Genomic DNA, 576,716 nt, shown 5'->3' with positions numbered 1-576,716 from the left:
CCTGTTTATATATTTCTTATATTATGCAAATGAGCTGCTCCCATACATTCGAATAAGTGCTTCAATAGTACGACTTGGCAAAGGGCAACGAAAGACTCCTATTAAAACCCTCTAATTCTCAAGCTTGTATTATCTGACGGTATGTCATTTGATTAATGTAAAGAAAGGCAAACTTGATATGTGGAAACCAGTTACAATAGAACATGGCCCTTACACTGTGAAAATGTTTTGTAGCAATACACTCAATGTGAAGGCCTCCGGATGGGGTGTTGATGCGTCAAAACAACCTAGAATAATAGAGGTGCTCCATGGACTAGATTTGGCAGAATCAAGAATTGGGGGGAGACAAGATACGAATTGCATACATTTTAGCTATTCTAGTTTTTTTTTTTTTTGAATGCTACAGGGGTTTCAATTCTGTTTTGCTGATTTTCTCAGAACCCACTTGTTCACGTTTCTCTCATGCACCAACAAGCATAATTATATTGACACGGATGCTTTATCTGTATCCGGTTACCGTATTTCACCGGCTAAAAAATGTTAAACGTTATCGCTCGGTGCAGGATGCTCCTGAACGTATCGGAAGTTTCGCGAATGTTATCGATGGTTCTGTCTGTTGTCGACGAACCTTGCTAATCTGATTGCATACGCGACACGAATTGTGTTGTAGTTTCTGGAAGGCACGCGGACACCAGCGAATAGGCTGTAACTTTCGACGACTGCCGTATGCAAACCGACGCGCTTGACCCGCAGATGAGATTTTCTACGATTGCCGACATTGCTCGCCGCTATCGTTGCGATTGAGCCGGCACTATTCATTTACCGTCACTACTACGTGGCAATATTTCCAACACAGATTTTTTTCAGTTACACATTGCACGCCTAATTCTTACATAGTTGGCTGTGCAATAAGCTACCAAAAAATGAAATGGTGCAACAGTTTTTAATATATGGCATCGTCGTGCAGGTGTTTGCAAAGCGATCTTGCAGACAGACGACGCGCGAGCGCTGATGTCGATATTTTATACACTATTGTTACTTCAAAAATAAAAACAAACTGTTGCGGCAGGTGTATATTCATTATTCAAACGTATTTTTAATATCTAAAAGCACATACAGATCAATAACTTATTGTTTCGAGCTTAGTTTACAGCAAGCTGTTTTAGGCCGGACTTTGACGGATGAAGACGGAGTAGTCCAGCAACAGTGCGCCGCAGCCGAGGAGCGAGCTTCGGCGCGCATCGGAGCTTTTCTCCAGTGGTTGCGCGCCCTTTACCTCCAGCCGAAGCGAAGCGACGCATTCGCTTGCCAGCGCGCGCCGAAGCTTTCGGCGCGTGCCAGTGGTTGGGGCGTTACTTCTACTTCCCACCTCAACCTTGTGCGGCCACATTGAGGCTTGTCTGTGAATGAATGAGTGTGTGAGTTATACTTAATACTGCTATTCTCCACCCGTTTCTTTATCCCAATTGAGAAGAAACATGAAATAATAATTGCTAATCTCCTCGGACCTTCCTCTCCGCGGCGGTGACCCACTATAATATGGCGCGTCGCCGGAGCGCCAGCTCGATAGCGACGGATCGCGGTGTGTGTTGCCCAATCCGAAACGCAGAACCGAATCCGTTCGACACTGCGTGTTCTGTATGCGGTTGCCTGTTGTTGAAATGAGGCAGCAGCTGCGCTCAAAGATTGCATTACCAAGAAGCGTAATCGTCGGCAATTTTTTTACTTGCGGAAAGTGGCACCAAAAGAGCATCCGTACATTGTCTTTGTTTTGTCTTAAGAAAGGTCGGTCTCCGGCCGAAACGTTGACACAATAAACAGCTTTGTTTTTAAATAAGTACACCAACTTCTCAATTTTAACGCTGCGGCAACCATAGGTACTTCTACCTTCAAGTTACATATTGTGAAGATCCGTGCTCGTCCCGTATAGGAGCATAGGAGGAGGTGTACACACACACACGCACACACACACACACACACACACACACACACACACACACACACACACACACACACACACACACACACACACACACACACACACACACACACACACACACACACACACACACACACACACGTGTGTGTGTGTGTGTGCAGGAAAGGAGGAAAAAAAAGCATCTTTTCTTCTGGAGAATGTTTGTGAAGCCTTCTGCAACTTTCTGCGCGAGGCAAAAATAATTGCATGCTAAAATTGTTCTTTTTACTTCATATACTTACAAAACTTACTGTAATACTTAGATATTTCATCATTCACATCACTAACAGTAGACATGTGAATACACATTTACAATATATTTATTTCATTTCATCCTACCTTCCTACAGAAAATAAATTGATAACAGTTTCTTTCGCCGCCCGATTTGTTGCCGATAACCGATAGTGGGTTGCGCCATTTGACTAAGGAATAAGGCTGTCACAAGGGCAGTTACTGAGCAGTTCAAGAACTTCCTTCCACTGGCTTCAAGGCGATTTTCGTTTTGTATTCTTGCTATGCATTATGACATTTGTCATCCCTTTGGTTTTTTCCAAAACGTTTTCATTGTTTCCTAGTCAGAAGTAAGCGTGTTTCTCAAATTTTAATGTGGCCCTTGGCCAGTCTGGCGTAGTGGGTATGGCGCCACCTTTAAAGGGAAAAGCCAAACCAAATAAAGAAGAACGAGAAGAAGATGGACGCTGCTACGTCCACACGACGCAGCCCACCGACGACGTCGTCCGTCCGCACACGGATGTCGACCACTTCGCTGGTGACTCCATCAGTGCTCTCGCGGGAACATCGGGCCCTGTTGCACGTCATCAGGCTCGTGAGTGACTCCGTGCCTTATAGGCCTTAATAATACGAGAGTCCTTTTATATTATGCAAATAACTTTGCCGGAGTCGCCTGCATGCTACGCTGCATAGGGAAATGGATCGGTGACCGAAAGGCGCTAAGAGGAGCAGGGCGGGCAAAAAAATGCGAGAAAATGGTGCGCACAGGTCGAGCAAAACAAAAAGTAATGGTGACGTATGCCTAGGGACATGCTGCGCCTTGCCAATTAAGCCAATGCCTCGAACTCGAATTCCAGTTTCGAGTTCACACATCACAACTATATTCGTTTAGCAGAAATTTATTGTTCCCTCTCCCATTGCTAACGAGTGCTTGCATTGGAATGTCACATATATATGCTGCACAAACATTGGCTATTGTTAAGATACCAACACGGCACATGAAACGCGTAAATAAACAAGAAAATGCTGCCAATGTGCTCTGCGTATACTTGAACATGTTGTTCGCTAATTTTGTTTATATTGCTTGGCCTGCTACGATCCGCACTAAGTGTACTGTATCCTCTACGGTATTGTAGAACAAGATTGCACGCGAAGTACGATATTTAAGGTGCAAGAAAGGGCATCGAAGAGCAACAGCGAATCGCTTTAATTATCGAAAGTATTGGAAGTGCAGACCTGTTGGTGTAGCGTTGCCAAAGATAAGCAATACGCAACACAGAGAGCAAGACCAAACAACACGAGCGCTAGCGTGGAACTATAAACACACACTCGGAAACGTTGGCTGCGTGAAACAGTCGCGCATGCGTTCATCAAGCCCTTCTTGTACGGCTTCTTTCTATCGCACAGTGAAGGTCACTATTGCAGCCGTATCAGCAGATGGCTTTCAGTTGCGCGCTTCGACCGATGCACAATGAGACTGCAGTTCTCGCAGTGGTGAGCGATTTCTCTATCAATGAGCCTAACAAAGGGAACGCTGACACATCTCGCAGTACCGTGCTTGCGCCTTAAAGTTTGAATGATTTACTGGGGGGGGGGGGGGGGGGGGGTCTGTTTATGTTTATTTACAATTGTAAGGTGTGTATGCCCTTAGACATTGCTGGTAGCGGTCAGCGTAGCGTCCTGGACTCCTGCGTCCCATATTTAACGCTCTTTGCCCCCCAAACTTGTACCAGCCAAGCTGACCTGGTGGCATTATTGATGTATCGCTACCGATGCGTCACGGTGCGGCAACACTGACGCGCACTCGTCTCGCAGGTGGACCGGAGGCTGGAGTGCCGTGCAGCCAGCGCCACCTCCTTGGCGCGCCGCGAACGCCGGCCGTGCTTGCAAATCACCCCGCTGGCAGTGGCCGCGTTCGTCGCCGGCACCGCGCTGGTCGCCCTAGTGCTGCTGTTCAGGGGGATGGTGCGGAGGCGGCTGACCGCCAGGCCGCCCCTGCGTTGCGGCACCGCCGACTGCCTGCGGCACGCCTTCCGGCTGCAGTCGGCGTTGAACCGCTCGGTGGACCCGTGCCACGACTTCGGCGCCTTCGTCTGCGGCAGCGCCGGTGGCGATGTCCCGGACGTGAGGGTGGGCTCCCACTGCGTCTCGAGTGCAGTACTCGCGTATGGCCAGCGACAAATCAAGAATGCAGGAGAGGCCCTGCCTTAAAGAAGCGCGACGCGCCAAACTTTTATCCCTCCGCGCTTCGGGAAATGTAAGGGCTGTTATGATTGGGGGTTCAATCCCATCGCTCGTGACCCTTTGTCAAGATTGGAGTCGGGCATGAATTAGAAGGTAGCTGGCCCATGCCGTCGTCCAACTTATCCACGCTGAGGACGTTGATGAAGGGAAGGACTGCTTCTCATCGAGAACGAGGAATAAGGGTTTATTTACAGTATTTATATCAGTCTAACATGACTGTTTGAGAAAGTACATCAGTCTAACATGACTGCTTGAGAGAGAGTGACCTGAGCAGCCGCACAACAGCGGTTTTTAAGCACTCGGTCCTCTCCCGATACCAGGTGACGCAAACGTTCGTTCAGTCATTTTAAACAGGCCGCCTCTCCCCGGGAACGGGTTACACACACGCACGCACGCATACACACCGGTGCGATGGTCCGAAGCCGACGTCAGAGGGGCTTCGTAGAACTCGGAGCCGTTCCGAGTAGCGCGTTGTCTTGCGTCTTGGCCGGTGCGTGGGAAGGAACCTGCGTCGGCGTCCCCGCGTCAACTCCCCCACCCGTAGCAGATCAGGTCGGCGTTGTGCTGTTGCGCACAAAGCCTGCTTCGTCGAACTCCTTCAGTCACAACGGCGATGAGGCTAGAGCGTAACGGTGACGGTTTCAGCACAAAGCCTGCTTCGTCGAACGCATCCTAGCTGAAGCGACGGAGAGTGGAGGATGCGCGTTTTGTTCATGACACAAAGTCGACTTAGTCACGCCGTGGCTAGAGGTTGGCGGTGACGCTCCCGGAATGTTGCCTACACAGTCGCAACTGGGTGGCAAAACTTGCACTGCAGCTTACCGTTCTTAACAGGGCGAAACAGACACTATTTTCCCCTATTTTTTATTAGCCAAAATAAGATACACATAGGTAATTACAAATATACGTACTATTCCACGTACCTTACACCACTTTCCCACATGGTCTCCATACCGGTTCAGACATTTCTCCCATCGCAGCAGTAAATTTGAGATGCCCCTGTGGTAGAATTCGTCCGGCTGACTGTGGAACTAGCGTAGGACTAGCTAGGACGTAGGTCGTAGCTAGGACGTAGGTCTTAGCTTCATCGTTGCACGTGAATCGCTGTCCTGCCAGGAACCTCTTCAACGGATCGAAAAAATTTTCCCCACACGTGGGCTCCATTCTGTGAATTTCGATGGGCGTTCGTCCCTTGGTCCAAAAAAAAAAAAAAAAAACGAATCACACTTCGTTGCTCGTACGCCGTGGACGTGTGGCGCACAATCGCCATCGTCAACAATTGACAGCAGCGCCGTGCCGCGAAGCTACGAGCAAATAAGGCTAGGCCGGCCCAACAAAGGTCCACCACTGGGAATGAATATGTTGACTTCGCATTTACCGCTGTAATATGGCTTAAAAAATAGGGGCAAATACTTTCTGATTCGGCCTTTGGTTACGGGAAGAGAAGTGCGCTCAAGTTGCTTTGTCACAATAAGCGCGCCTTTTTCGCGCACGGCACGCTCACTGACAGCCGGAATCACCGGAATTATGTCAGGCCAAGACGGTTTAAAGTAAGTTAGGTTTAAAGGCTTGGCCTTACCGCAGTCAGGCCAAGCCTCTAACCAAACCCTCTTCGAATTAAATTACTCGCCTGTGCTATGATCTGTCTTCGTCCGCACACTTGGCAACGGTCCGCACATGTGCGCCTGTGGAAACACCAACACATATTCGCTAACATACTACCCGAGATGTTGGCGAGGAAGTGTTGGTGTTTAGATGTGTATCTCGGCGGAGACTTAGTCGTCGTCGCCGTCCTCGGCTGTCAACACTTCGCGCAGGCCGAGCTGTGGCAGCAATGGTCCGCCAGTGTGCTGCAGCTCCTTCAAACCAGCGACCAAAGAGCGGGCAGCGCCGAGGCGAAGATGGCAGCCATGCTTCGCTCCTGCCTCAGGATCGAGCCGACCGGCACCTTCCGCGAGAACATTGTCGCACTCCGCCAATTCGTCGACGAGCGCAGACTCGCATGGCCTGGAGCTGAGGTACTTACTGGTCATCTTCTGATCAATTCGAGCAAGCGAGTGATAGTAACTTCCCTTGCGGTAATAACGAGGTTTAACTTAAGTACGCGTTCACGTAGATCGGACACAAGCGGAGTGAGTGAACTTCATTGGAGGAAGAGAGGCAAATTTATTCAAGGTCAATTGATGGCGGTCAAAGTGCTCCTCCTCCAAGCGGACAAGAGCGAACTGGTCGATGTGAGCTGTCGAGACCAGCCACGCCCGCCAGTGTGTAAGGAGGAGGATAGGGTTGTGGAGAGACCTGATGGCTGTGGGGAAAGTGAACAACATATCCATCATAGTAGCCCACGGCGAACCTTAATATGCGCATTCGTCACCCCAGCCCGACTCCTCCTACACCCGTTCTTACCGATCATGCCCCAATCACCCTTGCCACTACGCGAACGTTGAACGTCCTTGCATAACAAGACATGTTTCACGTTAGCGTACGGGCAAGGACGACAGGGGCAGGATGGCTAAGAACGGTTAAAGGAAGAGTCGGGCTGGCGGCGACGATGCCTCTCAGTGTGTGCGTCTGCGAGGCAGTTAGCCAAGGGTGTGCGTAAGAAGTGTCTGTATCGTATGTCGGAGGTGGGCGTAATGTGCTTTAGGGTGTTCTTTAGATATGCACTTGGTCGGCCATGTGCGGGGAAGGCCAGTGAATTGCCGGCGCGCGGACACGAGCCTCGCGGGTAGCCTGACCAGCCACTTCATTACTGGCAATCCCTGTGTAGCCCGGCACCCACACCTCTGTGACTGGGGCAGAGGCTGATACTCACGCCATATGTCTTATAGACCGCCCGTGGTGTCCACATCTACTGCTATATATATCTTTTCCTTTGCTTTATTATTTACTTTGCCCCTAACGCGGGCTAGCGGGCGAAAGAGAATGCTCCTCAAGCTGAGCTTCGTGCTTTTCTCACATTAAAATGTTCTCTCTTCTTTCTGTCCAGGACCAATTTTGGCTCAGCGCCAACCTTTATCCCTCTATGCCCCTCACTTGCGGCTCCATTCAAGGTGCCTTACTTTCCCCTATCCTGAAAGGGAAAATTTGTCATCCATACGGCTTGAGCACGAAGTTGCATGTTACAATTTTTCCCTTTCATGAACCTCCTTCCCCCTTGCGGGCTTCTGCAGAACTGATTCGGCATATCTTAGCCATTTTCGACCTCGCTATAGACCGCTTACAGCGCCGCACCCATGGGCGCCGCCATACGGAGTCACGTGACAACGCCCGCCATTAGGCACCTTCTGAACGACATTTGCTCTCATATGTACAATGGCGACGGCGGCCGCAGCAACAGCTCACACAGCCGCTATTTCGACCGACACAGTGAGCAGTGAGTGGTTAGACGACACAAGACTTTCGCCAAAGCTGCAGAGGCAGTGTATACCTTTAATTTATGCATTCTGTGTGCACTGCCGAAGGCTACGAATGTAGCAGTCTGATGTGTGCTGTTACCCTTTATATTATAGCCCTTACAGCGGTATACTTATAAGGCTGTTACGGCCGTGTGCCTGTTGTCGTCGTTAACTTGCCGCGCATTCGCGCCTAATTAAATAGCCACGCATTCGCGCACAGAATATGCTTGTTTGCGACATGCTCCGACTACGGTGGTTGGTTCCGATCCGACTGCGTCATTCTTGACGCCAGCGCTGGTCAGAAAACTTGGGAATTAATACCTGATTACTTACAGCGCAAAATAATATGCATTTGCGTACGCTTGGACAAAAAGACAAGTGGCCCGAGCCGTCGCTCCCCTGTTTGATTCACGGCACAGGAAGAAAAACTATCCCACGTTTGAGTTTTCTGCTGTGGAAAGTGAAGTTGCTCAAGTCTACCAGTCGCGCTTACCTGGAAAAGACGTAGCGCTGACTTGCATGCTTAACAAAATTCAACATTCCGCTATGTTTTGTGCCAGCGGCGACTGTAACGCTGTGTTAGTCGTGCAGGCGGTTTTAGCCTGGTCGTCAGGGTCCTAGCCAGCAAACCGGGCTCATGACCCTCCCCTACCCCCTCCTCCCTTCTCGGTCAAGTCCATTTCCCCCCGACCGAAAACACTTCCTGGGTACGTACGCCACTGCTGGCGGTAATTGCTGGCTATCTGATGCCAGTCACTGCCAGCAATTGACTATCTAACGCTGGCAGCAGAGCTTTGCGTGATCGCGTTCCGGAATGGTGCGCCTGACGAACGGTCGTAAACGTGGGCACTCCTTTTGCAACTGAGGCGGATAGAACTCGCATGCAGTCTCACCCGATACGTTCAACTCTCTGTCGCAATTCTTGCGGTTCACGGCAGAGCACGTCTTTCCTCTTCTAATGAACATCTTAAATAATACTGAGTGATCCACGGCCTCTGGAGCATTGCTGGAGCCGTGGGCACCAGCTAAAGGCCTTCAAGAAGGCCTTCGATGACGGCGCTCCTGTGGCGGCCCCTGGTACGCGGTGCTCAGACTGCTCGCTGTAAAAGGTCTATACGGCTGCATTGGAAGCGTGCGGGAGCTTTTAAAGATAGCGCTGCGTATGGAGACAAAGCAGCTACTCGGCGTAAAAAGAGCTGCCATTATTTCTGGGTTTTAGAGAGTGATCTGGATTTTAGGCAGTTACCACAAACAATTAAGTTTACACCATCTGAGACAATGGCAAAACAACAAACCATGAAGATAACACCAGTAAATGCTCAGGTCAATAACCAAAGCGTAGTTTTTGATAGGTAAACATAACTGACATGACACGCGATAGCTGAAACCCATGGCGCTAACATTTACTTTAAAAGAGGTTGAGAGAGGATTGTCCTTATTGAACTCTTAGTGGTTACCGCGTTCCCTCTTCTGTTCGCTACTTAATTCTTTTAAACTGTGAGGCTTCGGGTGCCATTTAATTTAAAAGAAGTAGAGAACATAAGTCCTTGCCGCAATGCACTTGTCCGCAATCTTGGGTAGTGACACACATGCCGTGAAATTATAATAATACCTACAGAGCTTTGAAAACAAGCGCACCAAAATTTCCTTGCGGTGCAAGAAAAACATCAAGTAAAATGTTGAAGTTAATCTGCAATCTGCCAAGAAGTACGTTTGACAGAGGCCTCGCCACCAAGCTAAACATTTCCCACGACCGCACCGGCGTCGAAATAGAAGTTACTTGCGGTCTTAAACCATGAAACCTTCACGACCCAGGGTTTCAACAATGTTAGAATTTCTTGGTGCACACAGGCCCGTAACATGATAATTTAGTCACGTGGTTTTCTCAATCGTAAAATGGCCCGAAATTGCGCTTTAGAAAGTTAAGACTTCGAACACTGCCTGATTATAGTACAGAATCTCCGTAAGTGAGCCAAAGTGTGCCTCAAGTGTGCCTCAAGGTGGTGCAAGAATACTACTACGCTTGGCTCTATAGAAAGCAGTTGATGCTGTAGCGCTAGCTATTGAAAACGTCCGGAATATTTTTTGTCGTTTTACTTTTAATGACAATATCATTCTCGCATTGTCCGACGAGTTATCTTCCCGGATCTAGATAACCCACGAGAAATGTAGGCCGATCCCGAACGTAGTGCAGTATAGAAACGTGGCCGATTCCGAATGAATGCAGTTTAAGATGTGGGCTGTTGACGTGGGTGCGTGACACTGGGTGTGTCTCGCTCTTCAATGGACCCATGCCACGCTTACTTGGGCCGCTTTGTGTGCGCCAGTTGGTGTGCGCGGACTGCACGGCGGTGCGTCCAGAAGAAGCAGCGTGTCTTAGAAGGGAGCACGACAGAGGAGCCAAGCTGCAGCACATGCCTCATACATGACGCGTTTCTGCTACTCGCATAATTGGATAGTCGTCGTGGATGAGTTCTGCCAGATTTTTCTTTCTGTGGTAAGCAACGCACCTGTTTGCGTTCTACAGCAGCGGGAGAATGTGCACCCTCTGGACGTCCTTCTCGACTTGGCCATCAACTGGCAGATGCCGCTCTGGTTCAGCGCCCGAGTGCTCCTCTCTGGCAGAGCCAGCAAGCGGGTGATTGCCGTTCGCCTCGAACCCGCCCCACACCCGACCGTGCGGATTGGCGCCAGTAGAGCTGATCAGATCTGCGCCGCACTGAATGCCACCGCCCAGATGCTGCAACTGTCAGCGGAGACTCCGCGTGCACCCGGTGACGTTACTCTCTGTAAAGTTGACCATTCAAGAAGCCTCGAGGGGCAACGCCGAATCAGTTTGGACTTGGTAGATTATTCTCTCACGCCTTCATTAGATTATTCTCTCACGCCTTCATGTGTGACATTTGACTGTAGCAGGAACTGTGACTATCGGTGGACAAAATGCTGGCCCAAAACTTTTTGTTGAACCCGCTGCGGGTGGCCCAGCTGCTATGGCGTTGCGCTGCTAAACTCGAGGTCGCGGGTTCGGCCCTGGCCGCTACAGCAACATTAGATGGAGGGCGAAATCCAAAATAAAAAACACCCATGTACTTAGATTTAGGTCATGTTAAGGAACCCCAGGTTGCCAAAGTTAATCTGGAATAGGCGACTACGGCGTGCCTCATAATTAGATCGCGGTTTTGGCACGTAAAACCCCGGACTTTAACGAATTTTTAAAACTAAGTACTGCGCTATACTAGGTCATCGATTGCACTTGCCGCTTTCATGAAAGGACATGCTGCAATCCCGTTGGAGCCCAGCTGAATGCTATAAAGGAACTTCTTTTGCCGTATACCGAAAGGCAAATTTTCCATTTCTAGAAAATGTCGTTTAGCCTGGCGATCGATCTCAAAACCACTGCACATCTGGAGCAGTAGTGTCACCGTCTGAGCTATTCAGGGACCAATCTGATCGAACAACTAGAAGTGCTGCATCTTTGAAAGAAATTAATTATGCACAGATATCCTACAAATTACTTGGCGCGAACAATATAAATCAAATATAAGCCTGCCATATCTTACTGTCCTGCTCTGTTTTGATGGTGAGCAGGAGTACGTGTTAGGACCGTCATGCATGTTTTTATTTGCGCTGGGGACAGGATGTGCTTGGATGCATGTACTTAGTATTCCAAAAGTTCTTGCAGTCTCTTTCGGTGTTTACAGACAATGATCGCGTTACAGCTTGGGTTTGGCCCTATGAGCAACTAGGCAACTTTCGCGACGAAGACTTTTCAACAAGAGCTTTTTAGCCGTCGCCATATTGCCCTCTGGGTTGTTATAAGCTTACGTAGGAACCTGCAAAAAAAAAAAAAAAACTGCGGATTTGTGCTAAATCCACGCTCGAACAGTCCATATAGGACATGCTTTCGCATCACGATGCAAAGGTTTACGGAGCCTCCAGGTTTCGCCACTTCTGTTCCGCAGTAAGACAGTTCTGTAAATAAATGTATTGAAAGTACACGAAAGGGTGCATCGATAGATACGAAGGGCGGAGCCTGCTTTCTTAGTTTGAAAACATAGAAGGGCATTTTCATCATTACGCACAGGATAAGATACAGCCTTTCGTCGGTAAGATTTAGTAGAAATGTAAATTTCTGGGTTCGGAAGCGCACTTGTTTACGCGGCATGGGTTAAACATCTTAAGTTGTATTCAGTAGTCGCTAGCAGTGGGATTTGCAAGAGCGCACGAAAAGTTACAAAAATACAAACATAGCTTGACTAAGCTGTCATTACAGACCACACGCCGACCATTCGTCGCGTGCCAGAGGACGAGCTGGAGGTGGAACTTACCGCACTGGACCACTACATCTTCGACGCCCTGACCCAGGTCAGCTCTCCACTTCGACACTCGACGGTCGTTGCCGAAAGCCTCAGAAACGTGCAGAATCTGACGCCTAGCATTACCGCCTCGGAGTGGTTGACATTTCTTGGGCGCCACCTCGCCGACGTCGCCGCGAACGTGACCACAACGACTCAGATACTGACATCGAACCGGGGTCTCCTGACCGCCGTGAGCACCTTCCACGAGCAGTTCGAGCACGCCGGGTTGCTCGCGCACATCGCGCGTTCCTTAGTGGTGACCTTTGCCAACCTATTCGCGGGTCGAGGGCAAAAATCGAACACCAGCGCCAGCGATCCTGTGGTCTCCGCTGCGAACAAAGCGAGTTGCCTGTCCCAGGTAGAGGACGCCTACGGCCTTGTCCTGGCCGCCAACTATGCCCGCTCTAAAGCCTACGACAGGAACAGTGTGGACGACCTGCTGAACGAGATCGTACGCTCCGCCTTCGCACTGACCTCGCCGGCGTCGCGCCGCGGAGTGAACGCAAGGTCGCGTCTCAAAATGCTCCTAGTGGACCTCTGGCCGGTCTTTCGGGACGAGTCCTTGGAAGCTCTGTACGAGGACTTCCCTGATTCGGGGAGGACATATTTCCACTACTTCGTCGAAAATAGAAAGAGCATCCGCCGTAAGCTTCTGGAGTCGTCTCGGACCTTCGCGAATAACGTGTCTGTGCCCACTGGACGTTACTTCAATTACGACGTCTTCAGCAACAGGCTGGCGGTGGCGGTCGGCACCGTCGCCCATCCGCTATTCTACGCCCACGGTACGCGCGCCATGAACTTTGGCGGCCTCGGCCTGCTCTTTGCGAGGCAGCTAGTCGGCGTCATCGACGCACCTGACGTGCACAGAGGGCCGCAAGGCTGGCGAGTGGTAACGGACAACGGCGCGGACGCCGGGAACACGGTATGTATTCGTCTCCTCGCCGTTCGCTCTATTCTCAACAATAAATTCATAGCTGCAACGGAACCTTCGCAAGAAACTACGCGGTGTTTTCATGGCTGATTCTGCAGTCAGTGGTGATGGCCGGATCTCCGTGCAAACCTTACCGGCCCAACTTGCTGGTGTATTGAGCAAGAAAATCAGGAGCGGATGCCCTAAGCTACGACACTTGTAACTTGCAGCATTGGTTGTTCAGTGGCTATGGTGTTCTGCTGCTCATCCTGAGGCCACTTGTTTGGTTCCTAGCCACGGCTCGCGCATTCTGGCGTGGGCCGAATGCAAGGTCAATGAAGCACGCGCCTACCGCGGCCATCGGATGCAGAATGGGACACTAGGAGGGCAAAAATTATCCTGAGCCCTTCACTGCGTCGTTTCTCACAGTAACTGCGATACTTTCTAAAGCTAAAGATCAACCAACCAATCAACAAATCAATCAAGCAATCCTGACCAACGAAATTGGAGCATTTATTTCGCTTTAAGCGTTTCAAGCAGAAATGTTTTGGCGTCGAAAATACTCTTTTTGTGCCCTCTAAGGGAAACTTTACCGTGTGGTGCCGCCGCCTTAAAAATTATCGCTTGCAAACGGCTTTGCTCACTTTGATCTTTGAAGGTATATTTCTTCCTTATACCTCTGTTGAAGGTCGTGATTATATGCTTATGCACAGTAGGATTGATTACGTGAACGGAGTGAGTTGAACGAAATGCGTGAAAGGTCTATTGACCTTTTGCGAGGAAGCTACCACTGCGATTCGAATGAGAGCCATTGAAGACTTGGCACTCGCAGTTTTGAACAAGGTGCACGCAGCCAGTGACAAAGAGTGCAATGTCTTCATCGGCAGTTTTGAGGATTGAACGAAAAAGCAAAAAAAAAAAAAGAAACGTAAGGATACGAGATACAAATGTGACAGTAGAGATTACAGAGCAAATTTGATAGCCAATACTCTCAACGAGGTTAAGAAGAAAAAAAGAATAATTGGGCAGACCATGTCATGCACAGAATAGATAAGCAGCGGTCTGTCGGACCTACAGAACGGGTATTGCAAAACGGCAAATAGTTACCTGGAGGGAGTAGATTGTGAAATCTGAAGGCATATATAAAATCGAGTCGGGTAATAACTGGAGATCGCTGAGAGAGGCCGTCGTCTAGTAAGATATGCCATAGAAAAGGCTTGGTAGATGAACGCAGGTCCTAGCAACTCGTATATGAAAGTCAGAGAAGCTGTATAAGATACTTCTACGCCCTTCGGAAGCCCAATGGGAGTCTGGTTTTTCATTGTCCGGAATCTATCCATAACATTGCAAACGCTTTGCCTCACTCCGCGCAATTCCTTCACTATGCTCGACTCTTTTCAAACGTTTCTTTATATTCGAGGTCAGCACTTCTATTGACAATTTCAGCAAGAATGTCCTGGATGTCGCCATAATGTCCTCTGGGCTGTCGTTTCTGCGAGTAAACTCCCGTGCAAAAGCATTGCAGAAGCTGCCGCCCGTGCCTTTGTACCCACGCGCCACAGACCAGAGAGAAGGTTGTCGCTATACACTATAAACTTTAATGTCCGCTATGTCCGGCGCATCTGTTTCTGTATACTGCGCCGGCTCAACCGACGCCGGTCGACCTACCAACATAGGTCGTCTCAGGGCTCTGATGCAGCAGGCTGCATTGCTAGCCGTTCTGTGGCTCGCATTAGACCAGGAGTGCAGATTTTTGGGCTAGTTGGTTGTCGCATTGGTTGTGGTTGTTGTCGCAATTGTTCTCGCAATAGACACCGACCGCACAGTCACTCGATGCTGCATCCACCTGATGTTCGTGGTGGCAATGAAGATGGCAAGTCTTTCATTGCATGAAGTTTCCTGCAAAAATTACTAGAGGACATTGCGATCGTTCGCCTACCGCGGGAACGGTACATGGCAAATATTCTTGCTTGTGGCTGCAGGCCTTCTCGTGTGGTTATATTTTGTGGGGTTCTCACCCGTGCTCTTGGGACAAAAGAACGACGACACAGTAGGGCAAGCAATTACGAAGACATTTATTGCACCTTTCATAGACTAAATGCCTGCTAGCCGAGTTGCTATCCACAAAACATGCCGATGGGCGCGCGACAAATCGAGGAAGTCCGACTCACCGCGACCGGATAGCCAGCGAATATGTTCGCCCCATGCTAGACACCAAAGCCTGGTCGTTCGCGCGTACGGTCACGCAAAAGGCGGCGCGTTCGAACGATCGTGTTCGTCCATTCCGGGGTAGGCCTCGCGAGACGGTCTCGCAGAAGCATGGATCAGAACACGCGCAGAACGTCCGCGCCACTTGCCGACCCGAGCCAAAGAGAAAGAGCCTACTCCCTGTCGCGCCGACCAATGCCGCCCTCAGGTGGCGCTAGCAGTGCCACACTCGCGAAATCGCTCGTAATGCGCTTCAACAAGACCGACTGCCACGGGCTCCAAGCCATGCGGAGAAGCGGGATTACAGGAGACGGGAGCTATGCGGGAAAACAACTTATCAGGGGATGCGTGAGAGTCGCGCATCCCCACATCCCCCAGCCTTAAATCGCTACATAGTCAGCGAAACAAGTGGCGCTCTTGTAAGTGGCGCTCTGTCCCGTCTCCTTCCTAGTGTCGTGTGGGTTTTCGCGCCTAGTACCCAAGATCATTGTGACCAACTCGCCCAACAAGACGTCCTTTTATGAAACATGTCACACGGTCTAACATGAACGCGTGCTTCGCGAACAAGGTAGTACATGTAACAGTGGCCGCGCCGAGGACGTGTACACACGCTGTCCATAACATGCGAGCCGACATTGTCCTTCGGGCACACCGCTGGCGTCCGCTGGTCACAGTAGCGGCTCTGCAGACTCAATGTCATGATTCCAGGACAGGACTCCGGAAACGGCGACGCAGTAGCCGGTACGAGGAAGCGTCGCCCATCTGGCGAGAGCCACAGTAGCTGTTGGTGACTGCCGGCTCTTTTCTCTGCCGCCGAGGGTTGGGAGCCGGACACAGGCGGCCGCCGAAGTCGCTGCACCGAACTGGCCTCAGCATCACCATTGCCTAGGGTGGCTCGATCGTAGTCCGGGGCAGCAGTGCAGACTATGTGCAGATGACAGCAAACCAGGGGTGACTCCAATGACGCTGCTTACACTCAACGCACTCGGCAAACACTACAGTAGTGCAAGGGAGAGGAATTCTGCATGCGCATCGCCCACGTGGTACGATGTTCAACTCGGCTAGCAAAAGATCGGGCAGCTACTCAGGTGCTAAGTTCACGTGAACGAAGCTCGCTTCCTTGAGTCGAACGAGTAATTTCAATTCATGCGAGGCTAACTAGAATGAGGGAAGCAAAGTGCAACACCCCAACGTCATAGTACACCAGGTTGTGTCCCTCCACGTGCGACAGGCAGCTTCATAAAGCCTTAGGCCTAAAGCGGCACTACTCTGACAACAACCGGCATCCAAAAAACAACACCCAAAATGGGCGCAAAACAGGCAGCCGCGAGGAGACGTCAGTTCTGAGGCGGTCCCACCCCGCTCGGTGCACACAGCATCCGAGTTGAGGGCGCCCACCGTCCCAGACGGTGTCGGAGCGCCCTGTGCCAGGCTGCAATGTGCGTGCGTGCGTGCGCGTGTGTGTGTGTGTGTGTGTGCGTGTGTGCGTGCGTGTGTGTGTGTGTTTGCGTGCGTGTTTGCGTGTGTGTGTGTGTGTGTGTGCGTGCGTGCGTGCGTGCGTGCGTGCGCGCGCGCGTGTGTGTGTGTGTGCGTGCGTGCGTGCGTGCGTGCGTGCGTGCGTGCGTGTGTGTGTGTGTGTGTGTGTGTGTGTGTGTGTGTGTGTGTGTGTGTGTGTGTGTGTGTGTGTGTGTGTGTGTGTGTGTGTGTGTGTGTGTGTGTGTGTGTGTGTGTGTGTGTGTGTGTGTGTGTGTGTGTGTGTGTGTGTGTGTGTGTGTGTGTGGTATCCAAGATTCGGAGCAGGGGCGGCAGCTGCAGTACGATCCTGGCGAGAAGCATAGGGAGTAGTAGGGATAGAGTTAGGTAAATAGGCACTGTTGTATGTCCGAGACGGAGCTGGCCATCAGTTGCGGCAGTGACGAGCGATGTGGCCAATGCGACAGCAGTCGAAGCAGATAGACTTGTCGTCAGAGGTGCGTCATTCGGACGGGTTGCGGAATGTAGCCAGAAAGGACTGTCGGGGACGACGACGGCCGCGAGAGAGGTGCTGTACGCTGGGTCGACGACCACGGGGAGTTGAGACCCGTTTTCAAATTCTCGTCGGACTACGGCCTGGATCATCGCAATCGTGGCTGGTGATGGATCGTTGGGCGTCGCGGAGGCGAATGGCGAATAGACGACCTGGAGCTTGCGGCGAACGCGTCGCGGCGACATTCCTTGATGATGCCATCAATAGTAGAAACGTTGCCGAAAACCGGCAAGTTGAAGCCGTCGTCTGCGATACCCTTTAATATGTGGGCTACTTTGTCAGTTTCAGACATCTTGTCGTCAGCTTTGCAGTAAAAAGCCAAGACGTCTTGTATGTATGCGACGTAGGACTCTGTGAGGCCGTGAACGCGCGTCGCCAGGGCGTTTTTTGCTGCGACCGTGCGCCCGAACCGGTCGCCGAAGAGTTCGCGAAGTTTTACAGCGAAGCTGTATATGGCTAGCCGATTCGTCCGTCCGTCTGTCCGTCTGTCGGTCGCCCGTACGCCGAAAACTCCTCCGGCGCAACCCCATGAACTTGCACGAAAAAACAAGAGAAAGATAGGCGCGTGATTAGCCGACACCACCTAGATAGCACAAGGCCTGTTTACTCTGATCCATAACGTCACGCTACATAGCCCAAAATTTCCATTGACAAAGCTTGCGTGATGAACGCGGTGACGTCAAAATTACTGTTGCCTACTCGGGAGCATCCCCATTAGATTCCATGGCAGTCGGGCCAGGTAACATGACGTCATGGATCAGAGTGAAAAGGCCTTGTGCTGCTAGGTGGTATAACATTAGCTGCGCCAGGGGTGACGTCGTTGCTCTCCGTCACAGCCGGGCGCGCACGCAGCAGTTTCTCGCCGCCTCCGAAATGGGTAAGCCACGCGCCATACGTACTCCTTAGGCGTAGGCAGCTTTCGATCACCAACGCTGCGAGCAGAATCGGGAACGAGCTCGTCTTCGCCGTGCCGATGCTGCAGCCAGGGCACAATAACGGGCTATAACCCGTGGCCCGCGGCCGGCCGGCTCCCAGAGCCGCGACTTCATCAGAGTCAAAGAGATAGAAGAAGCTATTTACATAAGAAATTCTGACCACCCACGAGGCTTCCGTACTCACTCGCTTCACGCGTGCCAATGCTCCGCGGGCGCTAGGCCTCGCTCTCCCAGGATGCAGACCACGTGGCTCTCGTACCGACGAATGTCGTTAAAAAAAACACTTGCGAAAAAACTTAGCCTGTTTAAAAGTTCAAATACACTACAGCAACTGTCGCCTCGCTCGAGAAAGCCCGCCGCCAACGCTAGCGATCAAAATCCACGCTATCCCTACGCTTCGGTTCAAGCAAAGGTCTCGAACGAAGCATAACTGTTAAAGCTATCCTCCGATGCCCCAAGAGGTCCACGTTAGGCAGCCAGATGGCGGGTTCTCACCCGTGCTCTTGGAACAAACGAACGACAACACAGTAAGACAAACAATCACACGGGCATTTATTGCACCTTGCATAAATGCCTGCTAGCCGAGTTGCTATCCACAGAACATGCCGATGGGCTCGCGACAAATCGAGGAAGTCCGACTCACCGCGACCGCATAGCGAGCGAATATGTTAGCTCCATGCTGGACACCAACGCCTGGTGGTTCGCGCGTATGGTCACCCGAACGGTGGCGCGTTCGAACGATCGTGTTCGTTCATTCCGAGGTAGGCCTCGCGAGACGGTCTCGCAGAAGCATGGATCGGCGCACGCGCTGAACGTCCGCGCCGCTTGCCGAACCCGAGCCAAAGAGACTACTCCCTGTCGCGCCCGACCAGCCCCGCCGTCAGTTGGCGCTAGTAGGGCACACTCGCGCCATCTCTCGTAATGCGCCATCTCTCGTAGTGCGTAATCCGGCATCAAGCCACGCGGAGAAGCCGGATTATAGGAGATGGGATCTATGCGGGAAAGCAACATATCAGGGGGCGTGAGAGTCGCGCGTCCCCACGATTTTTATGTTCTATGTCTTTCTAAATTTCCAAGCGATCAATTTTTCGAAACACTGCAACGCAGCCTCCGCACGCATGCGCATGTATTGACTACTACTATATTTAAAGGCAACATTTTGTTGAGTACGATATATTTGCAAAATACCAAAGCTGTTTTCAGCTAGAAGGACTAAGTTTGGGCAAATCCATATATACCGTACCGTCATTCCCGCTCTGTCTGAACCACCGCGCCTACAGCTCCCGTAGACATTAGCGCCAGACTTCGCTCTAGTAATTTTTGTCCGAAAGTGTGTTTCATCCAAATACGGGGACTTGTTACGCAGAGCCGCGGCCACTTGGAAGACGCTCGGGCCCTCGAGATAGCATTCACGGCACTCGCCAATGCAGTGGCTTACGACCGGGACCAGGGCAACCAGGAGGAGCGGCTCGTCAGCCTCGAAGAGTTTACCGGCGACCAGCTTTTCTTCATCACCGCCTGCTACAACTCCTGCCGGTGGTCTTCGCAACGGCGAATATCGGTCGTGTGCGCAGGCGCCAGGGGCTTCGGCAGCTTCGCCACGGCTTTCGGCTGTTCTAATGGCCACACCCGTGGCGTTGTTGCCGCTAGCAACATCAAGCGAAATGCCACCGCGGTGTCTGGACCTGCTTGAACTGCCCCGTTTCACTCATCGTCGCAAGTTATACTCTAGCCTGTCTGCGAGGCAAGGCTCATTTTACGAGATTTTCTGAACATGTAGAGCACGGAAGCACGTCAACTTGAGACGTGCACTGAGCCCGCAGTCCTGGTGCATGCGAAATGTAGCCTCGCAGACCATGGTTTTAGATTTACAGTAGCATTAGCATGGACGCAGAGTTATAGTGCGCTTTTTGTGTGTCGCGAACGCCTTTTTTCAGTTTTTCCTCTTCAGAGATTCTTGTTTAGTGCGAAATCAATAAATACTTACGCTATATTATAGCTTTTTTATTCAGGTACCCTAAAGGCCCTTATGGGCATTACATAGGGGGGGGTTAACAACAGGAAATTTCAAACACAAATATAGAACACCGTGGTAAAGATCACCGAATACAACAAGCAAATATAAAAAGAAAAAAAAGGAAAGAGAATTGCATACATGATGAAAACAACAACAACAACACTCCGTACAAAGCATGTAGATACACTTACAATGCGTCAAAGGCATAAAATTCTGCTTTTACCCAACATGCGTAAAACTGCGCTTCAAATTACTAACAAATGAGTCATGATCACGTATAGAAGCAATTTCTTTTGGCAGCTTATTCCAGTGATGAATAGCTAGAAAGAGAGGTGATTGTCGCAGGAGATTCGTACGTGCAAACATGGGACGCACTTTGAAGGGATGGTCGAGGCGGGGAAAAATTTTTTGTGGGGGTTTGATATGGGATGCTGTAAAGGATGACGGGGTATGATACAATCTGTGGAAGTGGGAAAGCAGTGCTAACAGTCGTCGTGTTTCTAGAGACGGTAATTGGAGGGACTCTTTGATAGCCGTGATGCTGGATGTTCTAGAGTATGTTTTAGTGATGAAGCGTGCTGCTTTATTTTGTAAAGATTCCAGCTTGTTTATTAGGTAAGTCTGATTTGGATTCCATATTATGGAAGCGTATTCAATCTTTGAGCGAACTAGAGCAGTGTAAGCTAATAATTTAGTTGACTCATTTGCTAAATACAAATTTCGCCTAATGAATCCAAGTGTTTTATTTGCTTTCGAAATTATTTCATCAATGTGATCATTCCATGTAAGGTTAGAAGTTAAATGGACTCCCAAATATTTTAATGTAGACACATTCTCTATGCATATGCTGTTCATAAAATATGAACTTAAGTGAACGTTACTGGCTCTGCTAAATGTCATTGTTTTAGTTTTAGAAACATTAATTTCCATTTGCCATTGCTCGCACCAAAGTGAAATTTTGTTTAGGTCGGCCTGTAAAATATTAGTGTCTTCAGAGGTGATAATTTGTCTGTAAAGAACGCAGTCATCTGCAAACAATCGAACTGTTGAGGTCAGGTTGTTACTGATGTCATTAATGTAAATTAAGAATAGGATTGGGCCAAGTACGGATCCCTGAGGAACGCCAGATTTAACTTGTGCTAAAGCGGAAAAGTGATCATTTACGGAAACAAATTGGTAGCGATTGGTTAAAAAACTTGAGATCCAATTAATAATTTTACCATGTATGTTAAGCCGGCTAAGTTTCATCATTAAGCGAGAATGGGGAACTTTATCGAATGCTTTCTTGAAGTCAATAAATATGGCATCGATTTTTATGGAATCGTGAACAGCTTGATGAAGATCAGTTATAAGTTCAAAAAGCTGTGTTTCACAGGAGCGTCCTTTCTGAAATCCATGTTGATTGTTAGAAAAGAAGTTATGTTCAGATAAATATTTCATAACTGCGGAAGATATGATATGCTCAAGTAATTTACATGGAATACTAGTCAAGGATATAGGTCTATAGTTTGAGGGCACTGATCGGTCACCTGATTTATAGATGGGAGTGATACGACCGACCTTCCAGTCATCTGGTACAATTCCTGTATCTATTGATTGCTGGAAAAGGGCGGCTAATACGGGAGATATTATAGGTTTAGTCATTTTAAGCATCTTTGTGCAGATGCCGTCTGGACCTGGCGCTGAGTTATTCGAAAGTCGATCGATGGCCGATTCTATTCCCTCTGGTGTAATTATGAGATCATTCATAGATGAGTTAATTGAAGGAAACGTAAGGTCAGGTGTAATTGGATTTTCGTTTGTGAATACAGAGCTGAAAAACGAGTTTAATTCAGTCGCAGCTTCAGATGGTGAGAGTAGCTCACCGTTATTAACGATTGGTATAGTGGATTGAGAAGAGTGTTTAGGGTTAATTACTTTCCAAAACTTTTTCGGATTGTTCATTATCATGCTGACGATGTCACCGTTAAAAAACTTGTCTTTAGATGCTTCAATTTCAGCTTTACATTTATTTGATTGTTCTCGGTATCGCTGCCAATCACCATCCGAGTGGGACAACTTAGCTTTAGAGTAAAGGCGTTTCTTTTTATTTATTGCTCTCTTTACTTGGGACGTGAACCATGTGCTCTGTGTTGATGACGTTATTCTAATTTTGGGAACGTGCTTTTGTTTCAGTTCAATAAGCTTTCTTCGGATAGCGAGCCAGTTATCATTTGTATTGCGATAAGCCATGGTTTCCAAGAACCACACAGAAAAATATGACAGCTCTGTAAGAATCGCGTCGATATTTGCACGGGAGTAATCGAAAATAGATTTCGTTGCCTTTTCTGGTTTACTACTTTGTAATTGGTATTCACAGTGTACAGCTACAACTTGATCAATGTCTTGATGGATGATATGCCTCCGCCAGGACTAGTGGGGTTAAGAAATGTGCGACGTTCTAGTGATCGAGACACTGACATTGTGGACACCGGGTCATCCCGTGGACATCGTGAGAGTCACTTTCTATTTTGCAATTAGTGCGTGACACGCGACGATCTGCGCTGTCACGCGTAATGCTGTGATTGAGGTGTTATGTAAAGCACAGGAAGTGTTGGTCATAAAGAGTGAGCGTCTGCGCTGAATCGCCCGAAAGTTCTCCATTCGCGTCAGCCTTCGGCGCTTGTCGAGCTAGTTGACATGTATGCATCCAAAAGCCAGCACCTTCGAAAGCTGTGCACTTGTTTGGACGTTTCCTCCAGACAGCGACATACTCAGCACGTACTGAATTCCGCATGCTACGATGTTTAATGTGTTTATAAAGTAAGGACAGCATGGTTTATTCTTTAAAGTAACGACCCCAAGTCTCGTTATCTGGGAATTCAGATCTGTCAGCTCCTGTAGTTGCGCACCGTCGACGCCCACACTTGAGACCAATCGATACGGTCGATGCTTCCAGTGTTCCCTTTTGTATGTTCGAGCTATCTTGTGTCCGTAGCTTTTTTGTTGTTGTTGACGTGATGTAATGAAAAAAAAAGGTGCATTCGTATTGTGCATCGCGTACTCGCGCGCGTTTCCTTTTTCCTCCTTTATTTTTTGTTTTGCACACCTAAGTGAAAAGAAGTAACGGTTTCCAGCCGGGTGGACGCATATATTCTATTCTTCTTCCAATAATGACCATTATGAATATCTACAACAGGCTATAGGGCGTTTTTCTGATAATCATTTTCACAATATGCCATGTTATAAGCTGCTTATACGAGTCATAACTGTTTACGTTGTTAGTCCGTCTTTCTCAGCACTGCACCCATTGGCACTGACGTTCTTTATGGAACCCTTTAATTAGCCTCACGCGCAAGCGTTTCCTTTGCGTGGCGCAATGCCAGAAGCGTGAAAAATTTTCCGAAGCTTGCACTCATCTAGGAGCATTGACACCTGAACTTTGCAGGACCAGATTAGAAAGCCCACGTTTGCATATCGGCGGGCCCCTCCACACAAATATTCGTGCATACAAATCTTCCTTCGCACGACATCACGTCTTCCGGGTGGTGTCACTGATGGCTATTTTGTTGCTTTCGCCAGATCGGTGTCATCACCAGCAGGTCATGACGTCGCGCTTCGTTGAATTAAACTGGTCACTTTTTAAATCGGACATGCATAGGATCATAAATAAATGCGTCCTTGCGGTGTCCATAAAGGAACGAGCTGCATCACGGTGGTTTGATCGTAAGTTAAAAAGGCTAAAAAATAAGGAAAATACACAGAACAATTACACCCTCGAAGCTGGAAATTATGTCGGAACAGCCTTTTTGCAGCCTTACTTTCTCTGGCAATTTCGAAAACGGGTGCATTCTTTACCGGAACATCTTTGCTGCGCCCTTAGGTTAATTTCAGGGTGCTCGGGTACTTCAGCATTTCGGGGAAGTTGTGTTATCACAGACGCGTTCTGGCTTTCAGCCATCTGGCGTCGTTATGTTGTGCTATCAGAGAGGCGCTCTCGCGTCTGTCATGTGGCTTCGCTGCGCGGCTGTTGCTGTGACTCATTGTCGTGTCTGCTGGTGTTCTGTTCGCTGGCGTGCTTGTATAAGCACCCAGAACTGATGTAGTTTTCGTTTAGTCTTTCTCTAATGAGCTCGCTTGCCTAATAAACAGTTTTTTCTGACTTTGGCATTGCCCGCCGTGGTCACAACAGAGGTAAAGAGCCATACGTGCCAGTTTCACGGCGTGTAGCGTCAAGTTATTTTTCGAGCACGTCATATGGTCACAGTATCCTCATTGACAGCAGGCGTCCGTCGCTGCCCATTCATCGCATGCAGGGAATCCTTGGCGCTCTTGTGCAATATGGGGCCAGAGACCGAGGTCATCCACTTGCTGAAATGTATGCGGCTATGGACGTCAACCTGCTACTTTATGTACATGATATCCCCATGGTAAAGTGGAAAGACATAGCTCGACATATTTTTTTTCATTTCCTACCTTGCTTTTCGCTTTTTACCACTGGCTTCGCTTAAGTTGTTTCAGCTAGCTCAGTGTTGCTTTATAGACCAGCTGCAAATCATTAGCGAATCATAGCGCGTCAGCCAATCATAATCTTTCAGGCCATAGGCCCCGACTGCGGGGGGAGGAGAGTGCTCCGGGGCCCGAGCCCCGGAGCCCCCTCATTGTATACAAGACTTGGGAATGGAAGTAGTAGTCCTTATGACTATCCAGTGCGCAACCACTTCTCTGGGTGTCGGCAATGACTGTTACGATCTGGTCGCAGTTCTCACCAACGATTATCTTAATTGTCACAGTTGAAAAAACGAGGGAAGCGATTTCGGACATAGAACCGCCGTCTGTCAAACAAAGTGGGGTCAATCGCACTGGTTGCGGTTGGTCACAATGCGAAAGTGCTCCGAGGTGCTCGAACCGGCTCATCTTCACAAAGCGTCGCGTGCACCCGGACTGTCCTCTTCAAAAGCCGTACTATCGGCAGGAGATGATTGGCCTGCGATGTGTACTGTGAAAGGCGGTGTCGCTAGCTTCTCAAAGCTCGAAGCAGGCGACAGCTATGTCTGCGCCGAAACCGATGGTCTCTTGTGCTCCTGATCTCTTTGCGTCTCTTGTAGTCTCTTAGCAGCGAATGAATGTTTCCGCATTCGGCTGATGACTGCTGCGAAGTTGGGAGGTATGGTTCCGACAGGGTCATAAGTATTTTATCGTCAGGATCCGTGGACATTTGGGTGGGGTCCTGGAGTGGCAGTGCTCCGTCATCGGAGCTCGACGATATATTAGATGATGGTTTATCCTTACCCACGGCACCGGAAGATGATGACGGGCCCGCGATACCCAGCGGGAAAGCTGGCCGGTGCTCTTCAAATCGAACCTCGTTTTCGGCGGCCGCCGTTTTGAGCTGAGCCTCGAGTATGCACCCCGAAGCCTCCCGGCAGTGTGCCACAGATGGGGCGGGGCGGTGGCCCGCCCAGTGCTGTCTACCGCCTGGTGTGGGGCTGATATCGTCGTCCGGTGAGCCGGCGCACCCACGTTTTCAAGCAAAGGCGAGCTTCGGAATTTGCGTTACCGAGTGCGGTGAATGGGATGTGATCTCGGGCTCTGACGCTGACGGTGTGGTGTAGGATGTCGAAAGAGAGTCCGAGACCCGCGGCAGCAAAAGTAGCTGGCATGCGGGGTCTACAGCAGGGCAGGCCGCGAGTCAATCTGCCAAAACCTTCTGGGTGCAAATTCAGTAGTGAGATGGTGCTATTCCCGGGCTTCGCGGGGGTTGCCATCGCAGGAGCTCGGGTGGCATAGGCGGCCGTGCCAAAGTAGAAGCGCGCCGTCTACTTCCCCACTCTGGGGCGGAACCGACGGCGGCACCCAGTGAGCCGGCGCCTGCGGCAGGGCAGCCTGCAGACCTCTCTATCGAGGGGCAGCTGCGCGCGTCTGTCACGCCTGTCTGGTGTACTTCACGAGCTGCAGTCACTGAGTGCTGGTTTGGCTCCACACGCATACGTGAGCGGGTGGAAAACAGGCATCAAAGATGTGCCTAATTCTGCCCAGCACCGGTATTTGTGACATGCGGAGATGCCCCACGCCTTGGCGCTATCTCGAAGGCGGCCCGCTACGCCAGCCATATCGTATTGTCGGGCCAGGCATGGCGAGCGGCGGGCGTGTTGGCTGCTTGCACCCACTGAATGAGGTCATTCTGGAATCCATGGAACTACGGTATTTCCCACATAGTGGTGATGATAAAGTTGCTGGCGTGAAACCGGAGATGGCCAAAATGATGTAGTCCAGCTGCTTCCAGAGCAGCGCGATGGCTCGCATGACATCGTCCGTCAAGCTGCCGGCTGAGCCGCCCGTTGAGACAGAAGCGGAATCCGCGCACCATGAGGCTGTGGCAGCGGCCGCAGTACGCATGCCAGTTCACGCTCCCTTGGCGAAAGGAGCGTGAACGGTATCTGTTGAGCAAGGGGAGCGGCGCCCTTGGTAGTACTTACTGCCATCGGAAGCGAGGTAAGTGCGGCGCACTCAATGCCGGAAGTATAGCCGCCTGCCATGCTGTTCAGCTGTTGTGTCAGCATGGACAAGGCCCGGGCAAGGTCGGCGTTGCAGACCTGCCGTGTAGTCGCCGTGGAGGCTGGGCGCCGTCCCCAGGCGATAGCGACTGCGTGTCTGGAAGGACTCGTCCGTTGCGAAGGGTCGCGGACGGAGGCGGATAAAGATCAGATGGCTCCGTGTTTCGAGACTGCGCCAATGTAAAGAGAGAAGCAGACAATCGCCCGTCCGCCAGAACGCCTGTTGTTTACTTTTGCTTCGTCATCACTAACGCCCGTCGTGCGATCATCAAGCCTGAGTGCACCTTTTCTCTTCATTACTGTGTGTGTGTGTGTGTGTGTGTGTGTGTGTGTGTGTGTGTGTGTGTGTGTGTGTGTGTGTGTGTGTGTGTGTGTGTGTGTGTGTGTGTGTGTGTGTGTGTGTGTGTGTGTGTGTGTGTGTGTGTGTGTGTGTGTGTGTGTGTGTGTGTGTGTGTGTGTGTGTGTGTGTGTGTGTGTGTGTGTGTGTGTGTGTGTGTGTGTGTGTGTGTGTGTGTGTGTGTGTGTGTGTGTGTGTGTGTGTGTGTGTGTGTGTGTGTGTGTGTGTGTGTGTGTGTGTGTGTGTGTGTGTGTGTGTGTGTGTGTGTGTGTGTGTGTGTGTGTGTGTGTGTGTGTGTGTGTGTGTGTGTGTGTGTGTGTGTGTGTGTGTGTGTGTGTGTGTGTGTGTGTGTGTGTGTGTGTGTGTGTGTGTGTGTGTGTGTGTGTGTGTGTGTGTGTGTGTGTGTGTGTGTGTGTGTGTGTGTGTGGTAGTAGTAGTAGTAGTAGTAGTAGTAGTAGTAGTAGTAGTAGTAGTAGTAGTAGTAGTCAAAACTAATACGTTGTTTATTTACGGTAAGTTGGCGAATAAACAGCACGCGAGCACAAAGCTTTCAGTTCGTAAGGGCTGTTCGCCACCGACCGGCCACCCTTGGTCACCGTCAGCTGCAAAGAGGAGATTTCAGACAACTTATGTTGACAGTTATTTAGATCAAGGAATCGAAAGGTCACCGAGGTCTTCCCGTCTTTTTCGTGCGTTCTGATTACACAAGCAGACACGTTTGGCCATTGATGGCCACTGCGTTCGCCACTAAAGCAGCCGCTTGTCCACGGCTTGGGATCTCCTTGCCGTCCACGGCACACAGTACGCACGCCGCCCAGGACAAGGACAGCCGGTCGCGCGGAACGCAGTAGTTCTCGAAGAACAGCCTCAGGTCGTAGCTGTCGGTCGCCAGGTGCCGAAGCACAGGCAGCGCCCCGACCACTCGGTGAAGACACTCCGGCTCCAGCCCCATCGCGCGTACGGGCAAGTTCGTGGCCAGGAGCAGTTCTTCCAGACGCGGGAAACGCGTGCGCGGGCCTTCGCGGGCGCAGAAGTGCAGGAACCGGCAGCAGCTTTCGTCGTCGTACACCTGCAGCGTGCGAAGCCTGCCGCACGTGGCCGAGAATAGCGCCTCGAAGGCGGCCCCGGACACGCGCATGCCCCACTCGATGCTCTCGAGCTCGGGGAACGCGTCGGCGTCCACCGGGGAGTCCGCTCTGTGCCACCTGCAGAAGGCGAAGCGCAGGCTTCTGACTCGCGGACAGGACCGGGCAATCGCCGACAGGCGCACGCCACCGCAAAACTCTAGGGAGAGTTTCTCGAGGCGCGGCCAGTTTTGCAGGAGCCGCTGCAGTTCCGAATGCGCGCTGGCGTAGGCGATGGGAGGAGCGAGTGCCACGGCCAGGCTGTGGACGTGACGGAATGCCGACATCTCGTCCAGGGCTTCTAACGATCTGACGAGAACCTGCGAATGACGTCGATGCTGTAACGTAAGCGTACGCACGTACATGTACGTACATACATAGCTACATACGTACATACACAGGATGTCCCAACTACTATCATGCAGCAAGATTTAAAAATATGCAAATGCCACGTAGCCGGACAGAACCAAGGTAATGTTCTCCGTCGCTTGGAGGTACTCAGATGATTTTTTTTTGCATTCCGCATAATTACATAATTAGTCTTAATTAGCTAATCAACTTCTCAAATATTATAATCATATAAAATATGTCAGTTAAGAAAATTGTAGAGCAACATGACAAACTCCCGATACAGCTTTCTGTTGCTCAATACGTCCTGCGTAAAAGTGTTTTTCCGAGCTGTGCGTCCTGCAGCACTTTTATTAAAGTTTTTCCAATCCAATCCAAAGGCCAGTAGCGCGCGGCAATTTTGCGTGTATTCGCGGGCTTCTTTCACGCTCGGAAACACACTTCTATACGTTTTTTTCGAGAGACACGAAGAAAACAAACCAATTCCAAATATAGGCCAAGAACAAATTATTCTGAAGCATATTTCCCGTACAATAACAGGCGCATCTTTGTGTGTTGTTTCCAGACGAAGGGAGGAAGGCCCTAGAAGAAGGTGGACAGATAGAGAAAAAAGAAAAGAAAAACGGTGTAGGCCTTGTGATTTTATGGTCAGCAGAGTAAGTGTCCTAGGTGGTCAAAGTAGTAATCTTGTTAAAACTTGATGGTTTACACGATGTATCTCCTGCTTAATGGTAGGGGTATGGGATACATTTAACATGTTCATATTCACCTATACGTAAGATTTCTCGGCAATGCGCATTGAGGCCGTGGAGATAAAAAAAGAATGTGTTCAGATGCTTAATGCGGCTACATGAGCTTATTTATCTCAAAACTGCATAAAATATTGGTTTGGCTCTTACTATTGCTATGTTCTTGGTGAAATTTCGCTGCAAATAGCATTTTGTGGCCGGCATTGCTTAATGCAGCACTTGGCATTATGACTTTCCCAGTTTCTAAGAAAAAAAAATCGTGAACTTATTACGATGGCTATCCAGGTACGCGAATAGCATTTTTTGCAACAAAAATAAGTATATATAATTTTTTTAATTTTATTTTTTCATTCAGTGGTCCCGTGAACGACGTTGAGCCCACGTTTTTAGACTGCACTTGCAGTCAGGATCAACCGACATTTTCAGACTAACGGCCCAGTGTGGCTTAGCAGCTATAGTGTTGGGCTGCTAAGCACGAGGTCGCGGGATGAAATCCCGGCCGCGGCGGCTACGTTCCGATGGGGGCGACATGGAAAAACGCGTGTCGTCCGTGCAGTGGGGCAACTTTAAAGATCCCCTGGTGGTGAAAATTAATCCGGAATCCCCCACTACGGCGTGTCTCATAATCGAATCGTGGTTTTCGCACGTAAAACCGCAGATTTCAATTCAATTCATTTTTAGACTGCAATATCTTTGGAGTCGGCCCGCGAAAACAGATAGATAGCCGGAAAGAAAACTGGTTTGGCAATGCGAAGAATGCTATTTGCATTAAAATGCCAAGTTGCCTTCGTCTGCGCCTCCCGAATGCACCTCCGAGTCAATAATAGAAACTAATCTCGGAATCCATGCTTTGCCGTACTGGAGACGGTGGAAGTGACATAGATGTCACGTTTTAAATATTACACACTGTGAGGGGCGTAGACGAAGATAATCACGCAGTTTCTTTCTTGAAAAAGCCGGCTACTAACAGCTCCAAGTCTTATATTGAACTATAAAATACCACCTTCATTGTGAAATTTGAGCAGAGCAGCAGTGAGCGCGAAATCTTTTTTCCTCCACGATATTAAGAGGAGAACGCATGTTTCTGTACAGGCTCAGCTTCCCTATACTGAGGAAAGTAATGACTTATCCTGCACAGATATTTGCGACCTACTGGCACATGAGAAATCGGCCAGTATATTTATATGTTAGCTAACTATTGTGAAAATGCGCAACACTTAAATGGTTTAACACCGCACGTTTCGAAAGGTTTACAGATTTTTAAGAAATCTGTGTCGCATATGTGTTCTACTGGGCACTTTAGTGCCATGTGGTTTTATTTACAAATAATTTTAACTCTTTAACCAAAGATGGAGGAGATATCGTGCTTAAAAAGCTAGCGCCCCTTTATGCGAAATGTCTCACGACTTCAGCTGTTCCAGAGAACTGGAAGAATGCCAACATTATACTCATCCACAAAAAGGGAGACGTTAGAAAATTGAAAGAATTATAGGTCCATCAGCTTACTTTCAGCATGGCATAAAATATTCACCAAGATAATTTCCAAAAGAATAAGGTCAACACTTGACTTCAATCAACCAAGAGAACAGGCTGGCTTCAGAGAAAGATACTCTACAATGGCTCACACCCATGTCATCAATCAGGTGATCTAGAAATATGCAGAGCAGAACCAACCTCTCTATATGACTGTCATAGATTATAAAAAGGCATTTGATTCAGTAGAGATACCAGCAGTCATAGATGCATTACGTAATCAAGGAGTACAGGAGGCATACGTGAATATCTTGGGAAATATTTACAGAGATTCCACAGCTACCTTAATCCTCCACATGAAAAGTAGGAAGATGCCTATCAAGAAAGGGGTCAGACAAGGAGACACAATCTCTCCGATGCTATTCACTGCATGCTTGGAAGAAGTATTCGATCTATTAAACTGGGAACGCTTAGGAGTGAGGATCAACTGCGAATACCTCAGCAACCTTCGGTTTTCGGATAACTTTGTCCTGTTCAGCAACAGTGGGGACGAATTACAACACATGATTGAGGACCTTAACAGAGAGAGTGTAAGAGTGGGGTTGAAGATTAATATGCAGAAAGGAAGGAAGGAAGGAAGGAAAAAGGGGAGAAGGAAAGGCAGGGAGGTTAACCAGTTTACCTCAACTGGTTTGCTACCCTACACATGGGAACGGAATGGGGGATGAAAGATTGGGAGGAGAGAGAGAGCACATAGCACAGCACACACATCGTCAGGTACAGTCCGTCACTCTTGCGTGGTACATGGCATCACTGTCACAGCCGCTTGTCCAAGCCCGTCTCTTTCAAAAACCGAAGTAGTCCCTTCGTCGCCATCAGCTGCGATGTGTTCTGTCGGCGACATGTGAAAATCGTTTCAACTGACAATGGTCTATTGTCAAGGTGCGTTAGAGCGGACGCCAGGGACTGTCTCTGAACATTATATTCAGGACAGTCACACAGAATGTGTTCTAGCGTCTTCTCGCAAAGACAGGCATTGCATAGAGCGTTGTCGGCCATTCCAATGCGAAATGAGTAAGATATTGTGAATGCCACCCATAGCCATAAGCGATAAAGCAGAATGGCCTCTCTTCGGCGGAGCCCAGTCGGCATACAGAGATGCATCAAAGAGAGCAGGTGGTATTGACGATTGCTCCGGTTGGTCTGGCTGCTTGGTGTGCACCATAGAGAGAGCGTGATCTCCTGTGCAAGTACTCGAAGTCTGCTGGCTGCGTCGGACCGTGAAAGTGGTATGACTTCTTCCTGTGTGTCTTCAAGAGCTGCCCGAGCGGCATTATTGGCGTCTTCGTTTCCTATGACGCCGCAGTGACTTGGCAGCCACTGAAACGTGGCGCGGTGTCCTTTCTCATGTCATGTATGGAGTAGGTATCTGATATCGAATACGAGCTGTTCGTATGGCCCACGACGCAGAGCTGATAGCACAGATTGTAGGGCTGCCTTTGAGTCACTGAAGATTGACCATTGTGGAGGTGGTTGCCGATTGACGAAACAAAGTGCAGCGCGAAGAGCAGCTAGTTCCGCAGATGTCGATGTCGTTGGGTGGCCAGTCCTAAAGCTGATGGTAATAGCTCTTGCTGGGGACAACCACAGAACCGGACGAACAGGGGGTGTTTGTGGAACCGTCAGTATAAACATGTACACTGTCCGCATACCTCTCGTGCAGAAGCAGAGACAGTTGTTTCAGCACAGGCGATGACAGCTCAGACTGTTTCCGGATTCCTGGTACACTGAGATTTACTGTGGGGCTGATAAGACACCAGAGGGGTATCAACGGCTTAGATGCAGCGGTGAAGCCCGAGGGTAGTTTGTCGTTGTACTTGACGATAGTTTTAGAAAATGATGCTTGGTGCCTGTCTGAAGGTAGTGTTGCTAGATGGTCATAGGGGGCACGTGCAAGATGCCTGATATGCGTTCTCAGGGCTTCCACCGTAATGCGAGTTTGCATTGGATGGTACCGAGTAATCGCAATAGTTGCCTCTCTTGACGTGCATCTGGGCAAACCAAGGCAAACTCTGAGTGTTTGAGCTTGTGCTGCCTGCAGAACACGAGTATGTCTTTCAGGTGTTGTTCAGTACAGGCAGACTATATCTTAAAAAACCGAGAAAGAGAGCTCTGTAGAGTTGCAGGATTGCCTATATTGACATCTCTCACGTCTTTCCTGTCAAGTACTTAAACAACTGGGAAGTTGCTGTCAGGCGCCGTTTCATGTAGACCACGTGCGGGCTCCAACAGAGGTCTCGGTCAATAATTACGCCAAGAAATCTGTGGGTTCTTACATAGGAAGTGGTCCGCCCGTTGATTGAGATGACATAAAGCGTCATTGGTTTGTGAGTAAATGCCACTAGTGCGCATTTTTCTGGTGATATGCTGAGACCTTGTTTACACAAGTAGCTCGCTGTCAATGTTGCCGCTCTTTGAAGCCGCTCACGTATATGAAGACCTGTAACTGCCGCAGTCCAGACACAGATGTCGTCTATGTATATTGAAATCTTGATGGTAGTTGGTAAGTATTCAGCAAATTCAACAAGAGCGAGGTTGAATAGCGTCGGGCTGAGAGCACCGCCTTGATGAACGCCCCTGCTGGTATAGCGTCGCGTACTTGGGCCATCGTCAGTTAACACAAAGAATGATCTTGCAGATAGGTAACTTGCAGTAAAGTGGAAAGTTGGGCTAGTTGGTGAGTGATCATCATACCTTGCTGGTGAAGCAGCGCACTGACACGGACACAGTGGAGACAAAAAGGAAAAAACGACACTCGCAGCGAGTGTCGTCTTTTCCTGTTTGTCTTCACTGTGTCCGTGTCAGTGCGCTGCGTCACCAGCAAGGTAACTTGCAGTCCACAAAACGACTCGACCACCTAGGCCAACCGTCGTAAGAGCGTTGAGAATGGCCTCATGTAACACGTTATAGTATGCGCCTTTCACGTCTAAGAATAAAGCTGCAGATAAACGCTTACGCGACCTTTAGTGCTGGACATATGAAACGAGATTGATTGTCGATGGAAGAGCGGTCACGTCGGAAACCAGCCATGGAATTCGGATAAATCTTGTAGTGTTCAAGGTACCATTCCAGGCGGCCAAGGATCATCCGTTCCATTAGGTTTCCTACACATCTGGCCAGCGCTATTGGGCGATAAGAGCTGAGCTCTAGTGGGGATTTGCCCTGCTTCAAGAGCAGCACCAGGCGGCTTACTTTCCATTCGTCAGGAACATTTCCCTCCTCCCATGAGGAGTTGTAAAGACTCAACAATTCTCTCCGTGCCGATTCTCCGAGATAGCACAAGGCTAGGTATGATATACCATCTGGACACGGAGATGAAGAGCGTCTGCAGAGAGCTAGTGCCGCCTTGAGCTCCTCCATTGTAAAAGGAAGGTCCATGCGGCAATCACGAGAATGGGGGACGTCACCTCGGGCTGGAGGATCTGGACGAGTCACTTGGTCTGCGATCCGCGTACAAAAGTCTTCTGCGACATCGATGTCTTGCCGCCCTTGGAAAAGCGGGAGTGCCTTGAATGGAAAACGCTGTTACGGAAGGCAACCTAGACCTTGCACCGTTTTCCAAATGTGTGACAGTGGCTTGCAGGGGTCTAGTGTCTGGCAAAACTTTGTCCAACGTTCCGACGCGAATCTATCCATAGGACGCTGAATCTTCTTTTGCATCGATCCCCTGGCCGCCGTAAAGTCATGGATTGATTGTGTACGCCGATATCGACGTTCCACCCGGCGACGAAGTGCTCGAAGTCGCTCTAATTCCATGTCGAAGTCGTTTCGCGTGGAAGAGATCGTCATCATGCGAGTGGCGTTTTGCATTGTATTTTTAATTGTTTGCTCTAAACCAGAGGGTAGGCCCTCGCCGCAGGCATCTTACCCATCAGATTTGAAGTTGGCCCATTGAATCGGCCGAATAGTATTCCGTGGACCAGATCTAGACGACATGCCTTTGATGTTTAGATAGGTGGGAATGTGATCACTCCCATGTGTCTCAATATCTGAAAACCACTTCAGATATCTGGCGAGAGAGTTGGAGACGAAAGCAAGATCGAGGCAGCTGCCGTATGTCACGCCTCGAAGAAAGGTGGGGCTACCATCGTTCAGGAGAGTAATAGTTGTTGTTGTTGTAGCCTGTGGCACGTGTGGCTCCTACCCACGATGGGGGATTGGCCAAGAAATGGGTGGATTATTCCAAAATTATATAGAGCATAAATTTCCTAATATCTATGGGAATAGCATTGAATAGGGTTGAATTACCGGCTAAAATAAAATCAGGAAGGTGCTGTTGAATGAGAAATAATTAATTTAAAAGTAATAAAGAAATAGAATTTAGCAGGGCATTCGTTTAGATTCTGTAAGGAATGTTTGGACAGCGAAGCATGCATCCCTGTGGCTGAATCCCAAAGTGGACGCCCCGAACGAAAGAATTGCAGGTTCTGTCAAGTCCAGGGCAATTCGTCGAAATGGTATCTCCAACAATCTTTTTCTTAACACAGCAAAGCGGCGACAAGATAGAAGAAAATGCTGTATCGTCTCCTCCTCCTCACAAAAAGAACAGAGGGGAGAGGGAACCAAAACCGACCTGTGTAAATAGAAATTTAGGGAGGGAATGCGGCAGCGTAATTTGGTGAGGCAGACCTCAAGCATCTTTGTGTAACAAGATTCGCTATGCCAACGAAATGCCAGGTGTTTATACTCTGCAGAAACTGTCAAATGTGGGTTTGATAAGGCTAATCTAATTGATCTCATCCGAAATCTTGCCGCCGTGATCTGTGCTGTCACTGGTAGAATAGGAAGAACAGGGCCGGATAGTAAGGCCATAGTTGTAGGCGATGCTCGCTAATCTTCGTCCTCTTGCATTTGTCCGTGTACTTCCCCATGCTAGATGGTGTGCATTGAAATCTCCTATGACGATCCATGGGGCGGGACAAACTCTCAAGATATCCGCTAATCTTTTAGTATCAAAATTGCTTGAAGGCGATACATACACGCCCATGAGAGTAAACAAGCAACAAAATCCCAATAATGAAAGGCGTCAGGCAGGGAGATACGATTTCTCCAATGCTATTCACAGCGTGTTTACAGAAGGTATACAGATACCTGGATTGGGAAGAATTGGCGATAGGACTTAGTGGAGAATACCTTAGTAACTTGAGATTCGCTGATGATATTGCCTTGCTTGCATTGATGATATTGCCTTGCATTAAGGGTTACGGACTGGATTCCAAGGGAAGGGAAGCGTAGCAGGGGGCGGCAGAAAGTTAGGTGGGCGGATGAGATTAAGAAGTTTGCAGGGACAACGTGGCCCCAATTAGTACATGACCGGGGTAGTTGGAGAAGTATGGGAGAGGCCTTTGCCCTGCAGTGGGCGTAACCAGGCTGATGATGAGAGTAAACAAGAGTTTGTTCTTTTTAACTGTGATGCATATATATCGACTGCCGTCGTGGGGCGCAATTGATTGCAAAAGATAGGCAAGTTCACGACCAACAAAAACGATGATTTTGCTGCATGCGCCATTTGTTGAAGACATGATAACTTCGTACCCTGACAGTCTGATTGGTTTCGACAAGTTGGGCTCACAAATGACGATGAGTGGAAACAGATTGGTGTACACAAACTGACGAAAATCTGAAAGACGTGATTTTGGGCCTCTGGCGTTCCATTGTATGACGGACACTGGCTTGACTTCTTTTCGGAAGGATGGGGTATGGGTAGCCGTATTTCTAGTTGAGGGATTCAAGCACTGGGTTTAAGGCGTCCAGCCCTTTAAGTGCGTTTCTTTAGAGGAATGGCCTACGCTACCGAGCCGCTTCCTTGCTAAGGAACCTCAGAAGGTCGCGGCCCCACCGGAGAGTTCTCCAGCCATGGATGATTCACCTAAAACAGATCGTCAAGTAATCTCGGTGCTACGTTCTCTCATGGAAGCCATCCGAGCGATTTTAGTGGACATGGGGACAACGTCCGTTCGAATATGCAGAAGACAAAAATAATGACCAATCGCCTTTCAAGGGGACAAGAGTTCAGGATTGCCAGTCAGCCTATAGAGTTGGTGAAGGAGTACGTTTATCTAGGTCAATTACTCACAGGGGTCCCTGATCAAGAGAAGGAAATTTACAGAAGAATATAAATTGGTTGGAGCGCACGCGGCAGACATTGCTAGATCCTGACTGGTAGCTTACCATCAACATTGAAAAAAAGAGGTGTACAATCAATGCATTCTACCGTGCTAACATATGGTACAGCAACTTGGAGGTTGACAAAGAAGGTAGAGGACAAGTTAGGGACCACGCAAAGAGCGATAAAATAATAATGTTAGGCGTAACATTAATAAACAAGAAGAGAGCGATATGGATCAGAAAGCAAACAGCGATAGCCGATATTCTAATTGACATTAAGAGGAAAAAAATGGAGCTGGGCAGGCTATATAATCAGTAGGACGGGGAACTGGTGGACCATTAGAGTTACAGAACGGGTGTCAAGAAAAGGGAAGCGCAGTCGAGGACAGCAGGAAACTAGGTGGCATCATGAAATTACGATATTCGCAGGCGCAAGTTGGAATAACTTGGAGCACGACAGAGGTAATTGGAGATCGCTGGGCGAGGCCTTCGTCCTGCAGTTGACATAAAAATAGGCTCATAATGAATTTTAAGTCTTGGCTAACGCATTCCCAACCTGTGCCTCGAATGGATGATTTCTGTGCTTACCGTTGCCGCTTATCGTTCACCAAGCACGAAAACAACTGTAATTACCGACACCTTGCTAGCTGTCTTAAAGGGACACTAAACGAAAACAGCAAGGGAAGATAGAATGAACGATTACGCTTCTAGCTGTGATGAGTAATTCACCATACGTCGCGAGGACAGAGCTATTGTAAGCGAGAAGATGACGAAAATGAAAGATCGCAGTGGCGCTACCTATGTTGAAAATGCGGTACCTCTCATGTGACGTCAGCACTGACTGATTCACAGGAGGCGCCATAGACGGTGGTCACGGGGGTATTACGTGAACTCGTCCATTTTGGCGCAGGCGGACTTCCGGCGGCAATCTTCCGCAAAACGAAGTCATATATTGGCCTACAAAAACAAAAAACAAAAAACGACGACGGACGTTTAGACGATCAATATGTCGGTGTAACTCGGCTGACTAATTTTCGAAACAATGTCGTAAATGCATTTACGCCCACGTGTAATGCGCCAGGTTCTCAGTGCCGATTCGCACCGCCTGGACCTTCCTCTGGCTCCGCATTCTCTCCACTCTCTCTCTCTCTCTATATATATATATATATATATATATATATATATATATATATATATATATATATATATATATATATATATATATATATGATCCATTGAGAACATACGATTGATATGTGTACAGACGAAATTATTGGATGTGTGGCATGTGTGTCGTATAAGAAAATTAAATTATGTGGCTTTACGTGCCAAAACCACGATCTCATTATGAGGCACGCCGTTGTGGGGGACTCCGTATTAATTTTGACGCTCTAGCATTCTTTTTAAATCTAAGTACATGCACGTTTTTGCATTTAGGCCCATCGAACTGCGGCCGCCGTGGCCGGGATCTGATTCCGCGGCCTCGTGCTTAGCCGCGCACCACCAAAGCCACTAAGCAACCACGGCGGGTTATATGTCGCTTGAGATTTCTTCACATTCTTTGCTGATTGTAGCTTGGTGTAGCTTTTGCTAATATCTTCACTTGACGCATCGGAATAGCCGACAGTGATACCTGCGAAGACCGCGGCAGCGAGGAAACCACCGAAAATGTATAGCAGAGGCGGAACTTCGTTATAAGTTAGAGTCACCACTGGGTATAAATTTTCTGACAAAAAACTAATTAGACATGCGAGAATATGTATAAAACTGCCAATTTATGAAAAAGAAAATCTCAAGAAGGTCCAACTACAAAACTTCGTAACGCCTGACCTGCAGATGCTACGAGCAAATCGACAACATTAAGCAGAAATCTGCTTATAAAATGCGAAGCTGGCAATCTTGGTGCGTACCTCCACGTTTTCGACGAGCGGAAACGTTCTCGCAGCGAGAGCGACGTCATCCGGTCCCGCTGTGGCCACCTGTTGGCCGTTGCCCACGACGGCAGCGTACAGCACGAGGTGCGTGAAATTCCTCGAGGTACAATATGCCCCTCGCATAGGCGAGCCGTTCAGCTGCAAAAAAACTTCCAGCACCGAGTCGGAGTCGATACGTTGCACCTGCGCAGTGACAGGTGGAGACAAAGCGAAAGACATTCACATCGGCTGCATTGAACATTTCCCAAAAGGACAACCAGGCCCCGAAATTTATGTAAGTTGTTTGAAGAGCGTTGTGACAAGTTAGAGAGCTTTAGATTAGGCGACGCAAACGGCTTGCGTACGCAAGAAATAGGTGTCACGGTACTGCGCATGCGCAGTACCGTCGCCCCTAGTTCTTGCGTACGCAAGCCGCTTGCGTCCCCTAACCGAAAACCCTCCAATGATAGGATCCGTGAGGTTTAGCGGGTGCATGGTCATGACTAAGGCTGAAGAACACTTGTTGGCACTACCTACCGTGGACGCCGCGGCCGGTTTATGAATTGTAGAAACTCTGGAAAAGACGTTTCTTTGAGTTTTCTCGTAACAGAATTATGTTTTCTCGTATAGTCAAATTACAATCCGAGAGCTATCATGTCTGTAGGTTTTGTGTAAGTCGTAGTTTACGATTTTTCCAAGTAGTTTAGCTTGAGAAATTCAATTAGTTCAGTAAATACCTACGTCACATGGAGGGCCTGGGTATGTGTGGTGCGAAAATATATATTGAAGAAGCGACGCCTGCCGCCGGATGCGCGGCGCCGGATCTTCTTTGACACGGGCTCCTTAACGCTATCGCGTTCGAACACTGCGTTAATTGAACACCAATGTTCAGACTAAGTGCCATAAATGCATATGTTGTTAGAAGGCACCACCCTCTCGACGCCGTCAGTTGAAAGTTGTTGACACTCGGCCGATATATTGAAATAATATTTTGTAAAATTTTGCCAACGCAGTTACGCAGGTGCGTTGTGGTGAAGTTCCACAGAGTGGTGAAGGTGTAATGTCCAGAATTCCTGAGTATACCCATGCTACAAGGCACGATAGTTTTTTACAGTGGAGCTGTTAGAACCTCGCTAGGTTTCTCTTTACGTCCTCAGCTTCGCCTAGTTGAGGGCTCAGAGAGAGGGAAAGCTGACTATAAAAATAGCATCGCGCAGCATAGCGGTGCGCACGCGAGCGAGAAACCCGCCCTGTATTCGTGCCTTCATCAGGGGGTCAGCAGAGGGAGGAGGGGCAGTCTTCTCTGGCGGCTGCTAGGGTGCCTCCATGTCCTCCTCGCCCGCCGCTCCATACAGAGTGGAGACTACCGCGGCGTCTACTACAGCGTTGGCCACGCGAGTCGCGGACGCCGTAGGGACGGAAGTTTGGCACTACATTACTGGCCTTCCCCCAGCTTCACCGGTCTCTGGTGTTTGCGATAGCAGAGCCACGTATCATTTTAGTTTTTTTGCAGTGGAGCTGTTAGAACGTCGCTGGGTTTCTCTTGACGTTCGCAGCTTCGCCGAGTGAGAGTGAAAGCAGAGTATAAAAACAGCACCGCGCAGCATAGCGACGCGGCGAGGGTGGGTGGAGCCTTGCGGAGGAGAAGGAGTGGCGCGGCGGAGAAACAGGTGGTGCGACGTCATTGCTGTCCTACAAGAACCCGCGCGCTGGCTTTGGCGGATTTCAAGAAGCTACCAGGTATACGATGGTATACGATGGTATAACAGGTATACGAAGTATAATATGGATAGAATTGAACAAGCTCTCAGGAACGGAGGAAGCCTAAAAGCAGTGAAGAAGAAACTAGGAATTGGCAAGAATCAGATGTATGCGTTAAGAGACAAAGCCGGCAATATCATTACTAATATGGATGAGATAGTTCAAGTGGCTGAGGAGTTCTATATAGATTTATACAGTACGAGTGGCACCCACAATGATAATAGAAGAGAGAATAGTCTAGAGGAATTCGAAATCCCACAAGTAACGCCGGAAGAAGTAAGGAAAGCCTTGGGAGCTATGCAAAGGGGGAAGGCAGCTGGGGACGATCAGGTAACAGCAGATTTGTTGAAGGAGGGTGGGCAGATTGTTCTAGAAAAACTGGCCACCCTGTATACACAATGCCTCATGACGTCGAGCGTACCGGAATCTTGGAAGAACGCTAACATAATTCTAATCCATAAGAAAGGGGACGCCAAAGACTTGAAAAATTACAGACCGATCAGCTTACTGTCCGTTGCCTACAAAGTATTTACTAAGGTAATTGCAAATAGAATCAGGAATACTTTAGATTTATGTCAACCAAAGGACCAGGCAGGATTCCGTAAAGGCTACTCAACAATAGATCATATTCAGACCATCAATCAGGTGATAGAGAAATGTGCGGAATATAACCAACCATTATATATAGCTTTCATTGATTACGAGAAAGCGTTTGATTCAGTCGAAACCTCAGCAGTCATGGAGGCATTGCGGAATCAGGGTGTAGACGAGCCATATGTAAAAATACTGAAAGATATCTATAGCGGCTCCACAGCCACCGTAGTCCTCCATAAAGAAAGCAACAAAATCCCAATAAAGAAAGGCGTCAGGCAGGGAGATACGATCTCTCCGATGCTATTCACAGCGTGTTTACAGGAGGTATTCAGAGAACTGGATTGAGAAGAATTGGGGATAAGAGTAAATGGAGAATACCTTAGTAACTTGCGATTCGCTGATGGTATTGTCTTGCTGAGTAACTCAGGGGACGGACTGCAATGCATGCTCACTGACCTGGAGAGGCAGAGCAGAAGGGTGGGACTAAAAATTAATCTGCAGAAAACTAAAGTAATGTTTAACAGTCTCGGACGGAAACAGCAGTTTACGATAGGTAGCGAGGCACTGGAAGTGGTAAGGGAATACATCTACTTAGGACAGGTAGTGACTGCTGATCCGGATCATGAGAGTGAAATAATCAGAAGAATAAGAATCGGCTGGGGTGCGTTTGGCAGGCATTCTCAGATCATGAACAGCAGGTTGCCATTATCCCTCAAGAGAAAAGTGTATAACAGCTGTGTCCTACCAGTACTCCCGTACGGGGCAGAAACCTGGAGGCTTACGAAAAGGGTTCTACTTAAATTGAGGACGACGCAACGAGCTATGGAAAGAAGAATGATAGGTGTAACGTTAAGGGATAAGAAAAGAGCAGATTGGGTGAGGGAACAAACGCACGTTAATGACAGCTTAGTTAAAATCAAGAAAAAGAAATGGGCATGGGCAGGACATGTAATGAGGAGGGAAGATAACAGATGGTCTTTAATGGTTACGGACTGGATTCCGGGGGAAAGGAAGCGTAGCAGGGGGCGACAGAAAGTTGGGTGGGCAGATGAGATAAGGAAGTTTGGAGGGTCAACATGGCCACAATTAGTACATGACCGGGGCAGTTGGAGGAGTATGGGAGAGGCCTTTGCCCTGCAGTGGGCGTAACCAGGCTGATGATGATGATGATGATACGATGTCGGAGTTAGCATGCATCAGAGCTAAGGCGCGGTGATTGCGACCGCGTCGCGTCGGTGCAGCGTCTCGCACACGACACCGACGCATATGGCGTCTCAACAAATCTCTCCTGTTGCGGCGGGCGCCTCAAGTGTCGCGCCGTCCCAACCTAAAGCCTGCAGAGGAAGACGGCATGAATTTTTCTGAAGCCTTAACATCCCCCAGCTGCGCTGGTCTGTGGTGTTTGCGATAGCACAGCCATGGATAATGTTTTTAGCGTATCGCAAAAGACATGCGCATGTTTGTTATCTTGTCCAAGAAGTAAAATCTGGTAATGAATGCGATGACTTAAGAAATGAGCCACCCATTGCTACATTTTAGGAAGTAAAAATAGAAAATAGAATATTTCAAGAGCACTCCTGAAAAAACCAAAACCAAATCTTGAATTCTGTGTTTTGGCCATTTGGTGGGAGACTGTGGAACTCAGTCTTACATGGCGATAAAAAAAGCACCACGCAACACGGTATCGAACCACTGCCAGCGTGACGCGAAGCGGTAGGTGTGAGCCATTGAACCACTCGGCCACGGTTTCTCTTTTTTTTTTCTTTATTACATGGAAAAGAAAACTGAAGGTGTATAACAAAGCGGACACAACTACACACTTAAAACTCAGGCAAACACACACATGCATCCAACAAGTGCATCCAGTCTGGCGGAGGTTCCTGCACAGCGTACACACTTCTTACATACGCAGCACTTTCGCGAAAGAAGGATGTTGTAGTTCGCGGGCTTTCGGCATGGCGATCACAGAGTCTACTTCTCCATAGGCTGTATAAACCAAGTACAATGAACATGTCATAGGGAGGACCACCTGTAACCTTAAACGGTAGAAACCTAATTGAGTATGGAGTCATGTCAATGTCCTTTTTAAGCGTCCGTTGGAGAATGTCCCAAAAAAATACAGCGTCCCTACAGTCTATGAAACAGTGATCTATGGTTTCGGCACGTGGACAGAGCCGACAGTTTGTTGACCACGGCACAAAGCAACCCCTCGAATTCAACCAAGTTTTAACAGGGAGTGTTTCCGAATGTAACTTAAAGAAAAATGTTTTTACTCCAGGAGGCACACACATTTTTCGGACGCGTTTAAGTACATCCTGATAAGGTCGGTTTAAATAAGGTGCACGATACAAAGGATCTGGGAAAATAGAGTCAACCAGTGCCGCAGAAATTGCTTTTCGACTCGCTGTGAACACGTACTCAAGGCTGAATCTAACTTTCAAGAAAAGAAATGTGTCAACAACCTCCTTGAGAAAGCCCCAAGGAGCCTGTGGGACATCTTACATTTGATGACACTACTATGTTAGGAACATAATGAACTAAACGCAGTTGCAACATTTCACGCAAGAACGGATGGTCACTGTCTCGAAAGAAAAACAGGCGAGAAACAATTTGCCTGACGAAGAGGTGTACTAATCCTAGACCACCACGTTCATGGGGGAGAAACAGATTGTCGCGCCGCATCCATTCACAGCTCGAACTCCAAATGAATGTCGCAAATACGCGATGCAGTGCCTGAAGGCGAAGTCTTGAGCAGTGCAGTACTTGGAGCACATACATAAGACGGGAAGCTAAGAAAACGTTACACACTTCAGCACGAAAGAACACTGACAAATTCCGCCCTCGCCATGAATTCACTTTACGTTGAATTTTGCCAACTTCCCCCGACCAATGAGCGTTGCTATTTCTATACTGTGAGAGAGGCACACCTAAATAACGCAGATCTTCTTTCCATTGAATTCCTGCATAATGTGATGGCATTGTGGCCCATAATCCAAACCAAAAACCTGAACTTTTTTCAAAGTTAACGCTTGCACCAGAAGCAGCACAAAATTCTTCTGTAATTGCAAGAGCAGTCTTTACGCTCTTTTTATCAGTACAGAAAAAGGCCACGTCGTCTGCATACGCAAGAACCCGAACCTCGTTAGTCAGTAATTTAAACCCTTGGAAATTTTGTTCTTTAAGGATGCCCATACAAAGTGGCTCTAAATACAAGCAGAACAAAAGCGGTGACAAGGGGCATCCTTGTCGTACTGATGATAAAAGCCTAATCGGATCGGAGAGAGAGCCATTCACTATAAGCCGCGTTGAGCCATTAGCATAACATATCCTGACACCTCTAAGGAGCAGAGATCCGATATTTATATGCTCTAGTAAAGTAAACAGGAATGAGTGGTTCACCCTGTTGAACGCCTTAGCCAGATCTAGCTGTACCATTGCCACCTGTCCAATCCCCTCAGCTACACACTCTAGCACCGATCTCGCAACATGAATGTTCGTCTGAATGGACCGCCCCCTGATGCCACATGTTTGATGATCACCGACCACAGATCTTACTACAACTTGCAAACGGTTAGCTAATACCTTAGCAAAGATTTTATAATCCACATTGCATAAGGAGATAGGCCGATATCCGTCAACTTTTTGCAATTTCTCTTCATCATCGCTTTTGGCTATAAGGACGGTGTGTCCTTCGTACATTGTGGCCGTTAGGTCCCTACTTCCAAGGCCTCTCGGTACACCTGAAGTAATAATGGCGATAAGAGGGAACGAAAACACTGATAAAATTCGGCAGTAAGGCCATCCGGGCCGGGCGTTTTGCCTTTCGCTAACGAATCGATGCATGAAGTTACCTCATTGATATCAATGTTTTCGTTTGTATAATCGTACTCATCCTGATTTAACTGGGGCAGCAACGATACAATTTTTTTGGCAGCATCTGTATCCAATGGCATATGGTCTCGGAATAGTTTTTGATAATGTTCAAAAAATGCTTTAGTTATTAGAGTAGGCTCGTTAACAATCATTCCACCATACTCTATCTCTAGTATTTGTTTAGACAGCGCGTGTCGGCGCTCATCACCAAGGGCCCTACTGCAAGGCTGTTCTTCCAGGAAACGCTGCTCTCGCGCCCGCACTAGTGCACCTCTGTATTTTTCTGCGTTCAAAGTTTGTAACTGTGCCTTGACCTTATGAATATCATCAATATATTGACCCGGATGTATGCATTCAAGCTCATGCAATTCACTCAAAAGTCTACACAATGCTTTGTAATTATTCTTTTCTTCAAAGGCTAATATTGATGATTCTTCGATAGCTATCATTTTAGCTTCCTGTTTGAATAATTCCCACGAAGCAAAGAGTGGCAAATCCTTGCGGCAAGACAAATGAGCTATAAGCTCAGTAATACGATTTAAGAAACACTCACGCGAAAGTAACTGGTTATTAAACTTCCACAGCTCCCAGCACATACGCCGACTGTGGTACCGACGGCTGCCAAAAGATGCTGAGACTAGGCAATGGTCACTAAAGAATATAGGATGCACAGTGTAACCATGAATAAGAGGTAGCGCGCTAAGTGAAACGTAAATTCGGTCAAGCCTTGCATGCGAGGTACCCTGGAAGTGCGTATATCGACATCCCGCCTTTTCATTTTCCCCAATGTCCACAAGCTGATAATCACATATTAGGCGTTGCAACGCATCACTACTTGGATCATGTCTCAGCTTCAGTGATGTACGATCTTGCGCGTTAGATACACAATTAAAGTCTCCAAAGAGGACCAATGCACGATCAGTACAGAAATGATGTTCTAGAGATAAGAAGAAACACTCGCGTTCACGTAACTTGTTTTGGGCATAAACACACACAAATCTAAAGCTCGTACCACTGATATCAATATCGCAGCAGATTAGGCGCCCTTCCCTATCTGTAAACAAATGTAGCAAATCACATTGTAAATGTTTGCTAACAAATAACATACAGCCTGCGGAAACGCCTACTGCATGGCTGACACAAACATTATAGTCAGATATGAATGGAGATAGAGCTATTTCTGTGTTTTCGTCGGATTCAATCTTTGTTTCTTGGATAGCAGCAATATCTAATTTTCGATTGCGTAACAAATGAAAAAGCTGTACTTGCCGTCGCTTACTTCGTAAGCCACGGACATTTAAAGTGCCAAAATGAAAGGGAAGAGCGCCCGCCATGATTACCTATGTAGGTGCAGCGTCTAAACGCTGCTCAAGAGGTGCACCGCTCCCTTCTTGATGAGGTGATGTACTATGGACTTTTAGGGGCACGTTAACACAAGGTACATCAGCAGGTGTAGGTGTTCCCCGGAGCGGTTTTGTCAACTTTGACACCTTGGGAACGCGAGCCTCCTTTGCCGAGGGCGATGGATTGTCGGATGGCGCTGGACGCTTCTTGGCGGCCTCGCACATCGATCCAGATTCCACTGACGGTGGGCGATCTTGAACTGGTGGAGATTCTGCCCAAGACACAGTTGGTTCGTCGTCAGGTGCCTTAGTCTCATCCTCGCTCGCAGGCTTCTGGCTAACGCTAATGTCAGCCGATGACGGCTTAATCTGTTCTTGTCGATGAGTCTCAGGGAGTGTTTCGCCAGTTGCGTCCACAACTTCGCTCACGCCCATTAGATGATCGGTGATGGCATCATCCTCAGCTGGTCTATTTGCACGAAGTTTGTCAGCGTAGGTTCCGATGCATGCATCTGCAGGGTGACCATAGCGGTGACAGTTACTGCAGCGCGGTGTTCTACAGTGTCGCCGGATATGCCCAACTCTGTTGCACCGGAGGCAAAGTGGTGGTCGGCCAGGAATCAAGATAAGGCACTGGTGGCCATATATGCTCAATAGATGTGGCAGATTACTGGCAGAAACCCCATCTTTCAATGTGAACGCGACGTCTCGATTAGTCATTTGCCAGCCCTCCATGCCGTCACACCGCCACATTTCTCTCGTGATGGACTGCACTGTGCCATATGGCTCTAGCGCTTCAACAATCCGTCTCTGTTCGAGGTGTGGGGGAAGCCAAAGAAGCTTCATCTTGATATTTTTGCATTCCGGGTCTATGACAAGGCACTTGAGGCCTTTCACCAGCAACTCGCCTTTGTCGACAAGTTTCTGTTTCGCGATGCTGTTAACACATGTGACTAACCACAAATGGCTCATCTGGTATTGTCCAGCGCCGAGGATATCAGTTGCATTTAGCACTGAAAGGAGAGCATCGCGAAAGTCCGGGGCCCGATACGGCCACCCTGCCAGGTCAGCATGCAGGAAAACTGAATTGAGAACGGTGTTGCCAGTCGGTAGACGAGGGAGAACGACATTATAATTACCGGAATCAGTAGTTGACGGTGGGTGTGATCCTCGGCCGAGGGCCGATGCGCTGTTTCCAGCAGAGCTCATCGCAAACGTGGCTGTTCCAACAAGCCTCTTCTTCTTCTCTTTGTTTTTTATTGCCGGCTGTGACATTATTGACACGTGTACTTATATTTAACGGGCGACCATGTTTCGCCGCATAATAAATGTTATCGGACAGCGCAGGACGCGCCTGCATGTATCCGAAGTTTCTGGAAAGTTATCGATGCTTCTATCCGCTGTCTGTTGCCGCCGAACCTTGTGTTATCTGATTTCATCGCGTGACTCGAATGTTGTAGAACTTTGTGGAAGGCATGCGGGTCCCAACGATTAGTCTGGAACCTTCGATGACTGCTGTATAAAAGCCGACGCACTTGACCCGCTGATCTGATTTCCGACGATCGCCGACTGTGTTCGCCGCTTTCGTTGTGCTATAAGTGTAGCCTGTTTTGTGGGCACAGGTTCGCCCAATAAAATCTAGTTTTGCCTTTCACAGTATTGCTACCGTGTTCTTAACGCCACCACCACGTGACATCTGGTGGAGGTGCTAGTGCGTTCATGTACCGAACGCCCCCGCAAAGCCGCGATCCAAGCCCGAAGCCCGAGGACAAAACCAACATCGCCCAAGACCAGCGTGCTAGCCGCAGACTGCAAGGACTGCCCCCAGAGCACGGACTTCTACCTGAGTCGACAAAGAAGATCGTGGTCAACACAACCCCAATGGCTGCCCCAGCGTCCCCCGTTATCCTACAACAACCTCGGGACCCACCGACCTTCCATGGAGCAGCGACTGAAGACCCAGAATCCTGGCTGGAGACCTATGAGCGAATCGCAACTTTTAACAACTGGGGCTCCGATGACAAGCTGCGGCATGTATACTTTGCCTTAGAAGATGCCGCCAGAACGTGGTTTGAGAACCGCGAGTCGACCTTGACGACATGGGACCTCTTCCGTAGTGGCTTCTTGCGCACCTTTACGAGCGTCGTGCGCAAGGAAAGGGCCGAAGCCATGCTGGACGCCCGAGTGCAGCTACCTAACGAGAACGTTGCCATCTTCACGGAAGAAATGAACCGTCTGTTCTGCCACGCCGACCCGGATATGCCCGAGGAGAAGAAAGTCCGCCTTCTCATGCGTGGTGTGAAGGAAGAACTTTTCAGCGCAATGATACGAAGCCCACCGAAGACCGTAGAAGAGTTCCTTCGCGAGGCCACCAGCATCGAGAAGACACTCGAAATGCGGAACCGGCAATTCAACCGCCGTACAAGCTCTACCCACTACGCAGGAATTCAATCGCTGGCCACGGACGATCTGTGCGGGACCATCAGGGCCATTGTGCGCGAAGAACTGCGCAAGGTCTTGCCATCGTCGCAGCCTCAAGTGGCCTCGATCGCCGACATCGTGAAAGAAGAGGTGCACCGATCGCTTGGTGTTCCTGAGGTGCAACCACAAGTACCGCAGCCCCAGCCAGAAGCGATGACTTACGCCGCCGTCGCACGCCGTCAAGGTCCCCCTCCGCGACCGCGCCAGGGCCCTGCGACACCGCAATTCCGTCGTCCACCGCCGCCGCCGCCAGCACGCCCACCCATCGCCCAGCGCAGCTACGCGAGGAAGACGGACATTTGGCGAGCCCCCGACCACCGCCCGCTCTGCTACCACTGCGGCGAAGCCGGCCATGTGTACCGCCGATGCCCATACCGCGACCTGGGATTGCGAGGGTTCGCCGTCGACGCACCGCGCCCTCGGGAAGGTGAACGCCCTCTTGACATCGCCGACTACCTCGCGGCTACTCAGTGGAGCCCTCGACGACCGTCCCGTTCGCCGTCACCAGGCGGCTACCTGTCGCCACAGCGCCGACCATACACTGGCCCAGCCCGGGGTCGGTCTGTCAGCCCATATCCGGAAAACTAAAAGCAGCAACCGATGGAGGTGCGGTTGCTGTTCGTCGAACTGACGAAGATCCTCCGCCGCCGACCAAGACGCCGAAAAGACTACATCGACGACATAACAACGACGTCACACCGCCGTCCCGACGAAGTCTGGCAGGAAAGAACACGCCGAAGAAAGACCACCTGACGACGCCACGTACCAACCACAGGTCAACTCGACGTAGCCGGGATCCGACGCCGAGGCCTAACTGTAACGCAAGACAAAGAACCACCGACCTCGACGTGCTTCTCGACGGCCACGCAGTTACCGCCTTAGTAGACACAGGAGCCGATTACTCCGTCATGAGTGGACCCATCGCAGCCCAATTGAAGAAAGTTAAGACTGCATGGGAAGGCCCGTTAATTCGGACCGCTGGAGGACACCTCATCACGCCGAGTGGAATCTGCACGGCAAGAATTACCATTCATGACCGGACTTACCCTGCCACTTTCGTTATCCTCCAACAATGTTCACGCGACGTCATTCTCGGCATGGACTTCCTAAACCAACACGGCGCAGTCATCGACCTGAAGTCGAAGTCGATAACTCTGTCTGCAGATCAAGCGATACCGCCGGAGAGCTCTCGTAGTCACCATGCCTTAAGTGTGCTCGAAGATCAAGTGAGCATCCCGCCTCGCTCCAGCATTGTTATTTCGGTCGGCACCGAAACACCCGCTGACGTAGAAGGCATCATCGAAGGCGACCAACGTTTACTGCTCGACCGCGAAATTTGCGTCGCAAGAGGGATCGCTCGACTGCACGGAGGAAACACGAAAGTGTTGCTGACAAACTTCAGCCAGGAGTTCAAGCACATCAACAAGGGCACGACGATCGCATACATCGAGAAAATTCAGGAAACCAGCGATGCCTTTGTTCTCTCGGATTCTGTTGCATCTACCCCGACGACCGTAGTTCCCGAGCCAGACTTCGACATAAATCCAAGTCTCCCCGTCATTAGGCAGCAACAGCTCAGAAGTCTGCTTCGACAATACAAAGACTGCTTTTCGACGTCATCGAGGATTCGACAAACACCAGTCGCAAAGCATCGCATAATAACCGAAGAGTGCGCTCGATCACTACGCCAGAGCCCTTACCGAGTTTCGACGCGAGAACGCGAAGCTATAAGACAACAAGTCGACGAAATGCTGCGCGACGACATCATCCAGCCGTCGAAAAACCCGTGGGCGTCTCCAGTCGTTTTAGTGAAGAAAAAGGACGGAACCCTACGTTTCTGCGTCGATTATCGTCGACTGAACAAAATCACGAAGAAAGACGTATACCCCCTCCCACGGATAGACGACGCATTGGATCGACTCTGCAATGCTAAATACTTCTCATCGATGGACCTCAAGTCTGGCTACTGGCAAATAGAAGTCGACGAAAGGGATCGCGAAAAGACCGCCTTCATCACGCCAGACGGCCTCTATGAATTCAAGGTTATGCCATTTGGACTGTGCTCGGCGCCTGCAACGTTCCAGCGCGTGATGGACACGGTTTTAGCAGGATTGAAGTGGCAGACCTGTCTTGTTTACTTGGATGACGTCGTCGTCTTCGCTGGAAATTTCGACGATCACCTTAAGCGGCTTGCGACAGTATTAGAGGCCATCAAGTCATCAGGGCTCACTCTGAAGCCGGAGAAGTGTCGCTTCGCTTACGATGAGCTTCTATTCCTAGGCCACGTCATCAGCAAATCTGGAGTACGCCCCGACCCGCAGAAGACAGCTGCCATCGCAAAGTTCCCGCAGCCAATCGACAAGAAGGCAGTGCGCAGATTCCTTGGCATGTGTGCCTACTATAGGCGCTTTGTCAAGGACTTTTCACGCATCGCTGAGCCGCTGACAAAGCTAACTAAATGGGACGTCGAGTTCAAGTGGGAAACGCCGCAGGCCGACGCATTTCAAGAACTCAAACGACGCATGCAGTCACCGCCGGCACTTGCACACTTCGACGAGGACGCCGATACTGAAATCCACACTGACGCCAGTAGCCTAGGCCTCGGTGCCGTCCTAGTCCAGAGGAAAGACGGACTTGAACGGGTGATATCTTATGCTAGTCGGTCGCTGTCAAAAGCGGAAGGCAATTATTCTACGACTGAAAAGGAATGCCTCGCCATCGTTTGGGCTACAGCAAAATTCCACCCTTACCTCTATGGCAGGCCATTCAAAGTCGTCAGCGACCATCAGGCGTTGTGTTGGCTAGCTAACTTAAAGGACCCTTCAGGACGGCTGGCCCGGTGGAGCCTCAGACTACAAGAATATGACGTCACGGTAATATACAAGTCCGGAAGAAAACACTCCGACGCCGACTGCTTATCACGTGCCCCCATCGATCCCCCGCCGCAAGACGACGAGGACGACGACGCCTTCCTTGGAATAAGTGCGGAAGACTTCACTAAACAGCAGCGAGCAGACCCGGAGTTAAAAGGCCTGGTCGAGTACTTGGAAGGGAACACCGACGTTGTCCCTAGGGCTTTTAAGCGCGGGTTGTCTTCGTTCACGCTACAAAACAACCTGCTCTTGAAGAAGAACTTCTCACCAGTCCGCGCCAGCTACCTTCTTGTTGTACCGTCCGCGCTGCGTCCAGAAGTACTGAACGCCCTACACGACGACCCAACCGCTGGGCACCTCGGATTCTCCCGGACGTTGTCGAGGATACAGGAAAGGTATTACTGGCCGCGTCTCACCGCCGACGTCGCCCGTTACGTCAAGACATGCCGAGACTGTCAGCGGCGCAAGACACCACCCACAAGGCCAGCAGGATTACTACAGCCGATCGAACCTCCTCGTCGACCATTCCAGCAGATTGGGATGGATTTGTTGGGGCCGTTTCCAACGTCAACATCCGGGAATAAGTGGATCGTCGTGGCGACGGACTACCTCACCCGCTTCGCTGAAACTAAAGCTCTACCAAAAGGCAGCGCAGCCGAAGTGGCGAAATTTTTCGTCGAGCACATCCTGCTGCGACATGGTGCCCCAGAAGTCCTCATCACCGACAGAGGAACGGCTTTTACAGCAGAGCTCACCCAAGCCATTCTGCGATACAGCCAGACAAGTCACAGGAGGACAACTGCCTACCATCCGCAGACGAATGGTCTCACGGAGCGCCTGAACAAAACCCTCGCCGACATGCTAGCAATGTACGTCGACGTCGAACACAAGACCTGGGATGCCGTCCTGCCGTACGTAACGTTCGCTTAGAACACGGCGGTGCAAGAAACAACACAGATCACGCCGTTTAAGCTGGTTTACGGCAGGAATCCGACGACGACGCTCGACGCCATGCTGCCGCACGTCACCGACGAGGAAAATCTTGACGTCGCTAGCTATCTCCAGCGCGCCGAAGAAGCCCGACAGCTCGCCCGCCTGCGGATCAAGAACCAGCAGAGGACCGACAGCCGACACTACAACCTCCGACGACGCTTTGTCGAGTACCAGCCCGGTGACCGTGTTTGGGTGTGGACCCCGATACGCCGACGAGGACTCAGTGAAAAACTACTGCGACGATATTTCGGACCCTACAAGGTCGTCCGGCGTATTGGCGCACTGGACTATGAGGTCGTGCCAGACGGCATTTCGCATTCACAGCGACGCCGCGCACGATCTGAAGCGGTCCACGTGGTGCGTCTTAAACCCTTTTACGGACGCTGACAAACTTCCTTATTTTGTTGTTTTCTTTGTTAGGAGTGCTTTTCTTTTATTACTTTCGTTTGTTTGCAGCATCGGGTCGATGCTTTTTAAGAGGGGGGTATTGACACGTGTACTTATATTTAACGGGCGACCATGTTTCGCCGCATAACAAATGTTATCGGACAGCGCGGGACGCGTCTGCATGTATCCGAAGTTTCTGGAAAGTTATCGATGCTTCTATCCGCTGTCTGTTGCCGCCGAACCTTGTGTTATCTGATTTCATCACGTGACTCGAATGTTGCAGAACTTTGTGGAAGGCATGCGGGTCCCAACGATTAGCCTGGAACCTTCGATGACTGCTGTATAAAAGCCGACGCACTTGACCCGCTGATCAGATTTCCGACGATCGCCGACTGTGTTCGCCGCTTTCGTTGTGCTATAAGTGTAGCCTGTTTTGTGGGCACAGGTTCGCCCAATAATATCTAGTTTTGCCTTTCACAGTATTGCTACCGTGTTCTTAACGTCACCACCACGTGACATTATACATAAACATTACACAAAAATCAAAACATGTCAACAAGGATTTTGCTAACACGACATATTCAATTTTTTTTAATGCCGCCAATTTATCTAGCATGTCAATCCGAGTTGGCTGTTCAGGAAGTGCCCGATGGACCTCCCTGAACCGTACTACAACTTCAATGACGTTATCGCGTGTAGGTCGCATGTTGACATCAGCACTGTTGAATTGCGTTCAAGCTTTCCACAAACTGTGGAGGCCCAGGAGCATTATAGCGTCATACGGAAAACCCTCTGTTTCTACCGGTAAGAATCTTGTTCCATGTAGATTTAAGGTAACTCTTTAACGTCCTTTGTAGCACATCCCAGAGAAAGACGGGATCTCAGCAAACTAGAAACGCGTGCTCTATCGTTTCCAACGCGTCAGCAGTGATACGTTCGGATTTTTATAGATACCTGATGAATTTGCACGACTGTGCTTCAAAAATTGCTTTTGGAAACAGTGTTACGCCATGTGTAGAGGAGATAGGCATCAATCGAAAGCCGAGTCTTCGGACTACGTACGCTGTAGCGACTATTACGATAGCAGCCGTAGTTTTATCACAGCTATCGTTGTCTCGAAAATCGAGTACATATTTTTGTCGTTTCCATTAGCGGCTGGATGGATGGATGGATGTTGTGAGCGTCCCCTGTGGAACGGGGTGGTGAGTTGCGCCACCAAGCTCTTGCTATTATACTTGTTATTACACCTAGGTTCAAAAAGAAAAATATAAGAGAGAAAAGAAACCACTATGAACTACCACAACCAAATTTTCTGACCCCCTATTGCGAACTTTGCTTTTGTACGTCTCCGTTTTTTGTCGTTTCCCTACTTTTCTTCCACCAATCTTCCCATCTTCTCTTACTAATATCTATTGCGGACATGTTTACTTGTCCCCTGCTCTCGCTGAACCCAAGGGCTTCAAGGAGGCCAGTGGTGCCTAAATCGACTGCTGGGTAGACGTCTTCACATTCTAATAAAACATGCTCCATCGTTTCCCTAGCTTTACCGCAGCAAGCACATGCTTCTTCTTCCTTCTTTTATCTCGCTTTATAGGTGCGTATTCTAAGGCATCCCGATCTTGCTTCGACAAGTAATGAGCTTCTCTTTGAGTTATCATAAATTGTTTCTTTCCCGATTTCGTTTTTTCCTCTTAAGTAGTTACTCATGGCAGGTTTATTTTCCATTGCCGCCGCCCATGAGAATATTTCAGCCTCTCTGACTTTCCGCTTGACGTTCTTTGTTGCTGTGTTGTCCACCCTACAGGCCGTATACTTGCTGGTAAGCTTCCTGGTTCTTTTGCTCCACTGCCACTGTGAATCAATGCTTTTGCTGTACAGATACCTCAACACTCTCATTTTTCAGTCGTCCTTCATAATCAATTTTACTGTGAGCTTCCCTCACTTCAAGACTAGTCCAGCCCATGTCACCCTGCACAGCTTCATTTGTAGTCTTCCCGTGAGCGTCCAATGCGAGCCGTCCTACTAACCTTTGGTTGCCATTGAGTCCTGATTGTACCCCTGATTTCAAGCAAACAACCGCATTTCCAAAAGTAAGTCCTGGAAGCATTACACCTTTCCACATACCCCGGAGCACCTCGTACCTATTGTATCCCCATAGCGCTCTGTGCTTCATTATGGCTGCGTTTCTCTTCCCCTTTACTGTTATTGTTTTTTTCCTGTGTTTCCATATATCTATTGCCTTCGTTTATCCATATACCAAGGTATTTATATTCTCTTACCCGAGCTATTCCATGGCCCTGTATGTTCACAGTTTTCACTGAATACCATAACACCTGATTTTCTAACACTAAATTTCGAACCTACATTCTTGCCTTCCTGTCCACAGATATTAGCCAGACGTCGCAAATCACTTTGCTTGTTAGCTAGCAACACAATGTCGTCCGCATAAAATAAACATGGAAGCTGCTGCTCTACTACTGTACCCGCCTGTTTGTATGAGATTAAACCTGATATTACTTCCTTCTAACGCCCTCTCCATCTTCACCATGTACATCATAAACAGCAGTGGGGATAAAGCAGCGAGAGCGTGGAGTGGCGCCCTCTCGCGAGTGACGTCACGGCAAGGACGCCGCTTGCTCCGGGTCACTCGGCTGCCGTGCGCGCTCGTTCCCTTCGTGTATGCTTGGTGGCTCGAGTATGGGTATGGGTGGCTCGAGCCGTACTTATTGAAGGATATGTCGGCTTCTTTCTGCTGCCATTCCTGAATCACAGTGCCTTCTTCAAAAGCGCGTGAGTCGAGAAAATTTGCGACTTGAATATCGCAAGCTATGTAGCGTTGAAGGGGTCTACTGGTTTTGCAATGCATCTATGCGCCGTGTCTGTCCATAAATATTGCGCAAAAAGAATGTCTGCAAATTCTACACGCGAAGTTGCGTATGATGGTTTGTTAAACATTTAGCATTCTCTTAGTATTTAGCTATGAGATACATTGCATTCTACATGAAAGAAAAATCTTGCTATTTGGTATCAACATGTTATCCATGTTAGAAAGACACTGCCCAGCGAAGCTGTCATCCTGATTGTTATTACTCTGGTGAGCTGTTCCAGTCCAATATGGCCGATTTATTAATGCGTAAGAGAAAGCTTTAGGCACGCATTTCGTATGAAAATGTTTGCTGCTACTTTGACCACTCTCCGAAACAGGCCCCCATAAAACGAATTGCTCATGGCTGCTAACACAACGGCGCGTCATGTAGAGTATTTACATAGTTAGTTCACAAGTACCATAGTAGCAATCACCTGAAAGAAAAGTTTCGTCGTTAAGATTGATAGCCAATCAATTGCAAGCGATGAAATGTTTCGCGGTGGCCCTCAGTAGCTTTTATCGACAATATCGCACACCCCTCACGCAACGGTAGCAACCGGCTGTCGTTATGGCAAGGCACGCATTGTTCGCGAAACCCATCACTTCACTACAACTTCGCATTAAAACCATGAAGCAGTTTTTTACAGAGCCAATTGAAATGGCTAAAGTATACTCGAGGTGTTACAGCGCAGCTCAGGGTGCCTAGAAAAGAAAAATTCAAGCACCTTCTGCCTTACCATGTCTCGATCCAGCGTTGTTTAATTATACAAACGAAGAACTATTCGCTTCGTCAGTACATAAAAGAACCTCGCAAACCTTCATAGGGAAGACACCACAAACCTTACATATTTCACTTGATTTTTGACTCTTCACCGGGTAATCACATATTTAATATGTCCCATGCTACTGATGAATGACGCTGCGGCTTCTTTCTGGCTGCAGCCATGTGGTCGAAATGGCATATTTCACAAAAAAATTTGGCCCGAGCAGCCTGTGTCAGTTCGCCAAACAGATTACAGGGCTTCCTGTGTCTTAACGTCGGACCGACTATAGACCCTACCTTTAACTAGAGAAATTAGCGCGCCGGCAGGGCGTAAGGTGCCGGAAGGTTCATGAAAGCAAAAAACTGTCATCCACCCACATGTAGCACGAAACTATATACAGTCGGACGGATGACAATTTTTCTTTGCATGAATCTCTACTTGGCTCCTCTTTGCACGGCCGCTAGCTGAGCCAACTAATGGTTGAAAAACCAAGGATCCTGCTAGAGAGCTGCACACTCAGCAGTCCTGTACTTACTCGAGGACAAGTTCGCATGACTGCCATTACGGTCTCTTTGGAGAGAATGAGGCCTGCACTGCCCAGACTCTCCACGTTGCCCAGCAGCTGCGTCAGCTTGCTGCGCTCGACCAGCGGCGATGAGCAGTCCGTGGTCGGCTCGTCGTTTTCGAGCGTGTGTCTGCAGAGGTCGTGCGGCAGGGCGAGCACTCTGACATTTGGGAACGTGCGGATGAGCTTGTACACTTTGTCCTTGTTGTGCGCAATGCACAACTCTTCGGCGTCTCTAAGCAGCTCGCCCGCAGCGGCGCAGAAAGGCTTGGAGGACTCGAACGACGCACACCCAGCGAAGAGGGCGCGCGATACTCTCACCCTGAGCTGCAGCACTTGCTTCGCGGCCACCAGCGACTCCTGGTTCGTGACCAGCGAGGAACCGCTGTTCTCGAGCTTGCACCCTTCCGGGAGCGGGACGTCCGGTGGCCACAATTCTGCGAGCTTCAGTACGATGTGGTCTTCGGCGAGGAGAAGGTCCCAGGTGTCTCCGTACTTGGCAAGTTGTTCCATGGTATTGCACGCGTACAGAGGACCACCTGGAAGTTGGAAAAACGTCAGCAGCCACATGTCTTGGCGACATCCAACTCAGGCGATTGCACAAAAGACGCCAAATATTTCGACGTTCCAATGTTATTGTAACGTAATTGGTATAGTCAAAAATAACGTACAGCGCGAAGGACAAGGACTGCGATAGACGACATACACAGCGATGTGTATGTCGTCTATCGCAGTTCTTGTCCTTCGCGCTGTACGTTATTTTTGATCATGAATTACCAACTGGCTCAAGCAACCACCCTAATTGGTATAGGTTCCATGTATGCATTCCACGCAATTTTCACGAACCTTAAGGAAAACGCCGTAAATTTGAGCACACCGAACAGCGAACTAGCGCTTTCTAGTAAATGTCGCGTACCTTATATAGCTGTTACACCGCTCCCAGCTATGTTGGTACTACGGACACTGAGGAGGCCAGTCGAGGTCGAGGACGGCCATGAAGGTCAATGGTCAAAACAAGGTACATGCATCATTGTTGCGAAGCTTCTATAGAAATCTACATGTGCGCTAATGGTGACTGAACATGAAAATAAGGATTTCATGACCTCTTTTTATACATGGCGAAGCCACATGCCACCAGGCTCCTTCCTTTAAGCATTATGATGTGTGTAAATCTTCCATTACGTTTAGGCATTCATCTGCACTATTCAGAATAAGAATTTTGCTTTCGTGCTTCCCATTCCTTTGCGCCACCAGCCTTTCTTCTCTTACTAGTCTCCACAGCATACTCATTCACGATTCCCGCACAGTCTCTCAAAGCCAACGCCTCGAGCAAGTACAGACACAAAGATCACTGGATGGATACTTTGACATTTTACCAGAGCATGTTCAATGATGCCTTCACCATATTGATAAGCTGTGCGCACAAGTATTGCCCTTGTAAGTGCCATTTCTTGTAAGGACACCCTCTAATGACTTATATATATATATATATATATATATATATATATATATATATATATATATATATATACCGCCGGTCCTAGGATGCAGGCAGTTCCCGAGCTCGAGCCTCTGCTGCGCGCTTGATGCTGCCGATGCTGCTGACTCTGTGCGCACGTTCGTCATCTACCTGACAATATATATATATATATATATATATATATATATATATAAGCTTGGGATTGTATATGTTCAGCTCGACATTGTACCATATATCTGGCTTTCCCTTCATTGCGTCAATAATAATAATAATAAATAATAATAATAATAATAATAATAATAATAATAATAATAGTAATAATAATAATCACCATGCAGCAGCATTATTTGCCTATTTATGTCCCCTGCAGGATGAAGGCTTCTCCAAGCGAACACATTGCCCCTGTTTTGTGTCAGCGGACGCCGTCTTACGCCTGCGAATTTCGTAACTTCAATCCACCACCTGTTTCTCTGCCGTTCCCGACTGCGCTTCACTTGTCTCGGTACCTATTCTGTAACTCTCAGATACCACTGGTTATCGGGCCCATGTGCCCATCCAGTACAGTTTTAATACGATCAGCATTCTTTGGGAACCTAACGCACTTTCAGGAGACTTTATATATCTATGCGTTTTCCTGCCAAATTGAGTCACTGGGCAGTCCATGGTAGAGCACTGCACGGGGCGAAATTTTCGAAGCGGGCCCGCCAGAGGAACGTAGTCTATACATGCCTTAAATATGTCATTGTCTCGGCGATGCATTCTAAGACGTTACAATAAAACTATCCATGCAGTCACAATAAAACATTGCGAACAACCTTTCCCTAAAAAGCACGTGTACAGCTAACCTGAAAAGACCAGCAGAAGCAAAGCCCGGTTTAAATATTTTGGGCAAGGCATTTTATTGTACACAAGTGCACAGAGCTTTTGTATACCCTTTAATGTTGTAAACCACAGAAATTATGCGCGCCAGTAAAATACTTGACAGTTTCGCCAGAAGGCGAAGAATCGACAGCGATGACGAGGCTTAGTGTGGCGCTCGAGTTCCTCGCACGCTGTTCGAACTATCGCCCTCGTGCGCTGTAGAGTTACTTTATACGCTCCCTTTACCTATACTGCATATAGCCCGTGCAGTAACTAGTGCGCTGTACTGTCACTGGAAAAAAAAAATTCAGAGCACCGCAAAAGTGCGCGACATGCCGGCAACAGTCGGTGGCAGCGGCCATGTCCCTTCCAGACCGCCGGAGCGCTGCCAACGTGCGTTGAGTAAGAGACGGATTTCCACCTCGAATTTCGCGTTCTATTTGTCGAAACTGAATTATTTTTGTGTGTTTCTTCAAGTGGATGCCACAAGTAACAGCGGGATATCGACGGTAATGGACGTACTGCGCGGAAAACGACGGAACTGAAAAAAAAAAGGGGCGGGCGATGGTTTAGATGCTCACGAACTTTCCACGTCGCTTAATGGACTTAGTCTTGGTCAAGTTCTATGTGCCGAGCTGAAAACATACGTGCATGCGCTCAATGGATTCACTTAAAACGTCGTTTACTTGCAAACTGGGCCTTGAGGTTGTGCTGGCGATAGAAAACGCAGTTTGACAGCGAACGGAATGTGTATTTGGCTTTCAGGTTGCCTTCATAGCACTCGTTCGCGTCCTTTCAAAGTGCACAAGCAAGCAAATGTAAACATTGCTTACTGCGGGGCTGGTTCATCTTTATAATCGGAGCGAAGTGTGCGCTGTAATCTTCATGTAGATTTCTAAAGTTACCCGTCACGTATAGGAGACAAAACACCAGTAGCCAGAGCACGCCGCCAACTTCGCGTGCTGCGGCTGCTGGGGCACTTGCGAACGCGGGTTTGCAATGTTCTCACTGATTTCTCAAATAAGCTCTCCGAACGCAATGCTCCGCGTCGTAATATTAAAGGATCTTCATTCACGCGAGACGAAAGCTTGTTTTCGCATACGAGTGAAAATATGCGTGTACAATTGTGCTTTTTATAAAGTATTTTTGTACCATTGATAAGGTCAAACTTCCAGTGCACTTCCAGAACGTTTACTGTGTTCTGGAAGGCTGTCGTTTTTGACGTTACCATTACTTAACAATGGCGCAGTTCTTCTGCGGCCCCAGTCTTTATCACTGGGTTAATCCCGACGGTTCATTAAACGACGGCTTGGCAGGCTACCGGATCCTCGGTACGCAACTGCTGCTTGCGCTCGGCTGCACGAGCCTGTTCTTGTGCCCGGACTGCAGCATCGGCACCACGTAGACGAGCTCGTTTCCAATTCTGCTCGCGGCGTGGCTGATCGGAAGCTGCCTGCTCCTCAGGAAGCGAGACGTTCATTTGAGGGATCGCCAGCCGTTTGCGCGCAGGCGCGAGTAAGAGCGGACGCGAGAGAGAAAATCTGGGGGCTTTTGCTCCTTGAATATATGACTCTGCCTAGGCACTACGGACGAGGTTTCTTAGCGCGTGTTCTAGGCGTTTGACCCTATAGGCGTGCTGGCATTGCGCAGTGGGGTCGAGTTTGTTCACGCTCGGACGCTGGCTGCCGGCGCGGTAAAATAGGTGAAGCAGCGGGCATTGACGGCCGATTTGGCGACTGCTGTGTCGGACAGACTGTCTCGCACCTGCGGCGCTCGTGCTAAGTCAGTCGTGGCGGATCATAGCTTTCTCACGACGGCGATGTACCTTGTAAATAACATCACAGATGTTTCTGTGGGAGCAGTAGCGACCGTAGTAGAGCCCGGGCCGCATATATTGAAAAAGTCGCGGGGCGCGGTAGTGCTGAACTTAGCGTCACAAGTTGGTGGCTGGACGTAATTATATTTATTCAATCGTGTTTTTTACTAATTCTAACAACGTGTCATTATTTCGCATTATTGGCGGCACCTCCAGGACATCAAAGCGGCAACGGAGACACCAAAGCTAGAACCCGAACTGCTCCCTGGTTTGGAGCTCGCCGAGGTCTGCGCGTGCCAGGTGTGTATAAGATCGGCTGTCCGCTATCGTGGATAGCCAATTTTTTTATGCGAACGCCCCCTGGCACGCTTCGACCTCCGCGGCTCCAACCCACGGGCCGCCCTGCTTCCAGCTTTGATCCCCCCGCTACCCTTTGGGCGCCTTGGAGATCCTACGCCGCCTGCTTTATTATAACCTCAGGTGCTCTCCCGAGGCCTCCGTTTGCCGGTTATACGTGCCTTCCTGGAGCAGTGCTTGTAATGGTAAAAAATCCAATCTATCATCGCGACTAAAAAAGCGACCCGCTACTTATACAACACCAGTCAGAACATTAGCCCTCCAGACACAGCGATCGCTAAACGGGGCGTCCGCGCCCACTGCCTCACCACGCGGGCAGCCAGCGGCTGAGCGTCAAACTCGACCGCACTCCGCAATGCCGGCATGTCTGCGGACAAACGAATACAACACGCGCTAAGAAACCTCCTCCGTAGTGCCTAGGCAAAGTCATATATTGAAGGAGCAGAAGCCCCCACATTTTCTCTCTCGCGTCCCCTCTTACTCGCGCCTGCGCACAAACGGCTGGCGATCCCTCAAATGAACGTGTCGTCCTCAGGAGCACGTATAGAACGCGTGATCAACCCATTTACGAGCCGGAGGGAAATTACCGCGCGCGCTCGGCTGCGACGGAGAGCAACGAAGCCACTACTGGCGCAGTCACTACTGGCGCCTCTTTTTCTCTCATTCTTTTTTTTTCGCGCATGCACATGGGGTTGCGTCGGAGGAGTTTTCTGCGTACAGGCGACAGACGGACGGACGAATCGGCTAGCCATATACAGCTTCACTATAATAAGTCGCAAATTATCAGTTCACTTATGCGCCAAACTTTTTAGTTTTAGCGGGAAAGAATAACAACAAATTAGGTCATTGTCTGTAATTCATTTCATTCTTTTTTTTCTCGATGCAAGCGTCAGCTAGCGGATGGGGTGAACACTAGGCACGACGTGTTTCCTGTTAGTTTTTGCCGAGTGTCCCCTTTCGCTGAATTTTTTCCCAACGGTAGAACTGTCGTTCAATTTTTGAAGGTGACACAGATTTGTCGTGTCTCACTGCTCAGTTAAATCCAGATACAATCGTTTTACAAGAAACTTGGCTAGGCCCCCGCCAAAACAACTTTCATCTCAGAAATTATCGCTGTTTTCGTTTAGATCCGTCTACAAGAGGTGGTGCATTACTTACATTAGTTTCAACCAAAATTTGCCAGAAAGACAGCACTGACACGTTTGTCCTCTGAATTCGAAATTCTAGTAATAGCCTTAGAGGAAGCTTTAGCTCGGGCCCAACTCTGACGCGACCTATTCAAATACATGTAAAACGCAAAAACGTTTTTCTGAGATAACCCTTGGGCCGATTTTAATGAAATTTGTTGCATTTCAGAGATATAGATAAATTCTAATGACTTTTGGAAGCGGAATTTCGAATTTTGTCCTGATATTTCTTAAAAGAATTTTCAAATATTCGACCGTTTCGCAAAAAAAAAAAAAATAGAGGCATGAAGTTTACAAACTCATAGCGCATCAAGAAGAGATATCGTGGTTCTGTAAACGGCATCCATTAGATCATTCAAAGCGGACAAATGTGATATGCCCTTTTACATCTTAAGTGAATTTGTTACGTTGGTTACAAGGGATCTGCAAAAGCTGTATTTCCGCATTACTATTTTTTTAATTTTCATGTGTAACATATCAATTTTGTCCGCTTTAGATGTACTGTTAGATTCAATTCACAGACTTGTATTATCATTTTTCGTTGTTGAGTTAGAGAGTTGTAAACTTGATAGTTACGTTTCCTGAAAATTTTCGATTTTGCCAATTTTTAATAAAAAATTGACGACTTAACTCAAAACTTCGAAACAAACTGTCACTAGATTTTAGGTTTTTCTTTTAAATGCAACAAACCTTGTGAAATTTGGTGCAGTGGTTGCCGAGAAAAACGAATTCTCATTTTACATGTATTTATATAGGAGCACCCGAGCTAAAGCTTCCTCTCAAGTTTACGTTTATGTCGCTTATTTTTTCATCGCGAATGTGTACCATTCTTTAGGGGTTCGCGACACATGGCCTCTGGATAGTGTAACGTCTCTTAAGAGAAGTCATGTCATATTGGCGAGTGACCAACTTCCATCGTTTGGCACGCGGTTTACAAAGAGATACGTGTAGTAGTACTCGACTGTGACATTGATCCCGAGACAATAATCTTATATGGCAAAACTCAGGACATCCTAGTTTTGTTAGAGGTTTAGCTACTGCTACTCTAGATTTGACTTGCATATCCTTGCGTCCTTGCGTCCTTGCGTATCCTCTTGGTCGACTCTTCAATATGCCCCAAATAGTGACCACATTCCGGTGATTTTCAAGATTATGTGCTTGGTAACATTCTTAGCGTCTCATGCGCGAACAAATATAAATTACAGTAAATTTCAAGGTAATTTGCGATCACCATTGGCTCCCTATCTGAAGCGAATTCTAAGCAAAAAGCATTAAGGCTCAAGCAGTGAAGCGTTCCTTCGACCGCTTCCTAACCTTACGTGAGGCCTCCTTATAGCCAACGACGATGGAGGCAGCATGCGTACTCTGAAAGCTCCCTTCGCCCGTCCTCACGTAAGGAACGGTTGCAGCACGCTGGGTTCGAGAGCATCTCTTAAAAGCTTTACGCGAACACCCATTATTCATGAAAAAGTTGTACCGTCGCACAATTTTATTGCGATAGCAATTATATGGACACTCCAGGCGCATTTTTTCCCGTCGCTACCGGCGTCGCCGTTATGTTCCGTATAATTTCCAAGGGCGGTAACACCGTCGCCGCGCGTCGTATGCTGCATGTGCGACTGAAAGCACGCGAGGGAAGCTGACGATCGCGGCTCAATGTGGCTCGCGCGAAGCATAAAGCGGCGAGCAAAGGCGCCATCTTCCGTCGCGCGATAGGACGCTGGGAGATGGGATGGGGCGGCGGCGTTATGCTCCGGCAACAACTGCGCATTTGGCGACCGGGTGCAATGGGAACTAGCGATAGCGGCTCAATCTTGCGCGCAATATATGGAGGAGAGCGGGGAGGCAGCGCGGGAGTGGGGTAGGAGGGGGGGGGGGGGGGGGCTTCGACTTTGTCAAGTGCGTACTTTGGACGGCCGTGCGCCGTATCTTGAAATGGATCTTCAGACGCCTCATACTTTTGTGCGCGCTGTGTCTCTCTTGCGTTGAAGCGATAGACCACACGCAGGTCACTTCGCTCGCTGCTGCTGCCACGCTTGCTCACACCAGCGTCCAGCGTTTTGCTGGGAGTGCCCGCGTTTATCGAGTTTGATGTGTTCATGTTTTCTTGTGCACGCTGACGCCATGCTTGTTAATTCAATTAGTATGCGAATGCTAAAAGTTTACACGGCCGATAAAGCTGCCAGTTTCTTTCCTATATCCTTCGTATAGGCGTCTACTACTGTACTTTTTTAAATTTCGATTCGTGACGCATTGGATGCATAATCTTCATCAACTAGTGTTTGCCCCACAAAACTTAGTCGCGCTTCAATCGCACGACCATAACTGATGTCGCTCCTCATCAGTTCGGAACCGCATTTCAGCCTTGCCTTCACCACCATGTGAACTGACCCTGAGTGCTCTTTGCCTGACATGAGGATCGGCTGAAATCTTCTGTTAAGAACAGTTCTCAATACAGGCCAGGACCCGTCACCATACTTGTCACCATGCCATTCTTCTAAAGGCTGGACTGCAATCCGTTTCTCAACGGGGCTATGCGGAAAGTGACAGCAAGACATTGGGCGCAACAAGAAAATCGCCACAAACGTCACGTTATAGGCTAAATCCGGGCTACATCAGTTATAGACTAGATCGGGGCACGTAGTCATGCCGGTGACTTTTTATCATTGATCATGTTTCCTTTAATGTTTCCAAAATGGCGTTCTTAATAGCGTAAGCATTTCTGTGCTTACCCAACGAGAAACCTGCCCGCCATTGAAATTCATTTAAATTAACCGTACAACACACATAACAGCATACGTTTGACTAAAGAACAAGCTCTAAACAAGCATCTGAACCATCGCTGAAGCACTGAATAATGTATAAGAGTCGGATCATGTTCGATAAAGTGGATAATGACACCTGGCTGCATGCGCATGAGCATGTGTCACGCCGCAGCTGTGCGTGTCGCCGCGGTGGTGTCGCATTTACCGTAATGACGCCGAGACAACCGCAGCTGCTCGCTGAAGAAGAACGCAAAAGCAGAAATGCCGAGTACCAGCGTCAATACAGAACACGTCAGGAACAACTCAACTACTCTGCGCAGAGTGGGCAACTATAGCAAGACGCTCAGGAACGCAACCAACAAGAGGAAAGACGTCATGCCGCTGCCGCCCAACAACGACGTTCCAGGGAAGGCCGCAACGCAGAGCATGCGCGGGAAATACGAATGGGCAATACCCAGCGTCACAAAGAAGAACACTGCATACCCCTCACAGCAAATGTATTGGTAGTTTTGCAAGAGCTTCGCTAAATTCGCCTTAATTCACCTTAATTAACATCAAAAGTCGTGGATTCGAGTGCCTTAATTAAATATACCTTAATCGATTGTAGCTGATTAACTTCACTTAATTAACAGCAATTGTCGTTTGTTCGACTTTCGTAATGAACCATATCTTAATTAAACCTACCTTATGATGTTCGCTAACGAACATGATAAGCGAACGACCGATGACGGTTGATAAGGTTTCATACTGGGCGGATCAAGTTCCATAACACCGATAATGACACTGGGCTGCGTGGAGATGTGCAAGTGGCACAATGCTTACGCATAGTCAGAAGACCACCAGTTGAGTTTCTGCGTGAATTTTTGTCACCTCTTTATTTTGATTTCGCATTAAACTTTGTTTGGACTCGCGCGCGCTGTGACTCTCTTTCTTCATTTCAAGAAACCATACCAACGTCTATATCTTGCGACCGCGTGTCGGGCATTGTGTCGGGTTTAGCATGCCTGGCGAACTTGCGACACGTGGTTCCTTCTGCACATAAACATCTCTTGCGCCTACCCACAGCTATAAATAATCCCGTACCTTGTCAAATGCAAGGAGGTCGTCAAGGCGATTCTGAAGAATAGGATATCAGTGCTTCATCCAGCACCGGGCGGTAAGCTTACTTCTTTCCGCGCATATAATTGCCAGCATGTTGCCTCAACTTGTCCTAACAGAAGTACTGCTGGAATTAACTTTGAAGTTAAGGCATCGAACTTGCATTTGGTATTACGCGACCGCGACGCACACAACTGCGCTTCGGCCACAACGTAAGCCTCAACAGCAGAAACGCAGGCCGATACTATGCGTGAAGCTCAGCTGCGTTGTGCCGAGGCAGCATTGCTGCGCATATGTCGACTCCCGTGGCACTCTGCGAGAGCATCCGGAACGCAATACTACACCTCGGCGCTTGCGCGGCGAGCCCAGTCCAAACGCTACAGACATCCGCGTTGGCGTGGGAAGTGTATGCCGAACACAACAACCGTACACAACATAAAACTATAGTTACGGCCGCAAAGTTAAGAGGAAGCTTTAGCTCGGGCCCAACTCCGACGCGGCCTATTCAAATACATGTAAAAAATGTAAAAACGCAAAAACGTTTTTCTGAGATAACCCCTGGACCGATTTTAATGAAATTTGTTGCTTTTGAGAGAGAAAGTTAAATTATAGTGACTGTAGGAAGCGGAATGTTGATTTAGGGCTTGAATTTTGTTAAAGAGATTTACAAAAATTCAGAAGTTTGAAAAAAATAGGAGCACGAAGTTTACAAACTAATAGCTCTGCATCAAGAACAGATATCGCGGTTCTGTAAACGGCATCCATTAGATCATTAAAAGCGGACAAATTTCATATGTCATTTTACATCTTACGTGAGTTTGTTACGTTGTTTACGAGGGTTCTGCAAAAGTTGTAATTACATATTAATAAATTTCTTGAGATTCATGTATAAGATGTCAAATTTGTCCGCTTTAGATGTGCTATTAGGTACAATTCACAGAATTGAGATATCACCTATTCTTGCTGAGTTACACAGTTGTAAACTTCATAGTTTCGTTTTCTGAAACATTGCAATTCTTGATATTTTTTAATAAAAAATTTACGACCTAAATCGAAAATTCGAATCCAACAGGCACTAGATTTTAAGTTTTTCTTTGAAATGCAGCAAACCCCGTCAAATTTGGTGCTGTGGTTGCCAAGAAAAACGAATTCTCCTGTTACATGTATTTAGGTAGGAGCACCTGAGCTAAAGCTTCCTCTTAAGGACTAGAAAGTTAGGTAATTAATCAGTGATGACTTACTGCACGTAATGAGAACATAAAATATTATATAGGTTTCCCCAGGGGGCTTAATCATTGGTTTCGTCCTCACAGCAGCTTCTTCCATCTTCTGTAAACTTGCTTCGCGCTAGCTCTGACGCCGTGTCCGCGTCCGTGGCCGTGTGTGTGTGTGTGTGTGTGTGTGTGTGTGTGTGTGTGTGTGTGTGTGTGTGCGTGCGTGCGTGTGTGTGTGTGTGTGTGTGTGTGTGTGTGTGTGTGTGTGTGTGTGTGTGTGTGTGTGTGTGTGTGTGTGTGTGTGTGTGTGTGTGTGTGTGTGTGTGTGTGTGTGTGTGTGTGTGTGTGTGTGTGTGTGTGTGCGCGCGCGCGTGCGATGCCCGTCAGCACGATCTCCTTCTTGCTAGTTTCATTAAAGTGTTATGGTGGCACAAAATCTGACAAGGCACTTTTCGCGTGTTTCGAAAAACCAGCCCCCGTGGCGGTTTCACTTATGAGACGCGCGCTACAGGTATTGGAGATTTGTTGGCAGTTCAGTGTTGGAGCTCATCTAGCGTCAGCTGATCTGTCTCGCGCCGTTGCTCATTACGTCTCTCCTTTACCAAGAGTACGCAAGCGCACCGCTCCACGTGCCGTGAGCTCCAAAGCATATCTTTAGACCAGTTGCTCGCTTTGTAGAAATTGAAGGTAATGTTTTAAGTGCAAGCGAAAATACTACTTAGGCAATTCAGACAGCAAGTAAAAAAATAGTTCTGTCGCAGTGATTAGTGCATAGCTTCCTACACAACTTAGAAGTTAATAGGAGGTTACGATTAGTGTCATCTGCAATACCAGACATGGTTTCCTTTTTCACACTAAGTAGACTCGATAGTCACACCGCGAAAATGCAGACGATCAACGGACTGCCCACGAATGGTACAGTACAGTACTCGCTATTTCACAGAATATGAGTGTCGTGTTTAGTGTGGCGGGGGTGTAAGACAACCCAAGGGGGATTTTCGGGGATGTAAGTGAACCCCTGCTTACCGCTCTAGCGCTGTGTATTTCCCACGACACTCTGGTCCAAACTGGCCGTCGACATCCAGGTGATTTCAGGGCGAAGACGAGATCACTGTTGGTGCCAAATGTCTCCAGAAAGGCTCTCGAAGCTGACTAACGACAAAGCAACTTTCGCGTTTTCACACGCGGTGACACATTACTGGCGCGCACACGGCCGTCGAGGAGAGAGGCCATAGAATAAAGAACGAGAGGCGATGCGGCAGAGAGCCTTCATACGATCCCCGGCAGTTTCGCCGTCGTTTCGCATTCGGACCCGCCGCCGCGACGGTAGTTTCGTATGATTTCATCTCCTCCTCGCCTGAACAATTGCAGCGCAGCTACTACCCTAGTGTTGGCAGTAACTGGTTGTTTAACTAGATAAACAAAGAAAAAGGAGGGGAATAAAAAACTGTTGCTGAACGTACCAACAGTAACGCGGTCTGCTTACACCTAAACCACGGTCACCAATGGATGAGAAGGAAGAGTAAAAAGGACAGGGAAAGAGGATACAGTTATTTATATGGGCAACAATATATATCGACTAGGTAAACAGAACATTCACAGTTCATTTGCGAAGCGACTTCCTCGAGAGAGTTTGTCACCCTGCCCCGGCACACCGTCACTGTTAGGCCACTTAGAGCAGCCGGGTGGCAAGGCCCGACCAAGGAGGCAGGGCCAGACTGCTTGAGGAAGTCACGCAGTGTTATGTGAGCCACCTCCCGCGCGCGAGGCGGGCTGCGTGGCCATAACAGCGCCTAGATGCTGTCGGCTGCCAGGCAGTGCGCGCGGCCGCAGCTCAAGAGTCCTTCCCGCAGTACCTTGAAAGCAACGCGCCGCAGTAGCCAGTGTTCGAGGGTCTCCACTTCACCACAGTTGTTGCCAAGGTCCGCTGCGGCGAGACAGAGGCGTTGCCTGCGCGCTTTCGTACACACGCCTGCGACGCGCAACCGTAGCAGCCCGCCGCTGCCGCGAAATATTGCGCGCGGTGATCGCAGGCAGCGTGTTTCCTCGCGTGATGCATGGGTCTGGCCACCGTTGCAGGAGGTGGTGTCGGATAGTGAGACGCATATCTTCGCTGTTGAGGCGAACGTCGGCGCGCTCCGTGGCGCGCTCGTTGCAGACCACGTCGTTGTGGCATGTGATCCACTGCAAGCGGATCCCGACCCCCTCTGTGCATGTTTGCTGCGTGTCTCGCGCACTAGAGGGCAGCCGTGGCCGTTCGCCTGAATGCGGCCTAGTCGGCTTAGTGCCGCGGGTGAGTCGCAGTGGACCGCGCATTTCGACGGCGCCGGTGTCACCTCCAGGTATGGAGGAAAGAATACACTAGCCATGAAGGAAGGAATACAATAGCAGGGAGCGTCACGTGACACTCTTGATGCCTAGTCGTTAATAAATACGCAGAAGTAGTAGGCCGTAGTCCCGTGATAGACAAGCCGCGCATTCCAGTGCGCTCGCTTTGGTCGCATCTGTTGCGTGAGAGAGAGAGAGAGAGCAAATGATAAATGGGAGGTAGGAAGCTTAACCAGGACTGAGCCCGGTTGGCTAACCTACAATGGGGAAAGGGAAAATGGGACGGACAGATTAAAGGAAGAGAAAGTCCACTGGGGATATCATTCGGTCAATCAGTCCGGACCGCAGACGGTGACTCAGTCCGGTAGCTTTCAAATATCGAAGCAGCGCTTTTGTGGCTTTTTGTAGCTGCGACATGTGAGGCCATGGTCCCAAGATCTTGTTCAAGGTGAACGGTTTTGTATGTAACTAATTGACAGCTGTGCAGAGGTCATGTCTTTCATTTTCAACAGATGGGCAGTAGCATAGTAGATGTTCTATAGTTTCCTCGACACCGCAGACATTGCACTCGGAGCTATCAGCCATTCCAATCAAACAGTATATGCATTGGTGAATGCGACACCGAAGCGTAAGCGGCACAGCATTGTTTCCTCATTTCGCGGAAGCCCTGGTAACAGTCACAGTTGCATAGATGGGTCGAGGGAATGCAATCGATCTTGGGCGAATTCAGGTGTGTGCCACTTATCCAGTGTCATACGGTGCGCTAGCTTGCTTAAGCGTTGGGCTGCGTCAGTCCGCGATAAAGGTACAGAAACAAGGGTTGCTCCTTCGTGTGCTTTCCTAGCAGCTTCTTCAGCGAGGTCGTTGCCGGAGATACCGCAATGGTCAGGCAGCCACTGAAACACGACGTCGTGTCCTTTCGCGATCATATGACGGTGCATTTCTCGTATCTTCGACACGAATTGTTCACAGGACCCGCGACGCAGAGATGACAGAAGACATCGTAAGGCCGCCTTCGAATCGCAGAATACTGCCCATTGATTAGCCGGTTGGTTGTTGCGGGGGTTTCGGAATTGGTGCACATGGTAGGCATGACAAATACGCACGCCGAGGTTAGCGAAAGTTTAAGCGTGTGATGCAGTCGAGTCTGTGTTATGTCAGTGAGATAAGACACCGAACCAACTCACGTTACGTAGATGCGGTTCGCCGCTTAAAGCATCATGCGGGGGCCAAGAACGTAGCGAACGAAGGCGTCGGGTACGCGGCATTCTGCCCAACAAACCGAGAACCATCTCAAGGATGAATGGTTCCGTTCCGGGGTGGTTTCAGGGAAATGACGAAACCTTTCGCCCTGCAAACGCGTGCAGGCAACCAAGCGGCCCTCCCGACGGCGATTCGTCGCGTCTGGGGTAGTCTTTTGGGAAACGGTGACGCCTTTCATCTCCGCAGACATGTACAGGCGAATAAGCGAGCGTCCAGGGTATACAGCGACTACTTTAACGTGAAAATAAAAATTCGTCCCTCTTTGGTCATAGGACCAAGGAAGGACCAAGGAGGGACGCACCCTCGTTGGTCCAGAACATATTTGAGGCCATGCCGGCCCAAGAAAAGGCGCACCGCAGTCTAAGGTACACAACAGCTGATTAGACTGTTGGGGTCTCGGTGCTGACGCCCGTTATTGCCAATGGGTCGCAAGCCCCAAGGGTAGCGTTGGCCTGGCGGCCTGGGGCACTGGAAGCATCCGAAGGTCCCGGCAAAGCATGAGAAGACTGGTAACAGAACAACTTGTTTATTCTAACATAGCAAAAGAGCGGCCGGTCAGGTCGACCGAAGTGGAGAGACGGGAGAGCACGTAACTCAACAGTACAAATCGGAGCCTCTCTCCTGGCGTCCGGGGGCAGCTGCTCTTATTCTCTCGGCGTCGCGGTCCAAAAGGGAAGGTCACGGGATGAAGGTCACGGGACGGCGGAGCATGAGCCCACGACGGCGCGCACGGTCGAGCCGAGAGACCTGCTGAACCGAGTGTAGTGACGCATCGCCAACCCTCACTTGGGGAGCTCCGCTCCCCGGCTGCCGCGCTTTGACAAGCGTGGGCACACACACACACACGCACACACGAAGACACGTGGCACTGAAACACGCCTGGACACGCTTGGCGGGTAGGCGTTGCGGCGGCGTTGAACGGGCCAAAATGTCCGCCGCTTTGAACAAAGCCCCGGCGTCCGTTGCATCCGCGCCGGCATTACCGCGCGTTGTAGGCGAAACGTAACAAGACGAAGCAATAGGCCACACTCGGGTGTTCTGGACTGGTATCGAGGCGAGAGCGCTGGCAACTGCACTAACCGCGATGGTAGGCACAAGTGACGCTTTGAAAATTCGCTCGTCATGGCTCAAGTGCCACAGCCTTTGTCCACGCTTCAAGGCAACGCATTTGAAGAGAACAATGACGCGCGCGGAAGCGTACCAAACCTTACCAAACCACCCGTTTCTTCCTATATGCCTCCGTGCCTGTGACCCCTGTGACGACAGGCGCAACTTAAAGTTAAAACGTACCAAACAATATTGAACGGTCCGGCAACCACGTGGGCCGAATCCTACCCAAGAGGGACCGCGCGGAAGGGACGGTGTCACAAGAGCTAGGTTGGTTTACTAGGCTCGCTTGCTGAGGCTGGCGGAATCACGTGATGCTCCCTCATAGTCTTCTTCCTTCCTCCATGCCTACAGGAGAAGGCCAAGGCGCAGTGCTGCCAACCTCCACATCCACTTTTCCCTTAACTTTAAGAAGAGCTGAGTGAGTGAGTGAGTGAGTGAATAAACATTTATTTGGTCCAGCAAAGCGCGATAAAACGCGCACTTGGCTAATCCCACGACGGGACTGACAGATCTAGTCTGCCGGCCCGATCGCGGGCGCGCTGGACGGCCAGGATTTGGTCCTCAAAGACGGGAGTTCGCAGGAGCGCGTCCCATTCTTCCTTGGTGAACTTGGGGCCCAGTGACCCGCACTCCCAGAGCATATGAGGCAATGTAGCTACCTCACCACAGGCCACGCAAGAACAATTCGGATAAATCTCGGGATATATGCTATTAAGGGACGCCGGATTTGGGTACGAGTTCGTTTGCAGAAGTCTTAGTGTGACCGCCTGCGGCCTGCTTAGCTTGGAGTGAGGCGGGGGGAAAACCCTTCTCTCTAAGTAACATAATTTAGTGATTTCATTGTGTGTGAGAGGAGCGTCTCTGTGTCCGGGGAGAGAGTCGCCCGATCCGAGGGCAGCGTGGTCGGTAAAGCCACGCGCAGCCTCGTGGGCAGACTCGTTGAGGTTCAGAGGAACCCCCTCAATCGCCCCGACGTGTGCAGGGAACCAAAGGATCGAGTGCATGGAGGTGTTGCCGTGTTTGGCGCCTTTCCGAATTTGAACTACCTGCCAGGCTACCCGGCCTTTCTGGAATGCCCTGATGGCGGCTTTCGAATCGCTATACACCCCGTCTCTCCGACCGTCTTACATGGCAAGTGCAATGGCCACTTGCTCGGCCACCTCTGGGTTCGTCGTCCGGACGGAAGCACAGTTGATGACTTTCCCCAGCGTGTCAACGACGGAAACCTCAAAAGCCTTGCCGTCTCGGCATGCAGCTGCGTCCACGAAGCTTGCTGCGATTTTGTCCTTGTTTATTTGCTTTAGTATATTGAATGCTCTTGCCTTGCAACGGCCTGCGTTGTGAACGGGATGAACGTTGCGGGGCAAAGGGGCGACCACGATCTTCTCCCCTATTTCTCTGGGGATTTGGGTGTCTTCAGCCAAGTTCTTGGTTGGTGCGAGTCCGATCTCCTCGAGGATACGCCTGCCGGCCGGCGTGGTGGCCAGCCGAGTTAGCTGGGCCCGTTCCTGAGCCTCGGCTATCTCCTCCATGGTGTTGTGTATGCCGAGCCGAAGGAGGTCCTCTGTATGCGTTCTGATGGGCAGCCCGAGGGCTCTCTTGAAGAATTTTCTAATGAGGGCATTAAGCTTTTCCCGCTCGGCTCTGAGCCAGTTGTGCATGGCCACCGTGTAGGTGAAGTGACACAGCACAAAGGCGTTGATGAGCCGAAGCAGGTTGTCCTCCTTGAGGCCACGATGTTTGTTCGTGACCCTTCGGACGAGGCGAAAAGCATTGTCGGTTTTCGCAATTATCTTGCGTAACGCAGTGCCGTTGCCGCCGCGTGATTCTATGAACATACCCAGGACTCTGATGGTGTCGACCCTGGGTATCGGGTCACCGCTCCGAGTGAACAGGTGAATGTCACTTTCCGAGACCGGTTTCCAGCCCTTGGGTCTGCGGCCTTTTTCTTTTCTATAAAGGAGAAGCTCAGTTTTGGTCGGGGAGCATCTGAGTCCGGTGGGTAGCAGGTACTGCTCCGTGACGTCTACCGCCTCTTGCATGGCGCTTTCCACTTGCCCTTCGCTACCGCCGGTGCACCAGATGGTGATGTCGTCTGCGTAGATGGTGTGTTTGATACGTTCAACTTGGGCTAGATTCCTCGAGAGGCCGATCATGCAGATGTTGAAGAGAGCAGGCGAAATGACCGAGCCTTGCGGCGTGCCCCGTGGGCCCAGGAGCACCTCGTCGGAGACAAAGTCGCCGATCCGCAGCTTCGCTTTCCTCCCCGTCAGGAACGAACGGACGTAGTTATATAGTCTGGGGCCTAGCTCGAGGTCTGCCACGGAGGCCAGAATGTATTCGTGGAGAACGTTGTCAAACGCTTTCTCGGGGTCGAGGCCCTGGTGTCTCTGGTACTACCGTCGATGATTTGATGTTTGATCATCTTCATGGCGTCCTGCGACGAGAGGCCGGCACGAAAGCCAATCATGTTGTGAGTATAGATGTTGTTCTCTTCGAGATATCTGTTTAGTCTGTTGAGGACGACGTGCTCCGCCACTTTCCCAACGCAGGAGGTGAGAGAGATCGGTCGGAGGTTGTCCACGTTCGGAGCCTTGCCGGGTTTGGGGATCAGGACGACGTTGGCGGTCTTCCATTGCTCTGGGACGCTGCCGTTTTTCCACGTCTCGTTGATCTTCCCGGTGAGGTATGCGATCGAACCGTCGTCAAGGTTCCGCAGCATTTTGTTGGTGATTCTGTCGGCACCTGGCGCACACTTCCCCTTGAGCGCGAAAATGACTTGCCTAATTTCCCCCACGGTGAAGTCTTCGTCCAATTCCGGACGGGCTGGGCCGAGGTAGTCGGGAAACCGGTCTTCCTCGTCTTCATGCTTTATGGGAAGGTATTTCTCCATAAGCTTGGCAACCAGCTCGTTCCCGGAACAGGATGTGGTAGCTTCGTGAAGGGCTCTGGCGAGCGTGTGTCTCTGACTGGATCCGGTGCTGCCCTCGTCGAGGAGATGTTTAAGCATGCCCCAGGACTTGCCGCTACGCATCTGCCCGTCGATCGAGTCACAGACCTCGTCCCATTGCTGCTTGCCGAGGGTCCGACAGTGATCTTCGATGGCCTTGTTAAGCTCGGAGATCTTTTTCCTCAATCTTCGGTTAAACCTTTGTCCCTTCCATCTTAGAAGCAGCGCCTGCTAGGCCTCGATCAGATGGGCCAGCCTACTGTCGATCTTTTCTACCTCCAGGTCGCTGACGATCTTAGTGGATGACTCGGCGTCACTCTTGATTCGCTCGCACCAATCTTCCAGGTCTTTGGGGACGGGTGCGCTGTCGTTGCCGCGGAGCTTGCGAAAAAGGTCCAAGTCCGTGACAGTGAATTCTCTGGATTTACTTCGGGTGACTTCGAAGCGGGTCTCGAGCACATAATGGTCGCTACCAAAATTTATTGCGGTGTTACTTCACTCGGCTCCCTCGACGTTCTTCACGAACGCCAGATCGGGGGTGGTGTCCCGGCTCACCGAGTTGCCGATTCGGGTGGGGAACGCCTTGTCCGTGATGAGCGTGAGGTCCATTTCGTTGGCGTTCTGCCACAGACCCCGGCCCTTGCTCGTGTCGTAGACGTACCCCCACACGCCGTACGGTGCGTTGAAATCTCCGACGACCACCAAGGGATGGGTGCCGGCCAGGTCGACGGACTTCTTGAGTATCGTTTTGAACTGCTGTTGCGAGTCCCTAGGATTGCTGTAGATGTTGAGTATGAACACGCTGTTTCTCCGCTGGTTGTGTTGTCTCGTGTTGAGCAGAACCTCCGCCATGACGTATTCGACCTTGCAACTCGCCAGCTTCAGGTCGTGAGACAAGTGTGTAAGCCTCCTGTAAACTAACGTGCACACTCCCCGACCTTCGGCCTGCACGGAGACGGCACGATAACCAGAGAGGGATGCGGCAGAGACGAGGGTTTCCTGTAATGCTATTACTTGTGGTTTGTTAGGTAGCGATCTTAAATATTGCTGCAAAGGAGCCCTCTTATTGGAGTACCCCCTGCAGTTCTACTGCCAAATTTTGAACTCCTCTTTCTAACTATCCATGATTAGATAAATTGTCCGGGGTACCCGCTGTAAGCACAGGTGCACGCAAGAAGTTCCCCCCACTCTGACGTGCCGATGTGCTCGTAGCCCTGATTTGAGTCCCCTAGAACAAAATTCCCTATATTTCAGACGAAGCCGCCCGATCTGCATATGAAAATGGTCAAGTTGCCTTGGTTCCGCTTTCGCGAATAGACTCTGCGACAGGGTTGCGATTGATGTGCCATGAATTTACTTTGCTCCTGTGGGATTAGAACGTTTTCACCATTTGTCGTTTGCGTTCGTTGTCTCAGAATTACATCTACATTTTACATATACATATACATTACATAATTATATACATTTTTTTGTAAGTCATTATTGAATGAATAAACTGATTCTGATTCTGCCTGTTAACGTTGTGTCGCGGCATTCAGCGTGGGTTATAGATTGATTTGTGTCGTGTTTATATATATATTATATATATTATATGGACATATCCGGCGCATTTGTGCCATTGCCGCCACCGGCGTCGCCGTCATGTTCCGCATAATGTGCAAGGGCGATAACATCGTCACCGCGCGCCGTATGTGTATGTGCGAGTGAAAGCGTGCGAGGGTGAGTCGACGATGACGGCTCAGTTTCGCGCGCGCCTCGAAGGAAATCGGCGAGGAAGCGCGCCGTCTTCCGCCGCACGCAAGGCATCGGGGAGAGGAGAGGGATAGGGGGTTCTACTTAGGTTCTACTTCTGCGGCTGCTGCGAATGCGCGGCCGCGTGGCCCAAATCTTGAAGGCGATTTGCGATGTGGACAGAGTGCGAGTGCTTATTGCTTCGTGTGCGATGTGTTTTCGCCGCTGAGTTCGCGTTGAAGCGAGAGGCAGCACGAAGTTCAATTCACTCGCTGCTGCTGCTGCGCTTCCTCACTCCAGCAATTGACAGCGAGTTGCCGCGACCATCGAGTGAGATCTGTTCATGATTAGTGGTGCGCGCGCCACACCATGCGTGTTAATGTAGTAAGCGAATGTTTACAAGTTTACACGCCTGATAAATATACTATCCTTACTTCGCATAGCTGTCTACTAATTTGCTATCGCAATCGATGATTCGCCTTTCGGGCGAAAATGCGACTTTTTCTCTATACTGACTGTTGTTTTTTTAGCATGTTTATTCAAATGTGCTTTGTTGCTGTACCGCTTGTTTGTTTCATCGTTAAATTCAGAGCGCGAACTACTGGGACGCAAGCTAAGGCACAAGAACAGACAGGACAAGGCGCTACTTGCAACTGAAAGTTTATTGGGAAAGTTAGAGATTATATAAACCCGACAGGTCCTATGTGATCAAGCGTCATCAAACGCGACCACAAGGACATCGTCACCACCATCACGACCAAAAAATAATGACCCAACGATAATACGATAAGTCAGATAATGACCACTTGTCAAGAGAATAAATGAGTCCCCACCTTTGTCCAAATGTACACAGTGTACACACGCTCTTAACAGTATATTGAAATAAAAAATAAATAATAACGAATTTTGTGTACCTTCTTGTACTGACCCATTTATGTACCCACTCCTGCACGGGCTATAACGGGTCTGCAGTATGTATAAAAAAAATTCGGTGTCCCCTCTGTGTCGTGTGCTAAACAGCTTTGCTGGTCATTCACATTCAGAGTGGAATGGCTCATGGTTTTTTTCTCGATTATTTCAACTATTCGACCTGAGCGGAAGATTTCGCTATTCGTTCTAACATCCCTAGTTCTATTGTTCTCGAAAAAAAAAATTTTTATAAGATCGACTGGGCACCTTGGAGGTACCCGAAAAGAAGCGATACGTTTGACGTATCGTTAATATTGACGCGCACGTCCGTCGTAGCTTTACTTTATAAAGCTCATAGGTAATAAACCAAGGAAAGCCTAGATGAAGCAATTTTTAGTATTTAATTGAAGTGTATAGAAATCTCAAGGTAAAGCGAACTGAAAGTGGACAAAAACACTGGATGGCATACACTCCGGGTTAGATCTTGTACACATGCATAAATACCGATGAATGGGGACTCGGGAACAGACGCCGCCGCAGCACAATTCGTAGTACAACGTACGCGTAATTCGGAGGTAGTGGGCCCGGCTTGTTGTTGTTGTTGTAGCCTGTGGCACGTGTGGCTCCTACCCACGATGGGGGATTGGCCAAGAAATGGGTGGATTATTCTAAAATAATAGCAACGGTAAGTTGGTTTTTCGTCCACTTTCATTTACCTTGATCTGATGATTTCTACCCACTTCCATATAAATACTACAAATAACTTCCCTTATGCTTTCCTTCGGTTCATATATTTGTGGCTAACAACTATCAGGCCCCTTGATTGCCATCCTTGACGTTCGAGGTAGCGTTAGACACTTAATTCGTTGATTGAAATATTCCTGGTGGCTTAAAATATTAATAATGTTACGGTGTGTATTGCTAATGGCTTACCTATATTCTATTGCATAGCGGAGAACAAAGAACGTTTCTATTCTGAGGTAAAATATCACGTTGACAGAAAGGGCCTTTTGACGTCCCCTTGACCACGGATATCATGGTAACTTGATCGTTCGAGCCGCTTATCCGCGCTTACCCGAATGGCTGAGAAGAAAGGTGTAGATGACGGAATACACGCCTCACTTTCAGATGTTTACACGTACATGCCCCTGCCGCCACTCTCAAGTGTGTAAGTGAGGAGAAGGCTTTCCGCACATGGCGCTCTATCATAAATGTCCAGCAAGTGTTCGGCTATGCTGGCGATCCTCGACGTAAACTCAACTACAGATCAATGAAAATTGCGAGGAAAGCGAGAAGCAAAGCGAATGTGTCATCAGGGGAGCTATTCGTAGGTGTCCACCTAGTCGATATGCCCATTTCGTCTGCTGCTGAAGTGCTGAGTGGTTGGAGGAGCCTGTCTCCTTCTGACGCGTACACCAGCCCAGCCAATCATAACTGCAGCAGCAAGCGAAATGGACACATCCGCTAGGCTGACACTTGCAGAATCATTATCATTATCATCAGCCTGGTTACGGCCACTGCAGGGCAAAGGCCTCTCCCATACTTCTCCAACTACCCCGGTCATGTACTATTTGTGGCCATGTTGTTCCTGCAAATTCTTAATCTCATCCGCCCACCTAACTTTCCGCCGCCCCCTGCTACGCTTCCCTTCCCTTGGAATCCAGTCCGTAACCCTTAATGACCATCGGTTATCTTCCCTCCTCATTGCATATCCTGCCCATGCCCATTTCTTTTTCTTGATTTCAACTAAGATGTCATTTCCTCGTGTTTGTTCCCTCACCCAATCTGCTCTTTTCTTATCCCTTAACGTTACACCCATCATTCTTCTTTCCATAGCTCGTTGCGTCGTCCTCCATTTAAGCAGAACCCTTTTCGTAAGCCTCCATGTTCCTGCCCCGTACGTGAATACTGGTTGAGTGCGTCGTCCTCAATAGGCTTAACGGGTACCTCGAAGACAACGAGGTTTACACGTACAACATGATCGGCTTCCGCGCCGGACTCTCAACGCAGGATGCCATGAAACTAATCAAGCATCAGAGTGTGGATGGCCATTCCAGAGACGTCAAGGCTCTGCTCGGTCCGGACCTCGAGAAGGCTTTCGACAACGTGCTCCACACCTTCATCGTCAAGACCACTTCAGACCTGGGTCTCGGTTCCAGATTCCACAACTACGTCAGCTCTTTTCTAACTGACAGGAAGGCCAAGCTTCGCATTGGAGACTTCCGCTCCGAAGATGTGCCCCTCGGAGGGCGGGGCACTCCTCAGGGCGCCGTCATCTCCCCAACATTGTTTAACATCTGTATGATTGGTCTTTCCGAGAGGTTGGCGCGCGTCGAGAACGTCAAGCACACCATTTACGCCGATGACATCACCATATGGTGCTCCCGCGGCTGCGAGGGCAGAGTCGAAGAAGCCATGCAGGAGGCGATTGACGTGATCGAGGAGTATCTCCGCCCCACCGGACTTCGATGCTTCCCCGCCAAGTCGGAGCTGCTACTTTACAGAAAAGAGAAGGGAGGCAGACCCAAAGATTGGAAGCCAGTCTCTGAAAGCAGCATCAGACTTCGCACTTGTGACGGGGGGGTGATACCCAGGGTCGACGTTATTCGGGTCCTGGGCATGTTTGTCGAATACAACGGCGGAAACGGAACTGCTCTCCGCAAGATTATCGCAAAGACGGACAACGCTTTCGCCTCGTTCGCAGAATCGCAAACCGGCATCGAGGCATGAAGGAAAGCAATCTTCTCAGGCTGATCAATGACTTCGTACTCTGCCACCTCACGTACACGATTTCTATGCACAACTGGCTCAGAGCGGAGCGAGACAAGCTCAACGTTCTTATCCGCAAAATAGTCAAGAGGGCTCTCGGGCTACCCATCAGGACCCATACCGAGGATCTCTTGAAGCTGGGGGTACATAATACCACCGAGGAGATTGCCGAAGCCCAAGAACGCGCGCAACTCACTCGCCTGGGTACCACAGCAGCAGGTAAACGCATCCTCGAAGAGCTGGGTTACCACCCTGCTGGATTCCCGATGGTCAGTACCCCGATCCCTAGGTGCATTCGAGACAAGTTCGAAGTGGCCCCTGTGCCCCGAAACGTGCATCCCGTCCACAACGAGGGCAGACGCAAGGCTAGAGCAGCCGCCATCCTCAAACAGATCAAGCGACACGACATTAGCGCAAGCTTCGTCGACGCTGCGGAGTACAGTGACGGGAAGACCTTTGCCGTCGTTGTGGTCGACTCGGGCGGCAACATTTCCAATAGCGCCTCGATTCGCACTTCAGACGCCGGAGTCGCCGAGCAAGTCGCCATCGCCCTCGCCCTGCTAGACGGTCGTGGATCCGAAATCTATAGTGATTCCAAAACGGCAGTTAGGGCTTTTCAAAAGGGTTGCATCGCCAAGGAAGCTGTTCGTCTTCTTAGCGGCTCGAGTCCACATGCTCTCACAAACCATTCAATTCACTGGTTTCCCGCTCACGTAGGATCGGTCGAGGGTGCTTCCCCGAACCTCAATGAGTCTGCCCACGAGGCTGCGCGTGACCTCACCGACCGCGCTTCCTCTATAAGGAGCACTGACTCCCCTCCTCTCTACGGTCACAGGGACGCTCCCGCTACTCACAACGAGATTATTAAATATTTCTACATGTACAGAAGGGTCTTTCCACCCCCTCACCCCAAGTTGAATAGGGCGCAAGCCGTTTCGCTTAGGCTCCTACAGACCAGGACATATCCGTGTCTGTCCGCTCTTCACGAGGCTTACCCCGACGTGTATCGCGACGACGCCTGCCCGTCCTGCGGCCAGACCTCCACTCTACCTCACATGCTCTGGGAGTGCGGGTCGACATACCCCAAGTTCATCAAGGAGGAGTGGGACTCGCTTTTGCGTAGCCCCGCTCTAGAAAAGCAAATCCTGGCCGTCCGGCGTGCCCGCGACCGGGCCGGTGGGCTAGACCTGCTGGTCCCGACGTGGGACTAGCCGGGTGCGCGACGAGTTCGCGTCCTCGCCGGACCTACAATAAAGTTTATTCACTCACTCACTCACTCACTCACTCACTCACTCACTCACTCACTCACTCACTCACTCACTCACTCACTCACTCACTCACTCACTCACTCACTCACTCACTCACTCACTCACTCAGGCACAGCTGTTATGCACTTTTCTCTTGAGGGATAATGGCAACCTGCTGTTCATGATCTGAGAATGCCTGCCAAACGCACCCCAGCCCATTCTTATTCTTCTGATTAGTTCAGTCTCATGATCCGGATCCGCGGTCCGCAGAATACGGCCCCAGAACTCTAGCAGCCCCTGTATGCGGGAGTTCGTGTTGCCTTTTACCGCTGTTACCAGGTTTTGAGAGTGCGAAATTAAGTTGATTCAAGGCAAAATTTACGTGTTTGCTTAGGTTGTCGAATACCGTTGCATTAGGATGGAGCTAACCGGAACAAACGACCTTGTTGGGTACTGCGATTAGCCTTAGCGAGTGTGCGTTGCCATTGTAACTTGAAAGTATTAAAGAAAGCGCGTATCGGGCGAATTCACTAATTGAGTTTCTATGCGTGTTGCGGTTACACGGCGGAGAGAAAATATATTTGCTGTAGTACGCCTGTCCAGGCGGAGAGATTAAGGTAGGTAGTACCGCAGCTCCATTTTGTATAGTTGTAGAGCCACACACTAATTATATATATATATATATATATATATATATATAATATAGTCTAGTTAGTGTGTGAGAAGAAGAAGAAGTGACGGTAGAGAGCATCTGTGTTTTCGGCTGTTCCACTTTTCTGTAGCTTTTTAATATTGTGTGTACACAGTGATCGCGTCGACCTTCGGTATGGCGGGCACACGTCCCGTGCAGCTTCCCGTCGACGCAGTTGACCCAGCTGCTGCTCGGCCAGTTGGTGCCCTCTGTACTACGGCCGTCACCGACGTGGAGCTTCCAGATTCGGCAGATGACTCCACGGTGACTGAGATGGATTCCGACAGTAGCAGCTTCACGCCTGTTGAATCGCGCCGCCTGAAAAGGAAGTTGCGCCGGACATCAACAGCTGGTGAGTCGACTACAAAGACTGTTGACAAACTTGGCGCGTTACGCCGGACATCAGCAGCGAGGGAGTTGCCTGCAGAGAATGTTGACGCACCTGACGGGTTCTCTGTGGCTTTCGTAGCCACAACGGAGACGGCTAATTTGAATACCATTAACAGACAGCGGCTGTCCCAATTCTTCGACCAGCTGATTCCGGGACAAGTCCAAGAGGTCAGAATCAACGCTTGGAAGAATGTCCTTACGGTAGATGTGAAATCTCGGGCGTCCGTGGACAAACTGAAAGAAATTGGAGTGTTAGGCGGTATGCCGGTCCGCCCCTATCTCTCTCACGGAAAACGGACTCCCGCTGGAGTTATTACAGACGTAGACCCTGAAATAACGGACAGCGACCTGCGGACACTCATCAAATCTACGGCCAAGATAGTCGACATTCATCGTTTCGGCCGATCACGGTGTGTTAAAGTAGTTTTTGAAGCCGACTCTATTCCATCCCACCTCAAGGTGGGCTATGTGCGGCATCCTGTCCGTCTGTATGTTCCCAAGCCTGTTCAATGCCACAAATGCAACAGGATTGGCCATGTGAGTGCTGTTTGCAGAAGTGAAATATCCTGCCGTCGATGCGGCGGATCACACCAGCATGACACTTGCAAGACGGAGAAAGTCAAGTGCACCAACTGCTTCGGCACTCATGAGGCGACGGCTAAAGACTGTCCTAGGATGAAGAACGAGAGGCTTATCCTGAAGAAGATGGTAAAAGACAACTCAAGTCACCAAGAAGCGGCCGCGTCTATTCGTCGCCGCAAACGTCGTTCCCGACACCGACGCCCAGAGTCACACGTCACTAGTCTGTCTCAGCCGCCGTCACAGCAACTCTCAGCTCCGTTGCCTCAACGTATTGAGCCGCAGAATGATAAGACGCCGCCTGCTCCAGCGCCCTATATTACCACGGTGGTTCAGAAAGATGCGGGTACATTATCCACCTCCTCTGATGTGGAATGGCCTGCTCTGTCATCCAAAGTCGTCGAACCAACGCGTCCATCATTCCGTGCCGGTCCAGCGGACAATAAGGACAAGCCGGAAGGCCAGCAGGTGAACGTTCTTCTGAAACAACTTTTACATTCCATGCGCACGCTGCTTTCAGGCCTCAATACGCCAACAGGAAGGGTTGTTGTTCAGTTTTTGGATGCAATTGAGCCGCTCTTGGCGGCACTGCAGTGATTCATTATGGCGCTACCACACAACCCCTCCTCTGTGTCGATGCACATACGTCGCAGCGGAATGCCCGAGGCCTGCGTGGTCGCCTAAGTGACTTCCGAGAGCGCGTCCAGAAATACCGCTTCCCCGTGATTGTTATATGTGAGCCCAACATGCCTACTGCTTTCCGCCTTTCTGGATATGTATTGCTGTGGTCTCGAGAAGCTGATGAAACCAGCAAGGTATTAGTGTGCATACGCCGAGATAGTCCACACTACCGCCTTGTCCTCCAGCACCATAACACGAACCACTACATTTGCTTGACGTTAACGCTTAAAGGGCGGGTCTTCTCGATACTCGGCGGCTACATTCCACCCAGAGATCACATTGATTTCTTGTACCTGTCCTCAGCAATCCAGAGTTGCACAGCTCCCCGTATTATTGTGGGCGACTTCATTGCTCATCACCCCCAATGGGGAAGTACAGTAATGAATAACCGAGGCAAAGCCTTGTCCGACTTTATGCACTCACAGGATTTCGTCAATGTTAACGATGGCTCTCCTACGTTTCTGCGTGGCACGTCCTATAGTAGCTGCTTGGACCTGACGTTTGTTTCCACCCGACTACAGTCTTCTATTAGCTGGTTCAGTGATGTGGAAACACATGGCAGTGATCACATACCAACGCATATCGGCGTCAAGTGGTTCGCACCTACCACTTCGTCTCATGTGCGGTGCACTGACTGGCCCACTTTTAAGACATTCGTGGAGAATTCCTGTGCGAATCTCGAGTCACCAACGCAAATAGAAGACTTGATCACGTCTGCCCTCGGTGAGGCCACGCGGACCATATGTGCACCTTCACCGGGGTCTCCTATCGACGTGGAATTCGAGAGGTTGCGCGCAGTCCGACGGCGCGCTGAAAGGAAATATAGAAGGACGAAATCCACGTGCGAGCTCGCCCTTTGTCGCCGAGCTCAACGACAAATAAAGCGCCATCTCGAGAAATTAGGAAGGAAGCGCTGGAGAAAGTTCTGCTCATCACTGGAACCTCGCAAGCCGCTGTCACGTATTTGGCATGTAGTCAGGAGCCTACGTTTTCCCCCACAAGAAAGGTACCCTTTCAGAGCTCTGGCCCTTTACCAACGCCGCAATGATGTAGAGGTAGCGGACGACTTCTGCAAAATGATTGTGGGCACAACTCAACCAGCCTCAATCCAATTCGAAGTTTTTGCGCCACCTTCCTCAAGTGACCACTACGACTTGCTCTTTACGATGCCCGAATTAGAGGCTGCTCTTGCGTCGTGTCGGCATTCATCTGCTCCTGGCCCTGACGGGATCTCGTACTCGTCTCTGTCTCACCTTGGCAGGGCTGGTCGCACTGCACTGCTCAATTATTACAACGACACATGGGTCTCCGGTATTGTTCCGCAGCAGTGGAAGATCAGCCGCCTGGTTGCTCTCTTGAAGCCTGGAAAGACATTATGAGCTTACCTCATACCGCCCAGTTGCATTAGCCAGCTGTGTTGGCAAAGTTATGGAACGAATGGTCCTGGCGAGGCTCGAATGGTTTCTGGAAAGAAATGATCTTTATCCGAACATGATGACTGGTTTTCGGCGGGGTCGTTCTTCAATTGACAGCGTCATTGACCTCGTTACGACAGTGGAACATGAAAAACGTCAACGCCGACTCGTCGCCGCTGTTTTCTTAGATATCAAAGGGGCCTACGACAACATCCTTCATGAAGCCATTCTCGATGCCCTAGATGACTTGGGTATTGGCGGCCGGCTCTACCTGTGGATTGTGAGCTACCTCAGCGGCCGTGTCGTTTACATGTCCACGCCTGACGGAGACACTAACCGTCATCAGGTATGCCGTGGAGTTCCTCAGGGAGGAGTTCTCAGCCCAACATTATTTAATGTGGCACTGATTGGCCTGGTGAGCGAGCTTCCACCTCACATCCACATCAGTGCATATGCAGATGACATCTGCATCTGGGCTTCTGGTGCAACACGCCCACAACTACGTGCGAAATTACAACGGGCTGTGTCATCTACTTCACGATACATACGGCGTCAGGGTTTGCGCTTAGCTGCCGAAAAATGTGCTGTGGTTGCATTCACGCGCAAATCCGTCTGCCGCTACCCGATCTCCATTAACGGTGTCATAATACCTTATGTCTCCCACCACAGATTCTTGGGCATTATCATCGACCGCGGTTTGTCATGGACGAGGCATGTTAATATGTTGAAGCAAAAACTCAATCTGTTTTGCCATGTTCTTCGCTTCGCAACAGGCATGAAATGGGGCCCCACGGAAGGCTCATTACTAAGACTTTATCAGTCTCTTTTCGTAGGCTACATTCGATACAGCCTTCCGATACTCTCAAACTTGAGCATTTCCTGCTTACGGACATTAGAGAGCGTCCAAGCGCAGGCACTAAAAATATGCCTCGGGTTGCCACGGCGTGCCTCCAACAAAGGCACAATTGAGGAAGCCCACGTATGCCCATTACCGATATACCTGTCCCACGAACCGGTTCGTGTGTATTTACGCTTACTGACACGACACCATTGCCCTCCATTGACGTCGGTTCTACATGAGCGACCGGACAGCAGTTTCACAAGTGCACTCCGCTGCCATCTACCCCACATAACATCAGGCTATGCCCTTCCATATCACCCCGTCAAACCACCATGGGTGATGGTTCAACCTTCCGTATGCGTACGTGTCCCCGGCATACAAAAGAAATCATTGGTTCCCGTCAGTGGACTACAACTTGCTCTCGCGTACATCTGGTCAGAATACCAGACATATGTTCATGTTTACACAGACGGCTCCGCGTCACCTAAGGCATCGACAGCAGCTGTGGTGATACCAGCCCAACAGATGACTCGAGGTTTCATACTAGACCATAATTCAACATCAACCGCTGCAGAGCTTGTGGCTATTCGGGAAGCGATTCGCCACATCTGCGGGGAAAGACCTCAAGAGTGGTGCATTTTCATGGACTCAAAACCCGCGCTGCAAATTTTGGGATGCTTCCTGCGCCACACCGCATATCAGGTTCTGGCCCTGCAGATCACCGAGCTACTTTCATACGCTCAAGAAAAACACCACCGCATAGTGTTCCAATGGATCCCGGGACACTGTGGGCTCAACGGTAATGAGATGGCCGATGCTGCAGCAAGGCGCGCCCTCAGCAATGGCCTGCGAACTGTAGTGCCATTCTCCAGACCGGACATCACATGCCTCCTGTCGGAATTAATGAGGAGTGCGACGAGAAGATACTGGGCCCAGCCAGACGCTCGTCACGTCCGCCTTAAAAGCCTGGATCCCGATATGAAATTTGCTATTCTGCGTGGAATTCCACGCCCTCATACATGCCTGTTACACAGACTGCGATTAGGCGTCGCCTTCACGCGCAAATATTTGCACATTATTGGACGGACAGACTCCCCGGACTGTTCAGTGTGTGGCGCTGTAGAGACATGTGCTCGTGGTGTGCCCTGAGTATGCGCGAGAAAGACTGATATTGGCAGATACATTGAGACATTTACACAATGGACCACTGTCGGAGGACCTCTTGCTAGGCGCGTGGCCACAGAGTTGGCAGACGACAGAGACAATGCGTGCACTTTCACGTTTCCTAGGTGACACGGGCCTGGACTCACGCCTGTGATACCAGTTGTGTAATGTGTCATTCACCTCGTTCCTCCCATTATCATCCCCCATTGTGACCCTTTTTCTTCCCCTCTTCCCCTTCTCTTACGTAGAGTAGCAGGCCAGATGCTCCATTATCCGGCCGACCTCTCTACATTTCCAATCATTAAAATACTTCTTCTTTTATATATATATATATATATATATATATATATATATATATATATATATATATATATATATATATATAAATGCCTATTTGTATAAAATAAATGTCTTTATTAGTGATTAGTGGCAACAAAAGTATTACTATTATTATCAATTGAAAAAAAGTTCACCGAGGATTACGATAATCACTAATGCGAAATTTGAGCGCCGATGAATACGCGTTTTCATTTCGCGATGTATTGGCTAGCGCGGAGAATGTCTCGTGCGGCACGTTGCAAACGGAGCGATGTATGGCCCGACTTCCGCGCTAATCTGTAGGTCCAGAGATGGCGCGTCGGTGACGCGTGGGCGCCATTCACAGCAGCGGCCGCAGACAGACCTCCGCTCATGCAGTGCTTTGTTTCCATACAGACGACGCACGCTGTTTCAATACAGACGACGCATACAGACGACGACGCAGCTTCTAAAAATCAGACCCGGAGCGATTCATCTCGCGACACGAAAAACCTGGCTTTAGATCTTTGCCACTGTGCGCTCACTCGCTCACTGACTGCCTTGTTCGAACTCTTTATTGCGTTGAGGACGTATTGTCGCAAACCTGACGTGGACAAGCTTGACGTGGACAAGCCCTGAAGCATAGGTAGCTCGGTTATTACAAAAACCTAAATTTCTCCATCACATACACCATATAAAGTCGTTAGATACTGAAAGCACGATAAAATGCTTCTGCTTCGCACAATTTAACACATCCGGCCCCCCACGCAGGCGCATATTCGTGTTTTTCTTTGCGCTCTATATGAGTCTGAGTCTGCGTGTCAGCGCATTTTTAAATGTCGACAAAACCACACAGGACACAGGATCGAGCTCAACAAGTACGCCGAATCACTAACAAGCGCTCTATGAACACAAAACAAGTTCTCTAGCAATAAACAAATGTGTATATATTGAAGTAAAATTGACGATATCACGTTGCACTAATAGAGTCTCAATTCAAATGCGATTTCTTGGGCTTTTTTGCGCTGGATATAAAGAAGTGTGGTCGTCGCTCTGACAGGCGCGATGAGCACGAGTAAAAATCGGAAACCGCCGTCGGCGGTCGACCCCGCAGCGGAGTGGCTTTCGGGGTGCAGCAACCGAAGCCGCTCTCTGGGGTGGGATCCTGCCGTGGCTCGGGTGTGCGCCGTTCAGGAGCCATTTGGCCTTTCTGCGTGCACCGTTCCTCCCCTGGAAGCAAGCCTACGCGGGTAGGCTTGACCATCGAGAAAGATGTCGAAGGCTCCGACCGCTCACAATGCACTCCCGCGGAGAAGCCACTAGAGGGCAATAATGTCAGGAAAGGCGTCTCCATTTCCCTCAGATTGCCGCTACGACGGACTTCGCTAGAAGGATCAAGCGGGACCACCACGTCCGAAAACACGTCGGTGGCAGCAGCAGACGGCGGCTGTTCTTGCAGCTGGGGTGGAGGGAATATGTCCAGATTGTTCATGAACTCCGAAAGGTACAGGCCGCTGATGAACGTCCCATTCGTCTCGAAAGCTACGCCGGAAGGATCGCCATCGTCGGTGTGACGAACTCCATCGAGCGAGAACGACGGATCACGACTCCTTGTTTTGGTGCCGCTCGCCGTGCTCTTCGTTTTCGGTGCTCCGTCGGCCGAACCGGTCGGTGACGCTGCAGAACACCCGACTCTGCTGCTCACCATCTCGGTAGCTTGGCGCAGGCTGCCAGAGGAAAGCCACGGAGAACGCCGGCGGCGAGTGTTGCTCTCTCGAGTTTCGCAAGCAGACAGCGTTGCTGTTCTGGACACGGCAGACGGCATGGTAGGATAAATGTGTGGCGCAAAAGGCGCCGTCGGTGCCTCGGATAATTTTGTATTGGCTTCGCTACTGCCCGCAACACTCGACCAGTCTTTCAACGAAGGGGACACGAGCAGTGCTGTGCACTTCTTTTCGATGTTCGCGGAAACTTGCGCAGAAACAACTTCTATAGTGTCATTCATTTTTGACATTCGTTCCTTTAAGGAACCAGGACGATCGTCGAGTTCATGGCGAGGTAGTGGCACGCCAAGGGCAGGTGACGGGTCTGTAGAGCCGATGCCGCTGCCTAGCTGAACGTTCTTGGTCTTTCTAGGCAGTACCGCTGGCGGCATGATGAGTGATGCCTGCGTTTTCGTTCCACCACCGTCGTTGGATCCCTCGTGTGGACGGCTTCTTCCCGCTGTGGAGAGAGCTCGGCTATTCGACGCGTTCCGCTGCCTGTCGCCCGAGAAAGCCTTCAGCGTGGCTACACCGGAGGCTTCACTGCCGGCTGCTGCTGTGCAGGTGTCTTCGGGCGTCGTCGATAAGGAGGCGTGTCTCTCGGGCAGGTCTGCGATGGCCGCGCTGTTGCGGCTGGCCTGTGCCGTAGCGACGAACGCGGCAACACCCGACCAGAAGCGAGACCAGCAGTATGACGGAGGCTCGTTCTGAATGGATGGCGCCAACTCGTTTCGCCCTGCTGTGCCGCCGGTTGTCGGTATCGTCGGAATAAAGCTGGACGTGAAAGCCTTGGTGTCGCAGGCTCCACTATCGACGCTGGTAGAGTACGGCGGGACAGAGCTGTAGGCAGACACATTTCTTGCATTCGGCCGAAACTCTCTGCCAGAGCTGCCACCATCCGCGTTCCTAGTGACGGCCGCCTGGAACTCGGGCAGTGACTCTGTGATGTGCTTCTTCACGGCAAAGGGGCTGCGTGACCGCGGAGGCTCGTAATGGACATGGCTCGACGCAATCGGTGGCTGCGTCCTGCATTCCAACGCCACAGCGCAGCCATCGGAGAAATGGTGCGGCGGAGAGGAAACCTGCGATGAAACAGCCACAACAAGCTTGTTTGTTAAAGAAGGGTGACATCAAAGTACAATATTTATACCATGTCATTGACATCTCAGTGCAAAGCTATCACGGCGAACCTTCAGTCATTCGGCAATGTTTAAACCGGCCACGTATTATTGGACATGACCATTAGCAACAATGTAGGACCAGAGCGCTTCTATCTGACGTTCGGGGTAATAGGGCATATGCGCCGAAATTATCTGGTTCTCGTGCTCCGCAGTGCAGAGCAACAAATACATGAATAAAATTATAGAGTTTTTGCGCCACAACCACGAACTGATTATGAGGCACGCTGTAGTGGGGGACTCCGGAATAATTTGGACCACCTCGGGTTCTTTAACGTGCACGTAAATCCAAGTACACGACGGGTGTTCTCGCATTTCGATCCCGTTCCGAGATTCGATCCCGTGACATCGTGCTCAGCAGCCCGACACCATAGCCACTAAGCAACCACGGCGGGTACAGCAAACAAAGGAGACGCAATTAACACGCGTCGCGATCACTGCACCGTGTTCCCTGCCGACACAGAAATGTATACGCCGCCCGCATGGGCGCCGACGGCTCCGACTCTCTAAGCGCCCGCAGTGGTCGATGGCTCGAGCGGCGCTTGCACATAGGTCGAAATTGTGATCAACAGTGACTGACTCCGACACGAGCGTCTGCCGCGCTTACCCTCTCTATCGGCTGGGAGTGGCCAACTGTCTCTTGGCTCCCCTCGCCGTGCGGTACCTCAGGCGTGTCCTTCCGCTTCGCCGAATCTGTGCGGACTGCCTCTCCCTCACCAGAGAAGGGCACCTTGGAGCGCAGGGGCACAGATGGGGACTGGGTCTCGACGCTGTGCAGTACTTCGGCGATTACCTGCGAAAATACAGGCATCTTGAAGTAGACACGCGCACTGCGGGCTCTTGCAAGTTTAATTGCTTTCGTGCAGTTATCGGAAAGCGTTCCTCATGAGGGAGCGCAGAGTCGGATTCAAAGCAAGCCGACAAAACAACGAATGCTAGTCTACGTACACAGTCACCGAAAACGCTCCGCAACCGAAATTTATGCATCGAAACTTCGCGTCTAGGGCTTCTCCAAATTAGACGGCAAAGGCCTCGGCTCGTACGTGGTTCGCTGCGAGCACCTGTCTCCACGCCGCACAGCAAATAATTCGGGAAAGTTCGTTAATGCTCCTTTTTTCCAACGGAAGCTTACTGTACCCAGGGTTTGTTTCGCGATCACACAGAGCAAGTGTACAATATTCGCATGGAAGACAAAAGCTTGAGGGGCTAATCTAGCTATCTTACAGAAAGTCGTAGTTTCACCCGAAAGGCGATTCGCTGGCAGCGACAGCGAACAGCGACCACAATCACTCGTGGTCACAATACTGTCCTGATGAGGAGTGGGGGAGAGCGCGTCCTCAAAGCGAGCGTTCCGTGATGCCGCTCCCTCCACCCCATCAACCGCGCGGCGCCTCCAAAACTCAGTAGATTACGTGACCTCCAACATTGAGCACGCGGGAAGACAGTGCGCATCGAGCCGTAGCATTCGTTACGCTATAAGTTAGCCGCCAGCATTCTCGGCTCGGTCTCGCACGTTCGCCTGGCAGCGGCAGCAGATACCTCGAACGCACTGCGCACGCGGCCTGCACGTGCACTCGGCCGCTCGTACCCGGGACAACCCGGCGGTGCCTACGGCTAAGACGCGAATGTGCCTCTGGTGTCCGTATTAACTGCTGCTCACTACGGTTGCTATTGGAGTGGAAAAAAAAATGTTTCACTGCAAGCCGTGCCTCTCCCAATGCAACGCGTCAGCGCACCTGCAGCTGGCTCGACGCTGTCCTGCGGAAGCGGATGGACCTCTTCTGAGGCGCTGGCCTGAAGGTGGGGGCCGCGGGGGGCACCAGGCGACTGTTGGCGGTGCGAGTGCGGTGCAGCTGCGCCAGCAGAGACCTGCGGCGGTGCTTCGAGGGCGGCTGGGACGACGTCGTCGCGTCGGCGGTCTCGTCCTCCTCGGAAAGCGAAGGCACTGCCGGAGGCGGCTGGTGTTCGGACGAGGCGCACTCCGCATTGCCCTCCTCCTCGCCGGCACGCTGAGGACCACATGGAATGACAAAATCTAAGGAAAAGGGAACTGGCTCTCTCGAAAAATTATGCTATGGACGGAAACTCATATCGTTCGCCAACTGTTGACAAGGTATATAGTGCTCCGAAACTCCTGCTAATTCACTGTGAGCGTCATGTGAGTATACGTACATCCCAGTACTCGCTTTTGTTTTTAGGGCCTGTTTGTATGTTTGTGATAAAATCAGTTTCCCTTGCTTAGTCATCTCTTTTGCTGAGGCGATGGGAAATTACTAGGGCTGTGAGAAAAGTAGTTCCAGAGTGTCAGACCGAATCGAACATCAATCAAATAGTCCAGACAGCAAGAGGTATCAAATATGGAATATTTTTTCGAATTGCTTGGCTATAGTTTTCCATTATATATATACCAAACACTTTTCATATCAACGCATTAAAAAAGTTTATGTAATTTGGCCGCACGCTATAAAAGCAAGCTTTATTAAAAGCACGAAGGAAGCTGTTCAAACAAGCAATTTATTAACAAGTTGGGGCTAGTCAGAGCATACGGGGTCATGCATTATCGCATGAAGCTTAAGAAGGCAGCCTTAAGAAGGCAGCCCCCCCTCCCCCCCCCCCTCCCCAATGAAGTTTCGTGCATACCTTCGCGACCAAACCCGGAATGTATATCGTCGGCGGCGTTGACAGAGTGAAAAAAGGTTGTTTTTTCTCTAGTTTGAATGTACTAATACTATAATGTATCAAGTAGGTTGAAATGAAATGTATCCGAATATAACACACAAGTTACTGCCACTATCACCAGTACCTAGGAATACCGACTGCGGAATGTCAAAACGAAAGTTACACAGGCACTCAAGTCTCTTTACATACAGGGAATGCGAAGCAGTTTGACTTTTCCGCGCGATACTTCTTACTTGGTCATCTGGTCGAACTGGGCAATGTCAATATTGTGGGTGGGTCATGTCCATTATTGGAGTGGGCAAGGTCGGTTTTAAACGTGGGTAACTGAATGTTCGGATTGGGCAAAATAAATTTTGGGGGTCGGCCAAGTCAATTTTGGGAATGGGCCAGGTCGGTATTGAACGTGGGTCAACTCAATGTTCGAATTGGGCAAAGTCAGTTGTTTGGGTTTGGGTCACCCAAATTTTGGGGGTGGGCCAAGTCAATTTAGGGAGAGGGCCAGGTCGGTTTTAAACGTGGATCAATTCAACTTTCGAATTGGTCAATGTCAACAGCCACGGCGTCCTTACGACGCCGTGGCAGGAGGACATCGAGGCACCTTAGCAGCCACCGGAGAAGAACGCCCCTCCTCTCTCGCCTCACCCCGCGGCCTCGCGTGCCACAGGAGAGGGTATGCATCCCAGTCGCATTCCTCGTTCGCGCACGCGAGATTGAACCGCGTTCGCCGGCTCATCCTGACACGCTTTCACTCGTACGGAACCTTACGGCGACGCCAATGGCAGAAATGCACCTGGACTGTCCATATAATTGCTATCGCAACGGAATTTGAAAGAAAAAAACGTTGGTGCTAGTGAGTTTCGAAATTACGACCCCATGTTCAGAAGCCGATTGTCTTACGGACTGTGCTGAACCAGCGCTTCCTAGAGAGCAGGACTGCGCGCTGCGCTTTATGACGTCATGCTATTTGGACCAAAATATCTATTGCCAAGCCCGACGTGACGAAAGCGGTACCGTCAAAATCACCGCGGCTTACTCGGGAGAGTCCCCATTAGATTCTGTGACAGTCGGGCAAGGTAGCATGACGTCACGGATCGATGTACAGCGGCCTTGTACTGTATAGGAGGCTGTGGCAAAGCGTCTCAACGCGCTTGCTTGCGGCAGGACATCTATTCGTGATACGCAGCCGCTGAATGTTGTACGTGTTAACCGCAGCATTTTGCCAATAAAGTGTGCTAATTCTACGTTCTTCTCGTTCTTCGATGTGTGCGCTCCCACTAAAGCAACACATGAAATAAAACTTCAGGTAGTCACATTTCGTTCAATTTACGTATTTCCGCAAAAAAGGTACACGTGTCATTCTCCATTTTCACGTATGCAGCTAAATAAAAAAAGTTAGTGACGCTTCACTTTGCGAAGGCGGGTTAGGCGTAAGCGTATGCATACCCAGGTAGCACACAAAGTCTTGAAAACGTCGTATTAAGGGATTCAACGTCTGAAACGGATTTTTGACCAAAATCAACGCATCAAAGACGTTCCAAACAATACAGCTTGAAAACGAGGGGTGAATACGTTTTAAAAACGTTGAAAGCCAAACAGCTTAAAAACGAGGGGTGAATATGTTTTGAAAACGACTTCACATAACTCGCTCTATCTGTTTAGTTATCAAGCATACCGGGTACGTTTTCGACAGCGCCGTTTTTGGCGGGAGAATTCCTCGCTTGTTAAACAGCACTAGTCGTGTCAACTGCTCCTCTATTCAACCTACATCAGAATGAGTGCGGCAAGAAAAAAATTCTTTTGTGGTGTTAACCTCACGTCAGAAGAGACGAAGGATTGCAAATGAACGTGGCATCCCAAGGGGAAGTGTTTTGCGCCACGAGGAAGTGGAGCGCGAGTACAGAAACATCCAAGCCCCCCTTACGGCAATGGTAGCCGGCCGAGCCTTCAACAGGAAGAAAGATCTGTATGACTACCCGGTTCCTTCCAGTGTGTTTGGCATATCAAAGGTGTCATCACTAAATGTGACAATGAGCTCCTGGAAAATGAGCAGCGTCGCATGCAAATGCTTCAAAATTCCCGCTGGACAAGGCAGCCTTGCCGTGCTTCCTCTTATTCACAATGCAGTGATGTGAATACCTTACCGCTGAACGGCTCAACGTTTTTTACTGCTGAGGCACGAGTTCAGTACAGTTTTCGTGCGTATAAAGGTAACATTTTGCGCCCAGTCGTCTGAATAATAAAAACTGCGGTTTTAATGTAAACAGTCCGAGCACTCGGATATATATATATATATATATATATATATATATATATATATATATATATATATATATATATATATATATATATATATATATATATATATAATGCGTGTGTTTTAGCACCATAGGAAATTTTAGGTGATATCTTATGCATATGCAATACAGTAAGCGTACATTAATCATCAAACAACGCGCTTCCCCGTGAGACCCATGAACAACTTGGAGCTTGGCTCCAGAGCGCTAAATCATGCAAGTCACATGCAGCATAAATAAAAGTATCGAGTTAATAAGCGAACATCACTTTTAGTGCCAACGGAGGGTCACATCGGTACAGTCGTTTCTGGCAACGGTGCTTCGTAGGAAGTGTGGCAACGAATTCTATACTATGAGCACAATGTACATAAAAAAATTTGCAGAAACCATCGTCGATGATTGTTAATGCAAGCGATTAGTCCCAACGAGCGAGCGAACAAAAGAACGCTAGAGAAAGCGAGCGAGAGAGAGAGCAAAATATAGTTAGCGTGAAAGCGAACGAACGAACGCGCGAGCGTTTTCCTTGCAGATCAACAGTCCGACGACCGACCACCGACGACTGAACTACGAAAACATCCGACAGAGAGGAGACAGAAAGCTATTCGCTTTAATATTTATGAAACACGTCGTTATAGGCTCGCCACGCTTGGGCGCAGAGGGTGGTGTGATCGCACCTATATAGAAGCGGCGATTGTTTTTTACCATGCTGTAACCACAATGACGCGGCACTGAAAGCGGAAAGCGTCCGAAATGGGAGAAGAAACTGAAAGGCCTTGCGGAACGCCCAGTGGCAACTTCCAGCTCGCCACTCTTGCTGCAGATGGAATGGCTAAGCAACAATGGAAGAGCGCGCGGCGTCTGGCTCTGCGCAACATGATTCTAGCGGCTTGTGCAATAGAATAAAGAACAAACTGCTTGTGCTACGACCCATCAACGCCATCCAACCTTGCGCAAGGTGGCGATACCGTCGTCACATCATGTGACCAAGGCGGCTACGTGATTCGTGTAGCCGGGCAGCACGGAGGCCGGGCAGCATGCCATGGCATGCCGCGGGCGGCCGTGCGAGCCGGGCATAGTTGCGTCACCGCACTAGCATTTCGCTTTGGTGTGTTTGCGGCTGTTCTGAACGTGCTGCCGCTGCCCTTTGTCATGTAAGTGTTTCAGTGTTTTGCTGTCAAGAAAACGGCATTCTGTGATTAGTTAAGAAAACGGCATTCTGTGATTAGTTTGGTTGTGCGATCTGTTTGTGTGGTTTTAATTTGGAAATCGGTAGTGTTTTCATTTGGCATGGGACCAAGGCGGCCACGTTATTCGTGAAGCCAGGCATAGTTGCGTTATCGCACTCGCATGGCGCTGTGGTCTGTTTGCGGCTGTTCTAAATGTGCTGCCACTGCCCTTTGTCATGTAAGTGTTGCAGTGTTTTGCCATCAAGAAAACGACATTCTGTGATTGGTTTGGGTTGTGGGATCTGTTTGTGTGGTTTTCATTTGGAGATCAGTAGTGTTTTCAATTGGAGGGTGCCGAGTGGAGGGCACTAATCAGCTCTTCAAGTTCATTGTCATGTTATGTGAGGCGCCTTTTCAATAACGCTGTAATTAAGGAGTTAAGGGCAGTATAAGGACGAAAGTTAGAGGGACGAAATCGTGCTTGTGTGTCCCTAGCGTCGGGATCGGCCGCTATGCGTGATCCTAACAAGAAAGTCGCATTTTGCAGAATGCGAAGAAAGGCGGCAAGATTGCTGTCTCTGCGCACCTTGCCGATCTCGGCAGTAGAGCCGTCATCGTGGTATTTTAGTCTCCCGTTTAGCAAGATTGTTGCAGACAAGAGAACTTGCACAAACGGGCTTTTTTTAATGATTCAGTACTACTACGGTATCCCAAGAGGTAAGGTCAAGTGCCCGCCCTATTCCCTCGCGCTTCAGCGCACTGACAGAATTTTGCGTGCACCATATATACCGTGCTTCTATCGTTTGCGCTTCAGTTTCTCGATTGTGTTTTCGCTCCCTTTACCCACGTGATGGGTATTTCATGGTCTTACGGGGAACTTGTGTCCAATATATGAAACGGCCAAATTCAATTTTATTTGACGCCTCATATGGTAGTAATATATTGAGCCCCTTGTAGCTTTGTACTTGTTATCAATTTTTCTACTTGGCGAATGGATACAGCATGTACGCTGCATAACTCGCTTGTGGATACTGCGTGCGTGAGTCGGGTATGCCCTTGGTGTAAAATAACTTGTAAGCTCCAGGTAGTACGACTGTTTGCAGTTTGGGACATGTGTCGGACTGTACGCTGTGCGCCCTTCACGCTTTACTTAGTCGGCCGCCTGCCGAGTTCGTGCGGGTGCCATGTGTGCGCATGGAGTTTGCGAAGAGCTCGCGGTTATTTTTTTTTTTCGACTTGTCTTCTGTTCGCGCGCTTCGCACAACAGGGCATGCCGAAGTTCTTTGTCCTTGTGCAAAACATTTTCCTAGCGTACGTCTGTGCATTATTTGATACCGGTTTCACACGGGGCCCTTTTGACCGCGATTTAGTCCGTTACAAATCGAATTTCTCGGTCGTGATTGGCTCCTTTGCGCAAGCTGCGCGGGTGAGGGAATCGCATCAATAATTTCGATCCGGATCGGGCTTGATCGCGATCAAGAGTGGTTGTGTGACACCGGTATTACACATGGCGCCCACATAGGGAACACTTTAAGTTCAATGCTACTGAATGAAGAACAAGTGCATATATATGCCAGCGGTGGTATGTGGGCAAGTCTTTCTGGTGAAGCCAATGCTTGTGCATTCAAAGCATTCCAGCTACCAGCGTAGTGCATCAATGTGTCTACTTCGACAAAATGGAGCACCAGTGCAGATATCTGGGCTTACCTGTCCAAGGCAGCAAGTGTGGCTACATTGAAACCACTACCAGCATGTGCGCGGCTGTTCTATTTCCAGCGGGACTGCAGAATATTCAGTAGTGCTGTTCATCGATGAAGCTGTGCCTGGACTGTGTGCCAAATATTTTTGGACGTGAAAGTGGGGGTGAACTGGTAAACATCAGTGGAACTGTGCCTAGACTCTGTAGCAAATATTTTTGGATGTGAAAGTGTGGGCGAACTGGCTAAGAATTGGCTCTGAACTACATGTATTAAACCTTTTCCTCATTCAGAGTGCTTTTTTTACTTTAGGAGACTGGAGATGTGCGCAAAGTGTGACATGTCAGTGGGCTAATTAATGTATTTATTGGTTTGCAAATTATTCTTTGCAACTTGTACGGGGCCTTTTAGATAAACCAATTACTAGTTATTATGACCATTGCTTCCTTTGTTACACAAATGCAGCTTCCAGTGCATTCCAGTTTATTTCCATGTTTATGTAAGTTTCTAATATGACGCTTGCAGATTTATTTCTCATGTTCTGGAGTGGCAAGATGCAGCATTACTCAGCCTCATCGTTCACCGTACTACAGTAGTGCTTACTTGTTACCTGACTCCTCCATTTAAGTATTCTGTACTAGTTTCACTTTATTGCTTTTTTGTTGTATAGTTCTTTTTCTAGCCATTACCTTCTGCGATATATCCTAAAGGCAATATTTCCAATTTTGCATTGTTCGCATTGTTTGATTTCTGTCACAGGATTGTTTTATGATGGTATGGGGTGGTATTTCTTATTGTGCTCATTTCAAGCTTCTAGCTGATTGGTAACATTGCTTGGAGGCAGTTACCATCCGATTCAAGCTCTTGTATTTTTCAGTCTACTTCAGGATAACTCTAGTCCATTAATAGCACGTGCGCTTTACTATGATAAATGAGAAACATTAGTACACTCCATGTTTTTCTGTTCATTTTTGTATGTGTACTTGGAATTTTGTTTATGTAGTAGTGAATGCTCACTTTCGACTTCATTACAAATCCTTTCTGCGATTTTTGTCATTGTTGATGTACTTTTACTTCCATTTGCATTTCTCACACATTTTGCTAGAACCTTGCATAAGCATTACATTTTAATAAAGTGTTTTTGCTTGGTCACAATGTTCTCATTTCATGCACTCTTGGCATGAATGCCTTCGTCAGGTCACCTGCCAAGACGTGACCATTTGTTCTTCGCAGAATGTCATTCCCATTTTGGTTGTAAGCATCGTAGCTTACTAAAAGCGGTATTAAGGATTCATTATTCCTAACAGGTTCATTTTCATGTGACTTCGTAGAGGATGCGCCGGCCATGCGCCATGGCTCTTACAGTCATCACCGACGCTTCTAATCATCCGGGGCGCGATTGGAGATCGTTGTTGGAAACGCCCGTTCAGTTTCACCTCACGCGATTGGCCTAGGCCGTGCCGACAGGTGCGGCTGACGACGTTGGCGCGGCATAGGCCAGTCGCGTGAGGCGAAACTGAACGCGCGTTTTGAACAACGATGTCCGATCGCGCCCCTGGCACCCGCGAAAATTCGCTTCAGATTATCGGAAACCTTTCAAGACCACTTCTAGACCAGCTTTTTGATAACGTCCTAAAAACGTTTAGAAATTGGTTACGAATAGTTTTGGCAAAGGGATTATTTGTGTCTTCCCCAATCCTATTTCTAGACCAGCTTTTCGAATACGTTTTGCAGACCTGTTCTAGATCGTCTCAAGAAAGTAATTAAGCCGGACATTAGCAGACATATACGACGTTTTCCCAACGAAGTTCTCTTATTCGTGTCTTCTTTAACCCGTTTTTATCGTCTTGGATAAACGCTACGAAAACGTTACGTATCTCTTTTGTGCTACCTGGGTATGCGCACACGAAGCTATCAGCCATCGGTGCGCTTAAACGCCTAGACTGTGCGCGTCGGAGATGGCTTTCAAGATACGGCTCGCACGGCCACGCCAAACGCAGCAGCCGCCGCAGTAGGATTCCCCCCCCCCGTCAAGTGGGAAGACGGCGCGCTTCCTCCCCGCTTTCCTTTCTGGCCCGTGCCAGATTGAGAGGGCAAACCATTGCGTCTTCCGCCTACCGTCTTCCTCCCGGCGCTTCGCCTCTGTTCTTACCCGCTTCGCTCATCGCCCCCTTAGACTTTCCTCTAGGTGGGGTACGCCGCGCGCTCAGTGCACCCCTTCGTACTTTCCTCGGTGCGCGATTCTCTTCACCTCCAGGCGCCTGCCTCCTCCGGCTTTCGCCTCCTTCGTGACTTCAAACTTAGCTTCATGATTCCAATGGTGAGCCACTTATACTCTCGCGCAAGAAGACAATTTCTGTCTGCAAGATATGTCGACCTCAAAAGAGAGTCGAAGTGAAGCTGCTGGACGCGCAAGAACTCCCACCAGAATCAATGCCACTGGGCTTTGGAAGCTTTCAGCTGCAGCCATACAGCGTAGGCTGCCAGTCGCTGCGTCATTGTGAATAATCATTACGAGCCCTTATCCGCTTCAGCGATCGTCAGTTACCCGCATACTGCGACTACTTATGCCTGCCTACGCCTTCGCATTTTCTCACCTTATCACCCCTCCGACTCTATTTCATTCATTTTCAATTGCGCTTACTTTCCATTGCTTACTTTACCAGACGATCGGTTATACCGGTTCCACAAATCACGCGGCTTGGTTAAGAGGAAGCTTTAGCTCGGGCCCAACTCCGACGCCACATATTCAAATAATGTAAAAACGCAGGAATGCCTTTTCGATGGACCCATGTGAATCAAAACTGTTGAATATGAGAAAGGAAGTTAGATTTTAGTGTCCATTGAAGCGAAATTTTGATTTAGGGGTTGAATGTTGTTAGAGAAATTGCCAAACATCGGTGCGTGAAAAAATAGACCAACGCAGTTTACAAATCCGTAAGCCTGCACTAAGAACAGATATCGCCATTCTGTAAAGTATATCCGTTAGAACATCAAAAGCGAACAAATTTTATACACTATTTATATCATACGTGAATTTGTTACAGCGTTTACAAAGGTTTTTCAAAAGTCCTAATCGCATATTAGTGGTCAATTTAGGAGCTATGTATCATAGATAGATTTTGAGCTCTTCTAATACACTATTACATGCCATTTACAGCATTCTTGTATAACTTTTCATTGTTGAGTTACAAAGTATAAACTCGGTAGTGCCGTTTTCTAAAAAAATTTTGATTTTCAACAATTTTTATAAAAGGATCGGCGGTCAAAATCTAAGATCCTCTTACACCAGTCGCTAGATTCTATCTTTATCGCTTAAATGTAATGAACTTCATAAAGTTTGGCGCAGTGTTTGCACAGGAAAACTAGTTCTCCTGCCCCATGTATTTAGATAGGAAGCCCCGAGTCAAAGCTTCTTCTGAAATCAACTTTCTTCCTCTTAATTAAAAATAAAATATCGGCGGCATACATTGGTCTCTGTTCCGTACTACCGTCTTGTTGCACCTTTGCCTTTACATAACAATTCTCCGTTCCATCTCTTTTTGCGCGGTCATTAACTTCTGTTGATTTTTTAGCCCGACATTCGCGTCCCGTTACAGCTTTTAATTGGCCCCCTCACCCGGTTTATGCGGCGTGAGCAAAAAAGTGCGGTGGGTTAGGCCGCACAGTCAGGTTGGCACCTGCAAAGTAGCACACTGATGTACTCACAGACAGGAGCCAATAATTGAAACAAAATCCCATGCGTGTTACTTGGTTCTCGCGGAAGCCACTCGCTCTGCCAGCGGAAATGACGTCACAGGCGTGGGACTTCTATGCCAAAGGTGTTAGCCTCTGCAGCGCTCAAATAGCCAGCAGCAGTGCACACTCGGGGACTGCTGTGAAATGCATAGCGCATAATGCCACATCCTACCGCTTCGCAAGTAGGAAATGAACAAAAAAAGAAAGAGGCTAAAGTCATGGCGTAAACCTGATGTGGGCCCTCGGCTACCATATGGGAGAGGAACGTATCGCTTGCGGGTGCAGGTCAAAGCAATGGGAGACAGAGCCTCCGCTACCATTAAGGAGAGCTCGCTGCCTCGCACTATGGCATCGAAACATTCCTTTCGATTCTATCTCGGCTACCACTAAATGTCCTTTGAAATTGCTTAACTCAAAATGTTGCCTTCACAGCACAAGTTCTACAATATACAACCAAAATTTCAAACGGGCCCTGCAGATGGGGTCACCTTAGGAAGTTGCCGTTGATGATTTGAACGTGCCTGCCAAATACTATCACGCCCATTCTCCTTGCCGGTGTTGATGTTCGCTCCTCCTCTTCCTCACCCCCCCCCAACCCCAGCATCTTGCTGGTCTATAAGTGTCGGACATTGCCTCACCTTTCTACCGGAGTTCGTGAGCGACGGTAACTCCGGCACCGCAACCGCCACTTTATCTGGCTCGGCCACGGAAAACAGTGCAGGTACGGCAGGCGTCGGTCCCGTCTCGACATCACGCGCTGTTTGCTCTGCTTCACACGCGTCTTCCAGGCGCGCTGGAGCGTCGATCACTGCTGCTGCGTGCGAAGCCGGTCGTGTGGAGCGCAGTCCATTTGCAGAATCCGCTCGCGTAGGAAGCGAGGGCGCCGCAGCCGGTGAACTCCTGTTCACCATGCCAACAGAGTACTCGCGTAGCAGCGTACGCTCGGCCCGGTGGTGGCTGCTGTACGGCTGGGCGACCTGCATCATCACGTCAACACGCCAGCATGTCCGCCAGACTGCGTGATAATAATAAGGAAAGGCTAGCTGACCTCTTTCTTCGCTATGTCAACGTTGGCTCACGCCATTTCTGATTGGTATAGCACAACATTTAAATTTCATTTCACTTCATTTTGTTTCGCCCAAGGGGTGGCACGTAGAAAAGTTTAGTAGTATTGCTTATAAAAGGTTTGTGCTTACTCGCTCACTCTCTCTCGCTGGGAACAGCAATTGCCCATCACTGCTGCTTGCTTTTCTATTGCTAGTGAAGCTGCCCGCAGTACTTTCTGCACAAACAACTGTATGAAGTTTAGTGTTTGACGGAAGCCCGTCTTGTCGGGAGGAAACATGGTTAAAAGGTAAACAAAAACCCGGGGCACTTCGCCGACCAAATAAAGATTTAAAAGAAAAGAAGACGTTTCGGCTCCCACACGGGAGCCTTGTTCACAGGTAAAATAAACAACTGTATACTTCTTTGTGTATCTTGAAAGATCATCATCATCATAATCTTAATAATGTCCACTGCAGGACGACGGCCTCTCGCAGTAGTTCTCGTCTGCTCATTTGCGCCAGCTGATTCCATCTCATGCCTGCAAATTTTCTAAACTCTAGAAATCCGACATTCAAATTATCCGACAAAGGCACTCCCCAAGGCTCAGTAATTTCGCTTCTCCTCTTTGACATAGCGATGAGGCAGCTGCCTGAAGAGTTCAAGAAAACGGAGGGACTAAATCCTGCCCTTTACGCCGACGACATCACACTATGGACAAGAGCTTCAAGCATCGGCAAGCAGCAGGACATTTTGCAAACAGCAGTTGACCGCATCGAACGATATCTCTGCACACGCGGCCTACACTGTTCCCCAGAGAAATCCGAACTCCTCCTATTCAAAGCGGGCACCCGAGGCGGACCACCCGCCTGCGAGATACCTGACCCAAACATTACACTAAACGCAAATGAATTCTGGAAAGAGCACTCCATACGTATCCTCGGTCTCGTCATACACAAGGACCAAGGACGGATCGGGGACTGCGGCAGCTTCCTAGCTGCAAAGATCGCTCAACCAAGTGACGCATCTCATCAAAAGCATTGCCAATGAACGGCACGGTCTCAAGAAAAAAAAAAAAAAAGACACGCTACAATTCTACAAGCACTCCTCACCACTCGTATAGTCTACGGAACTACCTAGCTGGGCCCAAAGAGTGCTGAGATAAAAAAGCTTAAGATTATGTTACGCAAAGGCATTAAAACAACTCTAAGGATTCCCGCCGCAACGTCCACAACAGGACTCCTCAAACTTGACCTCCACAACACTTGGGAGGAGCTCGCTGAAGCGTATAAAACCAGTGAAATTGAATGGCTGAAATGAATCTTGGATGACGCAACCATCCTACGAGGTTTTGGCTACAGAGTAGACCTCACGGCAACATCTGACCGGAAAGTCGGCATCCCGACGCATATCAGAGACTCCATCACGATAGCCCTATTACCGCAGAACATGCACCCCACAGACCACGAATGAAGAAGACAGGCAAGCACAAGAGCGCTTCACAACAGATACTGTGCAGAGTCCAACACACGATATACGAATGCCTCCAAGTACCGAAATCTCGCCGCCTACGCAGTAAGCTCCACAAACTAGCGAGAAGAAAAGCCTCTGCTACTATTCTACTACAAAGCCCCGCCATAGCCGATGAAGTGGCTGTCGCGCTAGCCATATCAACGTGCACCAACACCACCATCATACTAAGCGTCTCCAACTCAGCATGCCGCAGCTCCCAGAAATGTCGCATGCCCACGATCGCGCTTAAAACCACGCAAAATATCTCAAAACAGAAGCAACGTTCAGAGACCTTCGTCGTCTGGACCACGGGTCCTGAACTCTTGGCGAGAAACGAAGGGGCGCATACCCCAGCCCGATATCAAACAAGCCGGGCCTTTCTGCAAAGAGGGGACTCGTAAGGTGAGGAGGCGTGAGGACAGCCCTAGGAAACATTTTAGATACCCTATAACATTACCAACTAGAAATAAGCGAATATCCATCACTTGACCCCAAACTCAGCAGGGAAGAGGCGGTCGCCCTTCGGCGCCTCCAGACTAAAACTTAAGTGCAAAGAATTATATTTCACAGGTTGAACCCTCCGCCACATGGCGGGCTAGTGTCTGCGCCACCCAGTATACAACAACCAGCGGACGCCACAGAAAACGAGGGCGAAGCATAAGAGGACCGTGATCATCCGTGGGAGGCTTCGCTCGCAGCCCAAGACATGCAAGGTCAGCGCATCCTGGTGAACCAGGCACGGGAAGCAGCGATCCCCAACGACTTTCTGCGCTAAGGGAGCCAGTCACTTTAGGGGAAGATATAAGAATTACTTCACGCTGATTCTCTGTCTCTCTCGCTCATCACACGACTTAGTTCTCTGCCATCCTAGACTGCGCTTCCCTTCCCTCAACAGAAGAAAAAAATGCGTTGTAGCGCACATGGCAGGCATTACCAAATCATGATTGGCAGCTTGCGACTGTCCTTGAAACAAAAGTGTGCAATCTTTATAGTGTTCTGATGCTAACATATGGGGCAGAAAGGGTTAACAAGAAACTTGGGAGAAATTTAAGGATCGCGCCGCGGAGCGATAGAACGAAAAAAATGTTAGGCGTAACCTTAGAAGACACGAAGAAAACGGGGTGGATGATAGAGCAAACGGCAGTAGCTGATATTCTGACATTAGGAGGAAAAAACGGATTTGGGCAGGCCACGTAATGGGCAGGGCGGATAACCGGCTCGTGGTCTGCTAAAGTAACAGAAGGGGTGCACGTCTTGCCGCGTAACGGGCACATGCGGCCGTCATACAATATGTCCATGCTGCTGGACAGGAACAAAAGGTGTAATACAGGTGTCCCAAGGCTGGTTCACCTTGAGGCTGGTGAGCATCTCGGCTAGGTTGTCGATGTCCGTGGAGGACGACGAGCTCTGGTCCGCTTGCACTTCCTTGGTATGACCGTTCGGTGTAGTACTCCGAGAGCCTGTATAAGAAGAAGCGCGCAGAACTGCTCATTTTCTACTTCCGGGGAAGCGGTGTATGACGGCAGTATGTGCTCTGCACCACAAACGTAAAAAGCAGTCCCATCGGCAGCGTTAATAAAAAAAAAGTCGTAGTTTCACCCGAAAGGCAAAGCGCCGATTGCGATAGCAAATTAGCAGATAGCTATACGAAGTAAGGATATAGTTATATCGGCTGCATAAACTTGTAAACATTTGCTTACTAACTAAATTAACAAAAGCATAATATGTAAGCGGGACTGAACGAGGACGTAGAAAGAAACAGACACACAGAGACAGCTCTGTCTCCTGGTGCCTGTTCCTTTTTGCGTCCTTGTTCAGTCGCGCTTGCATATTCTATCATGGATTCAAACCAACTAGCCCGCCAACGCATTTTAATTAAATTAACAAGCACGGTAGACGTGAACACATCTCCCTCGATGAGCGCGGAAACTCGCTGCGAGAATGCCGGAGTGAGGAATCCCGGCAGCAGCAGTGGCCGAATCGACCTTCGCGTATCTCTCGCTTAAAAGCGAACTGAACGTCGAAATCATAGCGAATACGAAGCTACCGTCACTACGCGCACACTGCACACATCGCAGATCGCTTAGATTATGAGGCCCGCGCGGGCGCGTACTTTGGCCACGTCGCAGATGGCTTTCGAGATACGGCGCCCGCACGGCCGCGCCGCAAGCAGCAGCCGCCGGAGAATAATGCCCCCCCCCCTCCCCCCGCCCTTCTTCCTCCATCCCTCGCCTCAACCCCGTGCCTCGCGCGCGACAGGAGAGGACGCGCTGCCGGCCGGCTTTCCTCGCTCGCACACACGCCAGATTGAGCCGCGTTCGCCGGATCTCACCCTCGCAATCTTTCACTCGCAGATACAGCATAAGACGCGCGGCGACGATTTTATCGCCCTTAAACTTTATACAGAACCTCACGGCGACGGCGACGCAGACGGCAGAAATGCACCTCGAGTGCCCATATTATTGCTATCGCAATAAAAGGGCAGTTTCACCTAAAGGGCGAAGCACTGACTTCAATAGCAAGAATCATTGTAGCACTTAGACTTCTCTGACGTTGTTTTAGCTAACCACAAGTCGCACTAATACGAACTTGACATACGGGAGTGCGCGAACATTTCTGGCACACTTAAAAGCTTTATACGCCGTATAGGGTCTGTAATGACATCGCAAGGGCGCCACTGCTGCACGTAAACCGACGAGCCAGTCCAATTACATAACTTTCAGATATGAGCACTGATATTCTTTTGCACTTTTAATATGTATCAGTCTGAAACGATTTAAGATAAAGGGGATACACTGTGAATCATATGTCTTATAACGTTTGCTTCGAGCATGTCATTCTCAAAATTATGAGGAATAATTTAGTCAGCCATGCAAGATTTTGAGCAACCTTATTGATTCAACAGTGCAGCAATGCAACCTGGATATACGGGATCTACAAGGGCGAAATCGAAATTCATTGCGCCAATTAGCCAAATTACGGATGTAAATACGAAGTCTACATATCGACTCACAGCGGTAGACCCTTGTTGAACCGGCCCAGTTCTACCTGCCAGTAGCTCAGCGGCATGGCGTTGCTGTCAGTTGGTGAATATGGCGGTTGTGCTCCACACGTCCTCGGCATACAAGCAACGAAGTGTGATTCGTTTTCAATGGAGCGAGGGACAAACGCCCATTGAAATCTGCAGGTAAATGCAGCTCACATATGGGGAAAGTGTGTTTTAGTGCCGCTGAAGAATTTCCTGGCCGGACAGCGATTCACGTGCAAAGATGAAGACAAAATAGCAGCCTGACAGTGGTTCCACAGTCAGTCGGATGAATTTTATCACAGGGGCATTTCAAATTTACTCCTGCGATGGGACTAATATCTGAACTGGTGTTGGGACTATATGAAAAAGAAAGTGCCCTTGGACTCTCTAAAGAAGCATACCTAGCGAAGCTGTGTATGTGGGCCCCTTAATGGCGAACAGCACCTCCGCCGCGGGTTGGCCCGGCATTGCACCATCTTCGGGATCGGTCCACGTGTGGGGAGTGCTTAACGCCTGCTTCACCTACGCGGCAGGTCGGGCCGGTATTGCACTATCTTCGGGATCGGCCCACGTATGGAGAGCGCCTAACGCCTGCTTCACCTCCGCCGCGGATCGGGCCCGGTATTGCACTACCTTCGGGATGGGTCCACGTATGGGGAGTGCTTAACGCCTGCTTCACCTCCGCCGCGGATCGGGCCCGGTATTGCACTAGCTTCGGGATGGGCCCACGTATGGGGAGTGCTTAACGCCTGCTTCACCTCCGGCGCGGATCGGGCCCGGTATTGCACTAGCTTCGGGATGGGCCCACGTATGGGGAGTGCTTAACGCCTGCTTCACCTCCGCCGCGGATCGGGCCCGGTATTGCACTAGCTTCGGGATGGGCCCACGTATGGGGAGTGCTTAACGCCTGCTTCACCTCCGCCGCGGATCGGGCCCGGTATTGCACTAGCTTCGGGATGGGCCCACGTATGGGGAGTGCTTAACGCCTGCTTCACCTCCGCCGCGGATCGGGCCCGGTATTGCACTAGCTTCGGGATGGGTCCACGTATGGGGAGTGCTTAACGCCTGCTTCACCTCCGCCGCGGATCGGGCCCGGTATTGCACTAGCTTCGGGATGGGCCCACGTATGGGGAGTGCTTAACGCCTGCTTCACCTCCGCCGCGGATCGGGCCCGGTATTGCACTAGCTTCGGGATGGGTCCACGTATGGGGAGTGCTTAACGCCTGCTTCATCTCCGCCGCGGATCGGGCCCGGTATTGCACTAGCTTCGGGATGGGCCCACGTATGGGGAGTGCTTAACGCCTGCTTCACCTCCGCCGCGGATCGGGCCCGGTATTGCACTAGCTTCGGGATGGGTCCACGTATGGGGAGTGCTTAACGCCTGCTTCACCTCCGCCGCGGATCGGGCCCGGTATTGCACTAGCTTCGGGATGGGCCCTCGTATGGGGAGTGCTTAACGCCTGCTTCACCTCCGCCGCGGATCGGGCCCGGTATTGCACTAGCTTCGGGATGGGTCCACGTATGGGGAGTGCTTAACGCCTGCTTCATCTCCGCCGCGGGACGGCCCGGCATTGTACTATCTTCGGGATCGGCCCACGGATGGATACTGCTTAACGCCTGCTTCACCTCTGCCGCGTGTCGGGCCGGCATTTCACTATCTTCGGGATCAGCCCACGCATGGGGAGTGCTTAACCCCTGCTTCACCTCCGCTGCGCGTCGGCCCGGCATTGCACTATCTTCGGGATCGGTCCACGCATGGGGAGTGCTTAACGCCTGCTTCACCTACGCCGCGGTCGGCCCGGCACTGCACTATCTTCGGGATCGGCCCACGTATGGGGAGGGCTTAACGCCTGCTTCACCTCCGTGGCGGGTCGGGCCGGTATTGCACCGGTTCATACATTTCTCCCATCGCAGAAGTAAATTTGAGGTACCCTTGTGGTCACTCAGCGACGCACGCAGCCTCCCCGAACGCCCATTTTCATGCAAGTCTTCACGGGCTTATGCGAACTCTCAATACCACCACCTCACGCTTCTCACAGCGAGACTCCTTTACTCACCTTCATCATCATCATCATCATCATCATCATCATCATCATCATCATCATCATCATCCTGGTTATGCCCACTGCAGGGCAAAGGCTTCTCCCATACTTCTCCAACCACTCCAGTTATGTACTAATTGTGGCCATGTCGTCCCTGCAAACTTCTTAATCTCATCCGCCCACCTAAATTTCTGCCGCCCTTTGCTACTCTTCCCTTCCCTTGGAATCCATTCCGTAACTCTTAATGACCGGTTATCTTGCCTCCTCATTACGTGTCCTGCCCATGCCCATTTCTTTTTCTTGGTTTCAACTAAGACATCATTAACTCCTGTTTGTTCCCTCACCCAATCTATAACTATAACTAGCTATACTATAACTATAACTAGCGCTAACTATAAGGGAGGTGAACTCGCGGCAAAATAAGGCTCCAGCCGGGACACATGCACAACGTCCGTGGGGACACGCAAGTCCAGCGGAGCGACCTCGTAGTTCACATTGCCGACCTGACGCAATATCGTGTAGGGCCCTGTGTAGCGCGGTAGCAGCTTTTCAGACAAGCCGACGCGGCGGCATGGTATCCATAGAAGGACAACGGAGCCATGAGAAAATCGGACATCCCAATGTTGGTTGTCGTACTGAATCTTCAGCGCGGCCTGATACTTCGTGAGCCGGGAGCCGGAAATCTTGCAGGCCGTGTGAGCCCGGGCTAAGAGTCTTGCGCATATTCGGTGGGAATGTTCGTCGAGGAAGGAAGCAGTGTGTCAAAGGGCAAAGAAGGGTGGCGGTCGAACAGAAGCTAAGGGTGAAAAGCCAGCGGTCTCGTGATTGTACGAATTATAGGCGGAGGTAACGAAGGGTAACGTGCCGTCCCAATCACTGGTCGTCAGAAACGCCCATGGACAGCATTTCTGTCAACGTGCGATAGAGGCGCTCCGTCAGTCCGTTTGTTTGTGGGTGGTGCGCAGTGGAAATCTTTTCGACCGCGTCGAAAGATTACACTCATTCGGCCATTCGCTTTTAAACAATTGGACACCCTCGCACTGCGATAGTCAGTCTAAGTGAAGCTGTGGTAAGCCAGAAAGACGAAAAAGCGCATCTTTACAAGAGACGCGTAGCGGACTTCGGTGATGAACGCATTCCTCAACCTTGACGCCAAACCAGGCGGCAGAGTAAAAGGCATATATAGAACCTAACACGCCCCAAAGCTCTCGTGCGAGAGGACGTATGTACCTCTCAAAGAGCTATAGTGTAGTTCGGTCAAGAACGCGACTCGCAACTCGGCCGTGCAAGAGCACGTACCCGTTGCACTAAGAGGGAAAGCCCTGTCACCAACCACGAAAACAGCTGAAAGCCCCGAAGAAAGCTGTTCGCTTTAATACATGTGGTCACGCCGCAACGACTAACACACAAAGCTCGAGCTGCTATAGACGCTGTTACTAGAGCAGGAAAATGAATTGGCTACAAACCATTTCGACCTTTCCGAGCAGCAATCGGGAACTGTCGCTTCAGGGAAGTCTGCGACGAAGGGTTAACTTTCCACCGGCGCGCTGACGATCCAGGTCTTGATGGGGTGGCGCGAACACGCCGTGCCTCGACCATCATGGCGACGCGCGCTTCCTCGTGAGCCGCCCGTTCCGCACCACTCAGTGGCAGAGGGGGCGGTGCCCCGTCGCTCAAGGATGCGTCTTCCAGCGCCGAGGCCACGAACGCCTCCACCAGTCGAGCGTCTCCCGCCTTGCAGATGTAGATCCTTGGAATTAGTGGTACGTACCCACTAAGGGGAATTGGACCCGAACCGGGTCTTTCGAAATAAAATACGAATAAATGTAAAAGAAAATTAAACCAAATTGGAGATAAGGTAGGTTAGAATCAACATATGGATGACAGTTAATAAATGCATGTGACATGATGAAAACACTGGGACAAAAATGATAAATGTCGAGGAGCTTAAATTGCAATGACCCTACAAAAACCCTGGATGACAGCGCAAGTTTTCCCATACGACGGTCCGACTGTCCATGCATCCAAGGACAACAAATTAGTAAGTCTTATCTAATCCGAGAACAGAAAGAGTTGTTTATAATGTTCTTTTCTTAAGATAAAATATATCGTCGATAAGAAAGCAAAGGAAAATGCCTTCTGCTATAATCTTCCCTACGAAAAAGAACCAATCGGTGAGGGTGCCCGACCAGATCTTTGGAGGCAACGCCATCATCGTCCATCTCTACCGCGTCCGCCGCCCTGAGCATGACGCTGTCGATGTCCGGCCTGGGCAGCGTCACATCGCTGCTGGGCGAAGATGTCGGCGAAAGGAAAGAGAGCGCAACGGACGCGGTGTCCGAGAGAGTGTCCTCGTTGATGTCCGCGAAGGGGGTGCCCAGGCCTTGCTGGTTGCTGACATCGGGTGTGAGGATCTGTCCCTGCACCTTCCTGCACAGGGTGAAGCGAAAGCGTCGGCTAGAGGGGTGGCTCTGAAGCTGCAGGTGACTTCGTACATTAATCAATTACGTTTGCAATATCGTTCAGTCAGGTACAATTTCACTCACAATATTGATTCGATCTCTGTCAAAAAAGATCCCGTGGCAAGGTGCAGGATCGTGACTGAACGAAGAATGCAGAGTCATACGAGGTTAGGCTAGTTGGTAGGTTAGACTGCAAGATTACAGCTCAGTCTCCCCGTCATCTGAGGTTTCCGTAGTAAAGACAGACAGACGGACAGACGCACGGAAGGACAGATAGACGGACAGATATGCAGACATATAGACGGACGGACAGATAGACAGACAGATATACGGACGGACAGATGGACAGACAGATAGACGGACGGACTGATAGAAGGATGGACGGACAGATGGACGGGCAGACGGCCGGACCGAAGGTTATTTAAAAATGTGGTGTGACGTGTACATTTCTTGAGAGTGATTTTTGTCTGAGTACCTCATTGCGGTCAAAAGAAGAAAACATCATAACAGCGTATTAAAGAATGTACTTCCTCTCCCATTGTACAGAGCCTAATATAGTGGAGGCTAGTGTCAGAACGTACTAAAACGGGTCAAAAGAGTGCCAGTTCCTCCAGGTGTGAAGACGTTCTTGTTGAAATTACACACAAGAACGCTTTCTGTCAGAAGAACAAGGTTTTTAAATGCAGTGGCGTTCACGCAGAAACAATAAATCTTGTTTTTCTTCAATGCTGGGAAGACGTTTATTTCTCAGAGGTAATAAAGCGCACAATAAAGAAATAATTTTCTTAAGATTCACAGGTGCATCAGATATTTAGCAATAGAGAAAGAAGATAGAACACCCTTTGACCTTACAATGCTCATTGACCTCTATTGTACATGGCGCTCCCGTATGGCTGGCTTCAATTGCGATACCGATAGAACGCCAGCTCGCATGTATTTTCGAGAGCACATTAGATGTTTTATAGACGTAATTTAAATGCAGGATTGTCCACCATTATGGCTTACCAGGGTGGAACCCTTGAGTACTTTGAAGGACTTTTCATGACTATGCCAATCGCAATGCGACGGATGCGTTAGGCGCTACCAGTCTGGGATTGTTATTAGGTTGCGTTCAGTTCTAAACACTTTTGTATACGTAATAGCCGCCGCGGTGGCGTAGTGTCGTTTGTGTTGCACTGTTAAGCCGCAGGGCACTGGATGAAATCCCGGCCGCGGCAGTCGCATTTCGACAGGGGTAAAATGCAAAAACACCTGTGGTACCGTGCATTGAATGCACGTTAAAGAACCCCAGGTAGTCCAAATTAGAGTCCCCCACTACGACGTGCCCCATAATCATATCATGGTTTTCACACGTAAAACCAGTCAATATAAGTTTTAATGTGTTATTCACTTTCTCACTTGTCGAAATCTGGCAGCACACACACACACACATGCACATACAAACACACAATATATATATATATATATATATATATATATATATATATATATATATATATCACGTTCCTTTTTTGAGAAGTTCCTTTCACCCGTAACACGTACGTCGTGTTTATTCCTTTATGCTATACAAAAGGAGCCAGCGTGATTTTTTCGCTGCCGCAATTATATATATATATATAGTTCGCGGCGCAGCACTTAGCTCGTGCGTTGGAGGTTGTAAATGCAATGGCTAGAGCGAATAAATAGCAATCTCATTTAAGAAGGGGGGCTGCTAACAGGGTGGAACAGCCGTCATCCGTGCCTTGTCTGTGTCCTCGTTTAACCTTCGCACTGTACCCCGGTACTATAGAATAGGGGAGACGGGAAAGCATAGATGGTGTTCCTAAATACTGATGTGTCCACGGCATTCACTCATTTCCATGTTTTTTCGATTTTGTTTGTCCCGATCAGTGTTTAGCTCCTGTCTATTGATTATGGTTCATTTCTAAGTTCCATATTGAGAGAGCAGCTATTGTAGCGCTAATTGCCCGCTGATGTGCCACGTGAGCCACGCCCCGGTACACACACAGTCATCATGCGATGTGTACGCCATATTTCATTCGCCGTGTTGTACACACTAACACTCGGCGGGCGTTCTTGAGTCGCCTCGTTTTCTACGTGACTACGCTTTGCAACTCTCGGCGCTTCCGAACGCTTGGGCTTCGTCATCGCGGCGCAATCTTGCCGCTTCGAGATCAAGGATGTCGCTCGGCGGCATCCTTCGGTAACCTCCTCGTCACTTACACTTCGGTTTGGACATGCAATTCATGTATGTACCTCTGTTTGGCCGAGCATCAGCGACAGAACTCTTGAACCACGAACTTATCCAGGACAAGCGCTTTGCCGATCGCCGGCGACAACAGCCTTGAGCACTGTCCGAACCGACAGTGCTACTCCTCAGCCGGGGGCGCGCGGAGAATAAAACACGCGTGAGCCCGGATGAGTGCGCTATGCACGCGGTTGGTGATATACATCTCCAATCTGCGGAGCACTGCTGTAGCACTGCCCGGCCTGTAGAATGCGCCCGCATTAAAACGGACAAGTTACACCGTGCATTCCATCCTGTCCTCTTTTACTTGCGTCTCCTCGCGGTCTACTTTTTAATTACGGATTTCGACCACGTTTGTCGGCGGTAGCCGGTGTAAGAACGTTCGCGCACATATACATGACGTACCTCTTTTGCCCGGAGATATCGCGGTCGCCCAGCGCCACGGGAGACGCGTTCGATACCCCTAACGGAGGTGCAGACTTCTGCCGCTGCTGTGGCCTGGTCAATGCCCAGCGCGCTCGTGAGAAGGGGGGCGCCGCGCTTTTCGAAAGCCACCGCGTCTCTGCCTTCAGCGAGCCCAACCTGACACAGCTCCGCTCGGCGAGGGTGGCGTCGTCGGCGTTCTTGGGGATCGGTACGGACGCAGGCTGCAGGGAGTACCGCGGCGGCGAAGAGGCCTTCTCGACGTCCCTGGACGGGTGAAAAGGCAGCAACGATGGGGTAATATCTAAGGGAACGTCATCTCCGGTTTCATCGCTGTCTCTGGTCTCTCGGCCAGTGGCCGACGCCGCAGGCAAATTGCACTCAAGTGAATTTCCACGACGGTTCGCCAATGTCGTGTCCCACTCGATGGGCAGTGACGAACTGCTGCCGCCGCCGCCGCCTTCGTCGGGACCCTCGCCTTCTCGAAGTGTCGCGCGGGTCTTGGAACTGCTGTCGGAGGGCGGGAGGAGTGACCGCTCGTCACGTCCTTGCGGGGGCTTCGACTGCGACGTAGCCGTCGGCGACACTTTCTGATCTTCCCGTAGGACGCCTACGTCTGAGCGGTGGTTAAGTTTTTGCGGAGGCTGCGACTGCGACGTTGCCATCGGCGACGCTTTCTTGTCTTCCCGCTGGACGCGTACAACGATGCCATCGTCGTCATCGGCCTGGGCGTTGTGTAAGTTCGAAGTGAGCAGCTTCTGCGCGAGCCATGCCGCGGAAAGCGGCGGCGGCTCCTGCAGTGGCGGCCCCTGAACCAGGGGCGACTTCTCGAAGGTAGCCCTGGGTGACGTCTTGTCACTGCCAGACGCCCGCGTTGCCGCACTGGTGTTGGCGCTCGTCGAAGGCGCCGGAGAGCCCCCTTTACGGGGGCTCGAAGAGGTCTGCTGCCAGCGGTCAGGCGGTATGCGGATAATGCGGGGGAGGGGAGGCTCCTCCGAGCGGCTCCACTCGCCGCTCTCCCACAAGGCCCGCAGTCGCCCCCTTACGGAAGGCGACGGCACGAACGATCGTGGCCGAGACATAGTCGCACTCTTCGGCCGAATGCCATGGCGGTCAAGGTTCTGGTTCCACGGCGTCTCGGCATCGCGTTCCGCTTCCTCCCCTTTGCCACCAAGAAACAGCCTGCGCAGGAAAGAAGCGTCATACGCAGAAGATAGGTGACCTGGTGGGCAAGGTTAGCTGATCTCGATGAGTCAACTGTCGCAACACGAGGGTAACTGGAGATCGCTGGGAGAAACCTCGGCCTAGCGCCGGACTTAAATAGGCAGACGGTGGTACGAGCAGTTCTTCTGTTTCTTTGCCTTTACAAGGTGGCAAAAGAATAGGAGAAGGAAAACGTCAATCCATTATAGAAGATACGGAAATTACTGTATGCTGCGATTATAGCCTTTTTCAGGTGCTGTGTTTTCTCGCTATCGTAAGATGGCCACGCAGAATGGGCCCTCATGATACACGCAAATCATTGCGCATAGCAGCGCGTTAAAACTGTTGAAGGAAACATTATATGTAGGGCAGGGAGATTGGTATAAATAACGCTTCTAAGTGATCGGTTAATGCTCAAATCGCGACATTTTTTTTTTCGTTACGGTTAATCTGTTGAGGTAACAAAAGCAAGGACCCAGGCAAGTCCGTACCGGCGTCGTAGAATGGCTTGCTCAACAGGAAGGAAGGGAACCACACACTGATCGACAATGTCACGACAACGGTTACAACCATGGCGGCGCCCGCAAGCGTGTCGATCGAAAATCAAGTGTCACCCAAGCGTGCTGCACGTCAGCCCAGCGGCGTGGACAAGTGGTCGAGTGGACACTCTGGCTGCAGCTGGACTTAAGTTCGGGTCTGGACGAATTTGATACCCTTGATGTACGTGTGTCCACTCAAGCAGGCTGCCGCCCACGTGACGTTAAAGGTAATTGTTCTTCGTACTAGGTCAGTGTATTCGTCTTCGAAGTTCACGTAGGAAAGCATGCCGTTTGGATTTTTCCTCGTTCCTAAATGCACAAATACGATTATTCGACTGAAAGAGTCGGACTGAGAGGTTGGGTTTCAGTTTTTAACCAACATTGAGGCTTAATTACAAACAGAAATGTTGGCGCCAATGATCTTTCATTGCTTGCATTGCTCAGATTATTATCACTGGAATGTCGCTGCGTTGTGTTTATGTGAGCAGCTTTTCATTAAAGGCAAGGAGTAAATTTTTTTTTGGCGAGTACGTGCATGCTTTCAAGGACAAACATGGGCGCTATAACGTAAAACTATTACAAACTTTTCTATTCCAATTCTGCCATCAGCCCTCCGCGATTGGTCAAAAACGTTTTTGGACCACCCTCACTTCACCTGTCTGTCACGCGACGTCACGAAAACCGCGATAGCTTTCCATTTGATATGACGTGTGCACACTGATTATGCATGATTTGACACAACAAAAAAAAAATAGTTCTTTCTGATTCGACGCCTCTTCGCCATTAGCCCTCGGCTATAGGTCAAAAGATTTCGGGCTGCACCAACCTCACCTGCCTGTCACGCGACGTCACAAAACCGCAAAAACTCACGCGTCAAAGTGGCGTGTACGCCATAAAGATGCATTAATATGCCGAACAAAACTGAGTTTTCTTCCAAATAGCCGCGGGCTGCCCCCTTCCGAAAGGAATAAAAGATGGCTGCCGCCGATCGCTCAGGCACTGGCTACTCGCACCTGCCAGAGCTTCTTGCGAGGCCGTGTAACGTTTTTGAGCGCTTTCGGCCCGTTTACGACCTCGTTCTGCCAGCTCTTCTTTGCTGATGATCCGTTTTAGCGTCATTCTTAAGCTTCCGTTGCATGCCGCCGCTATTTTCGACTAGCCACCGCAACTAAGCAAAAGAAAGCGCACCAATCGCAGACGCCGGTACCACCCTCTCTATCCGGTTATCAATTTTCAGTGCAGTGGCTCGGCCCCATTGAATCCCTCTCCACTTGAGGGCGCTCCTCGCCTCTTGTCAGCCAATTAGATAAGACAACCAGCTCAGTGTAGGCAATGTTATTCGTTTTTCAAGCAAACAAAAGTGACCTCCTATGAACGTTTAATTGGTCTGTTCAGACAACCCTTCTGGTAACCACCCGATGCTTGCGTCGGCGGTTACGCAAATTTGACGTCAGGAGATTGGAATAAAAACATATTGGAATAGTTTTACGTTATAGCGCCCCATATTTGTATCAAAATACAGTTTCTTACACTGCGAGTTACAATCCCTGCGTAATTTGAAGAGTTCGTACACGTCTTCTGTACAACGTAAATCGATAACGGAACTCTGTGTAGAGTTCACTGCGAAAATTACTAGAGCGAAACTGTGGTATGGGAACTGTTCAACTACAACGGGAACGTGTAATAGTGCATGTACATGTGTTATATTCGTGTTTCTGGTTACATACAATCGTAAGATTAGTGTTTAACCTTTGTTTTTGTAAATATCCAATACACCGCAGTTTTATTAACACAGCGATGCAAGAAGTGCCTATACACACGCAAATTATTGCACATTTGTAATGCAATAATTTTTGAAAATGGTCAATTTGCTAAGTCGCAATGCCGTTTGAAGCCAGAATCAGGAGGTCTAGACAAATCCACGCGTATATGGTGCCCATAATTTCGATGATTGCTCAACCTGGACTCTCTCGGCTCCTGTAGAACTGCGCGCCTCCAGGGTTCTCTAAAGTAATTTTTGTTGGAAACTCTACGGTATTCTTCGTATCATAACGGTCCTTGAGTACATTACTAAAATATTGCATCGCGCGTTTGTTTCAAGTAGACAAACCAGATCAAGATAGAATACCTCCTAGAGATGAAGGCAACTGCGATTCCCAACGTGATAACGAGTAAAATGGTTGCTGGTGCAACCGAAGCGAAGGTCTTGCCCGATGAGGGTCTGGCTGAAAACAAAGAAAACAAACAAATGAAAAAAAAACAAAAACACACATACAGAACTTGGCAGTTTTATTTAGAATACAAAATAAAAACGAACAGCAGAATCTACGAGTGTGAGATCATCAAATAACTACAGAACTCTTCGTAGCTCCTCCACTAATTTTAACGGCAGTCAAAGCTGGTGGGAAGTACTCGAACGGCAATCACGGGCAGATGATTGCTGTTCTGGGTAATATCCGTTTTGCTGTCATTCCGCAGCGAAGGCCCCTTTGTTTCCACAGACTGGTTGCTTGTCCACGAAATAAAGACTACAGCGCGCAAGCTGACGAGGACTACGGCTGTAACGCTTCTTTCCAGCAGTACTCTTCAGTCCCCGCGACGTCCTTTGGAGCCACTTGTTCGAGCAAGCGCAGCTAATTCTGAAACAAACATTTTTTTTACTTTCAATTTGAATTTCTCGCGTAGCGAGTCTTAGTTTTCTTGAGCTCAACGAGATGGCTCATGTCCAGCATCATGTCCAGCATCAGCGACGCACGGTCGGTTTGAAAATGGCGGCTCCAGTCAAAGGTCAACTTTTTCGTTCTCACGGCGAGTAGTTATCTCGTAGTTAGTTAGTTAGCTAGCAGTAGTTAGTTATCTCGAAGATCTCACGGTTTCTTGTTACCCAGTATGTGTGACAACACTACTGAAAGGTCTGATAAGTTGAGATCAGTTCTAATGCGAAATCGGTGTTATAAATTGTGGTTAATAGCAGCTCAAATTTCGTGTCCCCGATCGGGGAGTGTGGGTTCTAAAGGCCACGCTATCGCTTTCAGGGAAGTACCTGACTGACGAAGAAATACAAGGCATCCTGTAAGAGAGCGATGCCAATCTTTGAGATTCTGAGGACCCCGAGTTTATTCGCAGTGATGCCGACAACTGCAGTGACACAGAAGCTGAGAGTGATGACAGCAACGACGAGAGAGCGCCGCTATTTTCTGCAGCCCTTTAGGGAGTACGACTCAGCGCTAAGATGCCGCAAATTACACGACGCCTGGAACAAGGGGTCCAATAAAGTGGAGAAGCAGAGGGTTCGTATGTTTTCACAATTTTTGTCAGCGTAACACATTTAGGAAGCACTTACTAATTTTGTTCTATTTCCCGTGACTATGGATGTAGTTAATTTTTTTTTGTGGTCGTCATTTCAACGAGCACACGGAGGATGATGAGCAAGTGAAGTAAGAATGACAGGACACTTCCCTGAACACTGAAAGCTTCGGTCACATAGGAGATGCTGAAATCCACAGTGTGGAGGTAAATCTAGAGTGAAATGCCTCAAGTGTGGTGTTTTGTTTTGCCTCCAGAACAGAAACCGTTTTGTGGACTTCCACACCTGCTAAATGCCACACGGCCCGTTTCGGCACAGTCAAATTTTGCAAGCTTTCTTCATGCTTCATACGATATAATTTTTTACCCGTTTTCTTCTATGCTTACGGGCCAAATAAAGAAGTTTGAACGAAATCGACCAAAAATTTTCATCTTGGGACTTAAGGGGACATACTTATGTGCGTTACATGCATTTTTGCCATCGCCCGCTTGTGCGCCTAATTCTTTCAATCACAACCTGAGCAAAAGTGCGAGAAAGTCGAAGTGGAGAGCCTGCTTCTCCCGGCTTCCAACGCCAATGTCGGCACGCTTTGCGGCTCACTCACACTCGAGGCATTCGCCGTTCCTTCGCAGCTCGAAGGGCTGCGGGCAGTAGCAAACGAAGTCGACGCAGCGCATGTTGGCGCTCCGGTAGCTGCACTCCTGGTGGTAGTGGCACGACTCGTACAGGGACTTGGCTGCACGCACAGCCGCACAAGATTTACGTGAAGTACGTGCTCCGTGAACCAGAGATGTCTTCTCAATGTCATCTCTGTGTCATCTCAACGCGTGAGCCTTGTACACACCATATGCTTACCGTGACACTGTCGTAAAGAAATGGTGTACAAACTAGCTACAACTAATCCAGATACCACATACATACGCATTTAAGAAACCTTGTTCTCCCATTATGCCTCTTCAACCTTGTTTTCGAGGCAAATATATGTCTTTGAGCAGGCGCACTCACATGAGAGTATCAAATGTAATGAACGGTCTCGAAGCAAAGAAGTGCTAGGTGCACACCAACAACGCGTATTCTACACTGATGTCTTGTATCTACGGCGCAGCTTCTCTAGAACGAGAAGTCACTCTGCCTATTCGGAACATCATGGCATCGGTTTGCCAAACAATTTGGGCAGCATCATCGTTCACCCGTTTCATCAAGCACGCATTTCACCTAATCGATGGTGGAAAGAACACCTTAAGTACTTAAATACACAAGAACGCCAATTCTAGGAGGTATAACTAAGTGTAATATCCGAGAATCGGTCACTGTATATAGCAAATAGCCGGAATTTGGTGACCAAACAAAGTTTAAGCGAGAACCGGTTTGTTCTCCGCAACCTTGGATGCTTATTTTGCTGGTACTCTGAATTTCGCAGAGCGCCTCATCATCTACGAGCGGGAAAATGGCATTACAGCGACTGTTTGGCCATGCTGGACGGAAAATGGCATGACAAGTCGGAAACGCACGAAATCACCCTGCTAATAATGAGGTGGCGCTTACGGTCTTCGAGACGAGTGGACAAGGTGGTGCGCGCACACTGAACCTCAGTGCTCCCGCATTCGTTGTCTTATCCCCGAAAACGCTGCTGTGTCGTGCGCTTCTAGAAATTGCCGCGCTCCTGGTCAGTGACTAAGGACGTACCTGACAGGCAGGTATCCACTCCTCGGACCTCGACCCTAACCGGCGTGATGGGGGCGCATGCGCACAGCCACTCCTGGCACGTGAGGCCCCTCGTCGCTATGCAGTCGCCGTCGCGGGCGCACGGAAGGCCCAGACCCCGAGGTGCCGCACTGGAGTCTGTGGCGTTTGCGTAATATTTACTGACGATATGTAGACGGAGGGGCCGACTGAACTGAATCGTTAACTGACTACGGTTGACTGACTCCCTTCTTGAAAATCATCGAAAGTTAGAATCCTTGACCTTCTTTTCTTCGATTTTTTATTCAGCAGTGAAGCTATTCTCCTAAAGAAAACTCCCGTATTTTTTTTATACGTGTAATTTTGCGGAGGAATGAAGTTGAGAGGAGGAAGCTCCCCACCTTGTCCGTCGGCGGTCGTCGTGGCCGTCACGTTCTCCCTTGTCACAGGTTCATCCGGGATCTCGACGCCGGGAGCATCGTATCTAAACGGAGAACTGCGGCACGCGAAGATGGGTGGATGGATGCTGCGCATCATAAGTAACTAGTAATTCGAAACCTACAATAAGCGCTGTAACTTATCCGATGGACGTAGTACCTTAGCGTAGTGCTGTCGTTATACCGCTACAACGTCCACCCAACTGCGCATGCTCGATCGGCGGCAGGTGGCTGACTCTGACCACGAGGGGTTATCCAACTTCAAGAACGCGGCAGTCGAGGTGTTAGCTCAGTTTGCAGCGATCAGATGTGCGTGCGGTTAAGCGGGAGGTCCCTTGTTGGAAGGCCCGCTACACGGAGAAATGTTCGTGCTACTAGGTGTACCACTTATAAGAAGCCAACAAGCAATGACACCAAGGACAACATAGGGCCTATAAGTTGTACTTACTGATTAAATTAAAGAAGTTATAAATAAATGGAAATGAAAGTGCATGAGCAAACAACTTGCCTCAGGTGGGGAACGATCCCACGTCTTCGCATTACGCTTGCGATGCACTACAAGATGAGGTACCATGGCTCCGTTTTCCCATCCACTTTCTTGGGCATTTATGTTTTACTGCTAGAACTAACCCTGGGCGTGTAACCCTGGCTAACACTCCCAGGGTTAGTTTTAGCAGTAAAACATAAATATCCAGGAAAGTGGACGGCAACACGGCGCCGTGGTAGCCCAACTGGTAGAGCATCGCAAGCGTAATGCGAAGACGTGGGATCGTTCCCCACCTGCGGCAAGTTGTTTCCTCATCCACTTTCATTTCCATTAATTCAATCAGTAAGTACAAGTGATATGCCCTATGTTGTCTTTGGTGACATTGTTTGTTGGCTTCTTATGATTTGATTAATAAAAATCGGGCCCCACGGTTAACCCCCTTTCTTCTAGGTGTACGACAGGAAGGCGCACGTGTGAACACCACTAGTCTGTTAAATTTTAAGCAAACAATGACATACAACAGCGCAAGCTACGTCTTATTCACGGGGATGTTTCACGTTCTTGGGACTAAGGGAGGTCTTAAAGTTATGGCCGAGTGCTAAATTTATTGGTATTGGCATGACGTTTTAATATACACATGTCTGAACTATATTCAAGAAATGACACTTTCGCTAATAGATTGTCGTTCGGACAGACCTAAAAAAATGAGGTGCTAGCGAAAAGTAAGCATAGTTTACAGCGTTAGGAGAAGATAACGATCGGGAATCAGTTTTTAAGTAGCGTTCTGTTATGTTTCAGTAATTCCCAAGCAGTAACCTATTGCACATTTATCACAATATATCACGCAAGCCAGACCTAACAGAATCTTAATTAATAAAAGTTTATCTACGAAATAAGAGATGCTTATCTAGACAGTAAGGTACAATAAGAGCGCTTTCGATATGATAGCGTTAAAAAAAACAGAGAAATGATGGGGTTTCACGTGCCAGAACCACGATCTGATTATCAGGCTGAAGCGTTCAAACGTAGCCGTTACAAAAGTATCTACGCGTGTCCAGGTATGTGCTTACGGAATGGCATTGCCTGCTTGAAAATACCTCTAACATTTCCTCTTAAACGAATACATGCGCTTTGTTTTTCTCTTCCGTCACCGGAAAATGATGACAATTTGTATGTTAGGTTTGGGGTACTCAACTCCACGGATAAGGAATGAAGTAGCGAGCCTCTTGCCCCGATCATGACGTGGTTACCCTGATCACGTAAAATCCCAGAATACCGTTTCGCACTTACATTTGACTTCAGAAACAACTTACATCACATCTTCGAAGCCTCCTTTCGTGAGGGCCGGCTGCAGGATAGGCACAGCTGTGGCCAAGAGCGCGCTCAGGAGAACCTGTATCGTGGGATACAATAGAAAGCTATGAAGTTGGACAACTACAATATAGAGCATCTTCGAAACGTAACATTTCGTTGGCGATTCATGCGTTCCATCGGAGTTTACTTACGAAGAGCCTAGAGCAGCAAGGCAGGTCCGCCATTTCTTCCTCGTTCTCCAGGGAGGGGCACGTTCTTTCGGGCGCAATGACGATGATGATCATGACTAAACATTGCACGTGCCCACAATGTCGGAGAGGACTTCGTTGCGGCCTCAAACATGGCTCATATCCACGACGGGCACTGGCCCCACTGAAGGTGATGAAATGTACACGCAAGGGCAGTATAACGAAGCAAATATTTTGTTTCAAAACAAGAACGGAGAACAGAAATGTAACTAAGCGTTCTTCAAAAGAAAGAAAGAAAGAAAGAAAGAAAGAAAGAAAGAAAGAAACGAACGAAGAAGGAATGAACATACATCATGGTCGGCACGACTAGCAGTGTTATACATCCGAACGCTTGAACGAACCTCTGCAGACATGCTATAATGGACGTGTGGATGCTACCCGAACGAATCAGCTGGATCGATATCCTCTTTTGTGACACCACACGACGTGAATTTGAAATGATGACGATGATCTCAAATATAGAGGCGCGCACCTACTGAAACATATTGATTCGTTAAAGCAAGAAGGAAAAAAAATCGCTGATCTTGCGGTTGTACACGTTTGTATAAGAACGTAACAAATATTAAAGGTACGCCACCCTGGTAAAATTGTTACTACTCAGTCGGTTTTAAAAACAAGGCTGTCAGCAACAGCCATACTTGCATAATGTTCACATCTCTTCTCATCCCCCTTCGGTATTCTGAACCTCGCAGGTGCTAAGCCCTTACTCTAATTTGAAGCCCAGCAATATATAGGAAAAAGTGTGAACGTGCTTATAACTTAGCTTATGTCGAGGATGCGACGTCGGGCTCAGTCTCAATTACTTTGTTACATAAACAGTGCCCGTATCTGCTTTTAAAGAAAAAGAAATGATAACGCGGGACAGATGCTGGTGACGCTTGCGAGTTGTAAACGTAGGGACCACGTTGACGTTTATCGTCGGCACTAAAGATATCTAACTTTGCGCCGCCTTTCACTGCATTGTGGTGATGTTCGTCTGCGTCGCGCATAATGTGAAACAACGCAACTCACGAGGAACTAGCGCTGAAACTTCGCGATGCAACGGCAAAGCCGTAACACACAGAATAGCAATCGGGGGGAAAAGTTCTCAGTAGCACACGCTGCACTTTCGCATTAGCAAATTCTCCGTTCATCTTGAGGCACCTGTGTCTACTTTCTGACATTGCGGCGTCCGGCGTGCTAGCACATATATAGTACTGCATATGCTCCTCGCGCATGGCATGACGCGCTATTTATAGGGCTCGGCTGGACGCATCTGGCGAAAGCAAAAGTTGATACAGATTCGCTAGCTGTCATCGCCTAAATGTCGTGCCATTTTCGTGTCTTCCCTACCGGACGAGGTCACACTAATTCTGCTTCACTGTCAAACTGGGGGCGGCCGAAGCGCCTCCTGTACAGTGGTGACCCCCCATACGAGGACGCTCAGCACTGAAGCGTGCGCCACAGGGAAATCGGGGACATTGTAAGCGAGTGTTCATAAGCATGACAGAAATACCAACCTTTCGTAGTGAACAAGAACAAGAATGTGCACAGTAATACCATCTCGACATTTCTACCGCTTGTGCAGAAAAATGCCTTATCGGGCAGCATAGTGGACCATGCCCGCTTACGTATCGCCGGTTTTCAATCGCGCATCTTGACTGCTCGTCGCAAGAGTTTTTGCTGAGGGCTGTCGCACACTTCCGCCGTACTGCTGCTGCATTGTCGTGCTCTGTACGGATTCATGCTTAAAGTGAGGGCATTGCTTTAAATACAAAACACAAAGGTAAACCTAGAATAATAAACAAAAACGATCGAGTGAGCATTTAGTTAACCTTACCCCGCTTAAGTTAGTTTTGGAGCCGCCAGATTGAGATTATCACAACATGTTGATCAATGCGGGATTAAGGTGAAGCCTTTCTTGCCCCACGTGTAGTGCAAGTATATACGTATCTGGCCGACTGGGCAGCATATATAGCCAATAATGTTGAAACGCTAGGTAATGTATTGAGGGCGCACTTCCCTTTTGTGTAATAAAACAATATATCCCGACAAAAAGAGCAGTGCACGTAATGTCAGCTCATAATTCTGCATAAAGCACGCAGCCGTCCTAATTGAAGCAGCGCACTGCATTCAAAGTATTCTTCTACTTTCTTACATCTGCGTTACCTATGTGTTGGTCCACTTTTTGTGGAAGTACATAAAGAAGCGTATTCGTGTGAGACTCGGCATGCGCGGTCTTGAGGGAAGGTTGTGGCAGATGGCTGCCGGCAGAGAAGCGAAACCACGGGGCGGGTGAGTGGGATGGGGAGAAGGACATGAGTGAGAGACGTGCGCGTTGGTCTCTCCTATAGCTTGGTTGCGGTTCGTGCTCCATACATCTAAAGGTCTTGTGCACCAGAGTACACGTGCAGTGCGACGGCTTCCTCGCGATGTACTGGCATTCGTTTCTTAGTGCGCCACTCCGCGGAGGCAATGGTCCCAGGCTTGTTGCACCGGCTGAAATTGCTTGTCACGCTTGTACATTTTTTTTTTATTTCATCACCAGCGTGACGGTTCAATGACTACTACGACGGCGGCCTACAGGGCAACGTACCCGGCGAAGTGACTCAGTAGATATAGTGTTCTGTGTTGATAACAAGAAGCTCGCGGTTTCAAATTCCGGAATGCGTGAACGATTGTGTGTACGGTAGAATAGGTGCACCTCAAGGAAGCGCGGGTGATCAAGATTAATTCAGGACCGTGCTATTCGGCGTCACTAACATGCTTTGTATACTTCTTTGTATAACGTTAAGCAATGAATTCATTTGACGATACCGAAACTACACCACTGTAAAACGCCCGTGATAAAAGGTAATTCGGGCTGTCTCAACGACCGGGTGTATAGACCGGAGCATTTGTGGTCAAACAGTCTGCACATCCTAATGTCTGCACGAAAACGTGCTAATAAGTATTCTGACCACTGAATAATCACCTTCGATACGCCAGGTAGATATTTTTGCGTACGCGCAGGAGACGACAATCTGCCACGTAAGTGGCGGAGGGAGTTCTGCGACTCATTGAGAACATACACTTTCACTTCAAAAGCTGGCCGCTGATTCGCATACTCCAGTCACCCGTAGCTCGCAATCATCAGTTGCGTACCATTGTCTTAGCGAAAAATTCGACAGAAGCAGTGAGAGGTGAATTATGTGCCTTCATAGAACGGAGTCTTAAATCGCAGTCATACCACTGTAGATGCAGAATTCGAACTGTCTGAGACCCAATCAGCCCTTTTGTACATCAGGAAAAAAAAAAGAAAAAAGAAGAAGCTCACCTGGTTTAGATAGAGCCACGTGGGACGTACCTCGTAATCTTGGAACCATCGGAGGGGAAGTACTGAATACAATCGAAGCTGAGAGTGCGAGCCGGTCCCACTGTCCCAGAGATTTGGAAAAACTGCCACAGTAGTACCGATACACAAGCCAGGTAAACCGGCAAAGTTGTTGTCGTCGTATGCACCAGTTAATCTGATGACCTGATTGGAGTGGTAATAGAGCAATGGTGTAGGAGACGCTGCAATGATGGATAGAAGCCAGCGGGGGATTCTCAGAATAAATATCTTAAGGGCCCGCACCCAATACGAGTATGTTTTTTCAGTTGTTAGCGTCTGAAATTTCCGGCTCGTATTATGTGTGGATCCAAACCACAATTTCGGCCCAAATTTTAATCATGAAAGCTTGAAGTGAGACCGACCGGACGGTTGAAGCGGGAATGGGCAGCCACACTGTGCAAGGGGATTGTGGGCGTTTGGGCAAGCACACCGGAGGATAGGGAGCACACATAAGCGTGGCGTGGAAATTAATACTTAGTAGAAGGCAATAAGAAAGAACAAATCGAGCGGACGTCCTGCAGCGAACATCCCGGAGTATCTTGCGTATACTGCTTTTAAGAAGAGCGGTATATTGAACGTGTCGGACGGCACAGAAGTTGACTGTCTCTGGGAAGAGTTCTGGGACAAGGAACTCTCCGAAGACATACATTTTGGTGGGGTAAGTAAACAGTAAAAATAAATTACCAAAAAAAGGGTAAATCCCCCTTCTTGTGTCACTAACTATAACGGCCATAGCCAATTAAATGGGCTTAGGCGAAAAAATAATTTTGGAAATAAAGAAAAGTCGCTGTTTCGTCGGAAAGGCGAAGCATTGATTGCGATAGCAAATTAGTAGACAGATACACAAGGTAAGGATAGTAGCTTTATCGACGGTTTAAACTCGTAAACAATTGCTTAAAGGCCGATCCACACGACGGACCAAATTGCTCTCTTGGACCGCGGTCCGCGCATCACGTGATAAGACGTCACCAGTTCGTGCGTACCACCGTTGGCACGCGCAAGACCGCGGCCCTCGCGGTCCAACAAATCGCCGAGGCTTTTCCCGCTTCAGTTTTGGCGGCGGACCGCATGCAAACCGCAGCGATTTTGGCGTAGGCAACGAATGTTGTCCGGCAACAGAGTGTCTTCAGCCAAATCCAATCTAGTTTTCAGCTCAGCAAAAGCCAGTCAAGGCAGTCGTTTCATGCCCGCCGTTCCGCCTACACGTGCGTCCAGCAGATATATTTTTTAAACACCGTGTCCTTTTGGAGTGACGAGGAGGTTTTTTTATTTTCTATCCCTCGTTGAGCAGTTCCCGGCTGTGTGGGACTCGAGCCGGTATGATAACAATGATAACACTCTGGCAGAGAGTGTAGCTGGTTGGTCTGCTCTGCCGTCTGCTATGGCGGTCCGCCGTGTGGATGTGCTCGGCGCCGGACCGAACCGCGGCGGGCCGTGACGTCGCATCACGTGACCGAGCGGCCCGCGGACTTAGTCCGTCGTGTGGATCGGCCTTTAGTAGAAAGTAGCGCACTGTCCTTATCGTCCTGTTGGGCAACTGTCGCCGTTCGTGGAGTGAGCTGCCGCGACAGACGACAACGGAGCGCACGGATTGATGCTGAGCCTGCGGCCCTCCAAGTAAGCCGAAACGCTCGTTTCCCGTACGAGCAATGTTTCGAACTTCTTGTCACGCCCCTTCGATGTGCGTCAATGGCTATCCTATAGTTTGAGCAGCGCAAAGAGTTGGTATTCTTTGGTTCTGTAAAATCATGGTATGCGTTCGTTATACGTCAACAAACAATGCCGTGTGAACGCCATTCGCCCACGTTCTCTTCACTGCCAGTGAAAGCTTATAAGTAGCAAGGAATGTGTCTCGCTTCATCAAATCGGTGGTGCTAGCCGTAGAGTCGTGGTGTCGGTGAAAATGTTTTATTTTATTTACTCAGGTACGAACTGCCTCCCCTTTTGGCAGTTACAACCTGGCGAGGAAGAGGTCACTGGGTTTAGTGGCAGGGGTCTAGTTAAACGCACTACAGGAACATCTGTGATTCTTGGAGATAGTCCTTGAGGGAGTCCAAAAAGCGTTTTCTGTGTTTTGGTTACCCGGTTCGCCTTATCCACTGCTGCAAATTTGCTGGCCGTTTCGATGTCGGAAACTTTTGGGTACTTTTCCGTCGTGTGTGATAGCCATGGGCTAATCTCTCATGCGGTGGAAGGTGTCAGCACGTGCTCCACTTTTGTAAATTGCGCACGTTGAACAGCAATTTGTGTTAGCCGTCGACGTAGCTGCAATTGAGCTTTTCTTGTGTATAAAATCTGTAACCTCGCTGGCGTAAGAGCCGTGCCCGTTCCCATTGTGCGCACAATCGAACGCTCTATCCAGAACATCAAAAACGCTAGTATGGGCGGTACATTGGCTTTACAGCACTCAATCAAATTTCTTTAGTCTTCAAATTAAGCGTGTCAAAAATGACACGTTGGGCTTTCTGGGGTTAACGATACTTCCAGCGCAAGGCTTCACGTGGACGAAAGAATAGACTAGGTCACACAGCGCTGAGCTGTTGATAAGCGTTGCTAAGTTTCTCCGGCGCAGCCTTTCACCTCTACACAAAGCAAGCCATTCCGAAAGAATTTTTCACGGGCTATAGCAGGTACATTATCTTTGAAAAATACGCAAATAGACAAGGCAGACATGAGCACAACAGCGTTCGTTTACGTGGTTTGTGTTGGTTTGTCTTGTCTGGTTCCGCGGCACAAACGGTTTGTAGGCCATTCCAGTTAGGGTTAACGCTCTGTTGGTAAATACTCGTGCCATCTCTAGTCCCCGGCTTCCAATAGACGCGCTGTAGTGTAATGCTACACGCGTCTCTGTGGCTGCTTTACTGTTTGTATAGGTAAGCGTGCTAGGTGTTCAACACCACCATATACACATGGCGATGTTTCTTCACGTCTATGGGAAGTATTCGCGTCAGGTCGATAGCCAGAGAGGCAACCAGCTGTAGTAAAAGGCTATATTTAGCAACGTGGCGTTTGCATTTGCGGATGCCCGAAATTCTGTCCATCGCTGCTTTACAATTCAGATTCACAAACTACATTGAGGACAAGTGTTGTAGTTGCGAAATTAAGGCTGTATACTCAATGCTCAAGGGGTGTTCACTTAGAAAGTAATCTCGACTAGCACCAGCTCGTAATTTCTCGTCGAAAATCTGCCTGAAAGTGCATTTTTTGTTAAACGCTGTTCTGTTCCACCAAGCGTAAGCAAGGTTTAGTAGAAAAATAGTGCGTGGGCCGTCATAGCATGCGCTTGACCACTGAGGGGACTGATGCTTAAGAACTGCGTGGTATTTGTGCCATGATTTCTGGTAATATGGGTGTCCTAAGCGATGGCAAATTCCCATGTCCACAATAACAGAATGCGTCCTTACTGTTAACTGCGTGTCCTTGGTACCAGCCGCGGTGCTCCATTGGCTGTTCTGCACTATTGCGCACGAGGCCGTATGTCCAGTTCCTCACTGCGGATACCGCATTCCGGCGAGGGTTGAATGCAGAAACGCTCGTGTGCCGGTCTATGCAAAACAAAACAAAACAAAAACAAAAAAACGTATGAAGTGGTCAAAATCAATATGGAGCCTGTTGCGCGTCTGTTGTATCGATTTGACGTGGTGGAAAGTTAACGCTTCTGAAGTAGCAAAACTCGTGGTGTGAAGAGGATGATAGTAAGCAAGACAGCACAGACGAATGGCGACCGCACCTGCTCACCATGACGTGCAAGCCTTTCACAGCGCAAACTCGGCTCTATATAGTTCATTAGTTATTGGCAAGCGACCGCGTTGGTTTCTACGGGAACCATATACTCAGCTTAGCAAGTTGACAACTTTTCTTGTGGAAAAAATGACCTAACGAGAAAATACATTGAAATATTTTGTGCTTATGAGGGAAGACTATTACTCGTGCAAATCTGGAAATCTGTTACGCCACAATGGGGTAGAGGCGCTGAGGTTTCGGAGAGAAATTGAAAAACAAAGTGTAGGATGTCTTTCATTTTCTCCATTATTTTTTAACACTTTCAGGGAATAAACATCGGGTTTCAAATGAATATTCCACTACTCTAGACTGACTTTCCTGTAAGCTCCATCAGCCAATAAATCGCGGATTTTCTTCCCGTAGTATGACGGCGCATAGCCTTGTACGCCTGCGTGAACATATTATCTGACGTTGTATAAATGTCCCGTATGCGAACAGCACCTGACCATGCGTGCTACACATTTAAAAATCTTGATCTTGAGTGTTCAGCCAGTGCGTTACGCGAAGCTCAGCAAATAAATGGCTCGCTTCTGTTTTGCTTGAGGCTCAGGGGCGAAAGGCAACAAGCTGGCAGTTGTGATACGATGACTAGGTACAGCGAACATTTCGGCATCGCAGATGTCTTCTTACGAAAAAAAAAATCTGGCTTCGCGTGAGCCCTCACGATCCAGCACGCAAGGCTTACCTAAATAAAATATCGCTACATTTTCTACATTAAATAAAACAAGGGCGTGTGAATAGTTGAAAATAGTAGACGAGCAACTATTTACAGGTTATATTTACAACAGCGGTTGCAGCGCTGACTGGTTAGGTTCACAGCGCGAGCCCAGTTCGTTCTTCCTCCTCTTTTCTCGAGTGATGGCACTCACGCGCACACATTCTTGGGGTGCCCTTTGTGCGTGTGTCGAGCTCAATCCACTATTCTCAGTCCTTCCTTAAACACAAAGAAATAGAAGAACGTAAGCCAATCATGCCTAAATGCAGACAGAATGAATAATATAACCAGCCTTTCAGTACTGTCGAGTTGAGAGCTGCCTTGAAGACATGCAAGAGCTCTGCACCGGGGCTTGACAGTCATGCAGAAACTTGCATACTGACACACAAGTTACACTACTCGCACTTTTCAACCCTATTTGGGCTGCCAGATACCTTTCACACACATGGAAAGAAGCGATTGTGGTCCCTGTTTTGAAGAAGGGGAAACACCCATCCATGGTGGCAAACTATCGCCCGATAGCTCTTATAAGCTGCCTCTGTAAGCTTTTTGAAAAAATGATTAATCGCAGACTCATACATTTCCTCGAACTCAACAATATACTTGATCCCTATCAGTGTGGCTTCAGAGAAGGGCGGTCGAAAACAGATCATCTTGTGCGCATTGAAGGATATATCCGTGGTGCATTTGTACATAAACAGTTTTTCCTATCAATATTCCTCGATATGGAGAAGGCCATATGGAGAACTTGATCCAGTTCATAACCTAGGGCTATGACTGGCATGCGGTGCTTACAGAACATCGCCTGTCCAGAGCTTACATGTTGAATGTAATGAGCCTCCTTTACAGCATCGCAGAGCGCTGCTAACGTTTTCCTACATACTCAGAATCCGATCCTCACCACAACACATATGCTACAGCACTGTCACACAGTGCAGCTCACGCTTACATTATACAAATAAACCAAACATGATTAGGCCACTTATCCTGCGATACGAGGAATACTGTCGGGATTGACATCCCTCGCGAAGCCCTCCAGGTAGCCAGAAAGCCAGAACGTTTGCCCCCGTGGCGTGATTTCACGCCGTTAGCCGACTGGACACTAACACATTTAAGGAAAAGAGACACACCACATGAACACATCATACAAGAATTCCGCGCTCTTCAAAACAAGTATAAAGATTACATGGAATTTTATACTGATGGTTCTAAAGCGAGAAAACACGTGGGCCTGGGGGCCGTAACAGAAAATTGGGAAACAAGTATTCGACTACCTCAGCATGCCTCTGTCTACACAGTCGAAGTGTACGCAATATGGACGATAGTTCAAAAGGTCATTGCTGACAAACTTGAAAACACTATCATATACACAGATTCATTAGGCGTACTGAAGGCTCTACTCATGAAATCCCAAAGTGAACCCTTGTTAGACGATATTTGGAACGCATTATCGTCAAACAAATATAGCAGATCAGTTAGGTTTTGCTGGGTACCAAGCCATGTTGGGATAGTGGGTAACGAAGGAGCGGATAGATGCGCATCAATGGCAGCTTACAGAAACATTCAAAATACAGCACTTCCATATGAAGACAGTGTCAATGCGATTTGGAAGGCCTTGAAGTCAAAATGGCAACGCGATTGGGACAATTGTTTAAGCAACAAGCTTCATCTAATTAAACCTGTAATAGGTGAGTGGAAATCATGCAGTCACCAGCAACGATTCTACGAGGTGATCTTGTGACGACTTCGAATTGGACACACACATCTGACGCACAATTTCCTTCTCCGAAAAGAAAACTCTCCAACTTGCGAAAAATGCAATGAAGCTCTTACAATCACGCACATCCTAATAACATGTCCACACATCGACACACTGAGACGGAGGTCTTTATACAGCCTGTATAATTTGGACACTCCATTACACCCTGCCCTATTACTAGCAGATGACCGCCTAGTGTCATTTACGAACCTGTTCGACTTTTTAGACAAAACTGGTTATTTACACCGACTATAATGTAATGCAGGTTTACCTGCTCTAACGTCCCGTTTTATTTTGTCTTGTGACTGGCGCAGCATGGCCTTAGTTGCCTTTGTGCCATTAAACCCAAACTAACAGAAGGCGTATGAAACAACTTGGCGTTACAGGATCTTGCGAGACTTGTCCGGGATGGGAATCTGTGGAAATATGCTGAAAATTAGAAGCTATTTGTTGAAGCGTATCTTACGCATGAAAATCGGCAACGTATTATCGCGACCTTTTATACAAGACACTGGTGTACCCCAGGGAGGCGTACTCAGTTGCACTCTTTATCGCTAAGATGAATACACTTCGTGCTTCACTGCCACCAGCTATTTTTGATTCCGTCCAGGTAGACGATATACCAATAGGCTTCAAATCCTGCAACCTTACAGTGTGTGAAAGACAGGTACAACAGGGCTTAAACAAAGTGTCCAAGTGGGAAGACCAAAATGGATTTAAAATCAACCCCACAAAAGTTCCTGTGTTCTCTTCACAAGTGAAGTCTGGTCCCAGATCCTTATGTTCAACTGTGTGGACATCAAATACCTATCAACAAAGAACATAAATTTCTAGGTATTATACTTGACTCCAAGCTTACTTTCATTCCACACATTAAATCGCTTAAAGAAAGAAATGCCTACGGGCAATGAACATGCTTAGAATTCTATCCGAAACAACATGGGGTAGCGACAGGAAGTGTCTGATGAATGTTTATAACAGCCTAATTCGATCACGATTGGACTATGGTTCCGTCGTACACTCTTAGGCGAAATTGCCCAATTTTGGAGTAATGGAGGCCGTTAGACCTTCGCGATTAGCAGTTAGTCCGCTAAGGAGCAACGACGCAGAGATGCGTGCCGTGTGCAAACCTGGAGGAGTAAACATTACACCGCTTTTCGGATGGCGTTTCTCCACGGGACGAATGTCAGCATTTATTCTCACTGGCCACGCTGTGCACATGGTTAACTGATGTTCACGGGCCGTGCCGGGCTTATATATTAGGCATCGACATCCCCCATACAGCTGTCGCCTGCTTGACAACTCAGTGGCACGGGGAAATTTGCTGCGGATACGCACGGAATGAGACGGTCAGCGGTATGTTCCGTAAGAAAAATAAAAACGATTATATATATATATATCTTGTCATGCGTTACAAAGTTCTGCAGTTTGCGAGTTGTCCTTATAGATTATTATTGACGTTGCCACGTCAAGAAAAAAAGGTGCGCCCCACCCCCAGCAAGTGCTGCGAAAATTTAACGACGTCGGCTGCTAGCCAAGATTGCCCGGCATCGCATGTCCCGCACGCATGCTGCTTAGCTGATCCGGCAGTTATGTGTGCTTCCTGCATAAATGCGGAACACGCGCATGTCCGCGTGTACATGCACATGATGTTGGTATTGAAGATAGTGTACAAGGCGCAGACACGCGCAGGCAAACACACACGTATAGCTTTCCATATGCACATGCGCGAATTCTTATTTAATCTGTCAGCAGAGAGGCAGATGTACACTCGTGCGCGCGCGCGCATATACACACGCATGCATGATACAAGAGACAAGTGTTAGCATGTGCGCACTTACAGCATTTTCTATTGCGCATACGAACGTACACGAACGTGTAGGCGGCGGCCGCGGTGTACACACTCACTGACCAAGCCACGCCCGCCGCACACGCACGCACATTTCCATGCCCATGCACGAATACATTCAGTTACGTGTCGGTAGGAGGACAGTGCACACGCATGCAACCGCACAGTGGCGCAGACAGAAAATGTTTTTGGGGTGGGAGGGAGGGGGCGACGCACCCCTTTAACCGGGAACGGGGGGGGGGGGGGGGAGGAGGGGGTGCGGGCAGTGGTCATCCTATGGTACACAGAAATTTCCATAGGAGGCATGTACGCGGTGCACCCCCCTCCCCTGGCTACGCCACAGCGCACACACACGCACACGCACACGCACAGCTATAGCCTTTTATGCACATGCTTGGATACATATGAATCCACCTAAAGGGAGGCGATGAGCAAAACGAGAACAAGGTGAAGGCTGGAGCCAACGTTTCGACAAGTCCCCTTGTCAAAGCAATTGGCTCCAGCTTTCACCTTGTTCTCGTTTTGCTCATGGTCTTGAATTTCCATCTCCCAGCTTCCCCCTGTTTCACCTGTAAGCAGGCCAGATGTAGAACCACACAGGTGTGCACACGCGCACAGCTAGCCATTCCATACAAACACATGAATACGTTTGAAACCAACAGTAAAGAAACCAGGGTATACGTGCACCATGCATGCATGCGCATACGCACACACATGCAGCATATGGGGAAGGAATGGAATAAGGTTAACATATATACATTATATTGGGCTCAGATGTCTTCCTTTGTACAATGCGATAGGGCACAAACACTCCGTATGCGGTCACACCTTTTGAATGGCAATGAGCACTTTCTTCATGTACCATAATGAATTTGTGATCAATAGCGCTGCAGTTTTAAATTTTGTGGCACCTACCAATGAAGAAATTAAAAAGCCTTTCAATGAATCTTCACCTAGATATTTGGATCTATACTGTTTATATGCATTTTTCAACACAGCACAAACGTAGCACATTATAACTGCCAAAATATTGCATAGTGTGGCCTTCCGTTGGAGATTTTAGTTGCAGTGCTTGCTAAGGTACTACCTGCCTCTCAACCTCACTTTTCAGAGAGCTCTGAGGAGTCGCTCTTATAGAACAAAAGATAAATGCTGAATTTTTACGTCGTCATCCGCCATGCAACAAACCTCACTGCAGCAATTTCTATGTTTTTTAAAGAGAAGCTTTCTTTGCCTACTGCCTCATACTTCTTCTGCCTGGGTTGGTCGGTCGGTCGGTCGACCGATGGTCAGATTCTCGCTGAGTAGATTTATCCTCACTCTTACATATAAAAAAAGAACCATGGCTGGCACCGGGTTTCAAATCTCAGACACCATGCTCTAATCATTAGGCCACAACAGAACTTTCTTTGTCTTTATCGCATGGAGAAAAGGCAATAACTCTGTACAAGAATACGGTTTAGGTTCACACAGTTAATAATCAGGCAGAGAAACTCATGTGCTTAATAATGGCATCCATTGAGGCTGCGGCTTTTGGGCAGGCCACAACTGCATGCATGCTCCTTTCGTGCAGAACGGCTTGCCGAGTGCGCAAGACAACTCGACAAGCATTACGAGGGGGCCATACATGTAGCTTACGCAGATGCAGCGGAGTAACCGCAACTACCAGCCGTGGCCCTAGCTGTGGTCACGGGGCCGAATCATACCACTACCACCACCACCTCCATACACACCACAAAAGCCAAAGAGGGCGAAGAAGCTTCCATCGCTTTAGCCTACGCCATGACTACGGCCGCTTGTATCATTACAAACTCCCAGACGGCTATCCGCAACTTCACCAGAAGCCTCATATTATTGCAAGCAAACCGCATACTCTCAAGCACATCGCCATCCCGTCGCCGCCATGTTCAGCTAATCTGGGCCCCAGGTTATACAAGCCTTGCCGGGAATGAAGCCACTCACGACACTGACCGAGAAATCGTCCACTGGGTGCATCACCTGTCATCGGAGCAGCGACCCCCTCCAATGACCCGCAGCCCAGCAGGCTGACGACGAGGCAGTCATCTGCTGGTGCGGCCCCACGAAAGACAAAATGGTAACATATGGCGAAATCATCTTGCATTACCGTAAGGCAAGAGTGAAGTACCCACCTCCTGACAAGTCACTCAATAAGTACCAGTCAACAACATGCAGATTATTACAGACACGCACATTCCCCACACCCTCGCTATACAGTCACATCCACCCAGATGTTGACACACAACAGTGCAAAGTGTGCGGGGCGTCTCGCATTGACCTCAGCCACATTATCCAGGCATGTGCTGCAGCGACAGACAGCATTAAACACAGCACCAACCCTACATTTAAAATCACCATGCCCGAGAAATGGGACGCTGTGCTGCTCAGCAAATGCCCAGAGGACCAACTCTGGACAGTCTGGCTGGCTGCCGTTGCCGCCAAGACTCAAGGTCTGGCCACCACCTTAGGAAGGGGGGCTTCGGTGGGGCTAGTCCCCCCGCCCCCCTTCACGCCAGCAAGAACATTTAATGAAGTTTTGTCTCTCTCCCTCTCTTTCGTGCAAACGCCAACTAGCTCTCTCACATGGTCACCACATGTTCATTGTGATGATGATTTCCATACTATGGCCTTGCACACTTTGCCATACAATGACGGCAAAGTGTGCATGCATAGTCGTGAGTGCAATCCTTCAGAAGAAAAAAATGACCGCGAAAAGCCAAGCTTGAGGGCACACAGAAGAAATTAATGAAAGAAATGGGAGCCAATCACAGGTGTTCGCGTGAGTGTAAGAAATAATGCAAAGATGAAAAAGAAGATGACAGCAAAGGGAGCACACACAGTCGTGAGTGCAACACTTCAGAAGAGACAATGATGAAGAGCCAATCATGAGGGCACAAGAAAGGAATAAATGAAATGGGAGTCAATCACAGTAATAAACTAAGCTCCGACTAAACATTCACATGAAAATATAAGGCTCAAAACGAAGATAACAAAGTGTATTCTACAATGCGGAGGAGTTCTAGGAAGATACACAGCAAGGAGATCCATACTTTGGTATATACTCACAATGGGAGGCTGGTCAACAAGCAGTCAGTAAATTTAAAATAAATCAGATATAAAGAAGGATAGGCCAATATAAGATTTGTCACATTGAGCAGAATGGATGCGCAAGAGAACATTGTCATTCTGGTTTCCTTTACACCTAAAAAGTAGTAACGAAATGGACAAACTCATAGCATTTCATTAAATGCTTCACGTAAACTTCACTTCATAAAGATTCCAGGATGTCCATTGGATGTGCACAATTATTTTATTAATATATATTGTAGGCATGGGGGGTCATATACATCTTAGCATCATAAGGTCACACCTTGTCATTCATAACGTCCCTGCACTTGTAACATTGTCTCTCCTACTCTGTCTTCAGGCATGAATAATGCAACAGCGGTGTTCATGGGGCTCAGTGTCCAAATTTTTTATTGTGCTACTGAACACTGCGACATGGCATTCTAAAAGGTAGTGACACCTTGAATAATAGAATGGGGTGCCAGCCTTTCAATTACCCTCACTTTTTTTTCTCAGTCAAGGGTGCTAGAAGCAGTCTGTAAATGCAAACAGAAAAGAGAGGAGAAGGACCTCATATTGGGGAGATTGGCTGGAGTGTCTGTAGCAACCGTCATTCCAGTCGAGGACCATTGGATGGCCATCTATAATGATATCTATCCAGCTAAGATGGACTTCAGGGACACAATGTTGGTTTGGGCTAATTGGTACCTGATATTAAAAAAAATTAACAGCGCACTTAAAAGACAGTGACAAAGAAAGCGCACAGCCTGTCACTTTCTTTGTCCTCTTCTTTTAGGTGTGCTGTCAATCTGTTTATATTAGAAACATGATTCTATTCTTTAAAAAATGTAAACCCGCCGTGGTTGCTCAGTGGCTATGGTGTTGGGCTGCTGAGCACGAGGTCGCGGGATCGAATCCCGGCCACGGCGGCCGCATTTCGATGGCGGCGAACGGCGAAAACACCCGTGTACTTAGATTTAGATGCACGTTAAAGAACCCCAGGTGGTCGAAATTTCCGGAGTCCTCCACTACGGCGTGCCTCATAATCAGAAAGTGGTTTTGGCACGTAAAACCCCATAATTTAATAAAATAAAAAATGTAACCCCAAGATAACAACTCCCTGATGATAAAAATTTGGTTTCACGCAACATCATCTTTTTAGGTTGAAAAAACCTAGATTCAGCTACATGAAAGGGAATGCATTTATATTACTGGGAGTGGCCACTTGTGGTCTTTGTAGAATTAGGAGTGACTTACATTCAGTCCACGCAGCCTTCCACATGCCTTCCACAGGCATGTAGAAAACTTCCCCTGTGCGAGACACGGGCAGTTTTTTGTCCACTCGCACACATTTGAAATGCAGGCTGTGTGGACTGAGCTTAAGTCGCCCCTTACTAATGAAATATTGCAATCAGGTAGTCAGGTGGCAAATTATTTGCTACATCAAATAATTTGTTAGAAGTATTGCTGTCCTGATTTGCTATAGCAATTCATTTAAAGTAAACTAAAATTCATAAATACTTGTATTTTGTGCCAGTCTCATTAAAAATGTAAAAAAGTTATCTAAGCAATACAACAGCCGGCTAATTTTTGCAGACATTTATTATCAGCGAAATGTTACTCCAAGACTCACTAAGTTCAATTTACATATACTGATAGTACGCGTTTAAGGTTAGATGAGCTCAGCGTTTTATATGAATGCACAGAAAGAGACAACGGCCGAGCGGGCGAGTGTGAGCACCAACAACAACCATCTCCTTCCTCTTCATTTTCTGCTGGCGCTTGTATTTCTCACTGTAATATATGTAGGCAATTCATCTATATTACTCTTTAAAAGCCATTTTTAATAAAGTCATTCATTACTCATTTCTTTGCCAACTGCATTCAAGCCTAGTGATAATTCAGTATTCTGCTGAATAGAGTAGAAACAACATATTGCACATACTAAAACACTGACAACAGCAGATGCCAGAGCATAAATAAACAAGATAACTCCTATCATATTTTTTGGGAAAGTCCATTAAAATTGCAAAAAAAAATGAGACAGAAGCCTTACTAATACAGCTATTGGAAAGGTGTTGGTGAAAAAGTGACAGGGGCAGTGAACTAGGTTTTATTCCCTCAGTATACAGAAATAAAGGGGAAGAAAGCTTAAGTATACTGCAATACTGCTATAGGTATACTGCTAAGGTATATTACATGAAATCATGTAGGACAGCTGTGAGAGAAGCCCCCACCTAAGATCAACACATATTGTTGGGCTATATTTGGTTCATTATTGCAAGAAATGGGGCCAAAAAATACGAGTGACCAGAAAGGAGACAAACGATCACCATGTACGCTAACAACTGTGCATCTATAGTTTGATCATACATAATAAAGGCCAGTTGGAAAGAATACACAGAAGATACACATCAACACATGTACGAAGAAAAACAAGCCTGCAGCGCATACACAACGGATCCCGACAGGAAGCACATATCCTTCTAGCATAATAGAGGGCATATTGTCACCAAATTTCCCAGCCTTTTCAGCTCAAGTACATTCATAATTTAGCTAAGCAGCTGATCAGCTGATCTCTGTAGAACACCAGTATTTACTAACAGTGCACAACGGGAATATTTACAATGCGAACTTTGTTGTACTATTGTGCGATCTTACATTCCAAAACCACCATATGGTTACGAGGCACATTGTTGTGGGGGATGTTGGATTAATTTTGACTACCTGTCATTCTTTAACGTGCACCCAATGCCCGGTACATGACCATTCTTGTATTTCACCTCCACCTAAATCTGGCCACCGTGGCTACGATTTGATCTCACACTCGGGCATAGCAGTGCACAATGCTTTATCAGGAGACTGGCCAAATCGGACATGCACAACTCATAACAAAGAGATGTGCTTGCTCAAGTGGGTTAATTCAGTAATGAAAATTCGCATTACAGATTTCACATATGAAAGCTGCAAATATAGAAATTTGGCATAAATAAAGAGCCCGATGTAGCAAGTGAAAAAGTATGTTTTATTAAAGTAAAATGTCTTCATTGTTAAACTCAAGTTTGACAGAAACACCGATTTCAGACAAGAGAAGGCTATGCATGATTGTAATAAACTTTATCAATGAGTACAGAGCGAGGCTTTGCTACTTTCATGCTACTCCTTAGCTACTTCATGCTACTTTGCTACTCCCTAGCTGTGCTGGACTGCCTGATGCACATGTGCAGATTTGCGAAATGCCTTTTAGCAGCAGAAATCATGACAGGAAGTGTGCGATCATTTTCTTTCCAGTGCTTAACCTGTAATTAAAGATACAAATTGCTGGGCACGTGAAGTGCTGCATGCAGTGCCGGCTTTGTGAGTGACACGCCATTTGCGCCTATAGGTGTTTTTGTTACCTCTTCACATAATGGTAGTAATTGTAGCCTGTGTGCTGCAACCTATAGATAATTTAAGGCCACTCAAATCTAGAAGACACCTGCCAGGTTATGTCTTTCTGCCAGAACATACCATGCAACATCTACAGCTCCATGTAACATCGTTTTGCTGCAACAAGATATTTTCTTTGACATAAGTGGTTGCACTGTTTGTGACATGCGCAGTTGCCCACAAAATTTTATAGATCACAGAATTTGAGAAAAAAAAAACTGAATATTGTGATGCAGCAGTTACCACGACGTTTATTACGCGTCGGAGATGTGGCACACCGACGACGCCTAAAGCACGGATCACACACGGGTGAACCCCACAAGCGATGATGAAGAACACCACCATATGAACCCCACATGATGATGATCATGTACAGATGACAAAGCATAGCTTATAAATGCCCACACTTCATGTTTTTGGAGCAAAGCAAGCAACTGTTGTGACTGCGAAGGTGTCAGGTCGGAACTGATGGCAGCTGCAAGAGCTGAAGGAGATGCGGCCTGTCCAGTACAAGGCATTTCAGAGGAAGCTGCTTTAAAGGAAACAACAGAGATAAACTCCGATTCAGTGGCGCAAGCCAATGTAGTGTCTTTAGGGATGAGAATCTTTTCGGATGTCAGGTTTGTAGTGCAGAGCCATGATCAAACCGAACCAGCCCTGATTCAAAGGCTATTCCTCTTGCGAGACAGCGTGCAGATGGTAATACGAGCACGTCGCCGCAGTCAATGACATCGGAAGTGATAGTGACAATGCTTTGATGGCGAGGTGGTAGCGCGGTATCTTCTCCAGCAAGCAGGTGAAGTGGTGCGTCATCTACATGAAGTGAATAGGTTGCGTCGGTCATGTGGAGAACGCGTTGCCTGCAGCAGATGGAGGCGGAGGCCGTAGAAAGAAAATCCCATCCCAATATGAGCTACTGGGCACACGAACTTAACACTGCAAATTGCACGTAATGCTGAAGTCCGTCGATGGAAATACGAGCAGTGCACATAGCGGTAGGTCGAATGGCGGCCCCTTGAGCAGCGAGTAGCGTAGGTCCATCGTAGGGGGTTGTAACTTTCCGGAGTTTCAAAGACAATGCACGGTGAATAACTGCTGCAAGCACCAGTGTCTATCAAAGCCTCGACTTGTGCACCTTCTACTACAACCAATATCATATTGCACGGACGTGATGGAGGAATTTCTGTCCTGTCGTTTGATGCAGCTTTTCCTCCAAAAGCTGCATAATTCAGTTTTCCGGACGACGCTCGGCGAATTGAGAAGCAGATCGAAGTGGGCGTAGAGCGGCGAAGGGGTGACGGCGAGCGGCGTCTCGCAGGACGATATGTCGGAACCGTCTCGGATGCTACAGTATGTGATGGAGAGCAGCCGCGCGGTGAAGCATAAGGACGGCGTTGGTCATGCAGGCTCCCTAGACGTTGGAATGTAGCTCCGGGTGAAAAGTCATCCCATTCGTATGCGTCATATCCGGGACGCTCGTCTTGCTGGCGCTTGCAGCAAAAACGCGCTATGTGGCTACGATAGCCGCAGTAGTAGCAGATGGGACAAAGAGGATGCCACTGCGGATAGCTGGTTTGGGTAGGTGCGCTGGTAGTCATGGAAGCCATGTGGGCCGGCGTTGGTTTTTGAGGTATCGGTGGAATGATGACAGGAGTAACTGCGGCTGCTTGTGCGTACGTTGGTGGGGCCCGAGGGGTTAGAGGGTCCGTGTATGCCGCACCAGCCATGGACGCCAATTCCTCCTTGACCACGTCTCGCAGGTTGGTATCCGATACATGAGAAGGCATAGGCCCTGCGGCGAAGCCAAGATATTGTAGGTCTTTACAAATTATTGCGCGGATCATTGCTCGTAACGTGGGGTCGTCGGCCGTAGTGGTTGCAGTGGTGTCTGGCTTCAACCGTACTGATTCGAGTTTGTCGAGGCGCTGGCAAGTAGCGATGATACCAGCGACGGTAGCGGGGTTCTTGATGGCTACTGCATTGAAAGCGACAGCTCCGATGCCTTTGACGATATGGCGAAGCCTGTCTGATTCGGTGATGGCCGTGTTCACGCGTCGACAAAGAGCAAGCACATCCTCGATGCGCGACATATAATATATATAAGTTGTTGCTTGCGAGTGTCGAGCGTACACGTCTTTTTTGCGAGGGCGGAACGAACAGCCGGTGTGCCGAAGATTTGGCGGAGCTGCTGTTTGAAAGCACTCCAGTTCGTGAAATCAACCTCATGGCTGAAAAACCAAGTCTTCGCTACTCCTGTGAGATAAAAGGCGACGTGACGTAGCTTGGACGCATCGTCCCAACGGTTAGCCGAACTCACTCGGTCGTAGTCGTCCAACTAATCCTCGACGTCTTCACCGTGAAGTCCAGCAAACAGATGGGGATCACGCTGGTGCCCACTGACAATCGAATACGGAGAGGCTGGGGTAGCCGAGGCCGAGATGGTTGAGGTAGAAGTGCCCGTTGGCTCGTCCTGCGACATACTGGCGGACAGCTGGCACAATCGGCGACCTGATCAAAGCTCCAGGAGGCAAAGGAATACATTTATACGTAGGACAATTACTCACAGAGGACCCTGATCATGAGAAGGAAATTTACAGAAGAATAAAATTGGGCTGTAGCGCATACGGCAGACATTCTCAGATCCTTACTGGAAGCTTACCATTATCACTAAAAAGAAAGGTGTACAACTAGTGCATTCTAGCGGCGCTAACATATGGGGCAGAAACTTGGAGGGATTTGACTGGCTACTTTTCCTTTTAAAGGCTGCTCAGAAATCCAATGTTTTACGCGATCTTGTGATCTGTAAACTTTTGTGGGTGACTGTACTATACCTTGAACACATGAGTTGTGATCTGAAGAGTAAGGTTAAGTGTGTGAAATCAACTCGGTGAGTGGGCTTTAGTCCCTGAATCAATGGGTGTGTAAGCCAAAGTTCAACCAGTCAGAGCTAGAATCAGTGAGTTCAAGAGTCTGAGGGGCATTGAGCCCAGGGATTTTCTACATCCGAGTAAGGTCAGCGTCTTCCAGCAATGGTAAGTTTTGGTGTGAGTAAACCTGATATCGAAAATATATTTTGTGACTAAGCCTGGCTGTGCTTCGTTCATTTTGCCAAACAATGACTTTATTTCGAGCCTTAAGTATAAGACAAAATACATGCACAACAGTTCTCTATTTTGTTCATGCGGACAAATAAGTTACTTCAATGGTTTTGTTTAGCCAAGACGACAGCAATAGGCTGCACCCTTCCAAGGTTAAAGCACCAATTAACAAAACACAGGCTTTGTTATCACTGCACTTCAGGATTAGTCAATACGGAGATGGTACAGTAAAAGAGTAAAGTACAAACACAGGTGAGCGCATTAGACATACATAAGCATATATAATACAAATTTCACTACACAATAACAAAGTGAAACAATGCAACATAACTAAAAGTACACTACACGATACTGCAGCTTAAACACTTATTATACTGGCATATACAAGGATATAATGCCATCAGTATGGCAAAACAGTACAGAACAATGCAGTCACACAATATTATATACATTTAAATGATGCGTGTTCATTAGGCATTTCAAGAAAGTGTAGTTCAGGTACATATGGATAAGAAAAAATTGTGACAAGACACAAACTAATGCACAAACTAGTTCAACGGTGAATAAATGCTGTGGTATCATTACAATTGGCTCACCAGGTCTCCCATTTAGGAGCGATGTTGCCATCGCCATAAATGTCGAGGAGATGGTACTGAAACTTATCTGCAGGAGTGTGCATCGTAAGCTCATTAGACCTTTTGACACAGTTGCAAAACTTGTGTGGATCAAAGCCCTCTATTATAAAATCTCTCGCCAAAATATGAAGACTTCCTTCTGCAACAGAGAGAGCTTCAATTTCGTGGAACTTAGGGGCATCACCACTTTTCTCAACGAGTACGGCTCCATAACTGTAGCTGCAACGGTCAATTGTTGCACGTTTCACTTGAAAAACTGTTTTTGGCAGGACATCTTTTGCGCATTGTGGTAGTGTGCTCCAAACTACTGGCTTGCTTTGTCCTGTTAGGAGGCCTTCATAATGCTGGAAGCTATGCAACTGGTAGCTAAGCTTTAGCTGATGGCGCATTGAAAGAGTGTAGGTCAAATTCTTGAAGTTCTTTACTGCCATTGCATATTTTTGAAATATTGATGTTTGGCCTCGAACCTCATTGACCAAAAGTTCTTCAGTGGCCCTACTTCACAAATAAACCTTGAGTAATGGACCAAGAAATGAAGTTTCGGAATGAGTGCGGTCGTGCCATATTTTCTAGAAAACTGTTATAAATGTCTGTACAAGCACATCCAAGTATGCGAGCTGACTGGAAAGAATATGTGCAGCAAATACTATGTCCATCACTTCACGATACTTCAGAAGTATTTCCCAGTCATCATTGTTCTCAGGAATTTTGCCACCTAGAATTAAAGGAAGAAATCTTAGCAAGCACCACTTGCTCGATGCTGTGCCCTTCAGTGTGGCATTGCAGGTGATAAAGGAGATGTTTATCTGCACTGGTTTGTTTTTCGAATCCCTAGGACCATACTGGAATGAAGATATTTCCTCAAGGTGTTGCTTAGAGACTAAGCCATTAGACAAAAGTGATCGAAGTATCTGGCGCAGCACACATTCTGCTCCACCTTCCAAAATGTCGTGCATGATGTCTGGTGGTAGCTGGCGAGTTACATCAAAATACGGGAGTTGAAGCAGGGCTGATACCTCATTTACTCCATAAATACGTCTGTTAACAAGGCTGTTAACAGAAATTGCTTGAAGATGCGACTGGTGTCGACTGGCAGTGCGTACCTGGCACATTGCTTCACTTGTCAAGTGTGCTAACTGTTTTGCCGAGACCATGCAGAATCGACGAAATCGGCCGCTAGTGAAGCAACATGAAAAGCCCCCAAGACGATTCATTGAGAGATTGTCGCCACAGAAGCTGAATACAAGCACTTGGCCCTGTTTCATGGCTCCCCCCACATTGAACATGAACCCTTGATCGTACATTTCCATTAAGTCATCAATGAGTGGCTGCAGTACAGCAGTCAAGCCATATTTCTTGACATAAGCATCACGAACAAGCGAAACCAAGTATATGTTGTGAAGCTGAGACCTGTACTTCACATGGATGTTCAGCAAGCAGCAGTACACGGCAAGAAGTTTATGCACACCTCGTTTAGCACCCAAGGGATTGTCAACTTTAATTTCATCTGAATAAAACAAAAGCATAATTGTGTGTGTGCTGCTCTCTGATATGAGAGATTGTAGGTGCTCTCTATATACAAGACCATCAGTGTAGTCTCTGTATAAAGCAGGCACGCCCGGTTCAAACTTAGGAGTTGTGAAATGAGAGGAGATGTCGGGAACATTGCAAAGTGCACGGAGAAGCCTTGGCACAGGTACATAATGATACTTTGCACTTTTGCCAACTATATGCTGCTCAGGCGCAACAAAAGGAAAGTTCTCCTTTGCATATCTCACGCTTGCGTTTGTCACTAAGATCCTTGAAAATGTCATGCAAAAATTCACATGTCAATAGATCATTTAACACTGATGACACTTCTGGCATTTTCATGGAGTGCACAATCTCATTTGCATAGGCCTTTAGCACAATCTCAAAAACGAAGTGCAGTTCTGAAAAAAAGCTTTTCTACAGCCGCATGTGGCAAGTTGTGACACTCGGTCAAATTGAAGAAGAACCTCCATATAGCAGATTTTGCTTGCTGAACGAAGGAGCAAAACCCATCACTTGGGGAATCAGTCTCCTGAAGCATTGAAGTTCCTTCATGATCGAACAGGCGACTGCCAATAGGCGTTGAATTCTCTTCCACCGTGATGCTTTCTACCAACACTGGATCATTTTCCAAAGGTGCCAAAGATTCTTCACTTTCCTGTGATTGGTGCGTCCGTTGGAGGCTTGTGCCTTGCCCCTCAAGCACATTTCTGTGCTGACGGTACAAGTGCGAACGGTATGACGAAAAGGTGGTGTAGGTGTTGGCACAACAATCAATGCCACAAAATATTCGAAAATTTGGCTCCCCACTATGTGCCACACCTATGTGTGTGGCCACTTTTGTAAACTGAAATGAAAAATATGGGCACCTTGGACAGTACTTAGCTTGCTTCGATTACTACATGTGCTATGTCAAAAATATATTCCTGCCACTAACACACAAGCATATGCCTAGGAGAGCAGTCTCTGAACTGAGGGTCATGCATTATGGGCATATATAGTGCAGTTATGCATTTTGTGGTGGCCAGAAAGAGAAAAGTTGATGGTGTAAATTGCGCACGTGCCCACACAAACGATGCCCGCACGCGCGTCCTCAGAGACACGCCCACGCATTCTTCGGCGAAGTCTTATGCACATAAACATGCGCTAAGACTGCAAGAAGAGGATGGTTTACACCGAGCGTCGTTTTCGCGTGCTTTGCGGCCCAAGACTACAGCTGCAGCCAAGTGCAGGCACGAACACGGGAAGTAGAAGAAATAGCGGAAATAACTTTATTTCATTCGATCAACGCGTAGTTGGCGCAAGCAGATGAACAAAGCGAAACTAACTGGCCGCGTGTAAAACATTATTATACGCACCATTATACGCTTGCAAATATTTCTAAAAATATGAAATATTGAACACATGGTTTTTGTGTAGTTTATGGTGCTGCGATACAACAAAAAACGTGAAGAATTAGTGCATCACAGACGTTCATATATCCTGTGACGCCCCGGTTCCGTGGTGAGCCAACCCCGCAGGACCGGGGCCGCCTGCGATAGCCCGCCTAAAGTTCTACATTGCCCGCACGGTACGCACGGCAAGTTACCGTCCTGCACGCTTCTTTGTGTTTGCGCGCTTTTGGCGCATATGTTCTTCAGACACGGCCTCAAAATGCCTTGTTGACTTTCGAGAGAAGGTCGTCGTTCATTTCGACGGGTCATTTACACGGCAAAAGCTCATCGGAAACCTGCAGGCATCCAGCGTCCTGGCGAATGTCGATACAGCGCAGCTAAAGCTCACGGTACGTATACGCACAGCGATTGATCATACATTATATTTTTCTCATTGTGGTAAGAATTCTTCATAGTATCTTCTCGCGCAGTGTACTTAATTATTGACGAGCACAGGAACAAAGAAAAACGACTACGAACGGTTTGCGCACCATTCATTGTCATCGTCTTTGTTCCCGTCCTCGTCAAAAGTACACAGCGCAAGAAGAAACTATGAACAACCAGCGACTAGCCCAATTCCTCGCTCTTTCAACGCATTTTTGCGCTTGATCTGGGAGGAGCGCCGTGTTGAGTTTGTGTGCGTGCAGTGTCGCGGTCATAATCGAAAAAGCGTCATATCTTCAAAATGCATGCATCTATGTAACCGCGCCTGCAGCCGGTAACCTTCATTGAAGCCGATTCCAATGAAATTTGTTGCAGTGAGAAGGAAAAAGAGAATCCTGTAGTAGCCATAAAAGGAACTTGAACCATAATGTAGTGCTGAAGTACTTTATTAAAGACTTGCAAAGGCTGCTTCTGTGATTGCCGAAAGAACGGTTACTTGCGTTTTCTTACGACGTCGCTGCGGTAAAGCTATTAGACAACAGTGCTATATACCAGTTTAGCCTTTAGTGCTGCTTGAAGCTATTTCATTTTTTTAAAGTCTGTCAATTGTTTCGCGACGAGAACGCTATACTTATAAAGTTGTTCATGGTTTCATTTGAATTTCGCGCTGCGGTTGCAACACTGAATGTCATTATTTCTCGCAACCTTTAAATTTCAGTTCTTGTTTGGAGTGATATTTTTTTATTTATAAGGCCATTTTGCACGTGATAGTGGCCTATGGTTATCACCGTGCAAGGTGACCATGCAACTGCTATAGTGCAGGGATGCCTGGATGCGTACCAGACGTTCATATGAGGGATCGCCAGCTGTTTGTGCGCAGGCGCGAGTAAGAGCGGACGCGAGAGTCTCGGGGCTTTTGCTTCTTGAATTGCTTGAATATATGACTCTGCCTAGGCACTACGGAGGAGGTTTTTATGTAGGCGTTTGTCCCTAGGCGTGCCGGCGTTGCGGAGTGGGGTCGTTTGTTTACGCTCGGACGCTGGCTGCTGGCGTGGTAAAATAGGTGAAGCAGCGGGCACTGACGGCCGGTTTGGCGACCGCTGTGCCGGACAAAATGTCCGGCACCTGCGGCACTTGTGCTAACTCAATCGTGGCGGATCATAGCTTTCTCGCACCTTACGGCAATGTAGCTTGTAAATAACATCACAGATGAGCAGTAGCGACAGTAGTAGAGCCCGCACCGCATATATTAAAAATCTAGAACGGAGAGCGCCTTAGCAACCGCGGTTGAACGCAAGTGGGTGAAAGGTCGCCGGTGACGATGACTGACTCGACACCAGCGGCGCAGGCGCGAGAAAGTCTGTCCGACGTACCTTCAGAAGTGAAGTTGTGACTGATGTTGCCGAAGTCGCGGGGTGCGGTAGTGCTGAACTTAGCCTCACAAGTTGGTGGCTGGACGTAATTATATTTACTCAATCGTGCTTTTTACTAATTGTAACAACGTGTCATTATTTCGCATTATTGGCGGCGCCTCCAGCACACCAAAGCGTCAATGGGGACACCAAAGCTAGAACCAGGACTGGTCCGTGGGTAGGGGCTCGCAGAGGCCCCAACCCACGGGCCGTCTTGCTTCCAGCTTTGATACCCCCGCTACCCGTGGGGTGCCTTAGCTTAATATCCTGCGCCGCCAGCTTTATTGTAACCTCATGTGCTCTCATAAGGCATCCATTTGCCAATTACATTTGCCGTCCTGGAGCAGTGCTTGTAAAATATCCAATCTATCGCTTCGAATAGATGAAGCGCGAATAGTGACGGCACACAGGAAGGAATACAGACAGGACAAGGCGCTACTTGGAACTGTTTATTGAAGTCAAAGGCGGCTGATTATATAGCCATGAGAAGAGGGGAACGAAAAATGAGGAACACTGACTATGTGAATGCACACGTGCGAGAACACTGAAGATATATATGAAGGAAATCGTGTTTAATCTAAATCTAAAACTTATCTATGAACATGCTTTCATTTGTGTAAATATTTAGAGACGGGGTGCTGACACAGGCGTCCCCTCTTTTCTTAATCTGGTTGGCCTCCAACAATTCATGCGCCACAGAATCTTTACTTTTAAACATGATTGTTGTATCATGAAGCCTTGCTTCACATACTTGTTTATTTTCATTCCCGCAGGCCTTGCAATGAAACGGCAAGTTTGAACCATATCCATTCTTTAATGGAAGGTTATGTTCCCGCAGGCGTTCATTAGTACATGACAAAACATGACATTAGTTTCATGACAAAAAAACTATTCCAAGGACTGACGCTCGCTGTTCACTGCTTGGATCCTGTGAGCCATTAGATAAAAGAGGAGAGGGAGAACATGGTGTCCTTTGGTATAGGGTACCCCTAAAATTTCCCCATCATTCATTGTTATGTTAGTGGTTTGCAGAAAGGCACTGAGAAAATATTTCTCTTATACTTTGCATGACATATTTCTGATATGGAATGCGATGGCTCCATGCAATGCATGGTGATGCCATGACCAGTCCTTGTACATGCAATGGACTCCTGGTCTACGCAAAGTTTAAGTGTAACTTTCAAAAGAGAAACTAAAGCTGCTGCCTGCCTCATTGCTTTATTTTATGCTTTGCATAGCCTTTTCTCTAATTTTGAAAGCTGCTAGGGTATTTTGTGGTATTATAATATTTTAGGATATTTCAGGTGAACGCTATTGTTCAAGTAGCTTATGTCCAATTCGCACCATGTAAAGACTAAGTTAACCCACTTGTCAGCTAGCAGATAACATTCCTAGTAGTTCTTGCAGCATGCATTTATTTCCATCACGCTTACTTTTGTGTGTTCGAGTTGTACCTCAAGGCTTGCAATATAAATTGTGCTAACTGCTTTAGGCAAAATACACTGCTTGTACAGCCAGATAATTTGAACACAAGCAGGCTGTGAGAGGAGTGACTGCATTTTTTTTTCATTTCCTTTGCTTTAGAGCAAAGCGCTAATGTAAGGACTGACCATTTTCTTTTATTTTTCCTCCATTAAGCTTCAGAACGAGTTTATGCTGAAAACAGGTGTTGACCTGAGTACAACACTGCGACCCCTACTGCGTGCTGTTGCAAAGAAGGTAATTGAAAAAAGCCAGAAGAAACGGCATCTTGAGGCATTTCTTGCGGACTTTAACAGTCGCTTGGAGGCTGCCACCGAGGACAAAAGAAATGGTAAAGAGGCTGTTCTGCATGATGATTCGAAATCACTGATATATGTTTAATCATGATGATCATGCTGAGGAAAGTGTACTTAATGAGTGAACTGAAGTAAAGGTATGGCGAATGTCATCCGTGTGGGAATAGTATAGACATAGAACATGATAGCTTATGTAGTGGATCAAACTACTCACTGGAGGAGCCATACTTGCTGGTTATACAGAGATAGTTTGCTCTCCAAAGAGTCCTGTTATGAAGAAACTGCTTACCTGATCTTAATGCTCCATTAGTGCATCTAACAAATAACCCTTCATAATCTGCTATGCAATGACGGAAACTCGCTAATATTTAGAATACTAGGATGTCTACATCGTTCTATAGTAATTGCGAAAATTCCTGTTTTATTAGAAAAATATTTGAAAAATATATTTTCTTCTGGCACTACTGTACTCATTTTCATCTCGGTTTCAGAAATTACTATTCGCACACACCCGCTGTTTAAATATCTTTTCCAGACGTCTCCAAGTAGGTGCTGCTGGTATAAACAATTAAAAGGCCAAAATTTGCAACAATACAGAAAGGGATTCTTGAAATTGGTTATTTTTAATTAGCTGTTTGAAGTATTGACATACGAATCCTAGATAGACATGCATTTAAGGTGCAATGCATCGTTTGTCAGGCCTATTAATGTTATAGCTACTTATCCTGGCGGGGCGACATTGTATTGCTTTTGTGCTACCCTGTTTAACCTGCTTACATTCAGCACTTTTCCTTCCAGATTTGATGGAGACTGCTGCAATTTGTTTGCTGCCCTGACTCGTTAAAGAGCGCAAGGAGGCATTTTTGACAACTGTAAGTGCACCTGAACTGTAAGCAGTAAGTGTAGAGAGCTGTGGGATAAACCACGCCACTCTAGCACGGTTATCACTCAGGCTCAGGCACAATTCACTACTTTATGGCAAGTATTAGCACCCTTAAGTGGAACTGAAGGATATCTAAGTTACCTCAAAGATTCGCTGTTTCCTAGTCTTGTTTATGTATAGCTAGTGACAGGTCAAGACAGTAGCAAGGGCTCCTCAGAGAGAAAATGTTCATGTGTGTCAGTGACTTGCCTTGAGGGGAAGCCTTAGTCTGAACCTGTCTAAATACATGGGAAGAGAAAAAGTTTTTCTTGGCAACCACTGCTCCAATGTTAGTAAGGTTTGCTCCATTGAAAAGAAAAAGTGAAAGTCTAGCGACTAAGCGATTATTTTCTTTTGGTTCTTTATATACTTTATACTTGTGCTCCACAAGTTTAACTGGACAGCACTGCTAAACATAATGGTAAAGACAGAAAATGACAGGACATGTGCTGTACTTGCAAACAAACTTATTGAAGAGAAGCCTTATGTACATCCAAATGGATCAGTATGCAAGAAAAAGATTGCACATGTAGATGTAAAAAGCCGGGTGATCAAAAAAATGGGGAACTGAGTATGTGAAGCAAGACAAATGTAAAAAGAAAAGAAACTCACGAGACAGGTTAAATAATGAAAAGAACACATAATCGCACGCAAAATTATAACTTGTGTGACCAAGGTAGTCAATTTCCTTGGATGAAAGGGTCACTAAAGTATGGCTAATGCATTATTCCTTTAATCTGTACACATGGAATGCTTCAATTATTTATCTTGTTTGTTGCGATGACGTGAGAGGATAATAGTATAATTGAAGATTGGGTTACGGCGGCATGCACGACAGTGACTTTGCAAATGGTAAGGCAGTGCGGACATAGGGAATAAGTGGTGGTGCACAGGCCACTCTGCAATTAAGGGACACTAAGAGCAGATTTACCACTCAATCCTCCCATGCACTGTCAAAAGATCTGCCTCTTCAGCTGGCAGCATCACTGGGTTACCGTCGTCGGCACCTTAATAACTTGTACGCATCAATGTAAGCATGATGAAGCACGTCGCTGGCGTTGCCTCTGTAGCGTGACGTGGTCAGGGGGAGCATGCAAGCACCCACCGTGTTTGCTCAGTGGCTATGGTGTTGGCCTGCTGAGCACGAGGTCGCGGGATTGAATCCCGGCGACGGCGGCCACATTTCAATGGGGGCGAAATGCGAAAACACCCGTGTACTTAGATTTAGGTGCACGTTGAAGAACCCCAGGTAGTCGAAATTTCCGGAGTCCTCCACTACGGCGTGCCTCATAATGAAAGTGGTTTTGGCACGTGAAACCCCATAATTGAATTTAACATGCAAGCAATGCTCATATTATGCCTGAACATGCTTACGACCATACACAATACACACACATAGAAAAGCTAGACAGCTGAGACTTCTCGCGTGTGTGAGTGATGATGATAACCATAATGATAAACAAGCGGTGCTCTTATTTAGTTGGGTGCTGCAATGTAACAGTGAAAATCGTGATGTAAAGGCGCCTTCAATCACGGAGGGGCCTATATAACAGAGCCTATAATGGCGGCCTTTGCTGCGGCTGCTGCACTGCCCACATGGCAAACTCTCGGAGCTGGCAACTGTAGGCCAAGACAGCGACCAAAACTTTGGAAATAAACGTCTTATACAAGAAAAATATGGTGCACAGCAATCTAGTCGGACATAAGGCACTGGGACACATTCGCACCCGTTTCACCTGAACTCGGCATGCTCAAGAGATTTTATTTGAACCAAGGCCCATGCAGTAATAATTCAACAGATGTTCTTGAGCCTCGTCGGAATTAGTTGCTGCCATACATAAAATGCTGCAGTTTCTATAAAAATGATGAGCTCATGCTTGTTTCACCTTGCAGATATTTTAACATGCGAGTTCATTTACTTGCAAGGGTGTCTTCACTTATTGCTATTTCATTTAAAATCAGTGCATGTAACAAATTGTGTCACTCGGTATTTGCAAGTTCTTCGCAGGACAGGAGCACTGCGCACAGAGTGCCTACCGTGATATACAGTGTTGATGCATGGGACTCGACACCCTTTACCGTCTGTCTTGAGGATATTGCGATTGAAGAGAACACGCTGCCAGAAGCCCTGTCAACATTGTTCACCCTTCATTGGGTGTTCGACATCGTGTTTGCAAAAGGGGTGCACAAAACGCTGGAAGTCATCGCTAAACTTTTGGATGTACCAAGCAACACGCACATGTCACCCCTAGCGCGTGTTGCGTACACCGTGTTAAAAGCATGCTTCGATTGAGAATTAAGCATGTCATTGCATACATTCATATTTGCATAAGTGTCTTCTGTTAAAGACATATGTATTGCTTTATTTACCCACTTGTTGGCCAGGCGCGCATTTTAATCAGGCTTTTATTTTTTTGTCTGTCTTGTATTTTATATATTAATAAAACATATTTCATTGCATTCTTCATTATAGTCACTTTTTGCCTCCTATTTCCGGTGTCTGCCGAAGTAGCAGAACACTTTGGAGATATTCATAGTACATTTTTAATGCGGAAATTGCATTGCACGTCGTCGTATACGAATCATGCCGAGGGACAAAATGGCAAGTTCAGTCCACTAGATGTAATTCCTAAATTGATCCCTGGGGATGAACAAATCATCCCAAATGGATCATCCTCGCTGTTGATCTGTGTAGACTAACCGTTCATCTTGTGAGGTGCAATGGCATGTGGACTAACCGTTCATCTCGTGAGGTGCAACGGCATTGGGACTAACTGTTAAACCTGGTACCGTTAGTCCATTGAGACTATCGGTTAGACATGGCCCCGTTAGTCCCAAAAGGGATTAATGGTTGTGGCAGCTCATTTAGTCCCTTAAGGAATGAACCACACACCCATTTGACTCTTTTGCTTTAGAGTGCATATAACTCCGCCGCTCCGAGCGCACTAAAGTTATTACACCCCGTTCATCTGGGTATCCGCATGATCCCTGGCGCATTTAGAACAAGCCCTGTCGAAAGTCTACATGTAGTCAGATGAGTGGTCACTCCATTTTCAGAGAACATACATCAGCTTCACCTATTTTCTCAAAGTGTGCTCTAATAAACATCCGTGTTTCACAGCCGTTGACGACTTGATCTGTGAAACACTTTTTCGTAATATACCCTCTATTAGACTTCCTTTGGCACTGCGTGCAAGAGAAATTAGTGAGGCAATGGATGTCCCAGTTCTCGAACATCGCTTAATGCCTCCAGCTAAGCTATTACCGCCGCGGGAGTGGCAGGTGATATTCTGTAATATATACTTTGTAGAGGACAAAAAGCATGCACCTGGCATCAATATCCCTATGCATTTCCGTGAACATAAACCGCAGTTCTCCTACTCTGAATTCTATACAGACCCGTCAAAATCACATTCTGGTGTATCTTATGCTGCTGTTGGGCCCTATTTTTCTAAATCTGACGTACTGACCCCGCAAACAAGTATCTTCACTGCAGAAGCGTATGCAGTACTGTCTGCAGCAAAACACAGAAATTAAGCTCGACAGAGCAATGGTATTCAGACTCGTTAAGTCTTGTAAAAGCATTAATTTCTTTACAAAATCATACAAATCCTGTTTTCATTGAACCTTACTCACTCTTACGCTATATTAATCGCGTAAACATGTAGTAATATGCTGGGTACCTGGCCATAGAGGCATCGAGGGGAATGCACTAGCTGATAAAATGGCCACATCACTCGCATCACTATCTATTATTCCTACGGCTGCTGTCCCTGTCGCAGATCTGAAGCCTTTCTTACGAAAGAAACTGCGAGAGCACTGGCAACGCATGTGGGACGCGGAAATAATAAACTGCACGCTATAAAGCCACAGTTAGGTTTTTGGCCCTCCCCAACAAAATCACGGCGAACAGGTGTCCTATTCTGTCGTCTCAGAATAGGGCACACATTTTGTACCCACAATTTTCTGCTTACTGTAAATGAACCTCCAACCTGTGCTCGGTGTGGTTGGAGGCTGGCCATCCTCAGCTTCGCCTACAGGGTGCTTCTTACACAATACAGATTTTTTTATGAAATATGCTATAAGCACGGCGAACGTGGCGTTTTCCAGACAAGTTCCTAGGCCAGGCGGACATAACTTACCGCTAAGAGCGTGAGCTTCAGATGAATGAACGAACATTTCTAGTTATTTTTTTTGTGCATTAGGAGCAGCGTTAAATGCCGAATTTGAAGGCAGTAACGTTTGAGTGCATCCTCACTGTTTAAAGATCTTGAGAATCACAACTAATTACACATATTCATCGCGGAATTTCAATGGTAAATTTAGGCAACATCGAAACCAAGCGCCGCGGGAGCGTAGAAAAGCCGGCCTCGCTATCACATCACATCGAAACACCCCGCGCCGACAAGAGCGAGAAAGTTTGAGAATGCAGCTTCCGTCAGTGGCGGAAGCTGCTGATACGTTGCGCTTTGCCCGGCGAGCATGCGCTGTAGTGCGTCGTGGGAGGATTTTCTGCAGCATGCAATCATTCAAACTTCGCTCCACACTTCTTTACGGGGCGTTGTCTAACGCGCCGCAGGGCGCGTTCAGTCTCAATATTGCCTGGAGGTGGACTTCAATTTCGCTGATGAACATATGAAATAATGTGCTGCTTGCAGGACTTCTAAAAATGAATTTGCCATAAATTGCGACCCCCTGCAAGTTTTTTCATACACGCGAGGCTTCAAGTTAGTAGGAAAGATTATTAACAAATTTTTGTTAATTTTACCAGTGCAAATTAAGCAGCGGCAACGTATTTCCGCCTTGCCGTAGAGCTCGTACGCGAAGACGACAGGTGTCTTAAGGTCATAGCCTTTTCATAAAAAATATCTATTGTCAAAAAAAATACTCTGTAGATCTTCGCCTTGATGTTGCACTGCAGGAAATTGTACGAAGGGAAATAAGGGCTCCACAAGAAGGTGAGCAGAAAGTAACATTGTTCTTAACAGTATAACTCACCGGCATTTAGCTTATTAATTTGTACTAAACCTCGTGCATGGCGAAATCCCATGTTAACATTTAAAAAAAAAGTTAGTGATAGGAAATAAAAATGTCGGAGACGTCGGAAGCCTCCTTTACGACACTTTTCGTCTTAGAAGATGTTAAGAGTACAGCGTCATCGTGAGTTGGCCCTTTGATATACGTTCGCCAAATTTCGCTGCTTGTCCGCGATGTCTTGCTTTCTTCTCGGCTAAAGCATGTTTTTTTTTTCGTTGGCCATACCACAAATGAACGTTTTCAAAATGAGCGACTGCAACAGCAACTGAATTGCTGAGCACTGCGGGGGCAAGCCCGGAAGCGCAATAGAAATAAGAATTTCACGAGTGGAACAATGTACAAATGTTTTCAGTATAGAGCGAAGCGCTGGAGTATCATTTCTTGCGACGTATGCATTAACAGGACGTGCGCTATCCAGCACATGAATATCAGACACCCACTGCTTCTCCACTCTGGGATGGAGGCGGGGCCGGAATAATCAGCAATTTTCACCTAGGAGGCTTACACTTATGAAAGAAACCTTAGACGTTTTGTTGTTTAGCGATGATTATGGTGATACGACATTGAAACGGGAGGGTGAAATGTGTCACCAAGTGCCAGTACACCACATTCAAGTTCTTTTTCGCAAATCAAGTTTTTATGTTCCGATTATTACAAATTGTCCGCAGGGCTTTTTTTTTTATTTCAAGCAGAATTTGTTCAATTGACCCATGGCGTGTATCACATTTCTACTTCTCATTCTGTATTGCCCACCGAGGCTGAACTTAAGTAGCGGCAGCACGGTAGATCGAATTGGGTGTTTATTTAATCTACAAATTTCGCTAACCACCTTTAAACTAATTACTATATGGCAAATATTGCAATTTACGAATGTTAGCCGGTCATTTCGCAAGGCATACCCACTTGGAACGAATAATAAGGATAGGATAAATTTTGAGACATGGAATTACGAAATTTGTGTCTAAATTTATTCGTGCCGCAGTAATCTTTAACCTTCGATTCACAAAAAAGGCGTTTTACTAAGAAACAAAAATAAGTTGAACAACAGTGCATTTTACTGCAACCTTGACAGTGCGCATGAAAATTTCTGCTAGTACGAAAGTCCGTTCTAAAGGTTAGTGCCTTGTGAAATCACTAGCTTCAGCTCGTAGTTGCAATATATACACTACACTAATCACTTAAGAACCTGATTTGCGAAATTTTATAATTTGACAATTATATATTTTGTTTTCCAATGTAAATAATGTATGCCTTTTGAGTGATCCAGCTGAATTATTGGGTTACGCTATATGCCTCAGGTGATTTGAAAAAAAAATTGAAAAGGAACAACACATGAGCACGCTTAAACACCTTAAGCCCATGCGTACGCTATCCAGGAGCAGTCTACCTGTTTTTATTTGACGTCACTCTGTTATTCTCCAATTAGGCGCCACTAATCTTCCAACCGTATCTTCCTTACTTTCACCACGATAATGTTCACGACGCTCATTACGTAAAGTCTGGGGTTTTAGGCCCACACCGCACGTAGACTTGCAGACGTGCTCAAGCTCGCGCCTACGCGCCTAGCGCCTGCCGGGCCTCGCGAGGAATGGCGGTTTGCATCCACAAAGACGCGCGACAACGCGCGTTCACTAGGCTCACTCATAGACGCCTTCGCAGACGGCGCTTCTTACTCTGTCATTAAAGGTGTTTCAAAATGCGTCGATAGCTATAAACGTAATTGTTATATTTGTATAGCTGTTAGATCAGCACAAAACGGAAAGAAGCACTTCCTTGCATGATAGCAATCTGCTTCGCCGCGGGGTTGAATGTACCGCGCCGCAGCTGCGCAGCCAGGCGCACCGACGCGAAGCAGCCCAAGCCCGATAACACAGAGGAGCTGTTCCCCGAGGTCACTCTGCGTTTCGACGCGTACGAGCCGGGCCACACCGTCTGCGCTTGTGTGGGCGCGGGGGAACCAGCTTGCGCGCGTCCGCAAGCGTATGCGTGGTCTCGGCTTTCATTCCAGAACATGACCCGATTATGAGGCGCGCCGTAACCGGGGACTACACATCAGTTTTGCCGGCATGCCTGGGGTTATATAAAGCACGGCCTAAATTTAAGCACGCGAGCGCTTTTTTTTTTGCCTACACCCTAAAAACAGTTTTTATTTATTTCAAGTAACTGCAGCGCCCAATGGCATTATTGCAGGGGGGAATACACAGTGTACATAAGCTCGACAAGATACAGAACTGGTATACCAAAAAATAACACAATAGAAAAGCTCACGCCGCCATCAGTTCAGCAGAAATGCTCTGAACGATGCTTCACTGCGACAATGAGCAATTTCCTGCGGTAGCTGATTCCACTGTGATATTGTGTGTGGAAAAAATGAGTGCTTGAAGACGTTTGTTCTACAAACAAGTTCCCATATTTTTAAAGAGTGGTCACTTCTGTGAGATAAGAAATGAGGAGGTAAAAGGTAAGTTTCTCTATCTATTTCAAGCATACCGAAATAAATTTTAAAAAGCATTTCTAATCTGATGTTTTGTCTGCGTGTGCTTAATAATTCCCAACCCAAGTTATCCTGAAGTGCTGTAATACTAGAAGTAAAGTCATAGTTATTACAGACAGAACGGGCTGCGCGGTTTCGTACATGCTCGAGCATATTAGGCAGAGTTTTGGTTTGCGGGTCCCAGGCCATACAGGCATACTCTAATATGGGTCTTACGTTCGAAAAATAAAGTAGTTCTTTAATTTTGGGAGGAGCTAACCGGAAGTTGCGTTTAGCAAAATTTAGCATTTTACAGGCTTTCGCTGTAACATATTCAACGTGCTTAGTGCAAGTTGAATTGGATGAGAAATAAACACCGAGATACTTATACTGAGTTAGTCGCGATAGCTGGACATTGTCTAATGTATAATGAAACAGATATGGATTTTGTTTACGTGTAAAGGACACGTACTGACACATACTGGGGTTCAAAGACATTTGCCACCTAACACACCAGCGTGTTATGCAGTCCAAATTGCGTTGCAAACACTCGTGGTCAGTGGCAGACCTAATGCAGTGATAAATCACACAATCATCCGCATACAGACGCACTTTGGATGGCACAACCTGAGCAATGTCATTGATGTAGACCAAAAACAGCAATGGCCCCAAAACAGATCTCTGGGGAACTCCCGATGTAACAGCAACATTATCAGATTGTGAGCCATTAATTATAACACGTTGCATGCGTTCTTGTAGATAACACTTAATCCAATCAAGCAATGAAGGAGAGACACCGAGGGATGATAGCTTATACAGCACTAAAACTTGGGGAACAGAATCAAATGCCTTTCTGAAATCCAGAAATATACAGTCAGTCTGTACACCGAGATCGAATGAATGAAGAAGATCGTGGCTGAATTTTAGGAGCTGTGCCGAACAAGAATGACCAAACCTAAAACCATGCTGATATTCGCTAAATTATTATATTTTTCTAGATTTATTATTATCGCACTGTATACAATGTGCTCCAGTGTTTTACTACACACACTCGTTAGAGAAATTGGCCTGTAGTTGCACAAAATATGTTTGGGCCACTTTTATGGATTGGTACCACGTTTGCAACTTTCCACTCTTTAGGTAAACAAGAAGTACTTAACGATTTCTCAAAAATAATAACCAGATAGTGGGCGATTGTGTGAGAACAAGCCTTTAACACATAGAAAGGTATGCCAGCAGGACCACTAGCCGAAGAAGCATTTATATTGCCAAATAACTTAAGTATAACAGCATGTGTGACGACCAGTTAGGCATAGGTTCCCCGCAGGGGCGTCTGCGTAAGCAGGCGTTAGGTGCGTTGCGACACCCCGTACCCGAGCACACGAAGGTTGGAACCTCCCGCGTGTAGCCGTGCGCGGGTTAGCCGTGTCTGGGGAAAAGGGGATCCTGGAGGTTGAGCCGATGCTGGGTGTTTGGACCTTTAAGGCCCCCCCGGCGGAGGCAACACACCGCTTCGGCCTCGGCTTCACATAGACGGCATCTCCAGGCTGACCCACCTGGAGGAAATCGGCAGTCACCTTTTCCTGTCCTTCTCTTCAATCTTCGTCTTTCTCTCACTTTCAATCTTTTCTGTCTTCTTTTCTTCTTACTTCCAGACTTCCAGGTGGCGAGGGTTAACCTGGTGTAGTTATCCAACCTTGGGTATCGTATATTAGGTTATAGCGGCGATGCATGGCTGGCGTCTGCAGGTATTCTTCCAACCTTGTAGCGTCCCCTTGTTGGGCTCGGTAGTGGGTGGCCACCATCGCCGCCGAATTTTCCAATTTTTTATGGCTGAAGCTTTTCCCCTATTACCTGATCGCTTCCTGAAGAGGGGGCGCACCGATGAATCATTCAGCTTTTTTATGCAACCAAAATAATCCTTTCCCAAATACCACGTTGTTCACAGTCAACACGAAACTAAGACAGTCCGAATGATATCACCTTTTCTTGTAGCCAAATCCCTCACAGAAGCAATAAGCCCAGGTTATAAAGTAACGAAGATAGGAAGCGGTGATCTTCTCGAAGTTCGCGACAAGCCGCAATACGACAGACTCTCGAAACTTGTAGCGTTTGGGGACATTCCCGTCTCAGTACGCCCACACAGGACGATGAATACAGTGCGCGTGGTCATCTCGGAAGATGACCTTCTCGAACTTAGTGAAAGTGAATTACGTGAAGGATGGCAAGAACAGAACGTTGTCAAAGTGCAAAGGATTAAAATGAGACGAGATAACAAAGAAATACCAACTAGGCATATAATCATAACTTTTGGGACCAGCATTCTTCATGAATCAATCGAGACCGGTTACTGCAAGCTACGTGTCAGGCCATACATTCCAAACCCGCGTCGATGTTTTAAGTGTCGACGTTTTGGGCACGGGTCCCAAACCTGCAGAGGGCGTGCTACTTGTGCCAAGTGTAGCTCCATCGAACACTTTTCGGACGTTTGTAGTTCAGCAACCCACTGTGCCAACTGTGAAGGAGACCACCCTGCTTACTCGCGATCCTGCCCTTCGTGGAAAAAAATAACAAATAATAGAACTCAAGGTGAAACTAAATCTGACTTTCCCAGAGGCACGCAAGCGTTTCTATTCCAATAATCAGACCAGTCCTTCTTACATCGATGTGGCGCGCCGGGGGGCCGCGCCACCTCGTTCGGCGGCCGCCCAAGTAACTCGGAGAGTGACGCTGGTCACGCCGTCCGCCCCCCTCACTGGAACAGCCAGCGCTGTTCCGTCTCCCGCAAATGAGGGCCAGCAGACCTCTGGGCCTGTTGAACCCAGGGCCTCTGCCGATGCAGATCGGCCCACCACTCCCGCGAAAGTGCTTGCTCCGCGGGCAGTATCCACCGCCTCAGACGAGGTGATGGATACGAGCACAAACCTTGCGTCTCAGGCGCCCAAGGAACGGCGCAGCTCCCTCGAGCGCGTCCAGAAGATTGAGAGATTTCGTTTCATGGAGCCTGGAAAGGTCTCGTGAGATAATCTAATCTATATTTCTTAGACACACAGCACAAAACACATACATTACGGATACACAGATAATACAATGGAATGTCAGGGGTTTACTCCACAACCTAGACGACATTAAGGAACTCTTACATAAGTACAGTTCAAAGGTGCTGTGTGTCCAAGAAACACATATTAATCCTTCACGCACGAAATTTGTCCGGCAGTATACAGTTTATCGAAAAGACCGCAACGACGCCCATGCCTCGCCTGGCGGTGTGACAATAATAGTAGATAAGGGTGTTGCTTGCCGGCAACTACAGCTTAAAACACCCCTAGAGGCAGTTGCAGTCCGTGCGGTACATTTTTAATAAGTTGATCACAATTACCTCTGTATACACCCCCCGAACTACCGACTTTCAAAATCAGAATTTCACACCTTTATCTATGAACTGCCCGAACCCTACATTTTCGTTGGAGATTTTAATGCACATAACACCCTTTGGGGAAGCCGTCGTTGTGATGCCAGGGGACGCTTAGTAGAAAGCCTCCTCTTCGCTACAGCTGCATGCTTACTAAATAATAAAGGGCCTACATTCTACAGCGTGGCGAACAAAACATTTTCATCGATCGATTTGAGCATTGCATCTGGTACACTCGTACTGTATCTAGAGTGGAACGTGCTTAACCCATATGGGAGCGACCATTTTCCAATTATCATAAAATCAACAAAACATGATCAATGCTTCCCATGCGTCCCTCACTGGATAGTCGAGTCAGCCGACTGGAAACGTTATAAAGAACTCACCCGCATGACCTGGGAAGACATCTCTGCTCTTCCTATTGATGGTGCCGTGGCATATCTGACAGCATTTATTGCTGAGGCGGCGTCACTGTGTATCCCTGAATCAAATGGATCGCCCACTAGGCGACGTGTTCCCTGGTGGAATGCGGAGTGCAAAGAAGCTCGTAAAAATCAAAATAAGGCTTGGAGTCACCTTCGAGAATCTCCAACTGCCAAGAATCTTATTAATTTAAAGAAAATAAAGTCACTAGGTACAAGAACACGCCGCCGGGCCAAACGGGAAAGTTGGGAAAAATACATCAGTAGCATCAATTCATATACAGACGAACGGAAAGCCTGGAATAGGGTCAACAAAATAAAAGGCCGCGAAACTCATCCTCTACCTTTAGTAAACACACAAGGAGACACTATTGAGGACCAAGCTGATTCGCTAGGGGTACATTTCTAGTACATCTCGAGTTCATCCCATTACTCAGATACATTTCTCAGATATCAGCGACAAGCGGAACGACAGCCTCTGAACCAGAAATGGAATAAAAATGAACCATACAACCGGCCATTTAACACGGTGGAATTTCAGGCTGCACTGAACTGTTGCAATAAATCAGCTCCTGGAGGCGATCGATTAGTTTATGAGATGATTGAACACCTACACGCCCAAAACACACAAAACACTACTATCACTCTTTAATTCCATATTCTCTGCCAGTTACAGTCCATGTACCTGGAAGCAATCAGTTGTAATTCCTATTCTTAAAGAGGGCAAGGATCCAGCTTCGGTCTGCAGCTACAGGCCTATAGCCCTGACAAGCTGCCTATGCAAGCTCTTTGAGAAAATGGTAAACAGACGCCTAATTCATTATCTTGAAAGCAACAAAATAATAGACCCCTTGCAGTGTGGTTTTAGGCAGGGTTGATGTACGACAGATCACCTTGTCCGCATGGAGGCGAATATCCGAGATGCCTTCGCGCACAAGCAGTTTTTATTAGCCAATGCACACTCAGGTGCCTGGTTTGCGACGGCGACCACGCAACCGGCACGAAAGATTGCAAGCTGCGACTCAAGACGGCCGGAGAGCTGCGAGGGCGACCCCCTCAGAAAGGCCAGCGGCAGCGCCGGAGCCGGAGCCGATGGCGACGCCCGAGATGGTTCAGCTCGGAGGGCGACAGGGGCCGATCCCAGAGCCACAACGGGGCCGGGTACGAGGACCAGTCGCGGAGCCGAAGCAGGGGCCGGAGCCGAGGACGGAGTCGAAGCCGTAGCGGACCCAGGGACGAGTCCTTCCCACCCCTGGGGAAGCAGAACGGCAGCCCGGGGCAGCAGAAGCAACAACAACAGAAGAAAGGCGGAGTCCAGGTGAGCTGGGGAGCAGGCCCTCCCAAATCATTGTTTCCGCACTCGGATCAAAACAACCAAACAAACAACGAAAAGAAACTAGCTGAGGAAAATAGAGCACTCAAAAAAGAACTTGAGCTCTGCCGAGAAGAAACGCGGCAGCTAAAAAAGAGAATAGACGACCTAATAAGGGAAATGCAGTTACAGAGGCAAGGCGGGAACTCACCGAGGCGAACGCCGAGCCCACCAGTAGAGCAGACCACACAACAATCAGAAGAACAGAGTCTTAGAAACGAACTAAAAAGCTTCATGCATACAATGCAGAATCAAATGTCACAAATGCAACAGAAAATAGCCTTGCAAGAGCAAAACTTCCGCAGTTACGTAAAAAACCAAAACACACAGAGAACCACTAATGACGCCAGAGACAGGCTCTTTAACGAGAGAAGATTCGGACCAGAAAGCCAAAGTAACAACAACAACAATACATCATGGCAGGACAAAACAAACTAGAAATATGGCAATGGAACTGTAGGGGATACCGGCGAAAGCAGGGACTCCTACAGCAGTACATAAACACTAGAGACAAACCACCAGACATTATTATGTTACAGGAAACTAATACAACACCCACCCTAAAAGGATACACGTGCCAGGAGAGCGGACGCACCGCAACCCTCATTAGCAACAAGATAGTCACCATAGCACACAAAGGAATTGAGAACACGAAAATCGAACACATAATAACTGAGATAATACCCAAAAAGAAGCACAAAGCTAAAAGCACATTTATAGTCAATCTATACAGTCCCCCCAGGCAGAAAGACGGCGACTTCGGCAAACTCTTTGCAGAAGCAAACATGCTAGCCAAGTCAAACACCCTAATAATTGCGGGGGATTTCAATGCTAAAAGCCCGAGCTGGGGATACCAGAAAACCGAAAAGAAGGGGCAGCAAATATGCATTGCGGCAGAAAACACAGGCTGCGACCTCTTAACAGACGAAAATCAGCCAACGCGCCAGGGTAATAGCGTTAGCCCAGACACCTGCCCATATCTAACATTTGTTAAAGGAGCAAAGCAGGCCGAGTGGGAGAACCTGCTGGAGAACCTAGGCAGCGATCATTATGTACTGAAAACTACAATCGAAGCGAAGAACGTAAAAAGAAAAATCGGCACAGCCCATATCACAGATTGGCACGCCTTCCGTAAGCACAGCGACCAACTAAAAAGGGAAATCACCTCGATAGAGGAATGGAGCCAACAACTAAAACAGATACAAGAACTCTACACACGGGAAATAGATAGAACAGAACAAACACCGGAGGTGGACCGGCGGCTACTCGGGCTATGGGAGGCGAGACGCGGGCTCACAAAACGCTGGAAAAGACAAAAGCTAAGCAGGAAACTCAAGAAGAAGATAGCAGAGATCACTAAGAAGGCAGAAGAGTATGCAACACAGCTAGCCAGGCAAGAGTGGCAGCAGTTCTGCAGCTCACTGAACGGCACGCTTAGCACAGCCAAAACGTGGCGCATACTAAAAGCCCTCATGAACCCAACCAAAACGAAAACAGAAAGCGGCAAAGCAATCCAGAAACTGGTCCACCAGCACGAAGGCTCCGACGAGGAACTATTGGAGGCAGTGCGTGTAAAATGTTACGGCAAAGACAATCCCAAAGGCTACGACGGGGAGTATCTGGGGACAGAGAACCCCCACATGGACAGACCGATTACAAGAGAGGAAGTTTACGCGGCAATTAGAGCGACAACCAAAAACACAGCCGCGGGCGCCGACAAGATCAGAAACTCCCTAATACGCAACCTCAGCGACGAGGCGATAGATCAGCGCACAGCATACCTCAACACACTGTGGGCAGAGGGCACGATACCGAAGGAATGGAAGCACGCTGTCGTGGTGATGATACCTAAACCCGGCAAAAAGCTTCAGATTGAAAACCTGAGGCCCATCTCCCTCACCTCGTGCCTCGGTAAACTCTACGAAAGGATAGTCACCAGAAGAATCCAACACCACCTGGAGGACAAGGAGCTATACCCGCACAGCATGTTTGGCTTCCGGGCGAACCTGTCAACACAGGACGTCCTGCTACAGATAAAAGAAGAAGTCATAAACACGTCACCCAGAGCAGGCGAAAACGTTATCATGGCCCTAGATATCAAAGGGGCCTTCGACAACGTTAGCCACGAAGCCATCATGGAAGGACTGAACAACGCCAACTGCGGCAAGAGAATCCACGACTACGTGAGGGCCTTTCTGACCAAACGCACGGCAACGGTGGGATTGGGGGATCTGCGAAGTGACATCTTTACCACCGCACGCAAAGGCACGCCGCAGGGCTCCGTGATCTCACCAATACTCTTCAACATCGCAATGATCGGACTGGCTCGACGACTCAGCAAGATTGATGGCATCCAGCATGTAATATATGCTGACGACATCACGGTCTGGGTCAATCGAGGCTCCCTGGGGCATAAGCAAGAAAAATTGCAGGAAGCGGCCGAGTGCGTGGAAGAATACGTCAGAGCAAGGGGCCTGGCGTGCTCCACCGAAAAATAAGAAATCCTGAGAGTGGGAAGAAACCCCACCAAGGAAGAACTAATAGTAAAACTAGACGGACAAAACATACCTGAAAGGAGCATGATACGCGTCCTAGGCATGTGGATTCAAGGAAGCAAGAAATGCAGCCACACAATCAGCTTACTAAAAAAATCGACAGAACAAGTAAGCCGAATGATAACGAGGGTATCTCAAAGAAGAAGCGGAATGAGAGAAGAAGACACAATCAAGCTGGTCAGAAGCCTAGTGGTCAGCAGAGTCACGTACTCGCTCCCGTACCAGAACATGACCAAGCACGAAAAAGAACAGACGGAAACGCTACTAAGGAAAGCGTATAAGACGGCGCTACATCTGCCTAGAAACATGCCCAACGATAAACTGTTACAGATGGGCCTAAGCAACACTTTCGAAGAACTCGCGGAAGCGCAGCTCATTGCACAGATCGCCAGGCTCCAGCAGACTGCCACCGGCCGCAAGCTCCTAAAAAGAATGGGGCATAACACAGACGGAATAGAGGATCGGGCCGCTAGCATCCCAGACAGCGTTCGCCAGACACTGGAGGTTAGCCCCCTACCGAGAAACATGGACCCGAATCTTCACGCCGCCAGAAGGCAGGCACGAGCAGATTTCGTGGAACGAAACCTAGCCGCACTAGAAAACACAGTATACACAGACGCGGCCGTATACCCATGGGACCGCAACACTAGAATGTTTAGAGTCGCGGCAGCAGTGGTAAACCACACGGGAGAACCAATTAGCTGCGCGACCCTGAGAAACTGCACGGTAACGGAGGGGGAGGAAGTCGCCGTAGCTCTAGCGGCGGTTGATGGTTACCGCAGGAACAAATCTCTGATAATTCTAACTGACTCCAAAGCAACATGCAGGAACTACACACAAGGCAGAGTTAGTAAGGAAGCACTGAGAATCCTCCTCAAAACAGAGCCTCCTAACAAAAAGATAAAACATAGGATCTTCTGGATACCGGCACACACCGGGATAGAGGGCAACTCAAGGGTGGACCGCCTAGTTCGCGAACTCACGCACCGAGCAGGGCAGTCGGAAACCCTAGAGGCCCCCTTAACGGTGGAGCCGACGTATGCAGAAATACTTAACTACTACAGAGGAAGGAGACTTAAATACCCCCCACCCCACACATCCCTCACACAACATGAGGCAGTAAGCTGGCGAAGACTGCAAGCAGGTACGTTCTTCAACCTGCACACATTACACAAAATGTTCCCTACCCAGTACAGGGATACATGTCCGTGGTGCGGAACAACCCCCACGTTATACCACATCACGTGGGAATGCAAGCGTAATTTCGCATTACATAAAGTAAATAACCCAAGTGCGGAACAATGGGAGGGTCTGCTCACCAGCAGCGAGCTCGCAGCCCAACGGGCAATTGTGCAGCACGCCTGCGAGGCAGCAAGACTCAGCGGTGCCCTGGAATAGGGGCGCCGACCTTGTGAAGCGGCCAGGACTCAAAACATGAAGACACCGGCCCACCGCTAATCTCTCTGAGATATAGAGAAATAAAGTTTTTCCATTCCATTCCATTGGATATGGAAAAGACATACGACACAACCTGGCGTTTTGGAATTCGTGATCTGGCTTGTATGGGTGTCAGAGGCAATCTTTTGAACCTGATTCAAAGCTACCTCGCTAATTGTACGTTCCATGTGAGGGTTGATAAAGTGCTATCTCGTCAATTTACGCCGGAAACAGGTGTGCCACAAGGTGGTGTACTGAGTTGCACGCTCTTCATCGTAAAAATGAATTCCCTCTATAGCGTCATACCACGAAGAATGTTTCATTCAGTGTATGTGGATGACGTACAGACAGGATGTAAATCATGCAATATTTCTATCTGTGAGCGACATATACAGCTTGGCCTTAAGAAAATATCTAATTGGGCTGACGAGAAAAAAGCACATGCATTCTATTCTCCAAGAAGAGGTATATTACCTGACCCTATTGTCCATCTTAATGGTCAGCCGCTATCTGTCAGCCACAAACATAAATTTTTAGGAATCATCTTAGACTCTAAACTAACATTTGTCCCTCACCTTAGGTATCTGAGACTGAGATGTCTGAAGACAATGAATTTACTAAAGCTCTTGTCCCGCACATCTTGGGGAAGTGACAGGAGATGCCTTTTGAGCCTCTACAAAAGCCTTATACGCTCCCGCCTCGACTATGGAGCAATAGTATATAACTCTGGTGCGCCTAGTGCTTTATAGATTCTAGATCCCATTCACCACTTGGGTATGCGCCTGGCTACAGGCGCTTTTAGGACAAGTCCCGTAGAAAGCCTGTGTGTGGAGTGTAATGAATGGCCATTACATCTCCAAAGGACATATTTCATTTTTTCCTATACTCTCAAGGTCAAATCAGACGTGAATCATCCATGTCACTCATCTATTCATGAAGTGTCTACAGCCAGGTTATTTCGTAACCGCCCAGCTATTAGAGCTCCGTTGAGCCTTCGTTTGACAACACTGGCAGAAGAAACAGGTGTCTTAGTCCCAGAGAATGTACTAATGGCACCCACTGGCCAGCTCCCACCATGGAAATGGCAGACCATTGAATGCGACGTCTCTTCCGTAGAAATATCTTAAGAGGGCGCCAGAAGCACATATACAATTCCATTTTCGTGAACTTCAGGTGAAGCACTCCTGTACAGAATACTATACACACGCTTCCAAGTCCTCTAAAGGAGTTTCTTACGCAGCTCTGGGGCCTTCATTTTCAGTATCCGGAGCATTAAATCCACACACAAGTATAGTTACAGCTGAAGCCTAGGCTATACTATTGGTTGTTCAAAACATAAGGCTCACAAAACTTGCTAGGGCTATTGTGTTTACAGATTCATTAAGTGTAGTCAGAGCCCTACTTCGCCCAAGAAAATATAAAAACTCAGTAGTGAGCTCTACAGTCTGTTGTGCTCCCTATGTATGTGCAATCAAGTGATTGTCATATGCTGGGTACCTGGTCACAAAGGTATAAAAGGCAACGAAGCTGCTAACCAAAGCGCTAGGTCAGTAACTTTTAGCGACGCAGATTCAAATATCCCCATCCCTGCCACAGACCTAAAGCCTTTTATACGCAGTAAATTGAGGAATAATTGGCAAGGCGACTGGGATACACAAGCAATGAATAAGCTTCACATAATAAAACCAAAACTGGGGAACTGGATAAATGGGAAAATAGCAAGGTACAAGGAAGTACTTCTTTGCCGATTAAGGATAGGCCACACATACGGTACCCACTCTCATCTCTTGACTGGGGGCGATCCTCCAACTTGTGTTAAGTGCGGCAATAGTCTCACAGTCCTCCATGTTCTTATTCAGTGCCCTGCAATAGAAACAGAGAGGAAAAAGTATTTCCCTGCTGCATATCGCGAGAATTTACCCCTTCATCCTGCATTTTTTCTTAGCGATGAACCGCTTTTTAATCTGTAAACAGTCTTAAAGTTTTCAGCCGAAACGGCCACCCTGAAAATAATCTGGCCAGGCAACTTTTAGCACACGACTAACAGCCCTGCATTGAAGGGCCCTCTTGAAACTCTGGTGTCAGTGTTAAGTTTTATTGCATCATGTTTTAACGAAAGCCCATTGCCATAGCCCACATCAAATCCTAGTTACCGTCATTATTTTAGCACCTATATATTCTACTCCACTTGCAGCGAAAGCTTTAGGCCCTTTTACAGCCATATCACATCTACGACGATGAGTTCATTGTGCACGTCATCTACAATACATCGTCAACATTACCACCTGTCATGGCGCTCTTTGGCCAAACCTGACCCTTGCGCCATAAAACACCACACATCATCATCATCATCACCAGTTAGGCATAGGTTCGAACACATTGTCGGGAATACGCGTAATTCATTATGACAGGGAGTTGTGAAAGAAGATTGGAAATAAAGTTGAAGCAAGAAGCTTTATCCAAATCATCAGTAAGAAGTACACTACCGTTTTTTTATGCTCGGGATGCCAACTGATTCTTTGCTAATTGTTTTTAAACACTTTGACATTTATTTCGGGTTATTTTGTAACTTCAGGCCCAATGCTAAGAAGTATTTTTCCTTAGCAATCTTGTTTTTTACTTTTCCAACCTTGTAATATCTTTTCCAAGGGTTTTTAGCATTACAAATACAGAAGGGTTACGCTGCTTTCTATAAGCATTCAGAAGACGATGTCTCTTATTATTCAATTGCTTGACTTCCCGAGTCACCCAAGGCTTATCACTATGTTTTTTTGCAGACAAATGCTTCCATGGAACATGTGTGTCAACCAGGTGCTTTAGTGTGGAGGAAAATGTATCCCATAGGGTATTGCAATCTGCGGACTGAGCTAAATGACTGAATTCCTGCAGGAGTATGGTAACATCATTAGATAATGAAACATAACTGCCTTTCTCAAAAAAGTATACCTTCCTTGGGTGATCATGTGCACATGAGAAGGGGACAATCTGCACATGCGCCACAATGCAGTGATGGTCACTAATACCGGGAATTACGGCGTTATCAGACACAAGCAATGGCTGGTTTGAAAAAAGCAGATCTTAGACAGATGAGCTATTCGGACCACACCTAGTAGGTTCAGTAACAAACTGATAAATATCATTGGTAACTATTGCCTCACGGAATGCTATAGACAGAGCGAAATAGCAAGGACAGGCTTATAGTGAACCCACCTCACGTCAGGCATATTGAAATCACCGCCAATAATATAGTCATTATTTACTGTAGAAAGAAACTCGGATACGGTTGTCAAGGTCTGAGGCGATGTGGAAGCGGGGGAACGGTGAAAGGAGCCAACTGTCAGCAACTGTCGAGTTTTTAAATCGGATATTGCGCCAAACTGACTCGGGACAATCAGTTGGGATTAACACGGGAGATGATTGCAAGCACGAATCAACAAGTAGAAAGACACCACCGCCATGCACATTGCGATCGGAACGGTAGACGTGAAAACCAGTCGGAACAACTTCGGAACTACCAGCAGATTCTTCGAGCGAAGACTCCGTACCTATAAGCACGTGGGGTTTTACTGAAGAGGTCAGAGTAGCAAATTCATCAGTTTTGTTTTTTACACTTCCGCAGTTCACGATTAAAATGGTAAGCGCTGAAATTGGATGACCGCAACGTCCCGTGCGCACACATTGCTTTGAGGACTGATTGTTCGGGCACCACCCCTTCCGCTACGTTTTTCAATTCAACAGCAATATCCTGAGTACCATCATAAACGTAGCACTTCTTATCAATGAGTAGTTTATCGTATCGAAGTTTGAAAGAGCAATTCAATGTTTTTGCATAACTTGCAAGTTTAGATCCCGCAAGCCTGACGTCAGGGCTGAGATCCTCACGGATCGCAAAGTTAGTGCCCTTAAGCCTGATACCACGAGATAGGATATGTTTCTTATCCTTGAAGTTAACAAACCTAATAATGATAGGCCTGTTTTTGCTTCCCTGAGATTTACCAAGACTGTGAGCACGCTCTATACTTTCTGGAGTTCTCTGTTCATCCAGTTGCGTTTCGAAGAAAGACTACTTTTTCCTCCGATGCACACCATGTCTCATCGGCTGAATCATCCAGGCCAAAACTAATGAGGTTGTTTCTTCTGGATCTGTTGCTCCCGTTATCAAGTGACGCCCTAAGCTTCATCATATCATGATGAAGGGCGTCAAGACCGCACGGAGCTGGGGCTGCATTGAGCGTATCAATCTGTTTGAGAGAACGCCTATCAGTTTCCAGAAGATTCACCCTGCTAACAAGGGCTTGTAGTGACGTGTTCAGTACATTTTGCTGTTCTTTAGCAACTTGTATTTCCTGATGAAACCTCGCCCGATTCATTTCCAAGCCTTTAACAACTTCAAATATTCCAGTGATTTTGGCACTGTCAGAACCTGTAGGTGCAACATTGGTTCTGGGGCCAGGGTTACTCTCGATATCTCCCGAGAGCATTAACAGGACACTCGATACAGCAACAACAGAAACCAACCCTACAAGGCAGTTTCGCGAAACATATAGCAAGTTGGCAGGGCACGACACCGCTACTGTACAACGATTAGAGCTACGATAACACTTGGCAGGTTGTAAGTAACTGACCTGTGCGTAGAATGGGTGTGACAACATAGCAAGAGCGACGTCGTGCCCCGGACGCTCAGCTGACAAGTGCTGCTTATATATCCGCCCCTCGGATTGCGTGACGCTGCAAGGCTTTGGTTGCCAGGTGAGATCAGATGTCGCAGTCAGTCTTGGATGTTGGCACGGAATGTGCTGGGAGCGGTGAAACTCAGCCAGCAGATCGTCATCGATGAAGCTCGTCGAAGGCCGCACCAGTGGCAAGGGAAGGCCCGGCGTAGCGAAGCCCCCGAAGGAAGCTTTCAGGAGGGACAGCGCCAAGACCTGTGCGTAGAACGGGTGTGAGAACATAGCCAGAGCGGTGTCGTGCTATCGTGATGTCGTGGAAACGCTGCGCTCATTACTTTCCTGTCGAGAATTCTCTGTCACGCTGTTAACGCGCATGCCGTTCGTAACTTCGGAGTACCGGGCTCGCAGCGTTAAAGAAAGGAAATGCGGGCAAGAGAGATGACGATCATTTTTGTGCGGCAAATATACACCCCAAAGGTTGCAACTGATTTTAGAGTGTGCATCGAAATGCGGCCGCCGCGGCCTGTATTGAACCCGCGACATGAAGCTTGGTAGCGCATTGCCATAGCATCTGGCCTACAGCGGAGGGTACTGTATTTTAATCTCTAAGGCCATAAGGAGACTGACTCCCTATTTGTCTACTTTCGGATATATAATGCGACTTTCGAACGAAGCATGTGCGACTGCCTCTACAGTATCGAGACCATGCAACACCTACAGTGGGTGTGGCGGCGCAGTGTCATCGACACCAACGATTTATGCTGGTTTGCGGTATACTGCGCGCTTCCAGACCTCGGACACCATGCGCCCACGGCCTTCACAAACTATGCGCCTAGCTGTCGTGCACGCACCGACTGTTGCGTTCGATATCGATGGGTACGCCATGTTGACACGGCGCGTAACTCAAGAGTGGAAAACGATTATAATGAGCGAAAAATAAGGCAAAATAAAGCACCCTTCTTCCTGAAATATTGCCGTCTGCGGGCACCATTCGCAAGTTTATTTTGTTCTATAATTTAAATTTTGCTGTAGAATGAAATAAATAACGTGCATTGAAGTACCTCATTGTCTTCAGGTGCGTTTGTGTTTCATTCACACCATCGGCGAAGAGGTACGCGTCAGCCATTCTTTCACAGCTATAAGCTAATGGCTAAACCCGTTGCCCTGGGTGAAGATAAATGGATGCTCCTCGGAGAACGCTGCGGCGCCTACATACATCAAACCGGGTCGCGATTGTTCTGTACGTACCGTCGCAGGTGCATCTCAGGTGCTCTTCGCAATAGAAAACCCCGATTCTGTGCACGGATTTCACCTGAAGCACTTATGAGCCAACCAGGCCCTGGCCAGTACGACAGATAGTGAACTCGCAAAGTCACATTTGTAACGGTTCTCACGATGGCGTTTCACCTGACACCGCTTGAAAATCTCACGACCGAGCAACTTGTACTTATCGCTGAACACAGGAACAGGAACGGTTTTCACGCTCACTACACTGTACGTATGGACAGTCCTAGTGCCTCGAAAAAAACTTTTAGTATTCGTTAAATGATTCCGTTCATTTTGTACTTGTTTTTCATATATATATCTACAAAAATCATCCTTATTGAATTTTTAATGCTAAATTATTATTGCTGTAACAGTGAACAGAACACATTAACTTCAAGTGCCTCCAGAATGCTTCAATGAAGTCAATCTGCTAAGTCTGTTACACTCGCCCGATCCTTTCTATGTTTCCATAGTTATGCCTGGTCGTAGTTACGAACCGAATATGGTTGTGGGTTCTTGTACAGGCACGAACACCAACACATTCACACCATACGCATGATATATATATATATGTATATATATTGGCAAAAGAGAGAGAACGCGACAAATAACACACGAAGCGTGTAGAAAGAACGGAACGTTCCTAATATTTCGTCAGCCGCCGGTGCGGCTTTTGTCGCAGTACTGCCCTTCAGAAGGCCGTTCCCACGATCGAAACATCGGTTAAGCCCTGTTTTTTTTTGTACATGCTTCTCGTCATTTTGCCCTCGTTTACTGCCTGATTGTGTGATATGACCCTTTACCGACTACTCGAGCACACGAGGGTTGGAGCCTGCCGTGGGTAGCCGTGCGCGGCTTAGCCGTGTCCGGGCAAAGGGGGTTCCTGGGGGTTGAGCCGATGCCGGGTGTTCGGACCTTTAAGGCCCCCTAGCGGAGGCAACGCACCTCTTTGGCCTCTGCTTCACATAGACGGCACCCCCGGACTGGCCCACCCGGGGGAAATCGGCAGTCACCTTTTTCCTGTCTCTCTCTACCCTCATCTTCGTCTTACTCTTCCACTTTTACCCTTTCCTCTCCTTTCATCTTTTCAATTCGCTCCGACTTTTCCTGGCGGCAAGGGTTAACCTGGTGTGGCTGTCCTACCTTAGGTATACCATATTGGGTTATAGTAACAGCATACTGTTGGCGCTGTGCAGACTTGTTTATATGTTCTGCCACGCCCCCTTGTTGCGGTCCGTGGTGGGTGGCAGACGCCGTTGCCGAACAAATAACTGTTTTACATGGTATCCTCGAACCCTTTTTCAACCGATCGTGCCTCGAAAAGCGCACGCACCGACGCAACCTCGCTATTCTGGCCCAAGAACAAAGAAACTTTCCCGAAATTCCACGTCCCTCACTGTGAGCCATCATCTACAAAAACTAGAGCAATTTCACCATTTCTTGTGGCCAAGTGGCTAAAGGAGATCATTGGAACTTGTTATGAGGTAACAGAGATGGTAAGTAGGGATTTGCTCCTCGAACTAAAAGACAAGGACCAATACAACAGACTCGCACACCTCGTAACCTTTGGTAACATCCCTGTTTCTGTGAGCGCACATCGAACTATGAGCAGAGTGAAAAGCGTAGTATGAGATGAAGACTTGATGACATTGAATGAACAAGAACTTCTGGATGGATGGAAGGACCAAGGTGTAATCCATGTGCAGCGCATCAAAATCAGACGGAATGACAACGAAATCCATACAAAGCATTTAATACTCACTTTCAGCTCAACTACCTTACCCGAGACTTAAAATCGGTTATGTAAAACTTCATGTTCGACCTTACATTCCGAATCCGCGACGTTGCTTCAAATGTCGGAGATTTGGTCACGCATGCCAGAGGTGCCGAGGGCAGCTTATGTGCGCAACGTGCGGCACAACCCGTCACCCTGCTGACGACTGCAGTAATGATGAGGTACATTTTGCGAAGTGCGATGACAGTCACACAGCTTGCTCCAGAGGTTGTCCAGCCTGGAAGAAAGAAAAGGAAATAGTTACCGTAAAAGTTAAGGAGAATATAACATTCCGTGAAACACGACAACGGATCTCGTCGTTATTATTACTGAAAACATCTTTGAAGTAAAAGAACGGGGAGCGGCACCACAACGACCTCTGGCGGCAGCCCGGGCCACGCCTAGCGTGCCGAGGCTAACGTCACCCGCCCCTACGGTGGGAGCAGCCAACGCTACCCTGCCATCTCTCAGAGTGTCCACACCAGTGGCCTCTTCAAGCTGCAGCAGCCAGGGCACCGCAGAGGCCATACGGATCCTGTCAACTTCCGGCCCGGGGGGGGGGGGGGGGAGCGAAGGCTTCGTCGCTTGGCCTCGTCGATGTGCGCGACGCACACATCGCTGTATGGAGCGGGTGTCCAGTGCCTCGCAAGAGGCTATGAACACCAGTCCAAGCCAAACGGTGCAGGTAGCGTAGAAGGAACGGCGAGGAGGTTCTCTTGACCGCTCCAAAAAAGACAAAACACCAATTATGAGAACCTAACATGGCTATGTAAAATAGGTCACTCTCCTCTCTTTTCAGACACACACCACAATCTTTTTCTTTTCAACATGGACGACATCATGCAGTGGAATGTTAGAGGACTATTAAGAAACCTAGATGACATCCAAGATATTCTCTAAGTTTAATCCTAAAGTGCTGTGTGTGCAAGAAACACATCTAACTACCAAGCACACCAACTTCCTCCGACAACTCATGACTTTCCGGAAAGACCGCGAGGATGTTGTCGCGTGATCTGGTGGTGTAGCCATCATTGCTGATAGTAGTGTAGCATCTTAGGCCATGGCCGTTCGAGCCATACTTTTAAATAAACTCATTACCATCTGCTCTTTGTATATACCACCAAATTATCAGCTTCACAGACGGGACTTAGAATCATTAATAGATGAGCTCCCATAGCCCTATCTGATTCTTGGTGATTTTAATGCCCACAGTAGTTTGCGGGGCGATTCACGCTGTGATGCGCGAGGTCTCATTATTGAACAGCTGCTTGAATACGAAGGAGCCCACGTATTTTAACCTGGCTAACAATTAAGTCATACTCTGCCACAGATCTTAGTATTTTATCGCTGACGCTTTTACCCTATTTTAAATGGAATGTGCTTATTAAACCGTATGGGAGTGAGCACTTCGGAATAATCCTAAGTATTCTGAAACAAGGTCAACTTCCCCCGCAGGTCCCTCGGTGGAAGGTTGACTAAGCCGATTGGGAACGGTACCGAACTCTTACTCACATGACGTGGCCTGAGATGTCCGGTATAACCATAGATGATGCTGTTACATATTTTACAGCTTTTATACTTGATACCGCCTGTAAATGTATTACTCAAGCGAGCGGCATGGATTCCAAGCGGCGTGTTCCCTGGTGGAACGATGCATGTAGGCAAGCACGGAGGAACCAGAACAAAGCGTGGGCACTGCTTCGCGATTCTCCAACAGCAGAAAACCTGGAAAACCTTAAGCATGTAAAATTCCAGGGAAGGAGAACGCGCCGACAAGCAAGACGAGAAAATTGGGCAAAGTTTATATCAAGCATCAACTCGTACACAGATGAGAGAAAAGTCTGGAATAGAGTGAAGAAACTCAACGGGCGACAAACATATTCCCTGCCTTTAGTAAATAGCCAAGGAGAAAGCCTGGAAGATCAAGCAAACTTTCTTGGTGCGCATTTAGAACACATATCGAGTTCCTCACACTACTCCAAAATCTTCCGAAAGTACAAAACGCGAATAGAACAGCAAACGTTAGAAAGAAAATGTGCTAAAAGTGCGGCGTACAACGAACCATTCTGCATAGCAGAGCTGCAGGCAGCACTGAACTGTTGTAATACATCCGCCCCAGGTTCAGACCGCATAATATATGAGGTGTTGAAACAACTACCTTCCGAAACACAAAAACCCTCCTTTCCATTTACAACGTTATATCGTGTTACGGCGAGATTCCCTCTGTGTGGAAGGAGGCTATACTAATTCCAATTCTGAAGCATGGAAAGGATCTTTCCTCTATATCAAGGTACAGACCTATTGCATTAACAAGTTGCCTCTGCAACGTATTCGAAAAAAATGATTAACTTTCATTTACTACATTTCCTCGAATCAAATTGCTCGCCCCATAACAGTGCAGATTTCGGGAGGGTCGATCCACCACTGACCACCATCTCATACGCATCGAGGCACGTATCCGTGAAGCTTTTGTTCATAAACAGTTTTTCTTATGCGTATTCCTTGGTGAGCCACTTACCGTGCTTTACGTCCTGATGCACTGCATTAGACGCTAATAAGAAAAAGCGTTTTCCGTTACCACAGCGGTAGCAAATTCCATTCCATCGTCTAATGATAAAAGGTATAAAACCTGCCTTTAAATATCAATCCTTGTTTGAATGTTTAAAAGATGTACATATTTTTAATGTTATAGCCCCAGGAAACCCGTAGCACGGCTGATATGGTAGCTGCATTAAACGAAAGCACCTGCCTCCCAGCCATTGGGCTCAAAGGCCTTAAGGAAGCATACGTGCTATGTCCATATTCTTGCATTTTAGCCCCATGATCACTTGTTCGTACTATACGCGCCGTGCACGCCGACGGACGCGCCACTGGTGGCGGCCTTGCGCAGAACACGCGGGAGAGGAGCCTGGCGCGCGCCGTGGTTTGTTGTGTCGTTGATCGTGCTTCTCTGTCTTGTTCACGTTTTCAGAGCAAGATAGGCAACAGCATTCGCACGTGTGGGGTGGCCAAAGCTTCAGGGAATGTCTAAAAATAATTGTTGCAGGTTGGGGGACTCAAATACCGGTGAAAACGTGCCGGCGAAACGGTTCTAATCATTCCCGGAAAAGCCTCATCAGCGGAAGCAACGGCAGCAAAAATGGATCGTCGCTTCGAAGGGAAATTTCTTGTTCTCATCCTTTCCTTTGTCTCGTCGGTGTTTTTTTTTTTTCACTCGATCATAGACACGTGAGCAACGAAGTTCGTCTGCAGTGCAGCATGAGGTTCAAAGGCATTTTGCTAAAGTTCGGAATGCTGGTTGCCGCTTATATTGTTTTCCGCTTCTTTACCGCGTTGCGCTAGCTAGGCAGCACGACTGCACGAGCGCATTGCGTTGTATGTTAAAGCTACTGAAGTTTCCAAGAACTGAGATTGTTGGTTTCATGTGGCGCGGTAAATCCTCGCACCAGCTGTCGCGCACTTCATGTTTTTACATCTAGTTTATGCGTGGCTTCGCAAATGTTTAACTGTTGCTAGTTGCTCCATGGATAACTCTTGTCGATTCTTTTGAGCTGCGAAGCTTTCACCCGGCCTTGTTTGTAAAAGGTATAAGTCACGTTGTGTCTTATCAGAATGATACCAAGGAAGTGCTTCTTTAACAGCTTTATTTTTTTCGCCCGAGGGCATCTTCGATATTGTTTTCATTTTTGGAAATGTGTTTAGAAAATGGGTAGTTCTGGGCGAGAATTGCTAATAGCTGCTGCATATGGTATTTTTGTTCCATTTCTCGTTGAAAAGTTCGCGTCCCGTTTGGGAAGTCATCACACCTCGATGCTGCCTGAGCAAACTTAACACGCCGAGTGATTTGTTTGTTTCACAACGTAGTCCCTTCTTGCATGTGAGTTTTGTACTCAACTGAATTCTTTCTTATACTTACGCTGCAGACGACTAAACCTGGCCTTGCCGCCAGCGCTCAGGTACTTTAACTGGCGCTGCTCTGCCTTTAAATACATCATGTGGCACCTCTCTCTAGTAATATAAAAAAGTACTGAAGAGTTATTAAGTCTTTAGCTTTATACATTTCCAAGCAGCTCCTTCGGGGAATTTAAAATTGCACAAACTGCAGTGGGAACGGCAGTTCATCGGCGTATGCAGCAGAATTGCATCGGTGGTACAGCACTAACACGCGCTTTTATTAACGCGTGTGTTTGGTGACTTCGTTGGCTAGTGTACGCGTTTCCATCAATAAATTGGCAATTACTCTTCTTGAGGCGACTTCGACTGCAGTTATTCGGCGATGTCACATGTATTCATCGGCAGAAAAATCACAACGGCATATTCAGAGATTGTACCGTGCGGATTTATTTATATAAGTCTGCACTAACGACGAGTGCTTATTATTCAGGTACTGAAGCAGCATTGCGGCAAGGGTAGAATAAAAAAAAAAAACCATCGAGAGATCGCATCACTCAACAAAATTTATCGGCTAGTCAACATGAGCTCCACGTCATGTACATGGGGTTCATGGCGTTTGTCTGAGGGACACATGCATCTTGCACGTATGTGGACCATGTTGTCCCAAACACCGGTAACATCGTGTTCATACCCGCTCGCACAGAGGTCAGCATCTTCCCTACAGCTGTCACCGCAGAAGAAGCAGCCTGGCACCCGAACAAAGGAGAAATCGCAGCCGCGAACTTCAGCCATCCTTGCTGCAAAGGGTTGTCATCTGCTACTGCTCCCGCGTGTACTGTTGGAAGCGCCCGCTAGGTGGCTTTCAGTGGCGCCTCTATAGGCGGTGCACGAGGCGTATACCCATAGACCACTCCAGGTATCACTGTCATAATTTTATACTGTATATAGTTTTACGCTTCTACGATAGCGATTGATTTTAGGCCACTTTACAGCCACGTTACATCTCATCATCGAAACTCACCAATCAGCGCGTAACACAACATTATCAGTCATGGCACTCTTTGGCCACACCTGGCCCTCGCGCCACAGAAAAGACATATTATCATCATGACTTGAGCCAGGTGTAGTGGCAATGAACATTTCACTGAAACGGGCCTGAACACGCCGCACTGTCAACTGTGATGACGAGCATGCCGCATACTTGCGGTCCTGCCCCTCCCGGAAACAAGAAAAAGATATCGTCACAATCAAAGTAAAGGAGAATATAACGTTCAGTGAGGCTCATAGCGGGTGTCACACATGCCAACGAACAACTTTGGCGAAGCGGTGCGTCAGGGGGCGGTGTAACACGGCTTCCGGCGGCTGTCTGAGCTGCATAATGTGAGCGGCGGTGATGACCTGCCCCCTTGACGGCTGCAGCTAGTGCTGCTCCGTCATCTATGCAGAAGGGTCCATAGACCTTCGGCCTGGTGGCCTCCAAGGAGGTTAAAGAAAAACTGTAGGAGTAGAAGCTCCCGCCGCTTCTTACCCGGAAAGATGAAGCCAATGCTTGCTCCTCTTTCACCTGAAATGGAGCCTTGCCGGGTGACGTCCGCTTACAGATTATTTGATTTGGCTCTGTTATTGTTATGCTATGGTTATTAAAAATTAAAAGCTGGTTGTTCCCAACGAAAATAGGAACTTCCGAGTGTTGATGATGTTCTCCCTAATACAGTATGCGAGGATATTCAGATTTCGCACTAAAACCAGTAGTACAGAGATAAACGTAGACAAGTATCTGTCTGACAAAATGCGCAACTATGGTGGCATTGTACATATCTCTGTCGTTCCGAGCGCGCTAAAGATGCTAGATCCTATCCATAATCAAGGTATCAGCGCAGCCACTGGCGCTTTTAGGACAAGTCCTATTGAAAGCTTATAGGCGGAATCAAATGAATGGTCACTCCATCTGCAGAGACCTTACATCAGCCTCACATATTTCCTGAAAATACATTCCAATCATGAACATACATGTTTTAGTACCGTTAACAATGATACGTGTGTTATAATTTTCCGTAATCATCCCTCTGTAAGACAGCCTTTCTCGCTGCGTGTGAGGTAGTTTAGTGATTAAATGCATGTACCAGTACTCGAGCATCGCTTAATGCGTCCAACCAAACTGTTTCCTCCTTGGGAGTGGCAGGTGGTAGAATGTGACATATCCTTTCTAGAACTTACAAAGCACGCTCCAGATGTCGAAATCCGAATGCATTTCCTAGAACATCAGTACAAACACTCATACACAGAGTTCTTCACAGACGCTTCCAGGTCACATGCGGAAATGTCCTATGCAGCCGTCGGTCCATTCTTCTCGGAATCCGATGTACTGCATCCGGAAACAAGTATCTTTACGGCCAAGCCCTACGCACTATTGTCGGCTGTGAAGCATATAAGGAAATCAAAACTCCAAAAAGCACATATATATGCAGACTCCCTAAGCATCGTGAAGGCCTTGATGCCACTTGGACAAGCGGCTGTGACCGTGATGTCACGTACCGCGCAAGAGTGACGGACTGTAACTGACGATGCGTGTGCTGTGTTATGTGCTTTCTCTCTCTCTCTCTCCTCCCCATCTTTCATCCCCCCAACCTGCTCCCATGTGTAGGTTAGCAAACCGGTTAAGCTAAACTGGTTAACCTCCCTGCCTTTCCTTCTCCACTTTTCCTTTCCTTCCTTCCTTCCTTCCTTCCTTCCTTCCTTGATGTCACTCTGTAAGCACAAAAATCCAGTACTAACTGAACTCTATTCCTACCTGTGTAAGGCGTATCCATCTAAGTGGCATATCATTATATGCTGGGTACCTGGCCATAGGGGAATCGAGGGCAACGTTCTGGGGGACAAGATGGCCACGTCGCTTGCATCACATGCTGTTAATCCTGCCGCTGCGGCCCCTGCCACAGATCTGAAGCCTTTCTTACGAAAGAAACTGCTGAACCACTGACAACGTATGTGGGACGCAGAAATGAATAAGAAACTGCCCGTGATAAAGCCACAGTTAGCTTTCTGGCCCTCCGCAACAAAATCACGGTGAACAGATGCCCTATTTTTTCGTCTCAGATTAGGACACGCATCTTGGACCCCTAATTTTCTACTTACTGGAAATGCACCTCGAACTTGCGGTAGATATGGTCAGAGGCTGACTGTAATCTACGTCTTCCTGAAATGTCGGGAAGCCTAAGCTGAGGGAAAGAAATATTTTTCCTCTTGCATACCGTTATTACATCCCTCTTCACCCGGCTATGTTTCTTCGTAATGAACCGCTTTTTAATACCAAAGCCTTCCTCGATTTCTTGAATGACGTCCTGCGTGTTATAAGTCCATTAAATGCATAGCGCATCCCTCTTCCCAGAGGATGCTGCTGTGATAATGTTTTGTATAGCACATGCCTCCAGGCCCGTATGATACAAGGGCCCCAATGACGCAGTAGTGCTCTAGCAAATTTTCGCATCAGACATATTTGTGCATCGTATCATTATTTCGCAATGCATCTTAATGCTCATAGTTCCCGCCATTTTTCAACGCCATAATCTTATTACACCTAGATTTTACGCACTTTAGAGCGACTATTTTAAAGGCCCCTTTACAGCCACTTCACATCAACTTCTTAGAAATCATACCTCAACGGCAAACCCATTAACACTGGCGTGGCGCTCTTTGGCCATACCTGGCCCTTGCGCCAGTAAACATCACACATTGATTCGCTGATTTTATGTCGAACAGACCTTTCCAAACCTGTCTAGGCACTGTGCTATCGCGCATATTTATCCAGAAAAACGGCATGCGACAAACTTGCATAATTAGCACAGTACTCTTTATAGCAAAAATGAACTCTATTAACAAAGTCATTCCCCCCTCTGTTATGGACTCCATATACGTCGACTCTCTGCAAATAGCTTGCCGCGCCTCAAACTTACCAACATGTGAAAGGCAGCTCCCGATAACAATAAACAACCTAATAGAGTGGACTGAGAAAAATAGCTTCTGCTTCTCTACTCAACAAACTGGTACAGTGCTATTCTCGCAAGAACGAGGATTGTACTTAGACCCGGTTTTAAATTTGTATGATGTCGCGCTGCCGGTAAAACAAGACTATGAACCCTTGGGACTAATCTTTGACAAAAACTAAACTTCCTAGCCCACATTAAAACGCTAAACATTAAAACACTAAAGATTAAGCCAAATAGAGCATTAAATATTCTTATATGTGTATCTCATAAGCCCTGGGGTTCCGACTGAACGTGTGTTTTACGTATTTACCGGTCTCTAGTGGTTATAATTTTAGACTACGGCTCCGTGGTTTATGGCTCAGCCAGACAGTCCTACATCCGACGATTTGATCCAGTGCAAAACCTGGGACTGCGACTGGCAGGTGGTGCTTACAGAACATCACTGATTCCAAGTTTATACGTTGAGTATAATGAACCCTCGCTACAGCAGCGCAGAGCGTTACTCACTTTTTCCTACGTACTAAGAATTCAGTCATCATCGCAATATATATGCTACAACATCCTCACACAATGCAACTCACGCTTACACTGTACAAATAAACCGAACATGATTAGGCCGCTTGTCCTGCGATATGAGGAATATTGGCGCGATTATGACATTCCTCATGAAGTCCTCCAGATTGCCAAAAAACCACAACGGTTGCCCCTATGGTGCGATTTCACAGTTAGGGGACTGGACGTCAACACATCTAAAAGAAAGGGACGCCCCGCACGAACACATTGTGCAAGCATTTCGTGCTCTTCAGGACAAACATCAAAAGACCATAATATTTTCCACTGATGGCTCTAAAACAAGGGAACAGGTGGACGTTGGGGCGTAATGGAAAATTGGAAAACAAGTGTTCGATTGGCCAAAACATGACTCTATTTTCACGGCTGAGGTTTACGCTATATGGGTTGTAGTTAAGATCATCACTGACAAACACATAAATGTAGTCATATACACTGAATCTTTAAGTGCACTAAAGGCTCTAGATCTGAAATATGAGCGTGAACTCCTGATAGAGGGGACATCTTAAACATGGTGGCGCTTAACAAATACGGGAGGTCAATTCATTTCTGCTGGGTCTCAAGCCATGTTGGGATACCAGGTAACGAAGCAGCTGATAGGTGTGCGTCGATGGCAGCGCGCAAAGACATAGCAAACACAACACTTGCATATCAATATAGTATCCGTGCGATTAGGAAAGCCTTTAACGTCAAAATGGCAACACGAACAGGACCGTAGTGTCGACAACAAGCTACATCTCATTAAACCCATACTTGGTGAATGCAATTCATGGTATCATATGGAGCGGTTCTTCGAAGTAGTTTTATGCCGACTACGCATTGGGCCCACACACCTCGCAAACAATTATTTACTTACGGAAAAAGACACACCAACATGTGAGAAATGCCAAGAACCACTAACAGTTATGCATATATTACTGACGTACACATAACGAAATACACAGACGAAACCTTTTGCAGGACTTATATCACTACACATACCTTTACACCCTGCTTTAATTTTAGATGACCGCCAGTCCTACTATCTGACGTGCGTCAATTGCTAGACGATACTGTATTGTTACATAAAATGTAGATTATTAACACAGGATTTTTTTCCTAAATTGGATTTTAAAACACCTCGTTCTTGGCTGAGCATAACGGTAGCCGCTTTTGCGGCTTTAAGCCACATTTCACTAACCGTTCCTAACGCCCATGCAGTCCTAGGTTTACTGAAAGATGTTTTATTACATGTTATCAGTCCAATAATTCATAGCGCATCCTGTCTCGAGAGGATACCGATGTGAATGTAGTTCTGTATAGCACATGCTAAAAAGCATATCACATGTTTTGTATAGCACGAAGGCTCTGTTACGGTAGTAGTGCTTCTTGCTAACGTTTGCCTGTGACATTTTTTAGTGTATCATCGTTGTTTTACAATTTATATTACGTGTGCACAATACGCATCATTAGGCATTACCCTAATTTTATTACATGTAGGTTTTACGCACTTTACAGCGACCGTTTTTAGGCCCCGTTGCAGCCACGTCACATTTAACTCTCGTAATTCATCGCTCTAGTGCAGCCTCATTAACACTGACCTGGCGCTCTTTGATCATACTTGGCTCTTGCGCCCAAAAAACACCACATTAATCACCATCAGGCAAGTAATGCAAGAAAAATCACTTCGCTAACCACGAGGACTTCGATAAATGCACACGTGAAGTAGTTGGGTGTTTTCACATGTAAAACGATTGGGGGTGCGCATCAGCCACTACTGTGCAGGTGTAAAAGTGAGGCGGAAAAAAAAAAAAGCAGAGAACAGATTGTTACGACCGGATCTGTTGAGTGATTGCTTGCAGTGCAAGGTAGATTTTGAAGGGAAATAATAAGATTAAGGAGATGTATACAAAACTGCTAGATAAAAAAGATATACAGCATACCTGATTAAATCAAGCAGGCTAGGTGACCATTTGTCACCGCCCCATTTCAAAGGGGATGCCATTAAATGATAATCATAATAATCGATAACAGTGTCCGTATAGCTATAATATTTGGTTTGAAAGCATATACACACTTAACAGACAGAAGAAGACAGCGGGATGCAGGCTGGCAAGTACCACAGAAAAGGGCACAAGTACACCTGCACATTCAGCAGTAAGAGGGGTAAGAAAATTTAGAAATGAAAAATAGAAAAAAAGGAAAGAGGGCTTTTATTGATCATCATGACTCTTGCTCATTTAACATTAGAGGGTTTTCTTTCCTATTGTATCTATTAGGAAATTTTTCTGAATGAACATTCAGTTGACATAATTCGCCTTGTGGTTTCTTCCTTGTCGACTTCGTCTGTTTTCTAGCTGCTTGCAATGGAGCTTAACAAAAATTGGCGGAACTCACCTCACCATGACTTTCGACGGCAATGTGTTAGTATTGAATCAATATAGTGACACAACGTATTGCCATTGTCGAAACGATTATAAATGAAAGACGTATACTGCAGCGGAGCTCCTCTTTCGCGCTCCTCTAAGAACACTCAGCGTCATCTAGCGCCGCCTCCGCGAAGCCTGGGGTGGCATCCCCAATGCATAGCGCGCTGGTGCGTGCGAGCACTGAGAAAGCCGTCATGCAGCAACAGGGCTCCCCTTTCGCATTTCATTGTGGACTCGCGGCGCCGTATATTGACATTGCCGAGAAGTGCGCGCGCTGCCTCCGAGACGAGGAGCGTGGTGCGCCGCGGCTTGCGAACGCTGACAATTGTTCCCTTGCTTACCGCTCACTCAGTGGCAGGTACTCGGGGACTCAAGTTGGCTAAAGCTTCATTGAAGAGTGGCATATACCCTATGCATTATGTGCTGCTTTTGCCCCATTCGTGGCGCAGCACGCCAAAGCGGTGGCATGAAGGGCGTACATTAAAGCGTCCCGTGTCCAGGGCATTTGGGGCGCAGCCTGCTAAAGCATCCGGTTGTTGTCCTTGAACCCTTGTGACGTAGGCTCGCTTCCGCTCAGCGTGGGAGAAGTTTAAGAGATCTTTGTCGTCAATGTAGAGCGGTACATTCTCAGTGGCACACACCCAGTTACTCAAGTTGGCTTCAATGATGTTAACTGAAGAGCGGCACGTACCTACTGGCAGATAGTCAGCCATACAATTTGGCACGAAAGAGGTTTATTAGGCTATTACATACCGAGTGGCACATACCCCATGCTGCAACTCGGTGTCAAGGAGTTTCTTCGATCAGTGGTGCCGACGCAGTTCCGCATATAGAGTGACCCACGTCCCTATGGCGAAAAACTGATGCGCTACCCCGCAGACCCCGGAGTACCCAGTGACAGAGGCAGGCGGGAAAACGGTTAGACACAAACATACATAGACACATACTTACAAGCAAAGCCCCAGCAAAGTGCATGAAGTATCCCAAGAATGATAACGTATTTACCTTGTACGCAAGCGACATAGCGCACTCAAATGACCCAGCGCACTCAAGTGACTAGCGCACGCAAGTGACAGCGTACGCAAAAGGCCGAATTCCCCATGTGTTCTTTAGTACTCTTCCTGCGTTTGTTTGTGCGAATGGCCCATGGCATCTTCTAGCTCTGGGTCCTCTGTTTGTCCAAATACCTGTTGTAAGCTAGACTATAGCGGAACAGTGTGTTCACAAAGTGCACTAGGTTGCATAAACTTTCTCTACAATAAATCTTCTCGACTGCCTTTGTAGATCATTGAACTATCTTTAACAGGCTCCTCATTCACTGGTGTAGGCCGGCTTTAAGCAGTTAACGTTGCCATCTGAGCAGTCATCTGCCACCATAGATTTAAATGAGCCGACGACAGGGTGCGTATGAGACATGAGTCAAAACTCGTAGCAGCTCATGTGAAAGGAAGCATGCCGCGGATGTTGTTCACCAGTTTCTGAATGCCCACTGACACCACCAATGACAGGCAGTGCTCGAAATGTTCACAGGGTGGCTTCGACGCCAGCAAGAAGTTCTTCCAGTTCACCTGCCCCAGCTACATGAGGAGCGGGTGCGTCGTCATGACACTCTTCGAGTATCCAGCTCCGAGCGGCCTGAAGGGTGGACCCGAGTGAGTGACGCTTTCCTTAATTTCTGCTCCTACTACGACGCACGAGAGCTCCCCGCTCATGTCCCTGCGTCGAAGGATTATCAGTGTAATTTGGTGGTCCCAGTGACAGTGGGTGATCACAGAGGTTCAATTAAACAAAGCGCAATAGGAAACGACGGAAATTTCCCTAACGACGGCGTTCACTATAAGCTATCTAAGGAAGATTGCGCACCCAACCAAGATCATTTAAAAAAAAAATTCGAAAAATGTCACTCACTGCAAGTTATCATTAAGCTAAATGAGATTTACATAACCTTGAAATCTCCTGTTTGACATCCGAGCCCTAATTCACAAATCTTTTCTTTTGTAAGTGCCCATTGTCATTGGTTCGTTGCCTTCATTACTAATACTATGTCCAGTACCAGGATTGCCTGGAATTTGATCTTACGAGCAATTGTAGCGTAACCGTTTTTGTGAATACATGCTCTGCACTTAACATTTTCGCGTCGTTTTGTGCGCTTTGTCACGCAGCAATGCTGCGTCAATGTTGCTGTCATCATAGCAGAGAATCCAGCCCTATATCTCAACGTACCACTGCTTCCACAAGCCACAGATCCCCGCGCAAGAGCACTTACGTCGCTACACTTTTGTAAACACTGCCCTTTCCAACAATATTTATCGGGTGGAGCCAATCTCCACGTGTAAACCTAAGGTCCACGATGTGAACACGACTGGTAGTGTCAGAATTCTTCGACTCCTGCGTCTTCGCCGGAAGGACATGGTATGTTTTCAACGTGCCTTGGGACAAAGACTACCAGTGAAAAAGCACTCAGTCCTGTCATGGTACGCGATCGCCTGTCCGACAACTCTATGCGATGGATCATCGACGACACAACCAAAGTCTGTCACACGGTAACTACATAAAACGGCAGTAAAAGTGCCAACTTTTGCCCGAGGAGACGGACATGTCCGATTTGTTATATCGTCACCGTGCCTGTAAAAGACTCTAGGACAGGTTCTTCGAAGTTTGTAAATAGGATCTGCAGATGTTTAAGCCAGAACACGAGTTTAGAAGTTTGAAACACAATTAATATGAAGCAACAGCACCTAATTCATTGACAAATGTAATTTTTCGTAAAGATCAGTACATAACTAACCCGGTCCCGCAGAGGCGTCTGCGTCAACAGGAGTTTGGTGTGCTGCGACGACGCGAGCACACTAGGGCTGGACCCTCCCATTTGTAGCCGGGCGCGTCTTAGCCGTGTCTGGGGAAAGGGGAATAGTGTGGGGTTAATCCGATGCCGGGTTTTCGGACCTTTAAGGCCCCCCGGCGGAGGCGACACACCTCTTTGGCCCCTGCTTCACACAGACGGCACCCCCGGACTGACTCACCCGGGGGACATCGGCAGTCGCCTTTTCCTGTAGCCCTCTTCAATATTTATCTTTATCTGTCACTATTTGACCTTTGCTATCTCCTATTTACTTCATTTCATTTTCATGTTTCCGGGCGGCTAGGATTCAGCATATGCCCCATATGCGTTGCCTCGTTATGGTCATATGATTAAAGCCGTTATGCATCGCTAGTGGTTTTTAAAACACTCTCGCATTGGGCTCCATTGTGGGGGGCCAGCTTAGCTGTCGTACGTATATGTATTTTCATGGATAAAACCCCCTCTTCAGTAATATCTGATCGGAGGCCGAAAAGGCACCGGACCGAGGTAATAAACTTGAATAAACCAAGTGGTAGCTTGACAAAGTTTTTTGTCATCACGTCTAAAACTGAACGAATAATTCATGACATATCCTCCTTCCTCATCGCCGAAGCACCTAACGAGTGTATTGGTCAGACCTCCAAATCGAAGAAAATCACTTCTGGAGACTTTTTGCTCGAAGCTGTGACAGCTGAGCATTGCAGGCAGATTGAGAAACTTCAGCAGATCGGCGACAACAGTGTGTCTGTGTCGCCACATCGTACACTGAACTACGCTAAGGGTGTGATCTCAGATACACAACTGCTAAAATGCAGACGAGGAAATTGAAGAAGCCTTGAGAGATCGGGGTGTTCTTGCTGCAAGACGAATAAAATCTAGAAAAAATGACAGTGAAATTCCGACCAAACACATTGTACTGACCTTCAACTCTCTAACGCTTCCATCCCGCACGGGCGTGTGCGTCAGCAGGAGTTTGGTGTGTTGCGACACCACGTACTCGAGCACACGAGGGTTGGACCCTCCCGGGTGTAACCGTGGGCGGCTTAGCCGTGTCCGGGGAAAAGGAGATCCTGGGGGTTGAGCCAATGCCGGGTGTTTGGACCTTTACGGCCCCTCGGTGGCGGCAACCCAACCCTTTGGCCTCGGCTTCACGTAGACGGCGCCCCCGAACTGACCCACCCGGGGGAAATCGGTAGTTGCCGTTTCCTGTCTCTTTTTTCCTCCAACCTTCGTCTTTCTCTCACCTTCCATCTTCCCTGTCTCCTTCTCATTTCTTTGTTATTTCCGAGCTTCCTGGCAGCAAGGGTTAGCCTTTTGTGAGTAGCCAACCTAGGTTATGTCATATTTGGGTATAGTGGCCACGTACAACGGACGTTTGCAGGCCCTGTTTTTGCAGGCTCTGCAGCGTCCCCTAGTTGGACTCCATGGTGGGTTGATGTCGTTGCTGCCGAAAACTGCACGTCTACGCATGGTTACTTCCTTCCCTCCGCTACCTAATCGCTCTGAAAACGGAGGGCGCACCGAAGATGTTTTCCAATTTTTTGGACGCCAAGTCCACACCTTCCCTCATTTTCATGTAGTACACTCAGAAAAAGCAGGCAAACCAGTGCGAACCCTCTCACCTTTCCTTGTTTCAAAGTCGTTAACTGAAATTTTTGGTCCAGGATATAAGGCGTCGGATATATAAGCGGTGATCTCCTCTTTGAGCTCCGCGATCAGAAGCAGTATGAGAAACTGCCAAAACTAGTGTCATCTGGGGAAACCCAAGTAATCGTAACCCCGCACCGTATTATGAATACCACGCGTGTGGTAGTTTCAGATGATGATCTTTGGAGTTAACTGAAGCGGAACTCTTGGAGGGCTTCAGTGAACAGAATGTGATCAACGTTAAAAGAATTAAGATGAGGCGAGATGGCAGAGAAATCCAAACCAAGCACTTGATAATCACCTTCGGTTCAAGTATCCTGCCCGAGTCAATCGAGGCAGGGTACATTAAGCTCCGTGTTAGGTCATACGTGCCAAATCCCCTGAGATGTTTCAAACTCCAACGTTTCGGCCACAGTTCGCAGAGCTGACGAGGCCGCCGAACCTGTGTGAAATGTAGTGCCCATGAACACACATCTGAAGCTTGTGAGAACTCTCTCCACTGTGTAAACTGTGATGGGGGGGCACGCCGCGTACTCGCGGTCGTGCCCATCCTGGCAAAAAAAAAAGAAAATTGTCACAACCAAAGTCAAAGAAAACATATCTTTCATGGAGGCCCGTAGGCGAGTGTCATACCTGCCTAAGAGCACCTTTGCCGATGTGGCGCCCCTGACGCGCCCCTTGTGGGTCGGCTGTTACGCCACCTGCCTCCGCGGCAGTTGCAGCTAGCGCTGCTCCGTCACCCCAGCAGAAGAGGCCATCCACCTCCGGGCAGGTGGCCTCAAAGGCCTCATCCAACGGGCCGAGGCCATCACGTCAAACAAAGCGCTCGGAAGAGCACATGTGCAGCGCCTCGCAACGGGCGATGGACACAGCCACCAGCGAGACGGCGCCACCAGCGCCTAAGGAGCGGCGAGGCACTCTCGATCGCTCAAAAAGAGACAAAACTCCAGTCAGGGCGCCTGCAAAGGGCCCGTGAGCTAATCCTCGTCTCTTAAACACACAGCACTAAACACAAGTAGCAAAATGGATACACAAATACTACAATGGAATGTTAGAGGACTTCTCCATAACATTGACGATATTAGAGAACCCCTACACAAACGTAACCCAAGTTTGCTGTGTGTTCAGGAGACGCATCTAAAGCGTCAAACACAAACCTTCTTCGCCAGTACACCATCTTCTGCAAAGACCGTGGTGAGGCTAACATCTCGGGTGGCGGTGTAGCAATCCTTGCAGGCAAGTGTGTCGCTTGTCGCCACGTAGTTTTACAGACACCCCTCTAGGCAGTGTCAATTAGAGGGGTTGTTTTCAATAAGTTGGTAACTATCTGTACCATATATATATCCCTAAGCTATCACCTCCAAAAAGCCGATTTCTATAACCTCATAAATCAGCTCCCGGAACCCTACATACTTGTGGGCGATTTTAACGCCCACAACACGATGTGGGGAGACGCGCGTTGCGACGCAAGAGGCCGACTCATTGAAAATTTTCTGACCTCTAGTGCCTGCCTGTTTAATAAGGAGCCAGCATATTACGGCATTCAACACAATTCATATTCATCCATAGACTTAGCAATAGGCTCTGCTTCCCTTCTGTCTTATCTGGAATAAAATGTCATCAATAATCCCTTTGGAAGTGACCACTTTCTAATAATTTTAAACTTATTAACGCAGCATAACAATCGCCCCAGTGTTCCCATTTGGAAATTAGCATCGGCTCACTGGGAGCATTTTAAAGAAACAATTCATTTATCAACCGATTTTACAAACAATTTCAGTATAGATGATGCTGTCGCCTATTCTACCGCTTTTATTTGCGATGCTGCTGAGAAGTTTATCCCGCAAACGAATGGTGGTTCACTTAGAAGACGTGTTTCCTGGTGGAATGATGACTGTAGAAATGCACTAAAGAGGCAGAATAAGGCATGGGGAATATTGCGTAGATCGCCGAACGCAGAAAATATAATTGAATTTAAACGCATAAAATCCCAGGGAAGCCGGATACGGCGTCAGGCGAAAAAAGAAAGCTGGGTGAGGTTCCTTTCAGGTATAAGTTCTTACACACAGGAGGCGAAAGTGTGGCGTGGTATAAAGAGGCTAAAAGGGCAGCAAATAAATCCGTTGCCTCTGGTGAACGATCAAGTGAATACCTTAGAAGAGCAGGTAGACACCCTAGGGGAGCACTTTGAGCGTGTGTCGAGCTCAATCCACTATTCCCAATCCTTTCTTAAACATAAAGAAATGAAATAACGTAAGCCAATCATACGTAAATGCAGACAGAATGAGCCGTATAACCGGCCTTTCAGTATTGCTGAGTTGAGAGCTGCCTTGAACAAATGCAAAAACTCTGCACCGGGACCTGACAGAGTCACGTACGACATGATCAGAAACTTACATACTGACACACAAGGTACCCAACTCGCAGTTTTCAACACAATTAGAGCTGCGGGATACCTTCCATCCACATGGAAAGAAGCGATTGTGGTCCCTGTTCTGAAGCAGGGTAAAGGCCCTTCCTTGGCGGCAAGTTACCGCCCGATGGCTCTTACAAATTCTCTGTGTAAGCTTTTTGAAAAAAATTGTTAATCGCAGACCTATACATTTTCTTGAACTCAACAATATGCTCGATCCTTATCAGTGTGGCTTCAGAGAAGGACGGTCGACAACCGATCATCTTGTGCGCATTGAAGGAAATTTCCGCGATGCATTTGTACATAAACAGTTGTTCCTATCGATATTCTTCGACATGAAGAAGGCGTATGACACAGCATGGCGTTACGGGATTTTGCGAGACTTGTCGGGAAAGGGCATCCGTAGAAATATGCTGAACATAATTGAAAGCTATGTGTCAAATCGTATCTTTCGCGTGAAAATCGGCAACGTATTATCGCAACCTTTTATACAAGAAACTGGGGTACCCCAGGGTGGCGTACTCAGCTGCACGCTCTTTATCGTAAAGATGAACACGCTTCGTGCATCATTACAACCAGCAATCTTTTATTCCGTGTACGTCGACGACATACAAATAGGTTACAAATCGTGCAACATCACAGTGTGCAAGAGATAGGTCCAGTAGGGATTAAGCAAAGTCTCCAAGTGGGCAGACCAAAATGGATTAGAAATCAACCCCCACAAAAGTTCTTGTGTTCTCTTCACAAGAAAGAGAGGCCTGATCCCAGATCCTTGTGTAGAACTGGGCGGACAACAAATACCTCTGTACAATGAACACAAATCTTTAGGTGTAATACTTGACTCGAGGCTTACTTTCATCTGGCATATAAAATGTCTTTAAGCGAAATGTCTAAAAACAATGAATTTACTTAAAATCCTAACCCACACAACATGGGATAGCGACAGGAGGAGTTTACTGAATCTTTACAGGAGCCTAGTTCGATCACGATTAGATTATGGTGCCGCAGTATATCACTCTGCCGCGCCGAGCGCGCTAAAGATGTTAGACCCCGTTCATCGTCTGGCTTTCCGCCTGGCCACAAGCACTTTAGAACAAGCCCTGTTGAAAGTCTATACGTAGAGTCAGACGAGTGGTCACTCCATTTTCAGAGAACGTACATCAGCTTCACGTATTTTCTCAAAGTGCGCTCTAATAAAGAACTTCCTTGTTTCGCAACTGTTAACGACTTGACGTGTCAAGCGCTTTTTCGTAATAGACTCTCTATGAGACTTCCTTTGTCACTCCGTGCAAGAGGGCTTAGAAAACAAATGGATTTATTTATTTATTTCAATGTACCTTACAGGCCCCAAGGGGAGCATTGAGTAAGGGGGGCGCCAATGAACAAATGACAAGAGGAAACAGATCTATGAGCACTAAAAAATGTGAGAGCTATAAATGCTTGTAATGATCACAGGCTTCCAAAACAGTGTAAAAAAAGAAACGCTAAATCAATACAAAGAGTTATCTGGAAAGGAATGAAAAGTACAATTCACCCTAACATAAAAAGCGCTGTAACACTCGCGCAAAATAACATACATAGCGCGAGTACACAAAGCAAAAAAAATTGAAACCACAATAACAAGAAGAAAAAAAAGTGACGTATTATGTGACATGACATATGTACAGATGAATATATTTGTTATGATGACTGTAGGTTTAGTAGTTGTCTGAATTTATTATTGCTCATTTGAGCGACAGTGCTATTAGGAAGCGAATTCCATAACCGAATCGCTCGTGGTAAAGCCGAGAAGTTAAATGCGTTAGTGTTGCCATAAATGCGAGTGAGGCTTAAATCATTATAAAGTCGTCGTGATGTGCAAGACGCGCGTTCCAGTGGCAAGCTTGATGGCTTGATTTGGTAAACATATCGATGGAGCAAGGACAGGAGTGCTATGTCACGTTGGCTACTCAGTGATTGAAGGGAAAGGTCGAGTTTTATTTGGGTAATGCTTGACTGGTAGCTGTAATTTCGGGAAATAAATCGACTAGCTCGGTTTTGGATGGCTTCTAACATGCGTATTAAGTATTCATGGTAGGGAGACCATATAGGGGACGCGAACTCAAGCTGAGGGCGTACAAATGATATGAATGCCAATTTACGAATGTTAGACGGGCAATTACGCAAGTTGCGACGAATATACCCAAGAGATTTAGAAGCGTTTGCGCATATGTTTGAAATGTGAAAGGCCCAGGAAAGGCTCGGTGTAAGATTTACGCCTAGGTATTTATATGCTGATGCCCGAGATACTATATTTGAGTTTATATAATAGGAAAACCTATGAGTTGATGTTTTTCGCGTGAATGTCATTAGTTGGCATTTAGATGAGTTAAGTTTCATTTGCCAGTCTTCACACCATTTGGTAACGAGATGAAGGTCCTCTTGAAGAATGCGATGGTCATCAAGGCTGCGAATTGGTCGATATAATATACAATCGTCGGCGAAAACACGCATGCAGGATGAGATGTTATTGGGCAGATCATTGATGTAAATAAGAAAAAGCATGGGTCCTAGTACGCTACCCTGGGGTACACCGGAACTGACATATGCAAGGGGTGACGTAAAATTATTAACGACTGTAAATTGCTGGCGATTTGTTAGGAAGTTAGAAATCCAGGAGAGCGTTAAGCAGTCTAATTTGAGAACGGATAACTTGGAAATTAAACGGCAGTGAGCCACACGGTCGAAGGCTTTGGAGAAGTCGAGAAAAAAGCAATCTGATTGAAGATTATGGTCCATGTTAAAATGCAAGTCTGTAGTGAATTCTAGTAACTGCGTCTCACATGACAAACCTTTCCTAAACCCATGTTGGTTAATAAAGAAAAAGTTATTTGATTCCAGATGATGATATATGTGAGATGCAATGATATGTTCAAGCATTTTGCAGCATATACTTGTCAATGATATTGGCCGATAGTTTTCTGGGGAATTCTTGCTACCACTTTTGTGGACTGGTATCACTTTTGCTATTTTCCAGTCTAAGGGAAGCTGGCCTGATGATAACGACTGGCGGAAAATATTGCATAAAAATTTGCTAGATAGCGTGACTGTATTCTTTAAAATTTTTGAGTTAATATTATCGACACCCGAAGAAGTAGTCAACTTAAGGTTATTTATGAGACCTGCGATACCATCCTCTGTTACATCTATGGATTGCATGTACTGGTAATCTTGATCAGTGACTTCCGGCAGATTAGAATGGTCTTCTATTGTGAATATGGATGAAAAAAATTCATTAAAGATGACTGGGCATTCCTTGTCACTGATTGGAGCTTGATTCCCATCACTTAGTGAAATGTGATGCGAGCCACTATTGGGTGAAATCACCTGCCAGAATTTTTGGGGGTTGTTTTTAAGTAGTGAAGGTAGATCTTGAGAGTAGTATTTTTCTTTAGCCTCTCTTAAAGATGAACAGTAAACTTTCAAAAATGAGCTATATTTATCCCATACCACGGGTGAGTTTGTACGCTTTGCGGTTGCGTATAGCCTTTTCTTCTTGTTTCTGAGCCGTCGAAGGTACTTGGTGAACCAAGGGTTCCGTCTATCGCCTGTTATTCTGATTTGGGGGATATACGTTTCCACTAAAGCACACAGCTTTTCTTTAAAGAGAAGCCAGTTTTCGTTGACTGCCCGAGCCGAAAACGAAGCTAAAAAGGTGCCAGAAAGAAAAGTCTCAAGTTCTTTGTTGATATTGCCATAGTCTCCCCTGTTGTAATCACGGATGGTTTTCTTTGAGACGCCTGTATATTTCAAGGGAATGTTAAGAGTAAGTTGTAGTAGCTTGTGATCACTGAAACCGTTTAAGCAAACAACTTCACCAATTGTTTCAGGGGCGTTAGTGAAAACTAAATCTAAAATGTTAGTGCCACGGGTGGGCTGCGTAATTATTTGGAATAAATTGAAATCTAACATTAAAGAAATGAACTCCATTGACGTATGACAAGAGGATGATAGGTTATTCCAGTCGATCAAAGGAAAATTAAAGTCGCCAAAAACATAGACGATGTCAGCCTGACAGAGCTCAAGGGCTTTAGAAATACTATTGCGCAGTTCGACAAGAAAGTACTGGTTTGTATCGGGAGGACGATAACAACATCCTATCAGTAGCTTGTTTCTGTAGGTTTGACATTCAGCCCATACTATCTCAATACTGGAATCTACATTAATAACTTGTGAGGTAACTGTTCTTTTGGTACCAAGGAGTACGCCACCACCTCTCTTTCCGGTCCGATCACACCTTAAAATGTTAAATGTGCTATCATGTGGAAATATTTCATTATCTGTTATTTCAGAGTGTAGCCATGTTTCAGTAAGAACAAGAATATCTGAACTGCAGTCATCAAGAAATGAGGCAATATCGTCGCGTTTAGGCAACAGACTTCGGATATTTGTGAAAGATATTGATAATGATGGTGCGATGACAGGTGGCTTTGACTTCCTGCAGTTCACATCATGCAGTGTGGTTTGCTGCTATTTAACACAAGGAACAACTGTATTCCGAGTGCTATCAAAAATATAAATGGCGTCCCCAATTCGTAGTCGATCGGTTAACAACGTAAATGGCTTAGCTTCAGTTTTCGCAAAAGCAATTAGCTGCTTTCTTGCCTGCCGGGTAGCTGGCGAAAAATCCTCGCGAATTGAAAAACCAGATCCTTTCAGTTTGCGTGCAGAAGACAAGATACAGCCTTTGTCTTTGAAAAACGTCATTTTCGCAATAATAGGCCTCACCCTGCCTATCGCAAATTTCCCTAATCGGTGCACCCTCTCAAACTGCGCAGTCGTGAATTCCGTACCCAATTTTTCGGAGCAAAATTGTATCACTTTTTTTTCTGAAGCTGCCCAGTTTTCATTAGCCTCATCTGCTATTCCAAAAAAGAGCAGGTTGGATCGTCGCATACGGTTTTCCGCATTTTCACATCTAGAAGATATTTTACACAGCTGATTGGAAACGTCACGCAATGTTTCCAAACACGTTCCAGAATCCCCAGCTGGTTGAGATGGCACAGATGATTCCAACGCTACTAGCTTCGTATGTAGCAGTTTAATTTCGTTTACAGCGGCAGCGCGTTCCTCGTTCGCTCGCACCAAGTCACTGCGCAAAGCCTTCTCATTTTCTGCATGTTTGCGTGCAGTTTCCAAAGCAGCTGCCTGTCCCTTTTCGAAATTTCTACAATCGGCTTGCATAGCAGCCACGGCGTCTTCAAGCTTACTTATTCGTTCCAAGGCAGCAGCGAAGGCGTCCGCCTCAACCTTCGACATTGGGCCGGGATTCTGCTCGACGTCACCCGCGAGGACAAGTAACAGCTTAAACAAAGTAAAGTACATGTTTGATAACAAAGTGACCGACCGCTTAAACGCGTCAGTCCACTACTCGTCAGTCCCAGTACTCGAACATCGTCTAATGCCTCCAGCTAAGCTACTACCGCCTTGGGAGTGGCAGGTGATAGATTGTGATGTATTTTTTGTAGAGGTTACAAAGCACCCTCCTGACCTTGAAATCGCTATGCATTTCCGTGAACTTCAATCGAAGTACCCCTGCTCTGAATTTTACACAGACGCGTCAAAATCACATGCTAGTGTATCTTATGCCCCTGTTGGTCCTTCTTTATCTAAATCTGACATATTGAACCCGCTAACAAATATCTTCACTGCAGAAGTCTATGCAGTACTGTCTGCAGTAAAACATAAATAAATTAAAACTCGACAGAGCAATAGTATTCACATACTCGTTGAGTCTTGTAAAAGCGTTAATCTCTATACAAAGGCATATAAATCCTGTCTTCAATGAACTCTACTCTCTCTTATGCAATATTTACCTATCACATAAACATGTAGTAATATGCTGGGTGCCTGGCCATAGAGGCAACGAGGGTAATGTACCAGCTGATAAAATGGCCAGATCACTCACGTCACTGACCACCTTTCCTACAGCTGCTGTTCCTCTCACAGATCTGAAGCCTTTCTTGCACAACAAACTGCGACAACACTGGCAACGCATGTGGAATGCAGAAATAAAAAATCAACTGCACGTCATCAAGCCACAGTTAGGTTTTTGGTTCTCACCAACAAAATCACGCCGAACAGATGTCCTATTTTGTCGCCTCAGAATAGAGCACACATTTGGTACCCACAATTTTCTGTTTACTGGAAATGAACCGCCAACCTGTGGTCGATGTGGTTAGAGGCTGACCGTCCTCCACGTCCTCTTGGATTGTCGAAAAGCCGAATCCGAAATAAAGAAACGTTTTCCTCTTGCGTGTCATTATTGCGTCCTTCTCCACCCAGCTATGTTTCTTGGTAAAGGACCGGTTTTTAACACCGAGGCAGACATGAAATTCTTCAAGAATGTATTTGTACACGTTATAAGCCCATTAAATTCGTAGAGCATCCTCGCTCCAGAGGATGCCACTGTGATAATTGTTTTGAATAGCACATGCCTCCAAGTCCTTGAGTTTCAAGGGCTCTAAGGAGGCAGTAGTGCTCTAACATATCTTATATAACCTGATATATTTTTAGACATCATATCATTCTTTTTAAATGCGTCTTATTGTTTATAGTACACGTCATAAGTCATCGCCATAATCTTATTATACAGATTTTACGCACTTTAGCGCGACCATTTTAAGGCCCCTCTACAGCCACGTCACACCAACTTCATAGAACTCATGATTTCACTGCAAACTCATTAACACGGACGTGGCGCTCTTTGGCCATACTTGGTCCTTGCGCCATAAAACATCAAACATTCATTTCATTTCAATTCTTCTGGTGCGTGCGTTCTGAATAAGAAGGAACCCACATATTACTCTCTAGCAAGCAGAACCTTTTCTTCAATCGATCTCAGCATAGTTTCTCCTATTATTCTGCCTGAACTTGAATGGGAAGTTACCAGCGATCCTTACGGGAGCGACCACTTCCCCATACTGCTAAGAACATCGAAAGAAAACGAATACCCACCACAGGCTCCTAGCTGGAAGGTTCATACAGCGGACTGGGAGAAATTTCGGAATCTCACTAGTATCTCATGGGATGAAATGTCTTCTTTTGGAATTGATGCTGTTGTGCAGTATTTTACAGCCTTCATTATAGATGCCGCATCTAAATGCATATCTGAAGTAAGCGGCTTGGCATGCAGACGACGTGTCCCGTGGTGGAACGGCGAATGTAAAATCGCCCGTAAGAAACAGAACAAAGTGGGGGGGTTGCTACGCGCTGCTCCCACTGCAGAGAATCTTATCAACTTTAAAAAAGTAAGGTCCCAAGGCAGGCGAACCCGCCGACAGGCCAGAAGAGAAAGCTGGCAGAAGTTTTTATCGGGCATCAACTCGTACGCAGATGAGGCCAATGTCTGAAACAGGGTTATTAGGATAAGAGGGCGACAAGCACACTCACTCCCTCTGGTAAACACACAAGGCGATACCCTGCAAGATCAGGCAGACTCACTTGGGGAGCACTTTGAGAGCCTGTCGAGCTCAACCCATTATTCTCAGTCCTTTCTCAAATATAAACAAACAGAAGAAAGTAAGCCAATAATTAGAAAATCCAGACAGAATGAACCCTATAACCGGGCTTTCAGTATTGCCGAGTTGAGAGCTGCCTTGAACACATGCAAAAGCACTGCACCGGGACCTGACAGAGTCATGTATGACATGATCAGAAACTTACATACTGGCACACAAGTTACACTACTTACACTTTTCAACACTCTGTGGGCTGCGGGATACCTCCCATCTGCATGGTTCCTGTCCTGAAGCAGGAAAAAGACCCCTCCTTGGCAGCAAGTTATCGTCCCATAGCTCTTACAAATTGTCTGTGTAAGCTTTTTGAAAAAATGCACATATTGAATACATATCGAGCTCCTCGCACTACTCCGAAACCTTCCTAAAGTACAAAACGAGAATAAAACAGCAAAAGTTACAAAGAAAATGTGCTAAAAGTGTGGCGTACAACGAACCATTCTGCATAGCAGAACTGCAGGCAACACTGAACTGTTGTAATACATCCGCCCCAGGTTTAGACCGCGTAATATATGAGAAGTTGAAACAACTACCCTCCGAAACACAAAAAACTCTCCTTTACCTTTACAACGTTATAAGGTTTTCCGGCGAGATCCCCTCTGTTTGGAAGGAGGCTATTATAATTCCCATTCTAAAGCACGGAAAGAATCCTTCCTCTGTATCAAGTTACAGACCCATAGTAGTAACAAGTTGCCTCTGCAAAGTTTTCGAAAAAATGATTAACTGTCGCCTACTACACTTCCTCGAATCAAACAAATTGCTCGACCCATACCAGTGCGGGTTTCGGGAGGGTCGATCCACCAATGACCATCTCATACGTATCGAGGCACGTATCCGTGAAGCTTTTGTTCATAAGCAGTTTTTCGTATCAGTATTGCTAGATATGGAGAAAGCATATGATACTACGTGGTGGTTTGGGATATTGAGAGACCTTTCACAGTTAGGTATACACGGTAATATGTTCAATGTTATTGAAAGTTATCTGTCTAATCGCACATTCCGTGTTCGAGTGGGCAACGTTCTGTCACGGAAATTTGTACAGGAAACTGGAGTGCCGTGGGGCGGGGTGCTCAGCTGCACGCTCTTTATAGTAAAAATGAATTCTCTTCTACACATACCACGTAACATCTTCTATTCAACATATGTTGACGATGTGAAGATAGGTTTTCAATCAATTTCTCTCGCAATCTGTGAGCGACAGGTCCAGCTTGGTCTTAACAATGTCTCCAAATGGGCTGATGAGAACGGGTTCAGACTTAACCCACAAAAAGCACATGTGTCGTTTTCTCCAGAAAAAGAGGCCTGCACACTGGTCCTGAAATTGTGTTGCATGGTGAGTATCTGCCTGTAAATAGGGAACATACATTTTTAGACATAATCTTAGACGCGAAATTAACCTTTATACAGCACATAAAGTATCTTAAAAACTAATGTATGAAAACAATGAATATATTAAAGGTGCTGTCAAGCACAACCTGGGGCAGTGATAGAAAATGTCTCATGAACTTATATAAAAGTCTCATACGCACACGACTACACTATGGAGCCATAGTTTACCAGTCGGCTACTCCAACTGCTCTGAAGATGCTAGACCCTGTCCACCACTTAGGAATTTGCCTATCAACAGGGGCCTTTAGAACAAGCCCAGTGGAAAGCCTTTACGTTGAATCGGATGAGTGGTCACTTCATCTGCAGAGAACATATTCGTCTTTCGTGTATTTTCTGAGAGTGAACGCAAACAGTGAGCACCCAGCGTATTCCACTATAAATAATTTGTTCAGTTCTCAACTTTTCTGCAACCGACCCACAGTGGCAAAGCCTTTCTCACTGCGTGTTAGAGACATAGCTGAAGAAACAAGGGTTCCACTGCTTGAATACCACCTTATGCTCCCTGTTATACGGCCCCCGCCCTGGCAGTGGCAATCTATACACTGTGATACATCTTTCGTAGCTGTTACAAAGCGCGCGCCTGTCGCGCATATTCGAATGCTGGGCTAGTTGGTTATGATTAGCATTATGAAACATAGTTCCATACTTAGCGATATACTTTCTAGTACATTGGGCCCTTTCTCCCCTCCTCCTTTATGTGCAAACCCTTCCTCGACCCTTGTCAACCTTTCAGCAGTGACCACATGCCGTGCAAGAGAGCTGACGTTTGCTTTGGACCACCGTCTTGTCCTACCTGGTGTCCATGCCCTGTTTGCGCCGTGCTTCCCATCTGCTCGACATTCAAGAAGGATAATGAAGATTATGCGCTCCGAGCTGTGGCGACAGATCAGACACCTGCAGAACTGCCTGCGCACCTACTCCGCTTCGTTAGTGCCTGGACAGAATGGTGACCCACTTTTCCGAACGCTGAACAGTGAGGCTACAAGGACTTCCGAGTTTTTGTGGAGCATGTGTCTTAGAAATCTGTGTGCGTTGAAGAAAGCGCAAGTGCGACAGCATGATGCTCCAAAGCAAGTTACCTGCATCGGTGAGTGTGACTTGCCTGAAAGGGTTGTAGCTGTGCTAAGCCATGATCCTAAGTTTTGTATCGAGGCTAAAGAAGAACCGGTACGAATGCTGTCTATAGTCAGAAATGTGGCCGCGGCAGCCAGTTCAGATGAACAAGAGCGATGTATAGCTGAAGGCGTAGAGTCACTGCAACATAGAGGTGCGCCTTTTGCTCCAAAATTACCTGTCAGATTCACTGTTAACTACTTGAAGAGCAAAGATCTTAACCTATTAGTTGGGGACAAAGAGGGCGGCTTTGTTGTGATGCCAAAAGGTCTGTTCCTACAGAAGGCAAATGAGGCTATCGCAAAAAACTTTGTCCCAGTGACTGTGTCGTTAGCTAAAGTGAAGAAAAAGGCTATTGCTTTATGTGAAGAGCTCAAGCTAGAAAAATTAAGAGCATCAACGCTGCTGACATTGTGTCTTTGAGTGTTTTCTTCACTGTAAAGACCTACAAGGAATCTCTTCCATTCAGGCCTATTGTCACAGAGAAGGGCTCCTGGCAGGGCATCTTATCAAGGTATCTGCAGAAGCACCATAGTACCATTCCGTTAGAAGACCCTTTCCTGGTAAAAAATTCTACAGAGGTTATCGAATGTTTTTCTGGCTGTGAAACCCCGTGTCAAAAGAGGTTTGCATTTTCTATCGATGTAGAAGATTTGTTTTACTCATTGCCTCATCCTGAGCTTTTCAGCGCGGTTAGAAGCCACATTGAAGACATGGCACCAGTGGCCTTCCAAAACATGACTGGGTTATCAACCGACAATTTTTTAGAGCTGATTTCCTTTTATCTCTCATCCACCATTATCACTTTTAATGACAGCTGTTTTATCCAAAAAGAAGGAGTGTGCATCGGCTCTTGCCTAGCACCACTATTAAGCGATATTTTCTTAGCAAGTATTGACAAGCGCATTCAAGCGTCCCTTTACAACGCAGGCGTGCAGAAAGTTTTTAGATATGTCGACGATTACCTCGTTGTAATGAATACGACTGATGCTCAGGATAGATGCAATAGTATAAGCAACATTTCGATATTTTTGCTAGTAACGCCTTTGCAATGAAGTTCACGCACGAACTGCCGCAAGATGATCGCATCCAGTACCTCGACTTGTGTCTTATTTTTCATGGAGCGCGCGTGTGCTGGCAGTACAAGCCACGGTCGAAAAAACAAATTCTGAATTATCAATCGGCCCACTTCAAGCTCGTAAAAAGAGCTATATCAAAAAACTGCATCCGCTCTGCTCTAGACAAGTCATGCGAACATCAAGTTCGTGACAGCGTCGACGCCCAGCTAAGGCGTCTGGAGAAGGCCGGGTTCCACGGAGAAATCGTGGCCTCGGTGGTAGAGAGACAGATTCGCGAGGCAAAGGCTGGTGGGAGGCGCAGGCTGAAAAAAAGTCGCACGCCCGCAAAAGCGCCCTGTCGTAGTGCCTTATTGGCACCAGGTTTCTCACCGCCTCAAAAAGGTTGGCGACAGGTGCGGGGTGCGTGTTGTGTTCTCAGCACCGGAAAAGCTGGGACGAATGTGTCGCCTAGTAAACGAATCCCAGCAGAAGCCAGCTTGCAAAATAAAGCACACCAAAGCCCTCGTTGAATGTGACGTCGGTGTTGTGTACAGTGTTTCCCTCGCCTGTGGGAAATGCTATATTGGCCAAACCGGGCGCTGTCTGAATGAACGCTTGCTAGAGCATCGCAGGAATGCTACATCACTAAGTAGCGCTGGTCATTTAGCCGACCACATTCGCCGTTGCTCGCACAAGCCAGCATGCAAGGCGTTTTTCCAATGAACACGCGTATTGCGCAAGTATAGCAATCAGAAACACCGGGAAATATTTGAAGCGTTTTGTATCTACAATGAAAACGATTACTGTGTCAGTGCTCCTTCTGTTGCACTCGGGACAAAAGAAATTGATTATCTCAGGGCAAACGGGTGTGTCGAACCAGCAAGGTAGGGCGGGAGATGAACAAGATTGTACTGAGTGATGTAAAAATGAGAGGGAAAAGTTTCTCAATTTTTGTTTTGACACCTCTGATGACCTTTGCCTAGACCAAGGAAATATTTTTTGGTGGTCCTGCGCACTAGCAGTCCCCCACCCCTCCCCCTGTGTACATAAAGCCCTGTTTTCCATGAATAAAATTCAGTTGAAGTCCGGCGTTCGTGTTGTCTTTCTCTCCTCATCCTTGTCCAAATGTGCGCTGGAACTATGTTTCATAATGCTAATCATAACCAACTAGCCCAGCTGTCCATACTTAGTAATGTTCTGGTGGACGAGATGGCCACGTCCATTGCATCGTAAGCTATTAAACCTTCCGTCGCTGTCCCTACCACAGATATGAGGCCTTTCTTACGAAGGAAACTGGGAAACCACTGGCAACGCTTGTGGGACGCGGAACGAAATAATAAGATGCACGTGATATAGTCACAGATAGGTTTCTGGCCCTCCGCAACAAAGTCATGCCGAACAGATGTCCTATTCCGTCGTCTCAGGATAGGACACACCTATGGCACCCATAATTTTTTATTGATTGGGAATAAGCTTCCAACCTGTGGTAGATGTGGTGAGAGGCTGACCATCTTCCACGTCATCCTGGAGTGTCGGGAAGCCGAAGCTGAGAGAAACATTTTCCTCTTGTATATCGCCAGCACACACCTCTACAACCTGCAATGTTTCTTGGTGCAGAACACGTCCTTTGACACCAAAGCAGTTGCAGGATTTTTTAATGATGTAGAATTGCATCTGTTGAGCCCCATAAATTCATAGCCAATCCTCTTTCCAGAGGATGCTGCTGTGATAGCACTTCTGTGTAGCACATGCCTCCAGGCGCTTGCATCTCAAGGGCTCTGTTAAGGCATAAGTGCATCTCTCAAATGTTTATCTACGACACATTTTACTACAATATTATTCTTTCACAATGTCTGTTTCGTGTTCATTGCACAGCTTATTAAGCATCGGCATAACTTTATTTCACCTAGATTTTGCACACATTACAGCGACTGTTATTTAGGCCCCCTTGCAGCCACGTAACACCTACCTCTCGCTATTCATAGTTCCGCAACGAACTCATTAACACGGCCCTGGCGCTCTTTGGCCACATTTGGCCCTTGCGCCACAAAACACCATATTTATCAAATGGGCTGAAAAGATTGGCTTTCGCTTTATTGAAGAAAAGACATGCGTCTTATTTTCACCTAAAAGAGGCATAAAACTTGAACCAAAGATTACGATGAACGGATATGTGCTTAGTATAAAAAATAGCAGAAATTTTTTGGCGTTATATTGAACGATAAGCTCTCGTTTGTGCAACATATCAAAACATAAAAATGAAATGTTTAAGAACTATGAACATCCTTACAATTCTTTCACACCAATCGTGGGTAACTGACAAGAAATGCTTGCTCTCGCTCTATAATAGCCTGGTTAGAACGCGCATTGATTACGGGAACATCGCTTACCAATGAACTACACGTTCTGTTTTAAAAATTATGGATCCCGTACACAACCTTGCCATGCGACTAGCCCTAGGTTCACTCCGTGATAGCCCTGTTGCAGGTTTGTACGTAGAAGGTAATCAGTGGAATCTAAACCGGCCATGTATTGTAGTTTTATGCACATACTTAAGAATAGCTCCAACCAAGAACACCCGTGTTACAAAATTAGGAAGAGCACCGAAACGCAAGCTTTCTTTGCAAAGAAGCCAACGTTAACAAAGCAATTTCTACTGAAAGCACTCTCGCTATGTCAAGAAAACAACATATTGTAGTCGGACGTTCACCCGCATAACACTAACGAGTTAGCAGCACCATAGGGAATCTGTCCCCATATATTGTGATTTCTCCTTCACAGAAACAAACAAAAAGCAACCATAAGAAGCTGTACAACAACACTTCTTATCACTACAAAGAAAGTACAAGGATCCTGAATTTTAAACTGATACATCAGAAACTGCTGAAACAACATCATGCGCTGCAATAAGTCCAGATTTTGTCGCCCATTGAAGATTAAAGAAACACACAAGTATCTTCACTGCTGAAGCTCATGCTATACTTCTCGCAGTTAAAGAAATAACAATAAAAATTCTATCAATCGGTAATACACACAGACGCCTTAAGTGTGGTCACGTCGAGACATCTAGAAAACAGAGAACGAATCCGGTGATGAAGACTCCCGTCAGTAGCTTATCCTTAGCCTACAAAAGTGGGCTACAAATTATAAGTTGCTGGATACCTGGCCATACTAATATACCTGGTAATGAAGCGGCAGACGCAAATGCGGCTTTAGCAGCTCTAAGGTCCTGTATAGGTGAAAGTTATGTGCCATACGAAGATATGAAAGCTGTTGTTCGAGGAATACTGCGTTGCACATGGCAAGAAGCTTGGGGCACAGAAAATAGTAACGAACTTCACATCATACAATCCTACATTACACAAATGCCTGTACACCGGCATAGACAGGAGGAAGTAATGACGTCGAGACTGAGGATAGGACACACACATGCGACGCACTCATACTGGCTAACGGGTATTGATCCAATGGTCTGCATCAGATGTGGAAGTCAACTCACAGTCATACATGTTCTTATACAATGCCCTGGCATGGAAGCTTCGCGAAAAAAATACCTTCCTAACTTTACCGCAACAAGTTACCTATTCACCCTGGGTTTTCCCTATCAGCTCAGCCAATGTTCCCCCTCAACCGGCTGTTATCTTAATGACGTGGGCATTTTGAAGAATACATCTTACCGCTTTTCAGCTCATTTCCCTTCTGCTACCTCAAATCCTACATGATCATCCTAAATTCCCTCAAGGCATTCAGGAGCAGCGTTTTCTAATTCTTTAAGCCTTTACAGCCACCACAGCACATCACAGGCATCGCAACCCCTTATACCCCCACTCATGTTGTTAACGTTCTGGCGCACTACTTAACATCATTACAGGCGCTCTTTGACCGTTTTTGCCCTTGCGCCATTAAACACTATTAATAATAATAAACACTGTCTCGCGCTTTTATTCGATTTAGAAAAGGCGTGTGATACCACGTGGCGATATGGAATTTTGAGAGACCTGGCTGACCTGGGAATTCATGGCAGAACGTTAACCTCTCTGTATGATTTCATGTCAAACAGAACATTTCACGTATGTCTCGCCACAACAGTTTTACGGCCATTTACACAAGAAAATGGCGTTGCACAAGGTTGAATTCTGAGCACGACACTCTTCGTAGTCAAAATGAACTCTATTAATAAAATAATCCGATCCTCTGGCACGCACTGAATAAATGTCAACGATGTGCAAGTGGCGTGCCGCGCCTCAAATCTACTCATCTGCGAAAGACAATTTAGCCGTGTCCGGGTAAAGGGAATCCTGGTGTTTGAATCGATGCTGAGTGTTGGCCCCTTTAAGGGCCCTCAGCGGAGGCAACACGTCCCTGTGGCCTCGGCTTCACGTAGACGGCACCCCCGGACTGACCCACCCGGGGAAAATCGGTAGTTGCCTTTTCCTGTCTCTCTCCCTACAACCTTCGTCTTTCCATTACTTGCCACCTTTGCTGTCTTTTTCTCATTTCTTTATTACTTCCGAGCTTCCTGGCAGCAAGGGTTAACCATGTATGCTGCAATCAACCTTGGTTGTACATATATGGTTATAGCGGAAACGTACAGTTGGCGTCTGCAGGACTTGTTTTTTTAGAAGACCTGTGGCGTCCCCTTGTTGGGCTCTATGGTGGGCGGCTGCCGTTACTGCCGAAAATTGAACATACCTTAAGGATTATTCCTTTGCAAAACTGCCTGATCGTCCTCAGAAGCGAGGGCGCACCGAAGAAGTATTCAAATTTTTTGGCCGACATACTGAAAACTTTCCCCGCTATCAAGTTATTCATTCTGAGAAACCAGGAAAGACAACGAGAATGATCTCACCTTTCCTCGTATCCAAATGTCTAACTCAAACTATTGGCCCAGGCTATAACGCATCTAGACTAGCAAGTGGCGACCTTCTCTTAGAACTGCATGACAAAAACCAGTACAAAAAACTAAGTAACCAAGTGTCTATAGGGGACACCCCTGTTTCAGTGACCCCACACAGCACCATGAACACCATCCGCGGTGTGATCTCTGAGGACGACTTCATGAATCTGACCGAGGCTGAACTTTTGGAAGAGTGGAAGGATCAAAATATTGTGAACGTAAAAAGAATTAAAATCATGCGCGACGGGAGAGAAATCGATACCAAATACCTTATTCTCACATTTGGCTCCAGTGTACTTCCAGAAACGATAGAAGCAGGTCACATTAAGATCCGAGTAAGGCAGTACATCCCTAATTCTCTCCGTTGCTTCAAATGCCAAAGGCTCGGCCACAGTTCACAGAACTGTCGAGGCCGGCTGACATGTGCCAAGTGCAGTAACACTGAACATTCCTCTGAAACGTGCCAGAACACTCCACATTGTGTTAACTGTGATGGCGAGCATGCCGCATACTCGCGGTCCTGCCCGTCTTGGAAAAGAGAAAAAGAAATAGTGACAGTCAAAGTCAAAGAAAACATTTATTTCAAGCAGGCACGTAGGCGGGTGTCATACCTGTCTAAGAGCAGCTTTGCCGATGTGGCGCGTCAGGGGGAAGCGTCACAACGGCCTCCGGCAGCTGTCCGACCCAGAAGCAGTGAGTCGGCAGTTACGCCATCTGCCCCCGCGGCGGTTGCAGCTAGCGCTGCTACGCCAACTCAGCAGACGGGGCCATCGAACCCGAAGGTGGGCGCAGCCGAGGCTGCCCCAACCTCTCCGGCCCCTTCCCGCGCTGGCAACAGCCGGTGCAGCTAAATCCCTCAGGGAGCCCCATCGACCTCCGAGCTGGTGGGTGCAGGGGACTTGCCCTCCAAGGCGGGACTCTCTTTAGGAACTTCTGGCTCGCAAGAGCACGTTTCCGGAGCCTCACTAGAGGTGATGGACACTACACCTGTCCTCAAAGCGCACCAAACGCCTAAGGAGCGGCGAGGCTCCCTCGAACGCTTCAGAAAGGGCAAAACCCCGATTACAGGGCCTCGAAAGAGCTCTGTAATCTAAGGCATCACTTCCGTTTCCGTACACACAGCACCTTTTTACTTCGAATATGGATACACAAGTAATTCAATGGAACGTCAGAGGTCTTCTTAGGAACCTTGATGATGTGCAAGAGCTTATCCACAAACACCATCCAAAAGTGCTGCGTCTACAGGAAACACACCTAAAACCACAACACACCAATTTCCTGCGACAGTACACCATTTTCCGCAAGGACCGCGTTGAGGCTAGCACCTCGTCCGGCGGTGTAGCAATCCTTGCAGACAAGTCCGTAGCTTGTCGCCAGGTAGCCTCACAGACACCCCTCGAGGCAGTGTCAATTGGAGGGGTTCTTTTCAATAAGGTGGTTACTGTCTGTACGATATATATATGCCCAAGCTATCACCTCCAAAAAGCCGATTTCTATAACCTCATAAAACAGCTCCCGGAACCCTACATACTTGTGGGATATTTTAACGCCCACAACACGTTGTGGGGAGACGCGCGTTGCGACGCAAGAGGCCGACTAATTCAAAACTTTATTCTGACCTCTAGTGCCTGCCTGTTTAATAAGAAGGAACCAACATATTACAGCATTCAACACAATTCATGTTCATTCATTGACCTAACAATAGGCTCCGCTTCCCTTCTCCCTCATCTGGAGTGGAATGTGATGAATAATCCATTTGGAAGTAACCACTTCCTTATAACTTTAAGCTTAATAACGCAGCATGACAACCCTCCCCGTCTTCCCATTTGGAAATTAGCATCGGCTGACTGGGAGCATTTTAAGGAATCAACTCATTTATCACCCGATTTTATAAACAATTTTAGTATAGACGATGCTGTCGCATATTTTACCGCTTTTATTTTTGATGCTGCTGAAAAGTTCATCCTGCAATCGAATGGTGGTTAATCTAAAAGACGTGTTCCCTGGTGGAATGACGATTATAGAAATGCACGAAAAAGGAAGAAGAAGGCATGGGGAATATTGCGGAGATCGCCCAATACAGAAAATCTAATTGAATTTAAACGCACAAAATCGCAGGGAAGGCGGATAAGACGTCAGGCGAGGAGAGAAAGCTGGGCAAGGTTCCTTTCAGGTATAACTTCGTACACACAGGAGGCGAAAGTTTGGAATGGCGTAAGGAAGGCAAAAGGGCAGCAAATAAATCCGTTGCCTCTGGTGAACAATCAAGGGAATACCATAAAAGAACAGGCAGACACCCTAGGGGAGCACTTTGACCATGTGTCAAGCTCAATACACTACTCAAAATCCTTCAACATGTACAGACAGATAGAAGAACGTAAGGCATTTGAGCGGAAATCCCCACAAAACGCACCGTACAACCGTCCTTTCTGCAATGCCGAGCAGAGAGCTGCCTTGATCGTATGCAACAGCTCTGCACCGGGACCCGATAGAATAATGTACGACATGATTAAGAACGTGCACACTGACACACAACTGTCAATACTTACACTTTTTAATACTATTTGGGCTGCTGGATATCTTCCACCTGCATGGAAAGAAGCGATCGTGGTCCCCGTTTTGAAGCAAGGTAAAGATCCTTCGTCAGCGGCAAGCTACCGCCCGATAGCTCTCACTAGTCGCCTTTGTAAGCTGTTTGCAAAAATGATTAACCGGCGACTCATACATGTCCATGAAATGAACAAAATGCTTGATCCCAGCAGTGTGGCTTCAGAGAGGGTCGGTCAACAAACGACCATCTCGTGCGCATTGAGGGGAATATTCGTGACGCGTTTGTACACAAACGGTTTTTCTTGTCGATATTCCTCGATATGGAGAAGGCGTACGACACAACGTGGCGATACGGGATCTTGCGAGACTTGTCGGGAATGGGCATCCGTGGCAATATGCTACACCTGATAGAAAGTTATCTGTGAAATTTTGTGAGGGATAGTGCGGGTTGTTGAGGTCAGACGAGGACGCCGTCGCTCGGTTAGTGAACCCTGGAGCTAACGCGTTAGCCTTTTCGTTCCCCTGTATCCCCGCGTGGCCCGGGCACCAGAGTAGGCGACGATGGTGGTTGAAGGATTTGGGGATTATCGCGAGGCTAGCCGCAGTCACGTGCCCCTTGAGAAACATGCGACATGTCTCCTGGGAGTCCGTGACCACGACGGAGTCCCTTCGCGAACGCTCCGCATGAGCGAGTGCGATCGCCACTGCTAATATTTCAGCCGAGGTTGGGGATCCCGCCGTGGCCGACGCGGTAATTTGCTGTTGACTGATCGCGTTCACGACTGCCAGGGCGTACCTCCTTTGGTAGCGCTGCCCGGTCGCTTCTACATAAACAGCTGCGTCCGTGTAGTACGTGTTGTACCTATGGTTATTAGAGTACGCTGGTTGAATGTGTTGTGCGCGTGCTTTGCGTCTTTCTTTGTTGTACTCGGGATGCATATTCTTTGGAATTGGGGCTACTGTAATTTTGTATCTCATCAACGGAGGGAGAGGTACGGCCTACTCTGTGAGATAAATGGGGTATGCTGGGCTATTGAGTCTAGCCAATATTGCCCTACCATTTTTTGTGAAGCTGAGGCGCTCCCTCGGTCGCATCAGGGTGGCCTGCCTCAGTTCGTCGAAAGTATTGTGCACTCCCAAAGGTAACATGCGCTGCGTTGAAGTACACTTAGGCAGGCCCAGAGCAGCTTTGAAAGCGGTTTGGATTATTGTGTTAGCCTGATTTTCCTCCTCCCTGTTCAGGATTTGGTACGGTAACCCATACGTGATTCGACTAACCACTAAGGCCTGTACGAGCCTTAGGAAGGATGCCAAAGACATCCTTGCTCATCAGCGCGGAGTCCGCAGAAAATACCCACCGCCTCACCCACAACTTAGCGGGGAAGAGGCCGCCGATTGGCGTAAAATACAGACCGGGGTATTCCCCCATTTAAACTTGCTAAACGCCATGTATCCCATTCGTTATAGGGCCAACTGTCATTGGTGCAGTGGCATACCTAGCCTAATACATATAACCTGGGAGTGCACTAAGCACCCTCATAGGCGAAATACCAGCAATACAATGGAGCAGTGGGAGGCACAGCTGGCCCGCTCCAACCTGGCAGGACAAAATTCCTCAATTAGCCAGGTCAGGCAGGCGGCAGAGGCCAGTCGGCCCCAGGACTGACAGGCTCCGATCACCCCTCCTTCAAATATTTTCCATTGTAATAAACTTTCTATGATTATTATTATCTATTGAATGGTACCTTCTGCGTGAAAGTCGGGAATGTATTCTCACGTCCATATATACAGGAGACAGGTGTACCCCAGGGAGGTGTGCTCAGCTGCACACTCTTTATAGTTAAGATGAATACACTCCGCGCTTCATTACCACCAGCTATATTTTATTCCGTCTACGTAGATGACATACAAATAGGTTTTAAAGCCTGTGACCTTGCAGTGTGCGAAAGAGAAGTACAGCAGGGATTGAACAAGATATCTAAGTGGGCAGACGAAAATGGGTTTAAAATCAACCCCCACAAAAGTTAGTGTGTTCTCTTACAAGAGAGGCCTCGTTCCAGACCCGTGCATGGAACTGTGTGGACAAGAAATACCTGTTAACAAAGAACGCAAATATCCAGGTGTAATACTTGACTCTAAGCTTGCTTTTATCCCACACATAAAATTTCTCAAAGCTAAATGTCTAAAAACAATGAACTTGCTCAAAATACTATCACACACAACATGGGGTAGCGACAGGAAGTGTATAATGAATATTTATAAGAGCCACATTCAATCACGGTTAGACTATGACGCCATGGTATACAACTCTGCCGCCCCGAGTGCACTAAAGATACTGGATCCCGTCCACCACCTGGGTATCCGTCTGGCCACAGGCGCATTCAGAACTAGCCCCATTGAAAGCTTATATGTAGAATCGAGTGAGTGGTCACTCAATCTGCAGAGATCTTACACCAGCTTCACATATTTCCTTAAAGTGCACTCTAATCCTGAACATCCGTGTTGTGTAACTATTAACTATTCCACATGTACTGCACTTTTCCGTAATCGACCCTCTGTGAGACAGCCTTTCTCACTCCGTGTGAGGGAGCTTAGCGTGGAAATGGACGTTCCACTCTTCGAACACCGCTTGATGCCTCCAGCGAAACAGTTACCGCCTTGGGATTGGCAGGTGATACAATGCGATATATCTTTTGTAAGAGTTACAAAATACGCACCAGAGCTCGAAATACGAGTGAATTTCCATGAACTCCAATTGAAATACTGTTGTCCGGAATGTTACACCGATGCGTCGAAATCGCATGTTGGTGTGTCTTTCGCGGCTGTTGGACCCTCTTTCTCGGAAGCAGGTGTACTGAACCCCCATACAAGCCTCTTTACTACAGAGGCCTATGCAGTACTGTCTGCGGTAAAACACATAAAGAAATTAAAACTAGACAAAGCGATAATATTCACGGACTCGTTAAGTATTGTGAAAGCACTAATGTCCTTAAGAAAACACAAAAATAATGTTTTCATTGAGCTTTACTGTCTCTTGTGCAATATTTATTTGTCTCGTAGATATGTGACAATGTGCTGGGTCCTTGGTCATAGATGCATCGAAGGCAGTGTGCTGGCCGACCAAATGGCCACATCAATTACACCTCAGGCTGTTAACTCCACCACTGCTATTCCTTCCACAGACCTCAAGCCTTTCTTGCTAACGAAACAGCCAAGCTACTGGCAAAGCATGTGGTACAAAGAAACACATAATATGCTGCATTTGATTAAGCCAACGATTGATTTCTGGCCCCCCCGTTACAAAAACAAGACGGTTTGATGTCATATTATGTAGGCTCAGAATAGGACACACATATGGTACTCACAATTTCCTGCTTACTGGCAACGAACCTCCTGCCTGTGGTAGATGTGGTGAAAGGCTCACCGTCCTCCACGTCCTCGTGGAGTGTCGGGAAGCCGAAAGAGAAAGAAGGAAACATTTTCCTCTAGCATACCGTTATTGTCTCCCTCTCCATCCCGCTATGTTTATAGGCAAAGAACCCCTTTTTACCACCAAAGCTGTCCTGGATTTCTTGAAAGATGTGGTCTTGCGTGTTAATAGTCCAAATGTTTCGTAGCAAATCCTCTCTACAGAGGATGGTGCTGTGATATTAGTCTTTGTACAGCATACGCCTTCAGGTCCTTGCGCTTCAAGGAATCTGTTAGGGCAGTAGTGCTTTTCGAAGTTTTATCCAAATGACCAATCGTACATCGTAACTCTTTTACAATGCACCTTTCGCGTCCTTGGCACACCTCATAGTCATTGTCATAGTTTTATTACATGTAGCTCTTACACACTTTACAGTGGCCATATTTTAGGCCCCTTTACAGCCCCATAACATTCATTGCTCGTAATACATTGCTTCACTTTGATATAATTACCATTGGCTTGGCGCTCTTTGGCCTAAACTGGCCCTTGCGCCATAAAACTCCACACATCATCATCACCCCCGGACTGACCGACCCGGAGGAAACAGATAGTTGCCTTTTCCTGTCTCTCTGTCCCTCCAACCTTCCTCTTTCTCTCACCTTCCATCATTCCTGTTTCCTCCTAGCTTCCCTTTCCAATTTTTCCCGGCAGCAAGGGTTAACCTTGTGTGAATAGCCACTCTAGGATATGTGATATTCGGTTGTAGTGTTAACGTACAGCTGGCTTTTGCAGGCCCTGTTTCACAGGTTCTGCAGCGTCCCCTTGTAGGGCTCCACGGTGGGTGGCTGGCGTTACTCCCGAAAAAGCACTCTTTTGGCTGCTTCCTTCCCCCATTACCTGATCGCTCCCTGAAGGGGGCGCGCTGATGAAGTCTGTGTTTTTTGGCCGTCAAAAAATCTTTCCCCCGATTCTATGTAATCGATTCTGAAGAACCAGACAAACCTGTGCGAAAAGTCTCACCATTCCTCGTTTCCAAGTCTCTCACCGAAGTTTTTGGTACAGGCTATAAAGCATCCGGGATGCCAAGCGGTGATCTCCTCTTACAACTTCGCAACCATCATCATACTAAGCGCAACATTGATTATCTTGAACGTATTCAGAGAAAGGCCGTAAGGTTTATTTTTAACAAATTTTCAGCAATAGATTCACCTTCTGATTTAATGCAAGCAAATGGTATTCTTCTATTACAGGCAGGAAGGCAAAAATTTTGATTAGAGTTTCTTTCCCAACTTTTGGAAAACAAGCTAGCGCTAGATGCTTCAACCTATTTGTCACCCTTAACTAGCAGGTCCACCGAACACCACAATGGAAACGCCGTAACCCCATATTTTGCTCGCACAGACCTATTTAGGTTTTCTTATTTCCCGAGAAACATTAGTGAATCGAACTGCCTTATCAAAACAAGTGGTCAAAGTATGAAATAACCTTTCTGAGCCACTGTTTTTTTTTTTTTTTTGCTGTTTCTTTTGTATTTCCTACATTTGTATCGACCACCCTGCTTGAACCATGAGTGCGCTGTATTGTATAAATAAAATAAATAAATATGAAAAGCTATCCAATATAGTGCCATTCGGGAACGCCCAAGTAACAGTAACCCCGCAACGTAGTATGAATACCACCACTGGCGTAGTCTCATATGATGATCTCTTGTAGCTGACTGAAGCGGAACTCCTGGAGGGTTTCAGTGCGAAGAACGTCATCAACGTTAAACGAATTAAGATGAGGCGTGACAATAAGGAATTCCAGACCAAAGACCTGACCTTTACTTTGGCAACAAGTGTCCCGCCCGAGTCCATCGAGGCCAGGCATATCAAGCATCGTGTTCTGCCATACATTCCAAATCCCCTGCGGTGTTTCAAATGCCAGCGTTTCGGTCGCAGTTCTCAGCGCAGCCGAGGCCGCCAAACCTGTGCGAAATGCAGTGCTCATGAGCACACCTCTGAATCTTGTGCAAACTCTCTCCACTGTAAAAACTGTGATGGGGAGCGCGCTGCATACTTGCCGTTGTGCCCATCCTGGAAAAAACAAAAGGAAATCGTAACAATTAAAGTAACAAAAAACATAAGTTTCAAAGAGGCACGGAGGCGTGTATCCTGCCTGCCCAAGAACACATTTGCCGATGCGACGCGTCAGGAGGCGGCGACACAACGGCTTCCGGCAGCTGCCCGGCCCACACGCAGTGAATCGGCAGTGACGCCATCTGCCCCCGCGGCGGTTGCAGCTAGCACTGTTCCACCACTGCAGAAGAAGGGGCCAGCAACCTCCGGGCTGATGGCCTAAAAGTGATCTGCCAAAGTGTCGAGGCCTTCAGGTCAAGCACAGTGCCTTGCAAGAGCGCGTGCCAACGCCTCGCAAGAGGCGATGGACACAACTAGCCAGATGGCGCCACCAGCGCCTAAGGAGCGGCGAGACTCCTTCGATCGTTAAAAAAAAAAAAAAAAAAAAAACCTCGCGTCACGGGGTTTTGAAAGAGCCCGTGAAAGATTCTTCGTCTCTTAAAGACACAGCACTAAACACATTTATCATAAAGGATACACAAATACTACAATAGAATGTTAGAGGACTTCTTCATAACCTTGGCGAAATTAGAGAACTCTACACAAACAAAATCCAAAGCTGCGGTGTGTTCAAGAGGCACATCTAAAACGCACCCAAACTTTCTTCGTCAGTACAGCATCTTCCAAAAGGACCGTGACGAGGCTAGCCCCTCGTGCGCCGGTGTTGCAATCTTCGCAGACAAGTCTGTAGCGTGTCGTCAATGAGCCTTACAGATCCCCCTTGAAGCAGCGTCAGTTAGAGGGATTCTTTTCAATAAGCTGGCGACTCTCTGTTCCATATACATACCCCCGAAGTATCACCTCCAAAAAACAGATTTCTATAACCTCATAAATCACCCCTCGGACCCCTACCTACTTGTGGGTCATTTTGACGCCCGCAACACGTTATGTGGAGACGCGAGATGCGACGCAAGAGGCCGACTCAATGAAACTTTTTCTTACATCTAGTGCCTGCCTGTTTAACAAGCCAACCTATTACAGTATCCGACACAATTCATATTCATCGATAGATCTAGCAATAGACTCTGCTGCTTTTCTGCCTCATCTGGAATGAAATGTGATCAATATTCCTTTTGGAAGTGACCACTTTTCTATAATCATAAACTCAATAACGCAGCATGACAACCCTCCCCGTGTTGCCGTCTGGAAATTATCATCGGCTGACTGGGAGCATTTTAAAAATCCACTCATTTATTACGCGATTTTATAAACAATTTTTGTATAGATGACGCTGTCGCATATTTTACCGCTTTTATTATTGCTGCTGCTGAAAAGTTTATCCCACAAACGAATGGTGGTTCCCATAAAAGGCGTGTTCTCTGGTGGAATGAAGACTGTAGTGATGCACGAAGGAGGCAGAACAAGGCAAGGGGCATATCGCGAAGATCGCCGAATACAGAAAATTTCATTGAATTTAAACACAGAAAATCGCACGGAAGGTGGATACGACGTCAGGCGGAGAGGGAAAGCTGGACGAGGTTCGTTTCAGGTCTAAATTCATACTCACAGGAGCCGAAAGTTTGTAATGGGCTAAGAAGGCTAAAAGGGCAGCAAATAAAAGCGTTGTCACTGGTGAACGACCAAGGGAACACCATAGCAGAGCAAGCAGACTCCCTAGGGGAGCACTTTGAGCGTGTGTCAAGCTTAATCCACTACTCACAGTCCTTCGTGAAGTACAGACCAATAGAAGAATGTAAGACATTTGAGCGTAAATCCCCACGAAACACACCATATAACCGTGCCTTCAGTATTGCCGAGCTGAGAGCTGCCTTGATTGCATGCAAGAGGCCTTCACTGGTACCTGATAGGATGAGTACGACATGATTAAGAACACTGATACACAACTGACACTACTTGAACTTTTCGATACTTTTTGGGCTGCCGGATATCTTCCACCGGCATGGAAAGAAGCGATTGTGGTCTCCGTTTTGAAGCAAGGTAAAGATCCTTCGTCGGCGGCAAGCTACCGCGCGATAGCTCTGACGAGTTGCCTTTGCAAGCTGTTTGCGAAAATGATTAATCGGCGACTTATACAGTTCCTGGAAATGAACAACATACTTGATCCATACCATTGTGGCTTCAGAGAGCGTCGGTTCACAAATGATCATCTTGTGCGCATTGAGGAAAATATTGGAAATGCGCTTGTTCATGAACAGTTTTTCTTATCAGTATTCCTCGATACGGAGAAGGAGTACGACCCAACGTGGCGTTAGGGTATCTGGCGAAACTTGTCGGGAATGGGCATCCATGGAATAATGCTAAACATAATAGAAAGCTAATTGTCCAATCGTAAATCCAGAGTAAAAATTGGCAATGTATTGTCCCGTCAATCTATATAAAAGAAACTGGTGTTCCTCAGGAAGGTGTACTCAGCTGCATACCATTTATCGTTAAGATTAACACATTGCGCGGCTCATTACCACGAGCTATATTTTATTCCGCCTACGTAGACGACATACAGATAGGGTTCTAATCCTGTAACCTTGTAGTGTGCAAGAGACAAGTACAGCAGAGCTTGAACAAGATATCTAAGTGGGTAGTCGAAAATGGGTTTAAAGTTAACCACCACGAAAGGTCATATGTTCTTTTCACAAACAAGAGAGACATGGTTCCAGATTTAAGTTTAGAACTGTATGGAGAAGAAATATTTGTGCACGAAGAACACAAGTTTTTAGGCGCAATACTGAATGCAAAACTGACTTTCATACCACACATAAGATATCTAAAGGGAAAATGCTTGAAAACAATGAACCTACTAAATATTTTATCACATAGAACATGGGGCAGTCACCGAAAGTGTTTAATGAGCCTCCACAGGAGCCTCATGCGATCACGACTGGATTACGGTGCCGTGGCATGTCATTCTGCCAAGCCAAGTGCGTTAATTATGCTAAATCCAGTGCACCATCTAGGTACCCGCTTTGCTGCAGGCGTCTTCAAAACAAGTCCTATTGAAAGCCTATACGTAGAATCAAATGAGTGGTCACTTAATCTGCAAAGAACATACACAAGCTTCACATACTTCCTAAATGTTTACAGGAACCACGAACACCCTTGTTTTACTTCAGTTAAGGATATCTCGTATTCTACACTTTTTCACAATCGATCCTCTGTGAGAGAGCCCTTCTCACTGGATTTGAGGAAGCTGAGCAAAAAAATAGCCGTCCCACTTCTCGAACATCGTCTAACACCTCCAGCCAAGCAGCTACGACCTTGGGAGTGGCAGATGACCGAATGTGACATATCTTTTGTAAGAGCTACAAAATATGCACAAGAGCTTGAAATTCCAATGCATTCCATGAACTCCAATCGAAGTACTCTTCTGAATTATACACCGATGCATCAAGGTCGTATGCTGGCGTGTCTTCCGCGGCTGTTGATCCCTCTTTCTCTGCATCAGTTGTATTGAACCCCCATACAAGTATATTTACTGCAGAAGCCTATGCAGTACTGTCGGCGGTTAAACACTTCAAGAAAGTAAACCTTGAGGACGCAATAATATTCAGAGACTTGTAAGTGTTGTAAAAGTATTATTGTTCTTGTGTGAACACAAAAATCCTATTTTCATTGAGCTCTACTCTTACTCGTGCAATATTTACTCATGTCGTAGACATGTGACAATATGATGGGTCCCTGGCCATAGATGCATCGAGGGTAATGTGATGATAGACTAAATTGCTATATCAATTACATCGCAAGCTATTAATCCTATGGCTGCTATTCCTACGACAGATCTCAAGCATTTTTGGCTTACGAAAGTATGAAGCCACTGGCAAGGCTTGTGGGGCAATAAAACAAATAATCTCTACTTGATTGAGCCAAAGTTATGTTTCTGGTCCTCCGTTATAAAATCACGAATTGATGTCCTAATCTGTTGACTCAGAATAGAACACACATATGGTACTCACAATTTTTTATTGACTGGCAATGAGCCCACAACCTTTGGTAGATGTGGTGAGACTCACAATCCTCCACGTCTCTCTGGTCATACTTGGCCCTTGTGCCACAAAGCACTACATCATCATCATCACTAGCATCATCAGCATCATCATCATCCACGTCCTCGTGGAGTGTCGGGAAGCTGAAAGAGAAAGAAGGAAATATTTTCCTCAAGCATACCTCTATTGTCTCCCTCTCCATCCCGTTATGTTTTTTTGGTACAGAACTCCTATTTACCACCAAGGCTGTCCAAGGTTTCTTCAGCGATGTAGTCTTGAATCTTAATAGACCAATAGTTTCGTAGCGCATCGTTCCCCAGGGGATGCGGCTGTGATAGTGGTCCTTGTAAAGTACACGCCTTCAGCTCATTGCGCTTAGGGGGCTCTGTTGCGGCTGCAGTGCATTTTTTTGGAGTTTTTAGCCTGTGACCAATTAACGTACATTTTAGTTCCCTCACATTGTACGTTTCGTGCCCTTATCACGCTTCATGTTATTGCCATAGCTTTATTTCATGTAGCTGTTACGCACTTGGCAGCGACCGTATTTTAGGCCCCCTTTACAGCCCTGTTATGTCCATTGCTCGTGATTTGTCGCTTCACTTTGAAATCCCCCGCAGGGGCGTCTGCGTCAGCAGGCGTTTGGTGTGTTGCGACACCACGTAGCCGAGCACACGAGGGTTGGCCCCTCTCGCGTGTAGCCGTGCGCCGCTTAGCCGTGTCTGGGGAAAGGGGGATCCTGGGGGCTGAACCGATGCTGGGTGTTTGGACCTTTAAGGCTCCTCGGCGGAGGCAACACACCTCTTCGGCCTCGGCTTCATATAGACGGTACCTCCGGACTGACCCACCTGGGGGAAATCGGCAGTCGCCTTTTCCTGTCCTCCTCTCCAATCTTCGCTTTTCTCTCTATCCTTTTCATCTTTCCTATCCTCTTTTCCCTCCTCACTTCCAAATTTCCTGGCGGCGAGGGTTAACCATGTGTAATGTATCCAATCTTGGGTATATACGTTAGGTTATAGTGGCTGTGTACTGCTGGCGCTGGCAGGCTGCATTTATACAGAATCTTGCCACGTCCCCGTGTTGAGCTCCATGGTGGGTGGCTGGCATAGATGCCGAAATTTCAGTAATTTCTATGGCTTCTAGCTCATTCGCAAAGCTACCTGATCGACATCTTTTGAAAAGCGGCCGCACCGTTGAACCCTTCAACTCTTTCGTCAAGAGCAAAGATATTTTCCCACATTTTCACGTCATCCATACCGAAACGAACCAAAGGACTGTAAGAATGCTTTCTTCATTTGTTGTTGCGAAGTGCCTCACTGACACACTGGGCCCTGGATATAAGATTACTGAAATGGTCAGTGGCGACCTTCTCCTTGAAGTTTGCTACAAAACACAACACGACAAATTGACAAATCTTGTTTCATTTGGTGAAACCCCAATTTGAATAACCCCTCACCGTTCCCTCAACAGCACAAGAGGTGTAGTTTCAGAGCAGGACCTTCTCGAACTAACCGAGGCAGAGCTGCTAGAGGGCTGGAAGGAGCAGCATGTCACGAATTTGCAACGAATCAAGATCCGCCGAGATGACAAGGAAATACCCACAAAACACCTGATCCTTACCTTTTGTACCAGCACACTCCCTGAAAGCATCGAAACAGGCTATATGAAAATTAATGTCAGACCATACATACCAAATCCACGACGACGTTTCAAATGCCAAAGATTCGGCCACGGCTTTCAGAGCTGCCGAGGCCGTACCACCTGTGCAAAGTGCGCGTCACATGACCACCCTGCGGACAACTGCCACGACCGACTTCACTGTGCAAGCTGTGACGGCGAACACGCCGCCTATTCTCGCTACTGTCCTTCATGGAAGAAGGGACAAGAAATCATGACACTTAAAGCAAAAGTAACTATCTCATTCAAAGAAGCGCACAAGCGTCTTTTTATTGCACAGGGACCTACATTTTCCGAAGTGGCACGGCTGGGGGCACGGCCACAACGGTACTCGGCGGCTGTTAGGACCACCCAGAGTGGACCGGCTGCATCGCCACTCGGCCCGACTGCGGGACGAGCTAGTGCTGGCCTACCACCCAGCAAGAGCCAGCAGCCCTCAGGGTCTGCTGTCTCTAGTTTTTTAAGGGCCTCTGCACGCGTAGAGAAGCCCGAAACACCCGTGAGCGGACACCGCAAGCCGACATCCAATGCCTCGGCGGAGGTGATGGAATAATCACAAAGTGCGTCGGCGTCCCAGACGCCGAAGGCTCGGCGCAGTTCTCAGGAGCGCGCCAAAAAGGACAAAACCCGCATCACGGGGCCTGGAAAGAACCCTGTGGGCTAAAGTAGCTTCGCTTCTCTTTCCTAAACACACAGCACATATCAATAACAACATGGATACACCAATATTACATTGGAACGTTAGATGTCTCCTCCACAACCTCGACGACGTCAAAGAACTCGTACATAAATATAATCCCAAGGTGCTGTGTGTACAAGAAACACATCTAAAACCAACACAGTCAGGCTTTCTGACGCAATTCGCCATTTTTCGCAAGGACCGTGACGATGCCAACACCTCGTCCAGCGGTGTAGCAATAATAGCTGATAAGTCCGTTGCATGCCTTGCTCTGGAACTTCAAACACCTCTTGAGGCAGTTGCGGTTCGGGCCTTATTGTTTGGAAAACTAATTAGCATTTGTTTTATCTACATACCGCCTAACTTTCGGCTCCATCGAATAGATCTCGAGTGATTAATAGATGCCCTGCCAGACCCATACATACTGATTGGGGATTTCAATGCACACAATACTCTTTGGGGGGATTCCCGATGCGATGCAAGAATTTGAATAATAGAACAAATCCTGTTTTCTTCAGGCGCCTGCGTGCTAAATAAGAAACAACCAACATATTACAGTCTTGCATATAACACATACAGTTACATAGACTTAAGCATAGTATTCCCGATCTTAGTACCCCGTTTAGATTGGAAAGTTATTCAGAACCCTTATGGCAGTGACCATTTTCCTGTGATCCTCTAATCTACAAAAGAACATAATCCTTCCCCACACGCCCCTCGATGGAAGATTGCATCTGCAGAATGGGAAAAAGTTAAGACTCTGACGTATATGCCTCGAAACGCTCTTAACGATTTTAATAGAAACGACGCTGTTGCTTATTTTACCGCTTTTATGATTGACGCCGCATTGGAGTGCATGCCACAAACGAACGGGACCCCGAAGAAAAGGCGAGTGCCCTGGTGGAACGAGGATTGCAGGAATGCAAAAAAAAAAAAAGCAGAATAAGGCTTGGGACATGCTGCGCCACTCTCCAACAACTGAGAACCTTATTAACTTCAAACATATAAATTCCCAAGGAAGACGAACACGGCGCACTGCTAAAAGGGAGAGCTGGGAAAAATACGTCTCCGGCATTAACTCCTACAAACAAGAAGGAAAAGTATGGAGTCGGTTGAAAAAATTAGTAGGCCACCAACCTTACCTCCTGCCTTTGGTCGATGTCCAAGGCAATAACCTTGAAGACCAGGCTAACGCCCTTGGACAGCATTTCGAACATGTGTCCAGCTCCGAACATTATTCGGAGCTTTTCCATAAACTAAAACAATCTGCAGAAAGCAAGCCGTTCAATAGAAAGTGTGGAGAAAACGAACCTTACAACCGTCCCTTCAGTGTTATGGAATTCAGAGCATCATTAAACACTTGTGAAAGCTCTGCTCCCGGAGCCGATCGTGGTATGTATGAGAGATGATCATGCATCTAGACTCTAGCGCTCAAATAGCTCTGCTGTCCATCTTTAACACTATTTGGGCAACTGGGTTCCTTCCACTGGCATGGAGAGAAGCCATCGTAGTACCCATTCTAAAACAAAGTAAAGATGCATCCTCAGTGGAAAGTTACCGTCCCATTGCTTTAACAAGTTGTCTTTTTAAACTTTATGAATAAAAGATAAACCGCAGGCTCCTACATTTCCTTGAAGAAAAGAAACTGCTCGATACTTATCAGTGCGCCTTTAGAGAAGGCCGTTCTAGAACAGACAGTCTTGTTCGCATAGAAGCAAATATCCGCGACGCTTTTATACACAAACAGCTTTTTCTTTCTGTCTTCCTCGACATGGAATAAGCATATGATACAACGTGGTGGTTTGGAATATTACGAGATCTTTCAGAAATTGGTATCCGCGGGAATATGCTTAGCAGAATTGAAAGCTACTTAACAAATCGCACGTTCCGCGTTAGAGTTGGGAATGCTCTGTCCTGACCATATACACAGAAAAGTGGGGTGCCGCAGGGAGGCGTACTCAGCTATACGCTTTTCATCATAAAAATGAACTCCTTACGTTCAGCAATACTGCACGGCGTGTTCTGCTCCCTATATGTAGATGATATATAGATCAGTTTCAAGTCGTCTAACCTCGGAATCTGTGAACGACACATCCAAATTGGACTGAACAAAGTATATAAATGGGCCAGAGAAAATGGCTTTGAAATCAATCCCATTAAAAGCTCGTGTGTGTTATTCACACGAAAGAGAGGACTGACCGCAGATCCCAATATAGACTTAAATGGACAGCGCATACGTGTAAACACAGAACACAGATTTCTGGGCATTATTCTGAATAAAAAAATTAACTTTCATTCCGCACCTAAGATATCTTCAGCACAAATGCCTAAAAACAATGAACATCCTAAAAATCTTGTCGCATGCAACATGGGCAAGTGACAGGAAATGCCTCATGAATGTCTACTAAAGCCTTATACGTACGTGCCCAGACTACGGGGCCGTGGTTTACCAGTCTGCCACCCCAAGCGCTTTAAAGATTCTTCACCCTATTCATCACTTAGGTATCCGCCTGGCTACCGGTGCCTTCAGGACGAGTCCTGTAGAGAGCCTCTACGTTGAAGCCAACGAGTGGTCGCTTCATCTTCAGAGGTCGTACTGTAGTTTCCTTTATTTTCTGAAAGTTAACGCGAACCGCGACCATCCGTGTTACGAAACCATAAACAACCTCGCATCTGCAACGCTGTTTGATAATCGACCTGCAGCTAGAGAACCATTTTCTCTGCGCGTTAGAAAAATTTCTGAGGAAATGGAAGTTCCGACTTTTGAGCAAAACCTTATGGTCCCAGTAAAGCCACTGCCGCCGTGGCAGTGGCAGCACATAGAATCCATTTACAAAACACGCTCCAGAGGCACACATAACCATGCATTTCTTAGAACTCCAGCACAAGTACCCGTACACAGAATTTTACACTGACGCTTCGAAGTCGCACGCTGGCGTTTCCTATGCAGCTGTCGGCCCCTCGTTCTCCGAATCCAACGTTATGCACCCGGAAACTAGCATCTTCACCGCAGAGGCTTACGCAATACTGTCTGCTGTTCAACAAATCAAGAAAACAAAGCTACAGAAAGCCATTGTATTTACAGACTCCCTATCTGTCGTAAAATTTCTGATGTCACTCAAGAACCTCAAGAATCCCATACCCATTAATCTATATTCACTCCTGTGCAAATTATATTCGTGTAATAAACACGTCATAGTATGTTGGGTGCCTGTGCACAGGGGCATCGAGGGCAAAACCCTCGCTGATGAAATTGCCAAATCCATTACAAGAATAGCTGGCGACTCTTCCATAGGTATCGCACGTTCAGACCTAAAACTATATTTGTGCAAAAAACTTAGAAGGCACTGGCAACAAATTTGGGATACTGAAACTTCCAATAAACTCCATTTAATTAAGCCACACTTAGGAAATTACGCACCAACAACAATAACACGGCCAACTGAAGTCATTTTCTGTCGCCTTAGGATAGGCCATACCTATGGCACACACTCTTATCTCTTGACCAGTAGCGAAGCTCCAACCTGTTGTAAATGTGGCGAGACACGTACCGTCCTTCATGTCATGCTGGAGTGTCGGGAAGCGGAATCTCAAAGGAAGAAGCACTTCTCTCTAGCGTACCGACAGCAGATCCCTTTACACCCATGTATGTTCCTTGGTACTGACCCGCTTTTTAACCCAAAAACAGTTTTGAACTTTTTACAGGATGTTGACGCATTACAAATACTAGGCCCACAAGTTTCGTAGCACGGCCTCTAATCAGAGGCTTCTGCTGAGAAAGCAGCGCTTTGTATAGCGCTTGCCTCCGGGCCCTTTCAGTTAAGGACCTTGTTGAGGCAGTAGTGCTACTGACATATATACATATTTAGTACCCCACACCTTCATGGTATAACTTTTAGGTTAACAGCACACCTCACAAGCCATTGTCATTATGTTAACATGTTTATATCATGCTGCTTGTCTTATGCCTCTATAAAGCCACACTATCTCGTCATAAACAGCCACCATACCCTTTGTTGTTATTTTTCTCACCGAGTACATAACACCATTCCTTGGCGCTCTTTGGCCATGACTGGCCCTTGCGCCACAAAACCCTATACATCATCATCAACTGATGTCCTTGGTCCAGGCTACAAGGTATCAAGGCTGGCAAGTGGTGATCTCCTGTTAGAGCTGCATGATGAGAAACAATACGAAAAGTTGCCACAGTCTAGTATCATTTGGGGATGTTCCATTGACAGTAACTCCACACCGCACTCTGAACACCACCCGCGGCGTTGTCTCGGATGAGGATTTGCTCCAGGTGACAGAGGCTGAGCTCTTGGAGGGCTTCAGTGAGCAGAATGTTGTCAATGTCAGAAGAATTAAGATGAGAAGGGATGGTAAAGAAATTCAAATGACGCACCTAATACTCACATTCGGTTCAAGTATTCTGCCCGAGTCTGTAGAGGCCGGGTACATCAGGCTCCGTGTCAGACCATATGTGCCAAATCCCCTAAGATGTTTCGAATGCCAGCGTTCCACAGTTCGCAGAACTACCGGGGCCGCCAAACATGTGCGAAATGCAGCGTCCATGAACACGCCACTGAAGCTTGTAAGAACGCTCTCCATTGTGTAAACTGTGATGGGGAGCACGCCGCGGTCTCGCGGTCGTGCCCATCCTGGAAAAAAGAAAAGGAAACTGTAACAATAAATGTAAAGGAAAATACAAGTTTCAAGGAGGCACGGAGGCGGGCATCCTACCTGACCAAGAAAACCTTTGCCGATGTGGCGCGTCAGGGGGCAGCGCCACAATGGTCTCCGGCGGCTGTCCGATCCACACCCAGTGAGGCGGCAGTGACGCCATCCGCACACTCCCCTCTCCCCAGCGGCTGCAGCTAGCGCTGCTACGCCAACCCAGGAGACGGGGCCATCGACCCCGAAGGTGGGCGCAGCCGAGGCTACCCCAACCTCCCCGGCCCCTTCCAGCGCTGGCAACAGCCTGCGCAGCCAAATCCCTCAGGGAGCCCCATTGACCTCCGGGCTGGTGGGCGCAGGGTTCTTGCCCTCTAAGGCGGGACTCTCTCGGGTAACTTCTCGCTCGCAAGAGCACGTGTCCGGCGCCTCACAAGAGGCAATGGACAATACACCTATCCTCGAGGCGCACCAAGCGCCTAAAGAGCGGCAAGGCTCCCTCGAACGCTTTATAAAGGGCAAAACACCGATTACAGGGCCTCGAAAGAGCTCTGTAATCTAATCTCTGAAATCTTTGTAATTAATACTCCTGTTTCTGTACACACACCACTTATTTACTTCCAATATGGATACAGAAATAATTCAATGGAACGTCAGAGGTCTTCTTAGGAACCTTGATTATGTGCAAGAGCTCATCCAAAAACACAATCCAAAAGTGCTGTGTCTACAAGAAACACCTAAAATTACAGCACACAAACTTTCTCCGACCGTATGTAACGTTTCGAAAACACCGCGATGATGCTGTTGTATGATCAGGCGGTGTTGCCATTTTTATTCATAAAAGCATTTCATGTCAGCGTTTACAGCTACAAGCGCCCCTTGAAGCAGTGGCGGTTCGAGCTGTTCTCCTAAACAAACTCATCACCATTAGCTCTCTGTACATAGCCCCACATTACAATTTAACAAAACATGAATTTGAATCCTTTATAGGTCAATTGCCGGAACCTTATGTTGTTCTGGGTGATTTCAATGCACACAGCATCCTGTGGGGAGACTCGCGTATCGATGCGCGAGGTCGTCTCGTTGAACAATTCCTTTTTTCGTCCGGTGTGTGTCTGCTGAATAAGAAGGTACCCACTTATTACTGTCTTGCAAACAGAACCTTTTCTTAAATTTATCTTAGCCTAGTTTCTCCGTCAATACTGTCTGAACTCGAATGGGAAGTTAACAACAATCCTTACGGAAGCGACCACTTCCCCATACTGCTAAGAACACCTAAAGAAAAGGAATATCCACCACAGGCTCCTAAGTGGAAGATTGATACAGCCGACTGGGAGAAATTCCGAACTCTTACTAGTATTTCATGGGATGACATGTTCTTGCTCGGAATTGATGCTGCTGTGGAGTATTTTAAAGCCTTTATAATAGATGTCGCATATAAATGTATATCAGAAATAAATGGCTTGGCATGCAAACAGCGTGTCCCGTTGTGGAACGACGAATGGAGGATCGCTCGTAAAAAAAACAGAACAAAGCGTGGGGGTTGCTACGCGTTTCTCCCACTGCGGAGAATCTTAGTAACTTTAAGAAAGTGAAGTCTCGAGGGAGGAGAACGCGCCGACAGGCCAGACGAGAGAGTTGGCAGAAGTTTTTATCGGGCATCAACTCATACGCAGATGAGGCCAAAGTCTAGAATGGTGTTAATAGGATAAGAGGGCGACAAACATATTCCCTTCGTCTGGTAAACACACAAGGTGATACCCTGCAAGACCAGGCAGACTCACTTGGGGAGCACTTTGAGTGAGTGTCGAGCTCAATGCACTATTCTCAATCATTTCTTAAACATAAAGGAATAGTAGAACGTAAGCCAATCATAGGAAAATCCAGGCAGAATGAACCATATAACCGGCCTTTCAGTATTGCTGAGTTGAGAGCTGCCTTGAACACATGCAAAAGCACTGTACCGGGACCTGACAGAGTCATGTATGACATGATCAGAAACCTACATACTGACACACAAGTTACGCTACTCACACTTTTCAACACTATCTGGGCTGGGGGATACCTCCCATCTACGTGGAAAGAAGCGATTGTGGTTCCTGTTCTGAAGCAGGGAAAAGACCCTTCCTTGGCAGCAAGTTATTGTCCGATAGCTCTAACAAACTGCATGTGTAAGATTTTTGAAAAAATGATAAATCGCAGACATGCATTTCCTTGAGCTCCATAATATGCTCGATCCTTATTAGTATGGCTTCAGAGAAGGGCGGTCGACAACCGATCATCTTGTGCGCATTGAAGGAACTATCCGCGATGCATTTATACATAAACAGTATTTGCTATCGATATTCCTCTACATGGCGAGAGCGTATGACACGGCATGGCATTACGGGATCTTGCGAGACATGTCGGAAATGGGCGTCCGTGGAAATATGCTGAATATAATTGAAAGCTATTTGTCGAATCGTATCTTCCGCGTGAAAATCGGCAACGTATTGTCGCGACCTTTTATACAAGAAACAGGTGTACCCCAGGGAGGAGTACTCAGTTGCACTCTCTTTATCGTTAAAATGAACACACTTCGTTCTTCACTGCCACCGGCCATTTTTTGTTCCGTCTACGTAGACAATATACCGATAGGTTTGAAATCCTGCAACCTTACAGTGTGTGAAAGACAGGTACAGCAGGGCTTAAACAAGGTGTCCAAGTGGGCAGACCAAAATGGGTTTAATATCAACCCCCACCATAGTTCCTGTGTTCTCTTCACAAGAAAGAGAGGTCTGGTCCCAGATCCTTGCGTAGAACTGGGCGGACAACAAATACTTGCGAACAATGAACACAAATTCCTATGTGTAATACTTGACCCGAGGCTTACTTTCATCTCACATATAAAATGTCTTAAAGCAAAATGTGTAAAAACAATGAATTTACTTAAAATCCTATCCCACACAACATGGGTTAGCGACAGGAAGAGGTTACTGAATCTTTACAGGAGCCTAGTTCGATCAAGATTTGATTATGGTGCCGTACTATATCACTCCGCCGCCCCGAGCGCGCGAAAGATGTTAGACCCCGTTCACCATCTTGGTATTCGCCTGGCCACTGGAGCATTTAGAACAAGCCCTGTCGAAAGTCTTTACGTCGAGTCAGATGAGTGGTCACTCCATTTTCAGTGAACATACACCAGCTTAACGTATTTTCTCAAGGTTCGCTCTAATAAGGAACATCCATGTTTCACAACCGTTAACGACTCGACGTGTGAAACACTGTTTCAGAATAGACCCTCTATTAGACTTCCTTTCTAACTGCGTGCAAGAGAACTTAGCGCGGAAATGGTTGTCCCAGTTCTTGAACAACGCCTAATGCCTTCAGATAAGCTATTACCACCCTGGGAGTGGCAGGTGATAGACAGTGACATATCATTTGTAGAGGTCACAAAGCACGCACTTGACCTCGAAAACACTATGCATTTCCGTGAACTTCAATCGAAGTACTCGTGCTCAGAATTCTACACAGACGCGTCAAAATTACATTCTGGAGTATCGTTTGCTGCAGTTGATCTTCACTGCAGAAGCCTATGCAGTATTGTCTGCAGTAAAACATATAAATAAATTAAAACTCGACAGAGCAATAGTATATACAGACTCGGTAAGTCTTGTAAAAGCGTTAATTTCTTTACAAAAGCATACAAATCCTGTTTTGATTGATCTTTACTCGCTCTTATGCAATATTTATCTTTCGCATAGACACGTAGTAATATGCTGGGTGCCTGGCCATAGAGGCATCGAGGGTAATGTGCTAGCTTACAAAATATCCACATCACTCACATCACTAACCACTTTTTGTACAGCTGCTGTCTCTGTCACAGATCTGAGGCCTTTCTTAAGAAGGAAACTGCGACAACACTGGCTGCGCGTGTGGAACGCCAAAACAAATAATAAACTCCACGTTATAAAACCACAGTTAGGTTTTCGGCCCTCCCCAACAATATCTCGGTGAACAGATGTCTTACTCTGTCGCCTCAGAATAGGGCACACATTTGGTACCCACAATTTTCTGCTTACTGGAAATGAACCGCTAACCTGTGGCCGATGGGGTGAGAGGCTGACCATTCTCCACGTCCACTTCGAGTGTCGGAAAAACGAGTCTGAAAGAAAGAAACATTTTCATCCTGCATGTCATTATTGATTGCGTCGCTCTTCACCCGGCTATGTTTCTTGGCAGGGAACCGTTTTTTAACACCAAGGTAGTCCTCAATTTTTTATATGATGCTGTCCTGCATGTTATAAGCCCAATAAACTCGTCGTAGCGCATCCTCTTTCCGGAGGATGCCGCTGTGATAGTTGTTTTGTATAGCACATGCCTCTAGGCCTTTGTGTTTTAAGGGCTCCTATGAGGCCATAGTGCTCTAGTGAATTTTATAATCTTATACATTTATTTATATGGTATCATTATTTCGCAATGCACCTTAATGCTCATAGTACAGATCTTCTGTCATCGCCATAATCTTATTGCATGTAGATTTTACGCACTTTACAGGGAGTATTTTAGGCCCTTTTACAGCCACGTCACATCAACTTCACAGAATTCATAACTCCACTGCAAACTCATCAACACTGGCTTGGCGCTCTTTGGCCGTACCTGGCCCTTGCGCCAATAAACACCACACATTCATTCATATCTAAAGAGAATTCTATCATCACCACAACATATATGCTACAACATCATAACACAGTGCAAATCACGGGTACACTACACAAAGAAACCGAACGTGATTCGGCCACTTATCTTACGACACGAGGAATATTGTCACACCAATTGTATTTCTCATGAGCTCGTGGAGGTTGCTGAAAGGCCACCATGGTGTCCCCCGTGGTGCAATATCACGCAGCTATGTGAATGGACACTAATGCACCTCAAGAAAAAAGGCATTCCACAAGAACACATAATAGAAGGGTTCCGAGCTATTCAACAAAAATATAATATTACACACAATTTTACACTGGCGACTCTAAAACACATGAATACGTGGGTGTCAGAATCATAAGGATAAATTGGAAAAATACCATTCAGATAAATAATTTTTCTTCTGTCTTTACCGCCGAAGTTTATGCGATATGGACGGCAGGGAAAAAATTACCACCGACAAGCAGAAGAATGTTATCATTTATACTGACTCGTTAAGTGCATTCAGAGCTCTAAACTTAAATTCCGCGTGTGAACCTCGGCTCGGCGATACCGTAAACATGACTGGCTATAATATATACTGAAGGACCATACGATTCTTCTGGGTCCGAAGCCACGTGGAGATACCAGGGAATGAAGCAGCAGATAGATGCTCGTTCATGGCAGCGGACAAAGGCATTGCGCAAGCAACACTTCCGTACAAAGACAGTATCCGAGTGATTCGAAAGGCCCTGGTATCAAAGTGGCAACTCGAATGGGACTCTCGCATATATAACAAGTTACATGCAACAAAACCCCTGCTTGGCGAGTGGAAGTCGTGCAGTCACCAGCAACGCTTCTATGAGGTGATCCTATGTCGACTTCGAATTGGGCATACACACCGAACACACAATTTTCTACTTCGAAACGAAGACCTACCAACTGGCTAGAAGTGCCATGAACCACTTACATTAACGCACATTATTCTGACAAGTCCACATACTAAAAGACAGAGATGGAAGCTTTTACAGAATCTCCATAACTTACACATACTTTTACACTCCGCGTCAATACTGGGAGAGGATCCGGTATTTTCTTTCACTGACTTGTTGACCTTTTTAGAATAAACCGATTTTTTCCCAGACTATAACGTAATACAGCGTTCGCTGCTTTACCATTCGATTTCTTGATATCTAGCGGCTGGAGCAGCATGGCCTTAGCCGATTTTGCGCCATTAAACCAGAATTAACTAACTTTGCACCCGATTAACTTATGGAAATATGCTTGTCGATTTTTTGCCTTTTTTTCTACCCTGACAAAATTGAAGTGTCATAGTATGCATCTTTCTTGTCGTCGTCTGGCATTTTCTTATGTTCTTATTTTTTTCCCTACTGGACTACCTAGTTCAATAAAATTACTGCTTGAATGTTTTTCTGTTCCTGTCTCTATATATTACTCACCGATGGAATTGTGATTCATTGTACTTTCATTGCAATTCTATTGTTCTTGTATTTGGAATACTATTTTATTACAATTTGTGTTATCTTTAATTACATTTATCCACATTATATGCCCACCTGCTATGATTCCCTTGAAACTGGCATTATGTTCAAAGCAAAATAAACGAATAATGCGTAACGTACGTAGTACTGAACCTCATCGATGGATAAATAATCATGGTTGCAGCCCAAAATGCGGAAGAATGCATGAGCTTGCGTCTTAAAGGCAAACATTGAGAAAGAAAGTTGGAACTAGCAGCTGGTGCTCCGTGCCACAGCTTAAGGACTGATTATTATTTTAGGCAAAAAGGAATTCGTAATAATCATGGAAATCGCACGACATATTCCGATTTTTCAACTGTTGTTCCTTCTTGCTTGTAACCTTTCGACGGCCGCCTCACCATGCGTTATGGTCCCTCGTTCTCTGTTCATGGAAGGCTCTAGGTAATACGCGTTGGACTTTAATGGGTGGAATTTAATGGATTGTAAGTAAACAACGCTGAAACAGGACAAAAGAAGATAACGCTACACAGCTTGCTGCTACTGCCAACTGAAACGTTTATTTCGTGATAGGTGCCTTATATACCTCCCGAAAGTAGTCAAATTGTTACGGATTGGATGGGCTTATTTACAAGATGATAGATGGTTAGCATAGAGCAAGGGGCAAGACGGTCATGCAAGGCCAACAAGCAGCAGCCAGCCCCTCGCGCGCAGCTCTACTTTTTCATCCTTTGGCTGTGTCGTGCAGCGTGACAGCTTCTTCGGGGGCAGACGAAGGTCTACGAGAGAGTTATGTAGCCGCATGGTGGTACAGTTTGAGTCGGGAGACAAGCACGACTTGCGTTTTACGTCACCGCCGGTTCTGCGAAGTCATCTTGCGATGAGGTATGTCACGTCACTCAATCGTTGCAGTATGACGTATGAGGCTGTGTATAATGACAAAAATTGTGTGCACAGCCCCCTTTTCCATACAAGCGTCCAAAGCCAAAGTCCCCTGGAGCAAATGTGACGAGCATATGTCGAGCGTCATAACAAGCCTAGGCACGATATTGATAGGAGGCTGCATGTCCGGAGGTGGGCCATTCGACAGGCTTCTTCGGCACGACATAAAGTCTAGCCTATGGAAGAGTCATCATGTTGAGATCAGGGAAGGATAGTGTCGATAAAACTTTGGGATTTGCGAGCATACAGAAGGAAGGCGCATAACCTGTGATTTCATGCTTGGCAGTATTGTAAGCGCACGTAACAAATCGTAAAATAGAATTCCAGTTTTTGTGCTTTGTGGAGACATACATGGCAAGCATGTTGGTCAGGTTACGATTCGTGCAGTCAGTGAGGCACTTTGTTTGCGGTTGATAAGGGGTGGAGTGCCGGTAATCACATCTACAAAGACGTAGTAGTACTTCAACAACGTCCGCAGTAAACTGCCGTCCACGATCACTAATCACAACACGGGGAACACCATGACGGAGAATCACGGAGTACAGCAGAAAAGATGAAACGCCAGCTGCTGTAGCCGAAGCAAGTGCCGCCGTCTCAGTGCGCCAGGTCAAATAGTCCACATACACAATAATCCAGTGGCGTCCGGTAGTAGACTTGGGGAAGTGACCCAGCAAGTCGACACCAGCTTTTTCAAGTAGCAAGGTTGGCGGCTTAACTCGCTGCAGGGTACCCGCAGAAGGCATTGTTGACTGCTTATGGCATGGTCAAATTGCACAGCTGGAAAATTATTGCTTCGCCGTCTTCCAAAGCTTGGACCAATAGAAACGCTTAAGCAGTCGTTGAAGCATCCGAGCAAAGACAAGGTGGCCTGACGTGATGTCATCATGCATGGCCTGAAGGATCATAGGTCTCATTGTTTAGGGAACCACGAGGAGAAGTGGAGTGCCGTCAGTAGAATAATTTGTCTTATACAATAAATTGTCCACAATAATGAAAGGTGAGCCCCGTGCTGGTGACCGAGCGGCGTCAAGAATAGGTCTAATTGAAGGGTCATGCTGTTGTTCACGCTTGAAGGTGGTCGCATCAGGAAACCGTTTAGATATGATAAGGAGATATTAATCTAAATCATCGCCTGTATGTCGTATGCTTGCTGACTGAAGGCTGGATAAACAGTCAGCATCCGTGTGCAGCGACTACTGTTGTATGTGACAGAACAGTCATATTCTTGAAGCCGTAATGACCACCGAGCTAATCGGCTGATGGATCGCGTAGTCCAACAAACCAGCAGAGAATGGTGGTCTGTCACTATCGTGAAGTGGCGGCCGTGTAAGTATGGTCGAAACTTGTGGGTGGCGAAAACTACCGCGAGGCATTCCAGTTCGGTTACGATATAATTTCGCGCAGCCCTGGTAAGAGTACGGCTTGCGTAGACAATGACTTGTTGGCGTCCGGCATGTATCTGTACTAGTACTGCTCCGACGCCCAGACCACTAGCATCAGTGTGAAGCTCAGTTAGTGCCTCAGGATCAAAGTGGCGCAAAATTGGAGCTGAAGTGAGCAGAAATTTTAGTTCACAGAATGTAGACTCATAGTCAGTAGTCCATGTATGTAAGCGATGTGTCCTCGTGAAGGAGTGCCGTGAGCGGCTGAGCTAGGCGTGCAAAGTCCTTAATGAAACGGCGGAAGTGCGAACATAATCCGTGGAATCTGCGAAGGTCTTCGGAGGTCTTCGGCTGGTGAAAGTCACGAACGGTGGCAACCTTCTGCGGGTCTGGGCACATGCCTTGTTTGTCGTCATGGAAGGCCAAAACAAGTGTTTGACACTCGCCAAAGTGGCACTTTTGGAGTTTAATATCAGTACAGCTTGCTGTAAGCAGTTAAGGACAACTTCCAGTCGTTGGTTGGGCTCATGAAGTGTCTTGCCATAATGACAACGTCGTCCAGGCCACACATGCGTATTTCCCATCGAAGTCTGCGCAGCCTCGTGTCCAGAAATCGTTCGAATGTTGCTGGAGCATTACACAAACCGCCCCCGCAGGGGCGTCTGCGTCAGCAGGCGTTTGGTGTGTTGCGACACCACGTACCCGAGCACACGAGAGTTGGCCCCTTCCGCGTGTAGCCGTGCGCGGCTTAGCCGTGTCTGGGGAAAGGGGGATCCTGGGGGTTGAGCTGATGCTGGGTGTTTGGACCTTTAAGGCCCCCCGGCGGAGCCAACACACCCCTTTGGCCTCTGCTTCACATAGACGGCACCCCCGGACTGACCCACCCGGGGGAAATCGGCAGTCGCCCTTTCCTGTCCCCCTCTTCAATCTTTTTCTTTCCTATCTTCTTTCTTTTACTATCCTATCTTCTCTCTTCCGTGACTTCCTCATTTTCCCAGGCCGCTATGGTTAACCTTGTGTATGTGCCCTCCCTTGGGTATAATATATGAGGTTATAGTGGCAATGTACGGTTGGCGCCTGCAGCCTTACACGTTAAGTGCTGCAGCGTCCCCAAGTTGGGCTCCGTGATTGGTGGCCGCCATTGCCGCCGAAAAGAAACTGAAATACTATGGGAACACCCGCATTTCCCCGTCTACTTGATCGTCACCCTCAGAAGAGGGGACGCACCGAAGACTTGAGCACATGTTTCACCCGCACTAAAGAGACCTACCAGAAATACCACGTTGTGCACAGCGAAAACTCCGAAAAACAGGCCAGATTCATTTCCCCTTTCATAGTTGCAAAATATTTAACCGAAGCCATAATTTCAGGTTATAAACTAACGAAATTGGCTAGCGGGGACCTTCTCCTTGAGATCCCTCAGAAACATCAGTACGAGAAGCATGGCAGTCTTGTGACATTTGGTAACATACCAATTTCTGTTACACAACACCGAACAATGAATAGCTCACGGGGAGTCGTGTCAGAGGCAGACCTCCAAGATTTGACAGAAGCTGAACTCCTGGAAGGGTGGAAAGACCAAAATGTCACTAATGTAAAACGTATTATACTTAGACGAGACAACAAGAAAATCCCCCCTAAGCATATTGTCCTAACTTTTGCATCCAGCGTACTGCCAGAAACCATCGAAACAGGATACATCAGGTTAAATGTGAGACCATATATTCCAAACCCCAGACGTTGTTTCCAATGCCAAAGATTCGGCCATGGCTCGCAGAGCTGCCGTGGTCAAATAACTTGTGCAAAGTGTGGAGTGCAGGGCCACCCCTCCGACAACTGCAGTGGCACGCCTCACTGTGTAAACTGCAGTGGTGAGCATCCTCTCTACTCACGCTCCTCTCCGAACTGGAAGAAAGAAAAAGAGATAATCACCCTTAAAGTCAAGGAAAATATTTCGTTGAAGGAAGCCCGTAAACGGTGCTCACCTTTCCACAACACACCTTATGCTGATGCGGCGCGTCGGGGGGCAGCGTCGCAGCGGTCATTGCCAAGTGCCCAGCCCAAGAGCAGCGAGCAGGTACCTTTGGCTCCTGCCCCCAGGGTGGAAGTAGGTAAGCCTACTCCATCCAACCAGCAAACAGGCCAGGCTGCCCTTGGGTTGCCGGCCACACAAGAGTTATCTGCGGCAACCTGCGCTACACGCAGTGAACCCGGAGAAGCGATAGCGGCCCAGAAGGTAGACGCAGCCGAGGCTGCCCCAACCTCCCCGGCCCCTCCCAGCGCTGGCAACAGCCGGCGCAGCCAAATCCCTCCAAGGCGGGACCCTCGCTGGTAACTTCTCGCTCGCAAGAGCACGTGTCCGGCGCCTCACAAGAGGCAATGGACACTACACCTATCCTCAAGGTGCACCAAGCGCCTAAGGAGCGGCGAGGCTCCCTCTAACGCTCCAGAAAGGACAAAACCTCGATTACAGGGCCTCGAAAGAGCTCTGTCATCTAAGGCACAACTTCCGTCTCCGTACACACAGCACTAATTTACATTAAATGTGGATACACAAATATTACAATGGAACGCCAGGGGACTCCTACATAACCTAGATGATGTCAAGGAACTCCTGCGTAAATATAATCCAAAGGTGCTGTGTGTACAAGAGACCCATTTAAAACGCACACAGACAGGCTTTCTACCACAATTTAACATTTTCCGCAAAGACCCGGACGATGCTCTCGCTTCGTCCGGTGGTGTCGCTATTATAGTGGATAAGCGTGTAGCATGTCAGGCCTTGGAATTCCGAACGCCTCTTGAGGCAGTTGCGGTCCGAGCCTTACTGTTAGGAAATTTCGTTACAATCTCCTCTGTGTGCATACCACCCCACTATCGATTCCAAAGAACAGAACTTCTTAGCCTAATAGATGAGCTGCCTGAGCCCTACGTATTCGTTGGGGAAATCAACGCGCACCATTATCTCTGGGGAGACTCTCGTTGCGATGTAAAAGGCCGCCTAATAGAAAATTTTCTTGTTTCTTCAGGCTCATGCTTATTAAATAAAAAGGAACCGACATTCTATAGCATAGCACATGGCACGTACTCTTCGATAGATTTAGCTATCTGCTCGGCTACACTTGTACCATGCCTGGAATGGGAGGTGGTTAAAAACCCATATGGGAGTGATCATTTTCCCATCTGCCTCAAAACTTTTGAACAAAATGAATTCCTACCACAGCCCCCTCGATGGAAAGTTGCATCCGCAGATTGGAAAAAGTTTGAGGAAATCACCCAGATGCAGCGAAATGCTTTTAAAGATTTTAGTGTGAACGATGCTATTGCTTATTTTACCGCTTTTATAATTGACGCTGCAATAGAGTGCATTCTACAAACGAAGGGGACTACGAAAAAGAGGCGCGTGCCGTGGTGGAATGAGCTATGCAAGAATGCGCGTAAGGAGCAAAACAAAGCCTGGCGTTTACAATGTCAATCTCCAACGTCAGGAAACCTCATCAACTTTAAGCACGTGAAATTCAAAGGCCGACGAACGCGTCGTATCGCTAAAAGAGAAAGCTTAGAAAAATACGTCACGAGCATAAATTCCTATACACAAGAAGCAAAAGTCTGGAACACGCTAAGAAAATTAATTACTCGACAAACCTACAACATGACTTTGGTTGATGATGGAGGCCACAGCCTTCAAGACCAGGTGAACACTCTGGGAGAACACTTCGAGCGAGTTTCTAGCTCTGCGAACTACTCACAGTCATTCCAGCAACATAAACAGATAGCTGAAAGTAAGGCACTGAACCGTAAAGCTAGCGGAAGTGAACCGTACAATCATCCTTTTAGCATTGCTGAGTTCAGAGCTTCCTTGAACAGCTGCACGAAATCGGCACCAGGAGCCGACAGAGTCATGTACATAATGATAAAACGTCTTCACCCTGACACACAGATGGCTCTATTGTCTATTTTCAACACTATCTGGGAATCAGGAGACATACCATTGACATGGAAAGAGGCGATTGTACACTAACAAGGTAAAGATCCGTCCTCTGTGGCAAGCTACCGGCCCATAGCGCTCACAAGTTGTCTATGTAAGCTCTTTGAGAAAATGATAAATCGCAGGCTCTTGCACTTTCTTGAATCAAACAAGCTCCTTGACCCATATCAGTGTGGTTTTAGGGAAGGCCGATCGACGACAGACCACCTCGTTCGCATTGAAGCATATATTCGCGACGCTTTCATACATAAACATTTCTTTCTTTCTGTATTCTTAGACATGGAAAAGGCTTACGATACTACGTGGCGGTATGGAATTCTACGTGACTTATCGGAAATGGGCATCCGCGGGAAAATGCTCTTTGCAATAGAAAGCTATTTATCAAATCACACGTTCCGTGTTAAAATTGGTAATATCCTCTCGAGGCCATTTCTACTGGAAACTGAGGTACCGCAGGGTGGCGTGCTTAGCTGCACACTTTTTATCATAAAAATGAATTCTTCGCGCTCATCAATACCGCGTACTATATATTATTCGGTATATGTTGATGACGCTCAGATTGTATTTAAGTCATGTAATCTCGCTATCTGTGAGCGACAAGTACAGCTCTGTCTAAAGAAGGTGTCTAAGTGGGCCGATGAAAATGGCTTTACGCTCAATGTCAGCAAGAGTACCTGTCTTCTTTTCACACAAAAAAGAGGTCTTATAGCAAATCCTGAAGTTGAACTTCAGGGGCAGCATATACCTGTGAGCACAACACAAATTTTTAGGCGTAATTTTTGACACAAGATTAACCTTTCTTTCACACCTTAAGTACCTCAGAAACAAATGCCTAAAAGCCATGAACATTCTTAAAATTTTGTCACACACAACGTGGGGTAGTGATAGGAGATGCATAATGAACCTTTACAAGAGCCTCATTCAAACACGCTTAGATTATGGGGCAATAGTTTATCAATCGGCTAGCCCGAGTGCATTGAAGATGCTAGATCCGGTACATCACCAAGGTATCCGCCTGGCGACCGGTGCCTTCAGGACAAGTCCTGTGGAGAGTCTTTACGTTGAAGCTAATGAGTGGTCGCTTCATCTTCAGAGGTCGTATTCAAGTTTTATGTATTTTCTGAAGGTAAATGCAAACGGTGAACATCCCTCTTACTCAAGTGTAAACAACATGACATCTGCAACTCTATTTCATAATCGACCGGCAGTTAGAGAACCTTTCTCACTGCGTGTATGGAAATTCAGTCAAGAAATGGATGTTCCACTTTTTGAAAACCCTCTAATGGCTCCTGTCACGCTTTGTCTGCCGTGGCAATGGCAGCTCGTTGAGTGTGATACTTCGTTCGTTGAAATAACGAAGAACGCTCCCAGGTACACATTGAAATGCACTTTCTTGAACTTCAATCGAAGTACTCTTGCCAGGAATTTTACACAGATGCCTCAAAGTCGCATGCCGGCGTTTCGTATGCAGCCGTCGGTCCATCATTTTCAGACTCTAACGTCCTGCACCCAGAAACAAGCATATTCACTGCTGAGGCATATGCTGTACTGACAAGAAAATGAAATTGCAAAAGGCTATTATATTCACAGACTCCCTTAGTGTCGTAAAATCTCTAATGTCACTCCAGAAACGCAACAATCCTGTACTCTATGAGCTATATTCGCTCCTGTGTACAGCATATACATCTAATCAGCCCGTCATAGTATGTTGGGTACCTGGGCACAGAGGCATTAAGGGCAACATGCTTGCACATGAAATTGCCACATTCATTGCAACGAAAGCTGGCAGCTGTTCCGTAGGTATCCCTGCCTCAGACTTAAAGCCATTTTTGCGCAAAAAACTTCGAAGGCATTGGCAACAGAAGTGGGACACCGAAATCTCGAATAAACTCCATTTGATCGAGCCACAATTAGGAAATTTGCCACCGATAACGAAAATAAGGCGAATCGAGGTCATTTTCTGCCGCCTTCGGATAGGTCATACGTATGGCACGCACTCTTATCTCTTGACCGGTAGCGAACCTCCTATATGCTGTAGATATGGCGAGACACTAACCGTCCTCCATGTCTTGCTGGAGTGTAGAGAAATGGAAACTGAAAGGAAAAAACACTTTCCTCTAGCCTACCGACAGAACATTCCTTTTCATCCTGCAATGTTGCTTGGTGCTGACCCATTTTCTCACAGAAAGTCAGTTTTTAACTTTCTGGAAGATGTTAATTTATTGCAAGTTATAGGCCGAAGAAAATCGTAGCACAGCATCTTACCAGACGCTACTGCTACGATAGTAGCATTTTGTAGTGCACGTGCCTACAGGCCCTTGCATTTAAGGGCCTCTTGACGCAATAGTGCTATTGGCATTTATATATTTTATTCAATCCTTCCATCAGAACATATCTTTTAAATTCATAATACATCTGAAAAGTCATTGTGACAATTTTAATAGATATATATTTCTTTTACTATTGTTTTTAGGCCCCTATACAGCCAGGGTCCATTGTTATAGCCAACCACGACGCCATTGATCATTATTTGCATCACTGACTGCACTAAAACATTGATTGGCGCTCTTTCGCCATGAGTGGCTCTTGCGCCGTAAAACCCCACATGTCATCATCATTACACAAACCGAAAGCATTACGTTAAACTCGAAGATTTCATCCGGCGTTATGAGGGCAGTCTTCTCCTTGCCGGGCGTGCATAGGTATTTGGCAGTAGCCTGAGCGCAAATCAACAGAAGTAAGAGACAGAATTTAAATAGTCAATGACGTCATCTATACGTGGGTCCCTCTTTGTCACTGCGTTTAGGCGCCTGTAGTCGACGCAGAATCGCCATGAGTCTTCTTTCTTCTTGACCAATATAACTGGAGCCGCCCACAGTCTATTGGACTCCTGCATGACGCCGTTCTGTAGCATGTCTGTAACTTGTTCGGTGATCACTGTGCGTTCGGCTGATGAAACGCGGTACGGCTTCTGTCATATTCGCGACGCTGTTACGGTATTGATGCGGTGGTATACGCGGGACTGCGGCGATAAATGTAGACGCTGTTGTGCAAAGTCGAACACTAAAGCATATCGGGCAAGGAGCTTTTGGCGCGCTTGTTGGTGAGAAGAGGCAAGCGATTTAATAATCATGCTTTCTAATTTTGAAGAGTGATCGCTGAGCGACGAGCTTGCTCCCATGGAAGTAGCAAGTGCTGAATGCTTACAACACTATCTTCCTCGAAGCGTACTACTTTCAGTCCGGCAGGCAATATAACTGACTCAGAGGGCACATTCACCATCCACACGTCAGCACAACCTTCTACGACTTCGGTAAGTGAGCGAGGGACAAATACATTCTTCCTTAGAGGGTTGACGTGTTCGTTTTCAATTATTCCACAGCAAAAACCAACGCGGGCGTGCGACCAAGTCACTGGGATGAACATTGCAGTCTACGCAGGCGCACGTACATCAGGGGACACGCAAAATACTACTTGACAATCGGATGGCACGTCGTGGAGCATTGGTGGTCTGACATCACTGCTGAGCGAAATTTCACCAGCCCTGAAGTCTAATGTTGCTCCACACTCCCGTAAAAAGTCAATACCAAGAATTATGTCATGCTTGTAAGGTGCGAGTACAGTAAGTTCCCTTCGAAATGCCTTTCCACCAACGGTTATGACAACTGAACATACTTTCACAGGACGTAAAAGTTCACCGCCAACTCAGCGAAAAGTGGTATTTCCGTCCTAAGCAAACATCACTTTCGGTCCTAGGATGTTCTTGAAAGAAAGGCACATCACAGACACGGAAGCACCATTATCTACCAAGGCCACAGTATTTACACCATCGACACAAACAGACACTTTGTTCTTTAACATTACGATAGGCGGAGGAATTTGAAAAACTGACCGTCTCGAGACCTCACTTCCATCGGTCGCACCAGCTAGTTTCCCAGCTGGGGCGGCGTAGGCGTGTAGCGACACGGAGATGGCGATTGACGTGTCCGGGTCGGCGGTGGAGTCAGACTGCGGTCAGATACTCGGGAGTCATTCCTTGACGTGTATTCTCGAGGTAGCTGAAGAAAAGGGACAAATGGTTGCCAGGTTGCAGCACTTTGCATGCGGGATGAATATGCGCGATCTCGCGGAGCACGCTGTGGGCGACGGCTGCAATACCTCGCGATGTGTCCCTGAGCCCAACAGCTGAAGCAAACAGGCGGCCTGCGATTTTCAGTGAAGTTGGGCGCAGATCTCCAAGGCGTCTTGTGGACGGGAGACGTACGTCCCGGCTGTCTGTCATGTTGCCGTTAAAAACTCTTGGGCGGAGTCTGGATCATGGGGCTCTGGGCATGGGTGTTGTCGCAAACGGGACAGTCGCTGCAGGCAGTTTGTGGCCAGGCTGCCGGTGCCTAGCAGTAGCGCTCTTCAACGGAGCATTGGGGGCATCCGCGGTTGGCATCTGGGCCTTGAAAATGAGCCAGGTCACCTTTTATAACTCGTCGTACTAAGGCCGCGAGGTCGTTAGAGGCAGATACGTCCACACTTGCTCCTTTGGTAACATTGTCTAGGCGACCAAACTTGGGAAGAATGCGGCATGTTTTAAGAGCCTCGAACGTACGACAGTGACGCCTTAAGTCGGAAGGGGTAATGAGGTCGTCCTTAGAGATGAAAAAAATTGTATACATATTCGGCAATTCCCGTGAGTAGGTTTCCAACCTTTTCATCGTTCGACATACTTGCTTGCAGAATTCCGCAAACTTACGGATTTCCTCAATGTAGGTAGTGCACGGCTCTCCCAGTAATTGAGCCCGTCGTGAAATTGTCTGCTAAGCCCCTTTCTTTTTCGAAAGCGAATAACGAAAGCATTTCGTTATCTCCATGACGAAGTTGTCCCGAGTTGTCAGCGAGCCTTCGTTATTGTTGAATCACATAAGGGAAGTTCCGGCAAGGAAAGAGACAATGTTAGAAAGCTGCGCGCACGCATTCCATTAATTCTGGTGGCTCACCCTCTAGTAGTGCCTCAGCCAGTCTTCGACACACTCATTCGCTTTGCCTGGGAATGTGCGTGGTTCTCGGTGAGGTGTCCAGTAGCCAACTTGCCTTAGGCGAATGCTTACTTCCGCGATTTGCTCGCGAACGTCGCCTCCGTCCGAATCACTCATGTCAGCGTCTCCCGGTGGTAGCCCGGCCAACCCCTTGCTGCGTCGAAGGGGTAGTGTACTTCGGTCGTGTAATTGTTACTGATGGAATGGGTTTAGCTGCAGGATGATAGATGGTTAGCGTAGAGCAAGGGACAAGACGGCTATGCAAGGACAACAGGCAGCGGCCGGCCCCTCGTGCAGACCTCTACTTTCTTTTCATTCGGCTGTGCCGTGCAGCGCGACAACATTCTTGTCGTGTCCCATTTTTTTGGTGTTTGCGTCGGAAATATAGACCAGCTTGTTCACCTAGTCGTGTTATAGTAGCCTAATGGATGCCTCGCGCAACATTGAGTCATTGCGCCGCTCTAGTGGTTTATGGGCGCCGCTTCTGGAAGTGAACGCTTTGCGAAGTGTAGCGCAATACTACGCTGACTCCGGCAATCTCGGCGATGTCTTGCAATATCCGCATTTTCACCGAGATATTAGGTGGTGCCATCGGGTGTGTGATGCCCACGTTGTGCGACTATGGGTTGCCTCCTGAAGACAAACTGAACAGCGGTTGAGACATAACGAGGGTGGAAAGGGATCCGACCCTAGGTGCGAAAGAGCTGGCCTGGAGAGCGATTAACATTTTACGAGATTTGGTGCCTGTCGCGGCAAAAGCAAAGCGTGATTTTGAGCTCTGTGAGCAAGGGCGACCTAAGGCGTTCATGCAACTATTCAAATTTTTTTCATCGTACCGCGTTGCAGCCTATGCGAAATAATGATGACGATACAACTGCTACTACTAGTATAATTAAAACCGACCGTCGGAGGGACATATGGGGACTGGAACTACCCTTCCACAAACATCATTCTTTGTTGCAGTTCAGCTCACTCGCGAGAACATTGTTAAATTTACAGCTATTTCGAAATTACCCATCCCAGGCTATGGAGGCATTAAGATGTTTCGAATTAATGAATGAAGATGCGCTTGGTTTGAAATAATTCCGAGGTGCATAAACCTACATCAGTATGGACAGTAACCCAGCAGATTGAAAAGGGTCGTCGAATGTGGTCGGATGCTACGCGTTGTTGGCGGACGTTCAGCGCCATCTGGCATAAACAGTTGCACGCGGTGGTTTGGTGTTCGCGTGGTGCGTGCCTTTTTGTAATATAGAATAAAATAAAGCACGGCTAATTTCGCGCGTTGTTGTTTTCTTTCCAGCGAGGACTACCCGATTTCCCTTGGCACGTTTACCGACCACGAAGGTACCTCTGTGAAACTGATCTTTCGCGGAACAGACCAAATGAAAGTGGAGCGACGCCACAATGGAAATACAATGATTCTTGATTCTTGGGAAGGCAGGAATTCAGCAGGCTTACATATTCTCCATTACGAGATAGAAAACAACAGTTTGCAGGTATGTGGTGCAATGCTTCCGTTATCTGGTTTCTTACAAACGAAAGGGATGTAGGTCTACACCAAGGCAACTAGTTGTGTGTGTGTATGCGGGTGGGGACGAAGAGTACGGGTTAGCAGGCGGACAGTGCTCCCAAATCAAGCTCAAACAAGTCACGTCCCTTGTCCAGAAACAGTTGAAATTGAAAATACTCAAAATCAATAATTGCATGGCTTGCAGTCTTGTCGCTATAAGGTTTTGCTTCCCGCAGGGGCGCCTGCGTGAGCAGGCGTTTGGTGTGCTGCCAAGTGTTTGTCAAGGTGTGTTGCCAAGTGCCAAGTCATGTGTTGTTTGTTGTGTTGCTTAGCCGTGCGCGGCTTAGCCTTGTCTGGGAAAAGGGGGTTCCTTGGGGTTGAGCCAGTACCGGATGGAGGCAACACACCTATCGGGCCTCTGCTCCATGTAGATGGCACCTCCAGACTGACCGACCTAGAAGAAATCGGCAGTCGTCTTTTGCTGTCTTCCTCTCCGGTCTTCGTCTTTCTCTCTCGCCTTTTCACCTTTCCTCTCTTCTTTTCACTTCTCAATTCTGAATTTCTGGGCGGCAAGGATTACGCATCTGTAGTTATCCAACTTCCATACTTTATATTAGGTTATAGCGGCGATGCATGGCTGGCATGTGCAGGTATTCTTCGAAACTTGTAACGTCCCCTTATTAGGCTCGGTGGTAGACGGCTACCATCACCGAATTTTTCGACGTTAAATGGCAAACGTTCTTGCACCATTACCTGATCGCTCCCTGAAGACGGAGCGCGCTGCTGAAACATTCAGCTTTTTATGCAACCAAAACAGTCGTTTGCTAAGTTTTACGTTGTACACTGTCAGCACGATACCCAAACAGTAAGATTGACCTCATCATGCGTTCTTGCGAAATGTCTCACGGAAGCAACTGGTCCAGCTTATAAATTAACGAAGATGGAAAGCGGTTACCTTCTTCCAGAACTTTGCGACAAACTACTATATAACAAACTGTCGAAACTTGTGGCATTTGGGAAAATTCCCGTCTCAGTGGGCCCACAAAGCACGACAAACACCGGGCGCGGAGTCGTCTCGGAAGATGAACATCTCGAACTCAGAGTGAAAGCGAACTACTTAATGGCCCCACAGGGGCGTCTGCGTAAGCAGGCGTTTGGTGAATTGCGCCATCACGTGCCCGAGAACATGGGGGTCGGACCCTACCGCTTCAAACTGTGCGTGGCTTAGCCTTGCCCGGGGAGAAGGTCATCCTGGGGTTTGAGCCGGGGACGAGTGTTTGGTCCTTTAAGGCCTTTCGGCGGGGGTACACACTTCTTTGGCCTTGGCTTCACGTAGAAGGCCTGGCCCGTACCGACCCGCCTGGGGGAAATGGCCAATTGCCTTTTCCTGTCCCCCTGTCGAATCTTCGTCTTTCTCTCACACTTTCAGTCTTGCCTGTGTTCCACTCAATTATTTTACTTCTCGTTTTCCAGGCACTACGCGTTAACCATGTGTACCTCCCCAGTCTTGGGTACATATTGTTATGGAAGGATGAAAGAAGAGAGAGCAAGAAAAGATCGGAGACGCTGGCTGCTGCGTGTTGTTGTTGATGAGCCAGCTTAACTACTCTGACTCATCCTCTATATATATTGTAAATATAGTCTTTCTATACTCGCAACATCCCCGTAACATGTTGGTGGAGGTGCGGGCTATCCCGGCTTCAAACGGAGCTCGGCAGTGGACGCCGCATCACCGTCCGCACCATGAATGACGGTGAGCACGCGGGATCAATGTCGTTGCCGGCTCCAACGTCACCGTCGCCAGCTACATCGCTGTCACCTTTGGTTGTGGTTGCGCAACCTAAAGATCCTGGACCTTTCTGCGGCCCCGATGGCGCCGTCGCCGAAGAGTGGGTGGCTATGAGTGTAATCAACAGATGGGACCCAACGCTAATGCTAGCTAGCCTGTTCTACCTATGAAGCACGGCAAAGGTGTGGTACGAAAAACACGAAGTGGAGCTAACCAGCTGGGACCAATGCAAAGAGAAGTTGACAGAGTTGTTTGGGAAACCAGCCTGGCGTAAAATTGCCGCAAAGCAGGAAGTGGCTTCCCGTGCCCAGTCCCCCACGGAGTCCTATGTCTGTTACATCCAGGACGTGCTGGCACTTTGTCGTAAAGCTGATCACGACTTGACAGAAGCTGAGAAGGTCGGGCACGTGCTTAAGTGCATTGCTGACGGCGCCATTAATCTACTCATGTGCAAAAGCTTCTCTACAGTTGATGCTATCATTAAAGAGTGCCGACAATTCGAGCAGGCCGAAAGCCGACGCCTCTTGCACCCATTCGCCAGACTTGCCAATACCAATACTGCCGCAACGTCGACGTGTGAAGATCAACCCGCAGTTCATCCACAGCATGCATCGCCCTCAGAGGACATGGAGCGAATCGTTCCACGTGAATTGGATGCGATGGCGCCCGCAGCTTTCTATTCGCGTAGCCCTGATGCTACCACTTTTTCCCTTCCACTCGTACAAGCCATTGTTCGCCAGGAACTTGAAAAGATTGGTCTACATTCTGAATGTGCTGTCGCCAATCCCGGAGCTAACGAACGCCCTTCTAGTATTTTTGCTCCACTCCGACGCTTCTCTCCGCGTTATTGCAACCCGACTGAGTGGAGAACTATGGACGAGCAGCCGATCTGTTTCACCTGTCGCCGCATTGGTCATGTCGCCCGATACTGTCGTAACTTGTGGGCCTCAACGACTCGCAGGCCTACCAACCTGAGCCGTTTTGATGCAAATGCCCACAATGTTCATCCACCGCCGAGTGTAACAGCGCCGACAACTCTGCTAGGAACACATGGTACAGTCGATCCCCGTCACCTCGCGGACACCAGTCTCGTTCACGACAAACACGTCGTCCATCTTCCCGTTCGCTGCAGCCACGTCGCCTTTCGTCCTCTGTGGCGCTTGGCCGCACATTTTCGGAAAACTAAGAAATGCAGCCCTCGAAGGTGGTGCTGTATTGCCTACTACCGAAGCAAATCCTCTGTCTGTGCCCACAAGGAGTAGCGTAATAGACGTTAAAATAGACGGCGTACATATGCAAGCACTCGTCGACACTGGAGCCCACATATCTGATCAGTGCTAGCCTACGCAGACTTTCAAAGAAGGTCCTCACCCCAGCCACTGCCCTAGTGCTTTGTGTCGCCGACGATGGCGTGCTGGTTGTTCTTGTAATGTGTACAGCGCGGTAAATTTTAGGCGGCCGCCCTACTTCTGTTTTATTTGCTGTGATCGACAACTGCCCTCACGATGTTATCCTTGGATTGGACTTTTTACCCACTCATTCTGCTCTCATCGACTGCGCGACCGGCGTTCATCCGTCGGGACTGCCTCAGCTCGCCAATGCTCTGAACACCGCACTTGCACTCGCTTCACGTTGTGCGTCTGTCACCCGAGGCAGTAGCATACGTCACTTTCACCGCCCAGCCAGAGGTTCCTGACGGTGAATATGTGCGCCACCATCGACGTGCTTTTGAACTGGAACGTTGCTGTTCCGCCTACGTTGGTCACGGTTACTAAAGGGTTAGTGGGCTGACAAGAATGAATTCAAGTTAAACCCCTAAAAAAGCACATGCGTTCTATTCTCTAAAAAGAGAGGTAGATTATCTGACCCTGTTGTCCATCTTAATGGACAGCCGCTATCTGTCAACCACGAACATAAATTTTTAGGAATCATCTTAAACTCGAAACTAACATTTGTCCCTCACCTTAGGTATCTGAGAGCGAGATGTTTGAACACGATGAATTTACTAAAGCGCTTGTCCCGCGCAACTTGGGGAAGCGACAGGAGATGCCTTTTGAGCCTCTACAAAAGCCTTATATGGTCCCGACTCGACTTTGGAGCAATAGTATATAGCTCTGCTGCGCCTAGTGCTTTAAAGATGCTAGATGCCATTCACCACTTGGGTATATGCCTGGATACAGGCGCTTTTAGGACAAGTCCCGTACAAAGCCTGTATATGGAGTGTAATGAATGGTCATTACATATCCAAAGGACATATTTAACTTTTTCGGATGCTCTCAAGATTAAACCAGACGTGCAGCATCCATGTCACTCACCTATTCGTGAAGTGTCTACAGCCAGATTATTTCGTAACCGCCCAGCTATTAGAGCTTCGGTGAACCTTCGTTTGATAACACTGGCAGAAGAAACAGGTGTCTTAGTCCCAGAGAATGTCCTAATGGTACCCACACGCCTGCTCCCATCATGGGAATGGCAGACTACTGAAGGCGACGTCTCTTTCATAGAAATATCTAAAATGGCGCCAGAAGCACATATACAATTCCATTTTCGTGAACTTCAGGAGAAGTACAAAATACCATACAGACGCTTCCAAGTTTTCTAAAGCAGTTTTCTACGCAGATCTGGGACCTTCATTTTCAGTATCCGGGGCACTAAATCCACACACAAGTATCTTTAGAGTGGAAGCCTACGCTATACTATCGGCTATTCAAAACATAAGACTCACAAAACTTGCTAGGGCTATTGTGTTTACAGATTCATTAAGTGTAATCAGAGCCCTACTTAGTCCAAGGAAATATAAGAACTCAGTTTTTAGTGAGCTGTACAGTCTGTTGTGCTCCCTATATATGTGCAATCAAGTGATTGTCATTTGCTGGGTACCTGGTCACAAAGGTATATAAGGCAACGAAGCTGCTGACCAAAGCGCTAGGTCAGTAACTTTAGCGATGCAGATTCAAATATCCCCATCCCTGCCACAGACCTAACGTCTTTTCTACGCATTAAATTCAGGAATCATTCGCAAGGCGAGTGGGATTCAAGAGCAATGAATAAGCTTCACATAATAAAACCAAAATTGGGGAACTGGACAAATGGGAAAATAGCAAGGTACAAGGAAGTACTTCTTTGCCGATGAAGGATAGGCCACACATACGGTACCCACTCTCATGTCCCCGCAGTGGCGTCTGCGTCAACAGGCGTTTGGTGTGTTGCGACACCACGTACCCGAGCACACGAGGGTTCGACCCTCCCGCGTGTAGCCGTGCGCGGCTTAGCCGTATCTGGGGAAAAGGGTATCCTGGGGATTGAGCCGATGCTAGCTGTTTGGACCTTTGACGCCCCCAGGCGGAGGCAACACACCTCTTCGGCCTCTGCTTCGCATAGACGGCACCTCCAGACTGACCCCACTGGAGGAATTTGGCAGTTGCCTTTTCCTGTCTCTCTACCCTTATCTTCGCCTTTCTCTTCCACTTTTCGATCTTTCCTGTCTTCTATACATTTCTTTTAACTTCCTATTTTCTGGGCGGCAAGGGTTAACCTTGTGTAATATATCCAGTATCGGGTATATCTCCTCACAGGGGCGTCTGCGTCAGCAAGCGTTTAGTGTGTTGCGACACCACGTACCCGAGCACACGAGGGTTGGACCCTCCCGCGTGTAGCGGTGCGTGGCTTAGCCGTGTCCGGGGAAAGGAGGATCCTGGGGGTTGAGCCAATGCCGGGTGTTCGGACGTTTGAGGCCCCCCGGCGGAGGCAACACACCTCTTTGGCCTCTGGTTCACGCAGACGGCACCCCCGGACTGACACACCCGGGGGACATCGGTAGTTGCCTTTTCCTGTCGCTCTCTCCCTACAACCTTTGTTTTCCCCTTACTTTCCACCTTTCCTGTCTTCTTCTGGCCTCCTTTTACTTTCAATTTTTCCAGGCAGCAAGGGTTAACCTTGCGTGAATTGACAACCTAGGTTAATTCATATTTGGTTATAGTGGTAATGTACAGCTGGCGTTTGCAGGCCGTGCTTCACAGGTCCTGCAGCGTCCTCTTGTAGGACTCCACGGTGGGTGGCTGGCGTTACTGCCGAAATCTCACATATCTTTATGGCTACCTCCTTCCCCCCACTCCCTGATCGCCCTCAGAAAAGAGGGTGCACCGATGAACTATTCCAATTTTTTGCTCGGCGAAAGAATCTTTCCCTCGTTTCCACGTCATCCAACCTGAAAAACCAGCTAAACCAGTGCGAACAATTTCACAATTCCTTGTATGAAAGTCCCTTACCGAAGTTTTTGGCCCAGGTTATAAGGCGTCGAGGATGGCTTGCGGTGACCTCCTCTTGGAGCTCCACGATCAGAAACAATTTGAGAAACTGCCTAAGCTAGTATCATTTGGGGAGACCCAAGTAGTAGTAACCCCGCACCGTACGATGAATACCACCCGCGGCGTTGTCTCGGACGATGATTTGCTGAAGCTCACTGAAGCGGAACTGAACCTAATACTCACCTTCAATTCAAGTGTCCTGCCCGAGTCAATCGAGGCTGGGTACATCAAGCTCCGTGTAAGACCGTATGTGCCAAATCCCCTGAGATGCTTCAAATGCCAACGTTTTGGCCACAGCTCGCAGAGCTGCCGAGGCCGCCAAACATGTGCGAAATGCAGTGCCCATGAACACACGTTTGAAGCTTGCAAGAACTATTTGCATTGTGTAAACTGTGACGGAGAGCACGCCGCGTACTCGCGGTCGTGCCCGTCTTGGAAAAAAGAAAAAGAAATTGTCACGATCAAAGTGAAAGAAAATATATCGTTCACGGAGGCACGTAGGCGGGTGGCATACCTGCCTAAGAACACATTTGCCGAAGTGGCGCGTCAGGGGGCAGCGCCACAACGGTCTCCGGCGGCTGACCGTCCCACACCCAGTGAGGCGGCAGTGACGCCATTCGCCCCCATGGCGGCTGCAGCTAGCGCTGCTACGCCAACCCAGCAGACGGGGCCATCTACCTCCGGGCAGGTGACCTCAAATGCCTCGTCCAACGTGCCGAGGCGTTCACGCCAAACAAAGCGCTCGGAAGAGCGCGTGCCCAGTGCCTCGCAAGAGGCGATGGACACAACCACCAGCAAGACGGCGCCACCAGCGCCTAAGGAGCGGCGAGGCACTCTCGATCGCTCCAAAAGAGACAAAACTCCCGTCACGGCGCCCGAAAAAGGCTCGTGAGCTAACCTCAGTCTCTTAAACACACAGCACCCAACAAATATAGCATAATGAATGCACAAATACTGCAGTGGAATGTACGAGGACTTTTACGTAACCCGACAACATTATAGAAATAATACACAAACACAATCCGAAGCTGCTGTGTGTTCAAGAGACACATCTCAAACCTACCAATACAAATTTTCTTAGAAACTGCACCATCTTCCGCAAAGACCTTGAGGAGGCTAATGCCCCTGGCGGTGTAGCAATAATAGCCGACAAGGCGGTAGCTTGCCGACCCGTCGCCCTTAACACGCCCCTTCAGGCAGTGGCAGTTCAGGCTATTCTTTTTAATAACATAGTAACTGTGTGTTCCATATATATACCGCCGAACCAGCGTCTTAAAAAACAGACTTTTATAACCTCATTGACCAGTTTCCCGAGCCTTATATACTCGTGGGAGATTTCAACGCACATAACGCGATGTGGGGAGACTCGCGATGCGACGCGAGAGGTCGACTTATTGAAGATTTCTTTTTAACCACCGGTGCCCGTCTCTTTAATAAGAAATAACCAACGTATTATAATCCACATCATAACTCGTACTCATCAATAGAACTGGCGATCGGATCCGCTTCCATCTTTCCTGATTTAGAATGGCATGTAATTAAAAACCCATTCGGAAGTGATCACTTCCCAGTAACGCTGAACTCCGTAAACAAACATGACTTGCATCCTTTTACATCGTGAGGCGGACACTGCGGTCGACGCAGGCGAAATGATAAGAACACTGCAGTTATAACACATCCACACTTCCCTCGCTGGAAACTAGCCTCAGCTGACTGGGAACGTTTTAGGGAATCCACTCACATATCACTAGATCTTATAGATAATTTTACTATAGATCATGGTGTTTCATACTTCACCGCTTTTATCATTGACGCCGCTGAAAAGTTCATTCCTCAAACAAGAGGCACTTTATCCAAAAGACGGGTCTCCTGGTGGAATGACGATTGTTGAGAGGCGCGGAAGAGACAAAATAAAGCTTGGAGCAAACTACGTGAAAGTCCTACAGCAGAATATCTTATAGAATTTAAACAGGTTAAATCACAAGGAAGAAGGACGCGACGACTGGCAAAGAGGGCAAGCTGGCAGTGGTTTCTCTCTGGTATAAATTCGTACACTCAAGAATCTAAAGTATGGGATCGGCTGAAAACACTTAAGGGGCAAGAAATTCACTCGTTGCCCCTAGTAAACGGGGAAGCAAACCTCTTGGAAGACCAAGCTGACGCCCTTGGCGAACACTTCCAATAAGTTTCCAGTTCTAACCATTGCTCCAAAGCGTTTCTAAAACACAAACAAGTAGCAGAACACAAGGCTATCGGCCGCAAATGCAGACAGAACGAACCCGCCAACGTGCCTTTTAACATCGTCGAGTTGAGAGCCTCCCTGACTGCATGTCAGAGTTCCGCACCTGGACCGGACAGGATCATGTACGACATGATTAAACACCTCCCCTGTGATACTCAAATTACTCTGCTAGCAATTTTTATCACAATATGGGCTGCGGAATACCTCCCTACCGCATGGAAAGAAGCGTTGGTCGTTCCGATTCTTAAACAGGGCAAAGACCCCACATTAGTAACGAGTTATCGCCCGATTGCCCTCGTAAGTTGTGCATGCAAACTTTTTGAAAAATGATAAACCGTCGACTTTTACACTTCCTTGAATTAAATAAATTTCTTGATCCGTATCAGTGTGGTTTTAGAGTAGGACGATCTACAACTGACCATCTAGTGCGCATGGAAGCAAACATTCGCGATGCCTTCGTGCATAAACAGTCCTTCTTATCCGCGTTACTCGACATGGAAAAGGCGTACGATACAACTTGGCGCTATGGTATCCTGCGTGACGTATCGACGCTGGGCGTCCGCGGCACTATGTTAAACATTATAGAAAGCTACCTGCACAGCCGTACATTCCAAGTGAAAATAGGTAATGCGCTGTCGCGTGTACTCATACAGGAAACTGGGGTACCCTAGGGAGGCGTGCTGAGCTGCACGCTCTTTGTAGTTAAAATGAACACGCTTCGTAAAACATTACCCCCATCTATTTTTTAGTCCATCTACGTAGACGACATACAGGTAGGTTTCAAATCCGGCAACCAAACAGTCTGTGAGAGGTAGGTACAGCAGTGCTTAAAGTCTCCAAGTGGGCAGACGAAAACGGGTTCAAAGTGAACCCCAACAAAAGTTCTTGCGTTCTTTTCACCAGGGAAAAAGGGCTTGCTGCAGATCCCACTGTTGAAATATATGGACAACGAACACCCGTAAACAAGGAACACAAATTCCTAGGTGTTATACTTGACTCGAGGCTTACATTCATCCCACACATAAAATATATTAAAGCAAAATGTCTTAAAACAATGAACTTACTTAAAATCCTATCCCACACAACATGGGGTAGCGACAGAAAGTGTTTATTGAATCTTTACAGGAGCCTAGTTCGATCACGACTGGACTATGGTGCCGTGGTTTAGCACTCTGCCGCCCCGAGCGCGCTAAAAATGTTAGACCCCGTCCACCACCTGGGTATCCGCCTGGCCACTGGCGCCTTTAGAACAAGTCCTGTCGAAAGCCTATACGTAGAGTCAGATGAGTGGTCACTCCATTTTCAGAAAACATACATCAGCTTCACCTACTTTCTTAAAGTGCGCTCTAATAAGGAACATCCGTGTTTCACGACAGTAAACGACTTGACGTGTGAAACACTTTTCCGTAACAGACCCTCCATGAGACTTCCTTTGTCAGTGCGTGTAAGAGAATTTTGTGAAGAAATGGATGCCCCGATACTCGAACATCGCCTAATGGCTCCTGCTGATTTATTACCGCCCTGGGAGTGGCAGGTGATAGAATGTGACATATCTTTTGTAGAGGTCTCGAAGCGCGCTCCTGAGCTTGAAATTGCTGTACATTTCCGAGAGCTTCAATCGAAGTACTCCTGCTACGAATTTTACACAGACGCGTCCAAATCCCATGCTGGCGTATCCTACGCTGCTGTTGGTCCCTCTCGTCTTGAATCTGACGTGTTCAACCCCCTAACAAGTATCTTCACTGCAGAATCCTATGCAGTACTGTCCGCAGTAAAACATACTGTAAAGACACTGAAACTTGACAGAGCAATAATATTCAGACTCGTTAAGTCTTGTAAAAGCACTCATTTTTTACAAAAACACACAAATCCTGTCTTCAATGAACTCTACACACACTTATGTAACATCTACTTATCACATAGGCATGTAGTAATATGCTGGGTTCCTGGCCATAGAGGAATCGAGGGAAATGTGCTTACTGACAAGATGGCCAAATCAATGGCATCGCAGGCTACTCGTTCTGCTGCAGCCCCTGCCACAGACATGAAGCCTTTCCTCAGAAACAAGCTGCGAATCCACTGGCAACGCTTGTGGGACGCAGAAACGAGTAATAAGCTTCACGTAATTAAGCCTAAGTTAGGTTTCTGGCACCCAACAACGAAAACACGAAGAACAGATGTCCTGTTCACTAGACTAAGAATAGGACACACGTTCCGCACTCATAATTTTCTCCTGACCGGTAACGAGCCTCCAACCTGTGGTAGATGCGGCGACAGGCTTTCTGTCCTCCACGTCTTCCTGGAGTGCCTGGAAGCCGAAAGAGACAGGAGTAAACATTTTCCTTTTGCATACAGCCATCACGTCCCTCTGCATCCGGCCATGTTTGTTGGTACAGAACCGCTTTTTAAGACCAAAGCAGTCCTCGCCTACTTGAAAGATGTCGTGCTACACGTGATAAGCCCAATTATTCCGTAGTGCGTCCTCTTTTGAGAGGATACATCTATGATAGTGTTCTTTGTATAGCACATGCCTCTAGCTCCTTGGCTTTCAAGGGCTCCGGTGAGGCAGAAGTACTTCAGACATTTTGGCATCTCACGTATTTTATATATTGCATCATTCTTTCTCAATGCCTTCTAATGTTCATAGTACACGTCAATTGTCGTTCCCATAACTTTATTACTCCTACATTTTATGGAATTTGCATGAACTCTTTTAGGCCCCTTTACAGCCACGGCACATTAAGATCACAGAACCCATCAGTCCACTGCGAACTCATTAACATTAGCTTGGCGCTCTTTGGCCACACCTGGCCCTTGCGCCATTAAATATCAAACATCATCATCCTCACTTCCTAGTTTCCCGGCGGCAAGGGTTAACCTTGTGTGGCTAGCCAGCCTTGGGTATGCTGTATTTCGTTATAGCAGCAATGTACGGCTGGCGTTGGCAGGGTTTCTCTAGCAGGAACTTCTGTCACCTCCCCCTATTGGGCTCCATGGTGGGTGGTTGGCATCGCGGCCGAAAGCCCAACTTTACTTATGGAAGATGCTTTTCCTAAACTCCATGATCGCCCTCAGAAACGAGGGTGCGCCGAAGATGTCTTTCAGTTTTTCGGACGCAAAGTCCACAATTTTCCTCGTTTCCACGTGATCCATTCAGAAAAACCAGGTAAACCAGTGCGAACAATCTCACCGTTACTTGTCTCGAAGTCTCTTACCGAAGTTGTTGGTCCAGGATATAAGGCGTCGAGAATGGCTAGTGGTGACCTCCTCTTGGAGCTCCGCGATCAGAAGCAATTTGAGAAACTGCCTAAACTAGTATAATTTGGGGAGACCCAAGTAGTAGTAAGCCCGCACCGCGCGATGAATACCACCCGTGGCGTTGTCTCAGACGATGATTTGCTGGAGCTCACTGAGGCTGAACACTTGGAGGGCTTCAGTGAACAGAATGTTATAAATGTCAAAAGAATTAAGATGAGGCGAGATGGCAAAGAAATCCAAACCAAACACTTGATAATCACCTTCGGTTCGAGTGCCATGCCCGAGTCAATCGAGGCCTGGTACATCAAGCTCCGTGTCAGGCCGTACGTGCCCAATCCTCTTAGATGCTTTAAGTGCCAAAGGTTTGGCCACAGTTCACAGAACTGTCGAGGCCGGCTGACATATGCCAAGTGCAGTGACAATGAACATTCGTCCGAAACATGCCAGAACACTCCACATTGTGTCAGCTGTGATGGAGAGAACGCCGCGTACTCGCGGTCGTGCCGTCTTGGCAAAAAGAAAAAGAAATTGTCACGATCAAACTGAAAGAAAATATATCGTTCAAGGAGGCACGTAGGGCGGTGGCATACCTGCCTAACAACACATTTGCCGCAGTGGCGCGTCAGGGGGCAGCGCCACAACGGTCTCCGGCGGCTGACCGTCCCACACCCAGTGAGGCGGCAGTGACGCCATCCGCCCCCCCCCCCCCCCCCCCCCCCCCCCCGCTGGCTGCAGCTAGCGCTGCTACGCCGACCCAGCAGACGGGGCCATCTACCTCCGGGCAGGTGACCTCGAAGGCCTCGTCCAACGTGCCGAAGCCTTCACGTCAAACAAAGCGCTCGGAACAGCGCGTGTCCAGCGCCTCGCAAGAGGCGATGGACACAACCACCAGCAAGACGGCGCCACCAGCGCCTAAGGAGCGGCGAGGATCTCTCGATCGCTCCAAAAGAGATAAAACTCCCGTCAAGGCGCCCGCAAAGCGCCGGTGAACTAACCTTTCCTTTCCAGAACACACGGTATCGAACTCTATCGAAATGGATACACAAATTATGCAATGGAATGTGAGAGGTCTCTTCCACAATCTTGACGACGTAACCGAACTTCTACACAAATTTATTCCAAAGGTACTGTGTGTTCAGTAAACGCACTTAAAAGCTACACAGACAAATGTTCTCCAATTGCAAACTATCTTTCGTAAAGATCGTGACGAGGTGAACACCTCATCCGGTGGTGTAGCCAGAATTGTCAATAAAACTATTGCTTGCCAACACTTGCCGCTTCGGACGTCCCTCGAGGAAGTTGCAGTTCGACCAATTCTTTTTAATAAATTAATAGCCGTCTGCTCTACTTACATACCTCCAAGCTATCGCATGAGCAAAATAGAGTTCTACGAACTTATTAATCAACTTACGAAGCCGTTTCTTGTTGTCGGGGACTTTAATGCTCATAACAGTCTCTGGGAAGATTCCAGGACTGATTCGAGGAATCGACTTGTGACGTACGGTGTGTGCCTATCAATAGGAAGAAATCTACCTACTATAATATTGCGCATAATTCATACTCCTCGATAGATTTAGCGCTTGGATCTTCCATACTTTTTCTTACTTAGACTGGGATGTTACAGAATATTTATTTAGGAGCGACCAATTTCCAATAACTTTAAACTTACTAATACGACCCGACATTCGCCCACGGGTACCTCGCTGGAAACTTGACTCCGCTGATTGGAAGCGTTTTAAGGAATCTACTTACTTATCACAAGTATTTATACGCGATTTTAGCATAGATAATGCTGTAGCATATTTTACCGCCTTTATTATTGATGCAGCTGAAAAGTTCATACCACAAACAAATGGTCAATCATCTAAGAAACGTGTTCCTTGGTGGAATGAAGACTGCAGGGATGCACGAAAAAGATAAAATAAGGCATGGGGCAGATTACGCCAATATCCTACAGCGGAAAATCACATCGCATTTAACCCCGCAGGGGCGTCTGCGCAAGCAGGCGTTTGGTGTGTTGCGACACCACGTACCCGAGCACACGAGGGTTGGACCCTCCCGCGTGTAGCCGTGCGCGGCTTAGCCGTGTCTGGGGAAAGGGGGATCCTGGAGGTTGAGCCGATGCTGGGTGTTTGGACCTATAAGGCCCCCCGGCGGAGGCAACACACCTCTTTGGCCTCTGCTTCACATAGACGGCACCCCCGGACTGACCCACCCGGGGGAAATCGGCAGTCGCCTTTTCCTGTCCTCCTCTCCATTCTTCGTCTTTCTCTTCCACTTTCCCATCTTTCCTGTCTTCTTTTCACTTCTTGCTCCTTCCTTTCCTGGTGGCTAGGGTTAACCTTCGTGTGGCTAACTACCCTGAGTTACGCCATATTGGGTTATAGCCGCAGTATACAGCTGGCGTGGGCAGGGCTTGCTTGCAAGCTCCTGTCCCGTCCCCTCGTTGGGCTCCGTGGTGGGCGGCTGGTACCGCGACCGAAAAATACAATTTTTATGGCCAACTCTTTTGCTTCAAGCGATCGCCCTCCTAACAAGAGAGGGCGCACCGATGTCACTGCCCAGTTCTTCACGAAAACCAAAAGCAACTTTCCCAAATTCCACGTGGTTCATAGCGAGCATTCGGAAATTTCTGCACGATATGTCTCTCCCTTCAATGTTACAAGGACCCTAACCGACACCATTGGACAAGGATATAAAATAAAGAAACTAGCAAATGGGGACCTTCTTTTGGAATTGTTGTACCAACATCAGTACGAGAAACTTTCAGGAGTAACAGCCTTTGGTGACATTCCCGTAGCAATCAGCCCTCACCGATCACTGAATACCGTTCGTGGCGTCATTTCTGACGATGACCTTAAGTATATGACCGAAGAAGAGCTCCTTAACGGACTAAAAGAACAAAATGTCACAGATGTGTACAGAATAAAGATCAGACGGGAAAACAAGGAAATCGAAACAAAGCACTTCGTCCTAACGTTCGCATTGAGCACACTGCCTGAATCTGTGGAGGTAGGCTACACCGATCTGAAACTCCGACCGTATATACCCAACCCGCGACGCTGTTTCAAATGCCAAAGGTACGGCCACGGCTCACAGAGCTGCCGGGGCCAAACGACATGCGCTAAGTGTGCTTCCCATGATCACCCTTCAGACAACTGTGAAGTTGAATTACACCATTGTATAAACTGCGAGGGCAATCATCCTGCCTACTCGCGTGCCTGCCCAACATGGCAACAAGAAAAAGAGATCATCACACTCAAAGTAAAAGAAAATATCACTTTCAGGGAAGCGCGAAAGCGACTTTCATTGGTGCAAAAAAAAGCTTTTCCGTTGTGCTGCAACAGGGCGCGGCAACACAGCGGCCTTCCCAGCCTGCCCAGGTCACACAGAGTGAGGCTCGGGCAGAGACTCCAGCGCCCACAGTGGACGCAACTAGCGTTGCGCCGCTACCTCAAAAACAAGCCGTGCGGACCCCCAGGTCAGCAGGCTCTAGGGTCCCTCCCCACACGGCGAGACCCAACTTGAACGAAACCGTGCGTCCGGCACGGGCGTCCAGCGTATCTGAGGATACAATGGACACAAGTCAAGGAAACCCTGTACCGTCGACGTCGGGTGAACGGCGGGGCTCCTTGGATCGCCACCATAAAGATAGGCTCCCAATCAAGTGGCCTGAAAACAAAACTTAGATCCTCTTTCACCCCACACATATAATACAAGATGGCTTTCGTACACTGGAATTGCAGGGGACTTTTACATAACATAAATGACATAAAAGACATACTGACCACCCTCTCACCTGTGGCTCTATGTCTCCAAGAAACAAACTTGAAACAAACAGCCGCGACCGAGAGCACGCAAACAGGCTCTCAGGTGGCGTTGCTATTATAGTTAAAGAGGGGATCGCAGCTAAAGAACACCATCTTAACACTAAATTAGAAGCTGTGGCAGCCATCCTGCACACATTTAAAACAATTACATTATGCTGTCTATACCTGGAGCCACATCTAGGATTAACTATAGATGAACTGGAGCACCTTATAGAACAGTTACCCGAGCCATATTTGATAGTCGGAGATTTTAACTCGCACTCTAGCTTTTGGGGTAGTGACAAAACCGATAAAAGAGGCCAAATTATTGAGGATCTTATACTGAGTAATAACCTATGTTTACTAAACACTGGGAAACCAACCTATTGTTCACCTAGCTCAGGAAAAATGAGCTGCATCGATCTCTCCTTTTGTTCACCCTCTATTTTCACTGAATTAGAATGGGACGTACTAGACAACCCATATGGAAGTGATCACCTACCTGTACTAATCAGCTTAATATCCTCACCGGAAGTAATCCCGACAAAACCACAACGGTGGAAGCTCCATTTAGCCGACTGGGCCCTTTTTGAAGAGAAAGCCAGCCTAGAAAAAATTGTGTCAGATAATCTCACCATAGACGAACTAAATGAAGCTTTTACAAACTGTATTATTGATGCTGCAACCATAGCTATACCTCAGTCGTCTGGAATAGTAAAACAATATCAGAAAATTTGGTATACACAAGAATGTAGAGAAGCGAAAAAAGAACAAAACAAAGCTTGGGGAATATTTCGCAGATACCCAACGGCAGAAAACTTTATAACCTTTAAAAAAGCGAGAGCAAAAGCTCGATATATCCGCCGCAGTGCTGAAAAAAATTCATGGAAAAGTTACGTGTCCTCTATAAACAGCTCAACCACATCAAAACAAATGTGGGAAAAGGTACGAAAGCTAAATAACAGCTATTCCCCATTTACAGTTCCACTTCTCACAGCCCCCGGTATACAGACAAGCATAGAAGAATAGGCAGATATACTGGGTGAATATTTCTCAGCAGCTTCCAGTTCATCACACTATACAGAATCATTTCTAAAAATCAAAAAGACAGCTGAGAAACAAAGACTGCCGATAAATAGCAGCAGAAATGAACCATACAATACTTTAAAATTCAAGAAATCCATAGGGTACTGTCCGCTGGTAAAAAAAACTGCACCTGGCCCCGATAGAATACATTACCAAATGCTAGGCCACCTCTCTGAACATGCCGTAAAAGCCCTTTTAAATTTTTTTAACAAGATTTGGATATCGGGGAAGATACCTGAAGCATGGAAGAAAGCTATAATTGTTCCATTTTTGAAACCCGGAAAACCACCAACCTCCCCCAGTAGCTATAGGCCTATAGCCCTTACCAGCTGCCTTGCGAAGTCCTTCGAAAATGTCCTGAATATTAGATTAACCTTCGTGCTAGAAATCCGTGAGCTGCTCGATATCCATCAATGCGGTTTTAAAAAGGGATCATCCACTAATGACCATCTAGTTCGTCTTGAAAACACAGTACGAGAAGCATTTATACACAAACAACACTGCCTTGCTGTTTTTTTCGATTTAGAGAAGGCATATGACACAACCTGGAGGTTCGGGATTCTTAAAGATCTGGCCGATCTTGGCATCCACGGCAGGATGTTGAACTGCATAAAAGATTTTTTGTCTAACCGTTCGTTCCATGTGCGCCTAGGCTCAACCCTGTCGAAAAATTTCGTTCAGGAAAATGGAATACCTCAGGGGTGTATTTTAAGCACAACACTTTTTATTATTAAAATGAATTCCATTAGTAAAATAATCCCCAAGTCCATTATGTATTCAGTATACGTCGATGATCTTCAGATAGCCTGCACATCATCAAACATATCAACATGCGAAAGACAGGTACAGCTTACAATAAATAAACTAGCAACATGGGCAGACAGAAATGGTTTCCGCTTTTCTCCACAGAAAACCGTGGTCATTCTCTTTTCACTTAAACGAGGAGTACAGACAGACCCCGCCCTACACCTGAACGAAGCCACATTACCTGTCCAAAACGAGCACAAATTTCTAGGCATAATTTTTGACAAAAAACTCACCTTCCTTCCGCACATCAACGCGCTGAAAAAGAAAGCATCTCGATCCCTGAACATACTTAAGGTCCTTTCACGCAAACACTGGGGTTCTGATAGGGTATGCCTGCTACACATCTACCGTTCTGTTATACGCTCCTGCTTAGACTATGGGTCCATAGTGTATGGCTCAGCAAGGAAGTCATACTTGAACCGCCTTGACCCAGTACATAATTTAGGTTTACGTCTTTCAACTGGTGCATACAGGACGTCTCCTATACACAGTCTATATGTAGAAACAAATGAACCACCCCTTTCCGACAGAAGAACCATGCTTACATGCTCATACATCCTAAAAATTCGTTCACTGCCGAAACACATCTGCTACCAAATAGTTACAAGGTGCCCATCACGAATACTATTTACAAACAAACCCCAAGCAATAAGACCACTTCTTCTCCGCTTCGAGGAAAGATGCCAAGAACTAGATATAAGGGACACACTGCCTCAGATAGCCCGAAAACCCGATCCACTCCCACCTTGGTATTGCCAGCCTTCAGTGTGTGACTTCACATTAACACATCTTCAAAAAAAACAAACACCACATGAACACATAATACAAGAATTTTTAGCACTAAACGAAAAATACGTGGAATACACAGCGTTTTATACTGATGGCTCCAAATCGGCAGGATACGTTGGCAGTGCCGCGATACAAAACAGTTGGGAAAAAACGGTACGCCTACCTCAGTGTGCATCTATTTTTACTGCAGAGTGCTACGCAATTTCTCTAGCTGTAGAAAAAATATTAAATGAGAACATTGAAAACAGCATAATTTACACAGATTCACTAAGCGTACTAACAGCACTTCACCCTAAAAATGCAATTACACCATTAATCGGCGACGTCCTACATAACATAAGAAAAACCATTAGAAAAGGACACAACAAAATTTTGCTGGGTGCCCAGTCACGTCGGAATCGGTGGCAACGAAAAAGCAGATGAATGCGCAGCGAAAGCTCGACATAAAAAAATCACCCAAACAAGAATCCCTTACAAGGACTGTATAAAATTAGTGAACCATAAACTGAGGAATAAATGGCAGACTACATGGAATAATGAAGAAACCAATAAACTACACCTAGTAAAACCTGTAATAAAAGAATGGAAGACATGCTCACACCAAGAACGCTTCATCGAAGTAATTTTATGTCGTCTTCGCATAGGACACACGCACCTTACACACAACTTCCTCCTGACAAAACAAGACAAGCCTTGCTGTGAAAAATGCGGAAATGAACTTACTGTAAACCACATCTTATTAACATGTGTAAAACTCGAAACACTAAGGAAAAAATACTTTACTTCGTTTTATAATCAGCACATTCCCTTTCACCCAGCATTGATTTTAGGCGAAGACGCACTTGTGGATACCACACATGTTATTAGCTTCTTAAGAGAAGCAGGTATCATTGAAAAACTATAAATGAGCCTATTCCCAACTTCATCTTGGTATACACCTCACCCACCTTCTCATATATGAGAAGACTGAGGTCTTTAGTTTGTTGGGATCCTCGAAATCCTTGCCCAGACAAGGACCGTCGCTGAGGTGACCCAACTTTTTAAAAAGAAATTTGACCTTGCGTTTGGCGCATGATAGCCTCAGTTGCTTATGCGCCATTAAACCCAACACAACACAACAACACACATCGCATTTAAACACATCGAGTCACAAGGACGGCTCACGAGACGGCAGGGTAGAAGAGCAAGCTGGGAGAGGTTTCTCTCAGGCATCAATTCTTATACCCAGGAGGCTAAAGTATGGGATGGGCTGAGAAGGCTAAAAGGGCAGCAGATCAACCCATTACCTTTGATTGATGAGCGAGGAAATACCTTGGAAAACCAGGCCGATGCCCTTGGATTACATTTTGTGCGAGTATCAAGTTCCGTAAACTATTCCCAAAAATTCCTGAAATATAGGCAAATAAGTCAATACACCGTAAATGCAGACCAAATCTACCATACAACTGTTCTTTTAGTATTGCCGAGCTTAGAGCTGCGTAGAGCTCGTGTATGAGCTCTGCACCTGGAGTTTACAAAATCATTTATGACATGATTAAAAACCTACACACTGATACACAGATGACACATCTGACACTTTTTAACTCTGTTTGGGCTGCTGTATACCTCCCATCCTCGTGGAAAGAAGCTATCGTAGTACGGGTCTTGAAACAAGGCAAGGACCCATCCGACGCTTCAAGTTACCGCCCAATAGCACTGACAAGTTTCTTATGCAAACTCTTCGAGAAAATGATAAATCGTCGTCTTTTACATTTCCTTGAATCGAATAAAATGCTCGACCCTTATCAGTGCGGCTTCAGAGAGGGTAGGTCGACTACTGACCAGCTCGTGGGCATTGAGGCAGGCATTCGCGACGCCTTTATCCGTAAGCAGTTCTTTCTTTCTGTTTTCTTAGACATGGAAAAGGCATTTAACACGACTTGGAGATATGGGACTTTGCGAGATTTCTCAGAAATGGGTATGCGAGGGAATATGCCTAATGTAATCGAAAGTTACCTATCAAACCGTACATTTCGCGTTAGGGTGGGCAATGCTCTATTCAGGCCATTTATACAAGAAACTGGGGTGCCGCAAGGAGGCGTATTAAGCTGTACAATTTTTATAATCAAAATAAATTCCTTGCGCTTATCTATACCGCAGACCATGTTTTATTCGGTATGCGTGGATGACGTACAATTAGGCTTCAAGTCATGCAACCTTTCTATTTGTGAGCGACATGTCCAGCTTGGCTTGAACAAAGTGTGTCAATGGCCAGAGGAAAGCGGCTTCGAACTGAATCCTGTTAAAAGCTCATGTGCCCTTTTCACACGAAAAAGAGGCCTATTTGCAGAGTCCCGTGTAGAACTACATAGGCAGCACACACAAGTTAGGAGTCATATTAGATTCAAAACTGACCTTCATTCCACACTAAAAGCACCTAAAAGAGATATGTCTAAAATCAATGAACATTCTTAAACTTTATCACATACAACATGGGACAGCGACAGGAAGTGTCTGATGAACGTGTACAAAAGTCTTATACGCACACGCTTAGACTGTGGGGCCATAGTATATCAATCTTCCAGTCCAAGCACCTTGAATATGCTTGACCCTGTTCACCACTTAGGTATCCGCTTGGTGACCGGTGCCTTCAGGACAAGTCCTGTAGAGTCTCTACGTTGAAGCTAATAAGTGGTCGCTTCATCTTCAGAAGTCATACTCCACTTTCATGTACTTTCTAAAAGAGAACGCAAACTGCGACCATCCCTCTTTTGCAAGCATTAACGACGTGGCATCTGCAATGCTCTTTAATAATCGACCTGCAGCAAGAGAACCATTCTCTCTGCGCATTAGAAAGCTTGCTGGGGAAATGCAAGTTCCAGTTCTTCAGCAAAACCTAATGGTCCCAGCTGAGCCATTGCCGCCATGGCAGTGGAAGCCCATAGAACGCGATACATCATTCGTAGAGGTGACGAAACACGCCCCAGAGGCACATATCGAATGCACTTCTTGGAACTTCAATCGAAGTACACGTGCATAAAGTCTTGCACTGACGCTACTAAATCACATGCCGGGGTGTTTTATGCTGCAATTGGACCATCCTTCTCCGAGTCCGATGGACTGCATCCGGAAACAAGCATATTCACCGCGGAAGCTTATGCAATTCTATCTGCTGTTAAACAAATCAAGAAAGCAAAGTTGCACAAAGCTATTATATACACTAACTCTTTAAGCGTTGTAAAAGCCCTAATGTTCCTCCGCAATAACCGAAACCCTGTATTTACCGAGCTTTATTCCGTTATTTGCACATCGTACATGTCTCAGCAGCAAGTCCTAATATGCTGGGTACCTGGACATAGGGGCATTGAGGGTAAAATGCTGGCTGACCAAATTGCCACATCAATTGCTTCACAATATATCCATTCTACCATTGCACTACCTGCCTTAGACCTAAAGCCTTTCATCCGAAAGAAACTCAGAAGCCACTGGCAGCGCTTATGGGATGCTGAAACAAATAATAAGCTTGACTTGATTAAATAAAATCTGGGTAATTGGCCCTCCGCAACAAAAAGACGACGAACAGATGTCCTATTCTGTCGTCTCAGAATAGGACACGCATATGCCACACACAGTTTCCTGCTAACTGGAAGTGAACCGCCATCCTGCGGTAGATGCTTTGAAAGGCTCACCGTCCTCGACGCCCTCCTGGAGTGTCGGCAAGCCGAAACAGAGAGAAACACTTTCCGCTAGCATACCATCAGCATACCCCCCTTCATCCTGTAATGTTTCGTGGTACAGAACCGTTGTTTGACACCAGAGCCGTCCTAAGTTTCTTAAACGATGTTGTCTTACTTGTTCTTACCGCTACGAATTTGTAGCACATCCATTCTCAAGAGGATGCCGCTGCGATCCTTTTGTACAGCACATACCTTCAGGCCCTTCCGTTTTAAGGGCTCTCTTAGGCAGTAGTGCGTCTTGCAAATGTTTGCTTTCAAGTATTTTAAAATATGATCATTCTATCACAATGTCTCTTTTTTGTTCTTATTAGTACTCATTAGTCACTGCCATAATTTTATTACATATAGCTTTTATGCAATTTACAGAGATTGATTTTAGGCCCCTTTACAGCTATGTCACAATAACTTACGGAATTCATCTACCCACCGCAAACCCATCATCACTGACCTGGCGCTCTTTGCTCATAATTGGCCCTTGCGCCATAAAACAAGAAATTCATTCATTCATAATAATACCTATACTCAAACAAGGTAAGGACCCGTCCTTGCCTAGTAGTTACAGACCTATCGCTTTGACAAGGCGTCTTTGCAAGCTTTTTGAATATATCATAAACCGGCGCTTAGTATATCTCCTTGAGAGCAACGGCCAATTAGGTACTTACCAGTGTGGCTTTAGAAAAGGTAGGTCGACCGCAGGCCACCTGGTCCGTATTGAGGCAAATATAAGGGATGCCTTCATACACAAACAGTTTTTCCTCTCCGTATTTCTTGATTTGGATAAAGCATATGACACCACATGACGCTTTGGTATTATCCGAGACCTTTCTACTATGGGTATCCGCGGCAGTATGCTGGGTATCATCGAAAGTTACCTTTCTAACCGCACATTCCGTGTAAGGGTGGGCCATGCCTTGTCGAGGTCTTTCACCCAGGAAACTGGTGTTCCACAAGGTGGTGTGCTAAGCTGCACACTCTTTATTGTGAAAATGAATTCTTTGGGCATGGCTATCCCACGAACGATGTCATACTCTGTATATGTAGATGATGTGCAGCTTGGTTTTAAATCATGCAACTGGTATAGGAGAACTGTCTGCTTGGATAAAAGGTTTCTTAAATAAGCGCTCGCAATTTGTGGTTAACGAAAAAACTCTTTCTAACACAGTCGCAGTAACATCCGGAGTCCCCCAAGGGTCTGTGCTTGGACCATTGCTTTTCTTACTCTATATTAACGATATCACAACTAACATCAATTGCAATATAAAACTATTCGCAGACGACTGCGTCATATACAGAGAAATTAACAATTACAATGATCATATTAAATTAAATGATTCTCTAGCTGACATAGCTGATTGGTGCTCCAAATGGCAGATGCAAATAAACACACAAAAATCCGCGATCATGACTGTAACCAGAAAAACGGTATCATCAATTTTTGTTTACACCATTAACGGCACTCCACTTAACAAAGTTGAAGAACACAAATATCTAGGCGTTACATTAACCTCGGAGCTCAAATGGGACAAACATATCAGTAATATAATCTCAAAGGCGCTGCGCAAACTATTTTTCTTAAAGAGAAGCCTGGCACTCGCAACCAAGTCAACGAAGCTGCTAGCCTACACATCATTTGTAAGGCCTGTTCTCGAATACGCTAACACAGTCTGGTTTCCGCATACACAGACTAACATAAGTAAGCTAGAATCAATACAAAGGAAAGCTGTGAGGTTCATCCATAACAAATATAGACGTGCAGACTCGCCAACACATCTTTTAACCCAGTCCGGTTTGCGAACGCTATCCACAAGAGCGAAACACGCTCGCTTAAAATTCTTGTTTCAACTACTAAAAAATAACTACAGAATAGATACCTCCCGATACATTTCATTCTCCGAGGCTCGACCTACACGTAACAAGCATGCGCACACATTGACAGAATACACATGCAAAAATGACACATTTAAGTATTCTTTTTTCCCGCTCGCGATAGCAGAATGGAACCAACTTGATCCTACTATCACCAACATTGAATCATTATCCGAATTTATCTTACAAATAGAAAAAACCGTGTGAATAACAGTACCTATTATGCATGCAGGGACACCGGCACAGATTGCTTTATTCATTAGGAAATTTTAATAAACACTAATTTTCGACAGCTTATTCGTTTACCATAATGATTCCCTAACACTCGTAGATTATTTTAGTTATTTCTGTTTTATTACTTGCCCTTAGTAATATCTGTGCTATTGTTATAAAGCATCTTGCTCTTTTACATTTCTTTTTTTATTATTTACTATTCCGTTTAATCTTAACATGGTTTACTTGTATAGTACTATGTATAACTTGCACTGCTTATGTCGTTTTTTTACTTTTTGTGTAATCTATACTTTTTCCTTGCATTGTACAGCTGAAATTATTGTACTGCCCAACTGCCACGCTCTCGAAGGAGAGCAGCAGTATTGAAAATAAAAAATAAAATAAAAAAACTATCTGCGAACGCCATGCCCAGCATGCCTTAAATAAAGTGGCGAAATGGGCTGACAAAAACGGTTTCAGGTTGAGCCCACGGAAAGTACCTGCGTTCTTTTCACGAATAAGAGAGGAATAGTACCACGTACTGCTATAGAGCTCTCTGGTAACAGATTACTTGTAAGCGCCGAGCACAAGTTCCTCGGCATCATACTAGATGCGAAACTGACATTCATCCCGCATATTAAATACTTGAAGGCTAAGTGCCTCAAAACAATGACCTTATTGAAACTTCTATCAAGTACAACATGGGGCAGTGACAGGAAATGTCTTTTGAACTTGTATAGGTGGCTTGTCGGCTCACGTCTTGACTATGGCGCTATAGTATATCAGCCCGCGACACCAAGTGCTTTAAAGATGTTGGATCCTGTCCATCATTTACGAATCTGCCTCGCGACCGGAGCCTTCAGGACAAGCCCTGTAGAAAGACTTTATGCAGAAGCAAATGTATGGTCACTCCATATTCAGAGATCATATAGCAGTTTCACTTATTTCCTCAAAGTAAATTCTAACCGCGAACCCCCCTCTTATTCATGCATAAACGAGATGACCGAAGCCATACTCTTCAATAACCGACCTGCAGCGAGATGAACGTTCTCTTTGCGTGCAAGGAATCTTAGTGAGGAAATGGGTGTTCCGGTGCTTGAACATTGTCTTATGGCTCCAGCGAAACTGTTAGCGCCATGGCAGTGGCAGCTGATACTGTGACGCATCCTTTGTAGAGGTCACTAAAGATGCGCCAGAGACACATATCAAAATGCATTTCTTGGAGCTCCAGTACAAGTACTTGTGCACAGAGTTTCACACAGACGCTTCTAAGTCGCATGCCGGGGTGTCCTACGCAGCCATTGGTCCATCCTTCTCAGAATCCGGTGTACTGCACCCTGAAACACGTATATTTACGGCTGAGGCCCATGTACTATTGTCGGCTGTGAAACATGTCAGAAAATCAAATCTGGAAAAAACAAGTATATTTACAGACTCCTTAAGCGTCGTAAAAGCCTTGAAGTCACTTTGTAAACACAAAAACCCCGTACTTACTGAGCTATATTCCATTCTCTCTAGAGCGTATATGTCTAACCAGCATGTCATTATATGCTGGGTACCTTGCCGTAGAGGCATCAAGGGGAATGTACTAGCTGATGAAATTGCTACATCAATCACCTCGCAAGCTATTATTCCTACGGCTGCTGTCCCTGTCACAGATGTGAAGCCCCTCTTACGGAAGAATCTGCGAAGCCACTGGCAACGCTTGTGGGACATGGAAACTACGAGTAAGCTTCCCTTGATTAAGCCAAAGTTAGGTTTCTGGCCCCCCAAAAAGGAAAACACGACGAACTGATGTCCTGTTCTGTCGACTCAGGATAGGACACCCCTATGACACCCACAATTTTTTACTGACCGGAAATTAACCTCCAATATGTGGTAGATGTGGTGAGAGGCTGACCGTTTTTCACGTCTTCCTGGAGTGTCGGGAAGCCGAAGCTGAGAGAAAGAGACATTTTCCCCTTGTATATCGCCAGCCCACCACTCTCCATCCAGCAATATTTCTTGGTGAAGAACCGTTCTTTGACACCAAAGCAGTTCTGGGTTTCTTGAGCGATGTCGGCTTGCAAGTTTTTATCCCCAGAAATTCATAGCACATCCTCTTTCTAGAGGATGCCGCTGTGATAGTAGTCTTGCATAGCACATGCCTACAGGCCCTTGCATCCTAAGGACTCTGTTAAGGCAATGGTGCTTATTGCAAAAAGTATATCTGTGAGATATTCCACTAAATCATCATTATTTCACAATGTCTATTTCGTGTGCATTGTACAGCCCATTAACCGTCGGCAAAGTTTTATCTTGTATAGGTTTTATGCACTTTAGAGCGACTGTTTTTAGGCCCATTTACAGCCACCGCAACATCTGCCCTTCGTTATTCATAGCTCCATTGCGCACGCATTACCACCGGCCTGGCGCTCTTTGGCCACATTTGGCCCTTGCGCCACAACACACCACATTCATCGTCATCGGGTATATATATATATATATATATATATATATATTAGGCTATAGTGGGAACGTACCGCTGGCGTACGCAGAATATAATTTTTCTAATCCTGTGACGTCCCCAGGTTGGGCTCCGAGGTGGGCGGCGGGCATTCCTGCCGAATAAAGTAACGCTATATATGGCTTCTAGTTTCCCCCCACTCCCTGATCGCTCCCTGAAGAGGGGGCGCACCGATGAAACGTTAAACTTTCTGATGAAACCAAAAGAAATATTTCCCAAGTACCACGTAATACATTGTCAACATGACACCAAGGCAGTCCCTACAATATCCCCATTTGTGGTTGCAAAATGTCTAACACAAGCAATCGACTCTGATTACAAAGTAACTAAGATGGGAAGTGGCGACCTTCTTCAGGAAGTGCGTGACAAGCTTCAATACAGCAAACTGACTAAACCTGTTGCGTTTCGTGACATTCCTGTCTCTGTGGGCCCCCACCGGTCAACGAACACTGTGCGTGGTGTCATTTCCGATGACGACCTCCTTGAACTCAGCGAAAGCGAGCTGTTGGATGGATGGCAAGACCAAAACGTTGTGAAGGTGCAACGAAGACGCGATGACAAGGCAATCCTAACAAAGCATGTAATAATAATGTTCGGAACAAGTGAACTGTCTGATTCGATAGAGACCGGATATTGTAAACTTCGCGTACGACCATACATCCCCAATCCGCGCCGATGCTTCAAGTGTCAACGTTTTGGGCATCAATCGCAGAGCTGCCGAGAGCGTGCTACTTGTGCAAAATGTGCATCTAAAGACCACACATCAGATAACTGTTCTTCCGCAACCCACTGCACTGTGATGGAGACCACCCCGCCTATTCGCGATCGTGCCCGTCATGAAAGAAAGAAAAAGCAATAATCGAACTTAAGGTCAAACTAAACATTTCTTTTCCAGAAGCGCGCAAGCGTTTTTCTGTCCACAACCAATCGAATCCGTCCTACAGTGATGTGACGCGCCGGGGGGCAGTGCCACATCCTCTGGCGGCCGCGCAAGTGACACGGAGTGTGACGGCGGTTACGCCATCAGATCCCGTGGCGAGGGCACCCACTGCTCTTCCGCCCCCTACCACGAAGGGCCAGCAGACCTCCTGGCCTGCCGGTCCCAGGGCCACTGCTCGTGCAGACAGGCCCGAAAAACCCCCGAGCATGCTCGCTGAGCGGGCGTCATCCAGCGCCTCTGAAGAGGCGATGGATGTAACAAAAGCTTATCCGGCGTCTCAGACGCCGAATGAACGGCGTTGCTCCCTGGATCGCGCAAACAAAAAAGAAATACCCCGCATCAAGGGCCTGGAAAGGTATCTTGAGCCAACCTAATTGATCTCTTGACACACACCATAAAACACTTCGAATATGGACACACAGATAATGCATTGGAATGTGAGAGGTTTAATACACAATATTGGCGATATTAAGGAACTCCTTCGCAAGTTTATCCAAGGGTGCTGTGTGTGCAAGAGACACACCTCAATCCTTCACATACTAACTTTCTCAAAAAATATGCCATTTACCGCAAAGATCGCAGTGATGCTCTCGCCGTGTCAGGTGGTGTTGCTATTATAGTTGATAAGGTTATCGCCTGCCAACATTTACATCTGCAAACGCCCCTAGAGGCAGTGGCAATCAGAGCCGTGCTGTTTGATAAGTTAGTCACAGTTAGCTCTCTGTACATCCCTCCATGCCATCAACTTTCCACAACAGAATTCTAGAGCTTTATCGCATGACTTCCCGAACCTTACATTGTAGTAGGTGATTTAAACGCACATAACACCCTCTGGGGAGATTCTCGTTTTGATACGAGAGGACGCTTATTAGAAAAGTACCTTTTATCCTCCAATGCATGCTTACTAAACAAGAAAGAACCCACATTCTACAGCGTGGCGAGTGAAACGTTCTCATCTATTAACTTAAGTATAACATCGAGTACACTAGCTCCATACCTGGAGTGGGATGTGATCAAAAATCCATATGGGAGTGACCATTTCCCAATTGTCTTGAAATTAACAAAATGCGATAAGCTTTCCCCCACATCTGCCCCGTTGGAAGGTCGACTGTGCTGACTGGAAACGATACAGAGCTGACACATTTGACCTGGGATGACATCTGTACTCTCTCAATCGATGTAGTGTCATATATAACAGCATTTATAACTAATGGTGCATCAATATGTATCCCTCAAACGAATGGAGCACCCTCTAAACGACGTATTCCTTGGAGGAATGAGCAGTGTAAGGAAGCCCGCAAAAATCAAAATAAGGCTTGGAGTCGCCATTGCGACTGCCCAAATACCGAGAACTTGATCAGCTTCGAGAAAATAAAATCAGAAGGTAGAAGAACGCGCCGCCTTGCCAAAAGGGACAGCTGGCAAAAATACATCTCTAGTATTAATTCATAAACAGACGAAAGAAAAGCCTGGAACAGGGTAAACAAAATAAAAGGCCGCGAAACTCATCCTCTACCATTGGTAAATACACAAGCAGACGCACTAATTGACCAAGCTGACTCTCTAAGGGTGCATTTTGAAAGGATTTCTAGCCCATCCCACTATTCAGATACATTTGTGAGATACCGGCAACAAGCGGAACGACTGCCTCTGGGTCGGAAAGAAAATAGCAACCAGCCTTACAACCGCCCATTTATCATGGCGGAATGGCTGTAAAAAGTCCGCTCCTGGAAGTGACAGAGTATTGTACATAATGATCAAACACCTACATCCTGAAACCCACAAAACACTTATGTCACTCTTCAACTCTGTGTTCGCTGCCGGCTACATTCCATCCGCCTGGAAGGAAGCAATAATTATTCCAATACTAAAAGACGCAAGGACCCAACTTCGGTCAACAGCTATAGGCCTATAGCGTTGACAAGTTGCCTATGTACACTCTTTGAAAAAATAATTAACTGGCGTCTCCTTCATTTTCTTGAAAGTAACAAAATATTGCTACGGAACAGCCGCCACAGTGTGGCTGCACTGAGGAGAAAGAAGACGACGTGTGTGCCGGCTTGATATAGCGTCGCCATTTTGTCCTCCGTTAGCTTCCTTGTAAATAAATTGTAAATAGCTTCAGCTACACGTAACATTAATTTGGTGGAGGTGGACGCTCCCTGTACCCGTCATGGAGCTTTGCAGCGGTCGCAACGGCGACCATGCAACTTCGGCTCCTGCTGGCGGCACTTCATCTACACAAGCGTCTCCACCTCCAGCCCCGACCTACGTCGCCGTTTCCCCACCTCGGTATCCTGGTGTTTTCAACGGAGTCGGCAGTCCTGATGTTGACGACTGGCTCCGCTTGTGGGATCCACAGGTGGGATCCGACTATTATGCTTGCCAACGTTCTTTTCTACCTCGACGGAGCTCCACTGGCGTGGTTCCAAACTCACGAAGAGGAGATCTCGAGCTGGGATCTCTTCAACGACAAGCTCCGCGATCTTTTTGGCAATCCGTTTGGTCGACAAGTCAATGCCAAGAAAGCCCTTGCCACACGTGTACAGACGTCGACCGAGTCCTACGTGTCGTACATTCTCGACGTCTTGGCCCTTTGTGCCAAGGCTGACCCGAACATGTCTGAGGACGATAAGGTTAACCACGTCCTCAAAGGCATTGCTGACGACGCCTTCAATTTACTGGTGTTTACAAACGTCACCAGCATCGATACCATCCTCAAGGAGTGCTGCCGTCTCGAGCATGCTAACAGCCGCCGGGTATCCCAGCACATCACGCGACTTCCCAACACAGCCGCTACGTCATCCTGTGACGACCTCTTCCACCAGCCGTCGCGATGTGACAACTTGACCTGCATCATTCGTCGTGAGGTCGAAGCGGCACAACCGGCGGCCCCTTCATTCCCGTTACCTGATCATTCTCCGGTGACAATCTCCTTGATCCAGGCCGTCGTCCGTCAAGAGTTGTCCAACGTCGGCCTGCAATCCATTCGTTCCGTACGTTCAGAACCTCTTTCTCCCCGCCCGTCCCCACCCCGCTCTTCTTATTCCTTTTAAGGACAGCGCAACCCCTCCGAATGGCGAACCGTGGACGACAAGCCGATCTGTTTTACCTGCCGACGCATTGGACATGTCGCTCGCCACTGCCGCAGCCGCTGCACTTCTCCGACGCGCTATTCTCCTGATTACCACCCTCGTCCCTCTAACGCGTCCTTTTCCTTCGCTCCTGCTATGCCCGCCCCATCATCTGACCCTGCGACATCTTTGACACGACCCCGCTACTCCCGCTCGCCTTCTCCCTCCCGCCACCAATCTCACTCGCCCCCGTCACGCCGTGCTCCTTCTCCGACCTACTCGCCGCACCCCCGACCGGAAAACTAGACAGTGCAGCTTCTGCAGGTGAAGCTGCATTGACGACATTGGCACGAAATCCTCGCTTCACCTTACCGACGAACAAGAATCTTTTGGACGTTCTCGTCGACAATGTTCCTGTGTGCGCGTTGATTGACACCGGGGCGCATGTGTCAATTATGAGTGTTGCCCTTCGCCGTCGGCTCAAGAAAGTCCTGACGCCTGCCCCGAACCGAGTAGTACAAGTCGCCGACGGAGGGACTGTCGCTATTGTTGGAATGTGTCCTGCCCGACTCACCATTGCTGAGAGACACACCGTCGTTCTCTTCACCGTCATCGAGCATTGCCCTCACGAAATCATTTTCGGTCTGGATTTTCTTGCCAATCATTCTGCCCTCATTGACTGTTCGGCCGGCTCACTTCGCCTTGACTTGCCTCTTCTTGCCGACCCTGTGCACCCGCCTCCAAGCCATTTGAGCTGCATGGATTTCATTCGCCTACCACCTCACTCTGTGACACACGTCTACTTGTTGTCCTCACCAGCTGTACCTGACGGCAATTACGTGGCCGCACCTATTCCGGCCGTTATGCTTACACATGGTGTTACCGTGCCACACACTGTATGAATGAATGAATGTTTGGTTTTTATTGGCGCAAGGGCCAGTAATGGCCAAAGAGCGCCAAGCCAGTGTTGATGAATTCGCAATGTAGTTATGAGTTCAATGAGCTTGATGTGACGTGGCTGTAAAGGGGCCTTAAAAATAGTCGCTCTAGAGTGCGTAAGATCTATGTGTTATAAGATTATGTCGATGATAATGACATGTTCAATGAGAAATAAAGTGCGTCGTGAGAGAATGATGCATTATAAAAGATCTGTGAGATGGTAAAATTACCTGGAGCACTACTGCCTCGCCAGAGCCCTTGAAACACAAGGGCCTGGAGGCATGTGCTATACAGTATGACTTCACAGCGGCATCCTCTCAAGAGAGGAAGCGCTACGAATGTATGGGACTAATAACGTGTAGGACAACATCTCTGAGGAAACCTAGGACAGTGTTTGTATCAAAAAGCGGTTCTGGACCGAGAAACATTACTGGGTGAAGGGGAATGTGCTGCCGGTATGCCAAAGAAAAATGTCTCCTTCTCTCAGATTCGGCTTTCCGACACTCCAGGAGAACGTGGAGCACGGTGAGCCTCTCCCCGCATCTGCCACATGTTGGAGGGTCATTTCCGGTGAGTAAAAAGTTATGGGTGCCAAATGTGTGTCCTATTCTAAGACGACAAAATAGGACATCTGCGCGCCGTGATTTTATTGCAGAAGGCCAGAACCCTAATTGTGGCTTTATTACGTGCAGCTTATTATTTGTTTCCCTGTCCCACAAGCGTTGCCAGTAGTTTCGCAGTTTCCTGCGCAAGAAGGGCCTCAGATCTGTGACAGGGACTGCAGCAGTAGGATGAGCAGAATACGATGCAATTGATGTGGCCATCTGGTCCGCCAGAACGTTACCTCCGATGCCCCTATGACCCGGCACCCAGCATATGATGACATGCTGGTTACATATATATGATTTACATAGGACGGAATATAGTTCATTGATTACTGGATTTTTGTGCTTACAAAATGACATCAAAGCCTTCACAGTGCTTAGGGAGTCCGTATATATAACAGATTTTTTCAGATTTGTTCTCCTTATATGCTTTACAGCCGACAGTAGTGCATAGGCCTCAGCCGTAAAGATGCTTGCTTCCGGGTGCAGTACATCGGATTCCGAAAAGCATGGGCCGACGGCTGCATAGGACACCCCCTCGCGTGACTTCGATGCGTCTGTGTAGAACTCCGTGCAAGAGTGTTTGTATTGGAGTTCCCGGAAATGCATTTGTATTTCAATCTCTGGAGCGTGTTTTGTAACTTGCATAAAAGATATATCGCATTGTATCATCTGCCATTCCCAAGGAGGTAGCAGCTTAGCTGGAGGCATTAGGCAATGTCTGAGTGGGACATCCATTTCAGCGCTAAGCTCCCTCACACGAAGTGAGAAGGGCTGTCTTACAGAGGGACGATTACGGAAGAGTGTATCATATGTCATATCGTTAAGGGTATTAAAACACGGATGTTCAGGATTAGAGTGGACTTTCAGGAAATATGTTTGGCTGATGTATGTTCTCTGGAGATGGAGTGACCACTCATTTGATTCGACATACAAACTTTCAGTGGGACTTGTTCTGAAAGCGCCAGTGGCCAGTCTAATTCCTAAATGGTGAACCGGATCTAGCATCTTTAGCGCGCTCGGGGCTGCAGAGTGATAAATCACGGCACCGTAGTCCAATCGTGATCGAATGAGGCTTTTGTGAAGATTCATCAAACATTTTCTGTCGCTGCCCCATGCTGAATGGGATAAAATTTTCAGTAAGTTCATTGTTTTTAAGCATTTCACCTTGAGATATTTTATGTGTGGAATAAATGTTAGTTTAGAGTCAAGTATGACACCTAGGAACTTGTGCTCTTTGTTCACAGGGATTTGCTGGCCATACATTTGGATATCGGGATCTGCAACGAGGCCTCTCTTTCTTGTGAAAAGCACACAAGAACTTTTGTTCGGGTTCACTTTAAATCCATTTTCGTCTGCCCATTTAGATACTTTGTCAAGCCCTGTTGTACTTGCCTCTCACACACTGCAAGGTTGCAGGATTTGAAACCTATTTGTATATCATCTACGTAAACAGAATAAAAAATGGCTGGCGGTAATGAAGCACGAAGGCTGTTCATTTTTACGATAAAGAGTGTGCAACTAAGCACACCTCCTTGAGGTACACCATTTTCTTGTATGAAAGGTCGCGACAGTACATTGCCGATTTTCACGTGGAAGGTACGTTTGGACAGATAGCTTTCTATTATATTTAGCATATTTCCACGGATGCCCACCCCCGACAAGTCTCGCAGGATCCCGTATCGCCACGTCGTGTCGTACGCCTTCTCCATGTCGAGGAATATCGATAAGAAGAACTGTTTATGTACAAATGCATCGCGGATATTTGCTTCAATGCGTACAAGATGATCAGTTGTGGACCGCCCTTCTCTAAAGCCACACTGATAGGGATCAAGCATATCATTCAGTTCAAGGAAATGTATTAGTCTACGATTAATCATCTTTTCGAATAGCTTACAAAGACAACTTGTTAGAGCTATCGGGCGATAACTTGCCGCCAAGGAAGGGTCTTTACCCAGCTTCAAGACGGGAATTACAATAGCTTCCTTCCATGAGGATGGGAGGTATCCGGCAGCCCAGATAGAGTTGAAAAGTGCCAGAAGTGTCATTTGTGTGTCTTCATGCAAGTTTTTAATCATGTCATAGATGATTCTGTCAGCTCCCGGTGCAGAGCTTCTACATGTGTTCAATGCAGCTTTAAGCTGGGCAATATTAAAAGGACGGTTATAAGGTTCATCCGGACGGCATTTACGATCAAGTGTCTTAAGTTCAGCTAATTGTTTATATTTGAGGAATGATTTTGTGTAATGTGTGGAGCTTGATACTTGTTCGAAGTGTTCACCCAGATCGTTCGCCTGGTCCTCTAAGGTAGTCCCTTCGTCGTCCACTAAGGGCAGAGGGTGGATTTGTTGCCCCTTTATCTTTCGTACGCCATTCCATACTTTGGACTCTTGAGTGTAGGAAGTGATGCCCGAGAGAAATCTCTCCCAGCTAGCCCTCCTTGCCTGTCTCCGTGTGCGCCTTCCTTCTGACTTTGCGAGCTTAAATTCTATGAGGTTTTCTGCTGTCGGGGAGCGGCGCAGCAAACCCCACGCTTTGTTTTGTTTCGTTCGTGCTAGTCTACACTGTTCATTCCACCAGGGTACCCGTCTTTTATAAGAGAAACCTTGTGTTTGGGGAATGAACTTTTCAGCTGCGTCGATTATAAAACAAGTAAAATATGCTACTGCATTGTCTAAGTTAAAATCAGTGATAAAATCTCGTGATAAGTAAGTTGCTTCCTTAAAATCATTCCACTCGGCGGAGGCTAGTTTCCATCGGGGTGTATGTAGGGGGCATTCATATTGAGGCGTTGACTTTAACATTACAGGGAAGTGGTCACTTCCATAGGGATTTTTCATTACGTGCCATTGCAAGTCCGGGTAAATTGAAGCCGAGCCAATAGACAGGTCTATAGATGAATATGAATCATTATGAATATTATAATAAGTTGGCTCCTTCTTGTTGAAGAGGCATGCACCGGAGTTCACTAGAAAATTTTCAATGAAACGACCTCTCGCGTCACATCGCGAGTCCCCCCACATGGTGTGGTGTGCATTAAAATCGCCTGCGAGTATGTATGGGTGCGGAAGCTGGTCAATGAGTTTATAAAAATCACTTTTTTCCAGATGAAAGTTAGGCGGTATGTATATGCAACATACAGTGATCAATTTATTAAAAAGAATTGCCCGAATTGACACTGCCTCAAGGGGCGTCTGAAGGGCGACCTGGTGACAAGCTACGGACTTGTCTACAACTATTGCTACACCGCCAGACGAGGTATTCGCCTCGTTGCGGTCTTTACGGTAGATGGCGTACTGACAAAGAAAGTTTGTTTGTGTGCATTTAAGATGTGTCTCCTGAACACACAGCACCTTTGGGTTATGTTTGTGTAAGAGTTCTTTAATGTCATCGAGGTTGTGGATAAGACCTCTAATGTTCCAGTGTATTATTTGTGTAGCCATATTGTTCGTGTTTTTATGCTGTGTGTCAAGAGGAGTCAGGTTAGAGAAATGGCTTACGGAGCCTTTTCAGGCCCCGTGATTATGGTACGGGTTTTGTCCTTCTTGGAGCGGTCGCGAGACTCGCGCTGCTCCCGAGGCGCTAGATGCGCCTTCTGGCTCGGGGTTGTGTCCATCGACTCCTGGGAGCCGCTGGACTTCCGCTCACTAGAGCGGGGTGTTTTCAGGGTAGGCCTTGCCTCGAAAAGCAGGGCCTTGGAGGCCACCAACCCAGAGGTCGATGGGCCCTCCTTCGGGGACGGCGCAGCAGCGCTGGCTGCTGACGCCAGGGGGGCTGGTGGCACGGCCGCAACCACGCTCGTTGTGGTCTGGGCCGGAGCCGGAGTCTGCTGCGACGCTGCCCCCTTGCGCGCCGCACCAGCATACCCTGAGGTATGGAAAAAGGAAACACGTTTCCGCGCTTCTTGAAAAGAGATGTTTTCTTTGATTTTCATTGTTATTATGTCTTTTTCTTTTTTCCATGTGGGACAGGTTCGAGAGTATGCTGCGTGTCCACCGTCACAGTTGGGACAGTGGGGTGTGCCATTACAGTTGTTGGATTCGTGTTCGTGTTCGCCACACTTTGCACAGGTTAGTCGGCCACGGCAGCTTTGCGAACCATGGCCATATCTCTGACACTTGAAGCATCTTCGGGGGTTTGGGATGTAAGGCCTGACTCGAAGTTTGGTATATCCTGTTTCTAAGGTTTCTGGCAAAACGGTGGACGCAAAGGTGAGGATGAGATGTTTAGTTGGGATACCTTGGTTGTCTCGCTTGATCTTTATTCTTTGCACCTGAATCACATTGTGTTCTTTCCAGCCCTCCAGGAGCTCTTCCTCGCTTAGGCTCAATAGATCTTCATCAGATATGACTCCTTTAGATGTGTTCAGTGATCGGTGGGGGGTAACAGTGATTTTCACATTACGGAATGCTGAGAGACTGGAGAGTTTTCCATGCTGTACAGTGTCGCGGACCTCGAGAAGAAGGTCGCCACTGCTCAGTTTCGTCACTTTGTAGCCAGCACCTAGTGTTTCGGTAAGGCATTTAGCTACGATGAAAGGTGAGATAGTTCTGACTGTCTTTTCAGGATCTTGACTGTGTATTACATGGTAGCGGGGGAAAGTTTCTTTGCGCTGGCTGAATAGTTGGAAAGTTTCTTCGGTGCGCCCTCTTTTTGAAAGAGGACGATCGGAAAGGGGGGGGAATGACGTGTTAGCCATGCAGAATTCATTTATTTCGGCAGCTACGCCAGCCGCCCACCACCGAGCCCAACAAGGGGACGCCACGAGTCCGGGAGGAAACGCAGACGCCAGCTGTACGTAGCCACTATAACCTAATATAACATACCCAAGGTTGGATACATACACCAGGTTAACCCTTGCCGCCTAGAAATTCGGAAGTGAGAAGAAGTAATAAGAAGACAGGAAAGAAGAGATAGCGAGAGGGAAAGCAAAAGATTGAATAGAGGGACAGGAAAAGGCGACTGCCGATGTCCTCCAGGTGGGTCAGTCTGGAGGTGCCGTCTATGTGAAGCCGAGGCCGAAGAGGTGTGTTGCCTCTGCCGGGGGGCCTTAAAGGTCCAAACACCCAGCATCGGCTCAACCGCCAGGATCCCCATTTCCCCAGACACGGCTAAGCCGCGCACGGCTACACGCGGGAGGGTCCAACCCTCGTGTGCTCGGGTCCGTGGTGTCGCAACACACCAAACGCCTGCTTACGCAGACGCCCCTGCGGGGGCCACACACTGTGCTAAAAATTACTGGAAACCGCACCTGCCTTCCCCTTGTCAATTTCGCGCTAACCGCACAAGTTCTGCCTCAGGGGATCTCCTTGGCTATAATTAGCGCTTTGCGGGATGATGAGGTCGAGCCATTCACAGTGGAAGATCGTTACAGCTCAGCCCATACCGTGACGTCATCGCACGGTACTGACGTCGACGTTGAGAAGATGGTTTCTTCTGACCTTACACCTGCTCAAGCTGAAGCTCTTTGCCGCATTCTTGACGGCTATCGCGACATTTTTGACTTTGACAATCGACCCTTAGGTCCAACGTCCGTCGTGACCCATCGCATAAATACTGGCGATGCGAACCCTATTCACCGACGTCCGTATCGTGTTTCTGCGTCGGAGCGAGCTGTTATCCAACAGGAAGTCAAAAAGATGCTTGCAAAGGACATTACCGAGCCTTCCTGTAGTCCCTGGGCGTCTCCCGGCGTACTTGTCAAAAAGAAGGATGGAACGTGGCGCTTTTGCGTAGATTATCGCCACCTGAACAAAATCGCAAAAAAGGACGTGTACCCTTTGCCACGTATTGATGACGCTCTAGACTGCCTGTATGGTGCCACCTATTTTTCTTCTATCGCCTTACGGTCCGGCTACTGGCAGATATCCGTTGACGACATGGACCGAGAGAAGACTGCATTTGTTACCCCTGACGGCCTTTATCAGTTCAAGGTGATGCCTTTCGGTCTCTGTAACGCGCCCGCCACCTTCGAACGAATGATGGACTTTTGCTTCAGGGGTTCAAGTGGTCCACCTGTTTGTGCTATCTGGACGACGTCATGGTTTATTCGCCCACATTCGACACGCATCTAGACCGTCTTTCAGGGATTCTTGACGTGTTCCGCCGCGCCAGTCTCCAGTTGAACTCATCAAAATGTCACTTCGCTCGCCGCCATATCACCGTGCTTGCACACCTCGTGGACGCCAGAGGCATGCGACCCGATCCGGACAAAATTCGCGCCGTTACGAATTTTTCTGTTCCGAAGTCTACCAAGGACGTTCGTAGTTTCGTAGGGCTGTGCCCTTATTTCCGACGCTTTGTGAAGGATTTTGCGACCATCGCACGTCCCCTTACCGACCTCTTGAAGAAAGACGCCCCTTTTTCTTGGGGCCCTGACCATGCCGCATCTTTTTCGCAGCTGACTACTCTCCTTACAACGCCTCCAATTTTGGCCCACTTTGACCCGTCTTCCTCAACAGAAGTTCGAACTGATGCCAGTGGTCACGGCAAAGGAGCAGTGTTAGCACAACGCCAGCGTGGACATGATCGCGTTATAGCCTATGCCAGCCGACTTCTATCACCCGCCGAGCACAATTATTCAATCACAGAGCGCGAGTGCCTCGCTCTTGTGTGGGCTGTTGTGAAGTTTCGTCCATACTTGTACGGACGCCCCTTCTGTGTCATCACTGATCACCATGCTCTTTGCCGGCTATCCTCGCTCAAGGACCCCACGGGACGACTCGCTCGCTGGGCGTTACGCTTGCAAGAATATACCTTCTCTGTGGTATATAAGACGGGATGCTTGCGCCAGGATGCCGATTGTTTGTCCCGCTACCCCGTCGACGAACCGGCTGATGCGGACGCCATCACTTGCGTTTTCTCTGTGTCCCAGTTGCTTCAAATCGGCAACGAGCAACGCCGCGATCCTTCCTTACGAGCCCTCATCGACCGTCTGGAGTCAACTCCTGGCGACGCCTCTCTCCGGATGTTTCTCCTTAAGGAGGGGGCATTGTACCGCCGCAATTTTGATCCGCACGACCTTGACCTTTTGCTCGTCATTGCATCGCACCTGCGTTCGACTGTCGTCCAGCAACTTCACGACGCTCCATTGGCTATACACTTGGGCGTCTCCCGCACATACGACCGTGTGCGCCGTCGATTCTTTTGACCGGGTCTCGCCCACTCCGTGCGGCGCTACGTTGCCGCTTGTGAGCCCTGTCAGCGCCGGAAGAAGCCCTCCACACCTCCAGCTGGATGTCTCGAGCCGATCGATATCCCACCCGAAACCTTTTTCCGTGTTGGTCTAGACCGTCTTCGACCATTTCCTCTCTCGGGCTCCGGAAATAAATGGGTCGCCGTCGCTACTGATTATGCTACGTGGTACGCAATCACCAGAGCCTTGCCGGCAAGTTGGCTACTGACGTTGCCGACTTTCTTCTGTATGACATCATTTTAGTGCATGGTGCTCCGCGCCAATTACTCACTGACCATGGCCGCAGCTTTCTGTCGGCAGTCGTCGAGGACATCTTCCGCTCCTGCTCGACAAAGCACAAGTTCAGCACGTCCTACCACCCACAGACCAACGGCCTCACGGAACGCCTCAACCGGACCATCACCGACATGCTTTCGAAGTACGTTGCGACCGACCACCACGACTGGGATCTTCACTTACCATATGTGACGTTCGCGTACAATTCTTCGCGTCACGGCACCGCCGGCGATTCACCATTCTATCTCCAATATGGCCGAGAACCCGCGTTGCCCTTGGACACTTTGCTGCCCTCGGCCACACGTTCAGCCACTGAATACGCCCGCGACGTGATCGCATACGCCGACTACACGCGCCAGCTCACCCGCACCCGTCTCGAGGCCTCACAGGAGCATCAGAGACGCCTCTATGATTGCCACCATCGCGACGTGCACTTTTCTCCGGGTTCTCTGGTGCTTCTCTGGTCACCCATTCGACGTGTGGGCCTTTCTGAAAAGCTGCTGTCGCCCTACACTGGCCCTTACCGTGTAGTGCGACAAGTGACAGATGTCACGTATGAAATCATCCCTGCCGACCTCTCAGCGTCATCATCAGCTGCAAGTGACATCGCTCACGTGGCGAGAGTAAAACCATACCACACACCTTTCACCGCGGATGTGTAGATTAAGCACCGGGACGGTGCTTCTACAACCGGGGGTGATGCTACGGAACAGCCGCCACAGTGTGGCTGCACTGACGAGAAAGAGACGACGTGTGTGCCGGCTTGATATAGCGTCGCCATTTTGGCCTTCGTTAGCTTCCTTGTAAATAAATTGTAAATAGCTTCAGCTACACGTAACGATATTAGATCCCCTACAGTGTTATTTCAGGGAGGGTAGACCCACAACTGATCACCTTGTCCGCATCGAGACGAATATTCGCGATGCTTTTGTGCATAAGCAGTTCTTTTTGTCAGTATTTATTGACATGGAGAAGGCTTACGACACCACGTGGTGGTTCGAAATTCTTCGTGACCTGGCCGAAATGGGAGTCCGAGGCAATTTGCTGAATGTCATCCAAAGTCACCTGTCTAACCGCACGATCCGCGTCAGAGTTGGTAAGGTGCTACCTCGTCTATTTACACAGGAAAGAGGTGTACCACAAGGTGGCGTGCTTAGCTGCACTCTATTCGTTATAAAAATGAAGTTACCTTATACTATCATACCACGTACAATGTTTTATTCTGTGTATGTAGATGACGTACAAATAGGTTTTAAATCATGTAGTCTTTCCATCTGTGAGCAACATGTACAGCTTCGGCTAAACAAATTGTCAATGTGGGCTGACGAGAATGGGTTTAAATTAAACCCGCAAAAAAGCACGTGTGTTCTCTTTTGGAACAAGAGAGGCATATTACCTGAACCCGCTATTTACCTTAATCGACGACAGCCATGAACATAAATTTTTGGGCCTCATGTTAGACACTAAATTAACATTTATCCCGCGCTTGAAATATCTGAAGGTGAAGTGCATGAAGACAATGAATCTTCTGAAGCTCTTGTCCCGTCCATCCTGGGGAAGTGACAGAAGATGCCTTTGAGCCTGTATAAAAGTCTGATAAGGTCACGCCTTCACAACGGTGCTATAGTGTATAGCTCTGCTACGCCTAGTGCCTTGAAGATGTTAGATTCGATTCACCAGTAAGGTATCCGTCTTGCTACAGGTGCCTTCAGGACTAGCCCTGTAGAGAGCCTGTACTTTGAATCCAACGAACGGTCTCTTCATCTACAAAGAGCATACTGATCTTTCTCTTAGGCCCTGAAAGTTAAATCATATATTCAGCACCCATGTCATTTCACAATTAGCGACTTGTCCACTGCCAGGCTATTCCGTAACCGCCCAGCCATCAGGCCTCCTCTGTCCCTCCGAGTAGAAGCACTCTCAGAAGAAACAGATGTCCTTTTTCTAGAAAATATGCCAATGGCTCCTACTTGGTTCCCACCGCCTTGGCAGTGGCAAACTATCCAATGTGACATATCTTTCCTAGAAATATCGAAACGAGTGCCTGAGGCTCACATACGATCATATTTTCTTGAACTAAAGGAGAAGTATTTCTGTGCTGAATTTTACACGGATGCTTCGAAGTCTGCTGATGGTGTTGCTTACGCAGCGCTCGGACCATCATTTTCAATATCTGGGGCACTGAACCCACACACAAGCATCTTTACAGCGGAAGCGTACGCTTTACTCTCGGCTATTAAACACATCAGGCTCACAAACGTCGCTAAGGCTGTTCTCTTCACAGACTCATTAAGTGTCGTGAGAGCACTAACTAGTTTACAAAAACATAAGAATTCCGTTTTGAATGAGCTGTATAACTTATTGTGCGCCCTATATATGTGCAATCAAGTGACTGTCATATGCTGGGTACCCGGTCACAAAGGTATAAAAGGGAACGAAGCAGCTGACGAAAGCGCTACGTCAATTAACTTTTAGCGACAGAGATGGAAATATTCCCATCCCTGCCACAGACCTAAAGCCTGTTCTACGCCGTAAATGAAGGAATCATTGGCAAGGCGAGTAGGATACACAAGTGATGAATAAGCTTCACATATTAAAACCAAAACTGGGGAACTGGATAAGTGGGAAAACAGCACGTTACAAGGAAGTAATTCTTTGCCGATTAAGGATAGGCCACACATATGGTACTCACTCTTATCTCTTGACTGTAAATGATCCCCCGACTTGTGGTAAGTGCGGCAATAGTCTGACAGTACTCCATGTTCTTATTCAGTGCCCTGCAATAGAAACAGAGAGAAAAGAATTTTCCTTCTGTATATCGTGAAATAAACCTCTTCACCCTGCATTTTTTCTTAGTGATGAACCGCTTTTTAACCTGAAATTAGTCTTACAGTTTTCATCGGAAACATACCCTCAAAATCATTTGGACAGGTAATTTTTAGCACACGACTAACGGCCCTTCACCCCGCAGGGACGTCTGCGTCAGCAGGCGTTTGGTGTGTGGCGACACCACTGACCCGAGCACACGAGGGTTGGACCCTCCCGCGTGTAGCCGTGCGCAGCTTAGCCGTGTCAGGGGGAAAAGGGGATCCTGGGGGTTGAGTCGATGCTGGGTGTTTGGACCTTTAAGGCCCCCCGGCGGAGGCAACACACCTCTTCGGCCTCGGCTTCACACAGACGGCACCTCCAGGCTGACCCACCTGGAGGAAATCGGCAGTCGCCTTTTCCTGTCTCTCCCTCCTCGAATCTTCGTCTTTATCTCTGACTTTTTGACCTTTCCTGTCTCGTTCTCTCTACTTTTTACTTCCTTTCTCCTGGCGGCAAGGGTTAACCCTGTGTGGCTATACAACCTTGGGTACACCATATTCGGTTATATTGACGGCGTACGACTGGCGTCGTGCAGACTTGTATGCAAGCTCTGCCGCGTCCCCTCGTTGGGCTCCATGGTGGGCGGTCGGCGCTGTTGCCGAATGTATACATTTTTTCATGGAAACTTCTTTCCCCTCCCTTGCTGATCGCCCTCAGAAACGAGGGCACACGGAAGATGTCTTCAAGTTTTTTTGGACGCCAAACCCAGAATTTTCCCCGCTTCCACGTTATTCATTCCGAAAAGCCAAACAAAGCAGTGCGAAACATTTCACCATTCCTTGTTTCAAAGTCCCTGACTGATGTTTTTGGTCCAGGATACAAGGTGTCGAGGATGGCAAGCGGCGACCTCCTCTTGGAGCTCCGCGATGTAAAACAATATGAAAAACTACCGCAACTAGTGTCATTGGGAGAGACCCCCATAACAGTAACCCCGCACCGTACAATGAACACCACCCGCGGCGTAGTGTCAGACGATGACTTGCTGGAGCTCACTGAGGTTGAACTCTTGGAGGGCTTCAGCAAGCAAAATGTTATCAACGTCAAAAGAATAAAAATGAGGCGAGATGGTAAAGAGATCCAAACCAAGCACCTAATAATCACCTTTGGTTCAAGTGTCCTGCCCGAGTCAATCGAGGCCGGGTACATCAAACTCCGTGTCAGGCCATACGTGCCCAATCCACTCCGATGTTTCAAATGCCAGCGCTTCGGCCACAGTTCGCCGAGCTGCCGAGGCCGCCAAACATGTGCGAAGTGCAGTGCCCACGAACACACCTCTGAAGCTTGTGAGAATGCTCTCCACTGTGTAAACTGTGATGGGGAGCACGCCGCGTACTCGCGGTAGTGCCCATCCTGGAAAAAAAGAAAAGGAAATAGTAACAGTTAAAGTAAAAGAAAATATAAGTTTCAAAGAGGCACGTAGGCGGGTATCTTACCTGCCCAAGAAAACATTTGCCGATGTGGCGCGTCAGGGGGCAGCGTCACAACGGCCTCCGTCGGCTGTCCGACCCACAAGCAGTGAGTCGGCAGTCACGCCATCTGCCCCCGCGGCGGTTGCAGCTAGCGCTGCTCCGTCAACCGAGGAGAAGGGACCATCGACCCCGAAGGTGGGCGCAGCCGAGGCTGCCTCAACCTTCCAGGTCCCTTCCGGCGCTGGCAACGGCCGGCGCAGCCAAATTCCCCAGGGAGCCCCGTCGACCTCCGGGCTGGTGGGCGCAGGGGTCTTGCCCTCCAAGGCGGGACCCTCGCTGGTAACTTTCCGCTCGCAAGAGCACGTGTCCGGCGCCTCACAAGAGGCAATGGACACTACACCCATCCTCAAGGCGCACCAAGCGCCTAAGAAGCGGCGAGGCTCCCTCGAACGCTCCAGAAAGGGCAAATCCCCGGTTACAGGGCCTCGAAAGGGCTCGGTAGTCTAAGGCATAACTTCCGTTTCTGTACACACAGCACTAATTTACCTTAAATATGGATACACAATTTATTCAAAGGAACAACAGAGGTCTCCTAAGAAACCTTGATGATTTGCAAGAACTCATCCACAAACACAATCCAAAAGTGCTGTGTTTACAGGAAACACACTTAAAACAACAACACACAAACTTTCTCCGACCGTATGTCACGTTTCGCAAGGATCGCGATGATGCTGTCGTATCATCGGGCGGTGTTGGCATTTTTATTCATAAAAGCATAGCGTGTCAACCTTTCCAGCTACGAACGCCCCTTGAAGCAGTGGCGGTTCGAGCGGTTCTCCTAAACAAACTGATCACCATTAGCTCTCTGTACATACCCCACACTACAAATTAACGAAACATGAATTCCAATCCTTTATAGATCAATTGCCAGAACCTTACGTTGTTCTTGGTGATGTCAATGCGCACAGCTCCCTGTGGGGCGACTCTCGTATAGATGCTCGAGGTCGTCTTATTGAACAGTTCCTGTTTTCTTCTGGTGCGTGCCTTCTGAATAAGAAGAAACCTACTTATTACTGTCTTGCAAACAATACCTTTTCTTCAATAGATCTTAGCCTAGTTTCGCCGTCACTACTGTCCGACCTTGAATGGGAAGTTAACAACAATCCTTAGGGGAGCGACCACTTCCCCATACTACTAAGAACCTATAAAGAAAACGAATATCTACCACAGGCTCCTAGGTGGAAGATTGAGACTGCTGACTGGGAGCAATTCCGAAGCCTTACAAGTATCTCGTGGGCTGATATGTCTTCTTTGGAAATCGATGCTGCTGTGGAGTACTTTACAGCATTCATTATAGATGCCGCATATAAATGCATATCTGAAGTAAGTGGCTTAGCACGCAAACGGCGCGTCCCGTGGTGGAACGACGAATGTAGGACCGCCCGTAAGAAACAAAACAAAGCGTGGGGGTTGCTACGCGCCTCTCCTACTGCGGAGAATCTTATTAACTTTAAGAAAGCAAAATCCGAAGGCAGGAGAACGCGCCGACAGACCAGAAGAGAGAGTTGGCAGAAGTTTTATCCGGTATCAACTCGTATACAGACGAGGCCAAAGTCTGGAACAGGGTTAATAGCATAAGAGGGCGACAAACGTACTCCCTCTCTTTGGTAAACACACAAGGCGATACCCTCCAACACCAGGCTGATGCTCTCGGTGAACACTTCGAGCACGTGTCTAGCTCCACTCACTATTCCAAGAACTTTGTTAAATATAAAGCTATAGAAGAACTCAAGCCTCTGAATCAGAAATGCATGCCAAACGACCCTTATAATCGTCCTTTCACCATTGCTGAACTTAAAGCTTCCTTATCAGCATGTCGGAGCTCTGCACCAGGTTCCGACAGAATCATGTATGATATGCTTAAACACCTGCACTCCGACACACAAACCACGCTACTCACACTTCTCAATACTATCTGGGCTGCTGGTTATCTCCCATCAAAATGGAAGGAGGTTATTGTGATTCCTGTTCTGGAGCATGGTAAAGACACTACATTGCTTACTAGCTACCGTCCTATAGCGCTTACGAGCTGCCTCTGTAAGCTTCTTGAAAAAAATGATCAATCGCCGTCTCGTACATCTCCTAGAGTCCAGTAAAATGCTTGACCCATTTCAGTGTGGTTTTCGGGAAGGGCAATCTACAACCGACCATCTTGTGAGCATCGAAGCGAGCATTCGCGATGCCTTCGTGCACAAGCAATCTTTCTTATCTGTATTTCTGGATATGGAAAAAGCTTACGACCCAACCTGGCGGTACGGAATCCTGCGCGATCTTTCCGCGCTAGGTATCCGCGGCAATATGTTAAATATTATAGAGAGCTACCTAGAGAACCGTACATTTTGAGTGAAAATAGGTCCTGCACTGTCGCGTACATTCATACAGGAAACTGGGGTACCCCAGGGTGGCGTACTCAGCTGCCCGCTCTTTGTCGTCAAAATGAACACGCTTCGTGCGTCTTTACCACCAGCTATTTTCTACTCCGTCTGCGTAGATGATATACAAATAGGTTTCAAATCCTGCAACCTCACGGGATGCGAGAGACAGGTACAGCAGGCCCTCAAGAAGGTGTCCATGTGGGCAGGCCAAAATGGATTTAAAATCAACCCACACAAAAGTTCTTGTGTCCTCTTCACAAGAAAGAGAGGCCTGGTCCCAGATCCTTTTCTAGAAATGGGCGGACAACAAATTCCTTTTAGCAAAGAGCACAAATTTCTAGGTATTATACTTGACTCCAAGCTTAGTTTCCTTCCACACATAAAATACATAAAAACAAAATGTCTAAAAACACTGAACTTACTTAAAATCCTATCCCACACAACATGGGGTAGTGACAGGAAGTGTTTACTGAATCTTTACAGGAGCCTAGTTCGATCAAGATTAGATTATGGTGCCGTAGTTTATCACTCTGCCGCCCCGAGCGCGCTAAAGATATTAGACCCTGTTCACCATCTGGGAATCCGCCTGGCCACTGGCGCCTTTAGAACAAGCCCTGTTGAAAGTCTGTATGTCGAGTCAGATGAGTGGTCACTCCATTTTCAGAGAACATCCATCAGCTTTACTTATTTTCTGAAAGTGCGTTCTAATAAGGAACATCCGTGTTTCACAACCGTTAACGACTTGACGTGTGAAACACTTTTTCGTAATAGACCCTCTATGACATTACTTTTCTCACTGCGTGTAAGAGAACTTGGCGAAGAAATGGACGTCCCATTTCTCGAACATCGCCTAATGCCTTCAGTTAAGCTATTACCGCCCTGGGAGTGGCAGGTGATAGAATGTGACGTATCCTTTGTAAAGGTCACAAAGCACGCTCCTGAGCTTGAAATTACCATGCATTTCCGTGAGCTTCAATTGAAGTACTCCTGCTCCGAGTTTTACACAGACGCATCAAACTCAAATGCTGGCGTATCCTACGCTGCTGTTGGCCCCTCTTTTACTGAATCTGACGTGTTGAACCCTATAACAAATATCTTCACTGCAGAAGTCTATGCAGTACTGTGTGCAGTGAAACATATAAAGAAACTTAAACTCGACAAAGCCATCATATTCACTGACTCGTTAAGCCTTGTAAAAGCACTCATTTCTTTTCAAAAGCATACGAATCCTGTCTTCAATGAACTCTACTCACTTTTATGTAACATGTACCTATCACATAGGCATGTAGTAATATGCTGGGTTCCTGGCCTTAGAGGAATCGAGGGAAATGTGCTTGCCGACGAGATTGCCAAATCAATAGCATCGCAAGGCATTCGTTCTGCTGCTGTCCCTGCCACAGACATGAAGCCTTTCCTAAGAAGCAAACTCCGAAGCCACTGGCAACGCTTGTGGGACGCAGAAACAAGTAATAAGCTTCACCTAATTAAGCCGAAGTTAGGTTCCTGGCACCCAACCATGAAAATACGAAGAACCGATGTCCTATTCACTAGTCTGAGAATAGGACACACATTTGGCACTCACAACTTTCTCTTAACCGGTAACGAGCCTCCAGCCTGTGGTAGATGTGGCGACCGGTTGACCGTCCTCCATGCCTTCCTGGAGTGCCGGGAAGCTGAGAGACAGGAGAAAACATTCTCCTTTTGCATATAGCCATTGTATTCCCCTGCATCCGGCTATGTTCCTTGGTGCCGAACCACTTTTTAAGACCAACGCAGTCCTCGTATTTTTGAAAGATGTTGTGCTCCATGTCACAAGCCCATTAATTTCGTAGCGCATCCTCTTTCGAGAGGATCCTGCTACGATAGTTTTCTCTGTAAAGCACATGCCTCTAGGCCCTTGGCTTTCAAGGGCTTTGGTGGGGCAGTAGTGCTCTAGACAATTTTAGCACGTCACAGACTTTATATATTGCATCATTCATTCTTTTTTTATGCATTCTAATCTTCATAGTACACGCCAATCGTCATTCCCATGATTTTATTACTCGTACATTTTATGGAATTTGCATCAACCCTTTTAGGCCCCTTTACAACCACGGCGCTTTAAGATCATAGAACCCATCGGGCACTGCGAACTCATTAATCATAAGCATGGCGCTCTTTGGCCACATCTGGCCCTTGCGCCATTAAACAACATATATTCATTCATTAACGGCCCTTCAATTAAAAAGGCTCTCTTGAGGTTCTACTGTCACTGTTATGTGTTGTCTTGTTCCTTCACGTTTTCAACGAAACCCAATTGCCATCGTCCATGCCCTAATCAGTGTCATCATTTTAGTACCTATTTATTTTACGCCATTTACAGCAGCAGTTTTTAGGCCTCTTTACAGCCATGTCACATTTACCATGATGAATCCACTGTCCACTGCATTCTCAATACATTGTTGAAATTACCTTTTGGCATGGCGCTCTTTGGCCATACTTGGCCCTTGCGCCATTAAACACCACATATCATCATAATGCTGTGTGAACAACTGTTAATAGAATGTAAATGCAAATAGACTGTCAATAAAGTAAATAGAAAGTCGGTAGAAGTTCTAAATAATGTTAATAGGCATTTTGTAAGGGTGTATACGTATTGTAGATATAGTCTTTCTATACTCGCAGCATCCCCGTAACCATATATCAGGCTATACCGGCGTTGTATAGCTGATATATACAGGTATCTCCCTAAACTCTTAGCGTGCCTTTGTTGAGCTACATGGTGGGCGGCTGGCAGCGCTGCCGTAAACTCCATGATACTAATGGCTAGCTCATCGCCCCCCTCCCATGACTGATCGTGCTCAGAAACGAGAGCGCACCGAAGTATTTTTAACATTATTTTGGCAACAGATTACAAAGCTTCCCTCGATTTCATGTCATCCATTCTGACTAACCTGAAAAGACTATGAGAATGATTTCATCTTTCCTCTTGTCGAAATGTTTTGCCGAAGCACTTGACGCAGCCTACAAGGCATCGAAGATGGCTAGTGGAGATATCCTTTTGGAACTCCGCGATGCGAAACAGCACAAAAGGCTTCCTAAACTAGTTACATTCAGGGAAATTCCAGTGAAAATGTCTCCGCACCGAACTACGAACGCCAGCCGTGGTGTTGTCTCAAAGGATGACCTACTGGAGCTGACAGAACCTCAATTAATAGAAGGCTGGAGCGATCAAAACGTAATCAATGTTAAGAAAATTCGGCTAGGGCGCGACGGAAAATAAAATAAAACACCTTTGGCTCAAGTGAGCTCCCTGAGAATATTTAGACAGGGTATTTGAATGCCCGGGTCAGACTACGTCCCAAGCCTTCTGATATGTTTTAAATGCCAGCGATTTGGCCACAGTTCACAGAACTGCCGAGGCCGCCAAACGTGTGCTAAATGCAGTGCTCATGAGCCCTCCTCAGAATCGTGTGAAAACTCTCTCTATTGTGTAAACAGGGATGGGGAGCATGCCGCGCACTCGCTGTCGTGCCCGTCATAGAAAAGAGAAAGACAAATTATGACAACAAAAGTAAAAGAAAACATCTCATTCAAGGAAGCACGCAGGCGGGTGTTTTACCTCCATGAAGCCAGTTTTGCCGAAGTTACGCGGCAAGGGGCAGCGTCACTACGGCCTCCGGAGGCTGTTCGGCTCGCACAGAGTGAAGCGGCGGTGACGCCATCCGTCCCCTTCGCGGCTGTAGCTAGCGCTGCTCCGCCGCCCCACCAGAAGGGGCCATCCACCTCTCGGCCGGTGGCTCGAAGGTCTCGTCTACTGAGACCAGACCTTAACTTCAAACCAGCGCTCGCAAGAGCGCGCGTCCAGCGTCTCGCAAAGGCGATAGACACAATAACCGGCCAGATTGAGCCGCCAGCGTCTAAGGAGCGGTGGGAGTGTCGCAATCGCTCCAAAAGAGACCAAACTTGCGTCATGGCGCCCGGAAAGGACGCCTGAGCTAACTTTTGGCTCTTAAACATACAGCACAAAACTCATTTATCATAATGGAGACAGATACACTACAATGAAATGTTAGAGGACTTCTTTATAAACGTGACGAGGCTAACGCCTTCGTCGGTGTAGGAATAGTAGCCGGCGAGTCTGTGGCTTGCCGACACGTCGCCCTTCAGATTCCCTTTGAGGAGGTGTAAGTTGGGGCCATTCCGTTTAATAATTTATTTTATTTATTTATTAATAGTGTCAGCCCATGAAGGGTAATTACAGGAGTGGAAGATACAAACAAATACAAGGATACAGTATGACAACAAAAAGCAAGTAAATGAACAACTGCAGACATCTCAGCAGGGACGCGAATCAGTTTAGATTCTGTGCACCTTACAGCTTCCCCCCAGAAATAAGAAACAAAAATGAACAGATACATCTTTGGCAAAGCTATGATATACATATTAGTTAGCGGCAAAAAGAATAACGTGTACACATTGTAAAAATTCCTCAACGCATGAGGCCGACATGACACAGTCGGCGAGCACATTCCATTCCGTAATACCTCTTGGTACAAAGCTGTACTTAAAACAGTCATTTCTGACTTGAGGGGGTGTGATGTACTGGCTATGACGGTGTCTGGATATTTCATTTGTCGAGATTTTGAAGAGCTTGTGTTAGTCGACAATCAAGTGACCATTAATAATAAGGTAAATTAGTTTCAGTCGCTCATACCTGGTACGCAAATCTAGCGGAGGTAAGTCGGCAAGCTTACAAAGTTCAGTGGGGATTGGCAGTAGCGATACTTGTTAAATATGAACCTTGATGCTAACCTCTGGATTCTATCAATCTTTTGTTGGTTGGATTTAGTGTAGGGATCCCATGCAGTTTCAGTATACTCCGTGATAGGACGTATTAAGGATCTATAGGCTAAAATTTTTACTTCAGGTGTCGACGCACTTATATTCCTTCTTAGGCTCCAGAGCGCTTTGCTGGCCTTACCACATATAGCATCAATGTGGTGGTAACTGAATCTTCCATTAGATACCCTCGAACCATCATCTTAAAAAAAACAGACTTTTAAGTAACCGAGCACACGAGGTTTCGACCCTCCCGCGTCAAACCTTGCATGGCTTACCCGTGAATGAATGAATGAATGAATGAATGAATGAATGAATGAATGACTTTGTTGTTTTATGCCGCAAGGGCTAATTATGACCGAAGAGCGCCAGGTCAGTGTTGATGTGTTTGCAGTGGGTAGAAGAATTCCGTGAGTTCTTGTGACGTAGCTGTAAAGGGGCTTAAAAGCGATCTCTGTAAAGTGCATAAAAGCCATATGTAATAATATTATGGCAATAACTAATGAATAATACTAAGAACACAAAAGATACGTTGCGATAGAATGATGATATTTTAAAATACATGAAGGCAAACGTTTGCAAGACGCACTACTGCCTAAGAGAGCCCTTGAACCGGAAGGGCCTTAAGGCATTTGCTGTACAAAAATATCGGAGTGGCATCCTCTGGAGCGAGGATGTGCTACAAATTCATAGGGCTAACAACATGTAAGACAACATCGGTTAAGAAACTTAAGACTGCTCTGGTGTCAAACAACGGCACTGTACCAAGAAACATTACAAGATGAAGGGGGATATGCTGCCGGTATGCTAGCAGAAAGTGTTTATTTCTCTCTGTTTCGGCTTCCCGACACTCCAGGAGGGCGTGGAGGACGGTGAGCCTTTCCCCGAATCCACCGCAGGATGGTGGTTCATTTCCAGTTAGCAGAAAACTTTGCGTGGCATATGTGTGTCCTATTCTGAGCCGACAGAATAGGACATCTGTTCGTCGCGGTTTTATTGCAGAGGACCAATTACCCAGTTTTGGCTTAATCCCCCTCAGGGTCATCTGCGTCAGCAGGCGTTTGGTGTGTTGCGACACTACGTACCCAAGCACACGAGGGTTGGACGCTCCCGCGTGTAGCCGTGCGCGGCTTAGCCGTGTCTGGGGAAAGGGGTATCCTGGGGGTTGAGCCGATGCTGGGTGTTCGGACCGTTAAGGCCCCCCGGCGGAGGCAACACACCTCTTTGGCCTCGTCTTCACATAGGTGGCACCTCCAGACTGACCCACCTGGAGGAAATCGGCAGTCGATTTTCCTGTCCTCCTCTTCAATCTTCGTCTTTCTCTCTAGCCTTTTCATATTTCCTGTCTTCCCTTCTCTTCACTTCCGTATTCTGGGCGGCAAGGGTTAACCTGGTGTAATTATCCAACCTTGGGCATGTTATATTATGTTATAGTGGCGATGCATGGCTGGCGTCTGCAGGCCTCCGATCTTGTAGCGTCCCCTTGTTGGGCTCGGTGGGGGGTGGCCACCATCGCCACCGAATTTTCCAACTTTTATGGCAAAAACTTTTCTCCCATTGCCTGATCGCTCCCTCAAGAGGGGGCGCACCGACGAACCGACGAAACGAAGACAGTTCGAATGATATCACCATTTCTTGTAGCTAAATCAATCACTGAAGCAATAGGCTCAGGTTATAAAATAACGAAGATGGGAAGTGGCGATCTTCTACTAGAAGTTCGCGACAAAGCCACAATATGACAACCTCTCAAAACTTGTGGCGTTTGGGGACACTCCCGTTTCTGTAGGACCACAGAGGTCGATGAGCACAGTGCGCAGTGTCATCTCGGAAGATGACCTTATCGAACTTACCGAAAGTGAATTACTAGAAGGATGGCAAGAACAGAACATCGTGAAGGTACAAAGGATAAAAATAAGGTGAGATGACAAAGAAATACCAACCAGGCATAGACTCATCACTTTTGGAACTAGCAACTTACCAGACAATAGAAACAGGATACTGCAAACTGCGGGTAAGGCCATACATTCTTAACCAACGCCGAGGCTTCAAGGGTCAGCGGTTCGGGCACGGTTCGCAAAGCTGCCGAGGGCGCACTGCTTGTGCAAAATGTGCATCAAACGAGCACTCGTCCGACACTTGCACTTCCACCACACGTTGCGCTAACTGTGAAGGGGATCACCCCGCATACTCTCGTTCTTGCCCATCCTGGAAAAAAGAAAAACAAATAATCGAAATCAAAGTAAAAATGAACCTTTCCTTCCAAGAGGCGCGCCAACGCTTCTCCATCAATCAATCTAGTCCATCCAACACCGATGTGGCGCACCGGGGGGCAGCGCTACATTCTTCGGCGGTCGCCCAAGTCACAGATCGAATATGCCATCTCGCTAGGAAACCCTCGTGCGGCGCCGGGGCCCGACGGCCTCACAGGCATGTTTGCCCGCCAGCTGTTTCAGCAGAATCCCCACTTCTTTCTGTCAGTATTTAACAGTGCTCTCAAACTGGGCCACTTACCCTCCTGTTGGAAGGTCGGCAGGATAATTTTCACACTGAAGCCAGATTGTGCCCCTCACCTTCCATCCGCATACAGGCCCCTTGTCAATGAACTCGCTTTTCGGTAAGGTCCTCCAACGCCTACTAAATTCCCGGCTATACCATTTCCTGCACTCCAACAATCTTCTTCACACCCACAAGTTCGGATTTACACATGCTCGGGGTGCCCTTCGGGCGCTCTATGCATTACGTCAGAGGTTGTGCGCATCGTTATGCAATAAAGCTGCAGCTTCCAAATGACAGCGCATCACTGCCGGAGCCTAAGGCTCAATATGACATACAGTAGCACGACACCTGGTAGATCCGAGCTGCTAATCTCGGTGACTTACTCCCTCCTCCTATACATCCCTAATTATACCACTGGCTTCAGCTCCGAAAAATTTTTTCTTACTTTATTGGCTTTTATATCCAAACTTATTTTGGATCATCATTTGTGATGATCCCTCAATATTTTATATTTTGATTGGCGTCTAAGCCCGTTATACCTCATGGTCGTGCGGGCCTCCCCCCTCTTTTTTATGTTCCGTTTGCACTGGGGGGAAACAACTAAGCCGAAGACACTCGGAGTGTAACGGCGGTCACGGCAGCAGCCCCCCCCCCCGTTCTCCGTCTGGAACAACCAGCGCTGTACCGGCCCCCGCAAAGGAGGACCAGCAGAGCCTCGGGCCTGTTGGACCCACGGCCACTGCCCAAGCAGATCGGCCCAACATTCCCGCGAAAGTGCCCGCCGCGCGGGCAGTATCCACCGCCTCACACGAGGTGATGGATACGAGCACAAATCCGGCGTCTCAGACGCCCAAGGAACGGCGCAGCTCCCTCGAGTGCGTCCGGAAGATAGAGGGATTTCGTTTCACGGGGCCTGGTTTCGTGAGATAATCTAATCTATATTTCTTAGACACACAGCACAAAACACATACAATATGGATACACAGATAATACAATGGAACGCCAGGGGGTTTACAAGACAACCTAGACGACATTAAGGAACTCCTACATGAGTACAGTCCAAAGGTGCTGTGTGTCCAAGAAACACATCCTAATCCTTCACGCACGAACTTTCTCCAGCAGTATGCCGTTTATCGAGAAGAACGCGACGACGCCCTCGCCTCGTCTGGCGGTGTGGCAATAATAGTAGATAAGCGGGTTGCTTGCCGGTTACTAGAGCTTAAAACACCCCTAGAGGCAGTTGCAGTCCGTGCGGTATTTTTTAATAAGTTGATCAGAATTACCTCCGTATACATCCCCCGAACTACCAACTTTCAAAAACAGAATTTCACACCTTATCTATGAACTGCCCGAACCCTACATTGTCGTTGGAGATTTAAATGCACACAACACCCTTTGGGGAAGCCGTTGTTGTGATGCCAGAGGACGCTTAGTTGAAAACTTCCTCCTCAATACAGATGCTTGCTTGCTAAATGGGAAAGAACCTACATTTTACAGTGTCGCAAACAAAACATTTTCATCTATCGATTTAAGCATCGCATCGAGTTTACTCTTGCCGCATCTGGAGTGGAACGTGATTAAGAATCTCTACGGGAGCGATCATTTCCCCATTGTCGTAAAACTAACAAAAGGTGATGAGTGCTCTCCACATGTCTCCCGGTGGAAAGTCGATTGTGCGGACTGGACACGATACAGGGAGCTGACACATTTGACTTGGAATGACATCTGTAATCTATCTATCGAAGATGCAGTGGCATATATCACGGCGGTCATAGTTGATGCGGCGTCAATATGTATTCCCGTAATAAATAGATCGTCCTGTAAGCGACGTGTTCCATGGTGGAACGTTGACTGCAAAAAAGTGCGTAGAAATAAAAATAAAGCTTGGAACAACCTTCGAGACTCTCTAACTGTATTGTATCAGACGCGCATGCGCTCTATGCATGTGCCCTGGCCAGCATGCTATCTGTAACACGTGGCTGTTATCATACAGCCGCCGGTACACTATATATGTTGGGAAGCAATCCCGAATAAACGCTCTTCTTTTGGTTGCTTCCATGCTGCGTGTTCCTTGTTGGACACCGGAACACCAAGTACGGAGAATTTGATGATTTTCAAGAATATAAAGTCTGAGGGTAGAAGAAGGCGGCCCCGTGCCCAAAGGGAAAGCTGGCAGATATATTTCTAGCATTAACTCTTATACTGACGAACGAAAAGCCTGGAACAGATGTGAATAAAATCAAAGGTCGGTAAACTGATCCTATACCATTAGTAAACAGGCAAGGAAATACTCTTCACGACCAAGCTGACTCACTAGGGACACATTTTGAAAACATTTCTAGCTCATTGCATTACTCCGATGCATTCCTTAGATACCAGCAACAAGCTGGGAGACAGCCTCTGGACCTAAAAAGAAAGAACAAGAAATCCTACAACCGGCCTTTTAATATGGCGGAATTTGAGGCTGCACTACATAGTTGTAATAGATCAGCTCCAGGAACCGATCGAATAATTTAGGAGATGGTTCAACACCTACATCCCGAAGCACACAAAACATTCCTCCCTCGTTTTAACGCCATATTCTCTGCCAGCTACATCCCGTCAGTCTGGAGGCAAGCAGTCATAATCCCTATTCTGAAAGAGGGCAAGGACCCGTCTTTGGCCAGTGTAGTATAGTGTCGCCCCCTGTCAGATCTATGTGTCATCGTACATGTATGTTTTGTAGTTGTTTAGCTAGATGGCGCACCCCCCTTCTGTCATGTGACGAGCTTGTACCAATCGGGAGGTGTCATCTAGCGTGTGAAGCCTTTATAAGTAATAAACAGCCGCGGGTCGGCGGAGTCTTCGTTCCGGTTTTCAGCGGGAGCAGTTAGCTCCGTGTCTCCTTCACTGCGCCGGCGCTAGCCGCGCGTTCGCCCGTCGGGGCCCCCCGCTTGCCTGCCGCTGCCGACACAACATCTTTTGGCGACGAGGATGGGATTCCCGCAGCGGTTCCGACCGAAGCCCCGGGAAACCAACGAGCTTCGTAAGTGAAGCGACCCTTCCCGTGTCCGCACGGCAGGCAAACGCCGCCGACGCACTTGGCGTCGCGAGGCTTCCGAGCCTAGGCCTTCTCGCCCCCTTTGTTCTTCCTTGCCCATTCCTGCTGCGAGCTCCGGCTTGTTTTCTGCACTGTCTCCTGCACGCTACCGGACATGGCTTTTACGGCGAACCTTCCCGTTTTTCTTGAAGTGCCCGGCCCACCGTTAATTCCATGGCATCGATGGAAAAAAATTTTTCAGGCCCACCTCGAAGCGGCCGGCGGTGGCGACTGGACAGACGCGCGACGAGCGTCCGCGCTCGTCAGCGCTCTCGGGCGTGAGGGACAACGGAAGTACTTTGCAGACGAGGAGCAGGAAGCAGCAAGGCAGTTAACCAGCGCAGCGTCAGCTTCAAGCGAAGCAGCAAGGCAGTCGACCGGCGCAGCGTCAACGTCAAGTGATGCGGTCCCGCCAGCGTCAGAGTTTCCGAGACTCTTGCAGCGGCTTGACCGGCTGTTCGCCGCGTCAACAAATGTCCTGGCGGAACGGCACGAATTCACCAGTCGAAAGCAGTTCGAGGGAGAAGGATTCCTGGAATTCGTGACCGCATTGAAGGAGAAGGCGGTACAGTGCAACTTCGGCACAGCCTACAACGAGCGCGTCCGAGACCAGATAATACATGGCGTAGCGAACGTCAGCGTTCGCGAAAAGTTGCTGGCTCATGGCGAAACCCTGTCCCTGGACAAGGCAGAAGAAATTGGACGCTCGTTAGAAGCCTTGCATCGAGCGAACCGCGCGTTCGGCTCTGAAAATGTTCGAAGAATTGAAGCATCCCAGCTTGGCGTTCCGTCGACAGGTCAAGATGGCCGACTTCTTCCGGGGAGCCGCCAAGATGGCCGACGTAGTCCGGGAAGCCGCCAAGAGGGCCGACTTCTTCCGGGAAGCCGCCAAGAGGGCCGACTTCTTCCGAGAGGCCGCCGAGACCACGGCCTTCTTCCGAGAGGCCGCCGAGACGACGGACATTTCGCACATGGCTTCTCCGGGAACCGTGGTGCATGCGACCGGTGTGGCAGCACGAAGCATATTGCAACGTACAGGAATTGTCCAGCAAGAAACCGGCGGTGCAACGCCTGCCACACGTTGGGCCATTTTGCATCAGTATGCCGAAAAACCCGTACTGTTCAACACGTCTCCTCCGCAGAGACGCTGTCTTCAACTTCCGCAGGGCAGCCGTCCGCGTCTGTCTTGACGGTAAGCGCTTTTGAAACTAAAAAAGATTTGAAAGTTCCAGTCGTAGTGAACGGCGTCTCCATTCGACTGCCGGTGGATACGGGAGCGTCTGTCTCAATGATGACGGTCGAAGATTTTGGAAAGCACTTTGGTCGACAGCACAGACTGTCACAAACAGAGGACTTGAAAAATTTCTACAAGCAACGCATCGACATTCAAGGCCTGTTTCAAGCCACTGTCCAGTTTTTCCAAAGATCATGCTCCGTCACGTTCCACGTAACGACTACAGGAACATCACTGCTGGGTTTAGACGCCATCCAACGCTTGGGCATACAGATCGACGGTACGTCGCTGACATGTCGTCTACCATCGCTTCCTTCAGTACAGAGCCCCACAAGTGTGCCTCCGGGTTTTGATCACCTTTCTAGTGACGAGTTGGGTCTCGTCAACAACTTTGTGCACCGAATTCATCGGCAGCAAGATGCGAAACCAGTATCTTCAAAGTTGCGCCGACTACCCCTGGCCCTCCGTGACCAGGTGACACATGAATTGCGACGTCTCGAGGACTGCGACGTCATCGAGCGCGTCGAGGCTACTGAGTGGGTGTCTCCACTCGTGGTGGTGCGCAAGAAGGATGGAACCATGCGGCTCTGTGTAGATCTACGAGAACAGGACAGTCTTGTGTCTCAAGTGCAAGAAAGGGTCTTGCAGAAACAGTGGCAGACTAAACAGTACGTAGACAAATGTAGAGGTGCTCGGGCAACTCGTATCAAGGTGGGAGACACCGTCAGAATAAGATTTAACAGAAAAGGATTTTTTAAGTACAGTAAACCTCGTAAAGTCAAGGCCCAGATAGGACCATCTACTTTTCTACTCAGTGATGGGAAGACGTGGCATGTGTCTAAGTTAACCGTAGTGAGGAAGGATCCAGCAGGTAGTACAATGTGTACAAGTGATAGAAACTTTTTGTACTCTTATTCAAACTTGGATAGTCATTCCGATGACTCGTCTGTAGTGACATCGTCCTTTCATAGGCATCAGTTAAGTAGTTCGTCTGGCTGTATCACTTCCGAGTCTGCACAGTCAGCAGTCGTCTCTGATTCCGTGGGGGAATCGGTAGCCTCCCAGGACTTGTTGGAACTTCGAGAGGAGCTTCCTGGGCAACCCTCTCCAGCTTTGCGCGACAACCACATTCAGTTTTCCAACCAGGTGGAGGTAAATAGTAGTGGGACGACTGGGTCTTTAAAGTCGACCGATACGCGTCGCAACCCCCAAAGTTCTTCTGAGGTACGCACACGTCCTCATCGTGACAGAAAACGGCCTCCGTGGCTCGATGATTTTGTTTTTGTAGTGTAGAGCGTATTTCAGTCTTCGAAATGCCACGGCTAAGGGCCTCGTTGTGACATTTAGCAGACAGTCCACATGTTTCATTAACACAGGTATAAAAGGTGCTCCTTGTTGCGGTGCAGTGAGTTTTGTGCAGTGTTCCTTGTCAGACTTTGTTTGACTGCCTGTGTTTTGGTGCCCAAGACTGGTGCACGTGTATGTGAACTTGGGCAGGGACGGATTGAATTTGTTGTGGACTTAAGTGCGTGCTTGTGCGCATCTGGTGCACGTGTGTGTGAACGTGGGGGGAACGAACTGAAATTTCCTTTGGACTTAAGTGCGCGTCTTGTGTGCGCGTTTCACTGTATGCTTGCTTTGTTTCCAGGGGGGGATGATGTAGTATAGTGTCGCCCCCTGTCAGATCTATGTGTCATCGTACATGTATGTTTTGTAGTTGTTTAGCTAGATGGCGCACCCCCCTTCTGTCATGTGACGAGCTTGTACCAATCGGGAGGTGTCATCTAGCGTGTGAAGCCTTTATAAGTAATAAACAGCCGCGGGTCGGCGGAGTCTTCGTTCCGGTTTTCAGCGGGAGCAGTTAGCTCCGTGTCTCCTTCACTGCGCCGGCGCTAGCCGCGCGTTCGCCCGTCGGGGCCCCCCGCTTGCCTGCCGCTGCCGACACAACAGCCAGCAGCTATAGGCCTATAGCCCTAGCAAAGCTGCCTATGCAAGTTTTTTGAGAAAATTATTAACCGTCGCTTGGTGCATTTTCTTGAAAGTAACAAGATACTAGATCCCTTGCAGTGCGGCTTCAGGAAGCATAGATCCACAACAGATCAACTTGTCCGTGTCGAGACAAATATCCGGGATGCCTTTGTGCACAAACAGTTTTTCTTATCAGTATTTTTAGACATGGAGAAACCATACGATACTACTTGGCGTTCCGGAATCCATCGTGATCTAGCTGGAATGGGCGTCCGAGGCAACTTGCTAAAGGTGATTCAAAGTTATATGTGCAACCGCACATTTCATGCTCGGATTGGTAATGTCCTGTCTCGTCTATTCACTCAGAAAACAGATGTGCCACAAGGTAGAGTGCTGAGCTGTACTTCATTCCTTGTAAAAATGAATTCCCTCCATGCTGTCATACGACGTACAATGTTTTATTCCGTATACGTGGATGATATCCAAATAGGTTACAAGTCATGTAATCTTAGTATCTGCGAGCGACAAGTGCAGCTTGGCCTGAATAAGTTGTCTAAGTGGGCAGACGATAACGGCTTTAAACTAAATCCTGAAAAAAGTACATGCATTCTCTTCTCCAATAAGAAACGCGTAATACCGGAGCCCGTTATTGACCTTAATTTAGAACGGCTATCTGTGAGTCAAGAACATAAATTTCTAGGCCTCATTTAAGACTCCAAACTAGCTTTTATCCCACGCTTAAATTATTTGAAACTGAAGTGCTTGAGGACAACGAATCTACTGAAGCTCTTGTCCCGCACATCTTGGGGAAGTGGCAGAAGATGTCTCTTGAGCTTGTACAAAATTCTTATACGGTCACGCCTTGACTACGGAGCAATTGTGTATAACTCTTCCACGCCTAGTGCTTTGACGATGCTCGATTCCGTCCACCACTTGGGTATCCGTCTTGCTACTGGTGCGTTCAGGACTGGTCCCGTAGAAAGCCTGTATGCTGAATCTTACGAATGGTCCCTACATCTTCAAAGAACATATTTAAGTTTCTCATACGCCCTCAAAGTGAAATCAGATTTCCATCATCCATGCCATTCAGTTATTTACGACCTGTCTACGGCTAGTCTTTTCCGTAACCGCCCAGGCACTAGACCTCCTCTGTCCCTTCGGTTGGAAGCATTGTCCGAAGAAACGGGCGCATCGAGTTTAGAGAATGTCATAATGGCAACTACGCGGCTTCCGCCGTCTTGGGAGTGGAAGACTATCGAATATGACGTGTCGTTTGCAGAAATATCAAAACGAGTACCTCAGGCACACATACGCTCACATTTTCTTGAGCTTCAGGAGAAGTACTCTTGTGCTGAATTTGACACGGATGCCTCTAAGTCCCCTTCTGGTGTTGCTTACGCAGCACTAGGACCAGCATCTTTAATATCCGGTACATTGAACCCGCATACACGTGTTTTTAGAGCGGAAGCGTATACAATACTCTCTGCAGTAAAGCACATCAAGCAAACGAATCTGACTTGGGCTGTTGTGTTCACAGACTCATTGAGTGTAGTCGGAGCCCTAATGAATGTACGTATACATAAAAACACTGTCTTTAATGAATTGTATACATTGCTATGCTCAGCTTATAGTGCTAAACAAATGATCATCCTATGCTGGGTACCTGGCCACTGTGGTATGAAAGGCAACGAAGCTGCTGACTAGAAAGCTACTTGAGTAGCTTTTAGTGACACGGACATAAACATACCCATCCCAGCCACCGATCTTAAAGCATACCTGCGGCACAAGCTGAAAATACACTGGTAGCAACAGTGGAATGCTGAGATATCAAATAAACTGCACTTGATAAAACCCAAATTAGGATATTGGCTATCGGAGAGAACATCATGACATAACGAAGTGCTCCTTTGCCGATTAAGAATAGGACACACTTACGGCACTCACTCCTACCTCTTGACGGGGGCGTATCCTCCCATTTGTAGCAAGTGCGGCCAGAATCTTACAGTCCTTTACGTTCTTATTCAATGCCCTGCAATAGAAGCACAGAGAAAAAGTATTTCATTTCTGCATATCGCGAAAATATTCCTCTTCACCCGAAATTTTTTCTTAGCAATGAACCGCTTTTTAATCTGAAGCTAGTCTTAGAGTTTTTAGCTGAAACAGACACTCTGGAAATCATTTGGCTATCGAATATTTGGCGCACGTATAACAGCCCCTGTACTCAAGGCTTTCTCGAAGCTAAAGTGTCAATGTTATGTTTTATTGCGTCATGCTTTTAACAAAACCCCATTATCATAGCCCACAGCACTACTTAGTCAGTGTCATTACTTTAGCAACTATATATTTTACGCCATCCACAGCAACCGACTTTAGGCCTCTTTACAGCCACGTCACATGTACCATGTGAAATTCATTACTTAATTCATTGTCTACACCATTGACAATACACCAATAACATCACCTTTTTCATGGCGCTCTTTGGCCATACGTGGCCCTTGCACCATAACACACCACACATCATCTTCAACACATACCGTTATACCCAGCATTCTTTCTGAGCAATGAGGCCCTTTTAACTTTTCAATCAGTATTAAACTTCTTAACAGAAACTGACACCTTAAATTCGATTTGACCAGGCTACTTGTAGCACGGCTTCCACCTGGAGGTCGTAGCTGCAATGAAACTATTTCCTAGAGCACGTGCCTCCCAGCCCTCGCTTTGAAGGCCTGACTGAGGCACTAGTGCTAGAGACACTACGTATTTTTGTGATCATCCCTCATCTCGTGAAACATCTATTGTCATCGCAGAAACGGTCAATAGCTGTCATTTTTAATATGTAGATACTTGTATTTTATGCACTTTAGAGCAAATAAATTTTAGGTCCTTTTACAGCCACATTGCACCACATGTATATTTTGCACTTTTTAGCCAATATTTTCGGTCACTATACAGCCGCATTTCATTACTCCCCGCAATTAACACCAATATATCATTGAGGAGCGCGGATCATCGACTTGGCGCTCTTTGGCCACATCTGGCCCTTGCGCCAATAAACTCTACTAATCAATCAATCAACACTGCAGGCGAGTTACAACAAATGATTTAGAACCTTAACAGGGAGAGTGTAAGAGTGGGGTGGAAGATTAATACGCCGAAGACAAAGATAATGATGAATAACCGGGCAAGGGAACCAGAGTTCAGAATCGCCAGTCAGCCTATGGAGTCTGCGTAGGAGTACGTTGCCTAGGTGAACTAATCACAAGAAATCCGGACCATGAGAAGGAAATTCACAGAAAAATAAAAATGAGTTGGATCGCATACAGCAGTGAACGTGAGCTACTAACTGTAGGCTTACCGTTATAATTGAAAAGGAAGGTATACAATCAGCGCATTTTACCGGTGCTGACATATGGGGCAGAGACTTGGAGTCTGAGAAAGAAGCTTGAGAACAAGTTAAGGACCGCCCAAAATGCGATGGAACGAAGAATGCTAGGCATAACTTTAAGAGACAGAAAGATAGCGGTTTGTATCAGAGAGCAAACGGGTATAGCTGATGTTCTCATTAACATTAGGAGAGAAAAATGGCGCTCGGTAGGTCATGTATTGCGCAGGTTAGATAACCATCGGACCATTATGGTTACAGGATGGGTACGAAGAGCTGGGCTGCACAGTTGAGGACGGCAGAAGACTAGGTGGTGCGATGAAATTAGGAAATTCGCGGGTGCTAGTTGGAATCGGTTGGCGCAGGGCACATGTAATTGGAGATCGCAGGGAGGGGCGTTGGCCCTGCAGTGGACATAAAATAGGCTGTTGATGATGATGATGACAGGTGCTTTCAGGACGAGTCCCGTAGAAAGCCTGATGATGTGTGGTGTTTTATGGCGCAAGGGCCAGGTATGGCCAAAGAGCGCCACGACAAAGGTAATGTTAACGGTGCATTGTGAATGATGCAGGCAATGAATTAGACAATGAATTTCTCATGGTATATGTGACATGGCTATAAAAAGGCCTAAAATCTGTCGCTGTGGATGGCGTAAAATATATAGTTGCTAAAATAATGACTGACTAAGTAGTGCTGTGGGCTATGGTAATGGAGTTTCATTAAAAGTATGATGCAATAAAAACATAACATTGACAATTTAGCTTCACGAAAGCCTTTGAGTACAGGGCTGTTATACGTGAGCTAAAAATTTCCTTGCCAAATGATTTCGAGAGTGTCTGTTTCAGCTAAAAACTCACACTAGTTTCGGGTTAAAAAGGGGTTCATTGCTGAGAAAAAATTTTGGGTGAAGAGGAATATTTTCGAGATATGCGGAAATGAAATACTTTTTCCTCTGTGCTTCTATTGCAGGGCATTGAATAAGAACGTAAAGGACTGTAAGATTTTGGCCGCACTTGCTACAAATGGGAGGATACGCCCCAGTCAAGAGGTAAGAGTGAGTGCCGTAAGTGTGTCCTATTCTTAATCGGCAAAGGAGCACTTCCTTATATCGTGATGTTCTCTCCGATACCCAATATCCTAATTTGGGTTTTAGCAAGTGCAGTTTATTTGATATCTCAGCATTCCACTGTTGGTACCAGTGTATTTTCAGCTTGTGACGCAGATATGCTTTAAGATCGGTGGCTGGGATGGGTATGTTTATGTCCGTGTCACTAAAAGCTACTCAAGTAGCTTTCTCGTCAGCAGCTTCGTTGCCCTTTATGCCACAGTGGCCAGGTACCCAGCATAGGATGATCATTTGTTTAGCACTATAAGCTGAGCATAGCAATGTATACAGTTCATTAAAGACAGTGCTTTTATGTCTACGTACATTCATAAGGGCTCGCACTACACTCAATGAGTCTGTGAACACTATAGCCCTAGTAAGATTCGTTTGCCTGATGTGCTTCACTGCAGAGAGTATTGCATATGCTTCCGCTGTAACGATACATGTATGTGGGTTCAATGTACCGGATATTAAAGATGCTGGTCCTAGTGCTGCGTAAGCAACACCAGAAGGGGACTTAGAGGCATCCGTGTCAAATTCAGCACAAGAGTACTTCTCCTGAAGCTCAAGAAAATGTGACGGTATCTGTGCCTCAGGTGCTCGTTTTGATAATTCTGCAAACGAGACGTCACATTCGATAGTCTTCCACTCCCAAGGCGGTGGAAGCCGCGTAGTTGCCATTATGACATTCTCTAAACTCGATGCGCCCGTTTCTTCGGACAATGCTTCCAACCGAAGGGACAGAGGAGGTCTAGTGCCTGGGTGGTTACGGAAAAGACTAGCCGTAGACAGGTCGTAAATAACTGAATGGCATGGATGATGGAAATCTGATTTCACTTTGAGGGCGTATGAGAAACTTAAATATGTTCTTTGAAGATGTAGGGACCATTCGTTAGATTCAGCATACAGGCTTTCTACTGGGCCAATCCTGAACGCACCAGTAGCAAGACGGATTCCAACGTGGTGGACGGAATCGAGCATCTTCAAAGCACTAGGCGTCGCAGAGTTATACACAATGGTTCCGCAGTCGAGACGTGACCGTATAAGGCTTTTGTACAAGCTCAAGAGGCATCTTCTGCCACTTCCCCAAGATGTGCGGGACAAGAGCTTCAGTAGATTCATTGTCCTCAAGCATTTCATTTTGAGACATTTTAAGTGTGGGATAAAAGTTAGTTTGGAGTCTAAAATGTGGCCTAGAAATTTATGTTCATGACTAACAGATAGCCGTTCTCCATGAAGATCAATAACGGGCTCCGGTATTACCCCTCTCTTATTGGAGAAAAAAATGCATGTACCTTTTTCAGGGTTTAGTTTAAAGCCGTTCTCGCCTGCCCACTTAGACAACTTATACAGGCCAAGCTGCACTTGTCGCTCGCGGACACTAAGATTACATGACTTGTAACCTATTTGGATATCATCCACGTATACGGAATAAAACATTGTACGTGGTATGATAGTATGGAGCGAATTCATTTTTACAAGGAATAAAGTACAGCTCAGCACTCCACCTTGTGGCACACCTGTTTCCTGAGTAAATAGACGAGATAGGACATTACCAATACGAACATGAAATGTGCGGTTGCACAGATAACTATGAATCACATTTAGCAAGTTGCCTCGGATGCCCATTCCAGCTAGATCACGAAGGATTCCGAAACGCCAAGTAGTATCGTATGCTTTCTCCATGTCTAAAAATACCGATAAGAAAAAATGTTTGTGCACAAAGGCATCCCGGATATTTGTCTCGATACGGACAAGTTGATCTGTTGTGGATCTATGTTTCCTGAAGCCACACTGCAAGGGATCTAGTATCTTGTTACTTTCAAGAAAATGCACCAAGCGACGGTTAGTAATTTTCTCAAAAAACTTACATAGGCAGCTTGTTAGGGCTATAGGCCTGTAGCTGCTGGCCAAAGACGGGTCCTTGCCCTCTTTCAGAATAGGGATTATGACTGCTTGCTTCCAGGCTGACGGGATGTAGCTGGCAGAGAATGTGGCGTTAAATAGGGAGAGGAGTGTTTTGTGTTCTTCGGGATGCAGGTGTTGAATCATCTCGTAAATTATTCGATCGATTCCAGGAGCTGATTTATTACAACTATGTAGTGCAGCCTGAAATTCAGCCATATTGAAAGGACGGTTGTGCGATTCATTGCTCTTTCCTTTTAGGTCCAGAGGCAGTCTCTCAGCTTATTTCTGGTATCTAATGAATGCATCGGAGTAATGCAATGGGCTAGAAATGTCTTCAAAATGCCCGCCAAGAGATTCAGCTTGGTCCTGAAGGGTATTTCCTTGCGTGTTTACTAATGGTAGAGGATGAGTTTGCCGACCTTTGATTTTATTCACTCTGTTTCAGGCTTTTTGTTCGTCAGTATAAGAGTAAATGCTAGAAATATATCTTTGCCAGCTCTCCCTTTTGGCACGGCACCGCGTTCTTCTACCCTCAGACTTTATTTTCTTGAAAATGATCAAATTTTCCGTAGTTGGAGAGTCTCGAAGGTTGTTCCAAGCTTTATTTTGATTTCTACGCGCTTTTTTGCAGTCATCGTTCCACCATGGAACACGTCGCTTACAGGATAATCCATTTGTTACGGGGATACATATTGACGCCGCATCAACTATGAACGCCGTGAAATATGTCACTGCACCTTCGATAGATAGATTACAGATGTCATTCCAAGTCAAATGTGTCAGCTCCCTGTATCGGGTCCAATCGGCACAATCGACTTTTCACCGGGAGACATGTGGAGAGCACTCATCACCTTTTGTTAGATTGATGACAATGGGGAAATGGTCACTCCCGTACAGATTCTCAATCACGTTCCTCTCCATATGCGGCAAGAGTGAACTCGATGCAATGCTCAAATCGATAGATGAAAATGTTTTGTTTGCGACACTGTAAAATGTAGGATCTTTTCCATTTAGTAAGCAAGCATCTGTAGAGAGAAGGAAGTTTTCCACTAAGCGTGCTTTGGCAACACAACGACGGCTTCCCCAAAGGTTGTTGTGTGCATTACAATCTCCAACGACAATGTAGGGTTCGGGCAGTTCATAGATAAAGGTGTGAAATTCTGTTTTTGAAAGTTGGTAGTTCGGGGGGATGTATACAGAGGTAATTGTGATCAACTTATTAAAAAATACCGCACGGACTGCAACTGCCCCTAGGGGTGTTTTAAGCTCTAGTAACCGGCAAGCAACACGCTTATCTACTATTATTGCCACACCGCCAGACGAGGCGAGGGCGTCCTTGCGGTCTTTTCGATCAACGGCATACTGCCGGAGAAAGTTTGTACGTGAAGGATTAAGATGTGTTTCTTGGACACACAGCGCCTTTGGACTGTACTTATGTAGGAGTTCCTTATTGTCTTCTAGGTTGTGGAGTAAACCCCTGACGTTCCATTGTATTATCTGTGTATGCGTAATGTGTGTGTTTTGTGCTGTGTGTCTAAGAAATATAGATTAGGTTATCTCACGAGACCTTTCCAGGCCCCGTGAAACGAGCTCTCTCTATTTTCCGGACGCGCTCAAGGGAGCTGCGCCGTTCCTGGGGCGTCTGAGACGCCAGGTGTGTGCTCGTATCCATCACCTCGTGTGAGGCGGTGGATACTGCCCGCGTGGCGGGCACTTTCGCGGGAATGTTGGGCCGATCTGCTTGGGCAGTGGCCGTGGGTCCAACAGGCCCGAGGGTCTGCTGGTCCTTTTTTGCGGGGGCCGGTACAGCGCTGGCTGTTCTAGCCGGGGGGGCTGATGGCGTGACCGCCGTCACACTCTGTGTGACTTGTGCAGCCGTCGAAGGATGTAGCGCTGCCCCCCGGCGCGCCACATCGGTGTGGGATGGACTACATTGATTGATGGAGAAGCGTTTGCGCGCCTCTTGGAAGGAAAGGTTCATTTTTACTTTGATTTCGATGATTTGTTTTTCTTTTTTCCAGCATGGGCAAGAACGAGAGTATGCGGTGTGATCCCCTTCACAGTTAGCGCATCAGATGGTGGAATTGCAAGTGTCGGACGAGTGCTCGTTTGATGCACATTTTGCACAAGTAGTGGGCCCTCGGCAGCTTTGCGAATCGTGCCCGTACCGCTGAAACTTGAAGCATCGGCGCGGGTTAGGAATGTATGGCCTTACACGGAGTTTGCAGTATCCTGTTTCTATTGAGTCTTGTAAGTTGCTAGTTCCAAAAGTGATGATTATGTGCCTAGTTGGTATTTCTTTGTCATCTCGCCTTATTTTTATCCTTTGTACCTTGACGACGTTCTGCTCTTGCCATCCTTCTAATAATTCACTTTCGGTAAGTTGGAGAAGGTCATCTTCCGAGATGACACCGCGCACTGTGTTCATCGACCTGTGCGGGCCTACAGAAACGGGAATGTCCCCAAATGCTACAAGTTTCGACAGTACCATATTGTGGCTTGTCGCGAACTTCAGGTAGAAGATCGCCACTTCCTATCTTCGTTACTTTATAACCTGGGCCTATTGCTTCAGTGATAAGATTTCGCAACTAGGAATGGTGATATCATTCGGACTGTCTTCGTTTCGTGCTGACTGTGGACAACGTGTTTTTAGGAAAGGACACTTTCCGTTGCATAAAAAAGTTGAATTTTTCAACGGTGCGCCCCCTATTCAGGGAGCGATCAGGTAATGGGGGAAAAGCTTCTGCCATAAAAAATTGGAAAATTCGGCGGCGATGGTGGCCACCCACCACGGAGCCCAACAAGGGGACGCTACAAGATTGGAAGCCTGAACACGCCAGCCATGCATCGCCGCTATAACCTACTATAATATATCCAAGGTTGAATAGTTACACCAGGTTAACCCTTGCCGCCAAGAGATACGGAAGTAAAAGAAGTGAAGAGACGACAGGAAAGATGGAAAAGTGGGAGAGAAAGACGAAGATTGGAGAGGAGGACAGGAAAAGGCGACTGCCGATTTCCTCCAGGTGGGTCAGCATGGAGGTGCCGTTTATGTGAAGCCAAGACCGAAGAGGTGTGTTGCCTCCGCCGGGGTGCCTTAAAGGTCCAAACACCCAGCATCGGCTCAACCCCCAGGATCCCCCTTTCCCCAGACACGGCTAAGCCGCGCACGGCTACACGCGGGAGGGTCCAACCCTCGTGTGCTCGGGTACGTGGTGTCGCAACACACCAAGCGCCTGCTGACGCAGACGCCCCTGCGGGGCCGTAGAAAGCTTGTATGTAGACCTAATGAATGGTCTCTACAGCTACAAAGACATATTTAACTTTTTCTCACGCCCTGAAAGTTAAATCCGATATTCAGCATCCATGTCATTTTACTCTTCTTGACATGTCCGCTGCCAGGCTGTTCCTTAATCGTCCAGCCATCAAGGCTCCATTGAGCCTTCGTTTGGAGGCACTGGCACAGAACACAGGCGTCACACTTCTAGAAAATCTCTTAATGGCTCCCGTTCGCTTACCCCCACCTTGGGAATGGCAGACCATTAAATGCGATATCTGTTTTATAGAGATATGGAAGCGTGCGCAGGAGGCGCCTATGCAGTCCCATTTTCTTGAACTCCAGGAGAAGTACTTCTGTGCAGAATATTATGCGGATGCTTTGAAAACCTATGATGGTATTTCTTACGCCGCTCTCGAAGACTCATTTTCAACACCTGGTGCACTAAATCCAAATTCTCTACAGCGGAAGGATACGCTATAGTCTTGGGTATTAAATATATAGGGCTTACAGATCTTGCTAGTTTGCGATGTGTTCACAGCTTTATTAGGTGTAAGAGCCCTAACCCCTAACGAGAACATAAGAACTCCGTTTTTAGTGTGACTGTAAAGCTTGTTGTGCTCCGCCTATGCTCACGATCAGGTGATTCCCCTATGCTGGGTATCTGGCCACCAAGGTAACAAAGGGAATGAAGTTTTTAGCGACACAGACGCAAATATCCCTGTCCCTGCCACAGACCTAAAGTATGTTCTACGCCGTAAGCTGGGGAGGAATTGGCAAGGAGAGTAGAATACGCAAGTAATAAATAAGTGACCGTTCATAAAACCAAAACTAGAGAACTGGATAACTGAGAAAACGACACGATATCAGGAAGTTCTTGTTCGTCGATTAGGAACAGGACATACCTACGGCACTCATTCTGAACCCTTGACTGGGACGGACCCTCTGGCTTTTTGTGAGCGCGGCAATATTCTCACGATTATTCATGTTCTTTTTCAATGCCCTTCAATCGATGCAATGCGGGAGAAGTGTTTCCCTTCTGCATATCGCGAAGGAATTCCTATTCACACGATATTCTTCCTTAGAAATGAACCACTTCTTAATTTGAAAATTGTCTTTGAGATGTTAGCCGAAGCCGACACCCTGAAAATAATTTGTTTAGGTAATTTCAACGCGTGATTAACAGTCCTTGCATTAGAGGGCCCTGTTGAAGCTCTAGCGCCATTGTTGTTTTGTTAGCTTATGTTTTTAACGAAACCGAATTGCCATAGCCCACAACTCTAACCAATCAGTGACATTATTTTAGTACCTATATGTTTTACGCCATTTAAGCAACAGTCACATCGACCACGAGGAATTAATTGTCCACGCCATTCACAATACATCGTTAACAGTACCATTTCTCATGGTGCTCTTTAGCCATACCTGGCCTTTCACCACAATACACCACACATCATCATATTCACCCCAAAACACCACACATCATAAGGCCTCGGTTCGGAGCCGACTACGATCTCCCAGTTCAAGTACACGTAAGCCGTAAAAATGGTTTCTATATACAACCACTCCACTGAGCTGAATAAGATTTGATGAATTTATTAGAGAAAGCAGTAACTATACGCAGCAGAATTGTGATTTTGAATTTCATACTGTAGTAAAATTGCCTAAAATAGACACGTTAAGAAAAAATAAATGAAATCACAAAGTATGAGAGTTTTCTCAAGTGTACATGTGAGAGCATGTCAGAGAAAAGTAATATGTTAATTTACGACTTACGCAATATAGTTACAATGTCTTTGGAGAATTTTGTAACATGCTTATTCACTGAAATATTGGTATATTCAAGGCGATTTATAATATATCAATACGATACACTTCAGCTGTCCGAATAGATGCAGTTTGCAGAAATATGACATCATTATTCATTGTTGAACAACACGCACAATTAAAACTTGGTACTTGTTTCTCTTTCGTTATGTTTCTAACACTTTTTCAAAATATGGCGAATTGCCAATTAAATAAACCTTATTACATTCATTACTTTCTTTATATATCTTTATATTCAACGAACCTAATGAAATTTGGTGGAGCGGCTGACGAACAAGAGTATTTATCTCTTCATGTGTATTTAGATTACAGCTATCCCTGGCCAAAGATTCCTCTTCAAGAAAGAAAGAACGGCGGCCAAAACGGTGTGGTCAAACAGCTTGGAAAATATTTGTCTTCATTCGTAATTACTGAGCTAAAAAGGTCGACACATCGCCTTTGTCAAATAAATTAAACGCACTAGTACAGTATATTTCGAGCCTTTTATCATAGTGAACAAGCCGAAACGTCTTCTAGTCACTTTGAAGACAACATTCCTTTCGGCGTAGTGTATTTCTTTTGTCGAGTTCCTCTGCTTAGAAATTTCGCCTTTTTAAATATAAAGAAGCCCGTTCTTTGTTATAATATATGAAGGCATTTTCAATGTCGGATTTGCTGTGTACAAAAATGTGGGTGAAAACGGACCGAATTACCGAAAAATTTTGGAATTCGGAATCCGACACAAAAATAAGAGACGCTATTGGCTGTGTGTACAAATGAGCGCGAAGTGTGAAAAAAATCCACCTGGAACTCCAGTTCTGCGCTTGCGCAGTGCCGCTGACTCTATATAGGTGGGCTAAGCTGCTTCGGTGTGCGATTCGATGGTTCCATTTTAATTCGTTTGGTGTAGTGCCAATTAATGATTGACGTACCGTTTTAATTGCAAGGAATTGGTACAATAGGTTATTTGCATATAGTCACAGAACGGCGCTGCCATCACTAAAACTTTACTAGTAGAGAACTCCCGTAACGAATTTAAAAATATATCGTAAACTGACAGCGCTGGCTTCGTTCTCCATCTTCGAGTCGTAGTTTGCGAAGCGCAGAGACAACGACAGGGACTAACGAAAGACGACACCACGGCAGTGATCCTGGTCCCTGTCGTTGCTTGTGCGCTCTTCATTTTAGTAATGTTGCACCAACAAGCCGAGGTCTCAAGTATTGCGAAGCGCTTGTATACTGTACGGCCTAGTGCGTCTCGGCGATTCTAGGCGTCCGACCATTCTGGACTCTGAAATGGAACAGTCCACTTCATCGCCCTGCGCCCATAATCATACATTATAAAAAAAAATTAAAAAAAACTATGTTCCTCGTAGACATCACTTTCTGACAATTTCCTACACGCTGATTACAATCTCGTAGATGTTTCTTGATGGTTACTCAGTTACTCCTTTTCACACTAAGTTGGCCGGACCCGATTTCGAGTCTTATGTGGTGCTGGGCAGCGACCGAAACCTAATGCTAGCCCCATTCGTGTTCTACGAGTCGCACTACACCTTGGATAATGTGGCACCGGCGATCACGGTAAGACCTTGCTTTTGTGCAATTTTTCCATCTGTTGCTTCGCAGGGTGTACTCGGCGCTTGTGCAACGATAACCATACGTAACACACAGCCTTTCCCGCTCTCAGCCATGATACGTCGTAGTGGACCAGCACGGAATAGCGAGGAGGGTGACTAGAACAGACGTCGAAGTTCTCAGTACGCACACTCCTTGTGCTGTATCACTACGTGGTCCCAACTCAAAGGGCACAGCGACATGGGAAAATATTCCCTCGAGCAGAGTCATGAAGGCTTCTCATAACTTTTCGACTAACTGAAACACTGCTGACAGTGGCTATGGGCCTCTAACGTTTACGTACTGTTACACATTCACACGTGATCTCCAAACCATTCCTTTCCTGTCCCTTCGCTCGCCACCATGACCTCGTATACTCTAGGAAAAAAATTAGAAGACTGCGAACTAAAGGCCTCCTCTGCAAGGAACTGGTCTCCTTAGCTCGTCGTTTACATTGTGGGGAATTCCAGGGTCCAAGCTCCGGCTACTGTTTCGAGCAAGTTCTGTGCCGGTATTCAGCGTCTTCTCCCGAGTTATCTTACTGAGCCTAGGCCAGTGACAAAAATTTCAAAACAATAAACCAATTCTCCCACCCGCAGGGGCGTCAGCTTGAGCAGGCGTTTTATGTGTTGCGACACCACGTACCCGAGCACATGAGGGTATGACCCTACCGCGTTTAACCATGCGTGGCGTAGCCATGTCCGGGGATAAGGCGATGCTGGGGGTTGAGCCAATGCCGGTTGTTTGGACCTTTATCGCCCCTCGTTGGCGGCAACACATCTCTTTCGCCTCCGCTTAACGTCAGCAGTGCCCCCGGACTGACCCACCCGGCGGAAATCTGTAGTTTCCTCTTGCTGTCCCCTCTCCAATCTTCGTCTTTCTCTCTCACTTTCAATATTTCCTGTCTTCTACTCACTTCAGTTTACTTCTCCTTTTCCAGGCAGCAAGGGTTAACCGTGTGTATCTACCCTGCTGTGGGTACATATATTAGTTTATAGTGGCGTTGTACAGCTGACGTCTACAGGTATTTTCCTAACCTCGCAGCGTCCCCTTGTTGCGCTCGGTGGTGGGTGGCTACCCTCGCCACTGAATAATCCAAGAAAGTCATGACAAATGAAATACCCGCCCCCCTCCTTCAGATCGCCCTTACAAAATAGGGCGCCCCGAAGCAATTTTTGGTTGAACTTTAACAAGCAACTTAGAAGCATTCCCACGCTAGCATGTGATGCACAGTGAAGCCTCCACACAAATGAGAACACTATCTACATTCCTAGTGGCAAAACATCTCATTGAAAAAATTGGAAAGCAATACAAGGACTCAAAGATGTCATCTGGGAACCTCCTTCTCTAACTCAAAACCAGAGACCAAGTAGAAAAGTTGGCTGATCCCATCAGTGTCGGTGACATCAAAGTCACAATCTCAGCAGAAACAAACACAAGCAAGGGCGTGATATCAGAAGATTTCTTGAACCTGAGCGATGAAGAACTCCTGGAATATTTCCAAGAGCAAAATGTAGTCAAAGTTCAAAGAATGACTCTCCGAGGAGATGACGAACAAATCCCAAACAAACACGCCATTCTTACTATTGGTACCAGTATACTGCCTAGTACACTTGATGCAGGGTATGTGAAGATCAACGCGGAAGCGTATAGCCCAAACCCGAGGCGGTGTTTCAAGTCCCCGAGGTTCGGACATGCATTGCAGTCATGCGGAGCTAAATCGACATGTGCAATGTGTAGTGCCAATGATCAACCATGGGCAACTGCAATGCTCCTCCACACTGTACAAGCTGCAAAGGAGATTATCCAGCGTATCGCGATATTGCCCTTGCTGGAAGAAAGAAAAAGAGATAATTGCTCTTACGATGAGAGAAGATCGCCTTTTGTGAAGCAAGAAAGGAGCTATCACACCTACCCCAGACACCCCCGCAGATGCGTCTGCGTCAGCAGGCGTTTGGTGCGTTGCGACACCACGTACCCGAGCACACGAGGGTTGGACCTTCGCGCGTGTAGCCGTGCGCGGCTCAGCCGTGCCCGGAGAAAAAGGGATCCTGGGGGTGGAGCCTATGCCGGGTGTTTGGACCTTTGAGGCCCCCCGGCGGAGGCAACACACCTCTTTGGCCTCTGCTTCACGTAGACGGCACCCCCGGACTGACCCACCCGGGGGAAATCGGCCGTCGCCTCTTCCTGTCTCTTTCTCCTCGAATCTTCGTCTTTCTCTCTCACTTTCTGGCCTTTCCTAACTTCTCTATTCTGTTTACTTCCTTTCTCCTTGGCTGCAAGGATTAACCTTGTGTGGCTATCCTACCTTGGGTACACCATATTTGGTTATAGTGATGGCGTACGACTGGCGTCATGCAGACATGTACGCAAGCTCTGCCATGTCCCCTTCGTTGGGCTCCATAGTGGGCGGTCGGCGCTCTTGCCGAACAAACACATTTTCCTATGGCAGCGCAAGCCTCTGTAGTCTATGATCGGCATCTGAAAAGATGCCGCACCGAAGTAGCATTCCAATTCTCCTTTCGTAGCAACGCTCCATCTTTCCCCAAATAATATGTAGTCCACAGTGAAAGCAACACGCCTGTTAGAAAGCTCTCTCCATTCCTGGTAGCCAAATGCCTGAAAGATAAAATCGGACAGACATACAAAGCGTCCAAAATGTCTAGCGGGGACATCCTCCTAGAACTCAGTAATAAAGATCAAGCAGATAAGCTGTCTGAACTTACCAGTATTGGCGAGGCTACAGTGATTGTTTCAGCCCACAGAACACTTAATACAAGCAGAGGAGTAATATCTGAAGAAGACTTTATTGGTTTAAGCGATGAGGAACTGCTGGAAGGTTTCCAGGAACAGAATGTTACTAAAGTACAAAGAATAGCAATCCGCACAAACGATCAAGAAATCCCCATCAAACATGGTATACTCACCTTCGGAACAAGCGCAATGCCTACCTCGCTTGATGCAGGTTATGTTGAAGTCAATGTGAGACCATATATGCCAAATCCCAGACGATGTTTCAAGTGCCAAAGGTTTAGACATGCTTCACATGCATGCCGAGGACAAACAACTTGTGCTAAATGCAGCTCCAACGAACACCAATCTGAGAATTGCACCTCTTCCCCAGATTGGGTTAACTGCAAGGGAGATCATCCAGCTTATTCGCGGTCCTGCCCTTGCTGGAAAAAAGAAAAAAAATGTCATTGCTCTAACTGTCAGAGAAAAACTCTCGTTCTGTGAAGCCAGAAAGCGGCTATCGTACCTTCCGAGAAGAAATTATGCCGATGTGACGTAGATGGGGGCAGCGTCACAGAGTTCTCAGGAGTCCTTCGAGACACGCATAATGGTCCCGCCGTGACCCCTCCCGCCGCCGTGGTGGAAGCAGCCGGCGCTGCCCCATCCTCTTCAGAGGCCCTGCAGACACCAGTCCCGCAGGGCCCTAAGATCAAGCGAACTCCGAGGCACGTGTCCCGGCGCCAACCTCTCGGTCCTCCAGCGCATCAGAGAGACCGATGGAGGTCGACACTAAAACCCCGGTGTCATTGACACTAAAGGACAAGCACTCTATCGAGCGCGGTAAGAGGGACAAAATCCCAATAACCATCAAAATAAGAAAGCGATAACCTAAATGTTATCGCTCATTTGTATTAGCCTTTTTAAATCCATGTCACCTAACATCTCACCTATTGTTCTTTCCGTAGTGCCATTTCCTACCTTTCAATTTCAAAATGGCTTTTATCATCCATTGGAATTGTAGAGGTCTCATACACAATCTAGGTGACATCAAAGACATCATCAATAGCTTTTCACCAGTTGCAGTATGTCTCCAGGAAACAAATTTCGGTCCAAAAAATAGTCAAATTCTCAAAGGTTTGACCGATGTCAGATGGGACCGCTAATGTTCCAGCCGTTTGTCAGGTGGAGTGGCTATAGTGCAGGGCGGCACTCCGACCCGAAATGTCCAATTAAGTACATCTTTAGAGGCCGTAGCTGTCACCATTCTATCCTACTAAACCATCACCATTTGCTCACTATATATTCCACCCCACACACATTTTACTAATAAAGACTTAGAAAATCTAACAGATCAATTACCGGAGCCATTTGTCTGGGTAGGAAATTTTAATGCTCATTGTGCTCTTTGGGGCAGTGTCAAAACTGACCAAAGAGGGCAACTCGTTGAAGATTTCATTCTATCAAAGACATCTGTCTTTTAAACTCAGGTGCGCCAACTTATTTCTCACCGACTTCCCACACTTTTAGTTGTTTAGATTTAGTTTTTTGTTCGCCCTCTCTTTTTACTGATCTTAAATGGGAAGCTCTCGACACGTCATATGGTAGCGATTACTTACCCGCACTCATCAAACTCCTATCACCACGAACCCTAGTAACTAGACCACGCCGATGGAAATTTCAGCTCGCTGACTGGCAGGTTTTTATGGAGAACGCGAAACTGGAAAATATCTTTTCGCCAGAGCTTAGTATTGATGAACTTAATAAAAAATCACTGAAGTAATAACCTCAGCGGCAGAAAAGACAATACCACAAACATCGAGCCTTCTGCGCAAGAAAATCTACCCCTAGTGGACTCGTGAGCGCACAGCAGCAAAAAAACTGCAAAATAGGGCCTGGGGCATGTTACGAAGACACCCCACCTATACCAACCTCTTACGCTTTAAGCAGGCCAAAGCCAAAGCACGATTTATCAGAAGGCAGGCAGCAAAATCATCGTGGAAAAAATACGTATCTTTAATAAAGAGTTCAGTCACATCTAAACGAATGTGGGAACAGGTTGGAAAGTTTCGGGGAGATAACACGTCTTACACAATACCGTTACTTACAAGTCCAGGCACACAAACAACAATACAAGAATAGGCAGATATACTTGGCGAACATTTCCGCGATGTATCCAGTTCAGGAAATTATACGACGGAATTTTTACAGTATTAAACAGTCTGCTAAAAAGCAGAAGCTGCCCACTACTGGCGCATCAAATGAACCGTACAAAACAGTCTGCTGAAAAACAGAAGCTGCCCACTACTGGTGCATTAAATGAACCATACAATCCCCCCCTCACACAAGAAATAAACAGAGTTCTTTCTGCAGGGAAAAACACAGCGCCAGGTCACGACCGTATTCACTACGCCATGCTGGCTCATCTATCCCAAGCATCTGTAGACGCTCTCCTAAAATTTTGCTACATAATCTTGGAAACTGGTACAATGCTGAAAGAGTGGAAAAAGGCAATAGCAGTTTCTTTTCTAAAAGCTGGTGAATCCCCAACATCCGCAAGCAGCTAAAGACCCATTGCCCTCACAAACTGTTTGGCGAAATCGTATGAAAGCATTATCGATAAAAGACTCAGTTATTTTAGAATCAAGAAACCTAAAGACACCTACCGGTGCGGATACAAAAAGAATTGTTCAACTACTGACTATCTTGTTGGCCTAGAACATGAAATTCGATGTGCATTTTTACACAAACGTCACTGTCTTGCAGTTTTCTTCGATTTAGAAAAAAACTTATGATACCACGTGGAGATATGGAATCTTAAAAGACCTCGCTGACCTTGGCATCCGCGTTAAAATTCTCAACTGCCTAGCTGATTTTATGTCTAATAGAAGATTTCAGGTACATCTCGGCTCAGTACACTCTCATGCATTTACACAAGAAAATGGCGTTCCACAAGGCTGTGTTCTCAGCACGACACTGCTCATAGTAACAATAAACTCGGTGAATAAGATTGTACCGTCGTCTCTTATGCACTCTGTATACGTAGACGATATCCAAGTAGCTTGCCGTGCCTCAGGTTCGCCAACCTGTGAAAGGCAGCTTCAAATCACAATAAATGTACTTACACGATGGGCTAAAAATAACGGTCTCCGTTTTTCCACTCAGAAAACAGTTACTGTTTTGTTCTCTCAGAAACGACGGCTGCACAACTATCCATTCCTAAAATTTAATCAGGCGATACTGCACCGAATGACGCCATTCTGCCCATCACAAGTTTTTAGGAGTAACAATTGACACCAAACCAAACTTCCTAGCTCACATAAAAACACCAAGCATATTCACCGCTTTATTTGCTTTTATCGTTAAAGTTTTATCTCATAAAAACTGGGATTCCTACCGAACGCCTCTTTTACGTATCGACCGCTCTCCTGTGCGCAACATTCTAGACTACGGCTGCGGGATTTACGGCTCAGCCAGGCAGTCTTACATTCGGCGACTTGATCCAGTACATAACCTTGAACTGCGACGTGCATGTGCTGCCTACAGAATATCACCTGTCCCAAGTTCATACATTGAGTGTTATGAACCTTCTTTACAACAGCGCAAATAATTACTCACTTTTTCCTAAGTTCAGTCCTCAGCAGAAGACACATGGTACAACATCGTCACACAGTGCAAATCACGCTTACACTGCATAAATAAACCGAGCAGAATTAGGCCGCTTGTCCTGCGATATGAGGAATATCGTCGGCAGTATGACATTTCTCAAGAAGTCATCCAGGTTGCCAAAAAACCCCAATGATTGACACCGTGGTACGATTTCACATAGTTATGTGACTCGACATTAACACATTTAAAGAAAATATACACGCCACGCAAACAAGTTGTACAGGAATTCCGGGCTCTTCAGGGCAAATATCAAGGTAACATGATATTTCACACTGATGGCTGAAAGAGAAGAACACGAGAAGAACACGTGGGTGTAGGAGCCGTAACGGGAAATCGGGAAACAAGTATACGTTTGCTAAAACATGCCTCTATTTGCCCTGCTGAGGTTCGTGCTGTACGGTTTGTTCACAAACACAAAGCTACACTCATATACACCGATTCCTTAAGTACTCTAAAGGCTCTACATCTTAAATCTGAGTGGAAACCCCTGCTGGTGAATATTCTGGGGTATCGTGGCGCTAAACAAATACGGGAGATCAATTCGTTTCTGCTAGGTCCCAAGCCATGCTGGAATATAGGGTAATGAAGCAGCTGATAGACGTGCTTCGATGGCAGCGTACAAAGAGATAACAAAAGCAACAATTCCATATAAAGATAGTATCCGTGCGATTAGGAAAGCCTTAACGTCAAAGTGGCAACACGGATTGGTCCACTGCGCAGGCAATAAGCTAAATCTCACTGAACCGGTACTTGGTGAGGGGAAGTAGTCCAAGCACCAGCAGCGATTCATTGAAGTAGTTTTCTGCCGACTACGGATTGGGCACACAGACCTCACACCAATTTATTGACTTAAAAAAGAAGACGCACCAACATGCAAGGAAAGCTAAGAACCACTAACATTTATGCATATGTTACTCACATGCAGAAATATAGAAGCACACAGACGAAACGTTTTGCACAACTTTTATCAACTACTCATACCTTTACACTCTACTTTAGTTTTAGGAGATGATCCGGTAGTCTCATTACCTGACCTGCGTAAATTTCTAGACGACACTGTCTTTTTTACACAAAGTATAGATCATTAACACAGGCTTTCTCTTGCTAGATTGATTTAGAACACCTCTTGTTTGGCGCAACACAGCCTTAGCCGCTTTTGTGCCACCATTCCACATTCAACAAGCAGCAAGCTAATTGTACCATTCACGTAGTTGCGGCACAACATGCGCGGATCCCGCAGCGGCGTCTCCGTAAGCAGGCGTTTGGTGTGATGGGACACCACGTACCCGAGCACACTTGGGTTGGACCCTCCCGCGTATTGCCGTGCGCGGCTTAGCCGTGTCTACGAAAAGGGGGATCCTGGGGGTTGAGCCGATGCCGGGTGCTCGGACCTTTAAGGCACCCCGGCGCAGGCAACACACTCTTTGGCCTCTGCTTTACATAAACGGCACCTCCAGACTGACCCACCTAGAGGAAAATGGCAGTGGCCTTTTCCTGTATCTCTCTCCTCAAATATTCGTATATCCCACTTTTCGGCCTTCCTTGTCTTCTTCTCTCTTTCATTTACTAGCTATCACCTTGTCGGCAAGGGCTAACCCTTTGTGGCTATTCTACCTTGGGTTCACTATATTTGGTTATAGTGATGGCGTACGATTGGCGTCGTGCAGACCTGTGCGCAAGCTCTGCCGTGTCGCTCATTGGGCTCCGGGCGGGCTGCGGCCTCCCTTCTTTGGGCTCCATCCTTTACAGCCTGCTTTAATTTTAGATGATCCGATAGTTCGATTACCTGACGTGCATAAGTTTGTAGATTACACTGGCCTTTTACATTAAATGTACATCAACATAGCCTTTTGATTTAAATTGGATTTTAAAACGCCTTCTGTTTCGCGCAGCATAGCCTTAGCCACTTTTGCGCCACTAAACCACATTTAACCAACTAGCTAGATCCTATCGAGAATTTAAGCATCCACTTTGCTACAGGCGCCTTCAGGACTAGTCCTGTGCAAGCCTGTACGTGTAATCCAATGAGTGGTCCTTATACTTCCAAAATATCTATCTAAGCTTTTCCTACGCCTTGACGGTAAAATCACCTGTAGACAATCCATATCGTTCAATTATTCACGACTTTTCTACGGCCAGGCTGTTCCGGAACTGCCCATCGACTAGGCCTCCTTTGTCCCTCTGACTGGAAGTAGTCAGAAGAAACAGAACTGTTTCACAGAACGTGCCATTGCCTCCTACTAGGCTTCAACTGCCTTGTAAGTCGCAGGCTATGAAGTGTGGCATAACTTTCATGGAAATATCAAAACGAGCAACTGAAGCATATATACATTCGCATTTTAGTCAACTTAAGGAGAGGAATTCCTGTGCTCAATTTTTACAGGTGCTTCGAAGTGTCCTTCTGATGTTGCTTGCGCAGCTCTAGGATGATCTTTTTGAATATCCGGCGCATTGTATACATTTCCCAGCTATCTGATACACTCCTGGCGCTGGGCACAACAACAACTATTCTAAACCGACTCTTCGTATTTAAACAAAAAAGGCAAGGAAAATAATTGCAAGCGCCTCACGTGATTTTCATACTGATTACATATACGTGATTTTGATACACGTTCATATACATTTTACTGTAATAAATGTAGGCAATTTTTATATCTATAATTTACTGCAGGTGTACTGCTTGACCGAGAAAAAGAACAAGTCATTTTACAATGCGATTTCGAAGTTAAGAGAAAATGTTGGTCCATGGGGGTATAGATGGAATATTTAGGACATACACCTCATAGCATCTATGACAAAGGAATGATTACGTCTGCCCTCGTACCTTTAATCAGTTATTTTCAAAACAAATCTGTAGATGTGTCACAGTTATCATAAAAAGCAATGCAGCACTATATTCTCAAAGTTATATTGTATTTGTAAGACTTACGTTCCTTCTACTAATACAAGCTGTAGTCCGGCTTATCTAACATGCTTATCTGCCCTTGTGAATTCATTCTCTGTAAAGGTTAATAAAATCAGTCATGTGTGTGAAAAGTGTTTGTAAACTGTGGGTGTAGAAGGCAGCCTCGCGTTGAACTTGCTGATCTTAGTCACTTTCTGTGGCTACTTGTTCCTCGTATACATTGTTGAGGGAGAATTAATTCAAATTTAAACAAACCGATCTGAAAAGACATTTGCAGACAACCTGGGTCTGCTCCCCGCAGGGGCGTCTGCGTCAGCAGGCGTTTGGTGCGCGGCGACACCACGTACCCGGCCCCGCAGGGGCGTCTGCGTGAGCAGGCCTTTGGTGCGTTGCGACACCACGTACCCGAGCACATGGGGGTCGGCCCCTCCCGCGTGTAGCCGTGCGATGCTTAGCCCTGTGCGGGAAAAGGGGGATCCTGGGGGTTGAGCCGATGCCGGGTGTTTGGGCCTCTAACGCCCCTCGGCGGAGGCAACACACCTCTTTGGCCTCTGCTTCACTAGACAGCACCCTCGGACCGACCCACCCGGGGGAAGACGGTAGTTGCCTTTTACTGCTACTCTCTCTCCCTCCAATCTTCGTCTTTCTCTTATTTTTTATCTTTCCTGTCTTCTCCTAGCTTCCGCTTACTTCCAATTTTTCCAGGCAGCAAGGGTTAACCTTGTGTGAATAACCAACCTAGGTTATCTCATATTTGGATATAGTCACAATTTACAGCTAGCGTTTGCAGGACCTGTTTTTTCAGTCCCTGTAACGTCCCCTTGAAGGGCTCCACGGTGAGTGGCTGGCGTTATTGCTGAAAATTCAATTCCTTTATGGCAACCTCCTTCCCTCCGCTTCCTGATCGCCCTCAGAAAAGAGGGCGCACCGATGAAGTTTTCCAGTTCCTTGGACGTCAAAGGCCGAACTTCCCACGGTACCATGTGATCCACTTTGAAAAATCCGATAAACAAGTACGAAACATTTCCCCTTTTCTAGTTTCCAAGTCCCTAACTGATGTCCTTGGTCCAGGCTACAAGGTATCAGGGCTGGCAAGTGGTGATCTCATGTTAGAGCTGCATGATCAGAAACAATACGAAAAGTTGCCCAGTCTAGGGTCATTTGGGGATGTTCCATTGACAGTAACCCCACACCGCACTCTGAACACCACACGCGGCGTTGTCTCGGATGACGATTTGCTCCAGCTGACAGAGGCTGAGCTCTTGGAGGGCTTCAGTGAGCAGAATGTTGTCAATGTCAGAAGAATTAAGATGAGAAGGGTTGGTAAAGAAATCCAAACGAAGCACCTAATACTCACATTCGGTTCAAGTATTCTGCCCGAGTCTGTAGAGGCCGGGTACATCAAGCTCCGTGTCAGACCATATGTGACAAATCCCCTAAGATGTTTCAAATGCCAGCGTTTCGGCCACAGCTAGCAGAGCTGCCGGGGCCGCCAAACATGTGCGAAATGCAGTGCCCATGAACACGCCACTGAAGCTTGTGAGAACGCTCTCCAGTGTGTAAACTCTGACGGGGATAACGCCGCGTACTCGTGGTCGTGCCCCTCTTGGAAGAAGGAAAAAAAATTGTAACGATGAAAGTAAAAGAGAATATATCGTTCAAAGAGGCGGGCAGCATACCTATCAAAGAAAAGCTTTGCCGAAGTGGCGCGTCAGGGGGCAGCGTCACAACGGCCTCCGGCGGCTGTCGGACACACAAGAAGTGAGTCGGCAGTTACGCCATCTGCCCCCGCGGCGGTTGCAGCTAACGCTGCTCCGTCAACCGAGGAGAGGGGACCATCGACACCGGAGGTGGGCGCAGCCGAGGCTGCCTCAACCTCCCAGGTCCCTTCCAGCGCTGGCAACGGCCGGCGCAGCCAGATCCCCCAGGGAGCCCCCTCTACCTCCGGGCCGGTGGGCGCAGGGGTCTTGCCCTCGAAGGCGGGACTCTCCCTGGTAACTTCTCGCTCGCAAGAGCACGTGTACGGCGCCTCACCAGAGGCAATGGACACTACACCTATCCCCATGGCGCGCCGTGCGCCTAAGGAGCGGCGAGGCTCCCTCGAACGCTTCAGAAAGGACAAAAGCCCGGTTACAGGGCCTCGAAAGAGCTCTGTAATCTAATCTCTGAAATCTCTGGAATTAATACTTGTGTTTCTGTACACACAGCAGCTATTTACTACCAATATGGATACACAAATAATTCAACGGAACGTGCAGGGGTCCGATTGCAGGGCCTTGTAAGAGCTCTGTTATCTAATCTCTGAAATCTCTGATTAGTACTTCTGTTTCTGTGCACACAGCACCTATGGACTTCCAATATGGGTACACAAATAATTCAATGGAACGTCAGAGGCCTTCTTAGAAACGTTGATGATGTGCAGGAACTCATCCAAAAACACAATCCAAAGTGCTGTGTTTACAGGAAACACACTTAAAATCCAAACACACAATCTTTCTCCGACAGTATGTAACATTTCGCAAAGATCGTGATGATGCCGCTGCATCATCGGGCGGTCTTGCCATTGTCACTCATAGAAGTATAGCGTGTCAACCTTTACAGCTACAAACGCCTCTTGAAGCAGTGGCGGTTCTAGCTGTTCTCCTAAACAAACTCATCACGATTAGCTCTCTTTACATGCCCCCACATTACAAATTAATGAAACATGAATTTCAATCCTTTATAGATCAATTGCCAGAACCTTACGTTGTTATTGGCGATTTCAATGCGCACAGCTCCCTGTGGGGCGACTCTCGTATAGATGCGCGAGGTCGTCTTCTTGAACAGTTCCTTTTTTCTTCTGGTGCGTGCCATCTGAATAAGAAGGAACTCACATATTAGTGTCTTGCAAACAAAACCTTTTTCTTCAATTGATCTCAACATAGTTTCTCCTTCTATTCTGGCTGAACTCGAATGGGAAGTTACAAACAATCCTTACGGAAGCGACCACTTCCCCATACTGCTACAAGCAATTAAAGAAATCGAATATCCACCACAGGCTCCTAGGTGGAAGATTGACACAGCTAACTGGGAGAAATTCCGAAGCCACACTAGTATATCATGGGATGACATGTCCTCGTTAGGAATTGATGCTGCTGTGGAGTATCTTACAGCCTTCATAATAGACGCCGCATCTAAATGCATATCACAAGTAAATGGCTTGGCATGCAAACGGCATGTTCCGTGGTGGAACGACGACTGTAGGATCGCTCGTAGAAACAAAACAAAGCGTTGGGATTGCTACGTGCCTCTCCCGATGCGGAGAATCTGATTAATTTTAAGCAAGTAAAATCCCAAGGCAGGAGAACGCGCCGACAGGGTAGAAGAGAGAGTTGGCAGAAGTTCTTATCGAGTATCAATTCGTATACAGATGAGGCGAAAGTCGGGAACAGGGTTAATAGGATAAGAGGACGACAAACATATTCACTTCCTTTGGTAAACACACAAGGTGATACCCTGCTTGATCAGGCAGACTCACTTATGGAGCACATTGAGAGCGTGTCAAGTGCCACCAATCATTCAAAATTCTTTCTCCAATATAAGCAAATAGAAGAATGTAAGCCACTCATAAGAAAGTTCCGGCAGAATGAACCATTCGACCGCCCTTTTAGTATTGCAGAGTTGCGAGCTGCCTTGAGCGCATGCAAGAGCTCTTCACCGGGATCTGATAGAATCATGTCTGAAATGCTCAAAAACTTACACAATGGTACGGAAGTTACACTAGTTAGACTTTTCAACACTATCTGGGATGCAGGGTACCTTCGAGCTGCATGGAAAGGAGCCATTGTGGCCCCTGTTTTGAAACAAGGCAAGGACCGTTCCTCAGTGGCAAGTTACCGACCAATAGCCCTCACAAATTGCATTTAAACAAACCGATCTGAAAAGACATTTGCAGACAACCTTGGTCTGGTCCCCGCAGGGGCGTCTGCGTCAGCAGGCTTTTGGTGTGTTGCGACACCACGGACCTGAGCACACGAGGGTTGGATCCTCCCGCGTTTAACCGTGCGTGGATTAGCCGTGTACGGGGAAAAGGGGATTCTGGTGGTTGAGCCGATGCCGGGTGTTAGACATTTACTACCCCTCGGCGGAGGCAACACACCTCTTTGGCCTCGGCTTCACGTAGACGGCACCCCCGGACTGACCCACCAGAGGAAAATTGGTAGTTGCCTTTTCCTGTCTCTCTCTCACTCCAGCCGTCGTCTTTCTCTTACTTTTCATCTCTCCTATCTTCTCCTAGCTTCCGATTAATTCCACTTTTTCAAGGCAGCAAGGGTTAACCTTGTGTGAATAGCCAACCTAGGTTATCTCATATTTGGTTATGGTGATAAAGTACAGCTGGCGTTTGCAGGACCTGCTTTTACAATCCCTGTAGCGTCCCCTCATAGGGCTCCACGGTGCGTGGCCGGCGTTATTACCGAAAATTACATTATTCTATGGATAGTTCCTTTCCTCACCTTCCCGATGTTTTCCAGTTCCTTGGACGTCAAAAACCGAACTTCCCACGGTACCATGTGAAACAGTCAGAAACATCTGATGAACAAGTAGGAAACCATTCCCTTTTCTAGTTTCCAAGTCCTTAACTGATGTCCTTGGTCCAGGCTACAAGTTATCAAGGCTGGCAAGTGGTGATGTCCTGTTAGAGCTGCATGATCAGAAACAATACGAAAAGTTGCCCAGTCTAGTATCATTTGGGGATGTTCCATTGACAGTAACTCCACACCGCACTCTGAACACCACCCGCGGCGTTGTCTCGGATGATGATTTGCTCCAGCTTACAGAGGCTGAGCTCTTGGAGGGCTTCAGTGAGCAGAATGTTGTGAATGTCAGAAGAATTGAGATGAGAAGGGATGGTAAAGAAATTCAAACGAAGCACCTAATACTCACATTCGTTTCAAGTATTCTGCCCGAGTCTGTAGAGGCCGGGTACATCAAGCTCCGTGTCAGACCATATGTGCCAAATCCCGTAAGATATTTCAAATGCCAGCGTTTCGGCCACAGTTCGCAGAGCTGCTGGGGCCGCCAAACATGTGCGAAATGCAATGCCCATGAACACGCCACTGAAGCTTGTAAGAGCGCTCTCTACTTTGTAAATTGTCATGGGGAGCACGCCACGTACTCGCGGTCGTGCCCATCCCGGAAAAAAGCAAAGAAAATTTTAACAATAAAGGTAAAGGAAAATATAAGTTTCAATGTGGCACGCAGGCGGGTATCCTACCTGCCCAAGAAAACCTGTGCCGATGTGGCGCGTCAGGGGGAAGCGCCACAACGGTCGCCAGCGGCTGTGCGACCCACACCCAGAGAGGCGGCAGTGACGCCATCCCCCCCCCCCCCCCCCCCCCCGGCGGCTGCAGCTAGCGCTGCTATGCCAACCCAGCAGACGGAGGCCATCGACCCCGAAGGTGGGCGCAGCCGAGGCTGCCCCAACCTCCCCGGCCCCTTCCTGCGCTGGCAACAGCCCGCGCAGCCAAATCCCTCAGGGAGCCCCATTGACCCCCGGGCTGGTGGGCGCAGGGGTCTTGCCCTCCAAGGCGGGACTCTCTCGGGTAACTTCTCGCTCGCAAGAGCACGTGTGCGGCGCCTCACAAGAGGCAATGAACACTACACCTAACCTCAAGGCGCACCAAGCGCCTAAGGAGCGGCGAGGCTCCCTCGAACGCTTCAGAAAGGACAAAAGCCCGGTTACAGGGCCTCGAATGGGCTCTGGAATGTAATCTCTGAAATCTCTGTAATTAATACTTGTGTTTCTGTACACACAGCAGCTATTTACTGCCAATATGGATACACAAATAATTCAACGGAACGTCAGAGGTCTTCTTAGGAACCTGGATGGTGTGCAAGAGCTTATCCAAAAACACAATCCAAAAGTGCTGTGTCTACTGGAAACACACCTAAAACCACAACACACAGACTTTCTCCGACCGTATGTCACGTTTCGCAAAGATCGCGATGATGCTGTCGTATCATCAGGCGGTGTTACCATTTTTATTCATACAAGCATTTCGTGTCAGCGTTTACAGCTACAAACGCCCCTTGAAGCAGTGGCGGTTCGAGTTGTTCTCCTAAATAAGCTCGTCACCATTTGCTCGCTTTACGTACCCCCACACTACAAATTAAACAAACATGAATTTCAGTCATTTACAGACGAATTGCCAGAACCTTATGTGGTTCTTGGCGATTTCAATGCGCACAGCTGCCTGTGGGGCGACTCTCGTATAGACGCGCGAGGTCGTCTTGTTGAACATTTCTTTTTTTCTTCAGGTGCTTGCTTGCTGAATAAGAAGGAACCCACGTATTACTCTCAAGCAAACAGAATCTTTTCTTCAATAGATCTTAGTATAGTTTCCCCGTCTATACTGCGCGAACTCGAATGGGAAGTTATGAACAATACTTACGGGAGCGACCACTTCCCCATGCTGCTAAGAATACTTAAAGAAAACGAATATCCTCCAGAAGCTCCCAGGTGGAAGATAAATACAACCGACTGCGAGAAATTTCGAACTCTCACTAGCATCTCATGGGCTGACATGAGTTTGTTAGGAATTGACGCTGCAGTGGAGTTTTTTACAGCCTTCATAATAGATGCCGCATTGAAATGCATATCCGAAGTAAGTGGTTTGGCATGCAAACGACGTGTACCGGGGTGGAACAGCGAATGTAGGATCGCCCGTAAGAAACAGAAAAAGGCGTGGGGGTTGCTACGCACTTCTCCCACTGCAGAAAATCTTATCAACTTTAATAAAGTAAAGTCCCAAGGCAAGCGAACCCGCCGATACGCCAGAGGAGAAAGTTGGCAAAAGTTTTTACCGAGTATCAACTCGTTTACAGATGAGGCCAAAGTCTGGAACAGGATCAATAGGATAAGAGGGCGGCAAACATATTAACTCCCTTTGGTAAATACGCAGGGCGATACACTGCAAGACGAGACAGACTCACTTGGGTAGCATTTTGAGAGCGTGTTACGTTCAAGAAATTATTCACAATCCTTTCTCAAATACAAAGAAATAGAAGAATGTCGAAAATGTCGTCAGAATGAACCGTACAACCGTCCTTTTAGTATTGCCGAGTTGAGCTGCCTTGAGCGCATGCACGAGCTCTGCACCGGGATCTGACAGAATAATGTATGAAATGATCAAAAATCTACGCAATGACACGCAAGTTACTTTACTCGCATTTTTTAACACGATTTGGGCTGTAGGATACCTTCTAACCGCATGGAAAGAAGCCATTGTGGTCCCTGTTTTGAAACAAGGCAAGGACCGCTCCTCAGCGGCAAGTTTCCGCCCGTTAGCCCTCAGAAGTTGCCTTTGTAAGGTATTTGAAAAATGATTAATCGGCGACTCATTCACTTCCTTGAACAGAACAAAATGCTTGATGCCTATCAGTATGGCTTCAGAGAGGGGCGCTCCACAACTGATCATCTTGTACGTATACAAGGAAACATGCGTGACGCATTTGTACACAAACAGTTTTTCCTATTCATATTCCTCGATATGGAGAAGGCATACGGCACAACGTGGCGCTACGGAATGTTGAGAGACTTGTCAGAAATGGGCATTCATGGTAATATGCTAAACATAATAGAAACCTATTTGTCCAATCGTACATTCCGGGTAAAAGTCGGCAATGTACTGTCACGTCCTTTTACACAAGAAACTGGTGTACCCCAGGGAGGTGTGCTTAGCCGCACGCTCTTTATCGTGAAGATGAACACGCTTCGTGCTTCATTACCACCAGCCATCTTTTATTCCGTCTATGTGGACGACATTCAAATAGCTTTTAAATCCTGTAACCTCGCAGTGTGCGAGAGACAGGTGCAGCATGGCTTGAACAAAATATCAAAATGCGCAGAGAAAAACGGATTTAAAATCAATCCTAACAAAAGTTCTTGTGTTCTTTTTACACGAAAAAGAGGCCTGGTCCCGGATCCTTGCTTAGAACTGTGTGGACAACAAATACCTATCAACAAAGAGTACAAATTCCTAGGTATTATACTTGACGAGAGACTCACTTTATTTCCACACATCAAATATCTTAAAGAAAAATGTCTAAAAACAATGAACTTAATGAAACTTCTATCTAAGACTACGTCGGGTAGTGACAGAAAGTGTCTAATGTATCTCTACAAGAGCCTAATTCGGTCACGTTTGGATTATGGGGCCGTAGTGTATAACTCTGCTGCCCCGAGCGCGCTAAGGGTACTGGATCCTGTCCATCATCTAGGTATCTGCTTAGCCACTGGCGCTTTCAGGGCAAGACCGATTGAAAGCTTGTATGCCGAATCGAATGAGTGGCCGCTCCACTTGCAGAGATGATACATGAGCTTTACATATTGTCACGCGTACGTTAACGCCTGGTACGCTTGCTTCAGCGGGCGGAAGGAACACCCGAACGCAAGATGCAATACACACGTAACATTCATTCAATAGGCTATTTTAGTAACAGGAACACACGGCAAGATTCAACACTTATCACACACGGAATGCGTCCACCCTTGCTCAGCTTTCCGCTCACACTACCGCGTTTACAAACGTCTGTGCGGCGATCGTCTATTCGCTGTAGTAGTGGCGCTTACAGTACCGGTTCTGTTCGACGCGGGTATCGGCGTCCCCCCGGTCTGTGGTCCGTCGATGCGATCTGGTCGTCGTCAGTCGTTGTTAGTGTCCGGCGTCCCCGATGCACCGGCCGACGTGACGAAGGCACGGTCGCTGAGGAGCTGTCGCGCTCCGGCAGAGCGCGGCTCGTGCCGGCTGGCGCTCCCGGTGCGTGCCGGCCCAGCGTAGTTCTCCGGACGGGACGGTGACTGGCTGTAGCCAGCCTCCGCGCGTCCACGTTCAGCGGCACAAACGCTGACGTGTCCTGGCGGGTAGGTCAGGGCCAGCGGTAGTTCCGGGGACGTCGGACATCTGCTCGCCGAGCCTGGTACTCGGGCGGGACGTCGATGTGTCGCCTAGGAACTGGGGCAGGACCCAGAGAGGCGATCTCCGGCCGTCTTCTCCTGGAACGCTGCGCCCTGGCCACCACGTCCTTCCCTGCGCGCGCCCCTTCTCCAAGATGGCGGCTCCACGCGCTCGCTTCACTCCTTCTTCCTCGTCTTCCTTCTTTGTTGGCGCTTGTCACTCCTGACAATATTTCCTTAAAGTGCACTCTAATCCTGAACACCCATGTTTTAATACCGTTTTCGATATGACGTGTGCTGCACTTCTCCGCAACCGTCCGTCTATAAGACAGCTTTTATCGCTGCGTGTGAAGGAGCTTAGCGACGAAATGCATGTCCCACTCCTGGAGCATCGCTTAATGCCCCTAACCAAGCTCTTACCTCCTTGGGAGTGGCAGGTGATACAATGTGACATATCCTTTATAAAAGTTACAGAGCACGCTCCTGAGGCCGAAATCAGAATGAATTTCCTTTCAGTACAAACACTCCTGCGCAGAGTTCTACAAAGACGCTTCGAAATCAAATACCGGGGTGTCCTATGCAGCCGTCGGCCCATCCTTCTCGGAATCCGAGGTACTGCATCTGGAAACAAGCATCTTTACGGTCGAGATCTAAGCATTACTCCCTGCTGTGAAGCATATAAGAAAATCAAAACTTCCAAAAGCAGCGATCTATACAGAGTCTCTAAGCGTCGTGAAGGCCTTAATGTCACTCAGCAAACATAAAAATCCCGTATTTAATGAACTCTATTCGGTCTTGATTAAAGCGTACTCATCTAACCATAATATCATAATATGCTGGGCACCTGGCCATAAGGGAATCACAGGTAACGTTCTGGCGGACGAGATGGCCACGTCAATCGCATCGCAAGCTGTTAAACCTACCGCTGATGTGCCTGTCAGAGATCTGAGGCCTTTTTTACGAAAGCAACTGCGAAACCACTGGCAGTGCACGTAGGACGCCCAAACAAATAATAAACTGTACGTTATAAAGCCCCAGTTAGGTTTTTGGCCCTCCCCAACAAAATCTCGGCGAAGAGATGTGGTATTCTGTCACCTCAGAATAGGACACACATTTGGCACCCATAATTTTCTGCTTACTGGAAGTGAACCTCCAACCTGTGGTAGATGCGGGGAGAGGCTGACTGTCCTCCACGTCCTCTTGGAGTGTCGGAAAGCCGAATTGGAAAGAAAGAATCATTTTCCGCTTGCATACCGTTATTACATCCCTCCACACCCGGCTATCTTTCTTGGTAAGGAACCGCTTTTTAACGACAAGGCAGTCCTCAACTTCTTAAATAATGTCGTTCTACACGTTATAAGCCCATTAAATTCGTAGAGTATCCTCGCTCCAGAAGATGCCGCTGCGATAATTGTTTTGCATAGCACATGCCTCCAGGCCCTTGTGTTTCAAGGGCTCTAAGGAGGCAGTAGTGCTCTAGCATATCTTATAGCCTGATATATTTTTACCCATCGTATCATTCTTTTTAAATGCATCCTAATGTTCATAGTACACGTCATACGTCATCGTAATTATTTTATTATACAGATTTTACGCACCTTAGAGCGACCCTATTAAGGCCCCTCTACAGCCACGTCACACCAGCTTCATAGAACTCATAATTACACTTCAAACTTATTACCACGGACATGGCGCTCTTTGGCCATACTTGGTCCTTGCGCCATAAAACATGAATCATTCATTCATTCATTCATTCATTCATTCAAGGACCCGTCCTTGCCTAATAGTTACAGAGCTATCGCTTTGACAAGCTGTCTTTGCAAGCTTTTTGAAAAGATGATAAACCGGCGCTTAGTATATCTCCTTGAGTGCCTTCCCATCTTTTGCGCATGAAAAGTTACATCCAGCCAGTTTCGTGCTCGGCTGTGGCTTTGTGCGGGTGCCTCATCTTGCTGATACCACAGAAGTGGAAGACGGGACAGCAGGACTTCGCTGAGAAACTCACCCACCTTTCCTACAAGGACTTCATCCACGTAATGTTGTCCAGCCAGTGTGTGATCGAAGAAGATGGGACCGATTATAGCACTGGTGTAAATTTCGCACCACACATTGAAGAACCACTGGTACTGGTACCGATTCCGCTTTACCCAGTGTGAACTGGAGTCGCTCCAATAGTTTGCATTATGCAAATTTACCTGGGCGTTTCTGCGAAAAATTGCTTCATCTGTGAATGTGATGTTATTCAAAAAGTCCGGCGCCTAATCGGCGTTTGTGTATTGAATTCGAGAATTCTACACGATTTTACATGGTCCCAATCTTCCAAGCATTGGTGCTGGTTGAGGTGGTGCAGGTGAAAGGCCATCATTTAGAATCCTCCAAACTGACGACTTGGAAATTGGTACCTGCGCGGCCACGTTCCGCACGCTAGCATGAGGGTTTGAGACCAAAAATGCTAGAACATCCCTGCGTAGGCTAGCACTCAAAGATGGAGCACTACGCCGCTGTTTCTTGAAGCCGCCGGATTGTCTCCGATTTTCATCATTAAATCTCATGATAGTGGGACGCGTTTGGTCTACCGCCACACTTCCATGACTGATATATATTTGCGGCCTTCCTCGTCATTTGCAGCTCCCAAGGCAAGGGTCAATTTAACGTTCTGCTCATTAAAGAAGGACATAGCGACTGGGACGAAACAAAACGCATCTTTAAACATTTGCACTGACGTTGTCAATTCACTTTTGTGGTGTTGGTTTTGTGGCAAAAAAAAAACATCCCTGGTCTTTATCTACGCTTAGACAACAGCAATCACAGCTTGTTTCCAACTAACTCCAAACGCGACGTGTTACTTCTGCCGGGGTGCGGCAGATAAGGCACCGCGACTACGAAGTTTTTTTTTTTTCCTTTATTTCGTTCTGGCTAAGTCGGAGGGAGCCTGTTCGAGGGCACTGCTTTATGATGCGGGTAGGAGCGCAGTCACGTGGTATTCTCCATATTTCGCGGGGTTTATTTATCTTGTCAAAAAAATTGTACGCAATTAGTATGTCACTGAAAATACCGCAGTTAGATGTCCCTTGGCTGTGTCTTCAAATGCCTCATTCACATTTTGATAATTAGGGTAGCACGTCTCGAGTTAAATAATTATTTACCCTTACCTAATTAAATGTCAGTAATGAAAAATATTACTGGCAGTTACCTTCACTGTACTGGATACAATTCGCACTGGCTTTTGTGGGCGTAATATTGCCGTTTTTTAAATATTGGTAAAAGATCGTTAATTGGGACACCCTGCATATATATATATATATATATATATATATATATAAATATATATATATATATATATATATATATATATTGTCACCTTACGAAAAGGGTTCTGCTGAAATTGAGGACGACGCAGCAAGCTATGGAAAGAAGAATGATAGGTGTAACGTTAGGGGATAAGAAAAGAGCAGATTGGGTGAGGCAACAAACGCGGGTAAATGACATCTTAGTTGAAATCAAGAAAAAGAAATGGGCATGGGCCGGACATGTAATGAGGAGGGAAGATAACCGATGGTCATTAAGGGTTACGGACTGGATTCCAAGGGAAGGGAAGCGTAGTAGGGGGCGGCAGAAAGTTAGGTGGGCGGATGACATTAAAACGTTTGCAGGGACAACATGGCCACAATTAGTACATGACCGGGGTAGCTGGAGAATTATGGGAGAGGCCTTTGCCCTGCAGTGGGCGTAACTAGGCTGATGATGATGATGATGATATTGTCACAGTCGGTAATGTGGGAAAAGGAGGACGATGTTGGTGGCCTTGGAGACGACGAAAAAGAGTGTAGCATTATCGCTGCTCTACGCTTGCTGGCTCAGCCATTAAAAGCCATCTGTAAATAGACGCACTCTTCTTCCTTCCCGTAACATCTTTGGTGGAGGTGCGGGGTAATCACTTGCGCAAGACGGAGCTCCGCAGCGGACGCAACCTGGCCGCCATGTCAACCGAAGGAGAGAGTTCAACCACGGCCCCGTCGTCGCCACCGACGGTCATCCTGGCCCAGCCTCGCGACCCTGGCATGTTTTCCGGGATCGACAACATTGACGTCGATGACTGGTTGCAGAATTACGAACGGGTCAGCGCACAGAAGAGGCGGGATAACACGCTTATGCTGGCCAATATAATATTATACCTCCAGAAAGCGGCACGGGTCTGGCTCGAAACACACGAAGGAGGGATTACGAGTTGGGACCAGTGCAAGCAGAAGCTTGCACTGGTCCCAACTGAGATTTGTTCGGCAAGCCCGTCGGCCGCCAACGTGCTGCGAAGAAGGACCTTGGGACCCGTGTACAGACGTCCACTGAATCTTACGTGGCGTATATCCAGGACGTGCTCGCCCTTTGCCGCAAAGTGGATAACCATTTGACAGGGGCAGACAAGGTCAGCCACGTTTTAAAAGGCATCGCGGACGACGCGTTTAACCTGATTGTTTACAAGAATGTAACAACGGTCAATGTCGCCGCTTTGAAGACGCGAAGAGTCGCCGCATAGTTCAACAGTTTACGCGTCTACCTAATACCGCAGCTTCATCGACGTGCGAAGACGTTTGTCCACCGCGTGAGCCCACCTCCTGCGAGAACGTCGTACGTATCGTTCGGCGAGAAATCAAAGCAGCGTCTCCTGCCACGCCAGTGACGCAGTGCTTTGACGATTCCCGGCGGCTTGTGTCTCTCACTCAGTCGGTAATTCGCCAAGAACTTGCCAATGTGGGCCTTCCGTCCATCTGCTCCGCCAGTCGTCCTGACTTTGCTTCGTCTGCTGCCTCTGCGCCTGTTCACCGGAGCCGATACGGTCCATATCCAAGCTATCGCAACCCGGCCGAATGGCGCACACATGACGATAGACCCATCTGCTTTTACTGTGGACGTGTGGGCCACATCTCTCGCCACTGTCGAAGTGCCTGACCATCCCACTCTCGACCAAGCTTTCCCGCCTACCGCCGCTCCCCACTGAATCCTCGCCCGCCATCACTTTCCACCGAGGTTGAAGACGCTCCTGACAACGCTCGAGCCACCGCGACCAGCCGCTCGCCATCACCACATAGTCACCGCTCCCGTTCGCCCCGGCTGCGTCGCTCTCGATCCCCAGCTTACCGTCGCCGCTCTCCGACGGGAAACTAACTGGGGCAGCTCCTGGAGGTGACGCTGCTCTAGAACCCCGGCCTGAAATTCCTCTGCTGACCCTGCCTGCTAATCGGAACCTTCCGGGCGTGGACGTGGATGGTTTGCCCGTTACAGCACTCATCGACACTGGAGCCCAAATTTCCATCATGAGTGCGGAGCTTCGAACGCGCTGGAAGAAAGTAGTGATTCCTGCTCTGACTCGACTGCTCCAGGTAGCCGACGGTGGAACTCTGGCTGTGCTTGGAATGTAAACTGCTCGTGCCAGTGTCGCCGGTCGCCACACGTTCGTTTTGTTTAGTATGCTCGAACGTTGCCCTCACAATGTTATCCTCGGACTCGACTTCTGCCCATTCTGCTCTGATTGTTCTGCCGGCGTTGTACAACTTGACCTACCACTACCTGTCCCCGTTGACCTTCCTGCTCAAGCTGCAACTCATCTTTGTTCCGCGGATTTTATACGCCTGCCATCTCTTGCAGCAACCTGCATCCCTGTCTTAGCCTGCCCACTTGTACCTGACGAGACTATGTCCTTACTCCCGCGACTTCAGTCCTGCTTTCTCACAATGTCTCCTTCCCGCACACCGTCGTTTCTGTTGCGGACAATCAGACATGTCTTCCCATCCTAAATTTCGGACAGTGCATAGAAGTACTTCCTCGAGGCATGTCTCTAGCCACGTTGTCACCGACGCACTAGTACCACATTTCCGCTCTATTTGTTGCGCCGTCTTTGACCAATGCTGATTCTGCGCCTTCTTCATCAGCCCCGACAGACGACTTTACAAAGATGATTGCACCGGACCTCTCAACCCAACAAGCCGCAGACGTCCGTGGCCTCCTCGAATCCTACTCCGACATTTTCGACCTGAACGATCGCCCTTTGTGTCAAACTACGGTCGTGAAGCATCGTATAAGTACCGGCGATGCAGCACCTGTTCGCTGACGCCCATACCGGGTGTCGCCTTCTGAGCGACAGGTTATCCAGAGCGAGGTTGACAAGATGCTTGCCAAAGGGATTATTGAACACTCTTCCAGCCCATGGACGTCCCCTGTTGTTCTCGTCAAAAAGAAGGATAACAGCTGGCGATTCTGCGTTGACTATCGTCATCTAAACACGATCACCAAGAAAGATGTATATCCACTTCCCCGCATTGACGATGCTCTGGATTGTCTCCACGGTGCCACTTATTTTGCATCTATAGACGTTCGCTCTGGATATTGGCAAATTGCCGTGGATGAATTGGACCGTGAAAAGACCGCATTCGTCACACCAGACGGTCTATATCAGTTCCGGGTAATGCCTTTTGGCTTGTGCAATGCCCCGGCGACCTTTGAACAGATGATGGACATGCTCTTACGTGGTTTGAAATGGTCCATCTGTTTGTGCTACTTGGATGACGTCATCGTATTCTCTTCAACTTTTGCGACTCATCTTGAAAGACTTTCATCTGTTCTTTCCGTTTTTTTGCACCGCTGGCTTATAGCTCAACTCGTCCAAGTGCCACTTCGGTCACCGCCAAATAACCATGCTCGGACACCTCGTCGATTCGTCAGGCATTCGCCCCGACCCCGTAAAGCTCATGCTGTGCAGAATTTCCTTGTACCAACTTGTGCCAAAGATGTTCGCAGCTTTATTGGCCTTTGCTCGTACTTGCGCAGGATTGTGGAAAATTTCGCCCATGTTGCCCGCCGGACTGCTGCGGCCTTTGGATATACCGGCCGACCCTTTCATTCGCGTTGGCGTTGATCTTCTCGGACCATTTCCTATATCAAATGATGGAAATAGGTGGTTTTCCATCGCTACGGACTATACAACTCGCTATGCCATTACTAGAGCCCTACCGACCAGCTGTGCCACAGACGTCGCTGATTTCTTGCTTCACGACGTTATCTTGCACCACAGTGCACCTCGTCAACTTCTCACCGATCGCGCCAGATACTTTCTTGCCAAAGTCATAGATGACCTACTTCGATCATGTGCTACTAAACACAAACTTACTACCGCTTACTATCCTCAAACTAACGGTCTTACCGAACGCCTGAACCGCACATTAACTGATATGTTAGCATTGTATGTTTCCTCCGATCATCGCGACTGGGACATTGCTCTACCATTTGTCACGTTCGCCTACAATTCCTCGCGCCACGACACAGCTGGACACACCCACGACACACCCTTCTATCTCCTCTTCGGCCGTGAGCCGACTTTGCCTTTCGAGACTCTCCTTTCAACCACACTCGGCTCGCCGACAGAGTACACTCGGGATGTCATAGCCACAGCGACCCAAACACGCCAGATTGCCCGCATTCGTCTTTCTGCTTCACAGACACGCCAGAAATGCCGTTACGACCATCGCCATCACGACGTGCACTACCAAGCAGGTGCTCTTGTGCTAGTTTGGTATCCAACTCGGGGTGTTGGTCTTTCGGAGAAATTCCTCTCGCGGTACTATGGCCCTTACCGCATCCTTCGCCAGGTGACCCCTGTCACATATGCAGTGTCTCCGCTGGATGCCACGGTGCCTTCACCTCTCTCTGACATCATCCACGTCAGCCGCCTCAAACCCTACCTTTCTCAGACCGATGAGCCGCACCAATAAGCTGCTTTTTCCGACGGGGGTGATGTCACAGTCGGTAATGTGGGAAAAGGAGTACGATGATGGTGGCCTTGGAGACGACGAAGAAGAGTGTAGCATTATCGCTGCTCTGCGGGGAATTGGTCAAGTATCGGGCGGTTTAATTTTCCTTAGTTTTATTTTGTACTTTCCTCTTATTGAGATTTCCTAATGTCTCTTTCTTCTCCCGGCCAGAGATCTTTCCTCTGGACGGCTTCGCTTCCCACTAATGACATGCCTATAGAGGCTTTCTTGCGCAGTGGCATTAACAGCGTTCCAGTGGCCCTAGTGCCGACCAATGGGGGATTCATCCGCGTGAAGAATCCCAAGGTGATTCAAGAAGAGCTGCGGAAAGCAACCCCACATTTCCAAAGCATAACCGATGTCCGACAATTTGGCAGAGGGGGCATTCTTTGCTGTTCGCCTGACCAGACCTGCGTCTCCGACCTTCTGAAGTGCGAAATGTTCGCGAACCACCCGGTGAGGCCTTTTATTCCTGCTCATCTAGCTTGCGTTAAGGGTCTAGTACGTGGAGTCGACGCGATCCTGTGTGCTTCTGAGGTCCTGCAGATGTTCTCCCCGGCAGGTGCCGTCTCCGTCTACCGATGTTCACGCGTTTTTGAGAATCAAAGAACCCCCACAGAGTCGGTTATAGTCACCTTTGCAGGCACAAATAGGCCGTCAGAGATCAAGGCGTGGCCATTATTATACAGGGTGGAAGCAATTTCTCCCCGCCCACTGCAATGTGTTCAATGCTGGCGATACGGCCACAGTTTTAAGGGATGTCGATCAGAGCCTCGGTGCCGCATTTGCGGAGAAGGCCACGATGAAAAAACGTGTTCCTCTCAGAGCGAACGATGCTGTTTGTGTGAAGATTCCCACCCTGCGGATTGTGCGCAATGCCCTGCGAGAAACCAAGAGCTCGAAATTCTACAAATTATAGAACGGAAACGGTGTTCGCGTCGTGAGGCTCGTGCACTCTCATTAGAGAAATCATCTGGCTATGCTGCAGCTGCTGCTCGTCACTCAAAAGCAATGGATGCATCTCTTGGTGATATTGTAGCTGCTGCCGTTGAGAAAGCTATGGCAAAAGCCCTTGCCACTTTATTTACAAACCTTTCAGAGACCGTTGGACAAGTTCTCACCTCTCAGTTGTCGCAAGTTTTACATGTTACTGCTCGTCCAAGTGTTGCCTCTGAAATCACAGTCTCCGATGAGAACATAGAGAAACACGTATCAGCAGAGATCTCGCCTCGCAGTACTGATGCCTCCGAAGCTCACGCAACTCATGTAGAACATGAGGGCTTTCAGAGTCACGAATCCGGTTCAGATACCATGGAGAACATGGATTTGGATGCTAGAACTTATAAACGTCGTGCTTCCCCACACTCTCCGAGAGCTACTACCCTCCACAAACTAAAAGCTAAAAAGAGTGAAAATAAAAGCTTATCAAAGGATGATTTCCTAAAGGATAACATTCTAGAGACGGCAGTTAATACTGCCGGAATATCGTCAACATAGGAAGCTTGAAAGTGCTGCAGTGGAACTGTCGTTCCATTTTTGCTGCAGCCGCTGATCTCTTATATCTCTGTGAAGATCTTTCTCCTGATTTGATTATTCTGCAAGAAACTTGGTTATCCACAGAAAAGAATTATCATTTAAAGAATTATCGCAGTTTTCGTCGAGATCGTCCTTCTTGTAGAGGGGGATTAGCATTTTTCATTTCAACAAAAATTTGTCATAGAGCTAAAATTAGTCACCAGTCATTCTCCACTGAAAGTGAGATTCTAGCATTGGATGTAACGCTTCCTGGATGCGCCCCGTTTTCGATAATCAATGCTTATTTCCCTACAGGAGTCCGCAATACAGGCTATCTTGATGCCGCGGTTGCAGCATGCAGAAAGGATATAATCATAGCTGGTGATTTTAATTCTCACCACGTATCATGGGGTTATCGGTCCGACTCTTGTGGTAAACGATTGTTAGACTGGGTTTCGTCAAATAACCTTCATTGTGTAAATTCGAGAACCCCAACTTATGTATCCGGCACATCGCGTTCGGTGTTAGACCTAACTTTTTCCAGTTCGGGCTGCGTAATCTCCTCCTGGTCTGCTATTACCTCGGCCACAAATAGCGACCATCTTCCAATAACTTTTGAAATAACGCGCCCAATTAATTTGGTTGAAAAGCATGTCCGCACCTATGTAACTATACTAAATTTCAAGTTTCGCTGCGATCAGCTTTAGAAAAACAGGTTGGCCTAAATGATGAAGTTAAGGCAGTTAATTTGTGTCAAGTGCTAAGTGACAGTTATAAAAAATGCAAGTTCAGTATGCAGTCAACTAAAGGTGGTACTTATTCTCCATGGTGGAATCCGGACTGTGCACGCGATTATAGAAAAAGAAAGGCAGCCTGGAGAAAGTTACTGTATAATCAATGTCCACGTAATTGGAATGACTATAAGTTTGCTGCAGCTACATTCAGGCAAACAGTTGACAAAGCGAAAGAAAATTATAACACAAAACATTACAGTTACCTATCGCAGTCTAGTAATAAAAAAGCCCTATTTCGATTTCTACGGTCTAAAAAGATTGTTTCAGCCCCAGTTAATGTAGAGTCAGTTAGCTTAACCTCCACTGAATTAGTGCAGTCACTGGAGGATATTGCAAAAGACTTAGAGCGTCGATTCACATCACTTCGCCCCTATCATATACCGGCACCTGAACCACCTAATGAGTACGTAACGGTCACATTAGAAGAATTAATGAGAGAGGTAAAGATGCTGCCAGCTTCGGCCCCAGGTCCTGATGGCATAACTACAGCAATGATAAAAGTATTATTCGAATTGTCTCCCCAAGATTTGCTTAATTTCATAAATTACTCGATTAAGAATGCATGGATTCATCCAGATTGGAAGGTTGCCAAAATAATTCCACTACTCAAAAAGCCAGGCGATGGACATTCAATAGACAACATTAGACCTATTTCTCTAACCTCAAATCTTGTAAAGTTAATCGAGAGAGTTCTCTATGGTCACGTCGATAGGTGGATAGGCGAGAACCAAATATTAAATGATTCTCAAATAGGATTCAGGCCCGGCTGCTCAATTTGGTGTGCTCATGTTGACTTGGAGAGTAGAATCCAACTGGCTCGCCGCAACAACCAGTACGCGGCCCTAGTGACATTAGACATTGCGAAGGCGTATGACAGTGTCGACCACAGTACTTTAATCAACAGACTTAATAGTGTGAATCTTCCACAGTATATAATTGCATGGATTCAAAATTTTCTAAGCGGACGAACATTTTATTGTTATCAAAACGGTGTTTCTTCTAAAAGTTACAAACAGACAAGGGGCGTCCCTCAAGGTGCAGTACTTTCCCCAGTATTATTCAATATTCTACTAAATCACATCCCGACACATCATGACGTACAGGTATACGTATACGCTGATGATATCGCATTTTTCACGGTATCGAATGATATACATAGCCTATATAAATCTTTGCAGTCGTATCTGAATCAGATTGAAACTTGGCTAAAAGGATTACAAATGTCGCTAAATGTCAACAAAAGTGCGATCATTGTCTTTCCCTTGACTTTTCCTATCCGAATAACACTGTCATATGGCCAGGAGATTATTCCGCAGGTACATTCTTTAAAATATCTGGGAATGATTTACACCGAGAAGCTAAATTGGCAGACACACATAGAGTACATCGCATCTAAGGGAGCACGCGCTGTTGGTTTATTACGAAGAGTCTGCAGCAGTCGTTTTGGAATGCGCAGGGAGACCTTGCTGATGATTTATTGTATGTATGTCCGCCCCATCCTAGAGTTTGGATGCGTGTTATTTTCAGGAGGTCCTACGTATAAGTTACGTCCTCTGGTTCTTTTAGAACGCGAATCACTACGTCTGTGTCTCGGCCTCCCAAAATTTGTAGCAAATAATATTTTATATCATGAAACTCGCCTGCCTTCTCTTCAAACTCGATTTCGTATACTGACAGTCCAAACATTTCTAAACATCTATGCTTCTCCCCAGAGACGCTCCTACTATATTTTTACTCGAGATCCTACTGCATTCTTTGAGAATCAATGGCCCAGACTGCATTGTCCCCAGGTTGTTTTTGTGCAGAAGCTATTACAGCCATTACAAATATCAATCCGTGATGTGGCTTTTCAAAATTTACCTACTTCGACAGCAAGTGTTGAATTTGGCGATATATTTCCCAATAACGCTAAGCTCCTACCTATTGGATTCCTAAAAGGTTTATTAGATGACCACCTTGACACCCTACAAATAAATGCAGTAATAGCCACAGATGCTTCTGTCAGTGAAGAGAAGGCCGGAGTGGGCATTTTTTCGACATCATTAAATTGGTCTTTCTCTCTTCGACTACCCGATTTTACGCCAATATTTCAAGCAGAGTTATTGGCAATAATCCTAGCTCTACGCAAACTTCCCACATCTATTTCTTCAGCCGTAATCTTAACCGACTCCTTGTCTGTTTGCTCCGCTTTATCTGTGCCCAATCCAAGTATCATTCTCCGAGAATTTCATTCACTGGTTCCCCAACATCTACGTCTCATCCACCTGGTATGGGTGCCAGGGCACGTGGGGCTCACTTTAAACGAGTCAGCAGACGCACTAGCAGCGGCATCTCTTAAAGGCCCGGTACTGAGGATCTTAAAACCTTCGGCATACGTCACTTCTGCAAGATTTAAAAAATTTTCCATTCAAGAAGAACATGCCAAATCATGTGTATTAGATAACGCCGATTTTCAGCACCTTAGATTTCCTTGGCACAGCGCATGGTGTGCAACAAGAAAATTTGAAGTTTCATTTACGCGGCTGCGTTGCCGAATACCACGGCTTAATTTCTATTCCGATAGGTCTGGTTTGGCACCTTCTCCTAAATGTTTTTACTGCAATGAACCCGAAACTATGGATCATTTTTTTATTGAGTGTCGTAGGTTCAAAGTGCATAGAAAACGACTTCTAGAAGGTCCCTTCCGCCAACTTGGATTAGCCATCACGCTACCTATCATTCTGTCTCTGGGGGCGTCGGCACTAGGACACTGTAATAGGAACGTATGTGATGCCATATATAATTTTATAATGGAAACAAGGAGACTACCATGCTAATTTTACTGTTTTATTCTCCAAAACAAGAAACAAAAAAAAATATATTAACTTCTAATTTTAAGAAACTCTAGCATGAAAACTATTATTAACGATTAGAATTAATTTATTATCACATTTTCAGTAAAAAAAAAAAAAAAATCCCATTTAGGCATTTATTCTTTTTGAACCCACTTCCGCCCGATTCATGGCCAATCCCCCGTAGTGGGTTGTGCTATATCTACAGGATCCAAACCAAACCAAACCAAGCTTGCTGGCTCTGTCATTAAAAGCCATGTGTAAATAGACGCACGCTTCTTCCTTCCCGTAACAACATATATGTACCAGCTGCGTGCAAATGACGGTGTTTTCATCCCTAATTAATGTTGTAAATTACTAGAAATGTTTTCTTTCATGAGTCATAGCTCATTGGAAAGAGAAGCTACACCGAGACACATATGAGTCATGTGCATTTTAGACGCCGTTGATAAAAGACTCTGCCGAAAGGGTCACTGAAGTTAGTAGGCTTTTTTTTCTTTCGGGGTAAAGAAAGCACGCAAGAAAATTGGAAGTGAGGTGAATATACAACAACATATTTATTCTCTAGGAATAGGCTATCCATGGCTACCTCCTCTTTTTCTAAAAATACTGTAATATTTTTCTATGTATATATTGACACGTGTACTTGTTTGTCTTTATCGGGCGACACGTTTCACCGCATAAAAGATGTACTAGCCGCCAACTGAAGGACTGCCCCCAGAGCGCGGACTTCTACCTGAGACGACAAAGAAGATCGTGGCCAAGACAACCCCAATGGCTGCCTCCGCGTCCCCCGTTATCCTGCAACAACCTCGGGACCCACCGACCTTTCATGGAGCAGCTACTGAAGACCCGGAATCCTGGCTGGAGACCTATGAACAAATCGCGACTTTCAACAACTGGGACTCCGACGACAAGCTGCAGCATGTGTACTTCGCATTACAAGGCGCCGCCAGAACATGGTTTGAGAACCGGGAGTCGAGCATGACAACATTGGACCTGTTCCGTAGCGGCTTCCTGCGCACCTTTACGAGCGTCGTGCGCAAGGAAAGGGCCGAAGCTATGCTGGACGCCCAAGTGCAGCAACCTAATGAGAACGTTGCCATTTTTACGGAAGAAATGAGCCGTCTGTTCCGCCATGCCGACCCGGATATGTCCGAGGAGAAGAAAGTCCGCCTACTAATGCGTGGTGTAAAGGAGGAACGTTTCGCCAGAATGGTACGAAGCGCACCCTAGACTGTCGACGAGTTTCTTGGCGAGGCCACTAGCATCGACAAGACACTAGAGATGTGGAAGCGGTGATTCAACCACCGCACGAACTCGAAAGGCTACGCCGAAGTTCAGTCACTGGCCACCAACGACCTGCGCGAGACTATCCGAGCTGTCGGGCGGGAGGAGCTACGGAAGCTGTTCCCGTCATCACAGCCTCAACTGGCTTCGATTGCGGGCGCCGTCCGTGAGGAGCTCCAACAACAACTCGCAGTAGCCCCTGAATCGCCGCAGCCTTAAGCGATGACATACGCCGCTGTAGCCAGCCGTCGCGTACCCCCTCTGCGCCCCCGGCAGGGCCCAGTGACGACACAGTTCCGTCGTCCGCCACCACCCCCGCCGCCAGCACGCCAACCCATCGCCCCATGCAGCACTGCAAGGAAGACTGATGTTTGGCGCGCCCCCGACCACCGTCCTCTTTGCTATCACTGCGGAGAAGCCGGGCACATCTACCGCCGATGCCCATACCGGGAGTTGGGACTCCGAGGGTTCGCCGTTAACGCGCCGCGACCGCAGATTGTCGAATGACCTCGCGATATCGCCGACTACCTCGCCGCCACTCAGTGGAACCCTCGACGACCGTCCCGTTCGCCGTCACCAGGCCGCTACCTGTCGCCGCAGCGCCGACCATACACCGGCCCAGCCCGGGGCCACTCTGCGAGCCCATATCCGGAAAACTAAAAGCAGCAGCCGATGGAGGTGCGGTTGCTGTTCGTCGAACTGACGAAGATCCTCCGCCGCCGACTAAGACGCCGAAGAAACTACCTCGACGACATAACGACACGCCGCCGTCCCGACGAAGTCTGGAAGTAAAAAATACGACGACGAAAGACGACCTGGCGAGATCACATACCAGCCACGGGTCAACGCGATGCAGCCATGATCCGACGAACACCAAACTGTAATGCAAGACAAAGAACTACCGACCTCGACGTGCTTCTCGAAGGCCACACAGTCACCGCCTTAGTCGATACAGGGGCCTATTACTCCGTCATGAGTGGACACGTCGCCGCCCAGTTGAAGAAAGTTAAGACTGCATGGGAAGGCCCCCAAATACAGACCGCTGGAGGACTACCTCATTACGCCGACTGGAATCTGCACGGCAAGAATTACCGTTCATGATCGGACTTACCCTGCCACCTTCGTTATCCTCCAACAGTGTTCACGAGACGTCATTCTCGGCATGGACTTCCTGAACCAACACGGCGCAATCATAGACCTGAAGTCAAAATCGATAACGCTGTCGGAAGATCAAGCGATACCGCCGGAGAGCTGTCGTATTCACTACGCCTTGAGTGTGATCGAAGATCAAGTGAGCATCCCGCCGCGCTCGAGCATTATTATTTCCGTCGGCACCGAAGCACCCGCTGACATAGAAGGCGTCATCGAGGGCGACCAACATCTACTGCTCGACCGTGAAGTTTGCGTCGCAAAAGGGATCGCTCGACTCCACGGAGGGGAAGCGGAAGTTATGCTAACCAACTTCAGCCAAGTGTTCAAGCACATCAACAAGGGCGCGACAATCGCGTACATCGAGGAAATTGTGGAAACCAGCAATTCCTTTGTCCTCTCGGATTCTGCCGCAGCTTCCCCGATGAGCATAGTCCTCGAATCAAACTTCGACGTGAATCCAAGTCTTCCTATGAGTAAGCAGCAACAGATCAGAAGTCTTCTCCGACGATAGAAGGACTGCTTTTCGACGTTATCGAGGATTCGACAAACAACAGTCGCAAAGCATCGCATAATAACCGAAGAGTGCGCTCGACCACTCCGCCAGAACCCTTACCGAGTTTCGACGCGAGAACGTGACGCTATTAGGCAACAAGTCGACGAAATGCTGCGCGATGACGTCATCCAGCCGTCGAAAAGCCCGTGGGCATCTCCTGTAGTCCCGGTGAAGAAAAAGGACGGAACCCTACGGTTCTGCGCCTATTATCGTCGACTGAACAAGATCACGAAGACGGACGTGTACCCCCTTCCACGGATAGACGACGCATTGGATCGGCTCTGCAATGCTAAATACTTCTCATCGATGGACCTCAAGTCTGGATACTGGCAAATACAAGTCGACGAGAGAGATCGCGAAAAGACCGCCTTCATCACGCCAGACGGCCTCTACGAGTTCAAGGTCATGCCATTCGGACTGTGCTCGGCACCTGCAACGTTTCAGTCCGTCATGGACACGGTGTTAGCAGGATTGAAGTGGCAGACGTGTCTTGTTTATTTGGATGACGCCGTTGTCTTCGCCGGAAATTTCGACGATCACCTTAGGCGGCTTGCGACAGTATTAGAGGCCATCAAGTCATCAGGGCTCACTCTGAAGCCGGAAAAGTGTCGCTGCCCTTACGATGAGCTACTGTTCCTAGGCCACGTCATCAGCAAATCTGGAGTACGCCCCGACCCGCAGAAGACAGCTGCCATCGCAAAGTTCCCGCAGCCAATCGACAAGAAGGCAGTGCGCAGATTCCTCGGCATGTGTGCCTACTATAGGCACTTTGTCAAGGACTTTTCACGCATCGCGGAGCCGCTAACACATCTAACCAAATGTGATGTCGAGTTCAAGTGGGAAACGCCGCAGGCCGACGCATTTCAAGAACTCAAACGACGCATGCAGTCGCCGCCGGTACTTGCACACTTCGATGAGGACGCCGATACCGAAATCCACACTGACGCCAGTAGCCTAGGCCTCGGTGCCGTCCTAGTCCAGAGGAAAGACGGACTTGAACGGGTGATCTCTTACGCTAGCCGGTCGCTGTCAAAAGCGGAAGGCAATTATTCTACGACTGAAAAAGAATGCCTCGCCATCATTTGGGCTACAGCGAAATTCCGCCCTTAACTCTATGGCAGGCCATTCAAAGTCATCAGCGACCATCACGCGTTGTGTTGGCTAGCTAACTTAAAGGACCCTTCAGGACGGCTGGCGCGGTGGAGCCTCAGACTGCAAGAATATGACGTCACGGTAATGTACAAGCCCGGAAGAAAACACTCTGACGCCGACTGCTTATCACGCGCCCCCATCGATCCCCGCCGCAAGACGACGAGGACGACGACGCCTTCCTTGGAATAATAAGCGCGGAAGACTTCACTAAACAGCAACGAAGAGACCCGGAGCTAAAATGCCTCGTCGAGTGTTTGGAAGGGCACATCGACGTTGTCCCTAGGGCATTTAAGCGTGGGTTGTCTTCGTTCACGCTACAAAACAACCTGCACGTGAAGAAGAACTTCTCACCAGTCCGCGCCAGCTACCTTCTTGTTGTACCGTCAGCGCCGCGTCCAGAAGTACTGCACGCCCTGTACGACGATCCAACCGCTGGGCACCTCGGATTCTCCCGGACGCTGTCGAGGATACAGGAAAGGTATTACTGGCCGCGTCTGACCGCCGACGTTGCCCGTTACGCCAAGACATGCCGAGACTGTCAGCGACGAAAGACACCACCGAGAAGGCAAGCAGGATTACTACAGTCGATCGAACCTCCTCGCCGACTATTCCAGCAGATCGGGATGGATTTGTTGGGGCCGTTTCCGACGTCAATATCCGGGAATAAGTGGATAGTCGTAGTGACGGACTATCTCACCCGCTTCGCCGAAACTAAAGCTCTACCAAAAGGAAGCGCAGCCGAAGTGGTGAAATTTTTCGTCAAGAACATCCTGCTGCGACATGGTGCCCCAGAAGTCCTCATCACCGACAGAGGAACGGCTTTTACAGCAGAGCTCACCCAAGCCATTCTGCAATATAGTCAGACAAGGCACAGGAGGACAACTGCCTACCACGCACAGACGAACGGTCTCACGGAGCGCCTGAACAAGACCCTCGTCGACAAGCTAGGAATGTACTTCGACGTCGAGCATAAGACTTGGGACGCGGTCCTGCAGTATGTACAACACAGATCACGTCGTTCAAGTTGGTTTACGGCAGGAACCCGACGACGACGCTCGACGACATGCTGCCGCACGTCACTGACGAGGAGAATCTTGACGTCGCTACCTATCTCCAGTGCGCCGAAGAAACCCGATAGGTCGCCCGCCTACGGATCAAGAACCGACAGGAGACCGACAGCCGACACTACAACCTCCGACGACGCTTCGTCGAGTACCAGCCCGGCGACCGTGTTTGGGTTTGGACCCCGATACGCCGACGAGGACTGAGTGAGAAACTATTGCGACGCTATTTCGGACCCTACAAGGTCATTCGACGTATTGGCGCACTGGACTGAGGTCGTGCCAGATGGCATTTCGCATTCACAGCGGCGCCGCGCACGATCTGAAGTGGTCGACGTGGTGCGTCTTAAACCATTTTACGGACGCTGACGAACCTCCTTATTTTGTTGTTTTCTTTGCTACGGGTGTTTTCATCTATTACTTTTGTTAGCAGCATCGGGTCGATGCTCTTTAAGAGGGGGGTATTGACACGTGTACTTGCTTGTCTTTATCGGGCGACATGTTTCACCGCATAACGGATGTTATCGCACAGCGCAGCACGCGCCTCCATGTATCGGAAGTTTCTGGAATGTTATCGATGCTTCCATCCGCTGTCTGTGACCGAACCTTGTGTAATCTGATCGCATGTGTGCGCGACGCGAATAATGTAGAACTTTGTGGAAGGCACGCGGGTCCCAGCGATTACTCTGGAACATTCGACGACTCGTGCATAAAAGCCGACGCGCTTGACCCGCTGATCAGATTTTCGACGATCGCCGACCGTGTTCGCCGCTCTCGTTGTGCTATAAGTGTAGCCTGTTTTTGTGGGCACAGGTTCGCCCAATAAAAGTTCGTTTTGTCTTTCACAGTATTGCTACTGTGCTCTTCAACGTCACCACCACGTGACAATATGTAAATATATTGTGTATGTGCATGGTATCTAAAGTGGAAATTTAAAACCATGTTGAAGTGAGGAAATACAGATGAGGCAGCCGCCGCTAGTGCTTCTAATGCCCTTGTCCTCCTGTTGTGAGGATTTGCAAAAGTAAAGGGAAACTACATATATACATGAATTAAAAGCCGTGCACGTAAGTGCCAACACTGATTGAGTAAGATATTAGCCACAATAAAATTTTATGTCAAAAGGTAGAGGCAAGCAAAAGAAACATCAATGATGCTGGTGACAAAATTCAGCTAATGACACTTCAGGTGTGTGTCTGGGGGGGGGGGGGGGGTTGACTTCGGCATCACCGGGGAGAGGAGCTCTGCCCCCTCCCAGCTTGGCTTGGGCCCCGGACCCCCCCCCCCACCCCCCTCCCTCCCCCGTAGTCGCCGCCTATGCACCCAAGTGTGGTTGATGCGACAATGCCCGTCGAACCGAGGAAGAAACTTGCGAGACAGGCCAGCAGCGTGGCTCGGTAATGAGAATTCATGTAGGTCGTCGGTATAGAAAACAGGTTGTGCAGCGTGGGCGACATGCAGCCTTTTCTGAGGCTGTTGGTCAGGGGTAGTGAAATTGTGCGTTAACTTTTGGAACTCTTCGACATAGCATGTGGTCGTAGAAACGGGCACAGACACCAAAAGCTCGACACTGTAGGACTGTGCGGTGGCCATGGTATGCGGCGGGCGACGGCTGTAAAGCAAATGGAAGGGGATAAGCCCATGGTTAGCTGACTGGCAATGTTGTATAGGAGTGTGCTGGACTGGGATGGTTGGTAAATCATAAGGGACGGGAACAAACAGGACGAATCCAGGACCTTGTCTGTCGTCTTCACTTCATCCCGTGGAAGCGCTGTTTGTTCCCGTCCTAATGAAGGTGCTCTCGGGTAACAAATGGCAGAATGACAGTCAAAATAACAGGTACCAGTCAGTGTCGTCAGGTGCGATGTACGTGGCGACCATGTCCCCCAGGGTTCAGTTATAATATCTTCTAACATACATCTGTTCGCAGATGATTGTGTTATCTTCGGTACAATTAACGACACTGATACCTGGATAATGTAGTTGACTTTGTCGATAATTACCAATTTTGTTGATAACAAAAGACCAAACCCCGCATTTCACTGGCACTCGATTTTCACACCCATAATAACTACCTCTTACCGAAACCAAGGACTAACTACGGCAAATTTACTGCGAACTTTTTGGCAACATCAATATGGAATTCACTACCACCCTCCATTAAATCATCTCCGTCCATTCATTTAATTAAGAGGAAAATTCGTCACCACTTGTTGGGAAAGTGATTGTGTTGTATATATTTTTTACGCTTCTGTATGTAGAATTCTACTCCTAGGATCCGATTTTTGTTTTTATACTTTATTGTTATTGCTGTGACTCGACTTTCTTTGTTAATACTTTCTGTTCCTAGGATTGCTACTGCTGTTGTTAACCGTATTAAGTGTACTTTTTATATTTATTTATTGTTGGAGGTCTCTCTCCAGTCTTTGACTATGGGACCTCCTAGAGTTACTTTTTCTGTAAAACATTTCAAGCGCATCAATAAACTGAAACTGAACTGAAACTGGTGCAGGAAGTGGCTAATGTAAATAAATATTAACAAATGTAAAATAATGCGTGTATCTAGATCTAATTCTACTATAATCTACCATCATACCTATCTCCTATATTTCGTCACGGCATACAAATATACTGGTGTTACACATTACAAATACTTTAAATCGTACCATTCATTTGGAGTGCGTCATCAACAATGCAAACTGCACACTCGGGTAGATATGGCGCAACTTTTCCAAAGCACCGCCTACTTTAAAATTACAGTTTATGAGACCCTAATAGGCTCGAAACTTGAATGTGCACTGCAACATGGGATCGCAGTCATGGTAGTCTCATTACTTCCCTTGGACTATTACCAAATAAGCCCATCCATTTCATTCTTTCTAATTATAACTGCACAGCGAGTGTAACCTCAATGAAAACTACCCTAGCACTTATTCCACTAGCTAAGCGCCCCAAAGTTGCCTGTCTTTGACTACTTGATAAGATTTTCATAACACCACCCCTCCCGAGAATACTTCATACTGGGGCCTCAGTACATTTCAAACCGCGTCGATCATCGCAGAAAGGTAGGAATTGATTCATGCCGCACGAAGTCTTTCTTTCAGTCTTTATACTCCCGGCATATCTCAGGAATGGAACCTCCTACCCTCAAATATTGTAGCCATCACCGATAACAGGCTTTATTTCGAAACATTAGCTACATACTATAATTAGGAGAATCTTCGAATTACCAGAAGTCAATGCACTTGTTCGTTTGTTTGATTCGCTCTGCTACTTTGTAACCACTCCCTTCTTTAGTACCATATGATCCTGAGGGCATCTTTCAATAAATGAAGGAATGAATAAATAAATAAATAACTGCTCGGTGAAACCACATGTCTGCGGGTGGTTAATGCCAATAGTTCGATGAATAGCATAACACTGAGCAAACAGAGCTTCTACAACCTCAGACAAAAATATGCGCCCTCTGTCGCTGACGAGTTCACCAGGTAGGCCATGACAGGCGGTGAAACAGTGGAGCAGAAAACAGGAAATTTCGGGCACCGTGGCAGCAGCGAGCGCAGCGGTTTCAGCGCATGGCTTATGGCGCAAGATGGTCGATGGCGAAGATGACCCAACGAATAGTGCTTGCGTGAGCTCGTTGGTTGTACACAGCAGAATCGGTTTCCAGCAGAACGTTCTGACACGGAAATCTGCTGGAAACCAATTCTGCTACGTACAACCCAGCGTGTTTCGTCGTCTCTTCCTGTCCGTGTCAGAACGTTCTGCTGGAACCCAATTCTGCTATGACCCAAGGTGGACATCACCTATGACCCACAGGTGGACATCACTGGAAGCATTCCGGAGACGCCAATGCACGTACGGCCAAAGGGCCGCGTTGGGCAAGGAAGCAGCTGCACTGTCCCGGCTGAAACACGAGACGCATATACGTAGCCAAACGAAAAGAAAGACAGAGGTTAACCGAGGGGCCCAATTTTTATTATTCATGTCGCAAGACGCCAGCAAACACTGACACCAAGGACAACATAGGGGATATTGCTTGTGCTTATTGAATGAAATAAAGGAACAACTAATAATGAAAATTAAAGTGGATGAAAAAACAACTTGCCGCATGGGGGGGGGGGGGGTGGGGGGGGGACGATCCCACAGCCTTCGCCTTTCGCGTGCGATGCTCTACCAATTGAGCTACCGCGGCGCCGTTTTCCCATCCGCTTTCTTGCGTATTCATGTTTTCTTGCAGAACCCTGGGAGTGTTAGCCAGCGCCACCATCCACAGACATTGGCAGCGGATGTAGAACATCCTTTCTGCCGCATGCGTCACGAGAACGTGATCTTTTTTGGGGTGAAGGCAACCGGTCAATAAAACCACACATGCTACCTGAAGGCATCAATGTTGCCGGATTCGAGACCCTCGTTATGTAATAAACGAGAAGAAAGGGGGTTAACCGAGGGGCCCGATTTTTATTATTCATATCACAAGAAGCCAACAAACACTGACACCAAGGACAACATAGGGGAAATTAATTATGCTTAATAAATGAAATAAAGAAACCATAAATTAATGGAAATTGAAGTGGATGAAGAAACAAGTTGCCGCAGGTGGGGAACGATCCCACAACCTTCCATTTCGCTCTCCCAGAGCTCTGCTAGGCAACAGGAATACCCAAGAAAATGGTTGGGGAAATGGCGCCGCGGTAGCTCAATTGGTAGAGCATCACAACCGAAATGCGAAGGTTGTGCGATCCTTCCCCACCTGCGGCAAGTTGTTCTTTCATCCACGTTATTTTCCATTAATTTATCGTTTCTTTATTTCTTTTATTAAGTACAAGTAATTTCCCCCATGTTGTCCTTGGTTTCAGTGTTTGTTGACTTCTTGTGATATGAATTTTCCTAGTCAGTAGTATCATCCTCAAAGACGTTCATATGTTTTGAAGATTTCCACAGGGTTGCACTACGGGTCGACGTGACATTTTGAGCAGCCGCAGTTCTTAAACGGATAAACGAAGCTCCTCCTCTAATCTGGTTAGCAAGCCAGAAACATCACGGTTACTTGACCGATTTCAGCGCCTTAGTCGGCGAAAGCGCAGGGATAAATGCAATAAATTCGGACTTATCTGACAAATCTCAAAAATACTTCTTTTTATTTTATTCAAGAAACCAAGTGATTAACAACTTAACAATGCTCTCGAGACAAAGTACGAGAATGTCATGTAACACGCCTTCCTAAATCCTCGAAATCAAGCCGTAGCTGTCTGCAAGGGTGTATTGCAATAGAAAGGTCATCGCGGTTAATAATGTCGTGGAAGGTGGAAAAGGCAAAATGCATCTTTGAAACGGGGCATACACATTTGTGGCCTGAAATTCCTTCGTTTAGTGTAATGCAGTACCAGGTGTAGTGAAGAGTTTGACCAAATTGTATCATGATATTTTGAGTTACGCCATGAGAAAGACGAAAATTATTCAATTTCTTGTGAGTTAAATCATGGTGATTAATAGGGGACAATGATGATCAATTTAAAGAACGAAACGACAGCGCGTCCGTAGGATATGGCTCGGTGCTACTTTCTCTTCTGTGCTCAACACATAGCCATCTGCGGGCAACGGACGAGATGGTCCTTGATGACAGTGGTGCCACGTGGTCTTCTTAAATTTTCTCTTTTTGTAAATATACGGCTGCGTCGGAGCTCCTCAAATGGGCTTGCAACAAACTAAGGCGTTGAGTCGCGAGCATGATCTTGAGGTCTGTCGCGTTTGTTTTCTCCATTGAATCATGGCTCTGGACGAACTTGCTTAACTTTTTCTTGCCTACCACGTACTCCAGCTGGCGTCGGTTGACTCGGCGCAACTCTTACACGTCCTTGTCATCGTTGTTGTACGACTCCGCAACAACCTAACGAGCTGCATGCTGCTGTTTTAGGCTTGTAGCGCAGCTCAGCACGAGCAAAAAAGGAAGGAGGTAGGGGTAATCAAAGGGAACGGAAAACAGAGTGAGCGCTAACTTCCAACTGATGGTTTATTTCGTGACACAAGACTTACTTATACACTCGGCAAACCAGCGCTCACCCTGTTTTCCGTTCCCTTTGATTACCCCTCCCTCCTTCCTTTTTTGCTCGTCCTGAGCGGCGCTACAAGCCTAAAACAGTCATGACATACCAACTCGCCCAAACTGCCACGCTTTTGACCTGCATGCTGCTGGCGTCCCACCAGGCCGGAACGTAAGCCCTTGAATCTTCCGACGCCGCCCTAGTGACGGGAGGACCCGTCCAAGGGGACTCCTTCGTTTTCTTCATGGTCGTTTTCTTCTCAGTCGTTTTCGTTCTAGAAGTAAGCGCTCCCAAGGCGTGCGTTGCTGTTGATGAAGCAGTGTTTGGGTACGGGCTCGTTGATATTCGATTGTAAACATCGCTTACAGCGTGTACACACGCAGAGGGACCAAAAGAACGACGAAGACAAGCGCGGCCTTCCAGCTGATTTTTAGTTTGAGTAACAAGCACATATACCAAGACACCAAGGCAAAAAGCGCCTCCTATATAAGGCCTCGTCTGCAGGTCTTATATAGACAGGTAGACAGGTAGATGTCTAAATTTTCGATTGCAAGACCATAGCAATAAAGTGCGCAAAGGGCGAGAAGAGTGTGTCCATTGCGCATAGTGAGGTTGCATTTCGCTCTTTGGGAAGACTAGTATCTTAGCTAGGCATCCTAATCAACACACTAGACTTATACCCCTGTCACACGGACGCGGCTAAAGTCCTTTTAACTCCCTTCAACCAAGGACGTCTTTATCTCGAGGGAGATGCGCGCCGTGTCACACGGCAGTCCTTTAGCAAACAAAGTTTAAGGAAGTTCCTAGCGAAAGGAGATGGAAGATCTCCCTTGCAGACTGAAGGGAGTACTCTTGTTCCCAGTGTGCTTGAATTTCGAGTCAAGAAATCACCCTCATTTTTGTCAATTTCACATTTACCAGCAATTATAGATGTTTTTATTGCATATAATATAGTATTTGAGCACTGACAAATACATTTGAGTTGAGCAGCTACATTCGACTCTCGAACCGGGCGTTCTCGGAATTTTTTTCCTTAAGATAGATGGCATTTTTGAAATGGTTACTTGTATTTTGTAAGAAAATACAAGTAACCCAAGTTTTTTAGCAATATATAACGTGTTTCTTTCATGACTGCGTACGAGCTGAGCAGCGCCTAATGGGTCACAAGCGGCAGCTTTGAAAAGCTCGCTTATAGGCCGTGTGACACGGAGCTAACTCCTTTGAGGTGAAACTCCCTTGCAGTCCTTTAAGGGAAGGAAGTTGGAAGGAGATCCGAGTTGCCCGTGTGACACGGGTATTATTCTTTATAGACTTATGAGCGCGCAAACATGGGACGTTGAATGAAGAAGGGACACACAACATGCGCAAACTTCAACTGGCTTTTATTTTGACAGCGACATGATATATATATATATAACGCAACCAAAAAACAACAGAAAACGTGTGACAACTGCATAACCAGATGTTCCGGAGAAACCGAAACTTGTTACTGTAGTACCGTTTCGTTCGACGTCCTGTCTTTGTGCGCGCATAAGTCTCTAAAGCATGATGTACAACCAGCTCGCCCAAAACGCAACCCTTCTGCGCTAGACTTATCATTCAAGCAGCAGCGATCGCTCAAGGTGACTCGGCTAATAAGCCGTCAATTTCATTAGAGATAAAGCCCTTTCGTTTCTGAGGTCCCACATGCGCGCTCATTCATCTTAAGGAGGCCCGGTTGTGGTTTCTCTAGATTTTGAATGCGTACTCGTGCTGGCTTTGCGCTTTGGAGGGAGCGCTTTTGGTTTGGTGTCTTTGCTTATATGCTTGTTACTTAAAATAAAGATCAGTTGGAAGTCAGCGTTTCTCTTCGTCGTTCTTTCGTTCCGTCTGTCTATGCACGCGCTATAAGTGATGTTTACATTAGTGGTACGCTGGCACGGCGGTCCACAGAAGGTTATAACAGTGTCATTGCACACATTCGCTCGACCATGCCAGAAGTCGTCGACGTTAAGAGTCGTAGCGATGATGTCTTGCCCACCACCACGGCTCGAAGCTCTGGCTGTGATGCTGTTGCCGGTGCTGTCGGCGGGATGCAGCTCTGCTGGTCAATAAGGTGACCTTGGCCGAAGATGTCCGTGCAGTAGCTTACGACCCATTCAGAGTCGTGACATACTCGATGGAACAGCGCTGACGCCGGAACGACCTGAACCAGGGTGGTTGCACGCAGCAGTATTTCTCAATGCCAAAAAAGGCGTTCTTCTGGTGGTTGTTGTGGTAGACTGTAGCCTCTTTGTTGTGGAAGAGGCTCTAAGAAGCCCTTAACGCTGTTAGATATGCTGGTTTTGAGGCTACGGCTTCGTCAGTGGTGTTCCTTTTCCTCGCTGCGGCGAAGGTTGGGACAGTAGCAAGTGTGGCAGCAATTTCGACGGCTGTGTTTCCTATGTTCACTGGACAGGCTCTGGGGATAGCGCACCGTGAGCACAATGTAGCGCGAGTGGGCAGGTGGGTACAGATGGTCGTCCAAGTCGGTTCGTACTATATGCCGCTGGTCGTTGACATGTTCCACGTACGCCGAAGGACGATTGGTTTGGCCTCACGGATTGCTGTAAATAGAGATGCGTGGTATAGCAACTCGCAGCTCGAACATGTCCTTTTTTGTAGTCGTGGTCTGGGGGTCCCCGTCGACAATCAATTTGTCGTTGTTTAGGATCAGTTGACACTCTGCCTTCGCTTCGGCTTGATGCTTCGGTAGTTGTTACTTGCTCTGCGGCCGTGTTCTGGCGTTCGCGCGGACGTTCGGAAGCTTACCGAGTATACCGCCTGGATGCACTGCTTTCCTCTCAAAGGGCTGGTGGCCATCGGTAGAGATCCAAAAACGGCGTGGGAATTAAGGTAAAGTTGAACCTGGTTGACGGCGTGACGGATCTTCTTGTGCTATTGAAGCAGCTGGGTAAACTTGGCTTCGTATGCGTCATCGTCAATTGCGAGCTCTTCAATTTTGGCGTTAGTTTCGGTAAGGCAACGATGTTTGTCATGGAGGTCGGCTAATAGTACCTGCAAGTCGGTAGGCGTCGGTTTGATTTCTTGCAAGGCTTCGGTTGCGGCGGCGACGACTCGGGCAGCGGCACTTCAAATTTCGCCGCGCTTATGGCGAAGTCGGTCCACGATCGGTTGCTCGTACAGCGGCCTCCTTCCCGTGATTCATGGCACCCTTCTGTAAAGAACCAAGAGAGTGCGCGTTCGTCGGTTACAGTTCCTCAGTGCTACTTTCTCTTCGTCGGCCAACGAATATCAGGACACTAAATTCGCTCATAAGGAGAAAGCCAAAATTACCAACCCTGTGACCTGGCATAATGTCTCAAAATAGTGCAAGCAACTCGGGAGAACTGTTTGGGAGATGAATGGAAAATGAAAACAGTGAAATGCCGCTTATGTAAATACTATAGCCTACACCATACCGATTAGGCCGTGATAATAGAGTGATTAGGCAAGTGATAATAGAGAGCTTCAGCACTGTGCCATGACGATGAGTACGCAGCAGGCAAATACATTGCGGAACGCGGCGTCGTGTGCCACGACAAGGCGCTGAGTACATGAGACTGCCCTCGTAACTAAACCTACGTAAACCTGCTGCGCCATCTGGAAGATAAAAATAAAAGTGTTTGAGGTCCACAGTCAAGTCATGTCAATATAAGCGTGCTAGCCGGATTTATAGACGTAGTGCTCTGACGTACGCAATGTGCGCCGTAGGCTCTGTAATAGTCCAAGGAACTTAATAAGGCCAGAGCGAAATGGAAGGGCCGCAGGTCAACCTTTACTGTTGGTACGGTCCTTCCGTATGCAGACGTAACGAGGTAAGAGGAATTCGAAATCTGACATTCGTTCATGTACCCACGTTTCTGCAGTTCCAATAATGAGGCTAGGAAGAAGACACGAGTGATCAAACCTGTGCAGATTTGTTGGTTAGGCTCCGTTAGTTAGTGTTTAAAGTAAGAAGTTCAGGCAGCGACAGAGAATATTATCGAGGCAGGGACGTAGTAGTCGAGAGAGAGTGAAAAAGAGAATAAACTTGATACAGTACATAACTCGAGCGATGGGATTATTGTCGCTGTTGTTGTTCACTGAACATTTGGTTGAGACCCTCAACTGGGAATTAGTCATGCAACAGGCAGGTTTCCGGCGGCTTTTTCTAACGAACGTCAGCCTTCATCGCAGTTGTAACCGACATTTTCGGTAAAAATGTAATCGTACCTCAACTTCACAGAATAGCCATGTTTGCCGAATTTGCCGAATAGCGCGCTCTGTATAAGAGAAACGATAAGTTAACTTATAAGCAATTTTACGAGTCCAATTGTAAATATAGTCTAACAACTTCTTGACGGCCGAATGAGGACGCCCACTCCGAACTATACTCAGTCGGCGGTATCACTCTATGTGTGGGCATATTAGTTTCCTTTTTTGTAAAGATTGAGCTTCGCTCCTTGTGAAATGCCCTGCGCTGTTATGCTCGGCAAACAAAGTGGCAGAAATAAATGTGAAGATTTTTTAGCGCTATTAAGTAGAACTCGCTGCTTTTTACAGATTCCCCCATTCTACAACCCAAACGCAGACTTCTTTTTTCCTCACGTGAACGTTCAGGTCGCCGTGGGAGGCTATGTACTTTGGTATGGAGCGTGGCTTCCGGGGACAGAGTGAGTATTCATTTTCAATATACGAAGAGCAGGCCCAGTTAGCTCCAACGCGGAGCCCTGAAAAATTATTGCCGGTGGTGTGAGCAAACAAACATATAGGTTGCCGTCAAGAGAGTAGACAGAAAAATTAATAAAGTTTCGTTTCTTTCAAATTGGCATGACACAAAAGTCGTAGCTAATGGCCGGTTGGAGCTTAAAATTCTCGAATGCGACGATATGTCCGTTATAGATATTTTACAGTGTCACCACCGTCATAAACAGCATTTTTGTGAGAGGCGATTAAAAAAAAAACACGCAAAAAAAGGTTCACCGACGATTACGATATTCCCTAATGCGAGGAGTTGAGCGCCGCTCTATACATGTTTTCATTTCGCGGTATATTGAGGCATCGAAGTTGAGCGTGACATGTAGCAGAGTCGGCAATCGTCGAAAATCTGACCTGCGGGTCAAGCACGTCGGCTCTTATACATGGCTCGTCGAAGGTTCTAGTGGAATCGCTGGTGCCGCTTGGATCCCACAAAGCCCTACGCAGTTCACATCGCGCATACAACCAGATTAAAAAAAAACAATCGCAAACCACGACAATCGAAACAAGCGCGAACGAGACCAAACCAAGCAAACCAAACAAACGCGAGCGAGAGCTGACGCGAGCAGACGATAGTACGAAAAGAGTGGTTCGGCTGCACCAGATACGTGTACTTATCGAGTGATCGGACGGGTTCGCATGAAACCACTGAAGGGGCCGCTCTCATAGGTCTCCGCCGTACGCGGCTCGCGTCTTTCGCCTCCCGCTCCGCGTTCGCACTTTCATCTTTCGCTGTGCTCGTTCGCTCGCTTACACCGCCGCCGCTGCCGCCGACGTTCGCCGCAGGAACGGGCCAGTAAGAGCTGCGCTCTAAAAAAAAAAAAAGAAGAAACACATCCAAATCCTGCGAAGGAATCGTGCCGCGATATACCAACGACAACCCCGGAATGCGAATTTGCTTGAAAAATCGCGCCGGCATCGAGGAATACTAGTTGATTAACATCTGAGGCCACGCATACTGTTTAGTGGAGATACTATCGGTAAAGAAAGCAGACTGATATAATGGCATACGGTTATTGTTTTTAAATGCCTACGGCAGCAAGGCAGCGCTTGGTGCAATCCAAGTCGCCACCTGCGCAGGAGAAGCGGCAAATGCCGACTGTGTGGAAAACGACACATAGCGAGCATCCGCTCATTTTGCATAAACAGCTGCAGTCCTTGAGTAACTGAACAGACCAATTTTTAATGACGAGTGCCTCTATATTGTTCCGCAGATGCCGGTTGTAGTAGTCCCTAGCGGGTTGAAGGGCAACTGTGACGTCAAACCAGTACACACGCACAAACACAAACAGAGAGAGCACGAACGTAATGCTGAGGGGTTATCCGCAAGAACGTCTAATTGGCTACCCTGCACATGGAAAGGTGTAGAGAAAAGAAATATGAGAGGGACAAGGAAAGTGTCGTTCAGTCAATGGCAATCAGAGTAGGCGATCTGAATAAACTCAGTAGCACCCTCTGTTAATTGTGCGCCCATTAACGGACCTCGCCTGTATACACAGGCTATTCGTCCTGTCGCGTCCAGTTCTCATTGCGTGTAGGTGAGCGACTACATCTGCGCGTGACAGGAAAGTCACAAGTGTTGCCATTTTATAGACCTTGTCCCTAGATCTAGCGACTGTCCGGTCTCTTCGGCGACACGTTTCTTTCTAGCCTACCGTTGAGAAACAACCAGCTTGGTTTCTCAAATAAAGTTCATTCACTCATTGCCTAGCAAGCGGCCCATTTCGTTAACGATGGCACAGACCAATTGGTGACAGTTTAGCGAGTTCCAAGACAAGAAACTTGCTTCGAAATTGGTCGTATAAAATGCGCTTTATTATTCATAACCTGCATGCAAGCGGCCGAAATCGGCTGCGTGACGCGTCGACTTGGTGACCATTAGGAGGCAGCGGTTTCCTTCCCATCGGTGGTCTGCACACTGCTGTTTAACAGCATGGAGGTTAATCCCTCTGGTTATCACCGGATAATATGTGTCTTTAAAGAAATGCTTGTGTTTTTTTTCTTTGTACGTTACGGAAATAATTTAAATCGGCGTTAACGCTCCATGTTCTACACTTTCGCTAAATACGTCCGATCGATGGCCATTTGCAAGAGTTGAGGTTTACTGAACTTATTGCAATCAATTTTATGGTGACATTTAGAACGCACCAAGTGAACAACAAGACAGGTTGACTGAAAAGTGGCGTAGCTACTGATGTGACTGGGACTAGTTCACGCGAGTCTCAGCACACGGCTTGCTCATTTCAGTTTTTTGGCAAATCAATACGGCGAGGAACTTCCAGGTGGATCAAGGGGCAATATATTTGATATCCATGAAGGTCACGTAATGTTGATCGCCGTTTTTACATTTCACCAATTGAGTGTCACGCGATTCAGCTTTCCTTTCAGGAGCGCAGAGAAACAGGAACTTCGCAGAAATAATACGATAGACCAAGTGTCCTGGCGTGCTAGAAAAATCAGATTACTCGGTTCTTTTGTATCGTGCTGCCTTTTTAACCTCAATATCTGATGATAAACGCTGATTTTCTGCTTTCATTGTCGTATATAGTGAAAGTATAGTGGTAAAGAATGAGCCTAATACATATTGTTGGTAAATTCATTGTTTATTCCTTAACCCACATGAATATTGCGGCAAGCATGAGGCGTTTCGATAGAGGTTTTGCGCCTCGTTGCCTTATACTGTTCCACAATGCCTCCGTTGCCTAAAATTTACGGGAAAGTTTCAGTGACAAATTTAGCCACTTTGGGGCACAATTTAGCTGTAATTCAGCGAATTTTTACATCACTTGACCCTGACACTTAAAAACAAATTATGGTAACATTGATAGCAGCAACACAGCAGGTGAAGTTAGATATTCCACAATAGCAGCGGGATTGTGGAGACGCATATCGTCACCTCCTTCCCGTGGTTCTTTCAAAAGATGCCACAGAGGCATTCTCTTTAGAAGTGTTTTGTAGTTTGCAGCAGGATAGCTGCGGGAACTACTAGTGTCGTGGTGCTGGCAAAGCCGGTACACATGCGTTCCGAACGCAGTGCCATCAGTCTCACAAGAAAGAGGTTTTTTCATGTGGCGCTGGATCGTGTCGATATCTTCCTCAATATACACATTCCTTCAATAAATGGCATAATATCTTCCCTCGATAAACTGAAATATTTTACACTGACACGTGTGCATATCTTTCATCGGGTGACCGCGTTTCGCCGTCTAACAAATGTTAACACTGAGCGCAGGACGCACCGGCATGTATCGAAACTTTCGGGAGTGTTACCGATAGTTCTGTCCCCTGCCTGCTGTCGCCGATCCTTTTGTAGTCTGATTTGCATGTATGCGCGAGGCGAATTGTGTAGTACTTTCTGGAAGAGGCGCGTGCAACAGCGATTTCTCTGGAACCTTCGATGACTCATGTATAAAAGTCGACACGCTTGACCGGAAGATCTGATTTTCGACGATTGCCGACTGTATTCGCCGCTTTCGTTTTGGTTTCATTGTCACCTGCTCTTGTGGGCAAAAGTTCGTCCAATAAAAGTTAATTCAATCATTTGAAATGTTCCTGCTGTGTTCTTGATGGTCACTACAACGTCACAATATCTTCCTCCAATAACTTGAAGCGCCTGTTCGACATAGAATTGTAAATCTTTACCCTTTCACACTAATGTATTTTACTTTGTTTTCTATTGTACTGCATTTTATTGCATTTTTTGTTCCGCATATTCCAGTTCCATATGGAATTTGTGCGCTTTTCTTAGTTGATAACAATTTTGTGAACGTAGCCTCTCTATATTGTCGTTCCCACCTATGTAATGCCCGCAAGGCCCTTGGAGCATATCAAATAAATAAACTGGATAAATAGACATAAACTAGCAAATTAAATCTCGACATATGACATCAAGTCTCAATCCACCAGTTTCCTTGGTAAAGCGTCTGCAGTTAGCATGAGGCATGAATAGGCAATAAGCATGAGTAAACGCTAAAACTGGCGCTGACGTGGATATTGCCTTGATATTTTCATAACACTGGTTCAGATGACAAAATAGACAATAACATCTAGGACCATGTTGCTCTTGCCGTTCTTTAACGAAGAGATCACCGCGTATCTATCAAACTGGAAATGTGGTTCCTAGTAAAAGTCGCCATGTTTAAATTTTAGCTGCTACATCATCAAGCAGTGTTCGCAGGTGTTAAAGTGACCTGGACGCACTAAACGTGTTGGACAAAATGTCAAGAGAACAAAATTGCGTAAGCCAGGTGGAGTAGTACTACAGCTCACCCAAGCTGAGTATAGAGTCGAGATGAGTGGTTGGTGTAAGATAGAGAGAAGTGGCTGAAAGGAAACCGCCCTCTTGATTGTGTGAAGCTTTGTTTGGCGATAGCCATATTTAATTCTACCTGTTGCCACTACGGACCGCGTTCGTTGATTTCGCCAATAGAGGGCAGGGACTACACAATATGATCATGAAACACCAGCGACGATGGCGCCTCATTTATTACAGCTCGATCTGTGTTGCAAGGTGGGACCTTTGAAAGAGCAGCGCCAAAAGAAGTGTTCTACATGACAGGATGTATGGCGGTGCCTGGCGCCCGGTGTCTCTTTGTATGTGCAAAGCTTGTTGTAATGCCATTTCGTCTGATAGCACATCCGCTTTACAGGAGAAAATTTACAGCACTTCGAAATTTGTAGATGTTGTTGAAGTCCAGAAGTCCAGAGAAGCAGAAACAAGGATACAGTCCCACGAAGCGCACTGCTTAACACTGAGTCGACCCTCGCACCTCGCGTCTCAGCTCGAACACAGCCTATGAGCTGCATCAACATCCTCTGGTCTCGCACCCCAGCCATGCACGCCTGACACTAGACAGTTTTTATTTGAGCCTGTTTAACGTAATGGCAGGGCAGCGGCAAAGTGGGACTAAAGGCGCAGAACGCTAAACGACCTAAAGCGTTTAGCGCACGCACGCTATTTTTCAGATTCAACGTATTCTGTATGCATTGTTTACGTTGCTTACGTAACATGGCGGTGGTGCCAACGGCCCCCTTCGAACTGAATTTGGCGTTGTTTTTTTGTAGAATTGGATTCGTTCGTAGCAAACGACAGTGCAAACGGTTTGCGCTTAGTCTCAGGCAGGTTCGACGACAGAGCATTATGGATAATCTAGATGAGTGTTCAAGATCGCTTTGCATTTGAAAAGCGGCGAGACAAAGTGAGAGGAATTTCCGGGATGGAAGTGCTACCTCTCGTAGAAGTCGAATGCTCGACTCGAATGCATATGGGTTTGAGATCAGGCGATTTCTGAGGCCAAAGACGGCAAGCTTGTACTGATTTCACCAGGCATTGGCATACAGGCCTCTGCATGGACAGTACAAATACAACTCGCTCCCACCTGTCATTGTGCTGCCTCTCCAACTATTCCGACTAGCACGCAAAGCTTGGCGAATAGACAAGAACACTTGTGCGCACTATGCATGCAAAATTTGGAGCCTAATTGCGGCGTACCGTGCATAAACTACGCAATCACGCTATGCTAAAACGCGCTTTCTGCAAAGGCCTTTTGCGGAGCGGTAAAGCTCTTTTCCTTAACCCTGGTATTACGCTAACGTTAACTTAAAGCTTAGGTAGATGGCGCTTTAGTAGCTGCAGACGAATGAATAATGTCACGTCGTTAGCGATAACTCATTTCCTTGAAATACATTCATTTCCTGGTTATATTTAAGCTCTTGTCCCTGGCTGCACAGCGTATACACGGAGCGTGCCCATGTGAGATTGCCCCTCACTCGCCCCTCCCCCTTCTTGCCGACAACTGTTCGCACTGAAGACGCACGCCAAGACGCACTGCGAAGCAACAAAACATATTCTACGGGCGGCACAGTGACACGAGCCAATAAATGACGACAAAGAGTGGCTCGTCCGCTATTGCGAAATCTCTATCGGCCGTTATGATCCCGTGTGGACGGACGCTTAGGCGGCGCTTACACAAGAGCAATGGAGTACCTAGGCAAACGCACAGTAGAAGCAGAAGGTCCCTGCAAAATCTTCCCAGATCTCGCGAGTCTGAGAGAAAGAGCCCCTGCGCGGATGCCTCTCTCGCCATTCACGCATGCACACAACGCGCGAACAAATACGAGAACACCTTAGTAGGACGGCTGACCCGGAAACATATTGGTCCCAGGTTCGAAACCAGGACCAGGACAAATCTTTGCACAACTGCAAAGCCTTCTTTTTGAGAAACATATATGGGTTTCGTTTGCACCTTTGTGCTACAGCCAGGCTGCTGACAATGGTAACTTCTTGACACTACTCCCTATGCCCCTCCGGATTTGACACTGATGTGCCATTGTGCCTCGAATTAAAAAAAATTATTTTTGTGTTGAGTTCCCCTGTTTTAAAATGACGAGCTTTCTTCGTTGTCTTGTCCATTTTCGCAACTCGGGCTTTCTCTAGTAAGGGCACTTCCTCCAAACTGCGGTGCGCGTTTGGAGGAACGACAAATATTTTGGACGCAGGCATTGTCACGCTGTACACTTAATACGTCTAAAGGGTTATAGGTTCGGTTGTATTGCTTCGTCACGCTTCTGTGGCTACTGATCTGACGGTTGCCGGCCGTGTTTATCACCTAAATACAATCTTCTTCCGTCGGTGATGCACATTTTTGTACCATATAATTGCGAACTTATTTGTGACATACTTTACCGTAAATATAGTCTTGTGCCGGCGCTATGCTTAGGTAACTAGGCTTTGTTTAGAAATAAAATAGTTCCTCTTTTTTCTTTCATTTAAATTAAGCTTCCAGTGGGGCTTTCATCTATTTTAGCAATGGCTAGGTGCGATGCCACTGCTTGCCGTGTTTCGACAAACACCACTCTTTTTCATAAGTCAAGTTTCCAACCGAGTCAGTCATTGTTTGCGTGTTTTAACATACGAAATGCTGTGTTAACAAGGCAAACGAGCTGATTGTGGCCATCCTGTAAAAGAAAAATAGGCGACTCTCGTAGAGAAGACCAGGTAAGAGACTGTACCGCTCACATATTCAAGCAAAAGTGTACTGAAGTAAAAGTAAGACGCCCAATGGTTATTGCAGTGAGGCGCAGTGCAGTGAACTGACGTAATCACTCTGAATTTTCGAATGCCAATGCCACTTCCACGTTGCGGTGAATCATTATGTTATTCACCTCCGATGAAAAAGATGGTCACAGAATGCAGTTACCCTGCTATTCAAAGTGAATATGTTTTGCGATAGCCTAAACTGCTGCGGCGGATGCGGCAAATCTCTGCAATGGAAAGCTACCGAGCATCTGTGTTTTAACTTGAGCATAGCAAAAGAAGTAATTAAGTGTAAGCTTTCGCTTTATTGTCGACATGCGGATATTTTCATTGTTTTTCAGATGACCGTTTTTCATCGGCTAATAACTGTTGCAGTGTTTTTTCTTGGCGCCAAATAATGTGTTCGCTCAATGTAGGGTTCGTGACTAAGAGTCTGGCGCTGTCTGCATGGTTCTACTGTGTCATTACAACGTGAGAATATACTTATTATATCTTTACGCTTTAGCCGACGGTGGTGCTATGTATTTCAATATCCGCAAACTTGTTGCGTAAAAATATGATACACGAGCGACAGAAGTTGCAAGTACGGACACTGTCCAAATGGAGAGTACACGAGCAGCATAAACACAGGTGATCACAAACAAGAGAGAGGAGAGAGAGAGAGACAGAACAACTTTAGTGAAAATTCCTGCAAGCGAAAACATCTAAATTAGGCCTGCAGTGCGTGCGCACGCAGCGCCTAGAAGCAAATTATCAATTTTACGCGCTGTTTATTTCGCCTATAACACATTCGGGTACGAATATACGTGGTTGCTATGAGTTTATTTGTGCACCTTTCCCCACGTGTGGTGATATTTGCGTTATCCTTCCTGTCCGACTCTGTTGCATAACATCCTCACAGGAAAGCGTTTGGATGCAACTGAAAACTGCGCCCACTATTGGCTTCGTTAAGTTCGCGGAAGGGAGCTAGTGCGGATAGCCGATGTTCACTCTCTTCGGTTTGAACGCTTTTTGAGAGCGTGCTTATGACAGGAGTATTATCCTACTGTAAACGTGTGGGACACTCGCAGTGCCCAACATTAAGCTACGTCGTCTCATTTTGGTAATTTTGCAAGATCTCACCATCGACCTTGTATTTTTGTTTCAGTGTCGCAGCACAAGACAGAAATGGAACACGCTTAGCTGGTGCAGTGCAGAGTCCTCAATCGGGCGAGTTCAAGTTGCTGCTCAAGTTCTACAAGGGCGGCTGTGCCTTGTCGAACGCCGACGACGCAAGGAATATACCAAGACTGTGGCCATCCTTCAAAAGCATCAACTTGGATCAACTATTCATCAATCCTCATCCAGTGTCCTTCTACGAGTTTAAAGCCGTGAGAGTCTATGCATCCCTGTGTGATGGCTCTTGCAAGTAGCCTATTGTTCTTTCAGGCGGGCAGTCTGCGCTCACTGAGGCGATTTATTGCGGTCGACGCCAGTCGATGCGAGTCGCTGCTGCTGTTCCAGGTTCAGTTGTCACTAAAATGGACTTCTTCTGTGTATGACGAGTATTTACTTCGTAAAGGGGAGCAAATAAGCAGTGCGGAAAGCTATGTGCTGTGGGGAGTTTAACGAAACACTACAACAAATAGCCGTCTACTAGCAAGTATAGCACAAATCCACGAAGGAAACTGATGAGGCCTTCTTGAAAAAAAAAAAAAAAAGGAAAAGCTTCGTAGTTGAAGAGAAATTCGTCCTGGTCCGGTATTTGAATCTGGCACCAAGCTTTTTTCGAGATCGTTGCTCTACTACGTATACTCACCATAAGGCTATCGGGTGGCAGCGCGAAGCTGAACTATTCGTGAAATTAAAGTGCACGCACATTGGCTAGAGAAATCAGTTATGCTTGAAACTCGCTCTACCAAGCGTCTTTCTTCAGAACTAATTTGCCTTACTTGCAGCTCCCATAGGTGCCCCATGACAGAGTCCTCTCCAGTAATTTTTTAAATAATTTATATGATGCCTGCCAGGCAATGGGACCGAGCGTACGTCGTAATACCCGGTGGCGATCCTGTCAAACACACGTCGTAGAAGGATTGAGGCCCTATCGACCACCAGGCGGTGGTTCCGGGCTGGGGTCCCGGACCAGGACGAATTTTTCTTCAACTGCGAGGCTTTTCTTTCGAGGAACCCGTATGGATTTCCTTTGTAGCAGTTGCTACGATTGAGCGGATGTCTCATTTTCTCTTTATTAATTACTTCTCCGCACCTTGCGGGTTTCCGCAGAACTATTATGTGAAACTCTTGCCTTTGCTTAGACTTGTTGACAAGTTCGACTTCGCCCTACCATTCGCTAGCCGCCTATTTAGCAGAGATGGTAGAGCCGCTGCTCCGGAAAGGGGTGGTCCCTGGTTCGAGTCCCGGACTAGGACGAATCTATTCTCCAACTGCGAGGCCTTTCTTGCGAGGCCTTCTTTTCTAGCAATTGGCGCGGTTGGGTGGACGTCTCAATTTAACTTTTTTTTTAGTCTAATGACTATGAAGGAGCGTCTTTAACATGGAAATTCGTTCTGTGAGACATACTGAAGTGATTTGTGCCAGCATGGTTGGTGTTCCTGCTGGCTCTGAGGCCGACGGAGCACCAACAGTGATGTGTGCGCGCGTGTTTGAGCCTACAATCAGCTTCAGAGATGAGTTGTGTATTTGTAAAAATTTGTTTCCCGAATGTCACCTTACTGCATCATTGTCACTGCATTTCTAAGCTGCCGTTTAGCAGCAATGAGTGGTCACCAAACATATGACGATCGCAACAGCGTGAGAACCGTCCTGCTGTGGAATGAGTAGCGCTGTTTACTTTGACAAGCGTTCAAAATTGCATCTGTATATACCTGGCGTGACTACGTCGTTTATTGGACGAGGTTTGCGCCCACGAATAAAATAGTTGTCGTTATTAATGGCAGCATACCGTACAGTGTGACTCACACTCATGAAGGAGTCGAGCGACCGCATGCAGACTGCGCATACGAAACAGTGGTAGCAGCTGGGCTACAGATCTGCCTGTTCTATAGCGCATCAGCCGAGCATGCAGTGTGGTCATGTGAAGAATCATTGCGGCTTTGCCCAGTATTGCTTCTTCCTACTAAAAAAAATTCGCGAGAGAACAAGATGACAAGAGGTTATTTTTTGTTCGGTCTTCTTCGTCCTGTCCCCTACAACATGCTCACCTGTTTTACGGGAATTATATCCTCCCATGCCACTGGATTCATTTTGTGTGGTCTCCTTTGGATATTACGGCGTTACAAAGCAGATATTGCAATGCCAAAGCACAAAGCTTATATTTATCAGGCTGGTTTGCTGATCGCAGTGATCGCTGCGTTGGGCGATGCCATCGGCCTCACCGTCGTCGTCGTCGTCGTCATCATCATCATCATCATCACTGTCATCATCATCATCATCATCAGCCTACTTTATGTCTACTGCCACGATGAGGCCACTCCCGGAGATTTCCAATTTCCCCTCCGCTGCGCCAACCGATTCAAACCACCGTCTGAAAATTTCTTCATTTCATCACGCCACCTAGTCTTCTGCCATCCTCGCTAGCGCTTCCCTTCTCTTGGCACCCATTCTGTAACCCTAATGGTCCACCAGTTGCCTAACCTACACATTACATGACCTGCCCAGCTCCATTTCTTTCTCTTAATGTGAATTAGAATATCTGCTATCCCAGTTTGCTCTTTGATCCACACCGCTCTTCCTGTCTCTTAACGTTACGCTTAGTATTCTTCGTTCCATAGCTCTGCGCGGTTCCCCTAACTTGTTCTCAAGCTTCTTTGTCAATTTGCAAGTTTCTGCCCCATATGCTAGAACTGGTAACATCAACTGAATGTATATCTTTCTCTTCAGTGATAATGGTAAGCTTCTACTAAGGACCTGACAATGTCTGCCATATGCGCTCCAACCCAATTTTATTCTGTCGATTTCCTACTCCTGATTAGGGTGCCCTCTGAGTAGCTGACCTATGTAAACGTACTCCTTCACAGACCCTAGAGGCTGGCTGCCAATCCTGAACTCTTGTTCCCTTGCCCGGCTATTGATCATTATCTTGGTCTTCTGCATATTAATATTCAACCACACTCTCATACTTTCTCTGATAAGGGCCTCAATCATTTGTTGTAACTCGTCCCCAGGGTTGCTAAACAGGACAATGTCATCTGCAAAGCGAAGGTTACTGAGATATTCGCCGTTGATCCTCACTCCTAAGCCTTTCCAGTTTAAGAGCTTGAATACTTCTTCCAAGTATGCAGTGAACAGAATTGGAGAGATTATGTCTCCTGGTCAGACCCCTTTTTATGTGTATCTTCCTGCTTTTTTGTGTAGGATGAAGGTAGCTGTCGAATCTCTTTAGATATTTTCAAAATATTTACGTAAGCCTCCTGTGCTCCTTGAATTTGAATGCCTCTACGACTGCTGGTATCTTTATGAATCAAACACCTCTTCGTCATCTGTGGAAACCATATAGAGAGGCTGATTTCTGCCGATTTCTCCATTAGCTGATTGATGACATGGATGTGATTCGTTGTGGATTATCCCTTCCGGAAGAAACCTTGTTCCCTTGGGCATCGGCCTCATATAGGAGGCCAGTGTAGAAACCGCGTTGTGATTTCAGGTCTACTAGACTTCAAATACGTCACAACGACGCTGGTGGCTGGCGAAAATGTTTTATAATGATTGGAGCTTACGTGTTTAAGGGTTGCATTAAGTTGGTCGCACACGAGCATTCATATGTTTTAGGTCTTATTCCAGGCAGTACCTCGTAGGGACATCAGCGTGAGCAGGCGTTTGGTGCACTGCGACACCACGTGCCCGAGCACATGAGCTTTGGATCCTCCCGCGTGTAGTCGTGCGTAGCTTAGCCATGTCTGAAAAAAGGCGGATGCTGCAGGATGAGCCGATGCCGGATGCTTGGACCTTTAAGGCCCTCCGGTGGAAGCAACACAACTCTTTGGCCTGTGCTTCACATAGACGGCACCCCCGGACTGACCCACCTGGGGGAAATCGGTAGTTGCCTTTTCGTATCTTCCTATCTAATCTTCGTCTTTCTCTTACATTCGATATTTCCTGACTTCTCTTGACTTTCTTTTACTTTCCCATTTTCAGACAGGAAGGATTAACTTTTTGTGGGATAGCCAACCTTGGTTTTAAGAAATATGGTTATAGTAGTGTCATCCAACTGGCGCATGCAGGACCTGTCTTTTCACGGTCCTGCAGCGTCCCCTCGTTGGGTTCTATGGTGGGTGGCTGGCGGTGCTGGCGAAAAATGATCATACATCTATGTTAAGTTCTCTTCCCCCACTACCTGATCGCTCCCTGAAGAGGGCGGGCTCCGAAGAAACGTTCAACTTGTTTGTGAAACCCGTAGAAATATATTCCGAATGTCGTGTGCTACACAGCCAACACGAAACCAAGACTGTCAATACGATATCTCAATTTTTTTTTGCAAAACGCATGACAGATGCAATGGGCGCAGGTTGCGAAGTAACCAAGATGGGAAATGGCGTCCTTTTTCTGGAAGTACTTGACAAGCTCCAGTACAACAAGCTGTTAAAACTCATGGCGTTCGGAGACATTCCTGTCTCGGTAGGCCCACATAGAAAATGAACACTGTGCGCAGTGTCATCTTTGACGACGACCTCCTTAATTAAGTGTAGTGAGAGCCCTAATTAGTCTAGGAAAACACAAGAACTCAGTTTTTAATGAACTGTGCAGCTTGTTGTGCTCCGCAAGTATGTGCAACCAAGTGAATGTCTTGTGTTCGGTACCTGGCCACAGAGTTATAAAAGGCTGCATAGTTGCTCACGAAAACGCTACGTCGATTAGTTTTAGCGACACAGATGGAAATATCCTCACCCCTGCCACAGACCTAGTTTTTTTTACGCCGTAAACAGAGGAATCAGTGGCAAATAGAGTGGGATACACAAACATCGAATAAGCTACACATACTAAACTCAAAACTAGGAAACTGAATACGTGAGAAAACAGCATGGTACAAGGAAGTACTTCATTGCCGATTAAGAATAGGACTCACTTACGGTACTCACTCTTATCTCTTGACTGGGGGGATACTCCGACTTGTAGTAAGCGCGGTAAAGATCTGACAGTCCTCCATGTCCCTATTCAGTGTCCTGCAAAACAAGCAGAGAGGAGAAAGTAGTTCCTTTTTTGAATATCGAGAAAATATACCTCTGCACCCGACATATTTTCTTAGAGTGAACCGCTTTTCAATCAACAAATGGTGTTAGAGTTTTTAGCTGAAACAGACACCCTGAAAATCATTTGGCCAGGTAAACTTAGAACTTGATTAACAGCCCTTATATGCAAGCAGGGTGTAAGACCGGACCAGTTGGAATTTTGCGCTTTTACTCGTCACCCTCTTTAGTGTCCCGTGTCCACTCTTGCGGTAGTCACTTCAGCAGCTTATATGCAAGAGCTCTTTTGAAGCTCTTGTGTCAATGCTATCTTCTGTTACACCATGTTTTAACGAAACCCAGTTGCCCCTCATCACTAACTAATCAGCGTCATTATTTGAATACCTATATGTCTTGCGCCATTTAGAGCGAGTTTTTTACGTGCTTTTACAGCCATGCAATATCTACTACAAGGAATTCGTTGCCCATGCCATCTGCAATACATCGTTAGCGCTACCACGTCATTCACCACGCCATGGTTCTGTCCACGGTTAGGTTAACCATGGTTAACACGACGCCATTCAGTTCATGTACGAAACGGAGAGAGGAAATATCTTTCTTTTACTGGTTGTGCTTAAACGCCAGGCCGGTAACAGCAGTGCGGAAACGACAGTGTACCGCAAGCAGTGTGACACCAAAAAATTTTTATCCATTGACTCGTATCACCCGACCTTACCCAAACACTCTTTTGTAAGAACTTTTTATGATGTTGTGATGCATTGTAGTCCTGCAAGCAGTTAAGGCTACAAGACATAGAATATGTATTTGATGCATTGAAACGACGCCATTATCCCAGGATGTTTATTAACGATAGATGCGAATGCAGAGGAGAAGGATAGGTGAGCCAGGAGTGAGGGCAGCGTCTCTTCTATCCATTCCTTATATTCAGGGTGTGTCAGATACTGTTCGGAGAGCTTTGCGTCCGCTGGGCATACAAACCGTTTCCAAACCCTATTATACCTTGGGGAATTAGTTCACGAAGCCGAAAGACCGCACTCCTGCGTACGATCAGAGCGGGGTCATCCATGCGGGCCTTGTGACGCGGCTTGGTGTGGTAGAAGTATGCCTCGTTCTGCTCGGCGAGCGAATAACGCTGGCGGTCGAATTTCTTCATATATTTTTTCCACATAGGTTTATGTTTGAAGTAACAACTAACAACATAATTATCTGTCAAGAAGAATCGTGCCTTTGCCGCACTCCTCGCCGTGCAGGGCCCAGGCAGTCACTCTCAGACTTCTGCAAACAAGCACTTACCCGAGCCCCGCGGCGCTGTACACAATGTACCCCGAACGGTTACCAAGCTCGGACTGCCCTCTGTGTGGTGATTATGCGGACTTCGAACATGTCCTGTGAGGCTGCGCCTCTGCCGGTCCCCCTTTCACCCAAGAGGAAATGATGAAGCTAATTAGGGCCCAGGATCAGACCTCTCAAATCCTGGCAGTCCAGAGGGCTCGCGAGAGGGCCGTCAGGTTTCACCTGATGGTCGCCGAGTGGGCCTAGCCAGGTGAAGTTGAGTTTGCTTGCGTCTATAGTGTACCTAATAAAGTTGCTTCACTCACTCACTCACTCACTCACTCACATAGGTTCAATAAAGCCAGCCTAAGACTGAAGGGAGTTTTGCTACGAGCGGGCTTGTCTTCGTTGTTGGTTTGACAAAGACAAGCCCTCTTTTGAAACACCAGGCCGCTGTTTGTCGACTCTCCATGGTTTTGTGAACGGTTTATCTTTTGCTGACTCAGCCGTTCTGGGTAGTTTAGCTGTTCCAAATGTAAGAGAGTTCGCACTCGCCACATGGAGTGTGATGTACGACGCCTCGCGCTGTTTGCTTAAGCAGGCAGTGTTTTTTTTACTGCCATTAGCACTCTTTGCCAGCTTCCGTAGCTTTGAACCTATCTATCTATCTATCTATCTATCTATCTATCTATCTATCTATCTATCTATCTATCTATCTATCTATCTATCTATCTATCTATCTATCTATCTATCTATCTATCTATCTATCTATCTATCTATCTATCTATCTATCTATCTGTCTGTCTGTCTCTGTCTAGCTGTCTGTCTGTCTCTGTCTGTCTGTCTGTCTGTCTGTGTGACTGTCTGTCTGCCTGTCTGTGCTAACACAGGGACCCAACTTGCCTACCTCCTTGAGCGGCTATGTACGTGCTCCTGGTGGTGAAGTCATCCTGGTCGTTCCGTTGTCCTTTCACTTTCGTGATCTGACTCTCTTCACGATGTCGTCGTCACACCTTCAACGCTAAGTGGCCGAAGATGTCTAATAGCTTGGGCCACTAGGTCGTGATGCCGTCGTTGCCGTTTTATTGTCGTCATTCAAGTTTTGTCATACGACTCTCGTCATGCCGTTGTCCTCACGCCATCGTCGTCATACAGGCTTCGCGATACGGTCATCGTTATGCCATTGTGGTCATACACTAGTAATGATCCCATTGTCCTCATATAGCTGTCATATCATCGTCATCATTGCGTCGTAGTCATAAAGTAGTCGCCGTGCATTCGTTGTCATGTCGTCGTGATGCCGTCGTGATACTCCCATCGTCACAATTCCGGCTTCGTGATCTAGCTGTCGTCACGTCGTCGTCGTCCTGCTTTCTACACTAGCGCAGTGGCCGAAGTTCTTTAATAGCTTAAGGCGCTAGGTATGTGCTCGAGGTCGCGATGCTCTGTTGTTCTTTGCATTGTCGCCATTTTAGCTTTGTCATCCGACTCTCATCATTTCGTTGTCGTCATGCTATAGTCTTCATACAGTCTTCATGCATTCGTGATCATAAGGACGGTGATCACGCCATTCGTGTGATGCCGTCGCGGTCGTTCTATTGTCGTAATTCGCACTCCATCATCCCACTCTTGTCACGTTCTCTCTCGTCGTCATACCAGTTGTCAAGGTGTTGTCCTTATAGAATCGCCATGGTTTAGGAATCGTAATCTCATTGTCGTCATGCTGTCGCAGCCGTACGTACCACCCTTCTTATTCCATCGCCCTCACTGGGGCGGTTTCATGCAGTCGTATTTATTCCGCCATGCTAATGGGAATCAAATGGCGAGCGAGTGCCATAACAAATCGGAGTGGCAGCGGAGTATATCGCATACAGCGGAAGCAACGGAACTCTAAGGATGACCACTACAGACGTAAAACAAACGTGATCTAAACAATAAGGCGTTTCCATGCGTAGCTCAATTGTTAATCGCAGTACCATCGTCAGTCATCGTGAGATGAATTCTTCCGTAACTAATTCTTATGAATGGAGACTGGTTTATTGGGTGCCTAACTTACAGTTTCTCAACGACATGTCCTAGTGTTTTGATAGAGGCCTTAACATAACGGAAGCTACGCCCGTTTGAACTTCTACGAGGGTGTGGTAGTAAATATGGAGCAATGCACATAACAAAAATTAGCTAGGGAGCTGCAATAGACCGAGTATAATGGCTTATTTCTCTACAATCTGTGACACAAAAACCAGCTGCCTATGTTTGCAGCTTATCTTTCTGTTTCAGGCTCAGCATTGTTGTGCCCGCAGAAAATTTCAGTCTGGAAGAGCATATAACCATAATTAAGTTTCCGTTTATGTAAGACAAAGGGGTGAAGGAGATTCATGATTAAATGTCCCAAACGTTTGTTGAAATCGCTCCCATCCCCCATATTTGCATCTGAACGTTGGGTCCACAATTTTAAAACTGTTCATGTTAGTGCATAAATTGACAAAGCTATAGGATGGCATTTCTGTCGTAGTGCCATCCAATATGACAGCCATCCATTATATGATCACGGAAGACCACCAACTATTATCCAAAAGCATTGTTACACATCTGGGAATGTCACAAAAGAGAGTCGGTGCCATGACAACTTGGAAATGCGAAATGATCCTGCAAAAAGATTTGCACCTTTTCACAACTTAAGAAAATAGGAAGCATGTCGGCACATTGGTGGCTGTTTTCGAACATGTTGGAAAAATGAGTAATATTTTTAAAAAGTTGTAACTAGTGATTATACATGGATCAACTGTTATGATGCAGTGACTGAAAAACAATCTAAGCAATAGAGGCACAACTATTTTTCCAGGCCAAACATGTTTTGTGGGCAGTGGTTGGAGTGAAATTCAAGGTAAAGAGTATTTTTTGAATACAAAGTGGGTTCTACTAGTGGCCTACTTCCAACATGGTGAAACCATCACTTCAGAATCTTACTGCGCTTTATTCACGGTTTTGTTCCAAACATAAGAAAACATCAAGAAAAGCTCTCCAAAGGTGTCATTTTGTTGCATGACAATGCCTCGTTACACAATCCAGGCAAAACAATGGCAAAACTGAACTTTCTAGGCTTTTGAATGATGGCCCGTCCACCGTGTTCGCCTAATCTGGCTCCTTGTGAGTATAATATTTTCCACACTCTCAAAAGGCCCCGAAAATAACAAAGATTTGAATATGTTTTGATAAGAACAATTGCTGCGTAACAATAAAGAACAAGAGTAGAGCAGTGTGGATGAGAGCTCAAACGGGGAAATCCAATACTCTAGTCAATATTATGAGAAAAACTGGACCTTGGTAGTTCGTGTAATGCATAGGGAAAATAACCGGAAGAACAGTAGAGTTAGAAAATGAGTGCGAAGGGTAGGGAAGCGCACTCGTGGACGTTAGAAAATTATGAAGGCGGGGTTGAAATTAGGAAATTTGCAAGCGCAAGTTGCAATCAGGTAAAGCAAGCCAAGGGTAATTGTCGGTCACTGACAGAGGCCTTCGTCCTGCTGTGGTAATAAAACTACGGTGATGAATATGATGGAATTCTGCAAGAGAGGGGTTACGTTAGCAGATAGCAGATCTTTATTTTCGGGGACTCAAGAATCTAGAGGACAGATGTCGCGAGTTCACCGACTTCCTGCGGGATAATTTAAAATAGTGGCAGTTACATCTCCCTAGATACATTTTTTTCGAGATTAGCTCCAATACTTATCAGCACCCCTCGCAGGCCTGCGTGTACGGCCTACATTGACTATCGTAGTATGCGCCGGACGGGAACACATGGGCAGCTACTGTTCGTCATATCGCCCGCAATAACTTCACAATATTGCAGGCATCCCAAAAGTTTCATCACCGTCAAAGCAATGAATACAGCTCTCTTGGTTCCGTTGTCGTCCCCTGGTCGCTGTGTAGTACCGTCGTATATCTCAGCGAAACTATAGCGTTGTATGCCACATCACCGACTTGGCCTGCGAGATTGCCCCCTCGCTCCTACAGGGCTATCTATTCGAGGATTATTGTCGCCTATGTTGTTCGGTTGAAGCCGTGTAAGGAGGCTCCTGATGCGACCCTCAGATCTGCCGAGTGTGAATGTTTGGGTCTGGGGTTAATGTCGCAATACTGAATACAGGAGCATTATGTAACTGCTGACGAATGCGACGGGGACGTAAGACCGACCTTTCTTGACTGCTGTTATCCTGCGTCACTTACCTTGTAACCATGTGCATATATTCCTGTTTGTGCGAAATATGGTCTAGTTAGGGGACGAAGGTGCCTTGTTCATCTTGTTGAGCTTGTTGGTTCAGTTCCTGGAACGGTAGCGACTTTTTGGTAGACATTGAAAGTGGACACGCATTTTAGTTCCGGGAATCTGTGCCTTAGGTCCTGATTTAATAGCTGTATATCGGAGTTGTTGCACTGTTGCGTCCGCATTTTGAGCGCATGCGGCCGCAGAAAATCCATTAAGTTAGAAGGTGCCTTCAGCTGATTCATATGGCAGTGCACTTTACGTTCGTGTGAAGCGACTGGGACTTGAACCTATTTCAATACTCCGCAACGTGCTAACTAGAGAACATATACATACTCATGGTTACGTGCGTTTGCTATGCAGATAGGTTAAATAACTTCCTTCAACCTATGATGCTAAATCAATATGGTAGGTAACCGGACATCCTGGGGCGACCGAAATCCAGCGGTGTATTTCTGTTGGCCATACGAAGTGGGACTAATATTGCTTATTAGGTAGCAGCAGATTTCTAGGTTGGTTGCTTTTGCAAGCATGCCGTCTATTACGGTGCTGGTGGTGTTATTGAGATTGCGCAGGCGCATGTCCGATAATTGAAGCGTAGCTGATTTAAAGTAAGTTTGGTTGCAAATAAAGAAAATCGGATAAATAAAATATGGAGCACTACTAGGCAAACAGAATTGAGTAAAAATTGTGATATTTTATCAAAACTAAGCATAGATGATGTGAACTTGGATTTACCATGATGCAGGAATGTTGCACTGAGCTCACCATAGAAGTTGCCGAAGAAGTGGCATGCTAATAATCTTCGAAGTACAACCATGCGCCATGTTTTTTTTTTTTTTAATGGTTTACAATGTTGAGGAATCACGAATAATTTCACAAAATGCTTCTTTTGCAGGTGACGGGGTATATAAACTACTAGCAGCTTACTTCTCGGAGAACCGCAACAGTACCAGACAGCAGCGGCTGGCCGAATCAAGATATTCCGTTTTTTCAATGACGACATGACCTGTGCTCTCTCCTCTGTTTGAGCCCTCAATCTTATAAACAATTTCACCGCTAGTTTGCACAAACAATTGCTTGCGTTTTCTCCTAATTTCGGGAATATTACAATGTCTTTAATAAAGATAGTTATCCTGACACTTCTGTTTTAATGTGATGATTTTATGTTCGCTGTATGAAGGAGTGAAAATTAAATTGTGCTTTCGCAGAAGCTGCGGTGTGTATACAATCTACACATTGAAGGATTAGTGCGGGTACCTGTGGGTAACATAACTTCACTACAACTAGTAGCACCTGTTGCCTTGATGACGAAGTGGCTTATCGCAAACGATTATTAAGTGAAGCGTAGATTGAAAATGAAAAGTTTAACGACTAAAGGAACACACTGGAAATAAACACAACTGGCGAATGTTACGTCAATAACCATGTGGCAGGGAGAGCGGGAGGTCGTGCAAGTTTATCTCAGAAGGCGGTGGGCAACATGAGCAGTACGTTTTATGTCAAACGCTGTGGAGCTCTTTATGACATGGCAAGTTCACCTGTAACTGCGCCTGCATATCAGTCACGGTTCCTGACGACCATACGGCTTCGCCATCTACACTTGGAATACCAACGGTAAGCTTCTAAACAAACTTATAGTAGTTTAAATTTCAAGGCTCAATTTTAGAGTAAAAATTACTCCCAATCAAGTGAAGGACTTCGAGCAAGAGAGAAAGAAGCTAGCTTGGCTAACTTACGACAAAGAAATAGTTTCACGTCAGTCAGAAGAGCCCTCCTCATGCTGGTTTATGTGATTCAAAAATGAGAGTTCTTATGTCATCCGCTTAAGGCAATACTTTCGCTCTGTTTAAGGCGTTTCGTTCGCCTTGAATAAACAGTATTCACACTTGCAAAAACAAAAGTGAATTTTTTGAAAGTCTCGCTCAGCCGTCTGGGACTCGCCGTATTGCTGAATGCCATTCGCGCTACCGCCGACAGTCATCGTGAGATGAGTTCTGCCGTATTTTTTTTTCTTTTTGTGGAGTCTGTTTTCACTTGTGCTGCCAGAATATCAAGCGGACAGTTTGATTCGAAGCATGATTTATTCTTTAACATCCAAAACGCATTGCAAGTTAGGAATATCTCCTGGAAAAAAATTCCAGGGTCTCTTAAGATCGCTTTTAAGAGGTGAACGGTGAAAGCATCTTCTTCCTCCTCTTATCATTCGCCTCTTTCTCTTTGACTCTTCTCTTTCTGTTCTTTCTTTTAGTCACTACTGCTCACTACTAAGCTATATTAGTCATTTGTAATCAATTCTGGTCATTAGAAGCCATCGTTACACATGTTGGTCATATCGTAGTCATTAGTAGTCATTACAAGTCATTTCAGTCATTTTATTCATTACTGGTCATTACTAAGCATTTTAGTCATTTATAATGAATTGTAGTGGTTACAAGTTGTCATTAGATATATTGGTCATTTCGTAGCCATTACTAGTCATTGCAAGTCATTTCAGTCATTATTAGTCATTACTGCTCACTACTAAGCATTTTAAGTCACTTGTAATCAATTAGGGTCATTACAAGCCGTCGTTAGACATGTTCGTCATATTGACACATGTACTTGCCCATCTTTATCGGGCGACCTCGTTTCACCGCCTAACAAATGTTATTGCGCAACGCAGGACGCGCCTGCATGCATAGGAAGTTTCTGGAATGTTGTCGATGTTTCCATCCGATGTGCGTCACCGAACCTTGTGTAATCTGATTACATGTATGCGCGACGCTAACAGTGTAGTACTTCGTGGAAGACACGCAGGTCCCAGGGATTAGTCTGGAACATTCGACGACATGTATAAAAGCAGACGCGCTTGACCCACTGATCGGACTTTCGACGATCGCCGAGTGTGTTCGCCTCTATCGTTGTTCTTTGAGTGTAGCCTGCTTTTGAGCGCACAACTTCGCCCAATAAAACGCTAGTTTCGTTAATCACAGTTTCACTGCCTTCTTCACCGTCACTACTACGTGACATCTGGTGAAGGTGCTGGATGCGGGGGCGTCCGGTACGTTCATGTACCGGACACCCCCGACAAGCCGTAATCCAAGCCCGGACCGCAAAGACAACACCAACGTCGTCCCTGAACATCGAGCTAGCCGCCTGCTACAGCAGCTGCCCCCCGAACGCGTATTATGCCAGAGACGACCAAGAAGACAGCCCCAATGGCAACCGCAGCGGCCCCAATAGATCTGCAGCAGCCCAGGGAGCCACCGACGCTCCGCAGTTCCACATTCGAGGACCCGGCAAGCTGGCTGGAGACGTATGAGAGGGTCGCTACGTTTAACAGCTGGAACAGCGACGACATGTCTATTTCGCTATGGAAGATGCGGCTAGGACGTGGTTCGAGAATCAAGAAGCCACCTTGATCACGTGGGTCCTGTTCCGAACCGACTTCCTGCAAACATTCACAAGTGTCGTGCGTCAAGAGCGCGCCCAAGCGATACTGGAAACTCGAGTACAGCTTCCCAATGAGACCATAGCGATCTTCGCGGAGGAGATGGCCCGTCTTTTCCGGCACGCCGACCCGGAAATGCCGGAGGAGAAAGAAGTCCGCTTCCTGATGCGGGGCGTCAAGCAAGAACTTTTCTACGGACAGATTCGCAACCGACTGAAGTCCGTAGCTGAGTATACTGAAGAGGAATCGGCGATCGAGAAAACACTGGAAATGCGCACCCGGAAATATAACCGCCAGGTGCTCACGCCGCAGTGCGCCATCTAAGAAATGCGTACCGACGACCTTCAAGAGACCATCAGGGCCATTGTGTGTTAAGAACTGCGCAAGGTCTTGCCTTCGTCTCAGCCCAAGTGGCCTCCATCGCCAACTTGGTGAAAGATGAGTTTCAGCGATCGCTGGGAGTTCCTGAGGTGCAACCTCAATTACCGCAGCCCCAGTCAGAAGCGATGACCTATGCCGCCGTCGCACGCCGTCAAGGTCCCCTTCCGCGAACGCACCAGGGTCCTGTAATGCTGCAATTCCGTCGTCCGCCACCGCGCCAGCATGCCCACCCGTCGCCCAGCGCACCTACGCGAGTACGACGATCTGAAGTGGTCCATATGCGGCGTCTTAAACCCTTTTGCGGACGCTGAAGAATTTCCTTATTTTGTTGTTTCTTTGCCATGGGTGTATTTCTTTGTTACTTTCCTTTGTTTGCAGCATCGGGTTGATACTTTTTAAGAGGGGTCATTGACACATGTACTTGCCTATCTTTATCGGTCGACCACGTTTTACCGCTTAACTAATGTTATCGCACAGCGCAGGACGCGCCTGCATGTATGGGAAGTTTCTGGAATGTTATCGATGTTTCCATTTGATGTCTGTCACCGAAACTTGTGTAATCTTACTGCATGTATGCGCGACGCGCATAATGTAGAACTTTGGGGGAGACACGCGTGTCCCAGGGATTACTCTGGAACATTCGACGACTCATGTATAAAAGCCGACGGGCTTGACCCGCTGATAGGATTTTCGACGATCGCCGAGTGTGTTCGCCGCTATCGTTGTTCTTTGAGTGTAGCCAGCTTTTGAGGGAACAAGTGCGCTCAATAAAACACTAGTTTCGTTAATCACAGTTTTGCTGCCTTCTTCACCGTCACTGCTACGTGGCAATATCGTAGTCATTAGTAGTCTTTAGAAGTCATTTCAGTAATTATTAGTCGTTGCTGGTCATTACTAAGCATGTTTAGTCATTTCTAATCAATTGTAGTCGTTACAAGTTGTCGTTAGACATATTGGTCATTTCATAGCTATTGCCACTTATTACAAGTCATTATTTGTTATTACTGCTGACTAGTAAGCATTGTTAGTCATCTCTAATTAATTGTGGTGATTACAAGCCGTCGTTACACATATTGGCCATTTAGGAGCCATTAATAGTCATTACAAGTCATTAGTAGTCATTATTAGTCATTAGTAGTCATTATTAACCTCTAGCAATCTCTATTGTAACGTTATCATTCACTAACTGTCACTATCAATCATTTCTCATTCTTTAATCTCTCTTTAATCTGTCTTGATATGGCGCGACAACGCTTCTGCGGACACTCCGGCGGCCAGGTCTGTTGACACAAACTTCACCATGAGCTTAGAAAGGCTTTCGCTTTAAAAAAAGCACCGTGTTAGCATGCTGTGAAAATTCTGCAGATAGGCATGTGCTACAGCGCGGGGCACGTGAGGCAGCGGTGTTCAAAAATGAATGTTTTGTTAGCTTTATGAAGGACAGTCCTTTTCCAGCTGGGAAGGAATCCAAGTTAAACTGGAACCCTTTCAAGCAATCTACATACTTGTCACGGGATTGTATAAGCGATTTTAGCATCGACCAAGCAGCAGCCTATTTCTCCACTTTCATCACTGATGCTGCTAAAAAGATAGTTCCAGAAACAAATGAACAGTCTTGCAAGAGACATGTTCCATGGTGGAACAATCAGTGCAGAGATGCGCGAAATAAAACAAAGCTTGAGGCACGCTGCGTCGGTATCCAACGGTGGAAATATTCATTGCGTTTAAACAAACGAAGTCAGAAGGACGGCGCACAAGACAGCAGGCCAGGAGAAAGAGCTGGGAGAGGTCTCTCGCATGCATCAGTTCCTATACCCAGGAGGTTAAAGTACGGCATGGCCTCAGAAGGCTAAAGGGGCCGCACATCCACTCCTTGCCTTTCGTCGGTGGTCAAGGCAATACCTTGGGAGACCGGGCCAATGCACTTCGAATACCCTTCCAGCGTGTATCAAGCTCCATACACTGCCCAGAAGCATTCCTTAAGCACAAGCAAGTGGCAGAACTCAAATCACTAGACAGAAAATGCTGACTGAATCAGCCATACAACTGTTGTTTTAATATTGAAGAGCTGAGAGTTCCCTGAGTGTATGTACGAGATTCACACCGGGAGCTGACAAAATCATGTATGACGTGATAAGCAACATACACACTGACACACACATGACAGTTCTGGCACTTTCCAATTCTATTTGGTCTGTCGGATACCTTCCATCCGCATGGAAATAAGCCATCGTAGTCCCGGTTTTACATCAGGGTAAAGACCCATCTCTCATATGAAGTTACCGTCCAATAGCACTCGAAAGCTACTTATGCAGACTTTTAAAGAATATAAATCGCCATCTCTTACATTTCCTTGAATGGAACAAAATGCTTGACACTTACCACTGCGGTATCAGTGGGTCGGTCGACTACCGACCATCTCGTGCGGATTGAGGCAAGCATTCACGACACCTTAATCCACAAGAAGTTCTTTCTGTGTTCTTAGACATGGAAAACGTATACGGCACGACTAGGTCATATAGGATTTTACGGAACCTCTCAGAAATTGGGATTCGAGGCAATGTGCTCAATGTAATTGAAAGTTACTTATCCCACTGTACATTTCGAGTTAGTGTTGGCAATGCTCTATCCAAGCCATTTATTCAAGAAATTGGGATGCAGTAGGCAACGTAGGGTATTAAGCTGCACCCTATTTATCGTAAAAATGAACCCTTGCGATCATGTATACGGCGGAATCTGTTTTATTGCGTTACGTAGATTATATACAGTTAGGATTCAAGTCATGCCACTTCGCAATCTGTGAGCGATACGTTCAGCTTGGCTTGAACAGAGTGTGAAAATAGGCAGAAGAGAATGGCTTTATGCTAAATCCTCCAAGTTCTGTCTCCTTTTCATGTGAAGAAGAAGCCTACTTGTAGAGCCCAATGTAGAACTACCCAGACAGCACGTGCCGGTGACTAGAGAACACAAACTTCTAGGCATCATACTGGACTCACTTTCATCCCACATATAGAGTATCTTAAAACAAAGGTAGTATCCGAACGATTCGGAATGCCTTAATGACAAATTGACAGCACGAATAGGACTATTGTGCAAACAAGCTACATTTTCAGTAATCCCGCACTTGGCGAGTGGAAATCGTGTAATCAATAGGAACTGTTTATTCAAGTAGTTTTATGCCGAGGAAGGATTAGGCACAAACACCTCACACACAATTTTTTTCTCAGAAAAGAAGACGCACCAAGATGCGAACAGTGCCAAGAACCGCCGACAGTGATGCACATTTTACCGTCATGTACACATGTTGAAACATACAAAGGGAAACGTTTGCATAACTTATGTAAATTACACATACCTTCACATCCTGCTTTACATTTAGGAGATGACCCACTAGTGACATTACCAGATGTACTTGAATTTCTAGACGACGCCGGCTTTTTACACAAGCTATAGATCAACACAGCTTAGGTATCCTTAAATTTGATTTTACAGTACCTTGTGCTTCGCGCAACGCAGCCTTAGTTGCTTTTGCGCTACTAAATCGCAGTTAACTAAGTGAATACAGTGGGCCTTCTCAAAACTTTTTTCACGCAGTACAACGTGGGGTGGCCAGAGAAAGTGTCTCATGAACCTGTTCAAAAGTCTTACACGTACACGCTTAGACTATGGCGTCATAGAGTATCAATATGCCAGTCCAAGCACCCTGAAGATGCTTCATGCTGTTCATTATCTAGGTATCCGCTTGGCGACCGCTGCTTTCAGGACAAGTCCTGTAGAGAGTCCCTATGTGGATTCAAATGAATGTGCAGTCCGTCTGAGAGGTCGTGCTCTCTAGTTTTATGTATTTTCTCAAATTACACGCGAACAATGAACACCCGACGCATTCAACCATAAATGATATTACCAGCGCCATTCTCTTGCATAACCATCCCGCAGTGAAAGAGCCCTTCTCTCTGCGGGTGAGGAAGCTTAGCGACGAACAGCGACGACATTGTCACTGTGGCAGCTAATAGATTGTGCCATGTCTTTTGTAGAAATTATCAAACATGTCACCGATACACATATCCGTATACACTTCCTGGAACTTCAGACAAAATACTTGTGCCCAGAATTCTACACGGGCGCTTCCAAATGGCATGCCGGTGTTTCTTGTGCAGCGGTGGGGTAATCGTTCACGGAATATCTTGCTGTGCGCCCGGAAACGAGTATCTTTACGGCTGAGGCTTATGCGCTACTCTCTGCTTTAGAGTACCTCAAAATTATATAGATTTACAGCGCGGTTATTTATACTGACTCTTTAGTCCTTGCTAAAGGTCTATCGCCGCTACAGAAACCTAAAAATCCTGTAATTACAGAGCTTTACTCGGCTCTATGGAACGCTTACTCATCTCAGCATATATATATATATGCTGGGTTCCTGGATATAGAGGCATTGAAGGCAACATTCTTACCGAGAAACTGTCTACATCCACAGGATCAAATGCTAATAACATTTCTATCACAATCCCTGCCATAGATTTGAAACTGTTTCTGCGGAAAAAACTGTAGTGCTATTGGCAAGGAAGTTGGTCACTGATAACAAGAACACGAGGAAATGAAGTCACTTTCTGCCGGCTTCGAATAGGCCATATGATGGGAGCCATTCTCATTTGTTAACCAATGGTGATCATCCTGCCTGTGGGAAATATGGCAAAACGCTAACTGCACTCTATGTTTTGCTCGGATGTCGCGAAGTAGAAAATCAAAGAAAAAAGCACTTTCATTAAGCGTACAGATAGCGTATTTCATTAGACGGGGCATTGTTTCTTCTCAAGGGCCCGCTCTTTCCCGGGAAATCAGTTTTAGATTTTACAGCGAAGCTGTACATGGCTAAGCTCTGACCGAAATGCAGTGTGTAGAAAATCAGTAAAGCCAGTTCCACTCAGCGAAAACTATCACAACAGCGAAGCGGGTGGTCGTTTTCTCAAGTTTTAACTCGTTGTCGTCGTCTTACTAAATTCCAGCTCCAGTTGCGGTTTGCGCACGCTCACAGTTGCTTGAGGTTGTGATCAAACCAGAGTCTATCACATGCCTTGCAGCCGTGGTGGCACTCACAGTCGAGGAATTCTCTCTTGAACCAGTCATCGGCGGCCTCCGTGGTAGGAATCTCTCTGCGTCGACGTCTTTGCTCGGCTTCCTACTCTTGAAGTTGGGAGTTAGCTTGCCTCTGCGGGTGCTTGGCTTGCACTTCCCGTTCTCGATCCTCGGCGGGAGCAACTTCCTTCCGCTGGCGCTTTGCTTGCGCTTCTCGCTCGCGGTGCTCGGGATTTGTGCGACGTCGGCGCTGCCGCTCTCGTGCTAGCTCGCGCTGCAGCCCGCGCTGAACAATATCCATGGGGCGCAAGCGCAAGCGCTGGCGAAACACCTGCACTATACCTCTCTCCTCCCCCTCCCCCGGTATATAATCATACATATATTATTTCATCATTTTAGAAGAATGAAAAACAGCTTCGCTGGTCGTCCTTCTTCATAGAGTTGAAGGGCACCAATTTTTTTTAATTGATGCTAGTATACCAGATGTTATACGCCAAAGCCATTCATAACCCGGCTTCTTATAGAGTCCTATGTGCTGCGGCATTAGTATGTGTAGCGCACGTTTCTATGTCCTTGTACAGAAAGATGCTGGTGGTGCAATACTGCTGCTTACAAATTCTCATTGAATGCTTTATATGTAATCCAATACATAGCACATCTCACTGTAGTCATTGCCGCCGTTTTATTACAAGTTTATGTTTTACCCACTTATAGAGCGATCAGCTTTAGGCTTCTTACAGCCACATTACGTCTACTTACCGCTACTCATCAATCCATCGATACCTCAACACATTTCTTGGAGCTCTTTGCCCATATCTAGCCCTTGCACCATTAAACACTACACATCACTATGGGTTCCTGGTTCTCGGCAGCAAAAAACGACGAACTTTCTGCTCTGTCATGTCAGAATAGGACACACATACGGTACCCACAGATTTTGCTGACAGGTGAGGAACCACCAACCTGTGGTAGATGTGGTGAGCGACTCACCGTCGTCCGTGCCTTCCTGGAATGTAGGGAAGTAAAAACAGAGGAAGAAACATTTTTTTCAAGCATACCGCTATTATGTCCCCCTCCAATCCGTTGTTTCTTGGTGGAGAACCACTTTTTAGCACCAAAGCACTTCTAGCTTTTTTCAGTGACCTTGTATAACAAGTTATCAGCGCAAGGAATTCATAGCGCATCCTCTAGCCAGAGGGTGCTGCTGCGATAGTAGTGTTCTGTATAGCACGTGTCTCCATGCTCTTGTGCTGCAAGGGCTCTGGAAAGGCAGTTGTGCTTCTTACAAGTTCTTACCACTGATATACTTATTATATGCATTATTCTTCTAGAATGTATAGTTTGTGTATATAGTATACATCATTAATCATTGCCATCATCGTATTGCATATACCTTCTACGCACATTACTGCGACTGTTCCCAAGGCTCTTTTACAGCCACATCATGTCTACCTCACGCAATTCACTATTACATTACCAACTCATTAACGCTAAGCTTCTGCTCTTTGGCCATACTGGTCCCTGGCACCACAAAACCCCATATATAATAATAATCATCATCATGATCCTGGTTGGCGTGGCGGAACAGGACCGTGCTCTCCTTGGTGAAGATTGCTATGTTCTGTTGGGAAGCTGCATGCGAGTTTCCAGCAAAGCTTGGACTCGCTCTTTGTGCTTGATGCTCGTGAAGGTCTGCAGGAAGCCGTTGCGTAAGAGGTGCCATGTCGTCAGGATCGATTCCTGGTTCTTAAACCGTGTTCTGGCGGCGTCTTCTAAGGCGAAGTACAGAAACCGCAGCTTGTCGTCGGAGTTCTAGGTATTGAATGAAGCGATCCATTAGTCTGTTTCCAACTAGTTTTGCGGGCATTCAAAGGATGATCCGGGGAAGGCTCGTGGCTCCCCGGAGTGTTGCAGCACGATGGGGGACACTGGCGCTGCCATTGGGGTTGTTGAATTGGCCACGATATTCTTGGTCGTCTCAGGTAGAAGTCTGTGCTCTGGGGGCAGGTTTTGAAGCCTGCGGCTTGCTCCATGGTCCAGGGCAAAGCTCGTGTGATCTTCGAGTTGCGGGCTAGGGCCGCGGCATTGCAGGGGCGTTCGGTACATGTACGCACAAGCACCTCCACCAGATGTCACGTAGTATTGACGGGGAAGAACATGGCAGCAATACTCCGAATAACTTATCTTTTTATTGGGAGAACCACTGCCCACAAAAGCAAGTTACACTCAAAGCACAAGGATACCGGCGAACACAGTCCGCGATCGTCGGAGTGTCATCAGCGGGTCAAGTGAGTCATTTTTTACACATCACTTGTTGAAGGTTCTAGTGTTCACGCTGGCGCCCGCGTGGTTTTCGGGAGCTACTACAGAATTCGTGTTGCGCATGCAATTTGTTAATGCATGGTTCGACAAGGACATGCATAGCATATAAAATGAACGATAACATTTGCGTAAGTTCGAAATCATGCGGGCGCGTCTTGCTCTGAGCGATAACGTTTAACATTTGCCAGCCCGTGAAAAGCGGTCACCGAAGAAACATAAACAAGTGCACGCATCAATATTAACAGCCCTATTCGCCAGGCGTCACAAGCATTTATTAGGATTCTACTACAGCCTGGTTTCTCCTTCGCGCTTATCTCAGGGTATGCTAAGCCTTCTTGCGGCGCTTCCAGGAAGTCCAATGGTGGCGCATGTCGGAATATATATTCAGACAACATAGTCATAATATGTTTAACGCGTGTTTGATTCCGTCCAAGAAACGGATATGTTTTAAATGTTTTTGTTTAATTAAGTGATGCACATACCCTGTTGGACATACCCAGTGACCCAAGTTGCCGTCGAAAAGGTTCACTGAAGAGCGGCACATAGCGAATGACCCATGCGCGCCTCAAAAATGTTAATTGAACAGTGGAAAATACCCAGTAACCCAAGTTGGTGTGAAAAAAAAGGTTAGCTTAAAAGCGGTACGTACGCAATTCAACATTCCCAGTAACTTCAGTTGGTCCCATGGTTAAATTCGAAACCGGTTCTCTCTGCCCAGCTGTCAAATGGTCCGCTCATTAGACTGGGGACGGGTGAGAGTGCGGACGGTCTTGACAGGCTTCCGAAGAGAGAGAACAGGTCAGCAATGGCTCAGAGTTGATTTTATTTACCGAACGCTTGCCGTTGCTGGCCCGTACAGAGTGGACCCCCCAAAAGTGTGAGGGCATCCGCGGGAGGTAAAAGAGACCAAATGGTGGTGTTTGCTGTCTTGGGGATGTCCTCCTCAGTGACATGTAGCTGCTGGCAAGCTCTACGAGATCCATTTTAGAAAAGATCGTCTCAACGTGCAGCCCTACCGTGAACTCTTGAATGTTCACGAGTCGGTAGCGATCAGGGAGTGTTTTCCGGTAGTCCCCACAAGGGCATCAGTCCCTAGTCTTCTTAGACATACTGTGAAGTGGTGATATTGGAATTACCAGAGGAAGGGTGCATAATGCCTAGTTCCAGCATATGTTCAAACTCCGCGCGTGTGATCTTGAGTTTTTCCGGCGACAATGCACAAGGACGGAAACGGACCGGAGGGCTGGAGGCGACGATGTGGTGGCATACTTCATGTAGTAGCGGTTGCATGCAATACGGGAGTCCCGTCAAGGTGGGAAACGTCCTGAGCAGCTCAGAAAACGGCGCTTACAACACAACAGAGGTGGGTGCGATTGGTGATGTGGAAGATGCGGGAACGGTGGGAGCGATCAGCTCTTTAGCTGAGCCGGCGAAGCAGCGGCTCTTTGCGTTGACATGGAGGCGGTTAGCTGTGCAGGCAGTCCACTCCAATAATGCCGCTTCGGATGTCTGCAACCAGAAAAATTCAGCGGAACGCTCGTCGTAGGCCAAGGTTTAGCATCATAGCTTGAGAACACTGAAATCCTGGTGCCGTTGGTGGCTTCCTAAAACGTCTCTGGTGCTGCTTTGCAGTCGGAGCGTTTGGCAAGAATTATACTGAAATTTTATTACACTTGTGTCGACGAAAAACTGTTCTCTTGTGATTTTGACCGTTACTCAGAAAAAGCAAAACACAGGTTAGGCCAGAGCATTCGTCGCCGCTCTAGGTCGACGGGCATCTTTCCTTGCCACACACAAGCCCGAAGGCTGTGGCGAGCGTCGCTCTATAATGGGCGGTGCTTGAAGCAAATCCTGACGTTGTTGGTGAGATTGCACGCAGCATGTCTTGGCATTGGGACGTGCCTGAAATACGGCTGCGTGGACAGCGACATGGCGCGCGACGAGTTCCGCTACGCAGAAGGTTTCTCTCGAGGTGGTCAAACAGGAAGTCGAGAGGAGATTATGCTGGCGAACAGCACGCAAACGTATGCTGCACGGTCAAATGTCACCTCCCGGCGATTTGGCGGCCGTGATGGTTTGGGCGGCTACTCTCATGACTTCGCCGGCCAACGCAACGAGTGCCGTCAGATCCGTAGTGGAAGTTCTCGTCAGGGCCATCTGCACATTAGCCGGGAGCCTTTGCTGGAACAATTTACCCTAGAGGCCAAGGTAAGAAGATCTGGCGTTGTCTCCGAGCATCTGCCTCATGCGGCGAAGAAGTCGGGTATGGTGCTGGTCCCCGAGTTTTTCAGCTAACAGGAGCTGCTCGATGCGAGAAAGCTGATAAGCTGTCCTGCACTTCAGCAGGATATAATTCATGTCGTCATAGGCGGTGGCAAGAGAGGGGGCACTAAATGAATCCGCCACTTCGTCGATGACAGCGGGTTAGAGCACTGAAACTGCGTAGTGAAACGTTTTGGCTTGAGAACGGGTGCCGGCGACGGGAAATCGTGATTCTACCTGAAGGAACCAGACCAAGGGATTCTGGTTTCAGTACTGCGGGAGGCGGAAGGCAACGGCCGAACGGGAGTGTTCACCGTGTTGCTCGAGATGGTTCTGGCCTGGAGAATTCGTAACGTAGGTCGGATGTATGGCCGTCGGTGCCACAGAAACAAATGGTCCGCATTGCGTTCGGTTTTACCAATTTGTCGCGACGGGTGGCAGTGTGGACCCGTAGGTCTCGACAAGCCTACAAAGAGCAGGACGGACATGTCAGTGATGTCCAGTGATGCGCGCACCAGCCGGTGCTGGTGTGTGCTGAGAGCAGCACGCACGCTTGCGAGGATGCGATACTCGGCTATTTTAGGCATGCGATGCCAATGCCCCTGTCGGTACATGACTGTGAAGTGCCATGTCCTCAAGGTGGAGCGAAAAATTGTTAGATACGGACACACAGATGGCACACCACAAATCGGTTGATGTTCCCAAAGATTGATAATCAGAATAAAACAGAAACAAACAAGCACCTTTACTAAATGAAGTATTTCTACTAAAAATGAACTTGAGGTAGTAGTCGCTTCATTATGTTCACGGACAACTTCCTGTGCATTGAAGTCGAAGTTGCGGATGCGAGGCACTCAAGCAACGGCGCTGGCAAATTAATCCCACATTCTCATCCTTGTTTGTCCCAGGTGAAAAAAAAACGTAAGAGTCGTACTTAGAACACTAAATGTAACAAAATGCGCCACTGAGTGCAAATTTTTCTTATTTTCTCGTTTTTCTCTTCCATGTATGGGCAAATGCGAGATTGTCATGAGCGGAGAGAGAGAGCAAGAACAGGAAAAGCAGGGAGGCCAACCAGACGAGCACCCGGTTTGCCACCCTAAACTGGCGGTGAGGGAAAGGGGAATATAAAGAGGAAACAAGTGAGAGAGTAAACACTGAATGCGTGTGTGAGGGACACTATAAACGGTCTCCTAAGCCGGTGCACTTCAAGTATTGTACTAGTGCACGAATCGCTGTTCGTATCAATGACGGGTGTGGCCATGCGCGGAGGATACGCTAATCCAGCATATGTACCAAGAAATTAAAATCGCTGTGAAACGCTGCCGGGCGACATGACCCAGTAAGACAGACACGTGCGGAAGCTCTGGCGCTGTAGCTTTCTTTTCATTGCTTGCCGCGGAAAGGTGCCCACCACTATAGTGCCTATTTTTGTCCTTGTATTTGACCGCCTTAATGGCAGGGGCCGTAACATGCCTTGAAACGGAACGTCATGGGCCAATCTCGGCAGACACTGATACGACACGCTTTGCCTTAAGAGCATCTGCCTTAACATGCCGCAACATCATTTGCAACGACGTGTCATCTTTGGAACTTGGTCACACACTATTTCAAGGGGAATTTTCTTGATAAGTAATGTTGGATAGAGCATTGAACTTCGATTATGAATATCTCAGTTTCTGTGCTATATTTATGGCATTTAAAATGGAGTATGCATTAAAATGTAATGTTTCTAAATTTCCAACATAAACAACTGCCCCCAAAAGTTCATAAAAACTGTGAAATCATCTTTGTTATTTATTTTCTCTAACTCATTAAAAAATAAATTATGTGGTTTTGCGAGCCACACCCACGATATGAATATAAGGCAACCGTAGCGGAGGACTCCGGAAATTTTAACCACCTGGGGTTCGTTAACGTGTTCCTAAATCTACGTACACAGTCACTTTCGCATTTCACCCCCCCATCAAGATACGGCCACCGTGGCCAGCATTCGATCCCGCGACCTTGTGCTTAGCAGCCGGACACCATAGTCACTAAGCAACCAGGGCGGGTTTCTCCAACTCATGGTATTAATAGCAATGCTTGCCAGCCTAGCCCTAACTACTATGCTTGGAAAAACGGAACGTTCACTACACGCTTATAGCGGTCGTACAAGAAATTCTTTATAATCAAATGGCAACACGCACTACATATTGTTTAAGCTAACTAAATAATATTTTACATAGAAAATATTGTTATACCGCATTTATTGGATCTCCAGAATCATAAAGTTGGATGGATGCAGAAGGACTTATGAATTTTCAATTTTTCTCTGTGGCATAAACTTTGCAGAATGAAGACATCATGTGCAAACTGTTCACAAGAACTCTTTAAGACGACCACCATACCTGAAAAGTAGCTGTTGAGCCACCTAATGTATGAGCTTTGCAATTAAAGAAGTAAATAGACAAATTAAGTAAACACGTGTACTGTGCAACAGGAGTACGTATACTTAGGTCAATTGCCACGAGCTAGTTGGAATCGGTTGGCGCAGGACAGGTGTAATTGGAGATCGCAGTGGATCTTACAGTAGGCATAAAATAGGCTGATGAAACAAATGGGGTCTGGTGTCGCAAAAGCGACCGAGGCTATGCTGCGCCAAACACAAGGTGTTATAAAATTCAATAAAGAAACGGATAAGCTGTGTCCTTCTATAGCTTGTATAAAAGCAGGTGTCATCTAGAAACTTTAGCACGTCAGATAATGGCATTAGCCTATCATCTCGTAAGCTAAGGCAGGGTGTAAAGGTATGTGTAATTTATATCAATTGTGCCACAGTTTTCGTCTGCCTGTTTCAAGATGTGTACATGTCAGTAAGATGTCTTTTATTGTTGGCAATTCTTGGAACTTCCCGCGCGTTGGTGGGTCGTTTCTGTAAGTAAAAAATTGTCTGTAAGGTGTGTGCCCAACCCATAGTCGGCATACAATTACCTCAATAAACCTTTCCTGGTGATTACGTGACTTCCCCTAGTAAGCACGGGTTTAGTAAGATGTAGTTTGTTGCTTGTGCAAGAGTCCCATTCGTGTTGCCATTTTCACGTAAAGCCCTTCCGAGTCAATCGGATACTATCATTTAAGGAAGTGTTGTGCTCGTTATGCCTTTGTATGCTGCCATGGATGCGCATCTATCTACTGCGTCATTGCCTGGTATGACAACATGGTTTGGGTCCCAGCAGAAACGAAATGATCTACCGTATTTGTCGCAAGTCACTATGTTTAATATATCCCCTATCAGGAGTTCACACCAGAATTTCATATTGAGAGCCTTCAGGATACTTAACAAATCAGTGTATATGATTATATTTTCTTGCTTCTCAGTGATGTTTTAACTACAGTGCATACAGCATGAAATTTAGCAGTGAAAACAGAGGCATGCTGTGGTATTTGAATACTTTTTCCCGATTTTTCGTTATTGCCCCTACACCCACGTGTTTGTAGGTTTTAAAACGTGTGGAAAATTCTATGCAATCTTTATATTTGTACTAAAGAGCGCAGAAATCTTGGATAAGACAAATGACTTTCACCAGCTAATGTTCTGTGTGCACCGCCAGTCCTAGAGTATGTACTGGGTGAAGTCGTAGAATGTATGACAGTCTGGCTGAGCCATAAACTACGTAGCCGTAGTCCAGAAGGCTGCGCACAACAGACCGGTAAACCTGTAAGAAGCACCTTCGGTTGGAACCCCAGCGCTTATAAAACAACACTTTCATTATGTTCAACGTTCTATTTGCCTTAATTTTTGTCGTATTTATGTGGGCATGGGTGTCGGAATCGAAACGAAAAATTGCGAAAATAGCATTCGGGTAAATATTTTTGCTTCAGTCTTTTACCGGCCAGTTTATGCAATATGGACTGCAGTTAAGAAAATTACCGCCGACAAGCAGAAAAATGCTATCTCTTATAACAATTCGTGAAGTGCACTCAGAGCTCTACACCTAAACTCTGCATTTGAGCGCCTGCTTGGCGATATCTTAAACGTGGTCTTTAATAACAAATACGGAACAACCATACGATTATGCTTGGACCCAAGCCATGTTGGTATACCAGGGGATGAAGCGGCAGACAGATGTGCATCCATGGCAGCGGACAAAAGCATAACTCACATAACACTTCCACACAAAGACAGTACTCGAGTGATTCGTAAGGCGGTAGCATCAAAATGGCATCAAGAATGGAACTTGTGTATAAATAACAAGTTACATTTTACTAAGCCCCTGCTTGGGGAATGGAAATTGTGCAGTCACCAAGAACGGTTCTATGAGGTGATCTTATGTCGACTTGGAATTGGACACACTCATCTAACACACAAGAAAACCCACCAACTTGTGATGAAAAATGTCACGAATCGCTTGCAGTAAACCACATTATTATGTCATGTCCACATACTGAAACACACAGGCGGAAACAGTTAAACAGTATGTATTACTACCAATACACCCTGCCTTATTATTGGGAGATGAACCGCTAGTGCCATTCACTGACTTGTTCGAGTTTTTAGATTAAACAGGTTATTTACATCGACTTTAAGGTAACGCAGCTTTTGCTGCCTTAACATTAACAGTCCTTTGACTGTCGCAGCATGGCCTTAATCGCTTTTGCGCCGTTAAACTCGAATGAACTATTTCGGCGTGCGCATTTGTACACAAAGCGGCTGAAAGGAATATCCTGGTTTTTTGGGCATTGTAATGACTTCATATTTTATTATTTTCCCAAAATGCTGCTGTCGTAAACATCGTGACCGAAGTATTCAGGATTTGTTGATGACCTCCAAGGACTCATCATCTCCGGCAGGAAGCTTCGCTGAAAATGAAAATTTCGGAATTAGCACTTTGCTGACAACTTCAAACTATTGGTCATGTGACCAAACAGTTCCGAATGAAAGAAGACGTGGTTTTTCATAACCTTGCTATGACTATAAATCTAGTGAAAGCACGTTCCTTATTTTCAATCGGGACGCCCTGGCAAGCAAAAATTGAAGAATAAATATCAGTGAAATTTTCTGTCCCCTTGTGTCGTATCACTCAATGTCTACGCTTGGTTACATTAAGAACATTGAATAAGATGCCGAAGGCGCTCTCGTGCCCTAGCCGATGCACAACAGCAGCTACCTATGCATTACGTCTACGATTTTGTTATAGAACCCCTTTCTTTTTCACTAGCTGGGTTGACGTCCTGCAAGTGGCGCCAAAACTCGGTATCGAAGCTGGGATCGTAAGTCTAATAAACTGGCACTCAAGAAATGCCTCTGATAAATGATATCTCACCGGAAGATAGCCACAAACACGAGTAACTCTTACCAAAATAACAACTGTTATTAATTCCCCGCCAACTAGATACGTTTAGAGCGACTGTCGAGATTGCGAATCCCTCTCGCTGTCTCACTTTCTCATTGGAATACAAATTTCCACAATTCCTGAACTAACACACGGTGAAACCACAGGAGATGGCCGCCAGATACTTTCAACGTGAAAATAACGAGAAAGAACGTGAAGAACACACTGGTAGCGTTGGTTCTTTGAATATTTTTTAGTCAAGAGCAATGCCGAGCACCAAGTCGGTGACCTAGTTGGACAGAATTAGCACAGGCGACCTCGCAGGCTATGTGAGTTCTGGAAACAACCGCCACTCTGGAACTTTGTCCGAATAGAGAAACCCCATATGGGAAGAAACAGCAGCAGAAGATCCTGCCCTTTGAGAATGCCTTGTGGATCAAGAATTTAAGCCAGCTGTGGAACCTCCTTTCCCATTCAAATCAAACTTTCAGTAAATGTTTCCGAATGGGGCCATACGTTGCAATAAAAAGGACCAACTAGTAAGCGCTGGAGAGGACGACCCACTATACCGCTCGAATTCTTTTCTACAATTGCCCCCGTGAGCGAAACGGGAACCACCGGGTAATCTAAAAGCTTGTCACTACGAGTGAGTCGTAGTAGGCCTTGAGGCGGTCGACGTTGACAATGTCTCGTCCACGACGGCTCATGTGCGAAGACGGTTCAAGGGGCTCGATCACCTAGTTGATCGGAGATGTGCGTTCGACCACGCAGTAGGCGCCTTCATATTTGGGCAGTACTTTCGACGACAAACCAGGTGCAGTGAGAGAGACCGAGGGCAACACAAGTGCTCTGGGAACGAACATGGGTGCCTTAGGGGTGTCACTGTGGACGCTTTTCTGGAGCTCTTGGTCATTTAAAGATCGCGACACTGTTCTGCATGTCTAGCTGTGGCAGAAATAGGCGAACTCAGATGCATCCGGCTTGTACGGAAGAATTGTGTCGCTTGTGTGCGACGGGTGCCAGCCGCGCAGTAAGAAAAAGGGTTAAATGCCAGTTGTGCTCTGAGTGGCGGTATTGTAGGCGTAGGTTGCGAAGGGCAGAATTGCATCCCAATTTGTGTGTTCGTAGGCTGCCAACATTGCGAGCATGTCGCCGAGCGTATGGTAAAAGCTTTCGGTAACGCCGTTGGTCTGCGGATAATAAGGACTAGTTGTGCGGTGCACAACGTGGCACTCATTGAGGATGGCTGCGGCGACTTCCGACTATAAGACACGTTCGCGATAGCTGAGGAACTCCTGTGGTGGACCATGACGCAGTGTTTATCGGAAAATCTCGAAGAAGGCAACACCGCGCGGTGTAACCATTCGGAGAGCGGCAGTTTCGGCGTATCGCGTGAGGTGGTCAACACTCACTATGGGCCAGCCGTTACTAGGAGATGTGAGGGGAAGTGGCCCATACAAACCAATGCCGACACGCCCGAACAGCCGGGTAGGGTAGGGGTATGGTTGCAGACCAGCTGGCAAGAGGCATGGTGAAGATTTAACATGATGATATTCGGCGTACGTGCGAACGATCTTCTGAACGTAGCTGTACATTCTGCGCCAGTAGTACTGCTGTCGAATTCTCTGGTAAGTTTTCAATACTCCCTAATGTACACACTGTGGATCAGAGTGCAATGACGTGCATATTTCAGACCGCTGGCTGCGGGGTACTACTAGCAACCGCTGGCGGCCATTGGTGGTGTAATTGCGTCGGTGTAGTAGGTAGTCGCGAATGACGAAATGTTGGGCGCGACAACGCAAAGCACGAGTGTTTGGTGGCCCCGATGGATCAGAGAGTAAGTCCATCAGTGAGGTGATCGCTCTTCAGTAGCCATCACGCGAAGGTCGATGGAAGAAGCGGTACGCTGGGGATACGGAACAGGGGGCTTCGCCGTCAAGGAAGAGTGCTAGAGGTCATCGGCGTCAGAGTGTTGGCGGCCGTTACGGTGCAGCACGTGAAGTGCCCAACGGGCAAGGCGGCCTGATGATTCTTTCAATGACGGTAACAAATCAAGTACGTGGTGGTCCGTGAAGATGTCAAATGGGCGGCCATATGGCGGGAACTTAGAGCCCAGATGATTGCGAAACATTCTTTTTCCGTCACGGTGTAGTTACCCTCCTATTTCGGAAGCGTGTGTCTGGCATAGGTCAGAACGCACTCAGAAAACCGATGTTTGCGCTGCTCAAGGACAGCGCCGAGGCCAGCACCGCATGTGCAGGAAGGCCAACGCCTTGTCGCATTCTGACGACTAGGAAGTGAGGGGCCCACTGCCTCTAATGAGCTTCGTCAGGGGCGATATCATTGTGGCGAAGTTTCGAATGAAGAGTCTAAAATAAGAACACAGACCTACGAAACTGCGCAGGTCTTTGACGGATGTCGGTTTAGATAATTCGGCAACAGTCCGAAGTTTAGCTCGATCAGGGAGAATTTCGTCCTGGGAGACGACGTAACATAGTATGGTCAGCTGCCGCGCTGCAAATCGGCGTTTTTTAAAATTAAGTTATAGGCCGAAGTTTCTCAAGCATGTAAAAACCCGCTGGAGGTGTTGAAGGTGCGTGGGGAAGTCCGGATCCATAACGGCGACTTGGTCAAGGTGGCAAAAACATGTATGCCCCTTCAAGTCGAACAGAACGGTATCCATCAAGCGCACAAAAGTTGCGGGCACATTTCGAAGACCAAAAGGCATGACTTTAAAGTCGTACAAACTCTTGGGAATGACAAAAGCTGTCTTCGGTCGATTACTCGTCTGCCACGGGTACCTGCCAATACCCTAAATACAGATCGAGAGAAAAAAATTGTGTTCTTGTAGGCTGTCAATGGCGTCGTCAATTGGCCGTAGCGATAAACGCCCTTGCCAGTAATCTTGCTGAGGAACCAAAAGCCTACACACAACCATACAGAACCGTCTTTTTTCGCAACAAGGACGACAGGTGATGCCCGTGGCCTTTTCGATGATCGAATGTCTTCGCGTCGAAGCATGTCGTTGACTTCCTCGTTAATTACACGACGTTCTGCGGAAGAGACGCTATATTGGCGTTCCCGCAGTGGTGGTTTGGATGCAGTGTCGGTGCGATGCGTATCAGTGGACGTACGGCCCAGGGAAGGCTGCCCGACGTCAAAAAAAAATTTTCTAACAGGCGCAGCAGCTGGGAAGGTTGGGCCGGTGCAAGATGATCAGCAAAGGAGGAACCAAATGCATCACAGGTTCATGGAGGAGACGTAAAAATAGCACTGAGCGTACTGTAAGTGGCGCAGTGCGTGTCATCGGGCACGCACATAACTTGCGCGGCTTCAAAGGCTTCAACGCTGCCAAGACGTTCCCCGAGCAGCAGCATCCCAGTGTATGGGGCGGGTTGCTAACAGAGATAGCGCTTGATCCATCAGTGATTTCTACGGCGCTCTCAAAAGGTTCCAGCAGACGTTTTCGGGTGCAAAAGCGGTTGTACAGAGAAAGTAGTGTAGCCGTCTCAGAGAGGTGGCTGCAATAGACGTACACAACCATTGACGAGTTCGGGGAGACTGTGGTGTCGTCTCTAACGAGTAGCTTATTCGAAGTCGAAGGACTGTTGGAAAGTGTGAAGTCTGACAACGGCGAGAGTTCTATTTCGGCGCGAGCGCAATAAGTCACGGCATTGTGGCGAGACAGAAAATCCCAACCTAAGAAGAGGTCGTGCGAACATGAGGAAATGATGAATTCGACGACGGATAGAAAGTCCACAATGACAACACGAGCGGTGCACGCTGCTATAGGGTGAAAGCACTGGGCGCTGGCTGTACGGAGGGATAGTCCAGAAAGTGGTGTCGTCACTATTTGAAACAAATGGCTCAGTGGCGTGGTCATAACGGATACGGCGCCTCCAGTGTCCACAAGCGTGGTTGCATGAACACCGTCCACAAACACGTCTGTCACATTCGATGGGCTTCGTTGAGGCCTTTCAGATTTCGATGGCGTCGCAGCCCGTGCCTCGTGGAGTGCGACTAGCTTTCCTCCTCGCAAACGAAGGGATGAGGACGCATCGGCAATCGCGAGCGACGATGCGGAGAAGCCGAACGGCGAGTGACGTACCATACCTCGGCCGTACCATACCTTACGCTTGCGACACGCGCGAGGTAGAACAGCAGACCGTTCACTTTGGCTGGATCGTCCCACTTGCTAGGTGCACTGACCTTCTCGTATGCGCTGATTCAGCCCTCCACATCGGCTAAGCCACGCCAGTGATGTGGCCGGGTCGCCGTGACGAGGTATACAAGGACGCGCGATCGCTGTAGGAATAGGTGTTTGCTTGGAGGGGCCCAAACATATGGTATATGGCAGGGCATGGGATCGAACGTCCAGTGTGGAAGGTTTTAGGGCACAGAGAGATAGAGAGAGAATAAACAAATTTATTGGGTGAGTGCAGCTTTGGAGAGGCGTCCCCATTCCAGAATGCCTTGAGCTCAGGCCGTGTCCTGGGCCCTCGCAATCAGACGTTGCTGATCGTCGAGGTCGGAGCTGGCCAAGGCTCCCTCCCAAAGCTCGTTTGTGTGGTAAGGGTTCGGAGGATTTAATGGTGCCGCTCTGCAACCCCGTACTATGTGCTTGAGGGACCGTGGATCGGCGCAGAAGAGGCATTGTGGAGAGAATTGTGTAGGGGCTATGAGGTGATTTCTGGTCGGGTGGAGGAATGTATTAACCTGTATAGCTCGGTGGAATCGCTCCTGCTCTCTAGGTAGTGACTTGTGTGGGGGTGCCTATGTTCTGCGGGTTAGCTTGTAGTGTTGTGTGATGCCTTGGTACGAGACGAGAGGCTGCATACGCTCGGGTTCAGATTCCTCGGCGTGGGCTCGGTGGGTCAAATGTCGAGCTACGTGGTTGGCGACCACGTTGCCAGGAATGCCGTGATGAGCTGGCGCCCAGATGATCATGACTGATCTTGTTGGCGGCTTTTGAGAGGGCATAGCACTTTTGGCCAAATGTTAAGGTGTTTATTTGATCGGACTAGAAGCAGAGCAGGGGCGACAGTTTAGGCAGAACACGGACTCCGAGCGCGAGCGACATTCACGAGGAAAAGAGTTGAAGCGAACGACACACTAGAAAGCGCTGAAGAGGACGACCCACTATGCTATTCGAATCCTCCTCTGCAATGTATTTATTTGTTTATGTAATTATTTATTGCGTATCGTAGTGGCGGTCGTGGAGGGACTTAGCTCCCGTGCCGCAGCGGTAAACTTCGTGCTCCCATCCCACCTAATAGCGCTAATCCTTTTAGTTCCTTTAGTTGCTACACTAAAATGTGCGTTCATTACGTAACGGATATTACCAGATATTTAGTGCCTAACTGCTCAGCACGTGAAAACGTGTTTTATTCACTGCTTTGGACGTGTTTCCATGCGTGCGTCACGCAAACGGAATGTCTAACTTCGTGAAAAACGTACTCGCTGCAATTAGGGTTTAGCGATCGTCCGTCCCTACTTTGTTCCCGCTTCTCGGGAAGCGGATTTCCCTCGCTTTGGAGGTCATTATCCTCTGCTGTTTCTTGTAATTGAGGCAGCTCCACCGACTAGGTGCCTCCACCGGCACTCGAAAAACCAGATTTTGCTTTTGAATAAAGAGACTTGACTCTCCATTCTCTAGCTGTCAAAACGTGTATTCCATGCCTACGTTAAGCCGAGCTCCCAACAACGGTATGACTTCTCAAACATCGGCATCACTCTGTTTCAGGGATAGGTGAACAGGCATACGTATCCCGATTCTTCAGAAATTTCTGACTTACCATAATGCTTAAGGGAACGATGGGAAGGAACGAATTAAAAAGTTAAAAGGTGATTCAATCTCTAGTTGTCCTTGATCTAAGCCTATGAATCCATAAATGAGTTCCGTGTGAGAATAGGGTGGGTCGCTGCACACGGCCCTCTGTCGCGCCATGCCTCGTATGAGAAATATTGTTACGTTGAAGAAGTGACATATAAAGATGTATTTACAATATTTACAAGAAAGACAACGATGCATAAAAAAGGTAACTGTCGAGACCGATTCCACCTCTACACGTCAAACCGTTTTCTTCTGATAGCGCCCCTCTTGGTGGCGCAGTAGCAATATCATAAGAAGCCAACGAAAGCATAGGGGAAATTAAGGTACTAATTATTAGAATAAAAAGAAGTGATAAATAATGGAAATGAAAGTGGATGAAATAAAAGCTGCCCGCAGGCGGGAGGCAAACCCACGTCTTCGCATTACGCATTGTTACGAACGGCCTGCAAGGGTACCGACCTACAAAATTTTCCCATCCAGCCGCAGCTGCGAGCAATGCAAGATTCCCAGAAGCGATCATGGAAGCCTTCCCCACCTGCCACGGCGACTCGTTTTGTAGGGACGATGGTGTGTCGAATCAACATCTCCTCGGCGCCGCTCTGACTAAACCCGGTCGGCGGGCCAACTATTGTTTGTGGAATCAGCACCGCCTTCACGGTTCGATAGGAGCAGTGAAGGCCCTGGGAGATATTTTGTGGTGACGCGGCGGCCATTGTCGGTGTATTCAACACTGGGATGAAGAGGGGTCTGCTCTTGTCAAGCACGGTGTCTGCGAGAACCCACTCACCTCGGCGTGGTCAGTGAAACCTGTGCAGAAGTGTGCGTGTAAACCTCCCCCCTCAAAGGCGGGTCGGCTACAATGACTTTGAACACACCGAATTGGTAGCAGGTTGAACGGCTGTTTTTTCCTCACCTAGGGATCTAGCGAGGACAGAGTGTTTATAAGCAGCTGTTGTGCGGCTGCTGCGAGTGCATTCCGCTTTCAGTCATGTTAGACTGATGAGCTGAAACGTTCTCATGTAGATAGTGGAAATAAATCCCCTATTCCTCGTTCTCGATGAGAACAAGTCTCTCCCTTCAACAACGTCCTCAGCGTGGATAAGTTGAACGACGGCATGGGCCAGCTACCATCTATTACAGCTACCAACCATTACAACTGGTGGCAGCGGTGGGATCGCCCTACAACTCTAACAGCGTGCAGTGCTCTTAGCAACTGAGCTACCGCGGCGCGATTTTCCAATTCACTTTCTGGTGTTTTTATGTCTATCTAGCAGAACTAACTATGGGAGTGTTACCGAGTACCACCGCTCTTAAACCATGGCAGCGGATGCGGAACGTCTTTTCTGCCGCTGGGGTTAGGTGTACATGAACTTTTTAGGCGAAGTTGTTCATTACATAGCGAGGGTATCGAATCCATCAGACTTGGCGCCTTCATGTAGCACGTGTGGGTTTATTGACTAGTTGCCTTTACCCAAACAGTTACTTTCACACCGAAGCTGTGGGCTCGATCGTCTGTCGTAAAAATGTCATGCATGGGTCAGATGCCCCGGCTGTTTATACATCTTTCATTCATCGCACATATTAGCATTAGTGCTGGTGCTCGCGCACGTGCTAGAATGTACAACTTCGGGGAACATTCGAGAATGTTTCGATAATAAAAGCGCGTATACCGGCGAGTGATGATTTGAAGAGTTGTTAGCATGTGCAAAGTTGTCTTGTTAGAAGTATAAACAATGTACACGTGTCAAAATAATGCCCGCCTAGATGCCTAAATTGTACAGCGGTTGCTAGTTTTCTTACTACTCTGGCGGAGAGTCTATACGGTGACGAAAAAATATTGATGTCCGATATGGGCAAGGTAAAATGGAGCTATGCATCGGGAACTAAATCTCAATAATTTGCTGTTAGTAATGCGGAACAGTGACATCCACCTCTTTGTGGCACGTGGTGCCACATATTCAATAAATTGTGTGGCGTAAATTTAGCCTTTTCTCTCTTGGATATTTCTACGCGGAGGTAACCTTCAGCGGCGCTTAATATAGTAGCTTACTAAATAGCTGATCATTCGCTGGAGCGGATCTTTGTACGCGGAATTCTATACCGCAGTTGTTGCGTTGTGCATTTCAGTCGAAGGATACGTTGCAATGGAAAACACAAAGTGCGTAGAAATTCGCCTCATGTGGGTGTGCAGGCAATGTTTTTTCATGCATATTCGACGTATCACTTGGAACACCAGACAAAACTTGCGTCCTGCACCTGAAGCTATTTTAGAATATGTGCGAAGTATTTGCTCTGCGTATAACTAGGAACACTTCGTGTAGCTTTAGAAAGAATATAAATCTGAATACTTCGCGAGCTTGAAGCCACTTCATTTGCGCCGTAGAGAATGAAGTTGGCGCAATCTCAAGTAGTCCGCAGCTGCGAAGCAAAATCATATACCTAATCATTTCAGGCGAAGTGATTTATAAGCGTTTTTTATGACTGATTGGAGAGATGACTGAATTATTGTGGCTAGTGTTTATGTCGCAGACAGACCAAGGAGGAGGTTTTCTGCGCCTCTGCCAATCCGCGGAGAAGCCTCGGGCAGGCTTGCCTCCGACCACCGGTATACTGCCAAATTTCAAGAGTACGGACTGCCCAAATTTGAACTCTTTCGAGATACAAGAAAATCGATTGTTGTATATAACCAAACGATTTAGCCAAGCAAAAAGCCTACAGTCATGTAATGTCGTAGGCAGTGCCGTCCATGGGTGGGAAAGGCACAGGACACGGACGGAAGACCAACTTTGCTGCTACATTTATAATGCACCACGTCGCAATTATTGATGACGCATCTGTGCTATGACGGGTTTAAATGAAGGCCAAGGGTAGTGTAGCCATAAATAGTAGCTTCTGCGCGCAATATATTTGCTAATCAGCGTTTGCTCCCCATTGTGAATGTTCTTGCGAAACTAGATTGCGATGAGTAACATTGAGCGTTCATCAATATTTTGGCACCGTTTGTCACAGTGCCCGTATTACAGAAACAGATGCCACATCTTTTCCCATTTCCACAGGTACACACCACCCGTGCGACAACTATATTGAGCAGAAAAACTCAACCTTTCGCTCAATGCATTCAAATCTTTGTTCAGATAAGTGTTACGGCTATCGGTAGTATTGTTACAGATGAATTGCAGTTCATTTAAGCTGCGCGATTTCTTTGTATGTTTATTAACGGTGAATGTTTTATACTATCTTTCCCTCATTGCGTCAGATTTCTGTATTTGCGACTCACCAATAATTGATTGGTTAACTGTCAATGTGAATCAGCTAAAGTATGATTGGAAGGGAAGCTCACAAGGTGAATCGAGAATTTTAGTGCTTGGTTCCATGACATTTCTCTCAATCTCGGCCCTCCCGCGGGGGTAACTAGACAACTGCGGACCAGGCAACTGAAATAAAAGAAGAAAAAGTAACATGTTAGAGGAAATGACCTTGTAATTAGTATACGAAGTGAATATCTAAAGGCAAGCATCTAATTTATTCTCTCAAACAGCCACTCAGAAGATCAAAAAAGCAGGTTGAACCGTCAAATGCTTTTATTTCAGTTGAACTTAAGTGAAAACGAGCTCCCTGCTTCCAACATGCTAAGTAGACATTAGCGGTTGCTCGATGTGCATCACAACATAAACACTGATTGCAACAGTAAACACTCCAGTCAACAGGTCGGTTTCGATGCGCTTCTTAATCTCTAATACCCTTCTTTAACCTGCCTAGTACGTGCCAAGCTACAAGTCACTATTGCGGCACGTCCTTGTACGCGTAGTGATGGTGATGATTTATTGTCATCTCCTTTGACACGGGCGGCGACAAGTATTCACCGAGCCTACTTGATCTTCTCAGGTATGATGTCAAAGCTTTTCCTGCTAGCATTCTTGCATAAACTTCTTCAGTCTTTATAGACCTTGTGCCGCTGCCTATGCCTGTAATGGATCCCATCGCATTAGTCTTTTGGCTGCTTGTTCTACACCAATACTCTAAACGTATCTTGTTTATCTAGACTGCTGACTGGTTGATAGTTCCACCTACTTTATATCCAAGCACTTCTGGAAGTTGCATGTTACGCTCAGGATTACGCAATAAAAAGATAGCTTCGTCGTTCACAGATTTGCGGCTGTCTTCTTGAACGTCACTACAACGATGTATCTGGTGCAAATGCTTTGGTGGAGCAAATTGAAGATAAATCGCAAAGAAATAGAAAAAGAATAGTACCATGCAAAATTAATGGGTTTCAATTTAGACATGATCGAAGAGCACAAGCTTAGTTACAAGTTGAGCTACTGAAGTGTCTGGAATAATTAGAATGAATTAGAAATCACAGAGACAACCGGGGACAGAAATTCAAAGTAAATCAGAATAGTAAAATAACAGAACAGTACAACATTTATGATTTTCATTATGGATATCATATCGAAGCATAAGTATACTTGCAAGTTGAGTTATTGAAGTGTACGGAATAATTTTAATAAATTAAAAATAACTGAAACGACAGGGGACGAAACTATAGCTAAGTCAGAAAAAATAGAAAAATACTACAGCGCAAAATTCATGGTTTTCGCTATATATATCAGAGCGTAAGATTACTGAAAATTACTTAAGTGTCTTGAATAATTAAAATTAAGTAGAAAAGACTAATTACCGCATACCAAAGCACAGAATCGTAGACTTTAGAGACCCGTCACGTGAGCACGATTCGATGAAATTCCTGGAAACCCGGAAGTAGAAAGCAGAAGTAATGACGCCACTAATGAGGTCACACAGAAGAATGTGGCATGATAGTTAAACAGCTAATTGATGGAAACAGCTCATGCGTTGCATTTGCCTAAATTTAGGTTAAAGAACACCAACGCCGAAATGCGAGTGCCACTAACAGGCACCTAAGATTTGGTTCACCTACCATATTTTATGAAACGCTTAGGGTCTATAATAACCGCCCAAAGGATTCTGATTATGAAAACTTGCTGCTGTTGCACAATTCGCTATTAACTTCCGTGCTGTGAGCCTCAGTCTTCTATTATACAGTTAATATTTTCAGATCAGCACTAAGTCGATTCGGCGTAATGTCTGTGCCCAAGGTGTTGCTTATACTGTGACCTATGGTGTGAACCAACCTATACGTACGATGGATGTCAACCTCACGAATGAAGCGAGGAATGCTTGTATGATTACACACACACACACACACACACACACACACACACACACACACACGCACACACACACGCACACACACACGCACGCACGCGCACACGCACGCGCACACGCACACGCACACACACACACACACACACACACACACGCACACACACACACTCACACCCACAAACACAGACACACACACACACACACACACACGCACGCACGCACGCACGCACACACACACACACACACACACACACACACAGCGAGAGAGGGAGATTTATATTCATACAACCAAACTGACTAGGTTCACTAGAGACATTTCGTTTTTTGTAAAAAGGTGCGCAGCATAACGCTCGGAAAGACGCCACGTAATTTTTGTTGCGCATGCACAAAGCCACTAACAGGCAACAGAGCATGCGATGTCCACACGACAAAAAAAGGCAACAGCAGACGGCAACGGTCATGCGCTTATGACTGGCTGATGATACCTATTCTAAACCCCAGACTAACATGAGTCATGAGCGGAATGACTGAGCTCAAATCTTTCACTCGCTTCAGCGATGTTCTTTGAATAGTTTCCTCCTTTCACTTACTCTCACTTAATCGTATCATAAGAACCCTTCAAAAAAAGACACCAATGACAAAATAGGGGAAATTGCTTGTGCTTACTAATTGAACTGAAGAAAATACAAATTAATGGCAGTGAAATTGGATCAAAAAACTTGCCGCAGCTGGGGAACGATTCGAAGTCTTTGCATCACGCGTGCGATGCTCTAACCTATTGAGTTTCCGCGGCGCCGTGTCCCAATCCACTTTCTTCTGTATTTATGTTTTTTTTTTAATTACAACTAACTTTGGGAGTGTCAGCGCCACCACTGGCAAACCTTGGCGGTGGATGTGAGACATCATTTCTGCCGCAGGCATTACGAGTAGTTGAACTTTGATCGGTGTACGCAACTGGTTAATAAATACACACTAGCTACCTGAAGGCATCATGTTGCCGTATTCGAGACCCTCGTTATGTAATGAACGATACAAAAGGAGGTTAAGCGAGGGGCCCTATTTTGATTAATCATATCATAAGAAGCCAACAAACAAAGGCACTAAGGACAACGCAGGGTATATTACTTGTGCTTACTAAATGAATTAAATAAATGATAAATTAGTGGCAATGCAAGTGGCTGAAAAAAATCTCACTGCCTTTCCGCTCTATGAAGAAGGATGACCAGTGAAGCTGTGCATGTGGGCCCCTCAAAGGGAAGCTGAAAGCTTTTCCAGAAAAAATGAGTGAAGAGCAGTACGTCGTGGTTTTCAACCCTCTGAATTCGAATATCGCATCGAAATTGAGCGAAAGAAAGCGCAAACGTATTTTATTTCGACGAAAAGTACAGCAGCAGACACGCCCAGCTCGCGCGCCTCGTTTTCGCCTGTGATTGGTCGGGCGCCTCGTGACGTCAACAATGGCGTTCGTCCGGACCGACTGCTGCCGCTACACACGAAGCACGGTTCAAGGTAGTTTGGTGGTGTTTTGCTGAGACGGTCATGGAAAATTTCGAGAGCTTCCGTTTCTCTGAGGAGTTCGGCGTTAAGTCCAAACTCCACGAGAGCGATATTGCGCGCGACGGTGACGGGCGACGGCTTCGAGCGACAAAACGGGCCGTCGCTTGAACAGATCGCTCGGTGTTGTCGCTCGATCGCTCGTTTCTAGAAATCTAGAACTCGTCGCCCGGAAATGCTATGAGCGACTAGCCAATAGTGCGAAGCCGAAACTGGATGTACATAACTCAAATACTATTGTTTGTCGCACGGAACGAGCAATCTATTTAATTTTACACGTGCAAAAATAACCTAGTGCAAGACCTTCCGAAATATTATGCTCCTTCTTCAGTAAAATACATCAACTTAAATTGATAAAGCAAGCGTCACGCTAGTTTCGGCGCGTATATTGCTGCCCTCATACCGGGAAGTCGTCGCTCAAAGCCGTCGCTCGCGTGGAGTTCGGCTTGCAGGCGACGAGTGAACGCGACAGACATCGCCTCGCTTGTCGCGCTGTCGCTGTCGCGTGCAAGATCACTTGTAAGGGGTTTATACTTTACTCCCTACATGTACGAGCCGAGTGCGAAGAGGCGGCCTCTCCAAGAAGCAAAAAAAATGCTGGTGCAAGCACTGGTTTCCACGTGAATGAAGGCGAAGTGTTAGCATCTCCTTGTGTTGGAAATGTGCTTTGGCGAGTATGTCTTTTGCTAAGCTGCATTCATCGTTCCAGTGAGTACGTTTCCGGCCAAACAACTGTAGTGCTATGTTCCTGCATGCCTCCTCATAGAACGTGAGCGGTGATGCGACCTTCGGCATTTGTGCGCTGCCCCAAAGCTGTCGGCAATCTACACAAAGGGTTTAAACGCGGGAAAAGATTACCGGCTGTTGTAGCACGTGTAGTAAGAACCTTCATCAGCGCGCCATCCGCGCGCTACTCGCAACCGGCGAATTCCGTCAGCTACGTGAGATGGTCGGTTTCTCTATGTGTGCGAGAGAAGGGGGAGCACAGCGTCCTGGCGTGAGCAGGCTTTCCAACACATGCAAACTTTACGCTTGCACTGCGTTATGGCAGCTGCATGCAGGCTGTTTCACAACACACGTGCGAATAGAAAATTCGCGGCGCTTGGCGATGAAACTTGCGTCAAGGGTGGGAGATAAGCATGCACCTTCCGTTCAGCGTGTCATTTTTTTAGGAGAACCCAAAGCACGCATTATTGATAAACTCCGGTAGTAATCGTCACGCAAGAGGTTAGAGCACAACACTGTTGTTCTTGAGCGCTTGTAGTTGTTTCGCTTCACAGCAGCCTCCCACTTAGCTGAAAGCTTCTTGTCTTGCAGGAACTAATGGAACATCGTAATGTCGCGGCCGGTGGTGTTCGTGCAAGCGTAGGCTGCACAGAAAGCCGGCATGATCGGCCTAAAAGTTCAATTGATGCTGCGCACATCAAATACCACCCCTATATACACACAAACAAAGGAATGTAGGGTCGAGCTAAGCAGATTGGGACGGCACGCACGCAGAAATAAGCCCGGTCAGGCACGGTCGCGGAGACTGCGAAGGAGCGTAACACCAGTGTTGACGTCACTACGCCGCGGTTTCCGGTCTCCGCTCGCATCGTCAGCGTCAGCAGCAGCGCGCGGCGCTCGACGGGGGGTAGAGCTACAGCGCAATTTTAACTGACGATTGCGTCGGTCCTAAGAGAAAAATCCCCCCCCCCCCAAAAATTTTACCTTCATAGTTTATAAGGTTCCCGCATCCGTATATGAGCGTTTTATTGAATTTGACAGACTATTCAGCTACCCTTTAATTAATGGCGAACTGTACTTCCGCCGCGGGGCCGCCCCGCATTGTATAATCTTCGGTATCGGCCCACGTATGGGCAGTGCTTGACGCCTGCTTCACCTCCACTGCGGGTGGGCCCGGCACTGGCCTAACTTTGGGATCGGCCCACGTATGGGGAGTGCTTACCGCCTGCTTGACATCCGCATAGGGTGGAACCGTTATTGCACAATGTTCGGGATCGGTCACTATGTTCCAAAACTTAGTTTCGAAACTATGTTCCAAAACATAGTTTCAGCCGCAGGCGTCTACGCGATGTTTTGGGAGAAGGCAACTGGTTAATATACCCACACAAGCTATCTGAAGGCATCATTGTTGCCGGATTGGAGACTCGTTATGTAAGGAACGAGAAGTAAGGGGGTTAACCGAGGGGCCCGATTATTATTATTCATATCATAAGAACCTAACAAACAAAAACACCAAGGACAACATAGGCGAAATCGCTTGTGCTTATAATTGAATTAATGTATCCTTGTTTGTTGGCTTCTTATGATACAAATAATAAAAATCGGGCCCCTTGGTTAACCCCCTTTATTCTCGTTCATTACTCTCACTTAAGAAACATCTAAAAGGTGTTTGTGAATGCAGAGCAGGAATTTTCTTCCAGCCAGCGACAATTTACGGTGCTCCGCACCTCCTCCGCAGTAGTCAGGTCGACATGACGACACGAAAACGCCGGTTACAGTGGCCCTGGTATCGTGAAATGAACAATGCGAAGTGTGCACGACGCTAAGCGCCGTCACTAAACTGCGTCGTATCCGCAAATATTAAGCTGCCTGGTGCGCTCTCTCGGTCGCGCATAGTTCAGTTACTTAATTCAGCGCGTTTGGACAAAGCTACGATATTTGTATTCGATTAGCAGTACACGTGCACATCGTATGGGTTGTACTGAAGGAGTGAACGGACTTCAGATCATTACGATCGTTTTTGAGGCATACGGCTGACAACTCAATAATTATTTCATTTATGTATAACTCCCATGCTTACATTCAGCCACAGCCCACGTATGCGCAATTTCTAAGGCTTCGACTCCGCCTCAGTGATAGTTCCAGCTTCACATGTTTTAATTACCCGCAAGAGAAGTGCAAGTACAGTTACGTAGAAAACGGTCGGCCAAGTAGACATAACCTCTCCATTTGCTTTCTTTGCATGCTTCAAAGAAGTATTCAAGCTATTAGACTGGGAAGGACCAAGGGCGATGGCCAATGGCGAATGTCTCAACATCCTCCTGCTTGCCGATGAAATTGTCCTGTTCAGAAACGCTGGGAACACCTTACACCAACTGGTCGAAGCCCTTAACCGAGAAAGTGTAATGGTAGGTAAACAAACGTAATGTTTAATAATCTCACAAACGAACAAGAATTCATGATTGGCAGTCAGCCTCTAGAATAGGTACAGGAGAAAGATTATCTTGGTCAGTTACTCTGAGCCTTATCATGAGACGGAAGTTTACAGAAGAATGAAAATGGGTCGGAGTGCATACAGGGGCCGGCATTACTAAGTCGTCACCGGGAGCTGATTTCAGTCGTTGAAAAGTGCACAATCATTCAGTTCTTTAAGTGTTCTCCTATGGGGCCGAAACTTCGAGGTTAACAACGAAGTTTGATAATAAGTTAAGAACCGCTCAAACAAGCGATGGAGGGAAAAATTTTAGGCCTAACGTTAATAGAGAGGAAGAGAGTCATTCAATCAATCTCTCGGTCAAAAAGTTTTCCTACTTCTAAGATAGACATTCACTAGTGAAAAAAAAACACACACAATATGAACAATATATACAACACCTTTAGGAGTGCACAGCCTAAGAATATCTTTGAAAGTGGTAACAAACCCTAAACAACTTCATTGACAAAATGTTATTAAAACGCCTGCACACTAGAAATTGAGAACACAGCGATGACCTTTTCCAAAAATAGAAGCTATAAATGATAATTAATATAGGTAAAAAGGAAACACAAACATTTCTCGCAAGGTAGCTTAGACAGCAGCAAATATATCTAACATGAGAATGAACCAATTTATGGACACATCCTACCTAATAGAGAGAGCGAAATAAATCACCGACGATTACGACACACCTAAACGTGAAATTTGAGCACAGGTCTATACGTGTTTACATTTCACGATTTATTGTCTGGCGCGGACACTTTGTTTCGTTCGGAACGTTCCAAATGGAGGGAGGCGTAACGTGACTGCCTCGGCAATCGGGAAATCGCGAGATGCAGCACGTGAGTGACGCGTGGGCGGGATTCACAGCAGGCGCCGCAGACAGACCTCCGCTCATGCAGCGCTTTGGTGAACAGACGACGCGTGCTGCTCTCGCGACAGCACTTAAGCGTCGTTGCCATTAGCCCCGAGAACGACGTAGAGGTGCGCTGCCAGCGCCGCTCGTGTGACGTCAGGGCACGGACTCTCGCCTGTCGTGTGCTGCAGTTCGGGCGGTGTCCGGGCGCCTTCTGAAGTGTTTCCGTTTGTTCGCTCTCGTTTCCTATGCTTGTGTACTTATGACGGGTCTCTCATATATATATATATATATATATAGTACGACGTATTCCTTTGCGAAAATGTTATAAACGAGCTCGTTTCCAAGACCACAATATATTTATCAAAGGCAACGCTATAGTGCCACTCGAGGGAGCTCAGAACAGCCCAAAACGGGTTTTTCATGCGGGGATCTACATTTTGCAACGGTAGCTCACGTGAATAACACAAGCTTGGACGCAAAAGCGCCGCACATCATAAACCAGTTAGGATTTCACACCAACCATGGTGCAACATGCGTATCCTAATTACACGCTCGTTATATATGACTTCTGCAACATTTATCTTGGTTTTAACCCGCTAAATCATGTTCGCTCACGATGAGCAGTTCACGGTACAATGTCGGATTTTTCTATTTCTTCACTGAAATGCTCGGCAGTAACACAATTCGCTGCGTTATTTAAAAGTGCGGTATTTCAACTTATTCTTGTTGTAACATCTTTGACGTTGTGTTCTGTATACCTTATATGATGACACCCCCCTTATGTAACACCCTTTAAAGGGTCTTTAAGGTTCTAATAAATCATGGTGGTGGCTCAACTAACGCTGCAGTTTAGATTCTGCCAGCACCACTTGAGATTTTAACAGCTTTCCAACATTAGCCGGTTCTTCACCGGCTAAATTTAAGTGGCGGTAAGTTGAAGTAAAGCTAATTGAGGCTTACACCTTTTTGCAGCCACGAAAAGGAATGCTCCAATATTCACTTGAACAATTTACTGGTGTTTCTTGGTTGAGAAATAGACGTGATGAATGTGTTTGAAGAACTGACACACGCTGCTCGAGCCAAATATTTGAGTGAAGAATGCCTTTTTGACCGTTTCGCTGCAGCCAGATAGAAGCCTAAGCCTCATTGACTATTAGTGTGGCACATATTAAATACATCATTGTTCCCACGTGGAGTTCAAAAATAAAGTGAATTCGTGTGAGGCTTGTGGTGTCTTCTTTATACGGTGGGTATGCGAGGTCCTCTTTTATGTACTGACAAACCGAATAGTTTTCAGTTTGTATCATTAAACAACGCAGGATCGAGACATGGTGACGCAGAATGTGTTTGAATTTTGCATTTCAAGGCAGCCTAAGCTGCGCTGTAGTGCCTCGAGTATGCTATACGCATTTTAATTTGCGCTGTGAAGGGCTACGTCATGGTTTCAAGTTGAAGTTGTACGGAACTGCTGGGTTTGGCAAACAAGGCGTGCCTCGCCGATAAAGCTAAGCGTCGATAAAAGCTAATGAGGGCCACTATGACACATTTCATTGCTTGCAGTTCGGTGCTTCTCTCGATCTATATATATACATGATGTGCAGTGGTGTTAACAGGCAAGGTGCTTCTGGATGTAGTGCCAAACCTTTCCACACAAGATGCGCGCCTAACTCTTCCTTTTAGGCTTTGCTACAGTTGCAATATTTGCTTAAAACTACTCCCCAGAGTACTGAGAATCATGATGAAAGCTTCGCGGCACAATGTCCTTCTAACACAGATTTATAATCTTGACACCGAATATCAGGGTTTGCCTTCCATGTAAAAAGAGATGTCTTTCACACCTAAGTACAAAGAGAATGTTAAGTGTGTAGAGGAGCATCATACATCGCTTCGCATGTTCAGCCAGCAGATATTCTTTTTAAGCAGCATTTATGAAGAGACACGGCGCATATATGCATTACAAGACTAGTAGACCCCTTCAGGGCTACATAGCTTGCGATATCCAAGTCGCAAATTTTCATGAATCACGCGATTTTGAAGAAGAAACCGCGGTCCAGGCATGGCAGCGGAAATAGTCCGAAATATTCTTGTGTAAGTACGGCTCAAGCCGCCAATACCCCAAGCATCAACGAAGGAAATGATCGTGCGCTGTAGCCCTTCGAGCCGGAGCGAGCGGCGTCTTGGCCGTGATTTTCGCCGCTAAGAGTTTTTCTGCGACGGCGCTAAGGTTTTCTTCTCACGCTTTCGCTGCACCCGCCTCCTCCTCCCCTTTCCTCTTCGCTATTTATTTGCTATCGCCTTCTTTCATCATGCGCTGCGCTTATTCGTTCGGGTGCTAGATGCACGATCGCCGACGCTCGCCGCAGGAACAGGCGCCTGGGAGCTGCGTTCTAACAGCAAACTGCAATCTACTTGGTAACTGCGAGTTATGGTTCATTGTATATATATATACTGCCGAAATCGTAGTATGATGTGCCTAAGTAAAACTGCTAAGATGCTAGTAATTTAATGCTGAGGGCAGAGTGTAACATATGCACTCATTTTTCATTCCTAAAGAAGCGCTGAAACTTCTGTTTTTGAAGACTCAAGAAAGTTTTTGAACGCGTGGAGTGCCTATCAAAGACAATGCTATGGAAACAGTTTTTTTTTAACTGATATAAAAATGACCGAGAAACTACGAGCGCCATTTTATATCTCGCATTCCCTTTCAATACGGCAGTGCACCTACGGCAGTACATCGCATGGCTTCATTGTTCTGTTTCTTTCCATGCAAGTTGACGGGGGCTGCGGTTAACCCGTAGTTCAGGTCACCGTTGCGACAGTAACATTACTTTGAACAGTCAGATGCGCGCAGCTGTCCTTTAATACGATAGCTTTCAAAGCTCCGTGTCGCGAAATTACGTTGTCAGCGCCGACCGTCTGTGAGCGAAAAACCATTCCGAACCATGCATACCCAACCACGCAGAAGCTCCGTGTAGGGAAGAGGCGTTACTGAACTGATTGAATTCTTCAAATTAAGATGCGTTAGAAATCGTAAAGTTCATCCTAACCAGAACCTAGAGACACGATAGCGTCGGTTTGTAATTTGAATGCACAAGAAAATATAGCTATGTTACGCGGTAGCTTAAACATACACACCTTTTCCAGCGTTTCTATCATTCATAGAGCGGCACGCTGCGCTCGGTTCCTAGCAACAACAACATCCAGATGGCGCTTGCCTCCGCGCATCTGCGGCTCACGCAAGAGGCCGCGTTTCTACCAGAAAGCTTGCCTTCGCGCGCAGCGTTTGCGGGCACCGTTTCCCGGTAAACATTACGGTTGCATAAGACGTAGTTGCCTGGAAGCCTGACAAGCAGCCATGGAGCTTTGAATGCTATCGCGTTCAACTCTGCAAAGTGAATCTTAAGAGTCTTCCGAATTTTTTCTCCTACCGAGTTGCAATGAGTCGCCATTTCTTTTCGCAATTATCTCTATGACAGTCACACAAGGTTTGAGGTTGGAACCAAATATCCCCTAAAGTTCATTCCTACAAATACATCGGCAGCGCGCACAATCCCGCGGTGATGGATACCGCACTCTAGGCTCGTGTTGATAAGGTTCCCAAAGTAATGGACTTCGAACATCATAGAGACAATCTTCGAAAGTGTGTAGCTGACGAAGCCAGCGGTCCGGGGCCTCCATGACTCCCGCCATGCATCGTGCACAGCATTTGTGCTGTTAGCTGTTTGGCAGGAAAAGACCACCATTACTGATGCCTGGACCGAGCGTAGAACATGCTACAGATCTCGTCAAATTGTCACACTTGGCTACTCAATCCTAGCGTTTGGCACCCGTCGTTACGACACGGTAGGTCAATGAAGGAGACTGGTCATGATCGTTGGGGAGAGGAAGAGCTCAAGTGTGCTGGAGACATAGCATTGCAAAACTTAACCTTTATTACCATTATGATAGTTAGAATCACAGTGAAACGGCAGGGTCACTAATATATCGTGCGCAGCCCGGGAAATGTCTTTTGCATTGCGCGTACGGTGGTCTGTGCTAGTACCGAAAGCGACGGGCGGCCACAATCGTGCTAAGGGAAGCGAAGGATAGCTACAGAGTCCCTAATGTTCTCAAATGCTGAGTGGCACACAGCATTCGTCTAGGAAACGTGGGGTCTATTAACGCCCGTGTGAACAGCGCCCATTCTTCCAGGCAAGAGGGAGCACTTGGCGTAGGAGGGAGGAAAAGAGATAAGAAGAAGGCAGGGAGGTTAACCAGAATCATGCCCGGTTGGCTACCCTACACCGGGGGAAAGGGAAAGGTGGAAAACAAAGATAACAGGGAGAGAGAGGAGGGAAGAAAAGAAGGAAATTGCAGTGAGCGTAAATCTCCGCAAGCTTGCAGCCATCAAAGTAAGCATGCTGCATATCTCCCAAAGTGCACAAATGTGTAAAAGGCAACTCAAACGGCGCCATCGTTCAGGCGAGTTACAACAGAATGTGGAAGAAATAAGGGTTGTCACACCGAACAATAAATATTCGATCCGTTTATGGCGTTTTGTTGACCCACAATCCGAGCGCCTTTCATTAGGTTTGAAGAGTGATTGTTGTAATATAATGTAAAGCTTTAGTTACATCAGCGAGAGGAAGTGGTCGGCACCATGTTTTGGGCGATCGTGAAAGGCGGTCGAAATTTCCGTGCGAACCTTCTCGTAAACACGTCGGGCGTGCGCCCCGCTGGAGCACGAAATGCTGTTGTTATTGTTGTGTGCCTTGCAGTATACACTGCGTTTATTTTTATTTATTTATTTATTTATTTGTGACACCCTCAAGGTACATAATTGTACATTGCAGAGGGGAGGGGCGAGAATACATGCCAAGAGTAAAGAATACTTGATTAGTTCAAGGAATTTCCAAAGAACAAAAGCAATATGAAAAAACTAGTAATGCATTCATAACAAACAACAGAGACTTACATAACATGAAAGTACCGAAAGAGTACACTTTAGCAAGCAGGCAATGTTCACGAATAAGTACATGATTATGCCACTTGCCAACATACATTATTTTATGTTGATTAGTGCATTCTTAAAACGAGTGGGGTCACTGATGCTTACTAATGATGTAGGTAGATTATTCCAGTCGACTGAAGTCCTAGGAAGGAATGATTGTGAGCACGCGACGGTGTTATGACGGGGTACGTTAACTTTATGTACGTGGTCACGACGAGCCGAATAATAAGGTGCAGGTTGGATCCAAAGAGCGTGAAGAGATGCGGTGTGGTAGTAGATTTTATGAAAAAGGGAAATGCGTGATTCTTTTCTACGAAAGATAATAATGACATTTGAAGGGTACTCTTCATTAATGTAACACTAGCAGTGCGATGGTAGTTAGCTAAGATGAAACGAACAGAGTGATTTTGCACTGATTCAATTTTGTTAATTAATTTGATCTGATGAGGATCCCAAATGGATGAGGCATATTCTAATTGGGGGTGGACGTATGTCGTGTAGAACAGCCGCTTTAATAAAACTGGCGCAAGCAAAAAATTTCTCTTCAAATATCCTAAGGATCGGTTAGCTTTAGATATTACATATTGTGCATGCTGCTTCCAAGAAAGTTCGCTAGTTATATGAATGCCAAGATAACGGTAGCATGTAACGGATTGAAGGGGGCAGTCATTAAGGCCGTAGGTAGGGCAAGTTGTGTTAGAACGAGAAATCCGCATAGGTTTGCATTTATTAATGTTGAGTTCCATGCACCAAGTGAGGCACCAGTTAGATATGTTATTTAAATCGGATTGAAGGGTAGCTATATCAGATGAATTAGTTATTTTTCGATATATAACACAGTCGTCAGCGAATAAATGAATTTTCGAGGAAATGTTATCAGGTAAATCTTTAATATATATTAAAAATAAAAGAGGACAAAGAACAGACCCTTGTGGAACACCGGATTCAACTGGAGCCGCATTAGATGTGGAGTCATTAGTTACAACAAATAGGGAACGAGACGAAAGGAACGATTGGATCCAGCTGAGTAGGTGTTGCATAGTAGGTGTTGCAGGTGTTGTTGCAGGTGCAGGTGCTGCAGGTGTTGCAGGTGATGCAGGCGTTGAGCTGAGTAGGTGTTGCATTAACAGGAGCTCCGCTCAAGTAAGGCATTTATAATTGTATTGTAATAGAAAACTGCAAGAATGCAAACATAATACTAATCCACAAAAGGGGAGACGTTAAAGAATTAAAAAATTATTGGCCCACTACTTTACTCCCGGTATTATATAAAAAATTTACCAAAATAATCTGCAATAGAATAAGGACAACACTGGGATTTAGTCAACCAAGGGAACAGGCTGGCTTCAGGAAGGGATACTCTACAATGGATTGCATCCTTGTCATTAATCAGGTTATCGAGAAATCCGCAGAATACAATAAGCCTCTCTATGTGGCTTTCATACATTACGAAAATGCATTTCATTCAGTAGAGGTACCAGCAGGTCTAGAGACAATACGTAATCAAGGAGTACAGAATGCTTACGTAAATACGTTGGAAGATATCTACATAGGTAGATATCTCTCTTGACGTTTTCTTGTAGGGCTATATTAAGGATCACGTATACACGACCGAAACAACGACTCCAGAAGCTTTACAGGAGAATATAAGTGAACTCTGCCACAGTATATCACCGACGGTGCTCAAGGCAGCGACAGCAAGCTTTCTCAGAAGATTCTTCTGTTGTATAGCTGCAGACGGTGACCTCTTCGAGCGCTTGCTGTGGAAGCGCATGAAAAATAAACGTAAATTAAGTGAAAGACTGCGTCTGGTCATTTAGGATACTCTTATTCTACCACTTTTAGCCTTCTGAAAACTTAGTTTTTTTTTTATTTAGGGATGTTCAATTCGCTTACAGCTATCGAGAAATGACGGACCTGTTGCTTCCGGCAGCACAAGCGATAACCGCTGCCTCTAGTTACCGCTATACCGAACTTTCACGAGGGGAGCACATCGCTGGCGCAAATGGCACAGCCAACGCCTATGTGGTGGCCTGTCGCCTTTTAAGTGGCAGCGCGCCTATGGCTGTTTGTGCGCGGAACGTTGAGGAGCAGTGTAATCACGACGCGCAAGCGGGCATGTCACTTGGTGTTTTGTATTTCGCGGGCATAATAAGTAAGCTGAAATTCACTAATACTTAATAGATTTATAGAAAGAAAGACAGAAACTGTTTATTCGGACGTTTTGCAAACCACTCTAGAATCTTCTATTTTACTTCGCACTTCTAATGTATATTTTGCAGAACTGCTGCTTTTTTAGTAGTTTTGTCATAGTGGAGGCTTAATTGTGCTTCTTGGACGAGACGTCGTCCGAAGCGATGACAGACGACACGCCACCACTCGCGTCGAGCACGCCTCTTCGCACTGCGTCTCGCTAGGACATATTGTAAGGCTTGCAACGTACCCATGGAGACGTCCGGTTCCTGTTTCTCCAACAGCGAGCCAATGGACTCCGACAACGACTACACCGTCGTGGAGGGCAAGCGACTGAAGAGAAAATACCGCAAGACAACCAAAGACGTGAGTGAGCAGGGCCCAACGCCTACTCCGCCTACTCCGATTTACAGGATTGCCTTGGTGCCGCTCGACCTTTCTAAGAATTTAAATTCTGTGCACAGACAGATTCTTAACACCTACCTTGGTAATGTGGCTCCGAAAGGAATTAACGAAGTGCGTTTCAACACCAAGAAAAATGTAGTCACAGTGGAAGTAGCGACGCAGGCCGCCCGAGAAAAATTGAAAACCGTGTGCATACTAGGACACATAGAAGTCCGGTCGTTCGTCGTGCACAGTGGTCGCACTAGGGCAGGTGTTATCTCCGATGTCGTGATTGACATCAGCGACGAAGAGCTACAAAGGCTTCCGTCTTCAACAGTGAAGGTCATCGACTTTCACCGCTTCGGTCGCTCGACGAGCGTCAAGCTTCTTTTTGAGGGAGACACGCTACCTGATCATGTCAAGGTGGGCTACGTGAGACACCCGGTGCGTCCTCATGTGCCCCGATCATTGCAATGTGACAAGTGCCTAAAGCTAGGCCATGTCAGCGCTGTCGGCGCAGGCCAGACGGCATGCCTCCGCTGTGCCGGCAGCCATGACGTATCTTCATGCACAGTAAGACAAACGAAGTACTCGAATTGCGACGGACCCCACGAGGCCGATTCCAAGGATTGTCCTAAACAGAAAAAGGAGAAAAAAAATACTGCACCAAATGAGCAAGACAAGTATGTCCCACGAGGAGGCGGCAGCGTCAGTGCAACACCGAAGGAGACGAACGCGTCGTCGGCGTGGACAAGCTGTAGGTCCAGACGAGAGCTTCCTGGCTCCAATTCCGCAGGTCCAGCAGAAGGTAATTGAATCTGCATCGATAGATAAACCATTGCTTCAAGCGAGCCGCGCAAGCCCGGAACCGTATGTATGGCCACGCTTACCGCTGCGCTCACGGGCCTCAGACTGTTAGCGCGAGCAAGGGCAGTGCACTCAGATATCACCATCAAATTCTGTCATCAAAGCCATACTGCGACAAATAATCGCCACCCTGCAGCTGCTACTGTCCGGTTGAAATGCGCCAGTGGCGCTAACAGCGGCAAAAATAATGAACGCTATAGACACTCCCTTCGCTGCGCTGCAGTAACTTATACCGCTGCTCGCGAAGATGACTGTGCTGTGCTGTGAAGTGTACACGTACGCAGTCCACAGAAACATTCTGCTGTGCAGCTCTCATCATATTCACCATACCACCACCATCCTTCATCTTCACATCCTATCTCTGTTATTCCCCAAACCCCTTTCCCCAGCGTGGAGTAGCAGGCTAGAGGCATTTCACTCAGGCTGACCTCTCCACCTTTCTTCCATTAAATATTATCTCTCTCTCTCTCTCTCTCTCTCTGTGAAGAAAGGGCGGACCTACAACATATGGTTTGGGCTTGCCCTCGTACACCCATACAGAATAAAATAATTAAGACCAGAGAGCAGTGGGAGACCGCGTTGCTCAGCTGTGCACCGGAAGACCAACTCAAGGCAATTCAGCAGGCCGAAGATGCCGCCAGGGCCCAAGGGCTCGAGGCCGTCATTTAGGCAGAGGCCTAGGTGTCAAATCTGCTGTGCACAAATAAAGTTTATTCCTCCTCCTCCTCTCTCTCTCTCTCGCTGCTTTTTATATGTGATCTCTGTTGCGGTGTACAATTTCGGTGTAACTAAATACACGACCGATGACAGCTGCTCCTGCGAAGTACATTGGAACGAAGGACAGCGTCACTGAGATTTTTCTCTCGCCGTTGCGTATGTACAAAAATGTAAACAACGTTCCCGAACGACAAAGTTTCATTAAAATATTTGTCATCAACTTGTTCATTACACCGCCTTTACATTTATTATATCAGCGGCATGCACTGCTTTGCTGACTTCGCACTGATATAGTTCTAAAGTTCGTGCGATATTTTCTTAATAAATAGAAAAAAATATGGAAGCATTGATATCAGTTACTACTGGCACAATTTTTGGGACATAAGAAAGAAGTCTGTTACGAATAAGTACATATTTTACTTGCCCTGACAGTGCGTAGCGTCCAAGAAGTCGTTTGCAACATCTTTGGCGATGGCAATGCAGGTATTATTCATGTATTTGATTCCTCGACAAATTCGGTGAGGAGGCCGAGCTTCAACTTGAACCCCCCCCCCGATCGAAATTTGTGGCTACGCCACTGTTGTCAGATCCCGACTGGAAGCGTATCATTATCATTAAAAGAAAGGTGTACAGTGAATGCATTCTACCGGTCTGTCATATGGGCAGAAACATACAGACTGAAAACGAAGCTCGCAAACAAGTTAAGGACCGCGCAAAGAGCGATGGAACGAATAATATTAGGCATAACGTTAAGGGACAGGAAAATAGCGGTGTGGATATCAGGCAGCAAACAGGGATAGCCTATATTATAATTGACATTAAGAAAAAGAAATGGAACTAGGCTGGTCACGTACTTCGTAGGCTAGATAACCAGGGGACAATTAGGGTTACAGAATGGGTGCCAAGAGAAGGGAAGTGCAGTCGAGGACGACAGAAGACTAGGTGGGGTGATAAAATTAGTAAATTTCCAGGTGGAAGTTGGAGTCGGTTGGCGCAGGACAGAGGCAATTAAAGATCGCCTTCATCCTACAGGGGAGATAATATAGGGTGATGATGATGAGGATATGAAGTAAGGATGGTAGTTTTAACTACCGTATAAACTTGTAAACATTCGCTTACTAAATAAATTACCACCCATGGTGTCACGTGTGCACAGGTAAACATGAACACATCTGACTAGGTGACCGCGAAAACTCGGTGTCAGAACGCTTGAGTGAGGAATGGCGCTAGCAGCAGTGAGCTAATAGACCTTCGTGCATCTCTCGCTTCAACGCGAACGAAACATCGACAGCACAGCGCATACAAAGCTACCGGCACTCGCTCTCCGCAAACATTGCTCATTGGTTTGAAGACGAGGCCCGCGTGGGCGCGCGCTTTGTCCACGTCGCAGTTCGTTTTCATATATGCCGCCCGCATGGCCGCGTCCTAAGCAGCAGCCGCCGGATAGAACACCCCTCCCCCCCCCCCCATCCCTCGTGCTCGACAGGAGAGGGCGACCCCGCCTTCCTCGCTCACGCACGCGAGATTCAGCCGCATTCGTAGGCCAACTCTCGCACGCTTTCGCTCACACATACAGCATACGGCGAACGGCGAAGATTTTATCGCCCTTCGACTTTTTGCAGAACCTCACGGCGGCGACAAGGCCGATGGCAGAAATGCGCCTGGAGTGTCCATAAGCTTTCCATCGCAAAAATAACGTTCAACTGGGCTAATTTGGTCATCAATTAAAAATTGTTTGAAGCTTCTTACCGGCACAGTGATTGGTGGCGGTTTAATATATATTTCCAGATCGGCGGGGAAAAACAGGTTTCTAAAGGATAGTGTTACAAGTTCAAAGAAAGAAGCATCAAGGTGACATTTAGAATGATTAGAAAACAGGCATTAAGTCAGGTGTGCGGATTCAAGAGTAAGCAACAAAACATGAGTCTTTTAGTGCAAGTATACCGTCTCTCCAGAAAAAAGCAGGCAGACCGGACTTATTCCTGGAAGGTTAATCATGTGACGCTTCTTTTACTACTGGCAGGGCAGAGCGTCGGCACCTGTAGCTCTGTCACAAGGTTTAAAATTATGCATGGTGCTTATTGAGGAACAAAGTATTGATCAGAAAAAGAAAAGAACTTCATTTCTTAACGACTCCTGTTCTGAATCGACGCTGTCAGTGTCTCATATGTCTGCGGTCTAGGTGGTCAATTTGTTGGAATGCATTGAAGTGTTTTCTTCCGGACCACCAGCTGTAGGGCTTTCTTCCGGACCACCAAAGTATAGGGCACAGCCCTTGTGATGAAGGGGTCCAGTAGAGAAGGAAGAGAGATATGTTCCAGCAAATGAAAAAGAAAATATGGAATGCGTGAAGGTCAGTGCTTTACGGAAGCCAGTATGGTCGCGATGGAACATGGCGAAAAGGTAGACAAAAGCCCGGGGCACTACGCCGACCAATGTACAATTTAAAGGAAACGACATTTTGGTTCCCACACGGGAGCCTTGTTCACAAGTAAAAGTAATCTACCTGTGAACAAAGGATCCCGTGTGGGAGTCGAAGCGTCTTCTTTTATTTAGTGTTTTAGTGCCCTGCGTTTTTGTCTACCTTTTCACCGTAAAGTGCGTTACGGTATTTGTCCCCTACTTGACATGCTAATTGGCCGCACCTGATCTCAATGTGGTGTTAAACAACATCGTTGTGTAAGTGCTTGTGTTTGCTAGATCAAACTAACCTTCTAGGATATCTCCACATTATGAGATGCAAGGAGTTAGAAATACTTAAGACAGTTTAGCGAGATTCGCAACAATGATATTGTCACGAGAGGGAAAGGCAAACAGTCAGTTCCAAGTGAACGGCCGTCTACTGTTCGTTTCTGCACACACTTCTCCAACCTCGGCTTCCAGCGTTACTAGCGCGTGCCATTACCACCGCACCCCATCCCCCAAAACGAAAAAAAGAAATGACACTAGTTCTCAATGCGACTACACGAAAGTTAGGCAAAAAGAAGTTGGAGACAGGTTAAAAGCCACAAGGAGAAAATAAAGGAAATGAGAACGACAACGGACGTGAGGATAAAGGCCTCACCGCAAAGTTTGGGAGTCAGCGCGACTGGTAGTACTTCATCCTGGTAACGTGAACAATGTCAGAAGAACATGGTCTGCCGGAGTGGTGCGATGTTTCGGTTGGAATAACTTCCTTAGTTGACAGGACATACATGATGCAAAACGATGTAGGGTCCATAGTATCGGCGCCACAATTTTTCTGAGGGGCCTCGACGACAGAGGGAGCACCGAGTCGAAGGACGATATTTCTGATGAAGAAGTTGGCTACATCTGAACCAGTAACTCGTTGAACGGCTTGTGTTTCGCCATATCGAGTGATGTAATCGGTGGTGACAACGATCCAGTGGTCAGTCAAAGACCTAAGAAACAGGCCAAGTAAATTCATCACGACTTTTTCAAAAGGTGAGCAAGGACGTCGTACAGGTTGAAGCAGAACGGCTGGTTTCATTGGCGGAACTTTGCAACGATGGCAATCTCGACAATTTCTGACGTACTGCTTCACGGTTTTTGTGAGTTTTCGCCTGTAGTACTTCTGCTTGATCCTTGCCAGAGAACGCGTCAAACCAAGATGCCCGGACGTAGGTTCGTCGTGGCATGCACGTAAAGTGTCATCGCGGAGAGGCTGGATCAACGAGCAGGAAAACGGTTCCCGTAGAGCGAAAGTTCCGCTTGTATAGGATGCCGCCGCGTAGGCAGAAAGAGGACAAGTGACGCGCGAACTGCCGCGCAGGTTGTTGGCTGCTTCCTTCAACGTATTCAATCACTGGTTGGAGCTCGGAATCTTGCTGTAGCTTTTGAGCTAGGTTTAAAGACAGAAGAATACAAAGAAAACAACAGTCGTCGTCAGTATCTACGCTCTAAGAAGAAAAAGAGGAAATGGGGTATTGAGGTTATTCCTTTAGGGGACTAATTGATCTGCCACAAACATTCCTCCCCTCAGGGGACAAGTTCGAGGGGATGAACTTTTACTCCCCCTGCGATTACTCCTTCGAGGACTAACAGTTGCCCTTTTCGGATGCTCCTCAAGGAAGTAACAGTCATTCTTTCCGACGCTCCGCAAAGGTGGAATTTATGAAATTAGGCATTTATAACCTGATGCAAAATTATCGAGCAAAGAAAATAGTGCCCGAAAGTAGGGCTTGAACTCACGTCCTCTCGCTCACAAGTCAGGAGCTCTAACCACTTCACTACGACAGGCTTGTTTTTTCTTTATTACTTCAGTACGACAGGCCGGTTCACAGCGTATGACATTGAGACAGGGTTAAGCGTGGGAACGCAGCTGCGGGTATATAAATGCGACTCTGCATTTTCTGTACGCTATGCGGGGAGAGACTAACATTGAGTGTGCTTGCAACCATACGCTACTGCGAAAAGAAATCTGCCCGATTATTCTTAGGGTTATTTAAACTGAGGCTCTACGCAATGTATTCGTGTATCGAGCTCAAATGGGACAATCAAGACGACAGAGAAGGCCAATTTTTCTGTCCCTTAGCGTGTCCCGTTTGAGCTACACATCGCTTGATTTAGGTTGGTAATCTCCTCGGAACGGAGGAACTTAGGTACTATTGACCAAGAAAATGTAGCAGTCTATCAATGACTTGAGCGTTTAGTGTGTATCGCTCACTTATGGTGTTGCGCACGAAGGGCATATGGCTCTTCACATTCCAGCTTTTAAATTTCACACAATATTCTCACGAAGGGGCAAAGTGCTACTTTGCATGTAGTGCAATAGATAGTGCACGAACTTCGAACTATTCACGATTTATAGACAATGCTGCTTTCGTCCCATTGCTCCACGACACGGACGAAAACAGAAAAGTGCATGGGGAGTAACTGTTGTCGTTCGTATTCCCATTGCTTACTTTGCGACCAGGGATTAAACGCTTACTCTCCGAAATTTGCACACAGCACGCAAATTCATGCGGTAAGTCCCTTGAGGGACCAAAGCGCCCTTTTTAGGACTAACTGCCCAGTTACTCCCGTTTTCCACGGGCTTTTTCTTAGAGTGTAGTGGTGCTAATTCGACGGCTAATTGGTGTCCGTGTGCTTATCACCAGACTTATAGACGACTGTCACGTCAAATTTCTGGAACCGAAGGCTCCATTTCGCGAGACAACCTAACGATAGGGCGTTCATAGACCATAACGCGTTCAACGCCAGCTTGAAATTGTAGGCGTGTCGCTCCGAGGCCAACGTAGCTAGCATCAGTATATACTTTTGTGTCGGACTCTGTGTCAAAGTGACCAAGGATCGGTGGTTTCTGTAGGCGTCGCTGAAGGTCGTGGAAGGCGTCTGATTGTGCCGGGCCCCAAACAAATGCGAATTAGTTCTTGATTAGCCATTTCAAAGGTTCGGCAATCTCACAAAAATTGGGCAAAAAAGGCGGTAATACGCTCAAAGCCCTAAAGATCGACGGACATCGTGTTTTGTCTTCGGTATCGGGAAGAGAGTGATTGCCATGACTTTGTCATGATCAGGGCGAACACCGGTGCTGCTGATAATATGACCCAGAAATTGAGGCTCCTCTTATCCAAAGTGACATTTTCCGGGCTTCAGAGACAGGCCGCCGGTGCAGATTGTTTGAAGAACCGCCGCAAGCCGCTCGATTTGTTGCTCAAACTTGGGGTAATAAACAAATAGATCATCTAAGTAGACTAAACACGAGTGTCACTTGAGGTCAGATAAAACTGTGTCCATCATGCGTTGAAATGTGGCCGGAGCGGAACACAATCCAAAAGGGAGGACCTTAAATTCACAGAGACGGTCGGGTGTTAGAAACGCCGTTTTTCCCGGTCCAGTTCGTCAACTTTAATCTGCCAGTGCCCACTAGGCAGATACATTGAAGAAAAGTAGCGGGCGTGTCGCAGGTTATCCAAAGAGTCGTCAATCCGAGGAAGGGGGCCAACTGCTCTTTCGTGATGTTGTTCAGTTTGTAATAATCGACACAGAATTGCAGTGAACCGTCTTTCTTCTTAACTAGTACAACAGGTGAAGCCCAAGGCCTTGTCGGTGGTTGAATGACGTTATCATCTAGGATTTGTTTAACTAGATGACGAATAGCATTATGTTCTCTCTGCGACACGGGGTAAGCGTGTTGGCGAACAGGTTGGACGGTCGCTTCAGTGATTATTCTGTGTTTGGTTAAAGAAGTCGGCTTGACCTCCGAACTGGTGGTGGCGAAACAGCCTCTAAATGATGATAGTAGACTAAGGAGCCTCTCCATTTCGGGTTGTTCTAGCTGTGGATTGATGTTGATGTAACTGGTCAAGTCAACATCGCTGGGTTGCGGAATTGAGACGGTCGTTAACGAAGCGCAGGGGTTGGACTGGACCACTGTTACAAAGCAGGCCATGGTGGTATTCCTCGCAAAGTGCTTCTATTCGCCACCGAAGTTGGTAACTAGGATCATGGTTTGCCTTTTTTAGTGGTCTACGATACCTCGTGGCATGCCGACTTCCCGATCCATTAAAATCGTAAGCTTATCTTCGGCAATGCATATTCCCAGTTCGTCTTGGGGGCACTCAACGAGGACGAAAATGCTACCTCGAGGCGGTAACCTCACCCAGTCATCGACCGCGCGTAAGGCCGCGCGATTATGTTCATCCTCCCCCCCCCCCCATTCACATCTGAAAAAAACTTAGAAACAGTCACGATCAAGTCACGCAGCTTAATGATCGCCCCATATTCCTGGAGCGAATTTATGCCCAATATACCCAGCCGAGAACACTTGGGCAGCACCAGGAAAGACTCTACGAAGGTTGAAGTACAATTTGCGAATCTAGCGGTGCATCGTTCAATGCGTGACACGAAGCGCCCTCCAGGCGTAAAAACATTTGACCCGTTTCACGCTGTGGCACCTTGCGAAGCCGAGTGGGCTGTGAGTCACACATAGTCGAGTAATCAGCTCTCGTATCGACAAGTGCAGTTACCGGATAACCGCCGACGGAAACAGAAATAGCGGCGGAAGTTCTTTCGGCAGTTTCAAATGAAGGCGTCCGCGGTACGTTGCGAGGGGGTAGCATCGGCGTAGGATATTTGACGGTTCGCATGACGGCAGCCTCCCCCAGGCGGTTCCGTTTTCAGATACCCCGGCGCGGGCTTCCGCCGTTGACTCCAGGGGAATCAAAGGCCGGTCAGGCATGGTTTGGTGACGCTGCCGACGAGGTGATGGCGACTATGACTGTCTTCGCTCCGGGCCAGGAGGAAGCGAGTTACTTTCCAAGTATTCCTCGATTTCGTGCGGGCGTTTGCCATAGCGCGAGCAACGGACGTCTGGGTGGCATAACTGCAGACAAATCCGTCGCTACTAGCAGTCGCGATACTAATGACCAGCCTCTCCATAGTGGTAGCACAACGGACTGTTGTCGGAAGCACGCCATACCATCCGCATACGATAACGTTGGTGGTTCTGTACGTGTTGGTGGCAAGGGATGAACCACCTTGCCGATTTCCTCCCGAATGACATCCGTAAGAGCCGCTGCACTCGGAGGTGTCTGAGCCGATACATAACACCTCTGGATTTCTTCTCGAACGATCTGCCGTATTAGTTCGGTAAGAGACTCCTCGTCAACAATTACAGGTACAAGCGAGCATGCAGCAGTCATGGTGGTCTGGCGTTCATACTTCGAGAGCCGCTGCCAACGCATGAGTTCCATGACTGTTGCCTCACGAACGAACTAAGACACTGTTGTACGAAGATTGCGAACGAGGCCCGCGAAAAGCTGTTCTTTTACGCCTCGCACTAACAGACGCGCCTTCCCGTGTTCTGTACTTAAGGGGTCGGTCCGACGGAGCAATCACGTCATGTCTTCCCCAGCATGGCGAAGGTTTTGATCGGCACTTGGAACTTCGAATATAGTGCCTGTTTGGCTCTTTCTTTCCCTTCGGGTGTGCTGAAGGCGTCGCGAAGCCGGCGGTAAAACTCCTGCCAGCTGGTAAATGAAGCTTCGTGGTTGTCGTACGACACTGTAGCAGTGTCTAAAGGAGAAAAGTAGACGTTTTTCGACTGACAGCGATCGTTCCAGCCATTAAGGGCGGCGGCCCGGTCAAAATGGTCTAACCAGTCTTCAACGTCCTCAAAGGCGTCGCCGTGCATCGCGTTAGGCGTTCCAGGCGCGCTGACAATGCATGGTACAGCAGCATTTGGTATCCCTTCGGTTTGGCTTGCGGTTACTGTTGACATCTTTCTAACGGAGCTTGCCAGGGGACTGTATTGTGATGAAGGACCTTGGAGGTGACGGTTGCTTCAATGGATTTCTAGGGTCCCCCGGGTACTGGCGTCAGTAGCCGCTGGTTCAGGACCAGTAGACATAGGGCGGATGCGTACCAAGCACTTCCACCAGTTTGTCGCGAGAGGAAAACGCAAGCAGCCAAGCGAACTGTTGTTTACTGTTCGTTGTTGGTGTTGTTGCGTCAAAGCATGGCTAATACCTGCGAGGGTTATTGGCCATACTGTATAGAATGAAACGAACATCCTACAACATACCAAATGGGTTACAGGCGATTATGTAGAACGAATCATTTGGCAATTAGCTGATAACACCTATTTTGTGAGTACATATACACCAACTAAATAAAAAAACACTTTCGCTCAGAAGCTAAGCAAACATAATAACAATAAAATGAAATGTCCCACAGTCGGGACCCTAGAAGCGTAACCTTCCGGATGCTTCAATGAACTTGTGCAGAGCACTAATCATTGAACCATGGCTTGTGCCTAATTGACAGGCACCAAAAGACAAAATGTTTTTTGTTGCAAGTACTACACGTAGCTTTCTAGTTTGAAAAATGCGGAACATATTGCGAAAGGAGGAGAAGCAGCGGCAAAGTAAGAAATGGTCAATAGTTTTTGGGTCATTACAAAAATACGAGAGGTTAGCTATGGATAGACCAGATCTATGAAGGTAAACTTGCTAACGTCACTCCGCATTGGCGTGAAAGGCATGTGCTCTTGTCCTGCTGAAATTTTAGATGTTGAAAATCATGTGCAGAAAGTATGGATGAATATTTACAAGCCAACAAGACAAGGCGTTTGAACCTGGCCCCTGTTATAAAAGAGAAATCCGGAAGGACATTCAAGACCGGACCATTTAGCGATGACGATGCGAACGAGTCCGCTGGTTCATTTAAAAAGATTCGACTATCTCTGGGGACCTAGAAAAAGCGGACTTCAGAGAAACTCTCTAGGACTAGAGTTGAAAATATACTGAGCAGATGTGACCGATTTGCGGAAGTTAAATGTGCACAGACCGAAAGCGCGTCTGTAACCCCTACTACCTGAGACATCTGTGGACGCAATTTTTGTATGGCCAGGATTACCGCCAGAAATTCACCAAGGAATATTCAGCACGGAGAGCAAAATAATATTTATGCTGAATTGAAACTATGCCAACAACGGCCTTCTCTAAACTTTGTGATGCGTCCGTTGAAGTTAATAAGTGAGACGGAAATTGATCAAGATGATCTGGAAGGAGACCTTCAAGTATGCGCGCCTGAAGAAGTTTTGCGTGTTTTGGAAAAAGATGGTCACAGAAAAGTAATACCTTAAACGAATTAGATTTTGGAGAAATCAGGTTCTGCAGACGAACTTGAAGTTTCGATTACAGTCCCTGAACAACTTGTGGCTGCTGCTAACGCCGCCAACCTGTTAGGAAAAATAATTCGAGTGAATTGATGAAAACGGCTTGCAAACGGAAGAGGGAGGCATAATAAAGCCTAAGGAAGGTCAGAACTGCAAGTTTCTTAAACCTCGAATCAATAAAGAGAATAATTGCGGACTCCAAAAAAAGTACATTGTTACGTACGAAACTAGTTAGCCCAAGGCATAGGCGTAGCCCATGTCTTTCTAGTAATATTAAAGATCGTAGTTCGTATGCTGCACCTCCTGAAAAAAGAACACAGCCGAATTCGAGAATGGGGCGGAGGTTTATAAATCATAAGCAACGTACCTCTACGCATCCCTGTGCTTTTATTAGTGAACCGGCGCAACAATGCGATTGCACGTTCCCCTTTTCCTTGCCGTTCTGCAGCAGCTGCCCCACACACTTCTTCATCCTCGGCTTCAAGGGTTACTAGCACGTGCCAATATGCATGTGTTAGCTGTAGATGGCCATAATACTTTCGTCCCCAGGCGGGGCAGGACAACATTAAATTGGAAACATGGCGTAAACGAGGGAGAGGAGAGCTAGAGTAAGATGAAATAATGAAACATGGCGCTTTACCAAACTCGCAATTTTCGCATCTCACTAGAAGATATTCTTTGAACTCACCGTTTGAAGCTACAAACTGAACAACAATGACAACCAGCAGGAAAGCTCTCATCTTTTCAAAACTAGGTATAATGACTGCAGGATGCCTGTTCAGTGATTCAGCTATTCAATTGGCGTGTGAACTCGGCATTTATATTATAACCTAAAAATGGAGCTTGCTCATTGGATGTTGAGACATGTGCGTTAAATGACGTGTCCATTTCCTCGCAACACATCCGGTTTAGGCAAATTTTAGTTGCGCTGTTGTTTTTAACAGAAGAAAGATATACCAACCAAAAGCTTTAGTTCTTCTGTAAAATTTTCTGTGAGCAAATTTTTAATATTTTTTTTTTCTGATGAGCAAAGACCATCTGTAGGGCTTAAATATTTCAGGCGTTGTTTTGCACCCGCAGTTGCTATGGTATAATGTTAGGTAGGCAAAAAAGAAGAAAAGCTTGTCCTCATTCCAACCCGCTCGAGTGTGCCCGATATGGTTGAACCCAGATAGCTGGAATTTAAAGCTGGCCTACACGTGGCGTAGCGCTACTACAGAAATGCGAAAACAACTTATAGAGAGGGAGCGCACGCACGTCATAGAACCTACGCTCCAAAAGTTTAGTTGACTGCGTAGTTGTTCTACAATTGAGACGATGCGCAGAGGGAAAGCAAGTGTTGGGAAGCCTTTCGTCGCATGGGGGGGGGGGGGGGGGGGGTGCATTGGCTAATACTAGTCTCGCACGGGCACCCGTAATCGCCTTTAGCGCCTTCTTGTTAACCTCCCGTGAGATGCAATCGCTGTCACACGACCGCCCTTTTGCTCAGAGTTTAATGGAGCGTTTGGGAAAGACTTTTGGCAACATCCGTTGGACAGATTAAGGTGGCACTAACGTTTCTAAAGCGGTTGACGTAGTACTGAAACATTAATATTCGTTTGTCTTAACACCATGGGTGTAAATTTACCAATTTTGGTTTGTATACATGACAGCTTAAGTAATGGTTAATCACATTCGTGGTTGTGCCTTCCCCATACTGTCCACCCAGAGCGCCCTTCGATTGCAGACATCATGCTCCTCTTGCCCAATTCAAGGTTTACTGCCCATGTCTTGGGTCGTGGTGTTGCCTCGCCGTGTTTCGTAAGCGTGAGCGAAATGACCAGCCAGAAAAAAATGATGCGGTCAAGCTGCACGAATACGAAAAGAACAGCAGAAACCAGTAGAAGTGCCAAACCATGCACAAAAAAAAAAAAGAAAAGAAACGAGTGAGCGCATGGTCAGCGCCATTGCTAGGGTCGTCCCTGCCCTTGTAGAAATTTCAAATACGGACCATTCCTGACCCATATCGCTTTTGTATACGGACATATTGCATCGGTCTGTCTGCTCATACCAGGCTTGTTTGCTCTTAACCTCCGACAGTGGCTCGTACTACTATGGGGGATTGGCCAAGAATCGGGCGATTTCAGAAAAACACTATGTTTGTCTGAAAGGAAGCACTACTGAAAAATTTCGAGTGGCTAAAGAAAGAATGAACTCACGTGATATTTAGGAATTTAGCAAGGAAATCGTCCTGATTCCGTTTTATACCTTACAAAATCTGCACCAATATCCCGATAATAATGTCCCAGGAAAGAGGCTCCCAAAGATAGGATATCCAATTCAGCACCATAAAAATTTCCTTTTAAGGTATGTTTTCTTATTCATGAAAGATGGCGACATGACAGGAAGAAGTGTCAGCAGAGTCACATACTCGCTACCTTACCACTTGATGAACAAGCTAGAAAGAGAACAAGCAGAAACCATACTAAGGAAGGCGTACAAAACGGCACTACACCTACCGAGGAATACTTCAAACGACAAGCTACTGCAGCTAGGAATACACAACACGTTCAGCGAGCTGGCAGAAGCGCAACTAAACACACAAATAGCGAGACTTTGGCAGTCGGCTACAGGAAGAATGCTCCTAAAGAGACTAGGATACGATACGAAAGGGGCAATAGATCGAGACGCAGACATCCCAGACAACGTCAGACAAACCCTCAGAATAAGTCCAATTCCACGCAACATGGATGCGAACCTACACGCAGCCAGAAGGCAGGCAAGGGCAGATTACGTGGAAGGCCACCTGGCAACGCAGGAAAACACGGTGTACACGGATGCAGGGCTACACCCGTGGGACAAGCACACTAGAACACACAGAGTAGCTACGGCTGTAGTAGACTACATGGGAGAGACAATCAGCTGCGCAACCATAAGGAATTGCACGGTAGCGGAGGGGGAAGAGATCGCCATAGCGCTTGCAGCGACCGAAGGCTACCGAAGTAACAGATCACTAACCATATTAACAGACTCCAAAGCTGCATGCAGGCACAACATGCAGGGGAGAGTCTGTGAAGAGGCCCTGCGAATCCTCCTCGGAGCAGGAACCCTCGGAAATAAAGTTAAACACAAACTTTTCTGGATACCGGCCCATACCGGGATAGAAGGGAACGTGAGAGCAGACAGTCTAGTTCGCGAGATCACATACCGAGCTGGACAGATAGAGCCTCTCGAGAACCCTACAACGGTGGAGCCGACGTGTGCGGAAATATTAAACTACTATAGAGGGCAGAGAATCAAATATCCTCCGCCACACACACTACTTACACAACAGGAAGCAGCCGACTGGAGAAGGCTACAAACCGGAACTTTCTATAATCTACACATACTAAGTAAAATGTACCCGACACAATACAGAAACTCCTGCCCATGGTGCGGAGAAATACCAACTCTTTACCACATAACATGGGAATGTAAGCATAACTACACATTCCATAAACATAAAAACCCGAGTGCGGAGCAATGGGAGGGCCTGCTCACCAGCAGCGAGCTCACCGCCCAAAGGGCAATGGTGCAGCACGCGTGCGAAGTGGCCAGGCTCAGTGGAGCCCTGGAATAGGGGTACACCCGTGCTGAAGAGCCAGGCAGCAAGCGCAAGACGGCTCACCGCTAAACCCCTTGATAGCATCAATAAAGTTTTTCTCTCTCTCTCTATGTATTGTTTCCTCCTCACAAGGCTTTCGTTTCATTTCGTTTCCCAAACACTGACGCATACCCACTATGGGGGACTGGCCAAGAAGCAGGTGGTTTTCCGTAGGGTTATAGGATTAAAGCAAAACTATATTTGAAGACTGTAGTGTGGGGCTAAAGAACTGTAATTTAGAAATGCAATGAAAATATTGTTAAGAATGTTGATCAATTAACATAAATAAATGAAATACAAATAATTGATAATTCTAGAAATTGAGCAATTCTTTTTGTCTCTTTAACAAAATTGTAAACTGCAATGAAAGCATCCCTGTGACTGGATGCCAGTGAAGTCGCCCCAAAACTTTCAAAGGAAGCGCCTGCCAAATTTCTTCTTCCTCCTCCTTCTATATTCCTGCTTTAGGGCAATAAAAGACGTTTGCTGCCTGTCATTTACTCTTGGGCAACAACGTTTAGCTAGAAACTATATGCTCATGCCGGTACTCAGCAGAAATTTTTTTCTGGTAAGTTGCCTGTAGGCAACACTCGTCAATAAAAGATTACGCGGCGTATTCAACTTGTTTGTAAATGAAGAGCAGGGTTTAAGAACCATTTATTTGCGACAAACGGAGAAATTTCCCCAGTGAAATCTCAAAGTTCTTCAGAAAAATATTTTCGAGGAGCTTGCATTGCAACCTCTGCTTGCTTGTAAACGCGCAGGTGATCTCATTAGGTAAATATATATTGTCACTAACGAAATAAATAGAATAACTTTTATGTAAGCAAAATACACAGAGCAACGAACGACCCTCATGCTAGCGCGTGGTAGGTCCAGTTTTGGTCGTCTTTTCGAAAGTTCACCAGAGCACCGGTGGTGTCAGTAATCTCACCCCCCGCTCAATTCAAGGTTCAAGAGCATCGAGCATTCAAGAGCATCAAGAGCATCGCCTCGATGCTTGGGGAAGTACAAAGATTAAGCAGGAACGCAATGACACTAAAGAAATAAAGGGGCGTGCTTAGTGGCTGATTTAACCAATTATGAGCCATGATAAAACTACCAGCGCTATTGTCTTCAAAGCTTGTGAATAATGAATGAACACAAATATTACATCCTCAAACGTTATCAAGAAATATTTATTAGTTCCCAAGTTACAATGGTGTACTACATCTAGTACACTGGACGCACGGGGTTTCAATGGCCAAGGCACTTGTCATTGCGCTCCTACCTCCTTGTATGAAGTTTTCGAAACACTCTATCTCCTACCACAAAGTTCCCGTGAACTTTTCACATCTCCATGGCACTCGGGTGTGACAAAATTGGCATCGCAGCTGTTTAACGATTGTTTTATGGGGGGGGGGGGGGGAGGGGGCGTAGTGACCGTGACCATCTATCATGAACGTCCAAATACACATATCCAGGCAAAACGCCGCGAAGGCGGGAGATGAAAATTCAAGACGATGAGCAAAACGAGAACAAGGTGAAGGCAGGAGCCAATGTTTCGACAAGTGGACTTGTCTTGTTCAAATACACATATATTAGCGCCCAGAAAGCACCGCCGCGGCGACACCGACCACACGAGTGCGGCAGAGGTGGGATTATAATTCTATTCCAACAAAACTATTTTCGCGGAATATTCTTCCAGGCTTTGCTAACCTACACTAACCGCAGGCGTTGTTTACGGCAAAAGCATAGGGGATGTCGTCGTCACCTTCCCCTTCAGCCGTATCTTCAACTGGTTTTGGTGCCAGTCACAATATTAATGCCATTTTCTATGTTTGCTGTACGACCCGCCGCGGTTGCTCAGTGGCTATGGTGTTCGGCTGCTGAGCACGAGGTCGCGGGATCGAATCCCAGCCATGGCGGCCGCATTTCGATGGGGGGGCGAAATGCGAAAACACCCGTGTACTTAGATTTAGGTGGACGTTAAAGATCCCCAGGTGGTCGAAATTTCCGGAATCCTCCACTACGGCGTGCCTCATAATCAGGAAGTGGTTTTGGCACGTAAAACCCCATAATTTAATTTTATGTTTGCTGTATTGTCAACTGCATCCAGACCAACACGCAAGCGACAAGATGCCTTCTTTCAGAAGAAAACTGTGTCCACGCTGGAGCAAAACTGAAAAGAACGCGCCGATTTTTAACTGTTAACTCCCTACTGTATACGTTATCAAGTACACCAAACTTTGAATGCGTGTTTCGTTCTTTCAAATGAAGCCGCGGGTTCGACAGTTTGTTTCTAACACACTCAACATATTTACTAAACATTGTAAAAAGCGTAACGCAAGTATATAAAGCAGGCGAGCAGAAATGAATGAAAAGCGAGTATGCATCTGAAGTGGTGATGAATCAGCAGTTTCGTGGGAATTGGCGCGACATTTTTAGATATCGATCAAACAGTACATTCCACCCTCTGTGGATGGATGTTATGAGCGTCCCCTTCAGAACGGAGCGGTGTGTTGGGCAACCAAGCTCTTGCTATTATACTGCCTAACGTTCTACCTAAGTAAAAAAAAAAAAAAAAAACGTACGATGAATTCCCAGAACGAAATGTTCTAAACTAAGCTTCAAAAGCATTTGTTTCGCCATTGGTATCGCTAACGCAGCACTTGCTGCACGCGATGGTTGGCTGGCCGAGCTACTGAATTCTCCCACGCGTTTTTAGGGTGTTATCTTGCTCGTGCCAAACATATAATGATGTGCCTGTGCTTTTATAAGAAAAACAAAACTTTTGGGCGGCAACTTGTTAAGTTGCTGCTTATTTGCATGTTGTTGGATGCATGTTAGCATGGTGGTGAGGTCATGATTACGTGTCAGGCGTCTGTGACGATCGCAACGTTTACGCTACTTATTCGACTACTGCTCAACCGCATGTTGTATTTTTGAGTAATCGGGAACGTTTGTCCCCGTTGACTGTGAATTAAATTTGTTCCGCGCCATGGGCAATTAACCGTGTCGCCTAAGCTCCGTCTGCCGTTTGCGCTTTCTTTGCGTAACCGCGACTGCAAGAGCAATCGTAAAACCGAATAACGCACCAAGCTTTTGTAGGCATTTGTATCTGATGGCACTACCACTCACACATGGCGATTGGCCAACCGAGCTGCTTCAATTTACTTTCCTCTCGCATTTGCTATCGTTTGGGCCAGCGAATCTTCTGACATGTGTGCGCGATGTACTGTACAATATTACGAGATTGTTCGGCTCCTATATTGTCACTGTATTCTTATTGAAGCTATAGTCGACAGTCGCCTGATTTTTTTATTTCTCGTTATTATGAGTGTGATACAAATTGTAGGGATATTCCAGGCGAAATTTTGCTGATGCAGGGCACGTACGCCATGAGGTTTGTGGCCTCGCGAGCGCTGTTCCCCCGCAGCTATGGTGTCGAAGGTGGCGTAAACTTAGCTCAGCAAGCTCTGGAAATGCGTTGTGGTTCGAAGTAGCAAATAACGATCGCTTGTCGCTGCTGCTTCGCTTCAGCGCGCCAGCTTTTCTACAGCGAGCTTCCCCTGCCATTGAGTGACATGTGTTCATGTTTGCTTTTGCACACGATATTGAGGTTTTTAAAATAACAAGTAAGAGTAGGTTTACTACAATTTACACTGGCAATAACACGTACAGCAGCTTAATTCACTTATTACATCTGTCTGGTTATTTGCTATCGCAATCACGGCGTCGCCTTTCGGGAGAAACTGGGCTAATACTGTTATCAGCTTGTTTGACAAAGCCATGCTGACGTAGTCACATTAGGATAATTCTTTTTATCTTTGCACAGAGTTCAAATTATTACTTAATTCCTGGTGACTCTCAGCTCAGCTAGTTTGTATAAAGCCAAAAAGAAGCAAAATTACTGCCAGAGCCACCTGGTTGCTGTGAAATGTGGAGCTCGTTAACATGCACATCGTGCATATTAATTTGTGCACGTATTTCTGATAAGTCTTTCCTACCTACTTTACAGCCATGCTGTGGGCCTTCTATCAGGCTGATGTCACTTTCGGTCGACATCATTCTTCGCTGCTGCTCAGTACTGAAGCAAGCTCACAGGAATCTGCTTTCTTGGACAACTTTATTAGCACCTCTGATCTGAACAGTGCACTTTCGTGCCCGCGACCACTGAAATGGTCCTGCGGCATGACTAGTAAATTGTGCAGCCGCCAACGTGCCCATGAGCTCTTCTGTTCTGCATCTGCAACCATGGATGAAAAGTTGAACCCAGTAAGTGGCCACTTCCTTAGTGGCCCATGCACTTGGAAACTGTGGGATAGCATGTCTCTGTGACTGTGGACGGAAGTCCACAAAGATGCCCCCCTAAATTTCTTAGTACCTGTGAACTGCAAGCCATTTTGTGTCTGCGATCGCTGAAGCCAGCGTGCAGCAAGCTTTAGTGAATCATGTAGTCCTCAAGATACTTGTGATCTTTTCAGAAGTATTTGTGTCTGCAGTCATGGAAGAACAGCCAGAATCAGCCTCTGGTTACTTCCTTTGAGACCGTCTGATACCTGGCAGCTTTTGGGATGAATTGGTGTTGGTGTAACCGCTGAGACAAGCTCACGCAAGTCCTCTGAACTTTTGGTACGGGGGAACTCATGCAATAGATTTTTGTGTCTGTGACCACTGAAGCACGCATGCTGCAAGCTGCGCAGCTGCAAGCTTACTTGCCAACGTAGTACCTGTGACGCCTTCATCAGCATTTGGCTGTGACCACGGAAGAAGGGCCACATTAAGCCTCTGTTTATTTGCTTAAAGACCGTCAAGGCTGTGAACTGTCGAGGTGAATTTGTATATTTGACCACTCAAGCACATCAAGGGTTTCGTAACTTCTAGTCCTTGTGAACTCTGTTTCTATGGTGTTGTGCTGGACCTTGGCAAAGTGTAACTCTTTTTGTACCTGTGAACTCTCCACTTGTGTTTCTGTCTTTAACTGTTACAGAGAGCTTCTAGTAATTTTATCAATAATCCATGTATTTCTAAAACCTTTAGTATTTTTACTGTGTGCGACTGCTGAAGGAAGCCTCCAGAAAGCCTAAATGCAGTAGCTTCCTTGATGGATGAGACCCCTGGGAACTCTTCAGGAAATTTTGCGTTTATATGCCTGCAGCCGCTGAAATGAGGGAGCCCGAAGTAGGCCTCCTACTAACTTTCTTTGTGCCCCACCCTTATAAGGGGCTTTTCATTGTACTTTTACTGGCGGAAGCGTACCTGTAAAATATTAGCTCAACTGAAATGGTCTCATCAGCACTAAACATTTTTGCTCTGCTGACCTTCACCAAAATGTGTCATGGATGCAGAGTGCATTTTCGTTATAAATCGGTGACCATACAGCAGCTCTTTGTGTCTGCGACCGCTGAACTAGTATCAATCAACTTCGTTAACGCCTAATGTAGTTCTGACATCTTGAGCATAACTTGTGTTAGGATGCGTAACTGCTGAAAAGGGCCTGTAGAAAGGCTCTTGTAAATTCCCTATAGTGGCTGAGATAATCAAATCTCACGGCCACAGAAGTGGGCCCACGACAATCCTCATGATAACTTCCGTAGTGGCACCATTGCGAGTTCTTTAATTTTCTGGCTACCCAAAGTGCCTTTGTAAACAGCTTAATTCCTGCAGACCTTTACTGGCCACGGTTCGTCATAACCTCTAATGGCTGAGGTTGTGTGATGGAATTATTGAGTATTATTTGTTTGCATTGGTGTGCTTTATTGAAAAATGCCGAGTGCATTTGAGAGTTGAACTTGTGATGTTCCTGGAACAGATTTTTTTTTAAAGTAAATTATCTATATTTATTGAGATTCTCAAATAATTATGCAGCCTGCAGAACACAATTCTGTAGTTTCGTTCGTGTTAGCACAAAAAATTATACCTTGTATCTCGTGACTTATTGCAGTTTACGCTATCTGGTTTGATCGCCTTATTGGACCGCTGGGATAGGTCTTCAAGAGCTATGCAGTTCCTTTTCATCATTGCCCCACAAACAACACAAAACCAGGCCAAGCTTCGTCAATGGTATGTAAAATGCAGCAGACTTGCTGCACTGCTAGGGCACATTCTGAAGAACGCCCCAAATATGTTAATATATAGTCAGTATGGATGCCCTGTGGGTATCCTAAACCCACAACCAAATGTCGTACAATCTGCGGGCGATTGGTAACAAAAGATGTCCCAGAAGCGTGCTACATTCCTACAAAAATGTTCATAGGATGAACGCCAGTCATTATTCTTTTGTGCTTTTTTGGATAGTACGGACTGAAATTGCAGAAACTGGATTCTGAAACCTGCACATTGTTTTTGTAACCACTCTGCCGGAAAACACAAGCATTTCCTAGCGAACAAGTGCACGTGGAATACAAGGAAAAACTACGACAAAGATAGCATAAGCGTAGTGGAATGGTACAGGTCTCGCAGTTCTGCAGTAACGAAAACAAATGGTATACGGAAACGCCGGATTCAACCTAGCCATGCCACCTGTAGATATGACTGCATAGGGAGCTGTACAGAATATTTTTGTTTAAATGCCATATTATAAATTCTATCTACGCTTCGATGAAGGCGATATTTCTTTTAAACTGGACGCTGCTAGTCGTGGACAGATCTGTTTTTGCAATTTGCTAAGTTTAACGATTAGAAATTTCATTTCCCCAAGATGTGGCAGAGTGCATGGGATCAGCAATATTATTTATTTTATCGATACTTAGAACGTCACTAAAGATCCTAGAGAACGAGTGGAGACGTTAGATTACTAAGTGCTAAAAGTAAGACTACAAACTACAGATAAAAATGCAAATCAAGGAGACAAAAAGCCTTCTCCATACACAAGCACAGTGAATACGTTTGCACCACGCTGTAATAAAGCGCGGAAAATAAGATAGAATACAAGAATAACGATATTTCCTATTGCAGAAAAAAACAGTGGTATGCCTCCAAGCTAAATCTAACACAACGCAAAAGCCCCACCAGCGAGCACTATACAAATACACTTAAAATTAAAATCGGCGCCGCAATTCCCAAAGCGAACATACGAACAAATTTCGCGCAAGAAAAATCCTACAAATGAAGCGTACTCACATGGCTAGAAGCCTTCATAAGATGAGCAAACTTATCGTACGATGCTTTCCGTTGCAAGAACGAGCGCTCTATGGCAACAGGCATCTGCGAAATGATAGAACAGGCGTGAATTTCCGTGCTTGCAGTCAAAGAAAGCATTAGTTGATTCACAAAATTTGACGGCAGTCGAAGCCGGGAAGAAAATTCTACGATAGAGCACTAGAAGTCCTGAAGTTCTTGTGTGAACTTCTAAAAAATAACTATAAGATAGATGTGTCCAGGTACATTTCATTTCTGAGGCTGGAAAAACACGTAACAAACATGCGTACACGTCAACAGAATACACATGCAACAACGACACGTATAAGTATTTATCCTTCCCCTCATACAGTAGCTGAATGGAACAGACTTGATCCTGCTATAACCACCATCGAATCGTTGTCCGAATTTACCTCACAAGTAGAAGCTGCAGTGCGTAAATAAAATCATTTATCATCGCATGTATCATTGTCCCAAATTTTGCGTTGTGTTGCTTTCGACCTCCCATTTTTCTTTTTCTTTTCATTTTTGTTGGTTGTCGTTATGTGGACATATAGTAAGCTCTGTTACCAAAATAAATTTTCATTAATGTATTACTTCTAGTCCTAAGATGATTGTTGTAAATGCTATTTTCCTGCTAATTGCTTGCCTAGATTTTTTTTTCCAATTCATTACGCGTTAAGTGTTATCTTTGGGTTCACCCCTATTTCATGTATAACTGGTGACTTGCATGTTCTTCACTGCTAGTATCATGTTAATTATCTGTCATGTGAAAACATGCATTTATGTTCCTAAACTCAGCTTTCTTATATTGCCATCCTTGGGCAATTGTTCGTTTTTTCTTTTTCAATTAACTGTTCTGCCTAGATGCATACTGATATACATGTATACTGTATCACCCAACTGCCACGCTCTCAAATGAGAGTAGCAGTATTGTAAAACATATATATATATATATATATATATACGGCGACTTGAGAAAGTCGAGCTGCTGCTGCTAAGCGGAAAAAACAAAATCATCAGAAATAAAAATTATGTGGCGTCAGAAATCACGATTGCTTTGTTCATTTTAACGACTACGTGGTAACTTATTGATGGGAAAGCATCAAATGGCCCATTGAGCGCAGAATCCGGCGTCAGTAGCAGCGAAACGACACCAAAATTACTACTGGCGGCGACGCCACGTCGCAAGCGCGCTTCGACGGAGCAGAGCAGGCGAAACAGAACCCCTGCCGCCATGATGACGCGCGAGATGTTGGTTAAGGGGAGAGGGCTTTCGGAAGCCGGCGCACGGTCTGTAAGAACCCCTGTTAAACATTATGCAATGAAAGAACAAACGCTTTTTAACCATTCGCAGCCAAAGAATAAAGTGCCCAACCTTCAAACGTTCGCCTATTCGCACATTGAGGATCATCGTCAGTGATTTTTGCACAATTGATCTTTTAGTATTAATGATGAGCTTTCATAAAAGGGGGCGATGTTCAAGCACGTACCCCGGATTTATTTCTTGGGGGGGGGGGGGGGCAAGTCAAGGTAACTTCTCCATGCAAATGAAGGGGGGAGAGGTACATTTACCAGTACAAATGTGAATAATGCCCACAAATCGCCATAAAGAAGCGTAAACCCGCCAAATAGAATTGAAATAAGGAGTATCGCACAGGTACGCCTGTGAGGTACCCCTCTCCTTTAATTGGCAAACAAGGAACCATATCAAATGGAGTCGCGCAGAAAAGAAGCGCAGGAAGAATACTGCCAAGAACAAGTAAACAAGCGAAATTGTAAAATAAAGATTGCTAGTAGCATTTTTAAATTAGCTGTGGAAGAAGTATAGAGAAATATATATTTGCACAACAACCACAGGTTCTTTTGGATCCCTCATTTACTGCTCTTCCAAGTTAAGTGGCAAAGTCAACTCAAGTTATTTGGGAAGTTGCGAAAAAATGCGCGCCCACTAGTACCGTACAACCGTGTAGAGCGCAGGATGCTGTGGCTCTAGACGTACTGCGCTCACCGCGAAAGGTTAGAAAGACACCCACTTTACTACAGCAGAGAAGTGGCTACGCCAGGCGGCTCGACTGCTATGGTAAATGTAGAAGCGCCTTTCAAAGCGCACGGAATTATTCTCAACTTCCGGCGGCGTTTCTCTATTTCTTTTTAAATAAAAATATGTTGATCCGTAAATATTTTCACAATTAAACAACGGCTAAATTTGTGAATTTTCATTTTTCCTTCCTGTTTGGCTGTTGCCTTGGCTCTCTGACTTAGTAGATGGCTTAATTTTTCAACTCCTTGCAACTCTTGTTTCCAGTTGCCAATATTGCACGAAAAATGCTGTATAATTAGGGAAAACCCAGACGAGGTAACGGTTGACAGTCATATTGCTTATGGGTTTAACGCTTATTGCAGCGTCTGATAAAAGACGCTGCTTCGCATTATCTTATTTTCCACCTTATCTAACCTATATCCTGGATATATGCTTCCGAGGATCTGCCAGCGTCGCGGCGAGCCGTCACTCGAGGAAATAATTAGGCAAAAGGAAAAGTTAGAGGCAACTGGCGTTTTCTCCGGCCGCAACCCGTTCCACGAGCATACAGATCAGCTGACTACAAACCGCATCCCTTTCCTGGTCCCTGGATAAGTCTAAACAAAAGGAGGTTGAACTAATGCAGCAACAGCGATGCGCGTGATCGTTTAATACATGGTGACAACTGCATTGGAGTGAATCGCGCGGGCACCCAATCAATGAGAAAACTGGCCTTCACACCCAAGGAGATGCCGATAACTACCGCCAACCAAAAGGAGCGAAAAAAATAACTGTTCCACTCTGTGAAGATGAAATGGCAGCGAAAGCTGACGATAGTCACAGCTCTCAAACGAAATGCAAAGTGCTTCACCTCCGCCGCGGTTCGGCCAGAATACAGTGCAATATCGGGCCGACCCGCGGCGGAGGTGAAGACGCGTTAAGCACCCCCCATACGTGGACCGATCCCGAAGGTAGTACAATACGGGGCCCACCCGTGGAAGAGGTGAAGCAAGTGTTAAGCGCCTCCCATACGTAGATTCATTCCGAAGGTAGTGCACTGCCGGGAAAACCCGCAGCGGATGTGACGCAGGCGTTAATCGCTCCCCATACGTGGGCCCATCCCGAAGATCCTGAAGGGCACGGTACGGATTCCCGAGCCCACAGGTGTATGTGCCATTGAGCTTGGACCCTATGGGCACTATCACGAGGATCGGCCCACATCGTGATTTTTTTTTCCGTTGACGGACGCCGGGAAAACTACGGAAGGTTGGTCATATACAGCTTTCGCTGTAAAGGCAGCAAAATGTTGACCGCCGAATAGGTTGATTCGTCGGCACGATAAGAATGCGTGTGAGGAGTGGTGGCGTGGGTGGAGAAGAAGCCTGTGTGCCGGAAAGTCCTCAGGCGCAACCCCATGCGAATGCGCGAAAAGGAAGGAGAAAGGAAAGCGCACCATTGGCTGCGCGAGTAATGACATCGTTGCTCTTAGTCGTAGTCTAGCCATAGAGAAAGAAATTCAACAAGTGGGCATCCTCGGCGAAAACTGGCAACAGGAAACACGTCACGCCTAGTGTCAACCCCATCCGTTAGTTGACGCGAGCATCGGAAAAATGAATGTGAAATGAACTTAGAGACGACGTTTTATTTTTTTGTTCTTTCCCGCTAAAACTAAACAAATTTTGCGTATAAATTAACTTATACTTCACTACTTATTTCTCTTGCGTCGCCTAGCAACGAGCTAGCGGCACGCCAGACGCGCCATATGCATGCGTCATTCGCCAGACATGCTACCGAAGCTAGCGAGGCCGGCTGCGCATGTGAAGCCCGCCTGCTCAACGACCCGCCTCTTTTGGATGCAACCCGTTTGTCGGGCTGCCGGCATTTTCTTGCCTTCCATTTGCATTTCGACACGGCACCGCTGTACTACTGGACTACAGTAAGGTGAGGAATTTAGTTTGACAGTCTGCGAAGCTCTTCAAGCACATTTAGCCTTACTGCACAAAACAGAACCTATATAGTGACGCAGTTGTCGAAAAACAGCTCCGCCGTCCTGGCCTAGTTAAATTGAGTTAATTACTCGTACTGGGAAATGTTTGCGATGCTTTCTATGAGCCCAAGCACTATTATAACTTATTTAAGTAGTTTTTGGGCACGCTAGCCGCACCTGGCTTTGTGACGAAAAGCCCCTTGGCCGTGTGACGCAGTTTCGCGTGTACTGAATCTTGCCGGGACAAATTTTGGCGCTTTCTCTGACCCCAGACATTGTTGTAACTAATTTCCTTACTTATTGGGCTACTTTTCAAGCACAGTGACCGCGCCCGGCGTAGTGGCGCAGTTAGCGAAAAGCAGCTCGGCTGTGTGCCGCAGTTAGTTTCGCGTGTACTGAATCTTACTGGGAGAAGTTCGTGACGCATTCTCTGACCCCAAAAATTATTGTAAGTCATTTCGTAACTTTTTGGGATACTTTTGAGGCATGCGCGCCGTGCCTGGGGTTGTGAAGCTGTTAGCAGAAAAGCAAGCCGACCGTGGTGAGTTAGTTTTGCGTGTACTGAATTTTAGTGGGACAAGTTTCTGATGCCTTTTATGGCCCTGCAACAACATATACCTTATTTCGGTACTCACGCTTGTAGAAAACGCGACGAGCGATTGCCAAGAATCGTAACACGGGAATGTGTTCCTTGCACCGGCAAGACGCGTAAAAGATGACGCCGAGGAGCTCAAGAACTTGACATTTCTGTCTTTTGAGCAACTGAAAACAGGCCTTGCACCCAAAATTTTGTCTTGAGTGCGCCTATAGAAGGACTTCTGCGAGCGTGTAACATGGTCTGGCTGAGAGCCTGTGTTGTAGCCACCTCTGTGTACTTGGAGTACCATCGCGTCGACTGAGGCCAAGTTGTTTTGGAAACGCGCAGTCACCCGTGTATTTGTGATCTTAAAGTACAGGAAATAATGCCCCGGAAGGGAGGGATGCTTGAAAATCTGATGTTTTGTTCAGATTTGATGGCATTGTTTGGGGGTGTCTATTTGCTACGAAATGTATGAAATAGTGAATTTATCTGTGATGCCGCTCATTCACCACTTAACCACGTTTCGTCTCTACATACAATACTCCTCTTAGGTCAACATACCAAAATGATACATGCTTGTAATTTACTTTTTTTTTTCAGCTGATGACATCCGGTGGAGCTTCGTACGGCAACGACTGCTGCCTACCTGGTGCCACAACTTCGGATGAATGCACAAAAAGCCCGAAACGAGCATTTATATAAAGCAAAATAAACTTTGCATAATTTCAGAAGACGTCTCGCGTTTTCTTTATGAAAGTGCACGTGACGCAGATTCGGTGGAGGTTTGTAGAGGTCATTCGCAATCACTTTTACTAAATAATAAAACCATTCCGCTCCAAGGCCGCGCGTGGTTCAGCAGAAGAAGCGAAAAAAAAAAGAAAAATCAATGCCGCGCCGATCAGCGAAGCCGGCGTGGCGTGTACCCGCTGGCGTTCAAAACGCACTCGCCCAACACCTAGACCGGAAGGTGTTAATACCATCAGCTTGGGGCGCTACAGTCAATTCGGCCGCTGGGCTCTATGGGAGTGTCCGCTCTTGTTTAATCTCTTTCTATATGGCCGAGCGCGCGTGCAGCACTGCAGCAGAATCTCACCTGATCAAAAATGAGTAGGCCACGTGCCATACCTACTCCTGAGGAGCCCAGCTTTCGATCAGCAACGCCTCGAGCAGAACTGCGAACTAGCTCGTCTACGCCGTGCAGATGCTGCAGCCCGAGGTCAAGAACAAGCTCGTCCAGCCGGCGGCAAGCAGCAACTGCCTACCGAGGACCCGGCAGCCTATGAAGCTGTCGTTTAATGAACCGTCGGGTTTAACCCATCGATAAACACCGGGGCCGCGCGCTTCAGCTTCGACGCCTGACCATCAGTACGGAGTGCTTCCGCGGTGATTTTTCTTAAACAGCAATAGCGCTCGCTTCCTAATGGAGTTGCATGGGACACTTACGTCGATTCGTTAACAGCTCCGCGGGAGTATTAGATCTTGTGTTTTCTTTATTTAGGAGATACATATACAGTTGAACAGTACTCAGTGTATCTGTGTATGTGACAGCTCTGCTAAATTTTGATTTATTATGTTTACCGGTGAATGCGCCGGGCACGATGAAGTTTTGAAACACTATTGTGTGATCTGGTGGCGAGCGACGAAATTGGCTGGCTCACGTGAGCGAGAAGATATTTATGTTCAGCAGATAACATCGGATTACAATGACCGTGACATAACAACATACACGCTCCGGGTTTCGGCTTCACAGACACACACACAGCATCTGTCCCTTCTAGGTCCCTAGTTGCGAGACAACTGGCCGCTGTATAGCTATATGTGGCGTAGCAGCACAGGCGTTGAGGCGCAAGTATAGGAAGGGGTTCGGCGGGCAGCAGACTTCACATCCCACCCTCTTAAAATGACCTCCCCCTCTTTTTGATGTCGGTTCTCGTAGTCATCAAGCCACCTCGGCTGACGAACATGACGACGCGATCGACTGAAAGCATGAGGGTCCTCTTCTGAGGCGGTGCTTCGGGAGACGGGTTCTCTGTTGAAGCTATCTTGCACAGATTCAGTTGGCGGTGTAGGGGACACTTCTATGTCGCCATTCTTACTTTCTACATCGTCAAGTGGCGCGGTAGGAGGCGTTACTAATAGGCTCAAAAGGGCTTGGTCAATGTACGGGGGAAGAAGTCGCTTGATTTGGCTCAGTGGACAATTTTTTCGCCCCTTGGTGAGGTACTGGCACGGGGGGGGGGGGGGGGGGAGGAACGACGAGCCATGAAGCTGACGAGTGTCTTTTGGTTGGCAATCCTATACAGGCCCTCGAACGTAAGGTGAGCTTGAATGTGCCATGTGTGATGGGCTCTTGGCGCTTAATCCATATGTACTTGCCGACTTTGAACTTGGCTTTAGGATGCGAGTAATAGTAGCGACATTTTTTGTTACCGCTGGGATTGCGCCAATGTGTTTTGGGATTGTACACGACGTTTTGTGAGATCCAGTAACCTTGCCTCAAAGCTAGTTGTCGCTGGGTGGCGAAATCGCTCCGTGGGCAATTTAGGGATATACCCGCGCAGTAGTTAGAAGGACGAAATTACTAATATCGTGTTCATGGTGGTGTCCATGGCAAAGGCGGCTGCGACGAGTTTTCCTTCCCAAAGTGAAACGATCCAGCGCCACACATTTTGTTAAGCACTGAGACAAGATTTGCACTGCTTCGCTCTATGAGATCATCGATCGAGGCACGGTATGGAATGGAGAAGTGCAGCTGAATGCCATGAAATCTTGGGCAGCGCCTAAATTCATGGGAATTGAAAGCATCGCGATAATCTGACAAACAGTATCAAGGCACGCCGTAGCGACATAAAACTTAATGCAAGTATTGAACTGATTGCTTTGTGCTAGTTGTGGACATTGCACCAGGTTCTACGAAGTGCGTAGGAAAGTCGATTATATTCAAGGTATACCTATTGTTCTCTCCAATCGGCATTGCAAATTGATCAATTAGAACAGCATTAAATGAGACCTCCATCGTTAGCATAAACCACATCTCTCCCACATTCCTTGTTGTAGGGCGGTTGTAAACGGCATATCTGACGGCCCTGCACATATTAAAAGTGAAAGTGAAAGTTTATTTCTTTTCGACGATTAGAGGGCGCGAAGACTAGTGGCAAGAGTCTGACAAGGTCCTGCTCCCGCGTAGGACAGCTAGCATTGTGCACAAGAATTTCACGACAGTTTCATAATAAATTTGACCAGCATTGTAAAAAGCATGACGCAGCAAGTGAACATGCATGAATTTGTACATGAAAAATAACAACTAGAAAAGCATAGACAAGTTATCGCATGAGTGAGGCAAACGAAGATATGTAATCATTTTTTAGAAACATAATATATGTCTCTCACAAAACACATAATATTACAACGCTCCCAACGTGAGCGTAAGAAAAATTCATTTCAAAGGTAGTAAAATTAATAATGAGTATACCGACTAAATCATTATGTCATTCCATTTGTTCAAATAGGGGTTTTTTAATGATAGATATGAAATGCTTTTGGGGCAAGTAATATTCAGCCTCGAAAGGGAATCGACCCATTGCTGTGTTGAACTAGGTAGCTTAGTGTTAGCCTCAGAACATTGAAGGACGTGTCCGCCAGCATCACGCTCAAAGAGGCGTCGACACCAAAATTTTTCAAAGCCCGACCAGTGCCGTTTACAATGCGTAAAAGGGCTCTTGAGGAGCTGTAGTGCATGCAGCACGAAGGGATAATACGAACCGTGAGGGCTTCTATATCTCCTGCTCCTGTAGGCCGAGTGGCTAACCACAGCGATCGAGTGTGTATATGTGGTGATTTTAAGGTGACCATCAACCTTGCTACGATTTAAGAAAGCTACACGATTGATAGGATTGAATAACTGTTTGCCAGATCTAGTCGCGGCGTGAAATTCACGAAATTTGAAGAGATTTGCAGGTGGATCTGCATGAAGACTCGCAGGAACACGTCACAATTATAATGTTGAAGGGGCTCTTCCAGTTTACGAGGCCCCCGTTCGGTGTGGTATCGGTGCCTGCCTTGTTCCAGCGGAAATGTATAATTTGCTCGGCGGCCTGCCTCACGTCGCTGTCTATTTCGACAATATCTCGGTGACTGCTACCGGTGACGAAGACCACTGGAAAGAATGTAAGCGGGGTGTTCAAGCTCGTCCGGGAAACTGGCCTGTGGCTCAAGTTAGACAAACGCGAGTTCATTACGGAGCGCGCAGAGTACTTGGGCCACATTATTTCGACGCAAGGTTTGCACCCAAGCCCGGAAAACGTTGAAGCAGTTAGTTTGGCACCGATACCACGTGATGTCAACGCATCCAACGTTACATAGATAAACCTTTACCGCAAGTTCGTTCCTGATCTGGCCTGATCTGATCTGGATCCTGATCTAGTTCATTTTGATCCGGGGAAATGTAGAGTGTTGGTTACGGACGCGTCTCCATATGGTTCTGAAGGAGTTCTTGCCCAGCGGGAGTCTTCAGGTGAAGAGAGACCGATAACATTTGCGATTTGGAGCTTAGTGACGGCGGAGCGAAACTACAGCCAGTTGTAAAAGTGGCCTTTGCCGTTGTGTTTGGTAGGACGTAGTTCAAGGCGGACCTACGAGGTCGTCATTTTGAAGTCACAACTGGTCATAAACCACTACTGGGCCTGCTCAGGGAAAACAGACCAATTCCCAAGTCGCACTCGACACGAATGCTGCGCTGGACCATTTTCCTGTCGGGCTACAACTACACATTGAAGTACAAGCCTGGTGGCTAGATTCGCCATGAACATGGACTGAGTCGTCTTCCGATTCCTATGGCTGAATGTCTGGTAGAGTGGCTAGCCGAAGTACTTATGCTCCAGGGACTATAGCCAAGACTTGTCGACTTATGCTCTGATAACCAAGAGTTGTCGGTTGATGGATCAGCGACCACAAGCCGAGACCCGTGCTTGTCAAAACCTCCGTTGTATTGTGGGCTGGAAAAAGCATTCCTCAGGGAGAGATTTGGATGCTGTTATTAGGTCGCTACGAAAAATTGAGTGTTCAGAGCGACTGCATCTTGCTTGGAAATCGAGTCGTCATCCCCGCGTTGTTTCAAGCTGAAGTACTGCGGCTATTACATGAGGGATATCCGGGAATTTAGGAAATGAAAGCTGCTTCAAGGAGCCACGTCTGGTGCCCAGCAGTGGATGGCGATGTTACGGCAGAAGTGCAGGCGTGCCGCACTTGCTGAGAGAATCAGTTAGCCCAGAAACTAGCACCCGTCAGGCTGTGGCCATTTCCGGAGAGGCCATGGTCTCGGCTACATGTAGATTTTGCCGGACCTTTGAGGGTCAGCTACTTATCTATAGCTGTCGACGCATATTCAAAATGGATTGAGCTGTTCCCAGTGTCAAAGCCATAAGCACCAGCTACCATTCACTGTCTAGGGATGACGTTGGCCGCACAAGACCTCCCAGATATGTGATTGTCTCTGATAATGGACAGGCATTTGCCAGTGATGAATACAGGAATTTCCTTGCAGATGAATGGTGTTCAGCGTACACTCGTTCCCCCGCACCTCTCAGCGTTAACGTAGTGGTGGAGCGAGTGGTACAGACAATCAAGCAAAAGATCAAGAAAGCATAGTCCGGTGACCTACACACACAGATCGCAAGAATACTGCTGCCCTACCGAACAACACCACACGAGGTGACGGGCTCTTGCCCGACTGAACTTCTCATGGGCCGGAAGTTGAAAACAGCGCTGGACTTGCTCTGACCGGATTTGCGAACGACAGTACTTTCCAAACTGCTGGACCAAAGCATCCAAAAAAATACAAATTCCGCCAGTCCTGTGGTGATAACAGCTGCAGCAACCGTATAGGCCCGCAATTTGAGGCCTGGTCCTTCCTGGGTACCAGCTACAGTACAGCCTGACCAGGGATTGGCGATGATGTTAGGGCTGCCGGAAAGTCGTCAATGGATCGGACACCACGACCACGTACGCGTAGTGCCACAACAGCTTGAGGCGCCGAAGACGCCCGAGCCTGTGTATGTGTCAATTCTGCACAACGTAGTACTGTATCAGCTGACAATAATTCAGATTATGCTTCCTCTACTGATACTTCGCACACGCCACTTATTCATACCAGCTATGCTCAAGCTACCAGTGCTGCGGACGACGAACGTAGCGACGCTCAGTCATCGAGTCACACTGCGTACCGCGATGCGGTTTCGAGACTGCTAGGACACACACAGGTTCATGATCACCTGCGCCGCAGCACTCGAGTACGACAGCCTATTGTGCGATACAGGCCCCTGTGAACATGCAATAAACTTTCTCGTGCGGACAAGCTTTGATTTGTGCTCCCTTGACGATAATACTTCGATAAAGGGGTAAGAAAGATGTTATATTCGTTGTAATCTGCCGGGCCGGAGGTAACGTGCTCTGGCCAGACCGGCCAGCACGCACTTGCACACCGAGCCTTGTGCGTGTCTTGTATCACGGTCGTACATAACAGTAGATATTTTCGCATCCCTTTGCTGAGGGCTTGGAGCCTGCTTTACCTCCGCTGCGGTTTGGCCCGGTATTGACGACCTCCGGGGTCGACCCGGAGGTCGTCAGTTTTAGTTTTAACCTGCCTCGTTTATTCCGCTGTTTAGATACTGGTAAGGCACCCAGTGACTGCATTCTACATGCTTTGCCATTCATATCAAGATTAAGGATAGCCAGGCCTCTCGCGCGAGACGGATGAGCAATTGTTCTCTCTTTGGGCGAAAATATAGGGGCCCTTCACGGAGAAACGTGTGGCGCCTGAATACATCAAAGAAGCGCAGTGGATTGTTCTAGCGGCCGGGTTACGTCCGAAGAAATGCCCTTGGCAACAAAAACACGCCATTCTGCAAGTAGGCTGCACCAGGTCCACAGCGCATCATAGCCGGAGCGCAACGCTTTCTGATTTTCTAGAATACTTAGGTGAAAGAGCGGGCCAATTTTCCACGTGGTTCTAGCGATGGCGTTTTCTACATTTCGTTTTGATGAATACAGCATCGCTCAAATAGAAGAAATCCTTGAACAAAGAGATAGGAGCGGCTTTCACGCTTATTATGAGGTAAGCATGGGTTCCATTTCTGAGAGCTTTCGTGAAAATTAAGTTTGTAGGTTGAAATATATTGTTTCTCACTCTAAAGAGCTGTGTAAGAGCTTGCAGCAGGGAACGCAAGAACTTAATCTTACCTTTGCATGATCCACACTGCGTATGCACGGGAGTGTCACATCACAATACTAGGTATAACCATCAGAAATACGAAGATGAATAGGGGGAAATGCTCGCGAGCAAGTCTCCGTACACAAGGTTCCTAGGGAGCCCGTACGGGTGCTATGTGTTCATGATCTGCTTCGTTGGTGGTCAGATCACCCTGCTACTCGGCAGTATTACGCACGGGTAAGTCTGAGGACGCTACAAAAATATCGTTCCCGTTCCAACAGTAATGACCTTTTCTGGTCCTGAGGTGGAGATCTCAAACCATAAAATGGGGCCAGTGGCACTACTACCTAACACTAACCAAGCCACGTACGATGTGCTGATCCCAGTATTCAACGCTCGAAGTACGCATTTCCTATTATTCTCTAAGTGAAAGCTGATGAAGAATGACACGGGAGCAGGTTGCCTGACGAAAGCTTACTGCGGGAAGTCATGCAGCTATTCACTTTTCTTCTTCTTTTTTCTTGCCACAGATTCAGTGCTGACGCACGTGACCGGCGCTTTGCGTATGGACACATGGCAGTGCCCGTTGATATGGATGTCGGCCATTTCGAAGCTATCAAGTTCTTTTCCTGCAGAGTCTAGTCCATTCTGTCGCAATGCTATTTATCTTGAGATTGTGCAATGATTATTCAAAGGCAAAATATTGATGAAAATTGGACGCAGTTTCCGAAATATATGCTCGATCTTTCGTCACTCTAGGCTTAGCGAGGAACGGTGAGCTGCCTATAGGTGTTCTTCACCCCGCGACGTCAAGGTGATGCGGTAGGGCTGTCGTCAGTAGTGACGTCATTAGAAACAAGATTTGGCATGTATCTGCTGCAGCCTTAAATGCGGAGACCGCTCAGCCCATCCTAATGGAATGCAAAGGCATTCAGCTAGTGAAACCCGTAGGTACACTATCCAGGAGCGCTTAGATTTAAAGCGGAGGAGAGCATGAACCGCTCAGCAGCCGAGATGGCCGAGATAAGCAAGATACATTTAGAGTGTTGGTAAAAGAAAAAGCAGAGAAAAGAGTGATACGACCGGATGTGTTACAGGCTCAGGCAGTGGTATAAGGTGGATAGGCAGGTTTTGAGGAAGATAAGAAGGGTTAAGCTGATGCATACGAAAATGTTAGAATGAAGAACATGTATAGCATGCCTAATTAGCTCAAGCAGGCTAGGCGTGTATTTTTCACCACCACGTTCTAAAGGAGCCGCGAATAAGTCATCATCGTCGTCACTTGGCCGGGGTAGGCACGCCGCAGGCTCTGCCCGTGTATAGTTGCCGCGCGTTTTCGCGCAGGCGTGTACGATTAGCAATGTTGCACGAAAGGAAACGGAATAACCTAACGATCTGCGTTGTGGTGGGTTGCGCCGAAGGACACGAGAGGATTAAGCGGTTATCGGCTGATCAAAAACACTGCAAGGAATGGACCACTGCAGTAAATGCGAATGCTGGGTTCCGACAATGACTATTTGGTTGTGTGCTGAAATGGCGTCGCCGTTACGCTTCTGTGCTGTTTAGCGGTTGGCGTGAAGTGCTTTATATATAAAAAAAGAACGTGTTAAGACTTGTGAAAAATACGCTAAAGGCAAATATTAAACGGACGTGTACTGTTAAATTAGCAATAAAAGAACCTCCCAACGCTTGTTTCGTGTCAATAAAAGACAGTTAAAGAGAAAATCGCGTCTGAGGGGTCCGCATACCTTTAGCGTAATTCAAGTCACCCGCCCTCTGGCGGGGCAGTGGTGGTGACGTGGCATACGTCGTCATCGCCCTTTACTGCCGTCGGTAAGTAATATGGCGCTCGAGACACTGCGCTGTGGTCTTTGTGCAAAACGCGAGCACGCAGCCATGGAGAAACTGAGTAAAGGCGGAGCGTTGAATTCTCCGCTGCAGCTTCTTTCGGTGAAGATGGCGTGGATCGTTCGGGCATCCGCGACATCACATGGACGTAAACTTCTCTGGTACTTTCAGTTCGTGTGAGTTTCGTGAGGCAGCAAAACCAGCGCACCGCTACGCGGTATAGAAACTACCGAAAATCGAAAGCGCGGGCGCCGCAGAGACGAGCGAACACGAAACATTTCCACCAACGGCGTCGTTGTCAATGGTAACGTTAATGAGCTCTTTTTTTAAAGATCGAATAGAACTTTACAAGCAGCACTTCTTACCGTCTTGTTATGCAATGCAATGATCTTTTTATTACGAGAAGTTGAGTGCTAGAGACCGAACTATAATGAGGAGTGCCTCCGTCTTCGGGCTATAGTACTTGAATGCAACGGTTGAGTCGCAAATAGTGTCCTGCATCAACCTCGATTTCTCTATTGCTAAAATATTATTCGCGATAATGCGGACGCCTTAGACGTTCTCGAGCATTAATCTTCATAATTCGCTTGACTTAAAATGTGCCTTTAGTATCGCGGTTTTAGATTGTCATTGTAGCTCTGAAAGCACCCTGGGCCAGGTCAATTAGCCTTAAATGCAGACGGAGGTGGGCTTGCGCACCTCACGTTCAGTTGTGGTTATGCCACTGGCGTCGCGTCGTCATCGTCCTATCAGTGTCATAATTGTGGCATGCTTATCTAATTGTCATCATGGTTTCATCGTCACGACACCTTCGTCATATCATCATCATTCCTGCATCATTATTCCGTTGTCCTCATGTCGTCTTCATCATACCATTGCCGTCATTGCAGCGTCGTCATCCCATTCTCGTCATGCTTGCGTCGTCACATTGTCGTTATACTGGCGCCGTCGTACCCTCGACAACATTCCTTCGTCGTTAATAATGACGTAATGTCATTTTCTTTATGCCTCGCTCTTTATTCATCATCATCATCATCATGAAATCACATCACAATCGCAATTAGTAATAGTTCCAGTGTTTTGATGCTACTGTCGTCATGCCATCCTCTTCATGCGCGGCATACACGCGCCAATGGTTTACACTCTTAGACAAAGGCACACCCTTTGGGGTGTATATCTGCCGCACAACGATAATCGTCATCTGCCTTGCTTGCGTTTCCTTCTTGAAAACGCCGCGCCAGCTAGTTTCCTGTTGGGAATGCTATGTCATGCTGATAACGCGCATGCCGTTCGTTACTGGGAAGTACCGGGCTCGCAGCGTTGAAGAAAGGAAATGCGAACAAGAGAGATGACCTTTATGGTTGTGCGGCAAGATACAACCAAAGGGTGCAATTTTGTTTTACAGTCTATGTCTAGCTATGGTGGGTTCCCGGTGAAAATGCGCCCGACTTTGTCGTGTGTTTTATAGGCTGCAAGCTAATCAAGTACAGCGTTCTTAGCGAACACTGCTAAAAAAACTAGCAAGCTTGTATTACCGGCAGGATCGCCACACAAGTTCCAGCAAACCTGTTTGTTTTAGCAGTTGCAGTATAAATTTTAGTTGCTTGAAATTAAACCGCATACTTTAAAACGTTCCCGTATAGGACCAGCCCGTATGAAACCTTGCCAGCATCTACTGTCTTCGGGTACTTGGTGACGAAATTTTTCAAATGCAGTATTTATTCCACACGCATTTTACTTTGCTAGAACATTGGCCATACAATTTGCAGCATTTTGACTGAATATGCCATTGTTCACGTTTGTAGCTTCCACAGGGCAGCAGGATAAGTTCCGCTTTGTTTCTAAAACACAGTTACAATGCTTCGGATAGCCTGCATACGTGACCTGCACTTTCGACTGTATTTACGAATTACCTGAAGCCTGGCTTAATTTCTAAACTAATATAAAAAGTGTCTTTGTAGTTCATCGAGGACAGCGGGCAGACCTACAAAGAATCTCTAATAACACAATAAATAGAAGAAAAAGAAGGTTAGTATCTATTTGCAATCCTTCCGATCAGGTAAGTAACGTTGTCGTTTCGTCACACGGGGCAATGAACATGGCCAATCTTTTTAGTAAACATAGACTCCTTCTAAAATAGAGTTATCGCGCGTTGATTTGCAAGTTGAGCTAACAAGGGGTATTATGACGTTTTTGAGTACTTTAATATTTCGTGCGCTAGTAAAACACTGCTAGCGTAACGCAGTGCTTGCACACTGAATTGATTACAAAAGCCGCAATAAACTGACGCACATTCAACTTTGCCAAACACAAACACAGTACCTTGTTTAGTTCACCGAAGACACCAGGTGAACGTCGTACATTATATGAAAATAACGAAAAAACTGGGGGCTGAAGAATTATTCATACCGCTCCTAATTCGTTCAGTAACATAAAACTTTCGCGACACGCTGACACTTAAGATGCCCCCCATTTCTTTTAAATATAGATATTGTGTAACGCAAAGCTTTTCGGGACATTGGGAAACAGAGCTGATAACGGCAGCGTGACACATGCGAACAGTAGTTTTAGAACTTCTTTGCAAAAACTATTTGAGCGACACGCATTTAACTTCGAACGTACAGTGGCCATAGGGCGCCACCCAGTTTCGCTAAGTGTGATGCTGGTGGCCTATATAGGTTGCCCAGCTAACTTTAGCCAGAACCCCGTAGGTGCGTCTCCTTCAACAGGCGTTTGGTGTCCAAACCAAGCACCCGCGGGTTGGACCCTCCCGCGCATAGCCGTGCGTGGCTTAGCCGTGTCTGGGGAAAGGGGGATCCTGGGGGTTGAGCCGGTGCCGGGTTTTTGGAACTTTAAGGCCCCCCGGAGGAGGCAACACACTTGTTCGGCCCCTGCTTCACATAGACGACAGCTCCAGACTGAGCCACGTGGAGGAAATCGGCAGTCGCCTTTTCCTGTCCCCCTCTTCAATATGTTGCTTTCTCTGTCGCTGTTTCTTCTTTCCTGTCTTCTTATCACTTCTTATCACTTTTTCTCACTACCGAATTTCTGGGCGGCAAAGGTTAACCTTGTGTGGGTGGCCAACCTTGGGTACACAATATTTGGTTATAGCAGTAACGTACAGCTGGTAGGTACTTACAGGACGTGTTTTACACTTTGTGGGGCGTCCCCTTGTTGGGCGCCATGGTGGGCGGGTGGCGTTGCTGACGAACACTGGACACTCCTTATGGATCATTCCTTTCCAAGACTCCCTGATTGTTCTCAAAAACGAGGGGGCAGCGAAGTAATTCAATTTTATGGCCACCACGGAGAAAAGTATCCCGAGTACTCTGAAAAACCAGAAAACACCGCGAGAGTGATCTCGCCTTTCCTTGCCGCGAAACGTCCAAGTGATGCCATAGGCACAGGTTATAAAGCTACGCAGCTAGCTAGTGGTGACCTTCTTTTGCAACTGCACGATAAAAAACAGCACGAAAAGCTACAGAACGTTTTCTCTTTTCGGGACATTCCAGTTACCGTGACTCCACACAGAACTATGGACACCATCCGCGGCGTTATTCGTGAAGACGACCCGATGGAGCTGACAGAGAGCAAGCTTTTGGAAGGTTGCAAAAAGCAAGATGTGATAAACATCAAACGAATTAAGATGAGGCGTGATGGGAAACAAATACTGACAATGTACCTTATTATCACATTGGGTCAAGCGTGCTGCCCGAGGCAATCGAGACAGGCTATGTAAAGATCCGGGTCAGACCGTATGGCCTGAACCCTATGCGACGCTTTAACTACGAGCGATTCGGTCACACTTCACAGAACTGGCGAGGCCGCCAAACTTCTGCAAAATGCAGTGCTCATGAAACACTCCTCCGAAAACAATGAACACTCTCTCCGCTGTGAAAACTGTGATGGGGCGCATACCGCATATCTCGGTTCTGCCCCTTATGCAAAACACAAAAACAAATTGGGGCAATCAAAGTAAAGGAAAGCATTTCATACAGAGAAGCACGCAAGCTGGTATTGTACCTGCCAAAGAACAGCTCTGCCGATGTGGCGCCTACGGGGGCAGCGCCCCAAAGGTCTCCGGCGGCTGTGCGGCCCACTCACAGTGACCCGACAGCGGCGCCATCTGCCCCCTCGGCGTCTGCGGTTAGAACTGCTCCGCCATCCCAGAACAACGGGCCATCGACCCCCGGGCTGGTGGGCTCAAGGGTCTCGTCCCTTGAGAAGAGGCCGTCTCATCGAACAAACCGCTCACAAGAGCGGTCGTTCAGCGCCTTGGACGGGGTGATGGACACAACACCCATTCAGGCGGCGCCCTTAGTGCCGAAAGAGTGGCGCATATCACTCGACCGCTCCGGAAAAGACAAACCTCGCATAACGGCACCCAGAAAGTGTTCTGTGAGCTAACTCCTTTTTCTTAAAAGCAAAACCACAGTCAATATAGATGCACAAATACTACACTGGAGTGTAAGAGTTCTCCTCCACAATGCCGATGACATTAAAGAACTCCTACATCTGCAATCGAAAGGTGATCAGTGTCCAAGATACACACCTCCAACATTCTCAAACTTTTCTCCGGCAATGTGCAATTTTAGGGAAAGACCGCGACGACACTGTCATGTCATCGGGTCGTGTGGCTATCATAGTGGACAGAGGTGTTGCCTGCCGGGATTTAAAACTTCGTACGCCTGTTTGACTAGCTAGTCACTATCAGCTCTGCATACATCCCTCGTAATTATCAACCTAATAAAACCGAATTTCCACACTACATAGATGAACTTAGGCGTCCTACGTAGTTGTCAGAGATCTATATGCAAATGCACACAAAATTGCCGCGCGAAAGGCCGCTCGAGGCACTTTGCGTGTATTCACGGGTTTCCTTCACGCTCGGAAGGACACCTTTATGTAGCATGTACTGAGGAACAAAAAGCGGTGTCGGGAGTTTTTCATGTCGCTCTACAATTTTGTCATTGACCCTTTTCATCTAAATATAATATTTGAGATGTTGATTAATTAACTTTGACTATTTATCTATTTAGGTGAAATGAAAAACTGAAAAAAAGATAGTTTTAGTGTCTCCAAGCAAAGGCAAATAACTTTGCCTTTATTCGGTACAGCTACGTGGCATTTGCGTATTTTTTTAAATTCTGGCTAAACTTAGCGGGGACACCCTGTATAGTTATATCATGGCAGTGGACTAAATTCTGTGTCGCTAGTAAAAATCAATCATTCATCCTCTGGAGTGCTTGATTAGGTAATTCATTGCAAAGCGCGGGATCAACCGAAACACTTTCCATTTCCCTACGCGTTACCTATAACGTTCCACCTGTTCCCGTAAAATGTCAGCTTAGTGGGACGTAGAGTTCCCTCAGGACTCCGGAAAACATACCGGGAAGTGTTAACGTAACGCATTCGAGTGCATCCTTGAAGAATTGTTTGCAAATGTTTGATTTATTTCAGAGGCACTTCATTTCGCACATTAAGTTAATGTAGTTTCTCCCAGATGCTTGTTAATTTTAATTCTAATGGCGATGGCATTTAGCATGTCAGGACAGGGCGCTAGGTTTTGCGCAGCTTGTACAAACGAGTCATAACGCTCCGGAACGCTTGCATGTGCAATTTGTTGCCAATGCCACAATAAACCCACCCACTTCCCATTTTGCGTGCCCATCACTCTAGACATGCCCCTTACTTTCGCCGAACGAGCGCCACGTTTATGGTTTAGCTCATCAAGGACACCGTGCGAACGGGTACAGTGAACAGAAATACTGAAACAAATCAAGGTTCAAGGATTATTTCTAACGGTCTTAACAAAACCAGTAACGTTTAACTTTTGGGACACATCGCACCTGAGATCCTCCCCCCCCCCCCCCCCCAGTTTGTGCTGCATGTCACGACTGTGTAACGTAGAGTTATTTCTACACAGTGGGAAACGTAGCTGATAACGGCAGCGTGACACTTGCGAAGACTTGCTGAAGAATTATTGTTTTTACCGAAGCTCTATTTGTCCACACGCATTTAACTATCTGTGCCCATACATTCACCACAGACGTCCTCCCATTTTCGCTAAGTTTGATTTTGATAGCCTATTTAGCTATGTCAAGGCAGCGGGCTAAATTTTGCGGAGCTGGTAAAACAAATTCTTGACGCTTCGGAGCACTTATATCCGTAATTTATTGGAAACGCCGCGATTACGCCACATATGTCGAGCTTCCCGTATACGTCAGTTGTAACCTGGCTCGTCGCTTTGCGCAATATGAGTTTAAAAAAAATGCCAGGTCTAGTAGGTAGAGGACCCCGAAGACTGACAAATGAAAATATGGTAAATACGAGTGTTCAGTAATGCTTTTGCAGCGTTTCTATTGAAACCACGCACACGAACATTCCTCCGCAAGTTACATTTAACATTGCCGGCAGTTTCACGAAGTTTGAAGCTTGTGTTTTGTGCAGTTCTTTTAGGACTTATGGTAGTCGAGTATGGCAGTCTAGAAAGCTTGAATAAGTAACTTTCTACAAAGGTGTCCAGCTACAGAGATGAAACATTTATCGTTTTACATGCATTACATGTTTGGTACTGCAGTCGAATATAAGCTCCAAGCTTCGAACCGCACGTCCGTGAAACCGGGTAAGAGCAAATACATGCCTTCCATAAAGTACAAAAGTTGTGAGAAGACGAGTATTCAGCAAATTTTCAAACCGCGTAATTGTCATGCACATTTCAAATTGTAGGTAAATGTCACCCATATAAAGGCCTGCATTTCGCTTAATTACGAAATATCTGCCCTTTATGGTACTCAGAAAAGAGCGAAAACATTTCAAATCATTTGTATAATGCTTCAAAACGGGTGGAAAAGGATTATTTACAATTTTCATTTGATTCTTGACACAGCCATGATAAATTTTCGTGAGTATTGCTTTTAACAATTCTCAAATCCTTGATCATACATACGTAGCGACGGATATAATTTTTCATAAGACCTTCAAAACAGGTATGAAACGTTTCTGAGAACTTCTTGTCGCCTTAACAACTTCGCTAATAAATTAGCCCAAATATATTTCCATAGCGCGGGGTACCTAAATATTTTGTAGCAAACCAATTAAATGTACTATAAAGGCTTGAAGAACTTTATATGCCAGTTATCACTGTTTTATGAGAAGATATTCACGAAGATTATATTTCAAGAAAATCAGGAGAATGTTAAGAACAATATTATGTGGATTGTTAACTGGCAGGCTAGGAGCAATGAATACGAGGCTGAGGCTTCGTAGTACCCCCGGTCTTATTAAATTTCTTCATCACGTCCGCAGGATGGATATGACGAGAACAAGTTCGTCTGTATCGCTCCCTGGTACATGAGCAATGGATCCATGATGACTTCAGTGCTCAGGTACCCGTCTAAGAAAACTGGCGAATTAACTTGAGTAAGGAAATTTATTCCTGCATATTTCCGTGTTAATGCGTGATGAAACCTCACACATAGACTGGGATACTAGTGTGCACAACTGGGAGCAGTGTTCATTGACACGCATTCTCTTTCGCGTGATATCGCCGAGCATCTTATATCGCCGAGCCGTCTAGCTTATGCATTGAACGCCCGAATTCTGTGATCGATAAAAAGTAGAAGTAGTAGAAAGTAGGTGGTAACAGGTAAAAAGTAAGTAGTAGTAGAAAAAAGTAGTAGAAAAGTAGAAAAAGCAGAACATATCTCACGATGAATGCGGATGTAAATGCGATTAGCATTGAAGCAATGTATCGATAAACCGTACTGTCAATGCCGAAACATGTACGCACCAGGGCCCCTCTATCGCGCTTGTTACGGCACATGGTGCGCCATCTAGCGGTGCCGCCACAAAGTGCACCCGTGGCGCATGCTGAATTCTGCTGAACAACGTATAAATGCAAAGGCTCATTTTTATCGTTGTAGAGCAGTACACACTCAATGGCATGCAACTGCTCAAACCTCACAACAAGCAGGTTCACTGAAGGGTGGCACGTACCCACCAACTGCCACATAACCAGTGGTGCAACTTAGAATAAAAATTTTCACTGAGGAGCAACACAGCCCGAGTGGCACATATGGAGTGCTCCAAGTCAGTGGAAAAGAGATTAATTGATTGGGAGGCACAGAAGGAAGAAGAAAGGCACGGAGAATAATAAGAGGGGAATATTTCCGATCAGAGCTCCCTATCGCGATAGATCATACACCGACAGGGCGTGGTGATCCCAAGGAGAAGAATAATGGCCCACCTCGCATGCTTTTATTGTTATCCATAATACATAGCGATGACTTTGATTTGGGAAACCTTGACGCATAACTTGTATGTCTTCGTTGCTTTCTCTTGTCCTCGTGTTATTTTTGCGCTTTGCCTCAAGTTATGCAGTACCGACTAGCCCAACACTTTGTTCTCTTGAACCTTGATGCCAGTTCCAGCCTTTGATAGCCTTTGGCAACCTTTCGCATTCATGTTTTTTGTTGCTTGCCCGCAAGAGGGTCCAGAATGTATCGCAGCCTCGAAGTTTTAAAGCTTCAAAATACAAGTCGCTCAAGTGACCAAAGCGTGATGGGCGGGATTGCTTCGCCAAATGCTTCAGAACGCGCCAAAGAAAAAGAAAGAGGCTGAGCGGTGCCTGGACACCGTCATAGAAAACGCCTTTGTGCCACAACGTGCACCGCAAGAACTTCTCGCAGTTAATAGAAGGCTTCAGGAATGAAGCCTACTGACCGTAATGTAGTACTAAAATATATTGTACGTGCCTTTTATTATGCAAATAATACGAGTCTTTAATGTGATAAGCGATGTGCGGTGGCAGTGTTGACAAAGAGTTAAGCCAGCGGCTGTATGACTGAAGAGTTCGGTGAGCATGCACAAGAACATTTAAATAAACGGGTTATCCAAATATATTAGAAATATACTGGAGCTAACAATTTGGAATTATTCCCTTAATTGTCAAAACTCACAAACCTGATAGGCCTATTAGGAGCGTTTTGAGTGAAGTGCAGGGGGGGGGGGGAGGGGGGCGCTTGGCTACACAACTTTATCTGATTCCTGTTGCGCACCATGAAGAACTTTCAGGTGGCCAATCAGTCCTTTACACAGAACTCTGCGTGTATGACTGAATTCGATGAGGGTGGCAAGAATGCCCTGTTAGCCCTTTTCAGTCGGCCTTAAAGATTTATTCTGTTGTATTTCTCCTGATAAATTGTGCATTCGCCTCTCAAAGGCCTTGTGCTGAAGGAAACGGAGCTGTTTTTTTAAGAACTACGCTTGTTTGTCCGGCAACAGGATTATAACACTTTTAGTAGCTTAGATGAACGTAACTTATATTGAGCTGGACGAATAGTTTTTTCTTGTGCTTGCAGAGAAAGGGGATTTGTTATAAGTTTTCCGTACCATTAATACTGCGGACATTTTCTTTTCGATAAATTGAACAGTTTGGAGAAGAGATTCAACACAGTGTGTTTTAAAGAGCTATGGATAATTTTTGAAGGAGTGTGATGTGACACAAATAAATGGTCGTCATCGAAACATTACGATTTTTCAGATAATGTTGTCGGAAGTGCATTTTTGATGTGTACTCATGGGCGGTGGTATTAAGTTATTAATGCGCAAGCATACTCTGGCAGGCTCACCAGCTCTCTCATGCGAAATGTTTAACCCTCTATAGTTATAACAAAATGCGTAATTTGTCAAGTTATGACATTTAATCGTTATGACAGTGGATTTGTAAAAGATTGGAACCTTTCAAGCCATGTGGAACAACTTCAAGCGAAAAATAAAATTAACACAGGATACCTATAGAGATGCGGAGGGCTTGCATGGGGAAGCTTATAGTAGGAGTGGGTCGACAGTAATTCGGGGGTGGGTTAACCTGAAATTTGGGTGTTGGCCAATTTAACATTTGTGGCTGGGCCGACTTGTAGTTTGCAAGTGGGCCAACTTAAAATTTGGGGGTGGGCAAGATTTTGGGGTTGGGCGGCGAGAAAAGTCTGGCAATTGCCTGCTAAAACCTAAGCATTCTTTACCACAGGAGAGGACATGCGTACATGCGCATAACCTAGCAAAAGCAAGTAAGAATAACTAACCAAAAATGAAGTCAGAGCCGAACCGTGCAATGATAATGCATTAGTAGACAATTCTCAGAATTTTGTGTAGCTTTCTAATTAAAAAAAAAACTGAAGATCAATATTCACCGTGCCCATTCTTTAGTACAACGGGAAGCTTACCGGTGAGAGTGCTTAATCATGAAGCGGTAACAGCGAAAATACCGTGAAACTTTCTTCAGAACTTTTCGAACGGCAGTGAGGACGTAGCCGGCAGTGAGGGTCTAGAAAAGCGTGCACTTCAAAGTCGCTGGTCAATGTTGCAGGGGACGCATGTATTCGACGATATAGTTTGGTCGTGGCTGAACGAAAGGGAAAAAGGGGAGTATTCGAAGTGTCCTGGCCGGAACCCCCAAAGTGGATGTCGCTTGTATATAGCACTTGAAGGTCCTAAACACGCTTCTGTGTTTCCAACAAAGAATTGCGCTCTTGAAACAGTTTTCATGGCACTCCCATGGTTTCCGTCGCGTTTGATCTCACGGTGATGCGTTCATTGCTTGCTCATTGCCTTAGTGTCAGTGTTCAAATTTCTCGGATAACCTTGAACTGGAGCAGCAGAATTGGGTTGTTTACAAACTCTTCATCTAACGCCCCCAATCAAGCCTACCTACCAAGATGATTATGGTGTTGCTTTCATAAATGGAAAGTGAATTGCTAAAGACTATGGTGAATCCCGAAACGAACGTTCTTTTTTCAGGGACAATTCAGAGATTAGCCTTGGACGGTACAAACGCCACCGCTACGACAGGATCAAAATACTCTTCGAGAAAAATAATGCCATCATTATGGAATATGTTCGCGATGAAAACTCTACGGATAAGGTCAAGCTGACGGACAAGAATGTAATAGGGTCTCACGTCTTCCGATTTGTCAGAGGTAATGACGAATTAACGGTAAGTGCATTTTCGTTCTTTTATTATTTTGCCGCTGCCACAACTTTTGTCACTTCTGTGTACCCACAGCGATAGCTCCCTGACTTTGGTGGTGCGCTGCAGATCAAAAGTTCACAGATACAACCCTTGTCCCCGCGGCCGCATTCCTATACGGAACGAAGTGCAAAAACAATTGTCTACCATGCATGTGGCGCACGTTAATGAATTCTAGGTTGTAAAAATAAGCCACAGCCTCGCGCTACAACGTGTGTCATAAGCAGACTGTGGCTTTAGCACGGAAAACCAAAGAATTTGATCTGATACGACAGCTTTAGCTATCGATAGCGATAGCTAGTTTTTAGCGATAATTTAGCTGGGCGGCCCAATTAACGGCAATGCGTTTAAATATTGTTACACTGCTCAAATCAAGGGATAACATGTGAATTTCTATTTAGGGTATTTACAAGTAAGGCAACAATCCACACGTTAGCATCACCAAGCGGACGTAATATTATGCAGGGCCCTGTGTAGCGCGGTAGCCACCTTTTCGACAAGCAGATGCGGCGACATGGTGTCCATACGACTACAGAGCCAGGGGGGAAATCGAACGTCCGGTTGTCGGCTGTCGTACCGCATCTTCTGCGTGGCATGAAGCACGGTGAGTCGAGAGCCCGCAATCTGGCGCGCCATGTGAGCCGGGACTAAGACGTGTGGATCACACTCAGTAGGAACGTTCATCGGCGAAGGAAGGATTGTGTGAAAGGGCGAATTGGGGTGGCCGCTGAACGGAAGGTACAAGTGCGAAAAGAGAGCGGTCTCTTGACAGGACGAATTGCATGCGAAGGTCACGAAGGGTAACATGTTGCCCCACTCTCTCTAGTAACAAGCAACGTACCTAGACACCATATATGTGAACCTGCTATTCAACCGCTTCGTGATTCCATTTGTCTGCAGGTGGTAGGCAGTGGAAAGTTTGTGCGCGGCAGAACAGGAACGAAGTAGGAGCCGTAGCGGCCATGAAACAAATCATCAAATGGGCATTAAGTGAGGAGAGTCAGCACAAGGCATAGTGATCGGTAACCAGGGAAAATGTGCGGCCATGCAAGTAGGGGCGGAATTTGGCTACTACCTCAACTAACGTTAGGCTCTCCCGTTCATTAATTGACAAAATGGTCTCGGCAAGTGGCAGGAGGAGGCTGACGTATGAAATTACGCGCTCTGCGTTACGCTGCCATTGAATCAGTCCAGCCCTAATTCCATGGCCACTGGCATCCATGAGAAATTCAGTGGCGGTTCAGTGTCAATGAGTGCTAGGACACTGAGGCCAGCGACTACATCAATCAGGTTCTGTTTGGTAGGGAAAGTGATCAGAGAGTTTTGCCGTCGAGTCGACAATGCACCGTCACCTCCGAAAACTGCAATACTTAGTTTTCCGCTGACGGGCGTCGGAGTTTATCAGCGACGGTGGGCCACAGAGCCTGTGGCGATAGGAATGACGGGTGACATTGCATGGTGGCAAAGGGTACTGGTGACGCCGGAATGACAACGACGGACTCTTCAAAGTGACACGAGTGCCATTGTTAGGCTGTAGCGGTTCAAATGGAGACTGGTAACCACGCGTGCTAGGTTCGGGGTAATAACTGGTGAATGGCGCTCACAGAGGGGAGGAGAGAGTACGGTTATTACAATGGCGATCAACGCGACCGATACCCCGTCATGCGAAAAGATTGGCCCATCGTCTCCGGTTCACCACTCGGCTGGATTTCGGTTGCATAGATGATACCGCTGGCCAGTGGAAGGACCATGAACATCAGAGAGAGGTGAAGCGGCAACTGCATATACAGAGTGAACAGCAAAATTAGCGAGTTCTTCGCGGACTATTGCGTGCACAAATAGTGCTGTAAGCAAGTTTTTCGGCTCAAAGGGGCGGAAAAAAGGGCTGCAGGAGTCGTGACTTGAAGTTCTCGCCCCACTATCTGCGTCAGGTCATCTGATGATGATGGCCATTGCATTCTTGGCCGGTCACCACAAGCGACGGCGCAGATGCGTTGGACTTATGTGCGAACGGTGTTGTAAAGCGGCGGCTCTTGGCTTGCTCAAAGTGTTTAGACCTGTTCATTGCTACGGTAACTATATGGAAACTCTAAATGTGTGTGTGTGTTTTTTTTTTTTTTTTGCTGTCGTCTTCGGCGGTGCCGTGATCTCTATAAAGCCCAAGTGCGATAACCCCGTGGCCACATGCTTTATGCTGTACGTGCGAATGAAAGCGTGCGAAAGCAATACGAGGGTGGTGGCTTGATTTTGCGCGCGCAAAGGAGGAAAGCGGGGGAGGAAACGTGCCGTTTTGCACTGCGTTAGTCGCTGAGGGAGGGAGGTTAAGGCCTTCTGCTCCGGCGGCTGCTGCTGACTACGTTGTTGCCGAGCCTTCTGTAATCACGTCACATACGCGACGCGAATAGTGCTGTAAAGTCTGGAAGGCATGGAAACACAGATGATCATGCTGGATCCTTACACTACAGTCCGTGACAACTTGATAATTACAAACAGGCTTCACCCACAGAAACGCAGTGTACCTGTTCTTCACCTGTCAAAGAAACCTGAAGCAGCTGGAGTCCGCTCGCAGATTAGAGGCATTGGTCGGCTAATATAAATGCTAGGCTAATTAGAAAAGACGAACTATTTCTTTCAAGCTAAAATATTACCTCTGGCTGAGCAGTGACATCATAATGCCCTACAAAATCTGCCTAAACATTCAGCTTGCAGCCGGAAACCAGTGATACAAAGACTGATCTGAATGGAGCAAACAGTTGTTTCGAGCTCGCGTAATCGTTAGACGTAAAGTAAATAAGCGAATCTAGTTGGCTCGCGCATCTTTTCGTGCGCATCATCAGACTGGGTAGCACGCATTGCGTCTTGGTTGCTTAGGTGTAGCAACCATGGACAAACCAGCGCTCGTACATCACCCAACGAAAGTCTGGTGCTTTCTCTTTAACGTGTACCTGCTTAGACACCAATTGACGTCATCATCGACTCCACTGAAGGTTTCGTAGGTGCCGGAGGATTGCACTATCTGCAACATTTCGGAAGTAACAAATTCTTGGCAGCTGATTGCGGCGAATGGCTCTCTGCTGTTCGCCAACAAGGTCGTACTGCTAACACGCATGGGCGCTCCAGGGGTTTATGTGATGGTGTATCGTCTTCCACCCTGTCTCAGTGACAAATCCCTGATTGCTGCTAAAACTAAAACCGCTAGAAATTGCTGCTAGAACAAAAAGCGGCTACTGCTGCTTTTAGTTTAATTAGGGTTGTCTGATCAGGCGATGAAGCAATATATAGTTTCGACATATCAGTGCGTTCAGCTTACCTTCCTTCGAGGTTCAATACGGCAATGAAAGCTCGATGGTCTGAAAATTGTCCGGCGTCTGCGGGGAAGTTCGAGGATGCTGTACTGGACAATTTTCTATGCTAATTCAGGGGAAATACTTTAGATATAGACGACACTGCGATTACCTTTGCTGCCATGTGACCCCAACAGTTCCACCGTGCACAAGTACCCAGGCATCTGATCAATTGCATCCTTTCACTATACGAGATAATTGAGCTGTATGCGCATTGGAAGCGTTTTGACTTGCGACTCATGAGTCGCGCACACGGTCGAGTACATAGTTAAAAACGTCAACCATGAAGAATGGAGAGTCTTGCAAAAACGTCATTGCGGTCTGGGCGTACGATGGGCCCACATACATTCAATGCCGGAACTTTACTCTCGCCCCAGAAGAAACCAAAGCTATTACTTGACATCCTGAATCATATTCCATGTAGACGCTCCACACGAAAAACAACTCCTACTCCGCGATATAGCGCGTGGCCATATAAAAAATACGCTTTTACAAGAAAGTCACCGAAAAACCAAGATTTCTTATCCTTTCTTGTTTCCTTAGTTACACGCCTGAAGAAGGAGGTGGACTTTTTTCTCGCGGGCTAAATGAATTACTTGTGTTTGCTTATCTGTGGTACGAAATCCTTGTGCCTTAAGTGCCGTTATGCGCAAATTCATAATGAAGGAGTTATTTGCGTGCAAAAATGAAGACAAATGGCTAATCACAATTAAGTTGCGCACTGAATCAGCATCCTACAGAGTCGCAACAGTCAAAACGCAGTAAAGCAAAAAACGATCACGGCCCAAGCACTCCGTAAGGATGGTTAACGATCGAAGCTGAAACGCGCGACCCCGGTGTTTATCACTGAGTTAATTCCGACGGTTCATTAAACGATGGCTTTTTAAACTGCCGGACCTTCGGTACGCAGTTGCTTCTTGCGCTCGGCTACACGAGCGTGTTTCTGTGCCCGGCTGGATCGGCACGGCGTAGACGAGCTCGCTACCGGTTCCGCTTGCGGCGTTGCTGATCGAAAGCTGCCTGCCCCTAAGGAGTACGTATGACGCGTGGCCTATCGATTTAGGAGTCGGAGGTAAACTGCTGCGTGTGCGCTGGGCTGCGACGAAGAGCAACGACATCACTACTGACGCAGCTAATGCAACACCACCTAGAAGCACAAGGCCGTTTCATTCCGATCCATGACATCATGTTACTTGGCCCGATTGTCATAGAACCTAATGGGGATGCTCCCGACTCGGCAACAGTCATTTTGACGTCACCGCTTTGATCACGCCAGCCTTGTCAATAGAAATTTCGGGCGAGATAGTGTGACGTCATGGGTCGGAGTAAACAGGCCTTGTGCTATCTAGGTGGTGATGGCTAACCAGGCACCTCTCTTTCGCTTTCTATTTTTCGCGCATGCGCATGAGGTTGCGCCGGAGCCGCGACACATTTGCTCTCTCCCAGCATGTCAGTGTCTTCGATGATCGTATCTGGTAATCAACACAAGCAGTTAGAGTAAGACTCACTATTTATGCATGTTATATAGAAGACACAACTCGCTTTACATAGAATGAGTTGTTATGCGGGGACTGTCACACTGCATTGCTTCTTGTTAAAAAAAGCAAGAACGAAAAGAAAATGCTGCGACGCTTTCCACCGTAACGTTCAAATATCTCTCAATGTAAATCTCCTCAATGTGCTTCTCGCAGACAACACATGTTGGAGCGTTGAATACACTGGAACGAAATGCTTCGCACGTGGCGAGGGGACTAATGCAACTTCAGCGCGCCAGAGCCGCTGCCACGATGGATGGATGGATGGATGGATGGATGGATGGATGGATGGATGGATGGATGGATGGATGGATGGATGGATGGATGGATGGATGGAGGCTACGAGCGTCCCCTTTAGAACGGGGCAGTGGGCTGCGTCATCAAGCTCTTGTTATTATTTTGCTCAATGTCGTATATACCTTCCAAGAAAGAAAAATAGTTATCACGTAAATTTCGGTACCTGTATTGGAAACATTGTTTTGTACGCCTCCGGTGTTTGCCGTCTCTCTACTTTTCTTGCACCAAACTTACAATCGCTTCTCATTGATCTCTACTGTGGACATGTTCACTTTCCTCTTGCTGCCCATGCAACTGCTACATGTCGGGACACCTTGTGGAATATAACGGAACTGCAATGCGAATTTTGTACGTATCGACGCTGCGCGGCGCGCATGTCAAATGGCACAATACGATATTAATGATGATGAATTAATGGCATTCCCTTTGAAACGAGAGGACGAAAAACAGTCACCTAGCCTGCTTGGATTAAGTAGGTATGTCACAAATATTTTTAAGTACATCAATATTTAGACATCTTCATAATCTTTCTTCAAGACTTCTATATCTATCTTGCACCGCTACCTATGCAGCCTCTACATGGCGTGCCATTTGATCTTATAATATGCAACCAGGAATGTAAAGGGCGCACGTATAGTCGCTACGCGGCGCGAATATCGCATTGCTAGGCAAATGGCACGATATCATGCTAATGATGATGCTTTATGGCAATCACTTTGGAACGCGGTGGTGACATGGTCACATAGCCAGCTTGATTTAATCAGGTACAGAATGTATATTTTTTTAGCATTCTTGTGTGCATCACCTTAAACTTCTTTTTCTTCCTCAAACCTTATTTAACTGCCTTGTACCCCAATATGTGCATCTGCTAAATGTTATTCTACCTGGTGCAATAATATACAAGTGCAATGCAACACGTGCACGTATTGACGCTATGCAGCCCGCATGTCACATCGCATGTCTCCTCGCGCGCTAGGGCACGTTTATAGGGCATTTTTCTGCTGCATGATAGCAAGCGCATTGGAATCAGTGTCCGCTGTGATATCTTGGTGTGCCTCTCGATAACTCCCTCAATAGTGGAGCTCATTGGACGTCCACGATAACCACTATCCGTCGAAAGCTGACAACCTGGCAGGGACGTCACCTCTCCATTTTTGTGAGTGCTAAGGCATGCAATATACTACTTGCTTCAAAACTTCTTTATGTTCTGCAGGTCTTGCACTGGTCACATATTGATCTTCAGGCATTTCGTAGAATATTTTCATGTCTTATTTGGCGTTCATCGTGGGAAGCCAAGAGAAGGGACAACTTTTTTATTCCAGTGGAGAAGGGATGCCTAAGTCTTCTGCATTTCTTTGTGCGACAATTGGTCATGCGATTATCTTACCTTAAAAACTTCCATCATTTATTCCTTCTCGCAGTAAATCGAACACGTTCTGCCTCACACCTCCCTTTGCTTTTTGTCACGACAAACTTTGCCCAAGAACTGCCATTATGGGGCTTCCTAAAAGAACTTGTCGACACTATTTCATTTTTGAAAGCTAGATTCACTCTAGAACATTTCTTTAGCGTTGATCGAACGTCGCTAAATATAGCACTTAGACATAACCTATTCCTTGACCCTATATATAGAAAGCCGTGTCTGCCTCTGTTTGGCCAAGATGTTCTTTGGCGTGTCCGTAGAATGTGTATTACGCCAGCAGCAAGAACATTTTTCTTTAAGCTGCGTACTACCACCCTGCCAGTTAAAATGTAGCTTCAGGAAAAAGCATTATGTGTACGCTAGAATACAAATCGTAGACTTTGCAATCAACCCGAAAGAATAGATCATTGCTTTAGTGTTTGTCGTGGCGCATTTGATTTTTGGGAGCTTTTACAAAGAATTATAAAAAAACCTTCCTCTAACGCCTTGTGGTATCCGGTTCTGCCCTTTCGAAATGAGAGCCAGTAACACACCACGCAATTTCTTTTTGTTATTAGGACTTCATTCATTATGAAGGAGCCGAATGATCGACAGACATGCCGAGCCACCTCGCTCGACAAGACCTGTTTTTCGAGAAGAGGCTGCTCAAGTGCATAATGTCGTTGCTGCCTTTGATCCCGTTCCTGAATTGATTTCGCATCTGGACGCTTGTGTTTGTTTGCCCGAATTTCGAACTTTCATTGGACTGCGTACCATATGACCATTTCTTCCTCATGTGTGTCGAAATGTAACGTTAGAATTTTCGGATGACAATACTCATAATTCCCTGCAATAAAGAAAAAAAAAGCGCTGGCGTGGCTGAGTGGTAGACTAGCTGACTCCCACGCAGAGGACCTGGGTGTGATCCCGGCGGGAACTGGTGTTTTTTCTCATTCCCGGTGATAGCTACTACGGACAACGGGCGGCGGCGGCGGACACATCGCCGCCCATAACAGCTTACTCTCTAATATAACAAAAAGTTTCTTCACAAAAGTGACAAACTCATTGTCAAGTTTGCACTGCGTAAACCCGATTTTTACATTAACACACAAGCACACACGCGTGACTAAATGCGCTCGCACACGCACGCACACAAAAAATACGCGCGCCAAAATATAAAACTGAAGGACGAGCTTGGCGTGCCTGAGACACAGGCATATTCGAACGTTTGCACGCTTTTGTTTGTGTGGTATTATTCTTGTAAGCCTATAGGCGACTCCCCGCAATGAGTAACACTTCAGCCATAGGGACATTTTTTTGTTCTAATAACTCCCTTTTTTTATCGCTACTGTACCTGTAGTTGTCCAAGGGGAACCATTACGAAAACTACCTTTACGTTTGGTCAAGCATCCTTCGAAATAGCACGCTGTGTTGCCTGGTGGTAAAAAAAAAGGAAAAAAGAAGACAGTTCAAACACTTATTTCACGATGTATTATTCTATCTTGCCACTTTGGATTTTTCAGGTGTTCTTTGATGGTAAACTGGTGTCTTTCAATAATGAGAAAGTAAGAGGCCCCGAAATCGACGATTTTGTGGTGTTATACACGGACGAAAGCAGACCCAAATTCTCGATGGTGGAAACGCACTACACCATGACCGACACGACATTAATAAGGACGGTGAGCTTGAAATCGGATTGATATGGTAGTTAGAGGATATGGGGGGAGGAGGGGGAATAAACTCTCAACCCCCTCGCATCCAGCTCGAAAATCGTGGACAACACCACCATGCGTACATCGGTTATCGTTAATAGATCAAGAAGGCAGCAGAAAATGAACCTCAAAGAGAACCTGCGTCTGTGTGCAAGCATCTGGGCATCTTAATTTCTGGCCCTGAGATACTCCTTCTCACTATCCACACCGCCTTACCTCCTGCTCAAGCAATATGAGAAGGAGGACTGGAGCTGGTACATAGAGAATCACGAAATAGAATTAGTGCTTGTTGCTGTGTTCACCATCATCACCATTTATTTTACGTGTAAGCGCCCCCATTGGGGCATAACCTAAAGGGGAGCAGGATTAGGAAAGTACAGCACTTGGTCACTAATGCGAACAATGCACCTTATGCCGTGCACCTTCTTAGCGAGGAGTTTCCCTGGAGGGTTATCATAACCGCCGTCTCCCTGTTTATGTTCGCTGCAGTACGAGGGCCGCCATCGGCGGTCAATTACCCCTCTCGTGACCTACCTCACCCCCATCTCATGCGTACAAATTTGCAAATTTTTCAACACCACCTAGTTCTCTGCCACTTCCGAGTGTGGTTCCTTCCCCTTCGCACCCAATGCCACTCGCACTTCCTCTCAAATATAAACTCGTCTATGCCCATTTGCTCTCAAATCTACACCGCTGTTTTTCTGTCCCCACGCCTGCCGGGTGAGTGAGGTCAGCTGTACCCATCGTAGTTTCTTTTCAGAGTGCTGGTACTTGTGCTTTAGCTGCAAGCTGTCTTCCCCTTCGCCGCCCCTGTCGAGCTTGGTTAATGGTATGTGCCATGACATGCCGGTTGTTGCTGAAGTATACTAGAGCACCTCCTTTTTGTGAATGTGACACCTATCAGGGAAACATTTCCAGGGTGTGCGAAGTCACGCGAAACTGCCTTTCGTGGGAAGTGGTTCACCTGCATTCTAGACCTCTCAAAGGCTGCACCCATGTTCGGGACACTGGAGACACGCGTGGGAGCACTCCCGTCTGTGTCCTAGAGGCCTCATCGACAGTCGCGGTCATAGCAGGGCATGAATTTCCAATAGTGCGTGTTGCAATTTTGGTCAGAATTGGAGACAGTGTATACGGTGACAGCTCAGAAAGCAGCTTTGAAACATGGTAATAGAACGCATGTGAAGCCGTCGGGCACATTTCTGTGCGACGTGACACATACTCCCGTCGGCAAGAAAAAGCGAAGACAGTGACATATTACCACAGCTTTGAGTTTGTTTCGCGTTAAACCCCATAAAACCACAACGTATCTTACATTTACTGTTGAAAGAGGCATGACTACATTTTTCTATGAGCTGACTAACTGCCAGTTTAGTTCCTAAGCCCTCTGCTCAGCCACCGCCTTATTTGGATAGCAAATCGGCCGGCATTGTTTTTCACTTCGATGCTGTCGTCTTGAAACTGCCTCTTTTGCCAGCTATTTCAGAGATGGAATGACAGAAAAAATGGCGGCTGTTCGCCTAACTCCCAATTTAGCCATTTACGGCGATTATTAGAACATAGGCCAAGTCGCCCGTAGCGGCAGTAGAGTATCGTAAATTTCACCTTAAAGGGACCCTAAAGAAGACGAGAAGAAATTGTGATAAGAATAAGGTAGGTTACTCGTGGGAGCCCCGGTGTTGAGTCTTCAGACCCTGCTGGTTAACAACGTCCACAACGTCGCTACCTCGCCCGCAGCAGCGGCGACTGCCCCAGATGGTGAGCACTGATGTCTCCACAGAGAACGAGGTCTTTGCCGAAACGTCGGCCTAGCTGCAGCAGGCACGTGGGATCCCAAGGAGGCGCGGTCGAATATACACGCTGGCCACGGTGGTGTCAATGCCTCCAAGACGCACACGAACAGCACAGCATTCGAGTGGTGCTCCGGTCAGATTCGCCACGTCGACCTCAGCTTGCAGCACGCCCGCCCGCACGTACGCCGCGCAGCGGGGAAGTCCCTGTGGAAATTCTTTGTTGAGACATGGGGTCACCGTGCAGGGTTGCAGCGTGCACGAAGTGCGGGTGCCTACGCAAATAATCTACAAAGTGCGGGTGCCTACGCAAATAATCTGCAGTCACGTAGGCCTCCTGCAAAGCAAGTACGTCGTAGTCGCTCTGCAGAAGGTGCAAGGAGGGGTCTGGTTGTCGCCGCCGCAACGAGTGCGCGTTCCACGGAAACACGCTCGGCCGGCGGCGGTGGTTCCCAGCGGAGGCGTTAGCCATGGTGGATCTGCTGATGAGGCTGCCCACCTGCCTGGAGGCAGATTGAGCGCAACTTTTTGTCCGCTGGCAGCACGTCAGCAACAGCCCGCAGAAGGAGCCTTAGGTTGGTGACCTCCGAGTGCTGCTCAGAAGTATGGCTTGACGGCGCCATGTCAGTTGCGGCTGGTGGTGCGCCTGCTGCCTTTGGGGGGGGGGGCGCCTTGGACCCCAGCTTCTCTTGGCCACGCCGCGTTCTTTTCGACGAGGTGCTTTTGGCGGAGCCGGTGGCCACAGCTGCATAGCTGGGGCACGCCGCCGTCTCCAGTGCATGGACCCCCGAAGTGATGGAAGAGGCTTGCGTCTTGGTGGAGGCACACATAGCTGCTCTAGCTTCGCGGTGAGGTATGTGAGTCGGCGCTGTAGCCTTTATCGTGGCTATGCGCCGCTCACCCTGCCACAGCTTACAGGTAGGGGCGTGGGCAGCGTGTGCGCCTCCAGAGTGCAAGCACTTCGGCTTGGCTGTGCACTGGTGATCCCTCGCATACTGACCGCCACAGCGCAGGCGCTGCTCCGGCTATTTGCGCGCCGCCGTCACGCTTCCACAGCGCCCACGCCGTCGGCACAGCAAGGGCCGGGGCCACGATGGTCGTACATCAAAAGGCAAAGAGAAAAGCAGGATGCGGGCCGGGGTGCTCGGGGTTGCGAAGCGCAGGTTCGGGCTGTGACCGCTCCGCTTGACCACCGTCACCGGCACGACCGAAGTCACTGCCCCCAATAGGGCCTCATCGGAGAAGTCACCCTCGATGCCATGTACCGTGCCTCTGCTTTGGAAATGGTCTGCAGGGAAAGGAGCAACGACAGCGATCCCAGCCAGCTTGATCGTAGCCAGCAGGAACTGTAGCCGCGCTGGTGGTGCGGCGTCAGCCGCCACAATGTTCTTTTTCGTATTCACGTGTACCTCCTCGACTCCAGGCAGCGCGGACAGCGCTTGCGCGATGACGAGATGTTCGGTGAAACGAACCTGCCGCCGATGTGCTTGAAGAGGACCGTGCCAGCGACGCTGGGTGCAGGCGCGCCAGCCCCTGTGGTCCCAGCAGCAGCAGGAACAGCTCGTAGGCGGGAACCAGCGTCGGCAGCAGGCAGCCCGGTAGCAGGTATTGGTGCTGCAGCGGGTCCCGAGAGGTGTGCGGCTGGGGCCACCCCAGCGGCGATACCTTCTCGTGTTGATGAAAGCAGACGGTGTTTTTGCTTGCGCAGTGTTGGAGCAGGCGACAACGGTCCGGGCACGTTTTGATACAGTGCTGAGTTACCGACACCACATCCGGCTGGAGCTAAGCTTATATAATAACGTATACTCGCGTATCCGCTGCGCTAGCCCCGGTTGCTGCCAGCTCCTGGTTTTGACGAATCGCTAAATGTAGCAGTGCCTCTATTTTCTTATCGGTAGGTATCGTATGAGGCGGGACGTTTTGTGAAATGCGAAGAAACGTGAGAAATGTTGGCACGCTTCGTTTAATTTGATGTAATATTAAGTGTATTATTTTTCTGTCTTAAGATATGACGCAATTATTACATGGAGGGCGTCGCAGATCTGAACCTACATGCCACCGACCTCAGATGAGTGACATATTTCTGCGACGAACCGCCAGAACGCATAGCATGCGCCAGCGACATAGCGTGTCGCTTAAAGGCAGCCTAAAGGCGCACAATCATGTGTGATTTGACTTGACTTTACCTATTAAAGTTTTGTTGTCACATGTCAAGTCCTTATTCTGTATAAAGCATCGCAGATCAAATACAACTCCAATGCAGAACGCGCGGACTGTGACTACAGAATTGTCGCGCACAACGGGCGCAGTATGAAATCAAGTATACACGTGACGGATAAGTATCCCTCAATAATTTTTGAACTTACAAACTTCACTCCTTTACCCCAGTTCTGGAGCAGCGGGCGAAAAATGTTGGTCCGATCACCCTCTCCACATCAACGGTTAAATATCACTCTCCCTGCAGCGTGAACACGATCAGCCTACGTTCACAGAGTACACGCCGTGGTGGCTATGTGATAATAGTATACAGGTGCTGTTCACTGATGTATTTCAATGGCGAAGTCTGAGGAACTTTTCTGCTCTTTTTAGAGGAAGTTTGGTGCGATGACAGAGTAAGGGCACGAGTCTTGCGTTCCAACGAGATATCGAAAGCAGATTTCGAGCGGCGATTACTCCTTGGAGCTGTCCAATGGGCTCCAAAAAAATCGGCGGAGAGGACCGGAACTCTGCGTGACGTATTTCCTTTACGCGGGTAGTTTCGTTTGTGTTCTGCTCACCGCACTCAGTGACACGGTGGTAGTCGTCGCTTTCGTTGTGATCGCGGGCGCCATGAACGATCCGTCGGGGCGTAACGTACTGGCTCCGACTCGGATTTCTCAAGTTCCCATACGCGTCACGAATTGGACACAGGCAGCTACGCGGAAGTCTCCACTTACGAGCGGGCATTTGACAGAATGCAAAGACAGGTCCGCAAAGAGACCCAGACTTATCGATTTTGATTGCGGACATTCTTCGGCAGGACATTGCGATGCCAGACCACGCACAGACAGGCAAATGATACTGGCAGCAAACAGCGGAAGTCGATAACCAGGTGCGGAGTATTCTGGGTAACTCTGAATCCAATGGAAACTTCAGCTTTCTTTCTGAGGTTGAGCGCTTTGGTGGCGTGAGTTGTGTTTCAATAGCCGCTTTGGAAGCGTTGCTCTACACCAGAACGTGGTGTGCACTGCGAACTCGGTTGGCTGCTCAGACTCCGCCATTGGATTTCGCCAAAAGCAACTGGTTCAATTTTCCATATCGGCGGCTGCATTCCAATCGGAACGGAATGTAAGAACTCTAGTCTACATGTTTTTGAGGCGCGTTGAAGCACAACTATAACAAAAAAGGATTGTCATAACGTTAGGAAGTAGGAAGATGGAGCTGTCGATTACAAATCAAGTGAAGATAGCGGGTATTGTAGTTGAAATTAAGACTAAAGAATAGTGTTGGGCCAGCCATGTTATGCGTATGGTACATAAACGATGGTCCCGTTCCGTTACAAAATGGGTGCAAATAAAAGGCACGCACAGTCAAGGATATGTCAGAGAAATATGTGGTGTAATAAAATTATAAAATTTGTAGGCATAGAAGGCGCCAGTTGGCGCAGGACAGGGGTGATTGGAGATCGCTGGGAGCTGCATTTGCTCGTGTGGTGCCCATAAACTGGGCTGACCGTGCTGATCGTGTTCATGAAGAAGAAGACCAGCTTTTAAAAATCGCACCCCATAATTTGTCAACGCCCCTTCTGAGCCGCTGTGTGCGTTTAGAGTGCTAATCAATTTAATCTTTAGTCCCGCATTTGCTACCGCACTGTGTCATGTATTCTTTTTCGAAACACTAGTTGCTGTCTTGCATTTGACGAGACCTTACACTAAAAAATTCTAACTCCTTAACCTAATATTTTTGTATACAAATTCTAGGTAAAAGTTCCAGGCCCATGGGTATTATAAATGCCGGTGACGGAACGGGTTTTCTTGGGCACACCTCTGTAGAGACAGTATGTCCATTCTTGTCTACTCACAACCTTTCCGTCGCCTATGGCAGAAATGATTCATGTTGAAGCAGTTATTTTTGGAAGTTGTGGTTATTAGGAAGTTGGCATAGCTGAACTCTTTCGGCCCTTTGGCCAAAGAAAAACCCTGATCAATTCCTCTTCATTCTTAAAAGTCTTAGCAATGTTGTCACACTGAAGTGACAGTGAAAAAACAGTAGCTAAATTGTGAATCAGGAAAATAACTTCTTATTGGGTGAACCTGTGCCCACAAAAGTAAGTGACACTCGAAGCACAACAATAGCGGCGAGCGCCGTCGGCGATCGTCAAAATGTGATATGCGGGTCAAACGCGTCGGCGTTTACACACAACTCGTCGAAGGTTCCAGCATAATCGCTGGTGCCGGCGTGCCTTCTAGAAAGTACTGCACAATTCGCGTACACTCTTAAGCACAATTGCACCCTTTTGGCACACAACAATCATCGTCATCTGTCTTGTCCTCAATTTCTTTCTTGAACGCGGCGAGCCCGGTACTTCAGAGTCACGAACAGCATGCCCGTTATCAGCATGACAAAGCATCCTCGACAGGAAAGTAGCGAGAGCAGCGTTTTCAAGGAAGGAAACCCAAGCCAGACAGATGTCGATTATTGTTGTGTGGCACATATACACCCTAAACAGTCTACATGTGCTTAAGAGTGTACGCTCTCAAAGGTACACCCTTTCGGGTATATATCTGCCACACAACCACAATCGTCATCTGCCTTGCTTGCGTTTCCTTTCTTGAAAAAGCCGCGCCCGCTACTTTCCCTTCGGGAATGCTTGTCATGCTGATAACGCGCATGCTGTTCGTTACTGGGAAGTACCGGGCTCGCAGCGTTGGAGAAAGGAAATGCGGACAAGACAGATGACGCTTACCGTTGTTTGGCAAGATACAACCCAAAGGGCGTAATTTTGTTTTAGAGTGTAGCGCTTGGAATCGCTTTACACAAGTTTCGGTGACAACAGACAACGGATAAAACCATCGGTAACATTAGAGAAATCTCCGATACATTCAGGCGCGGCCTGTTCAGAGCCATAGTGTTTAACATTTGTTGGCCGGTCAAAAGAGGTCCCCAGAGAATGATGAGCATGAACGCGTGTCAATATTCAATAAGGCTCATTGTGGATGTGCCCGAAACTTTGCAGGGTCCCGCTTACTTCAACAGCGTCAAGAACTATTTCTTCTCCCATCAGGGTGTTTGGCTTCGTATGGGAGGCTACGCGCTGTGGAACGGCAAGTGGAAGCCAGGAACGAAGTAAGTATCCAACGTAGAATAATTAGCCATGGTGTTCACGTACGCACAGGAATGCTTGTGCTGCATGAAAGCGCATACGTCCAAATTATGGAGAATGCTTGGCACGGCGCTGGGATCCATTCCTGTGGTTGAAAGCTCAACCATGAAGCACTCAGCTTCAAAGTTGCGTAGTTATTATATTGCAATATGCGCATCTTCAACGCCATCTTGGAATACTAGTGCAGCGCAAATAAAATGTTTTGTTTCATTTGTTATTAAACATAAAGCATGTTTCGCCTAATCGTACGCTAAGAAAAGTCCTCCGTAGAAACAAATGTCAGAAAAAAGAAATACACGGCAGTTTCAACACGAATTTTGGAATCCACGTTAAGTGAGGCTTGAAAATTTAATGCAAACGTTTCAATTAAATACTATACAAAGAAACTATTGATGTGTGGAAGTTGTTTGCCAAGTGCGCGCAAGTAAATGTTCACGTGCCAGAATTTGCTGCTAGCCAAGTTCCTCTCTCATCGAAAAGTTTTGGACTATTTTGCTTCCTGGTAACGCGTATAGCGAATAGGATCTTGCCGGCCACGAAGGCGAAAACCTTCGTGGCCCCCCTAACTCCAACCATGTGAACTGCTCGATAGTAGATTACACTGTTTCTGGGATCTGCACAATTTACTGGGCGAGAAATTGCCTATCGACCCCTATGGCCATCTCTTGAACATCAGGGCTGTGCACGAACGAAACCACTGAGCAGCATTTTTAAAAATGATATTTCAGAAGTCTGGCTGAACTTCAGCAATATTAAGTTCGCGACGAAGGGTGCGCCCTTCTAATAATCGACATATTTTTTACACCTATTTGTAATTTTCATGCAGCGTTTTAACAGTGCTTTAAACAGAGCGAAATTCTGCTGCAACGCAGCAAGGAGGTTACAACTAAGGGCTGTAAATATGCATCTTAATAAAAAGGCCTACCCTACTAACGTCGCTGCCCAGTCAGATAAGCTCGCACACTGCGGTTGAAGTTTTACAGATAGCCGAAGGGGCAATGTCCAAAATCCCTGGGCAGGTCCAACATCCGCGAATGAGCGGAAAGGTTCGTTCATTGAAGGAACTATAGGACGGAAGACTTACATTTGTTGCAGCTAGATTCTATGGGTACAGTGTGCTGTTTAATTGCATAGTACTGTAAGGGAGACTGACCGTCACCGGCACAGTTGCATGAGTTGTACTAATGGCTATGTATGGCCGAATAATGATATATATGGTGCCCTTTGTAGAGCTTTTGGGCAAAACACGGTCAGCAAAATTCGAGAGGTTTCGCAAAGAAAGCGTCGCTTTAGAAAAAGGTACCTTCCTTTTCTTTTCAGGGTCTCAGCAAGAGACAATAATGGCAACCTTTATGCCGGGGAAGTTGTGGTCCCGCCGTCAGGAACCATGCTGGCAATGTTAAAAGTTTACTATAACGGATGCGCATTTCTAGACGCTGCGGACACAACGACAGCGCGAGTCCTAAAGTACAAATACAGCAGCGCTGAACTGAGCGACCTTTTCATCAAGCCCGATCCGGACATTCTGGTGGACTTCAAAGCCGTAAGAACTGTAACGTAGATGTACAATGGCGGGAATGCTTTTCTATTTTCTTCGTGGTATGGTCGATTTCCAGGTTCATTTGAAGCACAGCTTTTTTTTTTTAGTGTATACTGTTGTTTCATGCGTTTGGCGGCTTTTATATTATTTATGTTTACTTTATACAGCACATCCTTTAGGACATCTGTCACGGGAGGGCGTGCATAAACCATAAAGAAGTAGGAGAAAATTTTCATCCACGTATGATGATGATCACTGGAGTTTACTCACGCAAGGACCAGAAGTGTACAAAGGGCGCCAACGTAATAATAGGAGGGTGTGATAGAGGAAGGCCTCTGTAGGTTTCATCTGTAGCTGTGTGCTATAGTCGAAACACGATTGGACAAAGGGATGAGAACTATCAAATTATTTCGTTAAATCTGCAAGTTTGTAAAATCGGGAAAGCTTTCGGTCCTTCGAAATCTGAAATTGTAACGTAGCGACACGCAAAGGCAACTGCGGCATTGTATTTGCCGCTAATCCAGCCACCTGTCGCATAAACCAATATATAACGTAAGCAACCACCACCGCCTCTACAGAGGCGGTGTTAAGTCGGCTGTTCGGTGCATGGGCGCGGCGTGCCCTATCGTCAAAATAAAGCTTGGAATGTGACTATGGAGTCGAGATGTTTTAACGCGTTAGCTTTAGAGAGCACCCTTGAAGGAGAACTTGCCTGTGTCAAAATTAGAAAAAATCACCGCGTTTTTACTCATTTATTTAAGGAAAACTTCGTTAAATCGAGTTCGGCCAAGTTTCTTTCGTTAAAACGGGTTGATGATAACATTAAACCCAAGTGTACTTGGCGGGGAATGTATATTTCTTCGTTAGATGGGGCCTTTCTTAAAATCGCGTTTTGTTAGATCGCACTTTAACTGTATGTGCTATTAGACTGAGAAAAAGATGTCTTTCATATACAAAAGTATACACGAATGAGTGCTCTTCTAAGTAGAGTTCAAGGAGAACAGACTAAGAGCGTTCAAGGTCACTCCACGAGTAACGGCGAGATGATGCCAGGCTTTCGATTCCATAGTTATATTGTCCAAGGCAGAAAAGTACACCTATAATACATATTTTTCGGGCGCAAAAGTCAGATTTGTTTCGTTCTTGACTAAGGCAACGCCTATACAGCACCGCCTATAAGGCGACGCCTATACGAAGCGTTGCCTTATAACGCCTGTCGGAAGGAAATGCCGACAAGGATCAAAAAAAGAATCGCGGCTGTAATACGAGGGCCCTGGATGTACGATAATGGAGGCTTGCTTATGCTAGCCACGAGCATTGTTTTTTCTGTTTGCACAAATATTTTGGATAACTACATTTTGCAAGCTTTTAAATACCTTATTCGATGTCGTGTCATCGCAAACGTTGTGGTGGATGTCGTGGTACGACGGATAACAGCCTTAAAAGTGACCTAGTGCTTCTGAAGTTGCTTTGTGCGAACTGTCCTGTGCTAACTCTGCTTTAACAAACTATTGTGTGGCTCTCCTTGTTGTTCGTTATCCATTCCTGCGCCGTAATCACTTCTACACGTATAAGCAGTAGTTATCAAACTAGATGTCTACACTTTCCTCCTCATCATATACTGTCCGCTACATCAGAGCCAATCGCATAACGTCATGTTCCATTTCCGAACCGTTCCCCACAGGTCACTGGCATGCAATAAGTTACTAACAGGACATGGACAAGGAGCGCATCACCAGTGGAGGCGAGCGTGCCAATATCAAGCGTCATGTTCTGCTGCATTCTTACCTTTCTTGCCAAAGCGTGAAAATATACGCGCCAAATATTCCTGGACGCCTTAATTTGACAAAACATTCACTTTCATTTGCCTTATTCTGTGAAATATTAAAAGGGGTATGCACGATGTCGGGCCACATATTTGTTTTATTCTTCAACTGTAAACACACTCTATACGGAGGACAATTCCGTCACAAGGTATGTGTCTGCATGCGTGAAGTGTTGTATAAACATGCCTCATTGCCACGCGTAGTTGTTCAAATGTTACCGCTATTAGAGGGGTCACTGACTCCTTCAAGTAAGATAGTTCTGCTGTAAAATAAATATAAAATTTCCAAGATATTCTCAAGTCAAGGTCCGCAATTAGATAAGCATTTCTTGTTTAGTGTGCAGGAGCAATTTGTTTTAAACACGATTTATTTCCTGTTGCTCTGGTTTCTATTCGTGATCTGATATGCACTTGCTGTTTACATACAAAGTTTCTTCAAGATTTAAACTGTCTTACTGTCAGCAGTCTGTTGGTAAATATCTTATTTTTTTTGTCTTGCCTTAATGTCCATGTCCGATTCGTGCTTTCTTACTCTGTGCCTGTTTACGATGAATTTACGTTGAAAAACTCAATCTATAACATCAATTTTGTTCGCATTTTTGTATATTGTATAACGTTTTCGTATGTACTGGACACGCATAACGAAAATATCATCAAGAATCACACTTAGCAAATACCATCTGCAGAAAACTAACGAGACGCGAAGAAACCAGACAAAGAGCTACTCATCGTTCTAACTTCTATCGCAGTGCTCTCCTGCCACATTTCTCCATGCTCCCGTCCCCCAGTAGCCTTGTCCAATTCGACCTTGTAGAATTTCTGCACAGGCCTTCTTACAAACTTGCCATCTTGAGCTTTCACACTACAGGCTCAGGTTATTCCATATTGACCAGGGAAGACGTCCCCGAGTCGTCTCAGTGGCTACATACCTTTAGTCTTATTAGGCTCCTCGATGAGGGACACATCACCTGCTTGCAGACTTCTATTAGGATGCGATTGGTAGAGGTGAAATGTCTGCAGCTCGAAGAGGTGCTCTTCTGCGATATCCACATGTGGCAGACGAGCTTCTGGCGGTATCGCAACTTCTTGCTAAGGTCACGTCTAGTAGCCTGAGCAACTAGAGCCTCTCAGTCACTGTTGGTTCGCTCTAGAGAGGCAAAAAAATGAATGCCCGACCACAAAATGTGCAGGAAATGTTGAAGAAGGCTCTCTAGCACCTGTATTTTCAAGTGGGCCACTAAGTCGAAGCTTCCCGCTTTAATTCAGGTAAGGACGGAGATCACACAATTCAGAGTGTTTCGGGACAGTATCTCTAAGCCGGAGGTGCTCAATTTCATTGGCGAATGCTTCGACCTGAACACGACAGATCCAGAAAATTTCAACCTTGTTTATCTCCTCTGTCGAAACAGTGCCACCGAACCACGTTTGAGTACGATGGCACAAATCCAAACGTGCAGGAGAGCTTCCGCAGGTTGCTAAATTGCCTTAAGTGAACCAGGGGGGCCACTTCCCTCGGTATTTGAAGAAGTACATGTTGCGTGTCACAGTCTGTCTCTTCGTTGATCTGTGTGCTCACGTATGATTTTGTAGGCCAGGTTGACCTTGGCTGGGATAACCATTCAGGTCCGCTCCACCAGCTGCGATATGTACGTAGAGTCTTTGCCGGTACGCCCCTAGTCAATAAATCTGACGGATTGTCTTCTCCTGGGCAGACGCGCCATCGAAGTGGGACAGGAACTCCTGCGATTTCAGCCCCTCTATGCTTTACAAAATGACTCAGCTTCTTATGGTCACCCCGGATACAGCTCAATGTGAGCGTTGAGTGCGTCCACATGAGGCAGAAAGAATGCGTTGAATCCGACAATCAGTGATGTATTTTAGTAATCCCGCTTCTGCTACCGGGACAATAAGCTCGAGTTTCAGCAACGTTAAAGTATTGGCAGCTGTAACTCGAGATTTCGCTACCATTATTGATGTAGCTAAATTTCCGCCGTCATCAAATGCTCTCAAATAAACACATGATCCCTAAGCCGCCAGGCTGGTGTCCACGAACATACGCAGCTCTTCCTTCTCAACGGCTCCATATAGCCCAGCTCTGACGCCTTGATCTCCTCTGGTAACTTGTCATCCCAGGGCTGGCCTAAAACCCATGGGCGTTGGAACAAAAGCTTTGCAGGGATGGTGAAAGGCAATAGAATACCACGAGGGTCGAAAATTCGGGAAGCAGCTTTGAGTAATGTATGCCTTGTGTCGGGCTGAGCATAGGCTAAATATTGTGTCACAGATTTGGAAAAAAAGCAAGTAATAATTTTCTCGATCGCAGTGCATTCCCAAAAGTGAAGTCGATTCCCTTAATGCACCTTCCACTTGCTCCTTTTGGTTGTCGAAAATATTCTGTAGTTACGGGTTATCGGTCTTAAATTTTTTTAGATTCCTTCCTGAATCTCTTATAATTCCCTTCGATCACTCGATCTCGGTCGTTCTCTTGTATATCAATTTGTAAGAATGCATTCTCGATATCCCTCTTCGTGGTGACCGGGAATCCCCTAGAGCGAAGTATTATTTGTAGGAACTCTGAATTGAGTTTGATCTCTTTATCGAGGCGGTCATTGAGGGATGGGAGGCCTTGAACGCGTGCCGATGCGCCGAACACGACCTGGAGTTTGGTTGTCAGCGGTTGCTCTTATAACTTCCCGATGTGGCATATAAAAGGTTCAATAGGAACATCCTTAGGTACCACTTGAACGTGTCCTAGCTCCATATATTACGGGATAACTGTGTCGCATCGCTCCAATAATCTTTCATTCATTGATAGCTTCTTTGGCAGTCTTTTTAGACGTGTGAGTGCATTATGAGAGTTACTCCAAGTAGTTGTTTCTGACCTTCATTCCAAGGCAGCGCCACGGTGCATCCGGCATTTTCCTTGCGAACTGCTCCATGGAAGCGCACAACGAACTCATGTCAGAGAGGTTCTGCAGAAACTGTCATGCCTATTGCTTTGAGTTGCCGGAACGACGGAAGAATCTGCGAGCTTCTTTTACCGTCACTAATTGTTTCCACTCCTAGAACGCCCACCAGAAGGTTAGCATCGTAGTCAAGAAAGGCTTTTTGGTGACTGGGCCCTTGCACTGGCTGACTCTCTGGCTGATTGTTTACATGAAGTAAACTTTAGTTTTTTCCGAGTGATATCGATTCACAGTATCGTTTCTTCATTAAATAATTTCTCGAAATATTGCGCTTTTGCTACCCTTAAAGTACCATTAACTTTATTCCGGAATTTCTTTAACCCTGCTAAATCTGTTGCGTCCCTTGTGCCCAGGAATTGCTTGAAGAGAGCATCTTTTTGTTTGATTACCTTCAACGTACTGTCAGTAATCCAAGGTTGCCATTCCTTGTTGGCTTTTTTTTTTTTTTTGGGGGGGGGGGGTTTAATGACTTTCTGTAAGCGCTCTGAAGAAAGGATAGAAACAACTCGTACGCTTTGTCACAGTCTTTTTCGTTATATACGTCTTGCCAGGTTATGTGCAATATTTCGTTGCGAAATTTCTCAAGTGTGAATAGGTTAATATCCTGAAATGTGAAGTGTTGATCTTTAGAAAGACGCAATGGCAACACGGGTGAATTAACAAGTGAAAAGATAGGCAAGTGGTCACTGACGTGAGCAGTGATGACTCCTGATTCAATGTATTGTGTGTCAAAATTCGTAATGAAAACATTGAGTAAACTTTCGCAGTTACCTTGAATACGAGTAGGAGCAGTAATTGTATCAATGCAAGCATTTGATTCAAGTACCCGCAATGTGTCTCTGCGAAGTGGGCTATCCTGCAACATGTTAATACTAATATCGCCACCCACAACTAAACTGTAGTCATTATCGTTAACCCATGATAGCAGATTGTCGATGTATTTAAGCAAATTGACCAAATTTCCTCGCGGTGGCAGACATACCACAGAAAAAATACTGCGACCATGAAGAACAGTCAAAATTTCAAAGTTAGCAGCAATTTGAGTAAAGTATTTCAACAATTCGCAATGCAACTTAGTCCTAGTAAGCAACAGGACATCGCCGCCTTTTTTATTGCACCGATTCAGATAATGAGAGACATAGTCTGATATTCGCAACACTTCTTCTTTGTGATACCGTGTTTCGCAAAGCATGACAATGTCAATTAAAAAAAACCAAAAGAAGAGAGCAATGCGTTGAGATTGTCGTCTTTATTGCCTGCAGATTGCGTGTTCAAATGTAAAAAGGACGTGCACTTATTTCTCTTAGAAAATATTTTACCGAAGTCGGTTGGTGTGAAAAGTCATTCAGCCATGTTTAACTGCTGCAGGTAAGGACGACGTCCGATGCACACTTGCAAGCGCTTACTCCGTTATATCAAGGTCTTGAACTGCGGATATGCGTAGTGCCCGTGACGTGTCAGTTTTCCGCGCCAAAATTTTACTAGCGCGAGTCCACGCATACTTCCACTTTCGCATACTTTCGCGCAACAACTTGCCCACGAAGGTTCTTTTAGAGTTGGACACAGGTGCTCATTTACGAAAATAGAAGCATGACCAGATTTATCCGGATGAGTGGCGAATATGCGCTTTTTTCACGCCTTTTCATTGAGCCCATCCCGCTTTGAACGCGAACGAAACTGAACGACAATATTCGGACAGCCACCGTCTTTCCGCGGCACATGGTGACAAACATCGGTGTCTGCGTCACCTATAGGCTCATTGACCAGGCTGCCGAGCCTTCGCTACAGTTGCAAAAAAGATTTTCATTTTCAGTGAATGGCACACCTTTAATTTCAACGTTTCTGTGAGTTCAGCGCAAAACGCGCAGGCATTATTTGGAACTTACTGAAATGGCATTGTTAATTCTATCTGTTGTGTGCGTTCTCGCTGGGCCTTGTTTACTCAGATTGTATGCGTGACAGGAATTGTTTAGTACTTTCTGGAAGGCATGCGGGCACCAGCGATTCGCTGGAACCTTCGACAAGTCATTTATAAAAGCCGGCGCGCTTGACCCGCAGATCCGATTTTCGGCGATCGCCGACTTTGCTCGCGGCTATCGTTGGGCTTGAGCGTTGATTGTTTTGCACGACACAAAAAACAGTTAAATTTGTAACGCTACAACGTGCAATATTTACGAAGTTCATTAAATAGGCTGGAGTAAGTGATTATGTACGTTTGGAATTTCAATAAAAATGGCACATTTCCGAAAGAAGTCAACTGTCGTTTGCTCGCGCTCATCCGCGGCTGCCTGCGCAGGAATTAAACGTTAGCCATACTGCTCATCTGTGTCCTAGTCATTGGGTCTTAATTTCCGTTAGTTTAAACACTTATCTAGCCTCGAATCACGCTGCGCATAAGGTGAGGCCACACATACGCTTGCAAGCAAGCGCTCACTCGGAGCCACGTGTGGCTAGGCGCCTACGCAGGCATCGCTTCGTATTGAGCAACTCTCGACTCTAATTTTTTTTTTTAATTCGAAAGCATGCCCTTAGGCATAATACAAAAGATGTTAGAAATACACGAATAGGTTCGACTCGTGCAAAAAATCTAGGAGTGAACGATGGTGGGGTCCATGAATCCAACGTTCAAGGTCGGGTGGGCGGCCAGGCCGGAGGCCTGTTGCCCGGAGATGGCGGAGACGGCTTAGATGAAGTCCTGGGCACGTCCATAATAGGTGTGTCACTGTCAAATTTTGGATTCCTGTGTTGCAAAATGGGCACGATGAGCCGTAAGGACCATGGTATTGTTGTGGCCAGAGAGCGGTCACAGACCTCCCGTGTGGGTCAGACCTCCCTGGCGGGTTAACCCACCAGGGAGGTCTGACCCACACGGAGGTATGAGAGCTCGTGTGGTACGTCGGAGGTTTTCCTTTTCCCGGATCAGTCGTCCACAGGCGTCTTCAGGGAAATGTGGAAGTGGGTATGTTGTAATCTGTGGGTGGGTTGCCATATCTGCTTCAAGGAGACCCGGCAAGGCTGCTCGAGGCACCCACTGGACGCGTATAAGGATATTCGTAGTGGCAGCAAGACGGTGAATGCTATCTGACAATAGAGTGGACCGAGATACCCTACGTAAGTCGCGGATGGCTTGAGTCGAGTCTGTGCGAATGATGAGTTGAGAGTATCGAGCATCTTGAACAGTAGGTAGCAACGCGGCCAAGCCGTCTCGTATGGCAGCAAGCTCGGCAAGGTAGGCCGGTGGTGCAGGATCGGCAACATACGAGCACGTTTGGCCTGCCTCTGGTATCAATGGACACACGAGAGCTGTGTGAATTATGGGGCCATTAACACTGGCATCAGTGTATGCTACAAGAGTCGCATCGTCTTGATTGTCATCGGCACGGTGAAGGCGGGAAACATGGGCATTCGCCTGACGAGGAACCGGGCTATACAGACGACCAAGAGGCTTATTGACACTTAATTGTACCCTTTTCCACGGAGCTACATCGGGTCTCGTAGATGCTGGATTGTCTATTTCGTGTCCCATGTACCGGGCCAGTGAAGCAGCCGCGCCGAAATATGATGGCTTTAGGGCGCGCGCGCATCGACGTTGGTGTACGAGTTCGTCAATAGTGTTGAGTTGGGACTCAGCCTGTAGGGTTCGCAACGGAGTGAGACGTGGTAGTCCCGTTATGGCCCGCATAGCTTCGTTATTAATGGCCTCAAGGCGAGCCCATTGTGCCTTCGTGAGATGATGAAACTGGGCTCTGTAGACGAGTCGTGGTTGCAATACAGAACGGACAAGAAGGCGAGCCATGTTGGTGCTCGCTCCGCCAGATTTCTTCGCAATCCGACGTATCAACTGTATCGTTTCTGCAGCCTGTTGCTTTGCATTCTTGACCCATGGTCCCGCAGATCCGGAGCAATTCATTTCAAGGCCGAGTACACGGAGAGTTGAAGCCTCGTGTAATGGTTGCTGATCCAGAGTTAACTGAAGAGGCCGGAGTGCCAGTAGACGGCGCCCATACTTGTTCGCTACTGACATGTACGTCGTCTTGTCCTTGGAAATATCAAGGCCTATCTGAGCACACCAGTTGTGCGTCATGTTTAGGGCCTCTTGGAGGGCTTGTTCTTGGTGGCAGATTTCAGGATCAACTGACCAGACAGTGATGTCGTCTGCGTACATTATGTATCGTGGCTAGCTTCCAGGCTAGTGGAAGGAGAGCAATATTGAAAAGGACTGGTGCGAGCACAGATCCTTGTGGGACACCCCGATGTGCGACGAACTGACCTGCTGCTTGGCCAGCCAGGCGAATGGAGAAGGTGCGAGCGCACAGGAAGGCTTCGACGAATGTGCTGACACGGCTAGGGAACTGAAGCCAATGGAGAATTTCGACAATCGCTTCGTGACTCACATGGTCGTATGCTTTACGAATATCCATTGCCAGAATCGTGCGAATTCTTCGGGAGCGGCCTCCGATGAGAACCATAGAAGATAGGTACGCAAGGCCATCCTCTGCGCCTAGATGAGCACGGAACCCGATTTGGCCAGGATGATACCATGAGTACCGCTCGAGCCACCATGTAATACGTGTCGCGAGCATACGCTCCATCAGCTTGCCTAACGTTGAGGTTAGTGCTATTGGGCGCATATGAGCGATATTATCTTGGGTTTTTCCGGGTTTGGGAATAGGGACCATTTCTGCATGCCGCCAAGAATGGGGAATGACTCCTGTAGCCCAAGCTTCGTTTATGGCCCCCAACAGCACTTCGAGAACCTTGCCTTCCGTGTTTTTATAAAGTTCATACGGTATGCCATCCGGTCCTGGTGCCTTGCATGGCTTCGACAGGTCGATTGCCGCTAAAAATTCCGCCATAGTGAAGGCAGCTTGTATACCCTCGATGTCAGAGAGCGTGGGCGGCGTGCCTGCGTCCGCGGGAAGGCAGTTTTGAACAACGAATGGAGGCGGTGCAGTGTCCAAAGCCGGAAAAAGGTGCGGGCGACAGTTTCTGCGAATACTGCTGGTGTCTGGCCCGATGCTAACAGGGCGCAGGCTGCGGGCTCTGGAGGGCGCCGACCACGTTCCATTACTCGGAAGGTGCGCCAAGTGGAGGCATTGGACGACGAAGGTCCAAGAGAAGAGCACCAGTCCATCCAGCGTCCACGTTCTAAGCGGTGTTCATGGCACCGAGCTACTGCAGTAAGGCGTTGGGCCTCTAAGCGAAGGGTATTTGATGCAGGGTCACGTTCTGATGCAAGTTCTGCTTGGCGGCGCGACGCCCAGAGACGCAGAAGTTGCAAATCAGGAGCGGTTCGCGATTCATCAACCCACGACGTACGTGTCGCCTCAACTAATGCCGCCTTAAGACAATGGGACGGGTCCACCATGAAGTTGGATACATTGCTTTCTGATACCGCCCTGTATCGATCCCAGTCCACCACTCGACACAGTCGGCGGAGGCGGCCTGTTCCTCCCGAAGATAAGCCAAGGTGAATCGGATGATGGTCGCTACCCCAGCGGTCGGGTTCACATGACCACGAGACGGTCGTCCTTCCTAGCCACCAAGATAAGTCCGGTGAGTGTGGCGGCGCGCGAGGGTGGTCTCGCCGACGAGTAGGCACTGACACATTATTAAGCAGAGTGAATTGGGCGTCCATAAATGTGTCCAGCACACATGTACCACGCGCACTGGAAATAGCGTATCCACATGTGGTGTGGGGCGCGTTAAAATCTCCTGCGACCATAATGGGGCAACCAGGATGTTTCTGTCGTAGGTGCGCCAGCCAGCCGAGACACAACCGAGCCGCACGACCGCTGTAGGGGCGGGCGTAGTATGAAACGATGATAACGTCCCTGCGTTGGAGACGAACCAATACGGCCACGACTTCTTGCCATAGAGTACACCACCGTGAAAGATCAACTCGAGTCTGATGAAGAGTGCATCTTACATACGCTGCAGCCTTTCCTGGAGGGACATCGGGCGTAGCACTCCTGCGATCCAACATTGAAGGCGATTAGTATGCCACAAATCCTGGAATGGGTGGCAGGCCGTTGGATTCTTGAAGCAGTAGAGCCCAAACACGCAGCTTCCCATATCTGAGACGCTGACGCAACTCTCCGACCTTCCCCGCGATTCCGCGACAGTTCCACTGTAAGATGCCTTCTGGCACACTTGAAGACGTAGCAGCCATCATAGATTAAGATTGGCCAGTAGAACCGAGGTGAGATGCTGGAGCTGTTGCGCAACGAAGCGCAGGAGTTCTTGGGGGAAAGAGGCTTCGACACAGATGCCGGGTTAGCCATATGAGCAGGACTAGACGTCGACGGCGAATGCGACGGCCGCGCTCCGTCATGACGACGCCGGAGCACTGTACGGCGTTCCTTGAGACGTTGGATTTCCTTTTCAAGGTTGGCCAGGCGAGCGTCGATCTCGAACTCTTCGTCTGCCAAAGGAAGCGGCGTGTCTTCTATCGATTGTGATGCCCGTTGCGGTCGTGAAATGGACGACCTAGCAGCTGCGCTATAGGTACGAGTGGCAGCATCACTTGTCGCTGTACTTGCTTTTGTCACCTGGCTAGCGTCCTCTTCCAGCGAGGCCAGAACGGCGTAATGGTTGTACACAGGGACTTGTTTCATTGATGAATCTCGAGGGGTCCTTGCTGGCTGTCGAAAATGGCGTTGTCGAGCCTTCTTGGTGGCCTTCAACTTCGTAGGACACGTCGTGGAAGTGATGTCATGATCGTTTGTTTGGCATAGGCCGCATCTAAACGATGCCGACGGTTCAGGCTCCATGGTGTCGTCCTTAGGTGGATAGGGGCAGGATGATTTCATGTGTCCCTGTCTAAAGCAAGAGTAGTAGTACACAACAGAAGGCTTGAACGGACGCGGGCGCAGTACGCAGCCGTAATACAGGATACGTTCAGGTGGGGAATTAGGACCTTGAAGCGTGATTAGGCACGTACGACCGCTGCCTAGGTAGCGAGCAGCCACGACCTTGTGTGTGGGACACGATAGTTCCTGCAGGAGCCTCTCGGGTTCTTCGTCAAGGTCAACGCCATTAACCACGTAGCGTCTTAAATCTGTACCACTGGCGAGGTACGCCTGGACTGGAAGGACACACTCTTCCGAGACTTGTATTTGTTGCAGTTCTTCGAGTTTATAAACTAGTGCCATAGCAGACACCCATACTGAGACCGTATTAGTGGGTTTGTGTAGAGCAAAACCTTGAAATCGGGAAGTCTCGAGGCAGGCGTCCAGGGCCGCTTGAATGATACGGTTGTGCAGAGTGGACATGTCATATCTAGCACGAGGCTTGATAACCACTTTGTACCACGATGTCGTTGGTGACTCAGGAGACGTGCGTGTCGGTCGTGCGGGCAGGCCTTGGGATGAGCGAGGTCTTTTCGGGGCTGCTGGAGCTACATTTTCATCCGATGGGAGGCCAGTAGCTTCCTTCGTTCTCTTGGCTGAGGTGTGCGCCACGACAGCAGGGCTGTTCTGCTCCATGTTGGTGGTATCCATGCTCAGGGTACCGCCTTCACACGTTGCACTTATCCCCACGAAGGAGACGTTCCTGGCTTGGATGGCAGTTGCATCGGTAATGTTCCGCTCCCTCGACGCAGCGGACAGCAGCTTGGATGCTCCGCGCCGACGCGGCGAGTGCCGCGGGGGCACTCGCACTCGCGAAGCCGCTCAAGAACTCGAGTTGGACGACGCAGCAGGAGGGTGTAGATGACGACGGACCTTGTAGATAGGCGCCAGTAGTAATTACGAACCGCCAAAGCGGTCCATAAACAACAGAGTTCAAAAAAAAAGAACCAGCAAACGGGGCGAAAATCCGGAGCTACGGAAAAACACGTCCGAGCGGAACGAGCGCTGGAAACGCCCCCAACACGAGCATTTGGACGTCCGACTCTAATTATTCGCTCGCTGCCCAGTGGCCACGCCGAAAAACAGCTGATCGAGGTTCAGGCTTGAAGCGAAAGAGGGTCTCCTATCACGGCGTTTCCTGAACGCCTCGTACTTCCCAAATCATCGTGATGCCGCGTCGCACAACTCTGAAAAACAAAACAAAAAAACAGATGTTGGAAGACTTTTGCTGTGTAAGATTATACACGTCTCATGACGGTAAAAGGACCGCAACGTATTATTTCATCGTTTCCCAGAGAAGCACACGACGCGCCTTTCGAGAGCTTGTATAACAAACTTGCCTATTGGGCAATGTTGTCTGACAACACTATGCTGGTTTTCACTCCGAGGGACTTCTTTCGTACCCGCAAGTAGACAGTTGTTTTCTATTCATATACAGGGTGTTTCAGCCAACACTGTCAACATGTTTTTTTTTTTCTTTTTAATGGGGGTGGCAGGTAGCACAATTCTTGTCCATGAGCTGGTCTACTCGAAAAAGCGGGTATTCCGACAAGAAGAACAACAATTGCTACTGAACTCACGTCTCGACGGCAGTCGATGGAGATGCGATTAGCATTCGAGCAACACGTAGCGACACAGCGTATTTCTGAAGAATGAGAATATGACATCTTAAATAAAAGTAACTTCATAAATAGGGTGACTCATTACATGGCTCGAACCCTAGTTGGATTACCACGGGCAGTCATCGTGACATGAGTTCTGCCGTAATTTTGCCTCTTTCGTTTCTCACGCACCCGTTTTCATTTAGTGGCTATATTTTTATGCTTCAGTATTCGTAGTGTATTTCACGCACTTTCTAGGGCCAACCACATCTACCCATGTTTCTATGTATGTTTGTATCTAGCCATGCTCCCGTCTACCCGAATCACTGGGTAGTCGCTAGTCCATGGTGCAATGGCTGGAGCTGGTATGCTGGTATGGTATCGTTATGCTGCGAGGGAAAAGGGTTCGAAAGCAAGCGTTGGTCCAACATGGGTGGCTGAGTATGTGGCAACCTCTTTTGTGCCGACATGGTCCCTCTAGATGTTTGACTGGGTAAGCATCGCTGTTCGGAGAAATGCAGACTTGGGGCATTTGGTATGTGTCACTCAGTCTTAGTTGGTGTTCAACGGAACTCTTTTTTAGAAACTTAAGTCACTGGGTTTGTTCCAGTTGGTCTGTGTTGCTGTTCAATGAACCTCTCTCACACCAAATTGGGTAACTAGCCGCTGGGAACGTACACCTCTACAATGACGAAAGAAGATCGCTTATGTTTCTCCGACGTTGAGCGGATCGAACGCAAGTCACAAGGGTTCCTGAAGGGCCGCAGCCTGACGCATTGGCATTGGCAGCGGGGTTTGACATGAATGCGCTGGGTATGTGCCGGGTTTAATGAACGTGTCGCCGATTTGCGACCCTGAGTATGTGCCACTGAGTGTGCGCCAAGTGAGGGAGCAATCCTCCGCGTTCGCAGTCACCGACACGCCACGCTTGTCATCTCTGGGGCCACGCGCAGAGTTCTCGGCAGTGACACTTGATGATGCAGCGTTTCCAGAGTGAGTCAGTGAGTGAGTGAGTGAGTGAGTGAGTGAGTGAGTGAGTGAGTGAGTGAGTGAGTGACAACTTTATTACTCGAAGGGGCGAGGGGAAAGGGAGGCTAGGTTAGGTAGGCTCCCAGACTATGCTTCTCGATGACGTCTTCAGCTCGTGCCAGGACCCATGTTTCCAGAAAGGAGCACGAGAGAGCCACAACAAGCGTTTCTCAGCGTTCACACGCGCCATGCATTAAGAAGGACACGCGCACGCTTAACGTGCACGCGCACGCTAGGTGGCGCCGAATGTTCATAGCGAAACGCAAAAGAGGGGTCCCGCTGCGGTACACGCCTCATATGTGACTTGTTTCGACAGTGGCAATATGCTGTGCCGCTATACTGATTCAATGCTAACGCATTACCGGCGACAGTCGTTGTGAAATGGGTTCGGCATATTTTTTTTCGTGTTATGCAGTATATTATATTACTTTGGGCTAACAGATTCTTGGCTCACTCTCCAAAGTGGTCGTGGCGAAGTTTTACACATAAGACTCTACATTTACTTTTACTGGCTCGACTGTCTTCAGCATCGTCGAAGCCTTCTTTTTTTAAATACGTCGTGTAAATGGTTTTATCCGATAACAATGCCAAACACCCTTTCGACGGTAGAAACACCTCTTAGAAACATGAGAAATTAAAATCTGAGTTCAAACTGTGGTGATGCTTTCATTGCTGTGTCGGTATAGAATAGACACCTAATTGAAGTTGTAGTGCTTTTACATATAGAGGACAGTTCTTTTACATCACTCTGCAGTTCTCACTTCGAAATCGCAACTTTCCTGAAATAGTTGCAGAACCATTATACCTGATTATCAGCGCAGCAAAATGTTAGCGGTGGGATTTTATTTCTTTCTTTCCTCCTTCTGCGTTCGTGCATTATACCGCGCTGTTGCTTTTTTTATGAAGCGCATTATTCTTTCCTGGACTCTTTGTGTCTATGCATCGAAGCTCGTGATTGAGATACGTCTCGAAATACCAGATCCCATTGTTTCGGGCAAGATGAACTGGCGCTGCTTCGAGAACCTTGACGTACCTGGATATATCAAGCAGGCGCCGCGATTGTGCTCACGTCGACACTGCGTACGCATAAGCGCGCTTGGCAACGGAAACTTCCGTTCAGTACGCGAAACTTGCCGACCACACGGCTACTTCTCCACTCCACTGCCTACCTGCTAGACTCCTTAGCAGTCAAGTACATTCTGAGGAAAACGCCAGATATCCTATTGGTTCTGACGATGGCCTTCTCTCTTCTGCCTTTCGACCAACTCAACGTCAAGCAATTACAGATGGTCGCCGCGCAAAGACGGAGGAACGGTTTTCATGCTTACTACACCGTACGTAGCACGAGTCGAAGTGAATAGTTTGCGTTGGTTTCTTGCCCTTCAGTTATTGGCACTGACACGCTGGGACCTTCTAATTTAAGACTATGCTACGCGCTGAGCACCAAAGGCTGAAATACAAAAAAAAAGCCAATTTCCTGTGTTAATCATAAAAGTAACTATTAGCAGCGAACTTTCTATTCCTCAGTACGCACTCAGTGGGCATTGAGGAATAGAAATTTAGAATAGAATAAACAAATTAGAACAGAATAACATAGAATAGAATAGGCTTAGTGAAAAGGCTATTACGCTGCCGAGCACAAGTTCGCGGTGTGATTCCCTGCCGCGGCAGCCGCATTTTGACGGAGCAGAACTGCAAAAAAAAAAAATTACGATAATAATTAGGACCATTTCTTTGCAATCGAACTAGGTCACCACAGAAGCTGCCACCATTGAGTGCAACGTAGGGAACGACGAAGGCAGTCACAAATTCGTTACCTACAGTAGGCGGCATTGAAATGTGCAGTCTAACCGCGGAGGGACAATACGTTTCTAGAGCATAAACCAGAAGGCAAGGAAATATTTTTCGGCGAATAAACGCGACGCGGCGTATTCAGCAACCACAGCATATGCACTTCCCCACTCCACGAAGCTCTCGCGCGGCATCGCGTGCTTACGAAAAAGCTATAACAGTCGGCGTTCGGTGACGAAGGTGCCCTTTCGAGTACGCAAACGTACGATATAGCCAATAAAAACTATACTTCGTATAAAGTTGCAGGAATATAAATTTCAATGAATATATTCCGAGGAGGAGGATGCGGGGGTTTACATACCAAAATCACGACCCGACGACCAGACATGCCATAGCGCCGCCCTCGGAATTAATTTCATCCACCTCAGGAAATGCGTAGGAAATGCGCCGCACATGGGCGCGTCTGCATTTCACATCCTCGAAAATGCGGCCGCCGCGGCCGGGATTTGACAGCGCGACTTCGGGCTTAGCAGCGCCGCGCCTCAATCATTAGGTTACCTCGGCGGCTGTAGAGTAGACACGCCGAAAAAAAAAGTGTTTAATAATGTAGTAACAGTTAGTAAGGAATATAATGCTTGAAAGTGCATGTTTCTTGCAGTGAGGATGCTTAGGTAGCGTTTCTTGTTTCGTTGCGTGAACCTGTAGAAGGTTAGCCGGCAACCGGCAAAACCGGCAGGTGTAGTAGAAATGGCTATGAGGTACTCCTGTACATACTCTAGAGGCCTGCAAGAATTTAGGATCGCCAGTCAGCCTCTAGAGCCTGTACTGGAGTACCTTTATTTAGGTCCTTTGCGCACAGAGAACCCTGATCATGAGAAGGAAATTTACAGATGAATAAAAATGGGTTCCAGTACATACGGCAGGCATTGCCAAATCCTGACTAGGAGCTTAGCACTCTTGTCGAAAAAAAGAAGTGTGCGATACTTGCCTTTTACCAGGGCTAACACATGGGGCAGAAACTTGGAGATTGACAATGAAGCTCGAGAGCAAAGAGCGATGGAACAAGAAATGTTAGGTGTAACGTGAAAAGACAGGACGAGAGTGTTGCGGATCGGAGAGCAAACGGGGATAGCCTGATGTTCTAGTTAACATTAGAAGAAAGTGGAGCTGGGCAGGCCATGTAATGTGCAGGGGTAGATAACCGAGGAACCTTTAGAGTTACAGAATGGGTGTCCAGGAGAGGGAAACGTAGTCGAGGACGGCAAAAAAGTATAGGTGGGGGGATGAAACTAGGAAATTTGCAGGTGCGGGTTGCAATCAGGGCTGTTCCCTTGACACGTATGGCGGCTGCATCGCCGCCATTATGCGCCTTGTTGACTCTCTGACTGGCTGTCGAGAGCTCACGTGCTTTAAAATGGAAGCTTCGCAAAAGGCAATTTTGCGTTTCCGTCAAGATGAGGAAACGTGACGTGGAGCTGCAAATTTTATCGCCTAAGACTTTTTTCTGGCCCTTGGCAGCCATACTGCGAGTTTAGCGCTTTAAGAAGAAATGGAGCGGTAGCGTGCCGAAGCCCGTAAAATGCACCTGCAATTTTGCGAATATGTGGTGCTGGTCCATTATAGCCGCCATGTCAGCGTGCTGATTGGCTGAAGGAGTATGCCGTCGGGAGCGTCACAGGAAGGGCCGTTTCGTAAACGTCAATTTAACGTTGCGTGAGGTTGCGCTGAGCCGCCATTGCAGATATTTCCCGCCATATTTTGCGGCTAAACGAGCCACGTGAATTTTGCCAATGAGCGGCCATATGCAACGGCGTTCGAGGGGCATGCGTGTCGCCGCATTTTCCCCATCGTTTGGGGCAATGAAAATCTTTTGCTCATAACACGTGCGCATATTTATTTGCGTCCCTCTAGGGTGTTGTTGGCATTCGCGTTTTAGGCCACCACTATTTAAAAGAACGCTTTTATTTGAAGTAATATTGGTTGAGCATCACAAGCCCTCGGCAAGCTTTTGCACTTTTCACTGCTGCGTTTATATTCTAAACAAGATTAATTACTTTTCACATAAGCAGAGGATATGAAAGCGGCGCCTTTTTAATTTATAAAAATAAAAGCACACAAGGCGGCGTCTTGAAGTTTCCTTAAGCGGTGCAGGTGAGCAGTGAAGTGAACAAGAGATGGCAGCGCTGGCGCCGCGCAAGCGGGTACCTTTGGCGCACGCAACGCTATTTGTCATAGTCGCCCGATACAGGGTAAATATTGTCTTTGTGACTGCCCCATATTTCGAAGAGGAGAGGACCGCCCTTTGGGCAGCTTTGGGGAACATAGACGGCAGGCCATTCACAGAGAAGATCTTGGGCCCGTGGCCTCGTGCGTCTGCTATGCGCAAAGCCACAAAGTCGCTGGTACGTTTCTTGAAATTCACCAGCCCGCATGATCGCCTTTGAGTGACTCAGCGATGACTGCTTGCGCGTGTAACAGTGCAAACTGTGAACTTCTTTCTTCGTTCTTCTGTTTCAATTCTCTTTCATTGTGCATTGTTGCTTGTCCCTTTCATTGTGCAATTCCCTATGCATTGTAACTTACCGGGCTCAGCCTGGTTAACCTCTCTGCCTTTCCCTTGTGACTTCTCTCTCTCTATTCCAAACTGCTTCCATTTCATTTATGCAATCAGTCCTCCACGATTGGTCAAACAAGTTTTGTGCCACCCCAAATTCGCCTGCCTGTCACGCGACGTCGCGTAAACCATGAAGACTGATATGATATGGCACGTACACAATGATTATATATGCACAATTACATCGAACAAAAGAAAAATTATTATTTCGAAAGCTTCACCTTTTTCGCCATGGTCAGAGCTATTGGTCAAAGGTTCGTGCGGCCTTCCCTTTGCCTCTCCGTCACACGACATCCAAAGAAAAAAAGAACAGCAAGAATGCACGACGTCAAAGTGACGTACGTGTAGAAATTAAACAAGCACAACATGCCTAACAAAACTGTATTTTTTCTGAATAGCCGGAGACCACACCCCGCTCCGAAAGGAATTGAAGATGGCTGCTCGCCGATCGCTATTTCACTCGTTACTTGGAGCTGCCGAGCAGAGTGGATTCATTTGCGCAGAATTTTAACTTTCTTAAGCCCTTTTGGCACCTATGCGACATCACTCTGCTAACTCTTCTTCGATGAGGATCCGTTATAAGGACACTGTTAACTTTCCATTGGACGCAACTGCGATATCTGAGCAGCCACCGGAAGGCCAATCGCAGACACCGGCACTGCCCTCCTCATCCGGTTAGCTACTTTCGATGAGCTAGCTCTGCTCTACCAAATTCCTCTACAACTCTGCGTTCTCTTCGCCTCTTGTCCGCCAATTAGATTAGAAAAACTTGTCAAAGTAGGCAATGCTGTTCACTTTGCAACAAACCTCCAACAAATGAGGGAAGCATTTCATTGGGCTGTTGAAACAATGCGACGGGAACGTAGATTTGACATCAGCATGCTGGAAAAAAAACTAATAAAAATAGTTGTAAGTCATAGACCCCAGAAGCCGCGCTTCTTGAGCGTTTATTCACATGACTTTGAACTGATGAATCGCTGGTAGCTCTCTCTCTCTCTGATCAGGTCAGATGCGCGCAGCTGGACCGATTGCCGACAGTAACTTCCCGGCTCGCACCACCTGCGACAACACAGCGTGACCGCCACAGCTAGCACAAATTAGCACGCTATCGCAAGCTTCGATAAGCATGGAACTCACCGCTATCCTGCCCACTCAGACACGATTGACATGGACACCAGCCATTTCCACTTTCGATAGCGGCGAAGCCAAACCTAAAATAACCGGCAAGCGCTTCTGCGAGTTTTCTTTCTGCGCCGTGAATCAAGCGGAAGGCGAGCGATCGCTCGGCCACTTGTCAACCTTCTCATTTGCGCAGTACATAATTAGACTACCATTCCCAAATTATATGATCAGCGCTGGCGAAAAGGAGGACGTCGTCCCAACCAACCACTGTTGACGGAGCAGGATCGCAAACAGGCACTTTCTGCTCGCGCATACACGCCTAATCCCTGGCGAAGTTGTCACACATATATAGTTAACGACGACAACAGGCGCATGGCGGCATCAGCCTTACGAATTTGTCGCTGTAAAAGCTGGAATATACTGTTAAAAGCAAGCATCAGGCTGCTAGATTTGTCGCAGCGACAAATGTGGCAGCTTGCACACGATAAGATTGCAGTGCAGACAGAACGTATCAATGAAAGGTATGCTTGCAATCCCTCTGCCTCTTGCGCCAGTCTTTTGTGGTCTGCCGACTCACTGCACCTCTTGGCGGCCGAAATGGCAATAGTCATAGCTGTGCCTGCGGCCGCTGTGGCCATTATAAACACGCGAGCAAACTTCCATCAGAAGCCACTCACTGACGGGTGACCTCACGTGATCAAATATGGCGGCGACCATCTGCATGGTGCTTTAATAGCTTTATATCTCTCTGAATTGCGGCGAAAGCATCTCAAGTAAAAATAGCGACCATAAAACTGTATTTTTTTAAATGTTGCGCTCTCTCAGGCTCAGTGCTTTAACAACAAAAAATTTGCCACCTTGTTAACAACTGCCTGTCATGACGTATGCAGGGCGGATTTGATGCCACGAAAAAGCAGTTCGGCTTCATAACACCCGGGTATTTATTGCAAGGCTGTTCTATCACCACAGTCTTCATGTATCCAAGCCCCGGTGGCGCGGCAGGTGGCTCAAGGTGAGTACCTTGTTTTTCACAGTCGCTTACTCGATCTATCTTCACATTAAAAACACTTGCACAAGCTTCACAACTTTTTAATCGTGCGATTATGAATAACGCATCGCGCCATGGGCTGAAGAAGCACTTCTCGACATTCTTATTATTATCATCATTATTATCATTAGCGCAAGCACTCGCATAATGCTGGTACTTCTTTTCGCGCAGAAAGGATGCTACAGGAGGGGTGCGATAATTACGAGGCGGAAAATTTCTCAGATGCCCTTCTAAGTGCTAAATACAATATTTTTTTTTTAATGACGGAACCCATTCGCTTTTAACAGGGGAGCTGTTTAAGCTTTAGTTCCGCCGTGGAGCGTTACCAGAAAACTGAGCCCAGCAGTGCGCCGCCTCGCGTTGCCTAGTAACCACCTGCGAGAGCACTGGGCCACATAACCGCCTCGCAAGCCATGCGCGTAGGGCGGAGTCGTGACGTCACAGACGAAGAAAAGCTCCGAACAGCCGACGCGGTGGCACATCTCTCGCCCCCTATACTCCGTGCGCAACCGTGAGTACGTGGTTCTGCCATGGGAAGACCGAAGAAAGTCCGGACGCCCGAAGAAGAAGTGGCTTACCAGGAAGAGTGCCGTACTGCCATGCGAGCAGCGATGCGTCGCCGCCGAGCTGATCTGGAACACCGCACTGAAGCTGCGGCTGATAAGAGGCGGCGCCGAGAAGAGGACCCCGAGTTTCGGTCCAGGGAACGCTAGGGTCGGCGCGTGAACGCTCGACGTCACCTAGAAAGCGATCTCGGCCTGCGACTGTTCGAAAACTTCCAGCATCAAGCCCGCCGAGACATCAACTTAGCAGAACCTAACATAACCTGGCAAAACCTAGAAACAACTTGGCCCAGCCTACAATAACCTCGCAAAATCTCGAAACGACTTAGCCAAGCCTATCAGAAGCTAGCAAAACCTAGCATAGCCTCGCAAATCCTACAAACAACTTACGCAAGCCACGTAAACGCTATTCGGATTAGCGGATCACAAGCTCCGCTGCTGACTCCAGCCTTGCACCACTAGTGCAAGCTGCCCACGCATATTTCAGTACAGAGTACAACGGTATCACGCAAAAGAATGCTTAAGTATTCCACAAACTAATAAAATTACACTGTTCGGTGCCTGAGCTTAATCATTCACGTAAAATGTGGCATCACTTAGAATTCAGCAGCACGCCAGCTTAAAAGCTGGGGCATTGGTTACCGCAATGCTTCGTGTTAATTGTGCTTCAGCTGGCAGTTGCGTCGGCATTGTTGTGTTGCTTTCCAGCCAACGAATTTCCTCTGTCTAAGCACACCAACAAATAAAGGAGCCAACGAAAGCCGAGGGGAAGTTATTTGTAGTCTTTAATTGAAGTGAGAAATGATAAGATAAAGGGAAAGTAAAGTGGACAGTAAAACATGTTCCTTGTTTCTTGGATTCATAGGGTCGTCGCTTAAACAAACTGGACCCTCAGTTTTTCTTCTCGTATAGTGAGTGCCAGGACTGCCGCAGGTTTGATGGCTTTAGGTATCATATACGAGCTTTTATTGGCCAGCTGCTTCCTCTGAAAACGTTCTCCTGTTACCTCCTCGCCATCGGACAAAAGAATTATCTATGGTCGCCGCCATGGCCTTGAGTGGTGTTGGACAACAGTCCCAGGGTTATAACCTTGCACACATAAATACCCATGAACGTGGACGTGCTAACAACCGCCGCCGCAACACAATTAGTAGTGCAACACACCCGCAATGGGGAAAACTGTGGGTTTGGCTCGCAGCAGCAGCCAGATGGTTTTTTCTCTGCTTTCATTTCCCTTTACCTTATTATTGCCATGCTTCAATTATAAAGTGCAAATAATTTGCTATACGCTTTTCTTAGCCTACTTATCTGTTGGCTTCATATGGGCGTGCCTAACAAATGTTCGGCCTCTCAGTACGCCTTCTTCTCACTCTTTGTGTACATCACATTTGTTGTTTCTTAACTCTGCTCCGTAATAACCCGACATAATTATTATATTGCGATCATCGCAATTTTCTGTTTAGTTGACATACTACAATGGTGACGTGGTCGGATTTTATAATCGAATTGCATGCTGAATTGCGTGCAATGTAAGATTTCTTAACGGGGAAGGTATTGTTCGAGGCGAACACTGATTTCCCTACAAATACGTGTAAAAAGAAGACAAGCTTTGGACAGACAATCACTGCACCAATTTGAGTAAAATTCAATTCTGAGAAAATTCAAGAGAAATTCAAGAAAAATTCAATTCTGAATGAATTTTCATGTGCGCCACAAATGTTTTACAAAAATTGCCGTAAACTGGAAAATAAAAAAAATTGAAGAATTTTACAAATGCGCAACTCTGCACCTGCTACAGCATCTCAAGCGGACGAACAAGTTATAATAATGTACAGCTTACGTGAAATTCCTAGAATGCTTAGAAGGTATTGCAAAGGTCCTGCTCAGTTATCAGTGGTATACTTCAGAACGCGCTTATTATATGTGTGTGCTTTAGATTATTATTATGTTCAAGTTACCCGCCGTGGTTGCTTAGAGGTTATGGTGTCAGGCTGCGAAGCACGCGGTCGCGAGATCGAATCCCGACCACGGCGGCTGCATTAAGATGGGCGCGAAATTCGAGAACACGCGTGTACTTAGGCTTAGGTGCACATTAAATAACCCCAGGTGGTCCAAATTGCCGGAGTCCTTCACTACGGCGTGCCTCATGATCAGATTGAGGTTTGGACACGTAAGACCCCGTAATTTTATTAAATATTTAGCTACATTACACACAAATGTTATAGCGTATTTTGATGCTGCGTTGAAAATTCTGGGGCTTACCCGACAAAACCGGGATATGATTGTGAGGTACTCCATAGTGGGGACTCTGGATCAGTTTTCACCACCTGGAGTTCATTAACGTGCTCCCGATTCACGGGCATTTTTGCAATCGAAATGCGGCTGACGTGGCCGCGATTTGTTCGCTCGCCCTTCGGCTTAGCACCGCCTCACTGAAACCACTACATTACCCCGACGAGTAGTTGCAATACTCGAAACCTGACACTTGAGTGTCAGGTTTACTTGAGCTTTTTTTTAAAAGCGAAGTATTTGATTCCGAATATCGCCTAATTTTTGGGACCGTGGGTCCTGTGGCATGGTTGTTCGCTTTCCGAAAAGGCTAACCAATCAGTGAAGGACGCTCGCCACGCGTGCCTATGGCTTCCCTGCAATGACACTAGATGGTGCTCGCCTCCACGCATGCGCGGCAGCGACGGCATCGGCCGTGCGGTAGAACAACACACGATTGACAGCCACTTAAGTATCCTTACGAGATTTTAATGCGCAAGGGGGGACGCCAGGTGGCGCCGAGGAGTGCAGACGTGTTCGCATCGGCTCTGTCAATAATCTTGCCTAGTAGCGGTCAAAATCATGTGACCACCACGGAATTCGCAGGATTTGTGTAGGAAGACACCAGGAACACGCTGATACCCCCTTTTTTGACAAGTGGACCCGGTTTCTTCCAAGGAGATAAGACCACCGCCCGAGCATGCCGGCCCGCCACGCTAAGCCTAACGGCGTAGCGGAGCGCGGACCCCCGGCAGTCAGCTCCCGGCCCAAGCGTAGCGCCGCCACGGCCCAACTTCCAACGGACAACGACCCGGAAATAGCCCAGGACACCATGGACACGGATGACCAAGCCATCGAAACCCAAGCGGGATCTGCGGCCGACGCTGAAGAGGACTTCCTCTCGCCTGACGAGGTGACACAGGGGGAATCAACCAGCGACGCCGACGAAAACGAGGAGAAAGACACAGCAAGGGAAGACGACGAAGCCAAGAACGGTCAGTGGCAACTTGCACTATCTTTGCGAGAACGAAAAGGTTTAAGAAAACAATTGCGAGCAGCCACTGATGACAGCGGAGCTCGAGGCGGCGGTGAGGGCAACAGCAGCTGCATTGCCAGGGCGCCTGCAGGAGAGCGAGCTAAACGCGGCGTAGCGTCTATAAGAGCCCGACGGCGAACGCGCGCGGCGCCGCTGCCCAGAAATGACATGAAAATTATCATGCGTCCCAAGCCAGGGCTGGTTGTAAAAGAACTTAAAATCTACGAAGTTGCGCGAGCGATAGAACGTGCAAGCGGCGACCCGGAGACCTGCAGGAGCGATAAATTTCTGCTTCGCCTCCGCAACGGGTCAAACATAATCATTGTAAGTACCCCATACGAACAAGTGGCGGAGAAGATCGTGAAGATCAAAACGCTGGAGCTCAATGGCACTAAACATCCGATGAAGACCTACATAACCATCCCTGAAGGGTACCTTAAAGGAGTGGTACACGGACTGGAACGCGAAACTCCAGAAGAGGAACTTTTAAGCCATCTCCGAGTGCGCACTCAAGGAGTGACAATCGTCCAAGCCCGGATGCTCGGCAAGTCTGAAACCGCAGTGATAACGTTTGATGGACCGATAGTGCCACGCTTCGTCTACTATTACGGTGGCGAAATGCCATGTGTGCCTTATCAGCCCACGAGACAATACTGCAAACTGTGCAAAAGCAAGGGACATAGAACGGACGTTTGTCCAACGCCCACGGCAAAGGCGTGCAGCAATTGTTGGCTAAGGGACCCTCCTGAGGACCACACCTGTGATCCAGAGTGTGCCCTGTGCGGGGGGGCTCATCCCACGGCGTCATCGGAGTGCACCAAGAAACTCAAACGGGTCCCCCAAAGGGGCAGGCCACCACTGTCGCAACAGCTACGCCGACCACAAGCCAACGGAATCCTCAAGAGACGCTGGTTCAGCATGGACCGTGAGGACTCTGCATCACCAGATGGGGCCCGTTCCAGGTCCCGATCCAGTTCCCGATCCAGGTCCAGCTCCCGAGACCGCTCCAACTCCAGGGACAGTGGCCAAGAGAGGGGCCAAACAACAAAACAACAGCAGAAGAGCAAGAAGACGCTGAACAAGGAAGGCAAAAACAAGGTGAGCTGGGCAGCAATCGCCTCCCAACCCCCACACCAAACAACACAACTCACACGCCTAGAACACGAACTAGAGCTAATGCGAGTGCGAATAGGAGACCTAGAAAGAGAAAATAGGCAATTGAAAAAGCAACAAATGCAGCAACCACAACGAGAGCCTAAACCAGTCCAGACAGGACAGAAAGGACAGAAACTACCGAATTTAGAAGGCGACACCGTAATTACCTTGTCGATATTGAAAGAAACCATAAAAGAAGTTATACCCACAATCATAGAGCAGGTGATGGTTCAGGTAGACCGAAAACTAGAAGCTCTGGACAAGAAAATCCAGGCACAACAAATAGAATTTACGAAAGCATTGAGAAAACATGCCACAGGCAGCAGTATAAGAGAAAAAGCAGAGAAAGTATACAACAGGCCAGGCTTGTCGGCCATGACTCAGGCGACACACAATGCCTAAGCATCAAAAGCACGCTTCCGAAGAGTGCGAAATATGGCAGTGGAACTGCCGCGGGTTCCGGCGTAAAATGGGACAACTGTCGCAGCTGGTGACGACACAAAAAAGATCACCAGCTATCATTGCATTGCAAGAAGCCGGAACAAACCCAAAATTACAGGGATACGAAACCTTCAATACCGAAGGTGAAAACTGGAAGGTCGCAACATTGGTGGACAAGAAAGTAACGGCGATATGTCACAAATCCATAGAAGGAACGGACATTCCGCATATAATAACAGAAATCACATATAAAGGCACCAGAGGAAAGAGCGCCTTCATAATTAATGTCTACAGCCCGCCGAGTCAGAAAAGAGCAACGTTCGACAAACTATTTCAAGAGGCAGCAACAATGGCGAAGGGGAGACCTCTAGTGATAGTTGGTGATTTTAATGCCAGGCACTCAAGCTGGGGGTATCCAACCCAGAACAATAAAGGCAAAAATATCATGGGACAAATAGAAGCACTCGGCATGACACTTCTAACAGACCCTGCAATGCCAACAAGAACAGGGAATAGTATCTCCGCAGACACAAGTCCGGACCTAACAATAACCAAAAATTGTCCAAATGCGGAGTGGTGCAACACCCTCGAAAATCTAGGAAGTGACCATTGCATTATAAGCACCACAATCCGCACAGCTCAAATCCGCAAACAAATAGGTACAGCTAAAATAACAGACTGGCGGGCGTACAGAGAATCGCTTAAAGAACATACCACGGACATAAATGATTTAGATAATTGGTGCGAACGCATACGAAATATAAAGCAGAAACATACCAAAACCATCACCAGGACAGACAAAACACCTGAAGTGGACCCTCACCTATTGCATCTGTGGGATGCAAGACGAAGCCTGACCAAAAGATGGAAGCGACAGAAATGCAACCGCAAACTCAAAATGAAAATCAAAGAAATAACCCAGAAGGCCGAGGAATATGCTAATCAACTTACAACAGCCAACTGGGAACGCTTCTGCGGATCACTTAATGGAACCCTAGGGACGGCAAAAACGTGGAACATCCTCAGAGGAATGATTGACCCGCTCAAAACCAGACGCGAGGGACAAAAGAACTTGGAGAGATTGCTGCACTCTTACCCAGGCACAAAAGAAGAACTCCTACAGGCAGTCCATAGAAAATGCTTCGGTAACAAAGCCCCGATACCCCCATACCAAGCTGATTACATCGGACACCCAAACCCAGAAATGGATGAACTCTTCACGGTGGCAGAAGTTAAAGCAGCAATCGCCAGTACAAAACGGAACACAGCGGCAGGGGCGGACCAAATATCAAATGCCATGATTAGAAACATGAATGATGAAGCCATAACAGCCCTTACGAACTTTATAAATGACCATTGGGTCAAAGGAACGATACCACAGCAATGGAAGCACGCTGTGATAATCATGATTCCAAAACCAGGGAAGAAATTTACTTTAGACAACCTTAGACCCATCTCTCTTACATCATGTCTAGGAAAGGTGTTCGAAAGATTAGTAAACACTAGACTCCAACGTCATCTTGAAGAAAACAACCCAATGCCTGATACCATGTTTGGCTTCAGACCACATCTGTCAACACAGGACATACTCCTGCTTTTAAAGGAGGAAGTATTAACGAACGTCCCCAAGGCCGGAGAACACATTGTCATGGCTGTCGACATAAAAGGGGCCTTCGACAACGTAAGTCACAAAGGGATACTGGATGGACTTGCAGAGACCAGCTGCGGTCAAAGGACGTACCAGTACATCCGAAGCTTCCTCAACCAGAGAACAGCAGTTATAAAAGTAGGAAACGATGAATCTGAAGTCATCCATCCTCCCAACAAAGGAACGCCACAGGGTGCGGTGATTTCGCCTACACTCTTCAACATAGCCATGATTGGACTAGCTAAAAAACTCAAAGAAATCCCCGTCGTCCACCATTCCCTATACGCGGATGATATAACGATATGGATAACCAAGGGCAACTTGGGAGAGAAGGAGGAAAAGCTCCAACGGGCAGCCAATATAATAGAAAACTATACGCAACAAAGAGGACTCCAGTGCTCTGCGGAGAAGTCAGAACTCATTCGCCTCACAAAAACCAAAAAACAAAGAACTGACCCGAGACTCAAACTCGAGATCAGGCTGGACGGGAAAATTATTCCTGAGAGGTCAACAGTAAGAGTGTTGGGGATGTGGCTGCAATCTAATGTCAGATGTTTACACACTTTAAACACGATCAGAAAAACAACGCAACAAATTAACCGGATGATAGCCCGTGTGGCTCATAATCGGACAGGAATGGGGGAACAAGACACCCTCAGACTGGTGAAAAGCCTGGTCATTAGCAGACTAATGTACTCCCTACCTTACCATACCATGAACAGGGAGGAAGAAGAAAAGGCTGATACAATAATAAGGATGGCATATAAGACAGCCCTGAGGTTGCCACGCAACACTTCAAATGAGAAGCTTCTAGCCCTCGGCCTCCACAATACATTTCATGAGCTGGCTGAGGCCCAACTCATAGCGCAGAGGAGTCGATTGGCGCAAACGACAGTCGGCAGAGCTCTTCTTCTAAGAGTCGGCCTTGGAGAATGCATACAAATATACCAAAACGCAAAAGGTCTACCCTGCCAGATTAGAGCTTTGTATGGGGTATCACCAATACCACAAAACATGGATCCGACATTACACGCAGGAAGGAGAAAAGCTAGAGCAGAATACATAGACAAAACAACAAAATACTTGGACACTGCACGATTCACGGATGCTTCACCATATCGGGCCAACGCAAAGAACATGGTGGCAGTTGTCGTAAACCGTAAAGGGAAAATCACGGCCTGTGCTTCGGTTTCCCGAGCAACCATTTTAGAAGCCGAAGAGATAGCCATTGCCTTAGCTATACGAGAAGGCATAGAGCGCAATGCTCCACTAACAATAGTCACAGATTCTCAGGCCGCATGTAGGAACTATCAGAGGGGACAGATCGGCGCGAGGGCACGCCGGATACTTACCGAAATCAACAGAGACCTTGACGTCAGGTATACCCAAACGATAACATGGGCCCCGGGACACGAGGGTGTTACTGGGAACCTCCATGCAGATGAGGCGGCTCGAGGTTTTACTAATTGCCGAGCTGCCCATGGCAACATGGTGGAGGACCCGACACCCATCGATCCAAGTTATAGAGCGATCTTGCAACACTACAGGGAAATCAGAAGGCTCTACCCAGCCCCGCATAGGAACCTTTCAGCCGTGGACTCAGCGACGTTACGCAGGCTCCAAACAGACACATACATAAACCTACATAAATTGCACGTATACTACCCAACAGCATACAAGGACATATGCCCGTGGTGTGGGAGCACACCAACGCTCTACCACATCACATGGGAGTGCACAGCTCACACAGAAGAACAAGAAGATAATAACACGAGAGCGAGGTGGGAGGCATTGCTATCCAGCTCCGCCCTCGGGGATCAGCTCAGGCTCGTCCGCAGGGCAGAAAGGATGGCGAGGGCCAGCGGTGCCTTGGAATAGGGGCCCGACCACACGGCGTTACCCCATTTTAGGGGCAACGAAGTTCTTTCTACGAATAAAGTTTTGTTCTTCTTCTTCTTCTTCTTTAATGCGCAAGCATGTTGACTTCTCTAATTGATTACGTTTATGATACGTGACGCCGTACATTGTCTCGTGTGCTGCACGTCACTTTATTCCCCCCTAACTCACCTTGCTCCAATTCGAACAAACCTTTATTCACCCTAATCCTCTTTAATCCAACCCCGCAGGGGCCTCTGCGACAACAGGCATTTGGTGTGTTGCGACACCACGTACCCGAGCACATGAGGGTTGGACCCTCCCGGGTGTAACTGTGTGCGGCTTAGCCGTGTCTGGACAAAGGGGGATCATGGGGGGGTGGGGGGGTCGGTGACGTGTGTTCGGACCTTAAAGACCCCGCTCCCGTCGCTAGCAACATACCTCTTTGGCCTCTGCGTCACATAGACGGCAGCCCCGGACTGGCACAATCAGCGGTATTCAGCAGCCGCCTTTTTCGTTCCCCTTCTCCAACCTTTTCCTATCTCTGTTGCTTTTGTATCTTTCCGGTCTACCGTTCACTCCTCACTCCGAATTTCCAGATGGCTAGGGTTAACCTTGTGCATCATATCCAATCTTGGGAATTTATTTTGGGCTACAGCAGCGATGCATAGCTCGTGTCTGCAGGTTATCTTCTAACCTTGTAGCGTCGCCTTGTGGGGCTCGGTGGTGGGCGGTTACCATCACTGCCGAAAAATGCTAGACTGTTATGAAAAATTCTTCCCCCCCCCCCACCCCGCCTGCCTGATTGCCCTCAGAAAAGAGGGCGCACCGATGCAGCTTGTGACTTCCGAAGCCTAAGCAAAGATCCATTTCCCCGATACCAAGTCATGTAAAGCGAGCAGCTTGAACAACAAGCCAAATTAATTTCACCTTTTCTTGTGGCAGAGTGTCTAACGGAGAAGCTTGGACCTGGGCACAAAGTAATAAAAATGGCGAGTGGTGACCTACTCTTGGTACTGTGCCATAAAAACAAACATTACAAACTGAGCAGCCTTCTGACACTCGGTGATATTGCAACAACAGTCACCCAGCATAGATCAATGAACACTGTCCGTTGAGTAGTCTCAGAAGACGACTTCGTCAACCTTTGTGAAACGAAACTGCTTGAGGGCTGGAAAGAGCACATTGCTATTCAGGTCACGGAAATTGAGATGCGTCATGACGAAAAAGAAATACAATGCACCTGATCGTTATTTTCTGAACTAGCAGACTACCAGAGCACGTAGAAACCGGTTATGTGAAAATTTATTTATTTATTTATTTATTTATTTACAGTACCCTCAGAGTAAATCTACATTATAGAGGGGAGAGGCTACACAAAGGAAGTAAAAAATGATATACAGGAAAGGCACAGTATAAGTAAAAATAGAAAATTACACTAGCTCACTAATTTACACAAAAAATAGTAGTCGTAGTTCACCATAGAAATTTCATCATACACTTCAATATACAGGTTGGGAATGATAGGTAAATACATACATAGTTAATTTGAAAAAATAGTACTTATACAATAACAAGTCACATGATATATTGAACGAAAGTTTCGTGATTTACATGTAGTTAACTAAAGCATTTCTAAATTGAACAGGATTACTTATATTAACAATAGATGCTGGCAGACCGTTCCATTCGTTGCATGTTTTAGGTAAAAATGATTGCGAATGTGTTAGTGTGTTAGAGCGAGGAACATGTACCTTATGCGTATGATCTCTACGTGAGAAGATGAATGGTGCTGGGTTAATCCATGCCGACCGAAGCGCAGCGTTCTGGTAGTAAATCTTGTGAAATAAGCATAGGCGTGATTGTTTCCTGCGGGTTAATAGCGAAGGTAGGTTCAGAGCAGTCTTCATTTGTGTTACGCTTGCTGTACGATGATAATTAGGTAGTATAGACCGAGCGGAGCGATTCTGGACACTTTCAAGGCAGTTAATTGAGGTGCCATGATGTGGGTCGCATACTGATGATGCATATTCCAACTGTGGACGGACATATGTCGTGTATAACAAATGTTTGAGTGATAATGGTGCGAGCGAGAAGTTTCTACGAAGATATCCAAGTGTGCGATTAGCTTCGCTCGTTATAAAGTCGATATGGTACTTCCAGGATAAGTTATAGGTTATATGGACGCCCAGATATCTGTAATTTATTACGCTCTCTAAAGGAATGTTATTAAGTAAATAGGCAGGACAAGCTTCATTAGTACGGGATATTCGCATTGATTTACATTTCTTGACGTTAAGCTGCATGTGCCATTTTATAGTCCAGTTATGCAGTGTGTTTAAATCGTCCCGAAGAGATGAAATATTAGTGTCATTAGTAATTTTACGATAAATTACGCAGTCATCTGCAAAAAGACAAATTTCAGACGAAATGTTATCAGGTAGATCATTAATGTAGATTAAAAACAAGAGCGGCCCTAGCGCAGACCCTTGTGGAACACCTGATTTAACTGGGGTTAGAGTTGAATTAACTTCATTAGCGCTTACAAATTGCGTGCGGTGTGTTAGAAATGCTCTTATCCAATTAAGTACATTAGTATCAATGTTTAGTGCGCTGAGTTTAGATAGCAGTAATGTGTGGTGTACTTTGTCAAAAGCTTTAGCGAAATCAAGAAAAATACAGTCCGTAAGAAATCCTGCGTCCAAGTTGGAATGCAAGTCGTTAGTAAAGCAAAGAAGCTGGGTATCACAGGAGAATGTTTTACGAACACCATGTTGGCTAGAGGTAAAGAAGTTGTTAGATTCAAGGTGATTGATTACCTGAGAATAAATTACGTGCTCCATTATTTTACAGGGCACTGAAGTCAAACCAATGGGCTTATAATTAGAAGGGTTATGCGTATCACTAGATTTATGAATTGGAACGATCTTAGCCGTTTTCCAATCTAAAGGCAATGTGCCGTTGTGAAGCGACTGAGAAAAAAGTAATTCTAAAATTATCGAGCAGTACTCAGTGGTACTGTGTAAAAATTTAATGTTAATTCCATCAACACCACATGACGATTTCAATTCTAATTTATTTATAATCGATTTAATACCGTTACTATTAAATGCTATGGGATCCATGTGGGGGTATCTTTTAGGCCGTATTTTGGGAGGAGGAGTAACATGCGAAGACGGCGAAAAGGCCTGTACGAACGTGTCATTTAGCACGTCAGCGCATGCGTGGTCGGCGATTGCTTTCCCACTTAGTGAAGTTAGAGTAACCTTTCTAGTGTTATCTCCTTTCATAGAGCTCCAGAATTCCTTACTGTTAGTTTTCAGTAGCTTGGGAAGGGTAACGTTGTAGTAGGAAAATTTTGCAGACCGTAAATTTGAAAAGTACGTGGCGGCAGCAGATTTGTATGAGAACCAGCGTTCAGGATTTAGTGACCGTTTAGCGATACGAAATAGGCGTCTCTTCTTGTTACTTAGTTTCAGGATTTAGTGACCGTTTAGCGATACGAAATAGGCGTCTCTTCTTGTTACTTAGTCTGCTAAGGTGTCTATTATACCACGGTGCGTTACTATTTGAATATATACGTCGGACTGAAATATAACGATTTATTAGATCAGATACTTTTTCTTTAATGAGGCGCCAATTTGTCTCGACAGAACGATCAAGATGGCAAAGTAGAAACGTGTCAAGAAAGGAAGCAAGTTCGTTGTTTATTGCCGAGAAGGTAACCTTTTTATAATCTTTTATTTCCCTAAATCGTTTACGTTTCAGTGGTAGTGATATCGTGATTGTAAAATGTAATGTATCGTGGTCGCTAAGGCCAGGTAAGTGCGTTATCGGGGATATAATATCAGCTGATGATGTCAGCGCGAGACCAAGTAATGATGACGTAGTGCCTGTTACACGTGTTGGAATAAGGACCGTTTGTACTAAGGTAAAGTCAGAAAAAATAGCGATAAATTGATTAGCCTCACTGGATGATGGGTTAGAGAAGGGACATGTGCTTGACCAATTTATGTTAGGAAAGTTAAAGTCACCCATAAGAATTATCTTTGCTCCCGGGAATCTTACTGTTAACTGATTTAGACAGTCATGCAGGTGATCACAAAACGAACTATTCGAGGGTGGCCGGTAGCAGACGCCTAAGATAATTTTTTTGAAATTAATGGGTAAACAACACCAGATAGATTCAATTTCAGTGATTATCGGTACGTTAAAGCACTCAACGTCTTTACTAACAGTAAGTAATACACCGCCCCCTATTCTGTCAGTACGGTCATTCCGATACACAACGTATCTTTTACGGCAATGAAACAATTCTTCGTTTGTTATTTTGTTAGTCAACCAAGTTTCAGTTATCGCTATTATGTCAGCATCAGTGTCATCAACCAGAGAACACAATTCGTCCCTTTTATTAAATCTACTGCGAATATTAGTGAACACAACAGAAATAACATGTTTCGATGAAGTGCAAGCATCCCCCCTTGCGTTTCGCTATAGCGAGTTCTGTAAGACACGACCTGAGCGCAGAATTCGAGGATCGGAATTTCTGTTTCGTGGCGTTATTTCGTAGACAACATCGTTATCTAGGTCGTAGCCGTAACATTTTTCTCCCATGAATAGTCTTTTGTAACGTAGCCTGTAGGGTACATTTAGTCCCTTGCCATATTCCGTCAATATATGTCTTATATTTCGCGTTGCTTCACAGAAGTCTTCGCTCACAGTCAGGCTGCTTCCTTTTAGAAGATAGCGCTTAGACACAACTTGTTCTTTGGTTTTATAAGAGAAAAACTTAACTATTATCGGCCGTGATTTTTGTTGACTGTAGCGACCAATCCTATGTGCACGCACTATGTGGTCACAAGTTAAACTAAGTTTTAAAGTGTTATTTATCAACTCCAGGGCTTTTTCCTCTGACTGCATTGAATTTTCTATTGGAGTATCCGGTACTCCAAAAAAAAACCAGATTGTCGCGACGTGAGCGATCTTCCGCGTCATCAAGTCGCGCACGAAGCGTGTACGTGTCAGTTACTACACCCTCAATCTTGTCGCGCAATAAACTGACATCCTGTTTCCATTCATCAAGGATGGCCGTCAGGCTTTCCACGTGCTGCAGTCTTTGATCGATGTCAGATATAACATCTGAAACGGTTTTTTGCTGTTGTTTCAGCTCATGAATTGTCTCCGACATAGAATTTTGTACAGATTCCATTCTAATAGATCTTTCATTTAGGTCTCTCACGGTTTTAAGTACTTCAGCAAGGACATCGTCCTTCGATGATCCAGGATTGCTTTCCACGTCACCACACAGTGAAAGAAACAAGGAAAAGAACAGGTCACTCAACGCTTCTGGGCACGGAAGCACGACAATGAAGCGATTACTAGATTTAAAGCAAAGAAATGGCAGTTTGGAAATGTAACTGACCTGCAAGGTGAAAAAAGACAAGTGTGAGCCTGTCATCTTGTCGGTGCCTCCGTACCCTCTGACTGCCCAGAGCGTGTTGCTTGGCTTTAAGCGTCCCGCTGCTGGCGCTGTCGATGCTGTCGCGGTTGCGCAGGGATGAGCCGAAGATACAAATGGGGTGTCGTTCCAGATGTAGATTTGATGGCGGCTTTTATCCGGGCGAAGTGTGGCGGGAACAGGCTCACCGAATTTGCCGGCCTCAGAACCATGAACGATAGGTTCGCCATACGAATCCAGTGGAACAGCGCACCGGAAACCGCGGATGAAGGCAGCGAGTAACTGCAGGGTGAAAAAAGACAAGTGCGAGCCTGTCATCTTGTCGGTGCCTCCGTGGCTCTTCTCGGTGCCTCCGTGTGTCTTGTCAGTGTCAGAGCAGACATACCGAATCCGCGGCGCAGCTTCAAGTGCCAACGGTACGGCCATGGATCTCATAGCTGTCGAGGATGACTCACCTGCGCAAAATGGGGCAAACGTGATCACGCTGCTGATGATGGGGTCAAGACAACCCACTGTGTGAATTCTTATGGTCGGCACCCTTCGTGCTCTCGTTCTTGCCCTGTATAGAAAAAGGAAGACGAAATAATAACACTGAAAACCAACGAAAACATCTTGTTCAAGGAAGCACGAAAGCGCTTCTCAGTGGTGTAGTGCACTACGTACGCTGATGTGGCGCACAAGAGGGCAGTGTAACAACGGTCTATGGCGACTGCTCGGACCTCCCATGTGGGGCAGGCGGCTTTACCACCCACCGCCACGGCGGTGTGGCAGGTGCCACTCTGCCGCCATCGAAGGGCCAGCAACCTGGTGGCTCGCTGTCCCTAAGGGCTTCTCCTAAGGGCAAGTCTAAAACACATGACCATTCGCGCCCAGTACGCATATCAAATCCAATGCCTCCCAGGAGGCAACGAATACAACCCCAGTCACCTCGGCACCGTTGGTGTCGAAGGACCGGCACTACTGTCTTGAGCGTGCCGTGAATGGAAAGCAGCGGATACCAGGGCCCGGGAATAAAAACGCCATTTAAAAGTGAGCATCTTTGTACATAGAGTGCGCTTTTATTATTATTATTATTATTATTATTATTATTATTATTATTATTATTATTATTATTATTATTATTATTAAATTATAATGGTGACGCAGATACCCCAGTGGATTGCCAGAGGTCTCCTGCGTAACCTAGATGACATTAAAGAACTAATAACAAAATTCAGTTTTAAGGTACTCTGTATTCAGGGAACACAGTTAATATCAGTAAACACGAATTTCTTAACCCAGTATGCTATATAGCGTCAAGACCGCGATGACGGCTTAGCCTCATCAGGCGGCGTTGCAATCATCACAGTACACCCGATAGCAAGCCGGCAGCTGACACTTGCCACTCCACTTGTGGCAATTGCCCTTTGTGCTACCACACTGAACAAAATAGCAACAATTTCCTCGAGATACATCCTTCGCAAGTTTGGACTGACCCGGATAGCGCTCGATTCCTAACCGACCAGATCCTGTAGCCGTTTATCTTGATCGGTGATTTTAATGCGCACAACTCGCTTTGAGGAGATTTTCAGTGCGACGCGGGGGGCCGCATGATAGAGCAGCTCCTCTAGAGCTAGGGTACATGCTTATTGAATAAAAAAGCCGACATTTTGTAGCCTAACACACAATAGTTACCCTTCTAGAGACCTAGCCATCTGCTCAGCCTCACTTCTACCTGCCTGGAAAGGTATCCAAACAAAAGCCTATATGGTGGTGACCCAGACTCAAATGTACCAAACCTTATTTTCAAGGCCACTAATTTACTTTGTTTAGGAAACCCCATGAGAAATGTGATGTCAATAGCATTTTTGAAGTATGTGTACTCTTTGCGCTATTGTACATTTTTGGAACAATCGCTCGATCACGCCGGATTTTCTGCTTCATTGGACATATAATCCTTCCGCATTAAAAAAAAAAATGTCGCAGTTTTGCCGGAAAGGCGAAGCATCGATTGCGATTGCAAATTAGCAGACAGCCAAACGAAGTAAGGATAGCGCTTTTATCGGCCGTATCAACTTGTAAACATTTACAAGTGGTTCAAAACCCACCGCAGGTATTTGTACTCAGGTCAAAAGTTTAGCGCTAGCACCAGACAAAGAAAGGAGAGAACGAACCACGCGCGCCTACTATTACCTGAAGGCATCGACTGAACTTGCTCAGTTCACTTTCCTTAGTAATTGAATCTATACTGTCACTCGCTGAAGTGACGAAGGCGGAAAGGAGCGTCCTTGCAAAAACTGACGTCCGTAGCAATGGGCCTATTCAGATAACTCCTAGCCTCAGAGTGCTGAGGTTAGGAGTAGAGGGATTGCGTTCGCATTTAAGATAGCGAAGGCGTGTTATCGTCTCCCCTGACACAGCCAAGGCCAATATCAAGCTGCTAAGAATTCTGAATGGTGTGTCGGGAGCCGCATTCGGAGTGCCACCGCACTAGTTCAACACAGGGCGAACTTTTGGTTTCGTCATTACGACGGCAACTGACAATCGGTTGCCTTGAAGCGTGCCATTCAGTATGCCTGAATTTTCTTCCTGAAATTTCTATGCAGCACAACGTATAGGACTAACCTTGGTCAGTACAACAAACATTTGAGGTCTTCAGTGAGTCTAACATTCGAGGGATATACCGATGCGTACGTGGAATACTGGTACGAAAATGTGAAACAGTCTGGCTACGACCTTAGCAGCAGAGACATGAAGGGTTTCCATGTTGTCCAGTACGAAGTCAACCAAAACGGCCTGCAGGTGAATGCAATTTTCTCATTGTTCCTTTAGTCTCAGCACTTCCAGAAATTCTCATTTTGGCACGTACAACCGGAGTAAGTGATGAACCGAGAGTTGTATACGTCGTTAACATAGATTTGCATGAATTTCGGAACAACAGCTTGTAGGAATTCTGCCTTCCCTGTGGTAGCACTTAGCTGCGGTAATACTTAGCCAATGCTTGTCTTAAGATTAGTGTTACTCAAACACAATTCCAGTAATCCCCGGCTTTCACTTTTGCAAAAGTGAATAACTAAAACATTAAGTAGTTAATTTGTTTTTATTTGATACATGAACGCAGCAATTTGTCAACCAAGTAATGTCCGCCACTTACAGAAAGGTACCTATAATTACGTAACAGTGCTATCTGTAGTACGAGATATTCCAACATAACGGCAGCACCAATCTCACGATGACTGTCGAGGTTAATGTGATTGGCAATCAGGCAATGTAGCGATAAATCGTATGGCTGAAGGCGCCTTTATTCACAACCTGTAGTGGCGGAAGTAGGCTAAGAATCTTGTTCACTTTAATTTACGCGTGCGAAAAGGCGCCACCAGAGTTCACAGCGTTTACACCATCAGAAGCTACAAGGAAAGCTTCACAAGATACGGCCTCCCAACCAAAGACAGCATTGTAAAATTTGGGTTCAGTATACACGAGTTAGAATGAGCTACGCCGCAATTTGCATGAGCGTCGACGTAATTCTTAAACGTTTTATTCATTATCAGCTAGAATAGCGAGTGTTCGCACTTTTGAACGCAGACTGAAAAGTGAACGCAGACTGAAAAAATGTCTGCAGTATACAAAGAATGCGGATCGTGTTAACACGTTCTCTAATAAAAGCGTGCAGTATTAGCATACTATGGCTGTGACAGTTATATTTAATATTCTCGTGCCAGAGAAAGTCACCAGGGCTTCTCAGCTACATGAGAGCAATACACCATGCACGCATTTGAGTAATTCATTGATTACTTGTCTTTAATCTTCTATACATTATTTTGTTTTCCCAGCGAGCAACCTGATAACGAACAATAATGCTTACGTTTTCTTTTCCACGCGGTATCTTATAATGTGCTATTGTGCCACTACGAATCTGTCAGGTGATCGTCGACGGTGAGTCGGTTATTCCTCCAGGCACCATCACAGGTGTGGACGAGTACACGGTTTATTACACCAACAGTATCTTGGACTTCGCCCCGTTCGCGTTCTTCGAGGCGCACTACACCATGGACGACGTGGCAGCCATTATCAATGTATGCTCTCACTTTCTCCAAATTATATCGCATACGTTTATTGCAACAACAATTGAAGGGCGGCTCGAGCCACGTTTGTGTCGTCGTCGTGATGTCCCGATATCAGCCGCTCATGCGCCGCTCGCGCATTAGATTAGACGGTTTTGATCAGTTTGTTGGAACGGAACGAAAAGAAAAACGAGAAACGAAACAAAACAATATTTTAGACCGGAACGAAAACGTAAGCGAAAGATTATTTATTATTTTGTTTTGGAGTGAAACCGAAATACTTCTGATAAGTTTTCGACTCAAGGGGAAATCGACAATCCGAAACAACCGACGTGAGGCAATGTGGGAATTACCGCATATCTCAGGAGTGCGCATAAGCGCGTATCTCAGGCAGGGATAGTGTTAGCGATAGCCGGGGCGAGCGCCCCACTAATCTAAGTCTGCCGCTCGGTGCACCAGCAGATCGGCATCGTGGCAAAACCCCGGGTTTGAGCACTGAAGAGCTTGTCGTTTCGTTTCCTACTGGTCCAACGCTTTGTTACCAAGTTTTATCCTTCGTTTATGTCCGTTTAAGTTCGTTTTATCGGAACAGCGCTCTCGCATTTCATCCAGTGTAAATCTTGTTTCTGATATCATGTTCAGTGCCTTGAGTGAAGACAGTGAGCATGATCTCAGAATTAATAATCGACTTATTGAAAAAAATAAGTATTATGTTTTTATCGTTAATTTTGTATGCGAGGCAAAGCCACTATGAACCCTTACGGATGTTTTTCTTTTTTTCGTTCTTGAGCAGAACCGGAACGGAACATTTTGAATGGAACGAAAGATCAACCACAACGAAAAACATTTCATTCGGGCATCTTGGTTTTGAGAGATGCGGCTTGCGTTTGCAAAAAAAGAATGACAAAATGAATTGGACACGCCGTCAACGTTCTGCTTAATGGCCATGGGGCTGGAGTCAGGCTTTCGTTCTGCCTTTCACTGCTGGCAATACGCTTGCGCGCAACCATGCTATAAACACACTGGCTTCCTTGCTGTGCTGCTGTGCGTAGACACTGTCCTGGGCGGATCGTAGAGTAAACGTCAAGCCAACGGCATCAAAACCTTTTAACGGGGCACTGATTGACGCCGACGGTTTCCCGTCTGTCTCATCTCTTGCAACATTGAGATGCGATGCCTGCGACACCGCTGTTGGCATTGGTGTATAATAACGGCAGCGTTGTGAGGCACCTAGTATACATTCAAACATCCTCGCATTTACGTCAATAAATCTCCCTGAAACAGCAATCGCTTAATATATTGTGTGAAGAGGGCGACTGCACCTTACCATCGCTCGGCGATGCTTCTGTTCAAAATACGGACATGGTTCTCGGGCTTGTTGCAGCAAAGCTACCTGTGCCAAATTTGACCGACCCGAGCAGCGTAGATAACTGGTAAATTAAAACCTTTGCGCAAACTGTGATGGAAATTATCGTGGATATACTCGCTCATGTCCAGTCTGGAAGGCCGAGAAAAACTAGTGACCATAATGTGAACAAGAACATAACATTTCCTGAGGCACGCAAATGGGTGTCTCAACTCTCCCACTTTTCAAAGGCTTCTGTCACCGACGTGGTGCCTCCGTCAGCCTCTCCAGTAGTGACTGACAAGGCACCTCCTGCGCCCAAGAGCGGACGGCAATGGCTACCCATTAGCAACAGTCCCCGTGTGACCAAAAAAAGACTTCCTCCGCAGCATCTAGGCCCACAGACGAGGTCATGGGCACGAGTGCGGCTATATCCGTAGCCTAGTTCTGGTCTATACCATAGAGCGTCGCAGCTCTCTGATACTTTCAAAACCAATGAAGCCCACATTCATGAGGACAATGGTGAAAAATTAAACTTGGGGCAGGACTTTCATTTCCTTTCTTTTTCTTTTATAAGTATCCATGACTAATAGTTGTTTAATTTCCTGGAATCGCAGAGAACTGAGAAATAGTATAGCTAACCTAGAGGAAATAATTATCGAAAACAGGCCGTCTGCCTTGTGCCTGCGAGATACTTTTATCAACTCCCGTACAGAAAACCTTTTGCCCCAATTTGTGGTGCACAAAGAAGGATAGAGATTATGTGTGAGTGTAACTCAGCAGATGGATGGGCAAATATTCCGCGTGGACTCGTTGTGTCGAAAGAAGTGCATAATAATTTGTCTCTAGAAGCCTTCATTGCTAGAGTGACTATGGTGGGATGGCTAGTCACTGTGTGTTCCCTGTACAATCCTCCTGATTATCGCTTGCGTAGCGCCGAGCTTGAAGATCTGTTTGGTGACTTGCTTACGCATTATGTCACAGTTCATGCTTTTGAGGGGCCCCTCACGAGGTCTGGCTATTTTGAGCTCACAAGCGCAGAGCGTACAATGCGCTCTAACGATCGTGTTTGCAAAGAATTACATTGCTACGCGCCGCGGGAAGGCCTGAAATTTCAATCCGAACGCCGTTTCCCTCTTCATTCGCGGCTAATCCGCCCGGAGATTGACGGTGACGTAACCGGGCTCCTCCGCCTACGTAATCGGTTCCGCAGTGTGACGTAGCTCGTGGTGACACGTGACTTGGAGAATTATTGAAGGCAACATCTGTTATTTGTGTGATGTGTTGCTTGAATTGAGGAATTGAGGCTTAGAGAAATAATAAAACACACAAACGGAACGTCCGCGTGTTTTTTGTTTGACTTCGCACACAAGCAAGAGCGATGTACTTCAGTTTTGCCTGTTCGTTCCCACGGTAGTTCAGCCACGTGTGCAGGTATCGAAACTATGCTGTCTTTTGCCGTGTTCCAGCGCGTGATCAGGCTCTGCGATCCGCTTGTTCTGCCTCAGTACGCGTGTAGCACTGAATTATACCGCTAGTCTCGTTTCCTTGTGCACAGCGCGCAAAATCGTGGGCTGCGCGAACAAGACAACAGCTCGCACGCGGCGCGGTCAGCGGAAATGCGTAGCGCAGGAAAAAAAAAGCGAGGAGAAAAAAACTTAAGGCGGGGCCTGTGACGCTTGCATCAAGCGATCCTCGAGGTCTGGTATTGGAGAACGCAGGGAAGGAATTTCGCTTGCGAAGCCTAAACGGGGCGAGTGCAGAGAGCGTCTTGCTTGGCAGTGGAGCCCGCCTGCTGACCTCATTGGTTCCCGGCACTGAAATATTTCTATATCGGCTATTAATGACCCGATTTGAAATATTTTTGCGGAAGAACGCTCCCTAGAGGACACGTAACAACTTCCAGCGTATAAACAAATTTGCTATGGGTCCTGGTGAGGGCCCTTTAAGGCACACCACCCTCTCTGTGGTTGCTCTCATGAATGGCGGGGTAGTGCAATTCAATATATATTGATTTCTTGCGCCGCCTGTATGCTGAACAAAAAACTTGACGGACAATTACAGCATCATTATCATCAGCCTGGTTACGCCCACTGCAGCGCAAAGGCCTCTCCCATAATTCTCCAACTACCCCGGTCATGCACTAATTGTGTCGATATTGTCCCTGCAAACTTCTTAATCTCATCCACCTACCTAACCTTCTGCCGCCCCCTGATACGCTTCCCTTCCCTTGGAATCCAGTCCGTAACCCTTAATGACCATCGGTTATCTTCCCTCCTCATTACATGTCCTGCCCATGCCCATTTCTTTTTCTTGATTTCAACCAAGATGTCATTAACTTGAGTTTGTTGCCTCACCCAGTCTGCTCTTTTCTTTTCCCTTAACGCTACACCTATCATTCTTCTTTCCATAGCTCGTTGCGTCGTCCTCAATTTAAGTAGAACCTTTTTCGTAAGCCTCCAGGTTTCTGCCCCGTACGTGAGTACTGGTAAGACACAGCTGTTATACACTTTTCTCTTGAGGTATAATGGCAACCTGCTGTTCGTGATCCGAGAATGCCTGCCAAACGCACCCCAACCCATTCTTATTCTTCTGATTATTTCACTCTCATGATCCGGATCAGCAGTCACTGCCTGTCCTAAGTAGATGTATTCCCTTACCACTTCCAGGGCCTCGCTACCTATCGTGAACTGCTGTTCTCTTGCGAGGCTGTTAAACATTAATTTAGTTTTCTGCAGATTAATTTTTAGACCCACTCTACTGCTTTGCCTCTCCAGGTCAGTGAGCATGCATTGCAATTGGTCTCCTGAGTTACTAAGCAAGGCAATATCATCAGCGAATCGCAAGTTACTAAGGTATTCTCCTTAGTTCCCTTATCCTTATTCTCCTCTTATCCCCAATTCTTCCCAATCCAGGTCTCTGAATACCTCCTGTAAACACGCTGTGAACAGCATTGGAGAGATCGTATCTCCCTGGCTGATGCCTTTCTTTATTGGGATTTTGTTGCTTTCTTTATGGAGGATTACGGTGGCTGTGGAGCCGCTATATATATCTTTCAGTATTTTTATATACGGCTCGTCTACACCCGGATTCCGTAATGCCTGCATGAATTCTGAGGTTTCGACAGAATCTAACGCTTTCTCGTAATCAATGAAAGCTATATATAAGGGTTGGTTATATTCCGCACATTTCTCTATTACCTGATTGATAGTGTGAATATGGTCTATTGTTGAGTAGCCTTTTCGGAATCCTGCCTGGTCCTTTGCTTGGCAGAAGTCTAAGGTGTTCCTGATTCTATTGGCGATTACCTTAGTAAATATTTTGTAGACAACGGACAGTAATCTGATCGGTCTATAATTTTTCAAGTCCGTGGCGTTCCCTTTCTTGTGGATTAGGATTATGTTAGCGTTCTTCCAAGATTCCGGTACGCTCGAGGTCATGAGGCATTGCGTATACAGGGTGGCCAGTTTTTCTAGAACAATCTGCCCACCATCCTTCAACAAATCTGCTGTTACCTTATCCTCCCCAGCTCCCTTCCCCCTTTGCATAGCTCCCAAGGCTTTCTACTTCTTCCGGCGTTACCTGTGGGATTTATAATTCCTCTAGGCTATTCTCTCTTCCATTATTGTCGTGGGTGCCACTGGTACTGCATAAATCTCTATAGAACTCCTCAGCCACTTGAACTGCCTCATCCATATTAGTAATGATATTGCCGGATTTGTTTCTTAACGCATACATCTGATTCTTGCCAATTCCTAGTTTCTTCTTCACTGCTTTTAGGCTTCCTCCGTTCCTGAGAGCATGTTTGATTCTATCCATATTATACTTCCTTATGTCAGCTGTCTTACGCTTGTTGATTAACTTCGAAAGTTCTGCCAGTTCTATTCTCCAGATGTGTTCGCTCCAGATGTGCACATACAAATGTACTTTCTGGACCTTCGGTCGAAGTACACGTGCCTGGAGTTTTACAGAGATGCAACAAACTCACAAGCCAGCGTCTGTTACGAAGCTGTCAGCCCACCGTTTTCGGAATTCGACCTTCTACACCGTGAAACCAGCATCTTCACGGCAGAAACTTATGCAATAATGTCGGGCGCTAAACATATTAAGAACGCAAAGCTCATTATATTCACATATACCATAATTTTTTTCAAAGCTTTACAATCTCTACAAAAACATCAAAATCCTCTATTCAACGACATCTGTTCGCTGATCTGCAATACGTATGCATCTAACCAACATACTGAATTATGTTGGGTGCCTGGTCACACTTGTACAGAAGGGAACACACTTGCAGATGTGAATGGCAGCTTTCGTAATAAGGAAACCTAGCAATCCGCAAATACCCGTTCCTGCCAGAGACGAAGCCATTCTTACGCAGAAAACTGAGGAGTGTTGCATCTGGGTCGCAAGCCCCAAGGGTATAGCGTTGGCCTGGCGGCCTGGGGCAGAACTGGAAGCATCCGAAGGTCCCGGCAAAGCATGAGTCGACTGCTAACAGAACAACTTGTTTATTCTAGCATCGCAAAAGAGCCGGCAGTCAGGTCGACCGAAGTGGAGAGACGGGAGAGCACGTTACGAGACGGAAGAAATCGGAGCCTCTTCGGCGTCCGGGGGCAGCTGCTTTTATACTCTCGGAGTCGAGGGCAAGAAGGAACGGCTTGGGATGAGGCCACATGACCGCGATGTTCGGGCACGTTGAGACTAGAAGGTGACGCATCCGCCGGGCCGGCGCCGGTCAGACCTCCTCGCTTCACAGTTGGGGGAGCTCCTCTCCCCGGCTGCCGCGCTTTGACAAGCGTTGGCACCAACATGCACACACACACACGCGCGCACACGAAGACACGTGGCATTGAAACATGCGTGGACGCGCTTCGCGGGGAGGCGTTGCGGCAGCGCTGAACGGGCCAAAATGTCCGCCGCTTTGAACGAAGCCCCGGCGTCCGTTGCATCCGCGCCGGCTATACCGCGCGTCGTAGGCGAAACGTAACAGGAGCTATTGGCAACACTTGTACTTTGCGCATACATTGAATAAACTCAATGTAATTAAGCCACTTTTAGGGAATTCGCCATCATTAACAAAGCCACGACGATCTGACATCCCCTTTTGCCGCCTCAGAATAGGGCACACCTATGGCACCCATTCATCCTTTTTGGGTGGCGCTGTGGTAGATGTGGCGAGAGGCTGACCGTACTCCGCGTCTTGCTGGATTCCCGGGAAGCAGAAGCAGAACGAAAAAAACCCTTTCCTCTGGCATCTGGCAGCTATATGATATACCTTATATTCGAGATTATTTCTTGGCCCAGAACCTTATTTTGGGACCAAAGCAGTACATAAGTTTTTAAATGACGTTGTTCTACGTGTTATCAGCCCGAGAGACTCGTAGCCATGCTTCTATAGAGATAGCATTGCTGCGAGCGTATTGTTCTGTAGAGCACATGCCGCCAGTTCTTCTTGCTAAAGGGTCGCAGTGAGGAAATAACGCATTTTTTTATCTTCTCACTTCCCGCTATATTTTTACGTTGACCGCCCGGATCAATCGTCTCCGACATTATTTTAATGCGTATTATTTTTCGTAGCTTACAGCGAATATTTTAGCCCTCTGTACAACCAGCTTGCATCTGACACTTGCCATTCACCGCTTCATCGACCTCCGCATACCATTTCTTCGCGCTCTTTGGCCATCCTTGGCCCTTGTGCTAAAAACCAACATGCATCATAATCATGATTTGTGAGCATGCATGTAACTTGAGGCATTTAACTCTACTCATCAAACAATCAATCAGTCAAATCAATCAAATTCCACCTGAACTACCATTACAGTGTCAAGTTCTAATAACAAGGCCCGAACTGACACAGTGTTAATTCCGGACGCCTTGTCCCACTGGCGAACATACCCGCCGGGGTTGCTCAGTGGCTATGGTGTTGGGCTGCTGAGCGCGAGGTCGCGGGATTGAATCCCGGCCACGGCGGCCGCATTTCGATGGGGGCGAAATGCGAAAACACCCGTGTACTTAGATTTAGGTGCACGTTAAAGAACCCTAGGTGGTCGAAATTTTCGGAGTCCTCCACTACGGCGTGCCTCATAATCAGGAAGTGGTTTTGGCACGTAAAACCCCATAATTACATTAATTACATTACTGGCGAGCATGACCCAACAAATGCAGTTCCTTCGAATCGGACACGCCTAGATTTTCATCTGCCGTTATCTGGCCAGCATGCAAAAATGGACGCCCGTCCAAAAATTTTATCACTTACTACGGGAGTGCAGCGCATTCGCTGACCAGCGCTTTAAGTAGCGGGTCGGGCTTGGCGGTCGACCTTGAGGATTGAATGCGACTGCAAATAAATGCAAGGGACGCCCACAGCCGCTCTACGCATTCGCCCGCCAAGGAGGCGTCATATGCCTTCTTCATAAAAGCTGTAGATGACCACTTCGGGATCGGACCATGATCCCACGGTTCCCTCCTTTCATTTGCTCCCGTAGTCATCTCTTCCCACTCGAGCCATAGCGCTAGCTTTGCGTTAACGAACGCTTCATAAATTATTCATTAAATTCAAATGTAGTAATCCCAAAAGAAGCTATGATAAACACAGACAAAAGAATGAAAACGCAACTTGCCACCTGCGGGAGTTGAACTCATTGGAAGATGACTTCCTGGCTTCGCTGTTCACTTCATGCCCCTGTGAATAAGCGAAAAAATATGCTAGCTTCCCCCGAAGGGCGAATTATTGACAGAGATAGCAAGGTTTGCCGTGGCGCTTGAACTCCTCGGACGGCGTTCTAAGGATACGCGGTCCCCACATGTTAACACAACGCCCTGCCAGCAGTCAGTCGTCTCACAACGCTGGCACGATTAGGACCTCCCCCCCCCCATTTGCAATGGAGGCCTCGCATCTCGATGGGGCACGCGAAGAGACCGACAGCAAGCCGTCGGCGTTAGTCACCACCCAATCTTAGATAACGTTAGTACGACGTCTCCTGACCTTTCTTCTCAGATCAGTGCGCACACACAGCAGCTCAGCAGGAACTCTGCTGTGCTTACAGTATGTCGCGTACAATGCTGATGCCAGCAGCAGTGGAGGACAATATGCTCGACTCACTCTTCCACCAAGCCGATGGAGCTGGTTCGCCACGAAACCGACGTTGCTTCGTCGTCTTTGCAGCCATGCGCACTCCCTGCCTCTGTACTGCCTCTGTAGCGGAATAGCATGGTGACGCCGACGCCGACGGCGGCACTATCGGCTATGGCCCGAACACGGCTCGAGCCTCCGTATAGTTGCTGTTATAGTACAAATTGAGCTTATGGTTTCTTTCTTTTGTCGTTTGGTTTGTCGATGTTCGCGAAAGAAATTTAAATTGCACTATTGTAATACCGTCACTGAGTGAGTGGCTTTTAATATAAAAGCTCATCGTTATGCACATACTTTCTCCTTCTCAACAGATTCCTGCCTATTACAACAGCGATAAAGACTTCTTTTTTCATCACGACAACGTAGACATCTCCGTCGGTGGCTACGCGCTGTGGAATGGAACGTGGTCACCGGGACAGGAGTGAGTACCCAACGTAAAGGATATTATACAAGGGGCGGGTCAGTCGTATACCAGCGCAGCGAGCATAGAAGAATTCTTCGCCTGTTTCAATTCACCTTTGGTCCCACGAATGCCCGAGGGACGTAGAACAGTGAGCACGCAGTAATAATCAGAAAGAGAGCGCGCTCAAAAGAACGTCAGCTTCCTTTGACAAAAATATCTGTGGAATGCGTTAACTACCATGTCCATAAAAATTCTGGGCATTCAAATCTAAACTACCAGTAGTTTTAATAAACTACTTGTACCTACCCTAATAGTTAGTAAATATATTGGCCTCATGAAATGCATTATTCAAGTTTTCAAGAAGCATCTCAGCTAACATTTGCTGTTTATTAAAAAATATATAAAAGCAATACCACGGCTAAAACATTTCTCTTGCGTGGGGACTTCTGCACATTCCGGACGCTGCCATTATCCTTTTGTGATTTTAAAAGCATTGACACTTGTCCATCGCCGTACATGCGAAGCCTTCCATACAAGTCTAGCAATGCTGAAGTGCTCAAGCATGCAAGCTGCATCTGTTTCCCAGCGACACGCGTTCTTTTCTCGGTTGCTTCTTAAAGGGGCCCTGGACCACTTTTTACCAAAGTGGGGAAAGACATTTGAAGTGAAGATACGCTATTTCAAAACCACTTTGCCGCAAAAAGTACTTCAATGCGTTCAGCAGAAGCGGAGCTATCGGCAATCAAACACGGCCTCAGCTGTGCTCCCCTTCCTCATCCAATGCCTTGCACTGCGAAGGCTACGGCGGAGACGTCACCGGGGCGCGCAGTTCAAGTTTCCGATTTGGTGCCTATGCCGCGCTGAACGTAAGCCAAACGCGGCTGTCCTCGGAGAGCCGCAGTGCGCTTAGCCACTGGACTCGTGGCGGCACCTCGCGGCGGCCGCGGTGTAGCCGAGCGCAGCGACCAATAGCAGCCGCGTATTGGAGTGTGCTTTATGACGAATTAAAGCACACAGAAAAGAGCGAGGATCATGAGGTTTTTGAAACGAGAGCGTTTGAGAGAAAGGTGACTTCGCGCTCCACTTGCGAGCTCCACGGATCGCGTACGACAGCAGAACTTGGCTGAGATGTTCACGACAGCGTATGCTCCCGGCAGACTATGTTACTTCACCAAGCCCGAGGGGTGGCTCAGGGCCCCTTTAAACATTACCTAGATGATATTTTCGTCAAATATACAAGAGGTGACCACTCGCATTGGGTCCAGCGTGGAGTATAGCACTTGCAAAATGACAGTAGTGCTACCTCGCATACCATTCTCGACCTTGGTTTTCGACTGAAAGACTGTGGTTTAATAACATGTGAATCGGCTTACAGAGCTTATTCGTAAGATCATCATAAGTTTATCCAAGCTTGACCAAGTAATGTGCAGCAATGTAGTGTAAAAAGTCTGAAAAGCATGATACCAAATACGAACTGCTCCAGAAAAGTAGCAATCTCGTTGCAGAAGTATGATACAATTTTACGCTATAATAACGCATAATAATAATGCATAATAAGCCCTATATTCATAAATGTGCCTTAACTTGAAGACACGACTTGATTTGAAGTCCGGCTGAAAATAATGTCTGAAGTGAACGCGCCTAGGAAAACGCAGCGAGAGTCATAGGCACGTTCCCTTCAGGCGTTCTCAAGAGCCGGGCTTGACAAAGCCAAGTGAAGGCTTCAAATTAAGGCGCATTTCTGAATACGTCCGGTTGCTGTCCTAGGTACCGAAGGTACCCAGTTTCATACCAAGGTACTTGGGTAACTAGGCGTGTGGGTTCCTAATTTGAAATGAAGAAGCGTCTTTGGCACGCTTCTGCTTGCTAGCGCGCAATCAGTCATGTGTAGAGCAGCATTTTTAATGTTGAAGCCTCAGTATTGCTGTTTAGCTGGGAAATTAGTATTGCTGTTTAGCTTGGAAATACGAATGGCGTAATACCGCGCCGCTCCCCACAGGGGCGTCGGCGTCAGCAGGCGTTTGGTGTGTTGCGTCCCCACGTACCCGAGCACATAAGGGTTGAACCCTCCCGCGTGTAGCCGTGCGCGGCTTCGCCGTGCCTGGGGAAAGGGAAATCCTGGGGATTGAGCCGATGCTGGGTGTTTGGAACTTTAAGGCTCCCCGGCGGAGGCAAAGACACCTCTATGGCTTCTGCTTCACATAGACAGCACCTCCACATTGACCCGCCTGGACGAAATCGGCAGTTGGCTTTTCCTGTCCTCCTCTTCGATCTTCGTCTTTCTCTCTCACATTTAATCTTTCCTGTCTTCTCTTCACTACTACACACTTCAAACTTTCCGGGCCGCAAGGGTTAACCATGTGTGGGTAACCAGTATGGGTATACCACATTTGGTTATGGCAATGGCGTACATCTGGCGCTCGCAGGACCTGTCTTTCCTGGTCTGGAGCCCACCAAGGAGACCTTGGTGGGCTCCACGGTGGGTGGCTGGCGTTGCTGCTGAATAAATTGCCTCTACATATAGAAAACTCATTGCCTCTGCTCCCTGATGGCCGTCAGAAACGAGGGCGCACTGAAGAAGTTTGCAAGTTTTTTTGGCCGTGACATTGAGAATTTTCCACGATTTCATGTAATACATTCAGAGAAAAAGAAAAGGCAGCGAGAATGGTGTCACCTTTTCTGCTTGCAAACACACTTACTGAACCTTTCGGCCCAGATTATAAAGCCTCCAAGTTGGCAAGCGGCGAACTCCTTTTAGAACGCCGCGAAAACAAACAACACGAAAAACTCTCTAATAGTGTCTGTCGGAAATCTTCAAGTGACGGTCACACCTCACCACACAATGACCACCCGCGGAGTCGTTTCCTATGCTGATCTCATGGAGCTGACTGAAGCTGAACTACCGGAGGGCTGGAACGATCAAAACGTGATCAATGTCAAAAGAACGAAGATGAGGCGCGACGGCAAGGAGATCCAAACAAAGCACCTAATCCTAACTTTCGCATAAGGTATGCTACCTGAGACCATTGAGGCTGGGTACATAAAGGTCCGAGTCAGACTGTACATCCCTAATCAGCTTAAACTGCCGAAGTTTTGGGCAGAGTTCACAGAGCTGCCGAGGCCGCCACACTTGCGCTAAATGTAGTGCCCAAGAACACCAATCTGACAATTACGAGAATCCTCCACAATGCGTGAATTGTCATAGGGAGCACGCCGCGTTCTCCCGGTCGTGTCCATCATGGAAGAAAGGAAACGAAATAGTAACAATCAAAGTTAAGGAAAACGTATTCTTCAAAGACGCACGCAGGCGGGTAGCATACCTGCCAAAGAACAGCTTTGCCGTAGTGGCGCTTCAGGGGGTAGCGCCGCAACCGCCTCGGGGGCTGTCCGACCCACACCCAGGGAGGCGGCAGTGACGCCATCCGCCCCCCCCCCCCCCTCCCCGGCGGCTGCAGCTAGTGTTGCTCCGCCGCCACAGCAGAAGAGGCCATCTACCTCTGAGATTGTGGCCTCAAAGGTTTCGTCTACGGAGACGAGGCCTTCACATCAAACGCAGCGCTCGCAAGAGCGCCTGTCCGGCGCCTAGGAAGAGGCGATGGACGCAACCAGCCATCCGGCGCCGCCAGCGCCTAAGGAGCGGCGAAATTCTCCCAATGGCTCCAAAAAAGAAAAACACCGCCTGACGGCGCCCGGAAAGGCTCTGTGAGCTAACTCCTTTTTCTTAAACACACAGCACCAAAACCACATTCAACATGGATACCCAGATTGTACACTGGAATGTCAGAGGTCTCCTCCACAATCTCGGTGACAATAAAGAATTCCTACATAAATATAGTCGAAAGGTACTGTGTGTTCAACAAACACACTTGCAACATACGCAAAATTATTTTCTCCGACAGTACTCTATATTTCGTAAAGACTACGATGACACTGTCGTGTCGTGCGGGGGTGTGGCTATCATAGTTGACAAAGGTGTTGCCTGCCGGGAATTAAAACTCCGTACGCCCCTAGAGGCAGTTGCTGTCCGAGGGTTGTTGTTTATCAAGCTAGTCACTATCAGCTCTATATATATATTCTTCCAAATTACCAACTTCACAAAACCTTATTTCAAATCTATGTAGATAACTTCCGGAGCCATACATAGTTGTCGGCGACTTAAACGCACATAACAATTTCTGGGAAGACTCTCGTTGCGATGCGAGATGTCGCCTAAATACTTAATAAGAAAGAGCCAGCGTACTACCGTGTGGCACGTAACACGTACTCATCCATAGACTTAAGTGTAGTATAGAGTACACTAATTTCGTATCTGGAGTGGTCCGTTCTGAAGAACCCCTTTGGGAGCGACCACTTTTCAATTATTTGAAACTTAACAAAGCAGGATGGTTGCACGCCACATTTTCTGCGACGGAACGTGAACTCAGCCAACTGGGAACTGTTTCGAGACCTGACATATTTAGGCGGAGATGACATTGTTGGTTTTAATGTAGTCGACGTTGTGGCATATCTAACAGGTTTCGTTATTGACGCTGCAATCAAATGTATCCAGCACGCAAACTAACGGACTGGCAAATAAGCGTTGCATCCCATGGTGGAACGACGAATGTCAGAAAGCACGAAAAAAATAAAAAATAAAGCTTGGAGATTGCTTCGGGATTCTCCAACCTCCAAAAACCTTACTAATTTCAAACAAGCCAAGTCACAAGGCAGTAGAACACGTCGACATGCAAACAGAAAAAGTTGGGATAGGTACATCTACACTATAAATTCGTACACTGATGAAATAAGAGTATGGAATGCAGTAAATAAGTTGAGAGGTCGAGAGTCACATCCCCTACCTTTAGTAAGTAGCCAAGGTGACAGTCTGGAAGATCAGCCGGATTGTCTAAGCGAAAATTTTCAGTATATCTCAAGTGCATCGCACTACACAAACATTTCTAAGACTCAAAGAGCGCGAGGAGCGGCATCCCCTAAACCGCAAAGGTTCATCCCCCCGAGTGATGCTTACAATTGCCCATTTACTTTGGCGTGACTTAAGGCGTCTCTCGCTTCTTGCAACAACTCGGTGCCAGGTGGCGATCGTATCATATACTAAATGATTAGGCACTTACATCCTGAAACACTGGAAACACTCCTATCTCTTTTCAATGCCATGTGGGCGGCGGGGTATATTCCATCGTCCTGGAAAGAAGCTATAGTCATCCCCATACTTAAACAAGGGAAAGACCCGGCCTTCGCCAGCAGCTAGAGGCCAATAGCGCTAACAAGCTGTCTCTGCAAAGTTTTTGAAAAAATGGTAAACCGGCGCTTATCAGCTTCCTAGAAAGTAACAACAGGCTAGGCTCCCTTAAATGTGGATTCAGAGAGGGAAGGGAAACATCATTGAGTAAACATCAGAGATCATTCATTCATAAGCGGTTTTTACTCGCAGTATTTCTAGACCTAGAGAAAGTGTTCGACACGACATGGTGGTTCGGGATCCTCCGCGATCTTTCCGTGATGGGCGTCCGTGCGAACATGTTAAACACAATTAAAAACTATCTCTCTAACCGCGCTTTTCGCGTAAAAGTAGGCAATGCTTTATCTAAACCATTCACCCAAGAAACCAGTGTTCCGCAAGGGGGCGTGCTTAGTTGCACACTCTTTATTGTAAAAATGAACAGCCTGCATACAGCCGTTCCACGCGCAATGTTTTATTCCGTTTCTGTCCATGATGTACAAGTAAGTTTCAAATCATGCAATGCTGTCCTCTGCGAACGACAAGTGCAGCTTGAGAATAAATAAATTGTCTAAATGGGAGGATGAGAAGGGCTTCAAAATTGTTTTGTGTAACACCCAAAAAAATGTACCTGTGTACTCTTCTTAAACAAGAGAGGATAGCACCACTGCCTTGTATTACGATCAAGCGACAAGCTTGATCGTGAGTACAAGCTTGCCGATCAAGATCAAGTACAAGCTAACATTGAACATTCTTGTTATTCAGTCATAAACGATATCGCCGCTGCTACGCTCTACCATCACCGACCTGCAGTGAGGAGGCCGTTTGCTCTGCGTGTGAAGAACCTCATTAAGCAAACGGGTGTTCCACTTCTTGAACATTGTCCTATGACTCAAGCGATGCTGTTACCGCCATGTCACTGATAGCTCACAGACTGTGATATATCGTTTGTGGATGTCACAAAACATGCGCCAGAGGCACATAATAAAATGCATTCCCTAGAACTCCAGTATAAGTATTCTTGCGCTGATTTTTACACAGACGCTTGCAAGGCACATGCAGGGGTTTCTTACGCCGCCATCGGCCCATCTTTCTCGGAATCGGGTGCACTGCAACCGGAAACAAGTATATTTATGACCGAAACTCATGCACTCATGTCGGCAGTGAAGCATATAATGAAATCAAAACTTCGAGAAAGTCATATTTACAGACTCCCTTAGTGTCGTAAAAGCCCTGAAGTCATTGCGTAAAAACAAAAACCATGTTCTACTCCGTTCTGTGTAGAGCGTACACATCTAACCAGCATATAATTATATACTGGGTACCTGGCCATAGAGACATCGAGGGTAACATTCTAGCAGACCAATTGGCCACATCAGTTACATCGCAAGCTACTCTTACCGCTGCGGTTCCTGCTACACATCTGAAGCCTCTCTTACGAAGGAAACTGCGAAACCACTGGCAACGCTTGCCCGGGACGGGGAAAGAAATAATAAGCTGCAAGTGATCAAGCCACAGCTAGGTTTCTGACCCTCCACAACAAAGTCAAGCCGAACAGATGTCCAATTCTGTCATCCCAGAATAGGACCCACATTTGGCACCCATAATTTTCTGCTTATTGGAAATGAGCCTGCAACCTGTGGTAGATGCGGGGAGAGGTTAACCGCCCTCCATGTCCTGCTGTAGTGTCGGGAAGCCGAAGCTGAGAGAAAGAAATATTTTCCTCTGGCACACCGCTATTGTCTCCCGCTTCACCCGGCTATTGTTTCTTGGCAAAAAACCGCTTTTTAACACCAAAGCAGTACTCGGTTTCTTGAATGATATTGTCCTACATGTTAACAGTCCCATACATTCGTAGCACTTCCTCTCTAGAGAGGAGGCCGCTGCGATAGCAGTATTGTATAGCACATGCCTCCGGGTCCTTGTGTCTCGAGGGCTCTGGTGAGGCCGCAGTGCTGTGGCCAATCTTTGCATCTGACATGTTTTGCACGTCATATCATTATTCGCAATGCATTTTAAGACTCATAGTACACGTCATTAATCATCGCCATAATCTTATTACACGTAGATTTGACGCACTTTACAGCGACTATTTTTAGGCCCCTTTACAGCCACGTCACAGCCACGTCACAGCAACTACACTGTGAAGTGACTAACATTGGCATGGCGCTCTTTGGCCGTACGTGGCCCTTGCGCCACTAAATACCACACATTCATTCAATACCGCGCCGCAATACTGATGATGGAAGAAGTGCACCCAGGCGCTTCTTTCCCGTAGTCCTCTTGCTTACTTTGCCTGCCGCGAACGTATTCGTGTCATCAGTGGTGCAGTTTGCTGAACCATCTAGGGAGCCTTCACTCCCAAGCCTACTCCCTGCTTCATGATAGTGTCAGCTTTATAAATGCTTTCACCCGCAAAATGCTGGAGTATTAAAAATCTTTCCGCTAAATTTCGGCAATTTTATTGCTTAAGAAGACACTCTGAGAAATTTGGTGGCAAATAGCGGTAGACATTTTGTAAAACTCCCCACCTTAACCGGCGCTCGAGTGTCTCTGTGAAGACTCCCTAACTTGCTTGGCATCGAGTGACAAACGGCATCATCCCTAAATTTCCGTCTCGCGTAGCCTCAAACGATGCGTACGTCATTTACCATTCGATTATGAAATATTTGAGGAAAAGAGAGAGGGGGCTTTTGTTGTCTAAAGAAAGCATATAGGTCTACCTGAGCCGGTGTGCTCTAGCCTGCAACTCAGCACTGGGGAAGAGGAAAGGAGAGTGTAAGCAGAGAGAGGAACGATTGAGGAGAGAAGGGAACGAATAGATGCGTGTGCGCACTCACACAGCGGCACTACTAAAGCCACTCGTACAGTCTGGTGTCGTACAGGAATTTCAACACCGGTTCATTAGTCTCTCTCGCACTCGCATTATCAGGCCATGGGCAGAGAGTAGTGATTTCCTGCCAAAGATGGCTATTAATTGATCTTTATTCTGCCTATAACGTAATAATTGAGTTACGTTTGATCACGCTATGACTAAATATGGGCGAATATTCGAAATTTCAAACACGAAGGCGACAGTATTTGGGATTCTAGTGGTATTTAGAGAATTCGTTCTTCGACTTGGTCGAAAATTTGGCGCTATTGCAACATTAGAAATACACAGCATTCACCGGAGGATCGAGGGATAAATATTGATGTAAGTGTGTGTGACCGCACGACGCGTTCTTTTTCAATGTCATTGGAGGTATGAGTAAGCGAAAGCTGTCTCCTTAAAAAGAAAGGCTTTCAGACGCGCGCTGATGAAAACAGTCGTGCCATGTACGGCGTTGAAACTAACACAGGTAGCTCTACGTCGGTGTGGTGCAGAAAACGTGCGTAGCGTAAGATTGCAACTTCCCTACAATGCATATCGACCAGGGCTTCATCTGGACGGCACTGTGAGCAAAGCAGTTGCCGCCTTTCCTTGATGGCTGGCAACCTTAACGAAACGAAACCCTGCATTACGCTTAGGCAACACTTAAGGCCCTCACATTCCTAACGAAGTCTTCTTGCAGCGTCGGCCATAACTTGCTGGTGGTAGCACCGCCTTCCTGACTTCACGTTCCTGTGTCTGGCGGCCCTTGGCGTAGTTCCTCGGTGTAACCAGCGCACGAGCACAGCGAAGGATGAAAGAGCGAACGCGGAGCGCAGCGAGGGGTGGAACACGGCTATAGCGAAGATAACGCGAGGAGGAAAGCGGAGGAGGAGAGTGCAGCGGTACCAGGAGGTGAAAAGCGGAGTAGGAGTGTATGGCGAAAGCGTGAGAAGAAAAGCGTAGGGCCACACAAGATGTGTTCTGCTGCGACGATCCACGGAGGCCGCGTTTGGATGGGCCGAAATGCCAATGCACGCGTGTACTTAGATTTGGGTGCACATTAAAGAACCCCATTTGGTCCAAATGCTTCCGGAGCCCTCAATGCAGTGTACCTTATAAGGGGGTCGTGGTTTTGGCATGTAAAACACCAAAATGTGTATATCACGAAATAAAAACACGCATAGAGCTGAGCTCAAATTTCGCATTAGCGAGTATCGTAATCCTCCGCAAATTTTTTATCACACTCAGCCGACAACGACGTAACCGATGGGCGCAAGTTACCGCATTGCGACGGGCTTTCTTGTCGACGACACCGATAAAATGAGATCGCCGACGATCGCTGGATCAAACCCTGCGCGAACGGCCATCGAACCGGCAGCGCCATAGGCGCCGTGCCTGCGCTTGCATATGTAAATAATCACCCTCAAAATGAGTCGGGACGCGCCCACGCCGTAGAAAGAAATACACATGCCTCAACCCTCTCAAGCCGTGCACATCAACTTTGAACCAATGTTAATATCCTGTTAAGCGAAAGTTAGGCCTGGTACCGTCGAGTTCGTGCACCCGGTTAGCGCGGGCCTGAACTGAAAACAGTTAGGACGAAAGAAACTTATTTCGTAGTTAAGTGTTGGTCTTAGCGTTTTGAAATCAATTACTCTTCGCTTCGCGCGCAGCGTACAAGATAAGCGGCAAGCGGCGACCCAGCGCTGCACCAACATCTGTACGTGACCGTTCCCTTAGGCTGCCGGTCGCATTCGCTATGCAAACGGATGGTACGTGTTACGCTGGCACATTTGTCAATTCAAAAGAGGCACGGTTTACCTCTGCGTCATACGTGAAACAAGACACTGTGCAATCAGTACAGCAACATGAACAACCGCCTCGCTCAGCATACATACCAACGGGGTCAGCGATGACATCCGGCGGCGTTTTCGGGAGTGAACAATGAGGCCGATAAATGAGGGCTTAGGCGAGCACATTTATCTTTAATATTACTTTATGGCATGTGCAAACGACTAGTATGAAGAAGTTAAACAAAAGCAATAATCAGTAATAAATTAACAGCCCTTAATATACGCATCTGGATCCCAGCTGCCGTTGTTTGAGCGGTTCGGTCGCTCATATTGACTCGTCTCATAATGGAACAACGCGGCTTATATTATTTCATATCAGCGATGCACCTTTCCCCGAATATTTGACCCTAACAACGATATGTAGCTGTACCAAAATTGTACAAAAAGCGCGTTAAAATCCGACGCGGAAGCCTGCGCTCGAAGACTTCTTGAATATGCGAAGTGTCTAAAGAATGTGTAAAAAGAATGCAAAAAGCGAAGTGCGATCGCCGAAAACAGCGACCACGAGCTCCAAGGCAGCCGCGTCGGCAGACCTAATTCAGGGTGCCTTCATCAGCTACACTTCCAGCACAATAGTGCACTCAGGCCTGCTCACCCAGTAGTCGGTGAGTGTTACATGGCTTCCAGGGAACGACATACTGCCCCGGAGGAACCATGAATAATTATTAGCAATCCACGAAACGCACAACCGACGTGCACTTAACATGGGCGCAGGTACACAAATCAACCGGCGAAAGCCCCAGGATTCTTCCAAAACATTTCCAGTGACGCGCGGCAGAGGGCAGCACAGGAAAATGAAAAAGGCGGATTACTGCCCACGCCTCAGTGGCGCCATCGCGTGGCGTCCTTAGCAAAGGACGCACGTTCGACAAAACATGCGACCAGGTTGGTATCATAAGTCCCTCGAGGGTAGTTCTTTTTTTATGAAATGTATTTAAGGAGAGGTTTTGAGGGTAGTCATGTGTGCGTGCGGCTGACTAGCCGTAGCCTAGATGTGCGCTTAAAAGGATACCTTGATGAAACGAAAGGATGGTTCGGTACGTCCCACTTGGCATGTGTTGCTGAAACTGCGGAGCGTGCAGGAAACTTCGGGAGCATGTCGATTATATTCCGACGCATGGACCAGATGACTAGGTAATTTAGCGAGGCCAACAATATAAAGAAAAATAGCACCAGTTGTGTCAGCCAGCTCTTCATGGCGCTGTGCGAGAAAGAGTTTTCCTTTTTCTTAGGTTTTAGAGTCCGATGGCAGGCGCACATTTATATTCAAAGTGCGCTAGTTATGTGCTCTCCCATCCTGTTTGTTTCTAACGCTGCATTCTGGCCATCCACTACGACTTGTTCACTTCACTCTTATTCTTAATGTAGAAGAGCCGTAGTCATCTACTTTTTTTATTCAAGCGAATTCCACGCAGTTTTTTTTTTCTTTAGAAAAAAAAGTCGCATCGATTCCGATAGAAAATTATAGACAGCTATACCAGGTAAGGATAGTAATTTTATCGGCCGTATCAACTTCTAAACAAAGGCGTACTAGCTAAATTAACAAACATTTTGTGACGCGCACACAAGCAAACATGAACACATCTCCCTCGACGACCGCGGGAACTCGCAGTCAAAAAAGCTGGAGTGATGACGCGCGGCAGCAGCAGCGAGCGAATTGACCTTTCTACTGACTCTCGCATCAACGCTAAGCTGCAAAAACACAGCGCTCGGCGGACTCTGTACCCGTCGCAGATGGCTTTCAAGATACAGCGGCCCAGAGTCGAACGCACCCCCACTCCCTACGCTCACCCCGGAGCCTTGAGCGCAACGACAGATGGTGTGCTTCCGCCCCGCTTTCCTTCCTTGCGTGCGCGAGATTGAGCCGCGATCGCCGTCTCACCGTCGGCGCGCTTCCATTCGAAAGTACAGGACACGGCACGGGGCCCCAATTTTATCGCCCTTGCAATTTATACGGAACCTCACGGTATCAGAGGCGACAGAAATGCACTTGAAGTGTCCACATAATCGCTATGGCTATAATAAAATAAGAATGATATATAATCGCTTCCATGATGGAAGGTCGTTTTTCTCCAATATTAGAATTCAATTTGATACATAAATGTCTCTGCTTGGACATTCCTAGTAACAATTTTATCTTATTTTTTTTCTTTTACAGTGTAACGGTGATAGGCGACGGGCTGGCCGGCGATTTCTATGTACCGCAGACGGGAAAGTTGGTGGCACTGGTGAAAGTCTACAGGAACGGGTCCACCTTTTTTTCGGACTCCGACGACCCGTTGACAGCTCCAACAGTGAAGGCCTCGAACAACTGCTTTGGCTTGTATTCACTGCGTATCCTTCCGAGTCCACATAACCTCGTAGAATTCAAAGCCGTGAGTACATAATGCTTTCAGTTCTGTGACGAACGCGACGCATCATTTATGCCCCTGACGAGCGGTGAAGGGGTCACGGCTTATTTTAACTTGCAATTCTGGTGCAACCAACCGAACGCCGCGGTTTGACGCACTTGATTATTCACGCATTGAAATGGTGTGCTCGTTAGAAATACGTTCTTGGACCAAGCACCTAATCCACTGAGCTTGTAGCTTAGAAGGGCAAGCAGAAGGATAGATTCATGGCCAATCCCCCCAGAGTGGGTTACGTCAATTCACTAGGGAACAAGAGCAAGAAAAAGATTAGCAGTGGGTGAGAGGAATGGTTGGTTTTTCGAAACAGCTGAGATTTGTGTGTGTCATGTACCGCGTGGAAACCGTTCAAGGCACCGGGCTCCGTTACAATTTCGTGAAAGCGGTGATGTTTAGCCGCAGCAAGACGTCCCCAGTGCGATGATTTCGCTCGCATCGATACCGTAATCTATGCAGGCACCGCCATTGGACACTCAGCTGGGCCACGGCCTTTCCTCGAGCCACACCACCACTACGCAACCGCTCGCCGCCATATCAGGCGATTCTGGTACGATACCTTCAAACATGCGCCTTGCCGATTCAGATTCCACTCGCCGTCAGCCTGCGTCCGACCTAGCGGCGCTCCTGGACTCTTTTGCAGCACGCCTTGACCAGCGACTGCTCTCCGTTGAGAACTGTTTAGACAAGTGTGTGCCTTCCGTGGAGAGTCGCATCGCCGACCTCACCGCGCATGTTTCTAGCCTCGTGTCGCCTGCTTCCACTGATCAAGCCTCACCTGTCCCGGCGCCTCAATCTCCCTTTTCTGATTCCGTCACGCAGCGATGTCAGGGACCGTTCCCAAGCCCACCTACCTTTGACGGTACCACGTAATGGTCTGCTTTTCGTATGCAGTTTGAGTCCGCGCTGCTCTCCACTTCTGGTCACCTCACCGCAATGCTCAAATCCTCGTGGCTCAGCTTCGTTCTGCTTCGGCTCAATCTTTAGAGTTCCTGCCGCCATCCAACCGTTGCAACTACGCATGTCTCGTTTAAGCACTCGAGTCCTGCTATGATGATGCCCATCTTCAGTACCTACATCTTACAGAATTACAGAACGAGCAACAGGGCCACTACCGCATGCAAGAGCTCGCTGTTCATGTCGAGCGCCTGTCGTGGAACGCCCTGGCTGGCTGGTCCCCACGTATGGGGAGTGCTTGACGCTTGCGTCACCTCCACCGCAGGTCGACCCGGTATTGCACTGTCTTCGGGATCGACCGACGTATGGGGATTGCTTAACGCCTGCTTCACCTTCACCGCGGGTCGGCCTGGCATTGCGCTATCTTCGGTATCGGCGCACGTATTGACATATTATTATAATAGGGCCGCTTCAATCACGGCGCGTACTCGTCGGCACGAACGCTTGTGGCGTCTGACATGGATGCTGGAGAAGAAGGCTAGAGTTTTATGTCGACACACGGACGCGATCATGGGGAACTAGCCCTTAACAGTTTCGCTGTAAAATATACCCGGCGCGAACCGCGTAAACGCGGAACCGAACCAAGTGCCACTGCTCGCGCGTTCATCGTCATCTTCTTCCACAGCTGGCTCCGTTGAGCAAAAAACTATCATCATCGGCATTTGCTCGGGCGTCATCTTTCACAGCTGGCTCGGTTGCCGCTCGTCACTGCCGCGTAGAATTTCATTTCTGTCGTCGAAATGGGGAGGCCGCCTTTACAGAGGTATGAGCCATTCATTGTCTTACGTGACGGACACATTTAATAAGAGAGGTGATACGCGAATATGCTGTGCGTACCAATATCGCCACTATGACCACACATTAGGAAAATAAATATGTTCGTTATTTCGTTCAGTATCCTAGGTGACCTCTGTGTCGTGCTCTAAGCAGCTTCGCTTGTCGTCTGCCTTCACAGAGTAGAATGACTTATGAATATTTTCCATTAATTAGCCCAACTTTTGGAGAGCATCCGTCGTTGGTCCTTTATAGGGTTTTTTTTTCTGTGTTTGTGCAGGTCTAAATTATTTTTCAACGGAAGGAAATCACAAGTCCTCATTGTCATGTCATTACTCTTTTAGGTTAATGACCCATTGTTTATTATTGGAAATCCATATAACTTCCATGGCACATACTAATATATAATTAAATGTAAGCAAGGGCGAGGTTTTAAAGCGAGAGTTTCCTTTGGCTGAATGAAACGATATTCTAGCGGAAAAATAACGGAAACGAAAACTTAGCAGCGACAGACCAATCAAATGAAAAACGCACCTTTCTTCGGTTGAGAAAAATATGTCTTGCAAGAAATACGTCTTCCACGATGACGACACTACTGCCATTATGGGGCAATGGATGTCACCAGGTGCTAGTAGGCAGTGAATAGAGCCAACAGCGAACGGGCCTATATAATCATTGTATGGGGACCAATTGTGCCCCCTTTAGTTATCCGTAGAGAAAAATTTCGGAATTACGATACTCCCTAATGCGATATGCCAACCTGGCATGCGGCAGGTTGCAAACGAAGCGAAGTATGGTGCGACTGCCTCCCTAACCGGGGGACCGCGAGATGCAGCGGGGGGTGACGCGTGGACACGATTCACAGCAGCCGCCGCAGACAGACCTCAGCTCACGCAGTGCTTTGTTTTCATATATGATCGGTGGCGTCATCGGTGAAGAGAGGACGCGTGCTAGTCTGTCGCCATCTCGTAGCCACCGTCACCGCAAAGCCTGTCTTGCGCGGCGATATACTTTTCTTCTCATGCTTTCGCTATTCACTCCTCCACTGCTTTCCGCCTCATGGTCCCACTGCACCCTCCTCCTCCGCTTTCCTCCTTGAGCTCGCTGCGCTATCGCCGTCTTCCTTCCCCCGCTACGGTCCGCGTTTTCTCTGTCAGTCTTCGTTGTGCTATTTCGCTAGGTTACAATTGACGCCGACGTTCACCGCAAGAACGGGCACCTAAGAGCTGCGACCTAAAATTATCTTCTTCTGTTAAACTTGAGCATATTGGGTATTCCAGCTTATGTTAATCAAGCTCTTAAATTGTTAGGAGATACGATTTAGCGACCTGCTATGTTCAGATGGACATAGGTCGGACGACCGAGCACCGTAAGGTCTCAAAATCGTATATTGCACTGTGTTTCTTTAATCTTCTTTTTCGTGGAACAGCTTTGCTAACAATAGCTGGACACGCAGTATAATGTCGGCTCGCATTCATTTCTATAGCGCACTAACTCGTTAATGAAATGGCAAATTGCATATAACGGGTTCTTTGATTTCATGTATTTTCTTTGGTCTAGCAACGCAGTATGTGTCATTGGGTACTCGCCCGTTGTTCACCAATCATTGAGTATGGGCAGGTCGCACTGCAATTCCGACATAAAACCCTGCAAACCAAACTAAACCAGCCTTTGTATAGCAGAGCGTACACATCACCAATCCTCTGTGGGGCGTCTGCGTGAACAGGCGGTTCGTGTATTGAAACACCACGTACCCAAGCACAGGAGGGTTGGACCCTCCCGCGTTTAAGTGTGCATGGCTTAGTCGTGTCTGGGGAAAAGGGGATCCTGGGGGTTGAGCCTATGCTGAATCCCAGGACCTTTAAAGTCCTTCAGCGAAGGCAACACGCCCCTTTGTCCGCGCCTTCCCGTATACAGCACCCTCGGATTGACCCAGCCGGAGAAAATCGGTAGCTGCCTTTTCGTGTCTCTCTCTCCCTCGAACCTTCCTCTTTCTCTCACTTTCCATCTTTCCTGTCTCCTACTCATTTCTTTATTACTTGCGATCTGCCAGACAGCAAGCGTTAACCTTGTGTATGTAGTCAACCTAGGTTATGTCATATTTGGTTATAGTGGTAACGTACATCTTGCATTTGTATGCCTGCTTTTACAGGCCCTGCAGCGTCTCCTTATAGGGCTCCATGGTGGCTGGCTGGCGCTGCTGCCCAAAACTGCACGTCTACGCATGGCTACTTCCTTCCCTCCGCTACCTGATCGCTCTCATAAAAGAGTGCGCACCAAAGAAGTGTTTAAATTTTATGCCGAAACGCTGAGAACTTACCCCCTTATCAAGTAGTCCAATATGAGAAAGGAGAAAAAACAACAAGAATGATCTCCCCTTTCTTCGTCTTTGAATGTCTACTTCAAACTATTGGCCGCAGCTATAAAGCACCTACACTGGCAAGTGGCGACTTCCTCTTGGAACTTCGTGGCAAAAAACACTACGAAAAACTATTCAACCTAGTGTCTTTCGTGAATACACCTGTTTCAGTGACCCCACATCGCATCATGAACAGCATCCGTGGTGTGATTTCTGATGATTTGATGCAGCTGAGCGTGAACTTCTAGAAGAATGGGAAGAACAAAATGTTATCAACCTTAAACAAATCAAAATGAGGCGAGATGGGAAAGAAATTGACATTAAAGGCCTCATTCACTCATTCGGTTCCATTGCGTTGCCAGAAACCGTTGAGGGAGGTTACACTAAAATCCGAATAAGGCCGTACATCCCTAACCCTCTCCGCTCCTTCAAATGCCAAAGATTCGGTCACAATTCTCAGAACTGCCGTCGCCGTCTGACTTGAGCACAATGCAGTGCATACGAACACTCAGCTGAATCCTGCGAAAACACTCTACACTGTGCTAGCTGTGATGGGGAGCACGCCGCATACTTGCGGTGCTGCCCGTAATGGAAAAAAGGAAAAGAAATCGTGACAATCAAAGTAAACCCACACGCAGTGAGCTCAGACTCAGGGAGCCGGCAGTGAGGCAATCTGCACCCCCCCCCCCCCCGGCAGTTGTAGCTAGGGCTTATCCGCCACCCCAGTAGAGGGACCACATACCTCCTGGCATGTGGCCTCAAAGGTCTTGTCCAACATGCCGAGGCGTTCACATCAAACACAGCGCTAGGAAGGGCGCGTGTCTAGCGCCTCGCAAGAGGCGGTGGACACATCGACCAGCCAGACGGTGCCGTGAGCGTCTAAGGAGCGACGAGATTTAGCGTCACGGCGCCTGGAAGTGGCCCATGAGCTAGCTGCGTCTCCTAAACGCGCAGCACACAACACATTTATCACAATGGAGACACAAATACTACAGTATTTGTTATGGATATGTTATGTTACAGTTATGGATGACTTCTCCATAACCTCGACACCATTACAGGACTATTACACAAACACAATCCAAAGTTGCTGTGTGTCCAAGAAACACACCTGGAACCTAAGAACACTAATTTCCTTCGTAATTACTTCAGGTTCCGAAAAGACCGCGACGAGAATAACGCCTCTGGCGGTTTAGCAATAGCAGCCTACAAGTCTGGAGCTCGCCGACGCGTCGCCCCTCAGGCACCCCATGAGGCAGCATCAGTTCAGGCCATTCTATTTAATAACTTGTTCACTGTATGTTCCTTTTGTATACCATCGAACCATCATCTCCAAAAAACATACTTTTATAACCTTATTAGTTATCTTCCCAAGTCTTACATACTCGTGGGAGATTTTAACGCTCACAACATGATGTGGGAGACTCACGGTGCGACGCGTGAGGTCAATTCATAGACAACTTCTGTTTAAACACCGGTACATGTCTGTTCAACAAAAACGAACTGGCTTATTATGTTTCACAATTGTCATTCTTCTATGGACCGATCTATTGGCTCCGCAGCTCTTATCCCTTACTTAGAGTGGAGCGTTATTAAAAATTTCTATGGAAGTGACCGTTTTCCTGTAATATTAAACTTAATTCAACAACATAAATTTCCTCCACATGCGCTTCAGTGGAAGCTACCATCTGCCGACTGGAACCATATTCAGTAATCGACCTACCTATCACAACATCTTGTCGCCGATTTTAGTATTGACGACGCGGTAGCGTATTTTACCGCTTTTATCATCGAGGCAGCCAATAACTTCATTCCACAATCAAGTGGTAGCCAATCTAGAAGACGAGTTTTGTGGTGGTATGATGAGTGCAACAACGCGCGGCAAAAACAAAATAAAGCGTGGGGCACAATGCGCCTATCCCCAACTGCAGAAGATTTCATAGAATTTAAAAACATTAAATCACAGGGAAGGCGAACGTGACGGCAGTCTAGGAAGGCAAGCTGGGAGAGTTTCTTCTCCGACATTAACTCATACACACGCGAGGCAAAAGTATGGAATGGGCTAAGCAGGCTTAACAGACAACAAATCCACCCATTGCCCCTGGTTGAAAAGAAGGAAACAAGTAGGAAGACCAGGCCGACGTTCTCGGTGAACACTTCGAACGCGTGTCTAACTCCACTCACTATTCGGAGAACTTTCTGAAACGTAAAGCAATTCGGAAATGCAGCCCGATTGATCCTGATAACCGTCCTTTTAACGTTGCCGAACTTAGTCAGCACGTCAGAGCTCTGCACCGGGCCCCGATAGCATCATGTGCGGTATGCTTAAGCACCTGCATTACGACACACAAATCACGTTACTCACACGTTTCAATTGCTTCTGGGCTGCTGGGTATCTCCCATCTAAGTAGAAAGAAGCTATTGTGATCCCTGTTTTGAAGCACGGTAAAGTTACTTCATTGCTAACCAGCTACAGTGCTATAGCGCTTACAAGCTGTCTTTGTAAGCTTTTTGAGGAAATTATCAATCGCCGTCTCGTACATTGCCTGGAGTCCAGCAAAATGTTTGACCCATTTCAATAAGGCTTTAGGGAAGGCCGATCTGCAACTGACCGTCTCGTGGACATCGAAGCAAACATTCGCGATGCCTTCGTACATAAAAATTCTTCTTATGCGTGTTTCTCGCTATGGAAAAGGCGTACGGTACAACGTGGCGGTATGGAATCCTGGGTGACCTGTCAGAGCTGGGCATCCGTGGCAATATCTTAAACATTATAGAAAGCTACCTACACAGCTGTACATCCCGCGTGAAAATAGGTAATCCACTGTCGCGTACTTTCATAAAAAAACTCTGGTACCACAGGCTGGCGTACTCAGTTGCACGCTCTTTGTCGTTAAAATGAACACGCTACGTACATCATTACCAGCAGGTATTCTTACTCCGTCTACGTAGACAACATACAAATAAGTTGGAAATCCTGCAACCTTACAATGTGTCAGCGGCAGCTACAGCGGGGCATAAACAAGCTGTCCAAGTGGGCAGACAAAAATGGATTTAAAATCTACCCCACAAATGTTCTTATGTCCTCTTTACAAGAAAGAGACGCCTGGTTCCAGATCTTTTTGTAGAACTGTGTGGAGAACAAATGCCTGTCAACAGAGAGTTCAAATTTCTAGGTGTTGTACTTGGCTGCAGGCTTACTTTCATTCCACACATAAAATATCTTAAAGCAAAATGTCTAAAAACAATAAACTTACTCAAAATCCTATCCCAAAGAGCATGGGGCAGCGACAGGAAGTGTTTACAGGAGCCTAATTCGATCACGATTGGACTATTGTGCCGTAGTATATCGCTCCGCCGCCCCGAGCGCGCTAAATATGCTAGATCCCGTCCACTATCTAGGTATCCACCTGGCCACTGGCGCATTTAGAACGAGCCCTGTCGAAAGTCTATACATAGCCGGATGAGTGGTCACTCCTGAAGAGGAAGACCACGCTGTTCGATCTGTTGTCACCTCAGCTCTGTAATTTTGCATAGGTTTTGCTATGCATAGTTATTTATATCCTTGGAAGACGGCCGCATCTCTAAGGCGGTACTGTCCCTATGGGATGGGTACAGCTGCTCCGGCGCCGGCATCTTTAAAGGGACAGCGCCATCCGAAGAAAGCCAGCGTGGCGGAGGCGGCCATGGCCTCGCAAGGCGTGGAGGGGCCAGACATCAGGGACGATCAGCAGTCCAGTGTGTCATCATCGCTCAGTGGGCACGACTCAATTGTCGTCGACCCTGACGAGGAAGTGGCTGATATGGCGGAAGTGAACAGCGACGGCTTCAAGGTGATGAGTCATTGTAAGCAAAGAACGGTCGGAATCCCAGTGGCAGTTTTGCCAACAGAGAAAGGTGTTGATTTGGGAGAGCGAAACCTATCAGGCTCTTCGAAGCCATTAAAGTATTGTCGGGATCTGCTCCGATTCGCAGTCGCTTCACAACGCAAAGTGCTCTTCATGTAGATATCGCAACGGTAGAACAAGTTGACGTTCTTCTCCTGTGCTCTCAGATTGGTGACATAAGAGTTAAAGCCCGGTTGCCCCACTCCTACATGACTAACACATATGTTAATAGGGGAGTACCAGTGTGGAATTCAGCATATGTCACTGCATATGTCACCCACAAGAATTACAGCATAAATTCATTTCCCGCAGGAAGTGCCCCCCTTTACATACGAAGAGAGATTTCTTATGTGGCTTTGAACGTCACTGGTCTTTGCACAGATAGTATTGAGGTAGCGGCTGTGAGGACAAGGCTCGGCTTCCGAACTCTTTCTGTTACATCCGTATACGTGTCTTCGCGGAAGAAGGTAGCAATGGATTTGTATCTCCAGCAGCTTTGTGACCGTTGCCCAGCACCCTGAATTATCTGCGGTTACTTCAGTGCCCATCACTCTGTCTGGGGTGACATGAACACAGATGCCTGCGGACGCAAACTTGTAGAAGTTATCTACAGTTTGGACCTGTGCGTGGCCAATGACGGAAGTCCTACTTTCTTCCGGCCTCCAGCCTCAGCCACATCTATATAGGTCCAACCCTGCATTCACCTGACGTCCATGTGAAGTGGTCAACTGTACGTGACCGCATGGGAAGTGATCACTATCCAATTTTAGTGTTTACTGCCGACTTCCATATGTGCGGCTATAAAATTAGCCATGTTGTTAATTGGGACAAACACAGGGAGCAACTTGCATGTGTTTCTGGTGATGTGATAGACAACATGATTTCTGGTAAGATGGCTGCTACCACGGCGGTCAAGTTGCCTAATCATTTTCCGACTCCGGATTTAAAACTTAGGAACCTTTGCGCAGCGCGCAGATGGGCGGAGCGACAACCTATGCGGAAGAATGACGACAGATCCTTGAAGACGACCTTCAATAGGCTTAACTCTGCCACTCGACTCCATACGAACAAGCTCTGCAGGTCGCAGTGGGCGTCCTTCTGCGCTGGCTTGACTGTTTTCTCGCCGATGATGAGAATTTGGCGAGTGATTGGCAGTCTTGCTGGTGATTCTCGTCCTAGTAAGCCTTTGAAAGCGCTTGCCCTGCGCAAGCAGAAACCTCTCGCGTGCTTGGCAGAGGAATTTGCAGATGCATTTGTACGTGCAACTTCAGAAATTCATCCCTGCGCTCTGCCTGCAACATCTACGTCTGTTACGGACGCGCCATTCACACTTCGAAAGCTACAGACAGCACTCAGCAGCCTGCGGCGTCGTTGTGTACCAGGTGCTGACGGCATTACCAACGAGATGGTGCAGAACCTACCTTTGGAACACCGGAAGTTGCTCCTAAGCTATCTCAATCGAGTGTGGAAGACTGGCGACGTTCCTCCTTCATGAAAGGTGGCTTGTGTTGTCCCAGTGCTGAAGCCCGGCAACGAAATGACAGACTTGGCCTCGTATCGTCCTGTATCACTGAAGTCGTGTGGGGCTAAGCTCATGAAGGAGCTGGCAAGTAGGCGTTTATCTTGGTGGTCGGAGATAGAACCGCACATGTTTAGTCACACAAGATAGCGTCTTGGCCTTGATAAGCCACATTGAGCTTCATAGAGCTTTCGGCCTTTCGAGAGAAGCTATTTTCCTAGACGCATCAAAGGCTTATGATAGCGTCCTTCAGAGCTCAGTACTAAATAGTTTGCAGGCCATAGGCGTAGAGGGCTATCTTCTTCGATTCATTCACTCATTTGTCAGTGATCGTAAAATTCAAGTGCGGTTAGGAAGTACCATAAGCACCGAAAGGGCGGTATTGCGAGGTGTACCTCAGGGAAATGTTCTTTCCCCAACGCTCTTTAGTGTTGTAATGGCTGGTCTTCCAGCTGAAGTGCAAAAACATTGCAGGCATGTCCATATGTCGATATATGCGGACGACATTTGTCTTTGGTTAACCGGATATCAACACAAGCGTTTAGCTCTGATAGCTCAACAGGCATTACTTTCAGTTCAATATTGCCTTCAAGGCATTGGGTTGACTCTCTCGGTGTAAAAATCTGGCTTCATCATATTTCCAGGTTGAGGAAGATGGCATGCGCGGCTGAAGATAGACCTTGATCAATCTTGCCTTCGTCAATTGAAGCACAAGTGCTTTTTGGGCGTCATTATTGACTACCGTCTACCGTGGCGGCGAGCTGTAGACTCGATTATGACATCCCTATCTTCGCGTCTCAATGTGATCCGTAGAGTTGCAAGTGAGCCATGGGGAAATCACCCTTCTTCAATGATCAGGATGCACGATACAGTGGTGACGAGTCGAATAATGAACCAACTTCCTTTAATTTCCCCTTCGCTATCACAGCTGGAGCGACTTGAGGTTTTGCACAGAAAGGGCCTAAGGAGGGCTCTTGGCGTGCCGCAGACTGCTCCTAACAGTGCAGTATTTTATAAGCCTCTATCGAGACTTCTTAGCCTAGTCGCTTCACAAAGGTTATTCATGCAAACTGACCGCGTCAAACAGACGGTAGCCGGGCGAGCCCTTCTACAGCGGCGTCGAAAGAGATCTGAGTCCCGAGCGTACTTGGCCCTTAATACTCTTGGTTACCTGGGTCTTGACGCTAGAGGTCGAACTAAGAGGTTGAAACCACTTTGGTCATTCGCGAGCCTCGATTGTTCGTTGACAGTTCCTCACGTTTGCGCTAAGTGGAGTTCTCCTTTGGCGGCCACGCGTTCGCACGTACTGGAACATCTTGAGACTGAATACGAACGTCATCTTCAAATTTTTACTGATGGCTCTGTGAACAAGGTCAGAGGATCTAGTGCAGCTACTTTTCACATTACCTTTTTGAAGTGTGATTGGTCTGCTCGCTTCACTGCAGTCGTGTCCTCCACAACGGCCGAAAGCGTTGCCATTGAGGCAGCTCTAAAGAAGGTACGGTTTTGTATGCCTCAACCTGTTGTCATTCTTACACATTCAAAATCTGCCCTTCAAAGGTTAGAGCAAGGGTTCCCTACTGATGCCTTATGTCTTAGATCCCTACGCTTGGTGTACAATCTTCATATCAAAGGCTTCTCCATACGTTTCCAATGGGTGCCCTCGCACATAGGTATCATAGGCAACGAGATGGCGGACAGCCTCGCCCATAGAGCGCTGTCTGGGAAACAGTTGAGAAAAGTGCCTCAAGAGGACAAGAGACTCTTCAGAGAAGCGGTGTTATGCCACTTGAGTTCTTTGTGGAGCTCACCTCACAAGCCATGTGTGACCAAGAGTCTCAAAAGAAACCAAGCCGCTTTACTGCTCCGCATTCGCATAGGCCCTGCTCGTACCCCTGCGTGGATGTATAACACTGGCCTGGCGCTGTCTCCATCATGTTCAACGTGAGGTGTGTGCGGTGACATAGAACATTACCTTATGTGCTGCACTCTGTATAACGCGGAAAGGAGTGTGTTATTCGGGTCCCTCAAGAAGAAAGGAGTTCCTCACAGTTCTCTTCAGGACACTGTTTTCCCGCGCGGGAACCAGTTGTGTAGCAAGGAGGTTTCTCGCCTTCTTTTAAATTACCTGCAGGACACGAATTTGGCCTCCACATGGTGACCTTACGAGTGACTATTTGTAATTGTGAGATCTGTGTCAGATTTATGTGATTTATTTAGTTTAAGTGCCGCTACAGTGGAACAATAGCCGGCAGCAACTGCAAGGCCAATCCCACCAGTAGCCTACAACCACTCAACTCAACTCAACTCAACTGCTCACTCCATTTTCAGAGAACATGCATCAGCTTCACCTATTTTCTCAAAGTGAGCACTATTAAGAAACATCCGTGTTCCACAACCGTTAACGACTTGACGCGTGCAACACGTTTTCGTAATACATCCTCTATGACACTACCTTTCTCAATGCGTGTGAGAGAACTTAGCGAACAAATGAATGTCCCAATTATCGAACATCGTCTAATGCCTCCAGCTAAGCTATTACCGCCCTGCGAGTGGCAGCTGATAGAATGTGATGTATCCTTTGTAGAGGTCACAAAGCGCGCCCCTGTGCTTGAAATCGGTATGCATTTCCATGAACGTGAATGGAAGTACTCCTGCTCCAAATTACCCACAGGCACGTAAAAGTCCCATGCTGGCGTATCTACGCTGCTGTTAGTCCCTCTTTCTCTAAATCTTACATACTAAACCCCCTAACAAGCGTCTTCACTGCAGAAGCCTATGCAGTACTGTCTGCAGTAAAACATAAAGAAATTAAAACTCGACAGAGCAATAATCTTCACAAACTCGTTAAGTCACATAAAAGCGTTTGTCTTTACAAAAGCACAGAAATCCTGTTTTTATTTAACTTTATTCACTCTTGTGCAACATTTATTTATCACATAGACATGTAGTAATATGCTGGGTTCCTGGCACTAGAGTAACCGACGGTAACGTGTTTGCCGACGAAATCGCCAAATCAATAGCATCGCAAGGTATTCGTTCAGCTGATGCCTTTGCGACAGACATGAGGTCTTTCCTACGAAGCAAACTGCGAAGCCACCGGCAACAGGCTGACACGAGCGATAAGCTTTGCGTGATTAAGGCGAAGTTAGGTCTCTGGCCCCCAACTACAAAAACATGAAGAACAGATGTCATGTTTACTCGACTCAGAATAGGACACACCTTTGGCACTCATAACTTTCTCTTGACTAGTAATGAGCCTACAACTTGTGGTAGATGTGGTGACAGGCTGACCATCCTTCACGTCTTCCTGGAATGTCGGGAAGCCGAAAGAGAGAGCAAGAAACATTTTCCTCTTGCATACGCTATTGTGTCCCTCTTCATCCGGCTATGTTTCTTGGTGAAGAACCGCTTTTAAGACAAAAGCAGTCCTCGCTTTCTTGAATGATGTTGTGCTAGATGTTATAAGCCGATTAAATTCGTAGCGCATCCTCTGGATGTGATAGTTGTTGTATGTAGCACGTGCCCTCAGGCCATTGTGTTTCAAGGGCTCTGGTGAGGCTGTAGTGCTCTAGCCTATGTTAGCGTCTGACGTATTTTCTATATTGCGTCATTCTTTCGCAATGCATTCTACATTTTAATGTTCACAGTACACGTCATCAGTGATTGCCATAATCTTATTACATGTATATTTTACGCAATTTCCAGCGAAGATTTTTAGGACCCTTCACAGCCACGTTACATCAACTTCATAGAACTCATCGCTCCGCTGCGAACTCATTAACACTGGCATGGAGCTCCTTGGCCATACCTGGCCCTTGGGCCACTAAACACCACATATTTATTCATTCATACACATTAGCAATACACAAAGCTCCGATCGCTTCACATTGATTCCAACATGTGCGTTGCGTGTGCGTACAATATCAACAAGGCCAGATTGAAGAGGTATCAGACGAAACCGAGGCCGAAGAAAAGAAGAATACATGTACGCTTGATGAAATTTGTTGTGAAAAATAATAAACACGTACTTAGGTAAACATGTAGTACGGATAATGAAGAGTGTATATGTGCGTCACTACGGAGCGTCATATACTGAAGGACGCGTGCAAGGATATCGGCCGTAAGTTGGTTCTAACAGCAAAATTTTCAATCTTTCCAACTGTAACATTGTTGAGTGAGTAACCAGTCGGGCTTGTTTATTGAACATAGTAGAAGGCTGCAGCTCAGGAACCGACGGAGAGAAAGGAAGTACACAAAGTACACGGGTGCAGCGCTGACGTTCAACAAAAATGTTTGTGAGCAAAGAAACCAGTTGGGCTGAACATATTTTGTTTAAAGTTAGCGCTATGCCTGTGTACTTTGTGGGCCTCCTTTGTCGCCGTCGGTTCCCGCGCTGTAGCCTTCTACTATGGAACAGTATTGTTGTGTAGTAGAGTTTCTCCGTGTCCGATTGTATTACGCCAAATTGCCTGTCGTCTAATACACTTGAAGAGTATTTAGGTATCATCGCAACATTGAGCAAGTATTTGATTATCGCAATGGAATGGTACAAATAACAAATATGTGTCGTAATATGTGGCCTCGCTTAGTTTAACATATACTGGTGCGCCAGTTGGTGAGCCATGATAATGATGACGCAGCGCACTTAAAACTGTCACGTTCACGCACACATGAAAAAAGTACATACACAGCGCCTGTGCATGTCCTTTTTCGTGTTCGCGTGCCCACGTCAGCTTTAAGGGCGCTGCTCCTAAACATAGAAGCACGAAGCTTACAAATTTATTGCTCTGCATCAAGAACAGATATCGCGGTTTTGTAAACAGCATACATTAGACCATTCAAAGCGGCAAATACGATATGTCATTTTACATCTTACATGAATTTGTTACGTTGGTTACAAGGGTTCTCCAAAAGCTGTATTTTCATATTACTAAATTTTTTATATTCATGTGTAGCATATCAATTTTGTCCGCTTTAGGTGTATTATCAGATGCAAATCACGGAATTGTATTATCATATTTGGCTGCTGAGCCACAAAGTTCTAAACTTGACAGTTTAGCTTATCAAAAATTTTCCATTTTTGCCAACTTTTAATAAAATATTGGCAACCTAACTCAAAAACTTGAAACCAACAGTCACTATATTTTGAGTTTTTCTTTTGAATGTAACAAACCTCGTCAAATTTCGTGCAGTGGTTGCCGAGAAAAACGAATTCTCCTTTTATATGTATTTAGATAAGAGCACCCAAGCTAAAGCTTTCTCTTAAGGACTTATTTTGGTCGTAGCAAATCTTATAAAATAAAAAGGACCGACAAGAGTTAGATCGATTCCGATAAGGTTTATTACGACCGAAAAGGGTCGATAAAGGTTGATAATGACCGATAAGGTTCGGATCAAATCCGATAAGGTTGATAACGACCGATAATGGTTGATAATGGTTGGATCCAGTCCATTCAAGTTGATAATAACTGAAGAGGGTTGATAAGTGTTTTTACTGGTCAGATTAAGAGCAAAAGCAGAGTACAAGACCAATAAAGCAGAAATTGATGAATTCTTCTTTGCTTCACCGATCGCTGTAAACAGCATACGTCGCATTGTATGTGTGGAAATGAGCAAGTGGTACAATGATTACGCATACTTAGGCAACTCAAGCGGAGTTTCTGCATAATCTTGATGCATCTTATTGCGGCCTTCCTGGTAATGACTTTTCGTATTATGTCCAGTTATGTTCCATTTCACAATAATCAAAGGGCGCCGGCAGCCTCGTACGTACCAAGTGTAAATTCAAACGCATGCGACTGGCTATGTATTTCTGTTACCTAATGTTCAAGATTACGGGTGATCTTAGGTATCTTTTGTTATAAAATTTTGCGTTGGCCTCTGTGTAGTTCAGCTCCAATTTATGCACTGAGACTATATCCATCGCTTTTTGCTTCTGTGTAAGTTTATATGAAAAAGGGTAGTCTGCTTAACATATAAGCCTTGCCATCTAGTGACCTTACACTTATTTGTTACTTAATTACCAGCTGCAGCCACTGGTTGACTAGTAACATGCTTCTGCAGCATTCTGCGGAATTTATTATTACTTAAATAAGATTATATTATGTATTCTTGCAGGTGACAGGCGAGATAACGTACTAGCAACATCTGAATGACCATCTCGTCTGTGGAGTACATGGTAGTCAGGCCAAGCGACTTCAATGTTCATGAGTACTCATTTGTCTGGACTTGGATTGAAATTGATTCTCTTATTAAAGCTCAAATTAACGATTGCACCTGCTTTCTACTCTCATTTCTTCCTTTAACTAGAAGGCTACCTTTGCCGTCAGTCTAGTAAAATGACAAACGCCTCAAGCACCATTGGATGTGCATCTTGTTTCTTGATGTTCATCATGAAGTAGACAACTACTACTACAATAAGGGTAGGAAGGTTCTTTCGCATGGAAAATACATAAGAACCGCAACCGCGCATGCAATAAACTATGTGTGTGTGTCATAGTTGCCGATTATTATTTCAGTATACGGCATTCCGAATTCCGCCGGACGTGTTATCCCATACACGAGCGACATGGGTAGATGCTTCCTTGTTTATATATATATATATATATATATATATATATATATATATATATATATATATATATATATATATATATATATATATATATATATATATATATATATATATATATATAGAGAGAGAGAGAGAGAGAGAGAGATGAAAAACTGAACTGCTGTGATTGGTCAAATCCTAAATTCTTAATGAAATGTGTTGCATTTATTAGGAACTGTCCCATACTATGAACAATTAGGCCCTCGAATTTCATTATCAAAGATCGCACATCCTATCAACAAGGCCCTCAAGCATTATTCGACGACATCTGAAAACTTAAAAATATTGATGGTTTAAGCATTAAATCAGGAATGTCTAATATGGGCTTCTTCTTAAACAAGAAAAACAAGGCTTGCGTAGGCCGACTGGCACGGCACTGCTAATTTCAAACAAGGCTCGCGGGAGACAAATGAATATACAGTAAGAATACTGTCGAGAAAGATACTGCACGTCACGATACGCGAACCCTACTTTTCTTTCAATGATCCGAGATGACAGCGTTAACCTATAGGAACATTCGGAAATGAACCGCCCTATTGGCAACTCTAGAATACGTTATCTGTGCTGGCAACGCTGTCCAGAAAAACAAACAAAATCTAGGGCCACGGCGGCTCTTGCGCTTGGCGCTGTGCTCACATTTCTCGTTTGTGGCCTGCAATTGAGATGTTTCGTCGCAGCCGAAAAGGTCCTTGCTGCCGATCACCTAATTTTGATCGGTCTCAAGAATTTCAGCGACCAGTCCGCTGAAATCTTTTATTTCGTTGTGCGTGCAAACGTCCGGTGTGCCTAGCGAGCATTATCACAGACAAAAAGCCTTTTACGCGAGCAAGAGGTTAAAAAGAGAAGTGTTTCGCAGTAGCGAAAATCTGTGAAAGGTACAAGAACTTGTTTGCGGAGTTGTTCCACTGTTACAGGTACGATACTCGACTATTTTCGACCTTCATGGGCCACTACCCATGGCAGCTCGTGTGGCACTGTAACACTCAGCATCAAACAATAGATAGACAGTGACGTCTTTCATGCTCCCAGAAGGTAAATGCGAATATTTTGGCACTGATAGGACGGGGCTCATTTTGTGAGAGTGCTTGTGCACATTTCTATTTAGTTAACTCATCCGTGAGATAAGGTAGCCTGCGTCTGATGCTCGCAGTACGCAGTGTTCGAGACATGGTCCAGGCTTTGGGATCATAGCAGACACCCGCCACCCATAGGAATTCTCAAACACTCACGAAATGTGCGAAGTAAATAACAAGCAATAAGACGAATTGTGTTTCGCGGCAGAAACCTGGAGGCTTACGAAAAGGGTTCTGCTGAAATTGAGGACGACGCAACGAGCTATGGAAAGAAGAATGATAGGTGTAATGTTAAGGGATAAGAAAAGAGCAGATTGGGTGAGGGAACAAACGCGGGTAAATGACATCTTAGTTGAAATCAAGAAAAAGAAATGGGCATGGGCCGGACATGTAATGAGGAGGGAAGATAACCGATGGTCATTAAGGGTTACGGACTGGATTCCAAGGGAAGGGAAGCGTAGTAGGGGGCGGCAGAAAGTTAGGTGGGCGGATGACATTAAGACGTTTGCAGGGACAACATTGCCACAATTAGTACATGACCGGAGTAGCTGGAGAAGTATGGGAGAGGCTTTTGCCCTGCAGTGGGCGTAACTAGGCTGATGATGATGATGATGATGCTGTGTTTCTTCCAACAGGTTCGCAATATTTACCGAGGGTCTTCTTATGAAAAAAGCCGCTTGTGTTAGTAAACATGCATTACTCGCAAATGAATCGAACCAGTTGCAACGGAATTTAGCTGCGTGTACCGTGTCGGAAAGCAAACTAGCCGCACTCGGCGCAGGTCGAATGCTCCAGTGCTGGAACGAGCGCTGTTTTGCATTCGTTCCTGCATTTCTTTCAAGCCAATAAACTGACAAATCACAGCGCTGAGTGACAAAACTGCACCTTCTGCTTACACCGATTACCTAAAGCATGCTATTGATGCAATATGTCGCCTCACCGCATAACATGTGGCATGATTAACTTCACACCGTCCGAACTAGTCATGGCTCCAGCTAACGTGTTTGTGGCCAAAAGTACATCAGCGAGGATATTCCTGCTGTCTAAAGCATCAGTAACACTAATGTTGTGGCAGAAAAGTCTAAACTGACAAAACCAAACGAAGCTTAAGCGTAGAACAATACAATTTACCAAAGAGCCAGTCTAGCCAAAGCGCAGTCTGCGGTATGAAACGATTCGGAGAGCAAGCTTTTCTCGTAACATTGTGGTTACCCAATGTCCCAATGCTTGGATCTGAGTTATGTATAAAGCGAAGCGCTTCATTGTTGCTGGAACTAGAGGAAGGCGCTCCCGGTAGGGCCAGTTAAAAATTGAATGATCGTTCATAGTAGATTCTCTGGCATCGAAGCCGAAATTGACCGCCACGATATATGGAAGTTTTAATGTATCAGCTAACATCGAATGGACCTCCTTACGGTGCCCTTTGCGCGTTAGACATTTAGTTTTAAACGACTGTTTAAGAGACCCCAGCGAGCGGTCACGCTGCTTGAAAGATGAGCAAAACTGTTGTGTAATTTAACATGAACTTAAAGATAAATATAGTTCCACCGTAAAATAATATTTGTGTCTTAAGATTGCAAGAATACGTCTGTACTAGCCACGTATACCGGGTGTTTTTTTCTCCGATTGATAATATAATTGTAAGAAATCACCCGCGCCCTTTTGCAATATTATCCTTCTTGATAGAGAATACTCTCAGAGCCTTGTTTTCTCGCAAAGCCAAAATGAATATTTGAATAATTAACGGGTCTTTGCAAACTAATTTTTGAACTACTTACCTTACGACTAATGCGGCAAATTATGAATTATACCTGGTGACTTCGAAAGTCATGTCTACTTGTAATGAAGTCCGAGGATGACACAAGTTTAGAACTGTGCGATTCCAACGTTAATGGCGGAATGTATAAAAGCTCCCGTAACCTTTGAGCTTGATTGCATAAAAAACTCTTGTTGAAGTAAGTAGGAAAAGAGCGTATTTTGACCGCAATTTTTGGTGCGGATGTCTCAAATCTGGTTATGGTTACAAAGTTCGTTCCGAGTGGAGGTGCGTTGTAATGTGACTGGCTACATTTGGTGCACTGCAATAAGTGGCCTAATATAATTAGCTTAAAAGTTGGCAGGTGAAAGCCTGGTAATTAGTGAATAATACATTTTGATTTCTTAGACTAAGTAGAGTCAACCTCTTCGAGTGATCCAGATTAATAAGCAGATTTCTTGCTATAATCCACGGGTGAATGTAAAAATCTTGTTAATGTTAAAATAAAACGCCCGGTAATTATGAAACAGATGAAAACATACGCGTTTAATGGCCGATGACTTCTGTCTATATCACAGTCATAGGCTGCACAAGAAAATAATTTAGTAGCAGCTATTGTCGCCTATAAGGCCGCACAAAAGCGCTTGCAGGGGACAGAGAAAGATAAACTTATGATAAAAAATCTCAGAGGTCCAACTTCCAAAAGACGAGCACAAATCTGCGAGACTGCCCTAGTCACACACTGCATGTTTCGTGCACGCACAGATGATCATACCGTAGCTGCAGGACGCTGATTGTGAAACGAGCTAATTCATGTACACTCGGCCACAAAAGTTTACGGACCACGGGATCGCACAAAACGTTAAATTTCCAAGCAGCCTGAAGCAGTATCCAGTAGAACAGTATAAGAAAATGTTCTTAACATATTCTAGCCGATGCCCGAAGTGTAAATACCAGGCTGCGATGTGAGGTTGCGGAGATATTCAGCTTTTTCTCAAATTTCATGGTCCGTAATATTTTGTGGCCGGGTGTACGTGCTTTCATTCCATTGCCCGCCTCGTTCCCGCCAAATTTAAGTTCTCAAAGCTGCGTCACCTGTTGTAATTAGTTTCGGCAAAAATATTATCTGTTTCATGTGATTGCATACTTGAAAATAGTAAGCAAATTACTGTGGGCGTTACTGAATGAGCAATGTCGTTGGAAAATTACGGTAAGTGCCAGTAAACGTAATTGAGAAATAGTTAATAGCATGCAATTCCTTATATGCAAGTTAGGCGCGAGGCCATAGCCTTTCGTTAACTTCTTGTGTCGATGAGCAGTATGAGCGACCACCGCGCGCACTCGACCACTGTGGGGCCCGAGTTCCTGCAC

The 576,716-nt window shown here is 47.1% G+C and overlaps 7 protein-coding genes across 12 annotated transcripts; 4 read left to right on the top strand and 3 right to left on the bottom strand.

Annotated features, from left to right (window-relative positions):
- Nucleotides 1-10,925: 10,925 nt before the first annotated feature.
- Nucleotides 10,926-20,283, top strand: LOC129386551 (uncharacterized). Its single transcript, XM_055074620.2, has 2 exons — nt 10,926-13,131; nt 19,655-20,283. The coding sequence occupies exons 1-2, from the start codon at nt 12,730-12,732 to the stop codon at nt 19,979-19,981; spliced, it is 729 nt and encodes a 242-aa protein (XP_054930595.1). The 5' UTR covers nt 10,926-12,729; the 3' UTR covers nt 19,982-20,283.
- A 7,388-nt stretch (nt 20,284-27,671) lies between these two features.
- On the bottom strand, nt 27,672-69,426 carry LOC126537930 (uncharacterized). The gene is made up of 4 exons (XM_050185053.3): nt 69,258-69,426; nt 57,424-57,992; nt 38,951-39,157; nt 27,672-28,622 (listed from the first exon to the last, which is right to left on the bottom strand). Exons 2-4 carry the CDS (start codon nt 57,964-57,966, stop codon nt 27,879-27,881), a joined length of 1,494 nt encoding a protein of 497 aa, XP_050041010.1. The 5' UTR covers nt 57,967-57,992; nt 69,258-69,426; the 3' UTR covers nt 27,672-27,878.
- On the bottom strand, nt 46,522-47,580 carry LOC126535741 (uncharacterized). The gene has a single exon (XM_072287479.1). The coding sequence runs from the start codon at nt 47,494-47,496 to the stop codon at nt 46,522-46,524; it is 975 nt and encodes a 324-aa protein (XP_072143580.1). The 5' UTR covers nt 47,497-47,580.
- Nucleotides 69,427-89,523: 20,097 nt separating the features above from the next.
- Nucleotides 89,524-117,770, bottom strand: LOC126537763 (uncharacterized). Its single transcript, XM_050184851.3, has 8 exons — nt 115,853-117,770; nt 112,927-113,167; nt 112,204-112,471; nt 107,018-107,127; nt 103,750-104,088; nt 93,274-93,546; nt 92,145-92,330; nt 89,524-91,441 (listed from the first exon to the last, which is right to left on the bottom strand). The coding sequence occupies exons 1-8, from the start codon at nt 116,950-116,952 to the stop codon at nt 89,588-89,590; spliced, it is 4,371 nt and encodes a 1,456-aa protein (XP_050040808.3). The 5' UTR covers nt 116,953-117,770; the 3' UTR covers nt 89,524-89,587.
- Nucleotides 117,771-176,897: 59,127 nt separating this feature from the next.
- LOC126537799 (uncharacterized) lies at nt 176,898-390,405 on the top strand. 2 transcript variants are annotated; one of them, XM_055074553.2, is made up of 7 exons: nt 176,898-177,123; nt 191,058-191,179; nt 250,287-250,482; nt 323,124-323,285; nt 370,315-370,424; nt 378,693-378,915; nt 390,162-390,405. In XM_055074553.2, the coding sequence occupies exons 1-7, from the start codon at nt 177,025-177,027 to the stop codon at nt 390,183-390,185; spliced, it is 936 nt and encodes a 311-aa protein (XP_054930528.2). In that variant the 5' UTR covers nt 176,898-177,024; the 3' UTR covers nt 390,186-390,405. The 2 variants fall into 2 exon arrangements, with proteins under 2 accessions (XP_054930528.2, XP_054930529.1); XM_055074554.2 differs by lacking the exon at nt 323,124-323,285.
- Nucleotides 390,406-465,639: 75,234 nt separating this feature from the next.
- LOC126537762 (uncharacterized) lies at nt 465,640-497,760 on the top strand. 3 transcript variants are annotated; one of them, XM_055074552.2, is made up of 6 exons: nt 465,640-465,902; nt 478,647-478,842; nt 486,977-487,132; nt 494,171-494,280; nt 495,638-495,860; nt 497,542-497,760. In XM_055074552.2, the coding sequence occupies exons 1-6, from the start codon at nt 465,898-465,900 to the stop codon at nt 497,557-497,559; spliced, it is 708 nt and encodes a 235-aa protein (XP_054930527.1). In that variant the 5' UTR covers nt 465,640-465,897; the 3' UTR covers nt 497,560-497,760. The 3 variants fall into 3 exon arrangements, with proteins under 3 accessions (XP_054930527.1, XP_072143646.1, XP_072143645.1); XM_072287545.1 differs by lacking the exon at nt 478,647-478,842; XM_072287544.1 differs by lacking the exon at nt 495,638-495,860 and having other exon boundaries at nt 465,642-465,902.
- Nucleotides 497,761-511,220: 13,460 nt separating this feature from the next.
- LOC126537929 (uncharacterized) lies at nt 511,221-572,178 on the top strand. 3 transcript variants are annotated; one of them, XM_055074548.2, is made up of 8 exons: nt 511,221-511,463; nt 516,547-516,668; nt 533,734-533,929; nt 535,051-535,203; nt 543,983-544,092; nt 556,158-556,374; nt 556,864-556,954; nt 572,021-572,178. In XM_055074548.2, exons 1-8 carry the CDS (start codon nt 511,365-511,367, stop codon nt 572,056-572,058), a joined length of 1,026 nt encoding a protein of 341 aa, XP_054930523.2. In that variant the 5' UTR covers nt 511,221-511,364; the 3' UTR covers nt 572,059-572,178. The 3 variants fall into 3 exon arrangements, with proteins under 3 accessions (XP_054930523.2, XP_054930524.2, XP_054930522.2); XM_055074549.2 differs by lacking the exon at nt 556,864-556,954; XM_055074547.2 differs by lacking the exons at nt 556,864-556,954; nt 572,021-572,178 and adding an exon at nt 560,288-560,609.
- The last annotated feature ends 4,538 nt before the right edge of the window (nt 572,179-576,716 follow it).

The sequence above is a fragment of the Dermacentor andersoni genome, chromosome 4 (genome assembly GCF_023375885.2).
Source record: "Dermacentor andersoni chromosome 4, qqDerAnde1_hic_scaffold, whole genome shotgun sequence".
NCBI classification, from domain to species: Eukaryota; Metazoa; Arthropoda; class Arachnida; order Ixodida; family Ixodidae; genus Dermacentor; species Dermacentor andersoni.
The sequence above is the reverse complement of the archived record's forward strand: the minus strand, read 5'-3'. Positions and strand labels throughout refer to the sequence as shown.

Bases quoted from the DNA above. Each gene is read 5' to 3' on its own strand.
- LOC126537799 (XM_055074553.2), top strand. From the start codon at position 177,025: ATGGCGTTTCACCTGACACCGCTTGAAAATCTCACGACCGAGCAACTT. The intron at 177,124-191,057 runs GTACGTATGGAC...AAATGTTCACAG, and splicing joins GTTTTCACGCTCACTACACT to GGTGGCTTCGACGCCAGCAA. The intron at 191,180-250,286 runs GTGAGTGACGCT...TTTTCTTTCCAG, and splicing joins GGCCTGAAGGGTGGACCCGA to CGAGGACTACCCGATTTCCC.
- LOC126537929 (XM_055074547.2), top strand. From the start codon at position 511,365: ATGGCCTTCTCTCTTCTGCCTTTCGACCAACTCAACGTCAAGCAATTA. The intron at 516,669-533,733 runs GTGAGTACCTTG...ATTTCTATGCAG, and splicing joins GGCGCGGCAGGTGGCTCAAG to CACAACGTATAGGACTAACC. The intron at 544,093-556,157 runs GTGAGTACCCAA...TTTCTTTTACAG, and splicing joins ACGTGGTCACCGGGACAGGA to TGTAACGGTGATAGGCGACG.
- LOC129386551 (XM_055074620.2), top strand. From the start codon at position 12,730: ATGCTCCTAGTGGACCTCTGGCCGGTCTTTCGGGACGAGTCCTTGGAA. The intron at 13,132-19,654 runs GTATGTATTCGT...CTTGTTACGCAG, and splicing joins GCGCGGACGCCGGGAACACG to AGCCGCGGCCACTTGGAAGA.
- LOC126535741 (XM_072287479.1), bottom strand. From the start codon at position 47,496: ATGAGCCATTTGTGGTTAGTCACATGTGTTAACAGCATCGCGAAACAG.
- LOC126537762 (XM_055074552.2), top strand. The intron at 478,843-486,976 runs GTAAGTGCATTT...TGGATTTTTCAG, and splicing joins GAGGTAATGACGAATTAACG to GTGTTCTTTGATGGTAAACT. The intron at 487,133-494,170 runs GTGAGCTTGAAA...GAAACTTTGCAG, and splicing joins ACACGACATTAATAAGGACG to GGTCCCGCTTACTTCAACAG.
- LOC126537763 (XM_050184851.3), bottom strand. From the start codon at position 116,952: ATGTCTCGGCCACGATCGTTCGTGCCGTCGCCTTCCGTAAGGGGGCGA. The intron at 113,168-115,852 runs GTACGTCATGTA...CACCCTGTGCAG, and splicing joins GATATCTCCGGGCAAAAGAG to GAAGGTGCAGGGACAGATCC. The intron at 93,547-103,749 runs GTGAGGCAATGT...TGTGGTCCTCAG, and splicing joins TCACGAACTCCGGTAGAAAG to CGTGCCGGCGAGGAGGAGGG.
- LOC126537930 (XM_050185053.3), bottom strand. From the start codon at position 57,966: ATGGAACAACTTGCCAAGTACGGAGACACCTGGGACCTTCTCCTCGCC. The intron at 39,158-57,423 runs GTAAGTACAGGA...GTCACTGCGCAG, and splicing joins TCATGCGAACTTGTCCTCGA to GTGCAACGTATCGACTCCGA. The intron at 28,623-38,950 runs GTACGCACCAAG...CGTCATTCGCAG, and splicing joins CGCTCGTCGAAAACGTGGAG to GTTCTCGTCAGATCGTTAGA.